General features: G+C 43.3%; 1 protein-coding gene across 1 annotated transcript; it reads right to left on the reverse strand.

Moving 5' to 3' along the window:
- Positions 1-221,223: 221,223 nt before the first annotated feature.
- TRABD2B (TraB domain containing 2B) lies at positions 221,224-482,553 on the reverse strand. The gene is made up of 7 exons (XM_059478777.1): positions 482,347-482,553; positions 481,343-481,903; positions 341,140-341,286; positions 325,514-325,688; positions 263,957-264,047; positions 243,216-243,485; positions 221,224-224,157 (listed from the first exon to the last, which is right to left on the reverse strand). The coding sequence occupies exons 1-7, from the start codon at positions 482,452-482,454 to the stop codon at positions 223,935-223,937; spliced, it is 1,575 nt and encodes a 524-aa protein (XP_059334760.1). The 5' UTR covers positions 482,455-482,553; the 3' UTR covers positions 221,224-223,934.
- Between the last annotated feature and the right edge of the window lie 60,030 nt (positions 482,554-542,583).

The following is a 542,583-nucleotide window of genomic DNA, read 5'->3' on the forward strand; positions in this document are numbered from 1 at the left end:
ATCCATACCATAGATCATCATCCTTGGTATATAAACAGGGGGGAGTCGGCCAGGAGCCACTTATTACTGCTTGGGGATGGGATGGTGAGCAGTTGTGTCTTGCATCACTTGTTTTTCTTGGGTTTTAGTCCTCTCTCTTTTTGTTATCTCCATTACTATTATTAATTATTTAATACTATACAGTAACTAATTTCAATTATTAAACTGTTCTCAGCCCATGGGTTTTACTTTTTTCTATTTCTCATCCGTACCCCATGGGGGTGAGAGGGACTGAGCAACAATCTCCATGGTATTTAGCTGTCTGCTAAACCAAGACAGGCTAAACCAAGACATGCTCTCAGGAGCAGACTGTCCTTTTCCTCTAGCACCAAATTCAGCTTTCAGATGAACTTGTAGGTCATACTCAGCTCTCTCCTGAAGGAGAAGGAGCACTCTGTGTTTGCTGCCTCCTGCAGCCTGACTGAGGACTGGGAACACATCCACCAGCACACAGGAGTTGTTTGAGTCTATTGAATAGCATCAGGAGCACAGAGAGCTGGCCAAAACTGGGAATTCAACCTTCCAGCAGCGGTCACTGCTCTGCCTCTGTTGCAAAGCAGCAGAAACCAGGGACCTCAAGCATGAATGGACTTGTGTCTGTGGCAGAACCAGAGACCCTCAGAGTCTGGGCATCTATTTGCTTGGTCTAACCACCTCCTGGGACATTTTTAACCTGTCTCATCCTGTCTCCACATGCACAGCAGTGCCAGAATGGGAAAAGGTCCCAGAGCTGCTCTCTGAAGCTGTAGGATCCTATGGGAGCCCTTGGCTACTGCCTTAGGTCCTTTAGGGGCCCAAAACCAAGCAGAGACAGTAAGCATCCTTGGAGCAAGATTCTTATTTATAGAGAAGTATAATCTCTCTCTAAAGGTGTTGTAGGACAGTGATTCACATCCCCCTGTGCAGGCTGAGAGCTGAAGCACAGTGAGGCTCAGTGCCACGAGCAGGGGTGGGCACATAACCTGTGGCAGAGCAAGAACAGCAGCCCAGCAGTGTTGTGAGCCCCTGCCACCTCTGCTTGTCACCACTGCTCAGTGTCAGAGCTGTGGCCACCTTGCCTCCTGCCCACCCAGCCAGGCAGCCCACTCCCTCTCCTTCAGACTCTTAAAATAAGACTCGCAAAGCCTCGAGCGTGGTTTCGATTTCATTAATAAATCCCTGCTTGCACTTGAAGCTGCTGTGCCTTTTAAAACATCATCCATGGCTCTGGTTACACTCCTGATGAAAGCAGGCATGGCCCTATTAGTTTTCATGGCAAACAGCACTGCCACGTCCTGCAATCCTTTAGGCACTTGCTGTAACCCAAGTTTCACAGGAAAGGGAGGGGGCAAAAAAGGCATCTTGAAAGGCAGTGTCCTTCTCCTTCCTTGCACACCGAGGGCACTGCACACTTGAATCCCTCTCAGAGTCAGCTTTCATTAATCACAGCCATTTTGAAAATTGTTTTAATTATTTTTAAATTGCTACCAACAATTACCTGCTGGCTCTGCAACTCCCACCTGATGCCTGTGTCCCTCCAGCCCTGGGATGGGGCTGTACCAAGGGGCGGGAATGGGAATGGGTTGTGGAGAAGGGAAACAGGAGCTGCTTCAGCAGTGAGGAGCAACAGCTGCTCTGGAGTGCAGTCTCCTCTCCGTGGCTCAGAGAGGAGGGAGCTGGGGAGCAGAGTTAAGTGTCCACAGCCAACCAGTGTGAAAAACCCACCCCATGGCAACAGGTTTGCTCTGGGTCATGAATCCCAGACCTGCAGATGGGTAAATCGAGGCACAAAGGGTTTAAGGCTCACTAGTGGTAGAGGATGGGGAGGACAAGGGAAACTTCCAAAACTGCTGAAGGGAGTTTCCAAATGCCTTCAGCTTTGCTCTGTCCCTTAGGCAATGTTTGGAGAGCTTTGTAGAAGTGAGTTTGCAGCAAAAGCAGAGAGACCGTGCTCAAACAGGCCAGCAGGAAACCAGCACAGAGATGCAGCAGTGTTAGGCAGAGATAAAGGAAATAGAAAAGGAAAACAGACAGAAGGAAAAAGATATTAAGAAAAAAGAATATAATGAAATGAGAAAAAAGGTGAGAACAAGGAGAAGAGAGGGAGGAAAGTGAGGAAGTCCCTTTGCATCTTCTGAAGCAGACAGGTGCCGAGGGCCATGATCCCTCCCTCCTGCCCTGGATCACACATCTCCACCTGTGTCCCAGCATGTTCCCTGCCCCACAGCAGTGCTGGCTGCCCTGCCCACCCCAGAGCTAAGCCTGGCAGCTGTCAGAGGGGCGGGATGGCCAAGCCCTGGCCTGGCTCTCGCTGCTCACACAGAGCAGCCGGGAGAGGGTGGCAGGTGAGCGAGGCACAGTCATTGCTACAACAGATGGCAGAGGCATGACATTACATGGCAGGGCCATTATTTATTGAGTGCTCGTGTTTGTCATGGCTGAAGATGACATCTTATTAAAGAGTCATGACACTGGGCGATTTTTTTAAGCCTAGGGGCCAAGAAGGCTAATGAACAGGGATAGCTCCAGGAATAGACAGAGGGAAGTGCTGTTTTCAGGTCACAGGCAAAGCTGACTAATGTTTCACTGACCTGATTTCTGGGTGATTTCCAGGCACATCTTGCTCCTGCTGATTAGGGATGGATGCTTCTTGCCATGGCCTGACAGTGCTGGCTCAGGGGGAAGCTGTTTTCTCAAGAGACCCCGTGGCAAGGGAGCAAAGCCTGAGAAGTGTCATGAGAAAGCTCCCACCCACGGACAGCCAAACACCAGCACTCCTGCAAACAAGGGCATGTGGTGGGTAATGGCTTTTGGACAGGTTTCCCCAGATCTCACCTTGAAGGAGGTTTGGAGGGGAGCTCTCAGAGACCACAGGCAATAGCTGGGGGAGTGTGGGATGCAGGACAGTGTCACTGTGGCACTTTCACTCCCGTGTGATGCTTGTCAGGACAGCTAGACCCACAGCAGGGCCACCTGGCTCATTCTGACCCTCTCAGCCTGCCCTGGCACCAGCTCTGCAAGGCTTGCCCTGCTCAGCCTGAAACAAGAGCTGTGTCCCTGCAGCTCCCATGCACGGGCTCCTTATCGCTGACCCGCTCTGTCAGTGCAGATGCTTGACTAATGTTCCCTTGTAAAATGTTGTGTTAAGCACATTCCAGGCGCTGACATTAAATACCCGGGCCAGGGCAGCGCTGAGCCAGCCCCAGCCACACGCCGCTGCTGCCGCAGCCAAATTTCCAAATTTGCTTTTTTCTGCCCCGTCCCTGGCTCCCCCTGCCCTCCCTGGGGCACAGCCAGCGTGGGCAGAGGGAGAAGGAGGCAGCGGGCAGGACCGCGGCTGTCTGGCAGATGAAATAATAATTACCCCGGCAGCCTCCGGCCTCCCTCGCATTCCTCTGTGCTAACAGCTCGGCTTATTTTGTTTTCATTCGCAAATATTGACTCGTCGGGTTCTTTTCACCTCGTGCCTATTAAAAAGGCACTGCTCAGAGTATTGTTATTGAATTTGTTCTGCAGCTGCGAGAAGCATCCAGCAGCTTGGAGGAATTCACCCACACCGTGGTTAGCGCAGGCCCTGAGGGCTCTGTGCCCTCAATACCCTCCAAAACTGCTTTGCCTGCTGCTCTCCAAGAGACAGGACTGGGTCTGGCTCAGCAAGCATTCTGTCCAGCCTTTCCTCCAAGGGGAGATCAGGATGGTGCTGGGGATGAGGCAGAACCATGATCTGCTCCTGGGGGATGCTGCTTTGCTGCTCTGTGCCTCAGTTTCCCTGCTCAGCCTTGTGATTCCTGACCATTTCTGTAATGGGCTGGGAGTGTTAATTATAGACATGCGATTTAACAGCCTGACCTTTTGTTGCTGCAACTTGTCCTTCAATATTTGCTTCAGCTTTAAGATGTGGGAGTTGTTTCCAGATGCCTTAACGTGGCTGGAGCAATAACCAGAAAAATAAATCCCTTAATTTCTCACCGAGCTGAATTCTCTGGGTAATTAGTGAGCGTGACAGCAATGTTCACACAGCTCCAGCGTGAGAGTTTGGGATTGTGGTTGGGGGGATACTGATGCCTCCCCCACCTTCAGGGGGTGTTTGGGGTGAGGCACAGGGATGTACAATCCCTCCCCTCTTTCCCCACAGCATTCAGCCAAGGGCAGGGGCAGCAGGAGAGCAGCCTGCTCGTGAGGAAAGCCCCTGTTTCGGCAGCTGGGCTCAGCTTTGGCATCTCTCCCAGAATAAAACTGACTGGCACTGCATTCCCAGGGACTGCCCTCTGTCCCTAGCCCTCCCTCCAGGGGAAATCCCAGGGATGCCAGTACTCTGCAGGTGGATCTCACCTGATTCCCAGATGGGAATAGGAATTGAGACAGGTGAGAAAGGCTGAAGCATCAGAGAGCACCCTGAGGTGGGTGTCCTTATTAAAACCTCTCCCTGTCATCTGTGAGTGTCCCAATGGACCCTTCTCCATCAGGGGTCTCACAGAGGCTTGTTCCTGTGGGTGGGTTGGGCTGTGGTGACCCCTGGGATCCTCAATGTCCATATCTATGGCAGCTTCTCCACCCTCATAACCTCCTTCCAGATGCCTTTTAAACCTCTTCCAGCATGAAAAGAGCCAACAGGTGAAATCCTGGCTCACCAACCCTGCCTACACCCCAGCGATAGCCACCAGCCAGATGTGGGACATCAAAAGCTCTGACCCTGTGGTGGGGGGATGCCCTTTTTGGGGGAAGGATGGATGGTGTGTGGCACATGATCCCAAACTCCCTGCACTGAGCAGGTTGCCTCCTGCCTTGTGACCAGCCTGCACAGAGGAACGCAGCCGCCTCCTTCTCCCAGTGCCTGTTTGTGGAAAGCAAATGTCAGCGTTGTCATGCCCAAGTGTTTATTTTGGAAACAGCCGGGGGCCTGGCCAGCAGGCACCGGGGACATGATCCTCCTTCATGGCAAGGAGGATCAGCCACCAGGCAGCAGCTCCTGCCACGCCCCAGCGAGGATGTGGCTTGGCCAGAGGGCTCCTTTCTGCTGCCTTTGGCCTGCACCACATCAGGTCTGTCACAGACACTGGCCAGGCTCAGGGAGGGCACTGTGCTGGGCCCTGGTGGCAGCCAAAGCCTGGGGAACACAGACCTGCCTGCGGGCACCACGGCACCTCAGGGTGACCCGTACGGGTGCTGGCTCTGGATAACACCCAGGGCCATTCCAGGCATAGCAGTTCCATGTCCCTGCCTGGGGCGCGAAGAAAATCATCTCTGAGAAGTGTCCTGTTCTCCTGACCTTTGCTCTCCAAATATTTAAGATCCCACAGTGCACAGTCACAGGCCCTGTTGGGCTTCAGTGTGATGCCATTTGCCTCCTGTCTCAGCTGTCTCCAGTAATTCATCTCTGGCCTGCTGATCTGGGGATGTGGAAGATCCTCTAGCACCACCAGGCTTTCCTGAGGTGAGTGCAGGCACCAGGGCACCCTCCCAAGCCCTGTCTGTCCCTTGCTCCCTGCACACCCACACTGACCCCTTGCCACAGGCTGATGGTCACCAGGAATTGAGGGGACCAGCCATGGAGGGCAGTCCCCTGTCCCTGGCAGGGTTCACTCTTCCCTCCCTGGTTTGCATCTGTCACTGTTCCAGCAGTGACAAAGGGAGAGCTCAAGCATGGCCAGAGTGAGCAAACCCTGGCAAAGTGTTGGACTTTGCATTAGGGAAGATTCTGGGAAAGTGCATTTGGGTTCTGTGTAACAAGCAGGAGGAGAAAACTGGGATTTACATGAGCCAGCAGTAAACCAGAGAGGCAGGCCCAGACCCCAACATAGCCTGGGATTTTTTGGTCAAGGGTAAGGACTGGTGGCTTTGGACAGGCTCAGACCTGAGCCCTTGGAGGGTCTGAGCTTGCTGTCAGAAGGTGGCATAAGTTAAGAAGTATGCTCTTCTCTCTTGGGGTGGTTGTGGATTTACTACCCCTGTTTCATGAATTCCTGGAGGTATCTTTGCCCAATGTTTTCTTGGAAGAAAAAACCTGTTTGGAGAGATCTGGGCTGAGGATGGAGACCTTCAAAAGACACTCCAGAAAGAAGAACTTTGTTTGGACAGTTACACCACCTCAGTGACGAGGGAGAATGCTCAGCTGGCAAGTCCTTGAGGAAATGGCACTGACTGCCACTGAGCATTAGTGAGGGTGCAAGGGGAGAAGAGCTCAGGAGGAGGATGCTCAAAGGAGGAGGGACATTTTGAAAGGGGCCATAGTGGCTATTGAATTTTCTTTGCTCTGACCATAGGTACAGCTTATTGTAGATCCTAAAATCCCAGGCCTGGCCATTTTGGTTGAACATCCACTTCTTCACAGAGGACTTTCCTATTGATAGCTGATGCAGTAGAAGAATAAGGATTACTTAACCACAGAAGATTCAGTGCTTTATTTGAGACAGAGCCATAAAGGATGTGCCCATCAGAGACCATTAAGCCAGAAGTCCCAGACAGACCCTCTGCTCAGAAGCCCCTTTGCTAATGCTTGCCATGAGCTGAGGATGGCAAAACACCCAAACCTCAGCTTGCATGGTTTTACGATGAGATAAAAGTTTTTGATGCTTCACAGAAAAAAGGGGATTTTAAAAAGCTCTTTTAAAATGACAATTTATTAAACTAAATTATTACTAATTGTATTTTCATACTTCTTTTAAAATTAGATATAAATTTACAGTGTACTGCTTGAAATCTTTATAATAATTCTTTTATTGGCCAGACACTACATTTTCCTACCAAAAGCTGTATTTCTGATGGTTTCCAAAAATAACAATAATTTCAACACAAAATACCCATGAAATATCATAAAAAGGTGCCAGTTTCAAATCATGTGAAAAAAGTGAATTTTTTCCTTTTTCAGATGGATTTGTTTTCTTGAGAGACGATGTTATTTTTTTGAGAGGAAAGGAACCCCAAGTGATGGCAGCAACACAGCTTAGATTTTCAGCAGATGTAAGCCAGGTCATCCCCACAGGGGCTGGCACTGTGTTGCGTGGAGGGAGGATTTAGCCTCATGTGTTTATGTGATGTCCTCACCCCTCTCCATTTGCTGCTGACACCACTGGTAGCACTCCTGCCTGCACCAACAGGGCTGCAACTGGATGCTGTAGAGCAAAAACCCCTATGGGGATAGAGAGAAAATCATAAGTAAATGAAAAATGAAAGTTGAAAGGTGAGGTTTGAGGAGAGGAAGTGACTCATGGGTTGGGAATGAGGGATAGGGTCTTGGGGAGGCTCGGCAGCTCGAGCTTCAGTGACCCCCGACTGTGAGGAGTCGTGGGGAGGACGGAGGAGAGGCCAGGCATGGAGCAATGAAAGGAACAGTCGAGCCCAGGGAGAGCTGTGAAACCCTGGAAGACAAGTCCATGGCGGTCATGCAGAAAGGGGAGGAATACCCAGCCTTTCCCGACTGTCTCAGATGTTTATCCTGCCTTCTGCTTTGACTGGGGGCTACGTGAGACACGACGAGGTGGAGACTCGAGGGAAGCAAGGAAAGCTGATGCATCTCCAGCAATGGTTTAAAGCTGTGCTCAAACTCCTCACTCTGCATCTGCTGTGCTGCATGGAGAAAGGGGCAGCATTTCCTAGGCCACCGTGGCTTAAAGGAATGGGGCTATGTTTGAAATATGTTTGAAATAGTTTGGATATCCCCAAATGAACCCTCTGACCTCCTTCTGAAAACCTATCACATGTGTGCAGTCAGGGCTGGGCGAGTTGGTGAAGGACATGTGGGTGCAGTGGTGGCACACAGGTACCTCATCAAACAGTGCAAATGTGGAGTGAGTTAGGGCTCCTTTCCTCACCACCGTCCAGGAAATCTGTGTGTAGTGGGATTTTTGGTGTATTTGCATCTGGTTGTGAGATAACCCATTAGGATATCTGCTGTGCCTTAGCAGATGGTGCCTGAGATATTGCAAAGACCTTGTGCCCACAAAATGGGACCAGCTCAGGAACCAGAGAGCTTCTTGGAAAGCTGCTGCAGTTGGCAGCTGGAGATCAAGCTGTGTGCTCATTTACTGGGGTTCTCTGCCTGCCCTAACCCCATCTCCCAGCTGCCTGCACCCTCCTGTCCCACTCCACATGGCTCCCAGGGCATCCTCATAGCTCTGAGATCACACAGAGGGCAAGTGCCAAGAGGCATCCTTGGTCTCTGTCTTTGGAAACACTGAGCTGTTCTTGGCTTCATTGGAACCTGATTTGCATAGAAGGGGAATACTTGGCTCTAATTCACTTATTCTGGGCATGGTTTTCAGTGGGACACAATGCTTACCATGGAGTTATGGAGCAAAGTGACTTTTTCCACCACTCAGGGGAAGGCACTATTTATATACACACATAGATAAGAGATATCTGCTTTTGCAGGTAAATAAAGCTCTTCATTTCACCCCACCATAGTGAAAACAGACTTTAAGCTGTGACAGCAGTTTGTGTCATTTATTCTATGAACATCCAGATACATCTCTGCCATTCATACATGGTTTGAGTGAAGTATTTCTAGGGGCAAAGCAGGATGGAGATGCTGCTTTCTCAAGAGAATGCAGCAGTTGCCTGGAAACCCTACTAGTTTCTGAGTTGCCATGTGCTAGGACATTAAAAATATTTAATTCAAGGTCTGTTCCCTCAGAAGTATATAAGACAATCTCAAGGAAAAGGAGCTGAAGGGGATCTCTTGGTCCTTCAACCTTTGTATCCAATCATTGCTTCTGCGGTCAGAGAAGGAAGAACCCTGTTATTTGGAACATGAAATTATTACTCCATCTATTGCAGCATGGAGGTGCTCTATTTCTCAGGTTTTAGCACATATGCAGAAAAGCACAGTTTTAAATGATTTTCTCTGGGTGGAAAGTCCCAGAAATACCACACAGAACCTACCAAAGCCCTGGCTGGGCTTCTACTCTCATGGAATGGTTTCCATGCTCACATCCAAAAGGCTTGTGGCCAACCCAGCACGTGATGAAGCACATGATGGAGCTCAGCATGAAGAAAGCCAGTCAAGGTATGCTCGACACTTCCCATCTCTTCTGATAAATCTGCAGCACTCATGAGCTAAAACTGAGCTTTTGCAAACTGTCTAAGGGAATTTCTCTCTTGCTTTCCTAGGCCAGCACTTGGATGAGTCTTGGCAGAAGTTTCAGTGTGGATTCTACTGGGCATAGCACTGGAGACTTTAATTGTTGTAGGAGTTGGCTTGGAGTCCTCTGTTTCTTGAATGCTGTTGAGACAAATATTCTGGCCAAGGAATCAACCCAGGCACCCACTAACTTGGAGGCAGCATGTGGGGCCAAGTGCTTGTGTGGAGCACTGTAGGATCCTGTTGCATTCAGCCTGGCTGTGCCCCTCCAGAGAGCCAGTAGGTGCCATCACTTTGGATGCTTAAAGATCATTTAAAGAACCCAAACCCTGCAAAACAGCACTGCTCTGGAGCCAGGAAAGCAGTGCCCCTGGTGCCATCTATCACAGCTTGGTTGCCACTCTGTGTGTGTGTTAGCCCTATGCTGTCACAACAGGCCTTCAACACATGATATCTTTATGTCCAGGTTGGAGAGACATGGATTTGAAAGGAGGACTATTTGGTGGATAAGGAACTGGCTGGATTGCTGCAGCCAGAGGGCTGCAGTCAAGGGCTCTGAGGCCGGTGACAAGTGCTGTCCCTCAGAGCTGTGTCTTGGCACTGGCGCTATTTAATATTTCCATCAATGGCATCAATCTCCATCTCCTACAGATGGTGGGACTGAGAATGCCCTCAGCAAATCTGACACCAAGCTGGGTGGTGCAGGTGACACTCCTGAAGGATGGGATGTCACCCAGAGGGAACTGGAGAAGCAGGCCCATGGGAAACTTACAAACTTCAAGAGGTCCGAGTGGCAGATGCTGGTCACTGGGCAATTCCAGACGTGGGTGTGAACTGGGAGAAGATGTCATGGAGAGCAGCCCTGTGGAGGAGGACTTGGGGGGGTCTAGTGGATGAAAGGCTGGACATGCACCCAGCACAGAACAGGCAAATCCTGGGCTGTGTCCAAAGCCAGAGGGTCAAGGGAAGGGATTCTCCTGCTCTGCTCTGCCCTTGTGAGGCCCCACCTGGAGCAGTGCATCCAGCTCTGGGCCCTGCGACACGAGAAAGTCTTGGACCTGCTGAAGTGGGCCCAAAGGCGCCACAAATGGGATCAGAGGGATGGAACAGCTCTCTTATGGAGACAGGCAAGAGAGATGGGGTTATTAAGCTTTGAAAACAGAAGGTTTCAGGAAGAGCTCATTGCAGCCTTCCAGTACTTGAAGGGAGCTTCTAAAACAGAGAGGGAGTGACTTTTTACACAGGCAGGTAGTGCCAGGACAACAGGGAACAGTTTTAAACTAGAAGAGATTTAGATTAGGCACTGGTAGGAAATTCTTTGTTGTGAGGGTGGCCAGGCCCTGGCACAGGCTGCCCATGGAAACTGTGGACTCCCCATTCCTGGCAATGTTCAAGGACAGGTTGGACTGGGTTTGGAGCAACATGGTCCAGTGGAAGGTGTCCCTGCCCATGACAGGAGATTGGAACTAGGTAGTTCATAAGGTCCCTTCCAACTCAAACCATTCTGTGATGCTATGATTCTGTGATTCTGTGATTCTAGGATTCAATGAACAGGTCCCACCCCATAACAACAGGTCCCACCCAGTGACAACAGGCCCAGCCCAGACCCCTCTCCAATATAAACCCCTCTTCCCCCAGCAGGCTCAGCTGTGCAGCAGAAGGTGCTAGGCAGGGTGAGGATGGAGGGGTGTTCCCTGCTTGGAGGGGGAGGATAGGACATTTGGTTTGCCAGCAGGCCTTGTGCAAGTTGTTTATCCTCCTTACCTGCTTATCCTCCAGTTAGGCAGGCGATCTCACTCTGCTGCTTGGAAAGTAATCTCTGGAATATTCACCAGGGATGGATTTGTTGATTGTAAAATTAAAGGAGGCTTTGGGATTAGGGATTCTGACCTCTGATCTAGCTCTTCCTGAGCCTATGACTGCAGGTTGGTGTTTTAGCTGGAAAAAAGAAATTTTTGTGCTACCAAGTAACAATAAATGAGCTTAGTATAGGTTTGTTATGCCTCTGTTAGAAAGACTTTAAATGGGTAGCCCTAATTGGAGATAGCACCAGGTTAAAACTCAGTAAGGGAAGTTTATTGAAGGTTTTAAATTTTTTTTATTCTAAAAACCTGACATTTTTTTTCCTAGAAAAAAGTGTTTTACTTTACTTTCTGAATTTATTTTTGATGGAATGAAAAAGCATGAGCTGAACTTTGTGTTTAAGTGGCATTTCCTCTTTTTCTATACTAAAATGGTAGGGGAAAGGTAAAGGAGCTTGAGGAAGGGAAAAAAATTATTTAAAAAGATTAGCCCTTTTCTCCTAATCTTTTGATAAAAGCATTTCTAAAACATTTTTAGAGAACAATCATTGTTTCTTCTTGAAGTACATGGGTTGGAAAGAGTTGCATTGTGGTGGAATGAGCCTTTCACTTTTTAAAAGAAACTTTGGCAAAATAGCTGTAGTTTAACTGAAGGATTTTAAATTGCAGTCATCTTGAATGCTCAGAATTCCTTCCATTATCTTCTGAGAACTCTGCCATCTGCATGGTTGTATATATACATATATATATATTTTTTTTTTTTTTTCCAAGGCATAGCAGTTGAGAGATACTGCTGAAGAGACATTCCTTTCTTTTCTGATGATCCTCTAAAGCTGCCTGTGCTGTAAGTCAATGATGGAATAATTGTAGTCTGGATAAAGCTTTTAGTGCTGAGCATGAAAAAATAAGCAATGGGAATGGGGCTAATTTGTCTCTCCCCTTGGAGAAGGAAGACTCGTGTGGCCCAGTTGCCATAGTGTCAGCCAGAACTGATTTGCAAATGAAGGGTCTGAAACTCTAGATGAGTGTATGGTTGCTCCAAGAGTTCATCCCATAATTTTCTCTGTGCTTTTGTCTGCTTTACTGCTCCGGGGTAGGGCCAGGTGCCAGCAATATGACAGCAAGGGGTGAACACTGCCAACAAATCCATTTTGGGCTTAGCTATGAGTATCCCAGGTGAAAAGTGTTAGCTTAGTCTGACTGAAGTGTCACACTCCATCTCCAGGAGGTGACTCTACCTGGGATGTCATTTGAGGAAGGGAAGGATCTGCCCTGGATTGTTCTGCCCATTTGCAGTGGGATGTTGCCTTCACCTTTTGAGCCTCTATTACCAGGGCAGTCCACGCTCCATGTACCCACCAGGATTTGCTTTAGAAAGGTGTTCTTGATGGATGGAGTTGGATGGTTGGGGTATGGAGAGAGAGGAACGTTTTGGCCATTTGTAATGAGTCTGTTTTGCCTTCTGCCCAGATTCCCTCATGTGTCAGCAGCTGGGACTGGTGGTCCCTCAGGACAGCAATGCCTGGCTGTAAACTTCACTGGGATTGTAAGGTAAGGACAAGATTTGCTCCCCAGGAAGAAGCTCCACCAGCTATGCAGCTGCCTTATCCTCGTGTGTCACCATCTACCATGGGCTCACAGGTGAGAACTGTTTGCTTTTCTTGGAGAGATGAGTTTAAAGGTGAAGCTGTTTGTCATCATGTATTTATTGCTATTGGTTTATTTTATCCACGTGGAGATTATTGCAGTGTTATCCTATTCATATTTATTCACAATTCTGCTTTGGTGTTTCAAAAATTCCTTCTGGCTAAGTTCTTCGTGGTGTTGCTTAGGGCAACTTTCTCCATTTCTGATGAGTAGTGATGCTCTTCCAGGTTTGAGGACTGAGATGTGACATGGATGGCGGTTACTTTGAGTTATATTGTCAAAGGGAAGGTTAAAAAGTTGATGTAAGTTTTGTGAACAGAATCTGATGGGAATGTGGAATTTTTTTTGCTGAAAAGAAACATTCTTTTCTTTTGCTACATTGTGCAGACCTTTTAAGAGCAGTCTTGGAAGCCTTCTGAAGATAAGGGGCTGCGTGTAATTTGTGTGTCAGCTGTCCCATGTGGTAGTGCAGGCTGGTGGGATGGGAGAAGGTCACCTGCAGAATCTGAGATTCTGTGGTGAACAAACCATCTGAGCCAAGTGTGAGTCTGATTTGCTTGCAAAGGTCCAGAGTAGCAGAAGAAGCATTTCATAGGATGTGAGTCTGCTGTTGAAGTCTCATTTTTTCAGTTTTTCATATCCAAATGTGCTGTTTTAGGACAAGTGGATGATTTGCTACAGGTGTTCCCTGTGGGATGGTGAGTGAGCAGTGAAGGGGATCAGGTGTAGCTGGGAGTGTAACCAAATATCAGTCCAACAAACCAGCTCTTTTGGCTCTGTGAAACCATGTCAAACTTATTTCTTTTCTTCCTGGGAAAGGATATTTGCAGCACATGGGATTTCTGGGAATTCTCCCTTCTTCCTGGGTTAAACCACAAGTAGAGCAGAAGCTGTGCTCCCCTGAAGTGCCTGTCCCTGCAGCTCCACCCAGAGCCTTCACAGGCTGTTCCCTACATGTGAAACCAAATCCTGGGATTGAGCAGCGTCTAATGCCACAACAACAAAATCAGTTTCAAGCTGAAGTTGCTAAAAGATGTAAAGAATAAATCTGCTACTCCTGTTAGCTTCATGTTCTGCTGAGATATTCTGGAATATCCTCACTCTGTTGTTATGAGAGTCTCTGGATAAGGCATTGGGCATTTTTTTTTTAATAAGGAGTGAAGATGCATCAGTGGGACTGAAGCAGGCCTGGAAAAAAATTGGGAATTATATGGTTTCTGTCTGTTTTATTTTTTTTTTTTTGTTTGTTTGTTTTTCCTCTGGGTGACTTGTCTTCTTGAATAACTGAGGGTCAAGATAAATCTGTTCAACTTTATATTGATTTTTTGGCTATTATTTAACCCTGTATAATATGTAAAATATTATTTATTTTACATATTATACAGAGTTAAATAATAGCCAATACATATAAATATAGTATTTATATGTTAGTAGGTTTCATATTAGTACAGAGACAGTAATCCTAACAAATCCCTTTTCTTTCAGTTAGTAAGCAAAATACAGACTAAAATCTTCACTGATTTGGTGGGAAAAATCCTGCATGTGTTTCTTGACCCTGCTTTATGTCCTGGTGTTTGTTACTGGTCATTGGCATGATCAGAGATCTTCATTACAACAGCTGAAACCAGAGTCTCTGAAATGTGGAGTGGTATGTTTGACCTGGTGTTAATTGTACTTGTCAGTGGTCTGGAAGTGGCAGGGTGAGGGCAGATGTGTTATAGATAACTCTCCTGAACCAAGATTCAGTAGCAGAACAGGATGTGGCTTTCATAAAGGGAATCCCTGTATCTGGCAACACCAGCTTCAGATCCTGGGAACCAGCACCCACAGAAATGGACAATCCTGGGGTTTGCTTGGATGCTGGGAGGCAGCAGCAGATCAGGTATTGTGGGGGCTGGGAGAGGAGCACCAGCCTGAGGCCCTTGGCTTGGAAGCAGGAAAGCTGAGATGGTGCCTTGTTCCTGGGCAGGGTGTCTTCTGCTGGGAATATGGTCAGCTGCCTCACAAACTCTCAGTCTGCTCCCTCTGACATGAGTCTGCTCCCTCTGACATGTGAGCTCTAGATTGTATCCTGGAAATGTGCAGCTTCAACAGCAAGGCTGTTTCTGGTCTTTTTCCTGAAATGTAAGAAAATTCTGCAGAGGAAAATAAGGGTTTTATGAGCAATGAATCCAATGCAATCATGGCTGCAACCTTTACTCTCCTGTGGCTTTTTTCCAGAATGCATTCACCTTTCCCTGGTCTCCTAATGATTCTCTGGGCAGCAGTGTGCATGAGATGAATCTGGTTCTGAGGTCTTTGTGGGGTTTAGGTGATCATATTTCTGTGTTTGTGGGACAGTTGAACAGTTCTTGCTTCCTTTGTCTTGATGGACATAAACTAGACTTCCTTTATTTTTCTCTTTTGTTTCTGCCTCTCCCCACCCAATTCGCAGCAGCTTTATTTTTTAAGTTCAGTAAAGTCTGATCAAGGCGTATAAAAAGTGGGAGAATGGCTTTGACTTTTTTACAGGGATGGAGAACTCAACAATCAGTGCACCAGTATCTTTGCAATTAGGTCTTGAGGTTAAGAGAAGAAAGTTAAATATTCTCATCTCAGAAAGAAGAAATTAATATTAGTTTGTCAGTATGTGGACTGCTATTGCCAGGAGGAAATGGAATTATTAATATCCTTTGGAGGTGTGTGAATAAAACCAGCACCTGATTACTAGATCTATATTCAAAGTAGAAATCAAGCATGTTCCTATTTTATTTAAATAGCGAGGAACAAGCTGCACAGAGAAATCTGGAAGTTACTGCACTCAATGCACAGGTAATTGAGTAAAATTCTGTTCTAGCTGTTACCTTGGAGAGTCTTGCCTACCCCTCCACATCTCTGAAATGCATCACACAAACCAGAGTGTGTTGCAATAATGTGTGGGGCAGGTTCCTGTAGTGGCTGGTCTATTGATCTGCATGTGTTAGCAACCCAAAACCAGAGATCAGGGGAATTACAGGGCTTCATTCAGGGCTGTTCCTGTCTGGAAAAAGTGAATTTGGTCATGTGGGGACTAATATCAGTTCATGTGTGGGGGTCTCTCACTGTTGGAGCCAAGCTGGATGAGAAGATGGCTGCAGTGAGGGGCCCAGTTTGATTGAGCTCCCTGGGTTTCCTTTTAGATTCCTTGTCTAAGGTTTTGCCTTCATTCTGGGCTCTCTTCACATATTTTGCTAGTTAATAATAAAGCTTGTAAGAAGAGGTGTACTGGGAGAAGAAACATGCTGTACAAGCCTGGATCTTGTATTATTTCTGACTCTTCTGTGGTCCCATGGCAACTGCTGGCCAACAGATAGGGCTCTGTAGCTGCTCCAGTGTCACAGAATGAGCTGGGCCTTTCATCTGGCTTGTCTTGGGTTTCAGGGGAGTAGATGTTTACCCTGTGTTTGCTCTGCACCCCGTGTATAACTTGAAGTTCTCCTAGATGCCTTGTGACCACAAGTTTTTCCTGAAAAATGGAATAGGACACCTTTTTGGCTGCCTCTAAACCATGGAAATTTTGCTGAGATTTTTCTGTGCAAAAGGAACAATACAATCTCAACATAGAAGTTAATTATAGCAATGGAAATTTCCCTTAAAGAATTTCTGATGTGAGGCTGGTATTGCTTTTCAGCAGGATAGAATGCTCAGAAATGCCACTTCTAATGAAAAATGCTTTAGTGGCAAATACTTTCCACAGTGCAATGGTTATTCTTGGGTTTGTCTGAAGCACATTGAACCTCTGTATTTCTTTGTGGAGTTGCATAACATGGTTTGGCTCTGCCTCTTCACTCTTGCTCAAGTGCAGTGCTGGTCTAGGTGAGGTGGGTGCCAGAGAAGTCATGGGAGCTGAATATGGTCATGTTGTGCTCAGGCTGTGTTTTGTGTTGAGCTGCTGTATGGACTAAGAGTTCTGAGCCTTGGAATCAGGAATATTTGCTTCTGCTGCCTTGGCCCCTCTGAAATCATATTCCTTATTCTCATCTCTGTCTTAAACTCTATCTAGATTGAGCTACTCATGATATACCTGGGTTTAAATAGGTGATAATTCTCCTAGGAATTGATCCTCTAGGCTGGTTGCCAGGGAAAGACTGCCTTGGATGTAAGCAACAGGTCTTGTCTTACACAGACACAAACCTAAAGCAGGGTTCTGGCAACAGAACACTTTTTTTTCACCTCTGTAATGATGATTTTATTGAGATAGGACAGAAATTTTCATACAGCTGAGGTGTCCCATCTGCTCTTACCCTGTTCAGTCTCTGAACAGTACTTAATTTTCTGGAAACTTGCTGATTTCCCTCTCTTTTCTGGAAATCTCTGCAGCTATGAATAAGGAAGGCTTATGCTCCCTTGGGAGGTGTGAAGCAAGTGGCCAGCATGGGACCTGGTATCAGGTTGCCACTGGAACTAATAAAAGGACTGATAATCTTGTCATGTTTTTGAATACTCAGGCAACTTCTATGGCCTTAATACAGAGGGGAGGAGGGGAAGGGAATGAAGAAGGGGCTGGCCATAAGTATACTTGTTAAATAAAAGAGCTTAAGGGTTTTGTAGGTCACTATGATGCTCTCTTTAGGATGTCCTGGTACAGTGGGAATTTAGAGGCTGTGGCCAGAGCTGGCACAACTCCTCCATCACTGCGCTGTGCCTGGCAGGCACCACCATTAGAGGTGGGGAGGGGGTGAGATTGTGCCATTTGGTGCCATGATGACTGTAAGTGCAAGTGGAGTCACAGGGGGTTAATGCAGTGATGAAGGAGAAGCTCAGCAGGGGTTGTTGATCATGCAGATCTTTACTGCATAGGAGATTGTTCAGAAAGATTCTGCACTCAGATGGAGCTTTGCCCTTTAGTGCTGGTGTGCCTAATGTCTGGGTTCTGCTATAGCACTATCTGCTTTATACCTTTTTTGGCACAGCTGAGACCTCATCACAAGGATGGGTTTTGGTTCACAGGTCTCTCATGTCTGCATCTCCTGGAGCACCTCTAGATGTGCTCTAGGTGTGTCTAGGATCCCTATGATGGCCCTGAGCAAGGGTGTTGAGAGCCATCATCTTCCTTATGAGCATCTTAGTGGCTGGACATGTATGTGAGTGACCTGGGGTTTCAGTGGCCTGTGACTTCTTCTTCCAATACAACTTTTCCATGCTAACTAGTAATTGGATAACCCGTCTTGGATCCAAAATAAATGTGTAGCCCTAAAACCAGAGCTCAGCACTTCTCAGACCACAGCACAAAATCTGGGCCCTGTTTGATTTTCTCTTCTGGGCCCTGTGAGTCTGGTGTGGCAGCATGGTCTGAGGGAACCTTTCCCTTCTGCAGGGTCAGGATGGAGAGCAGAGGCTTCAGTCCCTCCTGGCTGTGCAGGTGAGGGTGTCTGTCACCAAGTGTCTATGCAGAGCCTGGGATGCCTCTCTTTCTACTGAGCTTTGGGGGAAAAAATGAGTTTATCCTTGCCTGAAGAATTGTGTCAAGTTCCTACTGCAGGAACAAATTAAGGGTGAATCCACCAGTTGGAGGCCTGTTGTGGCAGAGGCTTCTGTTTACTGCCTGAAAAGTTATAGACTCAGCAACATGAGTTATGGAGTCTTCTCTAGCACACCCATAAATCTTGGAGGAGAATCAGAGTCTTCAACCATGTACCCACCCAGGCTAATACCATTTCTTGCAGCTGGAATTAATCATGGCATTAGGCAAACAACGGGGGTTCATTAGGACCAAAGGTGACTTTAATTTAATTGAAATATAACTTGGCAAGTAAAGAGGCGATCCAGTTCACAACACCTAATGGGAGGTCTGGGTTATATATGGAAAAGTTAATGGCCGTAAAAATATCCAAACAACATATTTGTGCACGTGTTCCAGTAAAAGTCTGAGCCAACTACTTTTTAATGGTTTGGGTTTTCAGATGTATATATTCATGTTCTTAAAATAAGAATAAGTCTGTATGAGTGTGCACAGTGTAGAAATATGAGGTGGGTGAGGGCATGAGGGAGAGGAGCCTCATGGTCAGGACAGTGTTGGTGAAAGCCACCTTCCTCCCTGTGCTGAAGGAGGCTGCTGGACATCTTCTGTCCCCAGAGGGTTTGTCTGTGCCATGGATGTTACAGCCTTGCTCTTAGAGGTTGAGGAATAAAGTTCTTACCTGTTTTTTGTGGTGTTTTGGGTAAAGGTGCCGTAGAAATGTACCCAAAAATGGATGTTTAGAGTTTTTGGCAGTTTCTTGTATTTAGATTTCATACAACTACATGAGCCCAAGAAATAAATGAAAATCCTTTTCATAATGATATTGGCATTCCCCTGTGAATGACCACCCACATCCCCCAAAATAATCATATTTAAATACCATTTAAATCAGCCTGTAAATCAGTGTGACAACACAGGTCTTTTAACCTTCCCTCCCTCCTGTATAACAGGTCCTCCCATTTCTGCATACACACAGCCTCATAAACTGACTCCTGCATAAAATATTATTTATATTTTATTAGGTAAATATATGACAGTATGCACACATCGGTGGGCTGTGACTTCATAGGACCAGCCTGCAGATTTTGTACTGTGTAGCTTTATACCTATTTTATTCCCCCGGCTGTTTTCATAGAGAAGGGGCCATCTATATTTTCATGGGCATGAAATCTGCATAACCAGCAATGAATGCGAATATCTACTTTGGAATGGACCATTGGAAATACAACTACATACCCACAGATTTTTTTTTTTTTTAATCCCCTTCTCACTGGTGTTTTTCCTTCCCCTCAGTTGCTCATGAAAGAGCTCATCTGGTGGGCCATGATGGAATATTGTCTTGTAGTTGATCAGTGTGGGTAGTGTGATGCCAGCATTGTGGAAGCTTGTGAGGTGCTTGGGTTGAGAACCACAGAAGCATTAAGGTTGGAAAAGACCCTTCAAGGTCACAGAGTCCAACCTTTACCATAACACTGTCAGGTTCACCACTAAGCCACATGCCCAAGCACCACCTGAACACAAGTTCTTTGAACACTTCCAGGAGCAATGATTCCACCCCTTCCCTGGGCAGCCTGTCTTTATGCTTGACCGCCCTTCCAGTGAAGAATTTTTTCCCAATATCCAGTAGGTGAAAGTAAAGAGTCTTAGATGATGGTGGGTTGGATGTGACTAGTGAAAGACTATTTATGCATGGAAAGAAAAAAAAATGCAGGGGTGGAGGGAAAACAGAAGCAAGATTGAGGACAGAGAAATAAAAGGGTCATGCAGGAGGTTTTAGCTCGTGTTATCGCTTTGGGCAGGTCACTTGGGATGCTTCCATGCTGGAAGGGACTCAAGGAGGCACTTGGAGAGCACACAGGCAGGCGCCGGGTAGGAAAAGAATCCATCTCTTGATGGCTGGGCTAAGATTGCCATATGGTTCTGCTTAGATGGTGCCTCTTGGGGTTTGCTCTGTCTTTCGGTGGCCTGTGTGCCTGTTTCTCATTTCAGCAGCTTCTCTGATGGTTTTATCTCCATGTCCTTTGGGTTTTGGACTACTGGGGAAAAGGCAGTCTTTTTTACCAGCTGACTTGAGCCTTCAGCAGGGCTCACCTTGTAGTCAAGCTGGCTTTAAGCATTTCCTTTTCAGTAAAGCAGATCTCTCAGAAGGTTTGTGAAACCTACAGTTGGTAAGCAGGAAAAGAAAACTGAGATAAAGTGACAAATGAAAAACTTGCTGCAGACAGGAGATGGTGGACTTCCAAGCCCCAAGGGGAAGAGAGGGAGTGAATGTTCATAGTGAACCCCTTTCATTCTTGCCACAGCAGATGAGAGATAGGCAGTCATTTCTGCTCTTATCTCTGGTTTTAGCACGGAAATGTGTCTGCCAGACACCTCCTCCCTGTGCTGGAGCTGTCTCCAAAGGGATCTCCCCAAAAGGGGGAGCTTTTAGCCCACCATATGGTGTGTCCCCCACTGGCTGGCCTGTTTCACTGTGTTGGTGACCCTGCTGGACAAAAAGTGTGTTCTGCACCTTGAGGTTACCCCTAAAATGTGCCCATCCTCTCTGGTATGGGGGAAATGAGGAGTGAAAGCAGCCATGTTTCACCTTGAAAGCCATGGCTTGGGTTCCTTCTTATCTCTGCCACCCCTTAAGACTTGGAAAATTTTCCCCCAGAGGAGGTTACTTTTCTTCTGTTACTGCAGGAAAACAGCAGCACAGGGAGGTGAGTTGACTTTGAGGTCTCTGTAGGGTCCCACATGACAGCTCTTCCCACGCCTCCTCCTCCTGACATCTGTTAACATCCCTGTCTGTATGGTGCCTCAAAAGGCCAAAATGCCAAAAGAAGTGTGTTTATTTTTAACTGCTGATGGCATATTTGACCTACCCCAGCACTTTTTGGCACCTGGTGTCTTGACTGCCTTCACATGTGTGACCCTGCATCTGTGAAGCAGCCTTAAAGGACTTGACTTTAGCTGTCAATCAATCAGTGTGTGGGAGCCTGATCCTGTCACCCTTCTGGGCCTGATGCTGCCCATGCCAGCCCTGCCCTTTGTCCCTGTGCCAGCTGGTGCCTGACACAGCCCCCCTCCATCACACTGACTCCATGCAGCCTCTGTGCTTGGTGCATGGCAGAGGGGTGACAGCAGAACGACCTGTGCAAAACCTCTGTGATGGGTGTGTCTGTTCAGCACTGTGGTGGCCTGGTGTTGGCTTGGTGCCCTTCAGCCTGGCCAAGAGGCCAGGGAGAGTGAAAGTGAGCCAGTTGGTTGTTCTTAGAAATTTCCTTGGAAGAAATCTAGATTGGTCTCAGCCCTGGTCTGCGCCACCAGAACTCCTTCCTGCTTTGCACTGCAAGTGTGGTTCTCCTCAAAGGCATTGTTCTGACTCCTGCAGCCTCCAGAGCTAAACCTCTGTGGTTTTTCCTGATCCACTGGGCCTGTGAGGCTATGAGAGGCACCACAACCAGGCAGGGATGGAGAGAGGAGTGGATTGAATGAGATGCTGAGATGTCAAATGTACCCTGGCTCCTCCAGTGCTTCACCCTCATCTTTCTGTACAAGGATGGATGTGACTATTGTTGCGGGCTTGTTTCTGTGCACATCTGGGGCACTGAAGGGTGTTTGGCTCAAGCCCAAGCTCTTGCTCACATTCTGGGGGCTGAATGTGTCTGTCCTCACCCCCTTATTACTCTCCAACCTGGACTTGCTCCTCACTGAGCAAAGCCAGCAGTGAGGCTGAAAACCAAGGAGTTGATGGGGCTCAATTTGCTTTTCTGGGCTTCTGTGCAAAGTAGCATTTGTCAGAAGGTAAAGGAGGTAAACTAGTTCCTAATTAGTCTGCACAAAGGGTCTAATGCTATAAATGTGGAGTGAGCACTATAAATCCCGCTTCGGGCTGGCTGCGCGGTAATTTCCCTGTATAGACAAGCCTCAAGTCACAATTCATTATGGCTCTGCTTCATAGACCCTCCAATGTTGTGCTTCCCCTTTGCTGAGGGCAGATTGTCAAGCTGTGACCCTGCCTTAGTTAATTAACCTTCAAATGGGATTTATTTTCCCTTAGTTACTTGTGCGTGCACACATTTGGTAATAATGACTGTCCGCTTTCCTCACTCTTGCTAAAAGGGGAGCGAGTCATTTGTTACAGTGTTTTACCAGGGGTAAAAAAAAATAGAATTAAAAAAAAAATCCAGGCCTCAACTTTCATGGAAAATTGATAGCTTTATGCCAGAAAGAGACAGTTCCATCACAGCCACTTCTTCAGCTGTCTGCAAATATTTGAAACCCTGAGATATTTAATGTTTTTCAGATGGCGATAAATCTGCAATAGTGTGGGCTTGCTCGAGCTCAGTGAGAGATGAAGTGAGATAGGAGAAAATGCATGAGCCAGCACGGGAGAGGTATTGCTGCTCACACTTCTGCTGATGTCAGGACAGGTTTTCAGGACCTTCCAACATACCAGCTGGCTTCTCTTCGCCAGGGAAAAATATACACAAACGTGAGCTTCCAGTTCATTTCCCATCCAGTTGTGAGCTAAATGTTTGCTTTTCTTTGTCTTCTTCCCCCCCCACCCCCCTTTTATTATTTTTGCAGTCTGACATTAAAAATATGAACCTACAGCTGGGGAAGAAATGTTACTGGCTGAAAGCTTTTTTTTTTTTTTTTTTCCTGCATCTGTCAAGCCTGAGATATTGCTCAGGGTTTGTTTGTTTAACCTTTTGTTTGCTGTTCAGAACCTTGGTGGCAAGTTGCAGAATGTGATTTGACTGCAGATGTGTTGGTGTCTTACATTGGGTTTTTTTAAGGAGGAAAGAATAGTCAGATCATCTCCATGTGCTTTGCTTGCAGCATTGCCTCTGCCTGGGGTAAGCCTTGAATATCTTTCTCAGTTCCTCTGATACACCTGATCAGAGCTTGGATGTTGCTCTGTAGGGAGGTGCATGGTGCAGGGGAATTGGCAGGGACCTTGAGGGCAGGAATGAAGTCTTATCTGTGGCACATCCATTAGGAATGAACTCTGAGAAGGAACAGGAGAGGATTCTGTCTGGCTTTCAAGATGCTGGGGCTGTGCTTGTCTCACAAGCAGAGCAGAGTGGTGACCAGCTGGGGAAATATGGTAAGGTGCAGATGCTTGACTGAGCAAATTGTCATCATCCTCCAGAAATATGGATGGCAAGCTGCAGCAGAACCTGCTGACACTGGAGCAGGAGGCCACCTGAATATTTTCTTATTTATTTTCCTTTGGAAGTTTGGAGTAAAACAGTTATTGCAGAAAATGCTGCTTGATTTGTTGGGAGGAATGAAAGAGCAGTCTGGTTCTCCATATACCAGCACCTTTCACAGCAAGTTGGTGATGCCAGGGGGATTGTGTGTTGTGAGCAGCCTGCAGTGGCAGAGGGACTGGGCTGGATCTCAGTTTGGGTTTCTTGCTTTCAGCCTGCCATGGCTAAATCAAATTCCCCCACTGCAGCTGCAATTCACTGATGGGTTTTATCCAAGTGTCTGTTCGTGAAGTTTTAAAGAGACAGAAACACCTCAGCAATTTGATTTTGGCAAACAGCTGTGAGCCAAGTGTGGAACAACAACAAAAAAAATCCCTGTAAAAATCAGGGAAAATGCCTGCAAATTTCCACACATTTCACAGAGGCGGTGTGGTCTCGGAGGCAGCAGGGTGGTCTGGATGTTTTAGCAGTGGTGCAGAAAACAGGCGCTCCTGTGCTCCAATGCCAGCTCCACCACTGATGGGCCATTTCACCTTGGCAAAATCATTTGACCTTTCCATGTCTTGGTTCCTCTCTTCTCCCCTTTCCCCCTTTTTTTAACTTCCAGAATGAGAATGAGTGGCCCCAAATCTGGGTGGTGGCCAGCGTGGGGCTGGCACAGCCAGGGAAGGTGGGGCAAAGGTGGCTGTGTTCCCAGGTTCCAGGGGAGGCCAGGGGCTGGGGATGTTCCAGGAATGAACATCTTTGACCTCCATGGAGGCCCTGACTCCGCAGCACAAGCTGTTAATGCTTAGCTGCCTCCCACCTCCCTGCTCTGCTCACTGTCCCAGGGAAGGGAAGAGGTTTTTCTAGCACTTGGGCAGCCTGGGTTTGGCAAACCAAAGTGTGCAGTCTCCACACCCTGCTTTTACATATTCATGCCTATCCAAAATGTTCCCTTCTGGGCTGGACTTTCCCAGGCTTCACCTCTGGTCTGTGAGCTCATGAATCATGGGGAAGGAAACTCTTTTGAAAAGGGTGAAATTATTTTGGGCAGAACTGCAGCCGCTAAAATGGCCTGAATGCTGTCTGCAAAGGTGGGGTGAAGGGGGAGCAGTTGTGGGGAGGTGCAGGGGCTTGTTGGGCTATGAGTTTGGGAAAGGAAGATGAGAAAGCAACCCAGGCATCCGGGCTGTCCTCTTTCCTATGCAGTTGCCTCCCCTGTCTGTCTTCTTACTGACAATCCCAATTTCTCTGCTGTTGAATGAATGGAAAAGCTCCAGTAGGAATTGATTCAGGCCCTAAATTTTGAGCTCTCTGAGGACATCCAGAGCCTACTGCCAAGTTCAGCAGAGCTTTGTAAAATGTGCATTTCAGTTACTTTTTCTTTTTTCTCTTCTGGTGTTTCAAGAACAGGATTAGGAATTTGGGTGAAATAACCCAGGAGAAAGAAGAATAATTGGTAGCTCAGGTGTGCCAAAGTTGAGGATAAGGTGAATATTTTTTTCTCCTTCTTGTTGTCCTGCTGGTGCTCATGGCACAAAACCTGCAGCTAAGAAGGACCTGCTGTGCTCAGGATTTTATCCCCTTTCTGCCAATGAGCATCCTTGAGTGGCTGTTGGCAGAGAGCTGCCAGGCCCCTGAACAATTGTAAATCAAACTGTGCCTCTAGGACAGCTTGAACTTGCATCCAGGGCTGCTTTTGGTATCCCTGAGTCCAAAGGATGTGAGGTGCTCTCTGTCCCTCTCTTCTCCTCCTGGGCTTACACCCACTGCAGTTACTGTAGAACAAACAGGGTGTGTGGTGGTGGGAACACTGCTCTTTTCACTGAGACCATCTGAAGTGGAAACACCAACATAATTTAAGGCTTCTGACTTTTTAAAACTTGTATTGGTTTGATTCTGGGCTTAACTTTCCCTTCTCCCATTATTCAGCGTAACAGGGATGTAGCCACAAGTCAGGCTGCAGTGCTGGCTCCTGCCAACTCCCCTGAAAAGTGAATAACTGGAGAGCTACCTAGCAGAATAGTCAACAAATGCTCCATGTAGCTCTTTTGGAAACAAATATTATTTGCTTTCCTAGATCCACCCAAATAATGTTGTTTGTTCTGCATAATTGGCTTAAAAAGAACGAACTGTGTATCATCTTAACCCTATGAAAATGTACTGTAAGTAACTATGGAAAGTTCTTGCCTGTTGGATTCAGAGTATGAGCTGCATGACTTGAATTTTAATAATGATCTTTGCTCAGTAAAAGTGGTTTTTTCTCTGATGAGGAATCCAACATGTTCTTATTTTCCAATTAATGCATTTCCTGGAAATTTCCACTTTCTTGTAGCTTGCTGTTTCAGGGCAACAGAAAGCAATAATGAAGTATTTTATTGTAAGATGAGGTTATTTTTACAGGCTGCAGCCACAATGCTTTTTCTGACATTTTATGATATATAATTATTAGCAATGGGAACCAAAATACTTTTCCCAAGGATTGAAATGATTCTAATAAATTTCGTAGCATGTTGACCACGCTTTTTATCCTTTCTCTTATTTCTTCGTATCCAGATCCAACAAAGCACTTAAAGAAAGCACTATGAGAATTCTTTGACAACCCATTTCCCCCTTGCTGTCCCCTAACCCCTATTTGGAAACTGAAGCCTTCATCAAAAATGAAAATTTTAACATCAAGTTCATGCTTTTGCTGTGTTTTCTGTGGGAAGTGTTTCCTCCCAGCAGCACTTTGGTAAAGACATGGAGATGGAATAATGGGGGTGGCTCCAGGCTTTACTCTGCTGGGGAAGATGTGGGGTTTTGGCCAAGGCACCTCTGGAGTGGAGCAGTCTCCAGTAGGTAGGAGTTGGGGATCTGGTTCTCTTGCAAGCCATGGTTTGGGCTGTTTAGGGTTTTCTGAAGAGCTCAGGAGAAGGGTGGAGCAGGGTTGTAATACCAAGTCCTCCTGCACCAGGATGGAGTGCAAAAGGCAATGTTCCTGGTTTGGTATGCATGGAGTTCTAGCACAGAGCTCTGGTTCCCTCAGCAGTGGTCCTGGGGATATCTACCATGGGATGATCCCCAGTGCTCCTAGATTAGTGTTTGAGAATGCCATGGAGCCAGGACCCACTTTTTGGCCCCTTTGTAGAGTGGGGAAGGGTTGGCACATCTCTTCCTGTAGGCTTGACTTTCCTCCATGTTGTTGCAGGAAGAAATTTCCAATAGATGGGAAAAAAAATTGAGATGGGGAATTGATTGGAGATCAGCTCTTGTGTGTAATCACAGGCTTAATTTTCAGTCATGGGACCCCACTGCTTTGAGGTCTGACTTGCTCCACTCTTTATAGCAGCCTTTAACTCTATCAGGAGGTGTTTGCATCTCATCTGGCCACATTTGAGAGCACTCAGCAGCAAATGCATCAGAATACATGTGCCATCTTTCCATTTCCCTTGGGTGTAGGAAACCCCACTATCTAGTGAGCTTTATAGGCTTTTAGCCTGAGAGTTAGGGGTTTTAAAATTCCTTTAAGCTACCAGAGCCCTCTTTCTGGAGAGGATGACCAAGTGCTGATGCTACTTAAGATGGGAAATACATGGGTTTGCTCTAGGCATCTAAATGAGTGGCTGAGCCTGGTAGCACTGCTGAAGGAGCAAGAACCTTGTACTGGAGAGGCAAAGAGTTTCCACTGGAAGCCTGTCCCACTGTGCTGGACAGCCCCTTTACTATCTCATGGAGCTGTAGCACTCTGGGGACATTCTCCATGTTATAAATGGACTTTGTGTGCATCCAAGCGAAGCACAAGCAGGGCTGCGTGCGTATTTTGACAACTTTAAATTAACATACCATAGCTGCCTAAGTGTTGTGACAATGTTCTGTGATCACAGGTCTCGAGGGATGTTTAATGCTTTGGAACAAACCAGTCTCTGGCCTGAAGTGTCTCAGGTTAGCTGGGGTTGCACCATTGATGGATTTGACCCTGTGAGTTCAGTGGCTCCAGCAGGCTGTTTGCAAGAGTCAAACCCTGGCAAATGATCGACTCTGAGCTCAGTTGGAAAAGCTTGTGAAATGAAATCACAGTGCTTTGCCCATTAGGCTTGGGATGAAAAGCGAGCCTGAGAGCTGCCAGTGGCTCATATTTCATGTGCAGAGATTTACTTGTATTAGTTAAGATTGCGATGAGTTTGAGAAAGAGAGAGGGAGACAATTTGTAAGCCAACACAGAAATAATACTTCCCTATAGTAAGTGTGTAATGAGAACTGGTGCTTTTATTGGATTGAATAAGTTCAGATTGTTTTTAAGATATACATGTTTTGAACAGTGAACTGTATCACTTGTGATTGACCTCCTGTGTTATTTTTACATCACTTCTTATTTCTCTACATCCTGAGTTTGCTTCTGAGACTTTCATTCCTATTCCTCTGCTCTTTTCTTTTCACACCTCTTCCCTTAATCTTTCCTTCTCTGGCTTTGGAAGTCTGTTTCCTTTTAATGGACATCTAATATTTGTCATAGTGAGTGCACCCTTTGCACTAAGCAGGTCTCTAGGATGTGATTGCAGCACATGTAAGCAAACTTGAGCTGGTTTTAATCAGAAAGCAATGTACCCACGGCATCAAAGAGCCCTAAAGAGCTTTGCTTGTGGCTTGCAGCAGATCCATTAACCACTGTAGCAGTGTCCCTCATTGCCTTGGTGCTTGCTGTGGACCTCAGGTCATCTGGCAATTAGATCTGGTAGAAAGAGCAAATTTATCTACAATGCTGGGTCTGGCAGAGTCCCCACCACAGCTGCATGCCACAGTCCTGCCTAGTTGCTGACAGTTTTCCCTGTAACTTCAAGGTTTTGGCACTAGAATCTAATGGTTGAGGTCAAGAATTTAATTAAATTTGGATAGAAGAAAGATGCCCATCTACTGGATCCCTTCCAGAGCAAGTGAGCTCTCTCACAGTAAGCAAGGGAGCCTATTTCAACTGATTTTATACTCCTTGGCTTTGGATGTTACTTCCTCTTTGGTATGGGATTTTCTTTCTTCCATCCTTTGCATTTGATGACTAGAACAAGATACAGATCTTGCCAGTTTCTTTGGGAAATGGTAGATGTATCTCAAAGCAGGGACCCAACTGTTGGGCTTGGGGAGGTGACTTCAGGCCCACTTTCTGTGAAATCAGGGGTTGGGTGCTTTAATTTTGGCCTGATTTGCTGAATGAGCTGAGCATCTCTCTGCATTCTGAACACCTTCTAGTGCTCTCTACAGAGCACCCTCCAGTATTGTTGACCCTTAACAAGCAGTGGCAATGAGGGTGTAGCATGGTTTATAATTTGCCTGTGCTTCCATTGGACTCTGGAACAGATGGGGAAGACCAGTCTGTGAGCAGGAAAAAATTAATCAACATATCAGCCCTGCCCTAACTCACTTCCAGACCAGTAGTGACCTGTGCTCCCCAGCTTGCTGTAGTTAAACAGGAATGGCTAGGGAATACTGGAGTCAGTGAACTAATGTAGAGGTCCAGAGGTTACACTGTGTTTTAGAGTAAGAGACAGAGATAAGAGAGAAATGTATATATATATACGATCTGTGTGTGTACATATATATATGAATATATGAAATTTTTCATTCTGGAATTGCACTGCTGCTTGTCCTGTGTGGAAGTACTTATCCATTCCTATAGTGGATATGCTGGTGGTATACATGTACTTGGAGCATTAAGAGATCAGAAAATTCCACAAATCTCATTTATGGCAGAACTAGGTACCAAACTTGTTTTAAAGGAGGTTAAATTGAAGCTGTTGAAAAGCTGTTGAAGAATTTCTGACAGAAAACTGGGATTTCAACCAAGAGGATTTGGTTCCCCTGGGTAATTTCTGGTTTTCATCAGGCCCTGATTGTACAGTCTAGCACTCCACATACCTCCATTGTTCATCAAACTGGGCAAGCGTGGAATAATTTTTGCCCTGACACCTTTTGCCAAAATTTCTGTGTAAAAAAAGGAAAGTTGATTATTATTTTTACCAGCTCTCCCTTTGTGTGTATAAAGCCCCCATAACACACCATGTTCAGCTAGGATATCTCTAGGTGGGCTCATTCCTGTACTGAACAACCATGGAAAGTGAGAGTAAAGCAGCTGTGTCCCTCTTGCAAAGTGCCCCTCCAAGGATTTGGAGAACATTTAAGCAGTCAGCTACAAGAGGAAAGGGCCAGGAGAAATGAGAATAGAGGGGGTAGAGGTGTCTTTGATTGTGGCTGTGGCAGCAAAGCCACGTGCTGTCAGATCTGCTGGGAAGTTGCTGCCAATGGGTGAAGACAAAGTGGAATGAAGCTCCCTCCAGGGAGCAGAGCTGCTGTTCCCAGCACCAGGGCCCAGAGTTTCGCCAGCAGAGGCTGTGATCACTCTTGGTTGGGTCACACTTGGTGGTTCCTGAGCAGCTCACATCCCATTCTGTCCTGGTTTGGGGGAATTTCCTCTGCTCAGCTGGAATCTAGAGGTAGGGTGGGTCCATGAGAACATCTCTGTGTTTTTTAGGTTTAAATCTTCATTAGGAACCTGTTCCATAAACATCTCTTGCAGGCTGTTTTCAGACAAAGATCCTGCCAGGGGCTGGTGATACAGGTCACTCCAAACCCAGTGATGTTACCCTTGTCCCTGCCCCTCACTTTGCAAACGTTTTTCTCATTTGTTCCATAGTGACTTTTGAACTGCCCCTGTTTTAAGACTGAAATGAGAGAGATAAAATGTTTTTAATTTTAATTAAAACAAAGTTTATTTTATTTCATTAGCTAGCCATGTTATTTCAGGGCCTGACAGTAAAGTTATATGTTACCCTGTGGGTACTTCTAATTGTGTTACGAGGTTTCTAGTTCATTCTGTCCAGAACAGTTTGACTCCTGTGCTGAGCTCCATCCTCCTGCAGCCTTGAACCAGCACAGCTAATGAAAAACACTCCAGTAATAACATGGGGCTCTCAAGGGCTCCAGATAATTGGGGAAAGGTACTATTAATTTTACTGGAAGGCAAGCCGGCTGAGCACTGAGAGCCTACTGCTAAAGATACCAAGAAACAAGGCCTGATCACTTTGGAGGAAAGATAAGAACGTGGAAACTGGTCAAAGTAAACCTACAGATCTAGAGAAAACATTCTGTGAGTAAATGTCAGCATAGGGACATGTCAGACTGAAGCAGCCCTTGGTCTAGTGAATTCCTGTGGGTGAGGCAGGGGGTGGGATCCTCTCCTGCCATACTGTTGGGAGATGCATTCCCAATGGAGCAACTTCTAAGAGACCAGTGGGAAAATAACAAGCTCAGGGTAGAAATTTGATCTGTCAAGGCTTTTCCCCCCCTCTCCAGTATGCAAGAATAGTTCTTGCTCTGTCCTAGGAATATTTGAGTTGTGCCTGGACACCTGGTCCCTCTGCTGCCTGTGGCAGCATGAGCAAAACACACTTGGAAAAGAGAGATAGGAAACCAAGAGGAGGCTGCTGGGGGTTGTGCTCCCTGCAAAAGCCTTTCCCAATTCATTAGGAGTTACAGATTTGCTTAAATCCCAATCGTAAATCCTGGTATCTTGTGCAGTGTGAACCCAGGGTGGCTGTAAAACACTTTTGCAGGGGGACCTGAATAGAGAATTACACTGATTTAGAGGTGTTTTGTCTGCTGTCCCTGGTATGGCTGCTGCTGAAGTTTTGGTGCCTGGAATTTATTTGCTCCAGCAGAGAAGGTGCAAAGGGAGAGGTGTGACAGTTTAATTCTTCTCTTGTGTTCCTTACACAGTTATAATGTTTTCAAGAAAATATTTAATAGGCGTTTAAGGCTGAATGAATCATGTGTGAAATGGAAAGGTGTTTTGAGGATGGTTGGTACAGCAGGATAGAGGAGGTTCAAATTTCCTTACTTTGTCCTAGGGATCAGGACCACAGAAAGCAGATAGGATCCTAATTTCCAGTACCAGTACCTCTGACTCAATGGGTCAAATCTCTTTATTTTCTGTCCTCTTTGCTGGTGCATGGGGAGGTATTATCTCAAGTGTGGGTAGTGCATCAGCTGTCTTGCTACTTTCCCTCCTTGTTTCTCTTGTTGGTTGGCATTGTAGACTTAGATAATTTTGTAAAAATATGAAATTCTTTTAAGTTGTTTGATCCAGTTTGGATTTCCAACTGGATTGCACTGTGCTTAACCTTCAGTATGTTATTGTTTTAGTAGTGTTGTCCAATATGAATAACACCTTATACCATAACATCCTCAGTGGATGTAGAAGGAAGTTCCAGAAAGAGCTGGAAAGGGTTCCAGGAAAGTCAAGCTGTATGGCTTGTTTGATTTTTCTGTTTAGCTGCCTAAAGTAGCCAGAGAAGGGGGAATAAAAACATTACAAAGGATATGTTGCTGGATAAAAGATATTCCATTACAAACCCTGTCAACATTAATAACTTGCATCTCTTCAGTAGTGCTCTGAGCTGTCAATAAGAAACAGGAATCAACCAAGATTAAAACTGATCTGTCAGAAAGGAGATTGTATCAGAAAGATAATAGAATCAAATTAATTTATGATGAGGAGATTTCACAACAGACAACAAGGCAATACTGAAAACCACAGTCCAATGTAATCCCTTTGAAGAAACGTTGTACTTATTACAGCTGTGATGATTGCAAATGTTTGGTTTAAAAGTCTGTGTTGCAGTCTGGAGGAAAAAACCCAGGCTATTTATGGTCTCCAGTTTTTTAAAGATGGGAGCTAAAGAAAATAAGCCTGGAGAAATATGAGCTGAAGCTTAATATTTCCGTCTTCATTTAAGAAGGGGTGGTTAGAAAATAGACCTGCCAGCCTGAAGGAAATTGGGATGTGTCAACATTTTGTAGGGTTTTTGAAATTTTTGGTTAAGATTAAAAAGTCAAAATAACCTGTTTCCAGTGAATAAGAAGTTTTGATGTAACAGTGTCAAAATATTTAACTCTGTCATTTTCTTCACAAAGTTAAACTGCTTCAAAACAATTATCGCATTTGCAATTAACATTTTGACTTGGAAAAACATGATTTTAAACTCAACTTGGTCCAGGATACCATGATTTTAAACTCAACTTGGTCCAGGATACCTCACTTCTGACTGGAAAGTGAAACACTATGTTTCAAAAGGATACTTTTGATTTTATAGCTCTACTTTCCTAGAATTTGCCATATTCTCTTGTTTGGGGAATGGGAGGAGAAAGAGGTCACTTTGGATTAAACAATAGTTTATGGTGAAGGAGAGGGAAGAAAAGAGATTTTCTGGTAGTGCAAAATTAGGGCTATATCTGTATCCCTAGTGAATTTTCTTAGTGGTTAATGCATATGAAGCAGCCAATCTCCCATGCTTTGAGATCTCCCCTTGTTACTCACTGTGACCCTGATCTTCCCTTCCCTGTATGCCACTGGATAGGGCACACAGTTGGGCTGCCTTTGGAGTGGGATGGGTTTGTGCTGTTCAGTATGATTGGGAAGGTCTGTGACTCATTTTTATTAGTCCTGGGGTTGCCTTCATACACCGGACTGAAGGGCTTGCAGGGTGGACATGGTGAAATAGTCCTCTTCTCTTTCCTGAGCCAAAGCAAGTGAGGTACAACCAAAGCAGGCCTTGGATGTGCCTTGTCTTGTTGCACATCCTGCATCATCCTGTTTGGCAGAGGACAAATATCCCTTTGCTGTATCTGAGTGGGGACTCTGAGGTCTCAAAAAGCCCAATACTGACTTTGAAGCCTGAGATGTGCCATCACTGCCCTCCCTCAAAGGGAAAGGTGCTGGGTGCTGTTGAGAATTGTGGCAAGGGCTGTTCCCACACCTGCATGCCTGGAGGCAGGGGGTGAAACAGCAGGTTTTGGGGATGGTTTTGTTCTGACTGGTACCATAACTCAAGGAAGCCCAAACTCATGGTTTAGGTAGCAAGAGGATGAGGTCTGGAGCTGCCCTTTCCATGCCAGTGGTGTGTGTGTTGCTGTGAGAAGCCCTGCTGGCTGTTTTGGAGCAGGTGCTGTGTGGGGGGAAGGCAATGCTCCCTCCCCTTCCTCCTCCACCCTCTTTCATCACCCACAAAGAGACCTGTGCTCCAGCTGAATTGAACTTCCTCCAGCGGCTCCAGATGTGTTTGAGGAGTCTGCCTGCCTCTTTTCACCACCCCGTCCTCTTTTTGCTGGAAGCTTCTGCCATCAGTGTTGCTGAATGTGGAAATCTGTGGCTGCATTCAAACTGAGAGGTGGGAGTACCCAGGACAGTCCAGTACCCAGGACTCCCTCACCCCTTGTGTTGCTTACAAATCAAAATAAGCAACCTGAATTTAAACTGTGCTTCTAAAGGGATGAATCCCTTGGTTCCTTCTTGCCTGTGCTGGTGCCTGCCAGGCTGTGTGTGGGCACTGTCCACAGTGCACTTAGCACTGACTCCCCTCCGGCTTAATGACAAGTTCTCACTTTGTTTGTTGCTGTTTGTTTTGTTTTGTTTTTTCTCCTTCCAGCCAAGCTGACATTTAATTCTGCCTCAGCCAGTTAAATATAACCCTGAAACCTGTGGGTGAGAAAATGTGGCTCTCTGTCATGCTCATTTCAGAGGAGCCAATTAGCAATGGTGATCCTTGGGACTTGGCAGCCTCTTCCCAGGCACCTGGCAGCCCTGGCCCTGCCTGTCATTCTTGGGGTAATGTGCTAGGAAATGGTCTCGTGGTTTACTAAGAAAAGCAAAACAAACTCCCTCTTCCCCGCCTTTGCAACCCAACAACCTGTGGGCATAATTGATTTGCAAGATTTGCAGTCAGGATGTGGCTTTGTTGCAGATGAAGCTGGTGAATAACCTGCTCCTTGCTGGCTCTTTGTCTGATTCTCCTTGGTCCAACAATTTTCCACATTCAAAGACATCCAGTTTGGAGGTGCTAATGGGACATAGCTCCCTCTTCTACCTCACCCTTTCTTTTATCAGCTTAATTCCCCTTTCCTCTTTCCCTGCTGCAGTGCTGGTGCTATGCCTCCCATCCCTGTGGTCTCTACCAGGGGCTGCTTTCCTCCCAGGTGTGAATTCACCTCACACTGTGCTGGGTCAGGCCACAGGGTGTCCAGCCCAGTGCTGTGTGTGGGTCTGCTTGCTGAAGTTGGGAAAAATGAGATGAGAGTGATTCTTCTTCTGACATTTCCTCTATGCTGGAAGTTTAGCAATATGGTGGGGTGGAGTCAGTGATGGACCTGGCATGGAATTTTTCTTGTCCTCTCTATATTTTTTATTATTTTAACTCAACTCTGAAAGGGTTCTTGTTCTCCAAAATGCCTTAAAGGCTTCTGCTGCTGGTGTCCATTTTCCTGGTTTCTTCAGCAGTGGCCCTTTTCTTGCAGTACGGTGAGAAACTGGTTAACTTTGTCCCCCTGTGTTATGTGTTGTTTGCCCTCTCTTTACATGGAAAACATCAGAAGCTGTGTCAGTGCAACTGTTCTTTTCTGAGTTTGCAGGTAACAGGATCAAAAAAAAAAAAAAAAGGAAAGCTGGGCTAGTTTAAGCCATTTATGGATGGTTTATGCAGATCTCTGTGTCTGAGCCAGGGCTCTCTTTCCTTCCCAGAAGTGCTCCTCCCTGACTCCCTTATGCTTTTAGGACCTGCATTTTCATTTGCAGTTTCTACTTCTGGCTTGATTCCTGCCAAGCTGAGCATGGTGCAAGGTGAACCTCCAGGGTGGAGGACACCTGTGTTGTCCATTAGGTGCTGGTGAATGAGGACAGCTGGGGCCACCATCAGCCCTCTGACCCTTGTGCAGTTGGCTCCTGGTGGTGATCACAGAGCAGGCAACACAATGGCAAACCAGCAAACAGATGAACATATGATATTCATAAAAGAGCAGGGGTGATTCCCTGTCTGTTGCAGCAGGAGTTGAGAATTAACTCTGTGCTGTTCTCTGGGGTTTAGCTGCTGTCTGTTATCACTTCTTGCCTGGCAGTCCTGTGTGCTGCCATGTAACATCTGTTCTTGTGTCCTGCTGGTACCTGGCTGTGGAGTGGTGTGATCCAAAATCCCCTGCAGGTGAAGGAGATGGAGGAAAGCTGCCTGAAACCACCTGGACATGCAGTGCCCACAGGCATTAATTGGTGTGGAGACAGAGTGATGGTTTCATGGCTCTCTGAACCCATCTCCACTTTTCAATGCATGTGTGGGGAATGGCCCAGCTTTGGTTTTTTGACTTAAAATGAAGAATGATGGATATCTTGTGCATGGTGCTTAGACATCATCATCACTTCTGTGTTTTACAATTGGCTGTGGATTATCTTAAAAACATTTGCAGCAAAATAGTTCCTCAAAACAATGTTAGTGCTCTTAGTGCTGAGACTTATTTTCCTTGTGCTCTTTTGATTTTTATCTTCTCTGCATTCTCTGTACGTCACCCTAACAAGTTGTAGAGGCTGGACAGTGTCCACATCACATCAATACTGAATTTCATTATATACAAACATCAATCTGGCTCTGGGCTGCCTTTTTAAACTGTCATCCAACCTGGTGGTATTCGGTTTCTGTTTAGGTCTGACCGTGGAAAAGCATTGCTTCAAAGCTTGTTCCCCATAATGTTCAGATCAAAACAGCTCCTCCGTGTGTTTATAATAAAAATATATTTTCACCAGCTCTTGGGAGCATTGACATTTTAATCAAGGCAATTTTCTATGGCCCCAATCCATCACAGCACACGAGCTGTTCCATTGGTTCCAATACAACTACTCATTGCTTAAAGTAAATTGTTTGCTTAAAAGCTTGTTGGATCAGGGCCTATAAGCGAGAAAAGATTGCTGATTAGAAAGCACATTTGTTTCTGTTGTGGGATTTGATGGCAAATTAAGGACACTAGGAGGATTCAAAGATTAATACCTCTGTATTTTGGGAAAGAAATACTTTAATACTTTCACATTATCGAGGCCCTGTAATAAACAGAGATTATGCAAATGGGACACTAAACACCAAATCCCAGACATTAATAGGGTTCAGTGAGAGCAAACTGAAGGCAGAATTAATCTCTGAGAGACCTAAATGGCTATTTTCATGCTTATGAACTTAACATACTTTCAACTTCACCTTAATGAAAGACACACTCGGCTCACTGTTAAAAGAGGCACTTAAAAGGTATTAGAGGCATAAGTCCAGCTGTTACAAACTCCAATAAATTTGGATTAGGTCTCCACTGTTTGAGTTGCGTGTGTGGGTGCCTGACCTCAAAGCAAGTTGTTGGTTTTTTAACTTATTGATATATAGCATTACATCAGGTTAATTACGCCTCGCTGTATTTCATGTCGTCTTGGCACAAACCCGTGTGCATCGTCTCGTGGGGACCAGGGATTTGGGAGCCCTTGGAGGGCTGGGGGGTGCTGGCCACCCGCCCACCACCAGCCCTCCCTGGAGATGGATGCTTTGCAGAGGCGGCTGCTTGATTTTATAGTACACAACTGGCTCCCTGCCCTTCCTTTTCCACCCCACCCCATATTTTCATTCTCTGGGGTGACTTCCCTTCACCTCACTCGATAACAGAGCTTATTTTAAAATTTTTATTTTGGTGCACTGGGGCAAAATGCCTGATGTCACAGGGCAGAATTAAAAGTTTGAATTGATGGGGCTTTACGAATTTTGTCTCACTGGATCAAATATTTGGTCCTTGTGCTGTTTTGCAGTGAATTCCTGGCCACTCATGAAAGGGATCATGCATGGGTAGAGCACGTTCAGATTTATGGCTGCATCTGTGTAGATGGGTCGAGATAACAGCAAACCTTTTGCTCTGAAGGCACTGCAGCCGCTACGACAAAAGAGATGGCTTAAAATTGCATTTCCATTTAAAGTAACACCAAGCAGCCAGCCCAGCCATGTGAGGGAAATATAAAGCTCTGTGATAGGGAGCGAATGAGGAGAGGGGGGGACAAAACCTGGGTAGCAAGTAACTAAAATAGATGAAGTGGAACAGTTGGAAGTCCCAACTTGAGTGACAAGGGAGAAAGAAGAGATCCAAAGTCAGCACCAGATGACTCCAGTCTCACATCCCATCTCTTTCCCCCCCTCTTTGCCACTGTTGCTGCTGCTTTCCCAGTAAAGGCAAGAAAAAAACAGAACGTCTTTTCCAGATTTGGGGGCTGAGCGGCCTCACATGTTGACACAGCAATAATTTTTAATGAGAAATTTTTAGTATTTGTGTGGGAGAAGTTAGTGTTGTGTACACAGATGCCTCTCCGGCCACCACACCGCAGTCCGGCCCGGCCGCGTCCCCTCCGGCACGGCCCGCGGGGTCCCAAGGCAGATTCCTTTCAGGCGAAGGGAAACATTTAGGATTGCTCACCTTTGAACTGCATGCGATGGTGTTTACCTTGGCAAGACAAAGTGGCAGTTTTACAGATATTAAAAACAGTCCTGAGGGGAATCTGGAGGCCTTCCTATATTTTAATCACCCAATTTACCCAGCCTGAGGACTCGGCTGGAGGGAAAATGTGTGGCAAATCTTGGTTTGTTTTATCTTTTAAAAAGGAGATTTAACAGAAAGTAGCCCAGTGCCAAAACAAGAAGGGAGAAAAATAATGTGCATTTTAGTTTTTATTCCCTTCCCTCTGGAAAAAAAAAGTGGGAATTCTCATATTAATCCATAGCACCTCCACGCTCCATATGGTTTCTTTTTTGGCATTTCCTGCTGGGCTGTGCTCTACCTCAGCTAACCCTGCTCCCCTTGCCCTCCCCAGGTGCGTTCCTCTTCTAATTTGATTTCTACCTGTCAGGAAAGATGGGTGCAAACGCGTTTTGCCCACATCTTGAGGCAAGATATCCCCTCCCTGCCAGCACTCCCTCTGGTGTGCATGATTAAAAAGAAAATTGGGTTTTTGTGGGGGAAGAGATTCAAAGGAGTCATGAGTGATGTCTGAAGTTATGCTGAGGTCAGGACCTTGCTTATTGATTTTCTAACACAGCAGAACCACGTACAAAAGGAAGAGACCTCCTTGCCTCCCCCTGATCCAAGATACTCCTCCAGCCTGTTTAAAAAAAAAAAAAATTAAAAAAAGGGAAAAAAAAATCTGGCTGCAAGCAGTCAGGCTTCAACCGGCCTGTCAGACAGCTCTCTGCAGGAACACAATCCATGTTGATTTTACAGAGAAGGTTGTTATCCACATTTCACCACTGATTTATTGTTTTTTAACCAGCTCCTTATGCTGGACTTTTTTTTTTTTTTTAAAGGTCCTTTTGCACTTTGTGAGCGAGGAGATTCACTGGTGTTGGGATGGAGGTGGAGGTGCTGGTGCCCTGCTCTTGCCAAGCTGGGCAGGAGCAGGGGGAGCTCTGCCATCCTCTCTGCCATCAGCCACCTGTGATGCTCTCCTTAATACTGGTCTGAATTTATCAGTGCTATGGCCAAGGTCCAGTAACACACTCTTGGACCCACTCTGCCTGTGGGCACCTGTGGGGCAGCCTGGCTTTGAGATGCTGAGAGCTCTTCTGTTGTTTCAAGGGTAAGATGGGTATGTTGGAGACAGGTCTGAGGAAGCCCTGCAGAACTGAAGTGGCCAAACGCGTCCTGTCACCTACATCTGCAGAATTCATTAGGCGAGCTTGATTGGCCTTTGTTAAACAAAGATGGGATAAGGTTTCATACTTTTTCTGTGGGAGTCGAGCTAGAGTTTCAGGCTGATGATTTAGTCAGGTGTAAGCATGAAGTTTCCAATTTAGAGAAATAAATCTAAAGTGATTTTATTATCCTCTGTTTTACCCTGACACCCTGCTTCACCCCGACTCCCTGTCAGAGCACGCATGACGTGTTTATACAGGCTGCGCTGTGATCGACCGGCAGCCAATATAACACGAGACACAAAATGCATCTTCTGCCTAACGCAGGCTTTGGTAGCTTCAATATTTCATCATCTTCCTTCTCCTCTGCAGACAACTCTTCCTTCCTTTCTCTGAATCCCTCCTATTCTGCCTGGCAGGGCTGTGTGCCCTGGCTCCATGGAAAGAGTTGTCAGTGTGCCGAGACACGGAGTTTTGGATCTCCTTGTGTAGCCACAGCTTTGTTTTGCTTCATTCCATGCATCTTCCAGGGAGATCCTTGGATCAGACTAGGCATCCTGTGGCTGGAGTAATTTTAACAAATATGTGTGCTTGAAACACCCCAAAAAAAATTTTTTTTTAGTGGCAATTGGTAAAATTTTAAATAGAAAATGTCTTGCTTACTTATTTTCTGTGTTAGGAGAAAATATTCTATGAAAACTCTATGTTTAGATTTTGACAGTATACTCATGAAAAAAAATTATGTGATTCAATTGGCTGAAAATACCTGCTTTCAAAAGTTACTAACAGAGAAAGCAATATAAAAGTACAGATAGCGATGCTGGGGGGAAGAAAGCAAACTGTTTTGGCCAGGTTCTCTGATCCTGTTGATTAGGAGCCTGTGCAATTTAGTTATTAGTTAGAACATAAGGACACAAAAAGCAATAGGTCAAATTCATTTCTTCATCTGAGATATATCCCTGTTGACTTCACTGAAGTTCCTTTAATGATGAATTTGTCCCGCTGGCTCAAAGATAAAAAGAGAAGTTATTTTTGTTTAATATTTCAACAAGGGGAAGAGGTTAGCGAGGGAATTCGGTTTGCACAAGTTGTGTTTTTCCATGAAGTTTAGCAAGGGCAGCCACCACCTAGCCAGCTCTGTTGTATATTTGTCTTTTTGAGGGCTGAGTGCTTTCTCTATGGACTCTCCCAAGCCCTTGCAAGGCAATTTTTGCCAGACCCACCCCGCAAAGGACACTCGCAGCCATGGTTTGTTTGTGTTCCTGCCAGAAGTGTAGGGAGCTGCCCTCCTTCAGGTGCCTGCTGATCTGATTTCATCTGTGGTAGAACTTTGGGAGGCAGAGCTGTGTCTGTCTGTTGTCCCTGGCACTGCAGCAACTGAGTGCCACCACCTGGTGCTCCCAGCAACGTGCCTAACCCTGGTCCAAATGTGACTGAGCTTTCCCTGGGTGAGTCTCTTGTTGCTGGACTTGTGTTTGCCTTAGTGCACGGGTTTGACTGATATGATGGCCTTGGCTGTCCAAGACTTTTCTCTTGTGCTTTAGCAGGAATGAGTTCATGTTTTTTCCACCTCCATCAGACTGTCCTGGCTGAGGGCAGAGTAGTGAGAGAGGCCAGGACTCCCCAAAACCTGGGATTGCCTTTGGAGACTGTGTGAGGCAAAAGCCAGCTCCAGCCAGGCTGCTTCTGCTTGTACCTGCACTGTGTGGAGGAGCAGGATTCCATATTCCCCATTCAAGCCAGAACAGGACTCTGCATGGATTGCAGGCAGATGAATGAGGAGGCTTGGCTTTCTTGTGGGACCAAACTCTGGGTGGACTTGATGTGAGAATCCCTCCTCTGTACTCCCTGGAGCAGCCAACTTATGCTGTGGTGTTTGGCTGTTGAGCAGTGTGGGTTGAGTTTATGGATGTTGGACAGGTGTTCATGGAGAGTTGTTTCACCACCTCATTCCTGCTCCTGGGGAAGTGGCCTCTGGCCCAGGCAAGAAGTCAAAACTTCAATGGTCACTGTCCATCCTGGAGTTCAAGGCACCTGGCAGGTTTCTCTAAGCCTTGGCTAACAATAGGCTCTCTGCTGTGAGCAGTATTGCTTTTAAACCTGAGAGGGAAATGTTTTTACCGAAGAGAAGGAAATCTTTCCCATGCTCTTCTCATTCTTGTATCCCTGGGTGCTTTCCAGAGTCATTCAAAACCACTGCAACTCAACAAAGGGAAACACCAAGTAGGGCAATGTGTGGTTTGGCAAACTTCTCAATCTGAAGCAACTTTAGGGAGACCCCAACTTTCTCCAAGGAAAAAGGACCTTTAAATAGTAATGTTTCTGGAAAAGAACTGCCATTTTTTGAGATGCTAACCTGGGTGTGGTTAGTGACACAGCAGTGTCACTTTATTTCCCTCTTGGTCCACTGTCCCTTGTGTTGGCCACTGTCCATGGCTACCTGTGAGATGGGCCTCAGTGGTGGGGAAACTGGGGGAAAGTTTCTCAGGAGAATGAGCTTAGGACTTGGCTGTGCTTGCATTTACCCATGATGAATGCTGCTATTCATCCCCCAGTTCCTATAGCATGTGGAAATCTGGATGTAGGATGAGGGTCTTCAGGTGTGGGATTTTGTTGTGCCGTCATTCCTTGATATGAGGTTTGACAACCATTCCTGGATCTCCTAGTTCTGCAGGCCTCATGGCTGTCTCTGCCCAGGACAAAACACTTTTGGGACAGAAAGGGCGAGAGCAAGAAAGCCTAGAGAAAACAGATGTGAGGGGTTGAATGAAAAGTTAAGGCGTTAAAACCTTGATGTAGCCACATGGCTGTGAGGAAGAATGCTGAGGTAGGACCTGGCAACATATTCATGTGGTACTCCCCTGCCCTGACCCAGTGTCAGTGCCCTCAGCATCTCCTGCTGTCCTGCTTCCTCCTGCCTTACCCCGTAGCCCTCATGCCAGCATGTCCTTGCTGCCACTCAAGTGGACGAGCATCGGGCTGGGAGACCACACGTGAACGTCTTGTGAGGTACAGATGTTACAGACTCAAAGCCTGGCCACCCTTGGTCTAGGAGGGACTTGGGTTTCCAGTGCCCCAGAGAAGCAGGAAGTGCAGGAGACATGGATATCATGAGAAAAGAATCGATAGTCCCCCCTCAGCCTGACCAAATATTGATTTTGCCCTTCAGTTCGTATCGTTTTTCACTGCCTCGCCAGCCCTCGGGGTGGGAGCTCCTGTCACAGCCCCACAAGGGTGTTTGGGGAAGGGAGGGATGCAGAGGGACCAGGCCTCTCACTGGGCAGGGTGAGGACAAGGAGCAGTCACCTTCTAAGCTGGGGGACTGGCAGTGGTGGGGAGGGGAGCTTTTGTCACCCACTTCTCCCCCAAACCTCCAGCCCCATCCCATTACTAATGCTATTGAGGGAGCTTATGTTGGAAGAGATTTACGGTCTTGCATTCCCTGTCAAGTGCCCCCCACTGTGCTATGACTCTGCTCTGTGTTTAAGGTTTGATATAAAATCCAGGGGATGCAAAAGATCTTCCTGGCTTTCGTCAGTTTTGGAGCAGACACTTAATTTTCAAATCCAGTCATTAATAAATGCAACAATTGGCAACCACAACTCAGCCTTCCCCAGCAATTCCTGCTACCACAACTTTGCAGGAGTGCTGCTATCCAAACACTCCCAAATTACGATCTTTAACTCAAAATTTTATCTTCCACTGCTGGAGGTAAAACTATTAATATATAAATAAAAGCTAATTCTGTCCTGGTTGTTTTTCTTCATGAGGTCAGCAGTCCCTGAGGAATCATAAGCAAAATAGCAGAGTGCCTAACAAGAAATAGAAAAAAATAATCTCTCATGGCATGAAAAAGAAAGATGTTTGGAATGTTTTTAAAGGATGTTCTTTAGCTTTCTTTGGTTGCAGCTTCTACCACATATATTATGTTTTCCTGGGATTGGAAATGACAGTCTTCTTTTGCTGTTGCTAAAAGCTAGACTTGCTGGGAATTATGTAGCCAGTTAATATTTTTTTTAATTTGTAGATGATTTATATATTGATATAATGATGCAAACCCACTTTGAATCCCCATTAAAACAATAATTTTCAACAATTCTGTGGTCTGAAGGAAATATTGACTTGTCATCTTCACAAATCTCTGGCTTAATTTTAAGTTATGTTACCTGATGGGAAAATAGTCTTTAAAGCAGGAAAAATGGTATACAGACTTTTTTTCAGACAGTTTTGGGTAGTATTTCTGTATAAACCAAAAAACCAACCAGCCCCAAAAAAAACATCAGAACACCAATAAGTGTCAGAGCTGTGTGTGTGTTCATATGATGTGAGCCACCTGTTGCAAAGAAAAACTAGGCTAATTTTCAAATTCTCATCTGTATTTTGCACATCTGGACACATTGGTCTTTTCTTAGCAGTGCTGCATGTTAAGGCAAGATGCTTCATTCAGGGATGTTTGCCGTGGTGGAGCAGGTACCAGGAGGGCTGTAGGATTCCCACACCTGAGGGCTTTCAACCCCTGCTCTGCTCTTGGCAATAATCCTCCTGCAAGGGGGAAATGGGACCAGGCAATCTTCTTTTACCCTTTCCAGGAAAGACATCCATCTTCTATGGTGCTTTTGCACCTTTTCCAGGGCTGTCTTCTGTTGTGTTGTGGGGCAGTGCTGTCCTGAAGCAGCTGCAGGCTGACTGTAACCTCAGGGACTTTGGAGATCCCATCTGGAGAGTGGATGTGTTAAATACACAAGACTGAAGTCATGCTCTTTTAAGCAAAGGAGTTTGTGTCCCACACTGTGACACAGGCACAAAAGCCTGAATTTTGCCAGTGTAGGCATTTTGCTATGGTATCTCAGTTGGAATAGCCTGGGTTTACTCTCGAGGCAGAAAAGAAAAACCCTCTAGAGAACAACTCAGTCTTGCAAAATTAGCTGGCCCTAGGGAATGGGGAGACTGAGCTGCCCTTGGGTGCTGTTGCTTTCTGTCCATGGATACAAAGGCACCCGCAGTGGTCGTTGTTGTGTTTTATGGGACCACAGATGAAAATTAGAGTATGAATCCTGGCCTGGGACTGATCCTCTCATGCGATGCCCCTTCTGTTGTAGACTGGCAGAGTAAGGAGTGAGAAAGTCCTAAGCCACTCTGTTCTAGGCTGTCACAGTGCCCATGACCAGGCATGGGGACAGCTGAGCTGTACCATGTCCTGTGGTCAGCTTTTATTTGTCTGCCTGGGCTTTTAGCCCACTGTACATAGAGCCCATATTTCAGGATAATCCTCAGCATCATAAATTTACCTGTGCAGATGGGACCCAAAGGGAATATTAGAACAAAGTAGGGGGAAAAAAAATCAAGGAAAAAATGTACCTGTTAGGCAATGTGAACCTTTGTGCAGCCTTCATTAGTACCAGCAGGGTTATAGTTACTTTTAATCATTCAACTAACTCTACTAGTGCAAACTTTCAACTTTCACCCATTTAAATTGGAAAGGTCTTAAAAATATTTATTATTACTTTAAATCATGCCATTTAAGGTCAAAGCAGAAGCATTTGTTAGATTCATGCAGGATCCAGAGTTGTTTTCTTACCTGGAGGTTGAGTCCTGGTGGAAAGGTCTGTGTTTCTAATTTTGCTCTGCTATTTGGTTACTATGAGATGATGGGAACACCATTATGGCTGTGCTATTTTCTATTTCTTAATTGGTTGCTCATACACAGGTCTGGCTGGAGCTGAAAATCTCAGGGAAAAAGCCATTAACACCTGCATGTTTGACCTGCAGTTTATAAATCAGAACATATGTTTTCATATTTCTAACCCCCAAACCACCGGGAAATGTGTTAGCAGACATTTGCAGCACACTCCGATGCACGTTGTCTTCCCAGTGTCAGCAGGCCAGAGTGTCAAAAGGTATAAATCATTGCAATTACATGGATTTTGCCTGAGGTCTAGCCTTGATTGATGTCTCTCCTAAATAAGATATTACTGGGGATGTGAAACATGCGTACCTCTTAACCTGCTGTATTAGGGTTGCAAAATGCCGCCCTTGCTCTCTTTGTGTGTGTAGTGCATTTAACAGTCTTGGTGGAATTCTCCATGTTATTTGAGTGATGACTGCCATCCTGGATGGTTTATTTAGCTTGCTGTTGTGGAAAACACTTCAGCAGATAGTTGCATCCTGTTGAAATTGGCAAGGCTGACTTTTGTACTTGTACTTCATCTCAGTTTAGCTGAAAGCGATTTTTTACAAATCCTGTGAAAGTGTGGTGGGAGAAATGCTCTCCTCTTTCCAAACCAAAGCAGACCTACCTAAGCATTGCTCTGAACTGCCTAACTCACCCTGTCCTTCCCTCTCGTGATGAGAACACCTTCTGCAAATGCACTCCTTGCTCCACTTCTATTGTCCCTTGGAGTTGTTCCTGGTGCTCACCTGAAACTAAGAAATCCAAAACTCCTGCAGGTTTTTGGTCTTTTTAACACTAGTGGGTTTTTTATATGAAGTGGCCCAAGGAAAATGTGCTCGTAGGATTGGCTGGACTGAAAAAATCAGGGCAGCAACTGCTGTAAACTTGGATCAGAGCTAGAGAAGTGGGACGACTTCTTCAGGGTGATGTCTTGAGATCACACTGACTTCCAGAGAAGAAAGATTGGGCCTTGTCACATCCCTGAGCTGAAGACTTTAATCTGTAAGAAAATAGAAATTTGCATTATATCCAGATTTGGTTTTGTATTTAGGTTGTACATATCTGAAATATCCCCAACTAATGGGTCAGTGGATCACAATTAAAAAAAACCAAGTATATATTTTTGCGTAAGGAAGAAAAAGAGATTAACAATCTGCCAGGGAATATTATACCTTTAAAAAGTTTCTACCCCGGTTGTCATGACAAAGATGTTAGGTTTTTTAGAACAAGGATTTCAACAGAAGAAAAAATAAATAACTTTAGGTTGGTGTTTTTTTCTTTTTCCCCTTTTCCTGCAGTAACGGTACTTACTTGAAAATCATTTAATGGTTAACTTACCCTTTAAGACTAAAAGTTATAACTTGAGTCAATGTACTTAGGTCAAAATCCCTGTAGAGATTCAGGTTTCTTGCTGGAGCTGCCTGGAGTGGTGAGTTCAGGCCTTTGCAGTGATTGTCAGCAAGGAGAACATTAATGGAGTATTAGAAAAATGAAGTCCTCGACCCCTCCTCCCCTCCTGGCTGGTTGTTTCTACATGGTGGGAAGGAAAACATTTTCCCCGTCAGCCATTTACTGTGCAACAGGGGGAAACTGTCAGCTTGCTATGAGCAAACCCCTGCAAGATAAGTCAAAATGATTTACCCTGTAAATAAAGTGGGCTGTTTTCTTTACTTGGAAGAATTGCCCATGTGGCGAGACTTCCTATGGGAGGGGATGTGGTTGGCCCTTCGCATTTATCCACTGTGTTTGTCTTTTTTGAAAAAGCAACATTGGAAAGATTAACAAGTCTGTCACTGAAGGAACTGATATATCAAAGCTGTGGAGACAAAGCAGGCCATTCATTCCTTACGTTTCTGAAATCTCACTTCCAGTGCAAACCAGGTCTTCCCATTTAGATGCAGATGAAAGGAGGGATTTCCCTCTTCCTCCTTCTCCCCAAAGTCTTGGGGATTTTTATGTATTTATGTGGGCACATATATATATAAATGTATGTATATGTGTGTCCATATGCACATGCTCACTCTGTGAGCCCTCCCAGGCTGAGGATTTATTTGCCACTGTGGGAGAGACCACAGGGGGGCAGGGGATGGGAGCAACCTGAATGTATGTAGTACTAGACTTGAGGGATCACTGTTCCCATTGAGAGCCACAGAAATTTAGGATTTCTCAAATTTTTTTTTAATTTAATCATGAATGGGCTTGGGGGTGAGGAGATGTTGATGTAGAAAGGGACTGCATGTCTTGAGAGCCCCCCAGGATTTATGGTACATGGAACATATGCACACAGATCATATTGATTAGGGTGTATGTATTGGAGAGGAAAAAAATCACTGATCTGTCAGGCTGCAGGATGTTCTGAGATTTCTGGGGTGGTGGTGGGTCCACATCATCATTTCTAGGGAGAAAAAGGGAGCATGTAAAGGACACCCTGGAGATGTGGCAGATGGAGATGCTTTCTAAAAACATGACTTCAGATATTTTCATTTGTTTACTTTAGCTGCTCACCTGTATGTATGTTCTTCCACCTAAGGCAAAGAAACTGTGGTTTCACAAAGAAAATGTGTGGTTTTGCTCCCAATGCCAGAAATAGTGCTTTTTTAAAACTCTGATGTGCATAAACAGCTGGTGTCCAGAGAAGGATCTCAGCACTGAAAAAACCCCAACAGCCTTATTTAAAATTGCCATATGCTTGTAAGCATATTCAGCAGAGGCAAGAGGATGAGTGCAGCCTGCTTTTCAAGGTGTCACTGCTGTCACACGGGAAAAAGCCCTCTGCTGGGAGGTGCTGCATCCCCAGATGTGCTTGACTCCATCTGGAAAGCAAAATTCTTCTTTCCAAGGTCTCCTTTTTCCATTGGCCTGCAGAGCTGCAGCCAACTTCCCCTACACCCTTGTTTATGCCTCAGGCAGGGCAGTGCACGTGTCCCAGGCTGGGGAGGTGTTTCCTTCATGGTTGTTGCTGCTGGAGAATGTCACCCAAACAGGCACATTTTGTGTGTGGTGCTGTAGCAGGTACTGACTCTCCTCTGTACCAGTGGGGTAGAAAAGCCCTCTCTGCAGGGAGAGCTTGTACACAGCACAAAAATATTCAATGCTGTGTCAATGCTGGGCCTTTATTTATGGCACCTCAGTCAGTGCAAACTTCAGTGACAGGCTTTTATATGACCTTGGGCTATATTCTTACCTGAATAAATGGAAAGTGTTTCTCTTCTGAACACCTGGGGTTGTATTTTATATAAAATATGTACATTCTGGAGAAAACAGTAAATATGGCCATGAACTCCTGAGATCGAGTTTCTTCATCAAACATGCACCACTTTCCCAAAGGAAAAAAAAAAAGAAGCCCAGAAAAATGCTGAAGCTTCCCTGTACAAATGACAATAAAATATGATTGCCAGGCACAATTCCATCAAGTTTTACAACAATTGCTTTTGAGCTGTTAAGTATGCTGTGCTTTAGTCAAGGATCTTGTGCTTTTGTACACAAGCCTCATGTTTGGTGACATTGAACCTTCACATGCAGATACTGATTATTCAAAAGCGGGGGGGGGGGAAGAAAGAAAACATTGGAAAGCTACTTTACATTTGTACTGCAGATTGTTCCCTTTTATCTGCAATCAGAACAAAGACTCACTCAGTTTTTATTACAGTCCTCTTGGAGGCTGTTAGCTACAGTGTGAACCTCTCTGGGGTTAAAGTGTAGAAAAATTGGGAGATGCTTGTGGTTTTGACAGAGAAGTGGAAGATTCCACTGAGAGAAAGGCTGGTACCTCTGTTGGAGAGTAACAGGAGACAGTGTTAAGTGAAAGATGTTAGCTCATTTACAATCACTTTAGTTCAGTTTACTCCCTGAGGTCACCATCCTGCAGAGTTGTGTGCAGGCTTTATGCTTTTCTGTATGAATAGTTCTGCTGGAGTCCTTAGCTTAACCAAATCATTATCCATGAGGATGAGCCAGGGCAGGGTGAGGGAGGTGCTGCTATTGTTAGCCAGGTATACATAATACATACCCTGCTTGTATTGTCCAGAGCCATGGCTGAATACCATGGATTTCACTTGGAAGTACTTCTGGGTTGGTTTTTATATTTCCCTCCATATTCAGCACCTGCTTGTGGGAGCAAGCTTCTGCAACAGGTGCCTGGGTTACTGGTTAATACATCAGTGGTTTTGGCCAAAACACCTGTTGATGAGTCAGGGAAAAATGACACAGAGCTGATTTTTAGTTGCTGGGTTTGCTTTAAATTTTTTGGCTCTGAGAAATTGTTTTCTTGAGTAGGAAGAGAGAGTGAGAAGTCATTGCTGGATGCTATTCCTGTCTGGGGAGGCAGCTGAGCTCCGTGTTACTCGCAGAGTGAGTGGGCACAAAGCATCCTGGCACCTTTTTATGGAGCCTGTCTGCATGGGGAGGGGAGAGCAGCCAACTCCAGGTGCTTGCAGGGCTGGGCTGGAGGAAAGGCATTGCTAATATGCCTGCATTCCTCTTCCCAACACGGCTTGCAAGGAGAAGAGAGCCACAGAATAAATTCCATGGGAGTCTGTGTGTGTGAGAGCTCAGAGGAAGGCTGCTGTGGGCTCAGGAACAGCAGAGGCTGTTACAGCCACATGTCAATCCACACTGGATGTCAGAATGTCTGTCCATGATAAGTGGGATACCTTCTTACCTTCCAGACCAGGCTGACAGCTGAAGGGGCGGGACCAGGAAAGTGGAACATACCAAGCATTTGAATGGCAGGGTTACTTTGAGTGACAAGGCATCATTTATAACTCTCTGTTCCTGTTTTCTTACTCTGGCTGCCCAAGGATTGATGGACCCATTTGCTTCCCACCAGCCATTTTAGTGAGGGCAACTTAAAATAAAAAAGTTAAAGGAGTGGTGCTTTCAGGCTGTTGTCTCTAAGTTGTAGGACTCAGAGGCAACTGGTGAATGCTTCATCTTAATTCTGTCAGTCATGAGGGGCAGAGGATAAGAATTATTTTTCTTACCATGCCTCAGTTTCCCTTAATCATGTTTGACATGCACATGCTTTCCCCATCTGATGCTCAGGGCATAATGACATTGTTAATTAGTCACACATTTTATGACACTGATTCAGGTACCATATTTCAGGAAAGGGTGGCTAACAATCTGTTCTGGACCTCTGTTAATGAGCTGCATTGTGTTGCAAGAAGGGGTTAAAACCATCCAGAAAAAATCACCTCCTTTGTAACCTTTGTTTCAAAATCTTGACAACCCAAGGATGTTTGCTTTTCTCCCTGAAGGTTAAGTTGTCCTAACAGGTGCTAATTTTGTGTTTTCTTATGGAGATTTGTCCATATTAGAAGCAACTGTGAGCAAACAAAAAAGCCAATTAGAGTGCAAGGGTATTCTTCCTCCTTCTTGTTTCCGTGTAGTCCCCAGCCATCTTTATTGGTCACCTTAAGCCATAGACTTATCCTTTCAAACCTTCTTGATATTCAGTAGACTTGTGCCCTCTTTGGGGAAAAAAACATCCTTTTAATGTCATGGGAAAAATACTGTCATGGGCAAGTAGATGATCCATGCTAACTGGGGTTTGTCATCAGCTCTGGCAATCTGTGTAGCAGGGTTTGAGATTAATGGAGCCAAAGACTTTAAGCAAATATTGTTGGCGTGTAGTTAAACTGTCAAGAGAGCAAGAAAAAGACTTGCTCTGCAGCCACTAAATAAAGATTTGTATTCACCAAACACAGTGAACCTTTTATTAGCAATTATTTGCAGCTCACTACCTTCCAAAAAGGAAACAATTCGGTGTAACTTATTATTGTCAAGGGTTTATTTGCAATTTGGTGCCTTTTTTCCCCCCCTCTTATTCTCTATTTTGAGAGTTTAATTTGAGCAGCACTGAAGCTTTATCATCTCTGTTTTCAAAACTCTATGGGCCAAATCTTTTGTGTCATAAATAGTTCATTTAATTTCAGACAGATTTGAGTCTATGGCCAAATTTGTACAGGCTGTAAAAATAATAAATTCCCTCCCCCGCCAAAACCCCAACAAACAAAACCTCACACTGAAATTCTCCAAATCCAAATAATGGCTATTAATTATTACAATATGCTAACATGAGGTCAGAATGTTTTCTTCCATGTATTCAGCTATCTAGTTTGTGAGATGTAATAAACCAGAACAGCGCATCAATTATAATATTTTATGATTATTTTATACTCTTGGCTAAATGCATGTGCTGTTATCTCAAACCTTATTAAAGCTCAGCTGATTAGAGGTTGAAGTTTTTACATAAGTTATTGATGTTGTTTCTTTTATTCAAACATTTTCATAACAGACTAGCTAGGAAAATATTTTTCTTGGCCAGAACCTTAAGATGAGAGACTTGTGTTGAAGGTAAGAGTATGCAACTGTTTGTTTGGATTAAGAATGCTGAACAAACAACTCCCTGCATCTGTCTTTGAAACAGTTCTCTAGCACAACACGCAGTTTCTGAGAAGAGACCAACATCTTGTGCTCAGAAAATGGGCTATTTAACAAGCACCTGTGTATATTGCACATGGCTGTCCTTGGTTATACAGTGGCTGTTAGCTTCTCTTTCACAGAAGTTTCTGGTGTATCTGTTGCCTTAAAAATCCAATGATGCTGAAATATCTGAAGTAAAACCAACCTGCACTGGTGTGGCTTATCTGCCTTTTTTTTTGCACTTCTGCCTCCCTGTTCCCCCTTACCCAATGGGGTAAGAGGGCATTTAGTCTGCTTTATATGTGATGGGAAAATGGGTGTTGAGATGGAGAGATGTCATGTAGCTATCCTAAAATCCTACAAGCAGCTTGTGACAAAAGGGAATTGGATCTTGGTCTCCTGAACTTTGAGGCCACCCTCTCAGGAATGCTTGGGTAGTTGGTAGCAGAGACAAAAGCAGGAGAAAACTGTTGGGAAACTTTGGTGGTTGGAGAGGTACAAGAATTGGCATCAAGGCTGTGCAAGGAAAAGTGCACTTCCTGTGAACAGAGCTTAGAAAACTCTGTGTGCCCAAAGCTTGTTTTCTTTAGCTGTATCAGCTGATCCAGGAAATTATTCTTGTTTAGAAACCTCGTCCCTCTATTTTCAGACCATCACAGCTACAGCAACACAACTCACTGGGAGAAAGTATTCTCTGCAGAATTATTTTTGGGTCAGTATGTAAATTTCTGTCTTTGAATGTCCCTCTAGATTCTGGGGGAAAAAAAGTCTAGAGTCAGCCTGTTACAGAAATGCCACTTATTTTTCCTTCATCCTTTTGACATGGAAAATGCATATCTGATGGAGGTTATTTGTTTTCACTTGCCATGTGCTAAGAAAGTTTATACATTGCAAGTATTACCAATCTAAACAACACAGGCTAATTGGTGTCTGTATAAAAACAGAACAACATGGTTGTTTGAGGGATTGTCATGTGTTTCAGAGTGGAAATGTTTAAATGTCAAAAAGATTCAGTGTCTGTGATTGAACTTTCATCTGTCTTCTGGGTTTATAGCTATAGGAAGCCCTTCATCTCTGTATTGTCTTCAGGCTTGACTTCATGCAAAGATTTGGATTCTGTCTACTTAAAGGATGCTTTTTTAATAGACAAAAGGTCTTTGTATGGAGTCATTAATGATCCTGGTTGCATGTGTCCTGATCTGTATTGACAAGGTGATGGAAGATATTTGAAAAGTGTTTCTTAACACTTCAGGGGGAAGTCACAACAGCACAAGTGAAGAAAGATGAATGGCTGCTGAACAACCTCCTGCAACACATGATGTGCTGTGTATTAAACATGTCTAGGAAGGAGTTTAGTGCTGTGGAAGGTCCCATGTGTCAGCTTCTCCACAGTAAAATGTTTACAGCTAAAAGATCTGCTGTCAGTTCCTTGGTGGTGCTCAGAGTATCTTTGTAGTAGCCAAAGGACTTGACTGTGCCAATAATTTATCTATGCAGTCCTGCTGGGTTTTTGAGGTGGTGCAATGCCCTGTTTATGGCTGTACTAACACCAAGGTAGAAATTCCTGTTCCCATGGGCTGCTGTGAGCCAGCAGCAGAAGTAGCTGCACTGCAGTCAGGGATCACCAAAGCAAGCAGTGACCTAGACACACTTTTTGTTGAGCTGTACTCTTGACTTGTTATATGCTACTGGGCATAAAAAAGGGAATCTGAGCATAAATAACAGGTCATTTCACTTCCCTCTGTGCCACTGGCCAAAGAAACTGCTCCACACAATGCCCATTTGGCAATGAAGCTGAATCCATAGCAGAGAAAAAGTTGGTTTACACAGGATTCTTCTCTTCTCAAATCTTGCATTCCTTGGAAGCTCTGGGCAGTTTAGGTCCAATAGCATGAGGAAACAGAGCTCTGTTGTGCACGCTCAGTGTGTCTGGAGATTTTGTATTAGGCAACACTTGGGGTTTAGACCTTCCTTAATGTATGGCATGACAAGTAGGGATGCCCAGGAAGTGTAGAAACCCCTAAGGAACAGCACAAAGGCTTGGGCAGCAGGGATGGTAACTCTGCAGATAGCTCTTCTGTTGGACTCTTGTCCTTTATCATAGGATTTCCCCCTTGTCAATGGAAAATGTTCATGGTTCTTACTGATGTCTTGCTGCCATCTGCCCTAAGCTCTCTCCTAAAGAAGGAAGAGCAGTATCACCAGAAATGTTCTGGGAAATGTCTGAAGGTGTAACTGGATGGTTGGATCATGGAAAAAGCTGAGTGGAATTGGAAAAATGGTTTGTGTGTGTTTAGCTTCCAGGAGAAAATTCTTCTGAGGCATAAGGTCCTGACCAGTGCAGTTCAAGTAGTGAAATGAAGGAATTTGGTCTTAAGAGTTTGCTTTAGGTGCTGGGCTCAGCCTTAATTGCTCAGGAGACTTTTACGTGTGCTTATCAGCTGTTTCTGAAGCTCTTCTTTGGGTTCAAGAGTGTGCAAAGCTACCTGTGAAAATGTCACGTGTTTTTACACCTTGAGGAGCTGTGATGAAGCTCTCATGGACCTGAGTGAGGTGGGGTGGCAGCTGCAGCTGTGAAGATCTGGGAGTTTACCCCCACCGGGAGCAGTGCTGGGCAGAGTCACAGTCCTGGCTGGGCTGGGGGAACCCAAAAGCAGTGCCCTGCAGCCCCAGGAGTGTCAGCATCTGCTGAAAGGACTGACTGGGGCTGGGGGGAGAAGGCTGGGGTGGTTCCCAGCAGAAGCTCACATCACATAAGCTATTTCCTCTCCAGCCCATCTCAGGACACTCCTTGTTGACATATGTGTTTCCATTTACACTGCAGTATGTTTGCCAGAGGGCAATTGCTCCTTTAACCCCAACCCTTCTCTTTATGCCTTCTCTGTTTGCTCATTTTAACCCTGTTCCCTTTATCACTGCCCATCCCTCCCCTTCTCTCTCCTCTGCCTCTGATTCCTATTTCTTAATCTGCCTTGGTTTTTCACCCTTTGGGTTTTTTCCCCACTTCCTCCCTCCCTCTGAATTCCCCACCATCTGTCCCCTCACCTTGGCTGCTCTCTTCCATCTTTCCCCACCATTCTTTCTCTTGTTCTTTTTTTCTTTGCTCACAGTGGACCAAAGGTCGTCCTCACATGGAAAAATATGCCCTTTCTGGGGTAATACCTCTGTCTTTGGTTCCATTTCATCATATATGAGGTTCTAGGAGCTTAGAATTTCCTCTTTTTTCCCTTTAATTTTCTTTTTTTGGTTTTTTCATAACAGCTGAATGTACTCCAGGAGTTCCAGAGATAGCAGGTAGCCTCTATCCAAACTCCAAAACAAACCCCCAAAATAGGAAGACTTAGGGCTGTGTGCACACCAATGAAGCATGTCTGGGTTGGTGGAGCTATGCCAGTCACACCAGTTAAGGGCCCAGTTCAGGACTGGGTTACTTCCCCTGTTCAAAGAAATGGCTTGCAGTATTTGCAACATTTTCCTGGATTGTGTACATGAGTTAGATTTTCAGCATTTCCTATTTTCAATTACTTTGACTGAGCTTGGAACCAGTCCCCAGCCTCATATAATAATGCCTTTTGTATCTGCACTTGGCACTCCCAGCCAAATCTGTGCAAAGAATCATTTCTGGTGGAACAGCATTGCAGAGAGGAATGGCTTTTCATAAAAAAAAATTAAATATATATATATATATATGTGTGTTGGCAAATGCTGCATAAATGTTATAGCTTATCCTGGCAAAACAGCATTTTTGCTGTTACAGGGGATTTCCTTAGGGAAACTGGAATAAATTATCCCAGCGGAAGCATCCTTTTTGCTGGTTCTGAGGAAGGTGGGTCCAAGAGCAGTGCCAGTAAGGCATTACTAACACAGCTTTGGCCTTGGAACTGACTTAGCATTGTTCAGGCTTGTGCTGAGGAGGTTGGCGTGTTTAAAATTTGAGCCAGAGCATCTGTGCAGCTTCTTACATGTGTGTTTTTTCATAATGACAATTTTTTATTAGCATCTTTTTCAGTGAAAAACATAAATAGTCTCTGTGAGTGAATCTATGCTAAAATGGAAGAAGCCAAGATTGAGTTTAATGGTGACCCAGGCTCTTTTTCACTCTTTCTTTCAATAGGAATTTAGGGCTCAGTATCACCCCCTCCAAAAGACATTTTGGTATCAGGGCTGCCTAGACTAAAACTATTGTGTTTTAAAGGCTTCATTGCATCCAGGAGTTCTAGAAAACCATGTTGGAAAGGAGGCTGAGTGGGAGATGCCTGCATTCACGTGGCTGTGGGATCTGAGGGTTGGTAGAACAGCCCCACGTGCCGCAGAGCCATCGCTTCCCTGTGCAGAGGAGTTGTCCTAGGCAAGAATCCCTCCCCATGGGCTGTGGCTGGAGAGGTCAAAGTCATCTCCCACCTTGGGAGGTGGGGTTTGAGCCTGTGTGTGCCCTGCATTTGTACTTTGGACCCCAATCTGCTGCTTGTTGTATCAGGGTTATGTTAAGCCCGAGTAAAAATAATTTGAGCGGCGGCGTATGAGCTCATTGTGCCTTAATAAAGAAAACAACACCACATTCACTCATCACACTTTGAAATTAAAGCTGTAATGTCATAAAAGGGAACTTTTATTGTTTTCAGAGGACATAAAAGCCCTTGGAACAAAGTCAGAAGGGTATTTTGATGAATAAGGTCAAAGTCTGGTGTACATAAAGTGAGCATTGTACAGCATTATAGGTCGTACTGAGTGTCAGCGAGTTACCAGAAGCCCTGATCCTGTCAACACTCAAATGTGAGCGTGAGTTTGCCCTTGTAAATACCCTCATTCAAATACAACTGCAGCAAAGTTATGCTCAAACATGAGTGTTGTAAGAATCAGCATTTTCCTAGCCAAATGTTAAGGAATCAAGGTTCTGAAATCCCAAATTGGCCTCACAGAGCCAAAATGTGGATTTTTCAATTGCACAAAATTTTCAAAGCTCTCTTAAGCTTTTCTTTAGACAACCTAAAGCATTTCATCTTGATGTTCAGTTTTTTTATAACATTCATTATTAGTTTGAAATAACAAATATTATAACTGTAAAAAAAACCCAAAAACCCCCACGTAATGACATTCCAGAAGTGTTTTCTTTTAATTTTTTCCCCCGTTCAGTAAAATGTCTTTATAAATCACCAAGTTTGCAGGGAAAGACTTAACTTTGGCACAAATATCCTTTCTCAATATTTTTTTATGAGTTCTAATATTCAAGACAACTGAAAGTCTGCTTTCCTAACAAAAAGTTGTAATGGTGAAATTTTTTCAAGCCCTTTCTAGGCTGGATTAAGTGACTTTTTTTTTTTTTTTTAAATCTGCTTTCTGTATCCCCCCCTCCCCCCAGTTACCCTAAAGCTAGGAGGTTTGGAGTGTACAAAATCTTTTTATAGCAATTTTTGTATGTTTTTTCAAATTATTTTGAAATTTAAAAAAGGTAAAACAACACTTCTGTGGAAGAGAAGACAATTCAATAACGAAAAAATAGTTTTTGTTGCTAAAAGGACAAAAAATGTATTTAATTGTCTAAATTTCAGCAGAGACTAATGTCAAACCTGATAATATCAAAAGTGTAAGTTGCCTGCTTTGGCTTTAGCTGGTGGACTGTGAACTGCATCTCCCTGTTCCTCTGTTGCTCTGTGATGTCTGATCCCCTTTGTGCTGGGTGACATGCAGCTCCATTCCCCAGCAGTTGTAGTTATTCCTGTCTCTTAAATAGGCAGTATTTAATTTATGGTACCTCCCTGTGGCCCAAATTTCCAGCCAAAGCAAGGATGGCCTTGGATATGGATCCTCCTTATCCAGGGACCTGAGAGGTGCAGCAGGAGGCGAAGAGGAAGGGGAGAAACAGAGGTTGGAAGCTGTGCTGCCTTCCAGCTCCATCTCAGCTGTTTGAAGCTTTAAACAATTTGAATAATGACTCTGGAGTGTGGAATAAAAGGTGGCAAGGAGAGCTTGTTGAAACAAATAAGACTTTTCCTTTTTTTTTTTTTCCCTCCACATGAGAGAAGGCAGACTGCAACTTACAATGAGTGGTGTGAGTCACTGAGACAGAAAAAACCCACCAAGCCACAGCCTGTTTGCTCGTGCAATGGCTGTGCTGCTGCCCTCCTCCATCCCTTGCCTGTTTTGCTCCACATGGCAGACATTATATGCAGATCTATTCTTGAGCTGTTTCTGGTTTCTCTGTGGCACCAGCTGCAGGGGAGCGGAGTCACGCGAGCAGAGGAGGATGTTTGGTGCCTCTGCCAGCCGTGCCCAGCCTGGCCGCCCCACAGTCTGGCACAAAACGTGGAGGAAGCCTCATCCACCAAATTTCTCAGCTCCTCCCAAAGAGAGTGTGTGTGCGTATTTGTCCCTGGTGGGGAAAAAAAAATGGAAAAAAAAAAAAAAAACCAGAGAAGAAAAAGGAAAGAAAAGGAAAGGATCAAAGTGTTAATTGTAAAACATCTTGTGGTGCCAGGTGGAAATGAAAGCAGGGTGATCAGTGAGATGTTCGATGGGGATGTATCTGAAGTGCATTTTCCAGCAGCTCATTAGAATAACGAGGAACCCACAAAGGACATGGGAGACGAAAACAAGCTTTGTTGCCCTGTCATTATTTTTAGGAGCAATGTGATACCACTGAGGACTGGGTTAATAACAGATAATTGCTGGCTTTATTCTTGCTTTTCTCTCTTTTTTCCCCCCCTCTTCTCTTCCCTGAATGGTTTTTATGGGATATGGACTTAGTAATGTTGTGGCAAAGCGTCATTTCCTGTTTTATTGGGATGACTCAAGTGTGTGTGCTGTGGCGGAGGTCAGGAGCACATTTATGAAGTTTGCACTGTGGTTAATTAGTAGGAGTGGGCAAGTTTCCTTCTCCCTGTCTCTTTGCTCCCGTGGGGGGATGGAACAAACTCTCCATAAATTTGCCTGGACCATGCTGATCTCACACAAGTTTGATCCTGAGGTGATGCCCAGTAAATCAGCCAGTGGCTTCTCCCAGGACTCCCTATCCCTGTGCGCTGCTCAGGCTCTGCAGGAATTGCCAACCTGCCCGTGTGGAGCTTATTGAAACCCTTGGATTTTGGACTGCACAGGGGGTCTGTGCAATCAGCTGCTCTTCCTTCTTTGCCCAGGCCCCTTGAGTGACATTTGGCATACTCTTTTCTGCCTGTGGCAAATTTTCTCTCCTGCTCTGGGTTTGCCTTTGTTAGGCTGTTGGTCCAAGCTCCCAGATCAGCCACAGGTGTAAGGAACTTTTTTCCATGGCTTGTGTCCTGGCTGTTCAGGCCCAATGCAAAGGCAGCTGTTGGGCAAACACAGATCCAGAATAGGGCAAGTGGAAAGGAAAAGTGCTTGTGTGGTTGGTGGTACTGCAATAAAACAGACTTGCTGTTTCTGACGAGTTTAGGTCGCTATTTCCATAAAACCTTCATATTATTGTATTAGTTGATATAATTCATTTTTATTTTATGTTTTTATTATCTTAAGGCCAGCTCTTGGCTTTATTTTATGGCCTTGATTTAGCTGTCTGACTTCCTGGGATGGCAGAGAGATTCTCAGCTGTCATCAAAGAATTCTCAGTTGCTCAAGGGTTTGTACTTGCTGACTTAATGTGGGACTCAGGGGCTGTATTTGCAAGGGTCTGCAGCCCTGGTGAGGCAGCCACCTCACCCCCAAGCTCATTGTGCTCTTTCTGAACTTCCACAGCAGTGCTGAAGGACTCCATGAGGAAAGTATGGCCATTGATGGCTCTTTGATGCTAACAGGGACCCAGAAAAGGAAATATTCAACAGCAGAGCCAATTGAAGTGTTCAACTGCTTGGAGAAAAATCAAAATGCTTAAATTTGGTGGAGATGAACAGGAGAAAATAGCAGAATGATCAAGGAGAAATGGGGCTTTCCACAAATTAAAAGAAGAAAGCTCATTAAATTAGGAATATTTTTCACTTTTGACCCAGGGATTTTTCAATAGACTTGTGTGCAGAAAAGCTGAGGCAGAGAGTTTTATGAGTATTTTAAATTATATGACTTGACCTGAACCTGTATAAATTAAGGCTGAAAATGAAAAATACTTTTTGTTGTATTTTAATGCCCCTCCTCTTTAAGAAATAATCAGAGTACAGATTAAAAAAAAAGCCTCTGGAAGTACAATTGTTCAGCTCTGATATGGGTTACACTAGTAGAAAACCCAGAATCAGTCATAAAATGTGTTAATACCCATCAAAAGAATGTTAGTGAAAAGATTTGCTCTTTATAATAAAGTATATCAAGCAGAAAATTTTACAGTGAATGGGAGGTAAGCACCCAGTTTATAGCTATCTATGTGGGTAAAAAATTTATAGCCATAACCTGGGGTTGCAAAATGTGAAGCTGGAGGTTGGGAATCAATCTCTTATTTCAGCCTGTTCCATAGTCTGATGGTGTTGGACAGAACAGCTGCTAGAGCTCCATTCAGGCCATGTGGTCACAGATGAGGCCAGAAGCACTGCACTGGGTGGTTGTGATGCTGTGTCCAGCCCCATGTTTGGCTTCCTCATGTCCTTCAGAGCAATGCTGCAGGCAATGAATGAATCAGAAGAACTGAAGTGTTTGAGAATGAGCAGAGAAGGGTCATCTGAAGGAATGCAGATGGAGAAAGTGACATGGAAAAGGCCAGGAAATGTTTGGACCAGCAGAAAGACAACAAAGCTGATGCTGGCTTGGCTGTCAGGACTCCTTAGAGATAAACTCTCAGTGGAGCAGAGACAGTGTTTGCCTGCTGCAACCCTACAGATTTCCTCATCCTTTTATGCCACATTTGATTTATAGAGGCACTTAGGGGCCAGATGTGAGGGTATATGCATCAGTCAGGGGATGCTAATATATTCTTTGTTCCTAATGAATGTCCACGTACTTAGTCTCACTTTGAGTTGTATATTGTGAATGTGGGTTAAAATAATCAGTAACTGGTCAGCAGAGATGTGTGGAGGAAGCCTAAAAACCAGAAAAACAACTCATGTCCAAATCACGTTAAGAGTGGGGTGGAGCCATCAAAAGGAAGGAAATGAAAATTGAAAGCAATCTTAACTTGTACTATTAGAGATGGGGGACCTGGAAACCCAATATCTCTGAAAGTGACCTCGAGGTGATGGTGAACAGCAGATGAAATCCAAGTTCTTAATACAGTGCCAAAGGCAGGGAACAAAATAGCTGTTTTCAGACCTCCCACCACTAAGCTTCTGTACACAGGATTGCAATGAGCGCTGGCATCTTGGTGCTGGACAAAGATATCAGTGAGTCAGGTTTTAGAGAACAGGTAATGTTTAAAGAGCTCAGAGGACTGACCCGTGGGGAAAACAGAGACACAGTGCTTATGAAGAAAATTAATGTCAAAGGGACAATCACTGCTGTTGAAAAAGACTGGATGAATTACAAAGGAAGAAAAAGGAGTCATTAAAGGTGAACTTGGTCCAGGTTTAAGAAAGAAATTCTTATGGATGCAGTTGTATAAAAGGATAAAGAGAAATCTTTTGGAGCAGGCAGCAGCATAAAGAGTAGATGAATTTCAACTAGTGGCACTCTGAAGCTCAGTCTTAGATCAGAGGTCTAATTTAATCCATGGTCATTCTGAACAAAGGACCTGAAGTGAAATGCCAGGCTTTAGGGAAAATCCAGATCACTTCCAGACCGTGACTTCCTGGAGTGCTACAACTCCAGGATCCATCTCTGTTTTGAAAAATAAGAAATGTTGGCATGGAGTGATTATGGGGATGCTGTCATGGCAGATGGGCACCAGAGTGGAAGTTCTAACATGGGAAGGCAGCACGGGGTATGGACTACGTGCAGTATTCTGCCTACTCAGCTTATGGTAGGTGGTCCAGGTTTCTTCACTCTCCCGGGCACAGTTGAGTCTCCCAGGAAAAAAAAATGAAAAATTGTTTGTGCCTTTAATAATTGAGCCACCCTTGGTGGCACACGAGGGAGACCATGCATTTCAAATTACTGGGAAAAAAAGAAGTGGTTCACAATCTTATCCCAGTTTGTAAACCCACCAAAGTGTCTGAGAGCCTTGAACAGCCTCCAGCATCACAATGTTTGCCTATCCCAACTTTGTCTCATTATTTTCCTTCCCTTGCACCTCTGTGCGTCTGGAGCCCAGCTGAGAATGAAATGAGCAGCGCCGAAGGACTGTGAGAAAGACGATTTGTGTGGTAAACCCAGCACAGCCAGAAGCAGGAAGTACCAGATTTATCATGGGAAATCCTCTTCTTGTTAGATGTTTCCAGCCTACTTCTCCAGGCTTAAGCTATCTCAGTGCTGCGTGTAGGCCCCGATTCAACAGGGATGCTCTGCATTTGCCAGACTTGAAGTGCATGAAGTTAATTAGCACCCTGTTAAATCAGGGCTCTGTCACTGTGTCAGACAATCCCCATTGACTCGGAGCTGCTTGAAAATTTCCTGTCTCCTGGGATAACATAATAAAGCTACAGAGGGAGTTTAAGTTACTCAAGATGGGGTTGGATTCCCCATGCTCTGCTTTGGAAATGTTCTTTCTGCCCCACTCCAGCTCTGGCCCTATGTAATACATGTAGCTTTGGGGCTCCAGGCCACCTCCTGAGGAGGAGAAGGTCCTCTGCCTGCCACCACTGTGGCAGCCCTGCAGTCAGTCACGAATTCCCTGAGGCTGGTCCTCACTTTTCCATCACATCCAGACTTAGGAGCTCATTTTCTTGCTTATTTGTGCTACTGAGTAGTGCTGAATCAGTGGTGCCTTCAGGCCAGACTGTGGACAATACCTGTGTGTATCCATGCTGCTGTGGACAAAGAGAAGCCCAGCCCTCCCTCCCTGTCTTCTGCTCTGGTTGCCCTCAAAGGTGGGTTGTCACCCCTTGGCCCTGGAGATGGATTCAGAGCTCTTAGGAACCTTCTGGATGTGCAGCCACTGGCAATAGGGAGCTGCACAGCTTCCCTATGCACCACATGGAGAAGGGTGTTTGTCTGTTTTCCCTTTATTCTGCTTCCTGCTGGGTCTCTTTGATGATTATTAAGTAGGAAGCAATGGTTCAATCACTCCCTATGTGCTTTTCTGTTATTAACAATTTATGTGTCTCTCCCATCATAGTCCATCCATCTGCCTTTGTGCTTCAGGGTACCTGCTTTTCTCTGGATGAGCCTCTGTCACTGCTGCACTGGTCTGAGTTGTATGCAAATTAGCACTAATCAAGAGGAATAAGCCAACCAACAGCTAGGACATAGCAGGGTGTCATGAATGATTTATAATTATTTCCTCCTAAAACCACTTGACATTTGCCATTACTTGAAGTCTGTTTGCTGTGCTTGAATCAGGCAGAAACAGATCTCCCATTGAACATAATGGGGGTCATTCCAGCAAGCAAAACTGTATGTACTGCCTATGGCTACAGTATAATTTTATTGATTTAAAGTGTTTTAAGTAAAGGCATGATTTCAAGCCTGGAGATAAAGGTGGCTCGTTGGTGTAATTGCACAGTAATCTTGTTCAGTGCCCCAAATAACACTGTGATGTGTCCTAATTTATGGACAGCGTGTAGATGAAGTGATTAGAGGTCTGGGATGATGAGGCTGCAGTATGGAGGGCATGAATGAGTGGGAGGAGATGGCAGAGTCCCAGGCAGGGGCTCTTCACGAGGGCAGCCAGCTCCGCTTTGCACTTGGCCGATGTTCTGCTGGTGGCTGCTGCTCGTCACGGGGGAGCAGAGGTCAAAAGCAGGGACTGTGAGCCATGCAGCTTGGGTGTGAGCCTCTCAGGGGGGTCCACACAAATTTTGGGGCTGTCTAGAGCTGGTTTTTGAGTCAGGCTTGTTTCCAAGCTCTTCTGTTAATAACATAGTCTGTTTTCACTGTGGATGGTATGTATCTTTGCTGGAGCTGCTTCCTGACAAAATGAACCCAAAGGGAGGCTGAAGGTTGTTGCACGTATTATGCTAATGACTTACTTTCTTAAGCTTTGATGATTCTTTATTCAAATTTAGGAGCATTGATTCTCAAAGCATCCACCTGGATGCTGGTTTGGAGCCTCTGGGAATGGATGTATTCTATCTTATGGGAGCCAAGCAATGCATCACACTGGCTGTAGGACTGAGACCCCAAATCTGGGAGAGGGCAACAGAGGAGAAGTCCTGAAGGCCAGTGTTACAGTCTTTTAAGGCCAAGAAATTTCAAACCACATGAGCTGAGGGTAAGGGGACCCAGCACAGCAGGTTGAGGATGCTGAGCAGGAGCAAGCTGGCCTGTAACCCTGAATTTCCATGCTGTTGTATTTTGCTTTGATACCATAGTGACTATTAAAAAAAAAAAAAAAAGGGAGAAGTGATAGATTACAGCAGAACTCATGCAAATCTCTCGTGTTATTTTAGCAAGTTAATATATGCCTAGCACATCCCAGTGGGATGCCAGAGGCTTCCATGGAATTTTACTGGAAATGAACTGGGTACTTCTGGTCAGAGAGGGAAGCCTCAGGCTGCTGGCAAACTTTTGCTCCCTCTCTGATTATTTTATTTAGGTACATATACGTACGTATGTATATATAGAAATTTAAGGCTAAGACTATTGTATTGACTATCATTTTCAAAAGGTTTTGAAAGAAAACAGGAACTCTGTTGCCTTGCAACTGAGCTGGGGAAGCTAAGCTGAGGTGAATCTTCTCTAACATGATTCTAAGGCTGGCTCGAGAGAATACTCAGGGACCGATTATCATAATTTCAATCTCAAGCTTTCACACTACAGGCTGGGAGATCTTGAGGGCTCTATTCTGGACTTGTTGCTCTATAATTTTTTCCTTACCACTTGGCATGGTGGAAGAACAACATAGCTGTTAATTTTGGAGTTGTCCCTGAAGAGCTGCTGAGGCCATCTTAAAGGTATAAGAGAGTTTGGCAAAGCACAACCTGAAAGGGGAATGTTTTTGTGAAGACAAGGTATGATAGGAGAAATCAGCTGCATGAAGGGACCTTAGGCAGCAACCCTGGTGGGAGAAAATTGTTCAGTTTAGGGAAAAAAATAACAATGGTGAGATATGATACAAGCATTCCAATATGTTGAGGTTGCTGTAGTGGCAGGAAATAATCTGTTGTCAACTTTCATTAGTGTTCAGACAGAGAATCATGGATTCAAATACAGTCAGGGAAACCAGTGGAGCTCTTCAGCAGGTTCTCATTGCTCATGTTACCTGTTCAGCAAGAAGCTTCTTAGCTTCTGGGATGTAGGAGATTTCAAAGTGTTTGCTACCTGCCACACCATGGGTGAAAAAATAAGGATCCTCTCTCTGCCAAGGGACTGGGATGCAGGTGGGAGGAATTTTTTTTTTTCACTTGGTGCTTTATAGAGAGAGAGCTGGCTGAACAAGGAGGTCCTGTGCACTATTGCTGTCTCAGCACCAAGCATGGACAGAACATGGTTCCATTTGCCTGGAAGCGGCTGTGAAGACATAACACTGCCCTCTGAGATGGCAGTTGCTTGCACACACCACCCATATGAAAGAAGCATGATGTGCCTTAATGGAATTTGCCCTGTCCATGGATTCAAACCCCAACTTTATTGGTTGATCTTGGCCACAGGGCCACAATCCTCTCCTAATGAGAACATCCCTGCTATGAATGACTAGAACCACTGCAGCCTTCTCCCTCTCATTTTCTGTGACAGTGGTGAGACAGTAAAAGCAGTCCTCTCTTAGGGTTTTGACTTTATGATGTTTCGGCTTAAAAGATTTTTGGAATCTGACTAGGCAGAAATAGAAAGAAAAGCTTCTAGAGTGGCATGCAGGGCATATGAAAATGTCCATCAGTTCCTCTGTACTTGGGTGTGTGCTTCAAGGGTGAAGATGGCTGTGGTAAAAGCATAATCGATTATGAGACCTTAATTGCTTTTGAAATGACCACAATCTTTTTATTACCACAGCAAAACGTGCTTTGGACTCCACTGTGGCCAGTGTTTAGATTGAGGCAGACCACAGGATGAAAAGAGCATGACCCTGCTACTCAGTTCCCCACGCTCCTGTCTAAAAACAGATAGACAAAAAAAGAAAAAAGAAATTTTCCACATATTCTAGTCCTTGGAGCTCGGCAAGCTGCATCTAGCTGGAGGCTGCAATATTTGAGGTTACGTGTTACTAATTTTATGGAGCAGAGGATTTGCATTTCTTCACTCGTCCATGCAGTCTGGAGGCAGCTTGCTGGTCATTAAATATCCTCAGAGAATATTCTTGCCCATTTCTTCAAGAGGAGGGAGCTCTTTAGCCTATTTTAGAGGCAGCACCAAAGCAAAGCCTTTACACATAACAGTCAGCGTCGAAAACCCTTCTGGAGATGGAGTTAAAGCCCAGGACATTGCCCATCTGGGTGTTGAGTATCTCCAGGGATGGACCTTTCTGGTCAACCTGTTTCAGTGCTTGACCACCCTCACCAAAAGCCAAAAAAGCCTTTGGTTTCTCTTTGGGTTAAATTGAAGAGAGTGAAATGTGGACTCAGGTTTTGGCTCATGTAGCTCTGTGCTGTCTGCACTGCATACCTTGGCTTCTCTTTGTGGAGGCCAAATTGAAAGTGACAGTCTCACACTTCTGTGGCTGATGTTAATGCCTGAAATCTGGCTCCCTGGGACACAGGTTTTGACTTACCTCTGGCATTTCAGGCATCTCAGATTCCTTTTTCTCCAACACTTTTAGCCTCCACTGGGCCAGTTTCACCGACGGCTCCTTTACAGCAGAGAGGAATCGTTTCTGTTTCTTCTCACCTGAAGTGTGGTTCAGTTGTTTTATGAGGTTACAACAAATCTGCATGTGGTGGAGGGTGTTTGTGGGCCCTACCCAAGCCTTTCATATTGCCTAGAAAGAATTTTCTCCTTTACTCATTCCTTTTTCCTCTGTTATGCTCTTGGGAATTCAGTAGGACTTGTGACAAGGAAATGGTGAGCAGAGCCTGGCCACAGAGGTTTGCACTTGTGAAATATCTCCATTTTAATCCACATGTTTGTTCCAGCTAGACTATTTTCACAGCTGCTTACGGAGGAAAAAAGGGACACTAACAAATCTTATGAGAGACCTCTTCAGTGCTTCAGTTTCTCATTTCCAAACATCCTTGTAAAAGGAATCACATCCACTTACACAAATGCCCCAAATAGACTTTTCTGTAAACTGAGGGAGAAAAAAATATGCAGTCTCTAGTTGGAATTTAATTCAACAAAGGGCTGAACCCTCCCAGCACTGGAGCTGTTCCACATTTGCATCCGTTGAGGATGTGACCCCCAGCCCTCAGCCCTAACTGAACTTTCTCAGTAGTTTTATACTACAGTAGGACACACAAGCTAAAAAATTAATGAAGATTTCAGTGGGAAGCACTTACAAATCTGTATTGTTTCCTTAGTTTCACTGCAACTCTAATTTTAATCCTAATGATAAAAGCTGTAGTATTACTAAGATATAGTTATGGGGTTTTTTCCCTTTCTGGTCTTGGGTGGTCTAGAATGTGCAGTAATTCATGTTCTCAGCTGGGTTTCCACCACATTTCTGATTGACCTGATTACTTTCCCAATGACAGAATCCAAAATTGAAACCACATCAGAACTCACTGGAGTTGGTTCTGTTTTTGATGTTCCTGGAGCTTCTCTGGTGGCTCAGCAGGATATATGTCTTCATGAGGGTTTTTTAACCCCTTCTCTTTTTTTTTCCTTCTTTATTTTATTTTTTTTTTCTTCTTCTCATGGTGGGCTTACATTTGGGAAATAAATTATTTAGGAAAGTACTGGAAGGAGGGCAACAAGGAAGGAGAGAATTCAATGGAGATGGTGTATTTTAGGACTTAATTCTGGACATCAGCATGTATGGCTTGAGGGAGCTGTGCAGAGAAAAGAGCTTTTTCTACAGAAAAAAATTATCTCTCATGATATTTTATGTTGTTGCACTAACCCCTTATTTCCTTCCTCCAGCCCATCCAAAGATGGACATATATTACAGAAGTCTAGAACTTCATTTTTTATCACCTTTGCTAAAAGGAAAGACTAGGACAAGCTGAGCTGACTTTATTATAGTGAGGAGTGCTTGTGATGGCATTGGGAATGTTCCTCTGAATGCCATGATTCTCATTGGGAGTCCTGAATCTGAATGTAGCTGACCAGGGAGCTTTGTTTGGTTCCTTTTCTTTCCTGGCAGAGCAAAGGAACAGAGCAAAGTGTAATGGGCTCTTCCCTCACACTGGGACTGGTTCCCCTCCTCTTTCTCTCACTTCCAATAAGACATAAAGTCATTAGGGCAGTATGTGATGTGGGGTTGGAGCCAGTCCAACTTACACCGAGGACTTCCTCGTGCCCCAGCACACACATCTTTGAACAGTTAATATCCACATTTGCATGACATGGGTAAGGTTGCACCGAGGGGAACACGTGCCATATTAGGTAGTGTTAATGGTACTGGTACCTTCTCCTATTTCCTCTGCTCCCTAAAACAGTTTGGAGGTGGGAAAGTGAGGCTGTGTGCGTGCTGTATTTCCATGCGGTCATGGAAAACGGGGAACCAGAGGACATCTAGTTTGTGCTCAGCTCAGTAGCTCCTCCTAGCAGAAAATCCTCACTCTGAGGTGTATTGTTTTCTGAGCCCTTTTCAGAAGGTGGAAAAAGCATTTTGCAAAACAATAGGAAGTGGATAGTGTCATGAAAACACGCTCCAGCTGAGTTCTGGCACCAGCAGCACAAAACTTAAAGAATCTTATCCAACCCTTCATGGCTTTCAAAATGAACATCGTGATGCTGTGATTCAAATAACATTGTCCAACCCTTTTCATCCTGTTTGTAATTCCACTAGGGACATCATTACCGTAACCAGCTGCTCTGGGATTCTCTAATGAAAACTTTGTTTCTGAATAGAATAATTAAACCTTCATATTCAATTGTCAAACAGCTCCATCTTTGCTCAGTGCATGGATGTGATTAGCCACAGCAAACCACTCTGCAGCTTAAACTCACAATTGCATCTAGTATAAAAATGATTAATTAGGCGACGTGCTGTTTGGGAAGTTTACAATCAGATCAATGAATAATGTTTAAGTGAAAATTTTACAGACACGTTACGGGCACTGCAGGTTTTGTGGAAGCTTTGCTGACGGCTTACGGATGCGTGTGTTCATGTTCCATAAAGAAATTCTACGTCATGGAGACAGGTTCAGAAGTTGAATGTGGGAAAGGGAACCCTGAGGCTTTTGGAGTTTTCTTTCTATAAATGTTTTGGACAGAAACTCAGTCATTTTCCCTCTCTCAAAGCAAAGTTTCTAGTGTGAGCAATATTTTCCCAATTCTCTTAAAAATGTATTTTTTGTTCTTGTGTGTTTTCTTCATTTTTTTGTGCTGAATGGGGAAGATTGAATATGCCTAGGAAAATTACCTGTGAACTGCAGCTAATCCACTATTAGTGTTTGAGGCCTTAAGAAAAGTAATTGATCAATTCAAGCGAAGTAATCCCCACCCTTAATTTTATTATGTTGTTTTGGGGTTTTTTTGCACATGTAGAGAAATGCATAGTAATGCATAGTTGTGTTTTGGTATTACAACTACTTTTATTATGTCATTCTTAAGCTTTTCCAGCTTCTTTTGTAATGTATATTTCCTGTGTCCTTGTGGCTTACTGATTTCTTACATCAGAGATGAATCAGGGCTTTTAACTGCACTTACAGCTAAATATTATCTTAATTGTTCTCTGCAGCTGATTTGAATGATTTCTTTAGAAAAAGTTGTTAATGTTTTTAATTCAATAGGGTGGTTCTTTGTAGTGCAGGAATATCACTGTAGAGCAGTTCTTGAGATGTCTTTGTCACCCTTCATTTTAGTTCCCATCAGAGTATCACAGTTTTCTGCTCCTTGCTGCAGCAGCCCCTTTAGCTCTGCTCATGGAGATTTTCAGGTTTGGTGTTGGTTTTTCCGAGCTCTTTTCCTATAGAAAGCTCAGGCTGTAGGATGAGGCAAAAATGAAATATCAAAGATTAACTCTGTCTTGTGTGCATGGTCCACAGATGACCCTATGTAAAGATTTTTGATTTGCACCTTAGTCCCTACATTGACAGTCACAGGCTTTCCCTGAAGTTATTTCCAATGTATCTTTCTCCCCGTCTGCAGGCGTAAGGATAAAGACAAATAAACAAAGGCGAGCAAGCGCATTTCTATCCTGTACCGTATGTTGCCAAAAATAGTAGTCAGATGGAAAAGATTTTTCCAGAAGTCTTCTGCTGCATAATCTGTTTCAAATAAAGATAATAAAATAAACAACTGTTTATAAAGAGAATGTGAATGAGCAGGGCTCCCCTGCTGCCTGTTGCGAGGGCGCTCAGTGTAGATGTTGTCTGCGAGAATTCCTGATCCGGCACACAAAGTTCTGGTTTTTATCTCCGAACCCCCTGCTCTGAAGCACTAGAGACAGATTTCAGGAAACCTATGTTAAATATAGCACCCCAGGAAACTCCCAAGCTCTGGTGTGAACAGGGAAGTTTTGTGATGTAGACCCTGGATTCTCACCACCATCATCTGCAGGCAAGGTATTTGAGTGGTCCCTCTCTGTCTGTTTGGCTCAGGACTGGGAAACTTATCAGTTAACTTTGCTAACAAGCACTGCAGAGCAAACTGTGATCCTTGTAAACGTGCTCCAGCCAGAGAGGTGTCACTTTGATAGAGCTCCTGCTCAGTTCCCACTTACCATGGATGTTCATGAGCTCCTGGAGATAAGAGTATGCACACTTTTCAGAGCTCTGTGTTTTCCCTCCAACATTGCTGATGAAGTCTTTGAGACGTAGCTCTATTTGGAGATTTACAACTCATCCTGCATTGAGAGTGGTGGCCAGAAATCAATACAGAGCAGCCTTTCACACCACAATATGTTCAAGAAAGTCTGCCTCTGATTCTGGCCACATAGCTTGAAAAGGAGAGGAGCAACAGATGAACAAACGCCAGGGCATATGGGAAAGGAAAAAGTGACCCAGACTTGGGATTGCTTCTTCTTTCTCTGTTTTTTTTTTTTTTCTGGAAAGATTTGATTCAAATTTTGGACCTATTTTCCTATTAAAAATTAAAAACCCCTAAACCTAAGTACACAAAGAAACAGATTTCCCGTCACAGGAAAAGAGGAGAGCAGACCTACATGGCAAGCACAGGGGAGAAGATTGCCAGAGGTGGAAATTTTCTGGGATCTGCAAGTTGGGTTCAGCTGGTTACGAGTAAGAGGGGCTAGATGTGAATATTGGATCCCTCTCTAATTTGATTCTTATGGCAGTGATTATATTTATATACAGCCTGTAGACTCCAACCAAGTGTGGTGTCTCCAGGGATGGCACAGCCACACGCAAAAGTGTTCCTACCCTAAATTGTCTGTAGTCTAAGCCAACAACAACTGAGAAGGGAAATGGAAGAAGAGAAAAAGGGGTGGTCACCAGGAAGGTTTGGACATGAGGTTTTGATTCAGAGTCCCCTCCTGCCAGAGAATCTGCCTCGATCTCTGCAAATCTCATCCCTTTTTCACCTTGCCCTTGGCTCTGCTGCCTCTGTGCTGATCCTGTTGCCTGGTCTCCAGCCTTCAAGCATTTGCTGGGATTTGGGGTAACAAGCTCTTGGTGGCACCCTGTGACTCCGTGTTATGGCAATCATGCAGGAACAGGAGGACAGGCAACTGTCTTTTCCTTTGGAAACCCAGAACCTGGGCCCCTTGTCTGGATAGGGGCCTGAAAATGTGAATCTCTTTATAAACTTGGGTTATCCAATTTACAGTACAATTCCCTGGCAACGTGTCTTTCAATGGGCTTATTTTTCTTCTGTTTATCACAACTTTTCATTATTCATTGTGTAGTTCTGTTCTATTAGGGTAAGTTTACATGTTTTGGGCAGCATAAGGTTGGATAAAACAGAAAGAAAGGGTTGCTTTTTTTGATTAAAAAATTACTGCCTGAAACTATGGACATGGGAAGATCAGTATATGCAGCTTGTGCATTTTTCTGGGTTTCTTTAAGCCATTAATTTTGGAATTAGGATAGTATTTGCTCTCTCCCCTCCCTCCCTGCCTTCTCATCTCTCCTAAATATTTTACTTATCTGTGGAGTGCTTTTGTGAACTGGTTCCCTTTTTCTCACCTATCCACTTTAACTGCATCCAAGGTTTCCTTTTCGGAGCAAGGAAGGGAGACAGGCTTGGCTTTTCCTTTCCCATGCTGCCATTTCTGGGCTTTATTTAATTTTTAGCTGTTTTATTTAAACGTTCATAAACTTGGGGCCTAAGCTGGGCTTAAGAATGCACCGGGAAAGCGTTAAAAAAACACATCTTGAGCAAGGCTGAGAAGAATTCATGGATGCCAGGGCAATGTGTGTTTGATAAACATATGGACTTGAAGGCAGATAGGAGCAAGGAGGCACTTTGCCTGCATATAGCTGTATTATTTATGGATGTCTTTGCCGTGCAGCGAGGACCAGGTTCTGTTTAGCTCCTCTCTTTGGGTGGTCCGCCAGAGATTCTGAGTAGCCTTCAGTAGCCTTCAGGCATAATTGCCAGGCATGCTCTTGTATCTGAGATAGCTTAATAAAGCATTACATATCTTACTACTTCTATATTTTATTACCTAACCCAGTGCATGCGGTCAGTGGGTAATTAAATTCAGCTGTGTTTTTACTCTCTGTTTTAAGGTCGAAGTATGAATTTCTCCACGAATTCTTTGAAACGGACTAATACGATGCATGCATGATAAAGGCAAGGCTAATCAGAGCCAGACTGTTAGTGCAATATAAGGTTGCTCCAGGTGTAATTTATTTTCATATTATTGGTGGTTTTACTGTTGAACATATTAGAAGACGAAGAAGAAATAATAATTCTTTTCCGTGTATGGCCAGAAAGCTACAGGCTGGGTTGAGAAGCTGGGTTTTCTTTTCATTTCTATTTTATGCCACGTTTCAGCTCGACCGCTTGTGCTCCGTACTGAAGTCGGTTTCAATTAACCTATTCCTTCATTAACTCACTCTCTAAGTACAGGAGGATATTGCTAGATTGCTCCGTGCCATTATGAAAAGGATTGTGGTGCAGCCTTTATTAAAAGCAATGTCTGCTGTGGAATGTATGCTGGAAAAAGCTTAAACAAATCTTTTTCTTGGATTTGACCAACTGGGGCTGGAGCGGCTGCGTGGGCTCCAGGAGGTGGAGTATTTTCACTGGGGGTGAGAGTGTTTTGGGAACTTGGGGTGGCTCTGGGATGGAGAGGGGGAAAGGGGCAGTTTGCCCCAGTCTTGTGGCTCAAATCAGAGAGTTTGGGTAAGACCACGTGTGTTAGGGGCTCTATGGTTGTCATGTCAGGAATGAGGGTTGGCTGGGTGAAAGGGAGAGGCAGCAAGATCATGAATGCAGGATCCAGTCCTGCTGCTCTCAGAGGGTTGATTACCTGGGGGACTCATTGCAGGAGGGAAAGTAGATGTTTGTAATGTTCTCTGGGAATATCCAGAGTTACAGTGGAGTTGCTGTGGGGTTTTTTTCACCCTAATCAAACCTATTTTACAACTGATGTTCTCTCTCCCTTCAAAACTGTCCTTGTTTATCTCCTTAGACCACCCCATGTGCAATCTTGCTGTTGTGCAGCATACCAGTTGTCAGTGCCAGAAAATTGTTTCATGAGCAGCAAAAACAGAGGCCTAAGTTCCTGGAGGCTGGTGCTCCAGGGTCAGCACACAAAAGGCATCTCAGGTGCTGCTGGTGGCTGAGCCTTAACCTCACAGAGGCTCCTGGGTGAAAATTCTTAGAAAACTTACAGGAACTTGAGGTGTGATTAATCTCTGTGCCAGAGGGAAAAAGAAAAGAAAAACAAATCAGGACCACTTTTTTTGGGTAGAGAGAGATGAGCACATTCAGAATGCACTTATCTGACTCAGTTTCTTTAAAACATACCCAATACCATCTGTTTGCAGTAAGGAATTAAAAACAGGAGACGGCATCATAATAGGTATGATGAACCTGTATGGTCTTCTTCCATGGGTAAAGATGTGTTTGAGATTAACTGCTGGACTAAAACCCACTGGAGATGATCCCATGTGTGCACATGAGGCTATGCAGACATCATGGAAGGAAGCTCCAAATACCTGTAACTTTTGAGGGGGTGGACTGAAGTATAAACCCCTGACCGAACATGACAAAGCTGTGGCAAGTTTGGAGATGAAATGCTGCAATTTACCACAATGTTGCCATTTTTCACACCTGCCTAGTGACCCAGTGCAATGGATTAAACCCTCCTTTGCTGGAGTTCTACTCCAGAGCTGGGGAAAACCATCCTGCAAGTAAAGGGCCCCTCTCCCACCACTTCCAGGGCATTTCTTTTGACATTGTCCTTTCAGACAGGTGGTTTTGACCCTGGTCAGGGCAGGGGGCTGGACAAAGGGTGAGCACACAAAGCTGCTTGTGAATCTGCCCCGATCATCACTTGGGCAAAGCTCTGGGGGCTGTAATCTGGCTTTGCCCAGGTGAGGTCCAGAAGCAGTAGAAAGCCTGCTTTAACACACAGGAACTCGGGTTCATGTTTGACTTCTGCTTCCCCAGCTGTGAAGCAGTGAAAGAAATGTCCCCTCTCTCCCACAGCTAGCTTTTGCCTTTTAATTAATGTTTGCAAAATACTCAGAGCTCCCAGGCTGATAGGGCTGCAAACCACTCAGCTCAACTCTGCTGTCACCAATTGGAAAGAGCCATGCTGGGCTTGGGATTTAGTTCTGTAGAATTAAGATTATCTTATTGTTCTACAAACTATAGGGTGGTCTGTCTGCTAAATTACAGTACTCCCTGGGCTGGGCCCGTGCTTTCCCTGCCTGTTTGGGGTCAGGATTTGGCCCTTTCTGGTTTCATGTTTTCCTACTGAACTCATGAACCTGTATCAAATGTCGAAGCAGCAAGAACTTGATGGTGATTCTCTGCCAGCAAGAAAGGGCTTCCCAAAAAATCAGAACTTTCCTTCCACTGAACCTAACCCCTTTCTCCCCCTCTTTCCTTGCTATCTCCCTCATCCCATCCCCATCAACCCAATGGAAAACCAGCCCCTGAAACTGGTGAGCCCAAGAACTGTCTGGGATCCTGGAAAACTTGATAGTGTGCAGATGCTGTTCTGTCTTTCGGCAATATTTACTTTTCAGATGGATCTTAAGTAAGCGTGAGGCCAGGAGACGCTGGGGCGTTTCTCAACACAATGAAACGGTCATCACCTCCTCCAGCTGGAGGTGGGAAGCCCTTCCCTAAATTTTCTCACCCTCCTTGGCCTTGCTTGGGGAGCGGGTGGAGCTGGACCAGCACCCCTGTTCCTTGACCCCTGATTCACTCAGTGACCTGGGTGGGGAGAAGAAAAAAACCTGCTTCTCCTCTCCAGCCCCCCCTCCCCAAAAAGAGTCTGGGATTTATTCAGGCACTGTGAGACTGGGATTAGCTTCTCTCCATCTCCTCTTCAGCCTGTCTCCCACAGGCAGTGCTGGGGGCATGGAAATGCCTTCCTGCTGCTGGGGTGAGCAGAGGGGGATGCCCTCCCTGTGGAGGGCACTGAGGGGATGTGTTTGGGGGGATGAGGAACCAAAGGGCTGCCCCAGCCTGTGCTTCCCAGGCATGGCTCTGGGGATGTGCCCAGCCCTTGACGTGCAAAGGCATGTCCTGGGGCCCCGGGGAGCTCTTCAGGGATTTGAGGTTTTCTCCAAGCCCATCTCTGATGTTGGGATCTGACTGGAACACATGCGGCAAGCTAATCGCGCGCATCTGTGTCTTTTAAAAGCGCGGTCGCCTGCTGATTGGGTTTAATTCTTTATCTTATTCCTGCTAATCCGTTTTCCAATCTGGTTCCCATTTGGAGACAAATTCCCCCAAACCCCAGCCACTGGTGGGATGGATGTGTGGCAGCAGAGGCAAGGGGGGAAAGAGCAGAGCAGCACTTTCTATGGGGCAGTTGCAGGCTGAGGAGAAGACACAGTGCCCTGTCAGATGCTGGATAACAAAACCCCACCCAACTCGTGCCACAAATATCCAACAGCCCCATAACTGTCTCCATTTGGGATCCCACCTCCTGCAGGCTGCTATTGCCATGAAAACGTGACAGCAATGCTCTGCCAAGCATCCAAGGAATAACGGCCTGAGGATTTTATTGCGTGCAAAGATTCCCTTCAAACACACCCTGGAGCTGGCCTGGTGGTCCAGCAGCAGTGTGGCAACCTGGGCTGCTGTGGGTTTTGCAGCTGGTAGGCGGCAGTGCCCTGAGTTTGCTGTAGGGCTGGTAGGTCCCCGGAGGCTGTGCTGGCCCCTTAGCAGCAGCCAGTGCTTCCCAGCCAGGGAAAGATGTGCTGGATGTGTCAGCTGTCCTCTTTCCTCCCCTTGCTCTCTCTCCTTGCCCTGGCCTCCAGTGTTTTCATGTTCAGAAGCTGCCAACAAGGGGGAAAAAGGGCAGTTTTCCTCTGCCAAGGGAGAGAGGGGAGATCTGCTCTTAGGGCTGGGAAACCCTGACCTGTCATTCCTCTGGCATTTGAAAAATCATTAACTGTTGCACCTCTGTTTCTCCTCCATTTTCTTCTTGATTAACCTCTATTCCACCTTAAATCTCTGCCTTACTGCTGGTCTTTCAGATTCTCAGAGAACCAGTTTCTGGTTCTCTTCAACTGCAAGTTTTCTGGGAGCAGAAGCCTCTGTGATGTGCTTCTGTCATGGAGTATTTCTCAGGACTCACAGGGCTGGTTTTCCCTAGGGAAAAGTGCATGTTGTTAGTATGATGGACTTAGCACCAGGTGAAATCCGTGAGACTAGGTGTGTTTTGGTACAAGCAGGTCATGAGTTACTCATCCTGCTACTTTGATCAAAACTGAGTTTCCTATGTTTTTAGCTCAAATGTGTAAGCTCCAGGGCTGTTTTCTAGTACAGATCAAACCCAACCAACAGATAGAGCCCTTCCAATTTCTCAGTATTAAACATCAGCAGCAAAAGTTTAGATCCACAAAGAAAAAAAAAAATCGTGCAATCAAGGAATTGATGCCTGGTATAGAGTATTTTGGGAGCTATGTTTCCTCAGGTGCATGTAGCAGCTCTGATTCCTTGCTTTGTGTCCAAGTATGGGCTCGTTCTCCCAACATCCCTAACCACCCATGGAGTAAGAAGCAGATTCTTTTGTCCTGAAAACCACAACCCCCTGTAAGAATACCTTGCAATTTGCAGAAAGATGGAAGGGTTATGGTTGGGAAGTAACAGGAAAGTACAGGAGGCAAATGAGAAATGGCTGATTTATTCTGCTGTAATTAAGGTCCAGAAGATATGGGTCTTGTTCCCAGATTTATCACTGCTTTGCTCTGTGGCCTTGAATGAGCCATTTCACTTCCTTCTGTCTCTCCTCCTGCTCTTTGGCCCTCGAGCTTATGAGCTCTCCAAGGAGAACAGGCTCTGCCTTGTGCTTGTTCAGCAGGATCAGCTCCTACAGCCCTAAACTCCTGTTTGGGAGTTGTTGGGACCTACATGTTGGTGCAGCAGCTCATGTGCAGAGAGCTGGGACCCTCAGGGGCTAGGTAATAAATAAAGGATTTAAAAAAAAAATGCAGAAATGTAGCTAAAACAAAGGAATAGAAGGAAATAACCATTTCAGAACTCTCAGAGGACAAACAGAAAAACTAGCAAGCTTATATTTTTTTCCTGATCCTGCAGCACTAGAAAATTGTGGGATTGATGGGTGATGAGTTTGAAAGGACTGTGTATTTTTAATCTGTTTCCAAGTGTATGCACATGGATAAAATCCACAGTGTGTTTTATAGGCTGGCCAAAAGGCACATGAGTGAGGCAGCACGTGATGTGCCGTCGAAAGAACCCGTCACCCAGCCCAGAAAAAATTATGGCTGTGGCTCTAACCATTTTTTATCATTTCCATCTCTATTGACTGACATGTATTTTCTTCCTTCCCTGACCCAGAACACCAGGACTCTGAAACTACTGAAATGTTTGCACAATCTTGAAGCATTTATTTAAAAGTTGCTTTTCCCTGAAGGGTAGGTACTACAGCCAGATTCGAAGTCAGATCAAAAAAACCAAACAAATACTATCTTTACAAGCCCTTCATATCGGTATGTACCAAAGGACCTATCAGCTTCCTTTTCTTTTTGGCATGCTGACAACAGCCCAGTGCCTCAGGCAGAGAGCTGGAGTACGTGTTTACAACCCTTTCAAATTCACAGGCCAAACAGGAAAAGAAGGAAAATGTCAAAAATTACAAATAAAACAGTTGATCTTCAAAAGCAACGAGGCCTGCAAATGAATAATTTTTAGGCATGCTGTATCGGATTTCTTAAATATTTGTCACAGCTGTGAGTTGCATAGTGCAGTGTTTGTTAACCTTAGAACTTGTCTTAAGTGCTCTCACGAATAAATTTATTTATACTGAAAAATCCAAGTGTCTTAATAACTAAAACGTTTTTCAGAGGAGCTTTTCCTCTTTTTTTTTTTTTTTTTAAATGCTGCTTCAGAGAATTCTTCCCCATGTGCTTGACATATTGCAGCTTTCCTTCAGCAGAGAGCAGGAGTGATGATAGAGATGAGAAGAGAAAAATAAAAACAATGGGAAACCAAGAAGTGGAAAAATGATGGGACTTGCCCATTTCTTGGATTTTTGGCATGGACCCACATTACGTGATGCCCTCTGGGTTGCAGGTACATCATGGCCTTGGATGTGTTGATTTTCTAAACCTTTCTGGTCTTTGTGGAGATTGTCTGAGGAACTGAGGCACAGAAGGGTTTGCAGTGGGAATGGTCTTGCATAGGTTTGGAGACACCTTAGCTGGAGGCATCTGGCCTTGGTTAGTTTGGATTTCCCCTACAGTCAGTGGGGAAAGACTGCAGCTCCACAGGGTGATCCTCCTTATGCTAAGTCCTGAAGCTGCTCTGAGGAATGTAATTTTCCCCTCTGGCTGTTGTGGGCTCCCAAATAACTAGGTTTGGATTAGACACCTCTGCAGTCACTGGAGATGAATCCTGCTTTTCCCAGTTTCTTAGGGAAAGTGAAGAAAAGTAGATGGCTCTCAGTCCAAGTGCTTGGTCAGGTGCTGAGGACAGTGTGTCTGAGTGTTTTGGGTTCACCCCAACATCCCCTAAGACTGACTGCAGAGATATTATTTGGCAATCTGCTCTGTGCAGAAAGGAGCACTGATGCTTTCTGCTCAGCCTGGGCAGGCAGATGTCATTTGAACAAACCACCTTTTAGCTCCAAGTTTTGTCATCTTGAAGGGAGAAAGAAAATGTTACAGCCTACACAGCCTATCAGATATGGTTTGGAAAAACAACACAGCTTGTTTCCCCAAGACACCATGGAGAGAGGCTGAAAGCAGAGTACAGCTAGTACCTGTCAGAATAGCTGGGGAGGAGATGGAGTGATCACCACTGGAAGTCTTCAAGAATTAAAGACGTGTTTCCCCCCCCCCCCCCCCCTATTTTTGATAGGGAAACGTGTCCTAAAATATCTTCTCATTTGTACTCTGTGGATCTGTAGATCTTGGTGTACCCTACAGATGGCAATTTCAGGTCCGGCTAAAGGGGGCAATTCCAAAGAGGGATCATCATCAGTCATTTGCTGCTGTGGTCTAGCCCAGCTGCCAGTGTATCTGTGCTAGCCAGCGTGGTATTGATTAAGAAATCCCTACTGTGATGCACAGAGTAAAAAGAGATGTATTTAAAACCACTCTTTTGGCAGGGCTTGCAAACTTTTTTGTTTTGTTTTGTTGAGAAAAGCAATCTAATGTGAATAATCTTTTCCTGTAAATGTGTAGAAAACCTTTAATCAAATACAAATTAGTTCTAGGCATGAGAAATAAATGTTTGATGAAAACGTATCTTAGTCATGGCATATAAATAGCTCTTCACAGTCAATATATAACCTTGCATCATTATGAAAGGAAGTGATCATTAAAAATATAATTTGGAGAGCAATATTTTACCTCCAAGTTGTCACAAGACCCCTTCCCCTCTTCCCCCCCTCTTTCTGCACACAGTTCTGGTCGGGGTTAATCCCCAAATGACTTCAACCATTCTAAATCAGGAGTAACAAACCCTGACTTCCAGCAAAGGTTCTTGGTGTAAAACACAGGAGGATCTAATCGTGTTGCCTGAGAAAAAAAATGAAAATGTCTTAGGAAAGCACAACTGCATTGGCACTGCAGAGAGAGAGAAAAAAAGGCAAAATAATTTAAACTTCTAAAGTAATATTTCTTTTCAGCTTCACCTGTGCTTTTAGTCCTCTTAATCAGTAAGCTGTTGTAAAGGAAAATTATATGTTCCAGTCTCCTGATGAATTGTGTACTGAGATTTTGCATTAGTAACCATGAGCATTTACACTTTCCTAAGATTAAAGGCAGTTTTCCAAAGCTGTGTCTGCTTATTAATTAGTGTCTGATGAAGACAGATTGCAGACAGAAATAGTGGTTAGAAAATGGAGCTAACCTTTAAGACTAAATTAATCTCAGTTTTAATGGGTTTTAGTATGATATACAGGTTTTGTACATTTTCTGGTAAGTTTCCAATGGAAATGAAAGTGGGCACAAGCACAAAAAAGAAGGCTGAGTAAACATGGTGAGAGCAGATCCTTAAGAATGGCAGACCCATAATAATCTGCTAGAATAGCCTTTTAAATCTTTTCAAGTGCACAATGAGCCCAGAGGTTTTGAAGGTTCAGATCTTCAGTCCAGCACCACTTGGAGAGGGTTTGTTGCATTTCCAGGGCAGTCCCAGCTGCTCCCAGTATGGACCAACCTCCCTGAGAGCAACATCCTCCAAAAAGATGGAAACAGGACTAAGGCTGAGTAGGGGCATCCTCAAGGATATCTTTATAAGGGGAAATTTCCTCCTAATAAATAACTGTTTTTCTACTTCCTTACCCCTTGGAGATGTACATGGAGCAACTGAATAAATTTTCTGGGCCTGGGAGAAAGTGAAAGCTGAGTTAACAGCGGTGTGACCCCACTGCTGTGTCTTAAACAGAGGCCATGAGTTTTTTCCAGAGTTCTAAAATCAGCAGCTGTTTTATTTTCTAGCATTTAATTTTTATATTGTGCTGTCAGGCATCATGTGATGTTAAAAGCAATGGTAACAAAGCATGAGGGAGAGTTGGCTTTGGGGGAAAACCTGTTCTTGTACAACTAGTTAACATGTGTTTCCATAAATCTGCAAATCTACTTCAGTGGGCTTTGAACATAATCTGGGCCTAGTAAAATGCAGTCAATTATACATCTATTTTAATAGTAAACCAAGTTTCAGAATGCTTGTATTGTTACGTAAGTGCTTATAATTCTCCTATTTCTATCGTATTTCCTTGGCACCTCATTTGAATTTACATTTATCTGAGGTCATAACTGGAATGGAGGTTCTGCTTTTGGTTAACTTTGGAGCATAGATCAGCTATCATAAGTTTAATGGAAACATTGTCATTTTAGTGCTTGCAACAAAAAAAGTCAGTGACAGTTCCCTTCTGCCTGTGCAGAACTGCTGTGTCATAACATACCATGGAACAACTGCCACTGCACATAAGCTTCTCTGTTGCCCTAAATTGTGTGATTTCATGGGTCTGTGCCGTGGTGGTCTTGGTTTTGCTCTTTGAGGGTCTGGCCCAGCAGGGATGGGCAGGTGGAGTTTGCTTGTAGGTGAAAGAAAAAGCAGGTGAAATTGCAATAGAGACTGAGATAGAAATGTGCACCAGCTTTGGGGTACCAGATTCATGAGCTCTTTTACACCTAGAACTAGAAAAGTGTCAAAATACTATCAGAATCTGCTATTTTTTATTTCTAGTGAGGTCAAGCTAAGCTCTGTATTGGGACAATGGGTAAAGACAACTCCAAACATCCCCACAGGTGATGGTTGGAAGAATGATTTTCAGTCCATGCTTTCCCAGCCTCTGGCACTCCCAGTGATTGTGTAGACAGCACAAACTGCAAATAAGTGCTTCAAACTGCACTCTATTTCCAGCTCTGGAAACACACTAAAAGGCAAATAACTCTGGTCTTTTCCTTCACCTTGATTGATTTGATGTTGCTGCCAGAGGAAAAAAGCATTTTTTTTTTTTAATTTATTAAAATAAAATCCCCTTCAAATAATTTTAGAGTTCCGAGATAACAAACAGCATGACAAAGATCACAGCTGAAGGCTTTTATACAATCAGAATTGTTAGTCATTGTCTTTGAGCTTTGTATAAATAAATGATTGATGCCTCAAAACAAGACCCTTGAAGGTGTTTTTATAAGGCCACAAATGTGTCAAGCAGACTTATTAGATGTGAAGGGAATGATTATTTGTACAAAGTGAAATGAACATGTGCAATAATATTGTAAAATGTTTATTAGTCTAGAGTGTGCTGAATTTTCCTAAAATATATCAGGTTCTCAGCTTGCACTTAATGTAGTGTTAGGTATGACGCTATATCCTTCCTAGGCTATTTTCAGTGAGAGTTATGCTTTTTGCAGAGTAAATCATGGGTTTGTGTCCTTTAGAACAAGGATATTATCAAACATGAGGCAATGCTACCTGTCTAGAAATGCAGCATGAGGGAAAACATGCACTGATCAAAGGGTGTTTGATCAGATCATGTCTATTGAGCAGAGCAAGAGGGATGCAAAGCCCTTTGAATGCTGGAGCATCTTTTCTTTTATGTGACTGTCGATGCAGCTGGGCCCCAAAGGATGAGCTCCCTTGCTGGTGACTCTGTCCTCACATGGCTCCAGAATCACATGTTACATTTCCAGTCAAAAGAGGGGATTCTGCCCAGTGATGTTTTTGAGGTGAGCAGAGCTATAAAGGGATGTTTAGTTACACACTTCCTTCACACTTGTGCTCTACCATCACAACTTGATCTGTTAGGGGAGGGAAAGAGCAGCAATGCAATGACTTTGTCCAACCAGTTCTCCACTACCCCACAGTCCTCCTCTCTCTGTATCTTCAGGGATGATAGGACACCTGCATGTGTTGTGTAGTTAGGAAATAATCTCTGAGCAGCTGACTTAAATACTCAGTGACGGTCTGGGACCCTCTGTACCACATCTGAAGCAGAAAAACTTTGGGGGCATTGAATGTGGGGCCTCAGTGGTTTTTCGCACCATTCTTAGGAGGGATAAATTTTGCTGGGTTTTATTGCCTTGCTTTTCAATCAGGATATTGCCCCTGCAGTTGAGTTGTTCAGTGCTCTGTCCCCTGACTCTTTTAAGTATTTGATGATGCACTTTGGGGAGATGACAAATTAAGTAATGCAGATCCATTTTGTCTTCTCTTCAGAGATATACCCAGTTAATGGGCTTCACCTGGACAGGACCTGTCAGTCCTTCTTCAGGAGAGACATTTAGGGTGTCTTTGCTAACAGACAACCTTCCCACATTAATGGCACAAAGCCTGTCCAAGATTTGGGGTTTTCTACAAAAGATCTTCTGCAGACCATCACTGTCCTAGTGGGATTAGCTTTCAAGATGACTGATACTATTCTTTTCTTCCCTTATATTTTCTTCTCTTACTATACCCTGCTCAGGCATACAACTTGGAGGTGCTGTTGGTTGCAGAAAGTTTTACATGAAAGTCTAGCACAAGTGTTATCCTTTTAATATTTTTTCAAGGCATATGGTTTTGAAAAGACAGATCTTTCAAATTCCTTGGGGAACTCTATGGAAGGCATCCACTTGGAGCTCGTATACTTACACATATTTTAATACGTTTCAGAGAATTGTCACAAGGTTGCTTTTTGGTTCTGTCTGTTCAAAGAACTGGTTGGATTTAACAAAGAAATTAGGGGATCACACCTAGGGAATAAAGCTTGCTGTGAAATGTTTTCTGTAAAAGCCAGAACCAGGTGAAAATCACTTAGTTTCAGGTTTCATTACAAATTTGAAAACCATATCTCAGGTTCACTGAAAGGTTGGTTAAGGGTCATGTTGCAGGGCCTGGTTTGGAATGAATGTGGCTGATTTATGTCGTTTGCTGCAGAACTTGGTTTCATTCATTACTTTGACCCAGGTTCAGGGGTCTGCTCCTCTAAGCTCTCCTTGTGTGTTGAAGTCAATGGGAATTCCCTCCACAGAGGCCTTGGAGGATCCATCTCCATGAGAAATTCAAATTTTTGATTGCTTAAAATGCCGGCTTTATTTCAACCCCTCACCACCTCCTCTGGTGGAAGTCAGCCTGATTCCATGTTCGCCAGATGAACTGCTCTGTTGCCCCCAGGTGCAGATCCAACCTGAATTGTAGAACCCAGGAGTCAAGCAATCTAACCAGAAATTTGCACAAATCCATCTGTGCTGAGGTCCCTGACTCCCTCACAGTCCTGCTGGAGGGTCCCACTGCCATTCTGCAGGCAGTCAGACCCACAGGTTAAAAGCTAGAGCAGCGTGCTGCTGTTTGAATATCAGCCACATCTTTGGCTAATGAGCATCTGGTTCCCCTTACCATTAAGAATATCCATACAACTCACAGACAAGGTCTTGCAGACCTGGCTGTTGATGCTGAAGGATCAGCCTCTTAATTTCCATTCCTTGGGGTTGCTGTTCTTTCCCACTCATGCTTCCAGGCAGTTCTTCATGTCTGTGTACTGGAAAGGCAAGCAAAAAATGAGAAGAAGACTGAATGAATATCTTCTTGACACCCCAGCAGCATCCACTGGAGCCTCACCACCAACTGGAACCTTTTTGTCTTGCTCTTTTCTAGTTATTAATCACTTGCAGATGCTCCCACAGCAGCATTCCTGTGGGAGACTGCCAACGTCAGTGTGGATTCCTTGCCTCAGTGTTACCAGAGTAAGAAAAAAAGCTGCCCTGAAGTTCTGATTAATCCCTCAAAAGCAAGAACATTTACTCACATGACAAACCTGGAAGGCTAGGCTAGCAATTTGCCTTTGAGAAGCTGCAGCAATGCTGAAGGGTTCATCTTGAAACCAGAGGCTGGGCTCACTGAACTTGATGCCTGAGCTGGGATCTGCAAATGTTAAACTGGAAATTAATTAACCTGGAAAGCTGACTTGATTTCTGCTTTTGCCTCCCTGGGGAAGTCTTTGCTTCCCAAACCAGTGGTGTAGACAAGACACAAACTGGTTAGAATCTTCTCAGCATTGGCTGGGGTATCCTTGTGATCTCTTGGCCAGAAGGTGCACCCTAAAGATCAGATTATGATTGAAAAATTGTCACTTGGGTGGGATCTGTGGGGAGCTCAGACAGAAAAATCTTGTCCTGTAGTGTTGAGGTGAACCCTGTACCACATAGTCAGTGGTCTCTGCCACAGGGCTCAGCAGAACCTTGGCTCCTGCTGACTACCTGTGAGATTACTTTGTAAATGTGTATTCTGACCACTGGCAAACATGAGACAATCCAGCTTAGTTTAAACCTCCCTCTGGGTGGGTTAAATTAATCCAAATTACCTCATGTTTGCTGCAGGCTGGGAACACACACAGGCTGTTGCTGTGGTGGTTCACATAATGTCAGGTTGGTTGTGATAGGTAGTGCCAAAGACCTCAGTGCATGGTAACTCAGGCACTGGTGGCAGTCAAAAAAAACTACAGCAACAGGGCAAGCACCTGGTGACGTTTTTCCAGTATCACTCTTCTGACCTTCATCATTTTAAGGCTCAAACACACATCAGACAAAGATTGTGTTTTATATTTAAGGGAGTGGTATTTTTTCTCTGAGGAGTTTGATCACTTTTTGAACCCACATACATTTTATAGCATCCCATGCAAGGAATTCTTTAGCTTCACCAAGTGCTCTGGGAAGAGCTGTTTGCTTTCATTTCTTCTTGGTCTGCTCTTTGTTGTTTTCTCCACTGTTTCCCAGGATGTGCTGGAAAGGAGAGTTAACAACTCATCCCTACTCATTGTGGCCAGGATCTCACCGATCTCTGTCACATCCCATTTCAGTCATATCTTCTAATTTGAGAAGGTATTGAATCATGCCTCATGCAGCAGCCATTCAAGACCTTGCATCATGCTTGTCATGTTTTTGGTCTAAATGTGGATGCATGTAAGTCATGTTAATCAGGGGGTTTTATTCAGCTCTCTTTCCACTCATAACTTTGATGAACAAATCATGTGAAAAAATAAAGCAGTCTGTAATAACTCTATAATATTATAATGAATTAAAACACCTAAGCCCATCAGAATGTGGTTGGTTTCATGCTGATGCCCTCCCCACCTCTGTCTCTCCTCATGAGTCAGAGCACCATCAGCGATGCTCCTCATTACTGATATCTTCCATTCTGCATGTATCTGAGCCTTTGGAATGAATGATAGGGTGACAAAATGTGGTATTAAGAAGTTCTCTACAAGGTAAATGGAGGAAATGGGATTGTTTCTTCTTTGAGAAAACGTGGTTGGTTTCTGCCTTTTATCAGAGATTAATTTGCTTAAAAGGCTTGGACTATTTGGCACAAGGAGGTCTCAGGTTGGGGTAGGGAAGATGTTCAGAATGTCTGTGCTGTGTTATTGAGACACACTGAGCAGTAACCCAACGCCCAGCCTCTGTGTGGCCTTTCTGTTTTACATGCTATGGACAAGTACATTACTGTTTTAACAGTTGACTTCTCGGGAAAGGGAAAGCTGGATTTTTATTGATCTTGTGCTGTTTCACATCCACCTACTCTCAGCTGCATGGTGTTCTCTTGGAAAGCATCTGACGGGATGTTCCTGGAAAAGCCTCACTCTGTGGAACAATACAATGCTCCTTTGTTTGTCGTCCTCTCGCTGAGGCCAGTCAGCCCTACTGAATGAACCTCAGATGTTTTGATTTGTTCTTTGGTGAAAGTTTATATGACTTAAGCTATCTTTTTAGCCTTCCCGCCCTCCCCTTTGGGTTTCTTCTGAAGAACAAAGCCATTTGAATTAAACTTCTCTGTATTAGGATTTCAAACATTAATGAATGTTGTTTCAAAGTGTTATCTCATTTGGGGCTTGAAATGACGATGGGCCACCATTCTTGTGCCAGTAGAAGAATCTGTGTGGCTTTGGGATTGTTTGCTATTTCTTTAAACAGATCGGCACTTTGAAAGGGTCATTTGTTTCCATACATTTCTTATTATAAAAGCAAAAATAATGAACAGCTAGAAGGCCAACATAAAGCAGCTGTATTGTATGTGCTGGGAGACGTGATGTGTAGTCTAGCTATTGAAACAGGATTATTAAAAAAGAACCCTTGCTACTATTTTTGAGATCCACAGGCATTGCAACTGTTTATTTTGTGATTGTAAGAAGCCAAATTCTTTGCAGTGGAGCACCTCCACTTCCCTGGAATCACAGAATGAAGATGGCCTTTCTGACATGATGCATTAAAGACCGTCATTTAAATAATGCATCCCTAGGTAAAAACCTTGAAGGGAGCCTTTCAGGCTTCCTCTGAAATCAGTGTGCAAAGGCTGTATGTAAAAGCAGATGTTTGCAGTATATGTATTTCCAGTAGAGTTCAATGGCAACAAATACTATGTTAAAAAAAGAATTTCTTTCTTTTTTTTTTTTAATCAATTTTCTTAATAGAAGAAGCTGTTGAGTGGCATTCATGGTAATGGATGACTATGGTCAAGTCAGGTCCTTTATTGATAATAATCCCTGGTCCCTGTGTCATTGAGAACAGTTTCTATAGGTACAAATGAGCCAGTATAAAGGAAGCCAGGATAATACATCAGGGCTGGGTGGGAGATTACTTCATTTAACTTCCGCCTTCCTTTCTTTGAGGTCCTATTAAGCTAAATAATGGCAGTCTATAAAATGAAGGAATGATTGAAGTGTGCCTGCAAACCAATTATATCATTCTGGACATGGTCTCCAGCACTCTTTGTCTATGTATATGTACATGTATCTGTGTCTTGTCTCTCTTGCCTGGGATTCTGGCTCTCTTGAAACTGCTGTTTTATGTGCACCAGTTAATTGTGAGAGTTGCTGGTTTTCAGAATTGTTGCTTTTATTCTTTCCCTCCCCCCACCAACTGCTGGTTGCATTTTGTGTCACAAAAGGCTTTCTGAAGGGCTGTGCTCTGACTGTCGAGTTTAGAACTGCAACTTGCATTTTGTTCCTCCAGCAAGTCCCTGTTAGCTCCGTCTGAAAAGGTGGGGGAAAAAATAGATGAAAAAAGATGTTTTGATCAATGTGTACCTTACTTCAATTGCCTCTCTGGGAAAGTCATGGGTGAAAGAGATATCCGAGGTCAGGCCTGGGAGGGAAAGCATGAAAAGATACTTCACACCAAAGCCAAATATTGATTTCTTGCATGAGAGAGGGCAGGTTGGTGAGACCCACGATATCAGGTCATGACCCATTTAGTCCTTTCTTTGACTGACACCAATAATAGAGGTAATGTTCGAAAATCCATAGCAGATAGTTTTGTATCAAGACATGAGAAAAAGAAATTTTGTGCTCACATACAATAAATATTGCATTATAGAGGACTGAAGGGATTGCATCTGTCATGGAGGAGTTAAAATTTCCATCAGAGATCATCCTTTCGCATATCTAGTGTGACTCGGGTCAGGTGATGTCATGGCAGAGGAAGTCCCATAGATCAGTGGAGTAGGAGTCAAAAAGTAAAACACGTAGCAAATTTACACACTAATCAACTGCTCTTCTTTTAAGATGTTATGGAAGAAAGGAAACACAAAGCCAGCATGTCTTTTTCTTGTTCTGTGAAGTGGCTGCCTGTGCAAATTTGAGGTGGGGAAAGAGAGGGAAAAAATGGACCCCCACCAAAAAACTTGTAAACTCTTCTATAAAATCTGTATGTCATTCCTGATGAGATTTAGATGAAATAAATCTCTCTGGCCATTCTTGAAACATGAAATAATCACAGGATTTTGCCATTTGTAGTCCTCTAAATGCAAATAATATATATAATAGATCAAATGAGAACAATGGGGCTGTATAAATCATTAGAGATCTAGTGCAGTAAGACCAAAATGGTAAAAAAGGTACATCTATTTATCCAGATAGACATACTATGACATCCATAATCAAGTGTGATCAAATATAAAAATGGGTCTACATAACATAGAGTTTGCTCCTTGCTTGCTTTACACTACCATGGATGATTGTCTTGCACAAAATCCCAAGATTGTGTGTGTATGTTGCTTTTTATGAAAATTCCACTTAGAAGTGTTTGCTAAGGTTTACCAGGTGATTTATAGATGTTTTTAAAAAAATCACAAACTGTTAGGGAAGCCAAGAAATTAGTGATTCTACAAAGCCAAGCTGTGTAGAACCACAGCTTAGAGCTGACTTTTCTAAGGGCTTTTTAATGGTCTGAGCCTCATGGTACTTGTGTTCATCACCACATTACCACACATAATAATAATCTCTTGGCTCCTTATAAAAAGCTTCTAAGTATAACCTTTGCAGGAAGTGAGATAGACATGTCTGTGTATCTGTCTGTTTTATAATGGGAATGTTGCTGTAGCTGTGATGATATAAAAATATATTAGAGTTAAACCTACCCTTTTGTAGTTTATGGTATTATATCATGGGAGGTGTGAGATTGTTGCTGAGATTAAATGGGAACTTACATTTAAACCTCTGCTTTTATTCATTAAAAACTTGAGTTCAAAATGGTCTTTGGAGGCCATATTTTTTTTCTAATATATCCATATATGTTTCTTTAAATATCTAGGATGATCCCATGTCCAGACATTCCTTTGGGCACAGGGAGGGTAAAGCCAGTCATTTGTAGTCTTGTCATTTGGGAAAAGTCTTGTGGCAAAGGTAATTTCAGGATGATAAACATCCATTATTTCAAGGTTATTGCTGTTAGGGTCTGTAGGAACTGTCAGTCTGCTGGACTAGGATGCACACGTCTCTCTTCCTTTCTCACATCTCCTTTACATTAGAGGTTATTCTCCCTTTGTGTGTATGAAGATGCACTTGATGTGCTCAACCTTCCAATGTCTTTAATTAATACCAAAGCATTTTGTACTCGTCAGCTGGGTGGGACTTTTCCTGATTATCTGCAGCCAGCTCCTTGGAGAAACAGATTGATGAGCTTTTAGTTCCTGAAGCAGCCAAGATTGACTGTTTTTATAGCTTGTTTTTAACTGTCTAAACTTACTGCAAAATTGTAGTGACAGTAGAGTGCTCTGGGACAGTTTAACAGTCATGAAGAGATTACAGTATTTCCATGTTTACCCTTGGCTATTTGTCTTCAAAACCTTCTGCAAATGATTGATTTCAGCAAGTCTTGTGTGCTGGGACATCTTCAGTCTCATCATCCCCATGGTCCTGTACCGACCTTGCTTTCTTCCCTGTTGCCATATGTCTTTGTTCCTAGGTCATCCCATCCCTCTGCACCCTTGCTGATGTGTCCAAGCTCAAGTGTTCTCTCTGCCTAGCAGCATTTTAACATCTTCTGAAAGATGAGTGGGGGGAAAGCAGGCTTGCAGTCCCTCTGGTCGTTGGAGGGACATTCTGGACAGTGACTGAAGCAGGAATTGTGTTAAAAAACCCTGATAGAGTGTGGTGTATTTAAATGCTTTTGAAACATAGACACGAGCAATACAAAAGTTACACAGCCATTCTCAATTCCACCATTTCCTGACTTCATTTCACTTGAACTCAAAGCTTCCATGCCAGTATCAGTATTTATGTACAGAGATAACTGTTGCTATGGCTATGTGGTGTCCTGAAAACGCTTGGTCTTTTTTTTCTATTTATTTTTCAAACAGGGCTTGGTCAAGTAAAGTAAATATCTTGCCTTAATTTAATTTTTATGTTTGCTGTAAAACTTGTTTGAAAAAAAAAAGAGAAAAGAAACATTAGCATTTCACAGCAGAAACACAAAAATTTTACATTACCAGGCAAGTCGACTTTGGCATTTTTCCTTTCAGTCAGTTTGTTTTTCTAATATAAAACTAATATGACATAATGTATAATCTAATTTGGAAATTACAATTTACTTGGAAGGATTATGCTGCCAGCCAATACCAACAAAGAAAGAAATTATTTGAGAATGTTTCTTTCCTTCTTAACGTGGTCGATAATTTATTTTTCCTTCAGAAGATTACTTTTTTCTTTACGACATTTCCTGCTGGTGTGATTTGCATTAGGATTAAATAATATGTTCCATGCTTAACTTATGCACCAAAAAAAGTAAATTATTCCTCAAATTGAAAAAAAAGGTGCAAATTACTATCTTGTTATGGACTTCTCTTTGCTTACTTCACAGTGAAGTGTGTTGATCATTTTCAGATGGCTTGGCAGTAATTACTTTATTTGTCCTGACAGTATTTACATGAAGGGGCAATTTGAAATGGGTAGTTTTGTGCCTTTTGTGAATAAAGGCCACTAAGATGGCTTAGGAACAGGAGAAGTTGAAAAATGGGTTATCCAACTGTGGTAACTCCAACTAACACTGAATTACTGTGTTGACTCTTGTTAACCACAAAAGTTTGTGTTCATCCAACACGTTGTGTTACAGGGCTGTGGCATTTCTTCAGGAGTTTCCCACTCACAGCAACGTGCTGGGAGTGTATTAGGTTGTATTAAATGTTCTCATATCTCCTGTGGATGCTTCAGAGGGAGCAGCTTTGTTAGCCTTGAGCGTGTAAAGGAGCATTAGGAAAAAGTTCTACCAAGTTCTGCTGGAACAAGTTTGTGCCTGGCACAGCAACCAAAAGTGCAGCCTCTATGTTAAGCAGAGAAAATTAGACACAATGGACCCATTTAATGAAGAATTCATAGTCCTGAGCGAAATGTGCTGTGGACTAAATTAGAGCACTCCTAAAAATATGTACCTACTTCTGATTTCTACATTTCAATAACAGGTGAGATCCAACTTAACATTATTAAGACTAATTTAAAGGGAAGTCTTCTACTGGATTTGGGTGGTATTGGAGTGGGATTTGGAAAATCTGGACCCAGTTATGGCTCTGCCACAGACTTTTAATTTCAGCCTCTGGAAAGTCACTTATCCTTGGCATTCCTCAGTTTCCCATCTGTAAAAGCAGGGTCATGTCAATTCCCCCCATTATTTCCCTCTTGCCTGCTTAGTCTTGAGTTTCTTTAGGGTGGTTTCTTGCAGTGAATTTCTAGTTGTTTTTTATAGGTGTCCTGCACAATGAGACCTTAGTCTCAGTTGGGATCTCTGCTGTAATACAGATAATATTATTGTTGACATCTGTTGTTGTATCTGTGTAATGTAGTAGCATAAAGCAATAAAGCTTCCTCCCCTCCTGGTATTTAAAACTTAGAGAACAGTTTTGTTGACTCTTCTTCTTGTTTATTCTTCAGTAAAGCTAACTCAAAGCTATTTTCTGTAAGGCTATCTGAGTACTCATGGTAGTAAACCAGGACTTTGAATGAACTCAGGGTACTGCCATCCTGCTGTAAAGATCTGCCTTGTGTTGTATTTCCTTATCTTGAAACCTTGAAGCTGTGCTGATATCATAGCAGGTCATCTACTGAGTAGGTAAATGGGATCATCATTTTAGGCAGATTTTTTTAGTTTTTAAAATGTTTTTTCCTGCTGTAAGTTGTTCTGTTCTTCTGAAGTTGAAAATTAAACTGTGTGGATTTTTAGTTTGTTTACCTTATTCTAGTATGTAGTCTATCTGTTTGTCCTCATTTCCACTGACCTGTTGGATTTGGTGGGAAAACTGACACCTAGCTGACGGTCTTAAAAATACCTTTAAAAAACTGCTTCCCAGATTCATGAAAACCTGAAGCTGGGTGAAGAAAAGAGACTCTTGAATTTCCCTGCAAGACCTTCAGCTTGATCTCAGCCTGAGTACTAGACACTGGAGAATCTAAAGCACAAACATCTCAGGACAATGTACTTCACAGGCGCTGCCACTCACGAAATATCCTAGCATGGCAGGGTTTGCTCTAAGTGCAGCAAGACCTGGTGTATTTTCCCAAACACAGAATGGTTCTGACTGTGTCTGAGGTGCCTTCTCTGTTTAAGCCACACTCTCTCCTCTGCCCCTCTGTCTTAGGATAAGCCACAGAGTGTTCAGGTAGCATCAGGACTTGGCTGTGGCAGGCACCGTGCAAACCTGCCCCTTCCCCAGGGGATCTGGTATGTAAATAGGTGCAGGAACCACAAACCATCTTGGAATAACTTGAACTCCAGCCAGAATAAGCACAGAAAAAAAAAACCTCTTTTGTTTGGACATAAATATCATCGACCTTCTACTGTGGTTGCTGGTGTCAAGTTTAGTGCCAAAGTCCAAGGGCAGTTGATATGGCAGCAGCAGACAGCGAAGTTCAGGGCAGGCTGTAAAGATGTGTGTGCTGCTGCTGTTTGCAGCCCTCATTGCCAGACTTAAAGACAGAAAACAACACAGAGATAAGGCAAGTGATCTCGTTTTTATTGAGTTTGGCCTTGAGGATTGTCCACCCCACAGCTTCACCTAAAAGCTGATCTCTGCGAGATTCATGAAGACTTAACAAAGCTGTGAAATATATTTGGAAAATGAGTATGGACACGCTGAAACACCCTCCCAGTATATCCCACAGTAAAGGATGCGTATCAGGCTCCTTGTGTGGCATTCGAAGACTATAAACATGTTGCCGTGATTTGCTATGTTTCCTGAGGGTTTACAAAAAAAAGTGGCCCTTTTAGGGGATTGCCATATTGAGATTGACAATTTGATGTAAACCATAGCCCAGCATCGAATGTTCTGTTTAATGCAATTCTGTGTTTCAGCTGTAACCAATTACGCTTTCATTGTGCTCGGTGACACCGACATGGCTCCTTTTCACCCAGTTGTTGCTAATACCATTTTATACACCTTCCATGGCCAAGCCCTGTTGGAAGCTGTGTTATATGCATAACCTGCTGCTCCTTTCCCCTTGTGCTGGCAAAGTGTGAGATACCCAGAGCAGCTTTAAGTTCTAGCGAGTCTTTTGTGTGGCTTGGAGAATGGGGTCTTGAGGAAAGCACCATGACCTGGAGCCGAGTAGCAATGGGATAAAAATTTGTGGCTAAAAACTGCAGCTGAGATGTTTCTGGAGGATTGTGCCTGTATATTCAGGCTGCTAATCCTGGTTTGTGACTGCACTAGGAAGCTAAGCTGGAAACAAGTCAAAGCTTTAATGTCATCTGGTTTTCCTTCCAACCCATGAACACAAAGGCCATGAAAACCTTAATCCTCATGGTCCCCAGTGCAGTCCTGCATGGTTTTGCAGTGAAGTCTAGGACCTGAAAGGACCCTAGAGGAGAGTTTTCTGGCACAGTGTTCCTATGAGTGTCTTTATACTCAGGGCTATTTTCTTGCTGTCCTTTTCCCCAAAAAAGATACTTTAACTATAGGAAAAATTCAATAGTTGGTATGGTTGATTTAAAATGGCTTGTTGTTTGTGAAGCTCTCAGTCAGGAATCTGGTGGCTGGCTCTGTGCAGGTCCATGTCTGTCAGTAGGACATGGGGCAGCTCTACATCCTCAACACATCAACTCCCATTGCCCTTCATTTGGAGTTGGCAGCTGCTCTGGAGGTGGTCAGAGGATCTCCAGGTATAAGGGCAGCTGAGGCCTGGGCATGCCTCCACAGAGCATCTCAGCACTTTGATCTCATATCCAGTGGTGGACACCCTGAATGTTCATCTAATAAAGAATCTTGTCTCTGGCTGAGGCTGCAAGTGGGTACAAACAGAAGAGGAAAGGTGCAGGGCAAGCATGCAGCACACTTCCAAATATACACTTCCACTTCCCCCAATGACTTCCTGGATTAGAGGTGGTTTAAGCTTTTTAAACAAATCTCAGGGGTTTTTTCTTTCTTTTTTTCTTTTTTCCCTTGAGCTTGTGCTGGTCTCCATTTTTCTGTTAATTGTACATCCTGGGATAGAGTTAAGCCACAGCTTAACTCCAAGCTGCATTTGAACCATCCAACATATTTCTTTGTGTTGGCTTTTAACCTACCACCTTTGAGCCTTTGAAAGTTTAATTTGATATTCCTGCTCTAAGAACTCAAATTCTTGTGTTCGGAGTCATTGTGAACAACTGCATCTTGGCCAAACCAGGATTTTGTACAAACAATTCATATTCCATCTTAAGTATCTTTTTTCCAGCCAGAGGCCTGCTTAGCCATTCTTTGTATCAAGACCATTGGCTATTTAGCTCTCTTCTCCTTGGGCAAAACAGGCATGAGAACCTGAGACTGAGTCCCTGAGGCTCAGAAGCTTTGCATGAAGCAGCAGACTGGCTCACCCAAATGGAAATGTCCTGGGTGTCTCTCCTTGTTTTCTTTTCCCAGTGTCAGCCAGCAGCCATGGTATAAACTTGATTGCATTGCAACCAGAGTTGGAATTACTCCACTTCTTATAGGAGGTCTTGTTGCAGTTCCCCATTCGTTCATAGTCTGTTTGGAAGTTTTATGAGGCAGTGGGTTTGAAGATGCTGCAACTGGAAAAGGGATACAATTTGGAAAACTTTATTGATTTTTGACCTTCAGGTCTACCTGGACAGTGAGTGTGGATTTCCCCAAGGAGCTTGGATGGGTGTCTTCACCCTAATATTGCTGTAGAGAGCCTGGGACCATGGGACAAAGCTGCCACCAGTTCACCAAAGTAATCCTTGGAAGAGCTGGGGAGAAATCAGGCTGCCTTCACACTGCAGCCAGGGCTTTGCTTATCCTTATAATAAAGGAAAGTACTTCACTTGTTCATATTGTAAATAAATCATTAAATCCAAGCTTGGAGGGATGAAGCAGAATAGCACTTTACAAAAGTGGTGTTGTTTCCTCTGGGATTGTCTATCAGCTGCCTTCAAACCCAGGATTTAGTTGCAGCTTGTTTAAAAACAGTGTCAGCCCTGCTGCAGTGCTATAAACTTTCAGAAAATTGGAAAGACCCCTCATAGTATGAGGGGGATTTCTTATATCTGCTGAGTTTACAGAAAACTCTTGAGATGTCTGGATGAGTGACTCAACAATTGGTTTTAATTTTAATCACTTTCCCAGTAGAAAGTAATTTTTTAGCAAAGTAAATAGCAGGAGAAAAATTATATTTAAAATTTTCATTTTTCCCCCATGAGGCTTTGGTTTTAAAAAGCTGTAAAAACATCCTTTGCTTCCTTTGCTTTTGGCAAGCAAGAGCTTAAAATGGCTGGTTTCTAAAATCATGACATAACATTTTGGCCAGTATGGCATAAAATTACAAAAACCATTAAAACAAAGAACAAATTTCTTTTTATTCAGGCAAAAAAAAAAAAAAAAATAAACCAAACCAAACCCCACCCATTTTCCCTTTCATCCATATTTTTCACCGTGGAAGATTCTTCAGCTGAGACCCAGACCCACATTGCTGTGGTGTAGAGGTTCCCACTTTCCCATCATGGACTGTGCTCTTTGAGCCGTGCACTGCTGGCTGTGAAACGATATTTCAAAGCCATTAATACCAAAACATCAGGGCTGGCTCTGCACCCCAACAAATGAACCAGTTGTTTCAGCCAGGCTGTTCCCCAGGGCAGCCCTGGATAATGGCAGAGCCTGGCAGGAGCATGGCCATGTCCCCCAGCTCAGCCCTCTGGGCTCTTGGGCTCCTCAGCCTGCTGCTGCCTCTGCTCAGGAAAGGCACAACCTCAAAGTTGTTAAGTAGTAATAGTCATCTTTGCTCTTCTTTTCTCCTTTTATTTGCTGCTGAGTTTGGCTCCCTTCTCTCTGAGTAGCCCCAGTTTGATTTCTTGGCTTCGCACACTGGTGTCAGTGAATTAGCCCTTTGTACTTCCAGGAGAGATGGATCTCCAGGACTCACAGGGAGACCACCATCTGACTTGTGCTTTGCTGCTCCTTCCTCAGGGGTGGCCACTGCTTGGGGTCCCTTGTCAGTGTTTGGTGGGCACAAAGCACAGGGGTCCTTGTGTGATGTGAGGAAGGTCCTCCCAGTCACTCTGTGCCAGGAGAGAGAAGGTGGCCACAGCAAGGAGTGGGCTTCCCTGGAGCAAAGATGCTGTGAAGTGGGGCATTTCCAGGTGATACTGGGGAAGGGGCTGCTCCCCACACAGGTTCAGCAGCTGGGAGGGAGGTGGGTCCTGAACTGCTGAGGCTGGAGGGAAATTCGAAATTCGGTGCTTTCCACTCTTGAACTTCTTGTGGCCTTCAGAGCTCCTCACGTAGGAGAGCACAGTCTCTGAAAAGAGAAGCAGTAAATGCATCAATGGTGCTGAGGGGCTCAGCCTAGCTAGGTGAGGTTTCATCCCACACCCCAGGCACTTTGGCTCATGCAGTTCTTCAGGGAGTCTCAAGTGAACGAAGTCTCTGGTGGAGAACACCACCTCCTGCTTTTTGCCACCCAAGTGTCCTGGTAAGGAGGTGTCTAAGACTGAGCCCTATCCCAACCAGAGTGCTAATACAGAGTGCCTGGCCCCAGCAAGCCCTGCAGGCCAGGTGAGATGTGGCTGGGTGAGATCTCTGCCCTCTGGAGGCATCTGGAGGGGTTTATGGTGCACAGGCTGAAGGTTCACCTGGTGTGTGAGGGGAGCATGCTCCTCCTCATCTCTCCATGTCACTGTGTGCCATCAGCCAGCCAGGCTCTGCTCTTCCCCTTAGGCAGCTGTCACAGGATTTCCAAGTGCTTTTAAGGGAGAAAGGGAAGAAAATATGCGTGGAGTTTTACCAAGTGTGACCTGTAACAGACCATTAGCTGAAAGCTAATTTTCCAGATAATGGATGTTGCTTTAAAGATTATTGCTGGAATCTTACGCTTGCCCATAAAAAACATCAAGATTACACTTGATGATGATAATGCTTTGTCTCTCTGAGAGTGCCCTTCATCTCATTTCTACTAGAGCTCTTCAAATGCTCATTTAAGCTTTGAACAATCCTATGAAGCAGATTTTTTTTTTCCTTTAAGCAGCAGATTTACCCAAACTGAGGCATTTAGAAGTATGGACACTTATTTTCAAGATCTGTAAGCAAGCTTGTGGCAGAACTGGGAGTTGAGCTACCCCTTCTTCCACCCTCAGCTTTAAGAGTGCCAGTACAGCCTTTGGATGGTGTCATTTGTAGGAGAAAGGCACTTGGTTGTCCCCCATAAACAAGTCCTATGTTTCTGTCATAGTTTATATTTTGCTTCTCCCCTTTCCCACCTACTTTATTTTTATATCTTTATTTATCTTTTATATCTTTATTCCTCTCTCACTATCTTGAAAGAAAAAGAAAGAAAACAGCACATAGGTAGCAGGTTATCCCACTGGGAAAGGAAATCTTGCTGTCTGCAGTTTGGCAGCCCAGCAGAGGGGATGGGCAGCTTGGATCATAACTGGAGAGGCAGGGGACAAAACCTTTCTGTTGGGAAGGTGAGTGGGACTATGGCTTCTATTACCATCGGAGGATCCTGAAAGCAGATCTGTCAGGTATCTGTCACATCCTGTTTGTCTGCACTCAGGGGGCAAGAAAAATCCAGAAGATCTTGCAAAATCCTGTATTTTTGTGATGCTGTTTGCACATATCCAGAAGTGGCCAGGTACGACCATATGGGGGAGGTGAGGCTGTATAAAATGTTACCTCTCTCCTCTGCCAGCAGGGGATGCATTTAGAGGCTGGTAGCCTGTTTTCCAAGCAAAGAGAAAAAAATTGATGCAGGAGTTTCTAGGGGACCTTTGCTTATTTGATAAGCCACAAAGCAACTGAACACAGAAGTGATGGAAACCAGGAGTCAGGGAGAAAAACCAGTAGCAAAGAGCAAACTTCCTTCCAAACCTTAGTTTGGTTTGAAGTTCTCAGGAAGCAGCTCTGCCCTGAAAGGTGTGGTAGGGATTCATGAGCTCCTATCTCAGTCTTTGCCCTCTCTGCATGGGGTAAAAATCTCTCCAGGAGGGAAATGCATGGTTATTTGTTTGCCTGATGGGAATTTCTCTGAATCACCAGGTTATAGGGACAAATTAAATTAAAATGCTGTGTTCATCTGAAATAAACTCATATTGCCTCTGAAAATGGTGGTTGTTTTTTTAAACTGTGGCTATATGCTCTAATCCTCTGCCTTTTATATGGAATCTTCTGTTATCCAGGTCAGGAAGCTGACCCAGCTAAAAACAAATCCCACAGAAAAAGAAAAGTTAGCTTCACGTTTCTTCAATTCTTGTAGCATCCCATCTTCTGTCTGGCTTCTGTCTTGCTCTAGCAGTCCTGTCTGGGCTCCACTACTCAGTGCCAGGGGTTTGAGCAACACACACACAGCTGCGGTGTGCTCGTGGAGACCCCAAAGCATTAGACCAGCAAAATACTGCCTTCTCCACCTGCTTGTCACCTTCTCAGCACTGTGAATCTCAACTGGCAAAAGGATTTAAGTGGCATGATCCCTGCTCAGAGCTTGGATGGCTGGGCTGAAATGTCCATATTTACCTAAGACACTGGGCTGTCTGATCCCTATTCCAACAATTTAATCACTGAGCTACACTTAACACAGTTTTGGCCCAGCCTCACACAGCTTCAATCCCATCTGAATCCTTCTGCCAGCTGGTGTGACTCCTCTGAAGAACCAGAAGCAGACTGTATGAAACCTCAAGGTGCAGGAAAATCAGTAGAGTTTAGGCTTTATCAATCCAGGCTATTTATTCTTAGCCAAACAGACAGGGAAAACATAGGAAAAAATATATGACTGATTACACCTACAACTCTTCAGTGACTTGTAAGAGGAAATGGAAAAGCTCCAGGTTTGCTTTCAGATTGGCTTCACCCCATTTCTGCTCGGGCTCAGGAGAGCACAGCCTTGGGTAGCAAAAGGGTGACATTGTTCTCTGAGCAATTTCCAGCGTGTCTGGGGCCTTGGTTGGTTTGTTCATAGCAGGGTAAATGTCTGCTTGATACAACTAAAATGTCCCCTGCTGGCTATTAGTAATTTGAGCTGATGGCCTGGAAAAATCCACTGCAAGTGATTGGGCATGACCATAACACAAAGACTTATAGGACTGGGTTGGCTGGGACATTCCTGCCATCAGCACCTTGTCCTCGCCATTCTAGTGCAATCCAGCATTTTCTTCTGGTTTCCTTCTCAAAGAAGCCTTTGAAAGGCCTATCCTGTGGCAGGCAGTGTAGTGAAACACTCTTCTCCTTCTTTGGCAAATGCAGTTTGGGTTTGAGTTCTGCCTTAGCTTTACAGAGCGTCACCTTGTACAAGTGAATGTTGGGCAACTGCAGTTTGTGGGACTCATGAAGAAATGTGACCTCATCCTCACTCTCTGCTTTTAAACTTTGTACAGCAGGAGGCAGAAAACGTATCTGTGTGTGTAATATGCTCTTATGAGCAAAAATAATAGACATGAAGGAATCTGTTACATTTTTGCTGTATTTTGGTGGCCTATAGGGCTTGAATAAGCATTGATTTCCTTTTTCCTTGTTTTCTGTTCCATCTCCTAGTAGTGGTTATAGTCTTGGGAAAGTGTTTTCCATTTCCTTGATGTCTTATATCACCCACAGTGCACATGTAAGCAAAATAGCACTAATCTGAGGAATAACCAGAGAATAGTGTAAGCCTGGCAACTGAGAAGAAACTTTGCTTATTTGTCAAAGGAGTCACTTCTGTGCCTGTAAAGCTGGAACACTGTTGGAGACTGTCTGAAAATAATACATGTTAATGAAGCACGGAAATACATGGCAAAGTCTATGTTTCTCTGCAGCACCTGTGATCTATAGAGTGCATAGAACAATCTTTGTTAGCCTCTTTAAACAAACTCCTTATTGGAGAGAAACTCTTCTTTGTTTTTACTAGGTGAGATAAATGCCTTTCTTGTTCAGACACATGGTAGAAATGATTCTTAGCAATCTTTTCCCCCCCTTTTTATTTCTAAAAATAAGCTGTGACGCTCAAATCATCTGCCCCCAATTTACTCCTATGTGACCCTAAGACCCTGATCTGTCAGATCTGTCCACATCTGTGCCCACCACTGAAGAATGTGGCAGATTCAACACAACATATGGCTGAAGCAGTGCATATGATATTCATGGGAAATGGAAGAAGCATCACCATTTCCTTCGTACCAAACACCTCCTTGAGCTTTTTGTGCCCTGCACTCTCAGAGATTCCAGGGTTTCGCTCTGCCATGAATTACACTCAGCAATTGAAATTTCAGTGCAACTGTTTGCAGATGCCTTTCCAGGGATTTCTTTAAGACATACTAGTGGCTGAGTTTTCCAAGCAAATAACTGAGCTTAGAAACAAGGCATGTTTTCAAGCCGTGACACCATTCCGAGGATGTGGCGAGACGCTTCTGGTTAGGGAATTCATTTTGCATGCTATGAGGTTTAACTTATTTCCCTTTAAATCCTCACTCTCTCTTCTCCACTTCTTTGGATGAGGGGTGGGAAATCCTAGAGACTCAGGCTTTTGCAAAGCTGTAGTTCAAGCCAGGATTGAAAAATAACTTAGTGTTGCGTGTTTCGAGCCCGGGGTTACCTGACCCTCAACACCAGCTGCGATTTTCAGAGTTTGGCATCGCAAAAATGTCAACAGGCTTTGAAACTTGTCGGGGCTGCTCTGCTCCCCAGAGCTACCCTGATTAGGGTATCTGAGCACAGCATAAGCTGTGCCAGCCTTAGGCCAGCACTGTTTGGGGTGGGCTCTATGGCAGGGCAGGGCATTTTCACACCTTGCCACCCACTGCTGAGCCAGGTGATCGCTGCAGGGTCTGAGCCCACCTCAGACACAAGCCAGATCTCAGCCCCAGCCTCTGCACAAAGAGCCAAGGGCAACTCATTTTGGCTCTTGCTCCTCTCCTTTGAAGGACACCCACACTGCTGTTTATTGTCATTCCATTGACACATGGTAGTCTGTTAAAATGCAGGAATTCAAATGTGTTTTTAAACGAGGCGAAAGGAAGCTGTTTGCCAGTTTCCCAAGAAGAGCTGTCCTAGTGTGGTGTAACTGTATCCACATTGAGGATTGGCACAAGTGGGAAGGTGTTGGTTAAAAACCCCTTTGCCTCCAATGGAAATCAGTTTGTGCTACAGAAGTTGTGTAGCTTAAACCCTACAAGAAATGGTCATGAGCCATCAACTCTATAATCCCAGAACAGAGAATTGTTTTTGCACTTTTGTTAGGTAAGTTTGATGTGATTCATGGTTCTCATTTATTTTCCCAGTGGGGAAAAAAGTTTTGTATTGTTACAAAAAATGCCTTAAAATAGAAAAAACATGACTTAACAAATTTATTTTTTTTTAGTAAATTAAGGGAAAGATAGTGCTGCTAGAAGAAGTGGAATGAAATACTGTCAAATCACTTTTCAGTTCTGCAGGCAGTCTCTTACTCAGGAAGAATGCTAATTGCTGCTTAATTGTTCACAAAACAAATGTTTTTGTGGATTTTTAGGTGGGAGGGAGTCTGAGAGTGTTACTCTTTCAGTCTCTCGTGGAATGGGAAGAGCTCATGGGGACACTTGTGTCCTGTGAAACACATGAATGTGTTTAGTGTTGGAGTGTGCAAACTGATGGTGTTTGACAGATAAAAGCAGACTCAGCCTGCGAGGTGGATGATTTGCACAATTGAAGTCTGGATGCAGGTCTGGCTCTGGGTGTTTTATGTGGCTGATACCAATCCTGAATAGAGAAATCTGTGTCTGCTCCCGAGCAGGGCATCACCACCCGTGGGTTGTGATCATGTGCAGTTCCAAGGCTAATCCCCTCCCAGGAGGGCCCTGGGTGGATGTTCTAAGGAAAGCTCAGATGCATCTCCCTGCTTCTCTCTTCCCCAGATGAGATGGGCCCCCGGGCACAGGCTCACCAGTGCCCCAGTCCTTGCTGCTTTGTTTGTGCACTGCTCTTGGGGCAGAGATAATGGGACTGATCTAAAGCCAGCTCCAAAGCAATCGCAAGTCTTTCCTTTGTCTTCAGTGGGGTTTGGATCAGGCCCAAAGCTCATAAGCAGTTTTCCACCAAGAGTTCCCGGCACTTATGTCAGTCACTGGCAACAAGGGAAGGGATAAATCCAGCATCAGCTGCTTCAGATGCCAGGCACATTCTGTGTGTCTGTGTGTGTGTGTGTCACAGGGTGGATATAAACTCACTCAGCCTGCCTGGGCTCCTGCTAAATTGCATGACAGCTTGCAAAGGGCAGGCAGCTACAGGGCTGCTTCCAGGACCGACCTCGACAGATCTCAGTCTGAAAAGAGCTGGGATATTCTGTGCAGTGCCCAAGAAAGCCTTTCTCAGGAGCAGCTGCTTGGGCACGGGTAAGGAGCTGGGATGGCTGCCTGGTCAGGCTGGCACAGAGTACAGGAGGATTTCCTCAGCATCCTACAAGGCAAGGCAGGGGGAAGGTAAGCACGGGGGAGACGCTTCTGCTCCCACGGGGCTCCCTGTGCTCCCCCAGAGCTGTTTGTTTTCTCTCCAGAGCATTACAGCTGCTCTTGGCCTGAGGGCGGGCGGTCAGTGGGGGGCACATGAGCTGCCCACACCAGTGGGAGTCTCTCGGCAGCCTCTGGTAGCCTTTGGATGCCATCCCGGGTGTGTTTCAGGGCTGGGTGTTCATTTAGCATGAACCTTAGCCAGCCCCAACTGTGCGCGGGAGGAAGAGCCATGGGGGAGCATGAGGAGGGAGAGAGGGAGGTGTTTTTCTTAGGAAAAAGGCAAGCAGAAATAGACACCCCTTGTCATTTTTTTTGGCAGGCGAGGGGAGTTTTGGGAGGGCTGGAGGTCACAGGAGCTAGATCTTCGCCTGGGTTTCTAATTGTTTTTTTCGCCTGGTTTTCTAATTGGGTTGCCAAAAAGACAATTTTTTCTAATTGTCTTTTTGGCAACCCAATTGTTTTAATCCCCTCCTTTTCAGGGGGGATAGGGGAGCCCTCCTGCCCCCTTCCTGAGCTGGGAGCAGGGCAGGAGCTCCTTTCTCACCTGCAGAGCTGTTCTCAGAGCAAGGTGAGGGCAGCTGGGATTTCCTGATGCAAAATGCAGCAGGAAAGCTGGGCTCTCCAGGCCAAGGAATTAATGACACTGTTAGGGGGGGAATTTGAGTTTCCACATCACTAAGAAAAGGAACTGGATACCCAAGGCAATAGACCAAAGTCAAGCTATAAAGTAATTACATTTCTCCCTGTGTTTCATGTGTTTGTTTAATTTTAGTGTTTAAAGGGAAAGGTTTCCTGAAAGCACTGTGCCAGCAACTCTAAAAAATAATTGTGTGTCTTTCTTTAACATATATTCTGGCAGGAATGTCCTGCCTAAATTTTTTGGCAGAGACTTTTGCTTTATCATTAGTCTTTTGAATATGGTTTTAAGTTGGACTTAAGGTTAGTAAGGTGGCAAACCCCACCATTTCTGGGTTGTCACCTCCATCTCTCACCCTCTACCTGTAGGATTCTGGGGCACTTTGCTATCCTGTGCTGTGTTAATCCCAGTTCCTCCATACAGCAGGCAAGAGGAGTTTGCGCAGCCATCTTTTGGCATTGCTGCCTGCCTGGCTGGATTGAGGTGTGAAAAACTGCAGGCCTTTAAAACAGATCTTGTGAAGACACCAGGCCAGCACTTTGTTCTGCACTCTGACCCTGTTTCTGAGTTGAGCCAGTTCTGCACCTGCAGCTGGCTCAGGATGCTGTGGGATGGTCCCTCCTGCAGCCCCTCCCTGTGCCTGAAACACAGGGCTGGGTTTGAAGTGGTGGTATCCCTAATCCCACACAGGAGTCCCTTGAAAGGAGGGAGAGTTTTTCTCTAGGACTTGCATATTTTTTTGGTGTTCCTTTCTATGAATGACTTTTCAGTTTGAATAGTCTCTGAGGGGCTGTAGTGCCAGGAGAGCAGTCACATTGCAGGACCTCATCTTGCCAAAGTGACACCTTTGTTAAGGGCATTTTTGCAGTGACACACCTTTCTGCCTTGCCCTGCTGAAGCAGACCTGGCTGTGGTTCATGTGCCACTTCTGGGAGTTCTTTTATCTTAGATATTTTATAAATCCCATCCCTCTGCCTTTTGGCAGAGCTGCTCTTCACAGGGTCATGACAATGACAGCCTGATGCCAGACTTGGAAGCATCAGGTGAACCACCCCAAATTACCATTTGGCACCTGTGAAAGAAGCCTCAGCCCCTGGCAGGAGGAAGGGAATGTGCCTGGAGCATCCTGCAGCTGGGCACAGAGCAGATTGTCTCTCACCCTGTCACAATGAGAGGCATGTCATCCCCATAGCTTGCAAGGCAAGCAATTCCTACTCCCATATGCAAAACCTTGCCTAAATCCCAACCCATGGAATGGGACTGACATGCTGTGCATGTTAACACATCCTTCAGTCAACTGGGAAGCATAGTGGAGAGGTCAATAAATGGGAAAAATAAAAGGAATATGGTAGAATGTGCTCTAATGTTCATGCAAGAGTCACTTGTTTTGGGATTTGGGTTTTTTTTTTAGATTAGAGGTATGTTTTATTTGGTGCAACAGAGAAACAGGAGAAAGCATATCCAGGCATGTAATGAAATGGAACCATTTCAAAAGCACGTGGCTGAGTGGAATGACATGGAAAAATGGCGCAGCTGTTTTCATACACTCACTGTTAGTGTGTGTAAGCTGAGGATGTGAGGGGCTGTGCAGAGCCCCGTGCAGTGTGAGATCCAGCCCAAGCCTTATTTACAGTAGCCGGATTTCTACTTCAGGAGAGAGTGAGCTTTTTTATTTCATGGTGCATTCAGTGTGAGTGGAAAGGCTCACCCTAGCATCTCTAAAGATGGAAATCCAGTACTCCTACAGCTGCATGGTTAATTGAGGGTGTTTGGGGATATAAGGAAGCTGCTTAATTAATGCAATTGAAATAATTTGATAAGATTTAAAGCCAGTCACTTCTCACAGCTAAACCCACACACCAACAGCTATTTAGAACCTCTGTACAGCTGAGACATGTGTAAAAGTACCATTCAAGAATGAGATGTGATCATCTAAAACAGGGAACAGAAGTGCTTTGCAGTGCCAGGTTTGCTGTCATGCCTGCTTTTGTGTAGAATGCAGATCATCTTAAAGTGTTCTTGTGATAAGTGGGATAGACTGAACCAGAGTGTATTGCTAAAGGTATATCTTTGTATTTCTGGAGTAGCTGCAGATTTAGATGTTAAACCTTATCCATAATGTGTTTGAGTATTCTGCACTGTGCTAGTTTTCCACCACAAAGCTACTCAGTCTGTTCTGTTGGAAAGCCCGTGGTGTAGTTGTTTTTCTGTGATTATCCAGTAGAAGTTGGCTCCACTGTCATCCCTGGTTTGATAAAGTTAGAGAAAAACAGTTTTCTGAAGCTGTTGAGAGGATGCAATAACATTTTGATGCCTGTCATATTTTAAGATTTGCAGTTCCCTTCAATCATGTGTTCATTTGTAACTCCTGCCTGCAGACACAAAGCAGGTGTCCTGTGCAGTTACAAACCTGTCTCCTTTGAGAAGTTTTGGCACTAGAACCATACACAATAAAACACATGGGCCTTTCATTATAGGCAAGAACTAGGCAGAACTGGGAACAAAACTTGCTGCAGTCATTCTTTAGCAGCACTGGCAGGGAAATCATGTAGTTTTCCCTTATTGGTATGATGTGCCCAAAAAGAATCCTCCCTTTTTTCAATAAAAACTTTCTCCTTTTTGTTTCCCCTTCCGCTTGGTCAATTATCACCGCTTGAAATTTAAGATAATTCCTGATCTCTTGTCTAGACAGTGGGTTTTAATTTTTTGATTTGTAAGGAGTTTTCTGGCCCTTCCTCATGCTGTTTTTCCTGCAGTCACAAGCTTTGTTGTAGTGGTAGGGGAGGTGCATTGATTTGCAGCCAAATTCTCTGAGGCTCTATCTGTGCTGGGTGACGCTGCAGGGAGCAGGGGGATTGTGTCAAATACATCCCCAAACCACAGCAGCCAAGGTGGGACTGTTTCAGGGAAGGCAGTGGCTGCTTCTCCCTTGCAGGCAGGAGAGTCTTTGCACAGCCCTTGGTGATGGCGCCAAGTTGTGATTCCCAAGAGCTGAGGGTTGGTCATCCCAGATCCAGGCTGTCACAAAGAGCTGGGCTGTGGGCAGCCTCCCTGGAGAGTAGAAAAACTGATGGAGAGGTCAATAGATGCCCTGATGGAGGGGTCCTGGACCCAGCTGATAGCAATGGTTCTCCAGCAATTGCACATGATGCAATTTGTGCTTAGACCTCAGTGTTTGCTAGCTGCAGATAGAGCTGTCCTCTCCAAATGTGTCCTATCACATCCTGAGCATATTTATCCTCCCATGCTTAAGAATGGGTACTGCCACTTTGCAAAGTGTTAGTGATGCCCATGACTTCGGCAGGAGTTTCTCCAATTGGGATTTCTTTTCTGAAAGCCTCAGCTTCTGAGGTGTGTGATGCAATGAGCAAGTACAGATTTCAGCAACAGAAAGCTAGAAATTCTGCTGCCAAGGTACAGTGATTCTTAAGGGTTAAACACTTCCTAGCTATTGTATAGTTAAAAATCACATGAATATTTATGTTATACCCATGATTTTGTGGGGAAATGATTTCCAGCCAGAGGATCTCTGGATAGCAGCTGTGAGAGAGTTTCGAGAGCAGACTTTGATTTACTGCTGCAGTTCACTACACCTCATGCATACCATCAGCATTCTCAAAATTATGGTGTTTTCTAATCTGGCTATCTCTGCCCTCTCATTACATCTTTCTGCCATTCTTTTTAGCCTGTCAGCTGTTCCAGTGGATGTTTGGTGTAGCAGTGAGATGCTTTGCTGATTTTTGGTTTCCCGGTCTGTTTGGGTGGAGAGCTTGGGGTACTGTAGAAATGATAACAGGCACAAGCTATTTTACATGAGAAATTAAAGCTGAAATTCAGAAGCCTTGACACATCAGAATTAAGGCCTTGTCTGTGGCCTTCATCACCTTCCTTGTGCTTACATTGTATCTATGCTTTTATTATATATTATTGCCGGACTATCCTGGCTCATTTTTTTTGCCTCATCCCAATTCCCTGATGTCATATCAAGCATCCCTATGGGATCCATCTCTCCCCTCAGGTGTTTGTGCCTGGTTTCTCCCTGGTCCTTTCCCCATTGCTCCTGCTTTGCTTTGCAGTTCTTTTGCTTTCCTCTTTGCTTGATTTGGGCAGTGAGGCAGTTGGTGGGAGTCCAGGGCCTAAGATGACAGGGATGGCTTTTTAGGTCTCTCTTCTGGTGCCCAGAGCCACAGTCATGTCCAGCAGCCAAGAAGGGAATTATAGCAAGGAAAGTCCTGAGCAATCCCCAGAAGAAGCAAGCCCTAGAAGCCCCAAAATGGAGCGAGATCAAGGCAGACAGAATCTGTAGAGGTTTTTCTCCCAAAGACTAATAAATCTTCAGTGGGATGTATTCAAAGGCTTTTCACTTTGCCAAATTTGGATGTAAAAGGCACATCCCTGTTCCCAGGGTGACACCAAATTTACAGACTCCTTTCCAGAAGATGGAGGCGTGAGAGCGACTCCAAAAAAATAATTGTTAGAATTTTTATATCGACTAAGCACTTTTCTCTAATCGTGTGTTGGAAAACTGCCAGGCCTCCCCCTCTCTCACCCTCCTTGATTTCCTAGAAAACTCTGCTGGAGGCAGACACCTGGCAAAGGAGAATTTCAGCCCCAGAAGTTTTAATGTGTGAAACAGGGGCTCCTGATGGCACAGGGCATCTTGACTAACACCCTTTCGCATCTCAATGCTGTGCTGCACCAATCTCCCACCAGCCCAAACTCAGGGCCTCATGCTAGAAAATCCATTCCTTGTCACTTTGAGCAGGGTAAATGGGAGATGTAAAAGCACTTTGCAGTGTTCAGGGAGTATCAGGCATGAGTGCAAATGGAAAGACCATGGCAAGTGCTCCCTGCCTGTGCTTCGAGGTAACCCCTGCCAGCGTGCGCCGCCTCCTTGCAAATGCCATACAGTGCTTTCCACTCTCTGCTGGAGGAAAAAGCTGCCCTAAGAAAAGCAGAATGAGGGCTGATGTTTTGAAAGGTGTCCAAGAGTAACAAAACTCAACTCTCCAGGGCTGAGTTTTGCCTCTTGTGTTTCTCAACTAGGGTGGTTGAATGTGTTACAGACCTATCAGAAATTTTGCTACAAATGCACAAATATTAATCTACAGCCATTTCCTTTGCTTTCTTAAACATGAATGAGGATTTTTGTCTCTTTCTCCCTCCATAAATTGTTCATGGTCAGAGGGGGCATGTTCCGTGTCAAAGTCTTGACCGCCAGGATCAAACAAAAAACCCTTGTGAACTCAGAAGTGGAGACAAATAAATGACTATTACTTTTTTTTCCCCCTTTTGCCTGGAGTTAAACCTTTTCTCTGTCAACAATATTGACTTTGTTCACTTGGAAGGAAACAGAGGGAGAGAGAGAGAGGGAGATTTCTCTAGATGCTGCACAGAAAAAAAACATTTTGGAAGGAGGAATGAAAAAAGACAGAGGTTACAGGAAATGGTAGACATTTTTTGTTGAATTAAACCATTAGGAGTGACCCAAAAACCAACGGGAAAGAAAGGAAACAACTGGATACATTTAGGTCACAAGAACCAGCCAAACGGGGAGCTGAAACCAATTATCATAAATGAATGTTTCTCTTTTATTCATGACCACCGTGTATGCTCCCATGATGCTCTTTGTCTTATTATAAAAACAGATGAAACTATTTCGTTTTGTTCTTATACTTATTAGCTAATGCAACTTTTGGGCAATTTATCAAACACTAACACATGTTGTGATTAATAAGCTCAGAGAATTAATCACAGCTAAAGCCCCTTAAAAAACAGAGGATGTCGGGTCCCTCTTAAATATATGTTTGTGCAGGATTATGTAACTTAAGCAATGACATCTAGTTTTGATGCATATTCATGCATTTTACACGCAGAAAGATCCCTGAAACCATGTGTTCAGGCAAGCTATAATTACAGTAACTTCCATTTCTGTGGGACTTTGCCCAGCAGCACGGGCAGACCAAGCCCTGCTTGCCCTAGACGTGGGCGCTGGGGGCTGTGCACAGAGCCCACCCCTCCCTGGAGCAGCGTTTGGGGTTTGGGTTGTCACTGCTGGGCTTCAAAGGGGAGATGTCACAGTTGTTGTGGACCACAGAAAAAACCCGTCTGCTCTTTTTTAGATTCTTTCCCAGAGGTCTTGCTGTCCCCTTTAATCCAGATATCATTGAGAGGGGGAAGAAAATGACACCGAACCTGGCCATAGCAGCTCTCAGCACCCTCCTCCCTCCCACTAACCCAGCACAGCCTCTAATGAGCCATAACTGGCTCTTAAGTGCCCCTAACCATTTCTCTGAGGTTAGAATAAATTCCTAAATGGGGAAGAGGAAAGGCAGAGGCCACCAGCACATCCTGCAGCCTCGCTGAGGTGTGGAGAAGCTGGTTCTGTGCCCTGAGACACAACTCTGGGGCAGTGGGACAAAGAGCTGGAGCTTTGCCTAAGGATGCTCTTCTGGACAGGGAGACAACCATCAGACATGCAGGGGACCAGGGGAATACTTTTCACTGGAGCATTTGTTTTTGTGGAAGCAGATGTTTTGGGAGTTTGGGTGTCCTTTGCCTTAGACAGATCTGAGTGTCTGCAGTGAGGAAGGATGTGGGAAAGGGGTGACCTGGGCACTGGCAGAGGCTGAGTTGCTGATAAATATCTCCCAACAGAAGCACTGAAGAGGCTTGCTTGTGGCCTGGCTGAGGGACACTGTTGAAAGAGTGACATGAAGCTTTTGAGAATACTTGTTCTTCACTGAAATATACACACTTATACCTATTTTTGACTTTGCACCCCAGCTCCAGGCAAGACCAAATCTTAACATCCTTGAGCATCACAATGGATGGAAAGCCTATTGTTTGGTTGCTATAAAAATGAAGAAGTGCATCCCTGTTTCTAAGCTCCAAAGTACAGTAGTGCAGCTCCCTGAGGCTCCCCGTTAGCAGCCTGTTCTGCTCAGCAAGGTACTTGCTGTGTCAACATCCAGTTGACTTCAGCAGGAACAAAGTATTTGTTTAAGTGCTTTTATTGACTAGGGAGGGACTTCAACATGTGTTTAAATGCTTTCTAGAACTAAGGCATAAATGCTTGATTCTCATAGCCCAGCAAAATAATGGGGCTGGTCTTCAGTCAAGCATAAATTCTACACTGTGCTACAGGGGTAGCTGAGTGACATTCTATAGTATGTGTCAGACCAGATTTTCATAATGATCTTAAAGTATCTGTGTCTCTCCATAGACTGCAATGAGATTTGGATCTCAGGTTTTTTTTTAAAAAAAAAGGAAAAAAGGGGAAAGGAAAGTGAATTTATTATCCTCTGTGGTCAAGGCATCTGAATAAACTCTTTCTTATTCATTAATGGCTGCGAAATGGAACTTGCGCAAGTTTATGCAGCTAATTTGTCAAGCATTCAACAAAATATGCAAAAGGATGCTGCCAGGCCTGCTTGTGTGGAACTACTCTGGCATTTAAAAAGAAAGAAACATCCCTAGACAACACCTGCTGGCATTTTCCACAAGAAAAAGATCTTTGTCTTTGCCTCTCACGTGTCAGCAAATTAAATTTTTTTTTCTCCCAACTTAATCCCAGTGAAGTGTATTTTATTTTTTTTTCCTAAAAATAGACGCATGCCACCAAAACGTTTTTGGTGTGTGTTAACAACATGTTGGCCCTATGGGCTACATTTCTTCTGGGGAAGATAGACGACCTTCTTTGAGTTTCCAACCGAGATCGCCAGCAAAAGAAAATTAAAAAGCAGGCTTTTCGTTTTCGTCTTTCGGCAACCCTGATGTGGTTGCCGAGGCATTGCTTAGAAACACAAACATTACAGCACATATGGAAGTCTACTGTCGAGTGGAACCGAGTCCTAAAGCAACATGTTAAGTCGGAAAAATTTATGTTCATGCTAAAGCGGCAGTGTGGTAATCGGTTTCAATGGAAGTAAAAGGAGTGCATCAGAGATGGAAATGGCTCGCTCCCTTGGATGCAAGTGCAGGGATTCAGAGCCATGGTCTGGGATGACTGGGTGAGGAGGAAGTTGCTTTTGTTAGTCAGGGCAAATCAGGCTTATGGCAATTGTACTTCTCTCCTTGAGCGTGCATCTGTCTGCATAGAAGCAGCTTTATTTTGGACAATTGTTTAGTATTAAAAGACCTTTAGGTCCATCAAGTCATATATGCCCATTTATATACTCTCAAAATACTAATTTTTTCCCCTTTATTTGGATGTAAATTAGGTAGTTTCAGGCTTGCCGAGGGCAATGGAGGCACAAGTCCAGATTCTTGCTTTGGCAACTCAAGCCATTCAACTCCTTCCAGGGGCCTTATCAGGGTTGCTTTCTGAGGGATCTTTGTATTAGGGAAAAGGCAGATAGGAATGTCCAGGGAGGGATTCATCATGACTCTTTTAGGATGGTCTCAATATTCTCATGTTGTGCCTTCTTCAATTGATTCAAAAGAGAGCCTGGAAAACTTGCTTAGACAAGATGCGATACATTAAAGCAAAATCACAGTATATGCTTCTTCTCTGGAACCAATGGTTTGCACTCCTGTCCATAAAAAACTCTTGGCATCTTGGTTGCATGTCTGGTTCAATATCTAAATATCTTCAAAAAGTCCAAATCCCCATAGTTTCTCATAATTATGTGCCTCAGTTTCTTGTTTGTGAACTGGAACCTCCTTACCAAATGAGAACGGTGTAATGCTAAATAATAATGGCTGTGATTTTTTCAGGTATTGGGAAGAGTGATGGTTTAAAAATATTTCAGAGACAGAGCTTCTAATACTATTAGGAATAAGAAAAAGAGGACAATGTTTATTGCTGCTTGAGTTGTGTACTTGCAGTCTCAGCATTTGCTAATCAATGGGCTAAACTTTTTTCAGATATAATTGCCTTGAAAATTAGTGTTTGCCTTTCTCCATTCCCAGGGAGGCTGCCTGCCTAGACACTTCTGCATTTTGGAGTCTAGAGGTCGATCAAGCATGGTGGTGGTGGTCAAACATGATGTTGAGGGTAGGAGGTGCTGGGAAAAGGCACTGGCCCTGCCCTTCACCTGGCCCCATCCTTGGAGCACCATTGTCACAACTGTGGTACCGTGGGCCAGATAAAGTGCTGAGCTCCAGCTGCTTCTTGTCCCCATATCATACCCCTGGCCTCAGCAGAGCTGAAAACTTGTGCTTTCTGGGTTATTAATGCAGGTAGCCCAAGGCTGGGCTAAGCCCAGCTCAGAGGAGCTGCTGGGGCAAAAGCACCAAGTGTTGCAGGAGAGAAGGAGGGTTTGAGGACCAGGCAGACAAATCCTTTGTATCCCAGTCTTATCATCTTGCCTGCTGAGGGAATAGCTTGCTTTTTAAGTTGCTTATTGTTTCAGGCCTACAGCTAATCCTCTAAGAAAGTAATTTCTGTTGCTCATGGCTAATACCCCATCCTGCATTGGGAGTTATATCAGAGCAGAATTGCTGCTTAGTCACTGGCTGCTTTTCAGCCAAAGAAACATCATGGGTTCTGGATTATTTTGATGTTTTACTTTTTTCCCTCCCTCTCTCTTTTTTTTTTTTTTTTCTTTTTAAACAGATTAATATTTAGATGTCATTTTCAATGTTCAATTCCTTGATTTTGCCTAGTTGAAAAAGCCACTTCTTTATTTGAAAAATATTTTTGGAAGCCTGAAGATAACCACGTCGCTCCCATGGTTAAAATATTTTATATAAAACTTGTTATTACCATAGATCAATGGGATATGGACAGAATATGTTACAATGGGGCCTGTGTTAAGGATTTGTCAAGATTTCCATTATAAACCACTATTTTCGAGGGTTTATAACTCAGTCATAAAAATTCATTCCAAGCTAAAACTTGGCAAACAAAATGTCAACCTAGGAGAGATTTTCTTTTACCAGATTTACTTTAATGCTTTAAACTGATTTGTCTATTTTAAAATTATACGAGTGCCCTGTTTTACAGACTTTCTGCGTATACAGGGTGCATGTGTGCTAATATAACACACATACCAAGGAAAAAACAACGTTAAAAGCACATTAGCGCAGCAAATCAGAGCTCCAAAAAACCCACAAGGTTAAAAATGAGGTTGGATTTGCGGTTTGTGGAATCTCAGGCATGGGGATGCCAGCTTTGAACTAAATCTTCGACTGGTGGATTCAGCTGGTTGGGGCTGATTTACACCAGCCGAGGTGCTGTCCTGGTATGATGCCTCCCAACTTGTGACATCTGTAGGCATCTGGAAAAGCTGCTCTTGAAAATTGGTGGAAATCATGACACTAAGGTGAGGGGTGGCTAGAGAGGCTTGAGGAGCTTCTCAGGGCAGCTGGTGTGACAGGAGCAGATATTCAGCTGATCTCCCATGATGTGATTCTGGACCTGGCTGCTCTTGATGGTCTCAGGGAAGAGGTGGGTGTGACAATGAGGTGCTAAAAGCAGATGATTAAAGCAAAGCTCTCTGTCTCTCCTCTGTGGTTAAGGAGCCAGAATTTGGCATCACCATGTAGTAGGTGGCCTGAGCTGTTCATCATTCTTAAACTCAAATGTCATTGGCAACACCTATGTTTTTCCTGGGTGCCACCTGGTCTGAGTGTTCCTGTCCCAGTGCTCTGTCTTTGGCTGTGGTAGATGAAGTGTGGCTCATCCTGCTCACAGCCCAAAGTCCTGTCTCGCAGCAGGGCCTGGTGCAGAGGAGGACATGCAGCTGGGCTTGCAAAAACCCAACCTGAGCCCCTGAGGTTGGACAGGCAGCAGAGAAGCACTAAAGCCTCCAGCAGATGTTGGAGAGGAGTTCTAGGGCCTGAGGGAGCTGATTTCTGTCCTTAGACCACAGCAGGGGTCTTAGGTAACCCTGCTCCCAGCTTGTGGGCCTCAGCTTCCTGTCCAAAGCCTTGAGGTGAATCCAAGCCTTGGTTCTTTGCAGGATTGAACTTTAGACACACAAGGTCAGACCAGCCATTCCCTTTATGGAAGGAGTTGTACAAGAGTTGAGTTTGGCCTCCTTCCCTGGTGCACTGGCTCCTTTTCTCCTGACATCTTGGGCTGTGAACTCTTTTTTGCTGATAAGACCGGGGTGTTTGTCATCTCCAAGTCCCATAAGCTGTGTTACACTGCTCCAGCAACCCCCTCCTGGGATCTTTTGTGGAGCTTGGTGTTGAGTCCTTCTTGCTCGTGGGTTTTGTTAATTGAGGGCAGAATTAGGTTCCCCTCTCTGCCATAAATCCAGCGTGCACACACACTCAGGCACTTGTAAGATATTTAGAAAAGCTCTGCTCTGCGTATCTTAAATATGTGGGGGGGGGTGGGGAGTAAAGAAAAGCAATAAAGAGCCTACATTATGCCACATGTGCAAGCAAAGGACTGTGGTTAACTCCCTTCAGATAGGTTTCAACCAGGGCCCCTTTGTAACAGCCCCCCGAAGACTACTGAAAAGTCAGCATCCATAGTTTTAAATAGGTTAATTTAAAAAATAAATTGTATTAGACACTTTTCTTCCCCTCACCTCTGCAAACCAAATACACAAGTGGCACAAACAGGGAAAAATGAAGCTGGTTGTGGCTCACATAGAGTAGCCAGCTTCTCCTGGCATGCTGGGGATACTGACTGTGAACAGCAGGGAAGAGCACCTTGAGTGCCTCTACCTGACAGTGTTTGTGTGCTGGGAGAAATGGATGGTAATTTTGTGGTCAATGCTCTGGAGAGGGGTGATTTTGAATGGGTTGGTGAGCATTTCTAGATGCATATGGGATAAAGAAAGCTTTGACTTAAATAAAGGAGAGGGGAGTACTACAACCCCTGTACCCTTTTTCCTCCCTCCCCTGCCTCACCTTCCCTTCACTTAGGAGTGGTGACAAGCTATTGCTTTTTCCATTGCTTATATTGCTGCTGATTAAGGGGTCCTCTGTGTGTCCTGATGTGCCCGTGCTGCCCTCAGCCCTACTTATCCCCATGGTGTGCCCACAGCCAGCTGTGACACAGTGGCACACAGTGACACACGACACTCTGATGGCTGAGCACACAGGAAATTAAGGAACATTAATAACAATCAGATTGAGAATGAAGCGAGTTGAAAACTGGGCTTTGATTTTCCAAAGTGCTTTTTGGATGAAAAATGCTCCTCTCTTTTTTTTTTTATTTTTCCCTGGATGTTGTTTTGCACAAAGGATGACATTATTTGCATTGGCACCTTTTCCAGATCAGCTCCCAAAACGCTTCCAATCTAGGATTGCTGATTTTTTCACTTGTCAAGAAAACAAAACAAACCAGAGTAGAAATGATGGGTTTGGCTTTTGCTTTGTGTGTTGTGAAAAACAAATAAACAAAACAAATATTTTTCCAAGTTTTTAATGGAAAATCAAATTCCCATGCTTACCAGAGTCACTAATTAAGTGAGCCAGAAGGAGGATGCTTACACTCAGAGACATGCAGCATTTCCTCATAGCTGGTCAAACTGTTTCTGAGTATAAAAAACATACCTTAAACATGTCTCTGCATCATTTTCTTCATTGTTGATACTAAAAATTAAACTATTGGATCACTGGAAGCGAGATCCCACTTTTCAACTGACCTCTAAGTCAGCAATAAAGCAGCTTCTCAGAGAACAATATAGCCACAGTGGAGGGAGCCGGGTCACCTTTTGGTGAATTTAAATGAGTTCTTAATGAAAAGGGGAATAAATTTTTCACACATTCCTCTGCATTAAAGAGGGGTCAGAGTCTAGCATCAAGGTGAGCCTAAACTCAGGAAAGACACAAAGGGAATTCCTGAGCTGCCGACAGAAATGTCTCTCCAGTCTGCCAGGAGCCAAAATGCTACTGCTGGAAAAACAGCAGACAGGGTGGAAATCTGGGTCCAATGAAGGAGCAGCCAGGGAAGCTGTGGAGTGGGGTCGCAGAGCAGGGAAGATAAACAGCATCCCCCCACCACAGAGGTCAAGCTTATTACAGGGATGAGGCTGGTGCTGGGTGTGAATAGGTTCAGCCAGATGGCAGGGACCAGCACTTCTGTCCCCTGTTAATGAAACTTTGCAACATCCAGTCCTTATTGTAAAGATGTGATGCATCTGAGTACTGGCTGTCAGGATTTATTAAAAATGTGTAACCTCAGGCAAGTTACCAAGTTCTCTATGTCTTAGTTTTGCTCTCTTTAAAATGGGCTGTTACTCCGAGGGAATTACTGTAAGGGTTAGCAATGGAGGTGGACAGGGCACCTTTTTTTTTTTTCCCTGAGAGTGAATTTATGTTTATCTGTCTGATGAAAGCCTTAAATGTCAATGCAATAGACTTTTTTTAATATATGGATTGTCTCAAAATCAGTAATCCTGAGCTGCTGTTTGTGTAGTGTTTTCTTGCTCTGTGGTGATCCTAAGAGATGCTGCCAGTCAGGTTTGAGAATGGTCTTGCAAAAATGGATTTGATTCATGTGACTGCCACTTTACTCAGGTGGGAAGGGCTGTCAGCAATCCAGATTGGATTGCTGGGATTTCTGACAGCAATCCAGATTCTCTGCTGTGGGAGTGGTGCCTTTGCTGGGTGCTCCTGGTGTTTCTGCTCCTCTCCAGGAGTGAAGGGATGAATTGCAGGTCCATGAATGGCCAGGAGCTGAAGCACTGCTGTCAGGAGCCCCAGGCTGGATTGTGGCACGATGATGTCCCTTCTCAGCTGGACCTGTGATAGCTCTGACCCCACAGTGGGAAGCTCAGCCCCACTGCATGGGGACGGGAGATGGCAGAGCTGTGGGCACAGTGGGATGGGCAACCAGCCCTCCTAGCCTCCAGCAGGGAGTGGTGATGGGTTCAGAGTAGGGAGACATCTCCAGGAATAGGGTCTGGCTTTGCTTTGCATCTTGTTCCTAAATTAGACATGTAATTACTTGAGTCTTTCCAGCATTAATAAGGGACAGGCATCTCCAGAGGGCAGTTCAGACCTGAGCTGTGGGAAGCCCTTCTCGACAGTGGAAGGGGCCCATTTAGGTTCCTAATTTAAGTTTCTTGGTTGAGAACTTCACATTTGGTGCAAAGGCTCTCAGTCTTTGGGATAAGCATAAGAAAACATGTTAAATCCTGCAAATATTCCCTATTGCTGATAGTGCCCAGGAGAGTTATCTCCCCTGGGAATGGCAACCATCCTCCTTCCCTGCATCTTCTGGGGGGAAATCAGGGGTCCATTGGAGGTGGACGGTGCTGAGCTGCCTTCCATGTCTGAGCACCCATTTCTTTTTCTATTATAACTTTATTTAAAAGGAGGGGCAGGGAGCAGTGGGGAGACAAGGAAAATATTTATGTAAGAAAACTCCACTTTAAAAGACAGCTTAAAACTGGGATTAATAAGTCCGCTTTTATGGAAGCATTTCTACATGTTGTAAAACATTTTTAAAAACATTGTAAAAACTACAGAGTTTCACATTAAATATGGCTGATTTTCTTTATAGAGCTGACCTGCTTCCCAGAGGTGATGTATACACACCATATGACACAGGGGTTGCTAGGGTAGGCAGTGTTTTTACATTGATTACTGTAGTAAATAATAATGTAAAGCTGTGTATAAATAGGGAGTTCAATCCAGAGCTAACCCTGGGGTCTGCAGTTCTTTACACATGGCCCATTTTTCATCACTTCTGTGATTATTTTATTTTATTTTTTTGGAGGAAGAAGGAAGTATGCTGGGTTATATTTTTTCTTTTTTTTTCCTCTTGGTCTCAGAAGAATATCTCCTCTTGGGTCAGCTGTTGAGCAGATGCCAAAAATACTGGTCAACACTATGGGGAATTTGTTCCCTCAGCAATTCAGGAGTGCCAAAGGAAAACAACAAGGAGCTGAGGTGGCCAAAGAGGAATGGGCAGATGAAGTGCATGCTGTAGTTTAGAGACTGGGGAAGACATGAGAATATTATCCAGATATCCCACAGGAGCAGCAGTCAAGTGAATAACTTCTGCTCCCTGCCTGGGTAAAATATGGAGTGGTGGGTTTAGACTGCAAAAAGGTGGCTTCATATTCCTTGGAAAGACTTGATAACTGCATGGATGAAGAAGTGCTGGGAGCAGGTCTTTGGGTGTCTGTCTGGCTGCTCAGGGATGACCCCCACTGCTGGGATGTACCCATGGCCACGAGCAGCTCTGGGCAGACAGATCTCAGCTCCCCTTTGATGGAGACACAATTAATCACCCCTTAAACACATGCTTTGATGACATTGCCCCTTAGACAGGGCTTGTCCCAGCTAGAGGAGAGTGGAGGGGAAACGAGGACCTTCCTGGCTGGTCTAATAGTCCTGGTGTCCCTGGTGAAATTATTGGCCGCCACTTAACGCAATTTGTTTCATTTTGCAATTATTCTTCAGGGGGATTTTATAAGCTCCTGTAATAAGTCACTTCTGCTGGGATCTGGAGAGGAAGTGACCTGCATTAGAGGCAGAGGCATTAGCCCAGCCTCCCCTCCACACTGCCTTGGGATCCCAGCACAGTACTTGCCACAGTCCTGTGTGCGCGCTCACCTCTGTGGAGGTGAGCGTATGTGTGGATACATGTATAGCTCTATATATGATTTTTATGTCAAGATATGTGCTTGTGCTACATATGGAAGCAGGACTCCTCAGGTTTTAGGGCCTGAGAAGCACAAAAACCAGCTGAGCTCTCTGATGTTCCTGCTACAGAGAGATGTGCCAGTAGAAAACAGTTGCCTGCTGGTTTTCCTTGGCCAGGATTAGAGGTGCTAAAGCACTCATGCTCTCAAATCCATGGTCATGGCTGAGCTCCTGCTCTCCAGTCTATGTTTCCCCCTCAAGGTGTGCTGTGAGCTGGCTTTGCCAGGAGAGGCTTTCAGGTTATGGTGGTGGAGCTGGGTGATACTTCCCTCAGCTGCCCTCCTGGGCTTTTCCCGCATGGACAGAAACATCAGGCTCAGGCTGTAGCTTCCCACAGATGTAAGGCAGGCACAGGCCACAGACAGAGTGCCATTTCCACATGAGCAAAAGCCCCACGTGTGCACACTGGCCATAAACATGTCACCCTGTCCCATCCACACACAATGAGCGCCCACGTAACCACACACGCAGAGACGCAACGCAAGCTCCTCTTCCAGGATCCAGCAGGGCTGTGAGTTTTAACTACCTAAATTAAAAACAGATTCTATCCTCCAGTGGGGAGCTGCCAGGAACTGGTCTTTTCCCCCTCCCTGACTTTTCTCTCCCAAATGCATTGGGGAAAAAATACATGCAGCTCTCCAAAGGGGCAAATGGCGTCTCAGCATGCACAGAGGTTGAGGGTGGGGAGGAGGGGGATGCACGGAGGAGGAAAAGGGAATGCACAGAATTACTTTCTAGTGGTAGAAGAATAAACAGCTTAAGTTAATAAAGTTGAGGCTGAGGAGAACTATTTGGAGAGCGTGGAGGAAGTCAGGGATTAGTGAGAAAATAGGAGTGCAACAGCAAGAAATAGTGTGGCAGTGGAGGGAGAATGGAGGATGGAGGGACTTGGCCAGCACGGTGAGGATGAGAGTGGGAAACTGAAGGGCTGGCAGCTCTAAGTCACAGCCCTGCTGAAGACACGTCACCCTGTGCTCATCAAAATCTGCCTTGGGAGCCAAAACCTCTACCAAAAATGATGCAACCTATTTTTAGGAGCGGGTTTACTCATGGAGATGCCTTCTTTGTTGTGAGGCACGTGTAGCAGAAATTAAAAGGGAAGAAATTTAAGAGGAGAAAGGGGAACTCTGGGGTGAGAGGACAATGCCAGCCCTATGGGAGGACACCAAGGCTCCCAGCCCTGGAGTCCCTGCCTGTCCCAAGCCCCTCTGGCAGTGCTGCTGTCCCAGCATGGGCAGCCCCTCTGAGTGACAGCCCCGGGCGCCAGGCGCGTTGCTGACTCGATGACTTTTTGCAACTGTCGGAGAAGCTTAGCAGATAAGCACACAACAGTTTTTATTATTCCAAGAGGCAGAAGACTTGCCTTAGTGAGCGGTAACAAATACGGACATTCACGACCAGGATTAGAACAAACTGCACTGGTGGGCAAGGGCCAAAGGCAGCACGGAGCTGCAGTGTAACCCAAAACCTCCACAGCTGTTTTCATTTTCCTCCCTTCAACACAGTCCCTGTGTGGTACTTCAGGGAGAATTATGAAAGTGGCGTGTAATTCAGAGAAGTAATGTCTTTCTTTTTTTTTTGTTCCCTCCCTTCTCTCTCGCTCTCTTTTTCTTGGAGTAATGAAAATTGCTGTGGTAGATCGTTTTGGATTCAAGGGAAATATCAGACTCTATTTTCTTCAGCATCTCACTCATCCCTCATCAGTCAAAACCGTAAGTTTAATGAAAAAAAAATTAAGACGAAAGAGCTGAACAACTTAGAAGTGCTGGACATTGTGCAAATGAATGCAGTGACTTCAGGGACCTTGGTGGCCTGAGAGAGACTTGCTGCTTTCATTCCAGCACAAAGCCTGATCTGTACAAATCCCCACTTCAGAGAAGGGGATTCTTACTGCCGTGAAGCCCTCCTGCTCCCACCAGCATTTTGATGGGAATTGTTTAAAAAGCGTGAGGACACATCTTCTGCTGTGTCCTGGTGATTCACACCAGCCTGGAGGATGCTCTACTTCTGAGAAAAAAATGTGCTTTTCTTTCTGGAGGACAAATCCTCACCTGATCTAATGCTCTTTGCTCTGCTGGGCTTAGAGCAGCAGAGAATTTAGCCTTCTTGTTTTTAAACAGAAATGACCACATTGTGGTTCCTCTGTTCTCTTGCTGGGACAGTTTTCCAAGACGTTTTGCATTTTCTCATTAAAATCTCTAATTCCTACGTGTACAAAAAATCTGAAAACATTTCCTCCTTTTGGTCAACTAAAATATTTTGTTTAAAGCATTTTGAGGCCTTTCCTTTCAATTTTGCAACTTAAAAAAAAAAAGAGAAAATTTAAACATATTTGTCAGAAAAAAGATACATATCTTAATTGTCTAAATATTTCAAAGAGCTTTATCAAAGACCTTACATTAAAAAAAATTCATCTTAAAGAAAAATCCAACAAACTAAGCTAATATAGTAGCATTAAAAAAACCCAACAAAACAAACCAACAAAACAACTGCTCAAAGCCCTCAGTTGCACTCCAGGAAATACTTCACCTCTAGTGAATATTAGGAAGAAGTGCTGAAAAGTTATATTTCTCGCCTGAAATTGTTGGGATTGTTCAAAAACCTTAGATAGCTGTTGCATCTTGTTATCAAATTCTGTTGGTCTTTCTTTTAATGGGTTTCACATGATTTTTATTCAACAAGAAAATAACTCAGAGAGCGACTGGAAACACTTAACGTGTGTACCCTGACACATCTGCACATACCATAATAGACACATGAATTTAATGCTCAGTTGATTCAATGCAGGGAGTGGAATTTAGTGTCAAGTCAATTAAAATATCCTGTTCCCAACCCCCCCAACCCCCTCCCTTTTTTTTTTTTTTTTTTTTTTTTTTCCTTTCCCCCCCCTGAAGCATTTATCAGGGTTGCTGCATGGGAGGTATGTGGTGTGGAAGTTGTGGGAGCGCGGGGCAGCACAGCAGTGAGCGTCCTCGCTCTGCTGCACTAACCCCGCTCAAGTCAACACAGCCGTGCCAAAGCAGAGCTCTGCTGGGCCACAGAGAGGGGCAAGCATGGGAAAAGGCTGCCCACATGCAGTGCTGCCCACACTGTCCTGGCTGGGCAGCAAAGCAGCAAATTCGGCTGCATGAGCGTGGCAGACACAAACCCTATTCTGTTCTCGCTGCCCTGTGCGAGTCTGGAAGGCTACTGGAGCTAAACATTATAAAACAAACTGTTATGAGCAGCAGATAAATACAGCGTGAAAAAGATTAATGGTTAGGCAGCTGGGGTGTAGAAATATACTGCTTTCCATCTTGACATGAGTTGTTTTGGTTTTCCTAGAAGCTTATCCGTAGGTCTGTTGCGTCCTGTCTGGGGTTTCGTACCCGCAATCCAAAGGCTTCAGGATGAGGGCTGTGTGTACCACTCTGTCCATGGAGTGTGTGGCACTGTCATGGCACTGGGAGGCACTGAACAGCATGGGGAATATGCAGAATACACAAATCCTTTATTTGCCAGCGATAATGCCAGAGATGCTACAAAAGCAACATCATCTCTGCAGTGATTTTAGGATCACTTTTGGTTTCAGTTTGGAAGATCGGCAGAGCTGGATTCCTGGGCTGCTGCAATGTTCCCTTTAAGTCAATGGATTTTTCTCTGCTGATGTGAGTGAATTTTGGGTACAAAAATTTATTAACGTGCACCTTGTACATGAGGTGGCAAAAGCAAGGGGCAAGGCCTAAGTGTACCTAAAGACAAATGTATTTGGATGCACACATAATTTTTTTAACCAAGGGGATAAAAAATTGTCCTGTTTTCTATTGTTTTATTATTTCTACTGGTGTAGACAACCTTTGCAGAACAAAGCTGTCTTTGTAAAACTAAGTCCTTCAGCATGTGAATACTTACACATGTCCCTCACTGTTTAACTGGAGGCTGAAGGGGCTTAAACCTTGGAGATAAAGCTTGTATGTGAGTCTTTGTAGAACTGGAAGTGATCCTGCACTGTGCCACTGCAATGATCCCAGCACACCATTCCATGTCTGGTTGACGTTTGGGGCCAGTCCTGATGTATAATTCATACACAACATTTTATTAACTGGCAAATTTCCCCCTGAACCCGCTCCCGCAAATTCTCCCGACTGTAAGGAAGGAATTTGTTGTGCGGTGGCCTCTTCCTCCTCTCCTTGCCCATTTTTTTATGGCTGAGGAAACCCTTTTATTGTATGCGAAATAAAAGTTTGATGTGGTCTGCCATTTTTTAATTTACCGTGGTATTAAGTACAAAATGTATCCGCTTACAGAAGGTGGCTCATGGCTTGTGGTCTGGGGTTTATCCAGTGCTTGTTGTGACTGGTTGTAGGGGGACAGGGAGAAGGTAAAACCTTCTCCGAGGTCTGAGCAGAGATCAGTGGGGTGAAGGCACGAGAGCCTCATCCCTTCTTGCAGAGTTAATCACCGCTATAATTTTTCCTGTGTTGTGCAATGGCTGCCTCAGATTAATGTCATTCCCCTGGGCTGAGGGTGACAAAGAAACCCTGAGAACCAGCATAATGAAACCAGCAGGTCAAATTCTGCTTTTCCAGTGGAGTGAAGAGCAAAAACCCAGCTCAGCTGCAGCGGTGGGTGGTAAGAAGATGCTGTGGGTGACTGCACAGAGACAGCACAACCAGCCTCTGGAAGACAATGAATCTGTGCTTCCTCAGAGAGAGGAAGACTAAAATGGCCAGGGTGCTTGTGTGGGGTTTGGGATGGCAAAGGCTCATTTTGAGGCAGTTTGGTTGCGCTCCCTCATCTTGGTTTCACATTTGCTAAATGTTGTGGGCTTGTGGTACAGTACTAACAAAAATCGGATGAAGAGGTCTGGACAGCCTGGGTGCTGATGGCTCTGTCTCCATAAAGTGCTATAAATAATATCTGGGGCTTTGAATACAAAGATCTCTGACTCCAGAAGGCAGAATAAAAGACATAAAAGCATCTGAAATGCAAAATATTACGGCTTTTGCTTTTGAATGATCTTCCTTTATACTGCTCCATTGTCGTGAAACCTCTTTCTGATCATGGTTAGACAATGTTAAAGATGGCAAAACTGCCTTTTCTGGGAAAGGGAAGTTTTAATGAAGATAGATTGGGGCTCTTTCTGCTACTGCTATTGCTGGATTCCAATTTTCTTTCTGGAAGGAGAAAGCAAAACCTAGTCCCAAAGAAAAGCACATATGAAAAGGAAAGAGAAAAGAAGAGCAATGCCAGAAAACCGCTTCTGAAGCTGAGTCATGGCAAGATCTCCATGGGGGAGAGGGGGCAGCTCCCTGCCTGCAGCACCAGGCAAGCTCCACCATGGACAAGCCACTTAAAGCATTGATTTTTGTTGCCTTTTTGGTTGGAGGCTCACAGAAACAAAGCTACATAAATAAATAGAAATTGTAATGTAATCTTGGCTGACTGGATCAGATATATGTATATATATTTTAATATATAGCAGGCTAGAGAGAGAAGGATTAAATTATAGAAGGAATAGAAGACATGGGAGAGAAAAGAAGATTAGAAATGGGAATCTGGGCAGCACATGGCATGTGTTCAGAGGTGATGAAGAAAGAAATATCATCTGATCATTTGCAGGGTGGGTCTGGTCAGCTCTAGGATGCGGGTGCTTCAGCAGTGGGATCTCAGGAGAAGGCTTCAGGAAGCTGTAGCACTTACTCAGGACAGTCTGGAGTGTTGTCTTCAAATCTCTCTGGAGTGATGGGTTTTGCAAGGGGAAGAATGAAAAAATCAGATTCTTTATATTTTTCATCATATAATTCTGATTACATTTATTTTTATCCAGCTCTGAAAATGGTTATTTATTACAGGATCAGAGACTCAGACTCTGAAACTTACTTTCATGTAATTACTCTGTGTAACTAGCCCACAGCCATAATTTTCATTAGTTCTTATGTACGGACAATTTTCAAAATAGATATTCTGGGAAGGCTATTAATAATTAAGTATCAAAAGAAAGAACTCAAGTGTCTTGTCTGGTTGTTATGATATGTTTAGCACTAAACCATTGCTTTTTTAGTTATAAATGTGTTTCAGGCAGCACAGGCAGTGTCTGCTCTCTGCCCACTGAAAGAGCTCCAAAACTTTCACCAAGACATTGAGATAGATAGTGAGTGCTGAGACCATCTTCTTTTTACTGAAACTCTTTGAAGCAACAATCAGGTAAAGAAGATCAAGAGTTGATGGGAAATAATTAGAAGCTGTTACCTGGGCCCATGGATGCTCTGCTGTTCATGTCATTTCACTTTGGAAGGTTAGACTCACCAAAATAATTGCAAGCCAATCTCAGGGGCAATTATTGTAACAAAGATTCAGGCCTGTCATTTTCTTCATGAAGGGAAAGCTAAAAACACCATTTTGACTTTTTGCTGGTAACAGCATTTAATGGCACATAGACAGTTTTTGAGGCAGTTTCTCTCTCCCTCTCCAGTCCTTCCCCACTCAGTTTCACACACCATGAGGACTCCTGGACTTATCCTCACCTGGTTTACATCCATGGCAGGAGCCAGCTGAAATCCATTATTGTTCTGGTCATGGGCATAAATGTGGCCTGGCTCACATAGTGTGGGATGGTCCAAATGCTCACCCATAATGAAGGTTTAAATGTCTATCATTCATGTTCTCTGTTCATGCTACTGAAGATTAGTCCCCCTATGGCTTGGGCTGCCTCATGTGGGAGGAGGTGCTGGTGCTGCCAGTGCCCACCAGCCCATCCCAGAGGGAGCACAGGTCCCTCTGTTCAGCAGTGGCTGCTGGAGGCTCAGTGAGACAGAGGGTTTGAGGTGCCTTTATGCTCCCTCCTTGAGCCCCCAGCCTCCTCATCCTGAGTGGCTTCCTTGGGGACAGCCCTTGTTTGGGGATGGCTTGTCCCCTGGAGGTGATGTGGGTGAGCTCAGGTCATGGAAACAACTGCTCCATCCATGTAACTATTGTTGTATCCCATTACCCACATCTCAGGGGAAGTTTTCAAAGCTGAGCATACCCAGTGCATGTGCAGGAGCTGTTTCTAAAACATAAATAGTGTGGCCATTAACTGAGGCTTTTTCTTTCTTTTGTTGTTGTTGCTTAAAGACAGTTCATATTATGTACTCAATGTTTTTTCAAATTAAACCATTATTTATCCAGAGGTAGCCAAAAATGTAGCCAAAAAACCACCTCTGATTATTTTTTGACCTCTCTAAGGCTAATAATCTGCTAAAACGTCTCTAAACCATCTTAAAGAAAACAGAAACACCACTGCTGACAACTCACATACCTACTTTTTAATGCAGTGTTATTTTAAATGGCTGCATTTATAAACCTCTAAAGACTGAGGTTTGTAATAGAAATGCTGACAGATCCTTAACACTCCATCCCATAATAACAAAGTTTTGAGAAAGAATGGGAATGTGGACACCACTGTCCCTGTTATGGAGCTGAGAATTTATTCCCCTTTTATTGATTTAACTCATGTAGCCAGAAAACTGTTGTTCCTGTGGATTCAGGGTGAGGATGGAATCGAGATGGCAGCTCCCAGATGTTGTTATGGGGTGGCTGAGAAGCTCTGCCTCCACCATGGACTAGGCCCACCAGAATTTTTCCTTCTACATTCCTATTGCAAAAAAAAAAAAAAAAAAAGCCTCACAGAAATAGGTCTCAGTGAAAGGGGGGTGGTTTGAGGGGCTCTGCACAAAAGAGACCACATTCCCAAGTGGTGCACAACAACATCCCCAGTCTCTGCCTTGTAGCCTGGCACAGGGAGTTTAGGGAAATGTATTAATTACACAAGAAATACATTAATTACACAAGACTGCAGTATTTCTCAGGAATGGATGCTTTTCAGAGTCACTGCTGACATAAGAAGCTCCTTACATGCCTCCAGGTGGATATCTTTATCCTGCTCCCTGGCCTGTAAAACTCACTGAAAGGGAAGAACAGCTAAATGAGATTTATGTCCTCAGAAAGCAATGTGATAATTTGTGCTGTGCAGTGGAGAGGGGGTGCTACCATATCATCATTAAATTAAGCTGCCCAGACCAGATGTGAAATCTGGGTAAGGAGCTTTATAGGGCACCGTGGCTCAGCTTGTGGTTGGCTTTACCAAGGAGAGCTGCAGGCAGCTCAGAATGCCTCCATATCCTCAAGTCATTGTCTGGCTCTGAGCGTGGGCTTGTTTGATCTCTGCACCCTGTGGTCTCACCCAGGTGTCCCATAGAGAGCACCCATGTGCAGTGGAAAGTCCAGGCTGCTTGGAAACACAGATGGTGTGGTTTTGTCCATCCCACCACTGTCAGGCTCTGTTTCCAAGGATGTTCTTTGGGAAAGAGGGCTTTCTGAATATTATTTTTCTTTCATTTTATTTTTAAATCTGGCCATCTGGTTCTGTCTCTTTCCTTTGCTGAACTAATGGATGTACACTGAATTTTTGTTAGTTTTGTTGTTGGACCTTCAGTGTCATAAAAAAGTAAAGGCAATGGCTCAGCAAATGCAGACAGGTATCTATACCTTGACAAGGCTCCATGGATGTTTCCACTGAAGTCTGGGCTTTGATGAACAGTGTGTGGCACAAGCCAGGACAGACCAAGTGAAACTGAGGGGTTTTATGCTTTTGCAGATCACGGTCTCAGCTTTCTCCCTGTGTTTTCCCATGAAAAGTGAAGCAGCCACGAAAGCTACAAAGGAGCCCTTGGGTTTGTTTCAGGCTTTACAATGAAGGGAGTGGCAAAACCATAATGAATTAATTGTCCCCCCAAAAAAGTGAGGGAGAAAAGAGACACAGGAAGAGTTCATTCAGTATTAACTTGAGTCATTCTCCTACCTGCCAGGAAATCCCAGGCCCCCTCAGATGTTCTTATGGAAACCACAGCATCAGGCCAAACCAGGAGCACATCTATACATCACCAGTGTTTAAATGCAAGTTTTTGCTTTATCATAAGCCTTTAAGGACCAAAGAGCAGGGGGCTGCTTTTAGATTGTTTTCCTGTAAACAGTGTTAGTGTCTCTGTTGCTGGTGTGGGATGCCAAGCTATAATATTAAGGGTCTTGTTTATAATTTTGCAAAGATTTCAGCAGCAGGGTTGTATTTTTGCCTATGTCTTTGGCTTGGCTTGCCACAGTCAAACAGCTGGGATTGCTGTATGTGTGTGTGGTCAAATTTACTGTGAACCGATTAGGATATTAAACAAAATGAAATAAACATGTAAATCTAAAAAACCATCTTGGAGTTGAGGTTTACTTCTATGGAAAGAATACAGATGGAAAAAGTAACATAAAATTAAAGACATTCCTAATGGCAGGATTTTTTTCTTTTTTTTTTTTTTTTCCTGTTGCCCCTATTTTATTTTCAAGGAAAATAAATAGAAGGAAAATAATTTCAAGGAAAATAAATAGAAATTGCACTTTTTATAGAAATGTTTTGCGTCTCTAAGGAAAATGTTGTGGAATAGAAAAGTTTGTTTTAAATAATTATAATGCTATATGTATTTGTGTACTCTTCCATGTGACTGAATATATTTAGGAAGGAAAAGAAAGAGAATGAAGCTTTTATTGATTTGGTTTTTCATATTTTTGTTACCAAAAGTCATCAGCTACAGTCTTGACTGGCCAAAAGCGACTTCAGCAGACTAACAGGGATCTGATATGATCTAATCTATTCGATCTATGGATGAGAAAAGCTTTTCTTTTCATGCCAGTTTGTTTGCTTAGCAAAAATGTGACTCCAAGAATGGCAGGGACCACCAGGAATAAAGGAAATATCCTTGAAAAGTCAAATCCATGGGTTCTTTTTCTTTTTTGGGTGGCCTCTTAATGATTCAGGTTTAATGAAGGGATTGGATTTTTAGTAGGACAGCTTAATCAGAATATTAATTATTTGTGACTCCTGCTGTTCCATAGAGGACAGATCTTCTGCCTGGCAAAAATTTCAAACCCAGTGTCTGGCTTTATTCTGTTTCTAAAAAAGAAGTTCTCAACTTTCAAATTTGCCACTAAAGGAGGTTTCTAAATCCCTTTTGATCTTAGTTGTCATTTTTTAGCTGGAGTTTCTTTTTAAAAAATGGAATTAAAACATGGGGATTTTAAATTTTTGGTTTTAGTTTATTTGGTGTTTGGCATGTTATCTAATGACTAAATACATTTTAAAAGGACAAATAGAGTTTCTCCCAAAAGAAAAATAATTTTATTAAAATTGCTGACATTAAGTTTTTTAATTTTCTCACAACTTTTTCTGTTTTGGTTTCTCCAAAATAAAATGTCAGCTTGTTTAGAAGCAGACAGATAACTCTCCTCCTTTCAGTTCTTATATCCATGGATTAAAATTTTTTGAAATTGATAAAGATTGAAACTTCTTCCTTTAGTAGACTCTTTTTCTTTGTTATTCACCTCAGGGATCTCAAAATTCTTCCAAGATGTGGCTTTTCAAAGCAAGCCAGTCCTTTCTCTTCTGCCTTGGGTGTAGGTTTCCTGGAGTGTAAATTTTTTTTTTTTAGACAAATTTCTGCCTCAACTCTTCTCCCTCCTTTTTCTGCCAGATCTTGTGGTTGTGTCAGTGTTGTATTTTTTGTGAATTAAGTTTCTTGGGCTTTTTTTTGGCCTAGTAACGTCAATGATGGGCTCAGAAGACAATTTTGGATCTAGTCTACTGCTTTTTTCTTTTCATCTTCATGGAAAGCCCTCCTTTACTTGTTGCCACCCAAGGAAAGAAGGGACACCTTTAGTAATGTGAAGGCGTGATGGAATTAAAAAAAGACTAAACTTTTTTCCCATATATGGAATAACACATTAAAACTTCCTAGAGTATTTTCTTTTAGGGAAAAAAAAAAGATTAAATTTCTTAATTTTAAACCCATTGTTAATGTTGGATCATAGCATGCCTCTAAGAGAAGTGCAGAAAATAGATATTAAATTTCATCTTACTGGATATGGGCTTGTTTATATGAGTTACTTTCCACAAATCCTTTGAAGGGGAATCTACAAAACTCCATTTTCTACTCCTTTATGTTCTGTGTTCTATCTTGTATAGATAGGTTTGGTCAAAAGGTCAGCAATTCTGACGAATATGTACTACTAAATGAGTTGCCCTGGATTTTCTGATGCATGAAAATATGCAGCCTAAAATTTTATCACAATTTTGATACAGATTTTTAAGATGAACAGTTCAAAAAAAAGGCAGAAGATAAAATTTCTCTTTCTATTTTGGTCTGATGGAAAATAGCGTGGTGTGTCAAATATGTGTGTGAATTCTCTTTGAGTTATCTTGGGCCTGAAACCCAGCCTTTGGTGGTTCTTTTGCCTTTCTCATTTTCTTTAAAAAAATATTTTAACACCTGACATTTCTGTTGCTTAGCCACTGAGAGAGGGGTAACTTTTGAACTTTTCAATGTGCCAGACAGGGAGAATTCCTTAAATTTCTTCAGTCTTCAAGTAATTTCATTGCTACTGTCTGCCCATCTCAAAAATATTTTAGGTCACAGCTTTGGCAGTCAGAGTCTAGGAAAAGGAAAGAAGAGAAAGCCTGAACATTGGGCATGAGGCACACCAATGTCTTCATAGGTCTGAATCTTCTCTTCCCTCTGGTATTGATCCAGCCTCATTTCCATAATGTTTCTTTCTGCCCTGCTTTTTCAAGGGGAATATTTTTAATATGAATATTCACATGTGTATGCAGTCTTCAGTAACACTTGTAAAGGAAAATCAAAGTGGCATAATAGAAAGAAAAGACAGCATCATTTTTTCTGGAGAAAATGAGCTCCCCCTTTCTTCAGCCTCGTATATGAATTTTGCGATCTTGGGACAATTTGGGAGTTATTTAAAATGGTCTCATTCAGTTATTTGGTTTTGTTTCCTTTACTTTTTTTTTCTCCTAATGCCTGTGCTGCTTTGTTCTCTGAGAACCAATTGCACTGCAGTGACTTTTTTTCGGGAAAAATCAAACACAGGCTTTAATGGGGAAAAATGATAACACATATTTTAACAACCGAGGGAATACCTTGGGGAACCTGATCTCCTGAAATTTCTGTGTGAGACTGATCTGGATACACTTGCATAAGAGCCCATCCATCTCTCCAAGGACTTCCATCCCCAGGAGAATTCTCAAGGAGTGTAGCATGCCCTCTGCCAGCCATTTTTGCCAGAGCCTGAAGCTCATTGGTGCTAATTTGGGATTTTGTTACAAACTCCAGTGCAGGTGCACAGGCCAGCAGGTGCTGACAGATGGAGTCACTTTGCTTCACTCAGTGTCAGGTTTTTCCAAGGGAGCACAACAAGCAGATCTCCAATACCTGAGTGTGGACTGGGGGCAAGACATGAAGAACAAGACTATTATGTTTAAAATCAGGCTTCATATTTAGCTTGTTGGAAGCTAAAATTTATGCTGACATCCTGGGTGATTCAGGGCTACATAAATCAGAAGAGGAGATTTCTTCCTCAGGGGCCAGGTTTATGATCTCTGAATGCCCCAAATTTGTGCTGTTCTGTCATAGGTTACTCCCTTACCAGGTCTGCTCTAGGAAAAAGATTTTAAAATAAGATCTCTGAAATCAAAAACATCAAGTTTATTATTTTCTGGAATAAACCAAGTGCTGTTTCCCTTCTGTTTACATTGATTAACCATGTCTTCAGTATTATCCATTACATATTCAGTATCTAGTGAACCAACCAGTGGACAAGTCAAAATAAAATATGAGAAGGCTTTCCAATGAAATATATTAGATATCCAAACAATATTGCACAATAATAATTTAATGTAGAGGCATGCTGGTCATTTAGATGCAGGTCCAAGCAGATAATTTATTTTGTTGTTTATCCTCTCTCCTCCCATCCTCCTGATTTGTGTTCCTGCAGAAGATAATCCTTGTGATAAAAACAAAACCTTAATATACATAAATAAATATGTCCTTACCCCTAGAGAGATCAGGCTGTCTCTAGTCTCATACAAATCTGTTTCCTCTTTCTCTCTCCAACTGTCCATTCAGATGTAAGGGTGAAAAAGAACTTAAAATTAATTGATTGTTCTGCAGGAATTACTGAGAATTGTGAGAAACACTCCTTGTAAAAAAAAAAATTGTGGATTTTTCAACCTTTTATGTTATAGGCCTATGAATATGTATGTTAGGTTATTTCACGGAAAGTCAAATTTGATGAGCCAACATGGTGAATACAAACTGCCACTTCTGCAAAACCAGAGTCACCCTTGTGTGGTGTTGGTCAGATCCAGGATAGACTTTGCCCTCATCTATTAAAAATATTATTAAAAAGAGCAGCACCAGGTAAAACCAGCACCACAAGAGAGACCAGACCTCTGCTTTCCCAGTTAACACGTTTAACCAGGAGGATGCCATTGTCTCCTGCAGCACAGGAGCCAGGCACATCCACAGCAGAGGAAAAGGCATGCTGGAAATATCTGCTGTGCTCTTGTGCTCTGCACCTTGTGACCCTGGCACAGAGCAGCCTCCTGCAGCCCCCATTGTCCCCTGCCCTGCTGCCCATTGTTCCCCTGCCATGGGAGATGGCGCGCACAGCATGGGCTGCTGGTGCTCTCTGCATGACATCATTTAGGTCAATCAGCATCAGTTACACCATCTGGAAAGGGAATGGCTTCTTAATGCTCCCTCACTGGAGGTCTCAGCTCCCTGCATACAGTGGTCTTTCTCCAACTGGGGTATAATGGGGGTAGCAAACATCTAGCACGGAGTGGTGGTCCTGCTTCACGGTTGGTTTTGTGGCCTTAGAAGCCCCAAAGAGCCACTTTCCCAATGATCATCCCTGTTTTCTGGGCTTTACATTTTCAATGTGCTCCCCCTGCCCTGACTCTGTAAGCTCAAACCTTTCTTTCCTCTCCCTTGTAGAATTTATTTGACAGCCCTTGTGTCATTTAATTTCGTTAGTAAATTGGGATGGAAAGTTTATAAGACAGCAATAAAAACAAGGAGATTATTCCTTTCAGGCAGAGCAGGACTCTAAGTGATTTAACTGAGAGGGGATCCAAGTCCTGGCTCATGTGCCTTGTGCAGATGCTAAAATCATTACCACCATGTAAAAATATATCTACAAGTTTCCACTTTTGCATCTCCTCACTGCAGTGGACTGTGGGCTGTGATGCCATTTTCCACCTATTTCCAAGCCCAGCAGCTGTTTCATCTCGCCCCCCACTCCCTCCCCAGACCTTTCCACAGCTTTTTTGCTGACATTGTGCTGTCTGCAGGAGGCCAGGCTGGACTTTCCTCTCCAGCTCTGTCAGCAATTCATCATCTGGCTGAGGAATGAGTTATCCCAAGTGAGAATAATCCTGCTCGTCTCTGCTTTCTTCTCACTGTCTGCATGGTGCTTTCTTAGCAGAATTGCTTAACCAACAGACTGAGTTAAGGAGAGCTGTGCAGTGCAGGAAGTGGAACCATCACCAGTTATTGCTCTCACACCATGAAAATGGCACATGGAGAGGAGAGGGTTGCTCTGCCAGCCAGAGCAGGCAGACCTGAGGGACCAGTAGACTAATGAAACCTTGAATAACTGGTTGGAAAATGAAGATGCTTTGCAGATGAGTATTTGCTTAGGGTCACTTTGGTTATTTTTTGGATGGGAGAATTGAAAAAACTGCACTCTCTCCCTTGATTTTCCCTTCATTATCTCTCTTGATTCCTAGAATCCGTATGAGACAGAGGATGAAAGGGAATCCTTAGTCTGCTTCCCTCCTCTGCTTTTTTGTTTTCTCAAAAAAGTAAGCAGAGAAAAGACAAAAGACTATTAAAAGAGGGAAGGGGGCATTCAGAAAATAAAAAATTGGAATGAGAAATTCAAGCGGCTTAGTAGTAATTGCTGGAACAGTAACATTAAACTCTGTCTCTGTAGTGTCCCTTAGCTCTGGTCTCATAATTCTGGGTAGGAAACAAAAGGTGTAACTGCAGCCAATGGATTTTCTTTTCTATAGCTAAGATCCCTGCAAGGAAGTTCAGTTTTTCAATAACATGGCTCCTGTTTTACCTATAAAGTACCTATATATGCTGTTGGCCTTGTAAGATCAGGAGCAAGCCAGTGGTTCCCTTGAGGAGCCAGGATGTGTTTTGGATTGCAAAGGTTGCCAGTACCTTAAAAACCTTTTGTAAAAAAAAAAAAAAAAAGGAAAAAGAAAAAATAAAAAGGCAGTATTGCTTGGCTTAAGTTCCTTGACTTGGAAAACTCTTATTTTGTAGCTCTCCCATGAATCTTCCTGCCATAACCCATCAAAGTCTATGGTAAAAAAAGCCCAAACACACAGAGTTCATCTATCTAAAGACAGAAGTGACGCCTGGAAAGAAATTCTTCCATTGTGATTTTAAAGATGCTTTTAATTACCTGGGCAAACATCCATTCCAGGATAGCTGGTTTATCACCCAAGGGTATCATTGAGGGAAATGCTGTCACACATCTGCAAGGTTCCTGGTGAACCATCTCACTCATCACAGATTTGTGCTTTGTGCACATGCATGATGTGCAGGGATATTCCTTTATGAATACAGGAAGAAAAACGAGTAATGCCTTGTTGCACACATTTGTGGCATGTGTAGGATTTACCTCTTTGCCACACCTAACAGAGTACCTTAGGAGTTACTAAAATCAGACCAACTTTTATTCTTCATTTACCAACCCTGTATTTCATTGAACAGAAGCTTTCTGTTAAACTGAAACAGATGATGTTTTAAACTAATACTAATTGATTCCATTCCTGGAGTTCACAGTGGTAGGAAGTAAAATAGCTCCCTGACCCTGCCAGTGAATTCAGATCTCAGACTGTGCTGCACATTTTGACTTCTTTTCTCCTTCTGCAATGTCCACACAGCCCTGTGATGGCTCTCAGCATCACTCCCCAAAACACCATGCTGCTTAAGGAGTGGGTTGGACTGGGATGAATGGGATGTAGGCAGGTTCCCTGCACACTGGGAAACCCTTGGGGAGTTACTTCAATATTGCTGGAGTTCCCTCTTGGTGTAGTAAGGATAAATAAGCACTGCCTTATATAAAGGTAGGATGAAATCCACCAGTGATTATGAGGAGCTTTGTTACAGTGAGGCTTGCATAAGAGTCACCTCATATATCTCATTAATAACTGAGGTTCCCTGTTCCACAAGGAAAAGAATCAGATGCTATTTCTTCTTTTCTTTGCTGCCAGTAACATAAACTATATTCAACAGTCAAAAAAATACCACCTAAGCCCTCTAAAAAATATAAATATTGGGGATGCTTGCCTTGGTCTGCAGAAAGGACCTCTAATTCTTTCAGCCAACCACATCATAAAACCATGAACACTAATGCTGGGAACAAAACCTCCTTGTATTATTGAAGTAGGAAAGTTGAATGTCTCATGCTGAGACCAAGGGCTTTGCACACTCTAAGGGCTGTGCACTTACAGTCTTTAAATCAGCATCCCTCCAGAAGCCCCTGTGCTTGGATGGGGTTGGGTAGTCTCCCACTGACCCCTCATTCCCTGCCTGGCTGTGGTCAAACAGAGGAGGAGCAGCCCAGTCACTCAGCAGTGCATTTAGGATGTCACCAGGAAAGCCTGTATTGAGCACCTCCTCTTTTAGGGAGGTTAGGTGTCAACAGGAGATGATACAGAAGCTGATGGTTTACTGGGAGCTGTCTGTCTGGCTGTGCATCCCTGAACCTTTCTGTTTACATCCAAACCTGCAGTGACATCTGCCTCCTATTGCAAGGCAAATGCTCTCCAAGCTGTCAGCATGTCCAGCTCCCCAAGCAGGGCTCTTTAATGGAAATGTTGACAGCTTACTAGCAGCTCTGATGTGAAATCATGGGGCTATGGAATTGTACTGGCTATTTTATTAACTGTGTGAATGAAAACAGTTAAATGCTGGAATGGCCACCATTGGTTCTTTGTGATAAATGACATGCAGATCTTAGCCAGGGAGATCTCTTTGAAAAGCCTTGGTTTTATTACTGTTACAAGTGAATCCCGAAATTATTCTTTGCTCCAAAAGGGACAAAACCATTTTTCCTTTGTGTCTTCACTTCCACACACATTTTTTAACTCACAACCCCTGGAACTACTTGAATTGATTTCAGTAGCAAAGATTGAAAGTTTTAGTTAGAGATGTTTGACAGAAGCAGCAAAAGGCCTGGCCTTTATTTAAAACAGATTTGCAAGAGAGGCATGGAAATATGGGTACCACAAAAGGAGCATCTGTTGCTGCAGGTGTATGTCTGGGTTGAGTTCCTCTGCTTGAGGAGTCTCGTCTCTTCAGAATGGCTCATCTTTGGCAGTGAAGGATTTGTGCTCTGTTCATTAGAGGAACCAAGTACCTTTGTCCAGGGAAATTAGTGAATTCTGCTGACCAAGGGATTGGCTTTCATAAAGGACTGAATTGATAGTCCATCCACATGGGTTCACAGAAGTGGGATACCACTGGGCAAGGCTGGAGAGAAAGCACCCTTGGGATCAGACAAGGAAGCACCAGGACATGCTGTGACAGCCCAACAAGGCTTGTTTTCATGCTGCCCAACAGCAGCCCCACCACTCAGAGACCTCTCCTTCCCCCACAGAGAGGGGGAAGAGCCTTTCTGCAGGGTAATAAGGGAGCTTGGGTGATTACAGCCCTGCCAGTTGTGTCCACAGCTGGGTGGCACAAATCCCATTGGAAGTGTCTTAATTATATTATAAACTTACAGGCAATTAACTTCCCCTCTTTGAGACATGGAGATTTAATTGACAAGCCATTACTGGGGTTTTTTTCATGCTCCCTTGGTGTTTGCTTTTGTTCTCTTTCCAGAATGGAGCCCAGATCAGGCCCTTTGGTATTAAATATGTCTGGCTCAAAAGTCCTCAAATGGATCAAAACAATCTTGATCAGTGGAAAGTTTTTGACATATAGCTGGATTTTACAGTGTGCATGTGTGCCTGAAGTGTTTCTTCTGCAATGTTCAAATAGAGGGTTCATTTCACTTTAAGACCATAAAAAATGGAGTTATTTAATAGGGCCCTTGGTTGGGTAATTACGAAGCAAAGGAAAAGCAGACAATCCACCCAGGGGGTGTGTGTGTTTTTTCTTCAGTGGTGTTAAATACTATTTGGATTATTCACTGAATAAACATTAAATAATGTAATTTGGAAACCAGGTCCCATTAGGGATTTAAATGTGTAGTGTGTCACTGGTAAAGGATTAAGATATTAGTGTATTAATGTAATATCAAAAGCTGTGGATTCCTTCTGTGTTGCTTAAGTGCTTTCTGATCAAACATGTTTGAACAGTTTGTTGGTTTCTTTTTTTTTTTTTTAATTGCTTGTTTCATGGTGTAATGAAAGTGAGGATGGATATAGCACAGTGTTTGAGTTTGCCTGCTTAGCTTGAAACTCAACAACAACAAAAAAATAGCCTGTGGGTCTAATCCACTATAGCCTGAGACTGGACAAACTTGTCAGAGCCAAACCTTCACCTTTGTTTGCAAAGAGCCCATTGTGTTTTGGAATTATAAAAACTGCCTTCCACTGCATCTCCCCCCCATTCCTGCTTCTTTCCCCAGTGCATGTAAATAATGCTTTCTGCTTGGATGTTTCTGCTATGTTTCATCTTAGAGGTTTCTTGGGACAAGGTGCCTCCACAAGGCATGAACAAGGATGAGTAGTATGGCTTTTCAGAGATCCAGGGGCTCTGGACACTGACTCAATCCTGTATCGAGGCCAGGATTGGAAAGGAACTTGAGTGGTCCTGAGTGACCCTTTGGAGTTTCAGGAAGTTTCCACCTACAGTCCCTTTTGGAAATGGGTCCTGTATGGGTTCAATGTGTGAGGCAATTTCCATTCCTGTATAGAAGCATTCAGCAGGGTAACTGTGTTTGTGCAGTTAGAGGTGGAGAGTACTGCTTGATTTTGCAATAAGCCCTAATATTTACACCTTGGAGAGCTTGCAGATGTTGGTTTCCAGTGAGCAGCAAGTCCTAGGTGCCTACAACAGCACCACCAGAAGCATGCTCTGCTAAAATGAGCTCCTGGGTTTAAAAGTGCTTTCTTCTTTTGTGTGTTTGTGAAGTTCACATGAAATGGCCATTGCTGTTGCTAGGAAAACCTCAAGATCATGTATTTTGGAGATGAGTCCAGAGACAGGTGCATATCAAGCCTTTCTTAAGCAATCCCTTAAAGATTTGAATGCTCTGGGTTCCTTTTCAAGTGACAGACACTTTGCTGCTGAAGGAGGGTGAAATTGTGGGTTTAGCAAGTTGGATTGGCTTTCATCCACTCAGGATCCAGGCTGAAGAGTGTTTTACCAGGGCAAATATGAAAAAATAAAATTGCTTTTGTTGTGAGCTGAGCACATCCTATTGGCTTCTGAAGAAACACAAGGCTTAAAATAAAATGTGTGTGTTTGTTTAAGCTGTGTCAGTGGTGAATATAAATCAACAGCTCATCCAAGTCAGAAATTGTGTGCTCCAAATCTGTAGATAATCAAGCATTTTATTTTTGATAACCAGTCACTGTTTATTGTAGTATACAGCAATGTTTTAAAAAGAACAAGTGTGTTCTTGCTCACTGGGTCAATTCCAAGTACTGTATTTCAGCAAATGAAGCAGGAACTCAAGTTGATGAAATTTGCAAACAAATCCCCATGGAACCCTGTCCATTAGAAATTAGCACTAAATTAGATATTACAAACAACATTGGAAAATGGTCTCTATAGTTATTGTCTTGAAAATCCTTGGTGTAATAAAAATTTCCCATTTTCTGTACACGAGGGGAAAAAACCAGAGTTGCTGGAAACCACTTCAGTTCACCTAATTGGAAAATATAATTCAAATATTCATAATGATTCCTCTTAAAATGGACAAAAAGAACATTCTTGAATATTATTTTGGAAGCAAGTCAAAATATGCACTTGTCGTTACTATGGAAATAATCAAAAAGCCGAGAAAAACCCCCAACAACAGCAAAAAAACCCTCAGGTTTGAAAGGAGCTTGCCATGTATGATTATTTTTATGATCACAAACCCCTTGCAGCAACCAATTTGCTGAGTATAAGTGATCTAATTGAGGGCAATCGTTGTCAGAGGGACCAAAAATATACTAGGCCTCCATTTTCATATTAAAATGCCATGCCTTGGTTTAACATTTCCAAGTGGTTATTTTAGTCCTTTTTTAAAAAACAAAAGCCTGTTGAGGATGGGGTAACTCTGTTGACCAGTATATTATTGAACTTGTTTATCTCTGGGAAATGGGACCACCTGATCTCAATAGAGTTTTTCTTTTTTTTTCCACCCCCTCTCTCTTTCTCCATCCCCCTTAGCCCCCCTTCCCACCTCCCACCCCCGCTCCAATTGCTCGAAACATTTCACAATTAAAGCAGAAGAGGCTTGTTCTGTGGTTCTCACCTTTTGTCCTGAATAGCCTGGAAACAGAGGGACACTTTCCCCACTGAAGTCTGGTGTAATTTCCCCTTGAATGGGCTCTCATGATAAGAACAGGGGTCACTGGATGGGATGGTATGCAATAAAGCTTGTGATTGCATGGTTCTTCATCGTCACAAAACAGCCCAACACTCTGCTTTATGATAGCACAATTGGTGCACACAATGGCTTGGGTAGAAAGCTAGAGAAACAGAGAGACGGGTATAGATACTGAGATGGAGATATCAGTCAAGCGATTGTCCCTCTTGGTGTGTTTCAAGTGCTGAAGTGTACAAGTGGCTGAGAACAGGGTCCCCAAACATTATGCTGAAAAGCGGTGAATGAATAAAAAGGGATGGCAGGAGTGGATGAGTCTTGCCTATAGAATGCACCTTTGTGGTCAAATGTATAAGATAATATATAGCAGCTGTGTTATAAGCCAGCAAAGGGAATTGAACTTACAAAGCACAGGCTTTCAATAGCTTCCCTTGTGGGAACACCAAAAGTTTAAGAGGTGGAGGAGGGCTTATTGCTGACTAACGCCCACACTTAATAAGAGTTGCCTTGCATGCCGTGGAACCTACACTTTGGGCCAGTTGCTTAAGTCCTTATTTACTGCCCCAAAGCAAGAGCTTTGATTGAGTAAAGGCTGAGTAAAACCTGGATAAAGACACAGGAATTGGCTGGATGTGAAGTTGGTTGCCACGAGCCAGCATTTAGAGAGTCCATTTCTGCAAGAGCTGCCAGTTCCCTTGGACTTCACCGGGAGCTGCGAGGGCTTAGTGCTCGAGGAGGTTTTAACAAACACTGGAGTTTTTTAATGATAATACCAAAACCCAGAAACATTTGCTCCCGCTTCTTCTTTCCAAGAGTTTTATTAAAAGCAAACCCAAGCATCATAAAGCAGGCCGTCAGTTTTCCTGGAGAAATGTCTCCTTCTCCCCTCAGTTCCATAAATCAGTGAGAAATGTTTTTTTATGAGCTCAGTCGGTCCTGTGTGCATTTTGGCCCCACTAATAGTTAGAAATTGCCTTCTAGAGATGCAGGACGAAAATCATACCCCATTTTTGTTTCTCAGATCCCTGTTCCAGCCTTTCTGTAAATCTGTGGATGGTGAGGGTGGGAGTGAGGTCAAGGGAAGTGTTGGTTAGAAGAGAAAAAACAAAACTCTTAAGAGGAGCTAAAATAGTCTTTGAGTCAAAGAGTGGAATATTCATAAAGGACCAGCTGCTTTTCAACATAAACAATGCAGAAGAAAAATAGTAATGGAGCATACTGCTTTCCCACCAAGGTCATGGACTAAAAGAGCTTTTAAAGTAAGTATGGGGTACTAAGCAAATTTGATTGCAATAGATTTCTACAAAGATTAGCTGAAAACTCTTTAGTTTCAGAAGTGAGCTGATAGAATAGGTTTGTCCTGGATTAATCTCAAGATCAAAGACAAGGTCTTACACATAAGAACAGATTGATAAAATTATTACATCCTCCTAACAGCTATACATAAGAAGAGATTGCAAATGTTTAAAGGTGTCATCTTTGTGTAAAATCTGGTTGTATAGTAAGGATGCTCCGTGTTCAGTGATCCAACAACCCATTAACATCTGGTTAAAACTCCCAGTTTGTCTTACAGCACAGTAGCTTTTCTACATATCTACAAATGGACACAGCTGTAACTATATCTTTCTAGTTCTTAATCCTCTTTTCTGGCCTTTAGGAGAAAATATATTGCAAGACATATGAATTACAAGCCGCTGTTTTTCAATTATCATTTTTGATTGAGTGTGTGTTTCATGGATGCACAGAAATTTTTGTGGGATGGTCAGTTTGAATAGGTTGATTTCTCACAAGATTCTCTGGGTGCTGAGGCCCTCTGGTAATTCTTCATCCTTGGGGAGAAGATTTTTGTAGTCCAAATTTGGCTTCTGAGAGAGGTGGATGTGGAGTCAGGAGTCTAAGGTTTGTCAAAGCCAGGATTTGTCTTTCTCTGCAATACCAGGGAGAACACGGTGATGGATTTTTTAAAAGATGGTCATGTAATCAGTGATCTTGGCAATGTATTAATGCTTTCTACTTTATAATCATAAAGGGACATATAAATTGCAACAATTGTGCAGTGTGTGCTTGGATTAATGTAACTGTAGGTGAATATGAATATATGCATGATGCATACATGCTATAGTCTGTGTCTCTAGGAATCAATATCCCTGTCTGAAATTGCATGGGGAAATCCTTAAACAATACAAACGAAGATCACTGCTGTAGTTTCTGCTGACTTCTTCTAGCAAAACTATTTGACTAATATAAATCAAGCAAGGAATCAAACATATGTAGCATCAATGACTTTCACTTTTTTTGGAAAGACTTCAAATTAAGGGAATCCTCTGTGATGTAATGGTTTGTACAACTTACTCTTGGAAGTCTTTTCTTGTGGTTATCAATTTAAATGCAGCTTTTCAAGGAAAGAATCCATTAATTGCAATTGAGTATACTTTAAAAAAAAACACCTTGAATTCCCTTGGTTGAGGAGGGAACTTTTAAGCTGGTCATTGTTGTTTGTGTGTTGTTTTGTAACTGGAGAAAAATAGTTCATTTTTCTGGAAAAATATAGGGTATCTTTTAGTCTCAGTGAAAAGTGCTACAGAAAACAGTTTTTAGATGAGGGGAAAATTTCCTATGATTCCACATAATCCTTATCTTAGTCCACATGGGGAACTAGCCATTCACACTTTTTACAGGCAGAGTAGCTGGAAATAGATGTCTGAAAACATACTTAGCTAAAAAGGAACCATAATGTCCCAGAGCACGTGTAGTGTCTTAGGCTCTGAAAAACCCTGAGGTCTGGAAATGTTGTTTTCACCTCTTTCCATACATTTATTCTCTGTGGATTGGTGCAGAGCTGACCGGGCAAAGTTGACTCCCACTGCACAGGTTGTGTTCACAGCATCGTGTGCAGTCAGGGCACGTTACCCTGATCCCTGGACCTCAGAGGGGTGTTGTCAAAGCAAATTTTTACCCACGCAACATTCTGAGAATGAACAGTTCTGAAAATTTTGTTTTCCAAGGCAGTCTGTGGCCAACCTAAGCCAAAAAACTTCATACATTCTCAAAACACAGGAGGGCTTTGGACCAGACTCTGACTATGATTCAGTGGAGAAATTACTACTGGACATGGGTTGCTGCTCCTTTGTGTTTTTTAGAGATAAGTTTGACCTGTGGAAGTTGGCTTCAGAACTTAAATCTTCCAAAAAAGGAGAACATTTATACCCATTCCAAATAAGTATCTGATTCTTCTTTATAATTTTGATCATGGTGGAATTTACTTAATACAGGAGGACTTTGATTTGCAGAAGACAGTCGTTGGAACAACATCAGTGTGATCACACATCTAAATAATTGCCATGCTGCAAAGTGATGGAATAAATACAGATGCACATATATACACAAAACGAGCATATTTTGTTTCATGCAACATATATATTTTGTTCCCAGAATATGTGTCTCAACTTGAATCTTAAATACTACAAAAAGCTACAAAAATAAGTTCCTAAAAAATATTTGGTTTCAATAGAGCCATTTGTCCCCAAGCAATGAAAAAAGTACTTTGACTTTCATGGGCTGAACACGAGAGGAACCATTGCTGGAGAAAGCAATTTGAATGGAAGATTTGAGGGGACGATATAAAATAAAATAAGAGCAGAGGAGTAAAATATGGAACAAACCAAATGATAATGTCCACTTGGGAGAGCAGAGTGCTTCCAGCCAGACCACACTGCTGGCCAGACATCATCCTAAGTAGATTATTCAAACAAATATTAATTTGAGTTGCTAGGATGGAATATCTGGTTTAACTGTTATAAAGCACTGTATTAATGTGCAAGCCAGTGATTAATAACAAATGTACTCCCAGAGAACAAAATGTAAGGTTAAGGAATGTTGTGCAAAACGCTTGCAAGTAGTGGGATGTGTTTGCTCCAAAGAGTTTCAAAGCCAGCCCAGGACTCACTGACTGTGTGGTCACACTGGGTTTGCCTCAGTGCTGGCAACATATCCAAGGCTGGGATCGTCACCAAAAGAGCCATTTTAACTGGCTCAGTGGTGAGGATATCCACTCCTCTGCCTTCCTCCTTTGCCAGCACCTCAGCATGAAAGGAAAAAAAGGAAAGCAAGGGATAAAGGCATGGTGAAAGATGAGAGTATGGGGGGAGAAAGTTCTGTTGGGATAGAATGTGTGTGTGAAGGATAAAGCCAGTGCCCTTTTAGGAAGATAATAGTTTTTCACTAAATTTCCAGGCACTGGCTCTTGAACAACAGCTTAAGCCCAGAGACAGGGTTTGATTTTGTTGGTAACAGCAGAGGCTTCACACAGCCCTTGCTCTCTAGGCATTGAGATTTTCTGCTGACACAACTAGAGGTGACTCCTTTAGTCCTCATGAGTGATGCAGACTACTTGAAGAACCTGAGGTCTCCAGAGATGCAACTGAAGTTACTGTGGCATATCTGCTTTTGGCTCTTTACTCCAAATTCACAGAATCATGGAATAGTTTGGATTTGAAGAGACCTTAAAAATCATCTTATTCCAGCAGCCCCATATTCTTATATCAAAGCTCACACCCTGCCTCTTGATAATGTAATATTACCAGACATTCTTTCCTAATAGGGTTAATTTTGGACAGTTAGTAGTGACATTGCAATTGGCACCTTTGGACCAATAGGAAATCACTCTGCCACTCTGGTTCCTCGCTGAGGAGGGGACAAAGTTCCACTGGACTGTTCTGACCTGGTCTGAACCTCAGACTGGGTGGCAGCAGATAGCAGGAACCCATGAAATCCTTCCCCAGCCTCGGGATTTGGACCTCTTCTCCTTCCTGCTCCAGATCTGGATTCTCCTGTGTGTTCTGTGGGGGCTGCAGACCATCCATATGTCACTAAAGTTAAGCTATCAAATAGGATAGTGAGAAAAAATGAAGCACCACCAAAATGATCAAATCTGTGAGTGCAAAATCAAAGAAAACCCTCTTTCCAAACAGAAACCCCCTTCCAAAGCCAAGTTCCTCAGATGAGGCATTCAGTATGAAAAGAGCATTTTAGGTAGTGGTCCTTAGTGGGGGAAAAAAGTGCCTGATTTTAAGTTGTGCATCCCCCCATCATTACCTGATGCCAATTTTTCTGCCTCCCAATAAAAGATCTGAGCAGCTTCACTTGTCAGCTTAAAAGAAGGGAGCTGATGGAATAAACTCAAGAGACACCATGGGTTTTTTTCTATGTGATGTTTTATCTGAAGAGTCCAACAAAGATATCCAAGTATTTTTTCTTTTTTTTTTCTTTTTTTTTTTTAAGCTGGAAAGAAACCTTGATTGTATTTCAGTTCCTTTAATTATTTTGTCTAGCAGTGAGATCAAAGGCCTAGGTCTCAAAAGGAATCAATCCTGGGCCAAGCACTCCAAAGTGGGTCCTCCAAGTTCATAAAAAAATACCATATTTAGTCATCTAACTTAGTCTGCTACTCAGAAATGTTTGGGCCTGCTGCTCTCCAGCGAGACATGGTAAGCTGCCCCAAGATTATCAGATGACTTGTGCTGAATGAGCACCGAGTACTTATGAGCCTGTTTTCTGTGGGTTTATTTGGGTAGTCCCAAATAACTCTGAGGAGTGAGTATTTTCTGGTTTTCAGTATCGACTCAGTCTCTTTCTGGTCAGGTCTCTGTTGGGGTGGCTGTGAGTGAAGGACTGGAGGGAGGTGGGGGAAACAACAATTTCCTCTGCCCCCTTTGATACAGCTTCACTTGGCTATGTGGTGATGCAGTTTTCAGATAATTCTTTTATCGGGCTCCCCTTTCCCTCCCTCTGTCCCTGCATTTATTACTCTTGTGTACATGAATAAACCTCTGGAAGGACCTTGTGGAAGGATAACACCATTAGGAACAGGTGAGGGAATGGAGGCTCATAGAATTGGGGCCAACTTCCCTATTTCCAAAGCAGGCCCTGTAGGTTGTAGGAGGGATTCCAGCTCTGGGGCTGGCCATGAGTCTGTGCACTGCAATTCAGGCTGCCATACTTGGAAGGTGGGTCTGTGAAACTCACTATGGTGATTCAGAAAATCCACAACAGAGTCAAGAGACAAGAATCCATGTCTCCAGACTCCAGTCCTGTAAAACACGTGGTAAATCTAGTGCCCAAATCAGCTGCATCCATCACAAAGAGCTTGTCTCTTGAGTTACATGAGTTATAAGGAGGACTTCCCTAGAAATGAAGTAAATGAGCTGAACTCGTCTTATTTGGGATCCAGTGTTCCTATCTATTTTACATCCCAGACCTCTTCTAACTGGGCTGGGTATTTCCCAGATCCCTATTCTTTCTGTGCCATCACCATCCTCAGTAATTTCTATTTCATATCTGTCTGTCCGAGGTGCCATGGCTTCTGCAGCCTGTGCTGCTTCTTCACCACCTTCCTGCCAAGCTCCTTCTGGAAACCCCATGGATTTTGCAAGACTTCAGCATCAGCTGTCAGACCACAGTGTAATGGATCTCCTGCAGCACTTCCTTCCCTAAACAGCTGTTTACAAATGCATCATATTTGGCCCATATTTAAAGACTTAATTTAACATGGAGACAGGAGGGCTGTAGACTGACACTGGTAATGCCCCATAGAGGCTGGAGGGAATCTCTCTGCACATCCTCTGTGGGCTTGTGTGGGCTGGATGAAACCAGAGTGATGAGTGTGATTGTACAAAAGCTCTTCCCTAGGAATGCTCGTTTGGCTGTGGAGAGAGGAACCATCTTCTTCTGTCACCTGCAGAGCTGAGGTTACAGAGTCAGAGGGCAAACACGACTGCATTAATTCAAAACTTCCTTCAGCTTCTTCCTTGTATGCCTCAAAAAATACCACAGTATGATCATGATCTCCAGCATCTGGGAGCTGATGTTCTCTGACATCTCTGGCAGCACTAGGAGCTGCCAGCAGCCCCAGAGCCTCCAGAGGAGCTGTGGGCAGAAATTAGGACTGATTTGGGCTGCAGAAAGCCCTTGCCCAGAGGCATCCTGCAGCAGACCTGTTCTGCCTGATCTGTTAATTGAAATCAGTACTGTAACATTACAGTGCCAAGTGGGAATTGGAGGTGTGAAAGCAAACAGGTGTCCTGTGCATCAAACTCTGCTGGAAGGAGCTCAGCTTCCAGGGAATAGCTGGGGTCAGAGCTTGGGTCTAGGTACCTGGGCAGGTACCAAAGGCCTCAGTCTGCTCTAGTAGTAGGATGCCTTGGTACAGACCCCAGGTAAAGCAGTTTTTGTAGGTGTAAAACTTCCCAGTCTCAGCTAGAACATCCATATAATCAGTTACCATGGCCTAGAGGGATGCTGGTAACATCTTTGAACATTGCTAATTAATCATAGCATCACAGAATGGTTTGTGTTGGAAAGACCTTGAAGATTATCATTCAAAGCTTCTGCCAAGGCGAGGGATGCCATGTTCTTGATCTGGTTGCTCAAAGTCCCATCCAGCCTGGCTTTGAACACTTCCAGGAATGTGGCACCCACAAATATCCCCAAGCAACCACCTGTGCCAGTGCCTCACCACCTTATGAGGAGAGAATTTCTTCCCAACATCAAATCTAATTCTCTCCCCTTTTAGCTTGAAGTCATTCCTTGTCCCATCACTCCCTGCCTGTGTAAGCACTCTACCAGCCTGTGTGAGCTACTGGACACCATAATAATCCCCTTGGAGCACTTTCTTCTCAGACACCCTCAGTGCCATGAGTTGTGCTATCTGCAAATATTGTCCTTGGGGTTTTAATACCAGGCTGGGACAGCAGGGAGTTGCTGTGTCTAGATAACTTTGGGAAGCTCTTCCACCATGCCATGCTCTGCTAGCCCAGTGCTGAAGTTTCTCACCTCCTGGTCTGTAAGATTGAATCAATATTTCCCTGTCTCTTTTCTTCTCCTCTCAGCCATTTCTGCATCTGTTTAATCTGTTGGCTCTTCAGGTCAGGTCTGCTGCTCACTAAGCCACGGTGGCATTTTGATCTTGCCTGGGTCACCTCAGGTCTCCTGTGCTACCCTTGATGATGATGGACTGGGGTTTGATGGATCTCCTGGGACTGGGATAATCCAGCTCCTGTGCTGAGCAGCTCTTTCTCTTCTCTGTCCTCTGGGGTGCAACAGTAAATTGGAAGTTTTTTGAGGCGAGAACAGTATTTCAAATAAACATCAGTAAAATACCCAGCACATGGTAGAATGTCTGGTAGACATTCTTAGGCTTTAGTGGATACAAATATTTTATTAATACTGGCAATAACAAGAGCATAGTAACAGCCACAATCTAATACAAAACCACTTTCTGTCGCTTTGAAGTCAAGGGAAATAATCCCCTTCTAATGTTTATTTGAAATATCTTTCACTTTTGTTCATCTGCAGTTTATTTACATTTCAAGATTCTCAGGTTTTTATTTCAAAATTTTGTAGATTGATAGTTTAAAAAAAAGAAAGTGGAGAAATGTGAATACTTTACTTTTAAAATCTAGAATTTCACTAAAATCTGAAAAGAGGATGTCCAGCTGTTCTCTGCTTGAACTTTCTTATGTGTAGGATTTGAATGCAATGTGTTTAGTGTGAGAACTAACATTTTAAACTCTAAAAAATTTCTCTTTATTACAGAATGTACATTGTCAGTCCATTTCTTTCTACAATAACTGCACCCCAGGGTTTCTTTAAGCAAAGCTAAGACCCCCAATGCAAACAAATTTCACTTACTAGCAGGAGGAGAGCATGTTCATGTGCATGTGACTTTTTCAGGATGGCTGTGATTGAGTAAGTGTGTTGGAACACATTAAGTGATGCAAGAGTCAGCGCTGGTGCAATTGCTTTTCTTCAGGCACTGGGGTCGTGCTCTGTATCTCAATTTTTACCAGCATAGTGGCTTGTGTTATTGCTGTGCCGTTTTATCCCAAGCTGTAACTCATGCTTCAACTTCCCAGATGGCCCTGGGCCAGACCTCTGCTTCTTGGGTGTTTCAACCATAGTTTGCACAACGGGGACCCAGGCTATGACTGAATCCTCTCATCACATAAAGAAATATTGTTGTAGTTAATAAAAGAGGAAGGAGCTATCCCAGAGGGATTTGAAACATTTACAGCATCCTATGATGCTGATTGACAAGTTGTGTGGAAGTGTTGCTGCTCTGGTTGGGCACTGGTAACTTCTGAATCACTGGCATAAGGGCCACTGAAGGGTTAAAACCTAGTAAAGAGATGTTACTCTGGTTTTCATTGCCATGATAACAACTGAACCTTCAACATCTTCCCCAAAAATTCTTTTTTTGTGTTGTTTAATTATGAACATACAAAGCTGAGCCTTCATGCTAACACACACATAAGTGTTGTGCTTCCATCTATCAAGGTCTTTCACTCCATTTCATTCTTGAGGGCACTGTAATAATTTATTCTCTCTGCCTTCTTCTTCTTTTTGTGTAATTATTACTCTTTTGGCTAATCACTTGCTGAAAGTAAATAAATTCCTCTTGAGGTCCTGTGCTGCAATTTTGTCATGTGGAGGGCAATGGGTTTCCACATTACTCACTCAGAGTGAGAGTACTTCTAATTCAAATCTGTGACGCTGCATGTTTCCTTCAGCACCCTTTGACCAAAACTTGTTGAAATTAATTGTGCTGCACTGATTTCATGTCACGGAAATATGAAGGAGAAATATTAATCAGTTTATTAAAAATCCAGCAAATGTCAGAGTATTACCAGCCTTAATTAATATGTGTTTAAATTCTCTGCCCTGGGCCCTCTAGTCTCTTATTTTGTTTAAACTGAAGCTTTGACATTTTCAGTCAGCGCATTATTGTCTAACAGCAGGAGAGTGAAAGCTATACCCCTTTCCTTAAACACACCAGGCTGTGGAATGTGCTCTCTCTCCCATTCCCCTTCCATTTGTTAGGTACAGGACATAAAACCCTGACTTTGTTTGAGAGATATTTTTTTTCCTTTGGACTAAAAAGAAAGAGTTAAGCATCAAACCACCCTTGTAGCCAGAACCCAAAAGCTGTATTTCAGGGCTTCAGTAACTGCAGTGGGTAAAATCTTTTAGTGCTGTCAGAAAGGATTTTTTTTTCTGTACCAAACCAATAATACTGTGTATTTATTGGTTCAGAGTTTTTTTTTAAACTTACACCATAAATCATAGCTAAACAAACTGAAGAAAAATTCCCAGGTCTGAAAAAAAATTCCTAACTGATTGTTCTATCAATAAAATTGGATAAAAGCTTGAAGGAATATTTTCATGCCACCCACAAAATATCTCTGCTGGGAGCAATTTGACTTTCTCACTGTGGTGCCATCCTGATATTATGTCTCTATTATCATGAGCTTTTTCCTTCATGTCAGCTTTTGTGATTAGTCCCAAAACCATGGAGCTGTGGCCCCAGTGCTAGCATCAGGCAGAAGTTGCCCATGTGGACATACATTTCTGTCCTAAACCTGCTCTCAAATGATTTAGCTTAACCCTGCTCTGAGAGCATGAAGTGACAGAATAAAGGGTAATGGCTTTAAACTGAAAGAGGGCAGAGGGTTTAGATTACATATTAGGAAGGAATTCTTTACTGTGAGAATGGTGAGGAACTGGCACAGGCTGCCCAGAGAATTTGTGGGTGCCCCATGCCTGGGAGTGCTCAAGGCCAGGCTGGATGGGACCCAATCTGGTCTAGTGGAAAGTGCCCATGACTAGAGGAATTGGATCTAAATGGTCTTTGAGGTCCCTTCCAATCCAAACCATTCCATGATTCTATGTTTCTAAACCAGAGCAGAAACATCCCACCTGAGGCACTGATGAGGAGCTGTTACTGAGCCTGCACTCCTACCCTAACTCTGCTCTTTGGAGATACGTGTATGTGTCATTTGCCAGGGTGAAATACAAGACATATACTGAAAATAGGAAATACACTGAAAATAGAACACAGGCAAGTGGGTACATTATGTCTGTTACTTAATTGACCTCTCATTTGGCCAGTCCTCTTTTGCATCAGCAGTTTTATTTGCTCTCACCACTTTGTCAACATACATTTTACCTTGGGTTATCATGGATTAATCCTGCCAAGCACTCCAAAGCAGCATCCTATAGCTCACCTCCCCCAACCCCATTCTTCACTTCTGCCTTCAGGCTTGTTCCAGCTGGACTAAACCATTATAGAAGCTGTATATGGATAGTTTCTTGTGATCCTGGGTCTGTGTATGAAAGTAGATAGGTCCTTTCTGGTTGGGTGGGCCATGAGAATTCCATCTCTCTCTTCAGGCATTGGTTGAACCTTTCTCCCAACCTCTCTACAGCAGGAAAACCTGGGTTTAGTTTGGCAAGTGTCCTCCCGCCTGCACATATTTTGCCCCACAAGACTCATGATCTGGGCTGTTCTCTGCCTTCCAAGTCTGGTTTTCCTTGGCTTCTCTTTCTGCGCTGGATGATATGGAATGGAGTCTGCAGTGATTCCATGTAGATGGAGATGGTGTCCATAACCAAAATATTGCCTTCTGAGATTGACACCTTTGATCCACTGTTACTAAACCCCCCAAAATGTTTTCCAGCTTTGTTCTAATTTTCCATAATCCATCCTTTTTTGTGTAACCAGGCTCTAACACAGTGATCAAATTGTCACTGTCCTCTGTCCATGTGACAGTCTGGATCCCCATGGATCCCAGCTATCCAGCTTCTACCAGCCCAGCACCAAGCTGCCTCTGCTCTTGGAGCCTCACAGCCACATGAAAGGTCTTGCTTCCAACAAAGCAAAAATGTTATGGTGGGGACTGATTTTCTTGGCCGTGGGTGAACCACATAACCACAAACCCATCTTTCCTGACACTCTGCTGTGCCTCTGCTTATCACCCCACAGGCATGTGGGGATCACATCCACTGTGGCCTCGGGCAGCTCTTCCTATGTGCACCACCCCACATCAAGGGTTCTGACTGCAGGGGTGGCAGAGGATGGAGAGGAAGTCTGGAACATGCGACATCAGCCTGCTCAGTGAGCAGTGGGGCCTCAGGAGTCATGTGTCCTGCAGCTTTGTGTCTTGTGGTCTTTGTCACTGTTGTCCAAGGCTGGAGCACTGTGGGCTGCTGCTGTGCCACAGTTTCTCTGAGAAACTTCATATTTCAGTGGGTTAGATAGGTTGAAAGTCTTATTCTTATGTCTGTCTGGGCATTTCATATTTTGGAACTGGTAGATGTGTCAGAACTCAACACTTAACAGTGTTCAGATAATAGGCAGCTAAAAGGTTCTCTACTGCTTTAAAGGCCTCTCAGATTTCTTTGTGGATTTCTTGTTTCACAGGAAAGGATTATTTTTCTTATGCTAATGATCTCATCTACATAGAGTACTTGTACTTTGTGATCCCTGAAGTCCCATACTTGATTAAGTCTCCTTAGCAATATAAGGTACTAAATAAAAAACTCCCATGAATACAAAAGCTTAGAATTTTGGGGTGCTTCAAGCCCAAATATTAATTGATCACTGTGTACTGTTTTAGAGGAACAAATCTCAAGTGCAGAAAAATTACCTTCATGGTTAAAGTCATCACCTTGATCAGTTCTGCCTTTGCACATTGCTTCCTTGGATGCAGACTCTTGGAGCACAACAAGAAATCAGCTTTTTTATTTGTGCTCAGCAGTGCTCGGCAAAGCAAGGCTGCTAACCTGAAAGCAGCCTTTAGGGCCATTAAAAAACAGAAATACAGTTTAAATATTCATCTTTTCTAGAGGGTTTGACTCAGCCAGCTGTGGGAAAATCCCCCTTGTTTCCTTCTCTCTGCTGATGTTGGCTTGGGTAGTTTCCCTTCTCTCCCTCTTCACTTGGATGAGGAGTGACCTCCCTTTCCTCATTGCCTGGGATGTCCCAGGTCATGTTTCCCAGTCCACATGAAGCCTGTGATACCAGAAAAGTGCTGCTTCTTGCACTGGGACAAAAAGAGAAAGTGTCCACCTGTCAATTCCATCTTCTCTGTCAGCCTGTGCACAGGCTAAAAAATGCTTTCAGGAAACACAGTGTCATTGTTCAGATCTGTTGCTACTCTGAGTAATTAAACTGGGGCTTGTAAACAAACATCACCAATGGTTTCACTGCAAAAACCCTCTTGAGAAACAAACTTAGCATTTGGTCAACATGGCAGAGAGAAACTCTCCCCCAAGCTTTGTAAAAGAGATGAGTCATTTCCACCACTGCCTGGGACAGAAGGAGAGTTTACTCAGCATAGCCCCATTTGATGGCTTTCTGCTTTGTGAGTCATCAGAGCTTTCTTTTCAGCCGGTCACCAACAGAGAGTGGCTCTGCTGACAAGTGGGCTGTGTACAAGGGAGAGACAGCTCTGGCCATGGGCAGCCAACTTTCTCCTCTGCCCCACTGGAGCAGGGGAGCTCCAAGCTGGAAAGTCCTGTGTGACAGTCTTGTTACAAATCTGGTGGTAGATGTGGGATTTATGGAGGGATGGCAACTTGCTTATATAAGTTAACCATGGTTTTAAGACATGTAATCCCTCTGTGCTGTGATTGGTGTCCCTCCAGCTCCATCTGGCCCTACAGCACACGGACCTGAGTGGCACATGGGAATAGCCTGCAAGCCAGATGCTTAACATTTATTTTTAGTGATGAATAAACTTTGTAAGCATCTCATTATATAGTCGCCTGCCCTAATTAGTAACATTCTGACAAGTATTAATCTGCAGAAAGCTTAGCATTGCTGAGAGTTCTCAGTGGAGCTCTGAGGAGACATCTTCTTTGTGGAGGCATGGAGGGAGGGCATTATTTGAAAGAAATGGATGCCTGGGGCTATGGTGGGATTTAGTTAGGTGTTCCAGAAGTTTTCAATGTACTGGGTTCTCCTGAGTGAGTTAAGTGCAACTCTTTCCTGAACTCCATTGAACATTCAGTGGATTCCCTTAACAAAATTGATTTTGACCTTGTGATTTACATCATCATCCTGTAAAGAACAGACCATCGAATGGTCTTGTATTAATCTGCAGTGATTTTGGCCCTCCCTCTGCTGCCTTTATCCTGCTGCTTTGAAAGTGTGAAGAGAGAGTGGAGGTAGGGCAGAATTGCCTGGTCTTTGGGCTCCTGGTCCCCTCCCAAGCCCAGCACTCCCTAACACCTGGGTCTCATTGCATCCTGCCTTGTGTCTGTGAATGAAACCTGGGCCCTGTGAGGAGCTCTGTGCTGGCAAAGCCCTGATGCCACCACAAAGCCACTCTTTCAGGAGCATGTTCCTGTTGAACATCCATCAAACCAGAAGTTTCCCTGTGTGCTGTTGGACAAAAGATGAACACCCTGTTATCTCTTACAGCAGACCCACAGTCTCCCAATGTACACAGACAGTTGTCCTGAGAGGTAAAGCAATAACTCTGATGCAAGACAGAAGACATAACAAGCAAGTGGAAATTTTTGCATAAAAGAAAATATCTGAGACTACAACAGATATTAATGAACTGAGAAAACAGACAGATGTACCTTAGGGATTTGAATGATACCTGGGAGCATATTTTTTTTTTATTTCATTCATATTTTTACATCTGGCACTTTCACCATATTAATTATTTAAGGAATAATTATTGTAAGGTTGAGTTTCCTTTTAAAAACTTTCAGTGTTCCATCCTGGAATTCGTTCCAGATGCTGGTAACTAAAACTGAAGGAACATGCTTCAGAATGATAGTCTTCTCCAAGTCAGGATGACAGCAAAATATGTAAACGACCAATGGCTCTTCTAGCTGCTTGGTTCTTTATGAGCTATCTGATTCCCTTCCAGTTTGTTTAAAATTTTTACCATGCAGATGTTCCTTTGGGTGACCAATTTTTATAGTTTTGAAAAGATTATATCAGTTTTCCATGGTATTGTGTTACTATATTTCTTGGATTTTTTTATAGCACTTGAAAGGCTAATTTCTTAATCAGACATTACTAGTGGAATGTAGAAAGAGAGGTTAAAAAGCCAAACTGGCACTGAGAATTAAACACAGGTTCATAATAATATGAAAGGAAAACAAAAAGCGTCAACTTGAGGATGTTGTTATTGAATGAAAGTTGAGAAAACTGCTAGGAACATGCATTTTTTATTATTATCAAAGGTGTTAAATATATACATAGCATATGTTTGGCACTGAATTGTTGTTACACAGTTCTGTAGTATTCAGCTGTCTTGGATAAAAACTATCACTTTGATACTGGAAAATTATTATGAAAATGTTAGTTTTGGGCCTACTAGTAAAAAGCAAAGATTGTCTTGCATGCCAGTGTGGTTTCAGTGAAGGGTTTGCACTGTTTCCAAAAACTATCTTTGGCAGCCACCAACTTTCACCTCCGTCAACAAGCCTGCATAACATTTTGTCCTTCTTTATCCTTGTCAGGAGAGCTGATGGGGAGACAAGAGATTCAACTTGGCTTCACACCCTGAAATTCAGAGACAGATTTCCAACACCACTTTAGGATTATAAGTAGCAACTGAAAGGGGATTTAAGGAATGCCGGTGCAAACATTAAGAAATACTCAGAAAGAAGGAGGAAACCATTTCCCACTATAGGGTTATTCTGTTTTGTTTCAAAGTAAACATGAGTGCTGTTATATTGACACACAGCTTGCGTAGATGCACGGTTTGGGCGCAGTCCAGTGCTACCATAATTGCAACAGCCACACCAAAGGCAGGTCGGTTTTTTTTCCAACCATTCCCAAATTCCAGGTTTCTTCAGCTCAGGGTCTTGAGCTAGGCTCATCCCTCCAACAGGTATGCTGTTTCCAAATTCTTTAGAGAGTATCTTATTTCTGGGAGCTGGGGATTCAGAATGGGCCGCCTATTTCCCGCAGAGTAGTTTCCATTGAGTCATATCATGTTCATGGGAACAAAAAAACAAACCGGAGCTGTGTTGGTTTATAACACTGTGTAAATGTTACGTAACTTGGCTTCTGAAAGTTTTCTTTACCTTCTTCTGGAGTGCTGGAAATTGGCCCCAGCCAGCAGCAGGGCGCAGATCTGGTTGTGTTGGCGCTCCAGCTGGTGTTAGCATTTTCTCTGGAGCCCGTTCAGGGAGTCGTGCTCACAGAACCAGCACTAAATCATCAAGCTCAGGGTCAGGCATAAGTTTTTCATCAGATGACAGAGTCAGGGACCTGTCACCTCTTCTTTGCCTCCAGCCACAGCACGGAGGCCAGCCCACTGCTGAGGATCACCCAGGAATTAGCACCTAACAGATTCCCTTGAGCTTGCAGGAGCTCTAGGCATCTCTCTGCCTGTTAGCTTTCCTGCTCTCCTCCTGTTTTATGTTGTAGTTTGTGGCTTTGGGTCTTTTCTGCAGCTTGTTTTAAGCTTGTTACAAGTTTGGGGGAAATGTTTTGCAACTTCCTCTGTGCGTGAGCAGGGAAACAGAAGCAGAAATGCTCTGTATCTTACATTTCTGTCACTTTGGCTGTTGCGGAGGCCTTGGTCTCATTTTGGTCCTCCATTCCTGGGTACAGATGTACTTTGCAGTGGAAAATGTTTAAGTGTGATAGAGAAACACTGATCTCTGTGCTGGGGTTTTAGTGCCTGTTGTGTGTGAAAAGTCACCTGCTCTGCTCGTTGGATTAAAGACGAGCACAAGTCCTCAGACATGACAATTTTTCTGAGTCATTGGGAAACAACTTTACCAACTTACTTCTGTTCCCTGCTTTTCTAAACACTCAGTGCTGAATAGCTGTGCTGCTGCCCCAAGATCAATGCCTGCAATGCCATGCAAAGTGTTTTGGAGCAGAGGTGCTGCTTGGGCCTGCAAGGAGATATGAGGCTGATGTGAGATTTCGTGGGGGAGAGCTGCCCAGAGCAGGCCAGCACTAGCCAAACCTCCTAAGTGCCTCATTTCCACTGCTAGGAAATCCATACACTCACAATGCTGCAAGCCAGACCACAGGTCGCAAATCAGATTTTCTTCTGAAAATCACCAGCAACCCAAGCTGGCGTTTTCTTTCTGGTGCATTTTATTTCTCAAACTCTCAAGGAAGTGGGTGGCTGTTTTGCCTTCTGTTCAGTAGTCTTTGGGGTCAGAGCAGCTGCCTGATCTCAGGTACACATCCCAAGGCTGTGCCCGCATAGACGTATTGAGAGAGAGCAATGCTGAGGAGGCCATTAGGAGCTGAATTCTATCCAGTACAATTAGAAATAAGTCAAGCATTTCTAAGCCTTCCAGCAAACTTGATCAAAACATAACAAACCTCTCTCCTCAGCTGTTGTCTTCCACCCTCTTTCCTCCCATGCAGCCTGAATTTAGTGAAGCTGTCCATGGATTCACATGAGGAGAGGGCATGTGCAGTATCCATGCCAATTGTATGGACTTTCACTAGATTTACCTGGAACTGACTTGTTTGGTATGAAGAACTATCAAAATTTTGAGCAGTTTTAAGTATAACAAATTGATTTCAATGAACAAAACCTGAGACCTGTGCAACTGGAGGATGAGAATGCTACAACATGATGTGCTGTAGGAAAAGGACAGCAAGACCGTATTTCCTCTGACCTCTCTGAATTTGAGAGGTGATGGTTCAATAAATTAGGGATGGGTCTAACTCTCTGAAAAGTGTTACCAGAAGGGTATTTCTGGTGGCTGAGACCACATGTTAGACCTGGCACTTTTGTTCTTCTAGCTGCTATTAAGATTGCCATGCATTTATACCAGGCTAGAATTGACCTTATACTGTGCTCACCTCTATTCCAAGCATGCTGGGAGGGAACAGAAATGGACACACTTTAGGTCACACTTTGTTTCCTACCCTCTGCCGGCATAAGTGAGAAGTCAAGGAGCTAACTAAAGAAAATGCTGTAAAGAGAAATAAAGATATTTATATAAATGTGATGTATGTTGCAAGAAAAAAAGTAATTGGAAATTAATGTAATTTTCTCAAAAATATGAAATAATTTGGATTGTGAAAGGGTTATTAGGGTTGAGAAAATAAACATTTCCTGTTGTGGTTTCTGCAAAATATCTCCGGTGGCAGTTTTAGAGTCATCTGTGATTTGTGCTCTCTGGGGAAATATTTCTGTGATTACATATAGGTCTGAAAGTTACAGTAAGTATGTCTCTCCTGGATCAATGAGCCCTGGAAATCTTTATCTTCATTAGTTATAGCCTCTGTCATTCCAGGGCTCTGAAGGATACATTTAAAGTATCAAGCCTAGTCATTATAATGCAATAGGAAATAGTCTAATAAATTATCTGTCCTGTTATTGTTTCTAGGACAAATATTGGATGTAGGAAAGATTTATTAGACGGATATATTTGTGAATTTATCTTATAAATTAAACTTTTTGGAAACTGAGTCTATTATTAACACCAAGACCCCACAAGGATTTAATTAAAGGCCTATTAGTCAAACTAATTCCTGACATGACATAGGTTTGTATTACACAAACATATTTGACTTTCCAAATATGCTTGTGAGATTTGGCATTTTGCTGAGAGATACTTATTGATAAACATAACTGGGGGAAATTACTGAAAAGAAATTCTGGCTTCCACTAGGCGTATAAATTATCTCCTATTACTGGTGCCTGGGAAAAAAGGAACATATTGTAGAATAATCCACTGTTATAAAATCACTTCTAGTAAGACAGATTCAGAATATTGGACACGACCCTGTAGTGAGAGAGCAAAAGGATAAGGGCCACACACACTTTCAAACCAGACTCAAATTTTCAAGATATGAGCCTGAAAACTCAGTGTGTGCTGTAACAGAGCAAAATGTCAAGAGCAGCTCAGCACCACTGGCAGCAGCACAGTCTGAGCTCCCACCTCCGTCACAGACTGGATCATAAAACCACAGAATGGTTTGGGTTGGAAGGCACCTTAAAGATCATCTGGTTCCAACCCTCTGCCCTGGCCAAGGACACCTTCCACCAGACCAGGTTGCTCCTTTCCATATGATGTTGGGATTTAAGCCAGAGTCCTGGTTGGATCTTGCTTGGGACCTTGTGATTGCCTGTTTCCAGGGCTGTGGAGAAAGCAGGCATGGTCTGAATCTTTCATCACTCTTTTAAATGCAGAAAGCATTGGCCATGGCATCTCCATGGACCAATTGCTGGGATCATTGTGCCATTCGCCTGTAGAACAGATACAACAGCATTTCCAGGCACTTCTCTCTGTATGGGTTTTAGAACAGAGACTGGGAAGGGTGAAGTCATAATGGAGCTTTGGTCCCTGCTTTGTTTCTGCATCAATCTCAGCACCACTGGATGCAGTCAGGGATGGTCACTGGGGGCTGTGCATCAGGCCATTGATGGAAGTCAGACCTGGAAGAAATTAATGGGAACAAATGTGATCAAAGCCATTCTCCTTTCAGTTCAGGGGGTTTGTACAGTGTGAGTAAATGCTGCTTAGCCTGGTTTAGGCTTTGGCTTTAGCTGATTTGCCTTGGGGTCTCTTCCAGGGCTGGCTTTTTTGACTCTATTAGATGTTTTCACACAGAGGCTTTACAGTCACTGCTGATACATCATAGCTAATTCAGCAGACACCTTGGTACAATTAGTAAGAAGATATTCCCCTATCACATCTAAAATGAAGCTTATTTTACAGCGTCTTGGCACAGAAAGTGTTTTGCTAACCTCTTACACCAGAGCCATAGAGGTAGAATTCATCAGATTAACATTTTAGCATTGTGGCTTCATCAGAAGGGTCTGTTGTGGTCTGCATCTCCTGGAAGGGCAACAATCCTTTTATAACACCCAAATATTAGTTCATCAGCACATCAGCCAGATGTCAAAGTCAGCCTTGCTCTTACCAGAGAATAAATAAGGAAGGATTTTCACACCAGCTCTCATCTATAATCCTGGGGGTTAAGTCATGGTGTCTCAGTTTTGATGAGTACAACAAAGGCAGAAGAAATTAACCTTGTCCTGCCACTGCTGGTGCATGGATTGTGCTGGCAGTGGGTAAAGGTGCCACATGTCACCCGTGGTGTGGTTCAGGCCCACCCTGGTGACAAACTGCTCGTGGAGGAGAATGGCTCTGAGCCAGCACACTGGGCTGGGAGATTGTCAATGAAAATGTAATTAATGAGAAAGCTTTCTGCAGCCATCCTCAATGTTCAGTAAAAGCATGGCATGATGTTTTCAAAATTTATCCAAGGGTGTTTTAAAAAAATTCTGCATGTTTATTCAAATATTTTTTTTTTTATTTACCAAAATTTATATATAGAAAAAAAGTTTAGTTTTGAGATTTTTTTGGTGGACAAAGAAACCAAAACCTTCTCTTGTTCTGTGCCCTTAAAAACATCAATGCAGAAGTCTGTGGAATTTTTATTTAATTTAGGGGTTTTTTTCCACATCAGTTAGAACAGGACTGGCTTTACAAACAAACAAATATTATAGCCTGAATTCTTGTTTGTGCTGCCATAAGATCTATTAGTGAGACTTCAATATGGAAAATATAGGGGAAACAGTAGAAACTGAAAAAGTACCCACTCTTTGGAGAGCTACAGAGATGAATAAAGTCATTGACCATCATCTTAGCTCTTCCCTGGACAAAATAATCCATGTTAACCACCCCCCATCAGACAAAGATTAGCCTCATCTCTTTCAGCAGGGCCAAGGGGATGGAGGCACCTCCATATAATTTGAAAAAGGTGAGGACTGTAACATGACTATCATGGGTAGCCTGGATAGATGTGAAGACATCAAAGGAGAAATAATTGCACAGAAATTGGGAGCTCAGTGGGTTTTTTAGGCCTGATTTAAGGCAGAAGAAGGAAGCAGATCATGTTGGCTCTGGTCCTGGCAGTGGTGGTGAAAAGTGTTTCAAGCCCCACAGTCCTCTGTGAGAAACTGAAGGAAATTTCTCTGCAAACTTTAATGGAAAACATTCTCTGCTTTTCAGTCTCATTCTTGTTGAAAGTGGAAAAATTTTCTAGAAATTAAACTTCAATGGAAAACAGGGGTTTTGAAACATTGAACTTATCTGTTTTCCAGGAAACACTTCATTAATAGCCAACATTATTAGAGAGGACACATGAGTCATGAAAACCTCAAGAAATTTTCAGCATGAACTAGCATATAATGAAAAAGAAACAAATTGTCTAAGAATGCGATAGAACTTTTTGGGGGTTTTTATCTTCTCTCTAAATGGCAATGATTTGGAAGATTTGAGCCAATATTAATCACCTCTCCCAGCCTAGAAAATGAGACTGAATTCTGCTGCCAGTCCACTGGGTGACACTGCTTTGCAGTCACCAGCACTGAGCCAGTTCACACCAGCCTGCCATTTGGCCCTGAATCTGCTGCTCATGTGGTATTTGAATATCATCTCCCCCTGCACCCTGTTCAGATTAAGAGCAGGACTTTAAGAGATTGGAGTCATCCCAAAATCAAGGCAGAATTCATACTCTGTGTTTGCAATGCACTGGAAAGAAAAATAGTAAAGCAAATAAAATTTCTTGATTTTCTCCTGGCTTCAGCTCGGGGAGTAGAATTAACTTGTGGCAAATGCATATAAATCTCAGACTTTAATACAAATCATCCTCCTGATCTCCTTCCTGAAGGGTTACAAAATCCTCAGTGAAAAGCCTCAGAAAAACAGTAAATATCATTGCTAGTACCGTACTAGGTGCTACTCTCGTGTCCATCAGTTGTCAGCTCTTCAGCTCAAGACTTGAAGAGATCAAGGTGTTGTTGCAAGATGGGAAAGGTCTTTGCTGAGGGAAATACACTGATTGCAGAAGGTGCTCAAGCTGCTTTAAGATCACAGTAATTTTTCATCTTTAATGATCATCATCCCTTCTTAGGGGTCTATTCATTAAAATACCTCTTTGTCCTTTGCCAGATAGTCGTGTCATAATTTTTTTCCCCCTAGATCTGCTGAATCCAGAGTCTGTGTAGTGATATTGACTTTCCCTCCTCATTTTGACTGTTGTGAGTATTGTCAAAGAATTGGCTTTTCCTGCCAAAGCCCAGGGTCTTGAGGGCAGTACTAATGCAAATCAGTGTTGAAGACTGATCCATATATCCTAGAGAAAGATTGCTCCTCCCAAACTCCTCTAGAAATACCAATCAATGTTGCCATCTGGAGGACACACGGCTTTACAGTAGACCCTGTTTCCATTTTATGCTGCTGCTGTGATACCCCCATCATGAAAGCCCAGCTCACCACAAACAGTTGTTACTCTGCTTTTCATGTCCCAGATTTTCTTCAGTTCCTTCTGCAATTGATTATATCTGTTAGTCTTTTTTGGAATGTTCTGTGAAGCCTATCATTATTGTATTATTTTTACATCTGAGAAATTGTTGCTATTATCATTATTAAATAATAACAACCATATCTGATATCTTGATTTGTCAGAAATGCAAAAAACCCAACCAAACCCCGTGTTTCCTTTGCAAATGATTTCTGGTGTCTTGGAAAAGCATTTTTCCTCATAGCAAGGGCTGTGCAGCGTGACAGACTCGAGCAGGCAGAGCTCTGGCTTGCTCTCTTTAGGAACGTCAAAGAGCAGATTTTTCATGGAACTGAGTCATGGATATAAAGTGCAGAGACAGAAAGGGCTTTTACACAGGTCAATTTAACCCCTTAATTTGAAATATTCCTAAGGACAGGATACCATCTGACAGATTTATAGATAATGGATGTCTAATATCATCTTGGCTTCTATAACCTGTATGGTGAGAGTGGAGTATCCATGGGATGGTTCATCTCTCTTACCCAGACATCTGCTACAGGAGGAATGGAGAGCTCTTATTTTCCCACTGACTTTGGAGGGGGGTTTAGAACAGTCTTTTCAAATACATGTTCAATTTTTAGACAGCTGAAGGTGACTGGACTGAACACATACGGATCCCAAAGCTGGTTTAAAACTCTTAGATATCTTGAGATACTGACTTCACTAATCTAGACCAAGACAGGTTTTCCCTGTTTTAGTTGAAGACAGTGAATCTTTTGTGATATAAAGAAAATATTAACCTACAAAAATCTAGAGCTTATGTAATTAGTTTTGTAATGATTTTATAAACAGTTGCAAGGATGAAAGAGGTAAAATCCAGGCATCTCTCTGTTTCATACCAGGTACTCCAAAGAAATTCACTATGGTGGTTCACCAGTAATTATATTAACTTGTATCACAGAGGTGATTCTGCAGCTGTACCCCAACATGCCCCTGATATTCCAATTTATGCTGTACCTAAAACAACAATTAAAAATAAACCCTCTGGATTTTCTGCTTCTGAACTACTTTCTCATCACTCAGACTATTTTATAATTGACATGGGGTCCATTTCTCTAAGAGAAGGTTTCTTCTGGGCTCCATGAACTCTGGGTGTGGTTCCATTTCTTGTGCTTTAGTTGAGATTATGTGGGGGATCTGTGGTTGATCTATGGCCATTCCATCTCCTTGAGTCTGAATTAATTAGCAATTGAAGTCAGCACCTTCTAGGAAAAACACTCAACCTAAAGCACCGCAGGTTACACGAACATTACTAGAAACAGAAATAGTGCTGGAAATTACCTTCAGAAGTCACCTTTGCCCATTTCCTGCCTCAAGCTCTGCCTAAGTCTCTTGGTCAGAAGTTTGTTTAACCTGCTCCTAATGGCCTTAGATTCCAGAGATCCCACCACCTCCTCCCCAGACAGCCTCTTCCAGGGTTTTGCTGTTCTTCCTGTTTGAAAGAGTTGTTCTTCTTCCCCAGTACTTTATCCAAACTTTCCCTGCAGTGTCACACTATCACTCCCCATCATATCCTCCACCGACACAAAGTTAGAGATTGCAGAGCCAAGAAAGCAGAGCAGTGATTTTTCTTTACCAGTTGAGACTGAGACATCAAACACAGTTGTCAGCGTCAATTTGGGCAGCACAGATGGCCCCTTTTTGAACATCAGTCAGATCAGAAAGTGATTTCTGGTTCTCAGTGGAAACAACATCCCCAAGTTGCCGGATCCTGTGAGCTCCCTGGGATAATAGCTTCCAGCAACATTCTCCATGTACAAACTTTGGTGTGCCAAAGCTCCCATGACCTGGGGGCAATAACTCCAGCAGACAGTGGCAGAGGATGGATATTGCAAGGTTCAGCGGGAGTGGTCCCTGTAAAAATTAATTGATTTTAGGACAAATTGCATCCCAGAAGATCTTGACAGTAGGATCCCAGGAGGAAATGGGCAGCCATCTATTCTGTAACCTCCACAGCTTTTGTCAGCTTGCAAGTTAGGTTCCTGCTCCATAGGGTGTTTATAAATCGAATGTGGGAGCCTGTATGGACACATATAGAGACATATGGAGACCTCGTGTTCTCAGGCCCAGGCTCTCCTATACTTCTTCTAATTTAAAGGAATGCCTCTGTTCCTAGCTGGCCTTTTAGTGATTCATGGAGCACTCCTTCAGTATTCCTGTTTTAAAATTGGAATGCAAGTTTAGCAGGGACAGTTCTGTAAGCAGAATGGCATTAACTTCATAGAAATGGATTTATGAATTTATTTTAAAAGCAACATGATTTCTTACTTGATGTCCTGCCAAGTGGTCTTGTAGATAACTTTATTCTCTGCTCAGTATAGTGGGGTTGAGTACAGCCTTAATTAGGTACTTAATTTTCTTCTTTGATGTATTAGCAGCCTTCTTGGTAATACCTGTTTGCAAACAGTGTGAAGTTGGAAACCATGTTATGCACATATATTTTCAGCAACATTGTGGTACAACATCCCTTGTAAATCTCCAAACAGGCTATTAAAGGGTTTTCCCATGGCTTGCACCAGAGCAGTGATGGAAACTGAGGCACTGTGCAGTGGTGGGATTTGGTCCAACAGGACTCTTCAAGCCCTCCTGTGCCCCTCTCTGTGCTGGTGTCCTTACCAAAGGTGCTCAGGGGTTTAAAGATACCTGGGCCAGTTTTGTGCCTTTGTCTCCACCACTGAACCACGTGTTAAGTTCAGTTAAAACTTCCCAGTGGCCTGAAGAGGACCTTTGCGTGTATCTCCAGGTAGATGTCTGGACAGGCTGGTACACTGCGACCACATTAACAAAACCCTTGGTGGAACCACTTTCTGCTGTCTTGGAAACTGCTGTGTTTAAGGGAATAATTTTGCTATCACCACTATTTTCTTTTGTATCCCTCCCCCAAAACTGAGCAGTATTTCAGCCCAAATTAAATGGGCTGTTGCTTTCAGAGCAGCACGTTTGACTCCTGTGTGTGACTTTGCCATTTTTGTCTTGCTGAATACTCTCTGTCGGACTATGATGAATGATTGCAGAGCAAAGTAGAAAAACTAGGCTGAAATCAAAATGTTTCAGCTTTGTTGAAAAAACACATTCCAATTGAGCCAAAGTGGGTTTTTCAAGGAAGTTTCCTAATGGGGAAATTGTAATTGTGAGCAGGGGGAATTGTAAGCTGCTCCTGGGATTTAGTAAAAATATTTATTTTTGCAAAGGATCTTGCAGGAACCTTTTCTATAAACGACCCCCAACAGAGATGCACTAACCCCTCTCCTCATCCTTTTGAGGATCAGAATGTTTCTTGTGACTTTGGGGATTGGGACTGGGTTTGGGAGCCTTCGGAGAGGAGCATGCAGTTCTCACTATGCCCTACCACAATATATTGCATTTATCCCACTTCAATGTGCAAAGTGTGTCTTTAATTTCCAGTGAACAAAGATTTGGTTTCTAGTTCTGCCTTGTTTTCACCATATATTTTCCAAAACCACTTTTTTTTTCCCATTAATGTTCACCTTTAACCTATTGATTTGCTATAAAAACAAGCCCTTTTGTAAAGGAAAGGTAAAAGGAAATGAGGGAAAACATAAACACATTGCAAAAGCAAGGATTTCCCAGAATAAACCCACATATAGCACAAATATATGATGTAGCTTCTTTTATTAGCTCTGTAAAAAAGAAGGCAGGGAAAAATGTGAAAATACATTAGGGATTTTAAAGGCAAGCAAATCAATTAGTCATTACTGACATAAATTTCCCTTTCTTGGGGACGTTCAACCTTCTCATATCCCGTGGATGAACTCTAAAGCACCTGTAGTAGATCTGTTTTCAGTAAAGAGATTTAAACTACTGTAGATGTTTTTCCAAGGAAAATACAATGTTGACAGAATAATGCGTGGAAGAAGAGGCTACTAAGGCAGCTGCTATAAATTGCCAGCCTTGTAATCCCTCTTGCAACACGCCCAGCTTCACAGGATGTGCATTTGTTGATGCTCTACATATGGTTTTGAGCAGAAAGTAATTCCCCCCCGCAACATGATGAAAACTAAGCATGCCCTACCATTGCAAAGAAAGGGTCCTTCCCTCCCTGAGCACCGGGATAAGGATGCTCCTTTTGGAAAGCAGCACTGTGTTTTCACATATATCTCCCTCACCTGGATGGATGTCTGTGGCACTGGCAGCAGTTAGGACAGAAGAGTTCCCAGATGTCCCCACAGCCCCTGGCCATGTGCTGAGGGCTCGGATGGTCCCCTCAGGATGCCCAGCTGGGCTCATGCTGCCAGTGAATGTGGGTCTCTGGTGTCCCCCACCATGGCTTCACGCTTCTTCCTGTGGCCCCTCACATCTGCCAAGGCAAGAGAGTATCTGGAGAGATGGGGGAAGCTTCTTCCACTATCTTGGTGTAGTTTGGCTGTTCAGCCTTTGTCCTCCTTTTCCACAAAGCAATGTTAGCATTGTAGACTTGTACACAATAAGGTGCTTATAGACTCTTCTTGTAGTCAAAGCTGATTCTGTGTTATTACAGGGTTTTTTTCCCCCCTTCAAATATAATTTAAGCATTCCCAGTCCTTTCTCCTGGTGGAGGGACCCCTAAACTCCACTCTTTGTAGCTGCATTCATTTTCTGACAGACCATTTTCCCTGTCTTCTTCCTTGTATGGACACAGAAAGAGCTGCCCATTTCTAGTTGAGACCAACTGCTGCTGCTCAGGAAAGCCCTGCTCAGGGCTTCCTCATCTGGGATGGGTTTTGGATCCCACAGGGATGATCTGTGCATGCTCATGCATGAATGCTCTGGATCCCTGAGCTCACAAAAATATCCCTGCAAGAGAACTGTAAATCAGGCAGGGGAAGATGTTATGTGGAAGAGCCCATGCTATGGGAGTGCCTGATCCTGAGAGAGGAAGAGTAGGAGAATGAAGAGACAACCAGTACACTTTCCCAGCTCTTGTCCTTTGCATAAGCCTTCCTCTGTCTTCTTCTCAACTCCAAGAATTGTTTCTACTATGTCTTGTAATCCAGTAACTTTTCCATGTAAAATGCTTTAGCAACTGCAGCAGTGATCAGCACCCAGGGCTCCTCTGTAGCACTTGAGCAGATGCAGTGAAGCCAAACCCCCTTTTTTGATCTCATATTCCCAGCAGCTTTTGAGCTGCCTCCTACAGGACCACATGGAGAGGGCTCAGGATGTTCCCACCCTGTCCCTGCTCATGTGCCTTTGTGGGCCATGATCCAGAGTCTCTCTAGGATGAGGTGTGAACTCCAAACACCATCTCCTTCTCCAGCCCCTAAACCGAGGCTGGGGTCAAAGATCTGGTCTGGGCAATTTGTGGGAGCAGTTTAGAAGCAGCTCCCACAGAAGAAACCAAATCCCATCCATGGCAGTAAGTGAGCAACCATGGCTGTGTGTCAGCATAGCACTGCTGAACCCCATGAGAGAGGTGAGAATAGGAGGATAAATAAACTGCCACTGGCATCAGGCATCCAGCATCAAGAGGGTTTCACTGCTTGGCAGGGGGATTTGCATTTTTTAAGTCAGGCAAACTTCTTTTCTGTTTGTGTTTTTTTGGTTTCTTGGTTTTGTTGTTTGTTTTTTTTTTTTAATTCACTCTAAATAAAAAGGAATGTTTCCTATAGAAATTAATTTCTATAGAAAAAAAAAATAGATGTGTTTCACACACACACACAGAGACACAAACCATGCAGTTAGTAGGAATCCCATTGTCTGTGGAAAATCAACATAGATGGATGTTTCTGGTTGTTCACAATGAGCCCCCAGGCTGATGGCTCTGGTCTGACCCTCCTCAGCATGAAAGTCTCAGGAGGAAAAGGTCTCCCCACATTCTTCCATTCTGAGTTCTGCTGTGTCCTGGGGAATTCCTGGGGACTGTGGGATGCCCCTGAGAAGGGACAAAAAGCTGGTGAGACCCGGGTGTGGGAGCTAGAGAATCAAATACACTTTAGGTTGGCAAACTGTGGACGACCACAGGGCTCCTGGGCGATGCCTTTTGGCCCAGGGTTGGATATTTACTGGTTCGCACTTGCTCCATGGGTCTGTGACCTCTTTTTGAAACTTCTTCTTTACGAGTTTATTTTGGCTGGGCTCAGGCATTCATAAAATTCCTAGGGAACGGGAGGCTTGAAGCATGGCTTGTAAAAGGAGGAGTGGGGAGGTGGGAGAATGGATTGAGGAGGAGAGTTTTCCATTACCCTGTCATAGCACAGGTCTTACGCCTCTGAGTTCCTTTGCAAAGCTGCAGGCTTCTGAAAAGGGGAGAGAGAAAAGGAGCAGAGAGGGGGGAAAGCTTCCTTCCCCATTTGGGAGGCAGCATCCATCCCTGAGTATATAGGTCTTTCTCCAGTTTCCCTTGTCAGTCATCCTTCTGCAGCTTTTGGTCTTCGCAGCAGGTCAGCAGAGTTGGTGAATAGCTCGGCAAGCACAAGGCATCTGAAACAAATTAGATCTCTTATAGCCACCCAGAGACTGATGATGGATGGAGGTCTGTATTTACAGCAAAACTAATTGGCAACATACACAGACATCCAAAAAAGTATATTATTTTGCCAGACTTTGGAGTCACTAGGCCCTTTATTTTTTATTGCAGAACATTATACAGCTAGAGATAAAAAAGAACAGTGAAAGTTTTAAATCTAATAAAAGCATTTGACTGCAGAGTAAAAATAACATACACAGAGAAGTTTGATTTGGAATCGAATTTTATTAATGGTCTTTTCTCCACAAAATGTTTCCAATTAAAAAACAATTCTGAAGTGATGCATTAATAAACTGCTCCCCCCTCTCCTTTGGAGGGACTAAGAGTTTTAAAGGCTGAGGTGGATAAAAAAATCCAGTGGATGTTATTAAAACATAATTTAATATAACCTAAATATAGTGCTTGCATACCACAGAGAGAGAACCGGCTGTATAATTGAATTCGAAACAATGATAGTATGTTGACTTTTCAAAGAGAAATATTATCAGATTGTAAGCTGCTGTTCAAAAGAGGGGTCTTCTTTAAACACTGAGGCATGCAAGAAGCAATAAAGAGCAAAATCAGCCACATTTCCCTAGACAGCATGTGGCTGAATTAGATTTCTCAAAGGCATGAATATATGTGAAATTGGGAGCATGCAGTAGGTGAACAGTCTGGATTCCAACAAGTCATTTGTTTGATTTTTAGATGAATTATCTCTTTGCTTAGAAAGGAGGAGAGAAGGAGGGGAAATACAGATAGAGACAGATAAATAGGTCTTGCAGATCTTGTCTTCCAAAAGCGTTTGAGAAAATTGTGTATTTCTGTCTGTCGATGTCATTGGGCAGAGCCTGGCTCTGAGTGATGAAAGCTCGTGTAAAGTGTTTTCCCTAGGCTGGGAGCATTGTTCCCTGATAGACATATTTGCATGAGAAATAGGTGAGCTCTAGAGAAGGTGGAATGCATGCATGATGAGGGGGCTTTGGGTGGGGAGGGGACTCTGATTCCCCTGACCACCTACACTTCTGTAGCTTTCCTTAATTTTATTTTGAAGTGGGAATGAGTGGAGAGTGACCAGATGATCTGCATTAGCATCTTTCTGTGCTAAAAATCCAAATTTCTCTTTGCTTATGATGCAGAAGACAAAAGAACAAGTTCCCTTGCCTACCCCAAACACCAAAATCTCCATCATCAGGAATCCTCCTCCTCAAGCCAGAGGCTGCAACAGACACGGTGGGACCAGGGAGCACCCACAGCCTGTGGCACCCTCAGCTGGCACAAAGCCAGAGTAAAAGGGTCCTCCTCGTGTCACCAGGCAGGGTGAAGACCTCTCTACACCCAACCATATCATTTGCATCCACTTCAACGCCCCTTCTCCCAGCAGCACTGTGTGAAGGGATCTAAGTGCAAATAAGAATTAAACCCATGATCTTCCTCCAAAGGATTATCCCTGATCGCCCATTATTACTATTATTACTGTGTTTGCCAGGGCGGGTTTTCTTATTCTAAGCTTTTTTTTTTTTGCCTTTTTTTTCCACTTTTTTTTCCCCTTTTTTTTTTGGCTGCATCTGGGAAGCTGTCCTTTGTGTAAACAGCTATCAGAGTGAGCAGGAGTATGTGATCCATTAGCTCCGCTGAAAACACAATCATTGTGTTATTCCAAGCTGATGAAAACGTCCTCTGTAGTTTTCTCTCCCAATATCCACATGCCAATCAGCATTTGTCAGTGATATAATTTTCTCGCATAAACACATCCGTTGTGCAACTTCCACCCGAGTAAATAGACATAATTCCAAAACCAAATAACACACTTGGAGGGGAACGGGAGATTAGACAGACAAGGAGGTGGAGGGGGAGCAGAGGGGAGCGAAACTGCAAGGAGAGATCAGCTTTAATAGCAAAGGGAGAAGATGGAAAATTCTCAGGAACAGGGAACCTGACTGGTTTATTTCTTCGTGGAGCAAAAAAGGCTGGGAAGGCGAATAGTTTGGGCTATTTTTTTAATGAACATTTGTGAACGAGGACCACCATGAATTGCTGAAAGAAGGGTGGCTGTTGTTTATGGAATTGGGAAAACAATTTTTTTTCCCCAATTTGAAAGAGAATAGACAATATGCTATAAGTGAGGAGTGCCATTTCCCCGTTTTCACCAGAAGGCCTGCTCAGACATGTTGCATTTCCCCCCTCCTTGTTCAAAGCTTACATAACCTCCGGGTAATTGTATCTTTGAATCCAATATTGCAGACTTATGCAAAAGAATGTTTTCCATCCCATATGTTTCCAGTGTGTTTGGTGTGTCTGTGTTTGTGTGTAAGGAAATTTGTAAAATAAATCCTTTATTTACATGAGTCCTCAGACTTGGCAGACCATGGCTGTGCCATGTGCGTTCATGCAGAATTGGTCTGTGGCTCTATGCAGTGTTTATTTAAATATATCCTCTGCCTACACACTGTACAGAAAGGCATATGTGTACATCAGAAAATACTGTATGGCAGCAGAAAATTTGTCTCTTCTTTAGAGGAATGTCTTGCGTGTGATCCTGTAGGAGAATTATACAAGAAAATAGGCTGGTGCAGGAGGAGGGGATAAAAAGCCCAATTGTGTGTGTTGGTGTGCACGTACATACATTTTGGATGTGTGTACACACACCCTCGTGTATCCCTCCAGGTCACAGCCCTTGCAAAATTGATGTCTGAGAGGGCTCCTACATGAAATAGGATCTACCTCTTGTCCTGAGGCAGAATTAAACATATTAACTATTTTCCAAACGAATTCAAACTGCTGAAAATACTCAGCTCTGCCTCGTATGTATGCACTTCTCTGCGAAGACATGAACTTTAAATTCTGCTCTGCCGTAGATCTGGGATGATTTCAGGGGCACCCTGGGCACGGGTGGCCAGCAGAACGGTCCCATGCCTCCCTCCGCGGGCAGGCAGCTGCCTGTACGGGCAAACCACGCTGGCCGGAGATGCTTTCCATCCCTTTTCCTTCTGCATTCCGGCCCCTTGTCCCGCCGGGGCGATGCCGCTGTGTCACCCTGTGCTGCGGGACAGCCGTGCTGCGGTGTCACCCCTGCATTGCGGGACAGCCGTGCCACGATGTCACCCCTGTGCTGCGGGACAGCTGTGCCGCGGTGTCACCCCTGTGCTGCGGGACAGCCGTGCCACGGTGTCACCCCTGTGCTGCGGGACAGCTGTGCCGCGGTGTCACCCCTGTGCTGCGGGACAGCTGTGCCGCGGTGTCACCCCTGTGCTGCGGGACAGCCGTGTCGCGGTGTCACCCCTGCATTGCGGGACAGCCGTGCCGCGGTGTCACCCCTGTGCTGTGGTGCGGGACAGCCGTGCCGCGATGTCACCCCTGTGCCGCGCTCCGGGACAGCCGTGCCGCGGTGTCACCCCTGTGCTGCGGGACAGCCGTGCCACGGTGTCACCCCTGCATTGCGGGACAGCCGTGCCACGGTGTCACTCCTGCATTGCGGGACAGCCGTGCCGCGGTGTCACCCCTGTGCCGCGCTCCGGGACAGCCGTGCCGCGGTGTCACCCCTGTGCTGCGGGACAGCCGTGCCACGGTGTCACCCCTGCATTGCGGGACAGCCGTGCCGCGGTGTCACCCCTGTGCCGCGCTCCGGGACAGCCGTGCCGCGGTGTCACCCCTGTGCCGCGCTCCGGGACAGCCGTGCCGCGGCTCACGGGCTGAGCATCGCCCCGTGCGGGAGGCGAGGGGCTGAATCAGGGTCCCCGTTAGGCTTTACAGCATCCCTAAATGCCTCCCAGCTGCGGTGTTCGCAGCCATCACCCGCCCTGCCAAGAGCAATCTCGGCTGTCGCCCGGAGCGGCGGCTGTCCCAAAGCCACTCGTGTCCCCCGCTGCAGGAGCCTGCCCGGCTGCTCTGCACAGGGACGACGACACAAACTTTTATGTGATCCCATGGGAACGAGTCTGGTTTGAAACACAAGCGCTGGATCACCTGATTTGCATTTTTCCCCATCCGAGGGTCCCAGGCTCGGCGAGAGGAGAGCTGAAACTCGAAACCGCTTTGTGCTTATTTGCTTTATGATCCTGTTGGGTGCAGTGTTTACTCAAATCCGGCGAGCATCTGGATTAGATAATTTGTTGGAAATTAGCAGCGTTTGATGGTTATCGGCCCTTGCGTGATTAAACCCCGGCTGTCAGCGTGGTGTTTGGGTTTCAGGGAGGCAGGGACAGCAGCTGCAGGGATCCCCATGCTCTGAGCTGTGGGAGCAGAGGGGCTCACACCATCCCAGAAGGGATCCATCCAAAAGCCCCCTGCACCCATGGGGGACTTTTCAGGAGAGACAGAGGGGCAAACGTGCTGGAAAAAATTCTGTTCAGCTTGTACTCACACATAGATGAGAAGGGAGGGAAGGGGTGCAGGGGGCTGGGGGCTGTGTCTTCCTTCTTACAAATATTTCAGCTGCCTCTGGCAGGTCTGTGCTTTGCCCTTCATATTTATGCCAAAGGTGGGCACAGCATGGGTTCAGAAAAGCTTTGCTCACTTTCTACTCTGCATTTTTGAACTTTCCTATCTAGGGAAATGTTTGTGCATTCCTCCCCATCCCTGCACTCCCACATTCACTCTCTTTCCTTCTCTTCCCCCTCCTTCCTCCACCTTCCCTTTACGGTTGGATCTTGCTCCCTTTAAGTTACCTGGGATTTTAAGGCTGGATTAAATGGTGACAAGCTCAAACCCTGCTGGAGGAGCTTTGTCATCATTATATTAATATGTCCATTTTTTCACAAGGCTTCACAGAGCAGTTCAGCAAAACACTTATTTCATAGCAGATGTTTTGCTGGTCACAGGGAGAGGAAAGTATTAAAGACATTGCTCCATCTACCTGGGGTCAGTGGTGCTCAGTGAGTGCAGTGCCAGAGTGATTTTTGTAGAAGAGGGTCAGATATGTCATTACCCTGTGCTGGGGCAGAACTTGGACTGCCAGACAGGTGCTATGTGCACGCCCTTCCTGGTGGGATATTCACCAGCAGGAAAAGCCAAAAGAATGCTTAAGGAGTTAAATAATTACAGTCCCTTTCTCAGCTATATCAGGTAGATAAATGATTAAGAACAAACTGTATGAATACTTTGCAGGATGGCGAGAGATGTGCATGTATAAACATGTCTAAAATATCAAATATAGGCCTTTAAAGTATGCTTTGTCCTACAGTGACTCTTAAGAATTAATATTTTCAGCTGTGCATGCATAGATATATTCATTGTATAGTATGAACCGCATAAGATTGACTCCATTGTAGTAAATGAGCAGAGCTGAAATATAAAGCACTTGTTCTGGTTTTTTAATATAGTATAAGTTGCTGTGTTAAGATAAACAATATCTCTGCAGCTCCATTCTGAAACTGGCCCCACCATTTTCTCCCAACAGTGTTTGCTATAGCAGTCCCTGCCAGCTCCCCTTTACACAAGTGGGGTGGGAGGTTATTTGGTCATCTTTGCATCAGCCCAGCAACACTGCCAGGGATGTGCCAGTGCCATAGGGAACCTCCACTGGTGAACCCTCAGGCTGGTCCCACCTGGGCTGCCAGCCTCATCCAAGCAAGATGTGAGCATTGTAAATTTAGGAAGGCAAACCCAGAAGGAGTTGCGGTGTCATATAGGAATGGGTGTTATCTTTCAACCCTTCATTTTCAAACTGCTGTTATGCATTTAAAAGCTATTTCTCTAGTTTTCAGTAGTCATCTGTGGGACATGGCTCTGCCTACAGATGTCCCTGCCTGGGATACCTTTAGGTTGATCCATTCCATGTCAGTACATCCATATGGACCAATGCATGGTCCCACAGTACCTGCATCCAGGGCAGTTGGGACATGGGGCACCTCTAGACCAGACTCTGTATGTGTGTGTTCTCTGCAGGCTTCTGGACTAGGGAAATTATCAAATCATCACCCTTTAAACCTTTCCAATCGCTTCCCGCCCACAGCTTGATTTCTGGGGCCTTCAGATCTCCAGGCAAGTTTGCTGCCTCGCGCTAATGAATACCGCGCGCTGAGTGAAAACTCTATCTGCACATCTTTAAATTAAACCAAACCACACACACACACAGAGAGAAACATTTCAGCCTACCCAGTGGGTTTTTGCCTTGCTGCATGTGCAGGATGTGTTATTGATGTGGGAACCGTGCAGTAGAAGAAACTCCTTAAATATGCATCGGGAGTAGTAATTTCTCCCTGTTGCCTGCAGCATGGGTTCAGACGATATGATCATGAAAAGGGAGTGATTTCCTGCCCTGTAGAATTTAATTTTATGAATGGAGCCATGTAACACAGCATAGTAGCTTTAAAAAAACACCATAAAAGACATGAGAGGAGAAAACAAGTTTACACCACTCTGTCATACAGAAAACAAAGCTGACTTACATGGGTTGACTTCCTTGTTTGCCCTTTCATTGTTCCTTGATGGTAAAACCCTTGCGTTATGATTTTCAGAAGCACATAGCACTGAATGGTTTATGGCGTTTACTTAGCATATAGGACAATAGATGGAAAAGCGCCATAATTTGTGACGCTGACTGCAAAATAAACCTACCATCATTCCCACAGAGTGCTGTTCCTCTGGATAAACAGCCACGTTGCTGCTTGGCAGGGACAGACCGTCGTCTCCCGGGTTCTTCTTGCTGGAGCTGCACATCTTCGGGCCTTGAGCCATTGGTGTTTGCACAGAGAGGCCTTTTGACTCCAGTGGGGCAGTGCTGGCACTGCACAAGTTCTTTGTCCCTATTTAGATAAAATAAAGATCCCTGAAAGGCCTCCCGGCTCAAAAACCCCTCATGTGTTGCTCCACAATAGCTGCTGACATGGTAAAGCTGCAGAGAGGCCCCCTGCCAACAGTTTAGATATAATATCCCGGGGCCAGGAGCAGTTCAGATGTGGAGCAGGGTCCATGCTGTAGCCCTGGTGCCAGCTCTGTATGTGATTTACTAGGATAAGAAATCTCCTTATCCCCACTTTGATTTATGAAACCATCTCCAGTGCACCAAGGTGGGTTGGAGTCCAAAGTGACTGAACTTTGGAGCTTTTTCTGTGAGACTTTGAGTAAGGCCTTGTCTCAAGACCAGAGTCTGAATCACGAGTGTGTCTGAGCAAGTCTGTCCAGTAAATTTTATATATGTTTGAATTAACAAATCCTAGAAGGCAGAGTGGGAAAGGAGAAAAATATCAGAAGGTACTCATATTTCTCCTCCTCACCCAGGATGTAAACAGCCAGCCCTAACCCATTCCTGCCATACATACATCAAACCTCTTCTTAAAATTCCCTAATGATGGAGGTACCATAAACTCCATCAGCAAACTCCTCCAGTGCTGTCTTGTCTTTTGAACAACTTTCAAAAGTTCTTTCAACTTCTTTCAAAGCTCAAAGACAAGACTCTTCCTGTTATCCCATAGGAGACACAAAGGTCTATAACCTCCCTCTTCTCACTCTGGAGTTTATGGACTGTCACACTGGGGCCTCTTTGCATTTCTTAGACTGAACAAACTCACTAACTTTCAACCATTTCTCTTAAGTCTTAAGAGAAGGTCTTTTAGATTTCTGATCCACTTTGTGTGGCTGTTGTGCTCCTCTGAATTCAAGCTGCTCTCTGCCTTCCTTAAGAATCTCCCCCAAGGTCTGACTGCTTCTGGATTTGATCAGCTCTGATCAAAAGTTGGTTACGGATCATCTCTGTGGTTTTGACTTGAACTGGGTCCAAAGCAAATGAATCCCATGGCATTTTTTCCCATTATTTTCTTGGGATGTGGCAGTTTTAAAGCAGATGCAGAAGATAAACACAAGGAATACCTTCCTGGTAGTGAGCAGTGAGACAGGCTTAGCTCATGTGTCTTGCATAAGATGCCCTGGGTTATTAATTTCAGTGTAAGGCTGAGTTCTTCTCTTTGGCATGTCCCATTGGCTTTTGATCAGCCATGAGCAGTGGCATAGAGAAAAGGGAGAAACTGTACAGGTGCTGAACTTTGCCCACAGCCACACTGAAACAACAGCCCTCCTGGTTTGCTTTATCATGCATCATCCAGCTCACCAACAGCAATCTGCCAGAGTCCAGACAGACTGTATAACCCCATTCAATATGTCCTGTTCCATTTGGGTGTCCACTCTGGAAATGTTTTTTAGCTGGCTGTAGCTTAAGTAGTGTAACAGGTTATCAGCCAGACTGCTTGCATGCACATGGTTGATAAGGAACAGACAGCATGGATTTATCTGATCTCATGTCATATCAGTCTAGACTTTTCTTCTGAATGAGTAATAAGTTCTTGTGGGCAGGGAAGCTGCAGTTGGGGTATTTTATCTTGACTTCAGGATCAGTGATGTTCCCATAAACATAACAGTCCAGTCAATACCAGTCAAGCCATTCTGTTGTGCTGGGTGTGGAGAGAAGAACAGCTAAGCTGGCTGCTTTATCCAAATAATTCTGAGAAAAACAGACATTGTTTGCCTTTTGAATCCTACTATTGTATTATTATTGTTGTTATTATTAATATTATTATTCAAGGAACGTGTCTTCTGAGGGAAAGAACTTTCTAGTTGCACTTCAGAAAAAAAAAATTATAACTCCTCTAATAAAATAACCAGGAAACTTTTCTCTAAGAGCATGCCATTATGTCAACTCTGTTCAGTGGAGAAGCATTGCATTCAGTAAATATATATTCGGGAGCTACTTGGTGATCATTGACATTTGGCACTGTTCTTACATCTCTCCCTATTAGCATGTTTATGTTTGGAGTGTACTTGACCTGTTTCAGAAATATTCCTCATCTTTTCCCATTATTTACTGAGCAGCAATAACCCCAGACAGAACTGCTGCATTTTACAGGCTGCAAAGTTTCATAGAAACAAGAGGCTCCTCTTGTGTTGCTTAAGTAGCTCATCTGTGAAGGTAAATATATTCCTGGATTTAATTAGGTGTTGTAGTATTAATATTTATGCAGATGAAGCTAGGTTGGGAGGGAGGCAAAAGGAGGGGGAGCAATGGTGTGTTCATCACTGTTGAAATGAACATACCAATTAATTCTTCATGAGGGGTCACAGACAAATATCTGAGATCTTTTGCATGAAAATGACTGTATCACTCCTCACTCCTTACTGGGGGCTGGAACTAGGTCAGAGATCCAAAGGCAGAGCTTGCACCAAAACCTTGTTTTGTTTCCTATTTAAATACTATTTTTCATGCCAACAAATTTTAAGGCCAAATAAGACAAATCCTCTAGGGAGTTTGGAAAAGAGAAGTTCAGAAGCTGGGGCAACTGGAGAGATCCGATCCATTCTGTCTCATGCTGGATACAATTTTCGTGTGCTGCAATACTTTTCCGGGTATTAGTGTGTTTTGAGGCATGAAACAATAATTCAGAATCTTCCACTATTTTGTGACTGATAATGGAACATTCAGCCATGATGTTTGGCATTCATATTTTGAAGCTGTACCATTTTAAAGTACCTCCTCATTATAGTTATCAAATACCTTTTCATTTCCAAAGTGTTAGGCTGGAACATACTGTCCACTTTCTTTCTCACACACAAGAAAAATATTTGAGTCTGCACTGACTGTTGAAACTCAGGCAATTCAGGTCTTTCTGATCTTGCCTTTTCAACACAGATGAGATAGCAGAAACCTCCTGGCTTGGACCTGACTTTTTTTTCACTCTTGCTCTGACCTTGTACCCCTTACAGAACTTGGTTTGAAAAAATTTGAAGGTACATAAAACAAAGGGACTGGAGATCCATCCTGCATGAGTGGTATCACTGTGAACTTAAATATGAGCATTAATTGCTCAGAGGTAGCATCTTCATGTTGATATAATGTGTGATGGAGAGTCCTGGCACATCAGAAGTTATAAATCATGTGAGAGCACAAAGCTGTCAAAGGCAACATGGGAAACATGCTTTTTCTGGCTCAAAGAGCAGTTCACCTCTTTGTTCTCCCTTTTGTACCCAAGCTGCACCTGCCCTCTTTGATTTTAATTATCAGGTACTGGGGGAGCGTGGGACGGCTGTGTTAGAAAGCATCACCTTCCCTTCAGGCACAGCTTCAGCTCTTTGTTCTGCTCTCATAAGGTAATAGGATGCTAATAAATCAGCTCTCTGGTTCTCCATATTTAAGATGCTTCTAGTGACTGGAAAAATAATCACACACTTGTCTGTTTATTCCCTGTCTTTTGTTTGCTCTGTGGTTTTCTTCCATTCTTTCTGTCAAGACCAACACTGTTACCTCCGTTCTGGAGATCAGCTTTTGCTCCTTTACAATTCAAATACTTTTTTTGGACGATCAAGGAGAAAGGGTTTCAGTCCCAGCCCTTTGCTTCTGCTTTTTGCTCTGCTGTAGAAGTCACTTATATCCAGCATGATGCCACAAGTCTGCCCCACTCCAAGGTATTACATGGCAGATGTGGAAAGCTGGAGACAGCCACCAAGCCTGACAGCAGTCCCAAGCCCCATGTCTGCCAAGGGACAGGGGGTGTCCTTCCCTCAGTGGCAAGACATGTTGCACAGTCATTCACCACCTCCTACCCACTTAGGGACTGCAGTCTTCCAGTTGAAATTCAATAGACCACAATGTCACCCCACCACTCTGAAAAATCTGCTGTCAATAGAGTTACCTGCGTCAGGCAGAGACTGTAACTGGGGCAGGGAAATGAAGTTGTGTCCATCCTTAAAAATAGACCGAGCCAGGATGATCCAGATCTCAGAGGGGGCAGCCTTGACTCCACAGGAATGGCAGAATCTGGCCATAAATAGTTTGCACCATAAAGACACACAGGAAAAAAAATAAAACAAAAAACCAAAAAACCACTTAGCATCAACAGCAACAGTTGCCACTGCAATTATTCCAGCAAATGACAATAATTTGTGCTGACCACACTGTGGTCTGCCTATACCTTGCCAACTTGTTCCTGCTCCAGCCATCAGTACCAGGTTATTTTGCACACAAAGAAAACAGCTCTCATTTAAAGCTCCCTGTGCACTTTGTGAGTCGTTAATGAAGTCTCATGATATCTATGGCCTAAAAAGAGCACTATGAGCTACTTTTTCTTAAGCAAGAATCATGATCCACTGGTTGTCAGAGGAACTAATTTGTCACTTTTTGTCCCTCATATTTGTGGCCCCGTTCTTTGGAATAATAAGAGCTTGGCTTGAGGAATGGGCGTGAAATGTGGTTGTGTTTAAAATTTGTTTATTTTCATTGTTTTTCTTTAGCTTTGTTCTTGGAGCTTGTACAATATAGACAAATAATTTAAAGGACACAGAGGGCTGGAGTTTGGTTTTGTATAGTGAGTGTGGGAGGCTGACAGAAAAGCCATATCCAAGTGAAGGGACTGCATTCAGGGAAGCCAAGGTGAACTGAAATATTTAAAGACTCTGGAGGACTTGGACTTAGAGTAACTTCCATCTTCCCTCTCAGCTTGTAACTCACACCAGACTCACACCCAGGCTGAACTCACACCCAGTTGCTGGCAGGGAAGTTGCACCTCTTAAGTAATCAGCTGCAAAACTGGTTCAAGAGGCCAAAAGGAACTCAGTATGGGCAAACTCACCAGTTGAATCTCATAGCCAGGGAGCAACAGGGAAGAGACACTAAGCTGCTATGAATAATGCTAATTACTCTCTCGAGCTAATTGAGGCATTCCTAAAATTCCTCTTGAGGTTCTTGGCACTCTGAGCTCCGCATAGGTGCATGAGAAAGTCCTTTCTCTTTGTAAATAAACAGACACCACTGTGGTGTGTGAGGGCTCCAGGACTGGCAGCCTGAACCCAGAGGATTTGTGAGCCTTGAGGGTGATCCTCTGCTCCCCACAGCTGCTCCTTCACAACCTGCTTGGCTCAGAACTGGGACAGCACCCCCACCACAGGCTGTTTACAAGCTGCTTATTAACATGAACTTTGTCCCCTTACTGGTGTTCAGATCAGCTCAGCTCATCTGTAGAGCTGGGTAATGGGAAGATGCAGTGAGTGCAAGGACTGTCCTTGTCTCAGGATATGCAGTGTGAAACCTCTGGCTGCTGGGCAAGGAGTCCTCTTTCTCCTGTGGTTCTCAACCCACAGCATGAGGATCCCAGAGGCTACTTTGAGGTGCTTCCTACTTCCACCTGAGAGAGGCTGGTCCATCCTCAGGAGGCTTGACATTATTGCTCTGACAATCTGCGAGTTCAAAATGTGTCAGAAACTGCTTGAGTAATGTCAAGTAGTTTTGACTCCCTCTAAAGTCAGTGAAGACAGAGCTGTCTCCTCTAGACAGAGAGAGACAAATTGAGTTTGGAGATGATGACTTAGGCACTCATTCCTTTGGCAAAGTTCCCAGTTAGGTGTCACAATCTCCTCTGCAAATGCTAAAGACATCCTAAAATAAAGTTCAGTGTTGCCTGTATGCCTTCTCAATGAGGTCTGAGAATGTGTACTACTGTAAGCACACAGGCAAAACTAATTGCTGCTAATAGCTTTAAGTTGATGTTATGTTTTCCCTTCCCTTCCCTTCCCTTCCCTTCCCTTCCCTTCCCTTCCCTTCCCTTCCCTTCCCTTCCCTTCCCTTCCCTTCCCTTCCCTTCCCTTCCCTTCCCTTCCCTTCCCTTCCCTTCCCTTCCCTTCCCTTCCCTTCCCTTCATGTGTATTTTACATTGATCCTTTTCAGTCTTTACTGTCATATTTCTCTATAAATTAATATTGGTTATTTTATTAAGATAAATTAGTTAGGAGAGATAGGAGATGGTCTAAGTGAGTTTTTAAGAAACAACTGTGGATTAAGTTTTATCTAGATTTACTGCATTGGAGTCACACTGATAAACTGAAAAAATGGGTAACATCAGGGGTCCTCCTCCTAAAGCACAAGACAAATTAAAGCTGCTCTGTTCCTGTAGTTTTTCCAGCAACATGTTTCTCTCAATGAAACAATTGCTGTGGCTACATTTCAGCTGAATGAGTTCCGTATTGTCCTTCCTGAAAAGCGCTGAGCTCAGCACGCAGCGCTGCAAACTCGCTGGATTTGTTTTTGTCTCGTTTCTGTTTAGACATATGGCTAATCATGCTTGAAAACCACGTAATCTTATCCAGGCCAAAATTCATATCATTATGTAGGAAGAGTTTAAGTGTTTCCCCCTTATTTTAAAATAATGTTAAACTGGGATTACACTGCATTATATTCATTTTGGACCTGAGATGTCCATGTGCATTCATATCAGCCGTCTGGCTGTCACATCCATGCTTGCTGCCTCAGTGAGTAGCAGTGAAGGAAACCAGCATATTAGCTCCTGGAACAAATGAGGCCTTTTCTTTGTAAGAAGATAGCTTGGACATAACTTAATATAACTGCTCCCTGTTCTTCTTAATGGAAAGCTCAGTGACATGACAGATGTCATGTCAGGTGACAGATAAATGAGTATTAATGGTCTCCCAGGCTGCTGAAGTTTTGGAGTATAAAAACACATCCCGCCCTCTTAAGAAAATTCTCATTTGTGCACTTTTGAGAAAAAAGATAGTATTTTTGAGCAGCATGATTTTTTATTAGATGCAAATATAGCCCATATCCCACAATAATAAACACACAGCTCTCTATGCCGGCTACACCCAGGATCAATTCTGTATTTTTTGCAATTTGCACAGACCTATGTAAACAGATAACACAAACATCTAAATTCAGATTTTATTTTTGTCAGACATGCTGGGCTGTATGTGATGTACACACACATATTTTGTGTATGCAGCACTATTCCCGTGGCCATAAAAGCACACAATCTCTGCAGGCACCTGGGGGTAAATCTGTGTAATTATCTACATTGAGGTCTCAAGGCAGAGTTCTGAGGTTTTTTTATCCAATTCTCTGTGGGGAGAATTTCTTGCAGGGATTTATTTATAGCTGGTTTGGTGTGTGTGGCAGAGTTTTGTGCTGTACTTTGCCCGCACACACACCTATGTGTGCCAGCAGGGCAGGTAGGGGAATATCCATATAATATACATATCAGTGCGTTCTGAGCAGCTCATTGAGCTCAGCACAGTCCTCCTTCTGCTGCTTTTGTGCAGTTCATTATAGAAACATACTTGAGTTTGCTCAGTTGCTTATCCCAAAGGCCAACTTTTGATCTTCTCTTGGGAACCTGTCGCACTGCCTTGGTCTCTAGGTACCACAGCCAATGTGTTTACCAACTCTTTTTCTCTTTCTCGCCCTTTCTATTGTGCGTCCCCTTTTCTCTGCCGCACAAAAGCCCTGCGCGGTGCTTGTGTGTGGTCCCGCAGAGACGCGGGCCGGCCGGGAGGAGCGGGCTTTGGGCGATGCTGGCCTGGAGGATCTGTGAACCCGTGCAATTAGCGGTTTAGCTCCGGGACCCCACGTGTGGGAGCGGGGCCCGTGGCTGTGCCCCGCCGTGGGGACAGCCGCCCTCCGGGCGAGTGCACCGACCCCTGGCACCGGGGTCAGACAGCCCCCGAGCTCAGGAAAAACGCCGGCATCAGAGCCGCAATCTGGGCTGGGGTGTCCTGCCCCCCCGCCCCAAGCCCCCCGCACAACACATGGGTTCAGAAAGGGATCATTTGGAAAGCATTTGCAAACATATGGGTCGTTTTTAAGTCAAGATTTCTTTAATTCGCTGTGTTTCCTTGTTTTTTTGGAGGGAGGAGTTTGGTGGGGGGGATGTTTTGTTTTGTTTGGGGGGCGGAGGGGGATGTAGGCTCCTGCTGCAAAAAGCCTGGCTGGGAAAAAAAACAAAAAGAGGAGGGCAGAGTGGTGGAATAAAGAGCGCAGCAAAGCAGCTTGTTCCCAACTCATGTCCCTTACAGAGAGATTAAAAGAACAAACACTCTGCTCTTCTTAATGATGGCATTACCAAGTATAATTAATTATAAGGGTAGCAAAAGGAATCAGATCCCTGATGCTAATTACTTTCCTAAAAGGATAATATGCTCTTATGTTACCAGTCTAGATCTGACAGAAATATGTCTATTACTGCTACCACTGCTACTAATCAAGTAGTAAAATAAAATACCCAAGGGACACTCATGCCTGGGTTTATTTATATGGATGTATGTGTGCATATAATGATACACTCAGTAAGTTATATATATATATTTGATGCTCTGTTATACATATAGCATGATGTGTACAAATACACATATGTTATCGGTTCGTGGAATCACAGAACCATTTGGGGTGGAAAAGACCTTTAAGATCATTGAGCCCAACTGTTAGCCAGCCCTGCCAAGTCCAGGCTAAGCCATGTTTATATATTTATAGTTAGAGTGGATTTTAGACATGTGTATTGACAGACAGCCAGGCAGAAAGACAAATATTTATGACACCACTTCTCTGCAGTGCTACCACCAAAGGAGGGGAGTGATAAACAAAAGCTTCCCCACCTTAGCCAACCTTGGCCTGTGCACTTAGGTCTGGGAAGAAGCTGTGCTTTCCTTTTCTTGGATGGAGATGTGATGGCCCATTAGGCTGCGTTGTGAAGAACTAATGTCTGGATGGCATTGAATTGCAGAGGAATTTTAGCTGCAGAAAATGATCAATGCCTTTCAGCAAAAGATTCGTCTCAGCAGGCTGGACGTGTTTTGGGTAGCCTGCTCTGGTTACTGTGAAGGATTGCTAAATAAATGGTGGGTTAGCAGCTGAAAATCACAGGCTTTGGGTGTGCAGTGGGGGACTGAGTGGTGGAGTTGTCATTATCATCACTTTGAGAAGTTGGAGGGATTTCTGATGCAGCCCACGTGAAATCCCAGCTCTCAGATGACTTTACCATATCCACATACAGTGTGGGGGTTGTAACTACAGGTTTTACTGCCTGTTTATCTACATCCTCCTTGTGTGCATGAGCCCAGAGGTGTGAGGGACCTGTGGATGTGCACACACACATGTGGATGTGAATACACAAATGCACATCCCTCCATGAGTGTGTGTGATACCTGTGTGCACGCTTGTGTCCCAGCCCGTGAATATATTTTGGCTATTTTTGCACATTTTAAAATTTGCACATTTGTGTGCATATATATATATATGTGTGCATGTAGGTGCATTTTACCCACATTTGTAGAGCTGCATGTGTGTGTGCAGATGTGTGCCACGTGCATTAGCACAGACTTCATGTGTTGGTTTTAGTAATTTCCCATCCTTCCAAACAGCTTCCCAAAATATCACTCTGTCTCCCTGCTCCTGCCTCTCAGTTCTGCCATTGCCCCAGACGGTGAATTTTCTTCAGGACTTGAGGCTGAAGTTAGTGCTCCTGAGTGCAGTGCTCCTCAGTGAGCAGAAAACAGTAAGTGCAATTTAATGTATTATTTATGAGTGGTGGGAAAGTCTAAGGGGGTTTTAATCTCTGCTTCTCCACTTCCTTCCCAGATGAAAACCATTTCACCTCCCTTCCCAGATATTCAGCTCCAGTGTGCTCCCCCACCCCACTCCCATCTGCACCTTATTTGTACAAATGTTCCCGTGTCTTTAGAAATCATCTTCAAAAAAAAAAAAAAAAAAAAAAAAAAAAAAAGAGAAAAAGAAAAGAAAACCCCTTGGCAAACCCATATTGTACTTAAACATTTGTGAAGATTTTGTTTCTCTCAATATGGAAGCGAGAGGGGGCTCTGGGAGGGGCTTTCGTGGAGAAATGTCACATTCAGTCTGCTGAGCCCCCTCCTTGAAGTTTCTTTTCAAGGCTGTTGGAAAGTTGGGCAAACTGAAAAGCAAAACAATAATTAGAGATAATTGCTTGTGTCCAAACACAGGCATCAAAGCCTCGGGGGTCTCATTTGTGATGGGCCTTAGTGTGTGATCCAAAAAAAAAAAAAAATCAAAAAAAAAAAAGGTGACCCTTATTTTATTTATTGAGTGGGGGAACAGAGAGAAAGTGCCAGATGGAAGGACCTCAGAGCAATCTCCAACGGCTCAGCCCTGCCTGCTTGGGCGAACAGGCACTGAGGCCAGGATAAAAGGGATAGAAAGCAGGGTCAGGAAAGGTTGCATAATTACTAGGGTGGAGGTAAAAGGGGTGAGGGGAGAGACAAGGGTCTCTGCGGCCCCACTGTGGGGATCTGTGCAGTCCCCCAGCCCTGTGTAGCTGGTGACATCCCGTGTACTCAGGATAGGTCCCAGGGACCAGCAGGATACCACATCAGGGGTGGCACAGGAGTCCTGGTTTCCAGGGGGGGCTGTCACCCCCTTTCCCTCCTCCCAAGCTGGATCCCTAGCATGGATCCAAATGGATGCAGACCCAAGAGACTGCCCCAAATTCCTCCCTGATGGGATGCACGGCCAGCAAGAGCACGGCAGCCCCTGGGTTACCCACAGCACAGGCAGCCCTGAATCCCTGGTGTTTTTATGAAAAACAATCAGTCAGTGAGGGAGACTGGGAATAAAAATGAGGGGTAAAAGTCATAAAAAGGAGGGATAGTATTAAAAAACCCAACACCAAAACAGTGAAATTGTCTCAATCCCCTCAGCCTTACTGGGAAGATGCGTTGCTCTGGCTGCAAATAATGTGAGAAGGGATTCAGGTAAGGATGGAGGGTGTCAGATTTAGGGGTGCTGGACCCCTTTCGAGGGGACCACAGGAGTCTGAAGGAAAGCATTAAGTGAGAGAAACGTCCAGAGGACATCCCTGTAGGAGAGGACTAACGAGGGGTTCTCTGGGGAACCCTTGTTTCATTCTCTGGTTTTCAGAGGCTGTGATAAGACGTGGCCAGGGTTTGTCCTCACCCCGCCTGTCCCTCGGTAATGGGCTTGTAATGACCTAAACGATTTGCTGATTAGGGACAATCAATCTGCCTTTCGGTGCGGGATGTCGCTGCCCGCGGGGCGGGGGAGGCAGCGGGGACAGCCGGAGCCGGGGACACTCGCCAGTCCCCGAGCAGGAAGGTGACAGCGTGTGTTTATTTAGCCTGTTGGGAGCTTGGCTGCAGAGCTGAAGTTATTTATTCCCCCACCTTTCCAGAGGGGCAATTCCGTGGCTCAGACGGAGGGGAAGGAGCGACTGCGGGGGTGGGTCCCGGTTCCTTTGAAAGGGGGGGGGTGTGGGGGGGAAAGCGGGCGGTGGCTTTGCTCAGCTCGCTCCTCCGGGGACAGGTGAAGAAGAAAAAGGTGTGTGTGTGTGGAATAGCAAAAAAAAAGCCACGAAACGAAGCTCATTCTCGGCCCGGGTCCGTCCCGCGGCGCCGCGCGGTCCCGCGGCACCCCCTGCGCCCCGCAGAGGGAAGTGCACCGGCTCCGCCGGAAAAAAGAAATAATTATTAAAAATAAGAAAAAAACCAAAAGAAACCCCCAACAACAAAAAAACACCAGCAGGGAAAACAAACATCTCACTCAAAAGAATCCCGGATCCTGCGGGACTTGCTCAAGAGCATCACCCTGTTAGCGCAGTGCCAGGAGGCAGCTGCAGGTTTTGGAAGGAAGCAAAGAAGGAGGGAGGAGGAGAGCTGTTTGCCGTGTCCCCCGCCCCAATGCAGGTGCACAGGGGAGGTGGCTCCGCGGTGGCACCGGGAGATGCCCCAGACGGGGTGGTCCCGGCGGAGCGGGTGGCCGTGCCCTCCCGGCGGAGCGCTCAGGCGCCGGCATCGCCAGGCACTTCCAATTAGCAAAGAAAGATGTTGATCATTAGCGAGCAACAAACCTCCAAGCCGGGCGGGCTGTCCCCGGAACGGGGCTGCGGGGCCGAGGTCCTGCCGCTTCCCGAGCCGCTTCCCGGCCGCCGGGCGCTCCGGCCCCGTCACCTGGCGCACAGCTGCGGCTCTCCTGCCCTGCTTTCCTGCTTTACAGTTCTTTTTCCTTTCCCTGCCTAGGGCTGCTGTAGTCGGGGGGAAATCCGCCTCATCCCGGAGCAACCCTCAACATCCCGACTTTTCGCATCGCTAATTGTCGTTCTTGTAATTTCTTTTTTTCCCCCCGCTCATTCTTTTTTAGCATCTCTCAGTCTTCCTCCATCTTTCGATTCAGCAGCACCCCTGAGTGCTGCTTGTAGCTTCTCCATCCTCCCTGCAGCGACCCCTCCTCTCCCGCTCCCGTGGGAGCGCAGAGCTCTTCGCGGGCTGTGTCCCGAGGGGCTTTCCACACCATCACATTGGCCGATGCAAAATCATCCTCGGAAAATGTAGGAAAACGCTTGTCCCGAACCAAACCCAACCAAACCAGAGCAGGATTCCTCCCCTTTTCCCCGCTGATTTTTGCTAAAAACAACGAGTGGCTTTGGATCGGGCTGGTTCCGCCGGGAGAGGCTGTTTGGGTCCGTTTCGTTGCGATTTAAAATTTATTTTCTTTATTTTGTTTTGTCACATCTTTATTTAAATTTCTCTGCCGAAATTTCTGTGCAGATAGCGGGTCTTCATTCTGAGAACAAGCGGGTGGAAACACCACGTTTTCAGTCCCGCAGCCACCATCACCTGCCCGGGCAGGGCGGACTCTGAGGGTCCCGGGACCCTCCTGCTCCGCCGGCGGGTCCAGCCCGGCTGGCCCTGCTTTCGAATTTACATTTCTTCTGGTGAGCCCAGCCAGGCTCCGAAACAAAATCAGCGTGTTTGCATCCCCCGGGGTGGATTTTTTTTTGATATATGCCTGCCCGGTGATTCTGCCTCCTGCTTCATCCTGTTCGACAATTTACAAGTTCAGCGCACACACACACACTTATACCTGTGTATATGTATAGATGACACATATGACAGTTTCGTAATTAATTTCATGATACATTTGTGAAACATGCCATGAAATTCACCTCATACTCACGAGGTACATTATAAACACATTATTTGTAATACGGAATTGTATATACAGTTCTACGTACTCCAGAACGTATTTTGAAGTGAATTTATGTACATCTTTAATGTAAACAAATATTGTCAACTAAATTTGGTGTATATATTGAGGGGAATTACGTTCCTAAATGAGAGTTGGAATTACAAACGTGGCATTTTCGCATGACAGACTATTACAGGTATCTTAGACTGACGGATATGTGAATATATAAATACATGGAATTTGCGAGAAACTTTATCTAATAGTCGTCTGTTTGTACGTGCATAGAGAGAAACGGCCTCTAAAGCATACATATCTCTGTTTTTTTACCTCTAAACAACCTTTGAGCTGTACCCAACTACCGAAACGACCATTCAGACACAGACACGCACGTCCTTAAGCGAACCGTGCGCGGGCGGGTGCGCACACACGGACACGCACCGTGGGCAGCCCAGGGAGGTGCGAGGGGGCTGGGGAGGAGAGGACGGGACACCGACACCCTGCGGCCGTGATTTCCGACCTGCCCGCACAGAAATGCGCCTCTTCCTCCTCCTCCTCCTGCCCCTCCGCCCGGCTTGGGCAGGGTGGGCTCCCCGGGCTCCGGGCTCCGGGCGCTCTCTCATCCCCGGCGCTTCCCCGTCCCCGGGGCACAGCCCGACCCTGTCCCTGCGAAGGAGAGGAGGGAAACTTGGCCAGTAAAGCCAAGGTTCCAGGTTAAATACAGCCGCCTTCAGCTGTTTTAGGGACGGGGGTTGTCTCCTAACCCAGAGGCACCAGCTCCGCTTGTGCTGTCACCCAAAATGTGAGAGCATGCGGGAGGGAGGGGACGAGGGGATGGCTGCACCCCATCCCCGGCTGCTCCCTGGGTTTGGGTACTCACCAACCCACCTTGCGTCCTTCCTACGGACTCAGAGCCCTTTGGAGCAAGGGGGAGGAGAAAGTCACATCGGTTTTGTTTTAACGCCTTGATGGGAGAAACACAGAAAATTTGGAGTATGACCTGTGTGTAGCCAAGAGACTTAGCCAGAAACCCTCCTCGTAAGCTCACTTTCTCCTTCTGCAGCCAGGGGAAATCATTCTGACTCCACTCGGCAGCATCGTGCTTCCTGCAGGATGCAGTGCCTGCTGTACCTGCCCCACTGCTGGGTTTTTGCTGTGAGCAGGTATTGTCTGCTTGTCACCAGTGTGGGTTGGCACCTGGTCCTGGCCTATGTACAAATTCACACAATATGTAATGTAATGTAAAATGCATCCTAGTCAATAGGCTATACATATATATATATAATATATATATATATAATATAAAAAGTATATATATATAGAAAATATAGAGATTATATATAATGATATAATATGTAAAATATATATAATATATATTTTATATATATTATATATATATAAAAGAAACACTACTCAGCATAAATGGGTATTCTGTGTATATATTCTGTGTAATACTGAATTTGCAACAAGAGGAGACATATAGTAATGCAGAAGATTTTTTCAAACTGCTGTGTCTTGAACGTGTCTTGTATGTAAAGCTCATATTACAAGCCATTAGTTAGGTTGTTTGGTGATCCTAAGATCATTCATAGTCAATTAACCCATGGGACTAAATTATCCCGCACTACTCCTGCCTCAGGTCGATATCTACATAATCTTTCAGCTCTAATACATCAGCTGCTTCTGGGTCTGAGTCACACAAAAATGCTGTATCTTATCCCTAATTTTACATAAGTGTGTGTGTGTGTAGTCACAATACATAATGAATGTTTCTTTACAAAGCTGTGTTGTGTGTGTAGGATTGCATATGTATGGACACTATTTCTTTGTAAAACTGTAAAATTTCAAGGTGTCTTTGTTGGGAGTGTGCATGATTTTGTTATATACCCAAAGCTGCCCAAGCTAAAAGCCAGGAAGGAAAAGAAAATCATTATGGTGCTGAGTCTGAGGAAGGCCGGTTTTCTTGGTGCCCTTCTGGGCTGTGATGCCCATGAAGCAAAAATAAAAAAAGCTGGAAGGTTCATTTTCCAGCTGCTTTAGTGACCCAGCCCACATGGAGGAGCCAGCTGTGGGAGCAGAGCCAGCGGGAGGAATAGCTGGGATCTGGGATGCACATCACAGCTGTCCTTAGGAGCTGGGTTTTCTCTGCTGTAGCTGTTCAGGGCTGTGGGGAAAAATGTCTTGTAATTATCAGCACTAGAGTGCTGCTTGGGAGAACGATTTTCTTCCCTGCTACCGTTTCTTATGTGATTTTTGAAGAAATCACTAAAACTTAGGGTTTGCAACAGGAACAATACCAAGTACATATGAGCCTGCATGTGTGTGTTTAGAACTCATGAACACCCACATGAATCCCACAGCTGCCAATGGGAAACATGTGCATGTCCACAGAAAATCAGTTTGCATTTTGGGGAGGATATCTGTGTCAAATACAGATAAATAGAGTAGGGGTAGACACAGACACATCAACTGCTCACAGATTGAAAAAAATAATTTGGGAAGAGAGTAAGGAAGACTTTTCTTGAATGCTAATCTATGCAAATGGACAAAATAAAACTATTCATTTTCATGGAGTAGAAAGCTGTAAAAGCACATGCAGAGTGGAGTTTATTTTCTGTGATAGGTACACGGTGTAATAATTTGATCTCAAACTCCAATCATTTGGTCACTAAAGAAGTCTATTACTGGATCATTGCTGACTCAGGGGTTCCATTTTAATCTATGATATTGAAAATTATAGTTGTTTTCTGCTCATGGTAATATTACTTAATTTTTAAAAAATGCATTAATTTTGTTATAAACTTTTTTCCCCTGCCTTCTCTAAATTTAAAACCAGATTTTTTTTTTGGTGGGTAGTTTGTACTGAAAATGACTCATACTCCTTAGGTCAGGCCTATTAATTTATTTGAATTGTTGTTTTTGAAAGGAAAGAAAATTGTTTCTTTAAAGTACTATCAAGTGTGTTTCCCTTCCTCCTCCTAGTGAAAAAAAGACACTCTTTTTTTCCCTCCATGTGATCTGTGTGCAAAATAAACAGAAACAAACTGGTGAGGGGACAGGGAAGAGTTGTTCCAATCTTTGACTTTTCTGTCTTTCAGCGGGGTTTTGGGGGCGGGGTTTGTGCAGCACCTTTTCTGTAGCTTCACAAACATTTTGGGTTCAGTTCTGCCAGGTAACTGAGCCAAGGGGCTCAGTTCAGCCTCACCGAGTAAAGCATTCCATGCTTATCTCTCTGATGGCCACTTGTTGGATTGACACCTTCCAGCCAATAAAGGGCTTAAAGGAAGGTGTCAATCCAACACCGGGGATCAGGAGTCCTGATTTGTCCTACAAGCTGTTGTCATTTATCTGCATGGAGATCTCTGTGCCAAGTGCAAGTGTCAATCTCAGCTCTGTAGATTTCTATCTGTTTCTTTTTCTAGCATCACTCAGTGAAGAAACCGATGCTTTGACCTTGAGGGAAGTGTGCTTATCTATTCTGTGTTAATTACCTCTCACCAGTGCTCCCACCCCGTTTTAAGGGTTAAACACTCAGGGCCACAGAGCAGCCAGAATTTCAGAACATTTATTTGCACTCAGCCTGGGGTGCAAGGGCTCAGCTCTGCCTGCAGAGGCTCAGGTTTTGCTCCATGAGGATGGGGAACCTCTATGGAGGCAAGATGATGTAGTGGCCGTATTACAATGACGTCGTTGATATTCCAGCATGATATAGCCTCATCTGAGCCCACATTATTGCTTTAACCATTTAACCATCAGATATTACACTGCAGGTTAGTGAGCTTGAAAAGCAGCAACCTGACACTGTTCACTTGCCCTTGGTCTTGACTGCCTGATCATCAGGTCAGATTGGGCTGGAGTCTGGTTTGGACACCAGAAACATTGTTCCCATGTCATTGTCTCTACCCAACACCATTAATCACTGCTAGGGGCCAGTGCATATCACAAAAATGTCCTCAGGGACAGGGCCATTCTCTAGGATGGTGGCACTTCCCCTGGTTGGAATTTGGGCCTTCTTCCAGCCCTAGCAGCATTGCTCCTGAGCTTTATCTGACATGGGAGTGCCACTGGCTGATCCCTTAGGCAGTTACTAATCCCAGGGAAATGCCCTGCACCTCTGTGCTGACTGTTTAATCCAAGTCTCTGCTAGTTTATTTCTTAAATCCCATCTGAGCAGTGTGGCTGGATAAATCAGCAGTTACTCACCCAGCTGGGAGCTGTGCAGAGCCCTGGGGAAGCCAAGAATGTGTTAGGGAGATCTGGACTTCTGGGCTTTGCTGCTCTCTCTCAGGGAAATGACTTTTATTTCTGCATCTTGGAGCGTGGATTTCCTCAACCTTTTCTCCCTTTGTGGACATTGCTACTGGTGAAAACACAGTTGGCAAATGTGCCCTCCTGGCCCTGGCATCCCCTGGTTCTTCTTTGGACTAATTTCCCCTTGTAACCTACTGCAAAGGGGGTGTGTGCACCCCAAACTGGGATGTGCCTGGTTAAAACCTTCCTAGGCTTCCAGCAGAGGCGCAGCAAACCATCCCACTGGTTTTGATGACAGCATGGGACCAGTTTCCAAGAAATTTAGGGATCCTGCATTGCCTTGTGGCTTCTGGGAGGGATTTGAACCAATGACTGAAATTAGAAAGCTGCCTGGAGTGAGTTGGTTTCACTCCCACCCCATCCCAATTTTAGATTTTCATCTCGAATCTCCTTTTCATTGTGATTATATATAATACATAATCATAATCTGTTTGACAAGCTAGGGTTCTGACTCCAAGCTCTGCTGCCAAAGAGCCATGGAAGGAAATAACCAAAAAACCATGTGTACTTTGGGCACAGTGTAGTGTGCAAACACAGCACAAACACCCCAAATCTGTTCTCCTGTCTCTGATTTTGATTGACTTGAAGAATCATTAAGAATGATGATGAGAAGCTGATGACATCTCAGCCTGAGGAATGCACCACTGCTAGAGAACAGATGGTGCAAAGACTTTGTTTTTAAAATTTTATAAAAAATCAGCTTGGCACCTTGGCTAAATGCTGAAACTTGGAGCAACCACAGCACTTGGCAGTTGGGATCCTTTGAAAACCATTGATTTTGCTGCTGAAGGATGCAAATTTAGCAAGTTACAGATTTCTTTCTCAGTGATCAATAATATTTCTTCTTTCATGTTTGAGAGGGCTCATCTTTTTTCCTCTGTTACAACTGGAAGAATTTAATTTCACAGCTCTAAAAATGTTCTGATTTTAGGGCTAACCAACTGGGCTTTGAAGTAAATAAATAATTGTGATGAGAAAGGATGATTAGTCTGTCCCTCGGCTCTGTGTTTTACCAAGTTCAGTGCTTTCTGATCTAATTTTTTATTTAGCAGTCCCATAAGCATTTTCAAGTGGAAGATAAATCAATCTGTAGTAAATTTAGTCCTATTGATAGCACAGTGGCTTTTCTCAACCTTAATTTACTGGCTTCTTATAAATAGTCACAGCCTCTTGGAGAACATTAAGTTCAACAGCTAATGTTGTTACTGCAAAATTGAACCCACCAAGATATCCTAGGAGAAAGAATTTTGTAAAGAAAAGCATCTGACCTTGGTGTGAAGACTTTTGGTGGGAGAGTCCACTTTATCCTTTGATCAATGATTCCATGTTAAAAAATCTGTGCTTTATCACGCATTCAAATTTGTCTGGCATTTATTTTCAAGCAATGAATCTTGTGTGGCATTTCTCAGCTGGAATAAAGAACCATTCCATACTGGGTATTTCCTTTTTCCATCTGTACTTGGACATCCTAGTGAAGCCACCTCTTAATCTTCTTTGTGATAGAAAAATCAGATTGAGCTGCGTAAGTCTCTCACTAGAAGGCACGGTTGGTTGTTGGGTTTTTTACAGCCCTCAAATCATATGGATTTCCATATGGCTTGACAGCAGCAGAGATTTATGCTAGCTTGGAATTTGGCTGTATATTTCAATTACTGTGAACATTTTGTGGCCTGGGGTGGAACGCGCCTCAGAGCATGACAAATTATTTGTAACATGCATATCTGTTGAACTCAGCCTAGCAATCAAATGGAGTAAAATTCAGTTGCATGCAGATGATCAGCAGAAAGCCCATGTCCCATTAAACTGTTTTCATGGGTTTATGTTCATCTTAAGTGCAATTGAGGCCATGGGAGCAAAGATAAACATCAGCCATTGAGACAAATGCTTAACTTATGCACCTCATTTTTCATGGCCTCGGTGGAGCTGGGCTGATTTACACCAGCTGAAGACCTTGGACTACAGTAAGCAGCACAAACTGATAAAGGAGTCCAATCCTCAGCTGGCTGCTTATATGAGAGCTTGAATGCAACCCCAGTGCTTGGTAACATCTCATTAGAGCCTGAGTCAATATGGCAAGGGGACAGAGCTGTAACAGAGCAAAGCTGCAGTGGCTTCACAGAATCCTAATTGCTGTAAGGCTTCTGAGGGGGAATCTGCTCCATCATTTTGGTTATTGGCTCCAGGAAGGAGTTTTCCCTTTAAAGCAGATACAAAGACAGAGGTGAGTGAAATCCAAATGTTTGTCTAATGGAAGTTCTTTGGGTCCCACCCAAATGCTTTCCCTAGGCTGTAGAAACCACACAGCAAGGTCCTAAGCAGCCATGGGAATCAGTGGCATGTGTTAGTGCCCTTTGCAGTCCTGGTTTTCCACATATGTGCATTTTTACATTTGTGTCTTGTATAAACATGCACACACAAACCATAGACACTGATGTTCATCTACATCTTATAAATACATACATCTAAGTAGAGTAATGTGCACATTTCTATTTCCTGCAGAGGGCTGTGGATAGGGATGGTGGCATGGATGGGGATGCCTGTGTGCTTGTGCTAAGCTGCTGCCTGGCTGTGTACAGCAGTGTGGTCAAGAGAAATGTGGACAGAAAGAAGCGTATGTGTTTATGTATGCATGTGTGGGGAAGGGCCTCTGGGAAATAAATGATATGAAACGTCTGTACATTCCAGGGAAATGTTCGGATCCCTGAGGTTCAGGGATATGCTCTAGTCATAAAAATAAACACATTGGTATAGCATGCCATTGATATATGGATAAACTCACTAAGGACGGGTAAAGTTTCAGCTTTCACCTCCTCCTGGTGGTGAGCTTGCTGCTTCCCTCGCTGCCTCTTCTGACAGTTCAAAGTAAAATGACATTTTAAATAAGAGGTTAAAGAGCAGAGGAAAACAGAGGTTTTCTGCTTGAACCAGGGAAAATTTGATAAACCAGTCTTCCAGAGATACCAGCAATTTCAAAAGGCTCCATTTCCTTTTGATAAGGTTTTGAGTGAGTAATTCAGAGTAGGATCTGTTAGCCAGAGCTCTTAGCTGCTAAAATGTCAGATCAGAGGCTGAGCTATTTCCCCAAGACTAATGGTTAGTTATTGCAATCTATAGCCTATTGTGCTGAGCCCTTTACAAAATCTTTTTACCACTTTTATGCTGCCTTTAAAATCACACTCAGATTTGCAATGGGCAGAGGAGCTTAATTAGGCAAAACCTGAAGAAAGGCTCATGTGCTTGAAAGCTTAACCTACTTTTTCCAGCCCAGTGTGTTCTGATAAAAGATGCTATCTCCTCTTGCACTCAGTGCCTTGTACCTCCCTCCAGACCACGACAGCTGCACCAAGAGTCCCTCAATAAGAGCAGAAAGCACAGAAGCACCCAGAACTGTAAAGGGTGGAAGTTCTAACCTACCACCATTAGCTGTGCTGGAAGGTCAACCCACTGTTTTTTCAAGTTTCCATCGTGGCTAATCAGTGGTAGAGAAATGCTACACTTCTGTTCAGATGTGAGTGAGGTGTTCCATCAGTGGTCATAATCACATTCATGGGAATGGATGTAGATTGCTAAATATGTAAAAAGGGAATTAAACCCATCTTTCTGGTCTGTATGAACCACGACCATTCCATACTTGTACTAGCTCACGTTAGTGGTTATCAGCTCAAATTCTGCCCTCAACAGATTTGGCAGCATGGGACTAACTCAGATTTTAATTCAGGTCTAACAGCGATGTAGGCACAACTGGTTCAAGCCATTTTCATCCGTATATTGACACCTGCAGCTCCAACCCCATGCTGGCAATGTGAACAGAACTTGTGTTTCCAAATCAGCCATGGGCAAATCCTGATCTGTGTTGAACTTCACCCTAGCTGAAAAACTACCTTCCCAAATTACTGAGAAACTCGTCAGCTCCTGGGAAATGATTAGCCCTATCTAAGTCACAAAGGCAATTTCTACATATGAATGAAACACATCTGGTTTCTGAGATACATGCCAGTTCTCAGCTCCTGCCTGGTTCCTGTGTGACCCACAAGGAAACACCTCTTTTTTTTGCTCATGTGCTGAAGGAGGGAGTGCAGGACCTCCAGAAGAGGCAGCAGTGGGGAGAGATTGCTGAAACATTCCATGGAATGGTAGATCCAGCCTTGGCCATACCTGAGGACCTTCCTTGAGAGTCAGTATACTCTGGCCCATCACGATGTTCAGGTGGAGAGCCTGGGCTGAGGGGCAGAGTCTGGGCAATTTCCTGTCAGGTAAAGAGCTTGGTTTGGAGGAAGGAAAATGCATGTCCCATTGGCTGCCGTCTCCCAGGTTTCCTGCATTACACAAGCCAATGGCTTCACATCTCTCTGACCCAATTTCTCCTGGTGCACACACAACTTTAATAAGTCACTGGGTGCTCCAGTGATGTCTGAAAATCTTGAATGCATGGAAAAGCTGAAAAACCAGAACATCCAAAATGCTGTCATGAAAGAATCAATCAAACACAGAGGTACAAAATTAGATTGGGTACAAACCACCCAATCTAACTTTGGCTAGTGTGACTTGCCAAAAATATTAATAGGACTGTGCTGATTCACATCAGCTGTAAATCTGAAGATATGAAGGCTGTATAAATCTGGATCCTACAGATATGCAAGTGTGCCAATGCAGGTAGAAAGATAGAAGATAGAAACAGCTACCAGTCTAGGTAAAAAGTGCAGTTATCTTTCTGTAACAAACTGGAGTGTGACACACTTAAGATACCTGTTATGGGTGTGCTGTACAGCAAAACCCCTAATTTTCATTCAGGCTTTCACAATCACTGCTATCTTAACTCCAAAGCCTTGTTAAATCGACCCTGTCTGAACTGTGGTACAATGTTACAGCGCAGATCCTCCCGTTCCCCAGTGGGAAACTAACTTGGACTCAGGAGCCATCATTTAACCTTGGAGTCTCTGAATCAACAAGGCAGTTTCTGCAGAGACACCTGGCAGCACATGCATTTTATGCTTTAACATGGCTGGTAAATCCTGGGTGGTTAAGTAAACTTAACCTTCATTTATGAAACTTGCGAGCCAAAGGGTAAAATGTGCCTTGTGCAAGTAATTACGTAAAGGTCTTAGAGAGTGGAGTTATCACTTAAAGACGCCGGGCATTGCTAATGAGTTGACTGAGAATTGATCTCTCTGTAATTTAGTTATTTATATGCAGTTCCTGTTTTCCATGCTCAGCTATAGGTCAAGCCCACTTTGAACTGCTCAGAGACCCCCAAGTTTGTCAAGCAAAGTCCCAAAGCCGTGGCACAATGATATTTTAGAAAAGTAAATATTGTCCCGAGGGGCTTTGAAAAGGAGGCAAAGCTGTTTGCTTTCTAGCTGGTTCTTTAAACTGGACAACTGCTTCCTGTTACTAAGGGGTCTCTCAGCAACGTGACTTTGCTTCTGTTAAATAGAAAAAAGCTTCAGGAATAATGTCAGTACCACCTTCCAGGTATTTTCATATCCTGGGCAGCTGGGCAGGAACAGCCTTGACTTTCTAAACAGAAATACATTTGCATTATTCTGCAAAAAATGTAACATGGGGATAACAAATCTGGGGCTGGAGGAAGCAATGAAAAACCCAGGCTGCTAAATATTACCCTCAGGAATGATTTTATTCCAAAGGGCTGTGAGCAATGTTCAAAAATCTACTTGCTGCTTTTTACATTCATGTGTGGGTATATATCAACACATCACTACATGTGTTATCCCATTTTTGTAAACTCAGGTGTGAAGTTGCTGCTTCTGCTGCTGCCTGGAGGTTAATGCAGATGGGCTTTCATTTTCCTGAGGGCATCTCACAGGGAGGAATAGGGGATGCTCCATTTTGTAAAGGGACATTTTGGATGCTGGAGCTGGCATCCGTGTGCCATGACCACCACACTCACACTGGGGCAGCTGGGGGAGCACACAAACCCTCTGGTCCTTTTTGCAGCTTCAGCCACAGAGTCACACTGGGCTGGGCAGAGGAGGTGCAAATTTGAGCACACCTGGGATGAAGTTGCCAGCATCACTGAGAATGAGCTGTTTGCAAATAGCTGAGGCTGTGTAAGGGAATCTGGCTAAAATGGTGCAGAATTTTCATTGTAAATGAAATTATTTGCAAGAGCAGGACATTCCTAGATCCAGTTGCTGCAAAAATGTGGCTGAAATTACTCTCCTCTAACTCACTGATGTGGTTGCTGCATTGTTTATGACTCACTAGTGTAGTTGAAAACTTTCAAAACAGCCTTGCTTGGCTCACAGCTTTGTCTCACTTGAGTATTTTAAGTTTATGTGTTTGTTTGGGGGTTTTGCTTTGTTTTATTTGTTTGAGAGTGACTGGTTTGCTTATAGCCAAACACCCTAGACAGAGAATTGTCCTTCCTTGTACTTCCTTGGTTGTGGTTGAGAGACTTGAAGGTACCTGGGGCAGCCAGGGCTTCCAGCCTGGCAAATCAGGAGGTTTATTCAGGTCAGACAAACACAGCCTCTGTGGAAGGATTTAAATCTGGCTCTGACATGCTTCTGTCAGTCCTGCATCTGCTGAACACCCCTGGGACAGTAGAGGAATGGTGCTGTGGAGGTGACACACAGCTTTGGGAGCTGTGGCCTTGCCTGCAGGTTTGTTTTAAACCAAGTGAAGAGGGAGATTCTCAAACATGTGACACCATCTCTTCAAGGAGAACTCTAGCAGAACTCTGCTGAACCGTAATAACTCACCCTTCCTTCTCCAGTGGCTTTAGCAGGCCCCAGGTGTCTCCCCTGGGTGATCCAAGCCCTTTCCTCCATCCCTCCTTGCTTGTAGGAGCCTTGCAGGGAGGAAGGCGTCCTTCGCCATCTAGTGAGCAACACTCACCATCACTGGCTCCTGCCGCTGCCGGAGGGGCTGCTCCAGGGCTCTGATGGAAAATCCTTTCCTCACCCCCGACACTCCGAGCTAGAACCTGTATTGTACTCTCCGACCCACCGCCAGCAGTGTCTGGCTGACAAGTTTTTGCAGGCAGAAAATGACTCTTACCTGGAGTTCAAGGGTTTGAGCTCCTGGGAGGAGCCCTGCTGCTGGAGATGGAGTTTCCTCTCCTGCTCTGCTGGGATTGCAGTCAGAGCAGGGGGAGCACCAGGGGAATGGGGAGACAGGTCCCTGCAATATGGTCATTTAGCTACAGATGGAGTGCAAAGTCCACAGCTGGTCTGTGGCTGTATTAGAAACAGAAACTTTCTGTGAGATACAATACATGCACTAAAAAGGGTTTTCCCCCTTATATTTGTCATTTTTTGTTCTTCCTTTTTATTTTTTTTTTTTCCTTCTGGGATGCCCATAATTGTACAGGGTCCAAACTCCCTTTATCTCAATTTAAGAAATGTCTGATAAATGACTGCTGCTTTAGGGGGCTTCTAAAAGTTACCTGACATCTGCTGAGAGGCACTAACGAGCAGGAAGCAGGGCAGGAGCTATTGATAGATCCATTCCTGCCTTCCTGTCTCATTTTCTACTGCCTGTCCCCTATTTTTAGCCTGGTTTCCAAAGGAAATGAGGAGTTGTGTGATTGCTCTGCCCACATTGATACATCAGTTCCTGGCTAGTCACTCAAAGCAGGTAGGTTTCAGCCAGGTGTGTGTGGAATGGACTCCTATTAGAACCCTTAGTGTTTTGTGGAAATAAATAACCAAGGAAAAGGGAAGAATCCCAGATCATTGCTGTGGCTGAAGGGAGGGTTGCTAAATGAGCCCAGCACTTGATATAGACCAAGTGAAGCCACATAAAAATTGGATTCAGAAAATGAGGTTTCATGCATTCAACTATAAAGTTGCTTGTTACTATCATGGCTAATTAGTAGATTAAATATATAAAGCATTTTATATAATGTTATCTTATTACAACAGCATCTTAACAATCCCTGATTAGGAAGGAGATTCAGTGTGTCAAGTGTTGTACAAGCTCATAACCCACAGATGATCCTGGCCCCTCCACTGTGATTTTATTCAGTCCTCCCATGGCACAGCCAATGCACATTGTTAAGGATACTGTAAAATTCAGGATTTGGACATTCTTTTAGAAGGCCTGTTTTAGAAAAATAGGGGAGGATTTTCTCTATTTTGTATTAAATCCGAGGGACATCATGAATTGGAGGTTTGGTAGGGCTAGAGAAAAACTCATTTCAGCAGAGGATGATGCTACAGCACTATCCAAAGGCCTGTCACTCAGTGTCACTGAGAGTCCCCAAAATGAGCTGCTGCAAGGCAGACATTGTGAGCTGGGCTTATCCCTCCAGCTGCTGTAAACCAGCTTTTATCACTGTGACTCTTTCCTGCATTTATTCTATTGTTTCAGGGCTCGGGGGAGAGGTCAAGGGCTATCTTGAAGGTTAGGAGATGAGCTCACAGCCAAGGGCCATTCCTGAGCAGTGTCAATATTTGGTCTCACACAGAAGATATGAGCAGCAGATAAGAGGGCACTGAGACACATCTGCTGGGAAGGTGAGGCCAGGCATCTGATGAGGAGGATGAAGGTGAGGGCAGCAGGGCAGAGGATTTTGCACAGCCCCACGTGGCAATGGTGGCACTGCTTTGCAGCTCTCTGATATTTCTCTCTGCTGTGTGGAGATGGAGGAGCCTTGTCAGCCCTTAGAGGAAGGAATAAGCAGCTTGGCCAAGGTCAGAGTATAAATCCTTGCTAAAACCCAGAGCCCCTGGGCTTCAAACCCAATGCAATCCTTTTCCTCCCAGGGTTATAAATGTGGACCCCATGTATCCAGCTGCACAGTACAGAGCTCTTTGGGTGCAGTGTGGCAGCTGGTTGCCCATGCACCCTGAAGGGCAGAGATATGTGACAGTTTGGGACCTAATCAATCCTGTATTCCATGGTCACTGTGGGATGAGGGCAGTAGTTTGAGCAATCTCAGGAATATTTCACTGGGAGCTGAAGGGAGAGCTCAAAGGATGTGGAGGAGGGGATGTAATCTTGAGTGTTAATATGGGATTAAAATCCTGATAATTTTAACTCACAGGGAGAAATGTGTCTTGGCTTTTCCTTTATCCCCAGGAGACTCACTCTGATGCCTATTAAATAGTTATTAGATAATTATGGTATATATTGCCTGCTTAAATGCCTTCTGCCATCTGATTCACATGATTGGGCTATTCATTCTTCCCCTTTCCACCTGCTTCTTTGTGCTCCAGGGCAGCAGTAAATAGCCTGAGAGCTTCACCAGAGGAATGCCTGCAGCCCACAGCAGAACAAATGGCAAGTGGTTTTAGGGTGCTCAGGGGTTTGCAGTGACACCTGGGCTTGGGGAGACCAGCTCCTCCTCAAGGCAAAGGTCACCAACCTGAGGTTTTGTTGACAAAGGAATCTTGTCCCTGCACCTTGTACTGGGCTCAGGGGGTGCTGAACTCTGATGGGCAGTGGCTTGGTCTGTGCACAAAGGAGCAGAGGGCTGGAAAGCTCCTTTTACAGTTCAAACGGATGTTTCCCCAGGCTCGTAAAATACACAGTTTAACTGGTAGCTATAGTTCTGAGGCTGCTCCCACACCTGCAACAACCTTGTAAATGCTGCTGGGATATATGGCTTTAAGGCTCCTTGTAAAAAGTAGGATCAACACAAGATTTACACAGTTTTATGGAATTGTTTTATAAGCTATTTTGACAATGAATCCTGCTATCAACATCACCTCTGGTGTTAATCATGGAGGAAGCATTTAGCAGGAGCCAACAAAGATTAGTTTAAACCTCTTTCCTAGCTAGCTGTGGGTCTGAGCTGGTTATTTCTCAAATCCTGGGACACCACTCATGCAGCATTCATGCTTGTTTCTCTTTGCCTCCTTGTCACTCCTTAAAGGAAGGAATGAGCAGCTTGGACAAGGTCAAAGAACAAATCTTTGTAAAAACCCAGAGGCTCTGGGTGGTGGGCCAGGTCTTCCAACCCTGGAAAGTGAATGTGTCTTGGGTTATTTCACCTCAGACAGAAGGGGATGTCAAGGAATACAGGAGGTACAGCCAGACCTCAGCCTCAGCCTCCTGTCCTTCCCTGCCCAGAGATGGGAGACCTCAGGATGAGATCCAGGGAGCAGGAGGGGATGCTCCATAGCAAGCCAAGACTAAGCAATATTTGGGGTAGGTGGGCATGGTGCAGTACCAGGAGTGTTTCACAGAATCACAGAATCACAGAAATTCAAGGCTGGAAGAGACCTATAAGATCATCAAGTCCAACCCATGTTCTAACTATTCAACTAGATCATGGCAGCAAGTGTCACATCCAGTCTTTTTTTGAACTCTTCGAGGGATGATGACTCCACCACCTCACTGGGTAGATGATTCCAGTATCTGACCACTCTTTCTGTAAAATACTTCCTTCTTAATTCTAACTTGCATCTCCCTTGACGCAGCTTGAGACTGTGTCCTCTTATTCTATCTGTTGTCTCCCGGAGAAAGAGGCCGACCCCCAGCTCACCACAGCCACCCTTCAGGAAGTTGTAAAGAGCGATGAGGTCGCCCCTGAGTCTCCTTTTCTCCAGGCTGAACAACCCCAGCTCCCTCAGTCGTTCTTCATATGGCTTGTGTTCCAAGCCCCTTATCAGCCTCGTTGCCCTCCTCTGGACACGCTCAAGTAACTCAACGTCCCTCCTAAAGTGAGGGGCCCAGAACTGGACGCAATACTCCAGGTGAGGCCTCACCAGTGCCGAGTACAGCGGAAGAATGACCTCCCTGCTCCTGCTGGCCACTCCATTCCTGATACTGGCCAGGATGCCATTGGCCCTCTTGGCCACCTGGGCACACTGCTGGCTCATATTCAATCGACTGTCAACCAGCACCCCCAGGTCCCTTTCCACCTGGGCACTGTCCAGCCACACCGTCCCCAGCTTATATCGGTGCAGGGGGTTATTGTGGCCAAAGTGCAGGACTCGGCACTTGGACTTATTGAAGTTCATCCCGTTTGATTCTGCCCATGCATCCAACCGTTCCAAATCTCTCTGCAGAGCCCTATGTCCCCCAGTTCACCCAAAAACCCCAATGCTAAGCCTGACCCACACTAAACTGAGAGCTGAGGCTCCCCACTGCTGATGTGCTCTCACTGCTCACCTTCCACGTGGCTCTCAGAGACAGGAGTCAGGGTCAAACTGGTACTTGCTGCTGGGATGCTCCCAGCTTTCTCTGGAGCTGTAGCTGTGAGTGTGAAACCCACAGTGCTGGGTCACATCCTGCCCTGCCCTGCCCTGTGTGTAGGGCTCCTGTGGCAGCCATGGGCAGGTGCCTTGGAGAAAGGACATTGTATTCCTGAGTGCTTCCCCAGAACTGCAGCACAGGGGACTTCCAGCACTGCTACACCTTTTTGTTACCCAGTAGAGCTCTGTTTTCCTGATGTTTGTGCAATTTTCCCTTTAACCCTGGTGGACTTTAAACATTCCCAGCCTCCTCCAGCAAGCAGCCTCCCTTGGATCCTCTACTGCCCAAGAGGAATCTCTTCCTCCTCTTCCTGCTTCAGCATGGCTTCTAAACCTTTACCTGGTGGCTCTGAGTCCTGTGCTGGAAGACAATGAGCAGCTGCTCCCTTTGTGGTTTCCCCCAGTGACTCAGTTGTAGCTCTCTGCCATCCCCTGCCAAGTTGTTTCTTTTTTGATGTTCTTACAAGTCTGAACAAAAGCAGAGAGACAGAATATGCCTGTATTTCAAGTTTCCTCATGCTCTGAAGGCATTCAGAGAGAAAGGCTGGAGGCTGAATCAGGTGCAGGGTATTGTGGCATCCTCTGCTGCTTGGCCCAATGGAGTCAGAGCTCATCAAAGGCAGCTCTTGGCCCTCTGCATGCAAGGGATGTTCCAGGCACAAAATAACTCCTTTGCAGTATAAGCTGTGGCCACGAGATGTCTCTTTGACTCCAGCCTGGTGAGCAGCAGCCCCAGAGGTTCACAAGCTGTGCAGAAGCTTCTGGGGCCAGAGGCTGGCACCATCCCTGGTGAGCACCCCCCTGATGCAGTTAACAGGATTGGAGAGCAAAGCCATTTGTGCAGGCAGAGGTGATTCCTGTTATCAGGCTTGCAGGTGTAGGTGGGAGAGAAAAAAAACCCATAAGCCCAAACAGCTCAGTTTTCAAGCACACAAGGTGTTTTTCGCTCCAGAATAAAAATTACCATCTTCAAACTGAGCCTTAGCTGGGAACAATCTCTCTGAGTGTAATTGGGTTTTGTTGGTTATTCAGATTTGTGGAGGAGAAAAGTGTGATTGATACCTGTGGAGAAAAGGCAATGGCCTTATTAAGGAGACATTGTTGGCCAAAGGCAGAGAGGAAGAGAGGAACAAAGGGATGGATGGTAACTGGCTGTGGGATGAAGAAGGCTTCACTGGTTTTAGGGAAATATGTGTGCAATAGTAGGAGTCTATGAGCTCTAATATGCAGCAGATCTTGGGATTTAATCTTATCTTTAACTGTGTCTTGTATGTTTCCCATGAGGCTCTGGACCAAACAGCCAGGAATTGTGTGACTGTTTCCTGAAAATATTCTCAAGTTGGCGACCAAGTATGTCAGATGAGGGGTAACACAATATAATTTCCAAATAATAATATTTGGTGGATTATCTCTAACATCATAAATTGACAGCAAATTCCCAGCACAGAACTGACCCTGATTGAGATCTTGTCCCTGTCAAATGACCATTTTCCAGATGAGAAACTGCTGATGGCCATGCAGGGATAAAGTTACCCACCAGCCAGTCTTCAGCTGGTTACCATCCCAACTTGGGACCAGAAGCATTACTGCAAATAAGTGGCAAAATGTTTGTTTGATCTGGTAGCTGGAACTGTTCTTTGGGAACTCACAATGTGTGAAATAAAGAAGAGAAGAAAAGCTCTGGCTGTAATGCAGTTGGAATGAATGCTTTCCTTGCCTGCCGATCAGAGCAGATTATAGCTCACCTGCTGTGAACTAATCTCTCAGGGAGAGAGTCAGTTGTTTGGATAGTGTTGCTAATGGAAGGCAAAACCTTTCTCCACATTCCCTCCTTCAGTGCTGGGTCTGTTTAGGAGCCGAGTCAGTCCTGTGTTATTCATCAACTTCGTTAGGAGCCATCCGCCTATATTCACAAGTGCCTCTAAAGCACTTTACAATTACAGGAAATTACACTTGGGAGCTGATGGTAAAGCACAGCTCTCTGCTCCCTTCTCCAGCACCAGGGGCAGAGTGGCAGCTCCGTGGCCTGCATTAGTTCCTCCTGCTGGAGAAATTATGTGGCAGGAATTTATTCCTTACCACACTCCTCTGTGTGGATCTGAGTGCCAACAGTGCTGGGGGATGTTTCCCCAGGGGAGGAGGTGAGGCAGAGCCTTTCTGGTGGCTGCAGCAGGTCCTGGCCTGGCTGCAGAGCTTTTCTGGTGGCTGCAGAGCCTTTCAGCCTTTCTGATGGCTGCAGCAGGCCCTGGCCTGGCTGCAGAAGGTGTAAGGGCAGTGCTGTGGGCAGGGGGCCCTGCCAGACCCCCTGGTCACCAGGGTGGTGTGACAGCTCTTCCTGCAGGGCTCAGACTACCTGGGGACAGGATGGTGACAGTTCCCCTCTGACTGTGCTGTGCTTTCACTCCCTCACCTTCAGCCCTGGGCTCTTCACCCCAGAGGATTTCATGGCGTGTACATTGTGCTTGTTTTATTCATAGCCCTCCTCTTGTAGGAGAATGAATAGCAAAGAACCATGGAATGGTTTGGGCCAGGTGGGACCTCTAAAGGTCATCTCAGCCAAGGACCCTGCAATGAGGAGGAACATCTTCACCTAGATCAGGTGGCTGAAAGCCCTTTCCAGCCTGACCTTGAATGTTTGCAGGGACAGGGCATCCACCACTTTTCTATGCAATTTGTGCCAGTGTGCCACCACTCTTGTTGTAAATTCTTCTTTCTTCTTCTTTCTCTTCTTTCTTTCTAAAATCTTCATTCTGGGATGAATGCAGGATCCATCCCAGGAAGTCCCTGTGTCAGGGCAGGAGGTGCTCTCTGTGCCCCATCAGTCCCTCTGACCCATCTCTGGGTCATGCTCTGGGTTCTCCTTGAGGATCCCCAGCTGCTCTTCAGTTTAGGGTAGATTCAGCAGCAGCATATGCTCTGCATCTTTGTTGCTGCTTAGGAATTGTTCTCTGTGGATCACCTGTCTGCACATGAGGAAGTATTGCCTGGTTGATTTCTTGCTTTTGTAAAATTTGCAGTGTGAGTTTTGGAACAAAGTCAACGCATGGAGGTCAATAACTCACATTTTTGTCTAAGAGACAGACCAGACCCTCTATTTAGACAGACTCTGTTTGCCCCCATAGTCATAAGAAAATGATAATTTAAAGTCTTCTTTACAGTCTTTGTTAGTGCTTAGTAGATGGTTTGTGCTATTGAATTTTACTGAGAGATGTTTCAAAAGGAACATTTGTTCAGCTATGGCTCGCAAGATGTAGTTAAAATGACAAAAAAGTTGAAAAGCAGAATATTTAATACTGCTCCTTTTAGCCTTTTGTGGCTTTACTGTGGGCTCTGCAATGCCAGCATTACCAGCCAAGGATGATTTGCCACCATCAGGCCCAGCCACCTCCAGCTGCCCAGCTCTGAATGTCCCAGATGCTCATCTACAGCAGGGTCCACTAATGTGGGGCTCAGACACCACATCTCCTGGTGTTTAAACCATGTTCCCATGTACCCTGACCTACAGAATGCACAGAGATGCTAGACCAGAGACATGGAGCTCTTTTTATACCAAAAAACACCAGTTCTAGGACAGTTCTCCCTCTTCCTTGGCAAACCAGCCTATCAGTGAGAATTTGGTCATGATGTCCTTTCTTTCCAAGTGACCAAAAAGGTATTTTCCATTGAAACCCCTACTACAAGGAAATTTATAACCATGGGTAATGATAAATCTTTCAGGGATGTACAAAAGATGCATATTTTGCTCTCAGGCAGCCATTGAGTGAGATCTGTATTTCATTGCCTTCTGTTCAAACCAACTTTTTCCTGGGGACATTCAGCTGCAGTGGAATATAGATATTTTGCCATCAGAGGCCACTTGCCTTATGATTAAGAAGAGGTTTTTCAGTGCTAGCAAGATGATAATCAATTTTATATCCTGTAATTTCTCTGTCCTTAGCTTTACAACATTTCAATAATTTGACTTTGATTTAGTTGCTTAAATTTGGCTGTAAACCTGTTCTCCAGGGAGTATAAGAAAACATTTTTAAATCATTCTTATGTGGAGAGACACTTGCAATAATTTTTTATTAATATTATTCATTACTTTTGTGGCAAGTGAAAGCCATGGCTGAGGTACCAAGCAGCCACACAGAGATCTGACAAGAAAGAAATGAAATAAGAGAGATAAGGAGAGAGTGGAGAAGTCACTGTCAGCTTTCTGTACACCCCAAGTCCATCAGTATCTGTGAGACAGCTGGAAGTCTGGATTTAAACCTGTGTCTTCCTTACCAGTCCAGTGCTTTAAATGTTAGCATGCTATTTTCCCCTCCTATGTGACTGAACTTTTCATTTGCACTTCTGTGAAACCCCATTTTTCACTCCTTCAAAGCATTTAGAATCATGGAGCCATAGATTCTTGCTTTTATTCAGGTTGTCACAGGGGCATGAGGATGCTAAAATAGCAGAGCAAGTGTTGGTGTTCTCTATCTCTGCCTACACTGGCTTTTAAGAAAAAGACAGGATTAATTCCGACTGTGTAATGTAAATTTGGTGGTGCAGACACACATGAGTGTGTTTGCTCTGTGCTGGATGCTCTGTTAGTACTTTTATACTAATAAAGATCTGATTATGATGAAATTCTCCTCCTGGGGAAGTGGGACAAGGCAAATCCTGGCTTGTGCTGAACCCAGCAGAAGCTTTTGCACTGGGCTCCTGGGGTTTGGTGGTGCAGCCCAGAGTTATAATTAAGTGCTGCTGGAATAACAAGCAATAATCATTTTGTGGGGATATGACCCCACAAAGCCTCAAAGAACACTGAAATGTTTAGGAACAAGCCCTGTTTAGTTTCTGTAGCTGTCTCTAGATGGCACTCTGGCAGTAGGAGTTCTGCAATGAGATTTGAAGGGAGTGAGGCAGAGCCAGGGGCTGCGGGCTCCTGCCCTCTGCCAGGATGTTCCTCTGCTGCAGGGAATGAGATTATATCAAATTTTTTTAGTGTCCCGCAAGACATCAATCAAAACAAGTCAACTTATTTATTTCTCAGGGGTTAAAACTAGTTTTATGATCCAGAGGAGATTAATTTCTTACAGCATCTCTAAGTGCTGCATAGGTGGGAGTACAGAAGTGAATCCATTTCACCTTCATAATCCTTTACAAATTTTCCATAAACTATTGCCCACAGGGAAGGATTAATTTTTGTATACTTCTCACCTTACATCAGGTTTTCAGGTGTTATTTTTCTGTTGGTATCAGATGCTTCTCTGTGACATTCCCACTTAAACCATCAAGAACATGGAAATATCACTGAAGCCTGAATGTCTTACATTAAAAATTGGCTCAATTAGAGTCCTGGTGGGAGAAAATATTCTTCTTTAAGACAAAAAGATTGCTGGCAAATCATGCAAATGAAGTATTTAAAGGCCTAAGAGACGCAATACTTAAAGGGCTAACAATAAGAGGATGACAGTGGAACACAGGGTGTACAAATAGCAGGGTGGCACTGCATTTTCAGTTTACATATTGTTTCATGTAATTGCAGCGTTGTTATTTCATCTATCAGGGAATCACTTGTGCTCCTGCCAGGGCAATTTTAATGCTCTGTGAGTCCAGGCTAGCCTTATTGTCTTGCTTTTCAAATGCTGTTTGATTTTTCAGTAGTTACACTCAAGGGATATTCTCCCCAGAACAATGAATTGTTTTACTTCCTTCTTAATAATTAAAATTAAAAAAAGGAAGCAGCCTTATTTCACAGCTTCTGGCTTCAGTGCTGGATAAAGAGAGAAGCTGAGCCCTGGCTTTGGGCAAATGAGCTGATCTGTCCCAGGGTGTTTATCTGCAGGGGAGGAAAGAGCTTCAATTGACAGCAGCAAGGCTGGGTTTGGTTTCAGCATTCTGGGATGAGCTTTGGGATGCTGAACTCTTCCCAAGGTGCTCAGCCAAGTTTTAGGATTCCAGTTGAATTATGGCCCTCACTGTCCACAGGTAGGTGCTCCCAGATAGTGAGTGAAAGCAAATAAATTCAGTGGGTTTAGGCAGAAATGGCTTCTCGTCCTCATGGAGATCCTCACAAGTTATTTTGGTGCCTCCCATCCTTTGCACTTCACTGGGAGCCACAGACCTGGATCTGTCTGAGGGGTGAGCCTTGGTCAGGGGAAGGTTGTGCCCATAAATTCAGTTTCAGCTGAGCCATCAATCTGCCTGAAGGAGTCAGCTGAATCTGGCATGAAACCCATGATTACCAAAGAAAAGAAACAGGAATGTTTATTTATAGGGAACAGTAATGGAAGATGCAGACTCAGCTAACTTCCAGGAACTACCTTTCCACCAGTTTCTTGATTTTAGATTTTAAAAGGCATTTTGTTTCCATAATGAAACACATGCAATAAGCAGCTTCCCTTTCCAGATATGTTAGTTGAATTTTCCAAGGAAAATGAGGTTCTCTATCCCCCGTTTCAGTGGTGTTGCGCTTCCAACATTCAGTTGCCCCTCCAGAGCAAGGAGGCTTCTGCTGCAATGGGCACAGCTGAAGAAAATTAAGAAGACAGCCCTAAACAATTGAAGAGCATGTGCAGAGCATGTGTGGAAGTGGCTGATGCTCTGGGATGTGTGTCCTTGTGAGCCCCCAGCCTGTCCCCACCACCACCCTGCTCTGGGCCCTGCCCTGTGTCAGCTCCTGCTTCACTACAGGTTATGCCTATAGAATCTCTTGGTGCGCATGAGTTAAGGTTTGGGGCTCTGTTCTCATGGGGATTCCCCACAGCACCCAAATCCTCTGCTTCCCTCCACTTTACATTCATTCCCTGCTGCTGCTGCTGCTCCTCAGCCTTTGAGGCCATCACCCCAGGGCAGAGCTCAGCCCCATCAGGATCTCTGCTGCCCTTGTGGCCTCAGGGCGCCAACCTGCTCCGTGCCCGAAGCTACACATGGTTTCTGGGAAGGATCAGTCATCTAGGAGCCAGGTCCTCAGTGCCACAAGTGCCCAAAGCAAAGCAAGAAGGGGGTGAGCAAAAGGTTACATGGCACCTTTGCCACAGCATGGCTTTGCTCTTATGTCACCTGCAGCGGTGCTGCTGCCCAGTGCAATGAGAATTTCTGGTCTGGAACTGAGCCCTGGGAAGCTGGGACACTCCTGTGCCCTCCTGTCAGCAAAATGTGAGGAGGGGTGAAACATATACTGGGAAAAAACTGATATTGCCTTGCAACCACTGGACTTTGGGAACTGCCTGTCCAGTGTGAGCCTGCAGCAGCTTCAGGCAGCTGCAGTGAAATAATAATAAAAACATCAACAATAACAACAATAATAATAGTTAGTGTTATTATTGTTGTTATTATTATTAGTGGTATTATTAAAATATATAACTCCAGGCCCATAAGACAACATGTTCTTCACTTCTGCTGAGCAGCCACTGTTTGCGATGTAAGCAGAATTTCCATTAACTGATGGGCAAAACCAAAAGAGAAAATTACACTTTGTATTAAAATCCATTTAGCCATTAGACCACAGTATTGAAAGCATTAAAGGAAGGGTTATTTTAGCTTTCAGCTGGCCAGAAAATGCCAGTTGGAAGACAACAGGAGGCTCCCTTTCACAATGTAAGAGCCTTTCTTTCCTGGATGAAGGGAGTGTTTCTGGCTGTGGCATCATGCTGCTGGTGTGTGTTTCTTTCTTACTCTGGCCTGAAAAGCTCCTGTCAAAAGGTGGAAAACAAATCTAATTGCACACGACATAAATAAAGTTTTGCTGTACATCAGCACTGTATTTTTGGGGGGATAATTCTGGAGTTATTTTACTGGTTTTGCTGTAACCTGAAGCAATTTCTTTGCAACAGCCGAGTCCCATCCTTGCACAAAGCACAGGACTTTTAGTGAGAGTTGATATCATAGCAGTCACTGATGGCTAAAGGATAAATACCCTGTCAGAGGCCGTGGTGCAGATCACATCTGGGCCTGCCCTGCTGCAGCCCTGGTGCGAGGGCAGAGCTGATATCTCTGCTGGGCTGCTGCTGCTGCTGCTGGGAGTGCTACAGCACAAGTGGAAAATGGGAGATGCAGAGGTGAAGGGCTGCCCTCAGGGCAGTGCTCTGGGGTTTCAGCCCTGTTACCTGGGCTGGGGATCCGTGTGTTTGCTGTCCCCACCAGCTCTTAGTGCTCACTTTGTGCCTCAAGGAGCCAAATTCCCTGGCAGCCCTGGGCAGCCCCTATGCTGTGCCCCAGCCCCTCCCAGCAGCAGCTCCTGACCTGTCCTGGAGCAGCCCAGGATCAAAGAGCAGCACTTGGGCTGCCCTGGGCAATGAGGCTTGAGGAACGCTGTGGTTTTGGGGTGGAGAATGATCAATTCTCTGTTATTTTTGCAAAGGACAATGGGTGTTTGGGATAGCTTTTCTCTCAGTGTTTGGCTCTGGACTTAGCATGAATTTCTGTCAAAGCCACCCACCTACGGAAATCTCTGATGCCAGAATGCATTTATGAGAGGATATTTAGTCTACAGGACAGAGCTGCTCAGTGTAACCCTTAATCTAGAGGCAGGATGGTTTAACTGAGGACTATTACATTTATTTTGGAGTTGCAATACCTGACAGCAATTATTGACCCAGAGACCTCCAAGCAAATGCTTCCAGCGGTGTGGAAATATTTCCCAGTGTGTTTTTGGAATGTGTCATTCCTGAAGACTCTGTTGGTTGGGTGAGGTTTTCTTCACTTGCTGATCTGGTAACAGAGCTCTGGATGCCTGGCTCATGAGTCTGCCCTTAAAAATCTGAGCACTGCTCAGTGCCAGCTCCAGAATTTCAGCAGGACTGAGATGAATCACATCAGAGTCTTCTCTCAAGCTCCCTTAGTCACTGGCATGGTTCCTAACACAAAGATTTTACATATTGAGTGTTAAACACATCCTGGCACCCCCAGTTCTTGCTTTGAGCTGTATCCATCTATCCTCAGCACATTGCACTGTCTGGAGCCACCACCACATCCCTCCACTGGCCGTGCTTTTGGCAGCTGGGACACTTTTCTTTGTTTTTAAACACAGCGCCTCCTTTTCTTGCTCATACCTCTCTTCCATGGCCATCTTCTAGCTGCCAACATCAATAAGTTAAACTGCTAAATTTAATGTTAATCTCAATTCATCCATTTAATTCAGAGAGCTGTTTTCAAGAAAAAGCTTTCAGTCATCATTCATGGGAAAGGAAGGATTCTCATGGCAGTGAAAGAGGAAAACTTGGGGTCTGGCAGACTGATGATGTAGTTCCAGACAGGAATCTGCTTGCTTGTTTATTTGTTAGTTTTTAATATAATCCCTTTTTACTTGCATATATCAGTCAGACAATAATCAGGTTTTGCAGCAAAACATTTCCAGCTTTTTTTTTTTGCCAGAATTTTGCACGCAGTGTCACAGAGCATCTGTGTGACCTGTTGCCTCACAGTTGTCTGAAAATCTGGGCATTCTCTGCATTTTGTAAGATATCCACCCCTCCAAGCCTGGTCTGCATGACTTCTGCACTCTCAGCTTGTCCCAGCTGGCATTTGAAAGTTTTCCCAGGGGCAGGAGGTAGCATGAAACAGAGTTGAGCTGTATCAGTTGAGCTGTATCAGCTGTATCGTGTTTGAGCTCCACTTACCCCACAAGAAGGCCAATCCACATTGGGTTTGCATAGCGCCCTACTTTTTAAAGGAATCTTTCACTAATGAGTTCATTCACCTCGCTAGAAACAACTCTGCAGAGCTGGGCACTGGCTTTTATCTGTCCTCTGAGCCCACTAGCAAAGCACACAATCTCTCCCAAAGCAAACACATTCCAGTGTGAGTACCAGCAGATGGAATAACAAGCTCTGTTGGCATGGATAAGGTTATTGCTTGAGAAAAAAATTGCAGGATTGGACCCCTAAGGAGAGAAAGTCAGCAGTGGATGGGGGCTGACAGGATGCTGTCTCTGTTCTGCAGGGCCACCGTGTCCACTACCCACTCCATGGCCTGCTAACATCCCAGCCTTGCTTTATGAAACAATCCCTATGTTTTCAGCTCAGGAATGGATCTCTTTTGAAGTTTAAGGGCAGTTATGTCACAGCTGAGGCAGCTGCTCAGCACCCACCCACCCGAGCGAGCGGCTGTTCCTGTGCTGCCTTTCCAGAGGTGAGCTGGATTTGGGCATCTGTGGGTCCCAGCACAGGGCAGGGGCATGAGGAAGCCTGACCAGCTTAAAAAATATTCCAGGGAATGCCTGTGGATGGGTTTAAGCTCCACAGCAAGGCACTGCCTGAGAGCTGGTGCACATTGCCTGCCTGTCTTTCAAGGTGGGAAGAACTGGCACGTTTGATCATTCCACAGATTTCAAAATGTTGCTCTAACACAAGCACACAACCCTCTGCACCTGGGCATGCAGGGTGAGGTTCCAGCCATTTCCCCACATTTCCCCGTGAGGTTTCAGCCATTTCCCCACAGCTGCTGGCCCAGGGCTCGTGCCTTGCTGTTGTCAGCCCTGGGATGAGCTGACAGCCCCAGTGAGGACAGCAGGACAGCGTGGTGGCCGCCCACAGCCCTTCACATGGCTCCTTAAAAACTCAGTGTCAGTGTGCAGAGACCTCAGAGTAAAACAAGAGATGCTCTAGAGCTCACAGATCCCCATCAGACACCCACTGGTGTCTCCTTCTGGGAGGTACCTGTGCTGCCACTGCCCCAGCCAGGCAGGCTGTTAAGGACCTGCAGCACCTGTTAGCAGCACCTTGTAATTTCACCCAGTTTGATTCTCTAGATGTGACCACAGACCTCTGCCATGAGAGAAATCATGGGTAAAAAGAGTACAATTAGCTGAAAGTAGAGAGGGTGTCTCATTTCTCACAATACAGGGAACAACAGAGGATGCATACAACTTCATTTCAAATACTGTAACTTACTCATTAACTCGATTTTTCAAAACGTGGTGTGCACTCCACACAATGTGAATGACAGCATGAGCACATTCCTGTCAGCCTCCTTATGGGCATTTCTCATAATGCCTCAGAACAGCACAGCAGACCACACTGAATTTGAAGTTTCCATGATTAACCAGTGGATTTCAGTGCTGTGATTATGGTTTGACCAAAGATTATTGCCTTGGTCCAGTACTTCAGCATCATCATCATCAAATTATCACATTGCAGTGACATTTTCCTTCACACAGTGATTTCATTCAAAGCAATGTTTGCTAGGAGAGAGAGCTGAGTTGTGGTCTTCAGCACTTCTGAAGTATGGGAGGATTTAAATAGAGCCCATACATTATTTTTAGTAAAAGGCCTTATAAACTCAGAATAAAGGAGCACTCAAAAAGCCTTTGTTATAGAGCCCCATGGAAAAGCATGGACCTCAAAGTCCATTTGGACTAATCAAAATCCAGTTCTTGACCTCAAAACCAGGATGAGAAGAGGAATGATGCTGTTAGGAGAGAGGAGAGGTGCAGGCCAACAATGAAACCATAGTTTCAACTATCAACACTGTAAACAACACTTTCATTCAGAGCAGAAATATTGATTATTTCCATTCATTGACATTTAAACATTACTGCTGTTTAACAATGGCATATATTATTATTATTTGGGAACTTAAACAAAATTTTTAAATTTGGTTTTGTACAAACCATGTGATTTATTATTTTAAATTTTGAACTTGCAGTATGAAAGCACATTGTAATAAGAAGTCATTTCAAGTTGAAGTTCAAAACCCCATGTTTCTTTCTCATAGTGGGCTATTTAGTGTTTACCTGACATATAGCTAGCAGCTAGATATAAAATCCAGGGATGCCAACCAAGGTTCAGGACATTCACTGAATGTCACAGCATCACTCAGTCCTGCAGTTTTGACCAAAATATGTTATGCAGATGATAATGGGCTTCAACTCTGTGAAATGGTAATTTTTGAAATGGTTAATCAGTGGAGACATTTTAGGTGGAGATTACAGCTCATTTTTCACCTTGTCCAATGCTCAGCTTGCCTGGTCAGCATCCTGCCACATGCCTGCCACACCAGATATATTTCATGTGGTCAAACAGTGGCTATGAGTCAGTTGTTGAGTTTTGGCTTTGTTTTAAAATAATTTTGAAGCTGATCATCCTAATATAGGAGACAAACTGAAATGCCTTTGCAAACATTGCACGTATAACTGAGGGCAGGAACTGACTGGACCAAGCACAAGAGCCTCTGTTAAAATACCTGGCAAGGCACACCAGCTGGAAATATTTCTGTAAGGGTGAGTCAGCCTGGGTGGCACCACTGGAGGAGGCAAGTTTGGGTGACAGCTTCCAGACAGGGCATGGTGCTTGCACTGAATCCTGCCTGCATGTGTTTGAGGAGACAACATGGGGGACAGTGGGCTGCATGCATTAGTTTTACACTTTTTAAAGAATTTCATGCCATGGTTGGAGAGGCCCCTAATCCTGCAACACTGAGTGACAGGAACCAGGCCTGGTTGAACACTTGGCTGGTATTACACAGAAGGACCACTCCAGAGCTGAACTGCCAGGTCAGGCTTGTCTAAGAAGAGATTTTTAAGACGTCTATTTTTCAGTTCTAATCCTTTATGTTATTCCTAAGTTTATTCTTTTGGGCCAATTTCACATAGTCTGCTTTTATGGAAACACCTTCTTTAAACACTAAAAGAAAACGATGCCCTTTGGTGCTTTTAATTCACTGTCTTTGCAGTAATTCATGCCAAAAAAAGGTGGCAGGGGAGCCCTTATAAAGCTCTATTAATTGAAATAAATGAGCCATGCTTTGGAGAACAGTGTACCATAGAGGAAGGTCTGCCTTCTGAATCCTGCTCCCTTAGATGTCCCCCGTGATTTCAGGCATGTCATAAAATCCACTGTCCACCTCATTTTCCCACCTTATTAAGAGGGGCCTGAGGTTGTTCTTTACCAGAAACCTCTGGGTGTTGTGAAGCCCAACTCAGTGCTTCAGAAGTACTTGGAGGACCTGGAATTTTATTTTGAAAACCGTAGCAAATGCTAGTCTTTCCCAGGGAATGGTGTTTATGAGCATGCTTTCATTAGTCCCTTAGCATTTTCTTTTTCATTTGAGTCTGGAAAAATGTGTGGAAAATCATTTCATGGGGGCCTCTGAGAGAAATGAAGCTTCTTGCAGAGTGGGAGCTCTGGGGGATCATGCAGTGGCAAAGTCAGCTCCCCAGCTCCACCAGACAGAAATAGAAAAACCACACTGGCCTGAGGGTGGACTCAAACACTTGACTTTTTCCCAGCTCTTTCATTTGTGTGTTCAGTCTCAGAGAAAGGGGAAGGTGAGCAAGGCAGGCAGAGTAGTAAATGTCTGCTCCCTTCCTCCTCTCTTTCTCCCCAGAGATCATTTCCATCCACCTGACTTCTTTCCCAGATATGGTATCATTTGCTTCTGTGACTAATCTCTGGGTGGGAGAGAAAATGATTTTGAAAGTTCAAGAGAAACCTAAGCCTGCACATTTATGAGTGTTTTTCTCCTCTTGCCTGCCTCTGAATGACCAGAGTTTTATTATTCCTCTTGACTGCATGCTGAGATAGGTACTTTCCTTTCAAGCAGGACCTGTTCTGGCAGCAGGCAACAGAGGCTCCAAACCTGGGATACTCTTTTAATGTCTGAGTCTTCCATTAACACCAGTACTTTGACCTTCCCCTCACCTTCCACCCCCCTTGGTGTTACTGCTTTTGGATAAAGATGGCCCAGGAAAGGTGAGGTTCCAAGGAAAGTTAGGTATTTTTAAGAGAAACCAAAGAGGGCTCAGAATTCCACTCTCCTCATGTGCATCATGATCTCACTTCATGTGTGTTTTCACAGGGCTGCTCAACCCCAGGAGGACCCAGGTGCTGGTGTCACCACTGAACCCTCCTCAGTGATGGGGAGCCAAGCTTTGCCTCCAGGCCCTGCACAGTGAGAGGTCTCCCAGCACCCAGCAGTGGCAAATCAGACTCAGTGCCACAAACAGGGTCTAGAGCAAATGGCTGGCTGCCCATGAACTGCTTGGAGGAAAAGGCAGCAGCAGGCAGCATAAGGGTATTAATGTGGGTTGGATCCTGCCCCCAGGGCCACAGCTGGCCCAGGCACAGCCAGAGAACACAGTCAGCATTGTGCATCCCTCAGTCCACAGCCACCATGCAGAGCACACGTTGTCTGAACTAATGGGTCTTCATGGGATCCTTCTGGTTGAGAGATGATATCACAGATTATATCTGTGTCCACTTTAGGTCTGGGCTGTTGCTAAGAGAAAAACAATTCTTGGCAAATTCCTCGAAGTGCTTGCCTCCTACAGTTTGGCTGAAGACAGTCTGTTGAAGAACCATGGGTAGGTGTGAGTTTCTGTCTCTTCGCCTTCTGAGAATTGTTCTCGCCAGTGCAAAACTGAAGATGATAATGCTCCCATTAAAAATGAGGTGAATGCTCAGGCTGACATGAGTGGGTGGAAAGGACTTCAAACAGGATGAATCTGGGGACAAACTTACCCTTGCCAAGACAAGCAGCTGCAGAGAGCTGCAGGAAAGAAAAAAGGGCACCGCTGTTCAAAATGATTCAGTCACAAAGGGCTGATTGAGGCTGCATATCCATCAATTCATAACAAAAACCAATGGCTTTCATATGAAGAAAGAAAAGGTACATCACATGTCACACAGGAGGACTGCAGAGCTGATATCATTAGGACAACAGACTGATATTCCATAGGAGAGATGGAGATATGGGATGAGCACAGAGCAGAAAGCTCTCACTCTCCTTCCTACATCTGTCTTTCATTTGCTTTGCCTCTATCTGCCCATTGTTGATGTTTTCTCACATTATCTTGGTCCGTTTGTTCAAGCTGTATTTCATTCCAAGGAGGCAGGGAGCTCCAGGTGTGAATGAGGGCTGTGAGCATGAACTCACTGTCACGTTATTATTGTTATCATTCCTCTGAAAACCAGCCTGGTGGAGGTTTGGCTCTGTGGAATTTGTTCTGCTGTTTTAACTGTATCCTTGTTGAATGTGGAAAATGGAATGAAATTGTAATGGAAATGTGGAAAGGGGAATGAAGTGCAGTGCTTTGCATGATGGCTTGCACCCAAAGGTGCAGCCTTAGCTAGTGAAGTGCTGGCATGCTGTGGAACAAGGTTTTGAGATTGCAGGATTGGGACCTGCTGCTCAAATGACTCAGGTGTCGGGACTCGCTGATTTTCCTTGTAATGGGAGAAGCTGTATGTTAAAAAAGCCAACACAGAATTTTCAATGCTCTATGTAGTTTTGATGTTTTTTATTTAGACCCCCGTGATATTCAGTAATTGTATTCCCACCACCCAGCTATTTAGCAATCTGAACAGATACTATTGTTACTGTTACTATTGTTTCCATTAGTGGCGGTAGACTTGTGGATGTCTGGTTATTTTTGTCTTTGGACACCCCCTGTGTACATCCCACTGGGCACAGATATTTTAATGCATTTTTCAGTGGTTCCCTCTGCTCCAGTTGAGCCCCTGGAGATGTTATGGAGCCCCTTTGTTTGTGTTGTTTGAACACATCTCTGGGATCAGTCTGGAGCAGACAATTGCCATAGAGCTGAGCTCCAGCTTTCCCCCAGCCTGGCATGATGTGTTCAGTCCCTCCCCAATCAGGTGCAGCTCAGCCCTTATCCAGTGGGGATTCAGTGCACAAGCAATGGTGAGTTTTCCCTCTGATCTGCTGCCTCAAATGTCCCTTTGCCAGGGCCAGGGATAGCCCATGGCTGGACCACACAGACTCTCCAGATGGGCTGACACTCCAAAGATAGGATGGCAAGCAGCTTTGGCAGTCTGGTTGGTATTTCAATAGATGGACTCTTTTTAGCTTTGTTTTTCAGGAGTTGCCCTTCTATTTTGCAACAGGCCCTTCCTGTGCCATGTTTAGCTCATTCAAACCAGCTCCAGTGTTTATACCTCCCACTGCATTTCCTACAGTGGATATTTCTAAACCAGCTTGGCTAGTGGAGTCCTCTCCAAATGGTCTGCTAAAACCCAAATGATTTAGCACATAATTAAGAAGTAAACAATGATCAGCAAGAAGTCTGCAGTGTCAGCTACAAGACATGGCTTGGATGCAAGAAAAAGCATTATGCCAAGAAAAATGAGTAAATCTGTGTGTCTGTATCTTGATGTGGAGAGGCAGCCTCTGCTCCATCCCCAGTGGAGACACAGTTCAATGGGGATTTTTTTGTTTTGCCAGTGGCAACAACAATGGTTCAAATGGGAGAAAAGAGCTTCCTGCAGCCACCAGGAGGGAGCATGGATGCTCCACCTGGGCTTTTGCACACATTCCAGCTGGTTAGTGTGGAAGGGATCATTTCCTGGCCCTTCTGCCCCTTGTGCCAGACAATAGATGATTCTGGGCTTCCCAGCATCCGTGTTTGAGCTCTAACACCAGTTACACAAACTGGTGCTGCTGGTGCAGCTCCAAGGCTTGCAATGCTGCTTTACAGAACCCAGGCACATGGATTTAGTAGTGAGGGAAGGGAATAGTTAGAAAGAAAGAGCTTTGCTCTGCTTTCTCCATGTTTCGTCCCATGTTGGTGTTGGGCATAAAAGAAGCATCATGCCTAAGCCCCACATAGAGAATGTTCCTTTTTTTCAGTGATTCTCTAGCTTTAATGCAAAGGAAAGAATCAAGACACACAAGATTATTGTGCTATGGATTTATAATAACATTTTATTAATATATTATGCTACAAAAATATTTTGATAAAATAATATTAGAAAGCATCTTTTTATTACACTCTTCAAAACAGTCCACAAAAGCAGGAGGCGGAACAGGAAAAAATATCTGAAATACATTTGAACTGAAAACTGACAAATATGCAGTTTGAATTTCGGTGTGAGCATGATCTGCAGGATGGTTAATCAGTCCTGTAGAAGGAAAGTATTGCCTACTTATTGCAAAGACCTCTCTGCCTTTAGCTAGATTAAGGTGCCTCCTGAAATGTTAGTCATATAAAAGGCTGAATTTGGGTTGGGACAGAACACAGACAACATACACACGTAAATGTACACACACACACACCACACACACCCCCTATGATTTCAAACTTCAGCAAATTATCTTTCTGCTTCAGTTAAGCTGAAACATGCTTAAGTTGAAGCTGGGTTTTAGCACACTCCATGGAACATTGATCACTTCAGAGATATGACAAAACCATACAATTTTTGGATAGAATACAGAAATACGGTACTAAGCAAAGTTTGGCATGGTAACACTTATGCTGAGATAATAACCTTGGCACTTTGGTTTCTCTAACATAAATATATGATGGGAAATTCCTCCCTAACAGTGGTATATGGTAATGACTGAGTCATATCACTTGACTAATCAATGCACTAAACATAGATTAAGTTCTCCCTCTTTCCATTCTCTCTTTCTCCACAATTGTATACTGAAGAACTTAGATAAATATACAACTCTGTACCTTGGGTGTTCCTAAATTACAGTGGAGCTTAGAGGAATGGGAAGGGAAGTTCAACAAAGCAGATTTTTGACACCTGTATAAAGCATAGTTATCATAAATCATGTTCATCATTTATTGCCAGAAGACTTATTGCATTATTCAACAGCTCTAGGGATTGAAGAGAAACTACTTCAGTCATAAAATATAAAATACCTTCTGTCCCAGCTTACTGACTGGTTCTCCAAGTGGCAGTGCATGTTAATATAGTGTCTGTAGTTAGGCAAGAAAAGCATTAAAACACTGAGAGGGGAGAGATTAGATTTGTTGCTGATGATATGAGATTATTTATTCCACCAGGGCAAGATCTTGGCAGGTACTCAGCATTTGTTGATAATGCTACAGTCACATTTAATGTGAATTGTGTTGCTGTCCCTTGCAACAGTGTTGAGAAGATGAATCATGAGACCATTGAGCTTTAGACTCACCCAAAGTCGTGTCCTGGACTGCCAGACATGGGGTGACTCTCTTGATGCTCAGAGATAAGCAGGATCACCACTGTTTGCTTTTATTTGTGGTGGGCATGAATATTTTTGCTAAATCTCCTGCTCTTGCAACCTTGTGATAACATGGGAATCTGAGCTTTCCTTTGGAAGAAAGAGTTGAGTCAGTTTTTAGTTTTCTGAGAAACCCACAGAGGAAACTGAAGCCCTCTGAAGCTGGTAGTCAGTGCTGCTTCCAGAGCACGTATCAAATCTGGTCCAGGTTTTAAAGTCATGGTTTAGAAAACCATTAGAAATTCAGAAATCATGATCCATTGTGACAGAATTCATAAGTCTGTGCTAACCACTACTACTGTGTTTTAATTAATGCTGGGCTGCCACAGCTGATTATAAACAACTCATTTTATCAACCACTGGGAGGGTTCATTTTCCAGCATTGCTCTGCACCCTGTATTGAAGAAAGTGACCCTAAGTTGTACTTCAGGGTAAGACAAGAGAATAAAAGGAGTGTTTGGGTAGAGACCTGTGCTGAAGCCATTCACGTGGGGTTCCTGAGCTAAGATCTACAGAAATCTACTTAACCTTTAAGTCATGTCTCCTCCCTGAGCCAGAGAGAGCTCAGATACTGAGGGAGCTGCTTCTGGGTGGCAAAAACCAGGTGTGCAGAGCCCAAATCCAACAGACACCTTGTTTTGACACCTGGGCTGCACAAATGTGGGGCACCAGCACAAGGGTTCTAGTAAAATTAATGAATTTCCCAGAATTACACAGAAAATGCCCGGAAATGCGAAGATGTTAAAACATACTTTGATATCCAAGGCATTTACATCCTGTGATAGCCAAACATACCACAGTATCTGAGCTATGAAAATTGAATATTACTGTCCAGAAAACCTCACTGGTGGTAAAAGAGTGACTATTCTGTGCAGCACAGTGACAGCTGGGAGTGTGGGGAGATTTCTGTGCTCCTAATAGTAAAAAAAAAAAAAGCCCCAGAGGTTTATGGAGAAAGCCACAGATTGGGAAACTTCAGAATTTTAATTTCTAGTCTTGATCCTGTTGATTTCCTTACAGTCTTGGACGAGTTGTTTTGTTTTCTGCTCTTTTTTCTCTCCCTTATCTTTACATGGTCCTGTCTATTTATACTGTAGGTTTTCCAACACCTGGAATTATTCCTGGGATAGCACCACAGAATAATTTCTGGATACGATCCGGTTACAACAAATAAAATTCAATGGGTTTTGGTTTGTTGGCTGTTCACTTTTACTTATCATCTGTTCACTTTAACTTATCATCACCCTTTAGATTTACCTACCTTATTTCCAGTTACAGTCTTGTAAATAAGACATTATAATTTAGTTTTCATCTCTGCCTTGAACACATCAGGAGAACCAATAATCTTTTTAAAATGCATTACTGTTCAATTTGAAGGTCTCTTAAACCATAATATTCAAATGAAGGCATTTCTAGAGGAATAGCTCAAATAAAACCAAAATGAAAGTTCTCAAAATATGTTTTCAATATCCATCTCTGTGCAATAAATATTATGCAAGGTGAATGGCTCCTGTCCAAAACTAACATCTCTAATCTTCTGCTAGCCAAAATACACAATATGAAAGTATGCACGGGGTCTGTTTGAATCTCACATTTGGGGCAAAGCTCAAAGTTTTCCATTCAGCCTTATCAACTGTTGGGGGAAACTTCTAGCACTCTGTGCTATTACCCACTGAAATACCTGCATAACCTGCTGTCAAAAACAGAGCAAAGGCTGGGGATCATGGTGTCCAGAAAGTTAAAAATAAATTACCTGTATTGTCCCTGGCCTTTGCAAGGCAATGGGTTGGGATGCAGGATGGAAATGCTCAGTATTTCATCATGAAATCCTGTGATTTTCGTAGTGTAGTTTCTTTCTAACTTACTTTCATGAAATAGCTGGTATGACAACAAGCAAACTGTGAATTCTGAACTCTCTCTCACTGCAGAGTCTTGCAGATTGCATGGAATCATCTGCAGTTCCAGAGACCAGGCTGTAGGGCTGCTGGGAAACTCACAGGGTTGTTTTCAGCCAGAATTTTACCAGTGACATTGCTATAATTATCATTATTATCTTTTTTTCCTAAGTGAAGAAGCATTGCTTTTCTTAGTGCTTTTAAAGAAAAGCTTGTATTGTATTTTTCTGATTTGGAGGCTTCTAAAAAATATGTTTTCATCACATAGTTTTGATTTTTTGTTTGTAGATGACTTAGGAAAAAAACCCCACAATTTCAATTAAAACTCATTTTATAAACTCTTGTATCCAGAGATTTTTCATCACGTTCTGATAGTGAATAAACATCTACATAAACATAATTATTATGTTTTTAAACAAAATAATTTTTAAGATGGCACTGGGTTTTTTTCCACATAGATGTTGTAAATCTCATCCCTCAACAACAGCTGTTTGGAGAGGGAACACATTTTTCAGTGAGGGTAAGGTGTTGTAACTTTTCCATCTAAGTCAGGTACCATAGTTTAAAAATGTAAGACTGTTCTGCATGTCTCCATAACATGGGGGTGTAGTTTGGTTCCTGTGGTGTTGAGCAGATTTTGGACAAGACATAATTATTTCAGCATAGAGATATCAGCTCTATCAGCTCATGGTAGCAAGAGAAAGAGGAATTTGTAGATGTTTTTTGCCTCCAGGTTGTCCATGGGCATGAATACAACTGGTACAAAGGAGCTCTATAGATTAACAGGGCACCACATCTTTATAACCCATAGACAGACCAAGCTCTCTTCTCATTTCTGCTCAAGAAACTTGTAGGCTTATATTTATATAAAATGAGGGAGAGAAGAAAATAATTCCAAGTAGAATTATTCCAGACTTTGAAAGCAATTTTTTTATTAAGAAATGGGTGTTTTAATATGTGTTAGCTGGTGAATTAATTTCAGGGCAAAGAAGGAAACTGGTAATTTCTGAAAAAGTCAAATAGTTTAGTTAAAGAAAACAGGGGGAATGTAGAGGATTATCCTGAATAATAACTTACTGTGTCATGTAAAAATAACTGGTATTTTAGACTGTGGCAGCTAACGAGTTAAGAATGAACTTATTTTTCTAAAGGGCACAGGCCCCAAAGAGCAGAATCTGCTTTATTCAGTGTAAGATATGCTAATGAGATAAAAGAAGTAAAATAAAGAAGTTCAGCAGAAATGTACTTATTGGACAGTTGCTGTAAAATGTAATGGTTAAAGAAACAAAGAAAGCATTCATTTGGTGTCAGTTCAGACATTTGCAGAGTTGTCAGAAAACATTAGAAAATATTAATTTATCTGTTTCACCATCGCTACTGATTAATAGGGATGTTATTAACATATACAACAAGAAAAATAAGTTTACCAGTCGAATAAATACATTTTTCTTTTTCTTTTTTTTTTTTTTCTTTATATGAACATGTATATTTTACAAAACCCCATAGCACTATGGGAAATAAAGATCCTTCTACAAAAAGAAGATGTAAGTCAGTGTTACAATAAAGCTTTAGAGTTTCAAAATGTATCTGGGCAAAGAGACAAAATCAGCTAGAAGGCACTACTGAGTCACTGAGAAGGTCCAGCTTGTAACTGTTGTCTTAAACTCCAATTTGTTCATAAATTATCTCTCTATTGCAAGGGATTGCCTGTGATGTAATGTGGTCAGGAGGGCTGCAGTAGGCTCAGGAGAAAGGAAGCTATGGCCATGCAGAGAGGAACTGTTACTGATGGCCAGGAGAGGCTGGCTGGGGCTGAGCTCGTGGGCTGGGGCTGGGATGGGCGCTGGGGACGCGGCCTCTGATCCAGCTGGTTGGAAATCCAGATGGGAGGCTTGACTGTGATGTAGCCATTGGTTATCCTGATATAGGAAGGCAACGTGGTGGTGCTGGAAGAAAACACAAGAGAAGGAAATTAAACAGGAGAACCTTATCTCTACTCTGTGAACTGTCATCCCAAGTGGTAGCAACCACAATGGCAACTCCTATTATCATTATTATAATTATCATTATTTTTATCATTATCATCACTATTATCATTATCATTATTATTATTATTATTTTATGCACACATTAGACACCAAAGAGAGTGCCAGAGACTGATAACTGTGATGATGTGGAAACAGCTCTGATCCAGGATGTCCCTCAGCTTCTGGCTGCTAACAAAATACAGCCAGAGGAGGGACTGCTCTTAATGTATCTCACATACTGCTCTCCATTTTTAAGCATTCATTACAATCCAATATCAGAAATGGTGCTGAATGTATCCTCGTGCTGACCCAGGATGACCTGATTCTTATGTCCTTTCTTCCCACCAAAGGTCTGAACATTTGCCATGTCTCAGTGACATGTCTTACTCACCATGGAGCACATACTGAGTGACCAGGAGGGTCCAGAATAAATTCCTTCCCTGTTTCACAAGCCTTAAAGAGCTTCCCAGGATCCCCTTACACAACTGATAACCTTGAGCATGGGAGAGTGAGCAGGTTCATTTCTTTTCCTGGCTTTAAGCCATTTTGGATCAAATCACAAAGCCAAAACCAGACTCAGTTGCTGTTAGGTTTCCCTGACTGTGGATTTGCCTCAATAGCAGTGTGATTGCTTATTGATTGTAGCTTGAGTGAGTACTTTGATTTGAATTTGCAGGTTGGAATTCATCATGACTCCCATGACACTGGAGGTCAGAAAGGTCCATTTACGATTGATTTGGAAGTTTAAGCTGTAATCTTCATTTCATAAAATGCCCCCATTGCATCCATTACTGGATGATCCATAATCCACCAGTTGTCAGGGAGCAGCACAACCAAGCATCCAAACTGCACAGTGTGGATTTTGGACTTAAACCCAAGACATTCTGCTGAGAAGTGAGGAGAAAAATGGCAAGGGCCCCTGAAAAAAAAGATGTGACACTAATACCTGTAGATTCTCTAAATCTTGCATAAAGGGGATTTGGAGGCACTGAAAATGACCTTCATATAATTCTTAATGGGGTAAGAAGTTATGCAGTCCTATAAATATTTAGCTACAGTATCCAGGATCTTGACCTTGGAAGGAAAAGGTTGTGTCTTGCATAATATCAGATGAAAGGAATAACATCTTACTTCAGATTCCTGCACAGAAACAGAATTTAGAAGGACTAAAGGCTTTTGTCTTTTTTCTGTCTAAGCAATACTAAGATAGATTTTAGCTGAGATGCTTCAAATGTGCTGAGTCAATCACAAACTGAGAAGATCAGAGCCCACCCTGAAGAGGTCAACACCAAATGCCATGGACAATCCCTGCACATTACACTTCACCCTTGAGTTTTGGGAGAAGTCACTTCATTTCTTCCCTCATCCTTTATACTGTCACCACAGCTTCTGGGTGGGACAGTGGTTCTGCAGCTAGAAGTGAACTTAACTAATGTGCAATGAATTAGAGTAAAAAGAGAAGGCAGTCTTCAATTAAAGACAGGAATTGCTTCATGGGAGCAGATAATCCATCTAACCAGTATCAGGATTCTGACACTGAGGAGCAGTGCTTGTTCCAGAGCAACAAACTGCTGTGAACAGAGAACTCTGAAATCAAGGCTTGCTGGAGAAAGTTCTCTGAATTCCCGTGGTGAGTGGTTGGTTTATGTCTTGAAGTGATGATATAAGACACCCAGCTTTAGAGTTTCTGCCATATTGCATCAGAATTGCTGCAGTCACTTAACACAAAGAGCTGATCTGCCATAAACTAATGCTGCTGTTTCCAATCTGCCTGGCAGGAATGGCACTGGATTAGGAACTGTGTGGCCAAGCTCCTGTAACATAAGTAACATCATGCCCACAGTGAACACAAAGCAGCATTAAAGCAAACTTCTGACAAAAAGAGGTACACTCTGGGTAATACAACAAATGCAGACAAGCTTCAATTTCTGATCCAGCTCTCATTTATCCCGCTGAGTGATGATGTGGTGCACAGGTCTGGCAGCATTGATAGTGGGATCACAACTTGGGTGTTTCCCCTATACCTGGTTTCCCTAAGGTAAGCATGGGTAGGTGTTTGTCCTCATCTTTTGGTACTGATTGCCATGTTACAGAACTACAACATTTTGCCCTAAATAAAATTTTAAACTACAAGGAGGGTCTGATTTTAATTAAATTTTAATTAATTAAATTTAAATTTTAATTTAAAAAAATCAAAATGCTATTCTGACTTCCAGTTTGGGTGTATCTTGATTTTGACACATTTTAAGGGCTTGATCCTCCAGTAAGATTAAAGTTTCCCTTGCACAAACTTTCTACTCCTCAGGGATGTTCTGTGCACACAGGCTGGCCAGGGAACCTGCAAAAGCCCACTCATCAGCCAGCTCCATCTAAGGGATTCCTAAAGCAGCCTTAAATCAACATTTTTTGTCTCTGCATGATGTTTCTGCATTCTAGTCAACTTCCATAAGTGTTTAGATTTTGTTTTGTGTGGGGTTGATGTTTTTTTGTTGTTGATTGGTTGGTTTTTGTCGATTTTCTTTTCTCCCTTATTCAAGGACCTGAGAATTGTCGACAACTTCTCCTTAGTTAATGAGGTTATTTTCTGTTTTCAAGACATTACATTTGTATAAAAGCATTCTTGTTAAGATAAATACTGTTAGGTGGGGTTGTTTGTTTTCAAAAACTCCTTGAGTGCTTTACAAGAGAAGAACAGTGTGTTTCCACTAACGTCTACAAAGCATTTGCTAATAGCAAATGAATCACAGCTTATCCATAAAAAACATTTTCTTAATGTACTTTTAGCTAACTGCCAAGGTTGTTTAGAGATATTTAAAGAGAATTATTCCTTTTAGCAAATGCTATAAGTCCTTGTAAAACCTCTGGTCCCAGTTTCTAACTAAGCTGTAGTGAATGGGGAAAGAAACCCTTCCAGAAGCTGGTCCACCTCAGTCCAGTGCAGGTCTCTAAGGGGAATCTTATTCTTGCTCAGGGTCTTTCACTTCCTGGGCATTACAGAGGGGCCCTGGACAGCCAGGTTGGATTATAACCTGATCTTAGAGGTGGCCCTGATGTCAGGAGATGACTTCTGCAACTCCCTCTGAGCAGGTTTGCATGTGCATGTAGGATCTCAGTGACCCTCGGACATTCCCTGAGGTTGAAGCAGAGTTCCCTGAACTCAACCAGAAACCTTCCTTGGGGAGGATCTGAGCGTTCCTGAAATGAACATAGAGAATAATAAAAATGAATCAGAGATCTGTGGGATAATAATCTAAATTATTATCACATCTTCTCTTGCCAGACCAGGATATTCTGAATTTCAGCCTTGTATGTCTGATAAAATATCTTTAATAAAACATTCCACATGATCTGTGGTTAACAGGCAACCACTGGCGCCGCTGTTCATACCTCTCTTTTTTGCTTCTGTGTATGGGATTGTTTTAAAAACTTGGAAGACTCCAGGTAGGTTTTAGCCAAATGACCTGCGGTATCATATTCATGAGCTTGTTCTTTTGATCAGATAATAGGGCAGTTTTTCAAATCAGTGCATTAGTCATACATTGTCTTACTATCATTAGAATGTGTAAAACTTTCCCCAAAAATGGGGCCTCAGGCACATGCTTTTTGCACAGATTCCACTGAATGCAATTACATTATTCAAGTCCTCCAAGCTTGGGATGTGCTGAAGCACCTTGATGGTTTGGGAGCATTTTAAAGCTGAAAAATAAAAGAAACACACCAGCAACACATTGAGAGAATTTCTGCTCTGGTTTGTCTTGTGAGGACTTTGAAGGGAGCTCACAAACTAATTTTTAGCATGACTTGGTCCATCCATGTAAGCAGGGTTCGTCTGACCACAGCAGAAGGACACAGGTCAGGACCAGAAGAGTCTTTCAGGCCCATCTGCCCCAGATATAGGAACAAAATCTAAACCCCTCCTGACATTTTTGTCATCCAGTCTCAAAAAACAGTGATAATGACTGCAATTCCAGAGTCTGTCCAGCCATCCATTCCAGCATTTCCCCATTTCTGATGCCCAGAATTACTGCCTAATGTTTGTCTCCCTTGCTACAGTGTGAGGTCATGGCTCGTCCTGTTCCCCAGGACAGGTTTATTCCTTTTCCCTTCTCAGCAGCCTTTCATGTACTTTGAAAATTTAACCATGTTTCACCTCAACCTTCTCTTTTTTAAACAAACAATTCCCTCCACCTTTCTTTTCAAGCCCTCAAGTGCTTTCCCTCTATCTTTTCCTCTGCTCTTCCCTGGCTCTGATCCATGTCTTCTCTGGAATGAGATGCTCCAAACTGGAAACAGTAGGCCTGGGTGAGATCCCACCAGCCCTGTGCTTGGTGCAGTAGGTACCACTGCCTCTATATCTGCCAAGTGCATGAAAAACAGGCAATCTCCAAGAGAACAAACAGTATTGGCACTGATTTTTGCCCCCAAAGTCCAAACCACCATTATGGTCCCAGGAACTGTTCTGAAGCTCATGGAAAACTGCTGGTTCTCTGAGGGGGTGAGGACCAACCCAATTATTGTGATATTTCTATCCATTCCTAATCTGCTGCCATGCCTTGGGCCCAACGTGGTTCTGTTCAGGGTGGAGGAAATAACCCTTTCAAGTATAACTTACAGAGTGTTTGGGGATTTTTCTGGATCAAAGGAGCTATGTAAACACAAGACAACTATTTTTAATAAATGTAAGCAAATGTTGACTCAGACAGCCTTTCTTACAATAGCATCTGATGAAAGAAGCTAGATTGAAACCTGAAAAATGCATGCTTCAATTGAAAACCTAAAAAGCTAGTAAAGTGAAAGAAAATTTTTGAGTAAATACAATAATGACTGTTTTGCATTTGTGATTTGATGTTAACCTTATGATGGCTAGGGGTTTTCTTAAGTGATATTAAGCATATGCTTCCTGTTTCTTTTCAAACAAAATTTGCCATACTTTTTTTTCCCCCTTTTTATTTAATGAACAGATGTGAAAGGACTGATCACATTATTTTTCTGGTGATCAGAAATAATGTTCTGCAAGTGAAGACAATTATTCTTGGAACTAAGCAGGCCTCTTTATGTCACCAAAATTTATTCATCAAGATTTGAAAAATACATCTGCTTAAAGTGCTGGGACCAACCCGCTGCAGTCTGTAAATGAGCTGGCTGGCAAGAAGTCTGACGACACATTTGAAGAAAAAGAATAGGGCTCAACCAAGAGTTAACAAGAGTATGTTGGGGAGTAAAAAATTCACTAGAAAAATGTCACAAGGACTTAACTTTGAAGACAACTAGAGTAGCCTTTTAAAAGGAACACGAAATTCCCATCTTCCAAAATGTTCATATTATTATTTCATGTGTTTCTGGAAGAGATTCTTTAGATCAACACAGGCTCTGTTCCCCCCATCTTTCTCTTCATCATTACCTTCCTTACAGACACTGTTCTTGCAGCCTGAGGGATAAATCCTGCAGGATGCTGAGCCCTGTGGTCCCGATGAGCAGGACTGTGAGCACGCAAATACCAGAGCTTCCAGCACTAGTATTCACATACTTACAACTCAGCACATCCTAAAGCTCTTTGTGGGACCAAGGCCAAGAGGCTCATACTTTCACAAGGTTCAGTTCATTAAAAAAAATAGTAATCCAGCCTGTATCTGATTAGGGAATCCAGTTTTTGGTCCAGAGGAGGCCACTGCTTATTTGCAGTAGTGTAATAAACTGCCTTAGCTAAGTGAGTAAGCACTATCACACACTGGTGTGGGGCCAGCAGAGAAGATCTGGCAAGAGCCAAAGAAGAGCTTTCTCCCTGCTATTTTTTGGTTAGCCCAGGGTCACTGGGAGCCTGGATCTCTGGCCATGTCCCACCGTGCAAGCACCCAGCCTCCCTGTGAGCAGCACAGCCTCAGCCACGTGATGGACAGAGGGGTCAGCAACAGCACCAGGAGCATTTCCACAGCCCTTCACTGTCCATCTGAGCTCTCCTGATGAGACTCAAGTGGGAACCATCTCCATCTGAGAGCAGTGTCAAGGTCTGATCCTGCCTTTTTTCAGTGCTCTGGCTCCTCTGGAGACTGACACTGAGCAATTCTCCCCGTTGAAGCAGGCTCCTGTAAGCCTTCCTCCTGTGCAGAGGCAAAGGGCAGAGCAAATACCCTGGCAGAAGACTAATCCCTCACCTCTGCTTGTTAGGACATCTGCCATGGCTCATCTCAAGGAGAAAGAACAGGATACCAAGGGAAAAGATGGAAAGGGAAGCACAATTTTCACCAGGCAGTGGCTCTGAAAGCTGTGAGCAGCATGCCACAACCATGAACCACTCTGTCACCAGGTACTGAAATGCAGCTGGGGAGCAGGACACTGCACACAAGGATGGAATACTTAAATGTTCCATAAAGAGAACCACAGGCAGTCCTTCAGCTGACTGGCCTTTAGTAGGATTTAAAAGGTGGCCTTAATTGTGGCTACGTCATGCAGGCTTATAACCAAAGCTATTCAGCTGTATTCCTGCTTCAGTTTATAAGGAACAAGACATCTTCAGAGGACAATCCTTTCCCCACAAAGACATGCCTCTAAGGTTGTCCAGATGAGCTGCTTCTAAAGATCTTTGTCTCTGGAATTCAGGTCTCCTGAATCCCAACCAAGCTCTGGCCCCACTGGGGTATCTGACTGGTAGGGATGGGTTCCCAAATTGGGTCAGGACAGCAGGGTGGGGAAGAGGAAAACTGCTGATTCTGCAGTGCAAAAATCAGCTGCTGGTGGGACACAGCTCCCCTCTGCACAGCTGCCCAACACCAGGCAGAGCAGGGCTGCAGCTGCTGTCCCTTCCATGGGATCTTGGCTCTGGAGTTTGACACGAAGGAGGAAAAGGTGGCTCACTGGGATCAGGGGCTCCAGGAGGGCCATGATGGTGTAAGCAGGAGGAGGCTGCATGCTGAGATGCAGCTCAGATTCCTCTGGTGCAGTTTTGGGCCCCTCTCAGCATGGGCTGTGGGCTGGAAGCCAGGAGATTTGGTTTTTATCCCCGAGTCACCCACTGAGGAGCCATCAAAACCTCGTTAAATCACTTTAGTGCTACGACTCCCCTGGCTCTGCTCTGAGTCAGGACCTTGGAGCGTTGGTGTGACACCACCAGCATTAACACAACCTGAAGTGTTTTGCAGGCTCTCGCTCTGATTTGCAGGTCCCAATGGCTCAGGCCACCTGCAAAACATCTCTGTGATGACAAATTCAGCCCTGGAGAGACACTGACCTGCAGTGAGGCTGAGCAAGGGCATCATAAAGCCACAGGTGGGTCACATCGTTAAGGCAAAGTGGATCATCTGCTGTGGGGCCAGAGAAGGGGACAGGGATGGGAGGGGACAGGGGTGGATGGGGCAGTGGGGTCTGCTGCATCTGAGACAGGGAAAGGGGAGTTTGCTGTCACAGCAGTGCAGCCTGAGGGCTGGGGAACACAGTGGGCAGGGGGATGCATCCAGCAGGCAGGGAATGAGCAGGTGAGAAACAACTCCAGCACAGTCCAAGGGCCCTTTTCTGAGGTGAACTTCCAGTTTGTGGGAAGGATTCCTGCACCTCATGGTCAGATTTAGCCCTCCCCACTCCCAGAGGAGACTGTGCATGGCCCTTCTCAATGTCCTGCCCCAAAGTCCTTTAGGAAAACCCAGTGAATACACATCCTGCACCCACACCTGTGGCTGTGGCAGAATCAGGCCTGCTGCTCCTTTCCAGACAACTGCAGAATGGTGTAAAAACACAGAATGTTGTAAAAACCAATAACCTTTGAAGCACACCCTCTGAGTAATTACCCCATTCCCATCTAATGACTAAAAGATGTTATATTCCTCTCTGATATGGCAACAACAAAGATTTTGACCTTATTAAAACCAGCCCATCAGGAAACTACATGTCATCCTTAAAAAAAAAAAAAAGAGGTAAAAAAAGAAATTAAATTCTTTAAAATCCCTGTGAAGAGTATTCAAGATACTGTAGCTGAAGATCCATGATTTGTAGTAGTGTCTGGGTGGTCCCGAGACAGGAGATGACAACATTAGCTCTTTCCTTTGCCCTTCTAAGAAATGCTTTGATGATTCTCTAATATCCTAGGAATATCCCCTGTGATTCTGCAGTGGGATGAGGCAATCACAGAGCTGGGATAATGCATCCCAGTTTTACCCAGGCCCTTGCTAAGAGGGGATAGCTCAGAGCCCTTTGTTCCACCAGTTCTGCACTGACATCTGAGCCAGGATGTGCTCACCATAGTCTAAATAGGGATGTAGGCTCCAAACCATCCCCAAACTCACCCCCACCCACTGCACACATCTGGCTGTGTACCTGATTTGTGTGTGTGATTAAGGCACTCATCATCACAGCTCAAATAACCATTGTTCCACTGCTCCTTGAACAGATAATGACTGCATTATTGCAGCCAAAGTAAGCAAAAACATCAAGGGCACAAACACAGATGGGCTTAGCATTGGAAAAACCCTGCCAGTGAAGATTTTTGGGCAACCTGTTGATACACAACGCATAAGGAGTTCATTTGATGGAGCTACAACCAGGTGGTTTTGAACCAAATCCCAAGCATGAGCAGAATATCTGTTTTTTGTCTGTATTTTGCAAACTGCCTGCTCTCACCAATACAGCCTCATATGCAAAAGAATTTATTTTTTTGGGGTGGTCAAAACTGTAATCCATATTTTACATCTCGGGCTCAGCTTTTCAATTAATTAGAACCAGAATGACTTGCTCTGCCCTTTCCTCTGTGTACTCAAGTGTTTGTTTGGCATTCTGTGGGCCCTATGGCTCAAATATTTTTTGCAGATGCACAGAATTAACCATGCATGTTTAGATGTGCTTGGGGAACACATACATTCATAGAGATGTATATACTTGACCCTGTCACTTTTTTGTTAAACACTGTAAAAGATATCGACTTTCCCCTCCAGATTTTAAAATGATTTAGAATAGGTGGTAGTGGGGAAATACCTAACACATCCTGTCAAATTAAATATTTTCTCGGAGACTGTTCTCTAAGATAAAATTATTTCAGCTATAGAGATGTCTGTGCAATGTATTAAGGAGCAGAATGAACAACCAAAATATAAACCAGCTTAAATGGATGTCCAATATACTGCGTTTTTCCACTTGATTTTAATTTTCTTTTTCTTTCTCCTCGTTCTTTTTCCATCTCTACATAACAGTTTTTCTCTTTGCTTAGTCTGTATCACGTTTTTCTTTCTAATTCACTGGGCTCATTTTCTTGCTCTCTGCTTGTATTTTTCCAGTGTCTCTCTTAGTGAGAATAATTAAGGTTGGGTCAGATCTTTGAACCTGTTTATCTGAGCACTATCGAATTCAAGCTTGTACCCCTGAATAGAAGCACTGGCCTCTTAGACTCACATATAAAATAAAAAAAAGGTTCACAGAGCACATCTACCAGGCACATTGAAGTGCTGCATTGGCCACAAGGTTTGGGTTCCTCCTGCTGCTGGCAAAGCAAACACGGTGACAGCAGTCACAGCACAAACCCCTTCTCCTCAAGCACTTCCAAAGCCACTGAAAGCCTGGAGATGCCATCAGTGGCTCATAAAAAGCTGATTGCTGGTCTGTAGGGCTGGAAGGACTGAAAACCCCTCCCAGCCAGGTGTCATAGCCCAGACCCTGGGGTGTCTCTGCAGATCTGAGTTTCTGAGAGCGTGGTGTGCAGCATGTCTCTCCATGGTTCTGCCACATGAGGCATCCCTGGCACCCAGCAGATCCCAGGCACTAAACTTGGCTCCCTCAGCCTGGGCTCAGGCCCCAGGTATAAAGCTCACTTTGTTCAGTTAAGTTATTCAGGAATTGTGAAAAGGATCTGAGTGAAATCTGAATTTGGCCTGGCATTTTCATAATTGCAGGAACCCGGCTTTTACAGCATTGAAACCATATGAATTCAAATAAATCCTACTTCTCCTTCATCCCAGTGAGTAACTGGACTTAGACCAAAGCTGCCCTTTGGGATCCTGCTGGGTTTCCAGCCTGCAGTGCACCCACCCCATGGTCCTGGGAGTGTAAGGGAATCCAGTTTCCTCCTGATTCACTCTACAATGAATCTGTCTTATTAGATACCACAATATAACTGTGGTTAAACCCCTCCTATAAAGCAGCTGCCCACCACAACAGTAATGTGGCCTTACTCCCTGTCATACTTTTCCTCACTTCATTTTCCAGGCCATGAAATTCACTAGTCGGAAGAGGAATAGCAGAATTAGAAATAAATCCTGTATCCCTTACCTTTTTCCTCTGGGCTAGCACTGACAGTGTTGTGTGTTTGCACACAACACTGAATTTTAAAGACATTAAATTCCACTGAATTTTAAAGACATTTCTCTTTCTTTACAGTAACTCACTGGAAGATGAATTTCTTTGTATTTTATGGATTTTATATTACTTTGCTAAGAGGAACAGCAGATTTGCAATTTTCAGGGCTTAGATACTGCTAGATATGCAGGGCACTCAAATAGAAAATTCCAACTTGGGGTTGTGGCATTTGAGCTGGTTTATTCTGGCATTTTCTTTCCTTGCCAAAGGAAAAACCTCTGTATCCAGAACTGCAATACAGGGAGTGCAGGTGCTTTACTACCCATTCATGTGTTTGAGGAATCCAACTCAGCCTGGGCACGAGCCCATTCAGCACTTTTTAGTGTCTGCAACTGCAGTCAGCCTTGAGTTAACACAAACCACACTCCTCACCCACCCTAAACTGCAGGGTAAATGTGCTACTGGGTATTGAATTTTCTCTGCCTGTTAAATCAGACAACTTATTTTTCAGCTGAGTGAATATAAAGAGTTTTGTAGAGCTGTGTTAAAATGCAGCTCAGGTTTAGAGGAATTACCTGAGGGTACTGAGTGCATTTTCCCATGTTATCTGTTTGATAAGAGCCAGATCACTTTTATTTGTGTATGTGCAATAGATAATATGCCATGAGGAGTCATTGTTAAAGACTCCAAGAAGCCAATGCTCAGAACATCTGGCTAGTGAAAGCCCTGGACATGGAAAATATAAATGTCAAGGCTGATATTTAGAAATTGGAAGGGCCATGACGACATCTGCTAACAAGCTTTCTTCCAGAGCCTATTTGCTGTACATGGTTATTCACAGGCAACAACAGAAACGTGCATGGATCACATGCATGGCCTGCCCTTCCTTTCAGAACACATGCTCCAATAACACACACATGCTCTGTTCTCACAACACAGAAATACAAGTGCTTGCAAACCTCACAGCAAAGCTCATGCATAGCAGACCACAGTGGGATACACACTGCTGGAACAGGCTAAAAATAGCTGGGGAAAAAGTCTTGCAATAACACAGAATACAGTCAAACTCACTTAGTGTTAACTCTTCCAGTGAAATAAGCTCTTTTTCTGCCTTGCTCTACAGGAGACACTTTGTACTACAAATCTAATCCTGAAGCCTTGTTTTTATGACTGAGTAGTTGTGGATGGGAATCTCAAGACTTTAAACAAAGTCTAACCTATTTGACCACAGTAGCTCAATACTAACATTAAAACAAACTACAGGTAAAAGAAATGTGATCCTACATTTATAACCACAGGCACCTTTTCTTCAGCTTAGTGCCAAATGAGAAATATAAAACTGATCCAATGCATAAGCATAAAGGTTTTGCTAATGACTTATTATTGTAGGTGTCTAGACCACGGTTCACCCCAACGTTCTTGGCACTGGCCATTGCCACAGAGGCTGCCCACAAGGCTGCCAAGTTGTCAAGAGAAGGGAAAACATCAGCAGAAAGAGCCTAGATTGCTTTATGATATCCATGAATTTAGCAAAGAATGGATTCCATGCTGTCTGTCCAGTCTGCAGTACAGCTGGACACACATACACCTATATGAAAATGGTAGGAAAAGCAAAGATGAAGTAATGTGGAGGAGATGCACCTCCTGGTCACAAAATGAAGGAGAGGATGCCCAGCTCTGCCTCCCACTTCCTGCAGTCTGCATCAATGACTGGTGACAAGGATATATGAGATGCAAGTGACACATGTCCCCATCTCAGAGATTCTGCTGAAGGCTGCAGGCTCCAAAATACTCCACTTTAATTGGCATGGATGGAGTGAAGAGCAAAGTGCAGTGTTTGTGTGATCACAGCCTCCTGCAAAGCAAGCTCAGAGAGGTGGAGGTGAGTGCAGCAGATGGAGATGCAGGAGGGGTCCCTTGCTAATCCCTTCTCCAGGGTCCATACAAGCAAGTGCAGCCAGAGTTTAGAAAGACAGGTAGAAAGAGCACTGGAGAAAGAGAATATTTAAGCAGGAGATGGAGCAAGATGGAACTGAAAAGATAACAGGGGGTAGAAGTCCTGGCAGTGGATGAGGAAACGAGGCTGCACTGGGTGAGAAACAGTACAACAAGGGGGGATCACAGAGGAAGAGATCATCTAAACTCAGCCACTGCTGCTTCTTGAATCCTAAGAAATCCTAAGAAAACATTTTGTTTGTGCTGCATCAAACAGATCTTAGGCAGCTTAACAAAGTTAGCAGTTGTAAGGCTGTGTCCACCCCCAGTCAGAAATACATCAAGCTGGGACAGATATAAATAGATATTACAGACTGTCTTTACTCAGCACAGCTCAAATGAGAAGTAGAAGACAAGAAAGGAAAAGAAAGCTCTTCATGGGCTCCATAAAACATCTTGCATTGTATTTTAAATCTCAATCAGCATTGAGGAGGGAAGAACAGAAAGTGCTCTTGGATAGCCATTGCTGAAAAATACCTCATTGTTCAAAAATCCTAACTTGTGTGCTCCAATTTTGTTACTTGTTCGCCTTCAGAAATATGGATTTAATATTCATGATGGATTTAAATTTCACTAAAATAAAATACCTAATGCATTACCAATAGAGAATTTAGTTTAATGAAACAAAACTGAAATCTATACACAAATTATGTTTCCAAAAGACTTCTGTGTTCTTTAATGATTTTACTTGCAGGTATTTATAGCTTTCATTAAAACACCATTTGCATACTGCTTCATATGAATTGGTCATACTGAAGCTGAGACATTTAAGTAATAGTGAAAGCAAACATGTAAGACTTTTGCTTGTTTTTCTCTAATTTTATCCATGTTAGTCTCATCCCACAGTGGCAGCACATTATTAAGAACAACAGAACAAAGTAAAACACATGGATATTTCATGTGTTTAGCAGGTAAAAGTGAGGCTGCACATCTTTTCAGCCCCATCTGGAGGATAACAAATTAACTCTTTGACTTTACAAGGGGAAAGAAGTTATCAGTCACAGCCAGCTGACAGGGAAGGTCTATTAGCACAGAGATGCTGCAGGTTTGGACATGAATGTCAGGACTTCCCGTCGTTACTGAGATGCATTAGAGAGCTGTGTGCTGAGGCCAGGTTCCACAGCTTTAATTAATATATTCTGTGCACTCTGACCAACCTGATAATCCAAGAAGCCTCAATAAAAACCATCCAGGGAGGGAGGATATGTCATCACCATATCATTTGTTACAGTCGGGAGATTTACCTCTTGTTACTGCGCTGAGTTACACCGTGCTCCTGTTTTACTTTCACTGGAGGGCTCGTGTACCTGGGGCTGTGCAAAGGGCATGATGACAGAACTGCCAGAGCCAGTGCTTGTTTAAAGGAGGCATTGAGCCATCTGCTCACCTTAAAGGAGGATCAAATAGAAACAGGAAAAAACTAAGGAGGGGAACATGCTGTGTTCCCTCATTTGGCTCTCTGCTCACCAGGAGCAGAGGATGCCTTCACAGAAGCAAGATGGCATGTCTGAGAGAGGTAGGCAGGGCTGGGAGGAAGAAAGACCAACTGATGCACTGCTGAACTGCCCAAAATGTCTTTTTCTGGACACTGTATATCTACCAGGGTTCAAAAACACTGGGCAAACCAAGAGCAGAATTTAGGCCAGTTCAAGATATAAAGGTTCACCTTCCACAAAAGAACCAGGAGAGATTATTTGCCCAGGAAATATTTTGGAACCACTCCATATCACAGAAAGCTCTTGCACCCAAACTGACAAACCCTGAAGTTCTTCTGCTGACTGTAGATATCTGCATGCCATGCCCTGCAAGACAGAGAAGTCCTGAAGCTGTGTCCTCATCCCTGGTTGAACACAGGGCAAATAAATGCAAAGGTGACGCTGCTTCCTTGGCTGCACAGGCTGGAGGAGCAGTGATGCCCCTCCCCATGAGCATCAGGAGGCACTCCCTGAGCAGTGTCCTGACCAGGGAGGCAGACAGGGTAATTTAAACAAACAAGGCCCCTGTGATGGAAATTTCAAGCTCAAAGCTACCATATGGAGGGAAATCATCTGACCACAATTTACCTGTTAGACTTCAAAGGTGTCTAGGTCTCCTCTAAATACAAGCAGTCTTTTCTTTAATGAAGTTAAGTACTGTATTTCAGCACCATGTGTTGTGAAAAGGAAGCAATTTGGATTAATTTACTGAAATTTACCTTTCAGATGCAGTTAAGTGGAATTAAAAGTTTGTCTGAGTTGACAGAGTTCTGTTTTCCATCACTGCATTGTCTTGAAAGAAAGGATAACAGGCTAAGTGCTTAAATTCCATCCAAACTGATAAGGTTCACTCTGTACAGGCAAACTCAGTGTAGTTTATTACATATTGTCTCCCTTCATCCATCACTGCTGTACATTTTTTCCCCTTAAACCAACTGCTTCTTCCAAAATAAATTGATATTTGTGATGTTATTGCATTCATCTGGGGTTGAAGGGAGAATTCATTTCATTTCCCACTAATGGTAGCTTTTGCAGGGCTAAGCTTACATCTGGGACAAGATTTTTTTTTTTTCCTCTTCTGAGGACAATTCTTTGCCCTTAATTTCTTTCCTGTTGAAGTGTGTGTGCCCTTAGTGTCTTTCCAAACACCACCTTCACCCAGATCTCTTCCTGGACAGTGAGAATTAACTTGCCCATTACATCCTTTCTACTTTTTTTCTTCCCACCACTGTACTTCTCTCTTTCACATCCTCTAGCTGTCATTGCTCCTTCCAAACCTCACCCCTCCCATAACGCCCTCCTAGTTAATAACTCCCCTCCCTCCTTTTTCCCAGGAGTTTTCCTCCCTCCTTGCCTTAGGTCCCAGGATAACTCCCCCCAGCAGCTGGGAGAGGTTCTCTGTTCTCCTGGATTGGTTTTGTTGGCAGCCTTGAACCATTTGCCTGCTACAGCAAAGGTGCAGTCCTGACCTGCCCTTCACTGACCACTCTGAAACCTCAGAGGCATTTCTCTATTCCTTCAATTAACTGAGCATCTCACCATGAAAAGCCAGTGAATGATCTGTAATTAATTATTTATATTACATGGGGAAGCCCAGCTAACACAGTGTCAACAGAAACAATGATACTCTGTATGCCAAACTTCAGCCTTGCAGCCTGAGGGTTTTGTCTCCCCTCCCTGCTGCCCCAGCTGGATTTTGGCTATGGGAGGTAGCCAGGGTTTGAGTCTTGTCTAAGTTCAGATTTCTCCCCAGGACAGACTTCAGATCTGCACATTTCTTCAAAATCAAGTAGTTGAAAAAAAAAAAATCTTGCTACTTGAAATCTCCATTCAATTTTGATTCTTGACAAGCCATTTCAAACAGAAACTGCAGTCAGGCAGGACTTTTTCAGTTTGTTTAGATTTTGGGGGAAGGAGGCAGAAGGGAGAGGAAACCACACATTTCATCAGCATTTTTTATTTTTTAATAGCCTTCAGTGCAGCTGATTACCCAGGAGATCAGCAAATCTTAGCTCTGTGAAAGACACGGAGGAGACAGAGCAGAAGCTTTCTCATCCTCCACAGCAGTACTAAGCCTCCAACACACAAATCTAAACACTGTCCACCCAGGGGTGCCAACTCAAATGCCTCAGCTGTGAAGACAGAACAAAAAGAAAAGGACAATCTCCAAGGTACAACCGAAAGTAAACATTAATAATGATGTGAGGCATTAAATGATGACTTATTTTTCACAAGGCCATTGCAGATTGTAGCCATAACCTTGGATCAGACCCGAATGACTGTGAGAGCTGAAGTCTTAGTGGAACCATTAATTATGGATTTCCTGGCTTTTATAGGTTGGAGTCAGACCTTTGATGTTCCTTTAAGATTGTTCTCCTGTGTTCATTTCCTTTGTTTCTCTGTTGGTAGCTTAAGAAAACACCCTAAGATTTCCATGGAAGTGTATGAGATTGCCTAGAAATGCGTAGTTCATAAAAGCCCTGCAATTCATGGCTCATAAAGTCCTCTAATCCATGGTCAATAAAGCTTTGGAAAAGAGCTGTATGAACCACAGTCATTTCACAGTTCAATGAGGTTCATACAGGAATCAATAACCTGGTTTAAATTTGCCTGGATTTGTCCTCCACCTGCATATTTCTCTTTGACTTTTCAGGTTGAAAGGCAGCTCCAACAGCTGAATCCTGGGGACCTTGCATGGAAACAATGGGCTTTATGGAGCTTTCCCCCAAAAGCTGTAACAAAGACCTAAATCCCTCTACTTTGTCTCAAAGGTGAGCAATTCAAGTTTCAGGTGACAACTGGTGAGTTAGGGAACTGGAAGAACAGCCATTTGGAAATACAGGGCCATAGCTCAAGTTAATACTAAATGCAGAGACCTCAGTCCACACAGAACATGGGGCACTCCAAATGAAATGTAGGCAACTGCAAAATGGATTTTTGGGACAGGCCAGAGCAAGAACTCCCTAGTACCCCAATTACCCTTCAAAAAAGAGTGCTAAGTCTCACTGCTGAAACATTACTGAGGCAATGCAAAGAAGTCCACATTTCTCTCCTGCACAGGTTAACACTCTATTGCCTGTGTGATCAGCCACCCTGCTTGTTTCCTCCCAAAAATTATCACCATACAAGGTCTGGTCACAGACACACATTTGTGCTCTTTTCTTGCCAATCAGAAAGGAACCAGTTGGAGAGAACTCACTGTTTATTGCTTTGTGCAGGGTCCAGCTTGCAATTAATGCTGATGAAACCCAACTGCCAAAAGCACAATATGTAGCAGCTGGTTTATGAAAGTTGAGACCCCATCCAATTTATGGGAAAACCAGAGCTGGTTGTGAGTCTCTGATTTAGTGAACTTTTATTTTTTGTGTTTTGTTTTGCTTTGTTTCCAGGAAAACACCAGAAGTTACTCCAGAACTGCAGAAGCACTAAAACCATCTGAAAACACTAAGGCAGGCTTCCCTTCTTCCACCAGCCTTTCCTCATTTCTAGGCCTGTGATCTCCCACTAATATCTCCCTGGGATCTTTCATCAAGGCAGGCAACACACAGTGTCTGGTTCATCACCAGCGTGGTGGGAGCGGAAACTTGTGTTTCCTCACCCCAATCTCCACCCCTATGAAATGGAAATAGAGGGATAAAAGGCTTTGATTCAGGTGAAATCTCACAGGAGCACACAGCAAATAATTTAACTCTAACCTTCAGAACTACATCTTAAATCCCTTTCCTAAGAACATTTAATAAAACCAGCAAAATGCGCAAAAATCATAAGCACCACCTTAAGCTCCCAACTGCACATTTCCACTGCCAATATCCAATATCCTTTCTGGATAGATAGGATAGAATTGGGAAGATTGTGCCCAAGTGCCAGCCTCCCACCAGACCTATTTAAACACCTTACTTGTACAACACATGGGGAACTTGACCACAGACCTTTGTGAAATGCTGGGACATCATGGGACACCACAAGTCAGCAGCCCCCAGGCAGAAGGACAGAAAAATCCTTTGTATTTGAGGCAATCAGCTATGGGGAACCAAATGTCACCTAGTTCATGCTTAAACATCCTCTGTGGAGGGAATCCAAGCACTGAACACACACTTTGAAAAGAAAATACATGAATCCTTCTTACAAGGCTGGCACAGACCTCAGAAAAAGCCTTATTATATTAAGATTAATATGCACCACCTTAATAGCAACTCTTACATCATTCACCCTGAGAAAACAATAAACTACAAAAAATGAGGTAACTGCTCCATTAAAAAGAAAGAATAAAAATAATAGTAATAATAATAAAAATCTGAAAACACAAATATGTGAAGCTTTTTTCCTTAGCAAAGGGAGAAATCTCTGAGAGACTTTCAAGGAATTTAGGTGCTATGAAAATGGGAATACGTAAGGCTCAAAGACAATTATTATATGTGTAGGTGAGCAGCCAGTTCCCAACATATTACTTAGTTCCTTTTACTTGTTAGAAGATCAATAAACATTGTGGGTGTTTATCTGCCCATGATTTGGTCTGCATAAAGGCACTAAGAGCTTTAGAGGTGGGAGAATAAATTGCCCAGGAATCCTAAAAGCACACATTGAGAAGCCCTGGTCAAACACGAAGGCTCTTATTCAAACATTGAATGGGAGTTTTTAACCTCAGACCAAGATTGGAATAGCCATGGAAAAGTGCCTGCCTCCATTCTTCACATGGAGGATTTAGTTAAGTACTTCATTTTGCTTCAGTTTGCTATTTTCAGTGCAGTCTGAGATGTTAAAACATTTCAGCGCCACAACACAGTTAAGAAGGTTGAAAGTCAAATTTGTCAGAATCTTAAGAACTCTCAGGAATATTCTGTATGGCTGGAAAATGGGCAAGTCTTTGTGATGAAAACTGCTGGTACAGATAGGAAAAGAATTATTGGAAGCAAAACAACAAGCACAGAGTATTTTCTATTGTTGTTCTTTTCCTGTTTTTCCATCTGACAAATCTTTGTTTTTGTGTATTTTAAATATTTTAAGCACTAACTCTTTTTTCCCTCTTTACTTTTTGAAAAAACATGTCTATGAATATGCCTATTTTCCTCCTAGCTCTTCATTAGGCTACAAAAACATCATCTCACTCCCTGTGTCTCCCAGTTAGCCTTTGACTGACCCTCCCTATGGTCTAATCAGCAAGAGCTGGGATCTGCAAAGAGCACTGAGTGAGGAGCCAGCAGGAAGAGGACAGGGACCAGAGCAGTCATGACTCACCTGTCTTCTATCCGAACCCAGAGGTCATTGAACTGCCTCTGGCGATGGTGCTTGTGCTGCTTCTTGTGCCATTTCTTCTGCCTGCCAAACTCCTCCAGCTGGCTGATGCTGTCGGGCAGCAGGAGGTGAGGAGACAGGCTGTCTTCTTCATCCATCTGCTGTGGCTTCAGGGAGGGAGATGCCAGTGGGACCTGCTCAGAAAGCTGGACAGGGGGCAGGGCTGTCACTGAGAGTCCCTCCAAGGCTGGGCTTGTCTTTGTTGTTCTTGAACTGCAAAACATAACATCTAAATATGAGTAAAGGAGGAAGGGTGCCAAAACAAAAGTGAAAGCAGAAGACTGCACTGCTTGGTGGGTGTCCCTGACTGCTGAGAAGGTGCACAAGGCTTTGCTCTGGGGCAGCAATAAAGACAGCATTGGCATTTCATAAGAAGCTTTCAAAGAAACACTTAACTGGAAAATGGGGAAAAGGCAACAGATACTCTACTGCTGTTTTCTGGCATTTTAATGATTGCTTAGAGGCCTTGGAGTCTGTGGTAGGGGTTGCCTCCCCTGCTGGGCTGAAGGTCAAATGACAAAACTAGCTCCAAGCTGGCAAATTACTGTCTTTGAGAAAAACAAATACCTGAAGAGAAGTGGATCTTAAATTAATAAATTATCTCTTTATTTTTTCTTTTTTGTTTCCCCCCTCCCCTAGATTTGGGTGCAGAAAACAAGTCACTGTTTTAACTGCAACAAGAATTATATCTCCTCATCCAGTCAGGATTGGGAAGAAGGAAGCCTAGGCTGATGATAGAAGCATGGAAGCTTGGCAGCTGGCATAGGATATGTGAGACCTGAACTCCAGCAGGTAATGAAGAAAAAAGGGGTAAATGACCTTTTCAAAGCCTCCTTGAAACAATTCTGCCAGAGCTCTTCAATCCTGTCTGAAGTATTACCACCTATTGTACATGACTGGAATGATGCAGAAAAAGACCTTTTATTTTCATCTTCTAGAGTTTCACTGATTTTAGAAGAAAGTCAATATAAACTCTCTCCTTTGGTATGCAGCCATGTGAACTTATTGTGAGCTAAGATAGCTGAAACAAAAAACTAATAAACCAGGACTGACATGAAGTTATTTTTCCCCCCTAACTTCAGTAGAAGTTCATATTGAGTCTTAATTGCAAGAAATTTTCCTGTCCCTGGGATGGGCCAATGAGTTGTACATACAGAAAATGGGAGAGAATTAATAGGCAATATGAAGCTGTGGTCTGCAAAACTATTTCTATTACATGGATGCTATGACTTTTATGACAGAAACAATTAAAGCCACGTGAAAAATTTTGCCTCCTGAGTGAAACCAGTAAGACATTTTAATGAAAAAGTAATAAAAAATCCTAAACTTCATTGGTGACAATGTACAAAATGTGCCGCAAGTGAAACCACATGTTTCATTTATGGAACATTTTGTTCTCTTCCAAAAAAGTCACATCTACTACTAATGAAAGCTTTTTTTCTTTTTGACTTTCTTGAAGTCTGTTACAATACCAGTCTTGATGGTCACCTCTATTTCCACTGCATTGTGTTTCATCCAAAAGTCTTTCCAATACCTACTGATAATTAATTATTGTTACTATAAGACTCACTGGCAAATACTACAGTAACCTCGTCACTTGTAGCCAACATTCATGAAGTTCTTCAGAGATCATATAACAGATAGAGGAGAAAAAGAAAGTTTTCTAAAACTAGTTCTAAAATTCTCCGTGGTTGATTTTCTTAATAAAACACACAAGAAAATACCTTTTTTTCCTTCTTTTCTCAATCATTCAGACTCCCAGTGAGTCCTTTCCAAACTCACTCATACTCACTCCATGCTCTATTTTATATCACAGATAGATCTCCCGGTTCTAAATTTTTTTCCCCATTAAGACGTTCTTTCATGTTTCACGTGGAGGGTGAATGTTCCCCAGTACTGCAGTTTCCTTTGAGAGTTCTTGCTGCTTTTCAAAGCCTTTAAGAGTTCCTCAGCTATGGCACAGGCTCATGGCTGAAGCAAAGCCATCTCCTGACTCACGTAAATGAAGAGGCGCTCACAGGTTTGTACTGGGGGGGTCTCTCAGGCCACAGCAGAGAGTTCCTAATTTTTATCCAACCATGATGGTGGATCAGTGAAGTAGCAACATCCAAATTCAGCCATTTAGCAGCTTGGAGGATAACACAGTGTGAACTTGGACAGGAGAGTTTAGGCAGGTAGGAAGGACCTGGACCAAGCACCTACAGATACCTTGTGGGTCCTGAGATGGCAGCAGAGACCAATGGGTGGCCAATGGAAGCCACTGGAACTGAGCTGTAGCCAAGATTCCTGTTTCCATTGAATTCCTTCTCTGTGCCTCACGCTCTGATCAGGCAGCAACTCCCTGAGATGCTGCGGGCAGGAGCAGCCCCCGTGTGCCAGCTCCAGGCTGGGGCTGCTCTTTGATTCCTTGAGTGGTCTTAGGGATATCTGAACACGTACTTTCCACCTTTTAACACCTACTATTTTCTTACATGTGTTTACCTTGCTCTGAGCTCCCCGTAAACTGGAACCAGTAGAGAGGTGTTTTTATGGGTTGAGATTTTACAAACCACTTAAGACGACTGGCAGCTCCCTTCTTATTAAAATTAATGACTTTGGGCATCAAAATCCCAGTGGTGGCTTTGAAAGTTTCTTGCTTAATTGTTTCCACTACCATCACATGAGCCACAGGTTGTAAACTTGATATTTCAGAACATTCTTTGGGAAGAGAATAAATAAACACTGGAGAAACGTTAAAATGCTGTAACCTAAAGAGGGTTATAAACTAACCACCAGCATGTTAGAGTTGAGTCAGGGGGAATGGAGCCACTGTGGCAACTGCATATTACATTTGGTTGATATTCATTCCATTATGCGTGCACAAATATTTTTTAAATTATTAGCAATTGCTAATAATTGCACCAAGACCTGAGAGAGACTTTTGAAAGCTGTATGTTGATGCATGTTTGCTCCTCTAAAAGAAAAGGAAGATAGTTTTAAACTGATTTAATAATCCAGTTACAATAATTATACTATATTAACATAAAAATAATAATTACAATAAAAATAAACAACAAATATTATAAAAATATGATTAATTCATTATAAACCTGGTTCTTTTCATATAGGACTTTCATTCTACAGACATTCTGCCAGAAGGAAAATCAAAACAGAATAGGGATATGTAATCCAAATATATTGCAAGAATAATTGAAGATGTTAATCTAATGTAAGAAAGATTTCCCGTAAGATAGTAATTTCCTCATTTATTTCAGTAAAAAAAATTATTAATAAAAAGTGCTAGAATTTATTTATTAATTTTTATTCTGGATTTTCCCCCTAAAATATAAAGGCAAAAACCTGCCATCTGCAATGGGATACCTGGACAATCGATCTCTGCATTACGTGAAGCTTTACTGTTAAATTCAACTGCTCATTTCATGCACTATTTCGTGCCTTTCCCCTGGTCTCAGTCTCTGTGCACTCTGTTAGCACAGCTGCACTGTATGAAACCATGGGGATATAATGGACTTTTTTTTCCATTCCTTCACTACCGCTGAGACAGCTTTTCAAGATACATAGTTATTTTTAAAGTCAGGGAAAAAAGCAAGGCTAGTTTTCAGTTTGTGAGGCCACAGTGCCTTTTCTGAAGAAAGATTGAGAAAGTACCACCCAAATATCTTGGTCCACACAAAGATCTCAGAGATTTTTCATGAATAACTTGATACAATTCCAGGCTTAGAGGTTCCACCCATTTTAAATGTATCATTCCCACACAGGGTGGTCTTGGAAAAATGAAAATTATTTCAGGCCCTTAGGTGGGTTTTTCTCATCTCTGACCTTAATTTCCTTCCCTAGGATGTGCAGTCCTGCAAAACAAGTACGCTAAAACAACCAAGTCCAAATAAGAAAACGTTGGAGTCTCAACAAATATCCTATGTGGCTTGGTCCTAAGGTACAGAAAGCAGTGAAAGCAGGAAAACATTTATTCTTGCTGGTTCTTGAAAACACTTAATCCACAGACAAAGACCTCTGTGGTTTTCTTTCACTTCTGGTGAAATTTGCCATCCTTTTCTAATTCTTTCCAAGAATTAAAAGAACAAAACAAAACATGTAAGTTGTTTGTACTGAGCTGGATGCTCCATTAGGCTGTCTCAGCATTCCTCTCTCTGCCTTGTGGTCTGCAGTGTCACTCTGTGCTGGCACTGACCACTGACAATTGACTCATCACTGGGATTTGTTGGGGCTATTGAGTGGATCTGGTCAGAAAAATGACATTAACACTATGATGTCCTGCAATATATTGTTTTCATAAATTCCCAGGCTTAAAACTGCACAGGTCAGGCAGGGCAGAGCCCAGTAATGCCTCTGCCCCTGACCTGCCTGAGTAACACCAGCAACGTTTGGACTAAGTCCCATCAAGCTTCCCCATGGGCTTCCACAGGGCCAGGGAAGGACTTGCCCTTGCTGTATGCCTTTGCTAATGATACACATCTTCCAGACAATGAAATCATCAATCTCATTTTTTTCAGCAATCTTGCGGTAACTTCTCTGTTCCCTCAGATATGAGCAGAATCTTCTGAAATCCCAGTCTGCCAATTTGTTATTTGCATCCTGACTTTGCAGCACGAGCAATGGAAAAGTTTTGCTCAGAAGACTGCCATGCTCTGCACGGGCTTCCAAGCACAGCAACATCACTGAGGTTTTCTTGCTTCAGTTCTCAGAACTGTCAGACAAGGGGAGATTTTGTTTCATCAAGAGAGAAGCTGCGGTGATAGCAAGGAATGTGCGATGCTGCAGCTTCATCCTCATGCCACTGTTCCTGGGATGCAGCCAGCTGATGGCCAGACAGTGAGTTGGAAGTGTTTTATTGTGGATGGATTCTCATAAATTCCAGTTGGGGTGTCTTTGTGAGGGCAGGAATTCGTCAGCCCCTTCACACACCCTTGCTCCCCTCACCACAGGCCACAGAGACCTCTGCTCCTGGCTCTGCTTTCCCTACACATCTCTCTCAGAGTCGTGCACACCCACAAGATGGGCACCACACCACAATGTCCTGTCCCACGAGGGGTTTTGCCTTTTTTCCCCTCTTCCACACAAGGATGGAGCTCAGACTTTCAAAGCTCTTGGGAGAGAAGCAAACAAAAGAACAGAAAATCAGGCAGAAATTCTAACCCAACCCTGCATTGCTCATAGAGCCTCCTTCCAGTGATGGAAACTGTGGATTGAGAGCACACTCACATAACCAGGTGACACCATGGACATAATGTCCTTCAAGATGAAAAGCATAAATATATTTTACTGTAAAAGAGAGTAAGTGCAAAGCAGAGATCAGAGAGTTAGATTCTCCCCATACTTAAACTTTATCTGAGCTGCTTCAGGCTAAGTGCTGTAAATTACTCAGGATGAATTGGGCTCAAGAGACAGCAAAAGAGAAATCCCTGATTACTCCTGTGAAATCCCTGATTATTCTCTCACCTGATCAGCTTAATTATAATGAGGTTATTTTATTTAGGATGTAGCTGCCTTAGGCCTGTACACTAAAGTTAAAACTTCTTAACAGAACTTGGAAACAAAGTTGTTTTTTCATTTTTTTGCACCATAGTCAACTATATCTCATGAGCACTTAAATTAGGTTAAGTAGTTAAATTAGATTATAGTCCACCCCCAACTTGGATGTGCTCTGAGTCCATGTCAGACTATTTCTCTGGGAAGAATCACTGTTGCTCAAGAACTGTAACCTTAGTTTGAAAGCACATTTAGTCCTCAGTATACACACGTATATATGTACAAATCTGTGCATAAATGAAATGAAAAGTCTGTGATGGGAAGATATTCACACAGACTGCAACGTTTTCCTTCCCACTTTCAGAAACTATAAATTAAGAGGAATAAGTAAAACTTTTTTTATCTATTCTATTTCATTAGAAGTGGAGCTGGTCTAAGGCACAGGAGAAGAAATGCAAACTTTCTGCACTTGAGAGGCTAAATTTGTTGAAAAAAAGAGGGCAGCTGTAACATTTGTAACGTGTCATTTCCACATTTTCATGTGAATTTTTTCTGAAAATTCAAAATGTTTCATTTCAGCCTTTTATGAACAAAGCTTCTAATTTTTTTAGTCTTCTGTTTTCAAAGACTTACATGCTACAAAGTGCCCTTTTTTGTTCAGAGATTGATCTCAATTAAAAAGAAAAACCCAACTAATATATAAAAATGACAAAACTCAACAAAACCCAATTCCTGCCTTCAAAAGCATCCTCAAAATGTTCCATTTTAAATTGCTCTGAACTTATTTTCCCTTCTTGATTTTTTGGTTCAGTTCTTGAACTGAATAATCCTTTGTTTATGAATCTTTCATGGAAACTCTGAGAGCTGCACGCTCCAGCCCCAGAGGATGGGCTGTGCCCTCAGAGGAAGGATGGGTTGACCCTCCAGTCTTATTTCCATTTTCCACATAAATAGCAAATAAGAACCTTCTTTGCTCATGGTAGACAAGCCTCACCTCAGGCTCTATTCCCTAAATCTCCACAGTCTTATTACCACCAAACCAATTTAGTGCTAAGCTATTTCTGCCTGGGTAGTTCAGCTTAAGCAAAATATTCACAAGATAGATACTTCTGGTGCCTTGCTGTCTTATGGAAGTGGTACTTAAAGCTCCTTGGAGAGAATCCCTATCCCATAGGTCCAGATGAGCTTTTTCCTGCTCAGGCATCCTGGTTCAACATGGGAGCACAGAGACATGCAGCTGTTCTGGGACACCTGGAAGTCTCCTTCACAGAGGAGAGAGAGGCCTTCACATTCAAATTACAACTCTGTATGTCCATGCAGCGCCCAAAGGCTTGCTACATGAAGTTAACGAAAATGTTTTATTGTCTTATAATAAAATTTTGACTGCTGAGTTTGCAATGAATTTTAAGAAGCTGACTGACAAAAAAACCTCCCAAATGGGCTGCTAGATTTGATTCCACAGTAGAATTACAGCTAATATACAATTGTTTATATCTTGCTCATTTACAATCCAAATTGAGTTCTGCTCCCAGATTGTCTCCACTGAGAATTAGTTTCCCTTTTTTATTGGATCCTCCAGAGACAACATGTATCTGCAGAAGCCCATATTCTCTATCATATCTCAAATATAAAAACCCTACAGAGACACAGCTGAGCAAGGCAACAAATGCTTAGCTTGAGGGACTACAACATTTTCACTGACTTCAGACTGAAACTAAGGGCAGGTTATTCACTGTTTGCCTGGTCCTGTTTCCTGCACTTCCCTCTGATGCTCTGGAAGTTGAGTCCTGGCTGAAGTGAGGTACTGGGGGATCACAGATCTGTGCAAGGACAGCAACTTGTGTTCCTGAAGTACCTTGCTCAGTCGAGGCTCTTACAATTGCAAGATACAGATAACATGGGCTCCTAAGTAGCTGCTATCACCAGAAGGAGAGAGACACAGAGCACTTAAATCCAGCAGCAGCCGTAAGTGTGGAACCAAAGAGCCATGAGAAGACCATGTCTGCAAGTGACTCCACATTCTGTGACACTAAATCCACTTTTCTTCTCTGTAGCCAACACTGCAAAACATCTGATCTGCTCAGCCACTGACGGCTGCTGAGCTAAAAAAAGGAACACAGAGACACTCTGACTTTCTCCAAAATGTTGTTAGAGCCCATTGGCCTTGCCCATATCACAGTGCCTGAGTGTTTCCAAGAAAAGAACAGGACAGTTGTCAGAATCCCTATTCAGGCCACACTTCAGCCTGTCTGCAGGCATTTTCACTGCACAGTAATGGACAGAGCCCTTGAAACGTGACGAAGTTTGGAGTTCTCCCTCCAAACCCCACTTGCTTTAATGTCTAATGCTGTCCTGTCAACTCTAATGCTAATGGACTTCACATAATGTCTCTCTATGTATTATTCTCATGTCACAGAGGGTTCCCTCTCTGTATCAAGTCATGCTGATGGAACTGCTTGTATCAAATACTCTTTCTGTCTGACAAAGCCATCCTTCACTAAAATTCTTCATTAACAAAGCATGCACATTTCTGCTGAAACCTAAAGGAAGAAAAGAAGGTTTTATGAGTTTGCTAATTTAAACTTATGAGACCAGACCTTGAATATTTAGGATATATCTGAGGCCATAGGAGAGACTGATTTTTAATGAACTCAGGTAAATCTCACTGTCTAGTTACAAAGAACAGGCTCCAGGTCTTCCTTCCTTAAAACAGGAAAACTTGCACTGACCCCAGAAAATATCTCTCCTTCACTGAAATGTCTATGATTATTATTTTTATTGGTGCACTTAAGAATCCCAGAATTAAATTATGCATGATTATTATTTTTATTGGTACACTTAAGAATCCCAGAATTAAATTATGCAGTCATTAAAGAGCTCCATCTCAGCAAGCTGACAGGCAAAGGGTGTGAGACAATGACAACCAGTACAAAGGTGACAGCCCCCGCAGGCTCCCTCCTTAACTCTGTTGGAGACCTCACTGCACAGGAGCTCTAGGGGCTCACCTACCTCCACTATATGTGCATATCTGTTTGTTTGTTTGCCCTGAAATGCTTTCTCTAAGTGCCAGTTGTCCGAGGGGTATCACAGCTGAGTACTTGTAGCACTGCCTAGCTATTGAAAAATATGTAATATAACAAGTGTAACAGACGTCAGAGACTCACCAGAACTATGCCTGGCATCTGGCACACGTTCCAGCAGCCACATTAGCTTCTTATCACTACACAAAGCTGAGCACAGAGTGACCAAACTAGGGCTTCTCATGAGGTGGTGCTGTAATACAGCTCAAACTGCAGGAAAGTCAATGCTGTTGAAATGATGCCCACGTGAGATGTTTTAATTAAAACTGCAGGACGACTCATCTGTCCCTCTCTACAATGAGACTGAGTGCTTGGACTGCCCTACAAGCCTACCAATTCTGAGCAGAAGGGGAGGCTACTCTGTCCCTCTGTTGCCTTCCTATTCTAGTAAGAATTCATCTGACAGCCAGTTGGAAATGAATTATCCCAAGTAGCACACAGACCAAAAAAGCACAAAGATCAAAAAAGAGTGTATGGCCTTATTTATGTGAAAAGCCCTTTTCTATACACCACAGTTGAACCTATAGGACTCCTAGACCTCATCAGGTCTGTTATTCACAGACTGACCAGGGCTTCTTGGAAAGGCAGGAAAGATAAAGAAAGAAGCAAGTGGAACAGCGAATCCCAGTAGTTAAAGAAGAAGGGGAAAAAAAAAATCTATCTCCAGCTACATCACCTCATTTAAACCACTTCTGGTTGTCCGTGGATTTCAATTGATGCCTTTCTCTGACATGAGTGGGAATTGCTGACCATTTAGCAATGACTGCAATCAGCATGAATGCTTGAATACATAGAAATTGTGCTAAATTCACAGCTGCATTTGTGAAACAAACAAATCAAACCCTTGTTACCTCTGCTTTCTTTCAAGTCTATGTCCTTTCTCCTTAAGGGAAATGTTTCTAAAATTGCCTCACGATTAAAAACCTCAGTGCCTGCTAAATGTCAACGGAAGCTGCAATTCCCACCTAAAACTTAATCTACATACAAATTTGATACAAGTGCAAAATTACCATTTAACATTAGCAAGAAACCCCATTCCTCTAGGGAAGAAAGATGATTCCTTTGTCACAAACTCAAAAGCAAGATTTGTTTTGATAAAATGGTGGCAAAAAGTGAATCTTCATCTACACTGCATTCCCTGACTGTAAGTCAACAAGTGGAACCACACGCTGCTTCTGGGAAAGGTCCTCAGCCTAGGAGGCACCATGGAGGAAGGAGGGGGCACCCAGCAAAACCAAACTGGAGTCAGAGGTGGGACACAATGAGGTCCTTCAGACCTCCCAGGACAAGGGAAGCACAGGGAGAGCCACCCATAGACCTGGACCAAACCAGCATCAGTATTACCCCAAGGTGTTATAGAACTTTGGTTCTTAGCATTGCTGATTTCAAAAATCAGCTTTTTCTCTCTCCAAAGTTCATGGAGGGACTACTGGATCTTCCTTGTCATGGAATATGATGCCTTGACTCTGTGGGTGTCAGGAATAATTCCTTAAAATTACTTAAAATGCCACAAATGCAGGCAATGTTACAACCTGAACCCACTACAGCAGCAGAGATTTACTGCTCTCTTTGTAGAATCACAGAATTGTTTAGTTTGGAAAAGACCTTTGAAATCATTGAGTCCAACTATTAACCCAGCACAGCAATGTTCACCACTAAACCATGTCCCCAAGTGCCACATGTACACACCCTTTACATCCCTTTAGGGATGGTGACACTCCCACTTCCCTGCTATCCTGTTCCAATGCATGGCAACTCTTTCTGTGAAGAAATTTTTCCTAATATCCAATCTAAACCTTCCTGGCACAACTTGACGTCCTTTCTTTTTCTCCTACTGCTTGTAATTTGGGATAACAGACCAACTCTCACCTCAGTAAAACACTTTCAGGTAGCTGTAGAAAGCAATAAGGTCTCCTCTGAGCCTTCTCTTCTCTGGGCTAAACAACTCCAGTGAGTTTATTTCTAGCAATGTTTTCTTTCCCTTTCAGAAATCAGGAGAAGACAATACCACAAAACTATTTGAGATCCATGTTTATCCACTGTGGATTGGGATTTACATTCCAGGGCTATAATGAACCCAGAGACGCAAAGATGTGGGCGCACAACATTATTACATCCTTGAAGATTATCCCAGTTTCACTCAATAATGGAACCTCTCCTTAATGACTCTGGCATGGATATGAACTATAGCCTTTAACAGACTAAATGCCAACAGAAACCAGCAACTCTGCCGAGGCTTTATCGTTTTTCTTCAGTGGAGGGGAAAAGTGTTTATCTGGGAAGCGTTTCACATCACAGACAATAGGAAACTGTTCAGCCTTCCACAAATAGGCTGGTGTGCAACTTCCAAGCACTCTCCAAGGAAAACTTTGGAACACTAGCCACGTCTTTCCAGCAGGGATTTCATGTAAAGTAAGTAATGCCCCACATCCTTCATCCTGATTTATTCCTGCTTCATCCTTGTTTCCAAGGGCCGTGCTCACTTCAAACACAACACAAGACTCATCTCTGAACGTGCACTTTGATCACTGGGGACTCCAGATTGGTATCGATCCTTCAAACATAAACAGGGATGTGCTGTCCCAACAGAGGAATTTCTGGGACTACCTTTATTTTTGCAGGAGTAATGTGGAAATGTGAAGCTGGGGTCATATGACAGCAGATGCAAATCTAGTTGCCAGACAGGCACTGGGCACTAAAGCACTTGGAGCCTGTCTATGACTTTGCTGCTGAAGCGCTACAGGTTAGCAGGAAAATGTTACTATTCCTGAGCTGACTGGAAATCAATGGAGAAAGACTTCACTGTGCTCTTTCTCACAAATGAGAGCACCAAATTGAGTCTTTTCCTCTGCAAGCTGCCACCAACAGAGAGGGGCACTATGGAATTGTGAACTGCTCTGATGTTCCATAAAGCAATAGGAATGGGAAATATCCCAAATTTAGTCCTTCTATCAACTCTGGCTCCCAGTAGGACCAAATGTTTTCTTGCTGAAGTGACAAGCAATTGTTTTCTTGCTGAAGTGACAAACGTTACGAACATGGTGGGTGTAAATTGAAAAATTCTGTACGATGGTGGGGCTACATGAGGCAGACAGATGGGCATAGCAAGGTCCACAGTGGCCATGAGGGGGTGAATCCTCCAGGTGCTTCTCCTGACCAACAAGAGCCTCTGACAGTGGCAGAAGATCCAGTTTTCACAGGCAGAATTACTGTATCACATGTAGCTGCCCACCTTAGCAAGAGGTCAGTGGGGAGGCCCATACAATTCAGTTTCTGCCAGATACTCCCTGTGCCCCAAACTTTCTAAATTTTCACCTATGAATCCCAAAACTGGATTACTGTAGTGGTGTGTTTTCAGCAATCATGACTGGAAGAAACTGTTTTTATTCTGGATGTTCTTCCACCATATTACTTGACAGCAACTGTACCTACATCCATCTACAGCATCTGATCCATTTTTCCTCCCTCCTGTTTCTGTTCACAGGTCCATTTTTCATTCTTCCTGGAATGCAGAGCATTTGGGAGTATGGGTGGGAAACTAAAATCTTTCAACACTCACTAATAGAAATTTTTATTATTAATTAACTTTGTGGGAAGAAAAGAAAAGAGAGAGAGCTGATCTACTCTGAAATCATGAATCTGTGGAAGAGAAAACATGTCCTCTGAGGTACCTGAGGCCACTTCAGACAGAATGAGTGACTGAGCTGCTTCCTTGGAAAGTCCCGAGTCATCAGACACAGCAGTTTAATCCCCAGGAAATGGGAAACACATTGGCATGATGTTCACTTGCATGGAGCATGAGGTCCAGAGAAGGGTGAAACTCCAAAGACTCTGGAGATCAGCTTAGCTTGAGGAAGGATTTTAAAACCTAAATGCTTCTCTGAAGTATATCTGATCTGGATCTGGGTACTGTATTCCCAACACATGATTTCCTGGATGAATTAAACTCTTTACAAACTTTACAGATTGCATATGAATTTTCTTTGACTTCTCATAAAAATGATTCAATGATCATGACACAAAAATGCATTCTGGCTTCTAAGGCATTTACTGTGACAAGTGCTTCATAAATTCACCATCCTTAATTTACTGTTATAAGAACTTATTCTTTTTGGCATTCCTGCTCCTTCTACTAGCACCTAACTTGGAGGAGGCTGATATACATGGATCTCAGCCTGACTCTTCACCAAATTCTCCCAAAGGGACACACACACAGTCATTTAGGAACCAAAGCTGGGGTTGTGGCCAGCATGAAGTCACCTGGCTTGGCTGGGATACCATGAATTGTTAGTAATGAGACTATTTAGTATAAAAATGGGCAAGAAATGACACAAAATCAAACATCCCCCCCCCCATATGTACATTAGAGTGACTTTCTACTTGTGGCGGCAATGCAGAAAGGTTTCAGTAAATTTCACAGCTTGCCACAAAAAGATCCACCCACAGGAAGTCATTTGGTCATGCCACCAGTCACATTACAGTGCTCTGGAGGGCTTCTAACCCCATCTGAACTCCAAGGAATGTCCTTATGAACACCTGATCACTCATGAAAGATGAAACACCTACTTCTCAGCAAAATTCCCTGTAGAACACTGCATCTTTGATTGTTTTTTTCTAAGGAACTGTTATTGAAGGAACCTTAGGTGCAAGTGTCAGTGAGAAAAGTCATTGACTTCCTTTCTTTCTGTTACTTTTTTAGGAACCTGTGCATTGCAAAGAGCTCCCTGAAAGCTAAATTACTACACTCATGCTGAATCAAGCAGCTCTATCGATTGCAGCACAGCCCACAGACCCCTTGCTGAAGGAAAGAAGTCAGCTCTGGATGTGGAAAAGCTCTCTGTCCTAATGTGTGAGGTCTCTTTGCCTGACAATGTGATAGTGAAGGTAAGGGAAGTCGGCACTGCAAAGACAGAGTGACAGCAAACAGACCACAAACTTCCTCAGATAAACGACATCTTTCCAAGCACACAGTACCACTTGATACCTTTGTGCCCCTTGAACTGTTACAAAGTGCAGCTGCACTTCAGCCCAGATTGATGTCACTCGGGGTGGAGGCCATCAATCCACAGGACAAGTGCAGGCTGAATACACAAACAAAGTCACACAACCTCACTGTTTCAATACAACACTGGGGAGGGGATGGTGCAGCTTTTCCAAAGGCTTAAATGAGCTTAGTGACACATCTCACAGAATGACTAACCATCTAAAGCTTCATTAGCCACCTAAAACCAGCCAGACACCTCCTCAAGCAAGCTGGGCAGTTGTCTGAAGACACCCATGAGCACTGCTCTGGGAAAGCCAGTCTTTTAACTTGGACTATAGAAGGCATCTGCACAACTGTGTGAACATACTCTGAATTTTCCACCAGTTCCCTCATGGCTCCTCACAACCGAAGATGGGAGAGGATCAGCAACCATCTCATATTAACAATGACCTCTAAAAGCTACTGGCACTGATGGAAGCCAACAACTTCAGTGCAAGTTGGATCAGCTTTATCTCTAATAACTATAAACCAAAATTTTCATCTCATACTCATGACCTAAGGTGAAAAGATCTGTGTTAGAATTGGCTGGAAGCAGAAAGAAGATGAAAAATCAGCTTCTCCTGTGGAAACAAGAACGCTGAAATTTGGCTAGGAAATAAGGTAAGAACTAGCTCTGAACTTTTGAAGTCTCCAAGGCTCTGTAAGTTTACTATTAGAGAGTTTATGGAGTATGAGATACAGATCTCCTAAACCTGATAGGCTGCAGATCAGCAAAAAACCCTAGAAACCTTAGCACTGGCTTCAGGACAGCTCAGCGAGCAAGCTGCCCTGGAGCAAAAAGAAGCAAGCCCAGGTTTCCCCAAAGGCCCCCTTCCCAAGGAACAGAATTATATGGAATATGAAACAATTTTTTCAAAAGACACCAGAAATTTTACTGAGGATAAAATCTGATTATACAGCAAAGTGAATGTCCCACTGGGAGAACTAGTCAAGCATGAAATTCCTGCAAAGTTCTGTTCTGTATTCTTACTCCAACACCATGAATTATCTTGTTCTTTCCCAGATTTTTTTTTTGCAGCAAGTTGCTAAATTCCATTCTCTCAGAAGGTGTTCAGTGTCTAAAAGTGGCCTAAAGGACATGCAGATACACTGTCCCTAAGTAATGTGTAGCTCAGGAAGTGACAAGATAATTAAATTTCTATGGATGAGAATTTGTAAGTTGACTTTGCTTCTCTACCATGCTTTGGAGATCTTCTTCCATGTTTTTCCCCCTAGGAGTTACTTTGGCTGGCTCAGGTTTTGTGGCTGTAAGGTAGACACAGTGACAATTAAATTGCAAAGGAAGATATTTTAAAGGCACACAGGAACATGAAAATGTAATGTGCATATTTTCATGGCTAAGTATTTTAAGCATTGAGTGGTCATATTTTCCATTGTTAGATGAATCAATAAATTCACCAATGCATGCAGATGAACCCAATTTAATCCCTATGCACCTCTTACTGTAAATTATGCTGTCAGAGAACCCCCCTGAATAATGGATTCACTTTTCTTCTCAGGGAAGTGAGCTAGTGATGGGAGTATGATCCTCAGGCTCAGATCGAGTGAAAGATCCAAAGGTTTTTCAAGAGGTTTAAGAAGAACTGCCACATCCCAATGGGGAGATTATTCCACTCACATAAAAAAGGGGTACATTTCCCCCTGTATCAGAAGAGATGGGATCAAGAGTCTACCTTTCTCAGTTCTTTTTCCTCAATTAATTCAGCTATTTCCAATTCAAGTGTCACAGCTCTTGTAATTTTTTTTCCCACTTGTGTATTTTCTAAATTTCACAACAACTTTAACTTTCTCCCTAACACATCCCAAAAATTAACAGCTATGCAGAGTGGAGCAACCCTGACTAGCAGGCTCCAGAAAGCTGAAGCTGTGTAGGTATCCCAAGGAACTTGGCAAGTACTTGGAGATTCCTGAGAGTTCTGAAGGCATCTGTAATTTTCTAAGATCTCCTGAAACTGTGTTTACCAAACTGGGGCTTTGGGAAATGTTATGTCAAATATTTGTCCCAATTCTGTCCATCACCTTGAGAGGGTTAGGGATCCTGATGGAGTGAAATGGCTGCATCACTGTGTGGATGGAGTGTGCTTTCAGCCCATGGGGAAGGAGAGAGCATTCCCTGGGGAGCAGGGACTCCCATCCTGAGATAACAATGAGTAGCAGAGCCAGGGTCACACCTGTAGGATGCTATTGAGAAGGGAGGGAGGAAGCTCTTTGCTTCAGACAGAAGGACAGGAGTAAGCTACAACAGCAAAGACACATTGCTTCAACAGGGACAGGAAGTGCAAACAGAAGGAGCAAGGGTAATTAATTTCTCCAACAGAACTCTGAAAGTTTACAATAAACTCTCCAACTCTCAGATAAACAGACTTAAAAACTTGTGCTGAATTCTTCAATTCATCCTGAATTTTCTGATTCTGAAAGAAGGCAGCAGTGATCCCATCCTCAGAGAGAGCAGCCTGATAAAAATGAGCACTGCTGCATGCTCTTCTGGCCAAGAGGATGGTGTGCAGCACATCCAGGCTTGGCACATGGCAGAAGGTCAGAGCTGATTCTGAGAACCCAGCAACAATAGAGTCATCATGGACACAGGTGCTTCCTGGATTGATCTTGCATTTTGGCTGTTTCCAGTTAAATGTGAAGCAGCTGTGGCCCTTTATCTGCTCAAGCCACTGGAATCCATCTAAGGGGAGACTTTCTCCCATCTCCTCTTTCCCACTCCAAGCATGCAGCTCTGTTTTCTGAAGACAGAGAGGAGCAGGGACAGCCAGTTGGCAGAACTCCACACAAAAAACCAAAAAAACAAACAAAAAAACCTCAACAACCAAAACAAACTTGCCTTTCTTATCTCAGGGCAAAGCAATGAGATATTGATTCAGTCACTAATTTTCCAATGCCTGTATCTGGGGACAAGGATGACAGCCAGCAAAACAAGAATGAATGCTGCTGAAGGCTGTCACGCAAACAGATTCAGGACACATCCCTCAGGCAGCAAAATGAACAAATTAAGCCAGTGTGAGAATAAGTTCTCAAGAATTTATGGCATTGTTCTGCATGATGAATAGAACAGGGTTTCTTTCACAGAAAGGGATTGAGCTTTAAAGAAGGTGTTTTCAATAGTCAGCTGGTGGAATTCTGGAAGAGGCACAGGAAGGTCAACACTGGGCCATCAGGCACATCAATGGAGGAGCCAGGAGATTTCAGAAAGCCAGTCAGTAAGAATTCCCAAATAGCTCCACACCAGCTAAATGTACTTAATATAAACTTTTCTTTGTAAGTTCCCTGATTCTGGAGCCATCAGACCCCTCTATGTCATAGCTATTTCTTCCAGCCAGACAATATCTCACTTTATTTCTCCCCACTACCTTAGGAAGGGGAGGATTTGGCTCAAATTTGTGCTTGTCACTAAACAACAGAAATGTGAGACTCTAGCTATTCAGTTTGGTTGGCTTAAAGAGCAGCCATTTCACAAGCCATGCTTAGCATTTTGGACAGAGGAAGCCAACAATCTTCTGGCTTTACCCAGTCAGTATGCAACTGAAAGCATAAACAGGTTTGGTGTTTGTCCTGCTTCACACTTCCCAAGGCTTTTCTTTTTCTGATACATAAGAACAGTGCTAGTTATTTTCTACAAAAGGGATTCTCTTGTCCTTTCTAAAACCAAAATGGACGGCAGGGTTTAAACATCATACCAGACTATACTCCACCTATTTATGGTAATGCTGCTGAATTATTGTTGAACAGTAAAGATCAACAATATTATTGAACAATAAAGATCAGATTACTAATCATGTCAATAATAGTAATAATCATACTGTTCTGGGAACAGAGAGATTAAAGAAAATGATCATTTGCTTTTTTGGCAAGACAGTACTGGTAGTAAGTTGGACATAGCCTGAGTGTTTTGCTAAAGTTACTTTCATATAAGGGGGCTTCTTAACCTGAGAGAAATTGTCCTGCAAATCACTGTCGAGTCATTGATATTCATCCAAAAGCACCCTCAAATTCAATCTGATATACTTCCAAACACTTCTATGTGCCAGCTCGAACTGTTCCTCTTCATTCTTCTGCATGGTCTGTCCACAACCCTTTTTTTGAATTCCCTTAGCTAAAACATAAGCTTGCAGCTGCTTCAGTTTTTTTTCCAACCCTTGCATTTTTTCCATGTGCTGTCCACCCCCCCAAACTCCACATTAGAATCCAGCTGATCTTCCTTGAACACTATCCAATTTTTCAATTGTCAATGCCAGAATGCAATGAAGTGGGCTTGACTCCCTTATACAACTTATTTGGAAGTAAAGCAGAAATTTCTCTTTTGGGCTTGAGCACAGAGAAATACGTCTTCATGTATGGCTCCACAAGAACCAAGATGAAAACATCTCCATCTCTGCAACCTCTGTAACCCACAAAACAATTTCTGCTTTGCAAGCAGCTCAAAATTTGTTGTGCCTCTATTTGTTTATTCGATGTATATATTTTGTTACTACACTCACTATAGCAAAATGGTTCCTCTTCTGAGCTTTCAGTTGTTTTTATTTAATCTTTTCAAAAGGAAAGAGAAGAGTGAAAAAAGGAAGGCTAGACAAAAATGCAAAGTTCCTTAAGACACTTAATTACAGCAATGTGACAATATAACATAAACATAAACAACACAACAACTATTAAGTTGTCGTGCTATTGTGATGTGGTACTCTGTTTGGCTAGACTGTCTTTTGGAGCTCACCCAGAAATCATAAAATACAAACTATTCTGTAAAAAAAGACACAAAATGGTTTGCAGCAGCCTCCTCATTTCTAAGGGGGAGCCCCAAGCACTTCTGATAGCTACAGCCCCAGTTACAGGAAAATGACAGTACAGTCCTTGATGTGCATTTTTGAGAGTCTTTTTTTCTTCTAAAGGCAAAAAGCTGTTTCTTGTGAATATATTTAAATGCTCTTTATTCACAATTTCTATAGTTTTCTGCTGTTTCTGCACCTTGATTAATTCAGTCTAGTGGCAACTTTGGACTTTTTTGCCATGCAATTTATTTTTATTTCTTTATTATCATCTAGAACTGGCAGATCTACCTTATGATCAGACCACAGGAAAACTCACAGATCCTTATGGGGGGCAACCATGTGTTCTCTCTTGACTCTACCCAGTATTCCTGCACAACCATTTACCCTTTAATAAAGTTTTGTATGTTCAATGTTCAGAGCAGACCCCGCTGGAATAAGGGTTCTAGTCCAGGCAAACCTGCCCAACACAAAAGTTACAGAACAGAACAGAAGTTACCCAGTGTGGGACCATTCAGCTGAGGACACACACATCGATCTAGGCAGAGTCCAAGCCTTCTTGCTTTCCTGGCCATTTCCCCCAGGAATTGAGAATTTTAGGGAAGACATCATAAACAGGAGACACTGCTGCCAGGGTAGGGGAATGAGCACATAGAGGTGCCCCACTCTGCAAATAAGTCAACATTAAGCACTGGCTTTGAGTCAAGTTTCCTGCCCCATCCTTTATTTCAAGTCTGTGATGATGTGTACAGACATAGCCTAACACCAGAGAGCAGAGACTATTCTTGGACTTCTCTCACACTACTGCATCTTTAGTTCTTCTCAAGGGCTAGCAACAGCCAATAAATTAATAGTTTCACAATTTCCAGTTGAAACACTTTTCATGGGAAGATGATACTTTCAACTAAATGAAAATTGCTGAACAAAGTGTCTGCTTCCCTGAGTGGAAAGTTTCTTTGTCAGAAACCTAGGAATGGTACACCTCGGCTGTTCTGCTGTAGTTTGCTTGGTTTTTCTGTTTCACTTTTTTTTTTTTTTTTTGGTTGGTTTTAGTAAAAAAATGTCCAGCTCCAGACTGCTACAGTGTTTACTGCTCTTCCTTGCACCATGTTGACTTTTCTCCTCCTGCCAAAGTGCTTCTTAAATCTCCTCTGAATATATGCTCTTACTGGTTGTGTTTAACAGCCTTTTCTTCCTCTTTCCCCCATTGTTATTTAAGATGATGCTTTTATTGCTCAACAGATTCGAAGAAGCATTTTGGATAAATGCTCTGTCAAAGAACACTTATGTACAGTTGAGCCATATTATATTCTATATGAATCACTGCGGATGTTTTCCAAACAAGGTTAGATCAGCCAGATTTTCCAACTAGATTACACACAGCTTTTTCAGACATGGTCTGCTACCTCTGCCATTAATCCTCCTCATTGAGACTCACCTCGGTTTTGGACCAGGTCATGTCTGCCCACCAGAGACAGGAGCATGCTGCTAACACTTTCTCCTAATGAGGATAACAATCCTACGACAGAGTAGCCTTGGACAAATTTTATCTGCAGAATGTAAGGGAAAGGCTGATTTTGCAAAGCTAGATGGTCTCTCACCAGCCCTCATGGTTTTATTGTCTGTGATTTCTTCAGACAGAGACCTCATTTAAATGGCCAGGAAAAAGAAAAGTCTACAGGATGAATAAAGTCTGTTTCACCAGCTAAGGACAATTTTGTGCCATGTTTTATCTTATACTAATGAAGATTGTCAAGAGCCTATTGATCAGTCCTTCTTGCCTGCTTTACCTGACCAGATATATGGAGAAGCTCAGGGAATACTGAATTACTCTCTACCTGCCCAACACACTTTCAATGATGCATCTGCTACATAAAATGTGGTCCTTCAGGAAAAACTGAAATTCCACCTCAAGAACAGCAGCCTGACAGAGAGGTCTGCAATGGAGAAGCAACAAAAACCCCACGGAGAGCAAAAGGAAAAACAGCTCTGGGGGAAAATGAGCTGAATGAAATGTTTCTTTAAAGAAACCATGGCACTTCTGAGCTGGTATAATGAAGCAGCTGTGATATAAATAATGTCCCCAAGTGGAAAAAACCCACAAAAACACCAGCCATTCAGGCTCCATATGTTCCCAAACTCACACAATGGATGCTTTACAATGCACTTTTTGTCTGGAAATTGGGTGGGAAAGGGAGGTTCCTCACCCACCTCCTATACTAATGCAATAATCTTGCTTAGTCACAGAAAAAGGGAGAGAAAAAAGGAGAGAAAGTGATTAATAATCTGTGGGCAGCTGCTTACTTTCCAATTGGTTGTCCAGGAGGGGTGTGCTCCACTTCAAATCCTGCTTGTCTCAGTACATCAATCACAGTGTTGTTACCCAGGAAGTGACCTAAAATACAGGTAGAAAATAGCACTGTCAATCAAACTACTACTCTCACTCGCTTGAGTTTCTCCTGTTGGAACAGCAGCTTTGGGAGTCAAGGGTACCAAAAACTAGGTCAGAGAAAGGGACAGCATACAGCCCAAACACTTTCTTCTTCCATCTCGTTTATCCCTCCCTCCCCTCACAGGGCCAAGGGACTGGGTGGCTAATAGGGAACCTAGATGGGTTGCTAGTCTTGCCTTCCACTGTGACCATTTTTAGGATGCACACTGATTAAATAAATTTCCAAAACTCCAATGGAGATCAGAATGACCCTGCAGTGGCAAAAGCATATTACTAGGGCTTTGACTCGTGAAATGGAACAACTTACAACCCTGACCATCACTACTCATGGACATCTGCTAATGAAGAGACTCAGGCTGCTGTAATGCACATTCAGTACTTGTCTGACTAAAACCACAGTGATTCAGGAACTGCCTCATCAGCCATTCAGCCACCTGCACAGTGGGGCTGGGAGGAGCTGGGATGGTAACCCTATCTCTCCCAAAACACAAAGATTTAGTCCTGTAATTCAGGGCTCTTTGTTGGAAGTGTAAAGGTCACATTCCTATTCACAGAAGTAACAAGGAGCCCAGTAAGTATTGCAGTGTGTACAGGCCTTGAAAGAGTTTACTTAAGGGGGTCCCATATACTTGAAATCTGAACCAAATCCCACAGAGTCAATGGGAGCCCTCAAAGGGCTTTGGGGACAGACTCAATAAGGGAGTGTAATCCAGCCAAAGCTTTCAACTTATTGTCAGAGTCCCACACTGTCTGCAGGATGGGTTGGATATATAAAGGCAGCAAAAAGTCCACAAACAGATTTATTAAAATCCACATAGCACTGTAACCTGTCTCCAACTGCAGCCATGAGTGACATGGAGGAAGAACAGAACAATCCTCTTCCATTATATCCATTAACTTCCAGCTCTGCAGGGCTGGGTGACCCCCATTTACAGCCAGGTCACTGCACCTCACTGCCAGCTCTGAACAGACCAATTCACCAGGAATGTGCCCAAGCCTCCCTGTGCTTGTGGCATCTCAGAGGAGGGAGTTCCACCACGCTGTGGGGAGTAAGAACTCACTCCTCTGGTTTGCTGCTGCTGCTTGGAGAGCGTGTGCTTGCCTGAAGCACAGTCAAAGTGTTTGCAGGAGACATTTCTGACTGCCTGGCTCCACAGCAGAGCCAAACTGCACTGAAAAATCCAGGGCAGGCAAGAGGTGCCTGAGCCCCCCTCCAAGGACACCGCTGTGCAAGGAGCTGGTGCAGCCACCAGCAGAGTCACCCCTAGGATTCTTCTCCCACCCTGCACAAAGTCCTGATGAATTTGAGAGCATTCAGCCCCAGGATCTGCTCAGCCTGCATCCCTCTGCTCCTGCTGCCAACAAGGGCGCTAACTCGCCTCAGTTGTTGGAACGATGTAGCTGCATGGCTTTGAGTGCAACTCGCAAGCGCTGGTAAGAGCTTTTAGCCAAAAGACATTTCTTTAAATGATTAAATGTACATTTGCAGAGCCCTAGTGTGTTCCAGGATTCCTCCACTTCCTTTTAAGAAAACTCAAAATTTGATTTTCCCCTTTCTAACTTACTTATAACAAAAGCCAAAGCAGCAAAGAACAGTCCCAAAAATGTGTTATACACCCTCAGAGATTCAAGAAATGAGACATTTGTGAATGATTAACTGGATTTGATCATATCCTGTTTTTTTATGCAGCGGCCAAGGCAAACAAAGGTCTCCATTCTGTCACTGGCAAAGTGACACTGAGGAACCAAAGTCAAAGGTATCAGAGTCCGAGATGTTTCCGAGTCCACTTTATTTTCCCTGAGCCAGAGTCTGAAATGCCAAAAGATTTCTTAATGTAAATAATTGTCCTGATTCCAGCAAATCTTTGACAAGATGACAGCATAAGAGAAACCAATTTTAACTCTTTTAAACTCAGGGAAAAAAGTAACTATGCAAAAGCTCTGACTCCTCATCCACACAATGGTAGGTTGGTCAACAATGTCCGCTCCTCAGCAGAGCCTGCAAGTCCCTTCAAATGATGGATGAAGACCAAAAGATGGCACTTCCTGGACTTCCCATTCCTGCCCCCTGTGTGTATGCCATGCTGAAAGCTGCCAGCTGCTGGGACTGGTGATCTGCTGGGCAGCATGGCAACAGGGTTTGTTCTTTTAATTCTGCCTTTCCTAACTGGAAGGAATGCTAGCTTCCATTAAAAACCCCTCAGCTTCAGATTCCCAAATAAATTAAATCTTAATTACAAATATACATGCAAACATAATAATTATTTCATTGTATGTCCACAATCCAACATATACTAAAATATTTTCAATGCTCCCGTTCAACCAAGAGAACAGAAGTAAAAAGAAATAAAAAAATCAAAACCAAAATCCAACTTTGAGCTGGCCCCCAAATAATTCTCCATTCCACATACATCAACAGAGCCTGAAACTTTAACAACTACTAAGAAATGGCATGAGCAAGTCTTTGCAAAACTTTACCTTTAGACTCTGCTTAAAATTTACCTGTTTGTATTATCCCACGTACATCTGGGTAAGTTACCACCCATCTCATCCCCAGCTTGCCCTGTAAATGCATCCTCTCCACCTGATTGAAGATTTCTGACTTCTATTTGTCTTAACTTCTCTGTCCAGTCAGGCTTCACATATTAAGGTGTTTTTGAATCCACCCAACACAGACATTTCCCAACAGTGATTCATGTGATCCCATGGCAAGGAGTTCCTCAGGATCAGAGATGTGGAAGAGAAAGTTTAAAGGAAAAAGGTGGCACTGGAGAGGTCCAATGCAGGTAGGTAATGTAACATGAAAGGTTAAAGAATTCCTGGAAGAATTGTCTTGGCCTGCCTCCTGCTGTGAAGTCCATAATAATTATCCTTTCCAGTTTTAAAATCCAGGAAAAACTTCTATGTGAGAAATATCTTATACAAATTAACTCTCCCTAGCCACACACAACTTGAGATAAGGACTCACTTGTTAAATATTAACAACAACAGAATACTTTGACAGCCCATGTGATGAAAATAAAATCAGAGACAATTAAGCTCAATCAGAGACAATTAAGCTCAGCATCAGTGAAAAACATCAAATTGCTGCCTCTGGCTGCTCATATGTGCAAATAGAGTATGCAGTAACTGTCATATTCTTTATAACATCACTGGATTTAATTTTTATTTATAGATATGAAATAAATTATCTTTATATATATGTGTGTATGTGCATGTATGCTTCTGCTTAAATATTTTAAAAATTTCTCTTCCTGGCCTGGGAAAAACCTCAAGAGTGTGTAACTACCGAAAATTTAGTGCATCTAGAGATTTATCAGACAGGCTAGAGAGGCAAAGGGAATGATCTTGCATTTCCATCACTATTCCCTCTTCAGTCTAAACCTGAATAAACCATTCCTGCAGTATTAACCAAATTTATCTTGACAGCTGATGAAAACTGGATCCAAGAGGTCAGAACATCAGCTGCCTTGGGAAATCCATGGAAGTGGAAAAGGAGAGAAAGCAGACATAAAAGATTTTCTACATAGGGACCTGAAGAGAAAGTGTGTACTTGGGCACGGCGACATGCAGAGCAGCCACTCCTAACAGTTTAAGATTAAAATTGCCCAGGTGTGGATGCAATCCTTCCACCCTCTGAGGATAAGGAGATACTAATGGGATTTGCTTGAGGACAAGACCCAGTGCTAAACACAGTAATTCTGTAGTTTAAACACAAACACAAACACAGTAGAGTGGTCAGTGTGGTTGCTGCACTTAAGAGAGGGTTTCTTACTAAATTTGATGAGGCCAAGATTATCCTCCTTTCACTCACATCTCGTTTTTTTGAGACAAGGATCTGGAGACAGTGGAGGAACACGTTATACGCCATGGCTGCTAACATTAATCATAGATCTTCCATTCCTGGTTTGCTCTTTTATTTTTAATTAAGAACCGTGTTTTGGACTACAGAAAGCAGATCCATGTAATGTGTTTCCTTATCTCCCCAAGGTTTCATTTTTCACTGGTAGAAAGAAAGAATAAACCATCAATTAGGGTTTTTTTTACTAAAAAACATGTAAAAAAATACATGAAATATACGTGGTTTCCTTAAAGCACGTTGATGCAGAAACACACTGCTGAAAGAATGCACTTTCTTCCTTTCTTATGGAATATCCTGAGGCAGAGAGAAAGACACCTCTCAGCCAGCTCTTGACAGCCATGTATTTCCTAATTGACCACATAAACTAAAGCTCTCCTTTTCCATTTCAGACATCCTAGTGACCCTCATCAATGACCTAAGCATCAGGTTGCATCCCTCAAAAGTTAGATGAACTTGGGTGTTCCTACACAGAAAAATTATAACCACGTTTTGATGACAGAAGCAGAAAAAATGTTTTTAAGCAAATGTTATGTACTTTATCTAGGTTTAGAGATCTACTACAAATTACTTTGTCTATTCTTTTCGCAATTCTTTGTTCCACGGCTTAGAAGGATAACGGGGTACAAAGGAGCAGGAGATAATTCCCTCACAAAGGACCTCCATTGCCAGAGCCTTTGAAGTTGTGCTAAAAAGCCTTGCTAGCCATTAGCTGACACACAGCAGAAATCTGAACTGTTTCCATGCACACTACAAGCAGAGCTATTTTCTGCACAATTAGTCATAAAAAGGGCCAATGTAAACTGTGTCGGGAGGTCTCAATTCTTTACATTCTCCACACAGTGAATCAGACATTATGTATAACGTTTTGTTGCCATTTAGACCTTGGGCTGCTCTGCAATCAGGAGGCGGCAGCCTCTATTCCTTCTTCTCCCTCGATGCTGATTCTCAAGCCCCTTGGCAGCACCACAGTGTTTATGGTAGGAAGGCTTCAAAAGAGTTAGTGTAGGGAAAAAAGCAAAGAGAGCTACCCCTTCACAGTCGGGGTAAATACTTTGTGGTCCCTTTGCCTGCTGCCTCTAAAACTGCATCTCCATTCCTCTTAATCTACAGTGGTCAAAGCTCAGTATTTTGGAAGCTGAAAGATTAATTTATCAAGATGAGGCTGTAGTAAGGAGCTACAGCAACCACTCCAGGCAATGACTTTTATTTGAATTTGATGATTTCTCCACTGAGAAATCCACTGAGACCTCTGAGCCAGAGGTCTCTGGGTAACAGCAGGAATTTACTGGGAACCACATGCCATCCCACAGTACTCTCTTCTGACATGACACATGTTCCAGAGACCTGTGGTGGGGAATCAGTGCTGTGGATAAACCCTCCCAATTTTTAATTCCCTTTCACTCCTTGTTCAGCGTATTTCTTTGCTAATGAATAACACGCTTTGAAACCTGGAGGCTCTTCTGCCTTCCTCATGATGACTCTCACTGCCAGACAATTGCTCCTCTTTGTTCTTGAACCACTTCCGTGAAATCTCACTCTAGTGGTAAGGATGGCCTTGAAAAAGTATCTTGAATGCACTTTGACAAGGAGCCAATGCTTGGTTTGTGCAGATCTTGCTTTTGCAAGTTGGATCTAGATGTAACTGAAAGATTCCCTCAGTCTGAGTAACCCTCTGATGTGAAGTGTTTTATCAAGGAATGACGCCAGGTGATGGATTAGGTGCATGATCTGCAGCACCTAGGCATGAGTATGATGTTAGGACAGCCTGAATATTTGGATTTTAAATTTTACTGATCATGTGAACAAAACTCATGCGTGTGGAGATTCAACAACAATTTTCTGGAAATGGCTTGAAGGAACCCAGCCTACACCAGTTAGCATGAAATGCGAGCCATACCGTGCCACAGGATGAGACATGCAGCCCTACCACACCAGACCAGATGTAACAAAAGCTTCCTAGAGCCTGGTGTTCAGATTTGAAACAAGAGCTCTGGGAGCTTTCCAAAGAGAAAGGGACTATCAAAGGCCCTACCTTCCAGAAAAGTCTGTCACCCCAGGTTGCTGGCTTTTGCTCTGCTTCAGGACATGGTTTTGCACTTGGAAATTGCAGCATTATGCAAAAAGCTGTGAAGGAGAGCTGGAGATGCAGAGAATGAGCTTTCCTCTTCCCCTATTTGGCAGGAGTATTCAAGCCCAAAGCATGCCTTAAAAAATACTTTGCACAAGCCACGTGCAATGGTCCTGCAAAGCAGGCTTTCATCATGGACTCCTTACATCATGCCACCCGTTCTCCAAGCAGATGGATAAATCATTTTCCCTCTCGTTTGATGTTGTTATTCTATGCAGTTGTGAGGAACTGACTCATAGCCACTTTTGGACAGTCACGGGAATCAGAGCAATAACACATAAGGAGCCAAAGCGTGCAGCATTTCCAACGTCCAGCAATCCTCCCATGGCTCCCTTCATTCTTTTCGTGCATGTAATCACCTCTCTCCCCTCTCACCCGAGTGCACTTAGAGAACGAGCTCTGGAGAAAGGCCACACCGTAGCCAGAGGGAGAATGGAGAGATGAGGGGCCAAAAGTTGAGGGGGTTATTCCAGATTGACGCCAAGCTAATAGAGCACAGATTTGTGCTTCCCTGGGGTGTCTCGGAGATCTGCAGTGCGATTCTATACTTGGAGCATCTCAGTCTGAAGGACAGACAGATTCCCACAGACTTCTCTTTCCTTGCTGCCCCCAAGTATAATAAACTCCCCCAATGTCTCTCCGTTTCTGATCTTCGTTTCCGAGCAGCCCTTCCACTAAGAGTATAGAGCTATTTTTGAGGAACTCACACGTCACACCATGGAAATCCTTCTCCAGAAGCACCCTGGAGTGCAATGCACAATCCTCAACAGGCTCAGCATTTGACAGAGGGACAGAGTTCACCAGTTTGGAGCTGGCTCCTTGCTGGTACAGCCCCCTGTTTCCAGTTTCAGTGCAGTGCCATAATGTGAGCTCAGCACTCACTTCTCTGCTGTCTTCGAAGTCTTGGAGCACTTTCCCTAGCAGACTTGCCCTAAACATATGTGATAAACAATAAAATGATTTTTTGGGGAGGAAAAAAAAAGCTCCATTCTCTTCCAAGTCTAAACCAGCTGTTTCACTTGGGTTCAGAAAAACAACACAAGCAAGAGCTAAAGTGAGATCACCTCCTAAGAATCTCCTCTGGCCTCTGTGTCAGTTTGTAGCTGCCTCAGACATTTCCAAATGAAGTGACTGGTCTGTGCTAGTCACTCACCACTGGAGAGGATGGCACCTCCACAGAGCAATTAAATCCAACATCTCAAACACTAGGTTTGGGAAGAACGTGAGCCCTCTGCGTACATCGACCATGTGAGCTGAAGGAGGTCCTTTAGCCTCGGTGTCTATCAGACATGGCATGGTGACCCACCAAGCCACCCTGTTACTGCCCAGAAGATCCTGAACACTGCACACAGCCCATCCTTCTCCCATCATTCCTCTTTCTGCCCTGTTCCCCACCTTTCTTGTCATGCCAGAGTTTGCACAGAACAGGGAGCTGTGTTGATTTGGGCTGTGATTGATTATAGAGCCATTTGGGCTATTTCATATTCTTGCTTCACTTTTGTGGCATTAGAGGAGTTTTCCACAGAGAGAAGGTCCAACACAGGATGCCAATTTCACCATATATTCTAAAGAAAACATAGGATCATGGGAATATACCTTTCTACACAAGGGTGTGACTGGAGGTGTGTGCCAGTCATGCAGCTGTGTGACAGGGAACATGTCTCTGTCCCTCATGGGACTCTCTCCAATGGACAGGGTCAATGTACAAAATCTTGGAACTTCACCATCCCTAACACTGCAGCAGAAGAGAAGGAAATAGTTCTGAGGAAATTCTAGAGAAAACTCAGCATCTCTAAGAGTCTTCCCAGGGTGCTGGAGGCATCTCTGGGACCATCAGATCCCCCAGGTGCAGACAGTCTGGTGTGAAATGCACTCTCTTAGCATTCTTTGCCAGCTGTCACCAATGCCTCAAGCAATGAGGAAACTGGTGAGGAAATGCAGCCTCTTTTTGTACCCAAGGTGCTTTATTACTGCATGTGCAGCCTTGCTGAAGTAGACAACCCTCTCCCACCTGAACCAGAGTTATCAGCTCTTTCCATCCATGGAAGCTGCTGCCAGTCCCTGGACAGCCAGTGCAGGGCAAGCAGCCTCTGAGAGAAGTGTTTCATATCCCATCACAAATCCCCTGAGCCATCCCCAAACAGTCTGGAATGCACATGGACCTGCTTGCCAAAGCCAGGCACAGGTTCGGGTAGGGGGGAGAAACCAGATTCCCTTACTCCTGCCCTTCTCTGCAAAGAAGGTAACTGTGAATATAGCACTGAAACACCTCAAGGACTTGGGGAGCCAGAGCTCAGGGCAGCTTCAGGCCTTGGAAAGCTCCTCAGTCAGGAAGACAGCTTTTTGCAAGCAGAGTATCTCAGTGAACTTGTGGAGGCATCTCTGAGGCCCAGAGAGGACCAGACCATGTGGGACCTCAGCTATTTTCAGCACACAACCAGCGTTTTGAAATGCAGCACCTTTGCTTGACTTTGACAAAGGCTTCTGACAGGTAATAAGGATGCTTCTTACAGGAAATAAATAGGGGTGAGGGCCATGGTCTGTCTGCAGGCTCAGTAGTGAGCTGGACTCTTGAGTCTGTCCTTTTTTGGCCTCATGGATGCATTTGACTCCTACAACTTACTGTGTCCACAATGTAATCAAGCCTGGTGTGAAACTGCACTTCACTGTGTTTGCTTTCAACCTGCTTCCCCCACTTCCCCTAGTTTGCACAAGACAGCTCTAAACTGAATTAAACAGAACTTTATTCTGCTCTAGTGTGAGATCAAACCATTCCAGGAAAGTTATTTGGGGGCAATGTCTGTTGAATCTGTGAAATTACTTCAAAAGACTACAAGATGAGCTGTCATTTTCTGTTTGAAAAGCAGTTTGAAAACCACAAATCAAAGCTCCCAGTTGGCAGGACATGGATCCTTGCTTGTTCTTTCTGGTTTTGACCTCTCAGTCAATTATTCTACAGACTACACTGCTTTCTTCATCTATTCCAGGAGCCCCTTCCTGGTGGTTTATTTGGATTGTGGACGTCTCATAAGTGAAAGACGTGGTGATGCCTTAGCACAAAACAGAGCGATTCCTCAGCAAATTGCCAGCCCCTTGGAGTTTATGGACACAGGACAAACTCCTTGCTGGAGCAGAGAGTACTGATGCTTTCTACCCCATAGACATAGAAAAACAGAAACCATTTCACCAGATTTTTTTTTAAAAGAAAACTGCTCAAGGAAATCAAAGTTGAGCCTCCTTAGTTAGGATTTTTTTTGTCTATAAAAAGCTTCACATTGTTAAGACTGACTGTGGCTCATTCTTTTCCCAGAAAAATCCTGCTGGCCACTGGATGTCACTGTTGCTGCAGAAAAACACCTCTGAAAGTTCACAAATGAGGCTGTGAATAAGGTGAGTGTCACCCCAACCTGGAAATGGCCTTTTCTTCCAGGTTAATCAGCACAGTGCTGGTAGCATCTGGAGGCTGCCCAGCCAGTGCAACACCTGGAGGCAGGACACCCTCAATGGTCTCCATCAGCAGCTGTGGGCAAGTCCTCCAGGGAGCTGATGGACCCTGATTCACCTGTGCCCAGGTGTGTGTCCCCTCCTCCTGCTGGATGCCCTCTGGTTTTGCTGAGACATGTCCCTGCTGAGCACAACAAATCCAACCTGGTCTCCAGTTTGGACTCACCCCTTTCTGTTCAGCCACACAGAGGAGCACAGCACAGCAGGCATGGTTCCAAGCCTGTCCTTGATCATGGATTAAAGGCAATTACACGTAGTGCTCTGTGGTTTGAGCTGGCGCTGCTCTGAAGGCAGCCGGCGCAGCTGCACCACTCGCAGGGCTTGAGCTAATTGCTCCATCAAAAACTGCTCTCTGCTACCTGGATCATCTGCCACCTCACAAACTACACCGGGCATTTCCAAATCCATTCAACCACACAGGTGAAACCTGCCCTAAAAGACCATCCTCAGCCTTATAATTCAGCTAAGGATTCCTTTGCAGCACCATAGTGAGCCTTGCCAGTGCAGGCGAGGGGCTTTTTCAAGGAGTGTTTTGAGGCCCTGGGCTGAGGTCCTTCCCACAGAGTGGAAAGTAGGAGAAATAAGCCCCAAGAGTCCACAAAATGCTCTCAGACTGGGGTCAGATGCTTCTGTGGCATTCCAGGAGGTGCAAACTCAGACTTGTTTCCCACCTTACACTCCAAACCCAAGGCTCGCCACTTGATTCACGCCTGCCCTGACATTGGGAAGCAAACCCCCAAAACAGGGCAGATCACACTAACAAATACCTGCCTCTGAGGAGAAAAGGAAAGCAGAAACACACTGCAGCACGTACATCTGGAGCTCTGTCTCCTTGGAAATGCAAGGCATGCCAAAGCTGTGGAATAATAGAAAACTGGGCTAGAAAGTACACATTTTACTGCATCTAAATGTCATAAACCAGAATTGGCTCTGCCTAGGCATGATGGATCATAAACCAGGATCAGCTCTTCCTGGGCACAGTGGATCAGATAAGTTTTAAGACTAAGGATATCGGTATAAATTAGAATAAGGACTTCCAGAGGACACTGACAGCATCAGGAGATTCCATGGCTGTGTATTTTCTTAATTACTTTTTCTTTCTTTAAAAGCAAAACTGAAGAAAGAAATGCTTTGTGAAGGACAGAAAGTCCTTTGGCTAAAGGTCCTGTGGTGGAAGCATGGGGAGTTTCCAGCCAGCAATGGCAAATGCTCTACCAGAAGGGTCAGTAAATCTTATCTGTCAGAGAGACCATCTGTGTGGTGGGAAAAGAACAGAACACAGTCCTGCTGTAGTTAAAGATTCTCAGTTGCAATGGTGCTGTATGAATACCTATCCCAACCCAGCAAAGATGAGCTTCATCCTACCAATGCTTTCATTTATGAGCTACTCTGGGCATGCAAACAGTTGTATCAAGCCTCCACATCACCATGGAGAAAGGATATCTTGCTCACAAATTAAAAATTTAATTGACTAAAAGTCTTGGAAAGCTGTATTCCTCAAGTACTAATTCATATATGCTATGTCAATGGAGAAGTTCTTATTACAAACTTATTCCCTATTAGACTATCAAATGTGTCTCTACATTCCACTCATTGCTAGTTATTTTTGTGAGCTTCACCCACACAGATCTATTCTCAGCCACACAGCCAAACATCCTGACCAGTTTCAATTTAGGGTTTTTTCTATATAAATACACAGAATTTCTATATACATCCATGTTTTGAGCAAGCAGAAATATTTGATTTGAGTCCCTGCTGCAGTACTCTGGTTTTACACTGGTATAAACAGTAGTGGTTTCCGCTGTTATCTCCTGCTGCCCAGCTGTTAACACTGGGGGAAAGGAGCAACAATGAAGGCAAGCACAATTTATCTGAACATGCCCTCAGAATATTGGCTTGGGGAGCAGACTTCTAGTGAAACCAAAAAGAGAGAGATTCAGTGCTCCTGTGAAGTTTTCCTGATACAGCTGTCCACTCTGACACATGGTCACATTCAAAAGCTGACTAAGTTATTATGGAAGTTCAGAAACCTCAAAATATACACAACAGCTTTTGAAAAACATTGTGGTTGTGTGGGTTCAAGCATGCTTGAGGAACATGTCAAAATCCAAACAAACAATCCCCTCCTTCACCCCTTTCTGTTAACACACGAGTGTGTGAGCACATCACCAAGCTTGCAATTTGTAGCTCTGTTATTCACAGCCCTCATTAAAGAATAACAGCCCCTGTTTGAATATCACGAGGCAAAATTGTTCGCACATGTGGACCAAACAGACACACCAAGGCTGTACCCTTATGGTTTGTGAGTGACAAGCTTAATAAGATTACGCTTGATCTTTCTCTTAATAAAGCTGGATGACATTCAAGCAAAGCCTGGGGTTTTTTTTAATGGTACATTAAGGGAACCCAGAGTTTGGCACAGCTGGAGGGCTGAACCATCGAACAAAACTTGGCACTGCCAGCACTCCCTTACGATCTCAGACCTCACATAATGAATATTTATATCTATATATACAGACATGCACATATATTAAATACCTATCATTAGCTGGTCAAGGTCAATGCTCTGGGTAACAGAGCTGGATGTAATACCAAGAATGATGATGGCTCTTTTTTTTTTTCCTGTGTTATGAATCACACAAATTAAGCAACCCACAGTTTATAGAGTCTGCAACATGATGGACTGCTTTTAAACCACACATACCGAAGGGAAGGAGAACAACTCCAAGAAATTACAAAAGCGAAAGAGAAGTGTCATCACCTTACTGTTTAAACTTGAACACTGCAGAACACGGAGACTCCTGCTTAACTTTAATAACACCAGCAGCCTCAGCCGGCTCCAGGGAAGCAGTCATTTTCTTGAGATAAGTCAGGGATCGTGTGTTTTGAAGCCTTATGGGTTAGAAGCTAAATAGTGTTAGCTGAGTCACACTGTTTTAAGCCATCCCTGCAACTGGCCCAAAGATTATAAAAGACAGGTCATGAAGAAATCACTCAGAGGAAGAGGAATTACTGAATTTTTATTGGGGGGAAAAAAGATAGATCTAGATCTAGATACATAGACACAAAAGAAAAATAATCCCTCCCCAACTAACATGTTACTTTTGGAAAAGGAAAACTTCCCTAAGGACAAATTGAACATTCCCATCTTCTCTTTCCCTCATCTCTGTTGGCTATGCCCTCAAGCTGAGTGTCAGTGTATTAAGTACCAGCTCTACAGATAATCAGTGGGTCTCAGGATTAAACAGAGTTCATGATGGAGCTGGTATCTAGCTGTACACAGGGTGGGGATGGTCTAGATTCTGTAGTTCATCTGCCAAAAAATAAATATTTTCTTTTTTGTTAGTCAAAATAGTTCCCAAATTACATTAGGAATACTGATGAGGAATTTAGGAGTACTGGAATACTGTCCTTTGCTCTTTCTAAAACAAACTAAATTTTTTTTTAAATCACAGTTTTATTTCAAAGCATGCAACAATGGTTTACTGAAATGGAATAGGCATACATTTAATTTAAAAAAAGAACACAAACATGGACATTAAATTAAACACTTTGCAGAGCCTGAATTTTCTTCCAGGCTTTTGTTTTGGTGAGAAAATGAAAACGTTTTTGTTCAGCATTGACCCAATATAACTTTTCCTTCAGTCATCTGGTTCAGCTGACAAAACAAGACATAAATCATTTCCACTGCTCTAGACTGAGTTCAGGTCTTGTTAATGTGGATGAATTCCTCCTGCTCCTCAGCATCTCTCTTTTTCTTGAGATCGACTTGTAGTACCTTAAAGCCTGAACATGGTGGTAGGACCTTCCCTGGCTGTTAAAGTCATATCCACAGACAAGAGGTTCAGAGCCAAAATACCACTTTGCAGAGTCCCATCTACTTCTCTTAAAGTCAGTAACAAGACTCCCATTGAATCCAAGGGAGCTGATCAGAGATTTACACTACAGAAAAGCACATGAGGAAACTGTGCTTCCTTCTGTCTGCAACTCACAGCACTCAATTTGCTTCTGGAGCTGCAAACCTGTCCAGTCTAGCTCTTTACTCTAGCATTTACAACGCTTCAAAGTTTCTCCTTGTGTGCAACCTGATCAGAAGCTGATTAAATTCAATGAAAAATGCCTAGAAGGCATCTCCTGTGCAATGTGGGGTCCTTACTTCCAGCTGGTTTGAAGACACCAGAGGTCCACAGCACTGGGCACACACAGTTACAGGTGAGCAGAATGTGAACAGCAGACAAGGTCCTCTTGCCTAAAGAGTGGCCCCTTGCCACTTGTCTCTTGTGGCAAAAGTGTGCCTTCTTGAAGGAGTCCAGCCCATAATTATCCAGTTAAATAATTACCTGCTCCTTTCAGTGGATGAAACTGAGATAATCCTGACTGAAGTAAGAAATTAATTGCTGGCCCTATTGGCTTTTTGTGCCCAAACCCTGCAGAACTTTTGATTCAAATGAACTCCACCTATGATGCTCTCACACTGCATTTTGGCTGACTATTCTGGACTATTATATAAGCCCTTTGGCACTGGCCTATCCTAGATTTCTCCCAACTTCCACACTTTCTGTCACAGCCAAGTTTGCGCAGGAAACAAACCACTTTTTGATTGAGGCCAATTAGCTCAAGAATGTCAAAAGAAAAAAAAAATCAAAAGGCTTTGGGTCAGTGACAAGAGCAATAGAGAGGCCAACAAAATGAAAGGGACTCTGAACATGCTTTTGACTATGTTAGAGACAATCCCCAATGGAGTGAAACAAGAAAAACATTTCTTGAGAGATTTGAGATCTGTCATGAATTCCCAAGGCACATTAAGAAGTCTCACTCTCCCCTCTGTCTCTCATGCCTTTCTGAGGTACATCATGGGCTCCAGAAGGAGGATGATAAGTCTGTACACCACCCACCCATTATCATACAGAGGATGATTAGAGATTTGTACAGTGGCCCCAGACATTTGAAGTCACAATGAACCAAGGGTTAGAGAATCCTACAATAATGTTCCACAGTTTCTCATATTTTTGGGGAAAAAAAAACAGAAATCAAATTTCTATTTGATAATATTTTCTTTCTGGATGAGATATTGGGACTCTTCTCAAGAAACACTCACTTGGATTCCTTGCAAAGTATCTGGTTTGTGCCCCTGCTGCTCCATCCTTACAAGAAGCATAATCTGTTTTCCTCCCAGAAGGACACATTTCTCCCATTACATGCCTAATGTTGATAAATTTGGTGATGACTGAACTTTAGAATAAACTCAGAATACTGCAATCTCTGTCTTTCCCACCACCACCACAATGCTCACACTGACTCCATGTCCAGGGTGAGGAGCCCCACCAGAGCAGCAGACACCTCTTTTTTCCAGACTTGGAGACATCAGACTCACAGACTTGTCAGTATTAGAACCAAAGCTCACCTTTCAAGTTGCTTGAAGTATGAATTCAAAGGATTACTAAATATCAGTCTTAGAAAGAATAAGACTTCTACAGGGGGGAAAAACATCACTGGTTTCCAGCTGAGCTTTTTTTAATGACAGATTTTGCACTTCCTAATCTGTTTGGAAAATAAATGCCACATGGCATGTTAATATACTGAGCAAGGGACAGTCAGGCTCCCAGCAAATAATTCATAATGACATCTTTTGGGTTAGATTTTATGATGCTCTTTGTAGGACAATGCCACGAGTTGGTCTTGAGTATTTCACCATGAGAACAAAATATTCCTCCTGACATCTAGCTCTGTGTTCATGGGTTCATTTTTTCTGATGATTAATTCTGAGTTCACGTAGAGTGTGTTCAAGATTACATGGATTCATATTCAGTTGACCATATCTGAGAGGATTATTTTAGTGTGCCCCAGTTTATGGCCCATGAAACATGATCCCTCTTGTCTCTCCATGTCTCTCCCTCTGCCAGCAGTATTATTCTAACAACCAGTGCTGAGAACTTATTATCAGCATAAAAGCAGAAAACAGTTATTCTTCTCTATGAAAACCAGCTCTCATTCAGTGCGTTACACTTGCTTTGCTCTCAGAGCCAACAGCCAAGCAGAAGACATCAAAATGCTTTGAAGGAAATGCCCTTAAGAAAAAAAACTGCATTTCAGGTTTGCCACAGTCTTGATCACTTTTGGTGCATCTAGCACGTATTTCTGCTGTTACTAGGGATACTAACCTTAACAAGATGAAACACAGTGGAAATATCCTGATGCTACCTGAAGCCATTGTTTGTGTCTCTGAAGAACTGTGACACATGGATTACACTGGAAGGTGTTTCCATCTCTACCCAAGAGACTGGTGCTGGCAGCTCAGAGCTGATCCTGGCAGCCAGCAGGCAGATGTGCTGTCTAATAGTCTTGGCAACTTCTGACTATCTTTCCTATCATGGCATCATTATCTTGAGCTGACTGCCAGCTGGCCTGAACGGTGCTGGATACACGAAATGCAGAGAAGCTTTCAACTGACAACACCCTGTAAATTATGCATAGCACTGTTATTTCATGTGCAGCCCCTAAAGATCTCAGAGCAGTTTAAGGACAGAAATCAGGTCCAAAGCTGTGACTCTTAATTAACAAGCGTTAGCTAATTACAAATCTGTCTCATTGAAATAAGCAGAGTTCCTCGAAGAAGTCTGTTTAATACGCAGCTGCACAATTTAAAAAATGAAAATAAAAGTATTACTTACACTGAGGTTGTTTCTCAAAGCCACAGTTCTACTATATCCCCTTGGTGCTGTACCAAAGTAACAGAAATATGGAGCATTCCTATTCAAAAAAACCCCATTCCTGGTCAGTAACAGAGTTACTTTGGAACTGACAAATAATCGTTTCTCCAGATCTTCAGGCAACTTATGTTTGGGTAAGTTCCTAAGTTCCCACAACTCAACAGCTGAACCAGAATTTCTGCTGCACACAATCTCCTGAACCAACAGGCAGCGCAACTTGCTCGTGAGAAAGAGATGGATTTGAGCTAAAACCTTTAAAGTAAAGCCCCTCCAGCAATGAGCCGTAGTAAGCTACTGTTGTTCAGTATCATTACTGCTGTGACCAGAGCTGCTGGGATTTTCTGTTGGTGTTATCATGCATCCCTTCCCTCACGTGTCACTGCCATTGCTCACAGAAAGCAGAGGTTATGTGCACTGTTCTACTGGAACAGAGAGTGCCTTTCACAGCCCCTCAGCAATTTTATTTTCCTTTGACTGATGCTGTCAACACGTTATCTGAAGTCTGCCTGCAGAGCAAGGGCTCGGTGAGAGTGTTTGCATTGCACTTGTGCGTTACGCTACACCCTGCTCGGGCACCCTCTGCCCATCACTCACCGAGCCCACTTTCTGATCACTTGACTGCCATTTGGACAAAGCCCAACTCCAGCCCTCTCTGAGCACACAACACAGTCAAAGAAGGAAAGATAGTCTTTTGCAGTTCAGTTTTCAGCTGTAAGTCAGTGAGTCGTGTGGTTATTGGTCCTTTTTTGCAAATAGAGTTTTTCTGTAAAGACTACACTTGCAGGAAAGATCAGAAGCCACTTTTTTTTTCACTTGTTTTGGGGAAGTTCAATATGCAGCCTGCAGAATGCTTCTTTTGCAGATAGGAGTGAGACTAGCTTTCAGTAACTAATAAATACAACACATACATTTTATCAAAAGATCCTGAGTACAGCAGTGCTCTGCAGTAGCAAATTGTTCTTGTCTCTGAACATTATTACGGTAGTTGATATATTCATGGAATTCCTTAGCTGATCACAGAAAAGAAAGCACACCTTAATGTTGACTAGCTGACATTAGTCTATGACAATCTATGAACAGCAAGGAATACTCTGTGCATCTGGAGCAGTGGAAATGCATCTCATCCAATTTTCCAGGAAAGAATTTGGCCAGGACATCAGAGTCTCTTTGCTAAGTGTGCTACTGGAGCATTACTCACAGCAACTCCTGCCCAAAGCTTGTGAGTCACCACCAAAGAGAAGAGGGACCTCACAGTCCCCTGACAGCACATGGGGGGATGGCCAGTGCAGATGTACAAGGTAAAGAATTACTCCTGAGCTGCAAAGAGCTCCACCAGCACTTGGTTTTCCCTGCCATGGCTTTCTTCCATCCTTGGCTTGTGACAACTGAGAGCAGTTAATGGACAGCATGAAAGAGATTTGCCAGTCCATGGCACTGGAGTGGCAGAAGTGACAGGTAAGGACAGGACTGCCACGACAAGGATTTGTTTCCTCTCCATTGCTGAGCTCCTTTTCTGTAACACTGCTTTGCTTTATTCAGCATCCAATACCTGGGTCCTGAAAACTAATAGTACCAACAATTCTACATCCACACAAATGCAGATGCACAACACACACAGCTACAAAAGGCATGTATATATTTTCCTGTAGAGGAAATATGGTATTTATGCTTTATAAGATGAACAAGGAGAAGAGAAAACCAAGAATTCTGGGCTATTGCCCAAACCACACAGCTTTGAAATCAGCGGTGCATTGAAAAAAACCCACACAACAAAAAAACCCTACACTTCTTTCCAAGAAAAGTGTCTAAGTTTTCCAATTTGTTTACGACTGATGTCTACCCACAAGAGACTAAATTCTGGGCTGGATGAAACAGGACTGGCATACAATACCAAAAAGCTCTCCTTCCTGAACTGGGGAACAATATCTTAAGTGTTTGTACATGGAAGCAAACCTGGTGTTGCAGAATTTTTCCCCCAAATTGCTCTATCTGCTTTTAATTTCCAATGAATCAGCAAACACATCTGTAGACTACTACTCTTCCAGACCAATGCTCTCTTATTTTTTTTATTCTCAGAACTCATTTCTCTTTTCCTGACACCTGCTCACTGCTCCCTCTGAAATACACTCCAGAAGTATTTGAGTACTTAGAAGTATTCAAGTTTCTTTCTCTGGAACTCTCTTCTTAGCTCTGGCTTTAATTAAATTCTATTATATGTGATGTAGAAACAAGTGAAGTTAGAAATATAGTAATTAAGGTAACTTGACTCTTTAACAGAGAAAGACAGGATCTCTAAATACTTAACCTAGGTGAGGAATCTGATACAGTTCTGCACAGGAACAATATCCAGATGATACAAATACAACTGCAATATATCCCTAATTGCCCCAATCTTTAAGCAGTATCTAACGCTAAGAGTCTGTGCTAGTATTAGTATAATTTTTCTGGAAAGCTCAGTTATTGTCTACCACAGTGGAAACAATCCTTAGTATGAGCCACATCTTTGCTCAGCTTTGAGCCAAGGAATCACTTTGGTGAATCCTCCCTTAAGTCCCTAAGTCCCAGATCTGTCGAGATATTGAAAGTAGACCTAAATTGCAAACACTGTCACTTCCCACTTCCAGATTGCAGGCGCCAGCCCAGAGGCTGGGTTTGGAAAAAAGCCTGGTCTGTACCCCAGGAGCTCTGAGGGAACATCACCTACTCCTCACATCCCACTATTGTTTTCAACTTAAAGACATCAGGGAGTTGTTTTTCCTCTGAGCCAACACCAGAGGTGTGCTGGGGTGTCAGGCCAGAGACCAACTCCTGCTTTTGTTCTTTCACCTGAGTTTGGCTGATGATGCTGCTGCAAACTCTTTGGTCAGGAAGCCAGAGCCAGGCTGCATCTGAAGAAATGACTTGGCCTTTCACCTGCCAGTCATTGTTGGGGTCATTGCCCAAGACACCGCAACCTCCATATCAGACCTGCTGGTGGGGAGGTCTCCATAGCAGGACAGCAGCATAATGCGGCTCCCTGCCACCCTCCTTCATGCAGTCTCCAGACATTACTGTGCCATACACGTTTTTGGTTTTTGTTGGGGTTTTTTTTTATAGCAGAGGAGAGAATTGAACTATGCTCATTTACTCAAGGCAAAAAGAAGCTAAAAACTTGGCCCAGGACCAACAGGTGGCCAGTAGCAGAGTAGGAATAGGAATACAGCTCTCCTGAGACTGATGTCCTGATTCCCTCAGAGGACGCTCTGCACACTCAGATGAAGCATGGCCTGATAACATTATGTATGACCATTTCTCTGCTTATGCTGGGGCCTTTCATCTCTGAAACTTCACAGCTCTCACTGTCCTGTGTTTAACCTTGAACTAAGCAGATAATTTATGGCCATACCAATTCCAAAAAAGAAAAGGAAAAGCTGCAGTGCTATATTTGAAGTGAAGTCTGGCAAGACGTCCTGCTCTCTCTGCACAAGTACTTTATGGCAAAGCCTGAAACGGTTTCCTGGGATGTCGTATATCTGGCATGAATCCCTGCCAGGCAAAAATCTTGTCTTGTTTAATTAGCTCTCACAAATTTTCACCATCCAGCTTTCTCACTGAGGTCTGAACCACAGCTCCTGCTGTCCAGGGACCATGGGGAGCGAGACATCACGTCCAAGGCCACTGCTGGTGGCCCGGCTGTGAAAACGCCTGATGGAAACTCATCTCATTAAACTTTCGAAAGATGGATGCTCTGGCATTGGACCAGCTCCGAGCTCTCAGCTGGAGTTTCTGCTGGCCTCCAACTCTCTCTTTGTAATATTTTAGCATTTGCCTGCTGGAAAATGACTTGTGAGAATGCTCTCTAGTGCCAGTGTTTGGAACCAGAGCTGCTTCCAGCATTCCCGAATCCTGGGATGCTCAGAGCTGATGTGCTGACTCAGATCACTCGAGACAAGCAAGTTAGTGAAAAGTTCAATCCAGCGGTAATGAAATCTGGTGGAATTAGACATCTGTATGATTTATCCCATGTTTTGTAATCAGTGTAGAGTGTTAATGTCATCCATTTGCTCCCAAACCCTGGCCTATAAAAGAGCAAGGCTAGTCAAAGCAAATGGCTCCAAACCTCCTAATGTCAGCCTCTTTTCTTTGTGAAATGAGTGATTCCAGATCTCTGCAGAGTTGCCTGGCAATTTAATCCTATCCTCTCAATAAGTATTTCTCATTCATATTGATTATTAATTGGTTCAGCCATATGATGTTTCCCAGCTCCCTGATAGAGAGACTAACATTTTTATTGAGCATATCAATCAAACTTAACCCAACAGGTGTTGAGATTAAAGCTGTTATCAGGAAATACGGACATTTTGCGAAAAATTAACTACGTTCAAAGGGTTTTGGAGATTCACTCACAGTAAATGATAGGATTTAGTGAATCCAAAAATCATCAGGGTTTTCCAGGCCCCCTGCCTTCTGAGTTGCCTTCTGCACGCCACAGAATCTTTACCAATAATTCCTGGAAAACACATTCTTGTTTCCTGAGCTCTGTGGTCTCCATTACATAGCTTTTTGAAGGCCCAATCTGTCATATAACATAATCTGTTTATAACCTAGAGAGAATATGTGATGGAGCAAGAAAGCTTATGGCTCTGGTAATCTGGAAAGCCCTCTGGCACACAGCAAAGCACCAAGGGAGTAACACAACACCAGGGCTTGCCACTAGCGTACAAGGAGCTGGATGTGTCTGTGCACCACGGAGTGAAGATTTTGTTTTGTTTCCTGCAACTCAATTGCAACAAGAGCTCTTCAAAGCACATCTTTCTCTTCAGTTTTCATAGCAAGGCAAAGTTAACATGAATGACTCCACTTACTCAACAGGTTTGTCTTCTCCATCAAGGCAAACAAAGAGCTGATACTTTTGAGGTGATTTATCTTATTTCTTTAACTGAATCCTACATGTCATGCCCCAGTTTTTGATACAAATACTTTTATTTTTCCCCAGTACTCCAATACTGCTTGTGATCAAGTGGGAATCTTTCCTTATTCCTGACTTTATTGTTGGATATTTCCCTTGGATTTTTTTTAAAACTGTGTCCAGCACTTTCATAGGAAAAGAACGACTGCTAAAAAATCCATTACCATGGTTTGGCCAGAGTCCAAAATTTCAGCTACTAAGAATGTTAAATCCTCCATCTGTTTGCTAGTTAGATAATGTTACCTTTGAGCTTTCCTTTGGCTGCTAAAGACACTTTATCTGCCTTAAATGTTGCAGAAAATTACACTTCAGGTCAAAGCCTGTGTGCCATTAAATAACGTGGGGGAGGGAAAGGTTCTTGCTATAAATTTCCACCTTTAGTTCCTTCCAGCTCTTGGTACACTCAAACACAGAAAGTCCCGAGCTGAGTGTAATCACACTAGTGACCTGGGTAATTGATGGTGAATGATGGATATGTTGAGCTAGACTCTAATCCACTCTTAAATATTTGCTTGACTTTTTAAAAATCAAGGGAATAGCCCAAAGGGAAGGAAGTTCTTTTGCACAGGAGAAGCTAAGCAGCCACGGTGTGCTCAAGTGAACATTTGGCTAAGACATTACTTTGTGCCTCAGCTGGGGATGCAGCCTGGGCAGCGAGGCCCAGCTCGCTCCTCAGTGCCAAGTCCTGGCTGCAACATCCATCAGACACCTCCAGGGAGAGGTGACTCAACTGCTTTCAGTGATCCCACTGAGGGCAGGCCAGGAGGTGAGCTTGCACAACCCCTGCCTCCACCATTTATCTCCTCACTTCTCATTACAGCTGATGGGACACACAGCCAGCCACCTTCTCTCTGAGGAGTGTGCTGGATGTGGAACTCGCACGATTGACATGCACAGGAGTTTTCCTTATGGCTTCAACCACAACCTCTTTCCACCCACTATTTCACCAGAGAACAGGGGTTGCTCCCAAATCACATCATAACTTTCCATCTGTCCATGACCTGGCACATCAGGTGCCTTCCAGATGAGTGCTGGAGATTGTCCAAGCTGCCTCCTGAGCTCCCCAAGGAGGCAGCAGCCCCTGCTGAGAAAAGCTAATAAGGAACCACTAAGCACAACTGCATGGGACACTGACAGCTAGTTACCAGGAAGGATTAAGACATGACCCCAAACCACAGAAATTCAGGCACTGCCTGTAGCAGATCCAGCACGTATCTGCCTTTGGTTAGGTTTCCACACTCTCCAGGGCTGGGTGGCTGGACAGGATTGGTCAAAACCAGGAAAAAATGGTTGACCAGAACATAAAAATCTGAGATGCAATTGGTCAAGACCAGAGACAATTGTTTTAGGTCAGCACGAGGATCCTTGCATCCTATGCTCAGGAGGACAGCAGTGTGAGGCTGGCCTTGCCAGTCAGTGACTCCTCCTGGGTAGCAAGAGGAACAGGGATTGGGACTCCATGCCTGAAACGGGAGGTACAGACCAGCCTGCTGCCTCTCTGCAGCTGGGAGAAAGGTTTCCATCCAGCCCTGACAGGAGTTTCCCACCATCCAGCCAAGTTTTCTTTGCAGCAGCTGAGGGACTTAACTTTTAGGGCTAGAAAGAGATTTCTAGGCACAGAGCCCCATCTGCAGCAAAGTCAAAGTGACCCTGACAGCCACTGTGGGAGGTCAAGAGAAAAATGCCTGGAATACATGGAGTTGTCACTCCATCTTCCCCATCAAAGAACGAGCTGGCAGGCAAGAAGACTGGGCTGGCTGAACAGAGAGCTCTGGCTGGAATTCAGGAAAAAAAGAAGAGTTTATGACCTTTGGAAGAAGGGACAGGCAGCTCAGAAGAACTACAAGAATACCGTGAGGTTATGCAGAGAGAAAATTAGAAGTTTCAGAGCCTAACTAGAAATTAATCTGGCTACTGCAATAAAAGACAATTAAAAAAGCTTTCTATAAATACATTTGCAGCAACAGGAGGGCTAAGGAGAATCTCCAGCCTTTATTGGACGTGAGAGGAAATGTAGAGGAAAAAGCTGATGTACTCAATGCCTTCTTTACCTCAGTCTTTAATGGCAAAATCTATTGCTCTGTAGGTACACAGACCGCTGAGCTGGAAGACAGGGATGGGAAGCAGAATGAAGCCTCAATGCAAGGGGAATGGTCAGTGACCTGCTACACCACTTCAACACACACAAGTGCTAAAATGACCTTATCACTCTCTACAGCTCCCTGGAAGAAGGCTGAAGTCTGGTGGAGATCAAGCCCTTCTCCCAGGTAGGAAGGGATAGAACAAGAACAAATGGCCTCAAATTGTGCCAAGGAAGGTTTAGATTAGATAATGGAAAAAAATGTACTCACCAAAAGAATAGTAGAGCCCTGGCACAGGCTGCCCAGGGCAGTGATGGAGTTACCATCCTGAAGGTGTTTAAAAGACGTGTGGATGTGGCTCTTGGGGACATGGTTTAGTGGTGGACAGGGCACAGACAGATTAACAGGTATACTGGTTGACCTCAAAGGTCTTTTCCAACCAAAACAATTCTAAAGATTCATTAAGAACTAAAGAAAGCACCAATAAAAGTACAATAGGCATAGAGGTGGGAGAACTGGAAAGATACTAAAAAGGTCATCCAGCAGCTCAAAGTCGCAACTCCAAATCTGGCCTTCTACAGAGCAACCACAATTCATTAGCTGTTGCTATAGTCGTGAGTGCCTTGGGGAAAAGTCCCTGAACAACTGGTGATGGAGAAACATCTGCAGAACAGTTGTGCAAGAAAGGCAGCTCCCCAGTCTGCATGATTCCCAGGTATACACAGGGTCTCAGGGGTGACCAGTCCTCCTGAGCATATCAAATGCATGAAAAGGGGAGCAAAGATAACATGTGCCTGGTATGTGCAAATCCTTTCTTCAGTAATACACTAGCACTGTGTAAATGACCAGTCCTGCTCCTTCCATGGAGAAACCAAGGCTGGTTGCTACCACTGACCTAGGAAGTGTGAATGAACCTTTTGTTTGGAGAGAGATGAAAGGAAGCGTGCAAATGAAGCTTGTCTCCATCACCACGACAGATTTACTTCTTCAAGTGGCCTCAAGTAGCCTTGGAAAGGAAATCTGGAATGTTGTAACATTCATAAATATTTGACTGTTCTGTCTTACCTTGAAAACAGGCAGAAACTCTATCCTAAAGAAAGCACTCCCAGATTGAACAGTCATTTTGTTAAGCAGGCCATGACCTGGGGAACTAGGTATTGGTGACATTTAATCTGTATCTATATCTATGCACATGTGCAAACACACACAATAAAATGCAGTGGTTGTCCCAAGGAAAGCCTGGCAAGCATTTAAAAACAGAGCTTAATCTAAGCTTGGCTACTTAGACTTACAAATGAAGTCTTGTAAGTTTTAGAAACAAATCAGAAATATTTTAAACATGTTAGAGGCAATAAATCATTATTTCTCCTTTATTTTAGTTACCCCCAGAAATCTGAAATATTTTATTATTTTCATTAGAGCACAATATCCAGTGTTTTAGGTGTGTCCTATCTGATCTAACACCGATCATTTATGGCAAACTCCCACCTTTCACTCAGACTTCCCACCTCTACACCAGAGTTGAATTTGAGAAGAAACAAACAAGAAGTGCTTGTGGAGAGAATAGTGAATGGGTATTTTAAGATGCACCATGTAATGTGATCTACAACTTAAAATTTCCACCACTGAGCAGATCCAACACAAACCCCTTCTGCTCCTGTTGAGATGGAGTAATTCAGTACCTGTGGTGCTGCTGGCAGCTACAGAAAAGGAGAAAAAATAAATAAACTCAAGGAGTTTCCTTCTTGAGATACTAAAAAATCTGAGCACTCTCACCCAACATAAACCCCCTGACTTTCAATGGGTATGAACTGTATTTAAAACAGTTTGGTTGCTCAGCTAATGAAAGATGCTGATTCTTTAACTGAAAAAGATGTAATTTGGATCCACAGGAGATTTCCTCCACCAGCTGGTTTTGAATGCTGTGGTACTTTCTCCTCTGGGTATAATTAGATTGCTGTAACCTAAACAGCCCTTCTACTCCCATCACTTTAATGTCCCCCAAGATGATAAACAGCATTAAGGCCTCATTTCTGCAGCCTCTAGATCAAGAAATACGTATGATTACATGTATATCTTAAATGCTTTTCCTTGTGACCACAGAATGAGCAACAATTATTTCAGTGAAATGAATTGCAAAATCTGACACACTCTGCTTTAAGTCTTTCAAAACCATATTAACTCAGGAGCCACATCTTATTCAACATAGTGTGATACCAAGCTCAATGGAGCCAGGAACCAGTCTAGCCTTCATGTCAGTCAATAAGAATAATAAAGTGGAATGCCAAAAATGGAAAAACATTTGTTATATCTCAATTGCTTCTTTTACAAGAAAATATACTGTGCATTGAGTACCATGATAGATGTGCACAGATACTGAGTCTGCTTTTTCCAGTTCACAAGCATTTTAGTAAATCAATTTAAAAAACCCAAACAAGAAAACAATTTAAAAAGGAAATAAAGTAGAAAACTGTTTTTGTTTTTCCAGGACAAATGTCTTGAAATGTATTTGCAAAATTATTTTCATCAGTTAAATTATATATTAAATATTTTGTTCTTGAGTTTCTATATTCTTCTGTAATATACTCAGAAATTTTCTTTCGTAAAATAATAAAAATCAAAGTGCCTCACTTTTAATACATCATAAGGCATATTTGAATTTTCTGAGATACAGAAAACACTGGAGGATGAAGATACTTCCAGGATTTTTTTCCAAACTCAACCCAAATTACTATGGCATTGCAAAACAACATTTTTGGGCAAGAGAATTATTTCTACTTTTAGCATAATTATGCTGATTGAGTAGCACTGCAACTGAATCTGGTTGCTTTCAAGAATTCTCTCTGGAACAAAGGGAAAATATAAGTTACCTAAAAAACTGAAATTGTGTATCAAGAATAAAACGTAATGAGCACCTTAAATCTGTAACTGATGGTAATTACTTAAAGACACTATGGAACAAAATCCCCAACATATTAAAAACTGAACAAGGACACTAAGGAACTTCAACAGGGTTCCCTGAAAATTTTAGGATTTTGTTTTGCTGTTCTGTAGAAAAGCTTTGCTATTGCTTTCTGTTTAAAAGACAAGCAGCAAACTCTTCAAATACTTTTAAAAAGAAGTAAAATAGCAAAGGAGTAGCAAGAGCAGGAAATAAGAATTTGTTCTTTTGGACACTTTTAGTGAGATAATTGACTAAGTTGAAATATACAAAAGTGAGAAGATGTATATTCTACAACTGGTTTTGCATGGACATATATTTATATATGGGCTTTATATATGGGCATAGACACATATTGTATACACATGTATGTGCACACCCACAGTTTATACATAGGGTGTCTTTGAATTTTCACAGCTATTTTTTCAGTTATTTTCCTTTGCTATAATTTCACTAATGAAAGAGAAAACAAGCTCTTCTTTTCTGTTGCTTGTAAGATACACAGGTATCAAAGGCAGAGGAGGGGACTGAAAAAGAGGTAGAAAAGTTTCAGATAAAGATTAGAGAATACCCTAATTCTTCCATCTGAGCAGGAAAACTATTAAAAAATGGCTTCGTTTCAAGAGGAAGAAGCCTTTCAGATCAGTAAATCTATTTTTTCCCACAAAAGAATTGCTTTAGTGGTCTTTTAGGTCTTCAGAGTGCTATCCATCAGAACAGGCTCTGGGACAGAGTACTTGAATTCTTCACAAACACTGGACATGCAGCACAGGCTACACTGCAGGGCTGCAGAGATGAAGTGCAAGTTCTCCACCAAGCTGCAAAGATTATTCTGACAAAGAGCAAAGACAGATAAAGATGGAAATTTCCTCCAGCCAGAGCTCCAGCCCATCACAGAGATGTTGTTTCTTATTAACTAGAAGGGAACATAAGAGTCATGAACAATCCTGTTGTTGGGACATACAGTAAATTTCACATGAGATTAAAGAAAGTTGATTCATTAACTAGGTTTAGGTAGAAGGAGAACCAAAATGGTTAAGCAGTGGAAGACAAAGAGGAAATCACATTTCCTGAAGCAAGTTCACTAAAGTAATTTTGCTAAACACTCAAAAAATTTAATTGAACGAGTGAGAGATTCTGCAATAAATTAGGCATGCAATCAGAAAAGATTATTAAATCCGGACCCAAGAAAAGGAAATGCATTTAAGTTTCAGTTTCCTTCTGCTGTTAAAGTACTTGGCATTGCAATCACTCTTTTTTTTCCACTGCCATCTATGGTATTACAGAGTGCTCAGGATACAGGGGAAACAATAAAATCACAAGTTTAAGTAATTTCTTTTATCAGGTTAGGTGACTTTGGTTGAAAGAGCTAGTTTGGAATAGATCCTCAAAGAACAGGATATGCCATAGAATACTCACTGAGTAAAGAAGATCCTTAGGAAATGATTTTGTTTTCTTTCTGACATTATTCAGCATTAGTTGGTAAAATGGCTATTTACAGTAGTAAGCCAAGGGAGATTAAGTTCCTGCTTATAGAACTAGAAATACGTAATATTAATAGAAAACACCTCAAACAGTTTGAAAATTGACTATACTGAAAGATGTCAAAAAGTAGCCGTAAAAACTGAGAACCATCTGTGGTGGGAGCTTTTCCTAGAAAAAAAAATTATAGGGATTGGTAACGAGCCCAACACTAGTCAACATTTTCATCCATGATTTGGAAGTTCTTGAAATGCTGCCAATAAAATCCACATGCACGAGACAGACTGTCAGCATGATGAATTCTGAAGACATAGAGCCATCTGAACAGAACTGCCTTTTGAAACAAAGCAGGCAGGAACACACCAACACCCAGAGAGACTTTTGCAGATGGGGAGAGCAGGTAGAGCTCCTACAAGGTGAACCTTGATGCTCATTGCTGACCACTGATTGCGCTGCTCTCCTGGGCTAGATGTACAGGATACCTGGCTCAGTATCAGAGCATGGTGAGACTGAGCTGAGACCATCATGCACAGCTCCAGGGATGTGCCTTCAAATAAAGTATCTTCAGGAGCAACGTGACTCAAGAAAACTTGTGGCAGGTCACTCCAGTGTGGATTTTTTGATGTCTAATAGCAACTGAGCACACACACTCCTGCTTTTCCTTCATTAGGGCACTACCAGGATTCCCCTTCTCTTCCTGGCTGTGTGTGTTCAGGTAAAGTGCAACTTAAAGAGCTTTAAGACTCTTCGTCCCTTTATGAAATTAATGGAGAGGGAGAGGAGGGGCCCCAGGCAGACACACAAATGCACTTTCAGTACATAAGCCTTGTTTTCTTAAGAAACCATGAATAGAAAGAAGATCCACAGGATAATTCAAGGATCCAGAAACAAGCCTTGCAGCAGGAGATTTAAGTTGGTTGGTCAACGTAGTGTGAGATGCAGATGGACTGACTGCAGTTATGCACATCTTTGCTAGGAAAACTTGTGGAAACAGATTCCTGAGCTCAGCAGAGAAAGGCACAGCTCAGTTAGAAGTGAGATGAAACACATGCCAAACAGAGAGAAGGCACTTAATCTATTTATTTATTTAGTCAGTTGCAAGTAAAAACTACTGGAAGAGCTCTTTAAAAGGGAGGTGGAGAGAGATCACTCCATGTCCTTAAGATGATTCCAGATGCCATGAAGATAGATTTTACGGACCCCACACCACTGATTATCTGCAGGGCAGGAGCAGAGGACACTGTCCCACCTGGTTCTGTTATTTTTTGTGGCATCTGTTCATCTTAGGGCCACACTGATTCACACAGGATGCAACTCCACAGGGACTCCCATTGACTTTTACAGTCTCCCTGTTGTGGACTGGGACAGGGGGTGAAGAAAGTGTGACCAACCTCTACAGTGCCTCTGAACACAGCAGCTCAAGGTAGTTCAACAGCACCCAGAACCCTCCCACACGTGGTCTTTGACACTTCCTAAGTCTTTCTATCCTTCCCCCTTTATCCTCAACACAACCTGACCAGTGAAACATCAGCCTGGGGATGGAGGGCAGCTGAAAAGCATCTCCACTCCCATACACAAAGTCCTGCTAATACTCAGTGCTGCTCCTGTCAATACCATTACCTCTTTTTCTGATGTTTCAGAGGGAGGAAGATCAAGTTTTTTCCAGAGGAACACTGCAGAAACAGCACTCTGCTAAAGAATGGCTCTGATTTGTCACAGAAAAGGCCTCACAAACTGACAATTTTTGTTTGATTTTCTCTGGGCAGTGGGGGAAGGAACATATTTTCTCCTCCAAAAGCATTCAGCAAATTTGTACTGTGGTCAGCTAATTTTATTACTTCTCATAAATGTCTGTTCCTGTAATGCTCTCAAGGTATTTTCATAATTCTACCCTGGGAATTACAAATCAACTTTCTCTTTGATAAAGTAACCTGCAGTATTTTATTTTATTTTTTATGTTATGAACAGCTGAAAATGTATGACATCCCATAAAATGTCTGGGTTAGGCCTTTGAATATTGCTTCTTTTAAGGAGTCTTTTAGCATTGAAGCAGAGAAATACAGTCCTAGGATTGGAGTCTATTAAGCAAAAAGAGGAAAGGAAATCCTTAAAGCCCATGTCTAGAGTATCTTTAAAGTTGCTTTTCTGTATTCCAAAGGGATCTAACTTCCATTTAATTAAATTCTTGTTTAAGAAAAAAGAACCTGGATTATTTTATTTATTTATACATTTTTGCAGAAGTTTATGATGAAGTATATTAGGGAGGGGAGAGGAGAGACATGCTCCCCAAAGACAATACATATTTAAGTAATGAAGTATTTTACTAGAGAGCCTAAAAATTGGCCTCATGGCCTCAGAGGCAGAGCCACAGCGTCTCTCACATAGCAACAACTGCAAGCAGAGGAAAGAGCCCTCCCTCTACACTTAAACAAGCCAGGCTGCATTTTCATTTAATTACCTCTGAAATCACAGGCTGGGGAGCATTGCTGAGGTACTCGGCCAGTTTTCTGTCATGCAGTTGTTATGAGAATTTTACAAGGCTAATTTTGACTTTTTTTGATCACTTTTATATCTAATCCTGACTTCAGGCAGTACCACATCTGTTTGTAAACAGGAGAGGCTGTATACAGAGTTAGCCAGCATTTCTTTTACGACATTTAGTGATATAAATGACACCCAAAGGATTTTATATTTTAAATTCAAGAAGCAAACCATTTTCCCCAGTAGTAACTCTGGATCATGATTGACTCAGTATCTCTGCACTTGGAGAAATAATAGGAAAAAAAAAGACATATGTCCCAGAGGAGCATTTCTCAGCATAACCTTCCAACTCTCCCTGCGTCAGAGAATTGCTGAACCAGGGGTTACACTTCAATCATAACTTTAATGAGCCACTGGTGAGCTTATCTTCTGTGCATGCGTCAGAACTTTCTGTGGAACCACTAGAAAGAGCTATTAACACAAGAGGGTTCACTAGCTCCCTCCTTTCTTGACACAGCTGTCCCAAAGCAGCAATGGTCACAGACCATGTTCTCCTCTTTCGCTGAAGTTTGCATAAAGAGTGTAAGAGCTAAAACTTCTTCAGATTCCCATAAAAGATTATTCTCTTCTGTTTAAGACTCAAGATGCTTATGATATCAGAACTAGCAATAGCTCCCTCTGTCACCTATATTTAAGGGGACGGTGGTTACCTGGCTCCTCACAACACAGTCCCACAACTACAGCAAAGTCCAAGGACACTTCACCACCCTGACCCCTTGCCCAGCCCTAATGAATATACTACAGACACAGTTTTTCAAGTATAAATATCTTAATAGTATAATTTCTGGTGCAGTACCTACTTAAAGGTTCACAACTCCATGAGAATAATGTCCTTTAAAAGTGCCACCGATCCAACCAAGCCTCCTTGGTTTGGCATCCATCACCACCAGTTGCGTCGACCGTATCAGAAGAGAAAAAAATGCCCATTTGTCAAATGCTGAGAGTGGAAACACTCTGCAATCAAGCAAATCTTTGACTGAGGGATGATTGGAAAATTTCTAAAAGCCTTTGGACTAAAAGGAAAACTAAGGATACAGGCACACACAGAGTTTTGAGAAAAGGAAGGGAATGCTTTCAACACGCCTGTTCAGAGGCTTCCTCTCTGAGGCTGCAGACACGCCTGCACATGCCAGGCAGGTTAACAGGGCAGTTAACAGGACATCAGGTACTCAGCACCACAACGTGCTCAGGGAGACCTCAGGGAGACTGAGAAGACAACATGCTCTCCCCACTGCTCTCAGATTGCTTTTTAAGAGTGATGTAGACATTTCCTATAAATCTGAGTTAACCCTATAAGCCTGGGGAGCCAGAGTCCCAGACTCGGCTCAGGACTAACAAGGTCTCTGCAGCATTAGCTCATTCTAAACAATCAAACCTGTTTCTCGAAACATTTGTGAAAATTTATGAGGCTCTGGTGGGTGGGAACCTGAAATAGATACTGTGCTCTTCTTTTCAGTGTAAGGATGATTTATGCTGCCAGGCAGCTCCTTGGCATGAAGCCAGAACAGATCGATCAGATGTGAGTAACAAATGTTGTAAAACTGAGTAAACCAAATGCAACTTGAGCACGTGGGCCCTGATGGTGAACAACAGGTGCATAACATAATTATAAGCAAGGAGGAAAACAAGAGGTATGTACACAAACAAACCTCCCAAAGATTGCACTCATTCCCATAAATCACTGTGACAACCACAATATCAACCAGGAATAAGGGAAAAAAAAAAGGAAAGAAAAATAAAGGAAAAAGAGGGAGATACATGCATGGAAAAAATATCATAGCAGATAGAACAACAGAACAACAGAATTGGAAGCAGCCGTGTTAATCCCTCATGGACTATCTCACCATAATGATTATTTATTCCTTACAAATGGGAATTCTAATCTGCTGATTTTGTGGTTGCATTTTTGTGGCTTAACATTCCACATGTCAGAAGAAACATCGGCCTCCCCACCCTGCCTAAATCCTCCCCTGGTTAAATTGATCACATGTGTGACACACAAACTGAATGGCCACATGCAAACATCTCATCTCTGATGGGCTGAATCCTGTTTATCCTTAAAATAAAAGGGAGTCCAATCATCCTATCCTCACTTCTACAATGTGAATTTCTTTCTAAAATGCCACTGGAATAATTGTGTCCACCACAAAAAAATTCCACGGAAAAAAAAACCCATAAGAAAACATCATAACATTATCCTGGATCCCAGCAGCTACTTACTAGACATTCTTTTATCTAAACAACCAAAAAACCCCCCAAAACACTCCCTCCCTGAACATACACATGTAAGAGATTTAGATGTGATTTGAGTGGTGTTCTACTGTCCATTGCTTTGTAGCCAGGACAGCACCCTGGAGCTCAGTCTTTCAATGAATCCAGAATTTGCCTCTCTACAATTAGACACCTGGCTTATTTGATTCCAAAATGATGAGAACCACAGGATCAGCACCATTCAAAACCTTTCTTGCAGCTCATGATACCAAGCCCCACCAACCTCACCAAGACCTACAACACTACAGATTATTCCATGGTAATTTCTCCTACCAGGAGTACCCAGGTTCGTCTCAGCATAGACTGGAGGATGCTCAGCGTCCTTAGAGGAACATTACAGATAAATTAACTTTCTGTGGAGCTTGTTTGGGTGGGGAAGGCTTTCACACATTTTGTTGTTGATGATGCAGAGCAAAGCTCACTTAGATATCCTGCTATCAGACAGTGTCTTGCCCCTCTGGGATGAGCAATGCAATGCCTGGCTCTGCTTTCCCACACCCTCTGAAGCATGAAAGAAAAAAATATCTCTATTGCTCTCAGGTTTGGTAATGTAGCATAATAAAACAATTTTAATAGAAAGCAGCCTCCCAAGAATCACAGAATCACAGAAGATCCATGAACTGACTTCCCCACACACACTGCTCGCACTTCTGGTCTTTACCACACAGACTGGTGGCTTTTCCTGAGCTTTGAGCCACATCAACTTCACAAAAGCCACAGAAAAGCTCCAGCTCTGTGCTTCCCTGGTCTCATCTTGTGAACCTGCCTTCCCAAAAAGCTGCCAAACTGATGGAGAGGTCTGACAAAACTGACACCAGGTGCCTCCTGTGCCCAGGTCAGCCAGGACAGGCTGATGGGATCGCTATCCCACGAGCTCTTACAGCTGGAGGCTCCATCAGCATGTGATATTAAAGTGCAGCTGATGGTGCAGGAGGGTGTGCCAAATAGCTGAATTGCAGCCCTCCTCTAACATACCAAATAACAAGGCAAACTCAAACTAAATTAGAAGGCAAACGGTGGATTAAGTAATATAACAATCATCATATGTAATAAATCTGGTATTTTACTGCACCAGGATGTTAGTAATGAAAACAATCCTTCCACTGCTCAGCCTCGTAAACCCACCAAAGAAAGTGTGTTCGTCAGATCCCTCTGTCCTATCATCGAGGGAATGGTTTATAGCAGCAGGCCACATGAAAATGAGAGTAAAGATAAAGACAAGTACAAAGTAGGTTAAAACACTCCCAAATTAGCTGTCTGCCTACAGTTACATCAATCAGAGCATTTCCGGCCCAGCTGGTACTCAGCTGCTGGAGGACGTGGAGAAAGATGATGAATCAGAATAACAGCAATTTATTGATTAGAAGTTGCACTTCATTAGAACAATTTGCTATTAAATTCCACAGTGCTTTTCTCTTGCAGACCTAAACAGCTATTAATTTTCACAATGCACATTGAATCTGTCTAATTATTTAATTAATTAATTATTAAAGTGATATTTTTCTTCTGGGAAATGCTGTCACTGCTACAAAACATTTTGCAGATTATGTTGGTTTTGACAAAATTATTGAACAAGAAAATTCTATTTCAATCAGTTGGGCACCATAATGTCACTGTTAGAATTCTCATAATTTCTAATAGCATTATGTTACTTTTGGAATAGTACTCACTTTTGCATGACATGTTATTTTAAACTATTAATATCAATGTTAAAATTATTCCACACATCATACTGTTGCATGATGGCCAATCTGCTGCCTTCAGTGCTTGGCAGGGTTTGGTCATCCTCAAGAGGGAAACAAAGTCAGGTTTCCACTGAGGTTCATTTTGGAGCACGCTGGAATTTCTGTTCCAAAACCTTTTAAGCATTGCTTTTTTCATTCATCTTAAGAGTACACATTTCTTTCCTGGGAAAAAGCAGGAAGAGAAATCCCACTTTTCAACATTCTGTGTGTGTGGTGATGAGCTACAGGCAGTGAAGAACAAGCACACAGAAGAGTGAGGCTTTGGCTCCTGGTGAAGCAGTTTCCCTTCATGTACTACTGATAGTCACCATGAACTCTCTTTACCTTCAGTGCCGAGGAAAGCACAGCGGCCATCTCAAAGCTGGGGACAAAACAGAGTAAAGGAACATGGGCAGCACTTAGTCTTATTTAGACAATGATGAAACTACACAACTCTCCGACCAAGACAGAGCTTACCAGTTTCTTTATTTGCCCTGGCATTGTCTTCTACCATGTCATGTGGTAGAGCTGTTTCACAAATGTAAAGAAAGGGTCTGTGAGTGAATCTGAAAGCTGCTACCCTGAGTGTCAGAAGATATGTAAACTCCAGAGCAGGTCCAACAAAATCTTCTGTAATGTTGCCTTCATATTGCAAATGCATCAATCATAGAAATTATGCTGTGACATGTCAGCTGCTTTATTCTCTTTATAGTGCTTCTCTTTTCAATAATTTGTATCATTAGTGGGAAAGAAATGCCCCTGAACAACCTGCCCACTGCAAAAATCACACTGCCTGACTATGCAGGAGGGAAACTCCTGTGGTGAATACAGCAAAAGTAAGGACCCAGTTAAAAATGAGAGGTAAAAAGGTGATAAAATTTCTTATCAGCCATAGCACCACAGGAAAAAACTCAGTATAATGCCTGTGTTTCAAAATGGGAACTGTGCAAGGGGAACTGGTGCAGAATCAGTGCTGAGCAAATTATGAAACTGGGTTACAAATGAAGACTAGATAATTGCAGAGGGTAATTTAATACAGCTACAGTCAGCTATTTGCCAGAGACCGAAAGCTCAATAAACAACCCTATCTGGTTTATTGTTAACTTATTTTCTTTTTTTTTTGCCCAGGTGTTTTTGTTCACCCGCTCAGCCTCCAGCAATCAGGCAAGAAAACACTTAAAAAAAAACCTAGTCAAAATACCATCTAAAATTGTAAAAAAAAAAAAAAAAAAAAAAGTCCAGGGAGTTCACTGGGTTCATGGGAAAAAGGTGAAACACATGTAAAGACACCGTGGAGATCTGCAGAAGTAAACTGGCCATCACCCTACAAAATTAGATCCAGGCAGCTCCCACTGCAGCCCCTTTTTCAGAGTGTGGAGCAGATGTTGGGAGGAACTCAACTGGTGTGGTGCAGCAGTGAGGGAGAAGCTGCAGAAAGGAAAATAAGTCTACAGCAAAGAAACAACAAGGCTCTGAGGAAAAAAACCACAAACAAGTAAACCCCAAATCCCAACCTTTAATCCATAGCTGGCCTGAAAATGATTTTTCCAACCATTCTTTAAACAAACAAATATTCGTTTCTAGTTCCAGGCACAGGTGTTACAGAGTAGGCCATTTTTTAGGAAAAGATTTTAGACATATTCCCTGTCCCCTCATGAAAGCTTCCCCAAGAATCTCCCCTCCAGATTCTGTTTAATGAGTTATTGGACTTTCCAATTTTAGAAAGGGGGGTGGGGGGAAAATCTAAATTATTTGTAAAAAGAGGTTTTTGTTATTCGTTTAGGCAAGAATATTTTTGTTTAAAAAAAAAAAAACAAAAACCCCAAAAAAAAAACAAAAACAAAAAACTCTTTCTCTTCTCATTTCCTGACATTGTAGGTTCAAAACATCAACTGACAGGACAGAAAAGCTGCTTTATGATTTCCAGAGAAAGCTTTGGTTTTATACTAGTGGGGCCACAGGATCTGGAAGAGCAGAAGCAGGAATCCCAGAGCAAGACAAGGTATCTGCTCAATGTCTTACATTCCCATGATGGGCTGCCCAGCAGGTAAGTGGCTTCTTTAAGCAAAATGTGCACAAACACCTGTTAGCAAGAAAATAAAACCAACCACAGCAAAAGGATATGCATGAGGCCTGAAAAAACTGCTTTAAAACTCTTATTTTCTAGGATTACCAAGCACTTGTCTATAGTATATTAGACTGTGAGAGGGTGGAGTCACTCATGGCATGCTCCATTAAAGGCCATCAAGGCAGACTAACTGGTTAGGGCCAGAGACTGTCAGTGCAAGGTCAGTAACACAGGGCTGGAATTTTGTGGTTGAGTCATAAAATGTGAACTGTAATCCCTGTTCAGGATGTGACCTTGCCCCTGATCCAGCTGTCAGCACGGTGACGGGAATTCAGAGTTTTTAGGAAGCCCTGCCAGGCCCAAAGCATGCTGCTGCAGACCACTGCAGAGCTTCCTGTCCCCTCTAGGAGGAGGTTCCAAACACACTCCAAGAAATCCCCATGGCCCTGGGATGCCTGTGCCAAGCAGAGCCGTGGTTACTCCCCCCATCTCACCACAGCCTGCTGAAAAGGGAGCCCTCAACTGCTGCCAGAGATAAGAACATAATCCATGTTCAAGTGTGGTTAAGACATTTCTTCCTGGCAGGATTTCTTCCACTATTTTCGCACAACAGGACAGACCAACTCTGTCCAGGCTTGAGTTACTGATGATATGCACAGTGAAGGTAAAAAACCCAAATGTGATGAACATCACATGTTTTTACAATGACATTGAGACATCTTCCCCTCTGGGAAAGGCTCATACAGTGGGGCCTGCTCCCTGAGGAGAGGAAACATCTTCCTGCACCACTACACCTGGGATCAGGGTCCATGAACAGAAGAAGCACAGCAGGTCCAAAATGAAGCCTAGGAAGTTTTCAGCCACACAGCCCAAATCCCTGATTTTCACCAAACACTCATTTTAAATGGCAAGAAAGGGAGGATTAAAAACAAGCAAGAACTCTATTAACACATGCAAATGTCAGTAAACTAATGAGATTCCAAAACTACCTTGCTCCCAGAAAGAAATTACCCAAATCAGGTCAATCTGAATAATAATGAGATAACATTTTCTCCTCATGGGAGGCCAAGCCTACACACGTGAAGCCGTTTACAGCCCTCTTGTCTGAATGACCACATCAACCTAATAAACTTCTGTTACATCAATATTGTTCCTGTCACTGCACTTAGCATAATTAATGCAGATGCAATCAGGATGGAGAGCAAAACACTCTCTGCAAGCACCCCCCCAGTGCTGCAGTCAGGCTGGCATTTTGAAAGTGGATTTAATCAAATGTTAATCAGGACAGAAAAAGTTCAGGCAGGTGCAGCCGCAAATAATCCAACAGGATTAAGGATGTCTGGGTGGCTGATTACCCTGCAGCACAGGAAATGCACATCGTGAGGAGGATGACAATATGTTTCCATCTTCTCCTTAAACAAGGGGCATTGTAATTACTTGAATATTTATTTTTCCAAAGGGAAGCATTTGAAATATTTTGCAACATGTGACCTACCACCTCTCTTCTCCTTTGCAAAACAAGCTGAAGTTGGAGTGACCTGGTCAAAATGAATTTGTATAAGTATTTTCTCCTGCAGTCACCTGTTTGCATTATCGTTTAATGAAATTCTATTATTAAATGTATGTTATTTTCCCCTTCAGTAACTTAATATCAGTAATGATAAGGTACAGCCACATTCAAGAGTTTCCCTGCAAGTCTGGTGCTCCAGGGAACACTGTGGATGCTGCCACAGTTTTGCTAGCACATAGGAAGGAGCTTTTAACAAGTCTGAGCTCCTACAGAGACCAGGGCGAGAGGAGTGGTATGTGCAAAGCCCAACATGCAGGTTTGGGGCAGCCCCTGGGTCCCTGCTCAGTATTTATCCACTGCACAAGACAAAGCTTGGGGACCTTTTAGCTCTGGACACCACTGGGGCTGGTCTATGTCACCAGCTTTACAGCCTGCTCCTTTGCTCGTTATCAGTCCAGGAGGGAAATGCCAATGGAATAACTCTGGCTGGAGCTGAAACTGAGCAAGAAAAGCTCATTTAGCAAAAGCGCCAAGGGAGGGAGGGAGTGGGGCTGGAGGGGCACACGGACAAGTGTTCCCATTCAGATGCCAAAACACACGTGAACAGACAATTTATTTACATTAGCATTTTCTGGAAGAAGAAATGGAAGGGGGAGAGGCTGGCTCCACTGTGCATTCTCATGTCCTGTCTCAGCAGATGGAAGCTGCTGCGCCCTGTGCTGTATCCCCTTGGCACCACACCACTGCCTGAGGGCAAGGGGCCTGAGCATCCTGAACAGAACATCACAGCACCATGGAGCCCTTCCTATCTGAGGCCACCTTGCTGTTGGTCCAACCAATCCCACCACTGGCCTCTCCATGGCCAGGCAGGCTCTTGCTGGAGAACCAGCACCACCTTCAGCCCAGGTGGAGCTTGGCCTGCAGCCTCTGTTGCAGGGTGGGATGCAAAGCTACCAGGCTTCATCCCAGAAGGCTTTTGGATGCTTCCAGTGCATCTCTCCAGCCCATTGACAAGGGGAGATGAAAGGAAGCCCTGCAAACTGGAGGATGTAACAGTTACTGAATGGGAACTGAAATGTAAGGATGCCAGCAATTCCCACAGCCACATAGCCTGCACCTGAATGAGTACCTGCAAATGGCCTCAGAATCACAGGCCTTGGCTCTAGAGCTCAGCTTCAAGCTTCCCTCAGCTTGAGGGTGCTCAGGTTTGCAGCTCCAAGCTTAGGGCTACCTGAGCTAACTAAAGCAAAGGAAAGGCACAAATCACCCTATTAGAGCTCTTACCAGTGGGATGCAGATGAGTCTTTAAAAGGGAAAACAGAGCCAGAAAGCTCTCAGTGTGATTTGGATAAACCTGCAGTGGCTACATTTATGGAAAAACTCCTTACACAAAATTTGAGGACACTGTCCAGTAGACCCAAGACAAGTTCAGACTAAAAGAACAAGCTGCATTTCAAAGGTGGTGGGAATTCATGCTATTTCACCTCTCCAAGGCACGAGCTTATCTTGGATGTATCACAGAACGGAACAGCTAAACAGTGCCATGTGGCTGATAATGAAGAGCCAAGAAACCAGACTGATGTCTGGATGCTAAGCATCTCACAGGCCCAGAAGGATGAAAAATAGCTTTTCATGTGGACTTGTAACTAATTTTTTACATGTGATATTGTAAAATTGAAGTTTAAGATAAAAAACACCATTATATAATTATAAACTAGGCCTGCTCATGTTGCTCCAGTAAAGGAATGTAAAACTTTTAACTGAACTTCCTTCACAAAATACATTTTTTATCTATAAATAATTTTAATTTTAAACAAATGAAATTTTCCTAGAGAAAATTATTACCTGAAATTTTATGCATCAGGTCTTGTTTTCAGTTTGCAAAAAAGACTTTTTTAGAAGAAAAAAAAATAAAACGACCGAAAAATCCCAAGTTCCCTATTAGACTTTAAATTTAGTATCTGAAACAAATTCGGGACTTAGTGCTCCCTGTCTGATCTCACAAACTGCTGAACTCAGCTCCATAAAAATCAGGATGTCTATTCCTGAGAGAACTCCTTGTAAATCCTTAAACCTACTGGGGACTGGACAGGTGAGCTAAGTAATGAGCATGGGGATTTTTCATGTAATTTTTCTCCATGTTTCCCAAACTCAAAATACCTCAGGGTTCCCAATCTTCTTAGTTAGCTCAGAGACACACAAAGGTGCAGAAACAGCTGACTGGAGAGAATGGGAACCAGAACAAACTGAACTGGAAACTGGTGCCATGAGGAGTCCCATGATCCATGGCTGTGGTGAAGCCTGTGAGCATTCCCTGGGCTAATTCTGGCTCACACCAAGCTGCCCCATAGAGCCAACAGCACCTGGTCCCTGGAAATAATACACATCATAAATGTGAAATATTTACTAGGGTGACCAGCCTGAAAAGAGGCTAAACTTCCAGCACACTCAGCCCCTTACAAAATCAAGATCAGGAAGTCTGATTGCAGCAGTTCTCTTACCAATCTTACAGGAAACCAGTTAAAATTGCGATTTAAGGAAGTTCCAGGGATGGATGTGCAAACCTACATCCATCCCTGGAAGTGGTCAAGGCCAGGTTGGATGGGGTCTATGGAAAGAGATGGCAGGGGAGCTTGGGACAAGATGATCTTCAGGGTTCCTTTCAACCTAAACCACCCTGTGATTCTACGATCCATCTTATCCAGCAAAGCCCATGAGCACGTTAAACTTCAAGCAATGTTTATGTCAAAATGAATCCAAGTTGAAGGTAAGCATATGTGTAGCAGGTGTTGAGGAGAGTCAGCAAAGAGGAAAGGACATCTGTCCTGAGAATGGAATGTTTCTCATTTTATAGTCACTCCCAACATCCAGAGATGTAGGTCTTGCCTCTGATTTTAGCTACTCCTCTATACTACTTAGTTTATAAATGAGTAATTGCTACTAAAATAGAACTGCTGATTTTTTTAAATTTTTTTTTTTGCCACAGCTGCATCTGTTACCCAAGTGTACAAACATTGTGCTAACAAGATCACCTGACCCAGGTCTGCTTTTTATCACAGCAAACATGTTACAGATCTATAATCACAACCATGCCTCTCAACATGATTTGTGGGAACTCTGTTAACTGTTCATACTAAAAATAGTCTTATTCTTTTAAATTTAGCAGCATCACAATATCCCATGAGATTGTCAGTGCTGGATTCTTGAGCATTCAGGGCACTGCAGTTACTGGGAAGTTGAATAGAAGTTTGGGTTCATATTCCTTGATACACTGCAAGAGCCCACCCAAGCTCTTCTTTTTCTGGGCTGTGCTGTCAGCTTGTAGCTGATTTTGGGTACATGGGAAGGGTCCATCAGGGACAGGCTGAGCCCACCAGACAAACACCATGGCAGCTCTGTAGGATCCTTTCCCTGATCCCCTCCCAGCCTCCAGCCTTTTGCAGCTCAGCAGCTTCCCGAGCGAAGCGAAATCTTTGGATCCAGTAATTCTCAGAGGATTTACTTCCAATCCAACACCAGACAGAGCTGGGTTGGACTTAACAGCCTTTATATTTTTTTTTGTGAGAAATTTTACAGTTCAATAACACCTGGCAACTGTGGCATTAGGAAATGCAGGTGTTATCTTAATTTTTATGTAGTTATATACACACACAGAGAGAAATATAATACAATATGTTAGAAAGATGTGTTTTGTTTGGAGGGGTGCAAATCCTCAGCTGTGAGCAGCAGCAATGGCACAGGAACAGTTAAGGCCATAACTGGACTTCAGAACACCCACGATCAGTTCCTAAATCTGCCACAGATTTTCTGGTTTGCTTTGGGCACATTAATTGAGTCTCTTATCTGTCAACTAAGAAGAATTATGCTGGTTTGTTCCCCTCATGAGATCCATGGGGTGTACCAATTCCCAGCCCAGATTTTGCCTAAGTTTAGGTATTCAACCACAGCACTTTACCAAAGGTTCCATTAAAGTCAGTGCCGAGAGACAGATGCTGTGAGAGTGAGACCAATCTCCTAAGAGAGCTGTAGTTTTCTCTGGAGAGGTTTACTTCCTACCTGACACAGTCAGGAGAAATCCTGTAATGTCTGAATAACTAATATAATTTGCTGAAGTACCTGGAGTCAGCTACCATGAATATCCAGGTCTTAGCATTTAAAACAATGAGCTGATATAAAGAAAATTTCCAGTAACAGCATGGAACAACTGCATCCCACCTGCTGAGCCACAGCCCAGGGTAACTATCACTTGGATATGCATTTATGGCTGTGCCTGAGGAAAGCAGATGTGAAACCCACAGGCCAAATGCATCCAGATGCAAACCACTGGCCTTTCCAGCATCACACTGACTTTCCCATTGACAGTTCCATCAAACTTTTGCCCTGCATGGAGGTTATAACCTGCAGCTTCTACATCAATTATATTTATATTACAATAACTCACCTTCTGAAAGATTTTAATTCATTTAATAAAACTTTTAAATAAGCACTTTGGTGCAGCTTAGGTTCATTCCAGCTTAGGTATACAGTCAAATCCTATACATACAATCTAAGTGTTTTTTAAAAATTCTCTTTCATACTCACACACATCCTCATACACTTTTACACACTCTTGCACACTCTCTTGCTCTAACAAGAGCCCAGCTACTTTCTGTGAAGTCCATGGGTAAGGCACAGATTGATGTTACATTCTCTGCTCTGCTGTTCATCTGTAGCATAGCCTGTTTATCTCCCAGAGTGTGTTTTGCAACAGCCATAAACCTCACGTCAGCAAGAAGCATCTGAGCAATGCTTGGACAGGGAATTGTAAGCAGCCATGGCAAACAGCAGCCGCCTGGCTCATGTCCCACTGCTCTTCCATTTGAGCAGCTCAGTTCTTTGGTGGCCACTTAGAGTTGTACTTTATTTATATAGTGCTGCTAAACCTCATCTTTATTTGTTCATGTAAATTGCCTGAGTAGCCCTGGACTTGGAAGGGAAACACATTTTCTTCCCTGACAAAGAAACAGATGATCTCACTGGCAAACGGGACACATACGGCATTGTGTTTGCTTTAGAGTAAGCTTGCTTACCAATCAAGCCACTTGACTTATCAAGCTTTTTTGCCCCCTCCTCTATCATTGGGAAGTCTCCTGTCAATGAGAAGAGGATGTCCCTTCTCCACCTCGTGCCATTTCCCATTCCCCTGCCGTAGGGTTGGTGCCCTGGTTGCCATGGCAGAGCTTTTAAGCGTGGTGCTGACAGGTCACACGCTGAAGAGATCTGATCCTGCCATAATGCTCATGGAAATCAATAGGATTCATTCCTCCTAATGAAGGCATGAACCTGCAAGACAGACTGTCCCTTTGTGCTCAGTGAATGTATAAAAGGTCTCTAAAGCCAGGCTTGCACTGAAATTCAGACAGGTTTTCAAAACTGCTAAGAGCTCAGGCCCATTGAAAGTCCAGCCCTCAGCACAACCTCTGGTTATGGAGCACTTAACATCTATTTGATCAAAGAGTCTAACTGTCTCAAGATTTTGGTTACATGGAAATCTGTCCCTTGGTACTGCATGTACTGAATCCTAAGATTCAGTATCCAAAGTCCTCCAATTAAATCTGCTGCAATAGATGATGCACAGTAATCTGCTATTGGAGAATGCTTCTGGAATAACTCTTCCCAGGCATGCTCCAGCCATCACCAGCCTCTTGCAGAAAGTATTCCAAAAGGAAGTTAAACTCAATTAATGGACATAAGCTTCTGTTTTCCATATCCCAAATGAATCTAGCCGCCACCAGGCAACTAGCTATTTGCAACAGAAAAATGTAAAGTCTCATGGCATAAAATACTGATATGACTATATTGTGTTTGGCACTGGAAGGGGCTGCCCTCGGAGATGGTGGAGTCACTGTCTCTGGAAGGAACCTGTCCCTTATATTCCTACAAGGACACACCATGGATTGGCATTCTGGAGTGAGGGACCACCTTGTCACAAGGTTGTCTTTCAGCTCTTCCCAGGAGACTCTGGTCCTTAATGGACAAATGGCCACTCATGACTTCCCAAACTGTGGAAGCCTCATCCTGCCATTTAACTCCACAACTTTTCTCAGCAACTCTTTTTAAGTTTGGACAATCTTTTCAGTGCACAAAACATAAGGTAACCTTACAAGCAATCTTTGCTGAATTTTCTCTGTTGAAGCTGATATCTATCTGATTTTAAAAGGACAGTAAGTCAATTGAATGACAGAGTGGAAGAAATCATGGAATCATCACTAGTCTGAGCCCTGATTATCCAAAAGCACAATCACATACACAGAATAATTTCAAATACAGTTCTCTGTTTACAGAACACGTGACCACAAGTGCTTCTCTCCTAATTCATGACCTGTTGCTGTGACACTCCACACAACCTCTGTTCCTTGCTGTTATTAATTAGCAGGACAGTTTTCAGCCCGGGGACTGCTGCCATGAGTGTTACCACAGCAATGAGCTAACACATTTGGAGACTCAAATGAATTGCACATGCTACCTGGTAGTACCATTAGAATCCGGGGCTTTTTACAGCTTTTTCTCCCTTTTATTTCCTCTTCTCAAGAATAGACTTTCTGGCAGTTGTAGACCTGTTGATAAAACCATGCAAAGTCTGTTCATGTGGAGGAGTGCAGAAAGGAACCTTTTTTAAGAGCTTGCACAGTTGAGTACACAGTGTTATCTCTATCCATGTGCTGATTCACTTGTTTATCTGGGTTATCCCAGCCATAAAAATATCTGTGAACACACAGGAATCTTGTGCTTGTTTAAATGGCAGCACAAAAAATCTACTAGAGAGGGGACAGGACCCACAGATCCCCAAAGCATACAGTATGTGCCAGCTCTCCTGAAGGTACTGAAAGTAATTCTGCAGATCTAAACAAACCCCAGCACAAAATCTCCACTGCAGCTGTTCTTCCACAACACTGGGAAGCATCACCCCCAAATATCTTTCTGACAGGCAATGTTACGGTCCCTCAAATTCATCTCGCTGTCCTTTATTGTGCTGCAGTATTCAAGAGAGAAGGTAGAGAGCAAAACTCCCCACTCCTCTGCATATGAGTTATTGTGCAATGACTCAGAGGCAGAGCTCGTAACATTCCTTTTATACATCCGCCTCAGCTTAAACCTGTTCCTGGGGTTATCTGTGCAATGCAGGGAGGAGCAGTGTGAAAACAGCTGTGGGATATGGTTGGGTGCACAGGGATGAAGGGTTTCCTTCCCTGGCACCAGTTGTGCTGTACATGCATGTGAGCCCTGGACAAAGCTAACCAAAGCCAACAGCCAAGTCCTCTCAGGCACACAGTTCACCCACAATATCGGCCGAGAGAGAGCAATCAGCTGAGAACACATTCTGCTGCACTATTTCAGCTGTGTGCTTCAGCAATCCTGACTGATCATCCACCCAGGGGAAAAGGAAGGAAAAAAATGGAGTAAGAAATTCCTACAACATCTGAACTGAATATATAGCTGTTGGCAGCTTTTGGTTTTGTGTTTTACCCTGAGCTTTCACTGGCAAGAGACAGTAAATTCACAAGCTTTTTCCTAGGAACCCAAGAGAGGAGGGAGTCTGCTTGACAGAGTTATATCTCTGGCAAGGAGCAGTGCTGATAATCACTTTCACTGGAGATGCTGTAAAGTGGCTCATAACTCATTTCTTTTGTACAATAAATGCAGGACAATTAAATCCAGCACTCTTCGATACTGTGCACAGAATTGTGGGACAATCCATCACTGTCTGCTTATACACAACAGCATAGAATGAACCCACCCAAAACAAAGAAGAAAAAAAGCAAATGTGCTTGGGTAAAGTGTCTCATCACATTTTCCCACAGTCGCAGTAATCCAAGGCTGTAACTAGACTGCACTTAGCACAGCTCCTTCCCTTTTAAGACTCAGATTTTATTTGCCTGTGTTCATTTCCCCTTTCTCAGCCAGCAGGAAGAGATTTTGAACACAATTGTGTTTGTATTTTGTTAATACAAGACCTGTGCCCGTGCCATACTGGACTGGTACTCAGCCTCCTCCCTGCTGGGACCCAATCAGGAATCTCCTTCGTTTCAGCCAGATTTTGGCAAAGCCTCTTTGATTTGTCCTGCATATCCAGTGGAAGGAGATGAGGAGCTGGGAGCCTGCCGGGCCCGAGAATCCTAAACACTTAATTTTAGTAGAAAATATCATTAAAATCCAAGTATTTTTTTCCTGATCAGTGTAACCAGCAAAGTGTGTTTTTCCTACAGATCCATGCTTGGAGAATGAGCTCCTTTTCCAATACCTAGGAAAGAGTGAGTTTCAGTTTATATCACAGCTATTTTCCTGAATGGCAACATTACCAGAAGTTTCCTCCTCTTGCCAAAGCTACCTCTTTCCAAGTAGGAACACAACCACAGGAACTTCCACCTTCAATAAAATTCCAGGGAAACCAGCCTATGGGTTGCAGAGTTCCTAGCAGAGATGAGTAGAGCTAGGCTATTTCCTCTGATGGAAACTGGAACTAAGTCTCCCCCCTGACTATACCAAGTTTGAGGGCTCTCATCCCCCTGCTGTTTCACTTCCCAGCCTGTCGTGACTGACCTCCCCTAAAGCTGCCCAGATCTGTGCAAGAAAGCTCTCAAACTTAACACATGGTCCTTAATGGCTTTTTGAGGAAATCACAGATTTTAACAAAAAGTCAATCTAAGGCAGCAGTCCTTAAGAGCTTGTTGAGACCTCAGCCAACATTGCCACAGGCAATGGTCTTCAAACAGATCTCAAACCTGACCTTTTCAAGTGAGATGTTTTTGTCAGACCCAAAGAGGAGAAATAAACGATTCAGGGCCACACAAGGCTCTGTCATACAGGTCTGAAACCAGGCTAACAGGATATGATAACCAGGAGATGAAAAACAGTAATGGGAAATGTACAGCATTTAATGCTTGAAAGCATTAAAAAGAGAAAAAATAAAGTTTATGCAAATGTATTTCAGTCTGCCTTGTTTGCAAACTGTTTGCTTTGTGCTGTTTGCCATTCTTGGGCTGCAATTAGACATCAGCATCCCTTGGACTGTTCATACAGTGACTAAGATTTAGAACAAAATCAAAAAGAATAACAAATAGGACAGCAACTAATGAGAATAAAAGCACATCCACAAGCCAGTAACTTTGTGTTCATCAGAACAGTGATACAGAAGAACAATTGCTTTCTGCCAAAGTGACATAATCACACTCTCTTTATGGATGGCAAGGACCAAAAGAAGAAAAAATAAATTTTTTAATGTTATTTCTTACACAAAACAAATTCTTCAAGATGTGTTTACATGTCGAATCTATAAAAATGAAAAAAAAACCCCAAACATTTGAGGAAGTCAGATTTGTTTAATTAAATATTCTACAGGAAGAAATTATTAAAGAAATGATTGAAACCATTTGGTATCCTCAAGTTGTGCAATATTTACACTGCATAAATATGGCAATTTCATTTTAAACTTGCTTCCAAAAACCATGATGCTTACAGGATCCTGCTGTCTCTTTGTGTCTATGTTTTTGTTTTTATGCTCTCCCTTGAAATACTCTGAACTCACGGGCAAATTTCAAATCTATTAGACAGAAGAGCAGCTGTCTCCAAGAGAGCCCTTTCTTATATATTTTATGAATACAGATGGCTGGATAGAGACTCATTGATCTCCCCCATGGAAAGAAAAGTTGCAGAGTGAGACTTTTTAGGGACATCAGAGACCCATAAAGATAATACAAATGCCCTAATTAATAGAAATGACTCAGTTACAGTTCAAACCTTATTAGACTGCTGGGAATCCAAGCAAATGACCTAAATCCATAGGAAACCAGGCTTCATTAATGCTGCTCCTCACAGTAAATGTTTGAGGATCAGAGGTTTAAATCCAAGTGGCTTCATGTGAACCCAAGTTTAGGTAGTTAACACCCTCAGCCTGGGATTTCACTTGATCTGTGCATCTGCTGCATCCAACCCAGCTAAGTCCCACCTCAGGGTCCCTCCTGGGGCTTCTCCACCTGATGAGTGTCACCACCCTGACAAAGTGCAGCCTTGGGTGAGTTGTATGAAAGTTCTGAGTCCCCATGGGCAGTACAGCAGCATTTATTTCATGCAATTTATAAGGACTGTCCTACAAATTGAACTTTAAAATAAATGTTCAAGGCAAAACCTGGGCTTTCTTGCAAGAGGAAAAAATAGGTTCCTCCAGCCATCTTCAGCCTTCTGTAAAACTCAACTTACACAAGTAAAATCCACTCTTTAATTATTTAACTTTTTACTATTTCATGTTCTAGTTCTTTATCTCTCATGGCCACACTTGAAACTGAAGGAGTTAAAAATTAATACTTGTGGCCAATGGTTTGAAGTTCACAGCTAAACACATGGTATTAAGGTCCACAAAAGAACAGGATGAAATTCCAGGAGACCAAACCAATTAATCTAACAGCTTCAAAACTTTTAAGAAGAGACTATCTCTTGAGGGCTTTTAATTGATTGTTTAAATTTTTCAAATACTTATAACCGTCTAAAATATTATTAATTTTCTCCTTTTATTAAATAAAAAATCAAGTTAATATAGGAATAAGGAAATTAATTGTGGATTCCACTAAAATATCAAGAGGAATTTTACCAAATGTCAGTCTCCTCAAGCTGGGTGTATTTATTCAAACCATTTTGGTTAACAGCAGACCGAGGGGGTAACTTTCAGGCAAGGAGTTTTGCAAATATTTTAAGTAGAGTTTTAATTGACCCAGTTTGACATTAAAAGCAGTTTTTAAACTCTTGATATTGTTAGCCATTTAAGATAAGTGGCAATAAATACAGATTAATTGTAGCACATGAAATGAAATCTTGGGGCTGCGGTGGGCCGGTGAAAAGGCCCTTTGTGAGGCAGGGAGGTGCAGGATTGTGTGCTGGGGTTAGGCTGACAGAATCCCCCGTCAGGCCCAGCCAGGCTTTTGGTAGCTCACGCTGGGACCAACTGCAAAGACAACAAACTTTGGGCAAAGGCAAGCGGGGTGATTGGCAGGCCTGAAGGAAAACAAAAGCGCCAGGACCAAGGGCTCCCTTTTGACAGGAGCGCTGTGCGGAGCAGGAGTTAAAACGAAGCCAACACTGGGCTTTTATTGTGTGGGAGATGATTGAACTGGGAATGTAAATTCAGGAAGACAACTTCTAAGATGCTGGTATTTCAGAGAAATGCTGAGTAAATACTACAGACCCGGTGAGTGACCCCACAGGGGAGACAATCTGGTGAGTCTCTCCATAATGCTGAAATAACAAAACAGAAAACCCACCCACATGCCTTCTTATTTGTCTCTAAGTCTTGCATGCAAAAAACTAAGAGATATCAGAAGGCTTTTTCAAAGGGTCTCCAAGTCCGAAACACTTCTCACTGACAGCATTTACACAGATTTGGCCTGGCTGTAAGAAAGCAGCAAAAAATCAGACACATAGGATGTCAAAGTATTTTGTTTTTGGTTTTGACTGCTTGCTTTTTCCCTTGCAAAAGGATAATGATGGCTGCTGAACAGAAATGAGGGCCTGCTCTCCTGTCTGCAGCTCTGTCTCCAGGCAGACCAGGCTGTGAAGGACTGTGCTGGCACTGAAGCAGCTTTTGTTCCCTTAAGCCAAGAGGAGAGGAAAGATGGAAAACTCTTCACACTTCTGCATGTCCAAATGCACCTCTTCCATGCAACCGCAGAGATGGCGAGTTTGGTTTGAGCACTGGGTTTCAAAGGGACATCTGCACAGTGGACAAAATGTTTGATGAACCCAGGACTCCAACCATATCACACAATGCCAAAGTTGCACATGGTTGGGTGTTACAGCTCCTTCTCCCACCCCAAAGAAACCTGGCCCTGGATGAGTTTTCCAGAGCTGGTCACAGAGGAATTTCTTTTCCTCTTGAGACTGCACCAAGATGCTCTCCAAGGCATGATAAAAAGCAATCCTGTGTCAATCTTCTGCTTGCAAATTTGCCTCAGGGCTAACAATGTTCTATCATTGGCAGCAATGCAAAACGTTGCTCAGGGAGTGCTCAGTGCACTGAGCAGCTTGTTCAAGGTCAGGTAGAGGTAAGGACAGAACACCCTGAATTCTTGACTCCTGCTCTCAGGGTTCAATAAATCCCACTCATCTCAAAGTCAGGCATCTGTCGGAGGCCAGTTTTTTAGGTTTCCTCTGTGGTCAGTGGAAAGATATCTCCAGAGGGCAATTCCTTCCATCTTAAAATATGCATCTGAGGTAAGTGGGAGGATTTGTCCTCTGAGGGTTTCAAAGGAACTGATGGTCTTATACAGAACACACACTGAACTTTCAGACACCTTAAGTTCAAGAGGGACAGTCCCACCCCAACAGCTGCCACTGTTACCAAGATACTAAATACATAATTTTCAATCTCAAGCAAAAAGAGTAAAATTAAGCACTAACCCTGGCTTGGCTTTTCTGATCCCCATCTGTATTTTTCTTTGGAAAGATTTCAAGCACTCTCCTCATCACAATGTTTTTGGAGCATCTTTTCCAACTGCTATGTGACAACCTCCCCTTGTCTGATAAGCTAAAGTTGCAAATCCCTTTCCTCCTGGTCATGCTTTACTATTTCCTTTGTTGCTTAGTTTTGTTCCCCACTGCCAGTGAGCTGCTTCAGCTCTCAAGGGAATGACCTTGGTTCTGGGGAAAGTGTTCCTGAACTCTGCACACAGGAATGTTGCCCCAGGCTGCCTCCTGGACTCACAGGAGTTTCTGATGCTCTTTTCACCCCTTGTCCACTTAAGAACATTTTTGGGCATGGTTGATGGCACACTTGGCCAATTAGCAGTAGTGAGGCTGCACAGTTTGAGTGCCCACGACTCATTAGGTTTATAGAGTCCTGGAGCCATGCCTCGGTCACATTTATTAACTTGCTCCCTGCTATTGCTCTGGCCTTGAGAATGAGCACCTCATTAGAGGGCAGCCCAGAGGTAATGTGGCTCCTCAGATATCTAAATAATAACCTTGCTGTAAACATCATCATTACATTTAAACCATGCCATGTCTCATCTATTTACAACACACCAAACCCTCCCTTGTGCAGAGGAACCAGAAAAATGCTGTTGTCTATGGGGATGTGGCTCACATCCCTCTCCCATTCTAATAAAAGTTGAGTTCATGCTGTGCCCTTTCAGTGGATGCACATTATGAATGTCTTTTTCTTCTATCAAATCACTTATTTTCATGAAGTATGCAAGAACTTATTATCTTGGAGCCTCAGCCATCTGTCAGGTTTGGTTATAATCAGCCAACAGATGAAAAATTTACGAGGGCGAAGGACATAGTCACACACACCTATATACACACACACACATACTCACAAACACTGCCATTGCCTAAGCCTCATTTCCTTAGGAAACCAGATTAAAAATAGCATTGATGTCAATAATGAAGTCTTTATTTCTTTGGCAGATCTCTGTTCCTTTTAAACCAATCCTCCCAGTGAGAGGTACTGCAGAATTTTCAACTGGAACCAGACCAGATTGCTAAGTGATAAGAACCTCACAGCAGTTTCACTGTACCTCAAACACCTCAAGGAAAAACACAAAGTGAATGAGAATTCTGTATAAATACTGAAAACTGGTGCTGAATTTCATACTGAGTTAACCCAGTGGTGGCATTTGATTTTTCTCTCCCTTTACCTCCAGTGTATAAATCCTATTTTAAAATGTCTGCAAACCTCAGTATTTAAGGTATTTCCCATAATAAAGTACAGAAAAATACTAAAAAATACTTAAGTTATTAATTTAAATACAAGTCACATAGGTTTCAGTCCTGCAACATTTCTCCAGGAAAATGATGGGAGATTTCACTTTTCTGACAGAGTTCCAAACGCGAACTCCATCAAAATGTTGTGTTTAGATTAAAAAGGTGTTTGGAAGTTCTCTGGCAGACTAATTGTCAGGCAATGAACAAAATTGTATCTAAATTTAAGCACTTGGTAGGTCTCATTGATTATCTCTTGCAAACTAGAAGTTCCAAGGTAGATCCATCTGGCTTTCTATTTGTTCACCTACCTGTTCATTCCCACTGCCTGCCTGGAGGTTGACTGGGAGCAAAGCCTGGTACATCTGAAACCACATTTTGCCATATTTCAGTTCACAACTCTTTAGCAAAATTTTCTAGGAAGAAGGTCTTGTCTACTTCCAAGTCAGTCAATTTTTGCCAAGAACTACCATATTTTCCAGTTTTGTGAGTAATCTCTCCAAAAACCAATTTGAAACAGCAGCACTTTTCCACAGATTGAAGTTTCTTCTCACTCCCCATCAGTCCAGTCCAGATTCAGGTTTTCTACTGAAGAGAGCAGAGAGGGAGCTGAGATTCAGGCACAAACCTGCACGTTTTCCAGTTTCAGATGGCAGCTCAGCTATTGGACTTGGGCTTGAGCCCAGTTTCAGTTGCCACCAGAGCAATTTTGTCCAAGAGACCTCTGTTGCTTTCTGCAGGCCTCTATAAAATGCCTGAACGGTGGCAGAGTTTGTGTTTTGAATGTCTAAGAGAGGTGAATAACTGAAGTTTACGACATCTCGTCTTGCCGGCTGGAGCTTTAATTATTTCCCTTCTGCCCCATAAGTAATTCTACCTTCACTTTACATTTCTGATGTTTAAATATTGTTTTTGGGCAGAGGTATACTGCGCATACATTTTCTTTTCCTTGACTTCCTTGACACATCTCTTCTGATCTACCAGAGAAAATAACAATGGAACTGGTATTTAATAGGCTTATAAAGAGGGTATTGATGTGAAAGTAGCAGCCTAGATTAAAGAACTGGAATGACAAATAAATAATGTCTCATCCAGGTGCACATGCCAGTCACCTTGATGTCAGTTGCAGAGCTACCATTAATTCTGTGAGAATAGGATCTGATCCCAAATCCATAAATCCTTTCTCAGCAAGTTTTCTCTGATGATATTCCTGGCACAACCATGACTAAGAAAATCTGAAACTCTCACAAGAACGCCCAGTTTAATGAGATTTCCAGTCCCAGTTTCCATACCAGTAAAAATCCTCAAGAAATCCACATAAATTACAGCCAGGCTTTCTAAAGCTTTCAGCTTCAAATCCACTTTTGCAAAACAACTGACTCCAGCCAACAGTTGTGCCCAGACTTCCCAGGGCACCAAGACTGCCACTGGTTCTTCTCCATATGCAGTCCTCCTGCAACTTGGCTCTAAAACGGGTCAGAAATGGCGTGAACCTCTAAGAGACCAACACCACAAGCAGTACAAACTGGTTCCTAAATTTCTGGCTTTACTAAATTCCCTTTCCAGCTTCTGCTCCAACAGCTGGAGGCTCCAAGAGTGGAGCTGCAGGGAATTCAGCCATGGTGGTCCAGGATGCCTTGGGACATCCCTGCTCCTCCTCCGGAGTACGCACCCAGGCAGGAGGGGCAGAAGAAAGGAACGTGAACTCAGGCCAACCCCATCAACTTGCATTAATTTGAAACACCACTGAAGGATCTTTGCTTGCACTCCAGGCTCTGAATTCAAGAAAAAGGAGTAACCAGATTTCCTTCTGCTCTGGGACAGCAACAGACTGCAGGGGGACTAACACTTGGGTGCAGGCATTTTAATCTGTGCAGGGAGCACACAAAGGTATCCCATCTGAGACAAGATCCTTGGGTCCTTTTCAATCTGCTTGCCTTTCACAGAGCATCCCGCAGAAACCTCAGTGTTAGAGGAAGGTTGCCAGTCCTTGGGTTCACCTCACTGCTCTTTTAAAATCTTCCCAACAGCGCTGTTAGAGCTGGATGGGAATTTTCAGCTGAGTTTTGGGATGGGAAGTGATGAATTGTCTGGCATCCATATATTGATTTCAACACTCCCATTATGAAACCTAGAGTTATATGGGAGCTCTGCCTGGTCTCCAGAGAGCCTACAGGGTGGCCTGTGAATCCACAGCAAGCTCTTGCGTGTGTGTGTGGGTGAAAAAGTATTTCATCCCATGCTTAAGCCCATTTCTGTTCAGCAGAGTGATTAAGCCTCTCATGCTCCTTCAGTTATGAAGAGAAAATTTCCCAAATTATGTCTACATTTTTTACATCTCAGATGTTGAAGAGAAATACAGTAAGGATATAACCAAAATCCTTATATTATTGGGCAGGAGGGGCCAATAGAGTTTTCTTTCCTTTGAGAACAGAGAGACAGAATTAGACTTATACAGTAGAACTTGGCACAGGCATAATAATAAATATGATATGAAAATGTCAGGGACCCAGAGGAGCTGACATTAATGTATGAGCTTCTTTAAACTCAAATCCTACAGTGCACAGGCAACTTTCCCCATTCATCATGGGCAAGATTACACCAGAGTTGGTGAACGTACACACTGCAGTTTGCAAGGCTCATTTTAGTTGCTTTCAGCATTTGTTTGAATAGCTGCAACTGGCAAACAAAGACCAGGATTTGGGGTTGCATGTACTTTCAGTGGAGCAACAATGAAAGCAAAGGTGGGCAGTGGCCAGGCAGGACTCCCTGCTGAGCACAATGAATTCTCCACCAGACCACCAAACAGAGGCCAGGGTTTGTCCAGAGAGTTTAGGTGATGACATACCAGGGGAAAAAACAAATTGCAACCTCAAATACTGGAGTCTTTTCTTTCACCTCCTACGTGTCTTGCCTTCCTCAGTTGGTACAGGTGACGGAGGCCTCAAGACAGCTCTCACCATTGCATAGACCATGCTGTGTTTCTACAATTTATATCTTGTTATACAACAGGAGTTTCTTAAAGCAGAATTACAGGAATGAGCCTTCAGAACAGAAGTTCTCTTTTCACAAAAGGGTGGTGCAGGCAGGTTTATTTTGGCCTCCTTAACTGAGGTGCTCTTTGCCGATTTAAGCTTCAGGTGAAAAGCAAATATTCAGGGATTTCAAAACCCTTGTATTATACAAGATCAGTGTACATTAAAAAGTTCTCTTGAATTTTTTTTTTTAAAGGCTGCAGGCTGGATTTCCACTTAGAACAAGCTTTTCCCCAGTGGAGTATCTCCTGATTTACAAAAGAGTGTCTGAAAAGAGAATCAGGCATTGCCTGTTTAATGAAGACTTTTAAATTAATCAGTTGCATGGTTTTGGTCAAAATTAGCATGCAAGTCTATTTCTAAAAGCAAAGTGATACTTTGCCTTAAAAACTAATAGTAAAAGAAATCCATACACAAAAACAGGCTGACCTCACTACAAGCATCTGGATGCCCAAATAAACACGAGCATAGGGAATTCTAGCATCTGCAAACTGTTAATTCACCCTTTTCTTCTCTTTTGTAGGCTGGCCAAGTTCAATCTCCTGGTCGCCAACTTCTTGCTCCACTGAGACAACCCCATTGATGAACTGTGCTGGTGATGTCAGTAGCACCACTAATCAGCATTGGATCAGGACGCCTGACCTGGGGGATAAAGTCTCTTTATATTCCAGCCTGCAAGTGCTTTCTTTTTCTTTTTATCCCCTCCTTTTTTTCCTTTTGTGTTCCACACAGGATCTGAGATGACGAGTGAAAATCGTGAAGAGCTCCACAATCCTGGTGGAGAGAGGACCAGACTTCCAATGAGCTGGTTCCCAGTGACACAACAGTGGTGCTAGTGCCTGATCTGCACTGAATACTGCCTCAGTTGGGAGTGCAAAGCAGCTATTTGCATATTCAACATCTGTAAATCCCCATCCCTCAGTGGGCAGTTGGACAGCGGCCTCAAGGCACTTCCCTCGTGAAAAAACACTTCCAAGTAACACATGTGAACCCCAATGCCAGATCCCATGGCAGGTGCTAATGGCTTTCACAAAGGCTCTCAGGATTTTAATCAGTTGAGTTGCAGTTGCTCATAGTATCCATCACCTCCTTTCCTCTTCCAAACTACTGAGCAGAAATACGGTTCTCAAACAAAATCCCACTGCCACCTCTCTTCTGACCCCTTCCCCCAAAATTCAACATCCATTACATTCCAGCTCAGTTGTGGTCAGCTCACTACCTGCTGACAAAGAATGCTCAAGCTACATCATCTGGATATCTCCTCAGGAATGCTTTAGTTTTTAGAGGAAAATAAGAACATCTCTGCGGTGATCAAGACCACTGCAGACTTGAGTCACCTTGGAGATGTCCGTAATTCCTACTCATTGCAGAAGGTGAAGGCTGAGCCTGCTTCTGTCTTTGGTACATCAAGTATCTAAAATGATGTGGGCTGAAATTCCCTTGGGAATCCTCTGCAGAGAGGACAAAAGGGGAAGAGCTGGAGTTGAGGACTACAATGAGGAGACTTTATATTCTTGTGCTCTTGTACCAGTCCCACCCTATATAATTGCACAATTCTCCCTTTCCCTACTAAAAAGAGTGAACCCCACTTCTGAGCCCCATTATGATGAACCACCAGAGAACATTTACTTTGGAAGAAAGTAACTGCTGTTTGAGAGCTTGGATTAGATGACCTTTAAAGGTTTCTTTCAACCCAAACTATTCAATAATTCCTGCTAACAGTCTAATTTATGAGGACCAGAATCATTCCTGATGATGCTGCCCATCCAGTGATGAGTGAGAGAACTCTGAAGGATGGGCAGGGAATTCACCTGTTCTGAGCATGGAAATGATCAAATTCTACTTCTGCTGTTGCTACTCTGGGATGGAGTCTTCTGCTTTCATGGCAGCACACAGGCATCTACAGCAAAGCCTGTATTTATGTTCTTGCAGAACATCTCAGAAATACCTAATCCATCAACAATATAAATAAACTCCGCCACCTAAGCCCGCAGATGAGCAAGGGTGCTCTGTCACACAAATGGATCTTTGTTATCACCAGCTTCATCAAAAGCTGTGGGCAATCTGGTTTCCACCACACCACAGAAAACAGCTGGGTCCCCTCTGACCTCTCAGATGTTGTGGAGGCTGGTGGGATGGTTTAACATGTGCTCTCCTCCACCCCAGAACTGTGGTCCAGAGACAATTTGCTTCCCCACTTGCTATGGGAGATGCTATGGTACTTGCATTTCAACTCTGTCTCAGTAAAAGAATATTCTCTATGATATATTTATTATTTTAAGCAACAAAACCCACTGCCTAAAAGCCTACTGATTTGGCTGCTAATAAACATTGTGAACTGGAGCAGCATCTGAATTTCTGAAGCAGTAAATCCAGCTCTCAGCTACAAAACTGACAGCTCTCATAAAAGAAAGAAAGAAAAAAAAATGCAAGTAAAACATCCTAAGGAAATTATCGTTCAAATTAACTGCAGACATAAATTTATCCATCTGTTATCGTAAGTGTTACTTGAAAATTATTTGCCCATAAAAATGAAATAAGCCAGAGTGGATTTTTTTCTTAAACATTGACTTCATGTGTATGGTCCTAGCTGCCAAAACATTAACTCTTTTTAACAGCCCGTGTGCTCTTGGCTGTGTGTCTTTCTTGACTGTAAATGGGCCTTTAAAAATTGTCTGTATAAATGATGTCTAAGGCACTTCACTGTTATTACAGATCAATAATTCCAAGTAAACCATCTTGATCTTCAAAACACAAACCCCAAGCAAATGCCAAAATTTTACTTGGAAGAGCTTTATTTAGCTACCTTTATTCATTCAAAGAGAAAAGTTAACCTGTCCATTAAATGAAAAACATCATTTAACTGCACAAACAATAACTGCTGTTTCATTCCTAGGGTACAGTTACTGTGAATACAGGTATGGTGAGATTTTCACATTAAGTCTGAACATAGTAAACACTGGCAGGAGTGAAACAAAGTCCACAGAACTGGGTACAGAGCTAGGTCTCTTTTACCCAGAGCCTGTATTTTTCTTGGAGAAGAGAAGAAATTAAAGTAGAAAGAAAAAATTGCTATTTTCACTTCTACGTGTTTTATAAAGGAATCAATTAAAAGTCTGAATTACTTCAACACATTTAAATAGTGAGTAAAGTCATGGAAGATGGAAAAGGCAGAAATCTATTGAAAAATCTATTTTTTTTATTTTTAAGAATGACAGAAAGCTGAAAAGTTCCTTTTAGAACTGTGTAATTTTTTTGTTTGTTTTAATACTTTTTACTGGAACAAAATCCCCCATCTTTCAGCAGCATAAAAAAACTTTGCTTCACTTTATGAAAAACTGTTTTATCTCAGCTTGCTTGGATATTCAAATGTCTGTCCCCTGCATACTCCTTTGTCCCCAGGATTTGTCTTTTGGATGTTTCATAGCCTCGTGCTGTTACAGGCCAGACTCAGAACCAGCTCTCCTATGATGCACCACAAAGTCGTTGCAGCACAGCTCTAAGTGGCACATAGTGAAATTTTAGTGGGAGTCCCAGTTTACAGGAAAGCAATGACACCCAGGCACCTGGGATTTTGACTGACATCTGCAAAAATGGACTTGTTTTCCAGAAGAAAACAGAAATTTTGTTTTCCACAAATGCCCATTATTTTACCAAAAAACCAGACACCTGCATCTTCCAGCTCAGTAGCTCCAGGCTCCTGCACCACCAGGCTGCCAGGATATCATAATCTTGATTTTCATTTGAAGCCACTCACTGGATTTGTTTGGGGTTTTTTTCTGGGCTTTTTTGGTTCTACAATCATGGATCAGGACACACTGAGCCAAACCTGACTGCAATTTGCAAAGTCACCTGCATGGTGCCTTCCGCCTTAGTCAAGCTTATTATGCTAATTAATTATTAGATGCTACAGAGCTACCCATCCACAGCACTGGAATCTTACCATAAACTGAGGATGATGCTCCAAGAGAGCAACAGAGCCTCAGTTGCTGCATGCAGCTGTGCAAAAGCCAGGTAAAACATCACTACAGCAGCATCCACAAGGTAGAGCTCCCTGCAGGGAGGCCACCAGAGGAACGGGCAGGGCTCAGCCTCAGGAGGGCTGTTTTCTGGGAGAGATCCTATTTCCCAGCCCCTTGGCTCCAGTTATACCTGGGAGTAACAGGATACCTCTGAGTCCACATGAATCATCCTGCAGGGTGCAGGGCTCCCTTCTAGAGCAGCTCTGGTCTGTAAAACTGCATTTGTTGAATGGTTCCAAGGTGCTTTTCTCATAACAGGCTTATTTTCTTACTTAGAAAAACACTTATTTTCCTAATTTTATTTGACAGCACAGTTTTACCCAATTCTTCCTTTCCCAAAACTATGATGGAGATTATGAAATTTGGAAAACAATTCATAATACACATATATAATTTAATTACTATTCATTCATTAGTTCAAATATCTTCAGAATTAAGACATTAATGCAAAGATCAAGCTTGGCATAAAGGGCAATATCGTCTGAAGCACATTGTCCAGAATATATTTTTTCAAATTATTTCCCCTTCATCATGACAGTTTTAGAGATGCAAAATCTTAAATTGCATTGCTCTGGGAGCAAATAAACTCCCACAGACTCTATTATGCCTATCCTAACTGAAAGTGCATTCCTAAAATTTTGCACTTCAGAATTCATGGGAATATGTGAAAGCCTCAACTTTCATCAAAACATCTTTTAATTTTATAAAAGGCAAAACCAACCCCTCAAAGTTTTATATGACAATTTGAATTCATGATTCAAGCACATACCAAAGAAATCCCTCAAAATAAAAGAACTAGATATAAGGATGCAAAATAAAAGATCTATCAGTAAAACCCACTCTTCAAATTCAGTGCATGAAGGAAAAGAGGAAAAAAAATCCTTCAAGAAAAAAAAATTGCAGTTGAATCACAGGAGGAAATGAACTTGCCTGCACTGTGGTCACATAAAAGTTTTGGCATTGAAAAAAATTAATACTCTTAATGTTCTCTGCATGAAGAAAAAAACACCCCAAAGAAGAAAGAAGGAATTAATTGTAGTTAAAGCAGGGATAGCCTGCAGGGATGGCCCAATTTGGTGAGAAAAGCCAAAGGGAGGCTGGAACAAAGAACCCAAAACAAAAAGCTTTCCTCAGCGTCTCCCACATCCCAGTTTTCAATAAACCCGCATGTCTGTTCTGTCCTGCCATGCTCAGTGCTGGGGAAACAAAACAACCCAGCAACAAAGGCAGTTTTCAACATCACCAGAAATGGGCCTAGAAGACAAAGTGAGGCTTGCTCTTTATGAGCCAGCTTTCCCAAGGGATGCTCCCTGGGAGTTTCAGGTAGGTGCCCTCTGATGGGGACAAGGGAAGAAAGCTCAAACCTCCCCTAAGTCAGAAGTGTCTTTCTAAAGAATGTAACGTGGAATTAGCATCCATTGGCTTAATTTCAGCTCTGTTATTAGCACAAGCAAACAGCGGCAGTGGGTTGGATCCATGACTCACCTAGTCCATGGTCTGTGGACTAGGTATAGAGCACTACAAGTGGGCAGTGATGCCTAGTTTATCCTCTCATCTCCATTTATGTACTGGTTAAGGAATTTCCAAAACTGGAAACTGTTATCTAAGCATCATGTTTGATAATCTCCGATAAACCTCACTCCTTGGGTTAGACAGGCTGGTTTTTATGAATGCCTGTCCAATTATGAGCCATCATGATATATTTTCCTACTGTAAAAACAGTTAAGCAAAACTTCTTGGCCAGAAATATCAGCCAAGCCTGAGATTAAATAAGCTTGGGAAAATTCAGTCCGGATACACTCAAAAAATAAATACATCAAAATGCACGTGTCTCTGCTAAAACCCACAGTCTTTAATCAAAATTCCCACTGAAGTGAGTAGCGAAAGGTGAGTTGTTGCCAAAGTTCATAGTGAGAGCCATGGGATGAGAAGCAAAGCTCTGTCAAAAATGAGAAATTGCTAAGGAGAGGAGCAGGAGGAGCAGATTGGTTCTCGACACAGCAATCTCAGCCTGCCTTTTGAGGGAGCTCAAAAAGACACTTAAGCTGGTGCTCAGGATTCTGCTGAGCTGGAGCCTGAATAATTATTATTTATACTCTTATCACACGGAAATATGAATTCCATTGGTCAAGGGAAAAGAAATAAAAAAAGGGAAAGAGAGGACAGTAGCATGTACTGTTGTAGGCTCACAGAAGTATTGCAGACATCTTTGTTCTGCAGACTTCAGGGAGAGCATTAAACAGGAAGAGGGACACTTTGGATTTTTACTTCATGGTTTAAACTGCTGGTATTTAGCTACACACACAACTCATGCACTTGTGCAAAGCCCCACACCAGCCAGTCTGTACAGACACAGCACCAAAGCAGCTCGGTCACCCATTGAGAAAGTTTAACTGCAGCAACCCAGAAGGTTTGAAATCCTGGGCCAGTGCCTGGAGCCACACACGTGTGCCTGTGCCACCAAAGGGTTTGTGTTCTGCCACTCACTGTCACCACCACCTGGGCTTACAAATTCAAAGGCAACTGAACCATCTTCTACACCTGTGGCCAAGTAGCCCACAGGTCTGGGAAGGGAACAAATACAACAGCATGAGAAGTGCTTACAGCTTCACATTTCCACAGCCAGATGGAAAACAAAGTAAGTGCAGCCTGTGTGCAGTCTGCCTGGACCTAGACCCGCCTCCTACAACAATTCACTCCATTTCAGAAGCTGGTCTGGACAAACAAAAGTCTTTCTGCTTCAAAGGGAAGCCTCATAAGAAGTTTTCCCACAGGCTGAGACCTGAATAATTCCAAACACTTTACTTCCAATCATAGTAACTGAGCAAAACAGAAAAAAATCATGCCATACCTGCTCCAAAGGCAAAGAAGAAGCTCTTGTCTCTGTTCTCCCTTAAAAGTGACATCACTCTTCTCCCCATCCTCTCATTCCTTTTGTAGATGAGCTCCTGTCTGAAGTAGCTGTCTATTTCCTGAGCTGTCACCTGCTCGTGGGGTGGGAGTGTTGTGTTGATGAAGTTTGGCACCTGAAACAGAGAGAGAGGCCACAACCCAGGTGGCATTGGTTAAGGAACCCACAAAACACTGCATGTTTTAATCCAGGCTTCTTTAAGCCACCACTATGACACAAAAAAACACTAGAGGATCAGAGCATGGGAAGCTGTTAGGAACTCTCAAAAAAAAAAAAAAAAAAGAAAAATAAATTCCCAATGAATATACTCTCTTTTAAAAAAAGTGAAACTAGTATTTTACTAAAGGAAACTTTAGTTAATTTTAATTTTGATTTGTCTCTGTCCCTTCATGAAAATGTAGTTTCAGGTGTTACATTTGGGTGAGTTACTTGGACCTTTATTCTCTGCTTGTTCTAAAAAAAAAAAATCATTGGCTGTTTAATACCAAATTCCTGTGATCTATTCTCAGCTGAGGTCATCATGAACTAAGCAAGGACTGTAAGATTTGGCTTGTATATGTGGCTTTTTAAGAACCTAACAGTTTAAAGAGAGGAAAGTATAGCAAATACAGACACAGGAAGATGCACACAGGGTAAACTCCCTTATCTTTACATGCTATTAGGTCTCACCAGAGAAGACCATGCATTACAACGCATAAATCCCTGGAACATTCCTGATATATCTGAGGAAGTGACTTCCACAAGAACTGCTCCTTCAGTCTCTGCTTTTGTGAAGAGAGATATTCACAGACAGAAAGGCTGAAAGCTCAAGGACTTGGGTCAGGGCAGCAGACCCAGGAATGAGCCAACATCCAAGCTGTAAGGGACAGATAAGCCAAAAGTCTCTGATTATGAGGACAGCAACTTGTTTTGAAACAGTGGAAGTCCCAGGTTTACCACAAGGGTTTGGGAGCCCACGGGCCCTGCAGAGAGAAGAGCTGTAAGGGGGCAGTGTTTGATGACTGCTAACAGGACCCAAGCACTTCTGGTGATTTTCTGTGCCTCACCACTAGAAAGCAACTTAAACTGCAAACCTTAGGTTCAGATTTCTGAGTCCCTAGGTAAATGTAAAGCTGCCAGGATTTCCAGTGTTAATCTGAGTCAGTGGTAATGACATTGCATGCACAGCCCATGAGGGGAACATCCCTCACTCACTGTGCTGAAACACGGTACAGTGATTCTGTTACTTGTATTAATTCCATCTCTGGTTTTCTACTATACAAAATTCCTGTACTAATTTTCTAAAACTTGCCTTTGGTTTTTGTTTTTCAGCCCACCTCTTCCCATTCCACTTGCTCGCATGACAACAATTTTTGTCTTATCCCACCCTCTTTGCTTATACTGCTTCTCCAAAAGTTTCCAGCAAGTCTTAGGGAGAAAAACTGATTTCCATCTTCCCAGTGACTCTCCTTAAAACTTTTTCATTGCAGCCCCACTGCATCACTCCTAATATATGTGAGGGATGAAGCAGGAGAGATTTCTCACCATGCATTATGCAGGATGAGTCTACACCTCACTCTGGATTCACACTAAAGGCTCTTCTCAGTTGAGTGAGACAGAAAAGGGGACCACATCTCCTGAACCAAGGAATCCTAAGGGGATGGAGATAACACTCCATGTAAGAGATCCTGCCTCTGCCTATTGGGTCTCACAGACCAGCTGGACCTTTGATTTTCCGAACCGCTTCTCAACCTGCTTTGCCAAATCACCATGCTTCTCACAGCATGTCCTTCTTTAAGGGTTCAGTCACATTATCCTGAGTTACTCCCTCCTCCACGCTTTCCAACATGGCTTGGCATCACCAGTGTAACCTGTGAACTCCTCAGAGCATGCAAGTACTTTGCACCTTGTTCTCAGTTTAGCCCTGAGCCAGCACTCAACAAGTAATAACTCCCATTAAGTCAGACCTCTTGGAGACACCAGTTTCCTGTGAAAGCCCAAGAAGTTACCTCTGTGTCTGGCAAGAATACCTGTTTGTCTCAAAGGGATGGAGGAGCAGACTGACGTGTCAAAGAGATAAAATGCTGCTGGCTACAGCAGCAAAGAACATAGTGGCTTCCATTCCTGGTGAAAAACAGGGGTAGATTTATATTGTAGGAATCAAGTCTGAGGAATGAGTAGCCATTTTACACTTGCAGTAACTTCTGTAATGCAAAGCCACAAATCAATTGGTCCATGGAGATTTCACAAACCTTTGCATCTCCTCTATACAGGCAGAAGTCAGGAAAGCCTTCAGGAGGAAGTGGAAGGTGACATTTTGTGGAAGCATCTGAAGGCTCAACACCTACATAATGGAAGTCTCTTCTTCCCTGCTTCTGGCTGAAAGGAAGTGAAGGCTGGAACCTGGTTTTGAATCACTTGAGATGCTTTGGGGAAAGCAAGGTACAGCCTTGCCTGTGAGCACAACCTGCTCCTACACAGAGCAGGAGCAGAGGTGCTGGGGGACCAAGCAGTCCCCCAGCTTTGTGCATCCCACTGGTGATGGAGGTCTAGATACCCAAAAAACAGATGTTGTATGAGGTCTTTGCCAAGAAGGGAAGCACCTTTCACTTCCTTGTACAACTCCATCACTTGCAATCCTATATCCACATTTAACCTATAGTTCCTTCTCTTTATCTAACTTAAAATACAGTACACAAAACAGGGACATTTACTTGCCTTCCCCCCCACCCCCCCTTTCCCTTTTTTTCCCTCTCTTCTGTGGGAGAAAGTTTGCCAATGGCAGAGAGATAAACTTAAAACCAAGGACTGGGTTTTGTCAATCTTTCTTTTGCTCACCCATGGAACAAGACAAAGGAAGACATCATCTAGAGAGGCACAGCATCAGCTACAGGTCCTGCTGCACTGCGTGCACTCCTGCATTTCTGATGCCTGGCAAAAATAAAATCTCCACGTGTGTTTCAGTGTGTGTGTGGCAGAGGACAGAAGATAAATGACTGCAGTAAGTATGCCCCTACACAGTAGTGCAACCACACTCTGAGCTGTGACACTTGCCCCATTAATCACCTCTGCTCCTCCCTGTATCCAGGTCCTTTCCACAGTGACACACACCATGCCTGGCTTCAGGGAGACAGCTGCTCCTGTTGATTTAAGAAACCCTTAAACCAGACAGGGATCAGGAAGTCAAGAAACAGTCACACGCAATTAGGAAACTCTTAACTGGAGCCAGAATTTAAGTTTGGAGGTTTTTTTGGAAAAGAGAAGATCTGTTATTTTCAAAAGATGGGCTAAATATGCACCAAAAGGATGTACCTTCCCCCTTCTACTTTTATTTTGTTTTCATTCTTTGAACAAATTAATTTTAACATTTTAATAATATGTATTTAACATTTTAATAACATTTTAATCTATTGGTTTTGAGCTGAGAGTGAATGATTGAGACACTTGCTGTGCCCCTGGTTGAGGGACTGATCTACTAATACCTGAATATTGCTACCAGTGTTTAAATGTACAATGGAGTGGATTATGTGTCCGTTGAAAAATCCAAACTTCTAATTTTGCTGTTCACCTAGGAGTGTAACAGCTGGATCAGGAGAAAAATGCATCACCTGGGATGTGCTCACTTCTAGTGGATACACATGACAAGAGATAAATAGATTCTTTACATCCAGTCTCTGCAAGCTGTGCAGTTTTCTGAGAACCCAACCAACGCATATTTATATATAATTCTAGTGGAAACTCAATAACGTATCTCACTGAGGCATTCAGAATAAAGAATATTTTGTTTTACTTAATAAGGTAGCACTCCTTTTTTCTATTCCCATTTCCTTTAGGTTACAGCTTTCCTATGGACAGTACAGATAGACTACAAACTCAGTCATTAGGTACACTCTGCACTTATAAGTTAAATTTTTAAGGTTAAAGAAAGGGACTCTGAGAATAAAAAAGAAATTCCAGCCTTACAAAAATTTCTTCCCCTCCCCACTGTCTGTGTAGTTTTACTTGAGTCAGTGTCCCTGATGGAATATATGTGTGGATAAAGCTCTGTACACACATCTGAGCTCACAGTGCTGTGGGATGTGGGCCATAATTCTTCACCTTTGAAGTCAGTGGGAGCTTTAGGGAGAAGAAAGAGGAAGGATTGTGGAGTGGTTATGACACTACCCTGAAAAAATGGTTCTGCTCCCATGGGTGATACAAATCTCTTACATGATCACAAGCATGTCATTTGGGTTTAAACCTTCAAAGGAAACTCAGCACTTAACCTCCACTAAGTGTCTTTGAAGCATTTGGCTTTATTCCTCCTGTGTCTCAAAAGTCCATCTGTAAAATGGGGACAGAGACTTTTCTAAAAAGACTTTCTACCTTGATGTTACGTACAAGGCACTGGCTCAGTCTAGCTCTGGAGGGACCCAAAGGAAGACCCAAAGTCCAACACAATGCTCAGCAGTAACCTCTCTTCCTATAAATTTCCACAGAGGCTTGGATTCTGCTGCAGTCATTAGCATAAGAGCTAACAAGATACTTTAGCTTAGAAAAATGCACCAGCCATAACTCAAGATCTATGCTATGCTTTCAGCTTTGTCTGTAGAGACAGAGAGAAAAAAAAGACAAAAAAAAAAAAAAAAAAAGAGAAAAGCAAAATATATTGGTGCAGAGTCTTTTATCGCATTTAGGGCTTACTGCCAAAGTTCAGATGAAAATTCATGGACACGGGACTACATTAAAAGTCCATTTTTAAAATTTACTATTTTTTAATATTTGGACAAATATTCTGGGGAGAGGCACAATGCCAGAGTTGTGAACATCTATCTGCAAATAATTTTTTTTGGACACACATAAGCACCATCATCTTTGATTACATTTTTTTTTACTTTGGATTTATTATCTACATTGGAACTGGCCTAGACTCAGTCCAGTATCAAATCATTATCATATGTGGAGTAACAGTGTTATCATTCCTACTCCTATGCACTACATTTCCCAATCCTCTGATAACCTTGTTTAGCCTCGTTCTGTTCCAGTGATGAGACTATTTCTGGAATGTGAATTCATTGTAATATTACATCAATCAAAAAATAACATTACCAACAATAGAATAAAGAGCTGTATGCCTTTCCTCACCAGCTTGTGCACAGAGGTGATCTTCAACCATAATTCTACTTGCAGATGGAAAAGAGGAAGCTGAGATAGGGAAATGGGAAGCCAGCCCTTCCATGAAACACACAGTGATCCTAAAACCCTTTCAGTTATTATCTTCCTGTATCTTGGTCAATCCTCCAGGCTTTTGAGACTCCTCTCTCCCACTGTCCTAATCAGTAGATGACTCAAGGATTTCCAGCCTCATCTCCTGAGAAATATCCAAACTTCAGACTGCTACATGTACAGCATCATTACTGACAGTTGCAAGGGAATCTCTTAATAAAACAAATGCCTTATTTCCTTATTTTTCCTTCTCTCACCAGAGGGTTCACAGCTAAACAGAGAAAACAGAAGGCAGCACACCCAGGGTCAAAAGGGACAGCTGTGGCAGGACAGGGAGCTGGCAATCAGCTTCCAGAGTTCCAGTCCAACACCCCAGTACAGACCCCATCCATCCCTCCCTGACAAGAGGGCTCTGCCTCCACACTCGTAATCCTTATCTCCAGTTGTGAGCAGGGAGTTGTTCCCAGATCACGACAACTGCATTAATTTTTTTTTAAACATTATAAAGATAAGGTTCACTTTATTAGTCTCCTGGTTTATGAGCTTTTCGTGGGCAGAGGCCAGAAGACAAGTAAGGGATCCCGCTTTGAAGGATTTTCCCTACACCATGCAGGTCAGGAACCTTTATACAGTTGACAGCTCTAGGAAAGATAAGGATCTCATGAGCTGACAGGCAGCTTATGGGGGCTGCCAGGGAGCCAGAACAGCATCCCAACACCCACTGGCTCCTCCAGCAAACTGAACAGCCCTAAATTCACACCAATCCTTCTTGGATCACAGGCTGACATCTGAGATCTAGTTATCATTCCTTTATGAAGGGAGGATACCCTCCTGTTAACCAGCCTTGACAAGGCATTGTGGCTTTTACTGCAGGGCTGCAAAATATACTGCTCTGGACTTGGAAGACACCTGTTTTCCTCTGATTTATGGACCCTTCTGGCATCTGGGAGAGCCATATCCTCTTACGGCAGCCTCTGATAGGAAGGATTGAAATAGTGCAAAGTGAATGGGCTGTGAGAACAAGTATCTCCACAAGGAGAACATGGCTGCCACAAAAGCAAAAGATGCTGCCAACTCAACTGGTTTTCCTCCAGCACTCCCAAGCTTCCTTAATGAGGGAGGGAGACCAGTAATGGCCAAGGAGGGAGTGTCAGGTTAATCTGATTTAACCCAAAAGCCCAAAGTTGGCAGCTGCCAAGAAGATAAGCTGTTTGTTATGGAAAAGGGAAACCAGGAAGGAGCAGTCTCCAGTTGGAGCATGTGATTAAGCCATTATGGCTTTCCCTTAAGCACTAAAATTTAAAGTCATATATTAGAAATCTGAGTGGACTGTAAAAGGAGTCTTTCATGTTTGAAGTAAAGTTCAGTTCCATCCCTTCTTTCCCTTTTCCAGAGTTGGAGGGAGGAAAAACACAAAAATACTTTTTTGTGCTTGAAGGGAAGTGAAGAACACAAGCAAGAACATTTCTTGGGACCAACTCTGGGAAGCCCTTTCTACCCATGAGCTCATCCCTGCCCACCTTCCATCAGGGCTCATGGTCCATAGATGTTGCAATTACACCACAGCTCAGGTTAGTGAGATTTCTCTAACTGGCCTCTTGGACTTAAGCTAGTGGGACACCCCTCAGCATGCCATGGCAACTTGAGTGAGAAGACAGAGTTTCAAATTGGCTACCTCAGACATAGGGGCCACTGGAGCATCTAAGCTTGTAAATGCAGGAAAATTAGGAGAAGATGTGGAGGGGAAGAGCAGGCTGAATGCCAGTGAAGTCTCTATGGAGAGTGAACAACACCTTTTAAAACCAGCTCTGCAGGTGACACAAAGGCTGCAGGAGTCATTGCTGGCCTGAGTGTAAAGCTGCCTGCAGGCAGGGTGGGCTGCAGCCCTTGGACACCCCTGTATCTGCAGTTTCAGCCCCCGCTGCACCTGCATGGACACCCTCCCTGGGAGCAAACCCATCCTGCCAGGGCTCTTCTTCCAGGTGGCACCTGGCCAAACAACAGCTGTGTGTCCTGCCTAGTACTACCTTCTCTGTTGATTTGGGCCAAAAGAAACCATGTTAAAAAAAAAAAAAAAAAAGGCAGAAAGGCCACAAGGATGGGCTGTGTGTCTCACACGCTCACAGCTTGGGGGGTGATACTTTACTTCTATCCCTGTTAAAAAAGACTTTCAACAAATCCCTGAGAAGTCATGACCTCCATGTATGTTTTCTATTTGTTTTTCCACACCAGTTAAATAGCTGCTTTGCAAGCACTTGGGAAAAAAAGGAAAAGAAGAAGCAAGCAACACCAACCCCTCCTCCAAGGCCTCCCTCCCCACCCCAACCCCATCCCTGCTCCCCTTGGCTGCGATGCCAAAATATGCAGCCGGCCTCTCTATCTGAATGAATGTTTTGATTAAAGAAGTCTTAACAAAACAGAGTCAGAACAATGATCCCGGCCCCCTTTCTGCAAGCTTCACCCAACTATGTGGAGTATATTTAGGACCAGATTACAGGGACCTGCTCATTAATTGACTAAGGATGACAAACCTGCAGTGTATGCAAATAAAGGTTTGGGTTTCAGAGGGGAGGGTAAATCTTAACAACCTAATGATGCTCCAGCCACACTTAAAACCCTTTTAACATTGGGATTTTTTTCAGGCCAGCTTTCATGAGCTTGCAAACATATGGAAAAGTTCACGTTTTTCTATTTCCCTTCCAAATGCTTTCTTTTCTTTGACAAAGAATATTTTTTTTCTGTTCAGACACTAAAACCATCACCTATTATATTGCCATGACACCCAAGTAAAGACACTGATCAAAGGGCAAAGCAGAGCAATAAAGTGAAAAAAATGGGACCAGAAGGTTTGGGTTTGGGGTTGGTTTATTAAAGAACTGAAATTCTTTTTCCAAAGGTATTTTTCATTTTGTCTTCTGTTACACAGTGGGAAAACAGTTGGTTAGTAGTGGGTACAAACTCAGATTTGGTTGTCTTGGACATGTATTGTTCAGGGCTCTTCAATGAGTTTCTTTCCATTCCTGTTTAGTGAGATTCTAGGAAAAGCTTGAATGTGTATGTGAAATTTGCAATATTATTTTAATCTGAGGTAAGTCTGATCCAAAATATATGATTTGCACAGTATCACATAACTTAGCAAGGAGCAGAAATCTGGTTCATAACGCCACAGCAGCTGGGCTGGACATGGGACCTCTGGAGCTGACCCTCCAGGGAGTGCATGCACTGCAGAGGTGGCTCTGCCTTCCTGGTTGGTCCTGGAGAAGGTCCAGGCTCCTCCCAGTCCAACCAGCTTTCCAGTTATGCTGGCATCTGAAACAAACTGGATTGTAGCTTTTGAACTGATTTTAACTGTCTTTAAGATGGGGTCACTTGAGAGGTCTAGTACCAGATGAAAAGATGGAGAACATCTTCAAGAAAGCCTTTAGAAGTGGAACAAGGACCAGTGAGGAGAAAAATAAGGAATAATTCTGATTAAGTTACCTCTGAAATGGATTTCTTTACATCCAAGCTGGTAGAACTCTACAAGGCTTTGGGTTTAGAAGATCTCTGTCTGAAGTCACCATCAGAGCTCAAACAGTTTACACTGGAGATACCTAATCTATGGCATTCACCATTTGGTAATGCACACTAACAGTGTCAGATGAGGAAATGTGTCCAGGGGTACCCAAGAACACAGTCCTGTCAATAATGTCTAACACTAATCCTGCCAAGCCCTGCCAAACCAAGCAAGCTGCCCCCTTGTCCCACTTTTCTCCCCCTCACAGTCATAATGAGGAGCAAATATAACTTCTAGATAAAACAAGGAGAAAGAAAAAGCACTTTGTACATTCAACAAACATGATACTATTTAAGATACTAACAAGTCTTTTTCATTTCTCTTTAACAGGTATTTCCAAAAAACACTTTATAAACCAGCTCTTTAAAAAGGGAAAGTAAATGCTTTACAGCAAACATACAGCACTGCACAGAAAGCAGCACCTTCGAATATTTTTTACCAATCACTCTTTCATACTCATTTATAGTCTATTCCCATACTAATAAATACAGATAGTCAACATTCCCTAAATGTTCTAATGTAAATCAGCCCTTTTCTGTAGGTAAATATGTTCTTTTTCTAATAACGCAGCAGTCTGCAAGAAAAATCTTAGCTTTTTAATGTCTTGTTCCAATTTCTCCATGACTCTCTCTTCTCTGACATTGCTTTCTTCATGGAAAGAGGAGGGAAAGAACTTCCAAGGTAAAACAACTCCAAATGCAAAGATGTCATGAACATTTTCGAGCAAGAACAGCCTATTTTCAAAACCTGTAGCATGAAAATTATCTGGGCATGTTCCAGATTATTAATAAAAAAACAATCTTTGCAATGTTTTCCCCAGCACTGTCATCAACAAGTAGACTTCACTCTCAATCTGGATCTGCAACCAATTTTCTGAAACCCATAAGTCAAAATACAATATTGCTCCAATCTGGAATCCTGTTCTGACATAATATGAAAATTAGACTCTGAAAATTTTGGCTCCACTCCTGTTTTTTCGTTCACTTCCAAATGCTCCCAGTGTACCAAAACACGGAGCTGTAACTCAGGTGCAAGTAGAAAGAAATTATGAACCCACCACAGCAGAGCAAGAGCTCTTCTGAGCTATGGGAAGGCAGCTCCTCTGCAGCAGCATCTCCAGAGAGCAGAAGGTAGAGGGCAGGGTCTGCTGGCTGTGGGCAGAGGCAGCACTGAGCACTCGTGTCACCTGGCATCAGGACTGCCATCAGCGTCCTTGTGACAAACACTCCTGGAGTGTGACTGGCCCTCTGCCTGGACACACAATGGGAAACTCGTGGGATGGCTCCCCTGGGCTGGATACAGCCTTGCACTGGCTTTTCTGGAGAGCCCACAATCATTTTCCCTGGAAGAACGAGAGGCTGGGCCAGTTCGCCTGCACTTTGTTAGGGCTGAGAACGATAAGATGATTCCAGAGCATTGCATTACAATAGCTCAGCCTTCAGTTCATGGATTTATCTTCCTCTGCCCTAGATAAAACTCCATTCCTTGGACAAATTAGGTCTGCTTGTCATTCAACACTCTACCTAATGGTCTCAGCTGTGTGTTTCTGCAGTTACTGAAGCTGGAGCATTCCACAGATAGTTCTCATTGATTTGAGAAGTGAGCCAGAAATCCAGTTGTATTTTATCCAAAATGACAATAGGGCAAGTTAATGATGTAATTAGAATTATCAGGACCCTTAAATTTTAAAGGACAGGTTTCAGCAAAGAATGATAACATTTTTAAAGGGATATGTAACACAACCTGGTGATTTATAAACAGCAAGTGCCTTGTGAAGTGAGGCACTAAACATTTTCTTCCTCAGTTTAGGGAGGCTGATACTGACACGGGCTTAGTTTATGAATCTCTAATGTCATGTTATCAAGACCATCATATGCTTTTCAGAAGGTAACACTTACTATCTAAATCCATCCACGGCATTTTCAAACTGCAGAGACAACTTGAGATATGGATGGCATCATTTGATAAGGTATCCAAAAAGCTGGGTTGTTTCTGATGGACACAGCTTGAAGAAGGAGGCACAGCCCCTGAGAGGGGCTGGGAGCTGTCTGTATGCTGTGGTGACCACCAAACAACTTCACTGCACAGCTTGTTTAACCATGTGGATGAAGTCAAGACCTTACACCTGCTGTCAATGAGAAGATTTTTATGCTGCGCTGAGCACAAAGAGTGTAAAATGGGTTAGTCACTCACTTTATTTATTCACTTTGATATCCAGTGATGGCTGGGCCTGCTGGATGAATACAAATCCTGCTGAAAGCATGGAAATATTCTCCTTTACTTCACTGGGCTCTCAATGCAATCTAACATACAAACCATAAAGGCTCCGTGGATGAAGGATGCTTTGGAAGTGTCAGGAATGACTCTTACCCCATGCTGTTTACCCTAAATGGGACAGGCAGAATGAAACCTGGGTAGTTGGGCCAGTAGAAATTGTCTACAAAGTGATCAGCAAAGCTGCAGGTCACTGACAGGCCACATCAGCAATGAGAAAGGAAAAACCATCTTCTCCTGGGACAGGACCCTCTCCTCATGTCAGGAGAATAGCTGGAGACCACAGCCACAATTTTTGGGAAAGGCTGAAGGACAAAAATCTAAGTCTTGGATTTTCAATTTTCCTCTTAATAAAGAGTACATAGTGGTACAAAGAAACATAGAACAAACTAATTCAATTCTGGCAAAGATGAATTTGCTTTACAGAACTGTCCTTAAAAACTGAATAGCTCAAAACTGACCACAGGAAGTAAGTGGTGCAAAAAAACCCACACAATAAATTGTTCCGCACCCTACTTTTTCTTCACGGAGCCTTTAGGTCATTAGGCAATTTCTCAGCTGTCTCAGGTAAAAAAAGTTTCATTTGGAGAAAGATAATTTTCTAATTTTGAACAAACAGATTTTTTGCATTTCAGTACTTCTGAACACACTGACCTCAATTCCCTAGTGAGAGCTTCAGGCAGAATACAGAAGTTAAAACTACTGATCTAATCCAATCCAATCCATTTTTGCTTTTAGGAAACATTTATAAAAGCAGAGAAAGAAGCTGACTTCTTCAAGGGGAAAAATAGTCTGGAGAAAGAGCAGAAAATACATCCATCCTATTTTAGCTTAGAATACTTTCTCTTTGGTATCATTTTGACTCTCTGCCCAGAAGCCTCAACATAAGCCTCTTGATTGCAAAAGTCACAAGAGAATCAAGTGTTTGAAGAAGGCTATTTAAAAAAGAGAGATGTTCCCTACTGCATTTTGGGTCATAGTATAACGTATTAAATTCACCCCCATAAAGTTTTACTAAGTTTAAATATGGATTTTTACATTTGGAAAAATGTTGCTTGCAAACAAATTTTTTAAAAAACGGAGAGGGAGAGGAATGATGAACATAGTATAACCACAGGAAAGCAGAGGTGTTTCCTCTTTCACTGTTCTTAATTAAAATAAAATTTTAAAAACCCACTGAAACTGAGATGGATTTGTTTATTCCTCTGCTTTCATCAGGGCTGGTGGCTCTGAGAAATGAAAGGAGGACATGGGGCCCTGCTCACACCCCTTCATTCTGGGCACCCTGTCTAAGCTGCAATTCTCAAACCCAAGGTGAGCAGCATCTCCCTGGGGTGGTCCTGTCCGTACCCATGAGTGACAAAGGAGCTGTCCTGTGACCTAAAACCTGCTTTGGACTAGGAAGTACCTTTTCTTGCACCTTTCCTCCCAGCATCATCCTGTCTATGCAGCCCCTTGGCACAGTCTTGGTCCCTGAAGGACTCTGCCCTCTCCTCCCAAATGCTGCAGGACTCAGGAATGTGCAGGAAACCTCACACTTTTCAAACTCTCCTGGGGAGGCTGTAGAAGCTCAAGGAAATTATCTGTAACACGTCAGGTCAACAGTGCCAGTATTTCCTTTTTGCTCCAAGATAATTTTTGCACTAAAATGCACCTCAGCATCTTGCAGACAGCTACTGAGGCTGCTTCATCTCTGAAGAGTCACACTGGAGGCATTTAGGAAGTTACTGCACCCACATAAATACTCTCACTCTCCCTGACACTGTCCCCATAGCAACCTTGGGCTTTGTCACCTCCTTCCCAGTCCATTACAGCCACCTCAACCAACAGCTCTGAATGGAGCCAACTGATGGACAGTTTGCCTTTATTCTGCAGCTCCTGATAACCTTCAAGGGACAATGAATAACCTTAAACAGCATCCCAAATTAGTCCTCAAAGAGTGAGTCTCATCCTTTTGCAGTTCTCCTGAGCTGCCCCAGATGGAGCTGAATACCCTGGCCTCCAGCATTCACGTGGGTTTGATTCTTACAACCCCATTCCTGATCTTTTGTTCCCTTCTATTGGGTATTTCAAAGTTGTGTTAACAGCACCAGCTTCAACTCTTATCAGGCCTCTAAAGAGCTGGGCCAGCAGCTGAATACCATGGAAGAAGGGACACATCTTCTGAAATCACTGTGGCACTCTTGTCCCAGGACTGGCATGGGCACCTGCCCTGAACTGCAACAGACTCAGCACATGGTAAATCCCTGTGCCTACATTTAATGTCTCCAGAGAGAGATCTCACAGGGAATCTCTCATGTGTAATATCTGAGTCAGGCTAATCTAATTTGCTAACCAAATGGCAAAAACTCTCCATGACAGAGTCTTTCATCCTGGCAAAAAACCACAGAGAACAAACTTTGGAATGACCCCAACTGGCAAAACCTGACTTGAATAGGGAGTTTATTTTACATTTTAATTTTCTATTTTGTTCTGCTTGCAGTTAAAATAAATGGTATAGAGCTGGTTTATAAAAACACTACCAAACAAAAAAACTCTTTACCCAACAGTACTGCACAATATTTAGAGTTCTGCAGGGACCAGTATACATAGAGGGATTTTAATTTTCCATGGCCTGTAAGCGTTATAATCTCCATCAACTGTGTGCACTCTGGGACCATGACTAACACCAGTGCTTGAACTCTGACTGGTTGTTGGCTTCTTTCTTCTGTCTTTAACACTGTTTTGAAACTCACACTTAATCCAATAATTTGCAGGAATAAAGAAGTTTTTACAACAAACGGCTCCTCTCAAGTCTAACCCACAGGTCTGTTACAGGACAATGTGTCAATAAATCAGAGGTGTCTGTGAGTCCATGCAACTGCTATGAATGACCACAACTCATCTTAGGGACAAAGGCTTTACTTATTAAGAGAAATTACAGAGATTAAAAGGTAACACCAGGACTGTCTTCATGGGTTTGACTACCAGCAGTCCTTTCATAGCATCCATGGCAAATATTCCACTACATCTTGCTTGTTAATTCCTTGTTTATCATGTGTGCTGTGTCTCAACATTTCAGGAATAGTTATAATCACTGATTTCTCTAGGAACCTCTAAAGTCATGAGTTCTCCACCTTTTCTAATTCATATTCCCCATCTTTAAAGACATATTCCTACCCAAGTTGCTTTCTCCCCTCACTTTTCAGTGCAAAGCTGACCAGAATGAACAGCTCTGGCAGCTTTGGTATGGCACAGTCTTGTGTTTCAGTACTGCCACACCAACCACTCTGGTATGTCCTGCTCAGTCATGCTAAAACAATGCTGCATTTTCTAGGTCTGAGTTAACTGGGACACCAAAGGGGTTTTATCCTATGTTGAGGCCCCACTTGCTTGCCCAGCTGTTCTGCTGAGAAACAAGTGACCCACAGAGGCCTGTGCAACTCAAGATAGTGATGGCAAGATAAAAATGTCTGAGAGACCTCTGCCCCAATCTGCAGACTGACCTTACTTTGTCTCAATTCTCTCTGGAAGTCACACAGCTCTCCTTGATTTGCATTTGCTATCATGGACTGCTATCATGATTTAATTCTTTCACTGGCAAGAAACATACAATAGTGTGGCTGTCAAATTTACACAGGTTTGCCCCAAGTGAGTCACTGCGCCTGAGACTGGAATCTGGGAATACTGGTCCCAAAAAAAGGAGATGTTGGAGATGACATCCAAAGACCAAGTTTTCATAGAATTAACTGGAAAGGAGAAAGAGGAATCTCAGTTTGCCATGAAGCATCAAACTGGTCTGGAAAGCAGATTTCTGCTCCCTTGAGAGTTTTTAATAGCTTTGGATAACTAAGATAAACAGAGACTGAAGGGCTGTATGAGACACACACAGAATTATTGAATTATGACATGTTTGAGAGGTTATTTACTTTACAGAGTATTTACATAAGGTCCACTTCCTCTTCATATATATGCTCAAACATTACAAAGATTCCCCCTCCACCCTTAATGAGGAGTCTGCATTCAACAGCCTCAAACATCCAGAATTAACCTTTTTTCAAGAACATCCCTTGGAAAGTTTTCCAGGCAGTCCATTCCTTGTTCCTAGTAACAAGCAACAGGACAAGATGAAACAGCCTCGAGTGGCACTGGGGGAGGTTTGGATTGGACATTAGGAAAAATTTATTCATCAGAAGGGCTGTCAAGCATTGGAACAGGCTGCTCAGAGAAGTGTTGGAGACACCATCCCAGGAGGTATTTAAAAGATGTGTGGATGTGGTGCTTGGGCACACGGTTTAGCTGTGGACTTGGCAGTGCTGGCTTAGCAGTTAACTCAATGATCTTGGAGGTCTTTTTGGACCTAAACCATTCAATGGTTCCCCAGAGCCTGAGCAAAACCAGGGAAATTCCACTCTCTCACCAGGCAAATGAGGCACGTGTGGAAAGAAAACACAGGGCATTAAAAGGAAGAGGGGAAAGAGGGATCAGAATATGAAGTGATGACTGGGATATTGCTATTGAAGCAGCTGATTTTTCCTCAATTCTCTGGCCCATCTGGAACAATTCCGCTCACCTGAGAAGTGTCATGGTTGAATATCACAGCATTCAGGTCTCCACAGTTGTAGTGCTTGATGAGATCCTCAGTGGTGTAAGGGGCCTGCAAACTCCCTGCTCGAAGGCTTTCGTGTTGGAGCAGAGTCTGGTTTAGAGCAAACAGCACCTGCAGAAACACAGGCAGGAAAAGAGAGAAAAAGTTAAAGACAGTAGGAATCAAAACAACAAAGACTAAAGGACAAAACTTTGAAAGACTTTCCTGCACCTGAAGTCTATTTCCTTTATCCATTCTGGCCCACAGTAACAAGGGATGATCTTTAGGCATTCCCAAGTGGAAAAGCATCAGGTGCAAGACCCCATAATATTCTTCATGGAGTATAACTTCACAACAGACACATATTGCTCAGAGGTCAGAGTCTCAAAACTCTTGGGCTCTCTGTGCTGGTTAATTTACTTCGTGACAGACCCTGGAATGGAAACTCCCCTAAATGAGGAAAAGTCTAGTGCCTCTGGCTGTTTTCTGTATCCTAGCTTAAATCCAAAGCCCAAACTCAGCTGACAGGTTTTTGAGAAAAAATTCAAAATCTTCTGAACTTCTGAAATCAAAGGTGTTGTATTGGAACTTTGTGCACACTTGTAATAACAGAAACTTTAGGAAATTCATTATTAGTCTCCCTCCTTTTGTCTTTCTTCCTTCACCCACCCATTTGCAAAGTGAGAACAAACAGATCTCTAACACTGTCCCAGCAGACTGGTTCAGTATCCCCAAACCAAACCTGAAAAAAAAGCCAAAAAAGCAGAAGCACTATTTACTGTGCCATTTTGGGTAACCGAAAAAAAAAAAGCCCTTAAATATTAGATTTTTTCCCTTGAATTACCAAACAAAGCCTTAAAAAACCCAAGCAAACAAACAAAAAAAACCCCCCACGCCTCCCCAACCAAAAAAAAAATCAAATAAAACCAAATAAAAAAGGACCACTACATTTCACATCAAGTACCAAAAATCTTTTCAGATTTGTGACAGACTGGGGGAGTAATAAATACCAGTTATTGAACCACCAAGTCTGGGCTCTACATCTTCTGCTTTCCAAGAACCTTCTGAAGAAACTTGATAAAAAGTAGATGAATAAATCAGATGAACAGCAGTGAAGGCATTTGTCATGAACTATATAAATAAACAAACACACTTTTCCTAAAATAAAGTGGAATGTGGCGACTGTGAATTCAGACTTCTGAAAAATTACATTGATGTGTCATTTTTCATGAAAAGACTCCTGCACCCCTCAGTCTCATATTTCACCATTTTTAAGCTTTTCTCATTTATAACAGCAGTGCCCCATCCTTCCCAGAGAATAACAATCATCTCAAAATCTGGGCAAGGTAATCCCTGCTGAGCTCCAGTCTGGGACCTGAATTCTTACCTTCTTAAATTTTAGCAACTGAACCCACTTCAAGGACTGAACCCAAGAGGAGTTTAAAATCAGCAATTTACATATGCATTTGCAGGATGGAAGTTTTTCTTAGCTTAAAATTATGATTCCCATTGAAGTTTATCTGAAGGTGAAGGAGAGGAAGTTGCAAAATCTCATGTATATAAAAAAGAGTATTGGATATTTAATTATTAATAATAACATTGATAATGTTAGTAATATTAATAATAACAAAGGATCTTCAGGGCACTAACAGCCTCAATAAAAAGCTGTTACATGCTAAGTAACATACACAAATTGGGCTGAGGAAAAGCAAATGCTAGCTTTTAATTTACTTTAAAAAAAATGAAAAAGATGGTCTTTCAACTGAACCTGTTATACCTCAATTTGGCAATCAGTTCCCCATTAAGAGCAAAGCCTAAAGGATTTCCTTGCTCAGATCTAAAGGTCTCTTCAGGCTTTTCTACAAAGAGATCAACCTTTCCCAGGACCACAGCTTGAAGTTAAGTATCTTCCTAACTTAGTTTTTCTCTAATTTTAAAAATATGCAAAAAACACAGTTTGAAGAATTTCTAACGTTTGAAAGGATCTGAGCTTTTTCTTTTTCCCCTAAGGGCTACAGCTCAAAGAGGAAATGGTTCATCCCAGGATTTCCTGGGGATTCTAAACATTTTGACTAATAAAAATAAAAGCTTAGAAAAACACTGACAGGAAAAATGAGAGCAGAGGTTTTCCCAAAATGCTTTTAGCAAAATCCTTCTCATTTTTGATTTTTTAAACAATGGAAGTTACTGGATTTTTATATACAAAAATATGTATACACACAGGCACACACACATATACAAACCACCACCAAGCCCTGAGGCAAGACTGTGTGTTTTTTGATAAAATATTAAGAAGGCAATAAACAAATCCTTACTTACTTTACTCCCTATGCCTTTCCCCCTTCTTTTTTCTTTTTTTTTTCTTTTTTTTTCTTTTTTTTTCTTTTTTTTTTTCCTTTTTTTTTCTTATTCTGGGGAAACCAGTCCTGTGCATTAATGCTGTGGGTCTTTCTCCTGTGAATAAGTTTGAACCTACTGCATTATTTCTGTCACATTTACCGGGGGTTAGAGATCTTGAAGAAAATTGTCTATGTGCTCGTCAAAAATCAGCCTGCAGAGAAGTTCACCATACAAGTTCAGTTCTTATAAGACACCAAATGAGAGAGAATGAGTTATTTTGCAGTTTTTGGCAGATGGCCCCCCATGATTTCATTGGTGGCAGGACATTAATTTCCCTGCTTTCTGCCTCAGAGCAGCTTTGGGGACCAGAGGTGATGCTGGCCACCAGCTGAACCCATCCAGCACGCTGCTGTCACTGTGGGGAGCTCAGCACTGGATTCAAAATTCTGCCCCAAAAAAAGCTACTCCAGAGATTTTATTGTAGGAGGAAAGTTAAAATCAGAAATTTTAACACTTGGACATGCTAAAGGAAAAATGTAATTAACCAATTTCTAGAGAAGCCATAACCACCATGGATTTTGGTTGGGTGGCTCAAAACAAATTTAAAGAGAAGTGGGGTCTCACCACGGTTGCCTGCTTCCTGGCTGGATTTGTAGACCATTTCCTTCAGAGTCAGGTTAAAGCCAGCTTAAAACCCGAATTTATTTTTCCTTACTGTTCAGATAATGCCACAAAAACAACGCTGTTTCCTTCCCTTCTCTCTATCTTAATATCACTGACCCCACGACCCCCAGGCTAATCCTCTATCTGAGTTAAATCTCCCAGAGCTGGCTGAGATTACTGAACAACTGATGAGTTCAAAATAAACACACTTAGAGTGACTGCCTACACACAGTCCCACCTAATAAACAGAGCAGACAGGATTTGTTCTGAGAAGCCATGGGAAGTTATGACTTTGGCTCTTGGGAAACGCATTTTATTCACACAATTTATGGTGCTCACCCTGGTGTGCTTTGAAGACATTTTCGCATGTCTGTCTCTGGCCCCACTGCTTGTGACTGACCAACCTTTTAATCTGGGTGGTGTCATTGCCCCAACACAGAGATTTTATTTGGAGACACCAGCTCAGCCCTCAGGGCAGTCCTGTTTTACTGTCAGTGGGAGTGGGTCCCACTAGTCCAACACAGTCCCAGGGACCACTGGTCCAGACATTTTTGGAGTGGTTTTGCTCAGCCTTCAGACCTCTCAGGGGCTGGACCAGTGAAGACCTTCACTAACAGCTTTACTGATCACTTTGGCACTCACACAATATTCCCCTTCTCTGTGCTTCTGGATTATAGATCCAGGAGTCACACAAGAACAGAAGGAATGGGTTACAAAAGCAAACCTCCCATATAAATCAACTTGAATGTTTATGGTGTTTAACTTTCACCTTCAAAAAGACAGAGGATTATAAAACCTCCAAAGCACATACAAAGCAAGTAGACAAAACTGCAGTGAGTCCTAAGGTCTTGAGACTCTAGGCACTGGCCAGAAGTGATGCTATAAGCAGTTGTCCTTGGGATAGTCTGAATATTGTTCTGCAAACACATTGGTGAGGTTGGAGGTTTGATTTTATGTGATAATTTAATGAGAGTTGTTTTTTAGGGATGTAAACCTAATCTACAGAAAGAGATCTAGAGAACCACTGCCACCTTTCTCAAGAGAGAGAAGTGAATAAATGTGTGTGTCGAATGGGCTTAGGAACACTCCAGCCTTTCCACTAGAAAAAATTTTTCTAGTGAAAAACTGAACTTGGGTTTGAGAGAAAAGCTAGATGAAAATGCCATTTGTTCCAAGGTACTCTCACAACCAGTCACATATAGTGTTTTTTGTGCCAGGCCAGCAGCTTCAAACTGGGCTTTTGAAAGCTCCTGAAGGCAAGCACCATGTTAGTGCTGTATGTGATAGCTAGGGAGGAGAAATCACAGCCTCTGTGCCAGAGATTTCTCCTTGCCTGTGTTCTGTACATTTGTCTCTATCTGAGGAGCATAAGAAGGCCTGGGACACAAAAACCAAGCTAACCCTCATCAAATACATCATCATTCCTGGTTACATCAGCGGTGAACAGGTGGACCTGTCCACCTGTGGAATCAAGTGGAAAGGCTGCCAGGTCCACCTCTTCGACTTTTCTAACTAAAGCCTCAAATAATGCCACAATGAAAAAAAAAAAAAACTTTGTGGGAACATCTAATAAGCAACTGTAAAATAAGACAAGGAAACCTTATTAACAGATAAAATGCTTGAGTGGTCCTAAACCTTCCTATGAAATATATTGCTAATAAAACAGACAACAAATTCAGGAATTACAACACAAGAAACACATTTTTTGTTAAGCTTTAGACAAATTGGAGCTGTGTTCTTCTGGTGTATTTGCTATACAGGAGACTTGAAGATGAAAGGCAACACTAGGAAAACTCTCAGGCCAAGCTTTGCATTCACAGGACTCCAGTAGCAGGAATTACAGGATGACCCCTGCACAGACCCATGATTAATAACAATACCACAAAAACAAGTACTTAAATTTCACACTATGATGTCAGCTCTTGAGCAGGCAACTTATTGTTTTCCTTTGCTCTCTCGTTTGGACACGTGCCACCACAATGCAAACACTAAATAAGCATTACTGGAAGTGTTTGAGTGACTATATCCTGCCAGTGCCAAGATTGCAATTCCAGAAAAGAAATACCCACTCTCCTACTTGGTTCAAAACAAACTGCAATATAAATATTGAGATATATACAGTTCTGCAGGGGTTCTCCTTTCTTAGTTATCCTAATCTCTGATCAAACAGAAAATCAAATATACAGTTTCAGGTCAAAATAGTTACTTGGGAAAAAAAAAATAGAAGAAAGAAAAATGCAAGTCCCTGATTTTCCAGATTAATGAAAAGCAATAAAAGTACTTGCCCAAATCTGTTCAGTTCCATTGGTTTCCAGAAGACGGGTTTCCCTTTTCCTTGAATCTCTTGCGCTATTGCTAGGAATTAGTGAGCTGTGAAACTCACCTAATGAGGTCAGCATCAGGAAATAGCTCTGGAAAAATAGGTCCTGGGGGATCTACTAAAGGACTCCCCCAGTGTCCAAACGAAATCCTGGATGCATTGGCACATTGTACAGCCGTGGCTGTGGGAGGAACGTGCCCAGCTTTGTTGTTGTTTTTCCTATAAAGGGACAGCTAAGGAAAGTGAAACTATTAACTCATCCACTGGAATTTCTACTCCCAAACCGTGCTCCCTGTTAAAGCTGCTCATAAAAGCCTTTCGGCTAGTTAGTTCCATATGTTCCCCAAATCCGCAGTTATTGCTTCTGAAAGGCAGGAGTAGTTAACAGTCTGCGGCTTGGCACTGACCAGGGAGACCCAGGGACCTTGCTTTCCCCCTCCCTTTCAAACTGCCAATTAACCAGTTTAATAAACCAGCTTGAATCTGACTGAGGTGCTTGGAGAAACCCCAAACCACCACCCATCCCAGGGCTCAGCCACGACAGTGACACAGGGGTACGGCCCAGGGCAGAGCAGTCACACTACTGATGTCCAGCCACTGGACTAAGATTGGTTTTCTTGATGCTGGGAAAGCTGCAGGGACCTCGAGGCTCCAGTTTTCAGCCCCTTATGCCCAAAGCCCCAGCTGAAGCTGACTCCAACAGCTTGACTTCAGCCTCCTGCTTTTTCTCCTAATGCAAACATCCCATGATGAACTTGCACAGGTGAAACTAATTTTGTTTTTTTTATTTTATTTTTTGCTGTGTTTTGATTGAATCAAAAACCAACAGAAAATTTCTATACATCAAACACTGCAGAGTACATGAGAACCCCATTCTCTCAGCCTTAAGTCCCCCAAACCAGAAAAGGAGTCTCCTAGTTGATGACATTCCCTGGGCTGACCCTACTGCACTGTTGCTTCTGCTCCAAGTTCCTGTCTTCAGTAGGGCTGGGGCAGGCACAGGGTTCAGTGAAACCTTGGAGAGCAGCAGTTTGGGGGTCTGGTGGGTTATGTGATAAAACAGGCAAGACAGCAACAGTTTGGGCTCTTAGATTCATGTCTTCTCTTGCACAAGATCATTAAGACATGAAGACATGGAATTAATTTCTGTCCTGAAAGCACTTTTAAAACTTATACTACAATACACTATAAATACCACACCCACTCTAAATAGGTCAATAAAATCCAAATAAAGGTCTTAAATATGTAACCTGAAGTCAGCAGCAGCTGCAGCAAAGGCAGTGTTGGAATGAGAGTAAAATCTGAAAACTTTTCTTCTAGTGGCAGTGACCTCTGTTACTTGCTAAAGGTACCGAGAGTCCAGATTAACACAGAAGAAAGGAAAAGAGCTTTGGGGAAAGAGCTTTGATATGGAATTTCCATCCTTTCCCCTTTTGTGAACCACCACACTGATGGAGAGATGTTTCAATGCACTCACCACACCATCAGCAGGCTCTCATTTGCCAGTAACTCAGCTTGATGTCCAACCAGTCACAGTGTGAGTGAGCAGTGACTCTGCAGGATAACTGCTTTGGTCAATGCCCACATTCAAACTTAGGGAAATAAATTAAGAAACAGCAAGAAGACAGATTTGCATTTTAATCAGAACTGAAACTCTGGAAGGGACAGAATTACTTCTGTTAAATTTGCAATCTAAATAAAGGATTTGTGTGGATTTTGTATGCAGGATTTACTTCCATCCAGTACTTCTGCAGGGGTCTTGTTTCTCAGCTGTGCTAAACTCAGCAGATTAACTTCCATGAGCAAACCTATCTAAAAGGCTAAATATTTTCACCAAATGAGTTTCACTCTGGTCAGTCTAATTCTGCAAATGGTTTTAAATGAAGTGCAACCAGTTCCAGTCACCAACACCCTGCCTAGCAGTGATGGCTTGCAGGTCCAAGTGTCACTGTTTAGACTTCTGCACTGAGTCTTAGATCTTGTAAATAAAAAAGTAAAGACTCAGTAAGATCAGTTCATACTTCTGGCATGAGAGAGCACTCTTCCCTCTTGAAGGAATATTGAACTCAGAGTGGGTCTAAAGCATATGCCTCCTTCCTACAACTCACCTCAGCTATTGAGTTATGTGACTTAAAGAAAGGACATACTAGACAACAAAATACTGCATATGAAATGCTGACCAGTAACTTAAAAATCCCATATTAGTTTGAATCAAGTCAGACATGATGGTGTAACTTGCTTCAGGTTCTTTCTTTACACCTTTCATGTTAATTTGTGACAAAGCAGTAACAGGTCTTCCAGGGCTGAGTAGCTGGCAACTGGGTTTGATTTTAAACAACTAATAAAAGGTATCAGAAAGACCATTGTGAGGGTAAAAGGTGGAGTGCTGAATTGGTGTAAATGGACCCAACTCCATGAAGAGAAAGGAGATGGACCATATGACACTGGATGTCTAAAGCAGCAGCCCTGGATCATGTGAAACCCACAGGCACAGAGGAAGGCAGAGACATTTCTCACCCAGACAAAGCAGGCAGTGTTCCAGGGGGACACAATGGACAGGGCCCTGCTTCCTATCTGGTGCTGCCCATCTGCTGCTGCCCTGGGCTGGCTGCCATCCTGGCTCCTTCCTGCACACCTCTGGGTCCCCACAGTTTCGCCCTGTGCCACCACCCCAGCAAGCCTTGCTTGGCCTCCAGCTCCACTGTGTCATTCCTTTTCTGGGGGTATCTCATCACTCACTAATAAAGAGCAACCCCCCTGTATTCAGAAAGCCCAAATGCTGCCTCAGTGCCAGGTAACCCTACCCCACACATCCCTCATGTAACACAGGAGCTCTGTGGGCACTGAAGTTTGTGGGGAGGTTTCTGGAGAAGAGCAGTGTTCCAGCAGAGGTGCCGCAGCGTCTGCAGCACGTTGCTCAAAGGTGTCACTGAAACAAGAACAGTCAGCTCAGATAAGCCCAACATCCCCAAAAGTGTCTGGTAGCAGATACTTTGGGAAAGCATGTAAGAAATGAGGTGAGCAGAGCATGAACTTTTCTCAGACAACACTTCCCATCTTCTGGAAATCTGCCAGTTGGGGACCTTGTGGATGAAAATACCTCCTATCACTCCTTCCCACCCACCTCCCTGTTCCCCATGCCTTCACCTCAAAATTATCCCCATGCTTGGTTGCACCACTCTCCTGAGGAGCAGCCATCTGCCTGCTCTACGCAGAGAGGAGCGCTCAGCCCGCTGCTTTGCTCAGCAATTTCACTCCCAAATGGAAGCCTGGCAGGATGCCCGAAGGGCAGTGCCTACGATCACTTTTCTTCACCTTAAATGGGCACATTGTGCCTTCACCTTCAGAGGGGGCACATGAAATCCTTCCCAAGAACCTGAAACCACGTTTACGCTCGGCTCACAAGTAAAATTGTTACCGGGCCCTTCTGGGGTTTCGATTTTTCTTTTTTTGTCTCCACTGTAACAGAAGGAATGTGGGAACATGCCCTGAGTGGAGCGGACCAGTTGGCCCTGGTGACGAGTGAGCTGCAATGAAAGGGGCACCCTCATGGAGAAAAGCAAAGCTCTGGGGTGGTTTGGGGAACTCCCAGCTTTAGACACCCAGCCTGAGACTTTTTTTTTTAAAAGTCTACTTTCATGATATGCTAAGCATCCACCCACTGAAAAAAGCAACCTGTCCTGGGTATATTTAATTTGGGGTTTATTCATATTACTGCTTAATTTTGAACTGTTGCTTTTTAATTACCAGCTGAAGCTACATAGTAAAACGGACTAGCCCCACAGGCATGTTTTTCTTTCTATTATATTACAGTGAGGCAGCAGATTAACTCCTTCAGCCATCCCAGCTTAACACCTCGCGATGCCAGCACGGCCCCTTTCCAAACTGCTGCTCCTGCAGCAGGAATGGCTGGAGGGGACACAGATCCTTCTGTCCTGGATTTCCAAATCCCAGCCTGGGGTATCAGCACAAGCATGTGCCAATTTCAATATACATCTATCCTGGAGAGTAAATCACAGCCCATCAGGAAGGGAGCCAGATGGAGCTGCAACTTCTGGCCAAGGACAAACACTTTGGGGCAACAACTGTCTCAGCTTTCTAGTTTCCACATGAGCACCACTGAGTTAGCAGCTGTAGAAAAGGGAATGTTTCCTAAGCCTGAAGGAGGCTGAATCTTCATGAGGTCCAGCAGGGAAAAGCAAAAAAAAAAAAAAAAAAAAAAAAAAGAAATTACAATTCTAAACAGCATAAGAAATGAAAAACTTCAAGAGAAAGCAGGGAGCTGAACTCATCAGGGATAAACACTTGTTTTGAACTGTTGTTTTTTCTTTTAGCTTAACATTATCTCAAGATGAAATAATTTTATTATGCAAGATGTTTCTGCCACTGGGGTACGTAATGACCATGCATGGAGCACCCCATGTCTCTTAAGAAGCACAGGGCTTGGTCTGGCAGCTGCTCCCTCTGGGTCTTCCCCACCTGGAGCAAACCTATGCCCTTAACCAGGACAGATGATGGGACCCCATCTGTGCCAGCTGTTACAGGGCACAGAGGTCCCTGGGTGGCCTTACCACGACAGCCCCTCTTTCTCCTGGGAATCCATAGTTATATCCTCAGGGTCAGGGTTCCAGTGCAGACCTTGTAAAGCACAGGTGATGAGCAGTGCTGACCCCTTGTGCTGCCTCCCCCCCCCAGAGCTGCTGCATCAAAGCATGAAAATGGCTGAAGCTGGTGCTCCCCTCCAGAGTGTTGCAGCCCTGGTACAGTCTACATAAAAATTACTCAAAATTCAGTTAGCCAGGGAAAGAAGGTGACCTACCCATCAAATCACAGCAGCTCAAATTTCTAATATCATCTACTTGCAGCCAAGCACTTGCCTTCAAATTAAGCAGAGGACAAGAATAATTACTTACTATTCACCGAGATATTTACATCAATTATTCAGCAAATAAATTCAGCTAACAAATAGCTTCAAGGAAACCGCAATCTATTCACAGTCAAGTTGCCAAGCCAGAAGAAAATTATAAAATTAATTATTTGCAACAAACTTCTCTGTTAGCTTTCAAAGTCAGAATGATAAATTCAGACACTTTATTTTCTACTATATATTGGCTTCCTCAATCTAATGCTCCTGTTTATGAATTATGGGAGGTTATAGCTGTCTCTTGAAAGATAACTACAATTATATTTTTATTATCATTGGAACTAAAAGATCTTTGTGATTCAAGGTTTTTTAAGCCTAGCCTTAACAGTCTCCACTCCAGTCAGAGAACACCTATGAAATCAGCTACCAGTGATGATATGCTGCTAAATAACAAAGTAGAGTGTTCTCAGATTCTTCCTCTCCTGGACAGAGCCAGGAACCAGATGCTGCTGCAAAATATTCATTTAAATTGGCAAATTCTGAAGAAAGCACTTCATTCAAGTAACACTTTCATTTTATTTTTTTTTTTTCTTCCAACTAAGAAAGGATGTAGAAGAATATTCTCTGCACAGCTTCATATATTACTGAAGGTGGGATATTTCCTCACATAAACAAATAACAAAAAGAGTAATTAATACTGTTTTCAGGCACCATTCTGGTCTATGCACATAAGCAGCAGAGAGAATACCTGATAGAGATCTGCCTCAGGTTCACCTTCTGCCCCTTTAGCTGCATCTCCTCACTCCTTACATGCTCTCACAGAATTTGAGCCAAAAAAACTCCTTCTTTCCCCCCCGTCTTTTTTTCCTTTCCTGTTTAATACTGATGCTCTGTAAATACACCCACAACTAAGCAATTACATGCTGCCAACCCCTGAAACACTCCATAAATGTCCAACAGGTTTTTCCCTCCCCAGCTGTGCTTCACCCGGGAGATTCCCAGAAATCCTGCAGCCACTGAAGGCATTGAACATGGGGACACAGCTCAGACAAGTCCTAAAGACCCCAAAGGGAGAAAAAGCAACTCCCAAAAGCAAATGTCTTTCCTCTTGCCCAGGAATAATATGGATGGATAACAGCCTTTTGCACAATCATGACAGTGGGGCTGAAATCAGAGGCTTCAGTCCACTATTCAACCTCAGGACAGAAGGGAAGATGTCCAAGGAGAAATCCCAAAGCAGTGGTGTGGGTACTGAGCAGAGCACAGAGGATTGCTTCCAGGTTTGACTTCACTTGCTAAGGCCGACTCAAGCCAGTTCAAGGAGGCTCATCTGGTGTAATTTAGCATGGTCCTGATGAGTGACACCCATTGAAATCCTGCCCACACGTCCCAGAGGAGGAGATGGGGATGGTGCAGGGGGTAGGAAATTACATCCTCCAAAACCTGTGGGGGATCAGCTTATTTTGAAGATAATATCTGATCTGCATTTCTTCCCTGCTCTGGGTCTTTTTACCTTCCATAAACCAGGTAGGATGGAGGGTGGCTTTATAGGCCAATTTCTTTGCAGTTGGGAGTTGATCAGATTAACTTACCCCAACCATCCTTTATTACTTCACTTGGCAGGGAATTTTGCCCTGTGTTTATATTTTGTGCACGTGCAGCTATGCTTTCCATTTAATCGTTCCTCAAATTTAAAATATAACTATAAAATTCTAAGAAACTTAGCTTGGATTTTGAGTAGCAAATGTTGTGGACCACTTAGAGATGAGGTGAAGCTCTGGAATTATTCAGTGAAGGCACAAACAATGAACACATCTGAGAAAAATGTCAGAGAGTTTATATAGAGACGGAAAAATTGAATAGATTGCAAAAGAAGTTGCTCAGGAAACATGGCTTTACTGAGCTCTGGTAACTAGAACTTACTGGATTCAAAGCATTAGGATACAAACATTACTAAGACAAAGACTTTGTGGAGTCTTGTTTAAATTGCAAATTCTGACTCTTTTTTTTCTGATGGGGTGACCTCTCCTCTTTGCTTTTAGGAAGCTAAATTACACTTTAGTTTGCCTGTTTTCATCACATTTTGCTTTGGGCACAAATGACCGCGAGCTCTGCTCTTTCTATGCTGATAGAAACTGAAAAGGGATTAACCAAAGAGCAATAAACTATTCCCTCCAAATTGTTAGCTCTACATTTTCCTATTAGTGTCTACCCACACTGACTTGAAACTTAGCAATGCTGGTTTTCTCCAGAGCTGTCAGCTGAAATAAGCTGGTTCTGTTCCTCGCAGGCTGCATTTGCCAGAGATCTTTCTGCTTTCAAAACACGCCCCCTCCACCAAACACAGCAAGACTGTTGCCCTTTTCAGAATTTCCCACAGGTACACCTCAATGTTAAAGAAGGAACAAAACCAGCATGGCATTTTTCAAGCTATTCTCATGGGACTGCTTTGTACACAAGAATGTCAGAGTGAAGGCAGGCCTCGTGCAGAGCTCTGAAGGTAGATGGATGAGTGTACAAGCCAGAGACTTGCAAAGATTACAGACCAGAGCCATTAAAGTCTTGAGAGGAGGGGAAGGATTCCTGATGCAAGAAGATAGTAGGATCTGAAAAGATCCACAAAATCCCTTAAATTACAATGGAAGTTGCTCAAGAAAAGCAATCCCATTGTCTTCTCTTTGGACTTTTCATAAGAGCATTGGGAATGGCAGAGCAGATGTGCTGTAGCACGGAATGAAAGCTCCAGCCCAACCCTGGACTTCTTAAGGCCCTTTTGCCAGCCTCTTCTCTAATAAATTTAGATGCTCTGGCACCTGAAAGTTTCCAGGTGATACTGCAAGCCAACTGCAGAGGACTGACTTAAGTGCCCTTGCCTCTGTTACACTGCCTGACCAAGAGACCAACTCCAAGCTGGCACTGGCATTCTGCAGAACTGGGCCTGCTGCCTACTCTGCAGTCTTGGGCAGAGTTTGACCCTTTGTATTCTCAACTAAATGCTACCAGATGGATGCATCAGTTCAAAGGCTGGTGGAAACAATTAAGATTACAGGAAGCCACGTTTATCCTTCCACCTATAGCACTGAATTAATCATGGCTGATAGGGATCTAAGCAGAGCCCACTCAAGGCTCTGATTTATATCACTACCTGTCAAGACATGGCAGAAGATTGCCCAGTAGCTGCTGAAGCTTTTCTCCCACCCTCTTCCTCTCCTGGGGAGACAAATATAAGCCAGGACATTCCTGCTTTGCTCAGGATGCCATGAAACCTAACCTCCTGTTGACACAAGCATTAGGCCCCAGGACTGTATAACAGGTCACTGACAGAAAGATATAAGATAGAGCTTCCAAATTTGGCTGGCCACACACAGGCAGGCACTGGGATATGCATGTTCCTGACTCCCAGGGCCTGCATACCTGTGAGGGAGACTCGGAGGCTGATGGACATCACAGGGCCCTCACCAAACCATTTTTCAGCTGTGTCTTCTGGCAAGTCGAGTGGCTGATGCTGCCTGAGATTCCTATGAATCCTGTTTCCTTCCTAGGCAGCAAAGATTGGATTTTATTCTAAACACAGGGAAGATCCAGGGAGCACTGGACAGCTGTGTCCCTACAGTTGCTGTTAAAAGAATGACAAAGGAGGAGTGCCAGAACCCATCCTTCCTGGGCGGGACTGGAAGTCTGAGTGTCCCCATGTGAATCTGAATATTTGTTCTTAAATAAATTCAACCCTCAGTGCTCATCTGCCTGTCAGAAGTCCAGTGTCAAGACCGAGAGAGGACTCAGTAACTGTGAGCTCAGTGCTTTCTTTGGAGGCAAACCTCCTGAAGTCTGGATGCTCTTTTTCCCAGGAACTCACTGATGAGCATGTTTCATGTCAAGCATGAAATGGGAATGCATCTGTTACCATATGCTAAGCTTTTCTCCATCCGTGGGAGGCAAAACAAAGACAAACAAGGAGGCATGAGTCAACACAAGGGTTAATTTAAGCACTGAGCTTGCTTAAAATAAAAGTTGTCACCAACCAAAAAGAACAAGTAGCCATTGAAGAGAAAACTGTTGAGATTTATGGGCCCCATTCTAGAGACATAAAAGGGGAGTCAATCATCATTTGAAGTTTATTTTTTTAATAAGAGCTCCTCAAATATTCCCCCCACTTTTCATTGCCAGAAACGTAAGCATGTGGCTGTGAAAAAGTTAAAAATTAGGGGTTTCCTAAGTGGGAGCAGAATGCATGGCCGCTCTGTATGACCCCAGCTACTCTAACAGCTACTGCTAATTCCCTGTGGAAGCATCAATAGCTTGTGAAATAGACTCCTTTCTTTTCTTGTACAAATTATTCCTTTATATTTTTGAACTTCTGAACCTCCTGGCTTAATAACAACTCCACAAGAAAGAAGGAAAATAATTGAGTGTTTATAACAGCACGCATCCTTTTTTATTATCATCCCAGGCTGTGGCACTTTCAGCTCAGCAAAGCTTTAGTCAAAGCTGCTCTGCAAAACTATTTGGAAACAAGAGGAGGAGAGGGATGGGAAGGACATCGCCTCCTACATAGAAACTGTGGTCAGCGGACATTTTTTAAATTTCTCAAACGTATAGTTTCAATATTTTCCACCTACTCCCTAAATTATAACCTACCCACTTACTACCTGTTTCAGTTACAAACAGAAATTAAAACATTGCTCCAGCCCTCACAGCCTGTGAGCTGCAGCACATCAGAATGTGAGTCATAAAAAACTGCAAAACAAAGCAAGACAAAAACCTTAACCCACCCACACATGCAAGGAAAGAAAGAAACAAATCAGGAGAAAATAACAGGAATAAACCATCTTTAGCCTCTTTCTTTTTCCAGTTTTAAATGGAAAGCAATGTGACAGTGCTGCAACAGATTACAGTCTATTTATTTTCTCTAATCCAGTTGGTGGATTCCCCTCTACCTCCCAAAAGACTTACATGGCTTGAATTAAAAAAGGCTAACAGTAGAATGTATGTTTACTCAATAGGAAATGGCCATGCCAGGCTCAGGAAGTGCTCCAGCGGGCCATGCTCAGGCTCATCCTCCTCCAGCAGTTGGCTTAACAAGCACTAAATCACTGAGCCTTACATTCTAGATGATTTGCTGCCCAGTATCATCACTTTGTTGATTAATATGCTAACTCATAACAATGACAGATTCATAATAGTACACTTGGCAATTCATATTCTGAACTAGACACTCAGCCAGGGAACAATGCTGTGCCCTTCCAGGTCAGTGCTGCAGCACAATCCAACCCTTTTATGACAAAGTGAGATGAGAATTGTAAGGACTTGGCACATCAAACCCAGCAGCATTTCCTTGAAGAGGCTCAAGAAATGCCACCACCCACACTTCAGCAGAGCCCACTGCTCGGGGACACATCTTCACTTTGCTGTCAGCAAGGACAATTGAAACCTGCTTCACTGGAGCAGCTCTTGTCAATAAAACTCACCTCAGACCAATACTGGCTTGGCTGAAATTGAGGTGTGTAAATAAGAACTCAGTATCCTTGAGGTTTTCAAACATTTGTCTTTCCAGCAGTTATTTACAGGTGGTATTTTTTGGGTTTTCACTGGTATAATCCAGTAGTAACTCTTTCAAGCTGATGGATTTGTACCAAGCTCCACCACTCAATTGATTACACCATGAAATAAGGGACTCCTACCTTTGCTATATACTACAAAGACCAACTGAAGGGACAAAATGAGAACTAATTTTAACAGTTTCTTAATGAGCATTGGAGGTATTTCCTTCAGCCATGTTTACCTAGACATCTTTCCTTTCTCCTTAGTGAGGGTTCTTAAATGTAGCTTCTGAGGCCAGGCTAAACCCTCACTAAATTTTCTCCATAAAGTGAGATCCCCTGCAGCTGGACCATGTGGATAGTGTAGGATTCGAGTGGCAGCCACTGCCTGCTGCTCTCCCAACCACTGGCATTTCAATTGATGTCCATTTATCACAGGCTTACAGTCAGATCTAACTGTAAATGAGCCATTCCATGACTGTGATCTAATTATTTATTACTTCTGAGTAAGTACGTTGAGATGGAAAATAAAAATCCAAACCCTAAACACTGGAATCTCAGTAAAAGGCTAGGCAGGAGGCTTTGTGCTGCTCTTTTCCTACTTTCAAGGAAGACAAGTCTCCACCCCAGGCTTTCAAACACCAGGAGACATCTCAAACTCCTTGAGTTTCAATCTGCATCACTGGTTAACTCTGGCTGTCTCCAGAGCCACGGTGTCTGGCCATGAGCAGGGCAGAATTAATCCATCCCTGGCTGCTTGCAAAACCCTCCTCTGCTCCCTTCACCTCCTGCTCTTTCCAAGCACCACTTTTCCTTGACCTCATCCCAGCCAAGTCCGGCTGACTGAGAGCTTGTCATGCAGCACAGGGAGAGCTCCAGCCAGCCCTACACGCTGGGCTTTTCCTGACTCCCTGACACTTCTGATCTGATGGATTTTGTAGTGCTCTTGTAAATGGGAATTAGTCATGCCTAGAGGGTCAAGGTTGCCAGACCTCATGCTGAAGTGCACATGTATTCCTCAAAGGAAAACTAACAAAAGCAGGTTCTGTGCCAGGCTAGGAGGGAAAGAAGATATCAACAAATTGACAGAAAACAGCTTCTGTGACTTTTCAGCCCAGCAAGGACCAGGCAGCAGGGCTGGGGGGGGGAAGAAAGAAAAGGGAAAAAAAGGGCAAGTAAGGAATGGGAAAGTGAAAAAAGGGAAGAAAGGGAAAATAAAGGGGAAGGTAAAGGAGAAACGGAATGGCAAGGGCAATGGAAAGGGAAAGGGAAGATAAAAGAAAGGAAAAAGCTCTACCACCACTCACAGTGTACCAAATAATGTCAGAGAAAGAACTCTTACTCTGGCCATGGCAACCACATTCTAGCTAATCACTCACGATCCTTTACTAATGAGGAAGGAATTAAAAGCATTGCAAGATGTGATGAATTCAGACAGCCTGGATAATATAATCCCTTGGCCTTACAATAATGCTGTTAGGACAAAACATACTGATAGATAAATAGGAGTGAACACAAAAATACAGCTAATGAAATTACAATAGACTCAGCTGGTACAAGTCAGGCTAGGTCAGCTAAGAACAGTGAAAAGAGTCAACAATGACAATTTTCTATAGCTCACAGTCCAACTTCCCAGCTTCTAATCAAGAGAATAAATCCCATCCCTGTGAGTTGCATCAATTCACATGGACTACAGTGAAACTGAGTGAAAAGGGCTTCTTGTAAGGAGAGAGATGGAGGAGAGGTTGGGGGAAAATGCTAAAAACATCAAAGCCTGAACTGGCTAAATTGGCAAGTAGTGTGGCCTGACAGGAATGGATCAGGGGAGAGGTAGGGCCTGACATAAACATTACATACATTTCAGGAGGTTTATTTTGGCTTAGTACTATGCTGGTCTCATGGACTGAATGTCTGTTGAATCCACAATAAGCACCAAGGTGCAACAGGGGTAACACTGAGGGATATATTTCAAAAGCAAGTTCTTAATCCAAACTAAATGCTGATATGGACAACTCCAAATTTATTTTCATGTGGGGACTACATTAAATCCTGCTATCATTTATAGGCATTTTGGGGAGGAATGGGATAAAAGTCTTGTGCTAAGCATGCAAACCACAGTTGAAATTACTGTGATGCAGCAAGTTCCATGTCAGATAAAGTGTAAATAGCTGTCCACATGCCAGCCCTTGGCCTGCCACAATGGCACAGGGAGGTAACCTGACTTCATCATCATTTAAGAGCATTTGTGCAGCCCTGCAGGCAGGCAGGAATTCAGTGAGCTCCCAAAGGTCCCATATACCTGAACTCCTAAATGTTACTTTTGGGTGGGTTGCCAGTGCTGAAGGAAAGATTAATACAAGAGATCCTGACCCTGCAATAAACACTCAACAATACTTCTTCCTATTAGGAATTATTTAAACTTCTGCTGGTTTATCTGCTGAACCACCTCATTTGGTGGGTCATCTCTGAGAAGATCAAGTCTGATCATAATAGAATATACAAGAAGGTTTTCCAGATGGATGCAAGTTATTCACTTACAGACAGCAAATTGGAGAAACTGCTAACACTGGAGAACTGTCCCACCTGGAGGTCTCCTTCAGCCTTTGGGAAGGCTGCACAGCCCTCCCTGTACAAAGGGTGCAGAATCTCAGGGCTGACACACAGAACCAAGGACACAGCAACAGGGCACAGGCTCTTATCTAGTGAAGATACAGAACAAAACCAACACTGCAGAAGCTCAGGCTGTCAGCTTTGTTTGTCTACAGTGCTTACATGACCTTCACTATCAGAGTTTCTCTCAGTGCCTGGCTGATACTGCCCTGAGGGGCTTCACTGTCTCTGCCCAGTGCACTCCTTATGATCTGCAAGAGCCAGCCCATTGACACTTCATTTGTCCCATACACCTTTCTGGTGACAACATGAGGCTGAAAACATGATCTTGGGGTCCCTTCTCACAGAAGAGAGACATACTGCAACCCATTTACCCAGAATCACACAGGAAGTCCATGACAAGCCATAAATCCTTCAGGACAGAACGGGGAAATCTTTATTTTCACAGCATTCAGACTAGAGACTCAATCTATCTGATTATTCATTTACTCTTGGGTTTCTTTGTGCAGGAGGATCTATCAAATTCATCCTTGGAGATGCTGCCACTTCAATGGGAGAGATGCTACATTTTATCTACAGAATGGGAGAATGGGGCAAGTTCTGGGCAGAAAGGGTTTATAAGGAGGAGGCAAAGCTATGCAGGAGCTTGATACTTCTTTGATAACAGCAGGATACTCAGCTGAGTTTGCTTTGAATGCCTTCCTAGTCATGAACCACCCAAAGAGCTGTCAGAAAAAAGGTGGTGTGTCCTGAGAGAAATCCCAGTCCTCTGACACTTGCTTTCATGTTGATATGAGCCCAAAAACTTGAAAGAGCAGATTTTTCAAATCTCAAGTGTGACAAAACAGAGAACATCACTTTCTTTGGTGCCAACAAAAGTGAAAAATTCAAAGCAGTCTCCTGAGAGCTCTCACAGATTTCCCCTGGACAAGCAGCATCACTGGGTTTCCTGGATTATTACTTTTAGTCTGAGCCTAATCTAAACCAGCCCCAACAAGAAGACACAGCAGACTGAAAGAGTGAGATGGAGGCACACATGGAACCCCCTCAATCTGAACAATAACCAGCTGTGATCCACCAGCCCATAAAGCACCACCCTGCCCTGCTGAGCTGCCACCCTCCCCTTTGCTCACAGCCAGACAGAAAGGACTCCATGAGCTGAGCAATAATCCCAAGCAGAGAGACATGAAATGAAAGGGTCCACCTGTGCCTGTAAAGTACACTGAGGCAAAGTCACGCGTGCTTATCAGTGGTGATAGTCAGAAGTGTGAGAGTCGTCCCTGAATGGCACAAGTGTTCCTGCTTCAGTCACAAAGACATCATTTCCCTGTATTTATTTTTAATAGGTAGGCTTTTATTTAAACAGCCCCTTTTTTAAGACTGTAGGCTAAGATGGCCTTGCTTCCCCAGGGGTCTCACTAAAAGCCAAACTGCACCCGACTCACCAGTGTAACTTAAAAAGTTAAGCAGTGGTTAGGGACAAGCCACCTCATTCTTTCCAGCCCTGGAATCTTAGTGCATATGAATTTTGGATACTGCTGCAAAAGTGGCACATTACAAATTAGCAACAGTTTAGTTTATTAGTCCCCAAGTGGATTTATTTATGGCACAGAATATATTGCTGTAGGTTCCCTGAGACCGAGACTGTGACGTTACTGAAATTAAAGGGGATTTCATGTGGAAGACTGTGCCAAAATGGACTTACTCCTATTGTGATTTCAACATGTGGTATTGTTTTACCATATACTTCTTGAGCTGGATGCCTTCACACCATACAAAGATCTCCTGTTGCAGCAGCTGATGGTGCATTCTGCTGAGCTCACTGCCACAGCATGGAGAGAGCCAAGCTCAACAGGAACCTGCATCCTTCAGCCTTCAGTCCATTTCTTCAGGGATCAGCAGCACCATCTGCTACTCACAGCAGGAATTCAGGACTGCTGGTGCCCTTGGCTGCCCAAACAATAGGGACACACAGGTTTGTAGTGGTGATGCAGAGGGAAAGATGTTTCCCTCTAGAGACATAATTTAGGCAATTTCTAAGCTATAGTAATTCATCCCTTCTCATTAGAGCAATGAAAAAAATACCTTCCCTTTTACAGCTGGGAAAACTGAGGCACAAAACTCAGCATATGCAGCCCTTCTCATCATCTCAAGGAAACCACGATGTCTCTGATTGAGCAGGATGTTCAGAGGCTGTCTCAACAAAGTTTAGTTTCCCTGAATTTTCTGAGTGAGGAAGCAGATTCCAATAACATTTTCCTCAACACTACAATGTGCAGCTCCAACATCCAAGGGTCCTTCACCATCATGATGCACACCCCCAGTACCAGAACCAGCTCTGGACAGAGTTAGGAGCCCCTCAAGTAGGTTAACCTCTGAGCATTGCAGGGACAGGAAGGGAAAGCCAAGGAGCTTCATCCCCTTTATTCTCACACTGTATTAATGTAACTCTTTTCTATGAGTTGGATCAGCCCTATGCCCACCCTGAAAGAAATATGCCAATATATGACCTTTGTGGGTGATACAATTTGATGGTACACCTTCTTTTCAAAGAACTGGCAAAGAACAACTCCATCTTCGTGTCTGGGATAGAAAGTAACTGCTGCAGGATTCACATCATAATTCACTTTATTTTAGTGTCTTCCCTCTTAGCTGCTAGTGTAAGAGGTTCTATTCCTTAGCAGGATGCTGCTGTTTATCCCAGCTGCAGCTTGGCAGGTGTCACTTCCCCATCCAACAGAAGGAAAAACTGCTGTGCTGCAGAGCTAAGTGAGTCTTCCAAGGCCACACACCATGCAAACAGCAGCTCCAGAACTAGAAATCAGGAATCCCAAGTGCCTCACTACAAACACAATCCGCTGAGACCACAGTTGCCTGACAGCCAATGCCCACTCTCATGTACTGGAACACAGGATGTGAAAAAGCAGAGTTTGGTTTTAGTGCTGGCTAGGCTCACTGGAGCAGCTCTCAGCTCCTGGGGAGGGAGTGGGGAGGACATCAGTGCCACAGGGGGTGCAGGGACAGTGCCATCCCCTTGTGACAGCAGTTTTCCCCACAGCCATCACTGTGCAGACTGGCCCACATCATGAGCCTCTGCATGAATCCAGCAGCAGGAGAAATACAGAGAGACCATCACATTTGGGTCCCTTTGTAAGCTTTCCTGCAGGGCTGAAGGAATATATGTATGAGGCTGGCTAGTGTGAATTCCTGTTGCTGAAGATGTTTTGGGGCTGATTCCCTGTCCCTGTTTTGTCTTCAAGAAAGGAGAAGATGTTGAACAGGATGGGAAGGTGGGGATTGTACTTCTTACTCCACTCTCTCTCCTCAGTGAGGTGAAGCTATGACAATCAGACTTTCTCTCAAGGAAACAAAATCTTTCCAGAGCTTCCTCACCCACTGCTGAACTGCAGAAGAGTTAAATCAGAGATGACTTGACCAGCAGAAGGTGGCTTGACCAGCAGAAGGTGGCTTGCGCCGTGTGTGGCTTGGTTCATCTCCATGGACAGATTGCAGGGACAGGACCCTGATCAGATGTTACTCACAGAATTTCTGGCCAAGTCATGACAAAGTTCACACATTCTGTCTCCTTCTGCCAGGGACAACAGGTGACCAAAACTGACTGAAATGTTTGTCTTCATCCCCTCCCACATGAACTGGATGCACTGAATTCAGCAGGGTTGCCTCAGCACAGCCTCCTTTGGTTTGAAACAACTTTTGGCATTATTTAGTACATCTGTTTCTAGTGCCCAAGGCCAAGATACTGATTACCAGATTGCTAATTTTAATTACTACCTGGCATGCAAAAAATAAAACCAGCTACATGTGCCATTTACCCCAAGGAGAAGAAAAAAGTAAAAGGTCAAAACTAACCAACAAAATACAGAACACTGCACTGGAAGAGAAACCCAACCTCCTTCTAACAAAACAGTTTCTGTGGCATTCCTCCCTTCCTGTGTTTGTGTTTCTCTTTTTCCTAAGGGCTATAAAATTTAGCATACTAGGAATTGTGGGTTGCTTTATAGATGGAGTGGTTGGGTTTGTTAGAAGTTGGCTTGAAAGGGGTACTTCTTTCTGTCGGCTAGCTGGCTGCCCTAACTAGTTTGACACCTGCAAATTATTCCTCTTTTTCTTCCCAGAACACATGCCAGTCAAAAGCAGCAAACCTAATTCCTCTGAAAATTTGTGCCTGAACATGCAGTTCTCTCTACTGAAAGCAACATGAAAATAAAGCTCTGCAACCTTCAGCAACTGCCAAAGAACATCAACTTGACAATTTCCAAATTGTTTTGGACCAACACTTCTTTGTTTCTCACCCACCTATAGATCTTGACTTCTTCACTGACCTGTGCTAATCCTTGGCATAAAGGGCAGTTTAATCTCTAGAGCTGGGCTTTGACAACCCTGCAGTAACAATGTCCTGCAGCACCCTATATCACTATTCCATAGAGATTATGAATTAATTATTCCTCTGAATGGGAAGACATAATTAGTTACATACGAAGTAGCACCTCAGCAGTTCAAACCTGGCAGTTCTAACCAAGGTGCTGACTGAGGTTCATCACACTGCAGTCAGTCAACACCACTGCTCATTATCCACAACACTGGGATTCATTCCACCTCCTTTCCCAGACATGAGTTTCACCAGAGAGAGACTGGGGATGTTAGTTAAGCAGTTGTATTGAGCTGAACTGGTTTACTTGGATGATGGAGGAATGACAGAATCAGTCATCAAACAGGCAGAATTCCCACTGGTGGCATAAACATGTCAGGGCTGTATCATACTGTAAATGTCACCCGTTTCTGCCGACAAATTTTTATTTGCATTGTTTCTATATAAATATTCTTTTCTAAAAATGTCAACTGGAAATGCCAGTTAGTTTCTGACAATGATGACAAAGAGAAGATACATGGGAAGCTAAGTACCAGAGTTTCCCAGAAAATCGTAGGGGATTTTTCTAATGGAAAATATTGCACTTTTGTTGAAAAAATCCCTAATCCTTTGGCCGCTGGCCAAAGTCTCTTGGAATGAACAATATTAGGTTTGGCCAATGGGTGTTCAATATGCACCCACAGCAAATGGACGGATTTGGTTAAAGAAAGAAATGCCCAACAAGTTATAGTGTCAAGCACTCAGCTGATCACCAAAAAAGTTCTGATAGCATTTTTTAAATGAGCTGTATTGAGTATGTCACTGGTATTGACACTAAAGTCAATGAATTCATTCTACTGTAAAGTATTTAGCACAGAGAACACCAGGGATCTCTCCTGATCCATAATTCAGCCTGGCATTCTGCTGATGAGGATTTTCCAGAGAATGCTGAAATGTAACCCATACTGCTCTGCTGTAATGTTGCTGATTTCTGTATATACACACATAAGCACACATGTATACATACATATAATTTTATGTATATCTATTTTCATATATATCACATTTAGTTATATACTTTGATGTGTTGGATTCCATTTATTAATTATAAAGAAGTGTTCTAGAAACTGTTTAATGTGGTTATAAATTTTAAATGAGGATTTCCCTGCTTTTATAAGCAACTATATATAAGACTAGCACTTTAGAGATTAAAAGACAGCTTTATGAAGAGCTGGATCATCCCTGGTCATTGCAAAGTCTGAATTATGAAGCTTCTACTATTTCCTGCCTGTGGTAATTAAAGATGAAAATCTAGATTTACAGAACTTTCAAAAATTATCGAAGACATAACTTTTTCTTTTAGAAGATATATAAACTAAAATGGTGTAGAAATTGAAAAAAAAGCTTTTAACTGCATTTATATAGTACTTTAAGGTCTTTCTTTTTGCCCTTTTCCATCAGGCCGAGAGCAGCTGACAGTAACACAGCCTAAAGATCAGGTGGCAGAAGCTGAGTCAGAAGAAGCCCTTCATGGCCACAGAAACTCCACTTGATTCACCATTGCAAGTCTTGGCATCATGTAAGAAGCTGTTCTGGAAACAAGGTATAAACCAATGTGTGAACGTGTCTAAGCCCCCATGAGAAAAACAACTGCTCCTAGATTTTACCCAAGCATGGATGTAAAAGCCAACAGACAGGGATTATACTTGAAAACCCTCTCAACTCCTCCGAAGCTCCAGTATCGTCTTTGAAAGCTCTTCCATTTCTTTGGAAGAATGCCCACAATTCTGTTCAGCTCAGTCTCAGCAGCACCTCCTAAAGTACCCTAGGCTCCTAGGAAAAGCATGCTTCACTTTTCTACTTTATTTCAGACTCTGAATGTGGCAAAAGAAGGATGCCTACACTTCCAATGGCAAAGGGGAGGCACCACTGCGCCACCATACATGGGGAAACCTCCAGTGCTTGGGATCACTCCCCACACTGAGGTTCCTCTGGGGCTGACCCCACATGGAAACAACACAGAGCTGAACTTCCCACTGGAGAAAGGTAACTCTGACAAGGTGAGAGCTGAAATTCCCCTCCTGGTGAAGCCGTGCTGTCCACACCTGCCGATTTGGCTGGGGGCCTGTTGCAGTGCCATATTCCCCCGACGTGCACGCCTGCCAGGCTTTGACACACCGTGCTCCAAAACCAACTCTTCATCAAAGATGTCTTATATTCTGCTGAAATCAAAGAGCCTGAACAGATGTCTCTAAATATATTTCCTCCTTGTAATGATGGCATATAAAAGCACTGTCCTCTAACATGTTCTGCACAGCATCTGTAACGCAAGTGCCGCAAAGGGAAATCAAAAGGACAGGGTAGGATGTTATGTATGCTGTGTGCTCCCAGAGTATTTTAAACTCCCTTAGCCTCTGTAATGAAAACCACACTGTCTGAAAGTGAAACACTGCTGATTGTTAACTGTAGGTCTGTTGGAAATAAAGTGAGGGACACAGGGAAAGGGAATTTCACGTAAATCTAATTTCTTCTGTGTCAAACAGCGCTACTGTATTTCCTCCCATCTGCAAGGATACCCTGTGAAATGTGGATGAATGTTATTACAGTTTGCAATAAGCAGAGTTCAAAGCAGGGAAAATTTGGTTCAGATTTGGATTCGGCAGTTCAGAAGTTTCTTCACACTTTCTTCAAACGACCCAGAAAAAAAAAGTTTCAAGCTCTGACTTGCCAATCTTATATAAAAAATTTTACATGAATCAGGTTGCTATGCAAAGTAGGTAGATTTAAGCAAATATTTAAATATTTTGCTTTTTCAGCAGAACTAAACTAGATTATTTTGCGGTAGGATGCTGACTGGGATGAAAGAGAGAGCTACATCACAGTTCCCAGTTCTGTCAGGCTCCCTGCATGACTTTGGGCAAGTTATTGCTTCTCTTTGTGCTCCATCCCCTTTCTGTAAAACAAAGAGCCTGCGTTGCCTCCAGTCTACCTTAACTAGATAGAAGTAGCCTGTGGTACATGAGGAGTCAGAGGAAACCAGATGGGGATGGAGGGCTGGGGGGCTCTGATGGCAGTGAGACCTCTTGGTGCCATTGTGATGGACATTAATAACAGAAGCTGTGTAAGAAGAGCTCTTTGAAACAATTTCCACCCAATTCTGACTCACTGACGAGCCAGATGACAGCTAATGTTCACTTTGCCTAACTGAACATTCAAGTTAAAGGCTGGGCTGTTAGTTCCTGAGATATGGGCTTTTCTGTCCACCTCTGAGAGACTGTTCTGAAATTTAGATGCTCTCAGATGCTCTGGACAGCAAGGCTGCACCCACACCCCACAGCTCTGGGCTTCTTGTCCCCCTTGGCTCATCTCCTCTCTGGATGCCCAGTGGCAAAGTCCATACAAAACTCCAAAAAGTGCATTGGCAAAACTCAGCACCAAACACTGATGTACCTCCTGGAGTTTTCCTTCCTCTTAATGTCCTTCCCCATCAGTATTACAGATTCCTTATCACAACACAGCTCTGGCACAGACAGTAAGTTGATAGAGGTCTCACCACGAAGGAGAAACTGCTGACACCTCTATCTTCCTGAGCAAGCTTGGCTGACAGAACAGAGGGTTATGGAGCCAGCTTTCTGTCCTTGTCCCCAGGCTCACAGCCCTGCTGGCTGTGACTCCCAGGAGACCTCTTCTCCCCTACACCCCAAAGCCCTCACCTTGGATGCTGGACCTACTCACCTCCTGAGTTCCCTCCAAGGACCATTAACCTTCCTTTCAGTTATTACTTTCTTTGTCAGCTGGGTGGAATAAAGACCCCTAACACATACACAGGTCTGTTCAGTCCTGAAGGGATTTGGAGCTCCCTGCTCAGTCTTGAAGGGACCAACATATCCCATTACAAAGTCCCAGACTAAATTCACTGAGAACAAAATGTCATCTCCCTTTGGACGGGTAAAGTCTACCTTTTGAAATGTCCACATGTTGTCTCAGCAACTCTCCTTTATGGCTGTTTACATTGGATAAGAAGTGCAACACAAAGCAACATTCAGATGAAAAAAGAGCTCAGAAGTAGTAAAATACAGTGTTATCTATGTTTTTAGCTGAATAAATTGAGCTTGCTTTGCATTATTGCTGGTTGTCTTAGCCCAGCTCTGAAAGTGAGAAAGAGAAAGGGAATCTTGAAAGGCAGCTCCCGAGAGGACACTAATATTTTTAATAGTTTGTGGGTTATGAAACAAATCTGTGTTAGCAGTATTATATATCTCAGCCTGAACCACTGGGGTGTTTCCAGGCTCTTTAATGAAACTAAAGCACTCACAGAGCATTGCCAAGAAAGTAGATTTATTCACAAAGAAATGTTTGCTAGCAGAAATGAAAGCGTAGGCATGAGTGGGGCTGTAGCATACTAATGCACGGTCTTGTCACTCACATTGCCCCTTATCTCACCAGCTGAACTTTGCTGTTGCTGCTCAATCACAGGTCAAACCTTTTCCCCTTTTTTCTGCCATCCAGTCTTGCCTCTTCCCTGATTTTTGGGGCCCACAGCAAAGCAACACATCAACATAGGCCAAAACCTGTGCTAGGAGCAAAACTTGATCTATAGCCGAGGAGAGCTGAACATAAAAAGAAAAAAACATACACAAACGCTAGGGACTTTTTTTTTTTTTCATTTTACAGTGTGAAACAGGACCCAAACTAATCAATGGAGCTCAGTGGGAGTGCATAATTATTAATAGGCCCTACACGGGGCCTCAGAAAATATGCAGTTCTCTTGGAAGTTTAAAAGGTCACTGTGAATAACTAAAACATACTTTTCTTGGTAGTTATTTTGCAGTAAAAAAATAATTCATAGGGAAATCAGTTTAGGAAAAAAAATTTCTCATGTTCTAGCAGGGTGGTTTAGGAGTCATTGCTATGTCTTCCATGTATCTTTTCTGGCAGGTTAATGGGCCATGTTTTATTCTCTGCCTTACTTCCTAAAGCTCAAAAAGCCCAGTCCTTTTCAACCATTTGTTATTCCAGAACTTGCCTGCATGCTGCCCAGCCAAGAGAAGGAATGAAAAATGGGAGTGCCCCTGGAACAACGCACACTGGTGGGGAGCAAGGCCAGGTAAACACCCCTGCATGTGCTACTGGTCAGCATCACTTACTGATTACACAGCAGCCTGAGGGGCTGGGCAGGCATGTGCTGCTCTCCAGGCTGAATCCTGGTGGCTTCAGAACTTTGAAGGAGCTCTGCACCACGTCTAGGCATCAGCAGGCATTTCAATGAGGAATGCTGAACAAACCCCCCAAAATGCTGAACAAGTCCTCCAGTCCTCCTCCTAAAAGTAGGTGTTAAGTGCTGGCACCAAAGAAGTTGCGCTCCTTCAAGAAACCCTGGGAAGTTGTAATGAAGCAGCAGGAGAGCTTGGCAGTGCTCCTGGGACACTTCAGGTACACAAGTGACCAGTACAAGAAATCCCCAGCGTCAAAATTCCTCCTGGCAGGATGGATAATGACACATGAGCAGAGATCCCACACTGAATGGTTTAAACATGCAGCAAGGTAGTGACTATGGCAAGGATCCTGATGGAGGCAATAGCTGCTGGCATGAGGCAGAGCCCAGGCAAGAATCACCTTCAGGCATCCTCCCACCATTTTCTGCAACATCTACTTGAGTGATGTTGGAATAACACATACAGAGTTCAGCACAAGTGAATTCTGAATTTGTATTCATTTCAAACAGCAGCAGAAACTGCAGCTGAGGATGTGTGAGATGGACAAACCAAGTCTGCCCTTACTTCATACCAGGGAATGACAGCGGAGCAGTGTGATGTGCCAGAGGGCTGCTACCACTCCTGGACATGGAGCACGTGGACAGCTGAACAAAACACCACAATGCAGTGAAGGAGCACAGTGCCAGCATGGGCTGGGAGGCTGAGCAAGCAGATATCTTAACTCTCAGATCTCAGGAAAAAGCCATCCAGCCTTATTTAATACAAGCATGGCCTTCACCTGAGGTAGCTGCACACCATCAGAGGTGGGTGAGGATGTGGACAATGTCTGTGTCTCTGCCTAGATATGTGCTTCTGGCTACTGGGAGCTGAACCAGCCAGGTCCTTGCCCAGACCTGGTTTGATGAGTTTTATCTTGTATTTATGCTGTCATCAGCTCTGCCCAACAGCACCCAGAGGTGCACACAGCAAATGCTGTCACTTGGGGCAGAAATACCCACAAACTGGCCAGGTTTCAGTACAAGCTCTTTTCTCAGCAGTGAAGTCATTTTATTACTATGCTCTACCCAGGCATGTGCAGCATCTGGTTAATATATTTCTGGGTAGTTCCTAGCTCTCCAAACACTCCATCCTGCCATACTGCAACACACACAAAAGGCAAAGTTTCCAACAGTTTGCTTGGGTACCTGTTCCAGGCACTTACAGACCTGGTTAGGAAAATTTTCCAAAGAGCTAGCCTGCATTTTCCCATGCTTAATTTAGTTATTGGAATGTCTGCCATTTATATGTGTTCTCCTTGGCTCCTGCACAGGTCAGCTACTATAAATCAGCCCTGTATCAGTGACTGTAATGGAGCTACAGTAACTTACAACAGCTGAGTATCTGGTTTATGAATGCAGTTCCCAGAGCTTCATGTTAAATACAGCCCAAGGCTGGGGCATTGAAAGAAAATGAAGAGGTTATGAAAGGTACGTGTGCCAGTTCCAGTTCAATATTGTTTGTCCTAGATACTTACTAGGTGATGAAGGGATAAATAAACAGACCCCAGGCATGGTGATGTCAGACACTGCTTATGCCAGTGATATTCTCTCTGCAAAAGGAGTGCACGTGAAACAAATGAAGAAGCAGGTGAGAGCGAATGTTTGGCTGCCAAACTTGGCCACAGATAAAACATGATGAAGATATTAAGCCTGTGGACTGGAATGTGACTGGAAGAATACCTGGGGAGGGAAAGGAAATCACCATGGCCATTGAGAGCCCTGCCTAAGTACCTGATGGCAGCTAATGAGGAGGTGCACAAGGAAATTCACTTCTGAAGCCACATCAAGCATGATCCTTAAAGCTCTGATCCCATCTGGTGAGGCAAAGAATTCACTTCACAAATTCAGTTTACGATGCTCTTCCCTGATCCTGCTTCTTCTCCAATTCTGTGTAGACACATCCAAGTCAGGTTGCACATTATGGGAGCTCCTTATTCTTCATTCAAATCCTTTTTCTGCCAGCAGCAACAAAAAGTAAAAAGGAACAGATTACTTACCACTGAAATGGAAATTGTGTGGAAAGCATCTCCATCTGATAGCACTTTGGTAATGTTTGGTTTTGCTTTGGGATAAGGTGTGGTTTTCAAACAGTGGGAACAAGCATTCTGGATTTCTTGAAACTGAATTGTGCCCAGACTAAAACCTCTTTCCAGTTTGGGCCAAGGTCTGATACAAGGCTCCACTGCACATTTGTGAGCCAGCTCTGCTCCTCCACCCAGGAAAGCACCAGGACCTCCTCCATCTGCCAGAGACCTTCCCACCCTCACCAAGCCTGACCTGACACCACCACCTCGGGGAGCTTTCTCTGAAAAACAGGATAAAAGCATAAACCCCATGATCTGTGCCAGCAGACTGCGATCGCTGCAGGATTTGACACGGCTAACCTGAGCCAGGAGAGACCCCAGCTGGCAGCTCTGCCCATCCTCTCCCTGCCGCTCACAGGGAGCTTTCTGCTCCCTCTCCCTGGCCATGCATTAGGGAGGGGAACCAAATGAGCAGCACAGCCGAGATGTCTCTGCAGAGAGCAGGTCAGCTCCCATGGGAACTGAAAATTCTGTGTGAACTTGCATCAAACACACCAAGGAACGGTTTCTCCCCGCAGAATTTACTATATATTAATTAGAGAGCAACTTGACATATCTCTGGCTAGCACACATTAAAACAACTCCTCAAGTATTTACCAGCTGAGGTCTGTGAAGACAGGGGCCAGAAAGAAACGCAGAAGATTAAAAAGAAATTCAGCTAAGTGGGGCCATGGCAAATTGCCCTGCTGAGCTCTCTGAGAAGAAGCTCCTTCTCTCTTCTTCCCTGTGCACAGTTCTCCACCACTCACAAAGGTGCAAAGGGCAACCTGTGCCAGGCTAAAGTGATGCCAAAGAGGGAGAACAGACCCTTATACTTGATATCAAGAAAGAAAATGTAGATACATGTGGCTAAAACACTCTGGTACCTGACATTTTGGAAATAAAAGAAGGTAGCAGGGCAGAATTTCTCAGTGGAATTGAACATAAATAAAATCGGCTGTTTCTTCTTTATTAAAGTAATATCACCAATGATTTAACTTCCTAATTTACTACTTCGTCACTGTCATAATATAGACAGCATTCAGCAGCTCACATGTTTCTCAGAGAAGAAAATGCCAAAGCCACTTTAGCTAATGTAGCCATAAAGATTCTTGTATGTTTTCATATGGATAAGAATAAAAGGCTCTTTTCTAAATTCAATGGTTTTGCTTCAAAAGACAAGTGTGAGTCTAACTAAAGCTATTTGCTGGCATCAAGCAAAACTCCTACAATAATCTTATTATTTACACTACATCATTTACATTACATTGCAGGATATTATTTGCAGTTTTCTCTCTCCCCTTTCTTTATTCCAGAAAGGGCTTTAGTGATGGTGAAAAAGCTGCAGTATTTACTGACAGATAATAGGCAAGACAGGCACAGAAGATGCTGTCTTTGAGTTTAAGTTCTTGGCAAAGGAGCTGGGTTTTTTGCATGGTTTGGGCCAGTACCTAGGGACACATTTTCAGCTGGGTTTCCCAGCTGTCCTGGAGTCACCAGTCTGATTAACAGCACATCCCTAGTATGAGCAGGATGGGATGAGATGGGAACAATGCTCCCATGGCATATGTGGAGAGGGCAGAGACACCGCCAGCAAGTGCATGGTCACAGCCTGACCTCCTCCATCACCATTCCCAGGGTATTTTAAAGCTTTATCCCTTGATACATTTGAACAGTTACTCATTATTTTTGCACAGGGAGTGATAAATTACAAAGGCTGATTGATTTACTACATCAAGGTAGCAGCAAGTGATTTCCCCCAGAGCAGCTGCTCTGCTGAAACACCAGCAGAGCCCCAGAAAGGCACATGCCTTTGGAAGGCAGAGCACCAGCAGCTCCTTTTCCAGAGCTATTTCAGTCTCCTGATGACTGTACAATAGAGGGAGAACCAAAGTCATCTGCTTTCCTATTTTACGCAAGGTGACTAAGAAAGTCTTATTTGGTTTGAATAGATTTCAAAAGTGTGCACATATATTATATATATATATATATATATTTAAACTCACATGAATAACCCTCTTTCATAAGAAAGGCTTCATGAATATTTCATGGCTTGCCCCTCGGGTTTGTAGGTATCTGGTTTGCAGGCTTTGCTAAGTACAATTTACTGCCACCGGGGCTCAGGAACAGAAGTTCCCCTGCATTCTGCCGTGTTCATCAGTGGCACAATGTCAGGGGTACCTCAATTCCAACAAGCCCCAGCATCTTCTCCAATCAGAGCCACCTTCAGCTGTTGTTGAAGCAATCAGATGACAAAGTAACCTCTTCAAGTTTTGCAGCCCAGCTAGCTACAAGCAGGCATTGCCAAGTGGGTCTTTCTTTCCCTGCCTAGTTTTTAAATAATGTTTTCTTTAACCCTGGTGCTTGCAAGATGCTGTTCAAAGGGAAAGAAAAGTACAGGGTCACCAATGGAATTCATCTCTCATCACATCCCACCACTTTCCACATATTTTTTTTTAAATGTAAGCTTGGATAGCCAGGCCAGTTTGCTGTCATGTCTCCCCTTTGCAACTGCTGACAGTCAGATGTTCTTGCTTACTTTAGGGTTTGATTTATTGTCTGCAATTAGGCTAAAAATGGATATTTTAAAAAATACAAAGGAAATCTATGATTAGTTGCAAATTGGAAGCAAAAACAGAGATAGAAAGAATGATTTCTTTATCCAACTTGCCAGGCATGAACTCATTTGTGTTTTCATCTCCGTAAACCTGTTGGAGGGCTCTCTGCACTCATGTAAGGAGTACTCATCTTGCTCAGCATCTCACCAAGATGAATGAATTTCAGTTCAAACCACTGTGAACTGAACTTTCTGCTGCCCTCCCTGGAAACACGCTCAACTCCAAGCACGACATTGGTGGTGGCACAAGTTTGGTGATTTTGACAGGGCTAGGAATCTCCAAAAATCCAGGCCTCGAGTGTGATGCTGACAAGATCAGTCCAAAAAGTGTGGTATGGACCACTGTGAAAATAAAAAATCAGCACCACAGAGCCATCTGCTAAGAAATGCCATGACTGAACAACGCAGCTCAGGAACACGAGTCCAAACCAAAAGCTGGAATGAGATTCCACCAGCTTCCACCAGCTCATCAACTCTATCTCAATCAACACCTGAGCTATTCATCCCATTCCACTCCTTCCCATAAGGACAGGACATTATACATTAGCCAAAGGGTGGTTTAGTGCAAGCAGTGTCTGCTTTTATTTTGAGGCAGTAGATGAATCTAACACAGCCACCTTCTCTGGGCTTCTTTTGAGCACATTCCAGCAGAGCAAAAATGAGGACAGGCACTGTCTGGTGTAAGGCAGCCCACGGCCTTCACATGCTCCACCTGCCCAAGTGCTTGGCAAAGGCTGAGGCTCAAATACTGAAGGGCTTCAGTGCATAAAGGCCTTCTAAAAATGAGGCTGGGTTTAAGTAGCCAGGCAAAACCTTTGCATATAATAAGGGGCATGAGAAAGGTTATGCCTACTTCACGGAGCAGATTCCAGCACACAGATCCCTTTTCTTGGCCACCAAAGATGCAGAACTCTCTGCAATTTGGTGTTTATTTATACAAAAATAGACTTCATTTTTGTTCCATGCCTTGAGGCTGTGCAAACCACGATAGGAGAGGCATGTTTCCAGCAGTGATAAGCAGCAGTATTCTGTCCAGCCACTGTTATCACACCCCTCCCAACCTGAACAGAGCAAATTAAAATTAGCAAGATATTAAAGAATTAACACTATAAGCATTTACGACCAGTGTCATTCACTCTCTCCTGGACCATGCAGCAGAGGGTGAACAAGCAATGCTGTGCTCCAGGGATTAATGGTACATGACTGAAGCCCTGATTGCTGTGGGCTGTTTAGTGGTGAAGCACATTTGCCCTCAGCCGGACAAAAGGAAGTAATGAGCTGAAATAAAGAAATGGGAAATATGAGTTGGGTAGGAGAAGAAAACATCCTAACAAGCTGCCAGGGGAAGTGATGGTTCATTGCTTGGGTCATTTCAAATTGGACTGGATAAGGCACTGGAAAGCATCCTGGTTTCTGGGAGGATGTGCACTGAATGTGAAGGATGAAGGGGTGCAGCACATTTCTGGCTTTTTGACTGGGTATCTTCCATGACCTGCTCTTCAAATAGGTCATGGTTCAAATCAAGCCCAGACTTATCTTCCACCTGCAGCACAGGGCAATTACTGGAGAAAATAAATATGTTCACTGTCCATCCCTACATTAACTACCCACAGCTCCGTGGGTAGCCTTTGCCTCCTCCCTTTGGCTGCAGCATTTCACAGCCCTCCACAGCAGCTCCTACCAACCCATTTTAATCTCCACTTACCACAGAGTGGCAATGACTGTCACTGGTGTCCACCATAAATGAGACAACACAAAACACCTACTCAGAGTTTCTTCACAGGCTCAGCTGCCTCTTGGATTTTCTTCTCCACATGGCTCAATCCATTCTTTTAGGGTCAGCAATACCCAAAGTAAAGCTCAGACCCCATGGGGGGCAAGCAAAGTTATTAATGGCCTTATGAGCCCCACAGAAATTTAATTACTTGGACATGTATTCAGGGATCACATGTATTTTCTACGTGGAGGTCGTCTGGCAATCAGAAAAAAAAAAAAGGGGGGTGCCTGCTATTTTATAACCCTTTTTTCCCCCACAGAGAACAAGGAGGTAATATCCAGCAAGGTACGGCCACCCCAGCCTCCACAGGCAATGGGAACTCATTTATTTCTATGCTGATAGAGGGAATGGTGGTGATTTGGGAATGAAACTCAGCCAGCTTGTTACATTACATGCCCTTTTCAAACAGGAGCGATACTGCTTTCACGTCTGACATGCATCGTTAAAAAGCAATCACTTCGAGCACGGCTCTTTTTATTTATCACAAAAAGAAATGGAATGGGAAAAAGCGAGAGATAATCATCACTCAACCCTTTCCCTGCTGAAAAGCAAAAGCCTGTGTCCAACAAGGCAAGACCACCCATCTTGAAAGGGTTTGGGAAGATTTACATTTGGCCGGTGCTTTAAGAAGCAGTGATTCCTACGCCTTGCACACACATTCAGGGTGATAGTCCTGGGAGCCCCATGTACTAACCCAGAGAGTAATAAAAGTCAGATGCTTCTGCATAATAGATATTGATGGAACAATGTGTCTGCTGAGAGTGCTCTGTCCTACCTGCAGACAGTTCGGATTTGGCTCATGTCCTGGACAAAGTGTTTATACCACTTGCAAACGTTTACTCAACGTCATGGAAGCGAGCAGAACCGTGTAAATGTCCAACTTCCCTCACATCTTCCTGTGTTCTCAGAGTGCACTTTTGATGGTATCTTGCAGCCATAGCCTGGAAATGCCAAAGCTATTAGCAATATTCACCTTTCTGGCAATGTTTGGCAGCTTTGGCAGAAGAGGGAAGTTTGGAGCCTGGCAATGTGGTGGCAGTTCTGGGGGGAGAAGATCTTGGCTATCTCAGAAAATTATCTTTATGTTGAGATGTAAATTATATTTCTGCTCATGTGAAAGGGGTAAGTTAATGCTGTATCCAGGAAAAAATCCCTAACATAAGTACCTGAAAATAATTTTGTCCATGATTAGTTAGGAGTTTTGATATAATCTGCCTTCACAGACAGAGCAAATATTTTACAGCAGTACAAGTGTTGCAAATTGGGGTGCAGGAATGAAAAGATACCTACTCATTGATTTCCATGGCTTCTCCCCCCTTTTTAACACCAGAAGCCTGGAACCTGAGTCCCATGAATCCTAAGCCATCTACACTGCATGGTAAGGCAGAGCAAGATAGCAATGCCTGAAGGTGACCCAAGCAACTTCCCAAGGACTTCAGCAATTGATTTCCATTTGTTTCCAGGCGTGAAACTAGAGAGTCAAAGATGGGAAACGTTTTTCTAGGTGCTGTGTGAATGAATCACAAGACATTTGAACTTCTCTTTATCAGAGAGAGATAAGTGAGCAAATTGGAAATCTTGGCAATAGGGCTGATCTTGACTAGCAGACTGAGAATATCCTCCCTAGTGTTGCTCTCGTAAAAACTTCAGTGCTACCTTGCACACTGAATTAGCTCTGAATTAAGTCCACCATCTCTGCTAGAGAGATTCCTGGCCTGAAGGTAAAAGCAAACAGCGGAGCAGGAGGGTGACACACCCAGGTCTGGTGCTGCTCTCAGCAGGAACAGTAGCAGGGCCCTAAAATCAGTGGCTTATTCTGACCTATTCAAATAGCATTTTCTCTGCCCAAATAACTGATCCTTAATGAAGCTATTTATGTAAGGAAATTAAATTAAAAAGGAATGTTAGTCACCTGGGTGTTGCCACACGGCTGTAATGTGTGTCTGGGAGACTCGAGACTCATAAATTGTATACAACACACTGAATGGAGGTCTTTAGCCTGTAGAATTAAGTGGCAACTAGTTTCATACTAAAGATATTACACATACACAGGGGCACAAACAAAATGTCATATTCTCCATTTCCTGTGTATAAATCTCTGCTCACAGAAAAGTGAAAGAATATGATGTAGGAGCAAAGGAGTTGTGATATCAAAGAAAAAGGTTTCAGACTAAAAAGTGACCTGCAACTCTGCACCCAAGGATTTTGGGAGGTAAGAGGCACACACCAATCCAGGCACTGCTATTGCCACAGGTACAGCCTGAGTCTTCAGACACTCAAGATGAAGCAGAGTGCACAGGATCTCTGAAAAATGAATCATCAATTGCCCAACGCTAAACAGTACAGGCCATCACATCACATCAGCAGAGTAGGCAGAGTTCAAGGCCAGGTTATGCCCTGTTTCAAACACGTGTGGCAAAGATGAAGGATGAGAGAAGGCCAAGAGCTAATGACTGTCAAGCCATGTTTGACACTGAACTGGCTGCTACAGCCAGAGCTCAAGGTGTGCATGGCTTGCCTGGAACCCTAAAATACAGATGGTAAATCTTCCTATCAGGGCAGCTCAGGTAACTCAAAAAACCTGTCTGTGTCCTACAGACCTTCACTGTGGCTCTGCAAATGCATCTTGAGTCAGAACCAGGACAGCTATTAAATATATAAACCTACACAGTCAGTTCCTGAGCACACCCACAGAGCCAGGCTGGAGGGCTTCTGAATTTCTGAATCACAGGCACATGACCCTAGCATGACTGCCTAAACACAACCTGGAAACAGGATTAGCTGCCCAGACCTCACCTGTGTTCAGCAAAGAGCAACTGCACCCTCAAGCCTGAACTACAGCAAGGTTTCCAGGCACTTCTCAGACCAGCAAACCTTGAGCCCAGGGCTTTCCCTCCTTCAGCACACCACGGGACCTGCTCTTCATCCTGCACACAGCCACAGCTATTGCTAATCCCCAGGGGATACATCCTCGCTCAGCAGCCAGTCCTGAGCCCGCACAGGATCCCAGTTCAGCCCCAGCAAACACAGCAGTGCTGGGCTCCAAGTGCCCGAGGAAAGGTGGTTCTGGTGTGAAAGGGTTTGTAAGACACAGGACTGCATCAACCCATTCACCTCCCCAGTGCTGGCACTCTGCTGGCACGTGGAGCTAATGCTTAATTATCCTGAGTGATTTATTAACATATAAAGTCAGATTAAATGGGTATTTAGAGCTGAGTGGCTGAAAGGCTTTGAAAGGGAAAAGTGATTCACGCTATTTATCCAGCTGAGACAGAAGCCACGTGGCATGAACCTGCAATACTGATTTCTCCAGATAAAAAGAAACACATTTCTAGGAAAAGAACCTCATTAGCATCCAGCAGATGTGTCAATTATGAGGAATTCCTGATTTAGACAGGCACACTGTTCACACCTCTAAACAGAGCAGAGAACATTACTTAGGACCCTGTACTTTCTCTAAGGCACTTGAGCTTTTACTCACCCATCACACAGGGTCTGTTGGGGCTCCAGATCTGCTCAGGCACAACTGGAGCTCCACTGGCTTGCAGAGCACATCATCATCACTGTGTGATCACATCCATGCCCAAAAGGTGGATCTTAGCAACATGTAATTTCTCCTTCACTGAATAAACAACCTTAGAGTTAGAACCTGGATTAAAGTCTTCCCTCTTCCAAAGGAAATTTGGAAACAAAAAAAGGAGACAGCAACAGGAAGCAATTTTTAAGTGTACTTGTCTGCCACAATCTTAACTTGTTTTTCTGTGATACTTGTTGGTATGGGCAAAACTAGAATCATCTGATGTGTTAAATGGACTTAAGTTTCTTAACTTCTACCTGTGACATGATCAAATCGCAGTCCTGGCAGGGTATACCTTTGGTATACAGTCACTAGCACCTGGGGAGCTGTACAGACTTCAAATAACTTATATAAAAAAATAACTTCAAACATTTTTTTTTTCAGCCTAACTGTATGTAGGGATGCTTGTTAAGTAAAGAGAGGCAAAAAGTAAACTCTCAAGCTGACCTTGGTGGAAGATATGCAAAGATATGAAGGAAGAGATCAAAGAATGTAATGTCACAGTTCTATAAAACTTGTGTTTCTTAGGCCATGTGTTCCCTAATCCCCATCTGCCTCTACCCTCTTCCACTTAATTACTCAGCATCCTCCTGCACAAGGATGGAGAGATCAGGCAAATGTCCTGCATCAGCCAATCAAGCAGCTGCAAAGGAATTAAGACAAAAGCAAAATTTTCACTGGGGTCAAACTACATTTTTTCTTCAAGCCTAAAATTAAGTACTTCAGAGTTGAAAGTTTTCCTTTTTAAAATTTGCTTAAAGCAAAACTCCACCTAAACTGGAGACAAAAACTGAAAGGATTTTGCCTTGAAATGGCTGAGAGGAAAATTTTGAGGTTCACTCCTTCTTTTATTTTTCTCTCCACAGATAAAAGGATGCCCTCTGACAAGCAGGTGAGCTTTTATAGCCAAATTACCTCACCTGTCTAAAATTGGTGGGTTTGTACCCACCAACCCAAAGATGTACACAAAGTGATGTTGAACAGAGACCAGGAGCAGGTACCCTCACCTCCCACCCACACCAGCCACTTGTGCAGCACAAAAAAGACAATCTGGTCCCTGTAATAACAGCACCCAGCAAAGCTACAGAGCAAACAGCACCTCCAACCCTGTTTTAAGACTCAGCTGCTTTTACAGCTTATTTTTATCTCTGACAGGAGATGGAGTCCAGCTGAAGAGCAGGGCACGTACTCTCACTTCTGGCTCCGCACTGAGCTTTCCCAGCCACTTCATCAGCACAGCCTCAGATTGGCTTAAAGCGGGAGTAAATTTCTATTCCTCCCTGTTGGCCAGTGAAGGAGCAGAGGTAGCCAAGATCCCCCTTTCCTGTAGGCCCAGCAGTCCCCATGTACCTGTGTCCTGCCCGCAGTCAGCCTGGTGTGAAAGGCTGGCGGTGTGAAGGCGGTTGGGAATGCAGGTTGCTGGTTCCTGGCATGGCCCAAAACCCAAGGCACAATCAAACCCACAGAGAGCCACCAGCAAATCAATTGAGCTAGTTTTTTATGAGACACTTTAGCCAGCCTTCTTTTCATATCCTTTACGAGGCTGCCTTCAGCCGTACTTGTAGTAAAAAACTCCCGAGTTATGGAAATCATAAGAAAGAAATTATGTATGGAAAAATCATTACATTATAAATTGGTTCCACTGTTCAGAACATGTAGGAAATGGGGCATATAAAACTCAGATGGTGTTGCAGGCTTTGATACAAGGTTCATTATTACACCACGACACGAGTGAAATATGTGCTAACGCACTGCCAGTTAATTTGCCTTTACTCACAATGCAGACTCATCGCTGGGCAGCTTCACAAATTTCATCAGCCTGGGTGATTTCTCTGATGGGACGTGGCAGCCCCCATGGAAACACCACAGGAAAGAGCAGATCTTGTATCTTCAGGGCTGGGAAGGTGTTCCCCCACCTCATTCAAAAATAACAGCCATCTCCCTGTTTTCTCCTAATCTATTTCAGATTTCATCCATGTATTAGCCTATTGAAATGCTGTTATCCAGTTATACAGGTGTTGTGTCTCTGGTTTTTAATGACCTAATCGAGGTAGGAGGCAGGAAAATAGGACAAGAACAGCTTTGACAAAATGTTCTTTGTTAGAAAATACCAATAGGTTAAAATTGGAAAATTTCCACGAAAATGCATCAGTTTTCATTAAACTTTTATTACAAAATATTCTGAAGCCAACCAGGGAATTTCAACAGTCTCAGACGGATGCCTGAAGCTGTCCCCCAAAAAAAGGAAAACCAAGGAGATATTCAAGGTGGATGCAAGATGCTTTCCTGGGAGATAAAAAAAAAAAAATAAGGAAAACCATGGGATTGCACTGAGACCTGAGTCATGGTTGTTAATTGAATAAGAGGGGGAACAGCCTGAGAAGTCAAGAAATCCAGAGAGCTTACACCAGGTATCCACTGTATTTCTAGTTTTCTAGTTTTCTTTAGAAAAGCTCTTGTTTTAATAAAACAGTTTAAAAATAAAATCATAGTCATTATGAAAATATTTCTTTACTGGAAAATTCAGGGCAATATTTTTTTTAAGATTCAAATGGTCTGTTGCCATACATCCACTGAGAAGTTTGGTTTCTTCCTGCAAAATTACTTTCTTTTAAATAGACTCTACTTTCTATTACATTATAAGGGGTTGAAATCTGAATGAAGTGCTTTGAATATATTGAAAATGTTTCAAATGACCCAAAAACAATTCTACTTTTTTTTTTTGTTCCAACACGGAACAAAATTTCTTTGCTTGCTTCCCAAAACCTCAACAAATTGGAAAATCCATTTGCCATGTAGCTCTAGTCAGAGCAAGAATGTCAAGAGGTCCAATTTTTAATGCCTAGCTGATGTCTGAATTGAAGAAGTGTCGTCAAAATGTAAAGCATTACGAACCGCTTCAAATTTCCAGCTGGTTTTGCAGAAGGAGGGAGACTGATTTGGGCTGGGGCTAAGATCTCAGTGCTGCCATCATCAGGGAGCGTGCCTGTTAATAAAACCTTGGATCACCATCGAAGCCTCTCTCTGCATACCGAAGCTAACCCCTAATTTAGAAGATACTGAATTCAACGACTCTCAGGTTACAATCCTCCTGCCCGTGGGGGGTTGGTTATTTTCCCTGAGGCATGCTGACAGACTGGAGGGGTTTACATCTTGCTGTGTGTATCTTCTTTCACATCTTTCAGCATCGTTTTAAATGAAACCACGTACCGAGTGAGAGGGAGGAGGGGAGGCAGCACAGGGCAGCCGAGGAAACCCGTGCAGGCTCAGGAGGTGCTTGGGGTGTACCATGGGCCTGTTTGTGAAATGTGCTTTTTCACTGAGGTCCCACAGCCAAGGACTTACAAAACCATTACTTACAGTCTGCAAATTGGTGTGGAAAATCTTTAAGACCCACAGGCCCACATGGACCAGTGGCCTTCCACATCAGATTAAAATTACAAAAAGGCCACTTGAGGTGGGTGGAATGAGAGTTTGGGAGCTTGAGGGACACTTGAGGCCCCACTCCCACTTGAAGAAGCCCAGACTACTACAGAGGTAAGAATAAAGCATCCTTCATTGCTAACACAACATCAGGGATTGCCTAAAGGAAAGGTGCTTCTCACCACCTCTGCTCATCCACTTACAGTCTTGCCATGGCCAGGGGCTCAGGGCAGCTCACTCAGCTGTGAGTGAGTAGTGCCTGCCTTCCATGTGGGATGGAGAGCTGTGGTTGGTATCTACAGAGGAAAACCAACCAGGCACAGCAGCTCCTTTGCCATCAGTGCTCAGCACAGTCCCACTGGTAATAACCACTCCTCTCCCAAACCCATCCTGGTAAACGTCTGCTGCTGCCTGAGGTATTAATAAGGTAAATAATGAGGTAAATACCTGAGGTATTTTTCATGGGGCACATTTCACATTTCAAATCAGCAATTCTCTGGGGAGAGGTGATCAATTCCCTGCAATTCAGGTAATGGTGAAGGCCTTGCAATAGGCCTTGACAGCTGTGGAGCTGCTCAAGTCCAGCAATTCTTGCACTGAGCACATACCCTGAATTCATGAGATTCCCCTTCATTTTTACTTTTGATTTTACAGCACCATTTAAGTTACAATGTTTTCTTTTTTTAATAAGGAAATTGCATATTTAACGGAAATTAATCTCCCAGTCCCTCTCAATAAACCTTTTGAAGGTCTCTGTATGACTATGACAGGGGCAGTTATTTTTAGAAGGACCATGTAGTAATTTTCTCTGCACCATTCAATAATTTACAATATCATAGCTGAAGGTAAAGATTTCCCCTAAGTATAATTTGGCATTAACTGGCTCTTCACTGCAGACATGGCACCAGCCTAGAACACAGCTTTATCCTAAGGATGCTGGGGAACTGCCAAGCTGAATAACCCAGCCTAATGCAAATTCACAGCCAGGTAAAGGCTGGACAAAAGCCCCACCTCAGACACAGTGATCTGCCACCACTGGCCAGCTCCTCTCTCCAGGTGCGCTCAGGCAGCACAGGGAGATGTGTACAAAAAAAGGAAGAGCCACATCCTCAGCCAGGCTGGCATTATCACCAGGAGCATCCTTCCTGGGAGAGGAAGGCACAGGAGGAGCTGGCCACAGCACAACAACAGCATCTCATCCACAATGCACAGATTTATACGGTTCTTCATGACAGCTCTGGGTCCCTTCCTTTATTTTCCCATATTATTGCCGTAGGTGATGTTTTGCAGCAAGACTGGGAGGGCTTAAACATAAGCATTGCAAGGCTGTGTACTGGGTCGTGGCAAGAACAAAATGCTATATAGGGTATGAAAGAAATGCAAGGCAGAAGATGTCTGATTTACAGACTGCTCCTAAAATGTGTGTGCTGTGCACAATTGCATACACTTCTTCACCAGAATGGCTCTGTCTCAAGCTCCTCAGTGCTTTAAGGAAAAGCCATCTGACAACACTACACCCACAAGGGAATAACTATTTTATTACTTGGGCACTAGGTCATGGCAGCTTTTTAAAAACAAAGTTGAATTCAATATAGATATACACTAGAATATGGGTTTTTTTTTCTCTCTGTCTTCCCCTTGCTACAGTATCTGGAGTTTCTTATTTTAATATTAAAGGAATAATTTTTTTTACAAGTTAAAGAATATCTTGCTAAAGAATAGCACCAAAAAGTCTGACTAAGGGACAAAAATCAAAAAACTTCCTTATTTAATGAACCACTGAACATCATTGTGAAGAGAGGAGGTGGAAGCTGGCTCTTACCACCTTATCACCTATTCCCAAGTACCCCGTTAGCAGATCTGCACGCAGTGGTGGCTATCACTAGAAGTGCCAGAACAGCAAATTGTGTGGGAAATGTCAACATCTCAAGGCCTGCATTCCCAGCAACCAAAATGTCTCAAGAACAGCAGTGCTGGAAGGTTTTTTTTGCTACAAATGTGTATAGAATTACGGGCTATTAAAACACACAATAAAATATTACTAGTAGAGATGTAAAAGAAAAAATCTAGACAAAAAATACAGAAAATAATTTTAAAAAGAATAATTTGTTAAACCTGATATTTTTCAATGAACTTTTCTTCTTCAGAACCAACCATAACGTAACTGTAATGTAATTTTCATTGCTCTGCAATGCAAATTTCCCAACCAGCTTATTTCCTTCTGACAAATCTTGTCAAAATGAGCGTGGTGTGGAGGGAAAAAATCTGGGTTTACAACAAGAAATAAAACCACATAAACATTAAATAATACTTAGTGTTTGGCTCCATTCAAGCTGCTGGGAGACACGCTGCTGTTTATTATGGACACACACGGATCTGCAGAGCTGGAATCCCACATTCCCCCCACGCACTCAGCCCTTTTCCAACCACAGAGAGCATCTTAAACCATCCAATATCCTCCTGCTTTTATTTTACATATGTATAACTTAATATCTGATTACATTGGCGTTTAAACTAATGACTTGTGGACCCAAAAGACCTTGGATGGTGGCTGGCAAGCATCTAGGCAGAAAACATGGAAACAGAGGGCTCCTAAACCTGTGAGGGTGGGTGCCTGTGTGGGGGAAACACTCCCAGCTCTCCTGCCCCCATCTGCTCAGGATCTCATCACAAAGATTGTTGTTATAATAACTTTATTATGGACCTTCTGGGGAAAGCCAGCTCCCAGCGAGGGGTTTGCTGCAGCAGACAGGAAACTCGTTTGCTCCCCACTAGAGTAAAGCCCTTTATAATTAATGCTGGGTAAATAAAGCGCTCATCTGTAAACACTTTTAATTAGAAATTGGTTAAAGCTAAACCCCCATGACCACGCTGGCCAGGGGGATTAGACACACGTCAAGCTTTGCACAATCAGCAAATAAGTGGCCCTTTAGTATCCTCAATTCCTGTGCTGTGGGACCTTTTTCAGCTCCAATCACACATCACTGAGCTGCTCCAGCCTGCTCTCCAGGCTCAATAGAGGATCAATATTTGTCTGTACTTTGTGAGAAAAGGCCTCCTTGACACAGGCAGCATCTGTGTTTGAACAGTCACTTGCTAACACAGAGCAGACTTTAACCAAAGACATCTCGAGCTGCTGGGTCAAGCACAGCCAGGGTCACCCAGCAGTGCTGGTGGTTTCTGGGTTTGCTCAGGGCACTGCTCACAGCACAGCCATCAGAAAGGGCTGCCATGAACCCTGATCAATGCTCCCAGGGCAGAAAAGGCATTGCAGAAAAACAGGACATGGATTGAGAAAAATAAAGAAAACCCCCAAACCACCTGTATTTCCATTTTTTAATCTCTGTAGGTGACCTGTGCTTGATGTCTCTACTTTTGTGGTAATATTGAAGGTTTTCCATCAGTAGGGCTGCTAATATGTTATCAGATTTCAGGGAGAAGGGACTTTCTCTTCTGATTGCTGCCACCCCTCCTAGGTCCCTATGTCACCTGTGCGTATGGAGAACAGCAAAGGCATTCAGGAATGAGGGAAATGCTTCCAGCAGAGATGGTTCTTGCTTTGGCCAGAGCATGCCAGCCTGGCAAAAGGTGTGCATTGCAATGGTTTGTCTCCACTGTGGAAAAGCAACAAGCTGGCTCTGCTGGAAATGGCACCAATGTGCCCTCCCCAGGACAGCCAGCACAGCACTGACCAGCAGATGTGTGTCCTCTCCCTTCCACCTGCAGGAATGCTGATCACTTCTGGTGCACCCCCTCCTCTCCATGCTCTGTATCCTAGCCTGAAGGCATTATTTATGGAGGAAAACTCCCCAAAACCCCATCTTCATTCACCTGTGTTGCTGCCAATGTCTATCTGACAACTGAACCAAAGAGTGTAAGTCAAACCAACACCGAGATTTTTGAGATTCTCCTCTGCCTCTGCTGCCCAGGGCCAAGAGGGGGACTGCAGGGGAGCTGAGGGATCCTGAATGCCATAAAATGTGAGGTCCTGGCACAGCGTAAGTGAATCTGAACACACCTGGGTGGTACTTTCAGAGATGGGAAAACTGAGGCACAGGAGGTGAAGGCAATGTGACCATGCCTGGCAGGAGTCAGAATCACTTCTGCTGAGCCCAGCCAGTGCGGGTCCAGATAATGTTCTCCCATGCCTCCCATCTTCTTTGGTCAGTCTTGTCAGCCTCTTCCTGAAGAAAAGGAAGAATCTTCTGGAGCACAAGATGGGATTTCTCTAGCAGAAGTGCCTCCCTTTTCCCTGGAGGCCCACTGACTGAAGCCATCAGGCTGTGTGCTGAAATGCAGCTGGACATGGTCAGGCTGACCACCAGGACAGGGCTCATGCAGAACACCATGGCCACAACATGCCACACTGCAGAGGCAACCTTGCCAACTGGATAATTCCTGGCCCATAACTCCAGATCCATGTTTTTTTCTATTCCCAGCTCTCTTGTGAATTTTTTGCATGTTAACTTGACTTCTTTTTTCCCCTTCCACATTTTCTGTCTGTGCTGGAGTCCCTGGAGGGCACTGTGCTCAGTTATTCCCTTCCAGCTGCAGCTGCTGCAGCCCAGTGACCTCGCAGATGCACAACCATGCTGCTGGACAGTGCTGGGTCTGGCCAGCCCTGACATGCCTTAGAGCACTCCCAAAGCCATTGTTCTCCAAGTCCATGGAGCCAGCACACATCCACAGCTCACTTGGCCTGCGAGGAGCTCAGACACTCCTGGGAGTACATAGAGGGGTTGTAACTTCAAAGCTGTCCTGTTCTCACTAATGGACTGGACTACAGACCTCTGGAAATGCCTTCCAAGCTGAACCGAGCTGGGATGCAGAGGGGATTTCCACCTTTCTCTTATAGATGGATCATCTCCAGCCAGCCTGGCTGCAGCCTGAGTGAGACTTCCAGCCCAAGCCTCTGCTGTAACAGTAGCTGACAAGCAGCTCTTCTCCCTTGACACATTTCAGGGAGACAAGCTCCTCCAAGTCTGTCCTGAAGTCACTTCTGTCTTGCCACCACCATCACCTGTGTTTTTCCTTCCTCCCATGTCCAGCTGGAGGCAAGGTCCAGCTCTAGCACTAGGCAGACCTTTTGTTAATGATGCCTTAGAAAAGAAAGCCAAAACTACTCTATAGATCCCCAGCTGGCTCCTGATCAGAAGGCACTTGGTGGCAGCACATCAAATACACCCACGTGCAGCATAGCTGTCTGGACAGACATCCCTCCCACCCAGAGACCCATCAGGAGTCAGGAAGTGGTGTTGGCTAAGGGCATCTTGTGGGATGGAAAGATTTTTGAAGACGTGGAATATGCCAGTCTTCCATCAGATACTCCATCACAATTCCCAAGAAATTTTTGGAAGACAAGAAGCCTGGCTACCAGTACAAAGGAGCCTGAAATGTCAATCCCACCCGACTCCCCATCCACACTGAGGTGAGGTCTCCTCCAGTGTCTAAGCCGTGTCTTTGAAACAACTGAATTTCCTGAAGCATTAATTTCAGACATTTCCAAATTCACCCTAACATAATCTGTCATCCCCAAGTGGCCTGAATGTAAATGGGCACATGTGATGTGTGGCTGCTGGAGTGACCTTCATCTGTGAGGTGAAGCCCATCACCATGTGTAGGAACAACAAACGGTCCAAGAACAACACTCCCAGCTTCTCATGGAGCTCCAGTAATTCAGGATTTGGGTCTTCATTCAGACATGCCCTCAAGCAACCTCCTTAGTGGGGGTGGTAGCATGGATGTCTCCTTCTCCAGGGATGGCTTTAAGTCCTCCTCCCAGCCCCAAGTGAGATTTGAGGTTTTAAGAGACAACCACCCACTGCTGCAGTGAAGGGAAGGATGAGTTGCTGGGATTCTTGTGGTTTCTGCACTCCTCCTTCCTAGCAGGAAGCATTTTAATTTTAATTTCAAATGCATAAACTATCCTTCAAAAACGAAAGGCAACAGAGAAATTTTCACATGGCCAAGAGCCCCACTCAAAAGGCATTCAGTCTCCTAAATCATGACATAGTGTCCAGATGTGTTATTAGTATATCTATTATTAGTTCTTTTTAAACCTTGTCCAGTAAAATAATTGAGCTTTGGCCTCCTCTGGCCTGTTGGTGAACAAAAGGGAATGGTGCTCATTTGGATTACCTACACCCAGAGAGAAAGCTTTGATTCCACAACCCAGGCCTGAAGCTCCCAGCTGCCACTCCGCTGCCCCGGGAAACGGTGTCACCACTGCTCCCTGCTAGAGGGATCAGGGGCTTAATGGGATTTAGGGTGGAAAATCCAAGCTCAGCCAGAGGTGTCTGCAACACAGGATTTTACAGAGAAAGGGGAAGAGAGCCAGGTCTGTTCTTTCCCTCATCTCTCATCCAGGACCTGCCTCACTTCTCTCAACCAGGCGTAGAAGGGGAGATGGCAGTGTTACAGTATCTGTTATTAATGTCATTACTATCCTAATTGCATAATTATATACCACACATGCTTAAATTTATTATAATAACAACTTCAATAGCCATTATGAAAAAAAATAATTAGGCTGCTGGCTGAAGAAAGCAAGAGTCTGAATGCAGTGATGGATCAAATCTCTGCCAGTTCTGGATGTCATGGTCCTGCCCAGAAAGAGGAACACGGAACAGGAGGTAAAACTTTCTTCCAAAAGAGGAAGGCAGGAAGGCAGGAAGGATTAACCATTCATTCCTCATCCTTGGTTCATGAGCACAACTGAAACCATTCCATATAAATGAGAGTAAAGTTTGGAGGGGATAAGTTGTTCCTTTTACTCCTCATTATTCTGATGTGTCTTATTCACAGGTACCTTCTCAAGAAAGCACATGTTAAACCATCTCCAGCGCCTGGGGCTGGATGATCATCATGGCCTTTCTTGCAAATGAGTGCCCTTGTTTTCCTTTTCACCTTTCATGGGGCTGAGGAGAATGGGGTTATTTGGACTTACTCTGATACACTCTGTCTTAATCCTGAACCTGATTGCAGGGAATGGAAATAATAAACTCTTCTGTTTCAGGACTTCAGATGTGTTCAGGATGAGGAAGAATTTCCTCTCCTGTGCACATGCACACAAAGGTCTAGAGGTTATTTTCATTCCAGACTTCCTGCAGCAACACCAAAAACTGTAACAGTGGCAGAGAAGAGTTTGAGCAGCCTAGATCAGTGCTGCAGGTTGAGTATAGAAAATCTGTGACTGACTGGGGTGCACAGTGTGTGTGGATACAGTGACCTCCCTCCACCCCATCCCAGAGAAACCCTCTAGGATGGCAGAGAATGGTCTCTCAGGATTATTTAGGAGTGCATCACCTGAACAGTTTCCTGCTACTGTGGGAGCCATGCCCATGATGGGTGCTGGCAGCTGAGAGTTTGGTCTTCAGGGATCCATAATGCAAAGGTATCTTTACCTCTAATGTGGAAACACAGAAAGAAGCCAGCTCTTGACAGATGTGTGCCTAACCTCCCCTAATCTCTCACGGTGGAAACACCACATCTTTCCCAATCTATTCCCATCTGAGTGCTAGAAAAGACCTCACCAAGGTCAAACCTGGCTGTCCTTGGCTGTGCTTAAGGCACAGCACTTCAGGTCCTGTACAGGGGACAATTTGCCTCCTGCCTCAGTTTTGTTTGGGGTTTTTGTTTGTTTGTTTGGGGTTTTTGGAGAGACTTCCGCATTGGATAACGGACATACCTGGAATGAGGTTTATAAAGAGGTTTATCTGGGCAAAACACTCCATGAGGTGACTGCTGACTTCTCCCTGCTCTGAGCCTCTCTCACCAGCTCAGGGCATGAATTGGAGACTTGAAGGAGCTCATCTGTACACCACACCTATGTCTCCATCTTCCCTCATGGCATGCTGCTCCTGACCTGAAGCTTTTTTTGGTTCTCCCAAATTCCCATCCTCTTTTGCACTTTCCTCCCTGGCCAGACCTGTGCTGCAGTATTACAGGAACAGTGTGATGAACTGCCAAGAGCAGTAACAAAGGACTCATAAACTTTCCCTCTCAGCCAGGAATAATACCCGAGGACTAGGAGTCCTAAATTGCAGACAGGAGGAGGGAAGGAGTGGGGAACCTATTAGCTTGTTTTGCTGTTTAAACAAAAACGTGTTCTCCAAGCTATATCAACACACTGCTTGGCAAGCACAGGAATATTAACTGGCTTTGTTGGAAATGCTGACAGCACAACCCTGAAAGACATTCCTGAATATGTGAAGCGTGCAAGACAGGGATCTGGAAATCTGCATGTGTGTCTTTGTGTCTGTAACTGAAGAGATGCCCTTTGGGAAATTTTGGGAAGACACAAGTGCAGCTTTGGATTCCCTCCCATTTCCTCCTGAGAACAGCTCAAGGTGAAAGGGGTGGCTCAGCATCATCCAGAGAGCAAAAGAGGTTCATGCCTCTCTTTGAGCCTTATGATATTTCCATCTTGCCTTCCCTGTTTGTGTTCACTTCCCTCCTTTGCCTGTCTCTCTCTCCAGGACGGAGCATTTTGGAGGCTCTGTTCCAGCTGGAACAACGTTCATCTGAGCTCCGTGGTTTCTCAACCAGGCAGAAGCCAGGTCCAAGAGGACTTAGGGCTTTCCTCTAAGCCATTACCCAAGTGTTAATATTACCACCCAGAAGCTCAGATCCGTGTTCTGCTGCTGGATGCTCGTTAGGCCTGTAACCTTCTCTCTGTGGGGAAGCAATGGCTTCACACCAGCATACCACCTGGCTGCCCCATTAACTTCAGCCTCCCCAGAGGAGAAGATGGAGGGCATCAGCATCTTGTTCAGGCAGTTTAATGTATCAACATTTCATGGTGGTCATAAGAGCAGGGAATCTGCAGGATCATTACTATTCCACACAGAGACATGTGGAAACAGAGAACCATATAAATATATACAAATAAATATATACATGCTCAAACCCCAAATCTCAAGTGTCCTACAATCCTGGCATTCCTTTAAAGAGATTTATTTCATCCATAAAATTCCCTGCAAGCTCGCGTTCTTGTAAATCTGTACTACAGACTGTCAAATCCCTTCTATGTGATTAAGGGAAGGAAATCTGCCCATGTCATCTCAGGGCAGTCATTAGAGTCAGGCTGAACCTCACCAGTCCACCTGGCTTTCTCCAAGAGGAAAAGCCTCTGGTGTAGCTGAGGGTGCAATGATGCTCCTCCTGGCCATGGCACAACCTGTGAGGACACAAAGCTGGGAGAGGAAGAGGCATGTTCCCTTCTTTGAAATAAACCAAGGAAATCACAGTATGCTACCCTTTGAGCAAAGTCCCAGTGTAACCAACTTCAGCAGGTTTCAACTGGAGATCTCAATTTACTGACTGACAGAGAGGAAAAACCATCAGGCTTTTTATTAGGTGGGGAAACTGAGGCAGAAATTTGCACAAAGCTTAGAATCATAAAATCACAGAATGGTTTGGGTTGGAAGGGACCTTAAAGATCATCCAGTTCCAACACCCCATCCCATGGGCAGGGACACCTTCCCGTAAACCAGGCTCCTCAAAGCCCCATCCATCCTGGCTTTGAACACCCCAGGGACGGAGCCATCTACAACTTGTCTCAGCAAATCACAAGCAATAGGAAATCCTCACTCTGGCTTCGTGGTCCTAGGAATTTGTGCACTGGAACACACATTGCACCAATTATCTGCTACCCATGCAAACCCCTCTGGGATACTCTTCATTAAAACCACTTTGTGTGTGTGTGACAGAAAGCTGGTCTTGGCTCCACTGCCTATGACTGGGTAAGGCTGCTGGGTTCTTAATCCTGGCTGCACCACACATTTCCTGTGTGACCAACTCTTACTGCAACTGCCTGCACAGCCAAGAACGAAAATCATCAGTGCCACAAAGGCTTAGTTTCACAAGGCAGAAACACAGAGTGGTAAGCACAATATTCAGGAGTGGAAAAGCCTCCTGTTCTTGATCATAGCAGGATTTGGTCCAGTAGGGTTATTGTGCTGCTTCCAGCAGCTGCTGCTTCCAGATGCTACAGGAGAAGGTGTCAAAGCATCCATCTGCTGTGAGTGGTGTGATTCCTTCCTGACCTCAGCTCTTGTGAACTTATGCCTGAAGCAGGGGAACTGACGGGCCATGTGATTTTATTTTCCCCGGCGTAACTGCAGATGGTATTCGCCTTGCTAAAATATAATTGACCACAATATGAGAGATGTGTTGAAAACCAAAGGTTAGCATGGCTAAAATGTGTCAAATTCAATTACTTGGGACAGAAGGAGCTATTGCTACAGGAAGAAAAGGTGAGGTGCTTATGAAAACTATGGATAGTCGTTTTCTGCTCTCTCTCCATTCTTTCCTTTCGGGTTTCATTGCTTTCAGGTGGTGTAATTTTGCTAGCAGCTGCTGAGAAAGCCGACCTGGGCTACTCAGAGACTCTTCAGGATGAAGTTGTCTAGTTTTTGTACTGTTGGGAGTGGCCTGACCTTTCTGTTGCGGATGCAGCCTCCAACTCAGGAAGTTCTCACAATGCCTGTCTGCCCCGAACCAGCCAGAAACACGTGGGAAAAGGTCACTGCACTTGCAGGCTGAATATTCACCACCAACCCTGCCTGATGGCTGGGTGAGATCTGAACCAGTCCTTATGAACTAACACTGACAGGGGCAACATTCCCATTTCTGGGAAGCAGCTGTGGGTTAATGAGGGGTGTGGTTTGCCCATGGCGAAGGGTGGGTGCAGGATGGACCCATGGCTAGAGAAGGTTGGGGCTGAACAGTGAATGTGTCGGACACAGCACTTGGGTTTTGTGGCAGTCTCACCTGCTTCTCTCCTAGAATGTCAGAAAGATGCTCTGAGACAGGAACACAACAGGAGAACTATCACACTCTCTGGGACAAGCTGCCCCATTGTTCATGATCTACTTCTCAGTGTGATTAATGTTAAAAGAGGAAAATGGGAATGCTTCAGGAGCTCACCAAGGAAACAAAGGAATTTAAGAGAGAAAAAAAGACCAAATAAGAAAACACAGTCCATGGAAACTTCAGATTCTATAATGCTCTACCTAAGCCAAATTCAATCTGGGCTGGTTCACTGGCATTGAGGATTTGTATGGCCCAATAACAGCGCCTGTAATCAATCCATCTCACCATAAAATTCATCCCAAATGCTGCAAAATATGTGGTGTCATTCCCTTTGAGTTCCTTTGTCCGCCACTTCATCATTTCCCCTGCTCATAGAGGAGTAGGGTTCCCCTTCAAGCCCATTAGCCGTGTGGTGAGGGTGGCTGGCTGGGTCTGTGCTGCAGCATTTGTATATATATTGGCTGATGTGGAGGGGCTGCATTTCTGTTTCTTCAGCTACATGAACCATACCCAGAATCAAATGCTCCATCAAAATCTTAAACTCACTTCAAACCATTAGGAATTTCTTTCCTGGCCTTGTTAGTGGTGGCCTTGTTTCAACCCAAAAAGCAGATTTTTGATGGAAACAAAGACGGCACTTATGCAACTTCAGCATTGTGGGGAGCATTCCTCAGCAAATACCAGCACTCTCTTTTTTTTAAATTTTTTTCTATTTTGTTTTCATTTTAAACATGTCTTTCTCCTTCTTTCTCACTTCATACAGGACAGGCTCACGAGGTCTGCAGAGATGTAGCACGCTGGAAACCACTGCAGCCCTCCTGGTTACAAAACAACAATAACAATAAAAATAAACATAGTAAAATAAACCCTGGAATGGATGTGGGTAACCAGCTGTTGAAACCTGAGGTTGTGCTTGACTGAGCCACGATAGGAGAAAGAGCCTCAGCTACTGAGCACACTAAACAGCTCCATATCCACCCCGCCTTTCCCCAGCATCCTTGTCCCACATCCCCATTCACAAAACAGGAGCAGCAGATCATTAGCCCGAGGGCTGTTTGTTTTCACTGGGGTTTTATTTTGCTTGTAAAGCCCCAGCCCAGAGCATTAAGAAGATCTCTGCAGTGCTGTGGTTACTCCCCTCACAGCCATCTGGGGATGATGGAGCGATGCTTTCCCAGCCTGCATGCACATACACACACAGATCATTAGCACACTCCCATCCTGGCTGTGGATGATGCTCATACACCCCGGCTCTTGATGATGTTCATAATTCACTGGTTTCAAGATGAAAGAAAAGTGCTCCCTATATGTCTGAAGGCTGCACTGGATATGGACATGCCTTGTTCAAACCTCCAAAGGGCCATCCCAGTGAGTCTATACCTGGAGGGATAAAACCTCTATAAGCAGCGATGTCCCCAGCACTTTTTCTTGTGGAGTAACAATGCCTTGACTCCAGTTAACCTGCATAATTAAAGAACAATTATGTGTAGCTGAAAGCACCTCTTTGTCAGGAGAGGAAAGGCCTTTGGATTTCCAGGCTAAAGTCTCAGCTTAGGGAGGTGCTGAACATCCTCACCTCCTGCAGACTCACTGCACCAGTGAACTCTAAGCACAGAACAAGGTCCAGAAAAAGCCAAAAAATTACTTGTTTCCTTGTTGGGTACGTATGGCCAGGATCTCACAGGTGTAGGATGGGTTGGAGCTTTATTAGAGTCACTTGCATGTGTGAGGAGAAAATCTGTCCCCAGCAGCAGCCATGCTGCCCTGGCACCACCTGACTGCCCATTTCACTCAGGTTTCATGAGCTTTTGCATCATTGCCATGGACTATGAACATGTGCAGTGATCCTGGAGACACTTCAGCACTCCAGACTTCCCTGGCTTTAACATTTACTACCAAGGACATCAAAGCACTGATCCTGACAGTCATGAGATTCATCTTGAGATTCAGTGCAATTCCCACCAGCACACAGGACCCCCTCAGCACCTTTCAATCCTCCAGACAAGTTCACCTTTACCAAGTCTGGGTTTCCACACAGGGGCCTGCAGATCCCATGGTGACCTGTTTCAGGACAGATCTCCAGCCATACTCACTCTCGCCCATATCACTGTAACTGGGAAAAAAGACCACAGCAACAGCCTCTCCCTCTCTACCCAAGATGGATTTCATTAAAACCCTTCTACTGGCCATGGGTCTTGTAAGTCCCCTTGAATTACAGAAAAGAGATGTTTCAGCAGACAGTAAGTGAAAGTGAACCAGATTTGGAGAGGAAAATGCATTCTTTGAGAGTGTAATAAAACACATATTGACTGGGGATTTCATTTATAAGGGGAACCATTGTGCCTTGGGTTGGAAGGATTGTGAACACTCACTAGGGCCTGCAGGGTATTGCTGACATGTCATAAACCTCAGCTCTCCTCAATAAACAGCACATGCACACGTGGAGCCATGTACATAACTGCACACAGAGCTGCACAGAGTGTGGGTCACACACTTCTACATGGCCTTGGAAGCCCTGGAACAACAGGCTGAGCCAGATGGTGGAGCAGTCCCACAGGAGAACCTCATGCACTAATGCAGAACTTCTGGCAGAATCAGCACAGTTCTAAGAGAAGGATAAATCTCTTACATTTAGGCATGATGCCTAGGCATTAACTTTCCTTTCTTAAGTCAATAGCCTAAGTAATATTTATTTTCTGAGGTAATCTTCTTGTTTCCTCTCACAAACGTAGGACCAGGGCTGCTATTGTCATCACATTCTCCCAGACTGATTTCTCCTGTGTGTTGTCCTCCTTCATTCAGAGGCCCTGGACCTGGCAGTGCCCTGCACAGCTCTGTAATAATCACCTGTAAAATTTGCACTGCTTCACCTCACAGAGGCTGAAGGTGCCACTTCCATAACACGAATTTGTCTTCTTCTTGCTAACTCCTGTTGAGAACTTGTGAGAGGAAACTCAGGTCCCTTTGCAGCCAACTTCAGATATCTCAGGAACATTTCCTTTTGCAATCATAATTTCAGGTCATTTATGCCTTTCCCTTGATCACTTGTATGAGGGGAAAGAGCTCAGTGTGCTCCAACCACCTCAGCTGCAATAAGGGTGCACAATATGTCAACGGTGTGGCTGACTTCCACTCCACAGTCTCTGGCCTTTCAGAGGTACATGGGCTTTAGTAAAGCCTCTTTTATGTCATGTCCTATCCAAATCTACTCAATAAATTTTGTCATCCTTTCATACAGTTTCTAGTAAATAAGGAAAAATTTTGTGATTTATTGTCTGCTGACTAGAAATTTGAGAAACTATGTTGTATGTTCTGTGGGTCTACTTATATTATCTTTGTTTAAATTAGTAACACCTGAAAGATGAATAAATTTAGAATATTTGCTGAGATGTGTCAGTGGAAAAAGTAAATGATTTAAAACATTTTAATACAAAAGTTTCAGAATAAATCATTATAAATTTTTCTTTCTTAAAATGACACAACTTTAGAACATGTTGAGCTTCCAATAAAGATAATTTTGGTTACATTCATCCACAATATAAATAACTTTTCCTTTAGAGTTCACTCCTAAATGACCTAATTTTCAGCGCTGGTAGCAATACCATAAGAAATTCCTTACTTTGCTTCCAGCTAATTCAACTCCTGGGAAGGAGTACTAAGAGATCAAATTCTAGTCCTAAGTTTGGGACTGATAATAACTTTCTCCAGAACTTCAGAGATCCTAAGGAAAAAAACTACTATGCTTTTTAAATATAAAGATTTCCCAAGACAGAGAAATAATCAAGTGCTGTATCTGCCATCAACCCTGCTTGTGCAGCTAACCAGATTCACATATGCTTAGAGAATCTCAGCATCTGTTTAAGAGTCATAAAGCTGAAGCAAATGAAAATATTACTTTTTTTTTTTTTAATGTCTCATGCATATATGCAGCCAGGCTCTGGCCTTCAAGGCTTTTATGGCCAACACTATCCACGTGGGATGCTGTGGATCACAGACCAGCGAGAGACACAGTACAGCGAAGGTGTTGCACACATATTAAAATTGCTAAACCTTTCCCCCAAAGCATTTCATGAAGCATATCCAATGACATAATTGCTGAGCTAATAATAAAACCTGTGGCAAGTTCTGGACAATGTTCTAGACAACAAGATGTGTTTTCTTGTGATGGCCCCACAGAGGGGACCCCTGGGATGTGATAGCACTGCAGCCTCTCCCAGCTCACTTTGTAAGGACCACAATGCTATTTTACTGCGGTTTAGTGATCCCTTGTGCAGATCTGGGATCAGACTGACTCCATAAACTCCCCTTCTGGTGCAGCTCAGTGCTACACCGTGCTATGCTCAGGAAAATTAATGCCTTATTCCTTGATACGCGGCTACTGGGAGGTATTCCGGCACTGGTAAGGTTTGGAAACACATGTGCCCTAATAGACTCTCTGCGGCCCCGTTCAGCAGCCACAAAGCTGCTGAATTTCACATCACATTATTTGCAAACATGGAAAAAGGGGATCCTGCCAACGTTCCCAGTGTTCCCTGTAAAACATGTCTGATTTTCACTCACGGCATCACAGCCTGCTGACAATAATCAACACCTCTGCCACAGTGCAAGGGAGCGCTTGTGGGAATGTGCATCAAGCCCCCAGGCTTTGCTAAACCCAACCAAGGGGCTGTTCTGTCCTTCCAGACATGGTATTGTCATAACTTTCCTCCCAGAAGCAAACTGTGCCTGGACTTATTCCAGCCCTGCCGAACAGCACGAGGGCCTTAGCTCATTCTTTGCTGCTTAAAACATCTAAATCCATTGCAATTCCTTAACCAAAATTAATTGTAGGTTTCCAGTTCTTAAAACCTTGGAAGCTCCAGACTGTCCCACACCTTTTCCCAGTGCTATATTGAAGTATGCAATAAACTAAACACATCTATGCAGAGAGAAACAGGAGGGGAAAAAAGCTCACAATGCAGTTGAGCTCTGGGATTTTCACTGTTCAGATTGTTTTCCCAGTATTGGGTATATTAGTAACTCCTGATGACTCCTGGAAGTGATTCCAACATTGGAGAGGAATAGGTACACACTACCTCTCTGCACTTGCTCCACTTATCTCCTCCTTCATGGAACATCTCAGTCACTGATGGCACCTACTCTGGACCAAGCTTCCAGCCAAGGCTAGCAGAAATAAGGCTGGGGAGTTATGCCAACCAATAGAGCATCTGACCCTTCTTTGCATTTTATTTCAATTGTATTTTAGAAGTACATAGTGATCTAAAAGAAAATGAAGGATTACAGGGTGAGCTTTGGAAGGGGCTGGTACAAATGCATGCCAAATACCACACAGGCACCTAAATGGCATCTTTTCACAGACAAATTTAACGAGCTCTCTGTCCTCAGACTGTCCCTGAAAGCAAGTGCAATTCATAATGCCCATGCACACTTCAGACCTTGTTTAGGCCTTGACATCTGCTTGCTCAAAAATAGCTTTGGCACAGACTTACTCAACAGCAAATCTACTTACACTAGAAAAACATGTTGTTTGTTGTTATGGTGCATTACAAGTCTAATTCAGAAATATTCACAGGGAAAAAAGAGAATGATTTAGGTCTGGTTTTCTGGCATCAGTTTCACTTTCCTCCTTTTCTTTTTTTTTTTTTTTTTTAACCACAACATTTTTCTAAGCAGGTTTTATCTTGATGGAAAGCCACATATACACACACAGAGCCTGAAGACTGCAGACATGCAAAAGTAGTTAATAACTGCAACATCTTTTAAAGTTTTTTTTCCTGTAACCCCTGCACAAAAAGCATACATCAGCAAACAAGAAAAGTTAACATCAAGGAGTAAAGCAAGAAAGGCCAGACAAACTCCACAGTAATTTTCTTATGACATTTATGCTTTAATAGATTCCAGAACCTCATAATTTCTAGGAAGTCTGAAATGGCCAGTTGACAGATTTTCACCCTGTTGAAAAAGTCATACACTTCAGAGTAAAAATGCAAAATAAAAACAAACAACCTTCCCCACATACAACAGAGTGTCCTTGAAGCTTGCACAATAAAGACTGAATACCCCAAATCCCATTCACCATCACTTACAGCTCTCTCCAGGCTGTTATGTGCTGAGGAAAATTTGGGCAGTAGGCTGGATGCTCTGCTCTTAGTAGCAGGAATTCCCTGACTCCCTGTGGGTGTGCAGTGCTGCCCATGCACCACACCCATATCCATACAGGTGCAAAGACATCACGCTGGACATCCATCCACTTCTGTTTCATTGAGTTGGTGACTTAAATGACTTCTTAATAAGCATAAACCTCCCTGTTTTGGCCTTCTCCTCCTCTCCCTTACTCCCTGCTCCCCTCAGCAGGGTGGTTTGGCAGTGAGAGTGGCACAGAGAAATGCAAACACACCACTGAGCTCTGAGCACTCCAGCTCTGGTCAGAACTTGTTCTCTCTGAAATCCCCCTGGATGAGGGCTGGGGCAGAGAGCCTGTCCCTGCCAAACTACTTCCAATGATTCCTTTGGATCTCAGGGAGGCATTCTGCATTAATCCTGACTGTACCACATCTGCACACTGGATTAAGAGAGGCTTTCATTTTCCAGAGCTGTCAATCTGGTATTTTTCCATGCTCAATAAATTCACTTTTTCTATAAACAAAAAAATAACAAAGGAAGAAAATGAACTACAAGGCAATTTAATCCTGAAATTTCTGGCTGCTTTTCCTTTCCTAGTGAGGGATCAAGACATACTGCTACAGCTTCATTCAGAGAAGTCTTATGGAAATCTCATTTTGATACTAAAATGATGTTTCCAAATGTATGTTTTACTCATTGAAAAATCCACTCTTATTTATCTCTCCTATTGGACAGAAAAAGAACAATAAATTATTCCAGCTCAGAAAGCAAAGAGCCCGTGACAAAAAAAAAAAAAAAAAAAAATTGTTTGCCACTTGCTTTTAACTTATCTGGCTAAACATTTCAAAATATCTTTGTATTATGTAAAATATGTCTGGCTCAGCTTTGAGCTTTGGATGGGGGCTTACTGTGGCTGCATCTCCACAGCAGTAGTAATTAGAGATGGCAGCCAGCCCTATACAGCCCCAAATCTTCTTTTCTTGTGATTCCACTGGTCTTCTTGCCACAAGACTTGATAACAGAATGGTATTAGCTAACCTGCTCTGTTTTTCAAGTGTTGATTAAAGCTGGAGCTGCCTTTCTTTTGGATGAAGCTGGTAACCAAGACTTCACATGAAAATCCAGAGGTACTTCAAGACTTCACTACAAGTAAAGTTGGTACATGCAATGCAACTGGGGGCTAAAAAAAAGCTTTTTCTGGCTATTGGCCAGAAAATGCACTTGCAGATGATGATGCAATCACCAAAAAAAGCAAACCCATGGCTTTTGTTTTGCAAATATTTCTTCACCAAGATACTCTTCAGGTCAGTGTACTGGCGGACAAACCCTGCCAGGGAGTATGATGCGATTTGGCAGTGCAGATGAAAAAAGACACCAGCAGAAGGGAAATCAGGACAAGGGATTTGTAATGGAGACTGGCAAGTTCCAGGGACTCAATTTTTAATGACATAATTTTAAGGAAATTCCACACTGGATATCATAAGATCACAGAAATGCTGGTTGAAAGCGATCTCTGAAAGTCTCCAGTCCAACCTTCCACTCATAGCAGGACTATTGCTGACAGCAGCCCAGGTCAGCCAAGGCTTTGTCTAGCCAAGCCTTGAAAGCCTCCAAGGACAGAGATACCCTGGCAGCCTGGCTAAGCAGAATTGCTTCCAGTGCTGCTCCACCTTCCTCATGAAAAGTTTTTCCTTGTGTCTAATTCAAACCTCCCAAGCTGCAATTTGTTATTGCTCATGGGTCACTGCTTTATTCTGTGGCTTTCTTCAGATTCATGCTGACATCTTTGTGATGACCTTCAAACAGCCTTAGGAGGCTACTCCAACACCCCATGCCTCCTCCTCCCAGTCTGGGACGGCCTGCACCTCTCATCTCTCTCCAAAAATGGTTCTCAATGCTCTTGCAGCCCTGGCTGCAATGCAGAGGGCTCTGAGCAGCACTGCAGTGTGATAGCCCTTGGGTACAGCCTGGAGTGGCCACACTGATCTCTGCAACCCCCCTGGCCACCAAGCTCCTGTCAGGTCCCAGGTGCCCTCCTACAGCAATGGGATCTGCTGCCTAATGATGACATTCCACATACAAAGGCAACTCTCCATTATTTTCCATTCCAGTCTTGTTTTCCCTGAATATTCCTATTCAGGCTTAGAGTAAAGAGACTGAGCAGACCTCCAGCAGCCCTTACCCCAGCATACATATTTCATTGTATTTCATCATGGCTTCCCTTGCTCATCTAAGATACCTATCAGTAAACCAAACATTTACTTAAGGCCGGGGTCTGCTTTTTTGTTTTGTTTTTTGTTTTGGTTTTCATTCACTGCATCCTTTTGATATTAAGCAGAAACCGCAGATTACTCATGACTACAGAGGGAATGTGCCACCCTGAAAACCAGGGCTGACTTAGTGGCTCTGCACTGACTCAGAGGGAGAAAACCCTCCTGGGAAGCCTCACCATTCCAACCTCTGGCACCCTGTGTTCTCCCTGGCAGTTCCCAAAGGCTGATCCTGCCTGAGCCTGATCAGCCAGTGAGATAAGGTGAGCACACACCCAAGCAGGGATGGCTCTAGGCCAAGCTGGCAAAACCAACCCGAGGGATTTCAAGAGAAAAGAAAGACTGGCAAAATGTCATACTCCTTACCAAAACCACAAATAATGTCTACTGCAAAAACAACTCTAGTTTGATCCTCAAAGCTGTGTAACGATTTCAAGTAGACTCCCTAACTTTGGTTTCTCCTAATACTAGCTCTTTATTTATCAGTGTTCAAATCCCAGAGAGGACATTGCTTACTGTGTCCTTTGCAGGGAGTTCTGATCTCATTTCAGACTTGATATTGTTGCTAATCAAAGTAATTCTCGGGATAGGAGTACTTCCAGGCTATTTGTAAATGCTAAAGATGTGTCTGTGTCCCATCCTCCTCCTCAAGTGTGTGGGGCTTGTTTTTTGAATGAACAGCGCAAATACTGCATTAATAATTTTTTCTATTATACTTGAAATTATTTAAACTAAAGTTCTGGTTTTGATTACCTATTTATACTCTCAATGCCCTTCAAGTGCCAAGCAGTTAATTGAAGTCTTTCATGCACTGAGAATACCACAAGTTAGCTGCGCAGGGATCAAAAGAGGTAGGACTGATTTGATCTGAATTTAGCTGATAGTTGGCTGTCTCATCTCTCCAGTTCAGCTCCTTCCATCTTACTGAGCCAAAGGAGATGGGAGCTGCTCTCCAAAGGTGTCCCTGTTAGCCTCTGATAAAAGAGTGATCCTAGATGATGAGATACCAGCCCTGGGATTGTGAACATAGGATGAGTATCACCCCATTGGTCTGATTCAAAGCCTAGAGAAATAAATTGGGAAATTCCTGCTGAATGCCAGGAATCATGTTCCACCCTCTAGTAGGATTATTAACTAGTACATGAAACTGTTTCTGGGTCTGCTCCAAAGCCCACAGGAGTCAACAGTGTCTCACTAACCCATGTTAACAGGCACTGGATTAGGGCTTTTCTGGCAAATCAATGGCAAATCAGTGCAGTATCTTTTACATTAGACATGTCTGGGTCTGTTTTTTCCAAGCTCAAGATCCAGTAAACAAAATAACTTTACCCTTTAGAAAATGAACCCAAAAGCCCAAAGCCTGAGCAGGATTTGGCTCTTTTTTATTTTTTGTTCTCTTTTACCAAATACTCATTATCAGAACTGTGGAGCAGAATTTATTTGGAAGACAATTGCTCAAAATCAAATTAATTATTCCTTCTCTCTTTACTTGCAAATGCAAAAGCTTAAATGTAACTCCAAGCAGTTCGGATTTCAGTAGTGATGGAGAGCCACTGGAAAGTGAGGACTCTTTTCTGGTATATTGTTACATATGAAATGTGATTGACTCCTTTGCCATCATATTTTAATATAACAGTGTTTTCCTTGGGGAAGCATCTTTTTCTTTTCATTAACAGATAATAAAGCATAAATCCCTATCTTTAATGTGGTGTAGAATTGTTTGACTTATACAATAGACTCTTCCTGGCATTCAGGAAATATTTACTGGGAAAATGACAGTAAGTTATAGAGGCTATAGCTGAGCTGAAGATGAGCTGATAGCTTTTCCTACTGGCTAAAACCAAGTGGATAATGTCACTTTTGTCATACTGCTTTGCCAGTCCCCATGTTTATCTTACACATGATCCCTCATTCAGAGCAGAATGGGTTTTCACCACTAAAGCAATTGTGGGCTGTCAGCTGAGCAGCCATAGCAGACATGTGCATGCTCTCAGCACATTGGAAATGGCCTGTGCTGGTTCGAAACCATTTCTGGTGCTCAGACCTCCCTGGTGGCAACAAGGGTACCACAGAGTATTGGTGGCTGGGGGTCCTTTTCAGCTGCAGCCAGTGGTCTGCTGGGCTTCTCCAGCAGAGCTCTGTAAGCCTGGAGGACAAGTCTTAGGAGAAGCAGTTGAGGGAACTGTTTATCCTGGAGAAAAGGAGGCTCGGGTGAACTCAGAGTTTTCTACAATTACCCAAAAGGAGATTGTAGTGAGGTGTGGGTTGGTCTCTTCACGCAAGTAACAAGCTATAGGACAAGAGGAAATGGCCTCAAGGTGCACCAGGGAGGTTTAGATTAGATATTAGGAAAAATTTTTTCACCAAAAGAGTGGAAGAGGCTGTGCAGGGAAGTGGCAGTCACCAACCCTGGAAGTGTTAAAAAACCTTGTTGATGTGGGGCTTAGAGACATGGTTAAGTGGTGGGCCTGGCAGTATTAGGTTAACTGGTGGGTTCAATGATCTTGGAGGTCTTTTCAGACCTTAATGATTCTCTGATTCTGTAATCAGGCCTCAGCAGATATCCCAGTGACTCCCATTCCTTTGTGTAACATGCCTACTTACATTCCAAGACTTCCAGGACTCCCAGCTTCCTAGCAGTTAAAAGAACCTGTTAGGCCCAGCACCACAAACCTGCCCTGCTCCTGCCAGGCAGAAGAACCAGGGCAGTCTGCAGTGGGGGAGAGGAGACCAACAAGCTCGAGCTCCTGCAGTGCCAGCCAGCCACCCACATCCTCCCAAATGTTCAACAAAAACTGTCACCTCTCCCACACAGAGGGATGTGGGGAATTTAGTGGCTGTTACTGGCTGATCAAAGGCCCTCAGTGAGACCGACTCAGTGCCCACTGAAGTCAATGGAAAGCCCTCCCATAGACTTCAGTGGGCTGTGGATGAGACACTGTGTTCATAGACTATTATGGCTGTAATTGATTTATATGAATGCCATGTGTGCTGAAACAATACAGAAGAGCAGAGCATTCAGAAAATGAATAAATCTTAATTACGTCTCTTCCAAGTAACATGTCACAAATTTCTGCTAATCTGAAAAAATGATAGTCCAGATGTCCTCTCCCTCTCCCTTGTGTCAGTCTCATTCCATACACTATCTGGGGTGCAACTAGAGGGAAATTACTGCATTATTCACCATCCCTCTACACAAATGTATCTTTCTCCCTTTACTTCCCTCTTCTCTCAGTGCTATTTTTTTTCCTGAATTGCTGGAATAATTTAAGCAAAGAAGCCAGATGTTTCTGTTGTAAAGACAAGCTCAGTACCTGTAAGTCATGGAGGGGACTTAATAAACATGAAGTGCCTATTCTTTAAAACGTTCCAGAGTTTTGCATTCAATTTTCATTCTGAAATGCACCAGAGCTCTTCAAAGCTTTTGCTACTTTTCAACATCATGATGTTGCTATCAAAGAAGGAACTCATCAAATCTGTTCAGTAACAAAGCTACTAATCCCAGTTTTTCTTCCAAGACTTTTTTTTCCCATGTAATTTCATAGCATCAGGATGTCCTGCCACAGTTAAAGAAAGGAAGCCAAGAATTCCATGGGATATAGCTTTTTCTAAGTATGCTTTACCCCAGCCTGCCAGTTACAGAGAGATCAATTGATTTCTAGCCATTGAAAAATAGAATAAAGTTAACTTTTTTTAAAAAAGAGGAGGACCAGAAACAACACATAATTCTAAAAACAGTCACCTTTTGAGGGATCTGTAAGAACTTTGCCAGACCAGCATATTCATAGAATAGCAAAAACACATGGAACTTTATATAATAAAGATGAATAAATAGCAGTTTCATGACAGATACTGTTGAATTGCTCAAAACTTCTCCTGCATTACTAGCCAACCAGCAAATACTGAGAATATTTTGCTGTCTGTGATGTTTTGGATGGGCAATGCCCAACTAAAGAACCCAACTGTTGCTTCCTAATCAAGTTGAATTTCTTAGGAAAATATCTATATTTTCAGGAAAATATCTATATTTTCATTACAGGCACTGCAAGATTTATATCCACCCTGATCCCACATCCTTACACACAAGATGAAGGAAAGGTGTAAAATCAGAAAACCCTAACATTTACTTTCACACCTGCACATTATGCATGGCAAATCAGCCTCAAGGTAAGGAGTACCTGGAAGGACATCACCACCTTTAGTTTTCTGCATTTGTATCAAAACTGACCCTGTACCACCACCCTCTCTGAATTCTCAACCTGAACTCTACCTTAATCACTGAGATACCTCTAAGTGATGTTATTCAACACCCTTTTTCTCTCCCTCCCTGCCCCTCCTTCTATTTCCTTCCACCTCTCTACCCCACATTTGTTGTTGAATAAAATCTGTACTGTTGACTTCAGCATTTGGTCTTGTTTGCACCATAGTTCAGGCAGAGCCATCTCCTATAATGGGATCGTAACAGGTATCAAAGGGTTAATTTACAATTCCAGCTGTCCCACCATGCCTTCCACACCCCTGGCTACATTTTCAAAGAAAGTCACTCTCTCAGTCTTTTCTGTCCTCTCCTTCACCTCATTGCCTTTGGTGACTGTCTTAAACTCCCCTTCACCTAAAATAAAACTGGAGAGAGGTTGAGCTGACAAGACACCAAGGGCACTGCAGTGGTGGCAAAATCTTTTTTCCTTATCCTTTTCTGCATGGACTCATCATCTCAGCAGATGATCTGCTGGAAGGCCTTTGGGGCAAGGACTGCCCTTCTCATTTGCAAACACTTATATGCACTTGTGATGGATGCTGCTGCACCACACATCTGAATTTACAACTCATTTTTCTTCTATTCATCACATTTCTGTTGTCCAATCGAAAAAAACCCCAGAGTCAACATCAGATTATTCAAGCAACAAATTGCAAATTAATCAATAATGAAAAGTATGTCCTAGTAGTTTATAAATTAACCTGTGGCATGGCCTACAGTGCCATAAATTGTCCACTGAACAGGTATGAGGAGAATTAAAGTTATTACAAAACAGCATTTTTTGTAATGAATAATTTCACCAGCTTAAGTCAACAGTTACATTTGGGCGTTTACATCAAATACACTCATTTAGAAAGCAGATATCCAAAACCACTTCATAATTTGCAATATAGCAGAGAGAAGCTGGTGGTTATCTATCCAAACAAATCTTTTTCTTTAATGAAGGAGGGAATTTCTTAGAAAGGAGAACTTGGAGAGCTCTTAAGCACAGATAACATATATTGGCTTCATATTTCCTAAATACATAAAGTGAAAAAGTACGACCATATACTAAAAAAAAAAACATCAGTCCTATGCAATGTATTTCAGAAAATGAGGTATTTGGTTTTTAAAGACACATTCCGGATATTTGAGGATTTTGTTACCTTAGACTGTCAACTCCAATACTTGATTATGGACAAGACAAGTTTTGCATGACCACTGCCTATCTGTAGACTTCAATATATATCTTAAATTCTTTTTTGATGTATATAAAAAAAAATCTTCAAGCATATTACAATGATTTTAGGTTGATTTGAACCATAAAACAAGAATGTTTACTGCCCGTCTGCCAACCCCACCACTGTGTCTTCAAACAAAAAGACCCAAAAAAGCAAAAAGCAGTAAGAAAATACTACCAGAAAGTGATAAATGCCTGGTATTTTAACTTGCTTGTTTGCAAAGGGGTGACTGAACACAGCATGATAAAAGCAAGAGGGTACCAGCTGGAAGGAAGTACTGAAATGGCAGTAGAATGAAACTGAATGAGTTAGAATAGAAACAGATTTTCTGGACTTGGTCTGAGAAACACCACATGGGCGATAAGATAAATATGCAAAGAGGCTGCCAATTTTCTAAGAAGCAGAACTAGCAAAAATGTTTAAAATATTAACATCCTGCGTGTTGCTGCATTTTTTAAAAGCAGGTGTTATCAGTTCTCAGAAACCAGGGTAAATATTTCTGCTGCAAAAAAATTTTGTTTAATCACTTCTAGGAATTTTTAAAAAAACAAAATCTTGAAGAAATCTGCTAGGGAGGAAGCAAAGAGGCCATTCAACAACTGTTCTCTCAGCTTTTCAGGAACCCATCCTTCTGTATTCCCAGATTGCCATAAAGTGTTATGAGAAGTGTGTCTTGAATTTTTGGGTGGATCTAGATAGTAACATGAAGTTCCATCAGTGGGAATACCTACTTAGGATTCCAAGAGTGTTCATATTTTAATTACTAACCTGAATTTTCCCTGAAAGTGTCAACCATGAAGTGCTCCCAATCTCACAGTAACTTCAGTGAAACACCACGAAAGGTAAGACAGCTCTCCTGGGCAACAAGGGTGGACAAATCTTGCTCAGAGACTGTGCACTCCCCAGGCATGGCTTATTTTTGGTTTTTTAGCTTGGATGGCATCTAAGCCGTTTGCATCCTGGCCCATGATTGCCTCAGGAATTTAACAACACAAATAAATGGCAGTAGTCAGGTAACACAGCCATGACTTCAATCAGCACCTTGTGAGCTTGCTAGCTGAAACCTGGTCACCACAGCAGATTTTAGAAATGGTGATAAAACTTCCTACACGATGTAGCTTCCACAAGCACAGTAACCTGCCCTCCCATTCTTTCAAATCCACACCATCCTTTAGCCCTGCACCCTTGGGCTGGTCTAGGGGAGTTTTTTCCCTTTATCTTGCTTTGCCTGGATCAGGCCTCTACTTGGCAAGGGGAAAACTCTGAGCACACACAAAAAATGTACATTTGGGAAGAATCCTGAGTTGTTTTCCCAAAGAAGAAAATTCTGCAGAGCACTGAACAGGAAATAATGTGCTCATGGGTGGTTTCCTCCTCCAGTGCCACTCATACGCTGCAGCTGAGACAACACATGTGGTGGCACTGGAGTGGAGTTTGCCCAGACCCCTCAAACGGGGTTTCACAGCACTGTAAGAAAGCTGCAGATGGAGGTAAAGATGGTTTTTCAACATGTGTCTACAGAAGATGGAAGAATTCAGTCATCTTCTTCATAAGCCGGAGCTGTTTTTCTCAATGGGATGTGCTAGTGCTTGCTCTTTGCTGTGGGCAGTGATAACTCTGCCTTTCAATAAACTCTTTGACACTTTCCCATTCTCTGTGGTTTCCTCACAGAAACCATGATGGATAGCCCACACCAGAAGGACATTTCAGCAGTGATGCCATACAGAGAGGAGGATGCTTGGCCCATGAAGCCAAACACAGCGCTGAAGATTGATCTCTTCTGGAATTCCTGTCTGATGCACTGACCATTAAGTTATGCAAACATGCTAATTTGCAACACAGAATAAAGCAACTGCCTCCTGCCTTCCCAGGAATGTTTCATTTGGGGCCCAGCAGGGAGAAGACATTCTGTTAAAATGAACATTTTGTTAGTTTTAGCAACAGGGAATGTAAACTACAATGGAGAAGTAATGAATGAGTATTGAGAAAGAAGCTCAAGGTTAAAATTCATGTCCTCCAATAAATTAAAATATGTCTGAGGGGTTAGAAATTCAAGCAAGTAGGCTTTTATAACTATTACTTTATTCTTTTAAAAAAAACTATGAAATGTGTCAAGAGTGTTATTTGTGAGCCACTGTATGCTAAGCCAAATCTCTGGAGTAAGCAGGAGCTCTTCCTGTACAGAAATTTGGCACCAAAGTATCTTCTAAGATCAGAGCCTCTGCTCACAACTTGCTGTGGCATTACACTTATTGGCAGGTACTCTATAAACTCATATAGAAAACAATGCCTGCTCAGAAGACTTCATCATTTAAATAGAGTGGATGAAAGAAAGGATTAGCACTTCCTTGGGGCTGTACTCAGACCACTGAAGGTGGGCCAAGATGATGAAGGAATTTCCAGAGGTCATATGGTGAGTCTATGGCAGACCTTGGAAAAACTCCTAGATGTTTAATTATCATTTTCCTTGCACTCATTCCTTTCCCTAACTCAGTGTCTGTAGTGCTTTGTCCATTTATAAAGGTCTTGTTCCTAAAACTATTGGCCATATTGTATTACCAGCTCTTATCCTGGAACCTAATTTCTCCAAGAGAAACAGGCAGAGGGAAGACAGAAAGAGAAGGGGCACTGGTGTCCATGTAACACAGCTACAAGACATCCATCACACCTTCAGGTTTCAGTGGGAGCAACTCACTCCCAGCCCCTGTGCTCCCCGAATCTACTCTGCCATGAACTCTGCAGCCACACAATGATTCATTAGTATGTCTCCAGTGCTTCTCAAATCCTTCCATTTCCCAGAACCAAACTGCAGCCTAGAGCTCATCCTTCACACTCCTTGGATTAGCACCCCACCTTTTTCTCCATCTGCAGAGGCCAAATGCTGATCCATGCCTGAGAAGATGGACTCAGGCCTGTTCTTTACATCCCTCTGCCTGCACCAGCACACGATGCCAGCACAGCCCATGGCACTCTGCTTACACAACACAGCTGAGCTGTCTTCCCTCTTCCAAAAGTGTCAAGTGCTTTCTGCTAGATCAAAGGAGAGGCAAATTAGTCAATCACACCCCTAATGCAGCAGTGACATGTCAGCTTCCCAGAACAGCAGTGTGCACGCTGCCAGCAAACTGCAGGTGTAGCCTACTAGTACAAGCACAGCTATCCATCATCCCTGGCATAAAACACCAAGATTCAGTAAAGAGGTCCCTGTAGGCCAGCCCTAGTGTCTCCAAGCAGAAAAACTGCAGCAGAAGTGACACTCCAAGACCACATTTGTTGGTTCAGTCCTGTCTGGGACCTGGAGCACAGGGCAAAGCATACAGCAGATGCCCAGCGCACTTTGGACTCTTGCTGCAGCAACATACATAGAAAGTATGGCAGCCCTGCAGCATGATGCTATCACAAAATAATTGTCATCCCTGCCCCTTTTCTACCATATCTGGACTTCTGGCTTCACTGGGAGTACTGGGAGCCCTCTGTTCTGGGAAGTGGTGCAGCTGGTGAGTCCCAGCAATGCTGCTGCTGCCCAAGCCCCATAACCATATAATCAGAAAGGGCATGAATTCCACACACCTATGTACACATCTCCAGCCAAAATATACCTTCCTCCTTCTCCCCTTGTCTCCCTTTAAAGCTCATGATGATTCGACTGATGATTCAATTTTGATTAGGCTTTATAAATAATTTTGTTATTTCTCTAGCATGTGTGTGAAATAATGTGATGTGAGGAGGAGGAAATTCTTTTGGTTTACATCTTCAGTGTTCATCTGGATGTGCAAAGTGGGTGAAAAGGAACTTAATCATGGTGGTTTTGAGGTTTTGAGATTATGGGGAACAGAGTAAACTGCTTCCTGACCCTGATTTACATTGAGTTTAATCTAATGGAACAAGTGTTTCTATAATAATGAACCCCCTCTGAAGCTACACCAGCAATGAGTTTGGCATCATCTCCTCTCCTTTCCCCAACTGCTTTTACAGCAAGGAATCAGTAACAAAACAGACATCTTTTTTTAATAAACAGCCCTTGTTACTACACGATAACCAGCCCCAGGATGTTAGCAAAACAGACAACACGTCCTGCTAGCAGCAGGCACACCAGCTCCAGCCCTGTGCTCCAGCACCTCCAAACTCCCTTCTTTGGAGATAGCAAAAAGCACAAAACCACTCCTGACTAGCCCATGTCCCCAGCTCACAATGGCAAGCCTAAAAATAAACAAGTTGCAGCCTGAGGAGTAATTACATCTCATTGGCACCCAGCACAGTTCTCACAGGGAGGGGAGGCAGGAAGCCAAGGAGAGGGGATCAGCTACCAGTCCACCTCCCTGCAGCTCCCCAGCACAGATGGAAGCAGCAGTGAGGAGGGGAATCCATGTTCTGCCAATGCCAAACATGAATTCTTAGCTCTCTGCTTGTTCAGGATGATTTTAAACAACTCTTTGTCATCTTCAAGATGGAAGAGATTGCTGAGGCCAATTGAGCCCCTGAAATTGCACTCTGGTGCTTAAAACAATTATGTAAGAAAAATAAATCCCCCATGGCCCCTGGTTTCCTTACAAACAGTTCAGGACACCGCTCCTGCATAGATGCTCAGGTGCTAGAGTTCATGCCGCAGAGCACAGCAGAATAAAAAATGTGAAGTCTCCTACAAACAGACCTCTGCTGCATGACACCAATTGCTGTTGGCCAAGACTTATTGTGAGTGGAAAGCTCAAGTGAAGTTTGGTTCAGGCTTAATGAATTATGTTCATTTTCCAGCACATTGTTTTGGCTGATAAATCACAGCTTCATGCACCATTAGCAGGTCATGATTGGAATATTTAATCAAAGGCCAGCTTTTTGTATCATTTACCTTTGAGAAACTAGATTTTCTCGTTGGAACAGTTTTGAACCATTACGCACGCTTATCAGCAAAAATCTTTGCTTTATGTCAAATGTTGCAATATTTAAAGCCCTTGCAGGCAAGGAAGGATTGGGAAAAATGAGTGGCTCACTTAGCTTGACAAATGCAAATGTTTTCATGATGTTATTTGAAAGACTTGCGGGAAAAGAAAAGAAAAATTAGAAGGAGAACAAACAATTCTGCATTTATAATCAATTATTATAAACGCTGCTTTGTTTTGGGTTTGGATCTCCAAGCAAAATGAGGACCCTTTTGTTCGGGATGATGTAAGATCTTGTTTGGAAGACAGAACATCATTGTTTTTGCTGTTTGTTTTTCTTTCTCAGAGGATGCCTCTCTGAGAGCCGCCTCTCCACCCAAGAGTCACCCCAGAAGTCCACACAAGGCTGCCCTTGATGCAAATAAGAGCTCCCTAGGGAATATGTTTTGGTGCCAGATGAGAAATTCGGTCCTTGCCTGAGTGATCAGGATGGTTCATCAGCATGGTCCATCAGCAGGGACCCTAAACTCAGCCCTGCCTGAGAGTGGCAGAGGCCAGAGAGCATCTTTTCATGCCTTCTTTATCTCACCGCAGAGCTGCCATGAAACAGCTGGAGAGAAGGTTTTCTGCACTTCAACACACTTTTCTCCTCTATCGATATACACTTGAAAAGGAGGAGGCAAAAACCTCACTTGTTTCTGCAGAAAACTGTTGGGAAATGGTTTGTCCAAAAAAACTATGGAGCTACCAAATGCTTAAAATTAAAAACGCCTCCTACAGAAGGGTGAATCAAAGGTATGCAAAACTGAATACAAATCTGAGCTTAAACAGGGTTTCACAACTCCCTCCTGAGTACAATTTGTGCTCCTGGATGGGAATGAAGTCTTGCATTTCCAGAGCAGTGGGTGCTTTTGTTTGCTTCTTGAAATGCTTGGTTGAACAGCAGTGCAGAGCTGTAAAAATAGGTTTATTTTTATGTGCTTTATGGGTCTGATTGTTAACAGAAAAGGCCCGAGGGCTGAGTGAGTCTGTGCTTGTGCACTTCTGCACTAGACTTTAATGTGTGTGATCTCCCACACCGTGTAAGTGGTGTCTGTGGCCACATGAACCACTTGTTCTGCCCCAAACAAGCTTCTGTTCAGGCACAGCGACAGCAGCCACAGTGTCAGTGTGGTGGCCACCAGCTCCCACGTGCTGGTGATCTCCACCTCCCAGATCCCAAGAACTAGGGATTGGGATCACAGGGGAGGTTCTACATGTGTGGGATATACAGCTACAACTGGAGCAGCACTGCACAAAGGAGTGTGACTCTTTCTCCCTGTCACTCTCCGAAGTTGTATTTTCCTTGATCTTGTCTTCCCCCAGTTGCTGAGCAGGCCCTTCTCTTCAATTTTTCAATCATTTGCAACCTATGCTGAGAACTCCAGATGTGAATTCCCAAACTTTTGGGGTTTCCAAATCCATGTGCAGATCCAATCTGGATCCAATTAAGTCAAATCTTCTGCTGTGAGTCAGAACAAGAACGACAGTACTCAGCTTTCTGATGACAGCAGTGCTGTCAACCTGGCCCTGGACCTGATTTCTCTGCTTCAGTCCACCCTGCTTATAAACATTTGCCTTCCAAGGCAGAGGCAAAGAGATTTCTTCCCAAATGAAGAAAAGGAAGTGAAGCCCACTTGAAACAGCAGAAATTGCCACACCAGACCATAGACCTTCAGCCAACATGTTACAAATCTGCCACTAAAAAGACCTTTGTCACCAGTGGGTCTCCAGGTCTCCAAAGTGCCACTTGTGGCCGTAGAGATACCAAGAGAATGTACAAGAACCAGCATTTATCTCATGCTTTCTTGGTCCTTTACATCAGCCAAACTGTGCTCAAGTAAACAGATTTGTTTGAAATGAATGGTGCTTGGCACACAGAGAGAAATAAAAATATAATTAATTTCATTTTTTCCATGGTGACAGTTTTCCAGCTCATGCAAGTTGCATTTTCCAGAAAGCTCAGTACTTTCTACCATAACTGTTCTTGTTGGACTAGAAGATGGCAATGCCTTTCTTTTCTTATTCAGAAAAAAAAAAAAGGAATGGAATTAGTTTGCTAAAGCCTTCCGGTTCCTAAAGGGCAGGCATGCTGATATGCTTTCCAGATCTTGGTGCAGTTTCCTCATACTTTCCTTGGAAAATGTTTTCCCCTTGACAAAATCTTCTGGTTTTGCACCCTTGCAGCAAGGTTTGACCAGAACCCAGAAGCCACCTACAGACCAGAGACTTCTGTGACAGTGACCTGACTTGTGCTCCACACTCAAAGAGCCGAGGAAATACACAAACATCCATGCCCTATGTCTCCACAGTTTCTGATCACAGATCTAGGATTCACTCTCCAAATTGTCCTCCCTGTCCTCTTGAGGAGCTAACCATCACCTTTGCCTATCAGTTTGTCCTTTCTTCCAAATTCCCCATCAAGGACACCACAGGCAGAAGCTTAGGCAGAAAGCCAATGGTGACACAGTCTCACATGTGAGATAGTCAATGACAGGCAACATGAGGGTCACATTTTACTGAGTCTGGCAATCTCTCTCTTTATTTGTTCTGACAACAATTTATTGAGAAGGTTCCTCAGGGCCAGGACAAGGATTTTCTTCACAGTCAAAAGATAGGGGAACTCATTCTTCAGGATCACCAGCAAATCAGACACCTTAGTTTAAATATGTGTGGCTCACAGGAGGCATCAGAAGAGCCCTACAACCTTTCTGATCCCCTTTGATCTTGTGCAGGGTGGTCAAGTCTCTCCTTCCAACTCATCAAAAAATTTGTCCTGAACCAGAGTAGTTTTTCCCAGAGTTTTATCAAAACCAACATACTCCTCCCAAAAGTTTCTCTGTCAAAGAATGAGCCATTTCCAGAAAAATCAATGAAAACATTATTCAGGGAGCTCCCTCCCATCCCTCATGTTGAGTGCATTTCTCCCACATTCCTACGAGAAAAGCAAAGAGGTTTGTGTCTCATTTTGTGGGACAACTGGCGAGCTCAGTCAGATTGCTCTGTGACCCACTTGGTGGCAATGGCCAAGAACTCGTGTCCCCACCTCACATTACTCGCTCTGAGTCCTTAAATGTACTTGTTCCATAGGGAATTTTAGCCTGAAATGTCTAACCACAGACCTGGAAATGATTTCAAATATACTATAACGACTGTTGTTAATCACACCCACTCTCTCATAGCATAGCCTGTAAAATAAGAATAGTGAGGAGGTCTTCCTGCTCCCCATACCCTGGCAGCAGATGCATTTCCTGTGTTCCAGAGCTATACATTTCACTGGGAAGGGATGCTCTCTAGTGGTTAGATTATGAGACAGGAAAATCAGATCCTAAAAGTTTCACTTCCTGTCTCACCCCCTCAGTATCCTGGTATGATGAGGCAACTCATCCCATCCCACTGTGCCCTGGTGTGTCCCTTCATGCCTGTGGGTGCCAACAATCCCTCTGCTGTGTGGGAAGGCTTAAATGACACATCCAAATGTTTGGAGGGGAGGTTTTAGGGTAGAGACAAGCACTGTGGCCAAGTTGCATTAGGTTGGAGTGAAGATAGGAAAAAGTGAAAAGTGTAAAAAGAAAGGCAGAAGCGTCTGAAACGCCCCTGTCATATCTTCCCCCCTTTAATTTTAAGTCACGGAAACTGCTCTTTAACTTGACTGCTCCTTATCTTTACCTAAGGCATCACAGAATTTCATATAATTAAAATTTCCTTGACAATTGCCAAGGATTTACAATGTGAAATGTTTCAATTTTTCTTACATTATGTCTTGGCATCAAAGAATCTGCACTCATTTCCTAAGTATGGGATAAAGATGATTTCTAGTGGGAGACAAATGAATCAAGACCTTGACACCCCCATTTTTTTTCTTTCTCTCTCCTTTTCTTTTCCTTTCCTTCTTCTTCTTTCTTTTTTTTTTTTTTTTTTTAATACATCTGGTTATTATTGAACAGAGGCTTTCATGTTTTAATGATAAATTGTCTTCTCCCGCTGTAACAATGTCCCCAGACGGCTTGTCTTGGCTGAAATGTCTTCTAAGAGCATCTGCTTTTGATCTATAGGGGTTTTAAATCTTTGGATCTAATCTCTAGCCTGGCTGACTTGAAAGCTGATTTCCACAAAAGCAGAGTGTGAAACTTGTAGAAACCCTTTAGTGGAATCACTTGAAATAGTTTAAAAGACTGTATTGACAATACTCAGTATGTCTTTGTGACTTTTTTCCTTCATATTTACATATATACACATGGATATAAAAATACAAGAAAGAGACATAAGAAAGGAATTTCTTTTAACAAATGCTCCAGTGGTATTTCCATGTAATCTGCATGTGTTGTGGCTTAATACCCTAATAAAGAAGGACTGGAAGCTTTCCAGAGCACAATATTTATGCCATGTATATCAATTAAGATAATTGCCAATTATAATGATATGTCAATTAAAGTCAAGTGACTTTTAAAAGAGTTATGCCTGCTATTAATTTAGCTCTACACACACACTGTATTTATAAGGGTTGATCTTAAAATTTCTCAATGCTGTTCCCATCCAGTATTTCCAGCACAGAATCCCCATGTTCATTTTGCTCTTTCTGGTCCACTTCAGGCTGCAGGATAAATATAGATAAGGTAAAACCAGCAGAGAGCTGTCTTCCTTGGTGGCACAGAGTTGGCACGCTGTCTGCTGTCATTTGAAGCATGCCAAGTCGATTTTGATTTCACCCCAACACAAATGAAAATAGGAGTTGGCTTGTGAACTCATGGGATTTCTGTGGCTAAGGAGAAACCACTGTGGTCAAACTAAAGAGAACCTCGTGATGCTACAATATGTATATGGACATATACATATGGACATATACACAGTTTTGTGTGTTTGGGTGATAAATACCCTCTCAGAGTTCATCTGTCTATGAAACCCCACACAGAGCACTGTAAAACATTAACAACAGTGACAGACAGACCCTAAAGGACTAAGAGTTTAGGTTTTGCTGTGATTAAACTGAATTTAGAACAAATTCAGGAGAGTTTTGAGCACAAAAGCTCTTCTGCATGAACTTTCTGGTTAGGATATAATGGAAGCCAGACCCCAGCCTCTCTGGTTGGAGGTTTGCAAAACCAAATCATAACAACTGATGAGGTTTTGCTAAACCAAAGCACCCTCTGTTTTCTCATCACAAAGATGAGATAAAAGAGGAATCTTTTTTCAACCATTTACTCCTTGCACCTTAGCAGCAGTGCTGAAATATAACTTACAAGATATTTTGCCATTATCTCCAAAGCAATAATTTTGCTAGTCAGCTTTTAAAGCCTCAGAATGCAGCCTCTCCCAAGCCATCCATAGATTTCCCCCAAAGTTCATGGCTGAAGATTAATTTTCAAGGCTCCACCAAAACTTTAAACTATTTCTGTGGCTGACTGGGCCAGAGACACGACGGAAACAAATCATTTCATAACCTTTCAGCACTGCTGCTTCTATCCAAACCCAAACTCCAAAGCTGGGATGGGATGTGAGAAGCAATCAAAAACAACACTGGAAAAGCACGAATCCATCCTAGTAGTAAGGCTCAGCTTGGCTTTGGGTTTGATCCCAGGCATGAGGAAATATTCAGGGAAAGTGGAGTTATTTCCTTAGATTCATTTGCCCATTTCTCATTAGCAAAGCATTTTGATACTCTGCAAGAAAGAAAACAGAGTGAATTATTCTTAGTTTGTTATAAAACTGGGCTGATAGAATAAATATCTGGGCAAGAAGCCTCAAACTGAGCCAAGAGGCTCATTCACCCCCAAAAATGAGCACTGTGCAGCACAGAATTCTTCTCTTTCCTGCAAGACGATCAGCAAGTGATAACATTCTCCCTGGATTTGAGTGTTAACTGAAGCATCTTGCCTTAAGTGAATGTTTTATGGGGAACTTACTACACTGAGCCATTATCTACAAGTTCTTCTTGTTGTCACAATTGCTGTTGCTTTGACCTCAAAAATGTATGAGTTAACTGTGGAGCCAAGATTTCAGTCCCGGCTCCCAGCCCCAGGCACACTTTCTATCAGTTTTGCTACAGCTACTGAAGGGTTTGGTTTGTGGGGTGATAAAGAAACCAGTATGAAGAAACCCCAGCTACCGACCAGAAATGATAACACAGTCCAGTGCTCCCAGGCTGGTTTCTGGCAGAGGCATTAGCAACTGTTACTTGCTGTTGCTCTGCTCCAGCCATCCCTTTTCAAAGGAGAAATTCAACTGCATGTGGTCCTAAACTTCCTCTGAATTCAATTTGAGCCACTGAGCTGTCAGTTTAATTGCCCTGCTGTGGATGCCGCTATTTTATCTGAGTGTAAATCTCTCTGTCACTCAGAGTATCATGTAAAGTATTTTTGATGAGGCATGCAGAGTGTCTGCTCTTAAATGCTACAGCAGGGAAGAGGCCCAAGTGTCTCAGATTACCCCAGGGACAGACAGCTCACACAGAGATAAAGAAGAAGGAGACAGGATGCAAAGGGGCTCCCTGGGATGCAGGGACAGCAGAGGATGAGACACTTGGTGTTTCCCCAATGCAAGGAAATTCCTGAAAAGCCTGTCCATGATGACAGGGAATAGCCCAGCACCTTCCTGATTCTGCCAGGTGAGTTTAGGTCCCTCTCCCACTCTAAGGGGGGTGTCCACAGCCATGGGACACAAGAGGTGTCTGGGTGCAGCACTGGCTCAGCAGAGGGCTTGGGCAGGAGCATGGAGCTGAACATCTGGCCACAGCTGGCAGCAGGCTTATCCCCTGTGCGCTGCAGTATCACTCTGCAGATTTGCTAACTCTCCTGTTGAGTGCAGTTATGCATTAGAACTGCTAATATGCAGTGATTTTGCCTTAAGCTTGAAAGCACCAGAGGTTAAACAGATTTTGATATAAGAGCCTACAAGGAACACTCTATTTAAAAAGCCTATGCATCACTGGCTCTGACTGAAAGGATGATGAGTGGTAGGAGGAGATGAAAGGTGGTTCAGACATGGGTATGATGACAACAGTAAAGGGAAATTAAATACACTGCAGGGAAATAGAAGTCATAATCATCTTGGGTTTGCAGCTCATGAACAGTGAAAAGCTTATGTGATGAAACAGCAGGTAGAAGTGCCTTGAGACTCAAGTTTTAAGGCCCCAAGAGTTTAAGCTTGACATTCAAGCCTTTTAAAGTTTTATGAGGGCATCCAATAATTCCTCCTGCTCGGCCCCCACCCCCTGCCTGATGTGCTGGTTGTTTGATTTACACACCTTCCTGAATGTACAATGAATTCCAGGGAAAGCATGCAGAAACCATTGCAGGTCTGTAATTAAATAGCCTTCATGCAGCTTAACCTCTCCAATAACAAATGTCCAAACCAATGCAAAAGGTCACCACACCTTTGGCTGGTGAAAACTGACACAGTCCCACCAAAGGCTCCAGGATCCAGGACAGTTTTTACCCAAGGAAGTACAGCATGGTCATTCCCAAAATGTGCTCTCTGCTGGATGCAGACGGGAAAATCTTGCTAATTCACACAGGGCTAATTTATATGCTTGAGCATCCTCCCATAAAAATTATTAGCCCTACAACACACTCTCCATCAGCAAAGAATTCCCAGCAGAGAACTCCAGGTGTATCAATTCCACTGCCAAGCTCTATCAATTCCTCTGCCATGCAAGTGCATGAACCACCCACCAGAAATCACCTGAAATGCAGAGTGACAACAGCTGTACTGACCAGGCCAGGTTCATGACACATTTATAATACCTTTGTGCTAATTTTATACATGTTCTAATTATACTAACGGTATTTCTAACTACAGCATGCTAATTATACTGAAATTAGACATGATTATGTTAATTATCTAGCTCTGCACTAATGCCCACTTCTATTAGATACAAATATCTTTTGTTAGTCTTAAGTAAAACTGATGATTGCTTAAAAATTATCAAAAGCAATGAATGCCCTTTCTTTCCTTTTTCCAACTTTAACCATTGTTTCCTTTGCTCTAACTTCAGGAAATGTCAGTGCTTTCAGTTGTGGGCATTAATTTGAGATTCTCAGTGTGAAGAGAGCTCTGGAGAGTGTGTCCATGATCACAAAAGACAAAATCCATTCCTCAGAGAAGACACAGGAGAGCTGCTGAGTGCCTCAAATCATGGATACAGGCCCAAGAGCCCATACTGTGCTGGAGGCATTATGGAAAAGAGAAGCTGTCATTGTCAAGATCCCAGTCATTCAGCAAAAGATCAGCAGGGAGGTTGCTTTGTTCCTGATAGGCAAAGGATAGTTCAGGACTGACCATCCCTTGGAGCATGTTTGACATTTGGATGGATACAAGGACAGGCAGGGCATCTCATCCATTATGGGTTAGGAGCACACGGGGTTAGGGAGAGAAACCTGAGCTCCAGAGCGGGACAAAGAAGGAGCATTTTGTTACAGATCATTTTTGAAAAATGGGAACATTTGAAACAGTACATATGGATTATGAGGTAGAAGGAGAGATGAAGTGCACGTTGGGCCTGAATTTCTAACACGCTCCCACAGATGTTGCATCAGCCTAGAGTCAACAGTCAACATTGTCAGACACGTCCCAGCATAAGACTTCAATCGTGTTTTGGCAACGCTCTGCCAGCTTTTAACAAATCATAATGCAATTTTTTTTGTATGCAAGATTTTTTTTTCCCAGGCAACTTGAACTTCTCATTCAATGCTCTTTATAGTCCAATTTCCTTTGCCCTATCTAACTGTGCTTCCTTTGGATCTACCTGTCACCGTAGCTCTCTGTTACCTTCTAACTCCCTAGGCCCATTTCCATCAAAATGATAGGAGCATAAGGCCACTAACTCCTACATCTTTCATGAAGAGAAATAACCAAACACAGGACAAAAAAAATCTGCTAAAAATCACTAAAGAAGCAGCATGGCTGCAGCACAAAATCAACCCTTGCTAGCACTGAGAATCCAGCCAAAAATAACTTCCAGTAGAAACTTGGTTCCTGTGGGTCAAACCTTCAAAGAATAACAACTTGATATAGAACAAAAAGGGTGATAAGGATTCTGTTCAGCATCTACAAACATAGTCTTGGTTGGCTGTGTGTAGATACACCATGCCCAGGGGAGAAATCTTAACAACTTTTAACAGCCACATGGCCCTGAGTATCAGCTCTGATTCTGTACAATTCATTGAAAATACACTTTCTGGGGTTTCTTTTTTTGTTTTGTTTTTTTTTTGTTTGTGGGTTTTGTTTTTTTTCCTTTTTTTAAAGATATATCCTTGTCACAGCTCCAGGTACTCAGGATGTCCTAATAAACCTATTTCTGACATCTCAGCTACCTACCAGGCTCATTGCACCCATGAGACATAGGTTGTGCCTTACAGTGTCAACACACCCTTAACGTGCCCATGAGCTTCCAAGCACACAAACTGGGAGAAAATCAACAAACAATATGGGCCACACTTGTGCTCTTCAAAGTGTGAGCCAATGCTGCCTTTGATGCTACACACAAAGCTTCCTCATTCTTGTTTTCCTAATTCCTGCACATCTGATTGCAACATATGGCCAGGTTCAGCAATTGACAAAATATTTCCTTTCTATTCTGTTTGTGTCACAGCTTTCTGGAGCCATGGATTGCTGTGACTTTGCAAATGACAACTGGGAAATGGCGGCATGCCCGCCGCGTTGGAAAACAAACCACAACAGCAGCAGCAGCAACAACTCAGCTTCTCTCACCCACAGACTCCCATCCCTTCCTGCTGGATGGCTGCTGTGTTGTTTTATTCCAGTTTTGATGATCACCTTTTCACTCGTGATCTGTCCAAGATTTAGACAGATCTTGAGAGTACCTGAAACCACACACATTGTCTGCTGCTCTACAAGAGGCTCCAGATAACTGACAGAAAGGGCAAAGGGGCTGAAAAGATACACACACATTAACAGCTTGAATATTCATATGGTTGTATATTTAAACCACATAGTGTTAAAATTTGGCATTCACTCCCCAACTGACCAATCCTAAAACTCCCCAATGAGAGGTCCAACCTAAACTCCTAATGCAATTATTATCATCACATTCTAACTCTGATAATATATTTTCCTCAGGAGAACTCAGTAAAAAAGTTGGTTTTTTCCTCACTGCAGAAGGGAAGGTGATGTGCCCAGGGCCAGCATGTGGCAGGACTGCAAACACAACCCAGATCTACTGGGGCAGTACTAACATGGACTGGACATCTCACATAAGAATGAGCTTCACCAGTTGGCTGGTGACCATAAATAGATGCTTTGTACACACACACACACACATTACACATCAGTGGGATCAGCAGCAGCATTCAGACACTCCAGCAGGACAAACTGCAAACTTGAGGGACAATTTGCAAGCACAGGATTGAAGACTCTTCCTGTTAAAAAACCAACAAGTCCCCATTGACCTTAATTTCATGTCCCTTCAAACAAAAGGGCAAACACAGTTGAAGTGGCCTGGGGATGAATCAGAGGAGCAGAATGCCAATTCCACATAGAGTCAATTGGAAATGAAAAACTCTTCCTGCAAAATTAACAATGAAATTTAAAAAAACTAATCCTGGTGAAATGATTGTTTGGGTGTGCTCTGTTCCCTTTCTCTCCAGAGACTAAATTTCCTCCTTAAATCCTTCCCAAAGCAGCAGGGTGGTGGTTGTTTCCTGAGGCTCCCCAGGCAGCGAGCCTGAGGAGAGGTTTCTGTAGCCGGGAGCTCGACCCACAGAGGTTAACCAAACTACAGCTCCAGAGGGGATATTACATAAATGTACCCAAATTGAAACATAACCCTTTTTTTCCCCTTCCTTTTTCCTGAAACATCTTCTTCTCCAAGACTTTGAAGACAAACAAACTTTTCCCCCTGCTTTCCAGGGGCAGACCCTTTCCCACAATAAAAAAAGCAGAAGAAGGCTCGTTTATTTGTGCCATTTTCAGAGTCTCTCGGTGGTTCTGGGGAGAGGGGGCTGCCCCCTTGGCTGGGTCCTGGCTCACCCATCTCCAGAAAAGAGGGGAAAAGAACCCAGGCTGGGGGACCCAAAGCTGCTGCTCCTCTGAGCTTCCCTTCCTCTTCCCCTTCCCTTCTCTTCCCATCAGGGCTCGGTGAGGAATGAAGCACCTCTGGACTCAGTGTGGGCTGCTCACATTAATCTGACAGAGTATTTGGGCAGCATACATTCCTTTTTAAAATAAAATTTTTTAAAAGTCCTTTTTTTAAACCTTTTTTCATTCGGGGAAAAATATCGAAAATTTTATTTGACAGAGGAGCAAGCCTTAACACTGCAGAGGCTTTATTTTTCTTACTCCCATAATTTTCCCCTGCTGTGGCAGTACGTGGGGATAAAGGAAGAAGAAAGTTACTTTTCAAAATTGCAGCAAGATCTGTCCAGAATCCATCACTCCATTTATTCCCTTGGCATCCTGAAAACGAGAGCCTGTGCAAAGGGTTTGCATTGCAGGAAAGACTTCAATTGGATTTGCTAATGAAAGCCATGGAAGTTTCTTAGATGGGGAAAAAAGTGATTTTTCAATTGTCCTTGACTTTTTGTTTTTCTCTTCAGGCTGGAATACAAAAACTTACTCATTCTCAAGACATTCACTGGAACTTTTTTAGATATAAAAGACTATGACAAGCACTAGGCCTCTCTTCACAAAGAAGGAAAAGAAATGAGTGGCAATTTGTTGGAGAAATCTACTGGAATAATCTCATTCCAAAATCCTGGGGACTCTTCTCCCCAAGCAACAGCACCTGTGGTTTTGTTTTCTGTTTGGAGAGCACCATGTCCAGTCCAGGCATTTTCCAGATCCAGTTCCAGGGAAGCAGATTTTGTCAGGGAAGTCTAGAATTCAGTGGAGTTTTAGGAGCTGCCAATGATTTCTTGCCAGAATCTTTTTAAATTTTTTGTGATTTTTTTGCTTGCTTTTCTATCAGATGGAATTTCCTACTTTTTCCTCCCACTATTTTTTCCTTTCCACTTAAAACACAGATGTATCTTTTCACAATATCTTATTTGAAATGCATTTCTCTCTTCCAAAGAAATACTAACAGTCTGTTTTTTCCTACCATCTGTAATAAGGACAGACCACATCAAACTTTCAGAGTTCAAATATCAGCTGACATTGTTGAAATCCAAAGCCATTTTTCAACTGGATAAATCCCTCTGATTTTTGATTTGAAGCCATATCACGAAACTTGCTGCCTTTAAGGTCCTGTTGTTCAAAATAGTAGTTCTTCATCGCTAAAAATCAAATTAACTATTTGATCTGTGTTTTGGGGTGCTTTTTTTTAATTTTTCACGGTCAGCACATAACAGGGTATTACATAAACTCACTATTCCCTTCACCTTGGATGACTTTATATTTTGGCTGAGGCTTGTTCCAGGTAACCATTGCTGTTGAGTACTCGGGTATTAAATCTGAGGGGGACATCTGTGTTCTCCCCAGGTTCAGTGGAGAGAGAAAGGCCTTGCCAGAAATAATTCAGACCAAGGGTGGTCTCAGCCTCTCATCTTTGAATGAAAGGAACTCCACCAGGACTTGTATATTTCTCCTTTGATAACAGAAGGAAGAAAAAAATTCTGTGACTGGAGAGACTCCACCTTTCTGCAGCTCAAGATGGGTGTTCTACATGTGTCAGTCTCTCTGAAGCTGCCGGAAATTCCCCATGGAGGAACGGACAGAGCGGTGGCCAAGTTCCTGCCCCTGGAGATTTTCAGAGCTGAACTGGGCAAGTCCCTTGCACAACCTGACTGACTTTGAAGCCAGCCCTGCCTGGAGTGGGGTGTTGGACTGAGATCTGCAGAGCGCCCTGCCAACCTAAATGATTCCATGCATTTATGAAAGAAGCTTTGCAGGAGCTGGCATTACAGAGGGAAGTGCCCCAGCAGAACGATTTCCAAACCACATAAAACAGGTACCATTACAGAATTCGCAGAAGAGTGCACGAGCTCCCAAATCATACCCTTCCAGGTAGTCAATCAAATTCATCATCCTCTTCTTTCAATGGCCAGTGGCAGAGGCTTCAGGGGGCAGTGTGTGGAGCCCACAATAAAAGGCTTTAGAACAACACAAAGGAGAAATTCCTCCCTAATCCCATGAAGCCAGTAATGGGTTGGTGCCCTGGAGCACATGGGTTATTATCCTCATTAGATTTGCACCTATGCAGCATCACCGGGGATGTTCTCATTGCTCGTGCCAAGAACATGTTTTCTTGGCACACATCTGAGGTGATACAGAGCTTGCTCAGGCCTTTGCTACTCAAGCTAAGCTACTGCATGCCAATAAAATCTTTACACCACACCATCTTGCATTAGGCAATATATATTTACACAGTCTGTGTGGTAACAGTAAGGGTTGTTGGTTTTTTTTAAAGGCAGAAGTATGTAATAAATGACATCCCTTCAAACACACACAGACTTTACATTTCAGCACCTTCTGCCTTGCAGTCCTCCTACAACCTCAGCTCCTATATTTTGTTATGAAATTTATAGGTTTATGCATACCAAAATTGTGTGTGTGTGCGGACTGTTACTGCCAGGGTGGTCTTTAAGAAAAGAAGCAAGTAAGATGCTCAAATTTGATTACAGGATATAATAAAAATCAAAGACTTCTTCCTGCTCATTCTCATATAGTCCCTTGAAAGAAGAAGAAGAAAAAAGGACTTTCCTTTTTTTCCTTTTTCTATAAAGGAACTTTTTTCTCCCCACCCAACAGAGCTGGCAGTGATAGCCAATTTTCCTGTGTTTGAACCTTTGAGTATGCACTTGAGAACCTCACGTGGTGAAAACTAACCCCAGAATACCCAGGAGACAGCTGAAAAACCCATTTCAAGGGCAATGCTTTGATTTCTTCACATACACAAAATTGGACTCTTTTTTTTTTTTCTTCTTTTCTTTTTTTTTCAGTCAGGAAAAATCTCCAGTCTCTGAGTGAAGGGAAAACTGCAGTGATTACTCCTGCCTTTAGATGGCTGGATAAATATTTACCCTATAAGACCGTATATTAAGGAATGAGATTTTTCTTTTTTTTTCCTCCCCAAAATACTGTTTCACTGTCTCAGCAACTATGAATGGTGCTGGTGTCTCTCCCAGCGTGGGCAGCCATTTTGCTGATGCATCATCTCACCTTTGCTGGAAAAGGATTAGAGACCAACACCATTAGCATCAGTGGCAGAATTCCCAGGCATTGCTTCACTGTGCCCCACATCTTGTGTTGTTGCTTATGTCAGGGCAAAATAAACACATGGTGGTCTAAATGCACCATTAGAACAAAATCAGATCTTTCTGCAGGCACCTTGCACTTACTTTTCTAAGTAATAAGTGACTAACCAAGGGGCCAGGCTGTGATGGCTGAGAACTGTCCAATTTTGGTTGTGTAGGACCACCACACTCCCTCCTGCATCAGCCTCAGTCCAGGAAACTCCACTCCCCATTCAAAACAATCACATTTATATAGGAAAAAGCATTTTAAAATTGTTATTTAGCATATTCTCCAATTTCTGAGTCCATAGAAAAGTGGGATTTTAATATCTATTTCCACAGGGAGAGCCAGATAGATTGTAAAAACTTCACTGATGTTATTCAGTATTTTACCCCACAAAACATCCCACTGGAAGGAGTGAGTAAGAAACCCACCTGGTATAGGGAGAACAAAAGCAAGAAGAATGGAGCTGCTGAATCACACTGGTTGGCTTCCCCCAGAATTTTTCCCAAACCTCAAAAAAAAGTCATCCATAATGACAAAATTCCTTTACAACAGTAATATTGTTTGGCTGTTGCTGAAATAAATATTGTGATAAATACAAGCAAAATATATAAGAAAAATGCAAAGCAGTGAATTAAGCCTTGTTGTCTTGGGGAAAATTGCTTTGTGGAAAAAAAACATCCAATATGTTTATGTATTGGTGACAGCTTGAACTAATTTAGATAAAAATTAAAACTTTTGAAAAACAAAATCCAAAGAGGAAATAAAAATTTGCAAGAGAAAATATACAGTGGATGTTGCCATTTCTTCAAGCTTTTGGAAAAATAAAAAACAAAACAACAAACTGAAGCTTAATTGAAATATTGTACAACAAATTTAGTGGTATTTGCTTCTTCCATAAGAAATTCTCTGGCACTGGTGGATAAACCATCACACAGCACTGGTCTGAGAGATCATTTCCACAGCAACCTTTACTGGTAAGAACCATGGCTGGAGCATAATATATGATCAATCATAGAAATAATGAAAACCTAAAATAAATAATGTATTGTTTCATTATGGAACTGTTGCTACAATGCTAAAGTAGTGCCAAAGACAGCATTTACTGACGATGAAATTATTATTTGTATTACAAGACAAGTTATATATCGTGCATGAAAAAGCAAATTCTTCCATTTCTCAGGGTTTTATCCTGAGATTTGAATTATGTTTTCCTGTATAATAAGCTTTATTTAGTAAGCACTATGGATTTCAGCAGAGTGTCCTCCTTTTGCCCCCATTCAAGCAGCAGTGACGCCATGGGACAGAATGGCACTATCCAGGTCACTGGAATGACAGAGAGGGAATTTTACCTCAGCTTGCTTTCAGTTTTCTCCAATTCACTTTGCATTCAGTAGAAAGGCACTGTGAGACAGACAGAGCATTCTTTCTTCTTTTGGCCAACAATTCCCAGCAATATGCGTTGTTCCCAGCATAACATCTTTCACTCATTAAGGAAACCTGGGTTTTCTCAAGGTGAGTTTTCCTCCTCTCCTTACTTCCACTCCCGCTGCCTGCCTCAACCCCAGCTTCATTCATCAAGTGAGGGAAAAACGAAGCAACTTTGGTTCACCATTAAGTGCCACAGGTCTCCAGTAAGAACATAGTATAGCTACTATGTTCAGCAGGAGGGAGTGAGAGAGAGAGACGACAGAGCCATCCAGTTCCTTCCAAGCACAACAAACATGACGTTGAGAAATGCGGTCGGAATAACTCTGGATAAGCCTCACCTCAGCTTGGCAGCCAGCTCTCCAGAATTTCTGGATAACAAATACAGCATTGGATGAATAGATAAGGCAGGAGATTTCTCATCCCTTTTGTCCAAACTCTTCCCTCCAGCAGCTAAGCCAGCATTTTGGCCTCTAGATCTTGCATCAGAAACAGTTATCCATTAGCTCAAAACAACATCCGAAAATAATTAAATCAAACACACAGATTGTGCCCATCTTGAAAATGGGCTGTCACCCACAACATGCTGGGAACACATCTCCAAACTGAGGGAAAGTTTTGCGGGTTTTTTTTGCCTGTCAGTCATCTTGGACTCCTACATGTTTGGGACTGATAGCAAGACAAAACTGCCGAGTGAAACAAGAATTGCAGGAGACCATTAACCGGCACTCTCCTATGCCAACAGAGATGCAATTCCCATAAACTGGCCATGTGTAAGCTGGTTCTGAACCACACACACCTTGCCTGATGCCAGTTCCCAGCATGTTCACTACCACTGAACAAAGAGAAGGTTATGTCTTTACCTCAGGACCCTTCCCCATTTGATATTAGCACCCTTCCACATAATACCATGCTTCTCACTGCACTCTATGGCATTTAAAAGTAAAATAAAATTATTAGGTGGCTACAGTTATACCACAGAATTGGTTTTCAGGGAAGACATCTAAAGCCCCATGCAGCATAATGCAGGAAACACAGAACAGCTTTATAGGCCTTCCCCTGCCCCCACAGGGGCTGAGGATCTTGGAGTGTCCCTGCATCTGTCAAGTGTGATGTTTATTTCCTCTGTGGAACAAGCTATCTTTATGGAATGAAATGACTGCCCTTCATATATTAAAATAACACCTCCTTAGGAGAGGCTTCCATGGGCACTGGCTATAGCTTACTTCATAAAGGGAACATTTACACTGCAGAAAACTTAAAAGTATCTCAGGATTGGAGCAAGACCAATTGGGAAGCATTGGGACGTGGACATTTCATCTTTGCTATGAAATTACGGACCAAGCAAAAGCTGGGGTTTGGTTGTTTATTGTTGGGGATTTTTTAACTGACTTTTCCATCTTTCAAAGCCTCATTGCTAGAAACAAAGAAAGCTTAAATGTGGATTTTTAATAGTACTGTTAAATTTAATAGACATTTTGCGCAGCTTTGCGCTGAAATTGTTTAATGGTTTATATACATGGCTGGCTTCATACCCTGGTGCTTTTACTTCATGCTAAACTATGTAAACCTTCTGCTGGGAACACAACTACTTTTGTATCCAGGAAGCAGGGCTTTGAAGCATAATATGTAAAAGCGAGTGGGATTTCAGCACCCGATACTTAAATGCCATTCTTCGCCCCATATGGACAATGTATTTCTTGTCAGTGCAACAAGGTTTGCAGAGAAAACAAGCAGACAAGGCCTTTAGATATTAGTCAGCTAGTAAAACCTGACATTTTTGAGCTCTGCATTAGGTAATCAGCTGTATAAAACAAAAGCATTTGGGTGCCTTTCTTAAACCTTCAGTTGTGCCTCACAAACTTTTTCCTGAAAGCATTCTGAGTGAAATGCCCATTTTTCCATACAAACTTTCCAGCACTTTGGTCTTTAAAGTCTGGTTTCCTACCATGGAATGCTCCTTTTGTCCGTATACAGATGATGTTACCAACTCATAAACTACATTAGACTGGCCTGGTTTTCAAACCTTTTATGCCTTATAACCATGGGATCACTTCTACACTATCAATAAACGCCAAGGGTTAGGACTTGTAAAATAATTCTTCATTTCCTCGTATGAAACATGGGGTAAACCAGCATTATAATGCCATAGTTTATAGAGAACACTAAATCTAAGAGGTTCAGAGAGCATGGAACTTGCACACTCATAAATCAGAACTTTTTAGTTCATTAATTCCCAGAAATTCCAAAAGCAAGCATAAAATAAAAATTAAATATCTAAGAGGGAGCTTTCAGGATAATTTACTTTGTCAGAATGTACACATCTCTTAGGAAACAGAGATGCAGAACAAGTCCACATCCTTCTCCTCAAGTCTCCCATTCATGATGCTCACTCCACACCTCACCTGGCCAATGATGCAAGCATGCACTCCCTTTATATTTCACTTAATGTGTACATTTAAGCCAAGAGTCTCCTTTTCACTAAATACTCTGAAACCTATGTCTTGCCTAGAAACTTCTGCATTCCCATGCCTGAAAGAATTAACCAATTCCCTTGTGATTCCTATCTTACATTCCTATCATACACCTAGATGTCTGCCTGTTTCCATCCATCGCACAGAATACACCATTCTTCTCTTAAATCATTGCTGGAAATCTGATTTCTTTCTGAAATCCATTACAGCCACTTTGGCAAGGAGAATTGAAGCTGGATTTCACAGACTGCCCATGTGCATTCAAGGGTTTCAAAGCTTCAGTTTCCTGCTCACAGAAGAAACATTTTCTTTTTAACTCCTTCTCAAGAATGCTGGAGAAATCCAGGGGTATCTGACATATTTTGGCTTGCTGTAACTAATACTTCATGGTCTGATGATGAACATAATAGGCCATAAGCTGGGTATTGTGCCGAAATTGCGTGTCAGGCATCAATTTTTGGGAGCTGGAATCCAAATCAGATGGCCCATTTTGGACTGACATAATGCAATGTGTTGTTCTTCACACCTGAGTGACAAATAAATCAGTGTTGGCCTGAGAGCACGTGACATTGCAGTGTTTATTACAGCACCAGTGCAAACAGATTGGGAAAGAAAGATACACACATGTGAGCACGCACATCCATAAATACATGGAAATTATTCAGGCTCCGTGTTGCTGCAGCAAATACATGGAAATTACTCAAGGTCTGTGTTGCTGCAGCTGCTAAGCTTTTACATTAGGGACTATTTTAAAGCTCTTTAAAAAGAAACATTTTGTCTCAGCTTTAATGTGACCGAGCAATTGCACTTTCCTTGTGTGCCAATTCTCCTTTCTCAGGATGTCTCCCTGAGTCAAGAAGAGCATTTTCAAGCCCTGTTGTACAACTGAGAAGCTTTACTAACACAACCAGAACAATCCCACCCTGTCAAATGCCAGAGCCTTTATGCGAGCACTTCACCAGGACAGCTGAGGAAATTAGTCCTGGCTGGAGCCAACTGGTCTGTGCACAGCTTGGGGAGGAAGGGAGCAAAAGTTACAGGACTCAAAGGGAGCAGGGGGAGAAATGTTGCTGGAAAATTATTTTTTGTAGAAACACTATTGCTACAACAGAGTTCCAGTGTTAGAAAAGGCATCATGAAGCAGAACATAGTTTTGAAAGCAAAGAAACTCGGGCAATTAAGATGGTTGTATTAGCTCAAATGTTGTGTGGGAGGAGGTATCATTTGATTGACATTAATTGCTTCTATTAGGGTTGTGTGTACTATACTTTAGCCAGGCACCAATAGAGATACAATCCACAGATTAAGCAGAGGACAGTGGCTCTTTTGTAGCTCCAGGAGTGCATTTGGAGCTGAATGACAGTTCCTGAAGCATGGAGTCAGACTGCCAAGAAATCCCAGTGGAGCTTAACATCACAGGTGGAAATAGTCTCCTGAAAGGTCTTGTCACCTGCTCTAATTGCTGAGCTTAAAAATTTCAAGGCTTTTGCATCTGTAAGCAACCTCTCTCCTCAACCTCCTTGCCCATAGGGAAAGTTCCATCTAAGCCTCTCTGGCCTATTGGTCATCTTAGCAAACACCTTCCAGCCAAAAAGGTTCCCAAAGACAGTAACTTGAGGCAGGCTTCCCTTCCAGCACTCATGGCTCCCCAGCCTCATCAGCCACAATCCACTGAAAGCAGATGGCCAGAGGAGCAGCATTTCTCACAGCTGCAGCATGAAGTCCAAATTCACATCTCAGAAGGCACTTGGAGTACTACACTACCGTACTAGAAACAAATCAATTCCTTTCTTTTCTTCCTCCCCTGATAATATGGCTCAGAAATCTCCTAAAGGCAGAAACAGCCTCCCTGCCCACATTCCACAGTCCTGATGAGAAGATCTAACAGTGGGAGAAAATCAACTACAATGTGGCTTTAGACAAGCAGCTTAGCTGAGATGTTTCATTTTTAGATAACTAGAATTATATGAGATAAATCAGTCTCTCATCATTTTCCCATTGAAAAAATAGAGCTATTAGCACTTCCCTGTGAGCACACTCTGATGAAAACATTGTGAAATACTTAGATGCTTTGTCATAGTAAGACATGAAAGGATCTTCAGAGATGTTCTTCAGGGAACAGATCTGTAATTGCAGTTGAAGAAGAAGTTTGACAAAGATACACAACATCTCATCCCAAGGTGGGCAAATAGTTGACTTTTTTTTTTAACTCATTGTCAGCAGTAATGAGAAATATTGCTTTAGGTTGCTTTGAGTAGACTTTTATTTTTCCCTTTTAGTTTTCTTAGTTTTAGTCAAGTAAAAGTTTTTGTTTCAAAATTCTCAAACTCACGTCTCACTTCATCTCTCAGAGAATTTCCAACCCCTAAACAAAGCCCTTTTAAAGACAAGTATGTATACACAACTTCAACAAATTTCAAAATTAATTTTGTGTTGAAATAAGAAATCTAAATGTTTCTTTCAGAAATTATCAAAACAGACCTTTGCCCAGGAATGGAGTATGTGAGCGGAGGGCAGGGATGTCACCACTCAGCACAGATTTCCAAACACTCTCAATTAAATCTAAAATTACTTTCCCCAGGAAAGAATCCATTTGTTCCCAATCATGTGACCTCTGTTGTTGGGCAGGGGGAACCCAGGCCTGATCCTGCTCTTCTCTGGGATAAGAGTCCTGTGGTGGATGTATCATCAAAACACCACAGAGATGGTTTTAACTGCCTGTGCTGTAAGGCTTACAGACAGTCATAAAAAAGGAATTGTAATTCTTGCAATTACATTTTAGGAGTAGTTTTAATGAATATTAAACAGCTTTAAACATCAAAGTATTGACTGAAGTGGAAAAATGGTATCTTTACTAGCAGCCCTTTCCCCTTGCTCAAAGAAGATGCAGGGAGGAAGGGAGAGCATGGGTTTTATCAGGGATGTCAGGAACAATTTATAGGAGCTCAGTGGCCTGCACTTTGAACTGGGCTCTTCACCTACAACCTGTATCATCCTATAAAAAGATAGGCTGTTATCTCCTTTGCTGCAGCCAGCCATCCCAACAGGAAGGGCAGGCTGCCTGCAATGCCTGAGGAAAGACTCTGCCTATTAAAGGCAGACAAAAGTACTCCTTTTTATTTTTATTTTATGTGCACTATTTGCTGCACAGGATTTCTTTATAGTATCTCAAGAATAGCAATTTGGGCCTTTTGAAAGTCAGCTCTGGCCATAAAAGCTATCTAGAAGAAAATCTCAACAGGACTGTCAGCACTGATGCTGCTGTGATTTTTTCTGGACTTTGTGGACGGGAGCAGAAAGCAGCCACGTTAAAGTCTCCACAGCTGTGCCCTGCCTGAGGCCAGGGGTGCCCAGAGAAATGCTGCCTCTCCTACTGCTGCCACTCCTTCCCTCAGCTCTCTCAGATACCAATCCATCCTGTGGCTCATGGAGAAAATGTGGGGATCCTGCAGGACTGACCACTGGTAGCTCTAACCCCTTCTAAGCCATGTGCACACTGGCAATCAGTGACAGGGTCAGCAGTTCAGCTGGCAGCACATCGTCATCGTGGCTAAATTGTGACACACCCCTGTGAAATCAAGGCTCCTTCTGCACATGATTATTGTTTGTGTATAGCATGTGATAAAAATTCACAGTATCACAGGGAGGCTAAAGCTGAGACCAGCACAGGAACTGTAAAAAGATTTTATCACTGAGAATAGTCAGTTTTGCATAAGGAACAGTTTTATATGAGAAAAAACCAATACAAGAGTGTTCCTCAGAAGTATGCTGATACTGGCAAAAATTCTAGCAGGGAAAATCAGCAAAATCTTTGATTTCAACAAAGTCAAAGTGCTTCATTTCAACTGTCTTACAGACAAAAAGAGAGTGGGACACTACAGAAAGTGAGTCAGTCTTGAACAATTTGATGCCCCAGAAACAGACCTGACAAATTCAGTTCTCAACTTCCTGAATACACTCTTCCTTATTTTTTATTTTTCATTGAAAACTTAGCCATTTCAGTTTTCACAGTGAGTGCTGAGGAAAAGCCTGGCTCCATGGTGCTCCCAGTGGGAGACTGGTCAGAGCCCTTGACAAGTTTCATCTACAGTGCCCAGGGATGAGTGAGACTGACAGCAGGGAGCAGGTCAAACCATCTCACCCACTCAAGTCCATCCTTTTCACCCACACCAGCCTCTCTACCGGGCTTGACGGCAACCTCCAGATGAAAAGAATGTGCCAGGTGAGCTCAGCAAGCAGGTTACACCTCTCTGCATAGTGATGGCAGGAGGTGAAGCCCTGGCCATGGGCTGGATGCCCTAAACTGCACATGTGCTCTCACCAGCATCTCCTAGCCTACACTAAATGTGTGTTTGGCTCAAGGAAGAAATCATTCAGCATGTTTCATATGGTTTCTGCTGTTTAGTTCCCCAGTCCCACTATAAAATCCATGATAAAAGGACATAAATAACCAAGCTGGAAACAGCTTCCCTAGGAATCATCCAGAATATTTCTGAGCCATAAATATTCTGTCACTGCCGATTTAATTTCTAGTACTCAGAAAAATGCAATTACAAGAGACAAATGGTGATGAATGCTGAAACCAAGGGTATGTTTTTGACAATGGGTGACAGGACTGGCTCTCTGTGAGCTGGAGTCAGAGGAATGCCAATAGCCATCCATGTTTTAGTACTGCCAGCTTTTGAAATGCCTCGCTTGCACTGAATCCCCTACAAGACATAAATTTATGCAACTGTTTCACTCAGTTATTGCATTGCCCATTTGAATGGGTGGATGTCAGAAACCCAAATGCTGGGACAACATTTATGAAGAAACTTGTCAATTAAGTTGGAAAGAATAAAAGTAGGCAGGGTAGCTCTGATTCACAAAAGCACCCAAGAGGGGTTCCCTTTGAATTCAGCACACCCTAAATACCACACTGAATGAAGACAACCATCTCACACCTCCTGAACAGCTCATAGGACCCAGATAGTCATTTACTTGCCCCAGCTGAGAGAAACTGCTGACTGTGAGGGACCCAACACTATCCTCCTCCCTGAGGCCCAGCTCCATCCTTCATGGTGAAGGATGTTGAGCAAAAGCTTGAGAGCTTTGCTGAAGCCATAGCCACGGCACAGCACCCTCACTGCCCATCTTCTTTGTGAACCATTCCATTTGCACAACACTATATTTTGGTTTTTAGATCAGCAAAATGAGTCTCTAAGGAAAATATGAAAGGGTGGGAAATAAATGCTGACATTTCAAAGTGAGTCTTTAAGCTGAAAAGCTTTATCTTAGCATTTCTCCCTTGGAGGTATCTTACTGAATATTTATCATATAATTTCTTTGCTCAGCGCAAAGTGGAAGTCAGGTAACTTCCACTTTAGGAAGTGTATTTAGTATTTAGGCCAGGCAAAACACCTTGCTATGGTGAACACAATTCCAGGGCTCTGAGTTTGCCCGGACACTGCGCTCCTCACTGAGAGCTGCCTGCACAGTAAATACTCCTTCATGGAGCATGGCACTGATAAAATCCCTCTTTCCCACAACACCTGGCTGCTGTGTGGTAGCTGCAGGGTAACGTTAGGCACTTTGGTTAGAGACTCATCCCAGAACTGATCCATCTCCCCTTAGGGGACAACGCTGCTAATTATCGAGCAAATAACCAGACTCTGCTCTTTTATGTTCCTGTGTGCTGAAATACAATACAAATCCTTTACGGGGTCTGATCCAAAACCAATCTGATTTTGTGGGCTGTGAATCAGGCTTGCTGCAAGTAATTCCACACACACCTCCAATAAGACAGCTGCATGAAAGGCAGGTAACCACAGGGAGAGCCTTCCTGCACAGCTTCAGAGAGCTGGGACTACGGAAAGAAAACCTCTGTGTGCAGATTTCAAGTCTTGTGGGTGCCTTCTCTCCTGGGGCTGAGCCAGTGCCATGGCTTGCCCCCTGGCAGAGGATCTGCCTGATGTACTGCCAGGAAGGACAAGGGCTGCTCTTGGAGAATGTGAATTTTGACTATCTTTTTCTGAGTGGCGACCACCCAGAGGATGATCCTTCATCTTGCCTCCTAATTCCAGTTTCTGGTGGGAAAGAGACTGAGAAACCAGAGCTGTGTGAGAACTATGGAGCTTCCGAGGGAGCTTGAGGTGGGAGAGTGCTGGGAAGCACTGTGATCATGTCCAGCTTTAGGCAGAGGAGCTGGCTGAGCTCACAGCCCCAGGGCCACTCCAGGGGGATGGAGCCCACGCTGTGCTCCCTCAGGAGGACTCACTCATGCTGCAGATGTCCTTGCTGTGCAGCAGAGATTGGATCAGCTACTCTGAGATGTGCAGCAACATTCTGCAACAAAAACCCATTAAACCCCCTTTTCTTCAGCCTTCACTGACAACCCTCAGGCTGGCCCACAACAGAAACCCGAGGGAGGCCAGAGGACCCCAGGAAACTTGGGGGAAAATGTTCTGCCGAGACCCCACACACTCCGTTTTCCCCTAGATTAATTCAATCTGCCTCAGCTTCCAGCCAAATCAAGACATGGGCTCATCTTGCTTAATATAGCTCTCAAGTAATTTCCTGCATATTGGGACCGAGTCATTTGGCAACTGGCAGCTCATGTGTAACAAAAACATGGGGCAGCGGCGGACGCCTGTGGCTGCCCATAAACCATTAGCGGCCAGGTCAGCAGCCTCCAACCTGATTGTGTAACCCCGGGCATTACCATTGCTCCGTTTGTTTTCTCTTCCTCTCAGGAGGATGCTGGAAACTTTAGGAACAGGGAAAGGGCATCCAGCACTACTTGCCTGCCATTTCCCAGCAATCTTCTTAATCCTATTCTGTTCTATAACACTGCTCTTTTCCCAAGCCCCCACTCAAAAGAGAGATGGAGGTGTCTCTTGAACTTAGAACATATCGCCTAAAGTATCATCTTAAAGACTTAGTGTAACGTCTTTACATTGCCTGCCATTCCCCAGTAACTTATTCCATATGCCTAAGTACTCCTCAAGCATAGTAAGTGCCTTATTCCCATCTAGCTTCCCATGGTTTTCAGACTATCCCCCAATTTCTGAACCCCTTGCCAATGTGATTCATCTGCCCTTCAGAATTTCTATGTCCTTTTAAGTAATAAAGATAGAACCTACATCTGTCTAGTTAAATATTCTGTCTTCCAAGCTGACTGAAAAGGGAGGAGTATAAAAGAAAAGGTCACATGGAAAATGGTCAATTTCCATGGCACGTCCTCCTGGTGTCTGGAAATCATCACTTCAAGGACTGCCCAGAGGTCACACTAGGACCAGGAGCTACTCATGGACTTACCTTCCATGAACGTTGTCTACACCCCTCTCAAATCCATCTGTACTCTTGGCCTTCACAATATCCTGTAGCAATGAGCTATTTAATTATGTGGTATGTGCCACAGTTCTGCAGTCCCTCCTCACTAGGTGAGATTAACATCCTTTAAGCATTTCTCATGGAGACTGTCTATCACCTCATTATCCCAGAAAATGCTTCAAAAAGCAATAATGTTTGTCTGTGGTCCAGCAGCCCCCAGTCAGAACAATGTTCCTGATGAGGACAGAACAAGAGCCAGACACCTTAAAAGCACCACCCAGGGATACTGCAGCACCTCAGCAGTCAGCCATGTCCCCTGCTCCGTGCCTGGCTCCTGGTGATGCCAGCACTTCCAGAGAAATGCTGTGAGCAGTAAGCAGTTCCAGTATCCTTCTCAGAGGAACAGAGTATTAACCCCGACGAGCAAGAGATGAATTTATGTGCTGAAGCAGAACTGCTGACAAAACTGGATATCCTTGTTATCCATGGAAATATCTCATGTTTGGGGTTCAGTGTTTATTTTTAATTTCTGCTAGGTTCTTGATCTCAAGGCATCTTAAAGCAATGAGCTCCCCTTTTTAATTATGTACCCTGCAAAGAAGTACTCTTTTATCAGCATTGCTTTCATCACCTTTCTATATTAATCAGATGTCCCCTTCTCCTTTCATTACGAGGCAGTGCAAATATAAGTTTCTGGTCTCCAAACTGTGCATTTTCTTCCATTTACTCATTCCATCTCTTACAATTTACCCTAGGAGGTCATCAGCCATTTCTGTTCTGCAGTTTTGCCCTGGGCTGTTTCAACAATAATTTCCAGATTCATTTCCTGAGGACTGTTGCTTTTAGCCCACATTCCCTGTGCTGGCTCCACCATAGCCTTAGCTCTGCTGCCATTACTCTGCATGTTTGCCACCTGCAGCTTCCCTTATCTCAGTGATCTGTGAAACCTTGAAGTTGCTCACACTGACCATGGGCTCTGTCTCCACTTGGAGATGCAGATGGGTTTTTGTTCCATTCATAGATAATCCCATGGATATTATGCACATGACCAGAAGGGATCCAGTGGTACAACACAGCATAAATCCACACATCCATGAATTCCACCATGGGCATGCCAGATCTACCCACCCTCACCAGACTCCTGAGCTGGGGAATCTATATATGGTATCACCCATTCCTCTGATTTATCACTGTAACTTCCAAGGGAGTTTAACTACTGTAAAATTCAGTCATGTTAATCAAACTGACTTGTACTAACTCAAATTTTATCAAATGATATCAAACTAAACCCCTGTTCTTCATTAAGACCACTTAATTTACGCCACTTAGAGTTGTTACACCTAAACAGTGATGAATGAGCTTCAGGAAGCCCTGGAAGGTGGTTTGGAGGAAACATTTGCATCCTCAGGTGCTGATTTCAGATGCAACACTCCTGCTGGGATTAAGGTCATATCTAGAGACTTATGAAACCATCACACTTCGCATGGCTCCCACCTGGAGACACTAACTCATTCCAGGCCAGATGCAGGTCAAGCCCATTCCAGCATTCATACATCCAAATGGATGCAGGTTTGCTGAGAGGTTCATGGGACCCTGAGGACCTCACCCGAATTCATGTTAGCAAGAGAGGATTTCCCTGCCACAATGCACAATGCACCTAAAATACTCTATTAACTTGTGAAATGAGAAATTATTGTCTCCTCATTCCCTGACCAAGCAGATTTTTCTATTTCTACAGTTGTCTCTTGTCTGATTTTGGACTAGGAAGCCCTCTTTATGTAACATAAGCACCTTTCCAGTAGAACTAAATCAAGGCTATGTCTCTCTCCCACCAAGTGTCAAAACAAAGTCCAGGGAAACTGGTGTTTATACTTCTCAAAGTCCACATTTTTCTCATTAATTTGACAAAACTTGAGTAACAAACTCCTCCAGTAGCTTTAAAAAAAATCACATCCCACTTATCTATCAAAAAAATCTTGTGATCATTAAATTACGTATTAAATTAAATGGAACAAACATGGATGAGCCAAGAAGGAGCTAGGCAATGTATTTTTACTGAAGAATTTCTGTGAAAGTAGGCAGTTTCTCACCAAAAACTCATACATTGTGAAAAAGTTACTGTGACAATTAAAATCAGTAATAAAAAACCCTTCTAAATTGAGGTTCAGATTTTCGTGACTGTAAATCAAACTATTCTAAAATAAAAGAAAGAAGGAAGTCCTTTTTAACTGAAAAGACAAACTGAAAACTAGAAGAATTTAATAGCACCATTTTAGACTAAATAAAAATTATACAGTATTTTCCACAGTAAGTAAATGAGCATGTTTTGATTGTTTGTACTCCCACCAAAGATGGCATCAGCTTCAAGATTAAGTAGAGAAATTCTCCCTTCTACTTCCCCTTTAACTGCTTCTTGACATACATATGATGCATTTTCTCAAGTGTTGTATAATAATTTGGGCTTTTCCCACAATATGGGATAAAAATTTCTCCCCTTCAACAGATTATGATGCTGTATTATGGTAATTTGAGACTTTTAATAGATAATAAATATCTCTGAAACACCCTAACCTAAGACCAGTCTGTTTGTCATCTTCCCCTATGAGATGATGAGTTCAGTTCTCTGAGCATCCCTGCCTGATCTCAGGGAGTTGCACTGCTGCAACAATACAGTGCTGGTTTTTAACTGCAAGTAACTACAATGTGTAAGTTACCATGAGTAAAAACAGAGTCCATAATGCAATGAAAATGCAGTAAATAGTACTGTCATACCACTTTTAGGGTGAGAAACTAGGAAGGGCCTGAGAAAACTAGTTTGCAACCCCACCCTCAAACACTTGGAAAGAGTTCAGATACTACAAAGATGGGGCCAGACAGACTTTCCTTCGATATTTCAATAAACAAAATTCCCAAGCCAAATCCCTGGTCTTAAATAAATGAAAAGAGAATAAAACTTCCCCTTCAGTGGTTTGGTGGAACATTGTTTTTCAGTGAACACTGTGTTTCAGTGAATGGCAAAACTCTTCAGTAACCTTGGAGTGATTCCTCTCCAGATACATAGCCCAGACCAGACCTCAGGCTTGGCTTGAAAGTACTTCTTATACTCTTCTTGCTGGGAGGGATTTGGGAGTTGAACACTACTAATGCAGGACCACAAGTTCTGAGGAGCTTGAGGATCTGAAGACAACTTTAAGCAGAAAAGGACTCTAGAAAGGTATTGCTAAACAGATCTGGAGTGCCATAAAACTTCCCATAAGAATTGAATAAAGATTGTTCACAGGCTTTTCTGCTGAATTCCTCTTTGTTGCTTAAGTCAGTGTGAAGATACCAGGCACTCTTTTCCATCTCCAGCAGTACTGCAAACCTCTTCATCTATGGCTTGTGGTAAGCTCACTCTTCAGGAACTTCTGCCACTGCTGTATAGTGTTTATTTAGCATTTTCAGAAAGGAGATTTCAATACAGCAGCAAAAGAAATAAAGGGCAAAGCAACAGCTTCAAATTTCACACTGGCAATGAAGTCATGATGGCAGAGCAGGTGAATGTCTTTGTCACAAATAATGTCCCAAGAGAGGCTATGGATCTGGGAGCTGGTCCTCCAGGATTCCTTTGGGATGCTGAAAATGAATGCCCAGTTTGTGGAACTGCTGGTCCAAGTCCCCCAGTGCAGGATTTACGTGACAGCCCGTCGATGCAGCCTGAATGACTGGCAGAGACCCATCGGAGGCAGCAGAAGTCAATTAAGTCTCTGCTTACACACAGCCTTTCTGAGCCAAGCTAAATTTTTATAACCCCAAACGTTCTGTTTCAAATTCTAAACTCACACTTTCACATCCCTTCCAGTAGAAAATATGTGAATTAAACACATGTGTAACAGTCAGACAGACACACTCAGAGCACCTTAGGAGACCCTGACAGTAATGAGGGGGAAAGAGGGGTTGATTTTTGGGAGGGAGAGGAAGGATTTTTTGTTTTTACAATAGAAAGCAGGACTTGGTGTGAGTTGGGCCGTGGGGCAGCAGAAAGCCCAGTGGGAAAGGAAGAAGTTTCTGTCTTTTAAAACAGCCAGAGGTGAAATCAATGCAAGGGCTCTTCATATCTCCAGGAGTTAAGCAGGGGTGGTGACTAACCCACCACAGTTCTCCAGGGCCACATCTGAAGAGTTACCTTCGCTCACGTTTCACCATTTTTAGGCATTGCTTCACAGTGTTTCCAAATAATTACTTGTGGCTGGCCCAACACAGAAATGGGGGGAATCCACCTGGTAACAGCTACCCTCAGAAAAGTTCAGGCTCCAGTCTCTTTTCCATAAGCAGGCAAATGTTCAAACACTTACCCAAAAATACAGGTACAATCTGGCAGTACAGCTCACAGGAAACATCCCTCACATGGGAGTTTCAGCACTTGCTGTTTCTAGAGGTGCCAGAAGTACTAGGGGCGGAGGGAGTGCTTTTCTAATAGTATTTGGAATATTTCTCACATCATTATGAGTATAGCTGGGAGAGTAATTTATAATGAATCATTTTATTTTAATTAATTTCCCTGTTTATTCTTTGGGTGACTAACACACTCCTTCAACTGCCTTACAAGTACTTAAAATTTCTTCCTTAGTAACTATGGCCAGGGATAATGGTGGGGGTAGGCTTGATTGTATGTGATGGGATCCGTTTTATCTTTGAGAGCTGAGGTTTTTTGATGGGTACTTCTTGTGACTTATGTACTGTGATTCTGTACTGTGATGTTTGTCACATTTTTGGCTCGAATTTCAACATCAGCAGGTGCCACTTCAAATCTGGAAGTGGTTATCCACAAGCATCCTTTAGCTGTCACAAACTTTGCTATTTTAACAAAGAGACTTGCTGGTAATCAAAGTGAACCCAAAAGTGGTTCACACATTCAGAAAAGTTTATCTTCAACTCTAACAAGAGGGCATGTACAATTTGCAGTCACACAAAAACAATGCATAAAAGAAAAATTATTTCCTCGTGGATGTGGTTTATTTTGTTGCATGTGTTTATGAAAGAGGCAGTTTCACACCAAGAAACAGGGACACAAAGACATCTGTGGCCAATTCTTCCTTCATGGAACTCAGAGAAAACAAGCACTTTTCAATAAGCTGAAATACCTGTCCCATATCTATGTGGACAAATTCTCTATGGGTGAGGGGTCCAAGGCCTCTAATTACAATCTGCTTTCCTTAAAAAAAAAATCAGCTCTGTCCATCTGTTGTCATCAGAGCTTCACTCTGCTTTCTGCTCCAAGAGAACAGACTCAGCTCTGCTGCAGCCTTCTGAATGTTTCACTGGGGTGGTGACAAGCCTTTGTGCTGTTTCCTCAGAAGAGGACCATGATACTTGAACCAGATGTCATCACTTGAAGCCCACATGAGTTGTAGGACTTCCTCTCTGTGTTAAGTGGAAGATATATTCTTTAGCAAAGTCTTTTATCTGCCTGAATGCAATTCAGCCAGCCTGAGTTTCTTCTAAATGCCTTCCATCTGCTTTTGATTTGACTTGAGCAGGCTTCCAAGGTAGGTACATTCCTCTGTTTTGTTTAATTACTTCATCCCAGAGATACCTTGCTGCCCCACATTTCCTCTGCCTGCTCTTCATAAGCCAAGTGCCCACTTGTCAGAGTTTCATTACTTCTGAGTTGTCTCTAACCTTTTAACTGTGTTCCACAGATGCTGATGTTCACTGCATACCCTGTCTGTAAAGCTGACTCCTGCAAGACAGCACTTCAGCAAGACACAAGGAACAATGTGGAGGCACCACATTCTGCCAGAAGGTAATTATTTCTGAGTCTGCACACACTGTAGGAGAGGACTGCAGTTTTTGGTTTTTCCTAACTTGTGGAATTGACAATTATACCACAACAATGGTGCCTCTAAATCCGGTATCCTGTCACCAGCAGTATCAGCTGTTTCAGAGGAAAAAGCAGGGATTTCTGTAGTGCTCAGCTAACAGAGAGTATCATCTGAACCAAAACTATAATTCTCCAACAGTCCACTGACTGCCATGCTCCAAACTCAGGTCAGAGGTGTGATGCCACAAAAGCTAAAGGGTATCTTAGTCAAGCAGAGGAGGAGATAGAATTTTTTCCCAAAAATATTTTAAATTGAAATTTGATGTCTCAATGTCATCTTTAAAATCCTATCCCAACACTGTGGATTTAAAGGCATTCCATGAATTAGGACAATCTTTTTGTTCAAGTTATCTGCCCATTTCCCAAATGCAAACAAATCCATTCTCCTTTTCCATCATTATCAGTCCTACCTATGACAATTTGCTGTGCTGAGTATTCAGCTCAATTTCTCATGTTTTCACTCACTAAATGCAATCTGCCAGCTGCTATAAATGGAAAACACACTGGAACCCTTGGATTTGTGCCCACACATATTAGTGGCTTGGATTGCTTTTAATTTGGGAGGAAGACTTGATGAGACCTTGACATCATAAAGGGTGCACTGTGTGAAAGAGTTCCTCGAAATAAAGTTTTTGCAGGAAAATAGATGAGGTCACTTGCTGTGGAAGAAAAAGGATCTCATGGATGAGAGATGCCCTGCATAACAGAAAGAGTCCTATGAGGCTGAGGCTCAAGAAAGATGGAGAACAGTTGGCATGGATGAACAGTGATTGTTAAAAAAATGTGCCTTTCTCATAGGTGTTTATGGGCAACATCTGTTCATAAGCACTGGAGAAGAGCTAGCCAAAAAAGATGCCCCAAAGTCAAAGATTATCACTAAACAATACAAGCATCAGAAATCCAGCCTGTCAAGGGGGATTAAGAAAAAAACAAACCAATCTCTTAACATTTTTTTCCTGCCACAAAATGTAAGGCAATCTATTTAGTTAGAAAAACATGGCATATTGCAATCTAAGTATTTTTTATTTCTTTATGTACCACAAGATGTAAACCAATCTAGTTAAGGAAACATGGTTTCACTGCATTCTGAGTAACAGCCCCTGCTTTTCTACACTCTGATTTGTTTTATGCTGCTTTTACTACTTTCTCTGCAGGCCTAATGGGTTTCATAACACCTTGAAAACTCTTGGCCACTCCCTTCTGGAGTCCACTTGGATTTCAGAACATACATTGGGGGTGGCATGAAAAACCCTCAATGCACTGCAGTGGAAAAACAATTGTAACAACATTTCCTGAAGCAATAGGTTCCAACCCATTGAAAGTCTATTTACCGTATGCTTGAAAGACTCCAGGAACAACAGAAAGTCATGCATGGATGCCTCTGTGCAAACACAAGGCAAGTAAAAATAGAACTTTCTGACCACCATCCAGCTGCACTTGAGGAAGCCATTTTTAGCTTCTCTGAGTACCTCAGCACTCCTCAGTGCTCATCGTTTTATATCCAGGAAACACTTGCTCTTGCCCCATAGACAGCCAGTGGAAAACATGAGTGGGAGTTCCTGTCTGATTTCCTTGGGACGTGCAGGCACATTTGGCAGCAGAGGAACTGCTCCTGAGAGCGCAGGGTAAAGTCTTGCTGCAGAAAAGACACACAAGAACATGCAAACACACTGCAGTACCACACGCCAGGAGGGTAAACATCCCCACCCAGCAACCTCCCACATCTGTGCAAGTGCCTGGCTGCCCTGGTTGGGTTCTCCTGGCTGGGGCAACCTCACGAGCAGTGAGTGCCATATACGTTTTCCATACACAAACCCAAATGTGTTTGGTTTCTGTAAGTTTGTCCCAGAAGAAAGGGAAGGTTGACCACCAAAAGCTCATGTTTTGTTGTCATTTGTAAGACAGCAAGTCAAGCAAGTTTCCCAAAACCAAAACTGTCCAACAGAGAGTTGTGGCCAATGTCTGCACAGCAGCTGACCGCTAACGTTTACCAACACCTCACATCTCTGGTCAGACAGCTTTGTTTTTGCAAATATTGACCTTAGAGGTCACAGCTTAAAGAGGTCAGAACTTCTGTTTGGTTAGGATGAGTATTAGGGAGCATTTAATCTTTTTTGGTTTGGAAAGTGCACTAAAAACATGAAGGAAAGGATTCATGAAAGGATTTACTATTGGGCTAACTCTGCTCTCCTGGAAATTACTGATAAAACTGCCAGCACTGTTTAGTAAGTAGTGTTTGAGTTTTGTTTTTTGCTGTTTTTTGGGGTTTTCTTTAAACCAACACAAGGTGCCTCAGTCAATTTTTTTTTCTCAGTCAAGTACCCAGGAGTAAAGGGGGAGAGCTAAACACTGTCTAGAAAGGAGTTACAGAGAAGATGGAATTGAGCTCTTTTCAGAGGTGCCTGGAAAAAAAATTACAAAAAACAATGGACACAAAAAGCACAAGATAGATTGAAAATGGGTATTGTGAAACAAAACTGTTCAGAGGGAGAGTGGTCCAGCACTGAAGCCAAGATCCAGAGAGGTCCTGTCAATTATCTTCTTGCAGATTTCCAAACTTCAGGTGGACCAACTTGGAGCAACCAGACCTGACTTTGAGGACTTTTCTGAGGAAAAGCAAACCACAACACAATTGCACTCTGCATCATTACTTTCAAGGTGTTTGTCCAAGACTCTCATATTCATATGTATTTCAGCACATTGTGCCAGTGAAGAGTTTTCACTTAACCAGAAAACTGTTTCAATGTTTTAAAAGTAAATATAGCCAAACTTGAATACCTCACAGGATATGGACCCATGGGTTCTAGATACCATGGCCAAATGCAGGTCACATCACTACTGCTCCAAGGCTTTTCCATCTGATGCCTGCTCAAAGAATTCCAGGAAAAAATCTGCTGTGCATATATATGCCATGATTTTTACCAGTTAGCATTTTGTGCCTGGATTCCTGACAGATATCTGAAATGTTTTTAAACAAAATTCAGTATTAGGAAAGGTTTCTTCGTTGAAAGGGTGATCAGGTATTGAACAAGATGCCAAGGGAAGTGGTGGAGTCACCATCCCTGGAGGTATTTAAAGGACATGTAAATGTGGCATTCAGGGATGGGTTTTGTGGTGGACTTGGCAGTGCTGGATTAATGGCTGGACTCAGTCTAGAGGTCGTTTCAAACCTGAATCATTCTGTGATTCTGCTTGATGAAGAGTGGGGGGTTGTAAAAAATTAACACTTCATGGGATTAAAGTTTTTTTCTTATCAGAATTGTCCAATCCATCAAAAAAGGGGCTGAAACCAAAATATTTATTCTAAAGAAAAGGCAGGAGGAGGGTGCAGAATGGAAACTTCTTAGTACTTACAATATAATATGTATACACAGAACACATACAACATATTTTTTCCTTCTTAATAAATAAAACTACATTTTTCCAAGAGTATAAATACTTTTATTTTACTTTTCTGTGAAAAAAAAAAATCGTGTTCTTGGCCCAGTTCTCCCTAACGGAAAGGCTGAGGGAGAGATACATGGGAAAAGAAAGGCTTCTTTTCAGAGGTGACCTTCCAGGTAAGAACTGAAGCTTCTTATAACGTTGCCAATGCTTTGCTTGACCCATTAATAAGGAATGAGAGAACACGAATGTCTAAGGCTGCCTGGTGAGTTAGCACCTCTGGACAGTTTGAATTCCCCATAAATATAAAGATTAAGGCCATTTTTGAAAGAAAGTGCAGTAACATTTACTTGCATGTGCCCAAATGAATGGAGAATCCCTGGACTCAAACACAAATCTCTGGTTCATCACATGCAGCTCCTCGCAGCCAATGTATAACAACATTTATTCAGAAAGGTTCACCAAACTTGACTCCACATAACTTGACACACCACAAGCCACAGAACACTTCCACATAATCTATAACAACTTAAAATCTCTAATTTGAAAAACCAAAAGCCACAAAAAAAAAAAATTACAATGCACTACATGCAGAAAGAAGAAACCCTGATCCTTTCAAGAACAGGTAATTTGTTATGTGATAATGCCTGCTGGTCAGAGAAGAGTGGCCCATACCCAATCCTGCTTAGCAAACACAAAAAACGAAGGAAAAGAAGGCCTTCTGTCACTCCTAGGAATTTTTCCCTAAGTCAAACTCTGGTTTTACCCTGAGTGCATGAGCGAGATACAGCCACAAGGCACCTGAGCATTTTTAATATACCAAAGGGAGCAATGGATGGGTCACATCTATTCTCTCCTCTCCAGGGAATCAAGAGAAAGAGAACAAACAAAAACCATTTCAATTTAAAAGGGAATAATAATCAACAAATAAATAAATTCCTGCCCATGGCAGCTAATAGAATCATTTCACATCAAATGAGGGCAAGTGATGATGGTGAGGCCCCACAAGCCCCATTCTGGTAAACTAAGGGAGCACTTCCCTGCACAAGAAGCTGCCCAGCACTCCTACCTGAATTTGTGGTTTCTCAGGTAGTGACTACAATGAGAAATGAATACATAATCAGACTAGTTTCTGAAAAAGGAAGAAGAAAGGTGTGGGAACCTAAAAGCCTAAGGTGTTTTATTTGTCTTCAAGTAGGTTCTTGCTCCTCCGCTGACAGTAGGGAAGAAAAAAGTGGGTGTAGTCTCTGTTGCTAAGGGCAAAGTCATGTACAGTCAAGGTGGATAAATGTTGAAAGTTTTGGTTTGGATAAGTGCTTGGGAGTTGCGGTGCTTATCTACATCTCAGCTTATCTGGAGCACTTCGATCAGCAGCACTGAGTCAGGAATCATGCCATGTCTTTGGGCTCTTCCCAGAAGGTTCCCAGCACTGACTCTCACCATCCTGGTGAAGTTAAGGATGTCCAGAGATAGGTCACTCTGACAGCATCCCACTGCACTAGCATCTCCATCCCTGTGCGAAACAAGAAGGCAGCCTGTCGGGCAGAAACAGACTTACACATAGGTTGTGGAGTGAAAGGGAATTTCATCAAATCCAAAAGCAGATTCTGTTCAAGTTTGGGCAGGAAATTCAGAAATGCTCAGATTTTTATCTAATTGATTTGCATGCCCCTGTTTATAAGGAGATTCCAGACGTGGAACCATACAGACTGTTTATTATTGCTTGCACAACTGTCATTTTCAGACAGCTTAAATTCCACCCCAAGTTCCCGGGGGTGAAATTCACTTCCCATACCATCGGCTGCCTAAAACTTAGGCGCCGAATATAAACTCCTTGGCTAAGCTCCACTGAGAGCCAGTGGAGAGGGTCTGGCACCTCCAGGGAGTGATTCCTGCCCCGTGTCTCAGACATCTTTGCTCTGTGGAGATGAGTCACCCACCAGAAGGGCCTGTCCCTCCGCAGCGCTGCAGAGAGGAGCTGGGTGACTTGCCAAGACCAGCCCCGCTGTCTGGAGCCCCAGACAAATGCACTCCTGCTCCCACCAAAGAGGGCAAACACTGTACTCCATCTCCCAGTGAGCCAAGGGAAGAATGAGGTGGGAAGTGCTGTACCATAAAGACCTTTAGATGTGTAACTCCAAAGGGAGCACAGAGCACCTAAGCAGCAATAAGAGGCTTAAATCAACTTGTGGATTTAAGTGTGACTTTAAGTGACTTCCCCCAAGCTTTCACACTAATTTAAAACACTACTTTTCCAGTCATGCCTATGATTTTCCCCTGGCTGTGGTCCCCTTTGAAGATTCTCTCATGAATCCTTTACTGAAAACATCTCCAAACTCCTGGATAACCAGGGGGGGAAAAAAAAGTAAAGACAGAAACAGAAATTAGCATGAAGGAAAGTCTCCAGCAGCACTCACAAGGCATCCTGCTGCACAACATTTTGCCAACAAAGCAAACAAAAGCTGTGAGGCCTTTTCTCAGCCCCAGGCTGGAGAAGTGAATGCTCAATCCAACTTTCTGTGCACTGCCCTGAGTGTGAGTCCCACCAAATGACCCCAAAAACCACCCCTGCCCTCCACACCGACCCCCTGCCGTTCCCCTCCCCATCACATCCCATTTAACTCAGCACAGTAGCCCTCAAGAATTGCTAGGTTCATTCTCAAGTTCCTTGCTGAGAATGAAACATTTTTATTGACATGGAAAGATTGCGCCATGTGCATAATTGCTGCATACAACAAGATGGAAACCACAAGCAATAAAACACTCCATGGGCGATGACTCGTGTTTACAGTAAATAGGAACGATGCTGCCAGATGTCAGCAGCACCAAATCATGTGTTGCTATCCCAGGTCTCCAGAAGAAGGAAATAAAACCCCACCACAGATATTTTTATTTCTGGTGAGAGGATGACTGCTGGGTTGATTGCATCTCTGAGGCTCTGGGTAAGTGGCAGAGACAGGATCTTATTTTTGTTTCAAGAATTCTTGTACATTGTAGTGGGAAAACAGACTGTTATAGTTTTTTGAGTCTCAAAATTTAGAAATACCATGTTCCCTTGTCTAGATCTGCTAGTGTGATGAGCCTGCACTGAAGCCCAGGGGAGCAATTGAATGCAGAACATTTGTTCCATATGCCACCCCTCCCCCAGGCCACAAAACAGATCCCAAAATCCTACAGTTTGAGCCTCTGGTGATAGACCAAATGTCACAATTGCAACTTGCCAGGAGAAGGAAGTAGGGGAGATCAAATATGTCACTGTCATCACTGGAACCAGGGTACATCCTCCTTCTAGCAAAGTCTTTCAAATAAAGTCTTCCCAAACACTGCTAAATCTCAAGAAAAAAGTGATGAGCCAAATTCCTGAGTAAAGCTCACCAGTTATGCAGAAGGCTGGACCAGAGATTTCTTTGTGGATTATAAAACTATGTATTTGTGCAGCTCCAGTCATTCAGGACCCATGGGATGGCTTTTAGGACTACTTTCCTGAAAAGAGTTTAGCCATTTTGAAGTGCTCCCTTTAGGATACCTCAGAAGTTGTGACCTGAAAGAAGTGCCAGGAATCAGCCAAAAAAAAAAAAAAAAAAAAAAAAAAAAAGAAAAAAGGACTTCTCTGAAAAGGATATTCAAGTTGTCTATTACAGCTGTAACAAGTCAGTTCAACTGGCAGGTTTTGCTTCAACTGCATAGAGCTTGGACATCCAATTTTCAGTCTCCTTGCTCCCAATTAAAGAATAAATCACAAACCCTACTTTTCAGACTTCAGTGTCACAGTCTAAAAGGCACAATTGTCTCTGGGTATGTCCAGATGGAACCTGCCACCAGATACCGTCTTGCACTTTCTTTATGCTCCCAACTGTCTAGAAATGAGCCAGTTCCAGAACAAATGCTGGCTGTGAGGGTAGATCTAGGTGAACCATGCTGAAAAACACCACATGCTGCCTTGAGATCACAGAGGAGCCCCTACAGTGTCTGTTGGTGGATGCAGGCAGAGAACCAAGGCTGTTTGTCTTAAATGAACAGCATGCAATTAAACCAGTTAGATGTGATCCTTAATGTCAGTGTCAGAGATAGCTGCATTTGGACATCAGGCCAGCAAGGGAAGAAAAATATATAGAAAATATCCCAGAAATGGGATGTCTGTAGACTATAATTTTTAGCTAGACTGATAGCCCACTGACTGCAAAATCTCTGCTTGTCTATCACAGGGTTCAAACTGTCCTCTGAGCCCTCCCTGTCAATTCACATAACTCCTGGTAATGGCCTCTTGGCAGCTTCACCCTGGAAACTAATAAGCCAGCAAATTACACAGTCTTGGACTTATTTCAGAAATACAAGTACCTGATCTAATTCAATAATGCATGATGCTAACAGTCCTTCTTGCAGATGTGATTATCCTGGTAATGATGTATTGTGGAGACCACAATCTGGCATATGACCTCATCCTTATCTGCAGCTGCAAAGCACTACTGGATTCAGATTTAGGCTGCAAGTGGCCTCAATTCAAATATGTCCAGTGCTCTGAGGCTCTCAGTCCTAAACATCCCTGTAAGACCAGACATGACTTGTTGTCTGAGCCAAATTCTCACCTAGTGTAAGTAAGCAGGGAAAATGTACATTTCCAAACGGCTAGGGTTCTTTTTCTAATTTATTTTTCCTATCCACAGTTCTGAAACTAAAATAGTTCCAAATCTGCTAGTCCTAGAAGACTGGCATGTTTCATTAGGAATTGTTGTTCGCGTAAGAATAATGTCCTGTCAAATCTAAGTGTTTTACTTAGGTTGAATACACTGAGCACAATTTTTCTAACTCAAAACTCTCCTGAAATTTTCATTTCACTGCATCTTCCACCTACTTGGCAACTATTCTGATTTCCTGTGCTTATTATGGGAGTTATTAAGGAGTACTAATATTCCCTATTCCCTATGCAAGGAAAAAAAAAAAAGAAACAGTTGTGAAGCTGAGCATAAAGTACCCAGAACTAGCCAAAATTTGGTGTGTAGGATACTGCATACTAGAATAGTCATAACCCTGATGCTCACACCCAGAGATGACCCTCTCAACTTTCTTTCTCTGCAGATTTTTTTCAAGATCAGGTCTGTGTCCATTTCACAACTCCTGCACATGTGTTCCCACTGCATGACCCCTGGATAAATACCCCACATCCCAGGGCTGAAACCTCTGGCTTATTCCAGTGCAGTAATCTGTTTCCCTGCTGCATCCTATAAACTTGACCTATAAACTTGTTTGTTTTCTCTTAGATCACAATGTGAAGACAAAAACATCCTCCCAGTTGTGGCTTTCTCTGCTCAGGTCTGAAGAGCACCTGTTATACATCACAAAAGCTTCTCATACCATTGGCAGCCTTTCCCTGTTTGGAAATGGCTCTCTTCATAAAAAAATCACCCTAGTCTCGGTTTCATACTGCCAGAAAACATGGATTTTTTTTCCCTAAGCACAATATTTGCCTTGTGTTCCGCTGACCTTCACTGACTGTCCTGTCTAACCGTGATTTTGGTACAATGGGGTTTTCTCCACATGTCTGTGGCTTCAGGGTGACGTTTCAGCCCATTAGGAGCTCCAAGTTGGTTACAGCAAAACCTCAGTCACCCCAGATCTCAAATACCTACAGCACTCTGCTACTCTAAATGGACTTGTGTTCCCTCAAGGTCAGCAAACACTGAGCATTGCCTCAGTTAGCCCAGACCTTGGCAGAGCAGCCTATTTATTGGTCCTAATCCACACAGCTGGAGTTCACAGGGATGGCAGCACCCCGGTTTACCTTTAGTAAAGGAACATTTCTCCTTGAAAGTCAGCTGCCTGTACTTTTCCACCTTCAAGGAAATTCTCCATGCCATCAGCTGCTCTCAACCTGCCTCTATCTGCCTGAAGTGCCCTGAAGAAGCCACCCCATAGCTTCCAATGCCAGTAAAATCCAAACAGGCATCAGAGGGGCAAATCTGAAAAGGAGGTTGCAATTAACCATTCAATTCCCAAGAGAAAAGGTGGATAATCCTTTTCTCTCTTCAGAGAGACACTGGCCAATCCTCTGGAAAATTTGCTTCAGCCACCAGGCCACTGGTGGGTTTCTCTGCTGGAATAATAAACTGCCTTCCGCCATGACCTGTGATAAACAAGGGATTGAACTTGTTGATCAGCGGTCCTTTGAGCTGAATGTAGAAAACTTTCCAAGCACAAAGACCTGCAATCAGAACTCCTCACACCTCCCAACATCCTTGCCAAGCAAGGAGTAGTAGAAAGGTTTTATGGGAAAAACTTCTCCTGCAAATTCCAGCTGATATACATCTCCTTCACCTGCATTCCCATCAGTTCCTTTTAGCACTGATTAATACAGTCCTGAATACCAGTCAGTGCCACAGCAAGTGCTTTCTAGAACATCTTCTCCCATTTATCTTGATTTCCTTAATTCCCCATTCTTCTCATCTCACTATATATTTTATGTCTGCTCATTCAGATATTGTCTTTTCCCTTCTTTCTGTCAGGATGGATGTGCATCTAGAGTCAAACCAGTCCAGCTTAGCCTTCCAACCATTCAGGAGGAACCATTTACTTGAACGAAATTTCTATGATAATGAAGAACGAACTCCTTTAATGCTTTGATTTCCTTGCCTAAGTGAACCACAGTAAGATTTTCATGCCCTTTCCTCTATCTATAATGGCATGTTTATTGTTCATGATGGGGAAGATAAATTGCCAGGATACACAGGGTTCTTCTGGAGGATTTTCCAAGAATAAAAATTCAAATCTTCACCTAAATTACAATTAAATGAACAACAGCACTCTCTGGCTGCATTTCCAGGGCACAGCATGCACCAAGGACATGCTGCATCCGTGGCTGGGGTCCCTGGACCAGGCTCAGCCTATACACCAAATCAGCACATTGTGGATGAGCCACTTTCTGCCTTGTGCCTGAGCTGAGCTTGTAAATCCACTCCCATCATTCCTAACCAGCAACAGCATCAGCCAAGAGAAGGCAGCCTGGATACTTACACTGGCCATGGACATGGGCTGGAAGCTGGATGTGTCCCGTAAGGTCAGCCCAGACAGAAATAACTCTTGCTTTTGAGCACCAGAGCAGCTGGCTTTGAGGACAATTAAAAAATGGGACCTTGGGCAAAATATTCCTAATTTAATAGCTGTAGCCTTCCCAAAATGTCTGTCTGTTCCCTGACAGCAGATTGTCAGCCAGAGGATCCTGCATTTCTGTCCTCTCGCCAGCTGCCCAAGGAGGATCCATCCCTCCACAAGGAGTCTGTCTGCACAAGATCCCAGGGAACAAGGGGACAGCCTGTTCTGGCCGTCACTCGGAGCCGGCAGGGAAGCCCGTAGTCACCGCCGAGCCTTGTGTCAATAAGCACCGGCAGAAAGTGCTCTCTGTTTCTCTTTAGCACAATAAACTGTGCCTCCCCCTTCCCTCAGCTCCTTCCTCCGCATCCAGACGTGCGCCACAGGGATGGACCCCTGCTCCCTCTCATCACCTCCAATCCCTCCCCCATTTTCCTGTCTCCACTCCTGAGGAAGTGTCTCTTACAGACAAGGGCGGGAGTAGTTTTGACTAATTTTGCATGGACTACAGATAACGGAGGTATGAAATTCCAGCAACATCCCAGATGGCAAGCAAAGACCCCCTGCGATTGCTGAAGTGGAAGAAGTTGTGCACCCTGTTTACAGACCTCAAAGCTAGCTAAAGAAATGGGGGAGGGACAACACATTAACCCAGAAATCCTGGTTTCACATCCAGGAAAACATCTGATAAAAAAAGAATAAAAATGAAACGTCTTTAGTCTAGGAGTAAGGATTGGTGTAGTACTAGAAAGAAATCTGTTTTTAAATGAGGATGTGAAAAAGACATTCCAGTCTTTCATCATGGAGGAAGGAGCTGTGAGAAGAGATTGTGGAGCTGTCCCTTTGGCTTCCTCCTTGTCCTACACTCTAGATACAAACTCCTTCCCTATTGGACTTCAAAGCTGGATGAAAGCTGGGAATGAAGTTTGCCAAGCCTGACATTTGCCTTGATCTCAAACCAAATGGAACTGGGATTTTCTTTTTTTTTGTAGCAAACTAACAGCTTGTTAGCATGCAACAAACGGGGCAAGGCCTTCCCTGCCCAAGCGACACAGTTGCTGTACTTCCACTATTCTTAGAGTACAAGACTACCTCTTAACACTGAATCACAAATACTTGCTCTCCATGTACTTTCTTCTCAAAGGGAAGTAACAGGGTGAGAAAGGGGCTTGATCCTTGGTCTTGAGTTTCCTTATACAAACCTGCAGAGTTGTTTCTTTTCCCCAGAACATTCAGCATGCCCAGGCCTCTTAGTGTCTTTCCCAAATGAAAGGCACCTTGCAGTTCGATGTTGACCCCCAGGCTGAGGAGCTGTGCCAGCACTGAAGAAGAGGTGAATAGGGAATTCCTGCTACTGTGGCCACATCCCAGCAGGAGGGGAGAGACTAATGCACCTGTGGCTTCAGAGTAATCATTCCCTACATGACTCTTCTCCAGACAACCAGTGAGGCATCCCAGCAGGGCCTCACCCTAGTCTGGTCAGGGCTGCTGGAACTCAGGCTGGCTCCAGACAGTCTCAGCTGGACCATGACTCTTCCTCCCCAGCTCTGGGCTTGTCTGACCACCATGGGCTCACAGGAGGCGACCCTGTGGTGGCCCTGGCAGCCAAGCTGATCTCCCCACTGGGCATCTCTGTTGTTTGATCACACAAGAAAGCACTTGCTGCTGGTAAGACATGCCTTGATGGAGAGCTCTGGCTGATGGAGCTGCAACTGAACGCTACTGAGGACAAGGACCTTGTTCTTCACTGCAAACCTGTGAGGCTCTTTAAATGGTGGCCCTTGTGGAAGCTACAGCCTTTCCCAGTGATCCCAGACAATCTATTTGTAAGAGGTTTTTTACATGCCTTAATACACTATATAAACCTTATACCTTTTATACAGTAGAATGTCTCCTGAATAAAATCATATTCTGTAGCTGACCTTGGGTGTCAGACAGCTTGAGATCAGAAAGGAATAGTAAACCAAGGCTTCCACCTTCCTGTTTGGTGTCTTCCTTAAAGGATTTTTCAGTGAGCTACTGAAGCCTGTAACAAAAACAGACTTAAAAGAAAAAAAAATATCTGAAGTTCCATCCAAATTCCCACTGAATAATGAGCACAGGAAGAGTTTAGTTCTCTAAAGCCAAGGGAGATGTAAAGTAAAACCTGAAATACCAAACATGGAAGCAAATGGTACTGGACAATGGATAGGTAACACTAACAAACTGAGAAGAGCATTTTGCCAGTAAATATAAAATAAAAATAACATGACAAATATCAATGGAAACTAGAACATATATAAAGCTTAAATATGAAATTATATTTTAGATGGGCTGTCCAAAATTTGCATTTGCTTTCTGAAGTGCAACCTTTTGACCACTGGATGTTTTATAACATTCTACAGTAAGAAATAAAAGGAGATATTTTGATTTGTGGCACAGTGTCTGGAACTAAAATCTCAAGTAACAGCCCTGATCATTTACAGTGCATTTTTTTTAAATCCATGGATCACAAAGCATTTTCACATTCCTAACTAACACCACGTGCATCAACACAGAGTAGCACAACTTGCCTCTGATGTAGGCGGTATTATTCCCATCAGACAGGTGAGTAAACAAAGTCACAAAGAATGAAGTGTTAGGGTCCGAAAGGAAGTCTGTGGCTGAGCTGGGAACAGAACTTTTGATACCATCCTCTTCCTTAACCGCAGGGTAATCCTTCCCTGACCTATGCATGCAACAGTAGATCACAACCGGGATATTTTTTCCTATCCAAAACATGAGGGTTTTCAATTCTTCCTCTTCTCCCACATCTGCACACGATGGCAAGCTGAGCCCTTCCTTCAACAAGCAACTGTCTTGTACCATATGGTTAAAGCCTTACAAGGTGAAAAGGGAAGCTGAACACAACTGTCCCAAGGTTACATGGCCTATTCAGGGCAGAGAGCAGCTGGATTTCTTCCCTCAGAATAATGTCACCCTCTGGCTTGCAGAGCAGTGACTGTCCCAAGACAGATGGATTTAGACAGTGCCTCACTACAAGAATCTTAATTTTCTATAATGGTATATAGCTCTGTAACATGCAAGGAAAAAATCCCTAATGCCTAATCCTAGTGAAGAAATGCCTTTCAGGCGTTCTGAAACCTTAGCAACAGCAGCATGAGGTGTCCTTCAGCCTAGGTGTGGCACTTCATTTTAGCTGCCACAGCTTCATCTCTGGGAAGTACGGGGAGCATCTGTGACACTGATGCACATGGAAATGGAGCTCAAAGACTTTGAGCACTGATGAAGTTCATAGTCTCAGTTTTTACTGTAGATTACCCAGAATACAAGACCCTATTGTTTCTGGCAGTTACTATGCATGTTTGTGATCCACACATCACTTTTCAGACCTTGGATTTTTTCTTTCCCATCACTCCTACTTCCAAAGAAACTGGATCCATGATAAGAAAAAACTCTACATCAGATTTTCTGTCCTGCTTACCTGCGCAGAGGACATATTTTCAATGCAAAGCCTCTCTGGACCCTACCTGCTTCCTCTGAGCCTTTCCCAACCAGCGGCAGCGCAGCCTTGACAGTACCGAGAAGGGGATGCCAACACTGGGCTGCCATGGTCAGAATGAGGGATGGAAGGATGGAGGCTTTCAGCCCTTCAGGACAGCCCTGCCTTCACCCAGCTGTACTACACACAAGCTGACTCTCGAGCTGAGCCAAGTCATCACTGGCAGATAGAGGGTAGTGGATTTATAAGGATAAGTGATTTGATCCGTTACAACAAACCTTTATGTTCTTTGGCAAATCTTGTGAAAAGACTTCTTTAAAAAAAATTGTAATAAATACGGGTATTAAAAAACAAACCCCAGTAAATTGTACTTAGGAGCAATTCTCAGCTACGAAGCTCACTCATCCCTCAGATTACTGGGAGATTTAAGAAAGTGAAACAGTTGTTATCACTTGGTCTGTGGGATTTTGTTGGCTTTTGCAGGCTGATTGCTGTGTTTAAGGTAGAGCTGTTGTGTCAGACTCCCCATGGGCCAAGAACAATATGTTCCAATTATTGACATCCCAAATGTATCTTTTTCAAGGGACAGGATATTTTGGCAAGTTTCACAGACAAAAGAGGCATGGTACCTTGAAGAGCTTAGCAAACCTGGCAGGCACAGCAGCACAGAGGCATTTGGGTGGAAGTGGTTTGAAGATGATCTCCATGCCCACGATCTCCCCACAGAGAGGGGATATAATTACCATCCATCATAATTCAGTGTCCCTCAATAAACAAAATCTGGAGAGGCTGAAGTGACTTGCCCTGGGTCACTCAGCACACCAAGGACAATGATGAACCACTGCTGAAAAGCTGAAGCCCCATCTTGCACTTGTTCCAAGCCAACTCATACCCCCATCCAAGACAAGACATCCAAGAAGGATTCTCAGATTCTTGGAAGCAGATACATTCTGAGGTGTCTTAGAGAATAATCAGCAGATCTTGTAGATGTAACTCATTAGGTTTTTTTATAGTCTCCACCTCTCTGGAAATTTTCTTTCCAAACTGGAGTAATGGTTGCAGAAATCAGCTGTGATAGCAAAACAACTTCTAACTTTGTCCCCTTTTAGGAGATACACTCCAACAACTGGTTTGCCTAAATAGGTTCCTTACAACCACTCCCCTTCTTCATTGCTTAACAGCTGGCAGTGACCTTTCTTCTTAGTGCAGAGACATCAAGCACCAAAATAATTCAGAAAACAAACTGCAGCCCCAAATTCATCCCAGTAATGCCCAGAAGCTCTTGAAATACATCTCAGAACATGAAGCCAAGCCAAATATTGGGTTCCTCAGCCCAGACAGGCTTTTAAATTGTACAGAACAAAAGACTTTAATTTATATTTCAGTTTAAAATTCTAAGAGCAACAATAAATTAGGCAAATAAACCTGTTGCCCAGGATCAAAAAAGCTCTGAGAGTGCCTAACTGGGAACATGACCAGTTAATCTTCTAATGATCAGCGGAAAATAGACCACTGAAATACCCCCCGCTCAGAAGAAGCTTTCTTTAGTTTCTTTCCTTCTACCATTTTTTCCTAGCCAAATCACTCACTGAGAGCCTCGTTTTCTCATGGTGTGAGGTCAGTGCAGCTCTGCTCCTCACACTGAGCTGCCTCTGTGGAGGAGTCGTGCTCGGAACCTCCAGCTCAGAGGAGGCTCTGCAGGAGCCGCCTGCCCCTTGGAAACCCCCGGCCGAGCAGGAATCCCAGCTGTGCTTACACGCGGCAGGAGGAAAACAAAGAACCAGATAAATAACTCCTTTTGTAGAGCTTTGTTTTTCTGCTTTTCCTCGGCATGTGTGTTTCTGTGTGTACATATGCAATCAAGTTGTGACTGTTAGCAACTGGCTTCTGAATTTCCTATCACCCAAAGCTGAAACCTGGCAGAGCCTGACTTACCTCAGGGATAGGAAATCAGGAATGCTGACAGAACCTGCATATTTGAAGTAACCCATCTAGGGCTGCCACAAATCTACCTCGTAGGCTATTGCTTAAATACATCAGGAGCAAACCTTGAGTCAGGATTATACTTTTACTCACACTCCTGTGATGACCTAACATCTTAAAAGTAGCTGCCACCCTGAGATTGACAGCCAGTAGCTGAAATGCTGAGAGGCACCTGCCCACAACCAGCTTTGCTTCCCAAGGGTAAGTTATCATAAAATGCATGGTAGGAAAAGTAGGGGAAAAGACAATATTGAGCTAAAAGCAAGTTTTCTGTGGAAAGAATTAGAGTAACTGTAACTGCATTTTCATATTCAGATGCTGATCTGAGATTACTTCAGATGTTAAGAGAGTACCAATGAGAGGACACCCAAGAAAAGCAATATCCCCCAGCCTATCTAAGGGCATAGCGGAAACACTGTTCAAGCACAAGCAAAAAATATCTATCATTCACTGTTGGTCTTTCTATCCCTTTTTAGGAATGGCTCACTAAGCAGATTAAAGGTGCTGCCCCTGTGACTGCTTACCAATTACAATTACACACCACTAATAACAGGAGAAATTAAACATTCCCTGGATGAGCTCCAATGCTGTGGATTATACATGGGAGTTTATCTACACTTGAGAAGATACACAGAAATATGTGGCATTGCAAGCTCCACCCCTGGTGTGAGATGGACGGGATGAAGCTAAGAGCATGCAACCCACAATGAAAACACAGAAATCATTGTCTTGAAAACAACAGCTATGGCTGTCCAGTTTGAAGAGAAGTATTCTGTTTTCTTCACAACCTCTGTCCTGCTCCATTCGGAAGCTCCACATCAAGCAAAGAGTGGGTTTCAATGCAGTTCTCCAGAATGGCATAGATAAAAAAAAGCATCATCATTAGAAAACAGCAGTTCATGTACTTCCTGAATGTATCTCTCTCTGTCAGGACCTGGTGGAACAGGACATGTCAAAGGTCAGCCAGTCAAGTGCAGGGATGACAAAATCATCGTCCTGCAGTGTTGGCTATTCTCTGCTTCAGGACTGTAGTAAGCATTGGGCAGTATCTAAATCAGAGCATTCCTGCAGGAGCTCCAGGGAGTGGCAAGGAAACTCACAAGGACCCAGGCAGCTGGAGATTACAGAAATTACACTCTCTGCTCAATTACAGAACTGGTCCTTGCTGTCCCAAAACCCAGTGTAAAGCCCTAAAGCACAACACCATTCTTTCCCCCTGATGTGCCTGCTTTCTAGCTAGCTGGAAAGAACGGGATTTTTGTCCTGCACAACTGCAAGAAGCCCCTCAGAGCCCTCACTCCACCTTCCCCATGTGTAGTCAATGTACTCAAGCCTTGCAGGTCGGCTCCTGAGTTTGGCCCTTTATGAATAGATCACTATGCTGGCTGCTCCCAGACGTACACAGCCAGTTGTATGTGGTGGAGAATCGTAAGCAAGGGCAGGAATGCTTATTTGGCAGCCTTTCCCAGCCTCTGAGTGTCTACTGACTTCTTTTTTTTTCTTTCTTTTTTTTTTTTTATGTCTCTGTCACCTCATTTTTAAGCTGGGTTTTGATCTTCTCTGCCAACATAAATCAGGGAGAGAGAGTCACTCCAGACTGACATCAAGTGGGCATGTGCAAGCTTCAGAGGGCTGTGTCCAACCATCTGCACATCTTGCAGCAGATGGGAGCTGGGATAAGTGACCACACATTTCAACCTGTGGTCTCACCCCTTGGGAGCAGCTGGGGCCTGTTCCCTGTCTGTTAAGTCAGCAGCCAGGTGAGAGAAGGCAGGTCACTGGTAAAGAAAAGAAACAAACTAAGAAGCCTTGCTATTTATATACAACCTGCAAGCTCTCACCCACTCTTTCCATATATATATATATTATCTTGCTTCTGCAATTAAAACACATTACTTAGGAAGAATATAATATTTCATGCCGAAGAGTAAATTGGAAAGCTGTGGTTTTCATTTACATGAGTTAAACCCACAAGGGACAGCTGGAATGGCAGTTACAATTAGGCTGCCCATTAGGATGCATTAGATGACATTAACCCAAGACCTCTCAGGTCCACCACAAAGCCGTCAGGCTGCAAGGGAGTTTAAGAGCAACCTAGAGCTTTCTGGTGACACTCATGCTCAGTGCAAACGTTGGAAGGGAGTTATTTTCCCTCTCCGTGACATGGCACATGGTCAGTGTTGCTGCTTCCAGACTACAGGGGCTTGGCATTTCTTCTAAAGCCTTTACAAGGCTGAAATCAAATGCTGCAACAACCCTTTCACTTCAACAGAAAAGTATTCCAGAAATGCTATGCAAAATGCACCAGCAAGCATAGCCAGACAAGGGTGTAACCAATCAGACTCCATTCCCAAATACTGCTTATTCATCCTTCCCATGCGTGGTTGTTAAGATTGGAAATTATCCATCTTCCTGGTAAAGAAAGAAATAAAAATATACTGAGGCATCAATCCACTGAAGTGCTACACAAGCACTACTGCTTTTGCAGTATCTACCATGGCTGCTTATCTAGGCTGTGATTTTCTTCTGGGATCCAGCTTCATGAGTCGTCAAAGACAGACCATGAAACACCATTCAAGTATTAAAAGACTCATAGGAAGCTTGAAATGAACTTAAGCAACAGAGTGCCTGCAACTCGGAGTACCTCCTGAGATTTCACTCACATAATAACTGAATTATTAACTAAAGAAAGAGTAGTGTGTGGAAAAATGAAGCCACTTGCTTGTATGTGGCTAGAGTTCTACAGGGATTAAGAAGATATTTAAAAATACCAACATTTTCCAAATGTCTCCTTAGTTATAAAAGGAGACTTGCCAATTGGAGGTCATGAATGCTTTAAGGGAAAACAATCACTCACAACTAGATGCACTGCTGAGACATGTTTGAAGTCCCAGAGACCCGACCCAGTCTCGCTTGCATCACACTACCTGATCCTCTTGAAATCACCAGCAAGCTCCTGTTTGTAAAGCTGCAGAAAATCAGTCATAGCTTTTCACAAAAATGCTGAGTTGTCCATGTCAAGAAAATTATAGAAAGTCAGGCTATGGGCGGGAGGGGGAGAGGGTTAGAAAAAGAGAGCATTGTTTATGGAACATGAAAAGCTCCAGCGACACAATATATGGAATTTGGAGGGAAACAGGCCCTCCTTTCTTTCTGTACAATTCAAATAATTCCAATGGCAGACTGGATATTCCCCAAAACGAGTTAAAAAAGCACAGGGCTGTCAAAGCAATTTAGAAAGGGAAAGCTGAAGTAAACATGGTGACTTTTTTTAAGCCTTAATGCTTGGAAGACCTGAATGTTACCCTAGTGTATGCTTTCCATAGAATAGAAAGAAGTAATAGCTGGATACACAGCCCAGTGCAAGGAGACTGCTTGGGCATCTACAGAAAATGTGTGGAAGTACCCCTAGAAAAAACCTCAGCTCAAGATGATAACACACACATCTAACTCTAACCCTATCTAGGTGGTTCTAGGTTCTGATTAAGGAAAAAAAATCCTTATGAAGTCCTACTACTAACTTGGAGTTGTTGTCTTCAGTAATGAGACTCTCCTACTCAACCAGGATATTTTAAAAATCAGTAAAGCATACAGTTTTTATTGCTTTCATGCTTCTGCTTTCATGAAGATGGAGATTTATCATTAAAAGTCATACTTTTCATAACTGTTCTTCTTGCTACTGTTTTACCTCCTTACTCATGCCCCAAGTAGGAACTAACCCCTGAATCTGAGGGACTCTTTGGACCTTCTAATTTCAGCCAAAGTCTTGTGCAAAGCATATGTAGGATGCTATTCTCCTTTGCTATGGAATGATGGTTTCCATCATTTTGCATGATTCAATTTTCACCGAGAAGAGGAGAGGTAACACTATTTCCACCTACCTGTCATTTTTATTTATATGTATATACATGAAATTGTGATCAGATTATGGTAAGTATAATCTTGAATAATTGGATCTAAACACGTAAGATTAGGCTAATCACAAGACTTCTATTCAGCTGGGTCTAGAGTAATTACACCCAGTAAAACTGCTTAGTTTATATATAAACTTTATTCCTCTAAAGGCTTCTGTTCTTTAAAATATCATTTTCACAGAGTCTGTATCAAACAAAAGAAAGGCTACACACTTTGTTAATTCTGAGAGATAGTGAATTCTAGGTCTTGCTCATTTACCACTAGAAAGACTTACTGCCTGGTGAGCAAGCTCACCAGGATTCAACTTGTTTAAATTTCTACATTAATAGATGACCTGAAACCTAAAAAGTCAATCTGTCTTCCTCCTGCACAAAGCTTATCATCTAACTCTTTCTGGACTGGTGTGTTTGAAGGAATGGGGTTTGCTTTGTTACTTTTCTGAACTGCCTAGTGTGTTTTGACTGAGAAGCTAAGAATCCCAGCAACAAACTGCATCCATGTAGTCTGAGCTGCCTGCTGTAGTTCTTACAGAATGGGAGTATAAACTGGAGTATGGGAATCCAGGAACTAACCAACAGTTCCTTTCATCTTGGAATAGAAAATTTCCTTCGATAGTTTTAATTATACTCAGGCAGACAACATGTTGCTGTTGGGTTTGGAGGGTAATCCCACTTTAGAACAGATTTGCTTAATTGTTTCCATCAGAGGAGAACTTGAAAATATTTCTAGCTTTTAATTAGAAGGTTGGCAGCCTCACTCTTAACTCCTTCTCAAATAATTCTGGATGTTGAGGCTTAGAATAAATTAATTTGACACGAGCGCGATGCGCTCTGTAGAGTTCCTGACAGCCACGAGGTGTCTCTAGGAACTGTCCCAGAAGGGGTGTGAATCCTGGTTAACCAACAAGACAAAACCTGAAATTCATTCTCTGCAGAAGCCTGTTTTTTGTCTGCAGTTGTAAAAACTTTCTTTAATAAATGACTCCTAAAAGAGAGAGCATGATCTTGTCTATCAAAGAACTGCGCAGTACTAGAACCAGAGAAAATATATTTACAGAGTTGAAGAATGGTAAAACAAGGGTCTACATCTGGAAGCAGTAAAGGAAAACCTTAAATATGTTAGGAAAAAGTTCCAACAGTGGAAGTCACTTAGACAAAGGAATACGTTGCTAGTTGAGAATGCATGAGGCAACGCTAGAAAGAGGTGCTTCAGAGATGAATTTTGAATTTTATCATAACAACACTATTTGGCTGTGTCATCAAGAGCATTAAAACCCATGCTGATCCTCAGAACTTGAAATCTCATAATCCAAAACCTACATCTGCATTTGGGCAGCAGCAAAGCACACAGCAAATTCTCTCTGCACAGAGCAAGTGGTCAGGACATAGAATACTGCTGAAATAGAGGAAACAGTGCCTTTGTCAGGGAGAGGTCATTGTCCTGATAGTCACTGTGTCCAAGGAATTAGCCAACATGGACTTTACTGACTGAATCTCTTAAACATTACTCTGCACTGGCCAGTCAAACAGGCATAACAGAATGGGAACGGATACAGAAATTGTTTAGAACCAAACAGCAAAGCCAAACAAGAATTGCAAGCAGGACCTTAAACTTTTGACTCAAAAGCTGAACTAGGTAACTCATCTCCTTAGTGATAGAAAGAGGACATTTCTTAGGATAAAAGAAAAAGATGAAGCCTCAAAGTCCAACCCATGATCACCTCTTCTGACTTTCTCCTCAAGTGAAAGGGTAAGCTGGTTGTCTGGTGAGATCTGAGCTACAAAGAATGAAGTCCTGGAGCTGCAGAGATGCAAACCCAATATTTATACAACAGCTTACCTTGGCCTTTCATGTATGTGATTTTTATTTCTGAAATGAACTTCAAGCTAGGACAATCCAAGAGAGATCTCCTTGATGAAACGTTGAGGTGAAACTGCCATGTCCTGCCTCCCATGTCATTGAACTGTACTTCAAGAACTTCAATGACCATGCACAGCATGAACTACTGATGTGAGCAGAGACTGCTGCAAATCAGGTGTAATTACACATTAAGTAAGCTGAAAATGCTATTACTCTCCTGACATCTCAAATGAATTTTCTATATTCAACAGAGGTAAAGTCTCTCTATTTCAAACAACCTTCCAGTCAGGCATCCTGGAGATGTGTTAGAGCTCCCACCCAGGAGGCACAGGAGGACTTTCTTCTCCCTTGGCAATTTATCCAAAGCTGCTACAAGATTTACTTCTGTTGCTATCTACAGTTTAGTGGGGAAAAACAATATCTCAATAAAAAGTTAAAAATTAATCCTTTTCTATCTTTAATGTGTTGTTACGCACTAATAGCACAAAAATTTCCAATTGGGTCACTCACCAGATTGTTCTTTTACTGATGAGACTCATGGTTTTTCTAACTTCTCTTTAAATTTCAAATTGAGACATTTCAAGGAATGTTTCTTTCCTCAAATACAAAAAATACATGAGCACTGTTTCTGTTTAAAAAAAAAAAAGGCATTTTCCAAAAATAAATAGCTCTAATATCTTGCCCATCTTGCACACAGAGAACTGAACACAAAAGGCCACGTCAGGACTGTCTCTTGAGAGCCCAGAAAACTCCTGCATCCTCCTAACAGAGCTCTCCTGATAAGCTTGGAATAGTGCATGTAGAGCTCATGGAGTCCAGCTGGCCTAGGATGCTTCATGGATCATGGACAGGTATATCCCACATACGGAGAATGAGCAGAAGAAATAGTGAAGGGTGCTGCTATTTCAGAGCCTCATATACCCACCAAGGCTTTGTCTCATCCCACAAAATTTTCAGACACTTAAAGTTTATTCTCCTTGGACCCTGCATACTCCAGGCTGCATCCAGCTGCTGCTGAAGGAGCTGTACAGTGTGTACTGCACACCGGGCAGAGCAGCCACAGGAGGTGACAGGAGTCTGGCACAACTGTCCCTGTTTTCCATTCCCTCTGCCCTGCAGTGCTGTCCCTTGCACCCCACCCCTACATGTTGAACTGCCACTGGAGCCCTTGCCTTAGCTGGCTGCTCTCCACTGCAGCAGATTCCAGTGGCAATGGTCCCGTTGTGCTGTGGATGGTTAGAGGCACCATGGGATGAGAGACACCAGCAGTGTGTAAGGCACAGCCCAGAAGGAACCACAGGGCCTCAGTGGGGCTCACTGGCCACACCAAATGCCAGCCTCTGCTGAGTGCAGAAGGCTCCCAAGAAAGGACTAAAGTTTGAGCAAACACAATGGCACCTCTTACATTTGGACAAGCTGAGGTAGACCAAGTCAGCTTAAAGCACCTCGTTCACTTCAATCCTCTGTTTTAGACTTGGACAACCCTTTGCTCTTGACAGACTCCTCAGAAAGTGCCATGAGTTACACATCAAATGCACAAGGCACATGGGGGTCAACATTACTGTCTTCTCTCAAACCAGGGGTCCTATTCAGGGCTGCCTGCCAGACCGCTGGATGAACCTGGTCACCCCTCAGGAATATAAACTCTTGGGAAGAGGAGGAGAACTGGACAAAGACGACCAAGGACATACTCTTCCATTGATCCCAAATTTGGTGAGGAATTCAAAGGGCTTCAGACAAGAGGAAAGGTGCATTTGATGAAATAAAACCAGTATTTTTACTGTTTTGATAAGAATGATGGATGTTAAAAGATCTTGGAAGGCATTAACTCTACTTCACACTGGAGTGCTGTTAAAGCCAGCATGGCAAGAGACTATAACCCTGTAAACATATGTTGTGTATTAGATTTTGATCTGGCAGCTTGCCTTAATTTTGTTTTTTTAGGACTCCAGCTAGTTCCAAATACACTTCCATGTTTGTGTTTCAGCAAATGAGCAAAAGGCAGAATGCTTGAGAGATGGGGACAAAAGAATACACTGGACTACAAGTTCATTTAAAAAAAAAGCCTCCATTAGTATGGGCACATTAGAAAGAGGATGACAAAAATATCAGCAAATTCTTTTTTCCATCCCTTTCTCCAAGCTTTTTGTTTTTTTCTGGTGTACACTTCGCAGCTGTTGAGAACTGTAATGATTTTCGTCTCTTCTCTCTGAATTATCAATACAGACAGAAGTGACAAAAGGACACCTTTCCAGCCAATTTTGTGACTCCCAACTCCTCACCAAAAAAGCATCTTCTGAATAGGAATTAGCCTGGGTCCCTGTAGGTGCACACGAAGAAATTCTTTCAAGAGGCGTTTCAGTCTGCTCAGGATTGAGAGTTCCAGCTCATATAAACAAACACTGTGACAAGAGGCAAAGTTGATATGGATTTATGCAAGGAATGCATAGACTGAATAAGCAATTTGATAATTAATGGGGTTGACAGGCACTTTCGAATAGTACTCAAGTATGTGCAGACTGAATGTTTTCATATACAAGCTGAACCAAAGACAGTATTAATTTTTAACCCATTTTATACCTAATCACTCAGATGAAGGAAACACATGCATTTTTTTTCCTCTTGGGTATTAGTTTTGACCTCCCAAAACCTGACTATTGGGACATAAATCCTTCGCACTTAGTAGTATTGCACACAACAGACCTGTAGATGTCATATACAGGATGATTTTTTTCTTAAAGACTGTTTGAAGAATGAACTTTCCGAGTATTGATTACTTCTTTTATGTCCCACAGCTTAAATGCAGCAGTTTTGCTCTTAACAAAGAGTTGAGAGCTTAGTTGCATGCGTTCAGGGAATTTCTGAAGAGCCCCTCATGACTAAAAGAAAATTTCTTTTATTACTGGCTTCCAAGCAAGCCAAACCACCGCTCCTACAAGCCCAGCTGCAGAAACTAAAGATGCTTAGTAAAGTCTTGAACAAAGCACTGTCCCACCTGGCAGGAGATGATGGTAATTTATTGTGCATGGAAGACATTGTGACATTTTGAACTGCACAGGGAGAATGGAGCAGTAATATAACTGCTCCCACACAGGAATGAGATACTCAATGTTTTCTCAGTCTGGAACAGGTTCAGGGATGATGCCTTGATCTGTTTCACAATTTCACCCCTCTCAGGATCAGGAAACAGTCTTCTAATCATTTGGTTTATGTTCTCATACCCTAGACAACAGAATTATCTTCTAAAGGTTGTGTCCACGGAAACCACCTATGGAAACAAGATTTGGTCAGTCTTTCCTTACCCCACACTCTCCTTCTCCTTTAGTGATAAAATCAGAAGGAGGATGTGGAGGTTTCAGTTCAAAATTGGGCACAAAGACAACCAAGACAACCACTTTCTACGGCCTCCATAAAGGCATTGAAAGATCAGAAGGGACCACTTGGAAACACACTGTCTCCAGTCAGTAAAGCTGTAGGTAATTGGAAAATACCTATTGAATGACCCCAAAAGGTCTCCAGCAAAAGGTAGGTGAACTGTCAAATGGAGTTAGATTTGAGGTGCTTCAGGCCCATTATTCTGTCCAGCTCAACAGCAGACGCCTAGGAAACCATATATTAAATATATCCTCTGTTAAAAGCTTTGTAGATGGGGCAGAATTCTGGCAGCCTGCTGGGAACCCAGCAGCAAGTCAACTTGCTATGTCTGCTCAAACATCAAATGACACAGTGCTGGCTGCTAAGTGCCCCCCACTCCAACTCTGGCTGCAGCTGCCTTTGAAGAAAGGTGCAATGCCTTCTGCATAGATGTACATGCCGAATAAAGTCTTTTAAAGCACGTGAGAGAGAAAACTGTCATCAAAATGTACCGAGCAATTACGGGTTGAAGGTTGAACTATTATTGCTTCATGCCCTCCCATTCCCCTCCCCTCCAGGGCGGGAAGAAAGGGGGAGGATTATTCATTTGTATTCAGGCACTTCATTAATGTTTATAAGAGAATCCAAACATGCAAGCAAAACAAGGACGAAACACTCGCGCCAGACGTGTGATGCGATAAATGTCACTGGAGCAAATATTTAGATCTGTTTACAGAGAGGCCTATTAAGTCCTTTTTGAAAAGCTGCACAGTGTTGTGGCTTGGTTTCTGCCTAGCAGCTCCAGCATAAACACATGGAAGATGGCTAAGTCTCTCTCTCTCATTTTGTTATGACATCTGGAAACCTAAGGAGGTTGGGAGAAGCCAACTGGCTGCCCTACTGTGATGTCTAGCTAGAGGGTCTGCCTGTGGAATGATGGCAGGACATGCAAAGTGGAACTGCTGAGCTCTCCAGCTTGTGCCAAAATCAGGGGATTTTCAACACAACAATCCCTCAACAAAGGTTGTTGCAACACACAGGACCTTGGTTCATTGCTAATGATGCAAGTCTATGCTCTCAGCCATTTTTCAAGACCATTTGCATTTGAGAAAAACAATTCCTTTAGTGGCTAAAATAGCAAAGAGGGGTGGAGCCACTCTATTCACCAGGGATGAAGATGTGTCTCATAATCCCTTGCCCAAAAAGCTGTAGGTTGTGGAGTTCACAATCAGCCTGGACTTCTCCAGATGTCCCCTTCACATCACCATCTCATCAACTCCAGCCACTCCACATACAGATATTGCTTTTTCTAAAGTACTAAATAAGTTGAAAAGTGTAAGAGAAATTTATAGATGGAAAAATCATTGTCTTAGCCCCAGATGCAGTAACATAATTGGGGTAATTCAACCTCTGAAGTGATGCCTCAGTTTCCAACACATTATGTAAGGCCTACAGGTATAATATCATGTTGTATATACAAAGATTCAGGGTTCTTTATCCACATGCCCAGCCTGCTTCCCTTCATTTTGGAAGGAATGGTGCTCAGGCCACACAGATGTACAGGACTCCACAGAGTGACCTCATGTGGTGCTGACTGAATTGAAACACTTTTATTTTTCCTTCTGACTTAGTGAGTTAAGTTCACTTTTTTTCATGGCATCAAAAATTCAACATGAAATCACAAGTAACTCTACTTAGTCTGGTTTTTAAGCCTATCAAAATCACAAATAAATCAGAAGAATATTGACTAACATTTCTTTTCTCCCTCATTCTCTTAATAAATTATTTATCTACCTGAAACTCCTTTCTGCATAAACCAGCAGGAAAGACACCTTGCCTGGTTTCAAGAGATACAGTTTTGGGTTCCCAGTACAAGGATTGCCAACTTGTTTGATTTGTTTTAGTGGGAACTACACTGAGCTTTGCCTCAGAGAACAGGGGAACAGGTGCCAAGTCTTTTGGGATTCTCCCATAGTTATATTCCAAGCTATACCCTCAGGTCTGAGCACTCTTGGGAAAACACACCTCTTCCTTCCCTAACTGATAATGATGGATTATTGATGTTACAGTTAAACTTGTTGTTCTCTTAAAAAGTATAAAAAGGTTGTGATAGTTCATGTTTTAGAAGAACAGAAAAATTCATGCAACCACTCAGCTGAACAGTAAATAAATATTGGTTGTCCCTACTGTGTAACAGGGATTAATCTTTTCAGACTTAAGCATCCAAAAGATTTTTTTTTTACTGCTGAAGTTTTCCTTTCTAATTAGTGTCCCTGATTAATTCTTGCAGAAAATGTGCGACAGCTTAGTGACTTGGTCTCAAACCATGGTCCCTTCCATAATGCTACATTCAGCTATTATTCTCTGCTTTTGCTGTTACACTGCTCTTAATATACCAGACTCATCAGGAGTGCCAGGCCTCAAAACATTGTCAGTAGCATGCCAAACATCCACAGGGAAGAGAGAGGAATCCCTTCCCCTACTCTTGTTCAGCTACCTCCTGCTTTGGAGGTAACCCTTGGGTTATTTACGTTGTGTGACCTTGAGATGAATGGCATTTGGCAGGCCGCCGGATGACTTTGTGTTTCAAATCAAACATTCTCAGTTTCTCCCACACTGACAATGGGAATAATTCCTGAATGCATTTTTGGGGGTGGTTCTTCCCATCTCATTGCCTGCCATGGAGCTCTTTGGTAGCTACGTCAGGGTTGGTGAACTTTAGCTTGACTTTCTTGCTAGACTCAAGTACCAAGTGGTGTGTGTGGTTTTCTTCTGTGGTTTGGTGTGTGTGTGTGTATTTTCTCTTTGTCCCAGAGTGTCTGCACTGCTGGTATTAAAGCTACAATTGTTCTATATATAAAGCAAAGATCCCTTGAATGATCTGCCAAAGGCTTTATCTGTGAACAATCTTTGTCTGTACTTGCTTTGCCGTTAACCAGTTTTGACTGTACTCCATAATGGCTGGAGTTGCTTTGCCTTAACTGATATGTATCAAAGAGAACTTCTAAAATTAACTGCTCATGAACTGTGTCCAGGATGTTAGATTAACTCATGTGGAATCCTTCACTGAACAAACTGATTTATGATGTGTTATGACATTGTTATTTGATGTGTTGCACAACAACTCAATTTTAAAAAATGAAGAGTGCTCCATTAACAAGAGATAAATCTTTCCAGTGTAATTCAAATGAATCTGCAGCAACTTTAGAGAGAGTGTGATAAGGGATCTTGTGTGGGTTTAGTGATTGTGTTTTGCATTCCTAGGAATATCTTCCACTGGGATCTCTTTGTCAGTAATCACAAAACCCATCCAAAATGTGACAAAATACATCACCTTTTGGGAGACTTTAGCTCTTTGTACTTCCTAAAATACAAAGGGGTACTACTACAAGTGATTCCCAACAACTAATACTTCAAGCTTTGAGAATGTACGAGTTCATCGATGATGCTTGCTTTCCACTTCAGAGCCACAATATGCTGTAGTCTCTACAGGGTACATCCATTCCAAGCTTATCCAGCCACACTTAACACACAGCAAGTGCTCAGATCAGTCAGTTTAATTTTCAAGAAAAAGTCCCATCTTTGTACATTCAGATATAAATTTAGTATGTTTTTAAAGCAAGCACTATTCCATTACTAGAACATGAACCAGTGCAAATGCTGACCTTAAATTATGAAGTTCCTAGAGTGTGTTTCAGATGACTCCATGTTAAAGGCTCAGATGTCTCTGGATACCCAGCTTCAATAAAAATTCCTTTGAAAGCGAGCTTGAGTTATACACTGTACAGCATGTCTCATTTCACAGCCAAGCCACTCAAGTTAATAAAGAAAATCCTCTCTGGCCTCACACAATTAGCTGGGTAAAAAGCTGGCCAATGCCAGTCTGCAGACAGGCAAATCCATAAAGTTGGACAGTGTTTCATGCCTGCAAAGGCCTGTTGTCTTGAGCCTCTCAACTTCATCTTGCCACCAAACACCTGGATTATTTCAGGATGGTATAACCTGGTCTCATGGACTGTGGAGGTATTTTCTCGTTGGTATTCTGGTACTGGAAAGGAGAAATGCTGAAAGAGCTGAACTGCACCCCAGTTGTTTGAAGGCTAAGCCATATATTGGCCATAACTTTGTATTAGAAAACTTGACTTTGCTCACTTCTGGGTGTTAGCGAGTTATCTGCTCCAATAGGCAGACAATGAGCTTTTTTGAGAATGTTCTTTCTAGCTTTTTCCTGTCTTAATCAAGAAATTTATTATTAAAAAGAAGGGCTTTTTGTATCATTAACTCTTATGAAAACAACACTTTTAGGCATTTTTTGCACACTTGTACCTCCCCTGCCCCTGTGATATCCCAAAAATAAAGAATTACTTCAGCTTGAAAGCAAACTACAAGTTAGCATCCCACCTGACTCCCAGTATGTCAGGACCAGTTCCTCTCATGGTGTAGGGCTTAGCATTTTCACCATTAATAGTGCTGTGATCATTTTACCAGTGTTTTAGAATCAACAAGACACATTGGGACGTCCCATCACACTTCCTTCTGGCATAACATTTATCTCAATAATCATTTCTAAAACTGTAAATAATCACATGCCAGGAATACAAAGACCTTCAAAAACTTGGGCTTGTTTCTCAAATCACCCTTTTGCCCTCTCCCTCTCTGCTGACTCTGCAAACTCCTGCACTGTGAGCATTTGGTCTCACATTTAAATAAATATTCCCCATCACTATTATGCTGTCACCTGTAATAGGAAAAGGCTGCAAGAAATCAAAGGAGAGCTAAATTTGTGCAGTGGCAGAAAGCGTACAGAGAATAATCAGTCTTCATTGTGATTGCTAACAAAAGTGAGGGAGCCTAATGGAGACCTTGGATTTAGTACAGTCTCTAAAATATTGAGGGGATACTTTCAAGACACAGAACTGCCTACTTGAAAGCAATACTTTTCCTGTGTTCCTCATAACTTGACTTTTATTAAAATGGAAAGAGGTTAGAAAATAAATGTAAGATTTGTTTCCTTTTTCTCATTCCTTGGCTCACTAAGTCTGATGAATATTGCTTTGCTCTATAAAGGCAGATTCTTCTCTGTTTTATATATTGGAGATACCTGTGTCTCCCAACAAGTGCCCCAATGGAAGAGTTTGGGTAGCAGCAGCAAGTAAGTTTAATTAAATCTGGTGGAAACATAAAGCATTTGTTGCTATTATGCTTAATTATGTTGATACAGCTAAGTAAACTGCCAATGACTGAATTCCTAGCTTTTTGCCCCATCTTAGCTAACTCCCATTTTGCAGGCATACCCAAGCATGAAGAACCTCTGGACTGGAATGTGGAAGGCTTCATAACTTCCACACTAACTGAGCCTAGGAAAAGAAGATATCAGATTCCTTTCTTTTTCTTTTTTTACAATCTTTTCTCTGTGTGCTACTAGGAGTTTCTGGGGATGGTTCAGTGTTTTCCCTGGCATCAAAGGACTCTGGAATGGACACAACACACAGGATTCAGCCTGTCACTTCTAACACTGCTACCCACTGGTATGGGCTGAAATCCTGATTTTGAGGAAGTCAAGAATAAAACTCACTTTTGACATCTCCAAGACTCTTCAACCCTTCAGCATTGTTATAGTGCCTGGATGGAGGTGATCAGCAGTGGTCCACTGATAATAAATCTAATTTTTACAATATTTCAGGGATGATGATTTCTTCAGGCATAACTGGCCTATGGGAGTCTATGTATGATGAGAAATGGGGTGTCCAGTACTATGCTAAACAACTCTCAGAGTGGAAAATCTTGGGTCTTTGATCTCATTCAAACTAAAAATACTTTTTCTAATGAGCCTCCTCAAGCCATACAACATCCACTTCAAAATGCTGAGCACATGGTTTTAATTTAAAGTTTTTACCAACTTTCATTTATATTGTGCTAGAAGTCCTGAAATTACTTGCACCAGAAGCTCTAAAATATTGGAAATTGAAATGTGAATGACTGGTGTTGGAATAACTAGTGATAAAAGCAGCAGACATGAGTGTGAATTCCTGCGTGAGCTTCTGACAGATATTAACCAGGTCACTTGTCATTCTCCATGCCTTTAAATGATAATTAGATCAAATAAACAGTAACAATTATACAAAATAACTGTATTGTTCCATTAAGCACCAGAAAAAGCAAATTCATGGAGGTGTTGAGACACCACAACTACTAGCTGTTGTGATGGATACAACCAGTCTTACAGTTTAGTTGCATGTCTGTTCCCACTCTGCACAGAGCATAGTCTTGCTCCAATTCCAGCCCAAGAACTGAGGTATTAAGTTCAAACACTGATATGTGCAGTTTTAAGCTCTGCAGGCACCAGTTTAATTTCTGGTGTCTCAAGCGGGATGGAAACTATAATGCTTTTGGGGTTACAGAAGGAGTATTAAGTTCAACAATTGTTGCAATGCTCAGAAAAAAATGTCTTAGTAATTGCAACCTAGATATAATTTGAGATATTCAGAAAGATACTGAAATTGTGTCATCAGCCTACAGTGCTTTCTGCAGATTTTAAGTATAGTGGCATTGAGCATCTGTACTGGTTGTCTACCTGGAAGAGGGATTTGGGAAAGTTGAGAACACAAGGCAGATATGTTTCCTTGCAAAATGGGGCTCTTCTAACACTGACCCTTGAAAGTTAAAACCAATGAAGTTTCTAAAATACCAATCATTGCTGAAAATGTCCATTTTTTGCTATAACTTAAACACTGTCCTCTGAGGATGCCAGCTTACAGTCATTCATCCAAGCAGGCAGGGAACCTCACTAATAAGACCAAAAGATGAAAGAAATTACACAAAGTTCCCATGGTTTAAGCAGTAACACTGTGATTTCTTCTGCCTTTTACTTGTCTCATCAACTCCTAACAACAGTGAAAACATTAATAAGGGTTTGCAGTGTAAAGCATAGCACAGGGGAAACCTGTTATTTTACAGTATGTCCCTCTGAAGTCCCTAAATATGCTTTGCCAGGAGCCCTGCCACTGATCTGCTCTCTGCAGGAGTGCAAAGTGAGTGAGTGCCCTTGTGTAAGATCATTTCTGGCCTTTGCAATCCAGGAACCTCTGACTTGCCCAAATTATGTGGGCTGCCTTTATAATGTGGATTGCTACTCACTAGGGAGCTGAGGGGAGCTGTTAAAGACTTTCTGAGAACTGTAGGTTGCACTATACTTCAAGTGGAGGATTTTAGGGTCAATGGTTTATTCTGTTTATAAGCAAAGCACTCTAGGCCTGAAGGCGGATCCTGACTGCTGCTGCAACAGCGTCAGAAAGTGACAGCAAGTAACAAACAGATTGAAAATCATCACTGTGAAAACACCATTTACTAAACAGGGGCTAACCCAGTACTGGGTTAGCAGCTCTGAGGTGGCAAACACACACAGGAAAAAATGGCACGATTCTGTACAATTTGACTTCTATACACTAATAAAGTTAAGCTGCCCCAGGTACAGTAGGGACTCCCTTGAGTGTCTGTCACACTGTTTTCTGGGGATTTTGCCCTTTTAAGAACGATCTTACAAAGATATAATTTCTACCTAATACCAATTACAGGCAGCACCCATAATTTTGCAAACAAATCAACCAGCAGAGTCCTCCAGACCTGCTCATGGGAGGCAGGTACACCTGCCTTGGGCTTGGATGTTACCAAGGAGGGTGTGAAGGATCAGAGGGAAAAGGAGGGCTCATACCTGACCAGTAGCACAAACACTACTGGCAGTTCTATACACAATAAATAAAACAGATTAACTGCCAGCTGCCCCTCGAGCCATCCTTAGTGACTGGCTGCTTTCTTAAAGGCCATCAAATGCCTGGGTGAACCTTCCAAGGGGCTGTAGGGCAGAAACACACATTCACTGGCTGTACAGATCAACACCTACATGTGGGTATGGCTATAAACATCAGCTGCTGATCCTTTCAGGTGTTACTGCCACTACTGTCATTTTAATACTTGCATAGTTTCATCTTCAACAGCTCCCCGGTGAAGACATAAAGCAGCTCCCACTAGTTATATGGAAGAATTTCTGTTTTTGCTATATGAATTTCTACCCTGAGGTTAATTTTTCTGGGGGAATTTTTTTACCCTGGGGCATAAGGGGGTGAAGGGAATGATAGTTTAACAAAAGCCAGCAAGCTGAAAACTATGTGCACTATGTATAGCTGTCTGAAATCAAACTCTTTAACAACATTTCTTTCAAAACATTCAGCAATCAAAACAGGTAATGCTGTTTTTGATGACTCCTGATCTCTTCACAAAGCCTGAAATTCTATAAAAAGCAAGAAGATGCCATTTCTACTAGGCAAAAACCACTTTTATTTCAAAAATTTTTTAAAAATCAGTAATATTCCCTCATATAACCTATGCAGACTATCAAAAGTCAGCTAGCTCTGAAACTGAGCCCTTTAATGCAGTTCAGAAAACTTTGAGCCCGGATCTTTCATTAGGACAAATAAGTACACTTCTCTTGAAGTCAGTTACACTGGTCCTGTCAGCTTGGAGAATCCCAGCTTTGTGATCACAGAAATGTTTAGTTTTTCAAGAGGACAGGGCAGATTGCATAGAGTCCAGGATGTGGCCCTGGCTGTATATTACTCTGTATATTACTGTTTTGCCACTGAAGGTCCAGCTTCGAGGCTGCAGAGCTGTCAGTGACCAAACATGATGGACCACCCATCGGCCTTTTATTAACCAGCACTTGTTCCCCCCTCTAATCCTATCACCAGAGTAATCAAAGCTGCCATGTCCCAGGGTTTGATGGAACAGCAGGACCTGGGAAATGAAGACTGATTTTGTTAACAAAGTCATTCCTGCCCCATGAATGCTGTCTCATTGGTAGAAAGCGGGGAGATGAGGTTTATTTGTGCAGAGAATGAGGCGGCAAAGAAATGAAAGGGGGAGAATGCTGAAGTGTGAAGTTTAATCTGGCGCAGTCTGAGGTTTCTTTCTTTGAGGCCGTCTCTGATCCAATCAACACTGGTTTGATATTTAACATCTCCCCCTGCAGTTGGAAATGATACCAGCCAGAGGAGACCGGAGTCAGAGCTTCCCAAACAGCCAAAGGGGAGAGAAGGGGGTGCTGGCAGCTCCTCACCAGCCTGACAGCTTCCCCACCAACAGGCTGGCAGGAAGCTGGACCCTGACACAAAATTTCCCCTACAAACAATGGGATTCAGGGAATCTGCTATGAGCTGAAGGCAGACTGTCCCTGAGGAGAGCAAGCTCAGGATGGGATGGGGAAGGGATTTTAGTTCTAATGTGAAGGAAGGGCTATGAACACTGTCTGGGACTGTGGAGCCTGCTGAGAAACAGGATCAAATACAAGCAAGACATGTCACCCACCTCCCCAGGGAACAGCAGTTTGGGTAGGGCAGTAAGACCTCCCCCTTGCTGACTGTACAGACCTTCAGTGGGGACACACTGCAATCACTCCAGGGTGATGAGGGTCCCAAGACAGCCCTGGGCCATCAGGGAGGATGCACCAGACCTGAGCAGCTGCAGGAGCCACCCTCACAATTCTCCTTGCTCCAACAATAACCTGGGGAAAGCTTCCCATCATAGACCCACATGAGGGTCCCAAAGAGGAGAGAGAGTTTAGCCCTAATCCCAGCTGGCTCAGAGAACACAGGGATGAGCCCTCACAGCCAGTAGTGGCTGCAGTGCCTCTGCCAGGATTCCACAAGAAGGCCTGGAATGTCATCTACCCCTCACCAATTCTCAGCCATGGCCAACTTGATTTTGCCCTTTTCTGGCCACTTTCTACATAAACATCAGCGCTGTCAGACAGACTTGTCTGCTTCCTCTTCTTCACTTGCCTCAGCTCTTTCTGTCCCACCTCCCATGAAAACCTTGAAATTTCAAACACCAAAGAGCAGTAAAATTTCAACCTGACCCAAGCCTGCTATCAATTCCCCTGCATCCAGGCTCCCAACACTGCCTTCTGCTGGGATTCAGACACCTTGACACCAGCTCAACCATACCCAGGGCCCGGACTTTGAGTGACCAGCAGCTGCCAGAGTCCCAGGAGGTGGGATAACACTTCCCCCCAGGATCCAAGCAGGAGGCAGGAGGATGGGAGTGATGTGGAAAAGCAGCAGGAAACACTGTGCAAGGGTTTCAGGGGGAGCAGAGCATCAAACTACAAAGTTTCGGGGTTTACAATAGAAAACAATGCTCCCTGCCCTACCTGCAGGAGCTGGCTCTCCAGGAAGCAGCTAATTATATGAGCCACCTTAATCTTTTTATCCAGCTAAGACAATCAACATTTCAAAGCCACGCACAGAACGTTTCAAAGATCATTCCTGGTCAAAAATGCAAGTGTATCCACTTTCTTTCAGAGCAGATCAAAACCAAGTACCACACCGGGACCACTCCTAGATTTCCTCCTCCTCACGGTATCAGATTAACAGATTTGGTGCATGTAGTCAGATTAAATATTTGCAGTAGCACAAAGCCGCCTTTGAGGAGAAGAAGTAGGGAAAAAAAAGCTTTTTTTGTCTTTTTTTTAAATTTGCTTAGGGCAAAAATACTGGACTTCGGGGATGTGGGAAACAAAAGCACTGACATGATTCAGCAAGGCTCAGTCCTAAAACCTGAGTTCTGAATGCAGAAATAATGTGCAGAGTTCCTGTAATAGTAATGCTGAAAACAGGTAAAAAACCGCTGATGCCCTTAGCAGATTTGGGACTATAATTTATCACAGATGTTCTCATCAAACTGTGCTAACACCCTGCGAGACAAAAGCTGCTCAATTTCTGATTTCCATTTTAGTGGCTTTTAATTACGTGTTGCTTAAGGAAGGCTCCAAGACCTGGAATTGGGAGGTGAAACCTTGCAATACTAATCCACTCCACTAAATTAGCACAGTAATACACCAAGCAGTAGGACTGCTAGACGGTGTGATAACATTACAAATTACTATTGTTAAACAACTAGCCAGGTGTCAGGATGCATGGAAATCTAGAGGAAGCAAGAAAATAAATATCTGGTTTGTTTTGTTTAATTTTGTCTCCTGTTGTTCTGGTGGCCTTGTTCCCAGAAAAAGCTTCAATCTAGGAAAATTCCTCCTGAACACTGATCTATTTCAGCAACTTTGTCAATTCTCTCTAACAATTAAAATGGAATGTATTCTTTTAATCAGCACAAATGTTTTGCATAAATGACTGTCCTTTGCTTGCCAATAGCAGTAATACCTTTACTGTTCTTTTTTAGATTATTTTTGGAGCAAAATGAATGGGAAATTTTTGTTTCTATTTAAAAGTTGGACAGAGAAACAATTATGATTAAGGGCAGCAGTGAGTTTTGCACTCTGTCCCTTTTCCTTTCTCTTTGCTCACTCTCTCTGGAAAGAAAAAAACGTAGCATGATTCACATTTAAAAAGCTTCCAAGTGGTACATTTTTAACCAGGTGCTTTCATGTGCTTGACTCTAATGCCATTTTTGACCTAATACAACCAAACACTATAGGATGACTGGAATGGTTAATTATTTTTACCTCACCTTAAAGAAAGGGCTCAACAGAGAGGACAGGCACTTAAACCTTTCAGACAGAATAGTGTAAAACGAATTCCTTGATTTGGATGTGTGCTAAATAATGCAAAGGTCCTGAGGGGCTTTCTTCTAATTATTTTTGTTGATAAACAAGAAAATACATTCCAAAGTGTATGGAAAAATCTGCTCTGAAGGCTGTATGCAGAGTTAAGACTCCTAGTTGAAATATGGATGAACCAAATGTTAGTGAAAGCCAGACTTTTTCCCCTTCAAATAGCTCCTACTGGACTTCAGGGGAGCAGGGGGTGAAGGCACTCTAAGGACATTTTAATCACAGCAAAGATTAGTCCTTTAATCCTTATTCCCCCACATCACCAAGAATTTTTTTGGTCAAAGTAGGACAGTAAGATAAGGCTGGAAATAGACCGATCCAAAACTAATGACAAAAAGCAGGTTAAGAATGAAATATCATAGCAGTAACTGACACCATCTTAAATCTCCCCCAGATTATTTGTTTTCTTCCACACACGTTCATTTCCTCAATTTCTAGTAAATCTCATTTCACATAAACAGTTCCACAAAGCAAAGTCAATAGCTGTTACTGTGTTCTTCATTAATCCACTGAAATGAAATAGATCTCATGGCTTAGTATTTGGCTGTTTAAAGCTAAATCCATTGAAAGAATTCCGGAGTCCAGTTACACCAATAACTTTTGTTTCTTAACCTACATCCTTTTCTGTTTGGTGAAATTTACCTGCTCTAAAATGAAATAAACCCATGCATATTGCACACTCAATTTCCCCCAGTACAAAGGCAACATGAGCCACTTTGTTTTGACCCGGAATGACCACTAAAAAGACGACTGACAGTTTGCATGCACTTAAATCAATCTGAACAATGTGGAAATTTCTATTTTCATTGTTCATGCTTCATCCTCTTCCTGACAAGTACCACAGAGCTGCTTTACTTCAAAACAAACAAACAAACAAAAAAATCACTTTTTGCCCAGCTCCGGGACAGGATGGGAAGCATGTAAGTTTCCCTCACGAGTGGCAGGCAAGCAGACACATACATTCACACCCCGGACATTTGCCTCTCAAATAAACTACACACGTGATAGACACGCAGCACTCCCCACGCACATCACGGGGGTTCTGCAGGCAGAACGGATCAGCATGAGGGAGAACAGGCAGCCCAGCACAAAAGCTGCTGAGGCCCACGAGTGACCACTCCGCTGCAGCAAGGCTTGGGGTTCACCCCCATCAGCTGATGGAAGTGCAAGAATACCCCCCATATCCTGGGATAAGACACGAGGCCCAGAAGCCACCTTACCTGGGAGAAGTTGAGCCCATTCAGCGGGTGACACTGCTCCTCCACCCGCTCCACCGCACCCGTCTTCTTCTTCATCCTCTCGGCCTCCTGGGCGAGGTAGAGATCGAGCACCGGCACCCCTCTGGAGCGGATGTCCGTCTCCGTCAAGGAGTTCACCATGAGCATCACCCAGACGGGCCTCTTGCGCTCCCAGTTCCCGGCGATGGCGTTGAAGAGGTAGTCGGCATAGAGCCCTTTGCCCCGCTGGTCCGGGGTCATCCAGTGGGGCAGCATCAGCTTGATGTAGTCCAGGTGGCGTTTGAGGCGGCGGTACAGCTCCCGGGGCAGCACGTCCTGCAGGTTCTCCCCGTGGGGCAGCATCTGGCAGCTGGCCAGCCCCGAGATGGTGTACGGGTCCGTCAGGTCCAGCTCGAAGTACACGCTGGAGCTGGCGTGGAAGGCGGCCTTGGAGTTGTCAGGGATGAAGTCCCAAACTCGCGTGTAGGGCACGTGGATGGTGCCGAAGAGATAAGCGGGGGGTTCACGGCGAATGGTCCAGAGGAAGGAGTTGAGCTCTCCTTGCTGCGGGGAAGACAGAGGGGCTGCTCAGTGATGGAGGGGCACAAAGGAAAGAGACAGCGATGCCACCCTCAGGGCTGCCCGCAGGCCAGGAGGAGCGGGCGTCCCGCTTCCCCGTCTCCTCCTCGCACCAGCCCCACGCGGGCTCGCAGCGAGCAAAGCCCACGGGCACCATGAGGCCCGCGTGGGGCTGGGTCCCGCCGTGACCCCCCGATTGCGGCGGGGACACGGCCCGGGCCCCTCCGCGGGGCACACGCGGGGCAGCGCCGCCACACCTGTGGGGGCCACGCGCGCCCGCGTGCGCGGAGCGGGGTTGGGGGGGGGGGGGGGGGGGTCCCTCCGCGCGCCCCCGTCCCGCCCGCGCCCCGCGGCCCCCGCGCGCCCCGCGGACACGCGCGCATCCCCCGCGGGCCGGCGCGCCCCCGGCCCGGCCCGGCCCGGCTCACCGAGCGGGGCAGGTCGCACTGCCCCGTGTCCATCTGCTCCCGCCGGGCCGCGGCGTCGGGCAGGAACCCCCCGAAGACGAAGCAGATCAGCGTCAGGTTGAGTTGCATCCCGCTTCCTCTCGGTCTCCTCTCTCTCCTTCCCAGATGAGCCTTTTTGGATTTCTAGGATCTTTTTTTTTTTTCCTCCCCCCTCCTCCTGCTCTTCCCCCTTTTTTTTTTTTTTTAGCCTTTTTTTTTTATTCAAACAAACTTTGCCAGTCCCATCTGCATCTGACAAGTGCAGGGGGAAGGACTGGCTGCCCCCTCCCTCCCATACTCTCCCCCCTCCCGCCCTTTCCCACCCCCACCCCCTCTGGCTCCGGGCTTGTCAGAGGCGCTGGATGCTTTGGGGAGGACGGTTCTCATCGCCAGCCTCCGCCATGCTTTGGTGTTGCAGACCGGAGACGCTCCTTCCCGCCCCGCCGCTTCGGGAGGAGGTTGGGAGGAGAGGGGCGGGGGGGGAGAAGAGGGGGGAAGCGGGGGGGAGAGCAGCCAGAAAGTAAAAAAAAGTTTAAACCCAAGATTTTTTGGACTGGTTTTTTTTTCTTTAATTCGGCGGTCCAGAAGGGGGTCCCGCGGCGCCTTGCGGAAGGCGGGCGGTGCTCGGCAGGGCGGCGGCGGCCCCCGCGCCCCGGCTCCGCTCCGCGCTCCCCGCTCCGGAGGCCGGACCCGCGCGCCGGCGGAAAGTTCCGCGCAGCCGCCCCGGCCCGCCCGCGCCTCCCGCCGCCTGCGGCCGCCGCCAGGGGGCGATGGCGGCCCAGCGGCGGCCGCGGCTGAGGGGCGGCGGCGCTTGCCCGGCGCCCGCCCGGCCCGCGGCACCTGCGCGGCGCGTCCCGCGCGTTAAACACCAACAAACAGCGCGGAACCGACAAGTTCCGACATCCCCACACTCGATCGGTTGGCAGAGTCAGTTCAACGGGGCTTGTCACGGGCGAGAAGCGAGGGCAACCGGCTCTGCGGGGGATGCCCTGGGGCGCCCCCGCTCAGCCCGCGCTGACCCGCGCGGTCGGGACATGTCCGACTCTCCCTGGCCTTTCCGAGCCCAGCGGGGAGGGCAGCACAAGGACGTGGCCCCTGCATGGCGCGGGCAGCATCGTACCGCGTACCTCAGCTGTCCTCACCGGGACCCCTGCCTCCTGAGCTGCGCAGGGGGATGGAAGCAAGGAAACTTTTGTAGTTTTCAAGCATGAATCATTAGCGATCCAGCTTCCACTTGGACCGAAAAGCCGCAGCAATGCGACCTGAGATGATTCTTGGTGACGGGGAATCTTCCAGGATCCCTGGGCGTCTGGAGCCCTCTGTTGCAGAAGGCGTTTGAGTTCAGCGGCTCCAAATCACACGCTTAGCGTGTGTTTAACAGTTACAGAGCACAGGACAGGCTGACAGTGCTTGTCACCGTCACATGCCAGAACTCCTGCCTCTCCAGATCCATTCTGGGCAGGAATGGGAGTCAGGGTGCCGGACATAGCCCATTCTCCCCTCAGAACACTGCCCAGCCCCAGGTATCACCCTCATCCTGCTGTGTGCAGCAGAGCTGATCTGTACCCTGGCTTGCCCATCACCTCCCCGACTGTAAACCCTGTCCAAAACTGGGAAGTTCCTCACTGTATTGGCAATAAGCAAAACTACCAAAATTTACATGATGAAATGCTGCATTACTATAATGCTGCACGGAGCCAGTAGAGTTTTGCCAAAGACAGTGACAGACTCAGGCCCACCTGGATGTAAATGTGGCTTCCTGAGAGACTGTGAGGGACACCAGTTGCTGTGGTACCCAATGGACCAAAGCAGCCATACAGGCTGCTGAAAGGCATTTTGGAACCACAGTGTGTGCATGCCCTGCACGCTGCTCCTGGCAGGAGAGCATCCTCCTCACCACAGTGTTGGAACCAGCAGCTCCTTTCTAAGTAATGCTGCTCATCCTCTTGTCTCTCCTCCCAGATCTCCCAAACAGGTAAAAATCAGGTGGAGTAAAGGACTGGTTTTTCCTCATTGTGTTTCTAGCTCTTTAATATTTCAAATAAATATTCCGTTTTCTGGTTCCACCCTGAGACATACAGTTCAGATAAGGGAAAAGTAGAGAAAAACAGAGGCAGAAGGATTTTTAGCACACGGTGTCCCATTGCTGCAGTACAGGATGGTCCAGTGAGACAACCAAGTCATGGCTGGGTGCTGGAGTCACCTGTGGCTCCGTGCTGTTGGGATATGGAGTGGCAGCAGCTCTGTGTGTGTTGCTTTGTAGGCAGTGATTGCTCTTGTGCCCTCCCCACCAACTCACTTCCCTGGCATTGCTGGTGTGATGGCACAATCCCGCAAGGGCAGGGAGGGCAGAGCCTGGCTTCATGTGCCCACAGCATCTTTCTCTCTGCAGCAGCCCCACCTTTCTCCCACGTGTGCCTCAGCACACACTCCCAGCCTCCCACCCCAAATGTGCCCAAATGTCACTGTAGCTGTGCCCAGATCTGAAATTAAGGTCCAGAGCAGGAAAGTTGTGCAGTCCATGTCCCAGCAGATGTCACACAACAAGGGCTAAGTAGAGTCACAGCACAGCATCCTGTTGCTTTTCCCTAAGCTGCCACGAACGATTGCAAAGCTACAGGCTGGATGCTGACACTGTAACACAGAGCTGCATTTGCTCCACCTGGATCAAACTCTCCTTGTGTTCAGCAAGCGCCACATCCAAAGTGGCATGGCTGCTCTTGCCTGGCTTAGTGGCTTTGACTTGATCTACCCAAATCTCTTCCAAAGCTGTGAAAGAACAGAGGGGCCTCATCAGGAGGCTGGTGGGGACACCGGGAATGACGTGACCCAGAGTCTCACGCCCTGGAGAAGATCCTGGGAGGTCTGTGAGGATGTGAGGCCCTGCTCAGTGCCGGGTGCTGCGCTGCGCTGTGAGGGAGGCGATTGCCCTCATCGATAGCATCCATATCAAAGCACCCAGGGCAAGAATAAACAAACATCTTTGGCACTGTGCTTGTCTTCCATGAGCCAAAAGGCAGGTGTGTGTGTGTGTGTGTGTGTGAGTGTGTGTGGATAGCAAGTTTTCCAGCCGTTTCCCTGAACTCAGCCCCGATGTTGCAAGAACTGTCTAGCTGTGAAAACACGGCCTCGCCTTGATTTATGCCACTTGTGGGTAAGATGACTAAGAAGAAGGGGGAAAGAAAAAAAAAAAAAAGAACGGAACAGGAACAGAAATCCCAGTGGGAGCACCATGAGGGTGTGTACAGATTTAGTGGGACAGTCAGGTTGGGGAAACTGCAGCCAGAGCTTCAGGCAGTAGGAAGAGGAGACCACAAAACCACATGCTATGTGTCGTGATGTTCCACCTAAGATACAAAAGCATGCCACAAGTTTTATGAAGGCAACTCTTTGGTAAGAGTAAAAAAATTAATTCTTTTGTGAAATTGTAACATTTTTTTTCTCCTTCAGATGAGTTCCATATGTCCTCATGATTTTTACTTTTAAACACAGCAGTTTAGAACAAATCTTAAGTAACATTTAGCCTGCGTCTAAAGTAAATATTTACAAAAACATTAAATAATGGTGCTGATCTTTGGAAAATGTGTATTGCTCCCTACCTGCTACTGTTTTTTGCCTATCTGGATTAACAGAGAGGCTTTGTAATAAAGCCCAAGGCTGTAAAAGCAGTATAACAGTGTGTTTAGAAGTAATCAGGTGTAAAATACTGACTATTAAAAACTGAAGAGAAAGGAGGGCTAAGCTGAAATGGAAGGTTACGTTAGTTTGGTTTTAACAAATTTTAAGAAAATTAATAGGAGAATTGGCTTTTAATCTTACAAAAGCTGTATTATTTTTGTGGAAGCATAATAAATAGTTATAGCTGTTATTTATGCCATGTATCATTTTCAAAGAACCTTACTAAATAAATATTAATCATTTCACCAACCACTTAAAGGCAACCACTTTAGGGGTGTGGTGAGGCAACAACTTACCAAGTGAGTTGTGCTTAAACAGGAAGTGAAGACAGCCAGATTCAATAAGGAGTCCGTGTGGGTATAAAAATATTTGTGGAGGCTTTAACAATATGTTTAATGAGGTAAAACAAAACTCCATGGAATAGGGGGTAGTTGTCTTTGTTAATGAGAAGCATGCATTGAAACTTGTAATTACAGTGAGTTTCCAACAGGTAAAGAAGATTATTAGATCTGAGAGAAAACAGCTTGTGAGGGATCATTATTTGCATGCAGGGAAGTGTAACATTTTTTTAAAGAATGTTCTCCTCTCTGCTCACCTTCCTCACAGGAAAAACACCATATTGCTGGCCTGTGGTGTAGCAGTATTTCCCTGTTCTCCACCTTGGTGTACTTTCATTTGAAGGCACCCGGTGAATTTCAGTCTCTGCATTTCTTAAAACCTTCCTGCAGTAAGGAACTCCTCACTGGAGTGGCCAATGGCTCTCCCCAAACCTCTCCTGTGACAAAACTGGAAGAGTAAGAACCCAGCTTTTCCTTTTTGCATGAATGAAGCTGAAGGTGTCTTGTGCTCCTGCCAGAGATGGTAGATGAGATTCAATCTTCTTGTACACTACAGGTCACAGAACAGTTTAGGTTGGAAGAAAGTTCCTGAGGTTTCAGGTCCAACCACTCTGAACTGGGTTAATTTCAATGTTCGATCATGCTGCTGAAGTTCAATTAAAGATGCTAATTAGATTTCTTTACTCTTATACACAGGTGGCATTCTCTGTAGCTATCCTGGACTCAAAAAAGTATTAAGCCTAAAGCAGTTGCACCGCTACTTGTCATGCCCTGACTTGTAATTTGCTGTGACACCTGTGCTGTGATGTGTCTGGCAAATAGATTTTCCTGCAGAAGATTGATTTTGATGTTGTAGTCACATAAAACATCGTTGCTCAGCCATGCAATTCATGATTTGAAACATGCAGTTGTCAGATGAACAAGCCTCCACTACTTAAGGCTGTCATGCTGAAACTGCTGAATTACCACAACTGTTTCAATGTTTCACATCTTTTTTTTTCATGTGTGTTGCAAGCAATACAATGTAGTCACTGTAGTGGATCTTACTTTTCTTGCCTTTTGGTCCTCCTGTGTCCAATTCAGTCTTTTGTCGCAGTGTAGCAAAAACAACCAATCTAGTTCTTGAAGAAAATCCCCTCTCAGTCCTGACATCCTCCCTTCTAAGAACGAGGTATGAATTTTGCAGACCAACCAGCATTAATAGCTTGTATTACATTTTGCAAAGTCTCACCTTGTGCTGTGGCCTCTGCAATGACAGACCACATCCTGCCTGAGACTAGGCATGTAAATAGCTGAAGAAAACCTTTCCCAGTGTCAGGCTCTGGAATGCATTATCCCTCTGTATAAAGTTTAGTCTGTGCTTGTGTATGTCTATATTATTACCTATGCACACCTCTAAGAAGGTGTATGTTGCTATGTGTGTGTGTTTATATATATATTAGTGCATTCATATATATATATATATATATATATATACACACAAGGTGATGGGATAGGTGAGTGCTATTAATGCTCCCTTATATGCTTTTCAATCCTTTTCCCCATCTTCTCAAAAATATTCTGAATTTTAGTCTATGGAGGCAGAAGCCTCTCCTTCTCTGATGTCCTACCACAAGTATGGTGGAGCCTGTATTTCAAGATCTTGTATCTGCACCTGAAGCAGAACACTCCTCTTCCATTCCTAAAGCATATTAAATCAGAGAGATTGTGAAAAAAAGATCTGAAAGCAGCTCATCCACCTGAACAGAAGTAATCTCCCTGCTGTATAGAAAAGGCCATAGCTGTTTCCATAGCACTACAGATTATCTCCTTGAGGCCTAATAAGCAAAGAGATTTCTTCCTGTTCAACATAGTTCAGTATGCAGTTCCAAAAGCTCCACTTAATTTCATAAACAGTTGAAGCCTCTTTCATGTTTGGAGAATGATTGTGAGTTCAGCTGCTCAAGAGTCCTCTAAATGCTCCCCTCTTCATTGTTATTCACTCTATTTTCTTTTCCTGGTTTCTAGATTGCCATTGATTTATGCAACCTGGGTATCATATTATGTTCATTGGCATTTATTAATGAGAAGCCTCGGAGGGTTTTTTAAGTGGGATGAGTCTTTATTGTAAGGCAGCTAAACTGGCCCTCCAAGACAGCACTTCTGAAAGAGAGTCTCTGCATCTTTGGCCTAACCTGGAGCAAAATATTCCAAGGAAATCCAATAATGTTGTGTGTATGTCTGATGTAGCTCATTAGCCAACAGCATTCCTATTTCAGTGGCTTGGAACACATAATAGACATGCAAAACATGCCAATATTTTGGCAATTTGGTGTAAAAACTGCTGCTTTTTTTTTTCTTTTGGAGCTGGTAGAATATGGCTCACATTTGTTGCATGTGTGTGGGCCTGCTCCTTATTAAACTCGTGGTCTTTTTTTCCAGTAACCACTTCAGTGCTGTGAATCAACATAACCAGTTCAGAAAAACACCATCTGTCGATGGGATAACCAAAAGTCTAGTTAGCTGGAAGTTTTATAGATCACAAAGTCTCACTGAGTCCATTTTTATGTTAATAAATTCCACCATGGAATATTTTCTGATGTCACATGGTGAAAGTGCCCCAAATAAATAGCAGCTGAAGCATTTTCCATTATTTATCGCCGTGTTTTGTGAGCTTAACAATAGAAATTGGCCAGGATCTAAACTTCCCTAACCTCAGAATGCTGTATGAGTGTGTCTGTTTGGTTTCATGAATCTTAGACAAGGAGGAGTAGAAGGGATCTAATCTGGCCTGGCCAGAGCTGGCTCAGGTGGAACTCCACTATCCCAGCCAGGTGTTCAGCTCCCTCAGGAGTGGAGGCTGGGGGCAGCCCTCTGGAACAGCTGCTCACCTCATTCCATCCGTGCTGTGCCATCCCTTCTTTTGGGTCAGGCCACCGGCACTCCTGCTTTATAACAGCAGGCCAGCACAAAGCACTGCTCCTCCTGACCAGTGTGCAAATCCGTGGGGAATTTGGGGGTGAGTGAGTGTGCAAGGGTGTGTGTGAGAGTGAGTAGTGTGCAAGGGTGTGAGTGAGTGTGCAAAGGTGTGAGTGTGAGTAGTGTGCAAGAGTGTGAGTGTGAGTAGTGTGCAAGAGTGTGAGCAAGTGTGCAAGAGTGTGAGTGGGTGGGTGTGAGTAGTGTGCAAGCGTGTGAGTAGTGTGCAAGGGTGTGAGTGTGAGAAGTGTGCAAGAGTTTGAGTGAGTGTGCAAGCAAGGGTGTGAGTGTGCAAGGGTGTGGGTGTGAGTAGTGTGCAAGAGTGTGAGTGTGAGTAGTGCGTGAGGGTGTGAGTGTGCAAGAGCGTGAGTGTGCAAGAGTGTGAGTGTGTGTGGGTAGTGTGCGAAGGTGTGAGTGGTGTGCACCCTGAGTCCATTACAAAGGGCCAATGACAAGTTTCCTACAGTTACACAATCACTGCTGAGTCAGGCTGAGGAGGAGGAGCGCTCTGCCCGGTGCTGTGCTGCTCACACACCCTGAGGCCCACAGTCCGGGCCAGCCCTGGCTGCAGCAGTGATGTTGTAGGTTCCCCGTGGGGATGCTCTTCTCTCTGGATTTCAGCACCCGGATTTCAGCCTGTGAAGGTGTTCCCTGATAAATGAGCTGCTGGGGATGCTACAGCCAGTCTGTGCTGCCCACTCATGGCCTTGTAGGGCACCTGCTGCAGGAGAAATCCGCCTGCCTCCTTCCATGAGAAATCTGGTTGTGGTTATTAGAAGGGAATCCTAACCATCTCTATGCTGTATCCTTTGTCCTCTTCCCCACACGGAAAATGACAGGGAGCTTTTTCAATACCTGTAATTTGCTTGTAACACTACCAGTTCTCTGTCCAAATCATGATTTTGTCCTGTTTTTAGAAACTCTCAGGTAAGGAGCAGTGCATATGTATGTTGTACATACCTAGTGTGGAGTGATACTCATTTCTTTCTGTTGCCTGGAAACAACTTCTGCTGGTTTGAGTAGAATATGTAAATGCACTTAATTGTGTGGAAGAAGCTTTGACATTTCAGATCATAGTAATCTTCCCCTTTCCTTCCTCATGTGCAAGTCAAAGTGGCTTATACACTTGAGATCCAGCTGTGCATGCTTGGATCTGTGATACTCAGCCCATACTTTGAAGCTACTCCTGGCCTGAAATCACACTGTGTATATCCATTCCAAGCTGTAGGGAAGAATTAATCAAATAAAACCTGATGCTCTGCTGTGCTAAAGCACCTCACAACTTAGCTATCTCCTCTTAGATTTTTTCTGATTATTGCAGAACTATAAAGCTCTTCTATTGTTTCTTTGAAACAAATTTAAAATAGTCCCAGTTATTCTTTTGGACTTGAGAAAAAAATAAACATTTCACACTATGACAAGTCCCTGAAATGCCTATAAGGGCTCCTCTGCTGAGCTGTCCTAGGGATATCAAGTTTGCTGTGATCTGGAAGGCTGTGGCCAGGTCATCTCTTATTTATTTGGTAGGATCCCATTATCAGTATTTCACAGAAATTATTATTTTCAGGGCTTTTCTCAGTGCACTCTTTTCCAAACAGTTTGAGCAGACAAAGAGAAAAAACTGTCAGTTTTGGAAGTGTGTCTTTAGTGCATGTTGATCAGTCCCAGTCTGTGTCTCATCACTTTTAGTCTGCTTGCATGAGGAGTTAAGGACTAGTCTCTCCTCTTGTTAGCACTGGTCATGTGGAAAGCGCCAAAAAAGCAGGGAAAAAAGCGTCAAATAAAAGAAATGTCATAATTTGGCAAGAAAATGGGCTCTCCTCCCTTGTTTGAAACTAGCTTTGTCTTCATGTGGAAGTAGATCTTGAAGGCACTGTGCTTTCTGACCACATCTTGTAGCATCTCTCTTTATACATACCTAGCTCTGTGACGATAACTAATTTCTAAACATGAAACAAAAGAATTAATTATGTCTGTATTTCTGTCAAGAACAGAGAAATATAGTGACAATAAACCTAGAAGTTTGTAGGGTGAAGTAAAAAGAGAGACTTTCTTCTGAGGAGCAAAAAGTTACGAGTATTTAAATCTCATTGAGATGATGCTCATTGGGATCATCAGTCACACTTTTTTGTTGTTGTTGCTAACTTACACATGCACATAGAAACTGCCTTTCATGGGTGAAAAATGTCTTGCTTATTCACAAGCCCTGTAGAAATAAACATCATTTTATATATATCTGTACTGCTGGCAGTGAGGATTTTATTTGTCATGCCATGTGCCAAGCTTTCATTAGTCAAAGTGTGAAAAATCCCATTTGCTGTGTTTTGGAGAGTTCCCACTGGAAGCATTTAGAGAGCAATTCACTGATCTTTCAATCCCTGGAAAGGAGAAGGGATCCCCTTGGGCACTGGCCAAAAACTTGGGACTCAGGAGTTCTGCTTTAGTCCTCAACTTTGTAACCCATCCTCTTTTTGACTCTGAGCAAATTGCTTCATCTGTCCACATCTTGAATCCCCACTGACAAGGATCAGGCTTTCAAGTCATAAATTTGTTCAGTAGCATAAACTTAATATTTCAGATGCTAATATGGTGGTAACCACATGGTCAGATTCTTCAAGCTAAGTAAGTTTGATAAATGGAGGCAAGTCTGGGTCTGAACATAAGTTTTGGAGAAGCTCCAGAGTCCAAACAGCCTGACTCTTTGATTTCACTCTACTCTGTCACAAAAAACCAAGCACACTTTTCTGCACACTTGGATCTCTGCCACTGCTGAAGTCCAGGTCCTGCTCCCTGAATCCCAAGCCTACCTCATTTGGGGGCTGATACAGGGAGGTAAGATCCCTGCAGTGTCCCCTCTGAATGAGGTCACTGTGAAGATAATAAAGAGTCATGGAATAAGTAGAACTGCCAAGGAAATGGCTTTAGCTTAATGGATTTAACTTTGTGAAGCTATGCATATACCTACAGATCTTCAAGCTGAAGAGTTTGAGGTCCTGTGGAGGTTCACAGTTTGTGGTAATTGAGAGTGGGGCTGCAGCTGAGCCTCATCCCCCATGGGCTACAGCTGTGTAGGTCAGGTGAACAGCATTGATGGTAATGAGCCATGGAGTGCCCAGGTGTACTGAGCAATCCCAAAAGGGTACAGAGGGCACACAGGTGTGATGCATGTACAATAAGGGCATAAAAGGTTGTGCTGAAGAGCAAGAATGTGTGGATACTTAAAGCCTCCTGATGGGATAGGGTGTTACTCTGTATGGGTGAACTGTCTACAGCCCCTATTCCTCTATGTAAAATAGGAAGCACCTAAAAGCCACCATGAGTAAGATCAAGCTCTGCTTATTCAGATAAAAAGTATTGCTCTAGTCCCCTGGGAGTTTGCTTTCTTTTTTTTTTAGGAATGGTGTTGCCAAGTTCTGGACAGGATTTACAGAACAAATCTCTTGGCATTGTAAGTCATTGCAAAGGAGACCTGAGTTTATCAACTGAATTATAGCTGATGGAGACTTACATCAATTCTTTAAGTGTCCTTTTGGCTTCTTTTTATGTTCCTTCTCTGCCCTCATCAAGATGCTCAATGAAAGACTTAAATCTATTTTCACCTTATTTAGAGGCACCGACAATAAAACAAATGAAATATTATTCTTTCTGAGTAGTAAATTTATAGCAGGCAATAACAAATCCATGAGAATTTATATGGCCTTTTGCCAAAGAAACCAAGGATTTGAATCCATACACTGAAAAATATATGCATCTCTATTCTGGTGTTTAAAGAGCTGTGAGAAGTCCTTTTCTTAAGTGAAATGAGAGAAAAGTCTCCCAAATCACCTATGACCCTCCTTTTAAAGCCTGAATGTTGTCAGAAGTTTAAAACTTTATTAAGACTTTCTCATGCTTTTAGCTCTGCGACATATCTTAAGAGATGCAGGTATGAGAAGAATGAAGGCATTGTAGGATCAAACAGCTGAGCTTCCATTTTCCATGCATAGGACAATGTGACTCAAGGCTCAGTGTCTGTGTCTGCCCATGGAGATAAGGACTAGAGGCCTGACCAGATCTTCCCCTGAAGGAGCCACAGAAGATGGCAAGATACTCCTTTTGAACTGGAACAGCACCATCATTCCTAAAATCAAACTGTTCCTGCTCTCCTGCAGCCTCTGTTCACTATCTGTTGGTACCTGTCTCCTTGTTGCTGTTCAGCAGCTTCCCACAAAAGGCACTGTGCTCTCTTCCCAGGAAGCCCTGTGTTCACTGGCTAAACACTCTGTTGAAGTTATTTTGTTCTTTCCATTCTCCTCTGATGCTTTTCTTATGATTCATTCATGTTGGAAAATGAATGAGGTCTCAGTATCAAACCAGCCTGGACCCCGCTGAGGTTTCTTCCTCTAGTCTTGGATTTGAACTCTCTGTCCTGAGACGCCTCTCAGGAATGACTGACCATCACAGTGTCTTGCTTGCTTGGACAGCTCAGGTCTTCGTGGCTCAGTAGTTAAGGGAATCCACTGCATCTCTAGATGGGCATTTCCCATTTTCTAGGGCACAGTTGGGAATCATGTGCCTGCAGAGCTCGCTTTAATATTGCTGGCAAATCCCACCATATCTTCACCAGTCCTCATTTGACTACACATGTGGAAGTCTTCAGACATGTCTGCAGTCAGATGCTTGCCGTGTTTTCAATCAACACAATTCAGTTTTAAATTATAGCTCTAAGAGCTTTACAGGCTGTGCCGACAAGCCCAGTCCTAAAAAAACAAAAAACAAACAACAAACAACCAAGCTCCAAACCAGTGTGCTTTGAGGAGAAGAACAGAGGGAAAGTGACATCCATTCTGGGAAGGAAGAAGCAAGAATATCAAAATCTGGCACCCTGGTCTGTGTTTGCTCTAATGATGCATCTCCATGTGCTTCGTGTCCTTTGGTAACACTGCCCTTTCCGTGCCACGTCGTGGATCGTCAGATGAGGAAGCTTGGCCCAAAATAAACGCCAGGCTGCTTTTCATCTTGGGGATTTGTTTGTGCCAAGCGAACAAAGTAACTTCTTTGTGGCTGTTTGCATTTGTCGTTCCAAGTTGTCTGAGCACTGGGTTATAAATACACACCACCAATTGATAGCCTCAATATGTCCAGTCGGACGAGCTTTGCGTGCTGGCAAGGAAAGGATTTGGCTTGCCTTAATTATTTTTGTTTTAATACTTTTTAAAAATGTTTGATATAAATCAAAGATACTGTAAATATAGCACAGGAGGAGCGGGTTCCTTCCTTACCCATATTTTAGACTGGGTTTCTGTCCAACAATTTTAGGTAAATTTTGTTTCTTGTGTGTATTCTTTACAGTCATGTTTGTAAAGGGGTGATGTCAGGCTCTGTGTGTAATTTAATGTTATTGACATTTTTAATGCAGAAATAAAATGAAGTCAGAATTTTATCAATTTACCTCCTCTTAGAGAAGATGTTAGGTATGCAAGGAACGTTAAAGGCTGAGTTGTTCTGAGCTCTGCCTTAGGAGTGCTCATGGTAAGCCAAGACCTGCTGTCCTGGGCCTGTGACAACAAAGCCTGTTAATCACCAGTGACTCTGAGCAGCCTGAGCTAAACCCTGAGTCTGGGGGACTCTCAGCCAAGTCCTGACTCCTCCATCAAGGAATGTTCAGCCTTCTAGACTTGCTTTATTTCTGCACCCAGCCCCAGCCCCTACCACTGAAAAACAATGCTGGTGAAAAATGCCTCTTTGGGAATTTAATTTGTATGGAAAACATTTTATTTTTGTACCCAAATATTCCAGTCTGTGTAGGGTTTTCCATTGGCTTTCAGCAAAGACACTTTTTCACTGTTTTTCTCATCCAAAATTCTTATTAAGAAACTGGATGCTTTTCCCAAAAATGGGCATCTTTTCCTTCTCCTTTACCCCCTTCTCCGTTCACTACATCCCCTGAAAGCAAGCTAAATTAAAGAAAGCACATTTCTTTTAAAAAATTCCCATGGAATTGATTTTGTTGTGGTTTATGTCTGCTTGGTCTGTCTTCTGTCTGGAAGAAAATTCCTTGAAACATTATCAGACAATGCATCTCTACGGCCCAAATGAGGTTCTAAACATCTCATTTATTCACTAATATGATACTCCAGAAACCATAATTGCGGTCATTGGCTTATTTGCAATTGGTATATCGAAACAGTTGTGCACAGTAATTTGAAATCTGGATCCCTTTCCAAAGGTCTCAGCCTCAGACATATTTCAGGAAGAATGGGCTTACTGGATGCAGTGAGATGCTGTGTTGTTAGGTATACATGCACATGTTTTTTTTTATTAATGTATTGATATCTATTTATAAAATATGTGCATGTGGTTGGAAGTGAAGAATCACAATATCTTGTGCCTGATTTTAGTTTTGCTTTGAGCCAAACTTTTCCAGGGTGACCTGGAAACAATGTCCATGCAGAGCAGGAGACAGACCCAAGGCAATTTTACATGGTGATGACTCAGTTTCACTTTCAGGTTCTGGTGCAAAAGGAGAATATGGGACCATGTCCATGCATGGCAGCGTGGGAAGGTGCATGCTGGATCTGTGTGGACTGAACTGGCCAACATCAGTCTGTTTCAGACAGTCTAACAGTGAGTGAGCCTTCACAGAGTGAGGTTCTCACTGAGAAAGCATGAAAGAAAATAGACCTGTGGGTCTGTGTCCCTTCGTAAATACAGTTTGCAGAAGTGGGCCTCTTACTTACGCTTATTCCTGTGTAAGTTAAGGGGCGAGTAATATAAATTGAAGCCTAATTTTTTCTTTGAAGCCATTAACACCCACCCACAAGCAACAGGAAACAGACTTCAACTTTAATTAGTACCAACACATTCAAAATTCACCGTATATTTGCCTTCAAGTGCAGCAAAGCAGCTTCAAAGCTAAAAGCTTCTTCACTTTCTAAGTAATAATGAGGTATTAATGAGGCAATTAGGGGCTTGTAAACATGGTGTCAAAGAGATATGAACTAATCACCAGCAACAGGAAAAAGACAGATCCCTCTGACTTCAGTGCTCTGCTCTCTCCCTAGGTCCCTGAGGCATTCTGTGCTTGTAAACTAATCCACAAAAATGTTCTAGATTAATTCAAAACACTATCCTCTTTTTAATTCCCTGACTGTCTTCGGGCTTGTTTCTGAATAGATGCTCTGTGTGAAGGCTTTTAAATACGTACTTTTGTAATTGCAATAAAACCCAGATTGAAGTTCTCTTGCACTAAGCTGTCAATTTATATTTGGCTCTTTTCTTAGATATATATGAAATACTTCTAAATAATTTGTTAGAGTATTTCTTGCAGTTTATTTCCTTTCAGGCTATTTAATTAAAAAATCAAGCATGTAATTTAATTAAAACCGACAAACACCATGAATTTGCCCCTAGAATTTGAAATGTTTGCATTGAAAATGAAGGATTAAAAACACCATTTAAATCTTGGAGTGATGCAGAGAGGGCAGGGACAAACATTTCCCCTCACAGGTTTGTTAGCTTGAATGTTGGACTGGGATTAGTGCAATGTGATTTTATGAGAGTAGAGTCTCTTTTTCGATTCTCATTTCTTTGTAGCAATAGAGCTCAGATCTCATCTAGCTAATGCTGAATTCAACCTGTCATGCTGCTTTCTGTTGCTAAAGGAAAACTCACAGCAGGTGTAAGATATCAAATGTTGTTCTGCTGTCATGATAGATTTTGAGGTTACCCCTGTTAGAAAACCATAGGAGCCCTAAAGATCATTTTGTTCCAACCCCACTGCCGTGGGGAGGGACACCTTCCACTGGACTGGGTTTCTCAAAGTTCCATTCTTGGCCTTGAGCACTTCCAGGGATGGGCCATCCACAGCTTCTCTGGACAACCTGTGTGAGTGTCTCACCACCCTCACAGGGAAGAATTTTTCCCTAATGATTTCAAAGAATTTTGTATTTTTTAAGTGCAAGTAGAGAAAAAAAAAAGTAAAAAGAAACCCTTACAGTATAAATAATGTCACAGATATTCACAAGACAGCAAAGCTTTAGGTAAAGCATAGACTGAAGAATTTCATAAGCTGGGAGCAAACACATCCTCACAATATCCCTGATATGCACACTCCAAATCTTCACGTGACTGTTGAAATTCTGACCTCTCTGCTTCCTTCAAATTATCTCCACAGATGGTATTGCTCCACAACTGGAAGTACTACTGATTTGAGAGAGGATTTTTGGATATGGCATGTTGTCTCCTGGAGATTAGTGTGAAACTCCATATCCTTTCTCTGTGTGATCTCGTTACAGTCAGCTCTCTAGGGGTGAAAAGTGAGTTCACTAAACCAACTTATTGTGAAAAAATATTTTGAAACATAACACATTGTGGTTTGATCTTGCATTCTCACAGGTATATGTTGGAAATCACTTGGTTGAAGTCAGTAACATGTGTGTTAAGCTCTCAGAAGTAAAAACAGAATGGAAGCTCTAATAGTTTTTCCTACATCAGGAATTTGATCTAATCCACAGGAAAATTGTACATGAGTTCAACAGTCCAGCACTTTGCCTAGCAGTGTGCTGCTGATTATAACTCTGGACTTGTTATAACTCACAGAGCAGTCAAAAATAGTCTCCAAACATTTCTGAGAAGAATTCTTATAAAGATGATGACGGTGAATCATGTCTACAAATGGGAAAGCCAGTACTGGCGCCTCCAGAAATTCAGTTTATTGTTTGAATTTTCAGCAGCATTTTCTTCTGGACATTACTCACCTCTCATAGCAGCTGGTTATTGTTGCAGAAGAGATTCATGAGTGTTCAATACTGTCACAATTGACTCTTCTAGAGGTTAGCTTGCAGAACTTGATTGTCTTCTCCACCTAAGCCCATCTAATTTATGGCTGATTTAGAAATTTTCAGTGTTTATTAAAACATTTGCACATTGAAGAATCAGCCTACCCCTGTGCAGTCTAATAATGGCTTTCCTCTCAGCACTGATTCTTGCAAAGCTTTAGCTTGTACTTGGATGTGACCAAATTTTTTTTCTGGATATGAAATTTTGTTGCAGCATCCCTGGTCAAGTGAAGCAGCCCTCGGGTGTCCCATTGTGTTTGTGGCAGCTTTTGGGAAAGGCACCACCCCTTCCATGCTGCATGTAAATTCCCAGACCACAAGCACACACACTCCTGGCTTTCACCCAGATCTTTGTGCCTGGAAGCTCTTAGCCACGTGAAGATTTTGGTGTGTGGTTGTAGGGCCAGGAAGGTTGACACTCGGGTGAAGATTTCATCAGCTCTCATTCAGCAAACACACATAGGCCAGTGTCACAGCCTTCCCAGTATTTCTTTCCTCAAGAACAAGAGCCATCAGTATCTGTGATGCTGTTAAGGAGAGACCACAGCTACAGACATCAGCTGCAAACACACTTGGGTGTTTCCTCCCAGGCGGACAAAGTGCCTGAAGCCTCTGACTCCTGCTGCAAGTTGGAAAGAGTTTGGGACTGGTGACCCTAAATGCAGCTGGCATTAATGCAGCCCAGAGAGGAGGGAATCCCCGGCATCCTGCAGGGAGTGCATGGAGCAGAGGCCGAGGTGTGGAAGGGGGGGCAGCCGCAGGATCCCCATTTCAATGTGTGAGACAGCAGAGCTGCCTTGATAACTCAGAGCTGTAGTGTTGGGACTTTACCTTTCCTTCACCTCTTTCCTTCCTCTCCTCCTGTGTTAATCCTACATAACTCTCTCTGCTCTTTCCATCTGGGCAGGGATCTTAAAAGACCCCTACAGTTCTGCAGGGCCTCTCCTGTTTGTGTGTAATAATACAGGATGGCTGGACCATTAACACCTTCTCTGAGCACAGCATGTTTGAGCTGCAACATTTTCCAGCTTGGGCTCCTTTGCCAAAGAGTATTGTGTGTATGTGCTCAACTTTTCTTTTAAAATCCCAAATCGGGCTTTCTTTTCTCCCTTCCAGGTTGTGTGTGTTTTTGCTATTGGTATCCATGGGACTTTTCCTCTTGTGTTTCCTTTAGAGGTAACAGTCTAGGGTTGGGGTTTTTTTGTTTCTTCTCCTCACCAAACCACAGTTTCTGGGAGGGTGGTAACTGAGAAGGAGAGGCAGAGTGAGTCTGCAGAGTCATAAGTGAACCATTAAGAGGAGCACTTTGCTTTGAGGTCATTAGTTCAAAGAGAAGTGAAGTGCCATCTGCAGCTTTCCGCCATCTGAGAGCTGGTAGATAGGTTTCCATCACAAAAACATGGTGCAGGCAGGTTACCAGGGATTTATGACTGAGCTGGGTTCCCTGGAATATAATAAAGAGAGTCACCACTGAAACCTTTTTCAAACTTGAGACCTTCCTAGTAGCTCTGTCACGTACATACTTTTGAGGATCTAAGAAGGGCCAGCTCAAATCCCAGGATTGTCAACTCAATGGTAAAGAGAGAGGAGCTTTGTAAAGAAGGCAAGGCAAGTAAAGAAAATGAGTTTTCTCTCCAAGAACACAGCTTTCTGCATTGACACAAAGGTATTGTAAGCATATAGACAAAGCTTTGTGTCCCAGAGATATATGGCAAAGAATGATTTGTCAGTGCATGTGAGGTTGGTCTGAAATGCAGGTCAGCAGTGAGCAAAAAGCAGTCTGAGGGAGAGGGATGTCTACAACTACAGAGGTGTCTGCTCCTTGCCTTCACATTAAACCCCTTCCAGCAAAACTGAGGAGAGGAACTTCAGATGGACCAGGATGTGTCTCCTGGTTAGTGACAAGCCAGCTTTGTTTCTAAGTGGATAGACACATCTTTCTAAGAATTGAAATTTTACTGTCTGCATGTAGCTTTCTGAGGTGAAATCTTGCTCCACCAAAGCTGAGAATCATCCTTCTCAGCTGGGTGGGTACAGTTCTGTCTCCTGCCTTGAATAAGGGAGATGATATAAGTAACTGGGATAGGCCAAAAGCATCTGTAATATAACACTAAGGGAGAGAGAGCAGATGCCACGAGTGATTTTGTCACCTGCACTGCAGAGTGCTGAAGATGATGTGAGCAGAAATAGGTCAGGCCAGTGACTCTCCACCTGAGCTTGGACCTGCCCTTAATCACACAGATTGCTGAGGGAGCTGTAAAGCTGGAGCAGTGTTTGGCTGTGAGGTGAGCCATGAGCTAAAGTGCAGAACACCATGGATGGCTCTCCTGTGGAGAGTGGAGAGTCTCTCAAGGATCTCCTCGAGTCAGAATGATCATCTGAGACACAGTCAGAAATAACCAATGCCAGTGAAGAACTTTGTTCCCTCTCTGTCCTGGGCTCTGCAGGGGCTGCTGCTGAACTGCTGGTGCTCTCCATGCTGCAGTTCCCTGGCATGGGAATGTGTTAACAGTCTGTTTAGCTGGTCTTTGTAGACTACAAGCTTTGTGTATGCATATGCTGTGAGAGACTTGTCAGAGCCTGGAATGGGGTGCTGATTAGCCAGGGCCTCCCGAGAGCTCGTAATGGAAATCAATATAATAGTTGCAATAACTAATGATAACAAAGTCAAGAATGGCAACAAAAAGCTTCAGAGCACAGTGTCCTTTGATTTTGAGGCTTTTGAAGGGGAGCAGAAAAGAATTATTTGAGGATATAATAAAGGAACCCCCTCCCTTTCATAGAATTCCTCCTGGGAAAAATATTTTATTGAAAGAGGGTATGTTAGCCAAAGCAAGACATAAATATTTTACTTATTAGAGCACAGGCTGTTTCTCTTCTCATTGGCGTCTTTGCCAAGGCTGGCCTCAGACAGAAATTTGCAGTGTCCATTTCTGTACTGGGGGGGGGGGGGGGGGGGGGGGCAACTGGGGGCATGGAGACCCAGGCCATGAACTGAAAGCCTGCCAAAAAAAAGGAAAAAAAAGTTCTTATTGGAGAAATTGTCTTGCTCATAAAATGTGACATTTACATGGCAGTCGCTAAAATTGTTTTTTCTTCATAAAAAGGACTTTGGAGTAAAGATGTGGAAAGCCCACAGTGGATAGAATTGGGCAAAGGTATCAGATCTCAGCAGCCAACTTGACAACAAAACTAATTACCCTGTTAGGGCAAAACAGATACTGCCACCTTTCCAATACACACTGCCCTGTGTGAGTTCTCTGATGTCTAATGGGGCTTAGGCTTAGCACAATTTATCTCCCTGGGAGAGCTAATAAGATTTCATTCCCTTCTACCTGACTATTTCCACAAGATGTGGAGAAATGTGGGATCACTGATCTCACCATCATCATTGCACTTCATTGTGTCAGATAATCTTAAGAAAGGAGATAGACAGGAAGGCAGAAATGCTCAGGCAGCTGAGCTCATGTAATGAGTGAAATCATAGGTGCATTTCCTTCCCAATAGAGCTGTTTAATCACTTTTAAAATCAAGGAAGTGTCAAGGAAGACACCTGTAAGTCTCCCTCTCAGAGTGTCTCCTTACACAGGAGGTTGTGAGACCCTGAGTGTAGGGGGAACTTGCTCAGAGAAGCAGACCTCTATTTCTTTCATATGCTCCCTTCCTATAGCATGAGTGTCTGGTTGTGAACATAGATGGATCCAGACAGTTCTTATCCTCTTATACCCAGTTTTTTAAGGGTGCTGTCTGCACTGGTAGTTTTTGGCAAATGTCCAGGGAAAAGACAGATGATATCCATAGTTCCTCAAGGTGTTCTCTCTCAGCCTCTGAAAAATTGTCATTCAGAGATATTGAGCCAGAAGTGGTATCTGTTGTGTTTTGGCACCTCAGCAATTGATTTATTGATTTTTCTTCTATGACTTTTTCTAACTAACTTTTGAGCCCATGTAAAGGGCCTACATGTGGCAGAGAGCTCCAGAGTTTTACAACTTCTGCGAGGGTATAAAAACCTCTCTCCCCTCTTCTACTCTGTACACACCTTCAGCTTATTCTAGCTGGCACCAAATACCTCTTGGAATCTGCAAGATGCTGTCCATCCCTCACTGCTCACACAATTCTCCTTTGAGTTTTACAGGGCTAAGCATATTTGTTTTCTTTTCTACCCTCAAGCATTCTCATACAAAAGTTCTCCAGCCACTTTCTCCCATATATCCTATTCCAGTTTTACTATATCCTTGGCTGTTCAGGATAAAAACTGCCAGTTTCCCAGTGCTAAGCCAAGGGTTGCTTGGCTTGTAGCATCACTTAGAGAAGTTTAGCATTTATTCCATGCTTGAATTCTTACTGGTGAGCTGAAAGAGGGCAAGAAAAGGTGATCCAGAACCTGATATGGCTGGTTTCTGCTCTATCATGTTAACTCTCCAGCTGCACTCTCTGGAATGAAAGCAAGTTCAATTGAATTAGAAGTGGAGAAAGTTTGTCAGTGAGTTGGCAGATAAATTTTGGTTTACACCATGGAAACAGATATGGTAGTAGAAATCCTTGCTAGTCAGTGTGCATTCTCTCCAGCTCTGTCTGCCAATGAGAAGATACAGCAAAAGCCAACTTTTTGCTTGCCTGGTATCTCATTGTGAATCTGCTTAACCACTTGTTCATCCCCCAGTCTGCAAATGCTTTTCAGATTGAATATCTGTTGGTGAAAATAGTTAAGAGGTGACTGGTAACTTTTTAACCCCTGGAAACTGCTTGCAAAAAGCTTTTTTTGTAAGTGCTGCATTTTGTAGCCCCATTTTTTCCCTTCCAGGGAATTCAGTTTGGGTACAGGGTATCTGCAAGGGGCTTGCAAAAGGTTGCACTCCAAAGCTGAGTGTGTGTTTTTATGATATGCATGAAAATAGCTTTGACCACAGTGAGGGAAAATGCACTCTGTAAAACTTCAGCCATTGCAAGGCAAGCTGTGAAGCTGGAAATGTGGTGCTGTCAAGGAAAAAAGAGTTCCTACAGTCTTCCAAGGTGAAATCCTAGCCTTCATCTAACTATACAAAGCTGGTGGCAGATTTCCCAGATTTGAATAGGCCATGATTTCACCTACAGTTGTCATGGACTGCAGGAGCTGAATTGGACTGGACAGAGTTAACTCTGATGTCATCCAGGCAGAGTGGGATTTTTCCCAGTGTTTTCTGCATGTAGGTCTAAGAACTTGGTATTGAATTAGAATCTGTCTAGGAGGAGTGCTGGTAATTGCAGAAACAAATCCCAGGGGTTGCCATTTAATCTACAAGCTCAGTTTTGTTTCAATTAGCTGTAAAGTTGGCAACGAGCACAAGTGGGTAACCATGAAATGAAAGCTCCTCCAGTGAACACTGTGTCCACAAACTCTCCAAATTGCTGACTCTCATTAGAAGGCAAAGGGAGGGGAGAAAATAAAACCACAAACAGTGAGATCCAATTATGGTCTTTCTTCTTTGTTCTTCCACCATCTGGAAATGTCTGGTTTCTGTTCTAGAAAAGGAGCATGTTCTAGACCTGAGTGTGCAGTCCCTCTGCAGCAATGTCCTCTACCTGAGCTGAGAGAAAGTGCTAAGACTTTACATGGGGCAGAGGAGCTCTCCCATTCCTTTCCTCAGGATTTATGTGCCCACTCAGGCCTAACAGCAGATCATGCTGTTCCCATTTGTGGAATCAGCTTCAAAACTGAACTTAAGCCAGTTAATATTCTGTCCATCTTTCTCCAAAGAGCAGAGCCTGCCCTCAAGTACCTACCATCAAGAAGAATTCAGGTAAATACCTCCTAAAAACTAAAACTTCTGCTTATCTGGCAGCTTTCACCAGACTTTGTTTAAAGAAAATGTTATGCTTTCCTGACTTCTTAAATCAAGCATTCAGTCATTCAAGCAAGACTGAATATACCCTCATTTATTATAGTAACTTTTATTTTCAAAGTTCACTCATGGAGATCTTCATCCTTCATTTCAAAGGACATCCTGCAGATGAGAGGAAAAAGAGGACACAGAAGTAAATGATCTGAGGTGACAGAGCAAGCCAGGATCAGAGCTGGAATCAGGATTCCTGACTCCTGGAAAGTTTCTTATCCAGTGAACACAGATCTGTGTTGCTACTGTTGAAGAGGATGATAGCTTTTTCATTAAGCAATTCAAAAAGAACAATTGTTCTATTCAGTACTATATAGCAAAAGAATGTATATTTAAAACTCAGCTAAGACTGTTAATACCTTGTTTCCAACCCACTGGATTCTGATGTCTTATGAAGACACCCTTAGTAATTTCACTAACAGGAAAAGCAATAAAACCATCCTAATCATCAAAGATGTTGCTATTTACAGTTTCCAGAGCTATCTCCATCATATTATCTTTCCTTTTCTTCCAGACAAGTTCTGGTGGAAGCCATCAAAGCCTTGTGATGTGAATTGAACCAGAAACCACCAAAGGTGCCATTGAGTCTAAATTATCCTGTGATTTTATAGGCTAAGGGTCATCTAATCAGCCTCTGTGAGAAATTTCCTGGGCCACAAAATACTTGTTTCAGAATACTGAAGTCTGCAGGGGCAAGGTTTATCTTCAAATAATGCAACTGCCAAAAACTTGGCTAGAAACAGTTCACCACTATGGCTTTTTTAAAGCTTTTTCCAGGATCCTTTGCAACTATAAGCACTTTTTTTTTTTTTTTTTTTTTTTTTTTTTTTTTTTTTTTTTTTAATTCCATTTGCAGGCTGTTTCCTCAGTGAAAAAGTGGTGGGTGAGCTCATGTCATTCCCATACCAGGTTTTTAGAATGAGAAAGCTGTGAAAGCTGTGTGTTACCTCATGTTCCTGGGACTTTGACCAAAGCAGCAGTCCTGACAAATGTTAGCTCAGAGATCACAGGGTACAGAGTGACTAAAAAAAGTGTGGTTCAGGGTAGATTTAACATGTAGTATTTCAGATGTAGTAGTAAGACTTTGGGGCCAAAAAACAAGTGGCAAGAGTTGAGGGAGTGGTAAAAAATAGTGCACCTTTCATATGCCTTCATCCATTAATGCAGATAACGCTCAGAGGGAAGCAAAGAAACACAGAGAATTCCCAGAGCTTTGTTTCAATTGATTATAACCTCTTCTGGCTTCCATGGTATCTTATCTTTACCAGGACGGTAGAGACAACCTAGTGTCTAACACTTTCTCCTGGCTGCATTCCTGTGGAGGAACTCTGTGATACCCTGCCCATTTTACAAATGAAACACCACAGGGTTGAGGGACAGCCTCAGGGTCATGCAGGGAACCAGTCTGAGAGCAAAGAACTAAACAAAGCTCTCCCAAATCTTCATGAGTGCCTTAACTACCTTTGCCTCCCTATCTAGTGTGTTTTAGCGCAGAGCAAATTTTAATTGGATAATGAGATAAGCAAAAGCACCTTGGGCACTGTATGAAATGGAGCATGGGAGTCCTTTCAGAAAAGTCTTTCTCTGGTGATGGTTGCTTTATCAATCCTGTTGATGTCCAAAAGTCCCTGGTGTCAAGGGTGGTTCAGCATTGGCTGTTCTCCATAAGCAATGTCACTATAGAGAGAGCTATTGAAGTCAGAATGCTCTGGAGAGTAATTTGTGGGACCCAAATCTGGCCCAAGAAAAGAGAAAAAGAGTGTCAGTGCTTGTCAGGGAAACTCATCTGAACACCTCTAGCAATTTAAGGGAAGTCCTACAGACACACCAGCAAAGCATTTTGCTGGTTTCCATTAAATAGTTATCACAGATCCTACTTGCAAGCAGATCCATTTCTTAATATATAAAGCAGTTTAGTCCCAACCATTATATATTTTTTTTTTAAAATTCCGTCAGTTTAGGAGCGTTAGCACAAAGCAATAAATTCTCCTTTGAACTATTAAAATTTTTGTTAGGCAACATCATAGCAAGAAGATCACCTTGTCTTGTGATGGTGGGTTAGTCCCACGAGCCCTCCTATGCTCTTCAGGTCACTAATGAGCTATTCAGCCCTCACTAAATAAACCCTATGGCAGTCCTCACCCAGGAACTTCCACACCCCTTTCATGAGTACATTTTTTCCCATGTTATAAGTGTGATAATACAGGTCAAGCTGTAAATGGGATTCTTGTTTCATTAATCTAATTGGACAGCAAGGTAGATTAAAGGATTAAACTAATAAATGGAGATAACAGACTTTTCAGCTGTTTTGGACTGGCAGAGCAAGTTCATTCTAACATGGTTTAACCCTGTAAGCCACATTTTTACCACCTTGTGGCCCTCTGAGGTGATGGTTCTCTGACATCCTGTAATGCTCTGCTAATTCCCATGCCAAAATATTCGCTGCCATCCTTTACCCTCTGTGAGTTACTGGGTCTGAGCCAAGAATCTGTCAGCATAAGAGAAGCAAAATCAGATGGTGCAAGGCTGATTGCAGTCCATTGCTGTCTCACCCAGGCCTCCCACTGGTCGTTCTCAGCAGAGTCACTGCTCCACCAGATTGTTCTGCTGCCAGTGCATCAGTCAACAACATTAATAAATGGTTATAAAGATAAGTTCCACCTTATCCTGAAGGTAATAGAAAAGATCTCAGCAAAGAGAAAGACATGCAAGGGTAACCTTGGCTTGTGAGTTTTTTGGTAGAGCAGGGGTAGGCAAGACCTCCCTGGGAAGCAATATTGCTCCACAGGCAGTGAGACTGGGATGTGTGAGCTCAGTAAAACCCTTCTGTCTATGGTTTTTCTCTAATTCTGGTACCTGCATCCATGGGAGTTGTGCAGTGTCTTGAGGTCTTTGTTATAGCACAAAAGGAAGTCTGGAGCAGACCCAAGTACTTTTTTACTTTGCCACATCCAATCCAAGTTATTTACATATTATCACATTTAAACAGAATTAGAAAGTCTTCATCCTTTGAGTAGGGTCCCTGTGTGTTAAAGTTTCTGAGATGCTTACAGGTTAAAGGTAGTGGGGTTCTTGGATTACACCAGCATTCTCACACAGTTCCCTCTAAAACAGGACTATGCTTATCTCTACTGGTGGCTGTGGTAAAAGACTAAATGATGTTGCTGACATCTCAAGCTTTTTGGAGTGTGGATGATCTTTTTATAAAACACAAATTTCAGTAAGTTAACCTTATAATTCCTATAGACCTTCTTCCTCATCCACCCCTCTAATTTGTTCTGGATAGAATTAATCTCATCTCCCACCATTGCCTTTCTGTCCTGTTCCTAGGAGGACCCTTAGGTTCACAATGGATTTCCTAACTGAATTACTATCCTTGTGCAGAAAAATATTTTGGCCTATGGACCAATTTCATCTCGGATCCTGGGGCAAAGCATGTGCCTTGTAGCATTCTCCTTTTCTGCACAGCCAGTCACCAAATGAAAGCTGGTGTTCCTGCACCACATGATGTACAGCTCCACATTCACTCTGCTCTTAGCTTGGGCCAGTAGCCAATCCTCCTCCCTGTAAGCCAAAGAGTCTTGGATCTGTCTCATTTCTGGGTGGGACCAGATAATGAAGATACCATCCAAGGTGTCATGTCCTAATGCCAGACCACAGGCAAAGAGAAAGTCTTAATTTAGTCCGATTGTCTTCACAGAGCTGTCAGACTAGGAATAGCTCTGCCTACAGACAACACATGGGAAGCTTCCTGTGAATCCATACAGGAAATATTTTCCCAGGCAGGACCCATTTCAGCCAAGCCATTTCTAAATGAGTGCCTCAGGAAAAGGCTGTGGTCAAAGGCAGAACCTCCCCTTGCTCACCATAAGACTGGGGAGGTCTAAGCAGTGACAGCAGACTTTTCCTCCCAGCTGGCAGAGACACCACCACAAATTTCTCTCCAGCTCCTAGGGTAGAACAAAACAGGAGCCAGAATATGGTGAATGTGAACTCTCTCTGGTACCTGGGCAGAGAAGGCAAAACTCCTTTGTCAACCTATCACCGCTTGTAGTGGAAATGACCTATTAAACCTCTCTTCCTACTGTCCTCTCCCTGGGTTCTTTCTTTCCTAGGTCTGTTAATTCTTTGTCAAAAGGCAGAAACACAGCTTTGACATAAAAAGCTGCTGTTTACAGTTGACAGAAAGCTTACATTAGATTGGGCCACCTGAACCGCCTCATCCAACATAAACAGAATTTATCAACACTGCTTAAGCCATTAACCCTGACAATTGAGGTTTTCCAGGGAAAGCCCTTATCAAAAGGGGGCTGCAAAAGAAACCCAGTGAGAAAAACCCTCATTGCCCCAAATGAACTCAAATAACTTCCATGAGAAGATGTGGATGAGTCTTGTTAGGCTCATCCTAATCCCTTTGACAAGCCAGGGATTCCTTCAGGTTGGAACACAAATCATCCAGGAATCTGCGTAGTTGACTTCCTCTGCTCTCCATTTGTATGGCAGCTACAATTTTTAAAAGATCATTATCTGATCAACATGGGATAGGAATGTTTGGATTTGAGCATCTGAGTCATTAGTGGAGAGGCCCTTCCATATCCAGTGGATTCTGTTCAGAGAAAGCTCCCCTTGTGTGCTCCCCACAGGGTTTGGGACTCCTCTCTTGCGTGTGCCCAGACACCAATAATGTCCTGGTGAAGCCCTGAGAAAAGGCTGTCTGAGGGAACCCACTTGGAGAATGTCTCCTGAAACTCTTCCCTCTCATCAGTGTTCAGAGCAAAGGGTGAGGCCAAGGGAAGAAGCCTGTAAAAAAAGCTTCACGTGGGCTTTCCAGATGTAATCAGGCTCTTACCTCAAACATTTGGCCCTTGTTTGCAAGGCAGAAGGCTTCTGGAAAAAGGCATTTTCCAGCACAGTGCTGACTTTCCATCTCCAAATTGAGACTCTGGAAAAAACTGAGAGTTAGAGACAACAAATAAAGAATAATAGGAACTTTTTCAACTTTGTGATGAGTTTTTAATTTTATCCCTGCAGGATTTTCAAAGTTTCAAGGGAGATAAGACATTTTCACATTCCAAATGCAGAAATATTTTTTCCTTTTCTCAGCTTCTCCTTCTTTTGAGAAGAAAACAAAAGGGAGTGATAGATAAAGGGATGATATAGGAGATATTGCAAACAGTTTTTTAGATGCACATAAAATTGCTTTCTGAGCTATAGATCTCGCTTGTTTTCCCAAAGGAAAATCTAACACACATCTACCTCCACCTGCTGGAAGGAGATTAAAAATGTTAACAATTAAAATTTTCAGCTTAGGGACCAAAGATCTTCTACATACTGCCTGAGGCTTGAGGTGGGAAAAAAAAATCATAGTGATCCCTCATAGTAAGGGCAAATATCCCAAATCCACATTTCTGGACTTAGTAAGACTTCAGTACACGGTACTAGTAAATGTTTAACACTGTAGGGCAGGGGGAGATTTGCTTTTGTGCTGAGTAAATTTTTGACTGTTTTTTTCCATGTTGGATAGATATTTAGGGAACAGTATTAGCCTTACTGAACAGTGGTGGAAATCCAATGGAATTTAGTTCAAGGCAGAAGCAGGCCATTGGTATGTGAACTGCAAAGGCAACTGAGCCTTTTCCTCTCTGCAGATGGTAAATTCACAGACATTCAGGACAGAAATATTCTCATTTTAATGCTTTCACTGCTGGCTGCAAAAATGCAATATGTTTAAATCACAGAGTAATCTTTTTGATCTAGGTTTGAAAACCAAAAAAAAAAAAGGCCTTTTGTAGTTTTAAAGAAGGTTGGCATTTTCCCACTTTTTTTTTAACTTTTATGGTAGTTATAAAGAATATCAGACTGGTCCTGAAGAAAGGATTCTTCATGACAGTATGCTAGCTTGGATTTTGGAAGGTTCAGTTTTGGGTCTGTATTTCACCACTGATTTTCCTTGTGGTGGCAGTGATGGCTGTAAAGCATTTTGTGTCATCAGTGACACTTCTAGCAGAAATATCATTCTCTCCCAAGTTTTCCACAGGCATTTTAACTAAAGATGTGGAATGGCAAAAAGACATTATCCAGACGATTAAAAAAATAGCCTAAAAGGAGATTTGCTAGCACTGTCCATAAAATTAGGATTTTACAGCTCTGAGAAGATGTTTTCAGCCTTCTGAATTTGAACATGGCCAGAAAGGCAGGCCAACTGTATGGGGATATCATTGGATTCTTTGAGTTTATGCCTTGTACCTTGACAGTTACCCCAGCAGCAGGAAAATCCAGACTCAAGGGAGACGTGGAAGGGGCTGGTGGGATAACAGAGCTGCCAAGTATAATTTCCAAGTCTTTTCTCTGCTCTCTGTGGATGCACTTCACCATGAGCATTACCAATGAAACGCTGGTTTTGCACAAAGCATCCGTGGGTTGTCAACATCTTCTTTCCTGATCCAGGGAGGAGCATGGAGAAACCGATAATCTGAGAGATCCTCCTAAATCCAGGGACTCTCCCACCAGATGGCTGGTCCACAAAGTACATCATCCAACCACAACTGCTGAGCAATTCTGAAGGCCTGACAAGAGAATGCTGGTATTTTATTGCTGCCACATCCCGCCCTGGTGTTCTCTTTCGAATCAGTTAAACATTGCAATCTATCAAAACTCAGCCTAGGTGACCTTGAGGATCCATTCAAAATTCAGGTTTAAAAATAGCAGACAGAAAGTGTGCATACTTTTTTTATTCATGCATGTCTCCAGAGAACCTTCCACAAACCAGAATGTGTTTTTGATTATGGTTTACATCAACAGGCTGATCTTGGGCACTTCTGTCTATGTGTGTTTCTGTTGCTGATTTTTTTTGGAGGGGATGTGCGTGTCTGTGTGTGTCTATGTGTGTCTGTGTGTGTCTGTGTGTGTCTGTGTGTGTGTCTACCGTGGCCCTTGTTTCCTCTGGAGAAAGGAGACAGTAAAACCCACTTGAAAATTTATACACACAGTGTCAGGAGCTCAGTTCATTCATCTGAAGACACTCCTGCTGTGTTGGGTAAAATGCCCAGAAATATTCAGGGCTGAGTTGACCACAATTCTCTGCTTCCACGTTGTGCTTGCTGCCATATTTGGAAGCTGTGATTCCTTTGCTCCCTGTGGCTGACTCAGAATTTGCATTTGCTTGATACCAGCATTGATTTCCTGTCCCTTTGGGTAGCTGTAATGGATGGAGTGGCCATGAAAAGTTCAGCAGGACAAGTAGTGAGAGTTGGTAAGCTCAGTGGAGCAGTGTCAAATGTCAGCCAGTGGCTGCTCAGATGTCAGGGATGCAGATTCAGGTGCTGGAGTCTGGCAGACGCATGACCCGTTGGTTGCAATGTGTTGTTAAAGAAATGAAACCTACCCAAGTTATTTGAACAAACTCTCACATATTGCAATTGGCAGCCTCATGCTGGGTCTGCCCTAATCACCTGCCAGCATAAGTTAAGAATGTGATTTCACATCTAATGATATTTCTAGACTAGCAAAAGACTTTGAGGGAGTGGCGTACTTTTCCAACCCTCTCTGCTTCACAGCAAAATTTTCATATAGCCAAGAGCCACAAGACTCAAAATACACGTCTCATGAAACAGAATTGCTTCTCAGCAAGAGACAGTGGCTCCCTTCACAGTCCCACTGGGAAGTGTCTTGAAGTAACCCATCTTTTCCAGACTCAGTGATCCCTGCTGGCTCATTTCCTGCCACAGCTAGGAATTTTGATTACCCAGCAGCTCTCACATGGAAAGCCACACTTGGACACTTACAGCCTACAAGGATGTTGAGTCACAGGATGCCATCCTTGTCCTGGGACAGGACTGGTGTAAAACCCTCACCTGTGTTGGGTGGGCAGTACTTCATTAAGAGTAGAAGGTACAGGACATTCTGATGCTAATGCTGATGCTGAAGGGAATTTGCCATCATGGTAAAACCTGTAGCAACATCAGAAACATTTTTCAGGGTGGACTATGAGCATAACAGAAATGGAAGCTGTGACTTTGGCTGCCTTTGAAGCAGTGCTTCTTGCCAGCAGCTACCACATAGCTCTTACAATTTTGTGTGCTTTCAGCATTTCTGAGGGCTTGTATGTGCTGGTGGGTGCTGGATGCAATGCACAAAGCCAGAGGTGCTGGGAGAGAGGGATCACATGTAATTTTTGTTTGCCTTGCTGAGACTCTCGGAAGCCTTTGTCCTGGAGAAAAGCTAACTGCTGCTGTGATGTGATAGAGGCAGTGTGCATAAAGGCAGTTCCTGCTCAAGAGTGAGATGAGAGACAGCAGCAGATACAGCTGATGAAATAAACTTTCTTTGTTGCCTCATCATAAGTGGCACCAGCCTCAGTCTGTCAGTCTGTTATCAAAGCTTTTTCATGCTTTGCAGTTTTGAAGGAAAGCAAGAAGTTGCCTCTAAGGCTTCTTGGGAATGCCCTCCCTAGCACGGTGGCAGCACACTGAAAACCTGTGCCAATGAAAATCCTGTGCCACTGAATACGAGGAAGGGTGCAGATGAGGTGTTAAAAGCCAGCAAACTGTTTAAAGTTAACACAACGAAGGAGGGCACTAAGTGAACAAAAGAGAAGGGCTAAATTTAAAAAGTATATGCTAAGAGAACAGTTGTGTCTGTCAGACTGCTGCCCATAGGGCTGGTAGTTCTCTTCCATTCTAGGACAAGTTTGAAGGTTCAATTTCAAGTGATTTTCCTGTACCTTTTAGTACCACAAACTACACATACATTGCACTCTTCACCCAAGAGTCTTCCCCACAACATCCATTCCATTTAGTAAAATTGTATACAGGTTGCCATGGTAATTAGTATCCAGATCCCATTCTAGGTCTCAAAATAAATGGCAAATACATGACATAACATTTTCAGGCTCACACAGGAGTAAAAAGAACCTCTGGGAAAGAAATCCTGAAATAAAGGGAAAAGTAACATTTTATGACTCTTGGCAGAAAGAATTCCAACTGTACAATAGCCTTTATCCCAGTTTGATAAAGAAGAGAGCAAGAGACAAGGAAAATGGCCAGTGTGTCACAAACACAGAAAACCTTCTGGAGCGGATTGTCTTGAAAGCTTCTCACACTGCATTTTGCACAGGCCTCAAACTTTCAGCTGCTCTGTCACATTCATGTCATCTGTAGAAAATATAAAATATAAAACATTAAACACTTTTGTTTTAACTAATTAATGTGTTTTTTCATCCCACACTTAAATAAGCTTAACCAGCCATCCTGCAGTGTGTGATAAAATTGAGGCTCTGCTATCCCATGCAGATGCAAATGTTTGCAGCCATGTTGATGGATGCCTCTCCAGATAGTTTTCAAGAGCAGTGTCTGGACTTGAAGAGTGAGCACAGTGCACTTGTGGCTCTGTCAGAGCAATTGCAGCATTTCGTAGAGACTCTCTTGTCTCTTCAAGGTGACAGCAGGACAGTCAGCAAATATCCTTTCTTCTGTAACTCTGCACAGGGCTTTAGATCAAAGGTTGTACAGGGAAAAAAGGTTGTATAGGAAAAGGGAGGAAAGTGTCTGAAAGCTGTTGGGAACCACCTCTACCATTCAGTTGTCAAATTTCCAGCTCTGTCACACTTTGTCTTTGCATTTATGTCTGTTTAATGAATTCTTTCTCTTCCTCTTTTGCTATTTCTGTGCTGCTTCAGATGATGAGGACAAAGCTAAGCTGAATCATTGACAGCTAACAGAAGAATTTATATTTCCATCAATATCTATAGAGTCCATAAAGCATAAAATTCAGTGTTTTTGAGAACAGTCAGGAGTTCCAAAGAATTTGCACTGTAGATCCCTCCGATCCTGGGCATGTGGATCCATATAATTTATTAGAAAGGATTTGAAATATCATAAAGAAATAGCTCTTCCCTGAGAGGAAAACTTTGTCCTCCTGAAAAGATCAAAGATAAAGCATACTGCACTGGCAGTCCTCTAATGGTTTAAGAATTCAACTTCAATAGCAGATAAATGTCTCAGTTCTTCTGAAAAACATTACTGAACTCAGAAAGAAACAGGCTTTTTCAGAGTGCAGTTTATCCCACTCAAAATTGCCCAGGGAAGTCACTGCTATAAGTGCTCATTTCACCTTGTGGAAAAAGTGCAAATAAGTATCTTTCATTTCTGGTATTTTACTCTGTAGCTCTCTGCAGCTGATTCTCAGTGTTTGTCAACATTAAATATTTAAATACAATACAGCTTTTTAGACGAAGAGAGCAAAAGAAATGTTTTGTCAACCTGACTGCTGAGCAATTACAATCTTTGTGTCAGTCCTTAAAGAAAAATAAAAACTGAGACATTCATCAAATGACATTCATCACAAAGGAATGAAGTTTATATGAGAAGATTTACACACCCTAATCTCAGCCAGCCACATCCTGATTCTGCAGTAGGCCACTTGAAATCAAAATGACTTTTCCTCTGTAATTAGGGGCAATTGGGAAGAGTGGTTGTCCTTGGTGGTTTATGCAGCACTCTTGAGTCCTTGTCTTTCTGTTCCCTATGGAATTCTGGATGGTCATCAACAGGATGGAGGTGTCTGAGTATCACCTGAGCTTCCCCACTTGTAGCATCTTTAGAAATCAACATATCTGTGCCATTTAAACCAGTCAGCAGTCTTGCCCCAAAGGTTGATGAGCAAAATACCCTCACAGTTTCTCTCATCATAATATATTTACTAATGTAGTCTCCGTGGTTGATTTGCTGTCATGCATAAACTGCACAGCAAAGATCTATGGACAAAAGACCTGCTTTTTAAAGTCATTCCCTGCAAGGGGAAGCCTGGTGATCCTTTCCAAACAGCAGCTGGGAAAGCGGGGCCAGAAAATGGCTGTCACGTTCCTGCTAGCTGAGAGCAGGGCTTGTCCTCTGACTCCTTAATTCCAGGCTGCCAGAGTAATACTACAGAGAAATGTCTTATTCCAGAAGCTGTCCTTGCATTTAATGAGAAGCAACCACAGTCCCAGTAGCCAGCACTGCCTTCCTTAAGGTGATACCCTGGCAGGTTTCCCACGGTAGTTCAGTAGCTTGGCAATTTCTTTTCTAAATTTACAAGCAATCTCCTGTTACATAGTGGGGCCAGCTTCTGGGATATCAAGTGGTTTTTCAGGTGTTGTATTACAGGGGGCTGGAAGTTTTTATTCACCAGGCAATGTACGCAACCAGTGTGTGTTCAGATCGCTGTGTCTCCAGTGTTTCTGCTCTAATTCTTAGCTCAGTTTTGCATCTTCCCTTGTCCCTTTCTCTACTTCTGGTTCTTACCTATTAAAAAATTAAAACTGTATGGGGATGAAAAAGTCTTAGCTGAAAGAAGTGATGTCTCGCTTAATTACAAATTCAATGAGCACCTCAAAGGGACAGTGTTGCAGAAAGTTTTAAAACTGGTGGCACATCCAAGCTCCAATTTATGACAAGAAAACTTGAAGTGTAAATGTAGTTCATAGGACTGCAGATGAGTGACTGGTCCAGGGTGATGAAGAGATTCTGGCTCTAGAATGTTTAGGATTGTTCTTGTGTTGTTAGTATCTGTCTAACTGCTTAGTTGAATTAAGCAAAACATCTGAAAATGATCAGTCCCCCCCTGTAAATGTCACTGTTTCTTAAAAGAAGACTCTGACTTACCAAAGATTATAATATATACACATGTGTTTTATCTCTGCAAGATGTTTTCAAGAGGTTGAATAAGCCAGTCTATGTGCTGACATGAACTGTAAGCAGAAGATCAGCTTGAAATATTAGGCCAATAATATGGATAATATACATCCAGTTGCACTGCAATCCATCTCACTAGGTTACTCGGGTCGTGGTTTTGCCAACTGAAGTTAAAGTGCAACATCTGGGATAATCCCACATTTCACATGTTCTTGCTTTGTTTTCTCAGTGCTTTGGAGTTATTTGTAACCCCAAACATTGACAAAGCCCCATCACCACTGCCTTTGAAAGGAAGACATTAACTGGGCTTTTTCCCAACTTGGTCATTCCAGTGCTATCTAAGGGTCAAGAACAGCTGCAGAAAGCTCTGCCTCGAGCTCTCTCTACACGGGTGGCAGATTCCTCTGTGAGGGTCAGTGGCTACTCAGCGTGTGCTTTGTATTTACCAAGTCATTCTTTAGAAGAAGACAATTTCTTTCAAAAGCCAGATTGTTTTAAGACCTGTCAGGGTTCCACTCCCCAGGTGCTGCTCACCATTCCTGTTGTCCTTGATATTATTGTTCCTTTCATTCCGCTACAATGGTGCAGGGTGAATTCTGTGCCCCCACACTATCCTCATTCTAGTTCATAGGAAAGATCAGATAAGTCAGTACAGACTGGACTTCATTCTTGGGAACTCTTGAAGATAAGCCTAATTGTGCACTATGTTTTTTTTCACATGAGTTCATGATAGCAAGCCTGTGAAATAGTTCATGACCTGGCATCCACATTCAGTATATCTATGGTACTGAGAAAAATGAAGTGTTATACCCATGACCTCTAACATGGTAGATAATTCAGATAAAATTTGTAGCGAGTAGAAAAATCTCATTTGTCATAATTCTGGCACAGACTCCATAGCAGCAGAGAGGCTGATGGGTACAACATGAGCACATTTAAAATCTAATAAATTGCAGTAAGGAAATGGTTGAGTCATGTGTAATTTTCCCCCCACCCCTTTACTGTCAGGGACAGTCTTTATTTCTTAAGCATATCTTATTAATGGGATGCTCAGCAACCAGTTGCAGAAGGAATTTTTTGTTTGACCAGAAGAGCAGGGAGCATTTTAGCATCTTTCCTTGGGTTGCCACTGCTCAAGTTTTCCAGTTACTCTTGTTTTCTAGTAAAGCTCCCTGCAGAACTGGATGAGGTATTTTTGACAGAGCTATAGGCTATTTGCAGCCACTTAATGGTTGTTGGTTTGCAATCAACACCAAGCTGATTGAATTAAAGGTATGATTATTCCCCTAATGGATTTAATATAAAGCTTGTGTGGACAGGTTTACATAAATAAATTTCTAGTAATGCCAATCTTAAGTGAGTAGGAAAAGGTTTCAGATCAACAAAAGTAATTTTTAATTTGACCAAGTACTCATTATAGGTGGTTTTCTGCTCATTTAAAAAGTCAGCTTAAGAATTCGAATAAAGCCTAAGGGGTTCCTGTGTGGACAGGTTTCATTCAAGGCAGGGAGGAAGCATTAATTGCTGGACAATCCACAAAACCATTTGCTTCTGAGGTCACCTCAAGGCAGAGATTTGGAACAACCAAGGCACTTTCTACCATCATCTGTGTGAAATATTAATCTCATTTAATTCCACTGATCCTTCTGTTAAGATTTCTGCCCTGAATGTTTTGGGACACATGCAAACAGAGCAGCTTCTGGGAAAGTCACTTCACAATAACTCAACAAGCTTCTCCAGATTCTCAGTCAGGGCTTTTGCTGGATTGTTTGTTCATAGAAAGCTTTGACAGTCAAACTGAGAGGGAGTGTCTCCTCAGCTTCGACTATATAATCTGTTCTCAATGAGCATCTTTAGATCCTTCTCTTGCTGAGACAATTTTATTTCTACATTTTACATTAACAGACTGGGAAGCAAACCAGTCCTCACAGCTTTCCTGGTGTTGCTGGCAAGCCCATTTGGAACTTCATGAAAATATATTGTACTTGAAGGGGTTTCCTAGGTCAGTTTTAGAAATTGAAGTGAAGCTACAGATTGAATCTTATCAGCTTTATAACTCAGTGGAATTACCACTGATGCAAAGTGAGTTACTGCAGGAGCAGAAGGACCTGTCCAGCACTGAGTCTTTATTGTCTGATGCCTCATGAACCACAGCTGGCCCCAGACCCTGAGCAGTGTTTGTTGGGCACCTGGATAATGTGGGTATGCCTGGGTCAGCCCAAGCAGGGGAAGAGAACAGATCTGTCCATAGCCACAAACAAGGCCAGTTACAAAAGAAAGGTTTGAACTGTAACTCACTAAATTCCCACCTCAGCAGAACAGGATTGATGCTTCCACTCCCAAGCATCATGCAACAGCATGAACCATTTGTGACCTATCATTCCTACCATAGGAATAAACACAGCAAGGACTCCTCAATAGTAAAACATCTAAGATAAAACATGGTAAAAGGGTGTGAGCTGTTGGTGTTGCTATGTCTCAGCACTTGAGTCATCCATGGATTGGTTGGCAGGAGGAACCATCTTTTCCTCTGGACACAGTAATATTTGGGAGTTCCATATGGGCATGAAGGAATCATCTGTTTTATTGATGAAAGTAAAAGAAGACCATAATTATTTGTATAGGTGCAGTTTGTATGTAGCAGTTGCTGAGGAAGCTCCATCTCCAATGGCAGTGGTGGATCAGTAAGACCCCTAAGCCTATCCATCTGTCCATCACTCAGAATTAATGGAAATATAGACAGCATGGGCTGGGCAATTCTTTCTCCTCAGTCCCTTACAGTAGAGGTCTGAGAACAGAGGTCACTTTTTTTTTTGTTAATAGCTGCAGATGGATTTCACTTCCCTGAAGTTGTCCAGTCCCTTTCTGTACCTGTGTTTATGTCAGATCTCTTATGCTCCAATGTGAGGTTCTGTCCTGTCCCCTGATAGTGGATTTTCTGGTGCTGCATCACCCTCCTCTTCTGCCGGAACACAGACTTTCATTTCCCTGAGCTGCCACAATAGCATAAACCTTGAAGGAAAAGCCCCACCATTTTTAAAAAGGGAGGAGGAAGAGTAAGAAACCTGAACTGGAGAAGCAATGATATGATTTAACAACCAGCAGCTTTTCCCTGTTTAGTGTCCCAAAAATTTTAGGAGTAGATGAAAACCACAGCATGCAGGTGATCAAACGGAGTACTTTGCTTCCTAAATCAACGTAGGGAAGAAGGACTAGCTGGCATTTGTCACGCCCGCCAATTTGGCTGAAGTGGAATTTGAACCACGCTGCTGGAGATATTGGACAGTTTTCTTTCATCTGGTTGTGGGTCGTGTCACATGGCCACCATATGTGTTGTTCCCCAGCACGCACACACACACCTCTCACTCTGCACAGCTGTAAAAACAAACATCAGCTGCCTTTTTTCAGTCCAGGAGAGTTTCAGCTCTGGAAGCAGTGGAAACCCCTTTTCTAACAGGATTTCACATTGCAGATTATCTTTAATCCAATTCATCTCTGACTGATGCACTTTTTGGAAGCCTGTGACCCATCTGCAGAGTTTGCTAGATGGAAACTTCTGTCAGCTGTGCTGAAACCGCTTTCTCTGCTGGGCTGTAATAACAAGGAAAATCCTGTAATGATCTTCCTCAACCATTGAAGGGCTTTGTTGTGGTCATGAGCAAATCTGAATTTATGGCAAGAGCATTAGGTTGTATACAAGGAATAGATTTTACTGGACCTATTGAAGTCATGCATATTAAGTTGGACTCTTCTTATTTCTTCTAGAAATGAATGCCAGAAAATACGTTTTTGTTGTTTCTGTTTTTCAAGTAGTGCTTAGCCTTGGGATTGCACCAAAAACCCAGAAAGCCCAAGGCAAAATGTTCTGTCACAATGCAAAGAAATGGAGATCTTTCCAATCCCTCAGAAAGAGGAGCCAGTCACAAACTGCTGTCTTGTCATAGTATCTCTAGGAAAGGGATCAGTGCCACAGTACAGCACTGAGAGAAGGGTTGGAATGTTAGAGAATGCTGATCTGATTCAGATTTGGGATGTAAAAATGCAACAAATATTTTGGCGCCCTTTTTTTTGAGGGTACAGTCAGCTACCCCAAAAAGAAACCTGACCCAAAAAGTGAAAAATACTGTGGCTAGAAGTTTGCAGTCATGTTGCAGTCCAAGCCTTGGCTGATGGATGAGGTAAGATGCTGTTGAGCAGGAACAGAAGTAGTCTGTGCTGTTGTGCAGTGGCCACATAACTCTGCTTATAGCCCACTGGCTGAGCTCAGGGGCAGGGTTTCTTTGCTTCATGCCTTACTGGTGTTTCCAGACTGGGTATGGGATTCCTCTGACCTTCAGTGGGCCTGTGAGTAAAACCACAGCAGCTGTGGGAGTGCTGGGGAAGGAAGCAGTGCCAGTAAATGACACATTTCCCTCTGCCTGATACCCCACCTCCTGTTTTCCAGCAAGATATTCAAGTAGGAAGCAGGGAAGGCAGAAGCATTTGTTCTGAGATGCCACAGTCCCTTTCAAATCTTCTAAAAGCCAGAATTTTCTTTATGTTTTTTATCCCTGTTGCCTTTTAACACTGACTGTTCCTTCTTTAGCCACATTAACCATGCAAACACTCTTGCTTCCATATGCTGGCTTTATAGCCATGTTTTTATGCCATCTTTATGAACCACAAAATTTTAGACTTCTGGTAGTAGAGGTGAGTTGTGTCTCTGACACTGTTTGCTCTCTTCATTTTATGGAGGTGAATTCTCTGAGAGCAGTGGATTCCTTGTTTTGGTAGGTTTTATTAAAATGATGTATGGAGTTTGTGTGTGCAGGAGGGTGTATACATATGTGCTGATTTATGTTTGCTTTAGAAGAGGCCCCCCAGTTCAAAACCACCCAAAACTGCTGACTTCCAAAAAGCAGCATGTAATCGATGGATTTCCTCAGGGTTTGGAAGGGATGAGGAGTGGGGGTCCTTGGCAACAGGGCTGAACTCATGCTGCTGGATTTTGTATTACTACTTCTGTTTGTCTAAAAGGGAAGCCCACAAACCTCAGACGAGCTCAAGTACTGAGTGAGCTGCTGTACAAACCCAGGCAGAGATAACTGTGCCCAGATGAGCTGGAAACATGATAGTGACATCGACCTTTTTACTCGTTCATTGTATCTTGACTTCAGAGATTTTCATGCAAGCCACAATCATATTTCTACTTAAATTTTTTTTGTTCTTTAGGATGAAATTAGATAGCAATGGGTAAAAACAGCGAACATTTTAAAATGAAAATGTGTTTTGAAAAAAGTTCTTCCATAGAAAACAAATACTGGAAAACATAAACAGTAACAGGAAGAATAATGGCATAAGGGAATTCAGCAGTTTATTGCAGAACTGTGCTAACAACCTAAGAATTCAATTTTTAACAACCACAACATTTAGACTTCAAGAGACACTCTTGGTGTGATTATTTATCCTGCTTCTTACAATCTCAGGGGCTGTGGGAGTCTTCCAGAGGGTAAAAGTTTCCCCTATAGAGTAAATCACAGACAAGGCAGGCAATTCCATTTATACTGGAGGAGCAGAAGCTCAGAGACCTTAAAGGTGAGACATCTGAAAGTGCTCAAACAATACCCCCTTTGAAATATTCTTTGACACCACCAGAGTTAGGACAAGTAACATACCCTTTGAAGATACCACTTAAAAAGCTTTCCAAAATCTGCCAGTAATTTGAACCTCTCCTGTCCCTATCTCAGAGTACAGAATCCATCCCTTCCCTCTCTGGCAGTGTCAGCAAGGCAGGAGCTGCTTTCTCTGTGCCATTCCCAGGGCCATGGCCCACAGCACCACACTCTGTTGCCCTGTAAAAAGCCCAGCAAGGTTTCTTTCAGATCAAGGTTTAGGATCTTCAGGCCAGCAGATGGGCAGTGAGATACTCCAGGGTGGTGGCTAGAGGATGGTGTGGGCCAGCCCTGCTGACACAGAGATCTCCAGCTGGCAGCAGCTCAGAACCAACATATTTGGCTTTTGTGTAATTGCCCCTTTGTTGCAGGGATATCTCAAAGCTGGAATGGCATGGGAAGCCTTCTTCCCCTGGCTGCCTCCCTCCCCCAGCCCATCTGAGGAGGGCTTTGCATTCTTTGGTTGCTAAAGTGGTGTGTGGATGTGTGTGTGCAGATATTCCTGTGCTAACAGAAATGTCAGGAAAGGAACCTCCTGTTCGGTTAAAGTGCAACCAGGAGAGGCTTCCCTGCAAGATCGTGTATGTTTTCCTTAAGATAAGGCTATAGAGGGATAATATCATTCCCTGCAAAAAGATTTTTCAGCTCCCATGACACCTGGAGCAAACAAATGTCTTGTGGCCCAGCATTGATAGATGCAACATTAAAAGCAATTTGATATCCTCTCCAAGGCTAAAGTAAAGAGCCTTCTCACATGCTGCACCGAGGGACTCATGATGAAGGAGTTTTTTTCTTCCAGCCCTGGAATACGTTCTGCTGACTTCCATTTTTGTAAGTTTGCTGATCTGGAGGGAGTTGGACCATTGAGAACATGAAGAGAATGAAGCTTTCTGTTGTGACAAGACCTGGAGGAATAGGAGGTGAAAAATGTTCCCTTGAAAGAATTGAAAATTTCCTTCAGACACAGAGAAATCACTTCCATGTCAACCTTCTGCTCCTTTCCCCCTCACTGAATGTTAGTAGTTCCCCACATCCATTTATCTCCTGTCTTCATCTTACCCTTTCAGCCACTCCATGCTCCCAGGCTTGACTTGTTTCTCCTCTGTGGGCAGAGACCCTGAGGCACAGATTCTTCTCCATCCTCACATCACCACTGCATTTGTAGATGTGGTCTCATGCTGATTCATCTGTTTCCATGGATATATGAAGTGTCTGGAAATGGTCTCCAACTCCTAATGCTTTATTTGTGTACTCTGTTCCCCTGACTGCTCTTGTTCCTATCACCATGAAGAACTTCTGTTCTGCTTCCCTGAACTTTCCAGTCCCTGGAAGTCACTGTAGCCCTTTTTTCTTGGTTATCCAGACTCAAAAGATCATTGAGTTCTCTCAGACAGCTCCCACAACTCTTCCTGCATTGCAGGATCTGGCCAAAACACCATTCCTGGGTGATGGAGCACCTCTGCTTAATTAAATGTTTGATTAAATAATGGACTCCTTGCCGTGAGATTCCACAGAAGTGAGAGGTTTGTGTAAGGGCAAAAAATTTGGGCAAAATTCATAGAGGAAAAATCCAGCAAGTCCATTTAAATCCAAAGACATTATCACTAGCTCCAGAATCACCTGGACTTACGATTTCTGATATTTGGACAAAAGTTTTAGAAAATCAGGACGGTGTTTGCTTTGCTCCATGAGACTGCCTGGTAACTCTCTGTACATGGGTACCATGGGTAAAAGCACATTTTGGTAGATTGGCATCAGGCCTGAGCAGCTGCAGGTGATATCCACTTGCAGTTCCTTTTGCAATAATCCTGCCCAAATCCTGCTCTTGCTCTCTTTACCCCCCTGACTTCCAATCTCATCTATCAGTGTGTTGCAAGAATCTTCTTTCCCTACAGCCTTCTTCCAGCTTTCTGCTTCTGCTTTTCTTCTTTCCTTCCCAGTCAATCTCTCCCCCACATCGTGCTTAATAGTTGGGGGAGAAAACAGTTCCTTATCATGTAAATCTGCAAAACCTCTTAGGGTTCAAGACAATTTACATCACAGAGGCCGTGCACCTTGGAGCAATCCCGACCCCTCCGGGGGGAGCTCACGGAGGAAGTTACTCATTTTGTGGTTCACTCAGTTTGCCCAATGATTTCACGTTTCAATCCACAGTTTGCTAACCTCTCCTTTGGAAACGCTGATGAAAATCTCGTGGAGTTCAGTTTGGGGTTTCTGGATTGTAGTCCCTGCAGGTGACTTTTACTTTTCAGGCGGCTTGGCTGCTCCTTTTCCTCGGGGGCTGTACTCCTGCCTCCCCAGCAGCCAGTTGTGCAACACAGGGTGCAGTGATTTGCAGTCTGCCTTTGCACCGACTCATTCAGGGCTGAGGTGCAGGACACTCCTCCTGTTTGCCAGGGAAGCCAATCCTTCCCTACAGTTGCAATGCCACTGATAAAAATCACTGCATTGTTCTTCCCCGGCATCCCTAAGGACAGTGTGCTGGGGAGGAGCTCCTGAAGGTATCTTTTACCAACGAGCAGAGCAACTAAAATAAAAGACCCGTGGAAGCCTCTGCCTAAAGCTCAAATTGAAGCTTGCTTGCATTCTGCTTTATTTTGGAGGCAATAAATAGTTTTTTAAAATTTTTTGCTGTTCACAATACTGGGAGATGAGGAGAGGGGTCAGTCAGGTAAATGTACACTTAAGCCCTCTTTATTTCCTTTTATTTTCTTTATGCTTTCATTTTGTTGCCTATTTTGTGGCAAGAGCTTTCTGGAACTGGAGTTGTCCTAATATTTTCTTAGGGTCCTCTCAGACTTTCTCAGTGCAGCTAATACCTGTTGATGTTGATGCAAACCTACAGACTTTCAAAATATTACCAGTTCTTAATAGATATTCACTTATATTTCTTCTTATAAACACAGGTAATCTTCCTTCAGATGATTTAAAAAATTATACTATAATATAATACAGACACCAGTAATTACATTTAGGTCAACTTTCACCTGAAATATCTTACTGCTGCAGTTCAGGATCCAGGTTCTGTATCCTACTCATAGTGTGCATATTAGATCTATTAAAGAGCCTACCAGAAATTCAGCTACTAAACATTTGAGAAGTGTAATGTGGCATCAGGAGATCTTTTCAAGAACAACCAGTTCACAGGAAAGGTCTGGAACACTTTGTTGGGGGAAATTGTCCTTGCTAAAAACCTCCAAGAGTTCAAACGATGACTAAACAAGTCCATGGGAAAAAAAAATCTAAATAGAGTTATTAAATACAAAGCAACCAAGCCTGGTTCAGGGAATCCTTGCAGGCTGGGTGGTTTCAGAAGTCTTGCTGTATATGTTCTCAGTTTTTATTTTCCTCAAGACATGTGTTGCTCCCATTTAGAACTGTCACCCTTCACTCCCATCCCTACAAAACCTAAGAGTAGTACTTTACAAAGAAAGTTTAAAGAAGAAATTGAGGAGAATTGACCAATTACAGAGATAATAAGTTTAAAAATGGGTCAAAATACAATTAAAAAAAAAAAAACCTAAGAACAGGAATGCAGAGAAGGATGCTGAAGTAGACACTTCTTATGCAGCAGGAATTACTCCCTGCAGCAGGAATTGTCCAAGGAGCTACAGCAGTGATCTAAGACTGGAGACCGGTGGGACTCCATGGAAAACACTGGTCTGACAAGGTGACTCTTCTGTGTCCATACTGCTGAGCTCATTGTCACGAATCTTTCATGAGATTCCAGACTTCAAACCCATTTTACTGGGGTGAAGTGTGGCTGCAGGACATAGTGACTGAATAACCTATTTCAACTTCATGACTCATAGCTTGGTTTTTGCCTTTTTTTTTCCTTCTGATTTTCCTAGAGGATGAGCTTTTTTCTGATACCAGTTCAAAAGTGATTTAACTTTAGTTTAGTTAAGACTGACCTCATCCTATACTTGTCCAGCACTGGTTGCTGAATTAAAGACCCCTTATTCTGAACATATTCATATGTGATATGCATTACAGACATCCTTTAGCCCAGAGCAAGAACCTCATTATTGGCAGGAAAAGTCTATGGGCTTTCAGGGAGCCATTTTCAGAAGAAATGTTTGCCTAAAACTTATTATCTGCCTAATGTCTTTTTTGTCCACCTGCCTGTGTCGTGGGTTTGAAAACACAGCCCTGAATGTAGGTCTTTATGTGGCCCTTTTGATGTGTGCTGCTGACCTGTGAGCCTCACCTCTTGCAGTGAAGGGCTGCCTGCACCTGCACTCCTGGCAGACCTGCTCTGTAGGTGAGGGAAGGCAAAGGAAAGGCACCAGACCTTGCAAATGGAGCTGGTTTATTCCAGCACTGGTGCAGTGGGGCAGCTTTGCAGGCAGTGGGGGCATGGAGAGACCCACTGCAAGGCTGGGAGAAGGGTGAGTGTTGTTCCTTGCCCTCAGCTGAGCCAGCACTGGAGAGGAGCTGTGTGACAGGGTGCTGGGGATGCAGCTGGGCCATGCTGGTCTGAAGGCAGTGCCTGTGGCTCTGGTGGACTGGGAGAAAAAAGGATGTGCTGAGCATGGATAAGTCAGGAAAGCAAGGCTACCTGCCTTCCCTTTCCACCCATCCTTTAGAGTCTGTAGCTGAGCAAAAACATGAAAACTCCTGATTGAGGCCAAAGCAAAATGAATGGAAACAGGGAAACCAATGAAAGGTGGATGAGTCATCTCTTTTGAGGGATCTCATAATGTGGTGGTTCCCAACACGGAGTGCCAGCAGCGAGTTAAATTGGACAAATCTCCTAAATCATAAATCTAAGTTCTGAATGGCTGTGAAGCGTTGCTGAATGTGCAGAGAATGTGTTGCAGGTAAGAATGAGGTCCACATCTAACTGTTCTCTTCATATCTGGGCACTGAAGTGCAGGCTGTAGTGACTGTCCACTACTGCTTTAAAATTAGTATTCCTGTGTTGTTTCCTATTGTCCTCAACTAACCCTACATGCAAAAAAGGTAGAGCTATTTCAGGATACATGTAGGTGCAGTCTAAATGGAAAAGAAGACGTGGAAGCCAAATTAGAAATGGAGAGGTTTAGAATTTCAGCCAAGTTCCAGAGAAATCCCTGGCAAAAGTTTTGATATTGGCTCCCTTAGAAAGGTCTGAATATCCTGAAGTTGAAAAGTCTGAAAAAGTAATTCAGAATATCTTGGTGCAGAGCAAGGTGACAAAATGAAGGATGCATCACTCTGTAATTACCTCATCAAAGTGCTTTCAAATGACTGTGGCCTTAGTTGCACTTCCAAAGCCAGAGGAGAGATTAGGACCTCTGTTTGCTTGGATTTTGTGCAACAGGAAGAGTCTCTGCCCTGCAATTCCGCTGTATAGGGACTGGGCTTCTATATGAGGGCTTAGGCCAATACCAGGTAAGATTCTCCCAGCCAGGGGGAGCAAAACCAGACCCTCTCATCGGGGAAGCTGAGTTACGCAACAGGAACCTGTGAGAAGGTGCTGAAATTGAATCCCTGAGTTTTGCTCATCAGCCTTAGAAAAACACTTGTGTTGGAAGGCTCCGCATTTAATTGCTGGGGAAACTTGATCAGAGCAGAAAGGAGATTCCCAGCCTCTGGCTAAACTGTTGGCTTTACTCAGTGGTTTCTATCAGCCATGTGCTTCTCAGAAAGTTCCTTTCAGGTGCATCTTTCCTGAAAGATTAAATGCCACTGTGCAGATTACAGTGCTGGGGATTAATTGCCCCCTGAGGCAGAACAACTGATCTCCTAGGCCATGTGCACAGAATGCAAAACATGTATAAAGCAGGAAGCACAGAGTGTTTGCTGCACAACACAATAGGGAAACATTATTTAAGGATAACCTCACCTCTGAAGGAAGAGAAATAGGGAAGGAGTGCAGAGCAGAGTCTGTCCTAGGCAATAAGAAATAAGCGATCTTAGAAAGATACCTGAATTCCAGTTGCTGCAGGAATTTGGGCTTAATCCAACTCCACTAAAGTTGATTGAAAACTTGTGAATGTTGCATCCTCCATGCTGCAAGACGTGAAAAGCTGTTTGAAGGATGGGAGACGAGTGGGAGTAAAGGTTGGTGAAAATAGAGAAGCCTGAACTAAGAAAGTTTTCAAACTTTAAGAGACTTGAAGGGTCTGGAATTGAGGATGCCAGTTTGGAGAGTTACCAAGGGAGGGTAATTGCCTCAATATTTTGATCATAATCTTACTTCCAAGTCTGGTGTGCCTGCCCTCCCTTCCCCAAATTTATTTAGGTTTACTGAGAGCAACTTCCTAGATCCCATCTGTTAAGCGGCCACATCCACTTTTGTGCGAGCAGCTCTGTGTAGTATTTCAGTCTTGGTAGGTGCTCCGGGTGCCCTGCCCCACAGAGGGGACCAGGCTGGTGCTGGGCTGGGACTGCCTGAGCCCCTTTGCCCCATCAGATGTGGAGGTAAACGCAGCAAAGGACAGAGATCCACGGGCAAGAAGATGGGAGCAGATGTGTTAGATGATATCAAGAGTTCACTCACAGATTAAATAAACCACCGTGATAATGCAGCTGGACTTGTGGTTCTGGCAGACAGCACACTTCTCACATGACACTGAGTCACTTCGGGGGGTGTTTTCTTCCCGTTCATTTACCTCTCATTTTGCACTGCCTGTGAGTAAATAGTGAAATGGGATTCTCAGGGTGTGATCTTTACAAAGGCCACTGCAACACTTCCTCCAGAGAGCCCTGACTGGAGACAACTGGGGCTAGAGGGGGAGGAGGAAGTGTCCTGCTTGAACTTTTTGGTGAAAAATGCAGATTCAGTGACACCAAACTGTAAATTAATTTCATTTTCTGTTGTAAATGGAAAAAAAACCCGAGAAGTCAAAACAGTTATTTTGGTTTCCAAATTGAATGCTTGTGTTTTCCCATGTGAAGAGACTTTTCATGTCAAAGATTATTTTTTATTTCTTGTTTGAAATCTTGCAATGGAAAAGAAAATATTTTAGCTGATTTTTCCCCATTTCATCAGATACTTGAGAAAGTAATTTCAGATCAAGCCAACATTTTCTTTCAATATTTAATTTGGAAGAGGCAGGAAACTGAAATACCCACCATTCCAACAGTTCAGATTAGAACGAAAATATTCTTTTTCCACGGAGCTCTCACTCCTTATCCCAGGAGTCCGGAGCCCTGTGTGCAGTTACTATGGACAGGATAAGCACCTGGCCGGTGCACTGAAAAATGAGTGTCTGGTGCCCTCTACGGGTCCATCAAACCGGTGGGCCCCAGTCTGACCCCCGAATTCCAGTTTTTATGTCTGAAAATCAGATTTAGGAGATTGCGAATTAAACAGATTACCGCTCTGGGCAAGAAAAATCGATGAATGATTTGCAAGTTCTTCTTGAAATAAAATCTGCAACTGAGTTTTAAAAATGTGTCTTTCACCCCAGAATGCAGAATCACGATTTTTTTGGAAGGCAAGAGCTAAAGAAAATTAAATTATTGTCTCTTAATCAGGTTTAATATGGCATGAATGAAATGAGACAAGTGTATCAGAGGGAAACAAGGCAGCAGGGTCTTTCTCAGGATATTCCTCTTAAACTAGACCAGTGCAGAAGGTGCAAAGTCCCTCTATCTGCATACTGAGATGGCTTAATTTCCTCATTTTGGGCAGAGCCAGTGACAAACCCTATTTTCCAAGCCAGCTGTGCCCAGAGGCAGCCTTTTGAATTCACAATTTGAATTTTGGTGTTGGTGTGTCTGTGCTGGTTGTGGTGCTGGGAGCCTCTGAGACCTGCTTCAACCTGACAGTGCAGGAATAGCTCTGGTTTGCAGTAAAATACTTGAGGTGGAGAGAGCTGAGAGATACCAAGGGATTCCTAAGGGTTTTTTTGCAAATCAATTTACAAAGGTGCCAGAAATAACATGGAGTGCTGGCTGGGATGAGAGCAATTTTTGGGACTGAGACTTCCTGTGCAGTGCTGATAAAATAAACTCTACTTGCATTTCCCTGCTTCCCTACACCAATGTGGCTTGTTACAAAGTTCATCTCTCCCAGCCCTTCTTTCTTATTTATTTCTTCCCATGCATATGGAGCTGGCTTGGGAAATGTAATGGGCAGGCTGGAAAACTGGTGGTCTCTGTGCTCAGATCTGGCAAAGCCCAAATTCTGAGCAAGTATAAAATCTTTGTTCAGATTTTGAGTTGTGGGTCTAAGACCTGTGAATCTCTCTGGTTCCCAGCCTCATTCAGGGTCTGTGGGACAACCAGGCTCTTCCATAACATGTGGACAGATAATGAATAGGGAAGCCAAGGGCAGAGTGTGGACCTGAGCTTGGGCAGGAGAAGGGACAGGAGAGCAATAGTGGTGGCCCAGTGTCTCCTGCAAGCAGAGGGTTCCCTGACTGGTCTGAGGGTGGCTGCTTTTTCCTGACTGAGTTTTAGCAAACCTTTCACATCAAAGTGACCTTTCACATCAAAGTGACCCAAATCCCCAAACTCTTGATGGCATCTGAGCTCTGTCAGCCTGTGGGAATCCCGTTGAATTTGTGTGGCTGCAGCCCATCTTCATGTTGCCAGTAGCAACTTCCCGTCCTCCCATGCTTTGCCAGCACCAGTCCTGAATGGAAGAGATTGTACATTCACCTAGAATTAAATTTTTTAATTTGACAGAAAGCAAGAGAGGTGCATATAGAGTCAAACTCACAGGGCCTGATTGATTTGAAAAGAGAGGGAAGGGAAAAACGTCTTGGGTGCGGTTTACCTTGTAAAGTATGTGTTTCCCTGCTGGTAAGGTATGTATATGAGTTTCCCTCCAATTCAAAGCAAGCTCTGTTCATCTCTTAAGCCCCTGTGTTGCCAGGATGGGCACTTTAGGAGGGAGCAATCCATTCTGTGAGAGGCAGCAAGGAAGAGCGAGGTTGCAATGTGCAGCTGACCAGAGACATTTCCCTGTCGCAGGTTTCTGGGTCAGATGGTGCAGCTCAGCACGGGGCTTCTCCTGAAATGCACAGACCTCAGAGCTGGAATGGTTTGCAAATGATTTAATCAGATCCCTCATGTGGCACTGACTGATGGATCCCACCTTCTGCTGACCCGAATCATATGAGAATTCACCACTTCCCGTGGTAGTTTGTCCTAAAATTAATCATCCTCTCTGTTCAAAATGTGTCTTTTATCCCTCAGTTTCTGGCTTTGCCTTTCAGGCACAGGCTGTAAGTATGCCTTTCTCTGTTGCCTGAAAGGGTCTATTCACCTGAGCTGTTTTCACTCAGTGAAGTTATTTTTTTTTCTAATTGACTCATCTTAATACATTTTGATAACAAATCAGGCTGTAAATTAATTGTTAAGAAGGGTTTTGTCTATCCCTTTACTTCTGGTATTGTGTTTTACCCTCCCAAAGAAATGCCTCCAAACTGATACGGATTTTAATTATTCACACAAGAACTGGTCTTGGTATTGTACCAACACCATACAAAGAGAGAACCACCTGCCTTCATGGCTGTCTGTTCATCTAGTCATATGAAAGTGATATATTTAGTTTCTTTCTGTTTTGTCAATGCATCCTCTCTAGACTCTTCTACAGCTCTAATAACTAAGCTTTGCCTAAAACATGCCTTTATTGGTCTGTTGTAATGGCAGTTTGTATGTGGAGTGTTGCATTGTGCACAGCCAAATACATACCCAGAGTCTGCACATTGCATTTGCCAACCATCTCTCCAATTGATTGCAGATTTGCTTATCAAACTCTCTTTTCCATAAAATATTCTTGATTTACATTAGTTTTATTTTCAGACTTCTGTTCTTTCTTTGCCTTTCAGCTGAATCATCTATCAACTTCTCCATTCTTTTTGCCTGTGCTGATTTCAGGCTCCCTGGATGAAAATTGGCAGGGTAAGCCACTTTTTCTTTCTAAAACTCCCCCTGTGTTTACCATGTCAGTCCTCTTGAATTTCTTAGCTTTTTAGGACATGTTAATCATGTACTGACATTTGGTTAAGTCTTTGGGAATTTACATGTGCACATAGACCTCACAGGAGGTGAATCCTCCTTCTCCATATTGCTGTGCTGAAGTGCTCCAAATCCAGAGCTAAACCACTTGCTGAATATTTTTTTCTTTTCTCAGTTGTCTCTTATCAGCAATTTTACACTCTACAGTCAGGTAACAGACGATTGTTAGAAATTCTGTTATCACATCCTTGCTTAAGCATTTGTCTTTGGCTTCCAATCTGCCAGCAATAACTTTCCTGATCTCTTTTGCCTCCTTTATCAGTTACCTGCAGTTCACAGCTTCTAACTGATATTTAATACTGACATTCTTTCTTCTAAAAATGGCTTCATGTAGCTATTTCTATTACGGCTGGGATTTTGTCTGAATTTGGCTTTTAGCCAAAACTGGCCTTATTCCTTGATTGGGAAATTAGTGGTTTATTAAATTATAAATAAATAGAGAGGAGGAGGTGGTTAATGATGCAAAAATTGGCTGAAATAGTGATCCCCTTAAAAAATAAATCCTGTGCCAAGGAAAATATGTGGAGTCAGGTCAGAAAGACCCAGTCTCAATAACTGTTAGGAGAATGTGAACATGCAGAGATAAGAAGTTACTGCACATACCAGGTTGTTTAGGGAATAGCTTAGCAAACATAAGCCTTTGATGGGAGGCAGTGAAGGAGCAGGGGAAAGCAGCACAGTCCATCTTCAAGTTCAACAAAAGAATTTCAAATTCTTTTTTTTTGCAGCAAGTTGCTGCAATTGCAACAACTGATCTGTTCTGGCCTGCCATATCTGAAGTGGATCTTCTTGATAGATTTTTACTTTTATTTTAGTAATGCAAATCAACAGTACAGGTTTACAAAAAGTTCATGTTGACTGGCAAACCTTTACTTTTTTATCAGAGTATTTGGATTTTAGGGAAGTGTAGAATCACAGGGTCTTGCAATGAAATCTGCTTAGGTAATCAGTGCAAATTTGTCTTGGAGAGAGGTAATGCTGCTGGGCTGAAAATGCATTCTATGGGAGCAATGAAAATAAACAGCTTTGAGATGCAGGGAGGATTGTTTTGTGAATCACTGAAGAGATCAGTATAGATCCAGGTTCTCAACTTGCAGAGCTGGTTTTAAAAGAAACAAAAAATTTTTCAAGATCATTACATGTTCTTGGTCATGAATTCTGCTGCAGTCTTCAGCTGGGAGATGGGATCATGTTTGGTAAAGACAGACATATGTTACTAAAAACAAAAATAACACAGGAGGGAGAGAAGAAGGCAAGCAAGGAAGCAGGCTGTGGAGAAAATAAATCTGAGAACAATCTCTTTAGTAGGAAACATAGGGAAAATAAAACTATGCAGAAGTAAGACTGGTGGAAACATAGGGAGGGGTGTTTCCTGAGGGATCATTCTGGCACATAAAATGGGATGCAAAGAAAACCCCCATAACTAAAGTTTTGGGGCTGCTTGTGCAAAAGGCATTATCTTATGGAGTAAGGCAGTAATCACCTCTTCTTATCTTGAAGGTTTTTATCTGAGCTTGACAATTCTGTGACTCTCTTACAACTGTATCTGGCATTGGGACCAAATATCGAATTCCTAATACTGGCAAATTTGACACAGTTCAGAGAAGAGCAAGTTTAAAAAAAAAAAAAAAATAAAGGACCAAATTTGTTGTTTTACATGACTGATAGTCCATGCTGAGTCCAGCAGAGTTACTGTGTGCTCACACCCTGAGTGACTGAGACCAAAGCTGGGGCCCTCCTCTCCTCATGAGTCTTTAGCTCCATGCACAGAAGACATTTGTGGGCCCATTTATCTGTTCCTCTCTGTCCTGGGCCAGTGTTACAGTCAGTGAACCTCCAGCATTACAGAAATACAGACAACAAAGGGAAAGTTTCCTGATAGCTTGTTATATTCAGGGGATGGATGTTCCTGGAAATGAATGAGTAAGGAGTAAATGCCATCATTAACATGGCATGATAAGAATTCTGAGTTACCAGGATAGGTGGGTGGATCTGCTCCCTCTGCTTCAGCAAGCTGTGCCCTGGCACTGCTGGAGCTGCTGTTCCCTGGGGAGGCTGGTGGTTTGTACTCCCTGACTGCTGTGCAAGGCTGCAGAGTCAGTCTGGACTGGCCTTAGAGGCAGGAAAAAGACAGAGTTTTATAATCCCCCAAGACAGCAAAAACCTATTTCTGACATACCCTTGCTTTCCTGATTTTGTTACATCTGATTGCCTGTTCATGCTGCACTGTATCGTTACTCAGCCTGGGACAGCTTGGGATGTTCTTCTGTCCTAGTTGTCAGCACTGTGCTCCACGTGTGATGTCTGCCTTAAGCAGGGGTTTATAGAATTTCTTCAGAGTCTTTCAACTCAGCTGTGTCAGAGTGGGCCATCAGAGATGGCTTTGAATTTGCTGCTAACTGACACAGATTTTCTGAAGAGCAGAGGAGAATATGGCAACACTCTGGGATCTCAGTTGTGGAGATCTCATCATGCCCTTCTGTGCCAGCCAAGACTCAGAGGCATTGCAAGAAGGATTGGCCAGACCACTTGCCATGACAGCTATAAATTGTCCTGTCTTTTCAGGCAGACAAAAGAGCAGTGACAACTGTATTGTAGGCATTGGCTTTTGTGTGCAGTCGGATGTTGCCCTCATTCCAGACACACTGAATTCCTCTCCCCAGGGCTGCCCTGGCTGGTGCTCTGCACTCATGCCTTTCCAAGGCAGCACATTGCCAGGGTAGCAGTTTCTTTACCCATGTCAGTACAACATTGTCAGCTGCCTTTATATGCTTGCCACCAAGGCCTTTCCTCCCCTGCTGCTGGCATTCGGCCTACTTAAGCAACTAGTAATGATCAGAACATTTCTGAGAGTGTGTACAACCAACAAATGATTGTTAGAAGATGACAGATTGCAGGCCAGCAGCTCTGTGAATTTTTGTCCCATGAGAATGGCTGCAATGGACTAGACCACAGTTCTATCAGTCCCAGGATTCTGTTTCAGTCGAGGCTCAGAGAAGGGAGCTGGTAAAGGATATGAGAAAAGGTTGAGTGTGTAATACAGCTCTCCCTAATGCATTCCTCACCTCCTACTGTTATCATTTTGATCTTGCTAAGGCAGGCACAGGCTGATGGCAACCTCTGTGGATTTATCTTCCATAAAGTTGTTCACCCTCCCCTGGAGTCTTTGTAAATTCCTGGTGTCTGCAATGCCCTGTGGTTCATCTATGTTCTGTATGCAGAGACATCTTTTTGGAAATTTTTCTCTTTGCCTCTGTTAATGGCATTTACTGTACTTTAGTGTTTGTAGTGTTGTACTCCACTGGGTAACAAGTCAGAGTGACACACCAGTGATGTGCACCTGCACAGAAATCTACTCTGAGGTATCAATGTTTACTCCTCCAGATCACCCACCCACAAGAAAAGACTACTGACTTCATATTTGCTAAGTGATATTTGCTGCCTAGAATAGATCTGCAAGGCACTTGTGTAGCACTGGCCTAGTGACCACAGTCACTCTCCAGCTTCAAATATGCCTCAGATACTCCTTCTTTGCTGATTCTCTCTGCAGTGTGCATCATTGTGAAAGGAAATAAATCAGAAGGGCTCCCCAGGGTTGTGCTGGAACACCAGGAGAACTGCACAAGGCATTGTCTCTTTTTCTTTTTCTTTTTTTTTTTTTTTTTTTTTTTTTTGTTTAATCTTGAACACTTTGTAGCTTTCTTTCAAACAAACAAGAGGAAACGAATGGGAATTACACATTTTTTGTTAAACAATATTGGTTTGAATATTGTTTATTGGTTGAAGCATTCATGGCAAGAGATGGGACCTATAAGTGCCATGCTCTTTTCAGCAGACAGTTTTAACCAGCAATTTTCTGTATCACTTTCCTAACTTATCTTTAAAGAAACAGAAAGTAACAGATCTTTGCCTTGGCTGTGTGGACACTGGTGGATCTCTGCCAAGCTGTATCTGTTGGGATTCTAGGCCAATTCTTTTTATCATTAGGTATCAGTTACTTATGGCCTTGAACGAATAGGTCAGGCTAGAAATAGACCTTTTTCAGGAAGAAAACATGAACTTTTGTTTCGTGGCCTGTAGATATATTGATCTATTCATGGGGCCTTCACAAGGAGTTCAAAGTACAGTACAACACAAGCAATAGAAGCAGTGGGAGAACTGACATTAATCCACAAATTCTGTCAAGTGACAATGAATATATGTCTGTATGGGACTCATGGAAACACAGCTTGTGCTAGTCTACCTAATAATAATTTAGATGTGGACTGTGCAGCTCAATCCAAAGTACACTTACTGTGTTATTGTCTTTCATGATCATAGTGTAGTTGTACTCTTGTGCATGTGTGTGTCTGTGTAGGGCCTATAATTTTTCTAGAAATAAATACTTAATTTAATGAATCCCATCATCTTCTTTGTAGGCAGCCTCATGGTTTGTTCAGATGTCATTTTCAGTCCTGAAGATCTTATTTGTTCACTCAGCTGGATTGCTCCTAGCAGTGCAGTATTGGAAATTTGAGCTGTGCTGTGATAAGCATATGATGTCACTTCTTTTCCCTGATTAAAGGACTGTAACTCTCATTATTTCATTTCTGGAGTGCATAATACATTTAAAAATCACTTTTAGGGTCAAAGTCTTAGCTGGTATAAAATGATGAGGCTATGTTATCTTAAATACCTAATAGACAGCCAGGAAATACCAGATAAATACAGCACTGACAACTAAAATAACAATAATTCTGTGATTTTTAGGCCTCCTTTTAATCCACAGCACTAGTCCAACATTTTGCTGAGATTTTTTCAAAGCCATATGGGTCTCATTTTCTTCTTACATACCCTGCTCACATACAGATGCAACACCACTGAGTTCAGTGGAGTTGTGTTTTGATTTAAACAGGTGTCACATCTCAGCCTAGAAAGGCACTTAAGCACGTGCTTAACTTGAAAGCAGGAATGTGCTAATACAACTTCTGATCTGACCTTGAAAATGTTGACTATCTGCTTGAATGCTTGCTATCATAAATGAGAATCAGAAAATAATTACTGCGTTTCAACCACTCAAGAAATCAAATAATTGCTCCAAAATTGTTGCCATCAATCTGTAAGGAAAACTGTTGTTTCAGCAAACAATAGTAATATTTGGAGTTAATATAAACTGGTTTATATAAATTTTAAAAAAACTCTTCAGGAAGAAGGAAATCTACTCCAACTGTGCAATTTCTTGAATGGCACGTTTTATCTTTTTTGATCTCTTAGAAATGACATTTCAGTTTGAATTTTAATGAAACTTGTAATTTAAAAAAAACCTCTTTCACTCCTTCTTTGGCAAATTAATTTAGTGTATGCTTCCAGAGATGACAGATTGTCATAGAAAGATTTTAAACTTAGCTGAGTAGTGAAATATCACACAACTAGAATAAAGTACAACTAATAGGTGTTCTTTCCTGAGTATCTCCAAAAAAGTCAGCAATACCTAGCCTAAGCATGTATTTTATTGGAAATTTATAAATTAGCCATTCACATTGTGTCTTCTTTTTAGCTAATGTAGTGTACAGGCTGCAGGCTGCAGCTATTTGGTGATTCAGTCTCCACATACCATTAGCAAATCCTCTGTGCCAATATGGATATAAAATATAGAACAAATAGAAAATAATGCAATTATGTAAATCTAAAAAGCATAATTGAGTTTCAATGTAAAATTCAGAACTGAGGTGGGTTTTTCAACATCTGAAACAGAAAATATATTAATTAAACAAACCTACCTTTGCCTTCTCTTTTTTTTTTTCCTAAAAGATATGTTTGAAGTAAAAGAATTTTTAAAAAAAATCTTTCCCATGTGTCTAAAATTTAAACATTAATGGTTTTATGGGAGCAGGTTTTTGAGGGGGTTTCTTTGGTTATTTCGCTTTGTTGTTGTTGTTGTTGTTTTTTCTTTTGTTTGTTAGTTCCTCTGTGGATAAAGATGAGATGGTTTAATAAAATTTTGAGTGATGAAGGTTAGGTTCAAGCTGGTAGCACCAGCCTGGTGCTGTGCAAAGCTCTCCATGAAGATCAAGTTTCCTCACAAGACAAATGAAATTTCCTTACTTGTCTCTCTCCACTGGTAATGTGTTTTGCTCCTTGTTCTGTTCTACATCCACACCCAGAAAGAATTCAGACAAGCAAGAGAGGCCAGTTTGCCTGAATGCCATGTTCCATATTGGTGAGAGGCACTTGTACAAACAGTTTTATAAACATATCCACCGGAAGGATAAATTCTCCAATTTCTTCCTCTAGCTTGGCTTAGGATGCCTTATTTCTTGAGATTTTAGAAATAACTTATCTCTTTGAAGGCTATATACCACAATTTTCACAGATCCTTCTTTCAAACCAATAGCTGACAGGCACTTGTGTTTGCATATGCAAATCTTGTTTGTGCAGAAATGAAAAGATTTCCTCTGTGTGTGAAAGAAATATCAAATTGACTCTGCAAATCCTTGTTTCAGTTGGCCCAGTGCCAGCTGTTTTACTGCACTGTGTAATATTTAATGCAATTATCATTGTCCAATGAAAGAGCCTAGGCTGAGCTCATAAAGCTGGACAGCATAAAATGCAAGTTCAAAGTTTTGATAGAAGTGTTAGAAGCATGTTCAGTGCCCTAGCCCATCATCTGAGACTTCATAACACTGATATGCCAGTTTATGGTCCTGACAATAATTCTGTAGAGAAAGCAGAATTAAAGCCCTGCTCTGGAAGAAACCAAACACCTTCAAATCATGAGCATCACCAAGGCTTTGCCTTGAGTTCTATGAGTGAGGAAGCACCTAGTGCTCCATAGTATTTTGGTGTGGGACAAAATAAAAGGAAGAAGAGCAATTTAAATACATCACCACATTCAGCGAGCTTGTTTACAGGCTCAGTCTTTAGAGCCTTGTTTAAAGGCACTGTCTTTAGTCTCTGAAGAGGGAGGAGTTAGAGAGCGATAATTTAAATATTTAACATCACTCACCAGAGCTCACTCTGAGGAGGATAAGACTGTAGAACTATTACATGAGGAGTTGCCTTTTGCTGATGGGAATAGCCCTGCTGCTCAAAAGGCTCCCTCAAATGACTATTGCAGAGCCTTTCTGGTTTACTGTGATGGGTGTATTTTTGAGCTTCTAGAAGGCAATTTGCTAACTGGGGGATGAGGAATGGATGTCCAACAGTCACTGCTGTGCTGTAGGGACCAGGCTGGACACATCCTTGCAGCAGGATCCCCTGATGGAATGCTGTCCCCTGTGCTCCACAGGCTGGGGAGCAGTGTCCAGGTGGGAGTTGACAAGTGGGCACAAAAGCAACTCTACAAACATTGTTATGTCTCAGTGCAAGCTTCGGTCTCACCTGCTGTGAGCACAGCTGTGCTCATCTGGCCTCCAAAGTGCTCTTACGTGCAGCAATTCAGATCACAGGAAACGGGCGAGGAGTGGATGCTGTATTTTTGTAGTTTGTGTGCAGACTCCTGGCAGGATAGACTTTGGTTTTTGCACTTCAGTCCTTGCTGTGCGAACTATCATCTATCCATCTATCAATGGACATGTCCCTGCTTCCATGTCTTAAGAGTCCAAATGACACAACACAAGGAATATTTTAGGTGTGGCTCAATGCTATCAGTACCTTTGGGACCTTCTGGTTGGCTGCCTGTTGGCAAGCCCACAGTTCCTGGCCTTTTCACCTTTGGTCTTCCCCCAGGAAAGGCAAGAAGGCAAGTCCATGTGCCAGGAGTTAACCTGGGAGCCTGACCTGAGGAAAACATGTCCCATTTGTGCAGTTCAGTGCAACAGCAAAACATCTGTCCGTCATGTCGTGCAAGATAAGGTGATTTGTGAGTCTGCTTACCTCAGGTGGATTCAATTTTTGATCTTGGAAGGAACCCAAGCTCGAGAAAACTGTGTGTATACTCATCTGTCCAGCCTGCAGAGCACGCACTGAGCAACTGGCTGTTGCAGAGATCCTGTCTCCTGGATGCTTTCTGGAGGTGCTTGGAGATTCCCAGCCCCTCCCCACTCTCTTCTCATCTAACAATAACCAGATACCCCTGTTTGCCTGCAGTTCCTAAAAGGAGATACCTCAATTAAACTGAATGTTTCCCATTATTTAGGCTGATATGGAAGTTTCTGTTGTTTCAACCTTGTAATGATCCATGTGTGCAATATTTTGTTTCTCATCATAGGTTTGTTTGGTTGGGTTTTTCTATCTGCAAAACTTGCTTTAATTCTGTAATAGATCTCTGTTTTTAGGGGAGCTATATGGAAAAAGTGAGTCAGAGTAAAGCCAGTTCCAAACCCAGCCTCACACACGGCAACCAGACAGGGATGAAGCGCTGCCATAAAGTGCTGATGGCCAGAAGACCTTGCAGGTGAAGTGTTCAAGTGTGCTTTGCTCCCTGCTTTGGCCTGACTTAGCTTCTGTGGAAGCCAATGATGGTTTTATCCCCGACTCCATGCCAGCAGAGTTAGGCTGCTCTGTGGAATAGTGCAGGCTCATAATCCCAAAATGTGAGTGTCTGGACTGCAGCTGACACTGAAGCACTTGCATCCTTTCAAGTCCTGTCCCAGGGTTTCTTGAAGAGCTACAGAAATATGAGTGGGGAAAGGGAGCTGGGGTGTGCTGGGGGGCAGCCAAAGATCTCCTCTGGAGGATGCAGGTTAGGTCTGAGATGTACTGGGGGCTCACTGAAAGGCAGAAACAGGAATAGGGAGTTGGACTTCCTTGTGGGCCTCATCCAACTAAGGAGATTCTATAAATGTGTTTGCAACTCTGCATAAAATCTGAATTCCTCTGCTCAGAAAGGAGTTCTTAAAATGGAGGCTGGAACTCTCAACACCTTAATTCATCTAGAGATACTTTCCTTCAGTTGCTCAGTGCCTGGCTTGCCATGCTGACAGGAGATAAGTGAAAGAGGAGTACATGTGATATGTATGATTTTAGAAATTTAAATATCAAGATTCTTGGGCAGCTTACAGAACCAACAATACAATTTGATGTGGGAAGAAATTCAGCCAATACAGCAGGAAATTTGATGCACTGCATTAGACCTTGTGTGTTAAGTGTCACCTGTGTGTGAACTCCTGTAGGAGGGGACCTTCCACTCCCTGTTAGAAACCTCAGCCTCCCTCCTAAACATGCCAGACTTTTGTGCCACAGCTCTCTGGTGTAATTTTGGTATTCCCATACATTATAATCTACTTGGCATGTAATCCCTCTCAGGGTTGGATGCATAGCAAAGGAGGGTGTGTTTGCTTGTTCAGGGACAGGATGATGATCTCTCTAAGAAGAGAGGGGAACTTTATGCAAAATGTGAATAGACCCTCAGATCCCCTCAGAGATCTGATCTCTTCAGAGCAGGAACAATCTGTATCATCTCTTTGGAAAGCACATGACACAACAGGATCTCAGTTGTTTACTGGGACCGCAGCAAGACAGTAATTGTATAGTCATGTTCAAGGGGTACAGGAAACATGTTTTTTAAGCTCCACCCAATGTGCAATTGTAATCATCATTGCTCCTTTGCAAATCTGTGATGACAGATTTTAATTGGAACAGATTTTTCTGGCAAATCCCCATCATGTTGTAATTAATTAGTTTTCAGGATCTGCTCCAGTGCCAAAGCATTGGACCATGTCTGCCATGCTTCTATGGTGAGTAAGAGAAAGGAAGATCTGGGTTTGTCTCACATTCTGCAGATGATGGGATTTCCCCAAAAGAACTCAGCTTTGCTGACCTGAAAGGAGAAGGACAAATGCAACAAACCCCAGAATGTTCAGCTACTGGGAGCTGCCTTCTCTGTGGTGCTTCCCTCTGAAAACTCAAACCCTAGATATGCTGTGTGATGCAGGATCCCCCATATGAACATTCTGAACATTCTTCTTCTTTATTAGAAAATTATTCAGAGTCTTGAGGAATGAAAAGGTTGAAAGATTCTACCTAATAGAATGGAAACAACAGAGATCTCTATTCCTGTTCCTACCAAACCTGGACAGAACTATGTCTACAGCAGTAATTCAAATTACATTTGATTGTGGTAATGCCTAATCAAAGTAATGAGTAAAAATCTGTGATTATTTAAAATTTGGATTGTAAGGTGCTATGATGCCAATAAGAGATTTTATCAAAGGGCCTTTTCCTTTTTAATTCACAAAAAGGAAGTCCTATTTACAGCTTGGAAAACAGAGAAATAGAAAAAAAGGATGAGCAAAAATGTGTTTGAAAATTTATTTCAAATGCAGGTTCAGTTGTCATCCTTCCATCAAATGATATCAGATAACTCCACCATGGCTTACCTTTTCTGTAGGCATTGTTAAGTCCTTGAGGAGCTGTGGTGAAGGCAGCACAGGGATTTTCACTCAAGGTTGTTCTGTATGTGAGGAGCAGGGATGGACAGACTATTCTGTACATGCTGCACACTTTGTAGAAACATTCAGCTACCATGGTAATGTGTGTGAGGGGGGAGAGAGGCAGAACACCTGTGAACTTCACCACAAGAAAGTATCCTGGCACCCCAGGCAACACAAAACTAATTCCTGATCCCACACAAATAATTAGAAATACCAAATCACGAGGTTGTCTTGCAATAACATCATGTTTTCTCTGCTGTGTGTTCACTCCTTGTATCAGACATTCTGATTTGTCTGAACTTTTAAATCATTATTTTGTTTGGATTTTTAATGAACTTCCCCCCTGCCCCCACCCCAGGCTCTCTTTCAATGTAGGTTGAACATATTTGTGCAATGTCAGTGTAAGTTATAGCGGGCAAATGTTACTGTCAGAGTGGTATTATAAAATATGGGTTAGTTCACATGGACATCTGAAAAAGTGGGCTTTGATTTCAGATCACTAACATCAGCTCCACTCATACCTCTGAAAATGAAAAACTTGGAAATCGGGAACCTCAGCTTCTACTGGCTTGGAATTTTACTTACCATTTGGTTTTTTTATGAGAAAACATGAGAAAATGTTCATTTTTGTCCAGATCACCTGTGAAAATCTCGGAAGTAAAGAAGAAACAGTGCCAGTGCTGAAACATCTTCAAAGCTAAAGTGTATGTTTGAAGTTTTTAAAAAAAATCACAATGCCCTACATTCAGTCACTGATTTTTAATAAGAACACTTAATAAAATAGTTTTTCTTCAATTACAAAAATAATTAAAAAAATATGGTTTTGCAATGAAAAATGGCAGCAAGCTGTAGAGAAGCCATTTATGACAACAGGGAGATGAGAGTCTTTGCAAGGCCAGCAGAAGATCCTGCTGGAAGAGA

Source organism: Ammospiza nelsoni, chromosome 9, assembly GCF_027579445.1.
Source record: "Ammospiza nelsoni isolate bAmmNel1 chromosome 9, bAmmNel1.pri, whole genome shotgun sequence".
Classification (NCBI taxonomy): domain Eukaryota; kingdom Metazoa; phylum Chordata; class Aves; order Passeriformes; family Passerellidae; genus Ammospiza; species Ammospiza nelsoni.

Coding starts and splice junctions, on each gene's coding strand:
- TRABD2B (XM_059478777.1), bottom strand. CDS start 482,454: ATGCAACTCAACCTGACGCTGATCTGCTTCGTCTTCGGGGGGTTCCTG. Junction 341,287..481,342: donor ATGGGCTCAACTTCTCCCAG/GTAAGGTGGCTT, acceptor GTGTTTCTGCAG/GTGCTGTTTGCTCTAAACCA. Junction 224,158..243,215: donor TGGGTTCGGATAGAAGACAG/GTGAGTCATGAC, acceptor GTTTTCTTCCAG/CACCACCACGTTGCCTTCCT.